General features: G+C 39.4%; 1 protein-coding gene and 1 long non-coding RNA gene across 2 annotated transcripts in view; one reads left to right on the top strand and one right to left on the bottom strand.

Moving 5' to 3' along the window:
• LOC141501836 (uncharacterized) overlaps positions 1 to 7,340 on the top strand; it is a 22,965-nt gene extending 15,625 nt beyond the window's left edge. Inside the window, exons 2-3 of the long non-coding RNA XR_012472316.1 lie at positions 3,987 to 4,083; positions 7,137 to 7,340. This is a non-coding gene — a long non-coding RNA (uncharacterized LOC141501836). The remainder of the gene's footprint in view (positions 1 to 3,986; positions 4,084 to 7,136) is intronic.
• Positions 7,341 to 24,083: 16,743 nt separating this feature from the next.
• Positions 24,084 to 291,926, bottom strand: SEZ6L (seizure related 6 homolog like). Its single transcript, XM_074202257.1, has 22 exons — positions 291,851 to 291,926; positions 261,706 to 262,060; positions 260,898 to 261,589; positions 260,372 to 260,595; positions 260,103 to 260,277; positions 178,176 to 178,418; positions 134,936 to 135,673; positions 125,969 to 126,102; positions 117,771 to 117,963; positions 114,555 to 114,740; positions 109,888 to 110,053; positions 103,426 to 103,592; positions 101,382 to 101,576; positions 96,410 to 96,548; positions 63,535 to 63,731; positions 55,046 to 55,240; positions 52,371 to 52,562; positions 39,745 to 39,939; positions 32,998 to 33,030; positions 28,840 to 28,954; positions 27,596 to 27,698; positions 24,084 to 25,246 (listed from the first exon to the last, which is right to left on the bottom strand). Exons 1-22 carry the CDS (start codon positions 291,924 to 291,926, stop codon positions 25,217 to 25,219), a joined length of 4,743 nt encoding a protein of 1,580 aa, XP_074058358.1. The 3' UTR covers positions 24,084 to 25,216.
• Between the last annotated feature and the right edge of the window lie 193,829 nt (positions 291,927 to 485,755).

Genomic DNA, 485,755 nt, shown 5'->3' with positions numbered 1-485,755 from the left:
TATAAAAATAATTCAAGTCTCTTTTCCTTCAGAGTCTTCCATCTCACCTTCTGCCATATGAATCTGACAGCTGTTAGCTAAAGCTGTTATCTTTCATTTCACATTCCTGCCTTGGAAAGTATTCTCACCCTCCCCTTCTCCCCCATGAAATGCATGTCTTACAAGTTGAACATATCTTTTTTAGAACTGTGTGTAGGAGGTAAATTGGTATGCAAGAGGATTTGGGTTCATTTAGAAAGTTTATTAACAATCATATTGCTGTTGTTATGTCATGATTTAAAATCTTTGAGGCCCCAACCCAGTTTTGCTATCTGGAAAATGACCTCCCTGAAACCAAGGGCCCAGCAATCTGTGAATTTAACCTGCTCAGTGTTCCCTTCTCTACCCTTCCCTTTCCCTTCCCTCCTTCCCTTCCCTTCTCTTCCCTCCCTTTCTTCCTTCCTTCTTTCCTTTTTCCTTTTCCTTCTCCTTCTTCTCCTTCTCCTCCTCCTCCTCCTCTTTCTCCTCCTTCCCCTCTGTCCTCCCTCCCCTCCCTTCCCTCTTTCTTTCCCCCTTCCCCTTCCCTTCCCTTTCCCCTTCCCCTTCCCCTTCCCCTTCCCTTTCCTTCAAGAGCAAAGGTACTAAGTCATTAGCCTCGAGGGCAGGACTTTCTAAATTATTATTTTTTAAATCTCCAACAATGACTCATGTTTACATTCATGAAAATATACTGAAAGAAGGGGCAAATAGACCCTTTTCAATTTCTTTGCATCCCCCAAATCACAGTATTTCACTCCCAACAGTACATTATACATTATATTCCTTATTATCTGGAGATCATTACTATAACCTGACCATGTTGTAAAATATTTCACAGGTAGTTTTGGACATCTTGACTTGAATCTTTAAGCAGCTCTTTCAGGAAATGAAAAAGGGATCTCTACTTTGCATTGCCATAGAAACCCAAAGTGCTCTGAAAAGCCAGTGACAGGTACAATGCAAAGCAGCCACTGTTGGCAGTTGATGCAAGCATCTCTTTGAAAACCAATGTCAAGGACACTCACACTTCAGAGACCCTTCTAGCCAAGGATGACTTCTTGCTCTGGGAGGCAGAAGTCAGAGCAAAACAGATGAATGACATCCTGCTTTAGGACCAAGCTACAAAATGGTGTCACCTTCATGCCAAGACCTCACCAATTCCATTGTTTCAACTGGAGCAGAGCAAACATCATGGTGGTCCCCTACATTCTACACAGTCACAGTTTAGTTTGCCCACCTCCTTGTGCAAGGAAAGCTCTGGTGTGGTGAGATTGGCTCTTGATAAGTGATCTATCCTTGACTGGACTGCTTCTTGCAGAACTTCCTTACAGTCCTGCCTACTCTTATCATTGGACTTTCTCCTGGCTTTCTTCAAGATCCAACTCAAGGGCCACCTTCTGCAATAAAACCTTGCCAGTCCTCCTTTATTTTTTTTTTGCTTTCCTTCTGAGAATACTCTTAATTTATCCCATCTATCTCTTCTTTGTACAAAGTTTTCGTCTCCCTTAGATTGTAAGCTTCTACAAAGCAGGGCCTGTTTTTGCCTTTCTTTGAATCCGTAATACTTCTTATGGTGTCTGACACATAGTAAAAGCCTATGCTAATTAACTGGTTGAGTAAATTCAGGGACAATGAAAACAGTGATGATTCTGAAGCCAGGGGACCATTGTTCCCACAGCAAAAAAAAATTCCATATTTATATGATATTTTATTATTTTTCTGATCATTTATAGAAAACTTAGAAACATTACAGAGAAATTATAGAAATATTATAGAAAATATTTTATTGTTTTCTATTTATAGAAAATATTATGAAACACTAGAAAAATTATAGAAGTCATAGAAAAAATGGTATTTTATTATTTTCTGAGTATTTATAGAAAACATTATAGAAACACTATAGTAAAGTTATAGAAATATTATAGAAAACCCCCTATATTTATTAGAGGCAGAGTCCCCTAATAGAAAGACAAATTAGCCTTGGAGTCAGGAAGCTGGGATTCAAATCCTGCTTCTGATTACTGACTGTATGGAACTGGACAATTAACTTCTTGATGTCTGAGAAACTCTCCAAGACAATGTGAGTTATTGAGTAGCTAATTGTACAAATGGATGACATTTCTTTCCAGGGAAATACCTATTCGCATGAAATCCGAAATCAGAATCAACCCTTCACCCTACTCCCAAATTGTCTGACATTTGTTTATTACTTTGAAGTTAGTAAAAATTTTTCTTTATTGGATTTTTTTCAACAGCTGTGGGAGATGCGCTCTAGGTATAATGAATTCTTTTTACAGATGAGTAAAATGAGTAAATGCCAATCATACATTGAATCAAGGCTCTTTCTACTGCACTCTGCAGTTCTCCAGGCAAAAAAGAAAATGTAATAGCAGATAGCATTTGAAGAACCTGAACAGGAAGTAATGTAATTATGCCCATTTTGTGGATTAGGAAACTGAGACTTAGAGAATTAAATGTTGTAGTCAAACAGGCATACAACTCATCAATAGAGGAGCCAAGTCTTCCAGGTCTGCCACATAATTCCAAATTGTTTTTTCTTTTACAGAATTTGGTGTTGATTGGCTGTCCCCTTCTCCATGAGTCCTGTTTCAGCCCCCTCAACCTTTACCCAACCTTTTTTATCTTATGAGCATTTTGTATATTGCATAGTGCTTTCACCAATAGAATGTGAGACCCTTGGGTGTAGGGACTATTTATTTTTGGTTTTATCTGTGTCCTAGGGTCTGACATATAGATATTTAATAAATTTTTGTCATCTCCTTACTTCCTTGATTTATACATTTATGGTTCATATGGTATGTTGTTTGTTTGTAGGTAAAATAGAAAGAGATAGAGATTTATAGAGATACAGCAATGGAGAGGGAGAGGAGAGAGAAAGAAAGAAGAGAGAGATATCAACAGAAAGCAAGAGAAGGAGTAAAAGGAGAAAGAGAAACACAGAGAGAGACAGATAAAGAGACAGAGAGTTAGAGATAGGGAGAGAGACAGGGGGAAAGAGACAGAGAGAGGTGAGAGAAGGAGACAGAATGAGGAGATAGAAAGACAGAAAGACAGAGAAGACAGTAGCAAAGAGAGAGAAACGAGAGAGACACAGAGAGAGAGATAGACAGAGAGAGAGAGACAGAGAGAGACAGAGACAGAGAGAGAGACAGACAGACAGACAGAGACAGACAGACAGAGAGAGAGAGAGACAGACAGAGAGAGACAGAGACAGAGAGAGAGACAGACAGACAGACAGAGACAGAGACAGACAGAGAGAGAGAGAGAGAGAGAGAGAGAGAGAGAGAGAGAGAGAGAGAGAGAGAAAGGGGGTGGGGAGGGAGAGAGACTCTAGTGAACACCTGCTGGCATTTAGGAAACATCCATGATTGGCTCCTCCACTCCCTGCCATCTGTAAGCCTTTTATTCTCATGATTCACAAAAGATGAGTCACTGTCGGTGGGAGACCATTAGTGACCTTCTTCTTCTCTGGTACCCTGATGAAGTGTGTGACATGTAAAAAAAAGGCAATCCCCCATGAACATGCAACAAAGTGTTGTGTAATTCTCAAGGATACAAGAGGGAGGAAGTGTTGATTTTATCCTGATTGTGGTTTGATGGTTTGGAGAAATAAGACCACTTGGCCTCGTTCCCTCATATAATTTCAGCCCAGAATTATACAGGCTGATGTCTTGTTTGTTTGTTTATTTTGACTTGCGATCCCAGTTTCCTCATTTGATCAGAGAGGGGGCTGGATGACGATGAGAGAAGACCTTTAATTTAGAGCTCAAAGGGACCATAGACCACTGAATATTAGAACATGGAGAGCCCCTAGAAAAGGGAATGTAAGAGATGGGAGGGTCCTTAGAATATAGAATGTTTGAACTCAAAAATACCATAAAAAGAAAGCATGACTGCATGTGGGAGACAGTTAAGAGAAAAACTAATCCAATTCTCTTCTTTTATAGGTAAGGAAACTGAGGTTCAGTCAAGAGGTGTGAAAGGCAGCAATGTTCTGGAATCAGTTTGAACCACCTCCTGAAGGCAAATTGTTCAATGTTCAATGTGAGTATTTACTACATATAGGAAATGGGAAAACTCTACAAATCAGGGTTATTTTGTTGATTTCTAGACTTAATAAAGCAACAGAGAAAATGATGATAATGCAGATTGAATTTTAAAGGAGGTAGTGTCTACAGAGAGCCAGTTGTTAAACATTTATCAGCATACTCCTGATCTGAGATTACCCAAATATTTACTGGCAGAACTGAAGTCACAACACAGATCTCCTAACAATTTAGCTTGTTGTTGTGTCATTTGCAATCATGTCTGATTCTCTGGGACCCCATTTAGAGATTTCTTGGAAAAGATACCAGAGTGGTTTGCCATTTTCTTCTCCAACTCATATTATAGATGAGGTAACTGAGATAAACAGTGTGACCTCAGCGTCACACCTCCGGCAAGTATCTGTGGCTGGCTTTGAACTCAGAAAGATGAGTTTTCCTGACTCCGGGCCCTGTTCTCTTTGCACTATGGAATCCCCTAGCTGCCCTGCTTGTACCCCTTTACTATATAACATTGCTTCTGCTCTAGATGATTTCCCTAAGGTCCTTTTCATTTCTAAGATTTCATGACATTTTCATGGTTACCTGTTACCATATTGTCCATTATATGTTGAGGCCTGAAATTATTTCATAATGAAATAAAACATAGGGGTTGACAATATAGGTACTTAACAAAATTGGTTAAATTAATGAGCATTATCAAGTAACACTGTATTTAATATTATTATTTATTGGCTTTCTCCACCATCACTGAATGAACAATTAAGTCCCTTAGGCCCATTTCATGAAGCGAGGCAAAATCCAGCCTCTTCATACTCAATGATACAGTGTTAAATTGTGGAAAGAACAATGGGTTTGCAGTCTGAGTACTTGAATATAGAAACCAATTCTGGTACTTTATACCTGCATAAACTTGAACAAGTTCTACGAGTTATCAATGCCTTAGTACATCCCCTTCCACATCCACCCTTCCCTTCCATCTTGTAAAATGAGATTGGAGCCAAATATCTCTGATTGATTTTACCCTGATTTCCTATAATGCTGAAAGGAGTGTTAAGTTGCCACCATATAAAGGTTGTGTACCATGAGGTCAAAGCCTGGTTCAATTCGGTCCAATGGGTTTGCCAGTTAATATTTTGTCTTGACTCTTGACTGGAGGGTCACTTTTTGACAACTCAACAAACATTTCTTAAAAGCCTACTATATGTCAGTCAGGTTAGTGCAATGGGTAGGGCCCTGGACCTGAAGTCAGGAAGATCTGAGTTCAAATCCAGCCTCAGTCCCTGGAGAGCAACCTGGACAGACTACTACGATCATGCCAGGAGAGTTAATTGTTTCCATTTAAATTCTCTTAGGGAGATTCTAAAAATCACCTGGTGGAATAAGATACCAGACACTAAGGTCCTTTCTCAAAATAAACTGTGAAGTATTCATACTCTTTTACAGAGTGTGCAACTTCAATGAACTGGGCATATTATTTAAATACCAAACATTTATTTGCCAAAAAGACTATTAATGGAAAACTCATACAGGACAAGCCCTCACAAGGTGGGTGTCAGGAAAATCAATACAAGGACAAGAAAGACCCAAGGTCTTTCTTAAGAACTTTGGATTTGGGGCTGCTGGGTGGTGCAGCGGATAGGACACGGATCCTGGAGTCTGGAGGACCTGAGTTCAAATCCAGACTCAGACACTTAATAATTGCTTATCTGTGAGACCTTTGGCAGGTCACTTAACCCCATTGCCTTACAAAAAAAAAAAGAATTTTGGAATTGATTGTGCATCATTGGAGACACTGGCACCACCCAGCATGGCATGCCCTTATCAGAGAGGGGGTTGGACTCTATGAGGAAGGCAGAATGGAAGCACTCAAGGAAACATGAGATGTGTAAGTTTAGAGATTCTATCCCAGATGTTCATATGGACTATTTGGGCCTGACCTGTGATAAATAAAGTATTATGAGTTCATCCTGGTCTGACCACTCAGTTAGGCAGTAAAATAGTGAGGTCTGGGTCCTCCTCAAGAACAAAGGACAACAATCCACCAACCAAACAACTAACCAATGAGTCTGGGTGAGTCATTTAACCCTTATTTGTCTCAGTTTCTCATCTATGAAATGGGAACACACTGGAGAAATGACAAACCACTTCAAAATCTTTGCCAAGAAAAACCCATGAGCAAAAGTCCATGGGGTCACTTAGAGACAGATATGACTAAACAACATCAACATGTTTAGGCTCTGTGCTAAATACTGGGGATCCAAAGAAAAGCAAAAAAAATGTCCCTTCCCTCAAGGAGCTCACAATCTAATGGAGGAGCAACATGTAAATGTCTAGGCACAAATAAAATATAAACAGGATCAGCTGGAGATCATCACAAAGCAATAATGACTTCTTGCTGAGCAACATGTTTGTCCTTCATTCTGGAAAAGGACCACAATTTGAGTGAAGGGGTGCTATGGAGTAACCAGCCTCACTCTCTTCTTTGGAGGCACCTGGGTCCAGTGGCCAGATATGGATCAGGATGCCTCCACCCCCAGGTGGAGTTTTAACTGAAACTATCCGGAAGCCAGGATGTGTGACCAATAACTATGTAGGAGGTAATTATTTGAGATAATTTCTGCCTTTCGACTCTTAGATCAGTTTTTACCTATGTAGACATTTTGTGGATCAGTCATTTTTTCAGTCTTTCAGCCTCTGTGATTATTTGTTTGTTTGGTTTTTTCTTGGCAAAGACACTGGTGTGGTTTGCCATTTCCCTCTCCAACTCCTTTTGTAGATGAGGAAACTGAGGCAAACAGGGTGAAGTGACTTGCCCAGAGCCACCCAAGTCCTAAATGTCTGAGACTGAATTTGAACTCATGAAGATGAGTCTATCTGATTCTAGATGGAGCATTCTATACACTATGGATGCCACTTCGCTGACCCAAGATATAGAAGAAATAAGAAATTAGAACAGCTTGCTGGGTTACAAACTGCTATATCATTATAGTTAATGGTATATCCATTTAATAGCCAAACTTCTCTAATGTGGGAATCTCATTGCTCCTGAAGACTCAACCTGTGACTGTCATGGATACTGGTGTGGAACGGATTGGTGGAGAAATGAAAGCAATGAAGGTCCAATGATCACACTCCCCATCTGAAAGCATCTGACAAAGAGGGCTTTGGTAGTAGTATTCATGCTCCCTATACTCAACTTTCTTCTGAAATACAGACATCTGTAATTCATCTCTTGTAATATTTGATAACTTTCAATAAACCAGGTCAGAATATTCATGATATTGTTGGATCTTGCCTTACAAGACATAGGGATGAATTTACCACAAAACTATTCATTTAGAAAGCATTTGCTGCTAAATATAGGGTTAACCTCTAACTCTACCTCTCTACTCTCAGATTTTTTCCAGCTTTGAGATTCTCTGATTTTCCAATTTGTGGTCAACTCTGGCTCTCTTGACCAGTGGTTTCAAACTCAAGCAGAAACAAGGGTAGGATGGAGCACTGATCTGTACAAAATGATTCCTCCAGGTGGAATATTGACCTAGTTTTAAGATGTAGAGCTATCCATGTTATATCACATTATTTTTTATTTTGTTCACTACTTTCCAATTACATTTTAATCTGATTCAGGTGCACTCTGGGGAGTGTTGCATGAGTAGCCCAGGCCCCGTTGGCCACCTCTGTTCTGGGTTTTCTTTTAAACTTGTGCTCAACAAGTTTTGTTGAAAAATATTTGCTCATCTATAGTTATCATTGCTGCATTGTTTCACATTCTAAAATGTCCTCGTCATCTCTCTCAATTCAGGCAAAGGCATTTAAACATGATTGCAGCTGTGGGTGGAATATTCCTGAGCGATTTATTCTGGTGTGAGCTATCATCCCAGATGTTTTTCTAACACTTCAACAAGGTTTCTCTCCAGTGGCTGGAAGTCAGATTGTGGAAAAATAAGAAAAAAATTGTTGCAACCACTTCCAATAATAATATCACATAGTCATATGATGATTTAAGACTCACCAAGTGATTTTTTCACAACAATCCTCTGAAGGAGATCATACTGCACAATATTGTTTCTCCCATTTTACAGATAAGGAAAATGAGCTTTCCTGAACCAAAAGTGACTCATTTATGGTTCCAAAATGAATGTCAGAGATGGAATTTGAAGCCAGGGCATAGCATCATAGTCAGAAGGATTTAAAGAAATGTCTAGTCCAATCTCCTTCTTTTATAGATGAGGGAGTTCAGAGACAAGTGGTGAAATGACCTTCCCAATGTCACATAGGTAAGAATGCCAAGAGGTAATATGTGAATGTCAGTCCTGGTTAGCATTTTGACCATTACCCATGCTGCCCCTCAGAGGTCTGTGAAAGCCGCATCAGAGCATTCTAGTTACATGGCTACAAGAGTCCTTTTTGGAAAGTTGAAGAAAGTAAACATGGAAGTATTGACTTGTTAGAGTATATTGTGAAAATTTCCATGTGAGCAATTATACCTCATAAATCAGACACAAATGAGGGCTTGATATTATTTTGTCAATTGTCACTCTAGAATTAAGAGATTGATGTCACAGATTAAACTTAAAATGTGATATATATGTATATATACATATATATATATATTTATATATACTATTTTTGGAGAACCTGTTGTTAAAAATTTACAAGTCCACCATTGAATATTATGGAGAAATGTCTCAAACATTTCTCTCCATACATCTTCATAATGACTCTGCTGCAGTCTAGAAAGAAGATGAGAACATGGTGGGTTTTAGGATGTGGCCCACCTTCTGTGAGTGACCCTGGTGACTGGAGGATTGCATCCCACCTGCCTTATAGCGAGCACTCTTGACTTTTCAATTTCAGATCACTCATTGCCAGACAAAGAATTGATGTCAAACCATCTGGCAGGATAAAGACAAGAATTCCGTCCAGGCTTTCTGGCCCTGTACATCTGTAGCCTGTATTGAGTGGCTCTCAGAGCACAAACAAACTGTAAATAAACATACCACTTCTTGGGTGCTTGCCTCTGGGGAGAGTAGACAGTTAGAAAAACAGAGCCTGGCAGCTTTCCACATTCAGAGTAGGTCTGTGCCATTTGGGTACTTCTTACAAAAGGTAAAGTTGAGAATTAAATGGGTCAATCCTTTTGCTTCACTTAGACCTCTACAAAGAAAGAACAATAGCACCTCTGCCAATATAACCTCTCTGATTATTAGAGTCTGAATCCATCTCAACAGAGTTCAGAGTGAGGAGGTTTAATGAGTCAACCAGCAATGTAAGGGGCATGAAAGTTTGATCATTTAGAGAGGTTTTGGGTGGGGAGAGGGTATGTGGGGAGAATGGGGAGAAGAGGTATGCTATGCGGAAGGGAAAGCCACAGGGTTGTGAGAGGGGAAGAGAAGGGGGTTCTGAAGGAGAGAGGGAAGACATACAGGAAGAGGGCTCTCTCCCTTCTCTGGGGAGCAGAGAAAGCAAAACAGAAAGAGGAGAAGGGGGATCCTAGGAAGAGAGGGGACAGATTCAAAAAGGAGTCCAAGAGAGAAAGAGACAGAGAAACTTTGGGGGTGTGTGTGCATGTGATGTATGTTGTATGTATGTGGTATGTTTGTGCCTATGTGCCTGTGATGTGTGTATATTGTGTGCGCACGCGTCTAGTGTGTTGTATGAATAGACATGTGGCATGTGGCACATCTACATGTATGTGTGTATGTGATTGTGATATGTGTGTATTGTATGCATGTATGTCTGGTTGTGTGAATATGTGTGTGGTGTGTATTGTGGCAATCTATATGTATGTATGTATGTGCTAGGTTGTTTGATCGTGATGTGTATATTGTGTGCATGCATGTCTGGTGTGTGGCTATATGAGTATGTATGTGGTGTGTGTGTGGCACATCTACATGCATGTGTGTATGTGTGTTTGTGTCTATGTGATTGTGATGTGTGTATATTGTGTGTATGTGTGTCTGCTGTGTGGCTGTATGAGTATGTGTGTGTGGTGTGTATGTGTAGCACATCTATATGTATGTGTGTATGTACAAGAATGGGAAGAGAAACAGAGATAGAGGAAGAGAGAGAGAGACAGAGACAGAGACAGAGACAGAGACAGAGACAGAGACAGAGACAGAGAATGCAGAATGAGTTGGAGATGGTTGAGGAGAAATCTGAGTTTGCCTGCAGTGCAGCGCATCTTTGCTGCGGTGGGCTGACACAACTTCCCTTTCTACCAAGACTCTCACTCCTCCTACAGGCTCAACTTTTAGCAGCAGCCCTGTGAATTGGGGAGAACTTACACTGTGCCTTAATGCCAGCCCATACTGCAGGATTACCTCCAAAGAAATGATCCTGTCCCACAAACTGAGTCCTTGGTTATGAGATGAAATTTTCATTTCATGTCTCATTAAGACAGAATATTCTGGATCTAGACTTCCCAGTCCCTCCAAAATAGGGCCCGAATAACTAGGAAATTCCACCTTCTCCTTCATTAGAAAGAAATAAGAAAATGAAGACCTTTCAAAATAGAAATGGGTTTTTTGGGAATGGGGGGGGGAAGGAATAAGGAAGAACTTGGAAACAGTGCTTAATAGATGTGCTATTTATTTTGGGAAAAGGACCTCAAAAATTGCAAGAGGTGGTTTCAAAACCTACTTTGGCAGCACATATACTAAAATTGGAACAACCCCTACTTCCATTGGAAGATTCCTGTATATTCTCTTCTTCATAATTTTTTTTAGGTTTTTGCAAGGCAATGGGGTTAAGTGGCTTGCCCAAGGCTAGGTAATTATTAAGTATCTGAGGCCAGATTTGAACTCAGGTACTCCTGACTCCAGGGCCGGTGTGCTATCCACTATGCCACCTAGCCACCCCTTCTTCATAATTTCTAAAGATGACAGAGAAGATGGGGATAATTGAAAGACTCAATAAGTTATAACCTCTGATCTCATGGAACCTCTAGAGGGTAGATAACTAGTGGTGGGAGTGGGGTGGGAATTGAAAGTCGTTCATTAATATGAACTAGAGTCTTAAGATTTTAGTTGATCAAAACATCTGGGACACTCAAAATTGAGCAGAAAAGTTACCCTAGGTTCAAGATAATTTATTCATTCATATCTATTTCAAACCATAGTTTATAACGGGCCTTACACCAACATTTTGTTAGTTAGAGGATTGTGTTAGGTCAAAATGAAAACATTGAATGAAACAGAATGAAACAAATATTAAAAAGTAGCAATTGAAACAACTTCCTCCCCCATAAATCTGGGGAACACTCTCCCACAAATATTCATCGTCAGTGAGCAGAGTAAGCATTGAGATTGATCAATCATGAAAGGCATAGACATCAGGAAAACATGTGGCTGGAAGGGACACACTTCACAGTTATTTCTTTGAGGAACTTCCATCATGATGTAGTTTCCATCAAGACTCAGCTCAATTATCTTTTTTTTCAGGTTTTTGCAAGGCAATGGGGTTAAGTGGCTTGCCCAAGGCCACACAGCTAGGTCATCATTAAGTGTCTGAGACTGGATTTGAACCCAGGCACTGCTGACTCCAAGGCCGGTGCTTTATCCACTATATCACCTAGCCGCCCCTCAATTATCATTTTTATGTGAAGCTTTTCCTGTTTGTACTGTCTGCTTCCTCAAAATTTACAAGTTTATTTATCAACCTAAATGTTGTATCTACTCCCTCCCCCTCGCCAAGAGAATGTAATCTCCTTGGAGGCAAGGATTTATTTTTTTCCCTTTTCATTTGGTCTTTGTATGATCCAAGTCCTAGTCCAGTGCTTTCTACACAGTGTATATACTTAGAAAGAACTGTTGAATTGAATGAAATTTAGTAGATAATATTCTTAGTAGATTGTCAGCTGGCACAGTATTGGGAGGATCAATAACAAGAGTCAAGATAAAATATTGGCTGGCAAACCCATTGGACTGAATTGAACCAGATCAAATTTAATAGGAATAAATGTAAAGTTTGACATTTGGCTTCAAAAAGTCAATTATTAGATGGTAGAGATTTGACTAGAAAACAGTTCCTTTATGAAAGATCATGGAGTTTTGGTGAACTATTCTACTGAATTTAATTTGAATCTGGAGTATGTGATACAGCATCCAAAATATTAATAGGATTTTAGGCTCCATCAACAAGAAACATAATGTACAGAGAGGGGTGCTGATCTCATCCACTTAATTAGGCCATGCTTGGAGTTTTGTGTCCAATGCTGGCTGCCACATTTTATTGCTCATTATCTAGAGACAATTCAGGGGATAGAAAGAAACTTGAAGCCAAGCCGTAGACTGATGAGAGGAGGAACTAGGCATGTTTAGCTTGGAGGTGACTTTGATCAGTGGTGTGGAAGTGTGGGCGGATGATTGCTTCAAGTATCTGAAGAAATGTCATGAAAAAAGATTTGTGGTTGGTCCGATAGGAAAGATCTTACAAAGTTACAAAGAGGTAGATGTAGATCTAAAGTCATGAGAAATTTCTGAGTAATCAGTCATCCAGAAATATGAAGGATTGCTTTGGGGGAGTGGGTGGGGGATTAGATCATCCTCATTGAAAGTTTCCAGCTAGGTGGTGCAGTGGATAAGAGCATCAGCCCTGGAGTCAGGAGAACCTGAATTCAAAACAGACCTCAGACACTTAATAATTACCCAGCTGTGTGACCTTGGACAAGTCACTTAACCCCATAGCCCTGTAGAAAAATAACAACCCCCCCCCAAAAGAACATTTCTAGTAGAGATGAGATGACTACTTGGGGGGGATGTTTTGAAGGGAGTCTTGTTTAGGTCTGGGTTGAACCCAAGGTTCCTTCCCATCTTTGAGATTCTGTAATTTCATGTTATATCCAATAATCCTAAGCCATGGCATGCTGTTGTCTATTGTTCAATCATTCAATCATGTCCGACTCTGTGACCCTGTGACTATCACATGCCAAGCCCTTCTATCCTTCACTATCTCTCAAAATCTGTCCAAGTTGAAGTTCATTGCTTCCATGACATTATCTGTCCATCTCATCCTCTGCTGACCCCTTCTCTTTTTACCTTCAATGTTTTCCAATCAAGGTTTTTTGGTTATGTGACTAAAGTAGTTAAACTTCAGCTTTAGTATTTGATCTTGCAGAATATTAATATTCTGACAACTTCAGAATAGTCTAGGTAAGTAAATCATTTGGTCCTTTTAGAGTTTAAAAGGTATGGAAAGAGGCTGAACTGTCACTGTCTGACATCTGGTGGTTGGCAGGGACACAGCACCCACTTGACTTTAATTGCCATTTAAGTATTAAAGGAATTTTTGGTGTGTTTATGTTCTTCAGCCAGCAACATAAATCACAACTGATCCTTGTTGAATATAGCTCCTTTCTTTACCTAAGGCAAGTGAGAATTTAATACTGATGAGGGAAAGGGAAATTAAATAGCTTATTTTCTTTGCCTGAGGAGTGCAGCTTCTTAAAAAGTTGTTGAACTCGTAAATGATAGCATTATACATTTAAAGCTGGAAGGGACCTTAGAAGTGACCCAACTAAACCTTTCAATTTGTGATTTGCTCAAAGTTATATAGACAGCAAGTAGCAAGATTTAAAAATAAATACTCTTACTCACAATTCAGTGATTTTTCCACTGAATCAAACTATCTTGTTTAGAAGATTTTCTTGGCCACAGCAACTCAGGAAGACTATCTCCTAAGGTGTGAAAAGTTTGTGAAGTGTGGGGAAGGAAAAAGCAAGGCATTGCCCCTATAGATGGAATTCTAGCAAAATGCACCATTCATGGTGTGGACAATTCCACCAGCTGAATTGTTTACAAAAGTACAGTCCAACAGAGGGTTATTGGACACAATGGAAGGCTATGTTCAGTGAATTAGCATCACACCTAAAACAAACTTTTTTTTTTAGTTTTTTGCAAGGCAAATAGGGTTAAGTGGCTTGCCCAAGGCCACACAGCTACGTAATTATTAAGTGTCTGAGGCTGGATTTGAACTCGGGTACTCCTGACTTCAGGGCCAGTGCTCTATCCACTGTGCCACCTAGCCGCCCCTAGAACAAACTCTTAACCTCAGATTTAAAGACTTCCATATTCTGGCTTTCACCTACCACTTCTGCCTTAGTTTATAGATCTTATTAGATTTTTTTTTAGTTTTTGCAAGGCAATGGGGTTAAGTGGCTTGTCCAAGGCCACACAGCTGGGCAATTATTAAGTGTCTGAGGTCGGATTTGAACTCAGGTACTCCTGACTCCAGGGCTGGTGCTCTATTCACTGCGCCACCTAGCCGCCCCTAGATCTTATTAGATTTTGAATTGTTCTCTCATCTCCATACTCCTTCCCAAGGTATCCTCTCCTATTTCCATGCATCTTCACAATCCTCTCCCCATGCCTGGAATGCTCTCTCCTCATCTCTGCCTCTGAGAATTCTGATTTTCATTCGAGACTCAGCTAGGGTGCTACTTCCTTTGTGAACTCTGCCCTGATCATTCTCATCTATGGTAATGTTCTCTCCATTCTTCGGTTGTCTTATGCCACACTTGGTTATCTTCATATTATTCTCCCCAGGTCAGGTTCAAGTTCCTTGAAAGCAACATGATTAACGGGCTTGATGTTAGATTTGATGTCAGAAGCATTGGATTTCAGTCTCAGTTCTTATATTTACTTTGCAACTGTAAATACGAGTTGTCTTATTCTTTCCATCTTATTCAATGGAATGCAGATAGTAATAGTGTTGAGACAAGTCAGTCCACTGGTATCATTCTTTTATAATTAATGTTTAGATCTGGAAGGAACCTTAGAGGCCACCAGTTCCAGTCACCTCATTTTTATAGATGAGACCCCTATAGTCACATAGCTAGTAGTAGCAGAGCTAGAATTTGGAAGGGGGTGCTTCGATTCCACATCCAGAACTCTTTCCACTTCTCCTTGCTCTGTGAAGTAATCACTGTTGGTTTCTAAAATATTTCTATAGGCTTTTAACCATTATCATTGTTTAGTTGTTTTAGTTGTGTCTGACTCTGGAATGTACCTTCACTTGGAGTTTTGGCAGAAATACTGGAGAGATTCATCATTTCATTCTCTAGCTCATTTGACAGATGAGGAGACTAAGGTAAATAGGGTTAAGTGACTTTCCCAGAGGCATTTAGTTAAGTGAATGTCAGGCAGAATTTGAACTCAGATCTTACTGTCTACAGGTCCATCACTCCATCAATGGTACTCCATAGTTATAACTATTGTTATGATCAGTGCTATCACCATCACTATGGTCTAGGTGGGTACAGAGAGTATTTGGGTCATTGCCCTCCTTGGTTCCTCTGTAAGATCTGAGATATTTCACATGCAAGTCATCTTCAGTGAGGAGAAAAACTTTATTGTGAGGCAGCCAAGAGCATGTGCTGAGTGTTTCTCTTGGTCCCTCTCCTTGGAGAATCAGGAAGAAGGGTGAAGGGAGGCATTCTCTCTGTTTCCATCTCAGGGTATCATAAAGGAAGCTTTGAGTTTGTGGGCACTTTTGTGCATTAATCTTAAGAATACAGAGGAGGCTGTCACAGGAGTGAGAGGAACATAACTATAACATAACTTAAATTTGGAGGGATTTAAAAAGTCATCTTATTATTACTATAATTAAATATGTATAATTATAAAATCAACTTAATTAGCAATCTTCATTGTTGATGATAATAATACAATAGTGACAATTGTTAGCACTTACATAGAATTTTCAGATATGAAAAGCACGTTAAAAATGTCATCTCATTTTATCCTTACAACAATCCTGGGAGGTAAGAATATTCCATTTTACAGATGAGGAATAAAGCAAACACTCTGTGACTTTCTCAGGGTACCATAGTTAAGAAGTGCTTGAGACTGAATTTTAACTCAGGACTTCCTCCTGTCACCTTGTTCTGCCCACTGGAGGGCTCCCAGATAAAGCATTTAATTTTTTTTTAGCCAATCCTTCACAATTCAGCATCTGCCCTAGAAAGAGCTCTTAATTCAATGGATGCAGACACTCCTTTCAATGACTCAGATGGTATTTGAAAGTTGCTGTGCCCCAAGAAACCCATTTCTCCTGTGGCCAATTTTGTGATCTGCTTAACTAATCAAATCTCAGGCAGTAGGCACAGAAAGAAATGGGGATGTTTATCCTGACAAAATATAGGTTGGGGGGAAGGGTGGCACTTGGTTGCCAATCTGAAAGATTGTTGTATAGAAAGAGATAAATTATGTTTGTCTCTAGAGGACAGAACCCAGAATGGTGGGTTGGTCAATTTAAGTTTGGTATCAGGGAAGACCTTCTTCCAAGGAGGCTGACCAAAAGTAGAACTGGCAACTAGGAGAAATAATGGTTTTCTCCTCCCTGGAAGTCCTCAATCTCAGACTAGACATCTACTTGTCAAGAATGTTATAGTGGGGGGACTCCTTAGAGGGATATGACTTATTCTAAATGGCTGCTAAGGGTCATCAAGGCTTGACATTTCTGGGATTCTGTTTATTGCCAGCCCATTTTTGAACCCTGACAGAGTTCATCCTTTGCTATCATTATCTTTGAGAACTTAAAATCATTTCCACAATATGACACCTAGAATAAGGATTCAATTGGAAACCCAATAATAGATTTTTTTTAGTTTTTTTTTTTGCAAGGGAAATAGGGTTAAGTGGCTTGCCCAAGGCCACACAGCTAGGTAATTATTAAGTATCTGAGACCAGATTTGAACCCAGGTACTACTGACTCCAGGGCTGGTGCTTTACCCACTGCATCACCTAGCTGCCCCCCAATAATAGATTTAGTGATAAAAGATATTCTAGATAATTCTCACCAATTGGCCTTTAGATATATTGTAGTGTTCCTGGTTCATTAAAAGGATTGTTTTACTTTAAATGGCCTTTGGTGCAACCCCTGTTGTTATGCCCATTATACCACAACATTCTATACTTGAATATTCAATTATAGCAAGATTAGAGCAGCAATTTTATTTAGTGCATATAATTTTTGTCCTTTTTTTTCTCATTATGGACTGTGAGAGCTGAAAGAACCTTAGCAAAATTAGTCTAACCCCCCTCTCATTTTAGAGGTGAGGAGATGGGGAAAGGAAAGTGATCCAACTAAGGTAACACAAAGAGTTAATGTAGATCTGGGCTTCATACTCAAGTTTTTCCACTGTTACTTTAAACCTCTTTCCATTGCCCCATGCTATTCTTCCACTGGTCTTTGGGAGCCATCGGGGATGATTATTTCATTCATCAAATAGCCACAGAAATGCAAACAAATGACAGAGAAGGGTATGTGATTATTTTGCACCAAATCTCCTGGGAATCTCACAATTGGATGGGGAAGATAAATGACCACACATCAGATGTGATGAAAAATGAAAGATTTATTGCACTCTGGGGGTTCAGTACCATGGAGAGCGCCAGGGAATGAGCTCTACTCTAATTTTCAGGGATGGGAACCAAGGTTGGAAAAGCTTTGCTGCAGACAGTCAGTTCAACTGGATTGAGATTAAAGATTCAAGTTGTATGACAATTTAAAAAACAAATAGGAAACTGTAATTTACATTCAGGAAAAAAAAGCTGCATGAAAATAGACATTTCTGTTACTCTACAAATCGGTTCTAGTTCATGTGAAGGAGAAAACTCCTAACTTCAGGAACAAAATAGGAAGCAGTTTATTTAGTCAGGCTGCTGTGAAACCCCTATACTACATACAAACCACTTATAAAAAGTCACAAACTGAGTCATAAGAAAAATGGTGGCACAGGACACATTCTCCCTTTCCATATGGAGAGATTTTGAGCCATGAGAATTGACATTGGCTAAGATTTCTTCATTATCATTCCACAGGTCCTTTTTTATGACCCTCCTATCACCCCCACCCCCACCCCAGGCAAGAGATGTGACTTACAGATAATGGTGAATTCATTCTTTAGCAGGTTATTTTCTGAAACTTGGAATGGGATGGAATCCATAAAATTGCCAATTTTTTTCAGGACATTCACATCCTTCATCTAAGATGAGGGGAATACTTAAGGGTCTAAGTTCAGTTCTTCATGCCTATTTCTATTGGCTTCATTTTGCATCCTGAATATTTCTTCTCCAGATGATCTTACTGGGTGGATGTTGCAAAGAGGCACATTTAGGCTCAATAGAAGGAAAAATTCATGTTGTCAAGAGAGAGGGAGGTAGGTTTCCTGGAATGTTGGGGGAGCCCCTGTGGAAAAACCCATGGGAGGACACGGACAAGAGTCACCTAGGATGAGAAGGCATGGATGGTTGTGATCTGTATCACTGCAGGGAATATCCACATTCATAAAATTGCAGATTCCTTGGATCATCTGACTAAGGAAACACTTCCCATTAAGCACAGCTCTCCAAAAGTGGAATGAACTGCCTTACGAGGTAGTAGGTCCCCCCTCATTGGAGGTCTTCAAGCAGAGGTTGGATAACTGTCAGGTATGTCGTGTACATTTTGGCGGGATATTTTGAAGGTATGGGTTGAACTAGTTTTTTTTCTGAGGTTGATTCCAACTTTGATGTTCTGTGATTCCGTGTCCTCTTCTTCAATCGACATCTGGTGTTAAGTTGTGACAATGTGACCATGCAGAATTCAGTCAATCAACAAGTTCAGAAATCAGGTCTTCATTGTCTCAGAGTGAGTAGCTTTCTCTAAAAGATAATGGTGATTGTTGTTTGGCATAGGGAAATTATCAACTACAGCCTAAACATTGCTCAAACAATATGTATTGGAACTAGACTAATGAAGTTAAAAGCTCTTTTACTATTAGTATCATCTAAGAGAGCTCTAGAATCAATGAGATCATAGTACCATTTGAGTACTGTTGTTGCGATTTACCTTTGAAACTGCTCTGTTGATCTTGGTGGTGGTTGCATAATCACCCAAATTAGTTATGTTACTCATCTCATGGAGTAGGGAAGTTCTGGTTCAAGATGTCTCATTTTTTTTACCATAATTCAGACCAGAAGATAGAGATTTCTCTTTAAAATTCTTCAAAGAGTGGTTGGGGGCTTCTGGTTTAATAGACTGATATTTTTGTGATGAAAGATTCAACTGTGTTTTGTCTCAGTTCTTATCTAACTAATAGTCATTGAATGGACATTACCTCAGACAAACTGAGGCCCAAGAAAGACCTTAACTTAGAAAGGCCAAGGTCATCCACTACACTCAAGACCTTCACCACTCATCTTGACTTTAATTTTGCCACTGACTTTGATGACTCTGGAGGAAAGAGTGAAGCACATCTCTGTCTCTCTTAAATCCAATTCACTGGCACGTTAAGACATCACCCTCATAATGTCCTCTTTTTGGAATGAAGGATCAACAACAACATTGTAGAAGAGACTTATTCTGGTAGATATTAGATGAGATAGCCTCTGAAGTCCCTGCCAACACTGACATTCTGTGATTCCATGATCTTTATTATGGATTGTGTCATCTTAAGGTGTGGTTGAAGTGATAAAATTTCATGTTGACGGCATAGTGCTGAGCACATGGTAGATAAATAAGAATATTTGATTGATTGACATCTGGAAATAACTCGGCCTGTCTAAAAAGTGCAAACGCTCAGTGTGGTATTTCAAGGGGACAGGAAATCTGTCCCCTGCCCCACTTGACAAACCTGGGCCTCAGAACAAAGTTGCCTATTCAGCTGCTCCTTTGTATTTTCTGGGGTATGATGAGGAGGTTGTTCTGGATTATAGCAGTTCTCCCAGATCCATATTGTCCAAATCTGCACTCTCAGATAGCCCTAGAATTACTTTGAGTCTTGTAGCCCAGTCATGGTACACCATGATATACCAAAGACCAATTTACATCAACATCAGATCCTTTGAATCACAAACCAGAGCGCCCTGGGATATTCCAGAAGACCATGTTCCACCTTGTCATATGACAAAAGTTACCCATACAATTCATTTATATTACTGGAATTGACATTTACAAGTAGGAAAAATGGCAGCAGTTTGGAGATCACAGGCTAGCTAGGAAAGGACCCCAGTAATCAGCCAATCTAACATCCTCATTTTATGGATGGGGTTATGATACTTAGAGATGTTAAATGACTTGCCCAAGGTCCCATAGATAGTAAATAGCATAGCTATAACCTCTGACTCTAAATTCATTGTTTTTTCACCACTGCCTCAAAAGAAAAATAAAGGAAGATAGAATATTGTCATTTTATTCAGGACTTTTCTGAAAAGATTGTGTGGGAAATGACTGATGGAGAGCTGATACTCGAAGGATCTTGGTCCTGCACCCTCACTTAACAGAAGTGGAAACAATGGCCCAGTCTCTTCATTTTAAAGTTCTAAGGTACCAATTCTAGAGGCCCAAATCTGGATTTAAAAATCTAGAGCATATTCATTTGGAGAAGAAAAGGATGATGAAAATCCATGGGGCAAAACCTGGCTCAGTCATTCCTGAGAAGATTTGTCCACCATGAGATACTGGGAGCCACTCATCTCCAACTAATCTGTACTTTGTGAAAAAGAGACACTGTCCTATGGAGTGGTCTCCAGAAAGAACCGAGACAGGTCTCTGCAAGCTTCAGTCATAACATTCCACAGGACATCCTGATTAATCAGCAATGTGGATCTTACAGGTTGTTAGAAGGTGTCCAAAGCTATTGTTTCAACACTACAAGGGACCATCTGTGCTTTGTCTTCAGGTTGATAGAAAAGGACTAATATTTGGAACAAGTGTAGACATACACATATTTACATGATTTCATCAATATAGGGTCTTCTCAGTGAGGAACATCTACTCTGCAACTTATAACATTAAAGAACTGTCCATCCAGGAAAAAGGTAGATACATATGTAAACAAATGTCATGGGATCATAGATTTAGAAATGCAATGGACCTTAGAGATCACTAAGTCCAACTTGTCACCATTTCACAGATGAGGAAACTGAGATCCAGAGATAGGAAATGACTTGTTTTGTGTTATTCAGACTTAAGTCATCAGATACAGGGCTTTTTCTGAAGCATAATACTATCAGTCTCTAGCTTCTACCAGAATACTTATGTCGTATGGTAATGCAGCACAGTTGATGGAGAGATTACTTCAGAGTTGAGAAGATGATGGTTCAGGTTCTGCTGATTATCCCTATGACTGTGTGATCCTGGGCAAGTCTTTTAACATTACTCTGTCCCAAGCAATACTCTAAGGCATAAGATACAAAAGTGGTAGGTGATCCATAATGGGAGAGGGGATTTCCTTTGGAAGCTCCTAAAGCCAGTGAAATCATAGGTTTCATTGGGTGGGGGAGGGGGAGACATGCTAATTTATTGATTCAACATTACCACGAATTCAAAATGGGGAATGCCCAATATGAGAGTTTCTAAGCAATGGAGATCTGGTGATAGATAAACTTGAACCAAAGCTTATCTCTGAAGCTGTAACCTTTGTTTCAACTGTTTAAACACACGGTATAGTTGGTGGAAATGTCCACTCAGCCTCAAATCCCTCCAAGGAAGTATCACATCCCCAAATATTTTATCCCAATGATTTAGTATCACTGTTATAAAAACAGACTTATATGAAATGGAATGGTATGCCTGGTGCATTTTTGGCACTGGTTTTTTGTTTTGTCTCCACAAATATACAATCAGGTATGTGAAAGAGAAGAAAGAAACTTAACTTCTTCCAAGTATTTTACATTGCAGGGATCCACACTACTTTCTCTAAATTAGAACAGATTTTATAAACATCATCATGGTTACAGATACTGTTCTAGGAAGACAGGGAAAAAAGAAATTGGCAACTGAACAAATCTACCACTAGCTTTCCCATCCAACATTGTTAGGAACACCTAGGTCCACTCCAATTTGGATCCCTTTAGGAGAGAGGGTTAGATTGAAGACTTTATAGGAGGAAACTGTTTAGTTTTTCCACATAAATAAATACACTGTCCAGAATCATGGAATATGAATAGTGTGCCATCATTTCAGTTGACACAGGGTTAGATGGAGAATCAAAATAAATGACAGATTGAGTTTTGCCTTTAAAAAATACATTGAATTTCCTTTACAGGTCTTTGCTTCCCAAAACATCCCACCAGCTATTCATATCCAGGAAACATTTTGATGTTTAAGGGGAGGGGGAACACCATAAAAAAACCATGAATATCATATCTGACCTTGGTTGTAAATCATGGGGTTTTTTTTCTGATAGTTAAAGGGGAGATTGAACTTTATCAAGATGGGTATGGAATGGAGGGGCAATCCTGAGCCTGGGATCATTCAGAAATAAGCCTAGATTTCCAGAGAGAGAGTGACACACCTGCTTTCCCATTCATCCTATGATATTTTAATCTGTCAACTGAGATTCCCAAAGAGCACTACATATGAAAAGAGGTACTCTTTTAAATACTTCAAGTCAGCTCATAATAAGTAATTCTGATGCAGGAGAGAATTGTTTCTGCTTAGCCCCAGAGGGCAGAACCAGGAATGATGATAGGGAAAATTGAAAAGAGGTAAATTTAAGTTGGAGACAAGAAAATATTTCCTAATAATGAGTTATCCAAAATGGAAACTAGATACTCTGAGAGGCAATGGGGTCCTTCTCATTGGGAATTTTCAAGGAATGACTGGAGATATTATAGAGGGTGTTCTTGGAGAAGTATAGATTGTACTAAATGATCACTTTTTGCTCTTGTTGGATTCTAAAGTAGGGGACAACAAAATCTCTCAGGTCCACTCAAATCCTATACCCTGAACTTGGACAATATGCCAGTGGTTATCATATGGGAGTTGTAAACACAGGTCTCACTACTCTGGCTATGCACTAGATTGGGGATGGAAAGAAAACAATACATTTAGCATAAGGCTTCTCCAGCCTTCCATCCTACCCCCAGGCTCCACTGTATCTCCAAGGATTTTTGAATGATAGCCATAAAGGGGAAGAAGTCCCACATTGGCCTGTGATTGGATTGTGACTGGGTTGGGGAAACAATGAAAAGGCTCTGGTACTATGTAGGCCAAAAGGGTTTTGTGGCTATCCTGATCGCCAGAAGATGACTACCTAATTTTGTGTCCTGAAGTTTCTTCACTTTTCTCAACTGTTCAGAGCAGTGGTTACTACCAACTGGATTGAAATCCTAGAGAGATGCCTTTTCCCTCTTTCACACCAGTTCCCCCTCCCCATACTCTAAGTCATGATTCTTTCTGCATTCTTCCCAATATCCTGAGATACAAGAGGGGAGAGGAGGACAATGCAGATAGATGGCAAGGGCCTCTTCTATGACAATAATCAACACAAGAAGCATTAAGAAGGAAAAAGGAGAAAATGCAGAAAGACGGTATTTAGATTCATTGCCACCTTGACTGTTGGGGTCCCCAAACTATAGTAGCTCAGTATCTACCAGGAGATTTTTGTGTCTTATCTGGGGGACACTTAGCAGGTTGCTTATACCACATTTCATTCTCAGTCTTACCTGAGTCTTTGGTGGTTGATCAAATTTTCACCCCCTGCTTCATGCTCATAAGGGAAAGAACAAAAGCTGGCTTCAATTCTGCCCTTTACTATCATCTTTTTGTAATTCTGTGCCCTACCCTATCTTAGGTCTTCAGAGAAATGAGGAATGCAGCTTTAGACCTCTGAATAGGTTTTTCAAAAAATCACCTGGGGGAGCTTCTTCTGACTAGTGTCTTCCCACTCATGCTACTTCCTGTCTACCCTGGATGTATCTTGCACCCACTTCTATTTCTATATTTTGTCTCCTCTGAAAGACTATAAGTTTCTTGAGGGCAGGGACTGTTATATATTCATCTCTGTATCTCTGGCATTTCTCACAGTATTTGGCGGAGTAACTCCTTTATTAAATGTTTGTTAATGAATTGATCCATTCTATCTTCCCTCAGTGGAATGCAAATTCTCGAGGACAGGGATTGTTTCATTCTTTGTAGCTATTTTTTTTTTTTATCTCTTAGGTGTCTGGCACAGAAATCTTTATAAAAATGTTTATTGGTTGATTGAATTCTCTATTAGGGAATCAAAGTGGCAACTATATGATGGGGTAGGAGTGGGGAGGGGTCAGCTACAATTCAAATAATCTTTCAGCTTAAGACACTTCCTCTTTACTGAAATCCATAGATTGACACTGTCTTTAAAATATGAGACATTGAAAGCTAAGCATCCCCAAAGCTCCTGGGCAAGTAGGGTTGGAAAGATCCTGCTGCTTAAATGCATGCTATTTTCTGGCAGCTACAACAAATATCACACTTCTTTTTGTCATTACTAAGCAGGCATTAGGGAAAGAAGCCACTTGGGCAGCTTGGGAATCTGGGGTCAGGTTTCCCTCCATCCCCCTTCCTGCTGAGATCTAGAGAAGTCACTGACCCTCTCGTGCCAATTTCCTGAGTCAAGGATGAAGCTGGAGAGAGAAGATATCTCTGGCTTCAGAGACCTTGAAAACAAGCATCACAAATAGCCAGTGGCATGAGGAGATAAAGCAGAAAAGGCTGGACAGTGAGGACAATAACTTTTGCTGCTTCAATATTTTTTAAGGGAATGAAGGAAATAGTAAGAAATGAGTAGGAACTGGAAGATTCGGTAGCCTGCTACAAAGTGTCATTAAAACCTAAAGTATGAGCATGAGAGCACAGCATCACATTTGAGATCAAACTGGCCAAAGTCCCTGGGTTATATCCAAGGGCCAAACCTTGTGGTCCTGCGGAGCCTGAGCCATCTGGCTGCCTAGAGACACCTCCCTTCCCCCCAAACCTGTACAGTCTCACTCCTAATGGCCTTAAGTCTGGACATTGCAGAAACCTTGCACATGCACCATTTTTCTATGTGCCATCATCCAGAGAGACTTCACCAGCAGATCATGGCCCATCTTCCTCCCTTTAACTTGAATGACCCAACACACATCCACACCTGCCCTTGGGACTGAAACTGTGCCAAGTAACTGGCCTGGACAGCCACCCCAAACAGCCGCACACACCTATTTCCATTTAAATATAATAAATACAGTGAAGAAAACAGGAAATCTTCAATAAGGAGTCTAAAGGAAAGACAATGGAAGAGCCAGGGTTTCAATCGAATGCCACGTGGTCTCTGGATGAGTTACTGAGGAAGTCCTATTGTCATTCACATCTTGAAGGTCACATCTCAAGCAGAACTGTCTTTATATTGAAACTTCATATTCTCTTGTTTCCTATGAGAGAGAGAAGAAAATATAGGTACATAATTTAAAGAATGCCTTGGTGCTTTGGGAAATGAATACTGGATTGGGGGCCCAAGTTTAAGAAGTGGCTTGGCTATATCCTGGCTTCATGCCTTGGAACAAATTCCTTTATTTCCTTGACCTAGTTTCTTCAGTGGTAACGTGGACATCAGTGTGGGCCTACTATTTGTTTTAGAGTTAGATGAAAGGAGGAATGAAAACTTTATATAATTTGCAAAGTATTAAATAAAGGTAACCTGAGAGTGATATCACAGTCACAGAATTTGACTTGGAAGGGAGTTCAGAGGTCATCCACGGCAACCCACACTTGAATGAGAATCTTTTCTTCAGGGTCCCACTGGATTGTTGTTATTTGTGTTGATGCTTGCTTTCAATCATGTCTGATTCTTCATGACCTCATTTTGTTGTTTGTTTGTTTGCTTTTTTTGGTGAAGACACTGGAGTGTTTTTTTTTCCTTTTACAACTCATTTTGCAGATAAAGAAACTGAGGCAGACAGGGTTAAGTGATTTGTCCAAGGTCACACAGCTAGGATGTGTCTGAGGCCAGATTTGAACACAGGAAGATGAGTCTTCCTGATTCTGGATCCAACACTCTATGGCACTACCTAACTTGCTGCTCTCAGTGTAACCATGGACAAATCACTCGATTTCAGATTTAATCTCAGTGGACCTCAGCTCCCTCCGAGTTTCTTTCTAGTTCTTAGTTCCTGACCCTAGAATTTTGGTTCCTATCCTACCTCTGAAACTGCTTTTTACTTTTAGGCAAATCATTTAACTATACTGGATCTCGGTTTCCTCATCTGTAACCTCCCTAGGCAGCTAGATGGCACTGCAATGGATAGAGTGCCAGGCCCAGAGTCAGGAAGACTCATCTTTATTAGCTGTATGATCTTGGGCAATCCATTTGACCCTCTTGGCCTCACCTTCCTCCTCTGTAAGATGAGCTGGAGTAAGAAATGACAAACCGCTCCACTATCTCTATCATGAGACCCCAAATGGGGTCATGGAGAGACACATTTCTGAAGAATTCTTGAAAAACAACAGCAGCAACAGTAGTTTCCCCTTGAGTTCTCTTCCAGCTTTGAATCTATGGTCTTGGGGCCTAGGTTCAATTTCTGCTTCCCTTACTATCTGTGTGTCCCTGGGTAACTCATGACCTCAATGGGTGCTTCCATCTCTGGATTTCTAAGACTCTTATGTTCCCTACAAATAGATCCATTCAGAATTCTTCCTCTAAAGGGTGAGTCACAACCGCATCCAGAGGCAGGCCATTACCCTTCACAATAGCTCTCATTGGTAGGAAGCTTTTCTTGATAACAAACCTCCATTTTCTTCTTGGCGACTTCCCCTCTGATCCCAGGCTGATTTGGTTGTATACATCTTCCATATATCAGCCCTTGAAATCATTTTTTTAGGTTTTTGCAAGGCAATGGGGTTAAGTGGCTTGTCCAAGGCCACACAGCTAGGTCATTATTAAGTGTCTGAGGTCGGATTTGAACTCAGGTCCTCCTGACTCCAGGGCCGGTGCTCTATCCACTGCGCCACTTAGCTGCCCCTGCCCTTGAAATTATTAAACCACAATTTCTAGCTTCCTTCCCCCTTGCAGTTTTTTCCCCTCACAGTAAATATGCCTGTTTTACAAAACCCGTACAAAATGGGTTCAAAATACTTCACTGTATCTATTGATGTTTTTGGGAATGCTCTAGAATATTTTCTTAGTTCTTGAAATAGAACATCCTAGGATTTAGAACTGGGGGAATCTTAGTGATCACCTCATTTGCCATCATCAAGATATGGATAATGGCTTTGATCCTGCCAATCATTTCCCCTCTTGGGACCCCAAGATTAGCTCTCTACTCACTATTCCTTACAGCCCAATGGAGATAAAGCTTTATGTAACTATACATAGAATATAGTAGAAATATCATTGGGACCATTCCTATTTTTTTAGTCTAGTACCAAGAGACTTCTATCCCCACTCACTTTCTAGACTTGGGCCTTAATAAAAAAAAAAGTTGACCACTCTCACAGTTCTGGCCAATTTTAATCTCCTCTCCTGGGAAGCCTGCAGGGTCAGCCTTCCCTACCAAGTAGTTACTCTCTATTGATGAAAAGGGACCAAGAGTTTATCTTCTCCTAACATCTTTTTTGATGGAGATTCAAAAGAACAAAATGGCTATCTCATTACCTGCCCTTGATAGGGGGATGCAGAGCATCCTGTGGCTGCTTCCCTTTGATGAAGAGTTAAGCTTTCACTATCCCATCATTGTAGCACCAAGAAAATGAAGGCACCAGAATGAGAACACAGATCAACTCACCCCTGTTTCATAAATTGGGTTGTCAAACTCAGTTTCCACTGTGATCTGGCTGTATGGATGAGAGTACATTAGAGGCAGGCGCAGGTTGGAGTAGTATCGACACCTGGGGGAGAAGATGAAGGAGAAAAAGAGTTACTTTCCCAAGGAAATATGTTACAGGGCTGAAGGAATGCAAGCTTGCTGCCTTGATCTCAGAATCTCTCATGTCCTTCAAGGCATAGCTTAAGCATCATCTTCTACCCATGCCTTTCTTGATCTTCACTGCCCTGAGTTTCTTATCCCCAAATTATCCTTTATCTATCTTGTGTGAATTTTTTTTGTACTTATCTCTGTGCACATTGTCCCCCCCCCCCAAGTTAGAATGTGAACCAATCCTTTCAGAACAAGGATTATTTTGCTTTTGTTTTTTAATTATGAGAACTGAGTGGTTGGCACAAAGTAGGAGCTTAATAAAACTCCTGTAGATGATACTAAAACCTGCAGATGATTGAATTAAGGCAAGATTATTGGCAAACAGATCATCACTCGTCCTTACAATTGGCTTGTGCCTCATCTATCTTCCAGTTCCACCCTGAGATTCTCCTCTTGTCTTAGTGTTAAAGAGACAGCAAGATCACTTAGTGAATAGAGCACTGAACCTGGAGTCAGAAAAATCTGAGTTCAAATCCAGCCCCAGATACTTATGAATTTTATGATTCTGGTCAAGCTACATAAGTTGTGGTGGTCTCAGTTTCCTCATTTATTAAAAGGGAATAATGCTACACTTACCTCTAATGTTGATGATATAATATTTATAATTATTATAATATTCATTATTCATATAATTATTATCATATTTATTGATGATATATTTATAAAGCATTTTGCACATTCTATTATTACTATTATAATTAAGTTATAAAATATATCAATGCTTGTTGTCTGATTGGTATTGTTATCTCTAATAGAATGTAAAGGCAAGGGCTGTGTATCTCACTGCTGCATTTTCATCTGCAGCACTTAGCATTGTACCTAACTCATAGAAAGAGTTTAATAAATGCTTGGTGATTGATTGTATGATTCACAAACTTGACAAACACCCATAGACACCTCCATATCTCTTCTAGTGTCTCTTGCCTTAGCTAATCATCATCATTTCACTGGCCAACAGTAGTAACAAGAATCAGAAACCAGAGACAATAGGATACCCACCCCTGCCTCATTCTCCCCATTCTGTGTGGCTCTCTTGGCTGCCTGGCTCTTACCTGGTGATGTAGATGTAGGCCCCACCCAACAGTAGGGAAATGATGAGTACTGGAATGAAGATGGCCAAAGCCATGTTTCCCCCTTCCAGGGAGGTCTCTGCTGCCGCTTCTGCTACTAAAAAGGCAACATTTGTTAGGAGCTCATTTCTTAGAGGTTTCATAGGGAGACACTGTGGAGTTGTGATAAGTCTGATCATGTCACTCTTCTGCTCAATATATTTCAATGACTCCCTATTAACCTCTCAGGTAAAATAAAATCTCTTCTATTTGGCATTTCAAGCTTTTCATAATTCACTCTAACCTACTCATCTAAGTTAATTTATGTTATGTCCCTTCATGAACTATTTGAGCCAGGAAAATTGCCCTTCTGCATACTCTGTTTTCCATCTCTGTATCTTTTCTGAGACTGTTCCTAATGTCTGGAATGTACCTCCTCCTCGTTTTTGTTTCCTAGAATCTCTAGATTCCTTCAAAGCCCTGCTCAACTACCATGTGCTATAAGGGGTTTTGTTTTCCCTTTTCCCCTTTCCCTTTTCTTGCCTCACTTTGCCTTCTCTTCCCTTCCCTTGCCTTGTCTTTCCTTCCATTCACTTGCCTTTCCTTCCCTTCCCTTGCCTTGTCTTCCTTTTCTCTCATTTCTTTCCCATGCCTTGCCTTCTCTTCCCTTTCCTTCCTTTCCCTTCCTTTGTCTTCCCTTCTCTTCCCTTGTCTTGCCTTCCCTTTTCTTTTCATTTCCCTTCTCTTTGCTTTCCTTTCTGCTCCCTAATGGGTTATTTGCCTCTTACTTTGTGAGGTCAATTATTATTTTCTTTTTTGGCCTCAGCACTTCGAGCAGTGCTTTCTAGAAGGCATTTCAAATGATCCAATTGATTCAAAGTCAGAAGATCTGGATTTGAATTCTGACTTAGTCACTTATTCCTAACGGGATCCTCAGAAAATCATTTGATCTCTATGGGCCTCAGTTCTTCTTGTATAAAATAAAGGAATTCACAGAATAAGAGGTCACTGGGGGGAGAGCCCAGTGGCCATCTAGTCCAACATACACGTGAAAGGAAAAGGCTATTTTTTTCTCTATCATGACTGACAAATGACAATTGAAGACTTACACGGAGAGGAACACATTGCCCTTGAGGTGAACCATCCTACTTTTGGAGAGTGCCAAGGTTTTTAAAACATTGACAGTGCCAATTATTAAGAAGATTTTCCTGATTTTATGCCTAATTCGCCTCTTAGCAACTTCCACAAGCTTCCAGTCACTCCTGGATCTGCCTTCTGGGACCAAATGGAGCAAATACAGAACTTCTACATGAGATCTATTCATGCTCCTCACCTTCCCCACTCTGAGTCTCCTTGTCCTCTGGACAAATACATGTAATTCCTTCCATTGATCCTACTATGACATGTCCTCAGTACATTTTATCAGCCTGATTACCTTCCTCTGAATAGCCTCTCTATAGGTGCCCTTCTCACACTGTGGCTTTCACAGCTATGAAAGTCCTTTCCAATGGTAATTCTATGCTCCTATGACATGCATAAAAGCATTTTCCATCCTTAAGGGATCTCACATTTGGCTTCCTGACATTCCTGCCCTGCAAACATGACAAAAACAAGGGACTGGGAAGAGTTAACTTGAAGAAAAGAAGACTCAATTAGATCATGGTAGCTGTTGGAAGAGAGGAAAGGAGACTCGACCCCAGAAAGTTATATCAGGAATAGTAACTGTATTCTTAAAGAGGCAAAACGGATCGTCTCAAGTCATATTATATGCCTTGAACAAACACCTTCCTGGAGAAGTTGATCCAAAGGCTTGGGGGTGATTTCTTGTTTAGAGGGAGGTTTCATTCTGGTAAAGTTGGCTGCTGAGATCCCTTCCAACTCTAAAACTTAGTTAATGATTCTTCTCCCCATCCTAGGGCCTCTAAAAAACTAAGGCAATCAATACTGCCCCTGAAGCAGAAAGACCTAGATATTTTAAAGCAACATGAAAGTGTGAAGGAGGAAGATGAGACATTCCAGAGGAGTAATGTGGGTTAAAATAATCATAAGCATATATAGAATGAATCTGACAGCAGAAAAGCACAGGCCTTGAGAAGGTCAGGTTCTACCCTTAGTTTTGCCACAGACATTCAGGGTATCCTTGGGCAAATCATGTTTCATCAAGTGACCTCTGTTTCCAATCATTTTTAAAGTGTCATAGACCTCTAAGATTATGAAATCAGAAAGAAGTCATAGGCAAATAAATCAAGAGCTAGGAGGAATGGTGGAGGTCGTCTAGCCCAGCCTTCTCATTTTACAGGAAGTTGAAGCTCAGAAAGATGGAATGATTTATCCAAGGTCACAGAGTTAGTTAGCGAGTTGTCAGGATGATGTTTGGGGGAAGCTAGGCGGTTCGGTGGATTGAGCACTGGACCAAGAGCCAGGAAGATCTGAGTTCAAATTCAGATTCAGAAACTTACTAGTTGGGTGAACCTGGCAAATCACATACCTCTTATTTGCCTCAGTTCCTCATATGTAAAATGGGAATGCACTAGAGAAGGAAATGGCAAGCCACTCCAGCATTCTTGCCTAGAAAATCCTATGGACAAGTTCATGGGATCATGCAGAGTTGGACATCACTGAATGATTCAAAATCAAAAATAAGGGATAGTATTTAGATATTTGAACTATAGTTCTCTGACTCAAAATAAAACATCTTTTGTACTGTACAGCGATGCCTCTTTAAGGTGAGTGTAAGGAAAGGGATTTTGTCTTAGTGAAGGGGGAAGAGACTGCTAGATGGGGGTCAGTGTCATAACTGAGAGTTTGGGGTTCAAAATCAGTTCAGATAGCTTCACCTCAATGGAGGAGAGAATGCTATTCCATGGTAGGGAGAGAGAGAAAGAGAGAGAGAGAGAGAGAGAGAGAGAGAGAGAGACATACTAGGACTCTAGCACAAAGATATTACACTGTGTTGGAGTGGGATGAAGAGTGAAGAGATGGCAAAAGATCTCACTCCAGCCACCTTGTTTAAATTCTTGCTTTCTGGGTACTAACTTTGCCTGTTTTATGCTATGAAAGGCTAGTAAATATATTTTTATGTGCTTGGTTTTTTGCCTTGGGACAAAGCTCTGACTGTTTCATCTTAGTTATGGCTTCAGGCAGGGAGATTTATGGGCTGAATGGGTTCATTTTTCATCTTTTGTATTTCCAGGTATTGGAGACACTGAAGGTCACCTTTGTGATCCACTTCCTACGACTGACAAAACCAGAATTTGGCCCTTGCATGGCTTCAAGGACCCCATTGTGGTATTATTTCTGTGTAATAAGAGCAGAAACAGGATAGAGAGATGGCTTGAAAAGAATCATTTAGAAAGAAACTTTCTATCAAGTATTCATGATAAATGTCCCAAATGCCTTTGTGACTTCCAAGTAGATAAATGTTACCAAGCAGCTAAGGTATGTCAGAAATTCCCATAGTTCATTGCTTGCTCCCCCCCCCCCCAAGGTACAGAAAAGGAGAATTGTAATTCAATCCCTTACAGACTAAGAAAGTGAGGCTTTTGTGACCAAGAGCATATAGCAAGAACATGGATTGGACAAAGGTTCTGTCACTCTAGATTCAATCTATCCAATTTATTAGCCTTTCAACTTCATGATATGGCTTTCCCATAAGAGCAACTACTTTCAATTCCTCAAATGTAGTAAGGCACTGTGCTCTTGCTACTGTCTTCCCTCCCTCCTTTATGACTGCCCTGTCCCTGAGCCCATATAAAAATACCAGCAATTATATCAGATGGAATTGGCTTAACCCAGTCCCCACTTCCAGGTGTGTTCCTTATCATCAAAAAGCTTAATGCAGTCTCTGAAGAGATGAGGCAAACTGCTTAATTGGTTGAAAAATCTAACAACTGGATTATTTGAATAAACTGCTTCTCTGCCATGAAATGTCAGCTTCTTTTATATCTTTCTGTCCAGGGAATTGGTGCCAACCACTATCCTGGTGTATTTAGGCATTTGAAATGAATATCTAATTATTTTTCACAATGGAGCTTCCCATGCAGCCGTTGGCAAGAGATGAAAATGGGCTTTGCTGATAAGTTTGATAAAGATTGGCAATGACCTGCCCCATCTCTCCCATTGTTCTGTTGTGTTGGTGGAATTTGTCATTGTGCAACTCACCTTCTAAAGCATGTTCGAAGCTGTCTTGATTAACTGAAAGAGAAAGTGGAAAATATTGGGACCTGGAAAATGCATTCATCCTAGACCCATGAAACATGAAAAGAAAATGGCAGTCAAAACCCTTCCTATTGGGCACCTGCAGAGAGCCAGGCATTTTGCTGTTGGATTTGTGTGGGTATTTGATCCAAATACAATGTGCCCCATGGTAGCAAAGACTCGAAATCTTTCTATCAAAGGAAATCATTTTCCTCCTCCATTTTTCAATAAAAGGAAATTTCCCCAAATCACCAAAACAATCTTCCTAAGATGCAAGCCTGACCAGGTCGCTCTCCTATTCAATAATCCTCAGGGGCTCCCTATTACCTCTAGGATGAAATACAAATTCCTCAACCTGGGGCTTAAGGCTTTTTATGGTTTGTCTCTGATTTTCCATCCCAACTTTATTTCAATTCTTTTTACAGCCAAATTTTCTTACTGGATATTCTTTTGTCTTATTTGTTTTTCATTTTTTTTACAAGGCATTGGAGTTAAGTTACTTGCTCAAGATTACACAGGTAGGTAATTATTAAGTGTCTGAGTTCAGATTTGAACTCAGGTCCTCCTGGCTCCAGGGCCGGTGCTCTATAGCTCCCGTCATGATGCATTCATCCAAGTAATAATCCTTCCTTCTCATCTCCATTAGTATCACCTCCCTCAAAATTACCTTGCATCATCTCTGCATGGATTTTATACAGACTTAGCTATGTATAAGTTATTACTCTCAATAGAAGGTAAGCTTTTTGAGGGGAGGGAATTGCATTTTTTCTTTTTGTCTTTTTTATTCCCAGCACTATTTTCTTTGTTTAATAAGTGCTCAACAATTGATTTTCTTTCTTTAACACTTATCAAGGTGCCACTTCCTCCAGGAAATGTTTTGATTTCCCTTAATTATCAGTGTTCTTTGCCTCCTCAAATTATTTGTATTTATCGATCAGCTTCTATGATATATGTCCTACTTCCTCCCTCCCCAAATAGACACATGCTCCTTGACGGAAGGTACTGATTCTTATTTTTGTGTTCCGTTCAGGGTAGGAAGCATCACTGAAAGACCAAGTGCAAATTGGTAATTTTGCCAGCAGAGGGAATGTCACCAAATCATCTAGGACAAGGTCTAGGAAGTTGCTTGAGACTGAGGGAGGGGACAGTCATGTAGTTTCAAAGAGTTCAAGGTAAGTTTGAAAGGGAAAGGAGAAAAGAGGAGAGGAAGGGAAGGGAAGGGGAGGAGAAGAGAAGAGAGAAAAAGGAAGAGGAGAAGAGGAAGGGAGGAGAGGAGAGGAGGGGAAAGGAGGGAAGATGAGCAGGAGAGGAGGAAAAATGAGGGGGAGAGGAGAAGGGGGGGAGAGGAGAAAAGGAGAAAAGAGAAGAAATGAGGAGGGTAGGGGAACATGGGAGAAGAGGGAAGAGAGATGAAGGGAAGGGAAGAGAGAAGAGGAAGAGGAGAAGAGGGAAACAGAGAAAACGAGGGCGGAGGAGAGGAGATGTGAAAGGGAGGGGAGGAAGGGAAAGAGCAGAAAAAGGAGGAGATGAGGAGGGGAGGGGAGGGAAGTAGAGAAGAGGGAAGAGGAGAGAAGATGAGTAGGGGAGAGACGAGAAGTGGGAAAAGAAGAGGGAAGGGGAGCAGAGGAGAGAAGAGGAGAAGAGGAGGGAAGGGGGAAGAAGAGGAGAGAGAAGATGAGGAGAGGTGAGGAGAAGAAGGGAGAAGAAAGGAGGGGAAACTAGCACTCTGAACAAGAAGACAAGCTTCCTGGGCACTCTGCCTGTTAGTCTCTTTTGGAGCTAGAAATCTAAGGACAATGAGGGTTTAAATGATTTGCCTCATGTCCTATAACAGTAATGTGTCAGAGGGGCAGATCTAAATTCAAGTTTTCATGATTTAAGCCTCTCTCTCTCTCTCTCTCTCTCTCTCTCTCTCTCTCTCTCTCTCTCTCTCTCTCTCTCTCTCTCTCTCTCCCCCTCCCTCCCTCTCCCCCTTATCTCTTCTTCCCCTCCTCCCCTTTATACAATAATGTCTCTGCTATGGACCTTAAGCTACCTTCATGTTCTCTTAAGGATTCAGTGACTTTAGACTCTCAGAATTTGAACTGGAAAGGACCCAAAAGTCTTCTGGGCTAACCAAAAGCAAATCCTCAGTCCAACACACCCTATAAGGGGCTAAACAATTAGAGACTACATTGTATTTTAGCCTGATAGATAGATGGTAGTAGAGGTTCCTTCTTAGTAGTTCCTTCTATCAATGAAATAAAAGGTTCAGTCCTTAATTAATGCATGTCTATGTATGTGTATGTATTACACACATACAGATACATATATAAACACACATACAACATATACACAGTAGCATCTTACAGCAGTAGTTCTATCCTTAATAGCATGCTAAACATTCTATCAACATGTACATAGATACACATACATAAATACATACATAATTACACTTACATACATTCACACATAGTAGAGTATAAAATCACCTTCAAACCCTGCCCTTGGGCAAATACTAGTTATGTGAAATTGGAAAATAGTGAACACTGTAAGTGTCTGAGAACTCTAAGACTAAATGGCTGAACATGTGTAGGTTTACAAATGGGAACCTTGGATGCAAACTCTCTTTCCCCACATACAGACATATGTATACATATATATATATATACATATATGTATATATATATATATCTATATCATACACATTATATACAGGCATGTTATGAGTATGGACACATTTGAAAATTCTATCTACATAGGCTTAAATGATCAGGTAAGGAGGTGCTTAAGCATAGTTCTTTTCTAAAAAAAATATTTATTTATTTTTTGTTTTTTTGCAAGGCAATGGGGTTAAGTGGCTTGCCCGAGGCCACACAGCCAGGTCATTATTAAGTGTCTGAGGTCGGATCTGAACTCAGGTACTCCTGGCTCCAGGGCTGGTGCTCTATCCACTGCGCCACCTAGCTGCCCTTAAGCATAGTTCTTACAAGCATATATATATAAATATATACTCAAATAGATTGGTGATTTCACAGAATGGGCTTTATTTTTCTTTTATTCATCTTCTTTCCTTTCTTCCTCTTCTCTCCCCTCCTCTTATTGCCTCTCCTTACAGCCCACCACCTTCCTTTCCACCCCATGCTTCTCCTTTCCTTTTCTTCTTTCATCTCCTTTCCTTCTCTCCTCTCATCTCTCTTCTCCTCTTCCCTTTTTTCTTCTCTTCCCCTTTCCTCCTCTTTTCTCTTCTACCTTCCCTCTTTTCTCCTCTCCTGTCTTTTCCTCCTTTCCCTTCTTCTTGCTGCTCTTTTCCTCTTTCCTTTTTTCCTGTTCCCTCATCTCCACTTCTGTCTTCTCTTTTCTCCTCTTATCTCTTCCCTCCTTTTTTTCTTTCCTTCTTCAAAAGAAAATTGACTTTGAAGGGTGGCTTATATTCAGGTAAGTAGAAATCATCTCAAGTTTCAGGCTCAGGACCTATTCATCTTTTCATCTTCTCCCTGTCCCCCAGAACTAAGCAAAGAGCCCTACACCTAGAATATTGTTAAATATCTTATTTACTTAAGGCAATGGGGTTAAGTGACTTGCACAAGATCACACAACTAAGCAATTATTAAATGTCTGAGGCCAGTTTTTTTTAAGTTTCTGCAAGGCAATGGGGTTAAGTGACTTGCCCAAGGCCACACAGATAGGTCATTATTAAGTGTCTGAGGCCAGATTTGAACTCAGGTACTCCTGATTCTAGGGCCGGTGCTCTATCCACTGTGCCACCTAGCTGCCCTATATGCAGAAGATTTTTAATGTATGTTCTCTAAATAGAATTGAAGCTGAGTGTGACTGGCTTGCACTAGGGAGATGAGCTATTTATGAGAGGAATTCGAATCACTTATTGTCCACTGTCTTATGTAATAAGAAGCCAATATTATGTAGCGATATGCAAAACCTTTGAATCTTGGCAAGTGCTTCTCTGCTGCAGAAGCATGTAGACTGGTCTTTTCTTATTATACCTTCTTGCCTAATTTTTTTTAATTTTTAGTGCATTTATTGGAAAACTATTTTTATTCACCCATTTTCAGAGAACAGAGAGACAAAGTGAGGGCACCAATTTTCTTGTGAATCTTTAATTCTGTCACCAATCCCCCTCCTCAGTTCACAGTAATTGCCAAGAAGTGGACAGAGACTTAATCAGTCTATTTCCAAAATCACTATGATGGAAATAAATATTTGTCAGGATGCAAAAATCACAGGAAAAGTTACCTAGGAGATCAGATGCCATCCTATGGAGACCTATGGATTAGTGGTCAGAGACCAAAGAAAGTTCATTGTATTACATGATTCTAAAGCAGACTCTGACTCATTTTGAAGTTTGATGGAGTGGAGAGATTTTGGGATATGAATTTGAGATTGTGTCAGTTTGGCTGTTTAAGTGACCTTGGAAGGGTCAATTCTTTTCATTGTACTGGATGATTCAAAAATCCCTTTTAGCTCTAACAGTTCAAGACCCATGAATCAATGAAAAGGTCAGATCCAATAGTCTCTTTTGTAGTGTCCATGTATCCAGAAAATATCTATTTTTTCTTCTAATATTAAAATCTATTTACCCTCTAAGTAGAGGAGTTATAGGATTCATCCTAAGATTCTAGCATACATGTAACCCTATGTGAATGATAGAACATTTTCTAAGAAGACTGGGTTCTAGGGTTTTTTTTGCAAGGCAAATGGAATTAAGTAGCTTGCCCAAGGCCACACAGCTAGATAATTATTAAGTGTCTGAGTCTGGATTTGAACTCAGGTCCTCCTGACTCCAGGGCTGGTGCTGTATCCACTGCACCACGTAACCACCCCCTGGGCTCTAAATAAGGTTCTGATAGGGTTGCGAAGCTCAGTAATCATTGAGTAATTTTAGAAGATCTTGTAACAAAAGATTTGTGTTAGAACTAGTTTTGTAATGATACAGGAGAATAATTTGTATTAATAAATCACTACATATCTTAGGAACACCATGGGAGCTAATAGATACTTTAGAATAGCAAAGATTAGAGATGGTGCTTCTTATAAAAGTCCTCATACGACACATCATAATAGTGTAGGAATGACAGACTTTGCTACAGTGTGATGCTTTTTCTATAAAATTATATATGAACACATAAGAAGAATCATATTTTATATTCATTAAAAAACAAAGGTTCTTTTAGGATAATTTGTAATAGTATAGAGGATATGAGTTACTTTTGTTTTTGAAACTCAACTCTTTTTACCCAGAATCAAATAATTAAGAAGAAACACATACATTATGGCTAGGTCTTCTTCAACAAAGTCTGCCAGGTTCCTCAGTCTACTATTTATGAATTTTTCTACCACCACTTGCTTTTATGAAAGACAGATAAGATTAAAAAATCAACAATCATAGATGACTGGATAAGTATGCCTTTGTTATCTTTCCTGGGGATGCTTGCTTTTTACGGTCACTTGAATGAGTTTTAATCGTGTAATTCCAAGAATCAATAGGTAAAATGAGTAAATGAGTAAATATTTTCTTTCAAGTATGGAGATTGGAGGGGACTTGTCCAACACCTCTTCAGCTGCATCACACCTGTAGCTGACTACTACATCTGTACAAACTGTTTCATATTTGTGTATGTTTTACACAAGGAGCTATTATGTGGTAAACCAGAAACATTCTTCCAGCTCTGGAGTCAGGAGGACCCAATTTTAAATCCTGCTTCTTAAATGACCTTGGGCATATTACTTAATCTCCATGGGCCTCAGTTTTTTCATCTGTAAAATGAGGGGGTTGGATTAGAGGGCCTCTGGGATTCCTTCCTGCTCTAAATTGAAGACATTATGAATTACACCAAAGGATGTCCTGCCTTTTTAGAATCAATTCAGAGTTCTATCATGAAGAAGTGGCATTGGGTGGGGAGTGTCTTGGGTACAGAATCCAAGAAAATCTGAATTTAAGCCTCTAATTCTGCCACTGATTCACCATGCAATTCCAGGGAAATAATTTTCTGTTTCTTGGCTTTAGTTTCCTCCTCTGTAAAATCAGGAGTTTAGAGTAGATGGTTTCGAAAATCACTTGATGACATTCTAAGTTCCAAGCCTCAATTGACTTTAAAAATTTTGTGTTCTCTGTTCTAAGGTATCAATCTGCTGGCCTACTATGTGTTCTGTGTTCTATTGCTCACCTCTGAACTAGCTGGGACTGCCCTGATTGTGCACGTTATCCTTGCCCATCCTCAACACTCTCATCTCTGCTCTTAAAATTGTAATTAAATTAATTACCATTAAATCAGCTATCATGGTATCTGGAAAAGGGTGTGGTAACATACCACTTTATTTTAATAGCCACCAGTTTTTAGACTCCCCAAACCAAAGTTCTTCTCTGGCCACCCTCGCTCATATGTGTTCTCTTCTCCTAACACAGACCTTTGAAGTTCAAATAGTCCCACTTTTGTATTTATAGCTCAATAATTAGTTCATTAGTCTATTAAAAAGCATTTATTAAGCTATTACTGTGTATGATTGGCAGGTTAATACTGTGCTTGGTATATGCCAAGCATTAATTAATGTTTTTTTTATTTTATTCATTCATTCAAGATTACTTTCCAGCTTTGACATTTAGAGATAAAAATCATAACTTTAATTGTCTGAGGAAGCTGAAAAGTACATGTCTTTTTTCATGTGTGAGTGTCCTTTCAATGTGGCCGTGATGAATGAAGGATGGTGTTTTACCTTTACAGACAGGTAGCGGTCCACTCCAGTGGGAAGGCTGACCCAAGATGCATTTGATAGTCACTTCTCCCATCAGTTCGAAACCTTCGTAGCACATGAATGTGAGGGATTCACCTGGCAGGTAGAGCCGCTTGTATAATATCTGGTACCCATTTTCAGGTAACCCCGGATTATCACATGCAAGTGTCTCTTCAGCTGTAATGAAAGCAAATGCAATAGTTTATTAGGTAATGTTGTAGAAACAGGCTTCGGGGACTCAGGGGTGTGTCATTCTGAGGTATGCCCAACTTTTGGTAATTAGTCAAGAGTGGCTAGTGGCCATTAGTCCTGATAGAAGACCCAAGGTTAGAGGAAGAAGCTTTCAGGGGTGGTAACACCATAGTTCCCATTTCTACATAATTTATGAAATACTTTCTTTAAACTATGTCTGCATGACTTCACATACATAATGAGTAACACTGCTTGTCTTCTAAATGGGATGGGGAGGAGTTGGAGGGAAGGAAAAATTAATGACATACTTTCTTTGGAGTAGCCTTGTGAAGAAGCAAGTATAAATGGTTGTTATTGATTGCTTTTTATCCATGTTTTCCAGATGAGAAAAAGAGACTCAGAAAGAGGAAGTGACTTACCCAAGGTCACATAGCTGTTAAAGGTTAGATCAGAAACTCATATATAGGGGAGCCTCACTTCAAATGTTTCATGTTAATGCTAATTTGAAAATAGTAACAAAATCTAATAGCTAATAAAAACCCCTTTGCACAAAGAGTGATTGAGCTTTTATTAAAGGCCAGAGTTGGCACACATATATAGGGAAGTCTCATTCCAAATGTTTCATGTTAATAATAGATAAAAACAAAACTTGATAGCTAACAAAGACCCCTCTGCACAAGGATGATTGAGTTTCAAACCAGTACATGATCTCTGTTAGTCCAAACTTTAGATATTAAATCTCAGTATTAACCCAACCATTCAGTTACTCAAAAAGCTTTTATGAAGTATCTACTGTATGCCAAGAACTCCTGTAGGCATGGGGGATACAGAGGGAAAAATGGAATAGCTCCTGTCTTCAAGGAACTTACATTCTAACAAATTTCCATTTTGTGGTTTGTTTCAAGTTTTCTTTTTTAGGTTTTTGCAAGGCAAATGGGGTTAAGTGGCTTGCCCAAGGCCACACAGCTAGGTCATTATTAAGTGTCTGAAGCCGCATTTGAACCCAGGTCCTCCTGACTCCAGGGCTGGTGCTCTATCCACTGCACCACCTAGCCGCCCCCAATTGTTTCAAGTTTTAATCCGGTTCTATAAGGGAGTCAGAAGAAGTGATAATGGAACACCTTGAAGGTCTTTCTCAAGAACTGTGTAATTGATTGTACAGCATGGGAATCACTGGTCCAAGGTCATTTAGCATGGTCACATAGCCCTCATCAAAGAGGGTGTTGTACTCTATGAGGAAGGAAGAACTGAAGTAGCTCAAAGAAAACATGACATACAAAAGTTTAGAAAATCCACCTCAGATTTTCCCATGGACTATTTGTGCCCAACCTGTGGTAGAACATCCAAACTCATATTAGATGATCAACCACAGTTGTTCACACTGTGATTTGTCTCAAACGTGGTAATGTCATTTTGGTCTTTTTTGATAATAAAGAAACAACTGATTTTTTATGACTCCATTTGGGATTTCCTTGAAAAAGACACTGTAGTGGTTTGCCATTTTCTTCTCCAGATCATTTTTCTTTTATAGATAAGGAACTGAGGCAAACAGGGTTAAGTGACTTGCCTAGGGTCACATAACAAATTCTATAGTATGGGAATAAATTCACCTTAAAATAATCAAAACCCTAGGTAGAAATACAGACATGTAACAGGTAATGCTGATCTCTCCCAGCTACTGAAGGTCTCTGAAGAGAGGAACAATTTAGTTTCCCATCTCCCCCCTCCATGCCTTTGTACAGTTCATTCTCTGCCTGGAATGTACTATCTTTCTTCAAAGCAAGGCTAATATGCCATTTCCTAGTCGAGGCCTTTCTTGAGACTCACAGACAGTAACTACTCTTTCCACATCTTGATTAGTTTGTGTTATTTTGGATATACCTAGTATTTATTCACTTGGGTACATATTGTATCCCTCTAGTAAAATGCCAAAGCAACTAACACTTATTAAGCACCCAATGTTTACCAAATGTTGTGCTAAGTGCTGGTGAATACTAAGAAAGACAAACACCAGTTCCTGAATTCAAGGAGCTCATAGTGGAATGGAGGAGACAATATATAAGCAAATAGCTATACATACAGAATCAAGGTCAGTGCTCTATCCACTGTACCATCTAGTTGCCCAAGGTTTGGATAGCACTGTTCAGTAGAGATTACAAAAGAGATGGGAAAAACCCCACCCCATTCTCTGGAACTTCCTAGTCTACCTGGAAAATTACAGAATTGCAGAGTTGGAAGGGATGTCAAAGACCATTGACATCAATTCAAAAATGAGAAAAACAATCCTTTCATCCCTCCAACACATTCAAATAGTCACTACAACATTGTTTAATGACTTCTAGTGAAAGACCAAAGAGATTTGCCCAGCTAAAGTGGTTTTTGCCTCAAATATAGTGATGCCATTTTGGTCTTCTTTAATAAGAAAAAAGCCAATAGTATTACCTTTTTTTTTAGATTTTCTTTTGCAAGGCAAATGGGGTTGTGGCTTGCCCAAGGCCACACAGCTAGGTAATTATTAAGTGTCTGAGACAGGATTCGAACCCTGGTTCTCCTGACTCCAAGGCTGATGCTTTATCCACTGAGCCACCTAGCTGCCCCCTAGTGTTACCTTCTTGCAGAAGGTAGGATTTGAATTAAAGGTTAGAGGAAAGTTGGAAAGCAAGGAGATGGAGGTGAGAGGAGAAAACAAGAGTGGAGGAGAGACAGAGACAGAGAGAGAGAGAGAGAGACAGAGAGACAGAGAGAGATAGAGACTGAGACAGAGAGACAGAGGGACAGAGAGGGAGGGAGAAGGAGAAAGAGGAGAGATAGAGACAGGGACAGAGATAGAGAGACAGAGAGAGATGAATGGAGAACAGAAATAGACACAGAGAGATGATGATGATGATGATGATGATGATGATGATGTTTGTTCTTTCTTGAGGAAGACCATGACATCAGGAAGGTGATGCCTTGACAAGCACCTGAATTAGATTTGAGTATGGGGGGGGGGTGGGGAGAGCTGTGCTAAGACACCAACCATGCATGCTCCTCCAGAGTCATCTGGGTCTAGTGGTTAAATATGAATCAGGAGGACTAGAGATGATCCTGGACGTGAGGCAATCAGGGTTAAATGACTTGCTCAAGATCACACAGTTAGTAAATGTCAAGTGTGAGTCTGGATTCAAATTTCCATCCTCCCAATTCCAAGACCTGTGTTTTGTCCATAGAGACAGAGACACAGAGAGACAAAGAGGAGATCCAGATATATGGTGGACAGAGTGAAAACATCTGTTGTTGGGAGATGGGTTGCATTGGGAGAGAGGATCTTCTTGATAGAGGAACTGCCAGGAGGTCAGGGAAGGTTTATTTCATTTCCTCCCTTTGCTTCCTCTATATTTAGAAAGGATATTGGTATTTAGTAAATCCTTAATAGCTTATTGAATTGAACTGAACTGTGGCAGACAGAGCATGAGGTTTGTTAATAGGAAATTTGAGTTTCTGTCCTGGTTCCAATATATTCAGACTGTATGACTTTGGACCAAGTATTTCATGTCTGTGGACCACAAAGAAAATATTATTTTTCTTTCCTTTCCAACAGTGGGGTTATGTAGAATGAATGAAATGATGTATTTGGTAGGTGGAAGAGAAAGAAATAAGCATCTATGTACCAGTCACTGTCTTATGTGCCTTAAAAATATTGCTTCTTTTGATCCTCACAACTACTCTGGGAGGTAGGTGCTATTGGTGTCTTCATCTCACAGTTGAGGAAACTGAGGCAAAAAGAGATTAAGTGACCTGTGTGGGGTCATGTGACTAGCATTTGAGGCCATATTTGTTCTTATGTCTTCCTGAATCCAATCGTAGTCCTCTATCCTCTGAACCACCAGCTGCCTCTATTAGAAAAATTTCTTATTCAGATGAATGTTGGGCTAGATGACCTCTGAAATTCCTTTTAATTTGAAATTCTATGAGTGTTGTGAAAATGATTTGAAAACTGTAAATTCTTTCATATTTTTTCCTATTTAAAATACCCTCTCCCCACTCCAAAAACCACTGTAGCTGGGCAAGTCTCTTTGGTCTTTCACTAGAAGTCTTTAACAATGTTTTAGTGACTATTTGAATATGCTGGAGGCTGGGGGGAAGGATTGTCTTCTCATTTATGAATTGGTGTCAATGGCCTTTGACATCCCTTCCAACTCTGCAATTCTGTAATTTTCCAATTAGACTAGGAAGTTCCAGAGAATGGGGTAGGGTTTTTCATCTCTTGTAATCTCTACTGAACAGTGCTATCCAAACCTTGGGCAGCTAGATGGTACAGTGGATAGAGCACTGACCCTGAAGTCAATAGGATGGCAGTTCAAATCCAGCCTTAGATATTTTCTAGCTGTGTGATCTTGGATAAGTCACTTAATTAACCCTGATTGCCTCTCATCCAGAGTCATCTCCAGTCATTCTGATTCCTATCTGGCCACTGGACCCAGATGGCTTTGGAGGAAAGTGAGGCTGGTAACTTTGCAGAGCACCCCCTCACTCAAATGCAATTCATGTGCTTGTCACGGTATCACCTCCTGGCGTCATGGTCTTCTTCAAGAATGAAGGACAACCATTACATACCAATAACATACATGCATATATATCCATACACATATACATATACACATTTATATAAATATTTATCTCTCTACACACACATATATGAGTGTATATTTGAATTACACTAACTCAGGTCTAAAGACTTTGGGGTTCAAATTCTGTGGCAACCAATTCATTAGTTGTGTGACCTGGGGAAAGGGACTTCCTTTCTCTGATCTCAAATTTGCTCCTTGATAAAATAATGGACTTGAATTCTATAATTTCTATTGTCCCTTCTGGCTCTAACATTGTGTATGTGTATGTTTGTGGTCAGATAAATGAGAATACATCATGTCAAAATTCAAAATGAAAATGCTACTAAATTATATAGATGTTAATATGAATTTTTATGGATGTTAATATTCAAGCATGCATAATTGATGGGATGCTTCCATTTCCTGCCAGTGTTTGTTGATGGGATGTCTCTAGTTTTCTGCCAGCATTACAGAAGACATACATTTATCTGTGGCAGATTTCCTTAGATTTCTCTATGGGTACAAACCCCTTAGGCAAGCAAGGAAAGAGTGGGAAGAGAACACAGGGTGGAATAAGAAGCATCACTTCTTATTCCTCTCACTTGCTCTGTGATTGCCATCAGGATAATAATATTATTATCTGTCTTGCTGTTCTCCTCTGGGGACAATTCAGCCTTTCCATCTGTCCTTCAGTCAAAGTCTCCTGTATATGTTGTCTCCTCCATTAGAACATGAGTTCTTTGGGGGCAACAATTGTCTGTCTTTTCAGATTGTATGTACAGCATTTATTACAAAGATTTGTGCATTGTTATTACTTTCTTTCATTCATTCTTGTGATCACTTTACTTCACTTTATGACTGATGTATATAGCGTTTCCTGGAATCAAGAATATTCCATAAATAGTCCCTGGAGGGTTCTACCATGCCCTCTTGCTGTTGGGAAAGGGAAAATTGCAGAGATGAGTCAATTAAACAGGGACTGAATGGTTGGGATGCTCCTTGTATTTTATAAGCCTCAGTGAGTAGGTAAGTGACCTGGGAAATGTCCTCAACCAGGTAGGATTTATTTCAGGGTCCCTCTCACCCCTCCCAAGACAAACTATGGAATTTATTAGGCTCTTTGGTGATATGGTCATTTAAACAGAAAATCACTGGGCTTGACACTTTGTCAAAAACTTTGAGATCTAGGTGAAGGCAATCTTGGACCACATTCAGAAAGGTAAAGTTTCTAAGAACAGTGTGCCAATCATCCTATTGTTTTTTGCCTTCATCAGATCTCATCAAGTGTCTTATCTGGGTGCCATTTTTAAGAAAGATATGGCTGAGTTAGTGAATACTCAGAGAGGACAGCCAGGATAGGGAAGGGTCTACATCATATGAGGATCAAAGAAGAGATCTGGGCTTGAAGAAGGGAAGGTGAGGGAGGAGATAGCATAACACTCTTTGAGGATGTGAGTTAGGATAGATTAGATTTGCTATGATTGTCTCTGAAGGAAAAACCCAGGAGCGATGGGAATCCCAAAGAAGCTAGTTGAGTCTTAATTTCAGGAAAGACTCCCTAAGAATGAAAGCTGATCGAAAGTAGAAAAATCTCTCTTGAGAGGCAGTGGACAACCCCCCACCTTGGAGATATTCAGGAAGAAGCTGGATGATCACTGTTCAATTGTGTCCAATTCTTTCTGGGATTTTGGGGATTTTGTTGGCAGAAATACTGGAGTGGTTTGCTATTTCCTTCTTCAACTCATTTAACAGATGAGAAAAAAGACAAACAATATTAAGTGACTTACCCAGGGTCCCATGGCTAGTGAGCATCTGAGACCAGATTTGAACTCAGGAATATGAGTCTTCCTGACTCGAGACCTGATGCTGTCCCAGAATGACAATATGCTGAACATGGGAATGGATTGGACTAGATGATCACCGGAGTCCCTCCCAACTCTCAAGTTCTGTAATTCTGTGATTCCTTTCTTGGACCAGACAATTGGCCCTAGAAGAGGCCTTCTCTGGCCATTGAGTCCACTTACAGTCTTTTAGGGTTAAAAGGCATCTTGGGTATAAATCACATCCAATCTTCCACTTCACAAAGAAATCCCTTTGGGATCCCATCTGTCCTTTGGGGTCTGATAGACCCTCCAAGTCCTTGATAAGAGGAGATTTGGGTTGAGAATCAGAGGGAATCCTCTAGGCTAGCATGCTATGATGTTCTTCCTCAGGCAGCAGAACCGTAAGAATCAGCCAAGGGGCATTGATGAGATGAGGGAAGCAGGCTTTGCTCACATTAGAATTATTATCATGTTAGTCACAAACTCTAGAATACATTTAGAATTTCAATAAACTATGCAGTGCTGTTAAGATGCCAGCAGATGGCATGGAACCTTTGAAATTCAGAATCCTAAAGTCTCCCAACAGAATATGGCAACCCTAGAGTTTTAGGTTCATGTGGAAGCACCTCTAAGATATCTGGTCTAACACTCTCCTCTTTAGTATTTTGGGAAATTCAGTCATTGTTAGAAGATGTGCAATGATGGACAGCTCTCAAGGTATATTCTTCCATTTCAGGAAAGCACTAATTTGTCAGAACACTTTTCTTTATAACTGAGGAAAATTAATCCCTCACTGGACCAAGAAGAACAACTCTAATCCCAACTAGCCCTTGGAAATTGTTCTCTAAATGACATCTCTCTAAATATTCGGGGGTCTGTTTGATGGGTTGGATAGTCCAGTATTTGAAATTCTACCTCTGATATGTGTGCTACCTGAGTGATTTTTGATAAACTATTTGACCTGGCTGTCCCCCAGTGGTTCAACTATAAGATGAAGGGCTGGATGGCTTCTTAGGTCTCTTCTGGTTCTGGCTGTATGATTTTATGGTTCTAAGATTCAGTGATGCTAAAACCCAAGTTCAAATCCCAGCTTTGCCTCTTAGTCCTTGTGAGACTGTGGCAAATCACTTAATCTCTCTGGGACCAGTTTTCTACAACTGAGAAGGAAGCAGACTGAACTAGATGGATTCCATGGTCCTTTGAAGCTCTAAATTTATGATCTCATTTCTCCCTCCTACACTATTCCTCAAAAAACATGACCCAAGTCTTCCACTTTTTAAACTTAACATTCTAATGTCCTTTAACCAATTCCTATTTTTTATAGGTTCAAATACATTTTGTCATCCTGATGACCATCCTTGGGTTATGCCCTGGTTTTTCAATTTCCTCTCAAATATACATCACCCAGAGCTGAACAGAGGACTCCAGATGATGGGAAACTTTTGTTCACTAAGGAAATACAAGTGTCTCAATATTGAGAAATCTAATGAAGTTTTCTTGATGATGCTGTGGACCAATCTGAAGATTTGTGGATTCTACATTCTGAATATAGCTGTTTGATTGCTTAGAACTCTGGACTTCCATAGAGCTTTTGGAAATCATACTTTCTGACACATGCCATTGTGCCATGAATTCATTTGAAGTTATTCATTAATAGGAGACTAGGTGGTGCCATAGTACATATAGAGTGGAAGACCTGGAGTCAGGCTCATCTTCCTGAGTTCAAATCTGGTCTCAGACATTTCCTAGCTATGTGACCTTGGCCAAGTCACTTAACCTCAGTTTCCTCATCTGTGAAATGAGGTGGAAAAAGAAATGGCAAACCACTCTAATATATTTGATAAGAAAACCCCCTAACAGAGTCATAAAGAGTTGAATGTAGCTAAAATGATTAAACATGAATAGATTCACTGATATTTCCTTGGTAAACAGATGGAAGGAGTCTTAAAATGCAAAATGTCAGTGTTGGAAGGGACCTTAAAACACAGAATGTCAGGACCAGGAGGGATCTTAGATCAGAGACTATCCTGACTGAGAGCAGCCTTAGAAAAGAAAGAATGTCAAATCTAGGAGGGCGCTCACACAAAAAGGAGAGCAGAGAAGGAATGGACTTGAAAATATAAAATGTCAGAGCTGAAAAGGACCCGTAGAACACTCAATGTCACATAGGTTCAAATGATGTGTCCATTACCACAAAGGTCTCAAGATCCAAGAGTAAGAATTGACTCAGATATTCCTGATTCCAAGGCTAGCTCTCTATCCCTGTTCTCTCCCTAGCTCCAGATGACTAAAGATGCTGCCTCCTTGGCAGTACTTCCACTCTCCAATTATATTCATGTGTGTACATTCAGCTGATCTTATTATCTGTGATGTATTTTCAAACAACAAAAGTCTTTAAAGAATTGTAGGCTACTTTGCTGATATATGTAATAAGACAAATCAGAAATTAAAATTAATTTTCAAATTGAGGACCCCCAATTTCCACTCTGAAATCCAAACTTCTGTGTGGTGGCTAGAAAGCTGCATTCTGTCAGAAGACCTGAATTCAAATCCTACTTCTGGTTCTTATTAACTTAATATCTCTGAGTCTCAAGAATAAAATGGGGATTATATGGTTTCTATTGGGTTGCTGCAAGACTCAAAAAAGGTAATATTTATAAAGTGTTTTGCAAACAGTCTGGATGTGACTCCTCCAAGTTCCAGCTTGATGATTTACTCATACAATTAGGTGCCCCAGGGTCAGGAAGTTACACATGGTCTGCATCATCTGTGGGAGTATGATTTCTATAGCCACGCAAAATAGTTTTCTGGAGATTTACACCAAAAATTCTCATTTCAAATTGTCCGATCATCCTTACCACTATCATTTTGTGAGGACAGTGTGTGTGTGTGTGTGTGTGTGTGTGTGTGTGTGTGTGTGTGTGTTCATTTGGAAAACTTAGTGAACTTTTTCAAATCCAGAGAGCTAATAACTAACGAGGAGGATTTTTATGATTTCTCAATAATAAAAGTATTTTAAAATAACCCTCTATTTACTTCAAAAAGTGCCCTCAGAACAAGAATCCCCAAATCTAGGTAGTTATAGTGGGCAGCTGGCAACACCAGCCCTTGTCCATGGTCCTAACCATGACTTTGACCAGGTCTTAACTTTCATAATTCACTGTTGAAAGCCCTTAGTCCTGAGTGTTATCGCACATCCTCAAGTTTTGTGAACCTATTAGTATTCAGTGTTAGGGAATTCCCCACAACTCTATGTGTCAGAGATAATGCCTATAGGGAGGCAGATTTGTGAAGGAGAGAAGGTAGATGTAGAAATGTGATGTAGAAACTACAAGTCTTTTGGGTCCTGGAGGGTCAACTACCTCATTATAAAATCCCCAACCTCCATTCCTTTAGCAACACTTTACTCTTTAGCATTTTATTTTATTTTACTTTTGCAAGGGGATGGGGTTAAGTGACTTGCCCAAGGCCACACAGCTAGGTAATCATTAAGAGTCTGAGATCGGATTTGAACTCAGGTCCTCCTGACTCCAGGGCCAAGGATCTATCCACTTCACCACTTAACTGTCTCTGTTTAGCATTACAAAACAAGTTTTTGTTTATAATTTCTTAACTGAATCAACTCTTGATGGTTCCCACCATATGGAACAGGTTGGTGGGAACTTCTGAAGTCAACAGGATTAAATGCTCGATCTACATGTTCAATGATCACTGGTTAGAGCTTTTCTAAAGAAGATGAAAGTGAAGCCAAAGAAAAGGGAAATGGAGAAGAGGAAATTCCTTTTATGAGTTTCTATTTTTCTCTTTAAAAAAAGAGTTTAGAAATTTTTTTTTTTAAAAAGGAGTTTTAGTTTGGATATTATATAAGTGAATGATTCTAAAGTCCTTTCCAGCTCTTGACATTCTCTGTTCTAAAGCCTGACATTTCCAGTTCTAAGACCCCTTATAGCTCTGACATTCTCCAGTCTCCCCAAACCTTTATGTCCTCTGTTCTAAGGTCCCCTCTCATTCTTGATATTCTGTTCTTAAGTCCCTTCCAACTCTGACAGTCTCTTTTCTAAGGCCGCTCCCAACTCTAAATCCCATGATTCTCTGCTTCATGATTCTGAGACACAGAATTCCCTATAGGAATGTCAGGAAGGGCTTTGCTCTATGACATTTACCAAGGCCATTTTTCCTTGCCACAAGAAATCTTGTGTCCCTAGAGAATCTCAGCACTTTAACATCAGAAGGACTTCTAAGGTGACCTCTACCTAAACAAAAATCTTCTCTACACCCTGCTCCAGAAGTAGTCATCACCTGGCTTCCATTTTAAGCTCTCCAGTGAAAAAGAAAGAGGTTGCATCAATCCCCAAGGCAACCCATTTGGCATTGCTGGAAGCTGCAACTTTACAAGATTGCTCCAAGTTCTACCCTTTTGAGGCTGAATGCATCTCCTGAACCTGACAGCCCACCTGAAGCTTTCTCCCCTTCAGGCTACTAATCCCTAGTTCCTTTAATTGATTCTGATGTGGCCAGACAGTAGGCCCTCCACCACTCTCCCATAAAATATAGTTCTCAGAATAGTACACAATACACCATATTTGCTCTGCCTCAGGGCTCAGGACAGCAGGACTATTCTCTCCTGAGGGGTATAAACACTAAGGTTCTCTTGATGGATCTTAATGGATCATAAGATTTCATTTTCTCCTCTGACTTTCACATTCAGCAATAAACATTTCCAAGTCCTCACCCCCACCCCCACTCTGGCTTTCCATCTGAGACAACTTTTGCATTTACCCATATGTATCTTGTGTATGGTACATAGTTGTTTGCCTATTTCCATTAGAATGTGAGCTCCTCAAGGCCACATTATTGCCTTTCTTTGTATCCTAAGCACTTAGCCTAGTGTCTCACCCTGTGAATGTTTAATAGTTGTTGGTTGATTGACTGATTGCCATCTCCCTACTGACTCAGACTGAGCCTGCTGTCCACTGAAATTCCCAGGTCTTTTACAGGCAAGTGATTTTTTGGCTCTGTCTCACCCATAATTGACTTCAAAAGATGTGGAAGTGGGAAAAAAGGTGGCATCAGCAATTTTGTCATCCATTAGATGAACTCCATGTTGACCAAATTTCTGGGAAGTTATTATTAGGCTCTGGAAAGAGTCTGAACCTGTTTTGAGTAATTTTTCTTCCCTCTCTTTTCTAGACTTATGTGTCTCCTGCCTGACTGGTTGAACCTCAGCTATTCTTCTTCCTTTGTAATATTTTGACTAGATATTCGGAAGGGGAATACATATTATATTACTTTTACTAAGCTTGCAAATCTTTAGTTTCAGCATCTTCAGGATATTTTCCAGGACTGTAGAATAACCTTGTATCCAAAAAGGTAGCAGGAATGAATCAATTATTTTTTCATTTCTCTCTGAAAGTGGCTCCTTGGCCCCTAAATACTTTAATCAATACTTTTGATTTAGAGTCATGTTATGATTAGAGGACAGGACTTGGAGGCAGAAGATCTGGTTCTTATTTAATACCTTTGTGACTATGTAAGCTAGTTATTTGTGATTATGAACAAGTTATTTTACCTTTCTGTGCCTCAATTTCCTCATCTGCAAAATGAAAGATTTGGACTACATGGCTTCTAAGGTCATTTCTGGCTGTAAATTTAAGAATGTGGAGCTTGTAGGCAGAGGACCTCAGTTTGAAATTTGACTCTTCAACCACTAGGGAAGTCCCTTGTGTCTGTGTGACTCATTTTTCTTCTAGAAAATGATGGGATTAGAGAAGATGACTTTCAGGTTTCTTTCTAACTCTAGGATTATAGGTTTGTGATTTGGTGGCTCTGGGAAACAAGGTTGAAAGCAGGTATGGATACTCCTCTTAGTGGGCTCATTAATTTTTCCGAGAAAATTGCCCAAGATGTAGGATTGGTTCTTTCCAAATATCCCACCCAACATTAGACCAAGAGACTGTAAAGTTTCCCAGAGCCTGTGTGGATTCGGTTGATAAACATGACTCACAGACACAGTGTGGGAGTCGAGAAGTCCAGATAGGTGTTCCTGTCTCTCGGCTGTAGCAGGTCAGAAGAGAACTGCCCTCAAGAACAAAACCGGCATTGCAGGTGTATTGGATGGTGGTTCCGACGAGGAGCACAGGATCCGAAATCAAACGAGTAGAATGGTCCACTTCCCCAGGATCGGTGCAGTACATAACTGATGAGAAAAACCACAGACATATTGGCTCCCCAGCATCTTATCACCCAATTCAATTGGATTCGATTTGTTTCCAGACACAATTAGGAAACATTTATTATACACCAGCAACTGCCCAACATATTACAGAGACAATGAAATGCTTCTTGCCCTGAGGAGATTACATTTCACAGAATGTATTGTATAGGGTCTTTTAAGAGGAAATAAAAACAACTGAACTTTTAAAGGAGAGGAGGAATTTTTGCCATTTAGCGCTCTTTGGGATATTTTAATCAGTCTTTGAATGATTTTTTAAATTCCTGTGTAAAATCTCAATAGACCTTTCTTTTTCTCACCTCACTTCCTCTTCTTCTCTCTGTCTCTTTCTCTCTTTCATCACCGCCTCTTCCCAGAGGCCCAGATGCTGAGACAGAATGCAAAGATGTGTATCGGTGGGTCATTGGAAGGGAGAGGGAGGGGATTATCTAGCACATAGACACACAATTGAATACATATTTGCTTCTTGGTGGTCTAAATTGTAAGAAGAAAATCAGACACTTCCATTTTCTCAGAAGCTTCTGGATTTCTAAACAGAATGCATTTGACATCCTCTACCAGAGATATAATAGGCCCAATCTACTTAAAATTGAGGAAACTAAAAAGTTTATAAAATATTTTTTATTTTAATTAATATGATAAAAACTGCAACAAGATCTCTTCTTAAATATGAATACATATTTTGGACTATAGCTTGATTATATAGTAAATATGTATATATATTTATATATATATACATATATATATAATATGTAACTATAGCTATATGTGTGTATGTATGTAAATGTTCATTTATGAATATAATTAAATATATGTAAATCTGTGTGTGAGTAGGTATATATATATATGTATATACATATATTATATATATGTAAAATCCAGTTCTGTGTTCCTCATCACCAGCCTATCCTATGATTAGCAAGGAAGAGAAAGAATATAATATCCTTCATGGTCCTTTATTTGATCATTAGTGACAGACACATAAATGTGTGTGCAAGTATATCTGTTTTTTTATCTAGATATGTGATTTCATTACTATGGGAATCCCATGGACTATAAATTTTCTCTATTTTTCAAGATCAACCAGTTATCTGGAACATTTCATCTTAGTGAGAGACAGAAGACATAGAAATACCAAATGATTTTCCCAGGGTTACCTAACAAATATGGGTCAGAGGCCAGATGACAACTCAGGTCTTTTCTGACCCCAAACCTGGCTATTCTAGTCACTCTACAACTCATATGTGAACATGAATAGCATATGCTGCTAATCTAATTTTTGAAATATGTGTTTGTCAAAATAGGCAATTTTGAGGGTTTTGGGGGGCAAATTAGATAAACTAGAAGTATAACTAAGAACTTTCATGCTTGCAGTAAGAGTAGGATGGAACAGTAGGTAAGGGTGGAGAAGGGGAGTTTATCTGGGGTGGAGTCTCCATGGCGGGGGGAACATCAAGAGGTTTGGACATTGTTGAAGACTGGCTGTTCCTGGGGAGGAGAGGGAAGGCAGGGACCCAGGGAAGATGAATTCCCTAGGATAATATTTTCATCATTATCCAAATTTCAACATTGTGGACCAAGGCCCCAATTCACTTTCCTCAATTATAGCTCAGAGATCTACTTATAAAAATACTTTGATGAAAAGCCTAAGAAACAAATGTTTGGAGACTCCAAGGACCCACAGGCCATCCCTTTCTTCCAATGCTGTTCTACATTTAACTGGGAGGAGAGACAGACAGAGATGGAGAGACAGAAACAGAAGCTGAGACAGAAAGATATAGAAAAGAAGAGGAGAAGGAAGGAAAGAAGAAGAAAGGAAGAAGAAGAGGGAGAGAGAGAGAGGAAAAAGAACCAAAGAGAAGAGGAGAGGAGAGAAGGAAAAGGGAGAGAGACAGATAGATAACTACACAGAGAGACAGAGACACACACACACACACAGAAAGTGAGACATTGAAAGAGATACAGAGGGAAAGAGAAAAGAGGAGAGGAGAGGAGAAGGAGAGAAGGAAAAGAGAAAAGTGAGAGTATGAGAGAAAAAGAGAGAGAAAGAGATACGCATACAGTATGACAGATGACAGTCCTAACAATGAGAGCTATCTGAAAGCAGAATGGGCTTCCTTGAATTCCCTCTAATTAAAGATTTTCAAGCATTAAGTTGAATGACCATTTGTGGGATTATCTTGTAGTAGAAAGGATCCCTGTTCAGCCACAGGTTAGAAATGATGACCTCTGTGGTCCCTTCTAATTTGAATTCCCTGAGAAAATGTGGTATTCTACACAGGAAGCTTAAAATATGTCCTTTCTATTTTGTCTGTCTAAGGCAAGCAAGTTTGAATGCCCCATTTCTAAACTGATTTTAATATATTTAGACTCTCAAACTCTAAGAGAGGGTCTACCTACAATCAGGCCCATTATAGACCCAGGGGAAAATCTGAAATTTGTCTTACTTTTCTCACAAAATGGTGGATCGCTGCTCCATGTCAGGTCCCACTGGCAAGTGAGGGTGTCACTGCCCACAATATCATAGCCAGGGTCACATTGATAGGTGATCTTTGCCCCTCTCACCAGCTCTGTGTGAGATGTGGTTTTCCAGCCATTCTGAATTTCAGGCAAATCTGAGCAGGAGTCATTCCTTGAGACCTCTTCAAAAGAAAGATACAAGTAATTGATTTCAATCAAATAAATATATGCCTCAATTATAGCTAATGGTAATAAGAATGGACGTTTATATAGCCCTTTAAGGGATGTTAAAGGTTTTAAAGTGCCATCTCTTTGAAACTTCATCAAAATCCTCATGAAAGAAGAACTACTGGAATCATTACCCTCATTTTCTTATGCAATGTTGCCTTGAATTTGCTTTGTATGAGTATTGGCAAAACCTATGCAAGCACACTGTAATCTTCCTTAATAGAATGCAAGCCCTTTGAGGGGAGAGACTTTCACTTTTGTCATTACATCTTCAATGCCTAGTATAATACCCAGAACATTGTGGTACCTTAATAAATGCTTGTTTATTGACAAAGTTGATTAGGGCAATTGGCAGAGGGGTTAAAGTGACTTGCTCATGGATCACACAATTAGTGAAAATTTGAGGTAAGATTCCTCCCTGCTCCCCCCCCACACACACACACATTGAGAAATTCAGAGAAATAAGAGGATGGAGGTTGAATCACCTAATGGAGATTGAAGAGACTTTAGAGACTAATCTTCATATTTTACAGAAGAAGAAATAAAGGCTTATGATTTACCCAAAAATCTCATAGTGAGTAAAAGGCAGAGGTGGAATTTAAACCTTTCTTCTACTTCTCAGAAATAGCTACCCATTTCTCTCTTAAATTCTCTCTAAATTTCAACAGTGTGATTTCAGGCATTTTATTATACTCTCTTCCAATGACCTCATTCTATGCCATGTGCCTTTGTTTGTTTAACAAGCAATTATTAAACCAGTGTGGCATCATTAAAAATACTAAATAGCATTTATATGGTTCCTAAAGGTTTGTAAATCATTTTACAGACACCTCATTTTATCCTCCCAATAACCCTGGAAGGTAGGTGTTATTTTTTCCCACTTTACAGAAGAGGAAACTGAGGCAGACAGTCAAGTGACTTGGCCAGGGTCATATAAATATCTGCTATCAGATTTTACCTCAGGTCTTCTTGACTCCAGCCACAGGTTAGATCACCTCTGTGGTCCCTCCTAATTTGGATTCCCTGAGAATATGTGATGTTCTACACAGGAAGCCTAAAATATATCCTTTGTAGTTTGTCTGACTCAGGCACCCATTTCTTTTCTTTCTATCTATCTATCTATCTATCTATCTATCTATCTATCTATCTATCATCTATTAGGTTTTTGCAAGGCAAATGGGGTTAAGTGTCTTGCCCAAGGCCACACAGCTAGGTAATTATTAAGTGTCTGAGGTCAGATTTGAACTCAGGTCCTCCTGACTCCAGGGCTGGTGCTCTATCCACCGCACCACCCAGCCACCCCACTGGCACTCATTTCTAAACTAACTTTACTATATTTAGACTCTTATATTCTAAAAGTGGGTCTGCCTACAACTGAGCCATTATAGACCTGGGGAAAATCTGAAATTTGTATTCTTTGCACCACTTAGTTCCTCTCTTCAAATATTTTAGTTGTACCTACTTCTAATGTATTGCTTCATCCTCTGGAGTATAAGCTCATTGAAAGTCTGGACCATTTTTACTTTTTTCTTTGTATCTGAATTGCTTAAATTAATGTCTGATGCAAAGTTGGAGCTTAATAAATTCTTGCTGGTTAATAATCAATTGAATGAATTGAAATAAGATTTCAGTACTCTAATGGATCTATAATCTCATTAATTTAGAAATTTCCTTCAAGTACAACCACCAAGTTGCAAGTCACCTAGGTCTGCCCACACTATAGAAATCTCATTCATATCTTCCTATTATTTCTTAGGGGTTGTGGGTATGTGGGGGGGGGGGGTCCTCAGGTCCTCAGATTTTTCTTGACAAAACATGGATTCAATAGAACAAGAAGGATATCCAACAGTCATCTTTCACTCTAGTTATAGGATTGGTTTCTCTTTTTTCTGGTCATATGTTTTTTTAGGTTTTTGCAAGCCAATGGGGTTCAGTGGCTTGCCCAAGACCACACAGCTAGGTCATGATGAAGTGTCTGAGGCCAGACTGGAACTCAGGTCCTCCTGACTCCAGGGCCGGTGCTCTATCTGCTTTGCCACCCAGCTGCCCCTCCGCTCATATTTTTTAACATCAACTTTCACAACAATTTTCCTGGGTGATTTCTTATCTATAATACATTGCAGCCTTCTCAGCTGCAAACTTCATATCGCTGTATAAGTGTGAGTTGTGATTATCAGTGTTATTATTTCCAAACATGCTCCCTGGAAAGAACTCCGTCTTCCTCGTGTGGTGGTCTGAGGTTCCGAGGAAAGGAACTGAGAGCTTCTTATAACTGGATGCTCCTCTTACTCCATTAGCAGCAAAGACACAACTAGGTGGGACAGTGGCTAGGAAACTAAATCTGGAATCACACAGTCTGTTGTTATTGCTGTTCAGTTTTTTTCAGTCATGTCCAACCGTGACCCCATTTGGGGTTTTCTTGGCAAAGGTACAGGAATGGTTAACCATTTCCTTCTCCAGGTCATTCTATAGATGAAAAACCTGAGACAAAGAGGGTTAAATGTCTTGCCCAGAGTCACACAGCTATCTAAGGCTAGATTTGAACTCAGGTTTTCTTGACTCCAGACTGGACACTTTATCTGCTGACCTAACTGCCCTGGCCCGAGTTCAAGTTTCACCTGAGACGTTTATTAGCTGTGTGACATTAGGGAAATCACTTAGTCTCTGTACCACATTTTTCTCATCTACAAAGTGTGGATAATAATTATACCTTACTTCTAGAGTGGTTGTGAGGATCAAATCCTAATAATTGTTATTATTACTGTTATTATTAGTAGTAGATATTGCGTTTTGCTTCAAATCAGGAAGATGTGGCTTTGAAATCCATTTCAGAATCGTATTAATTTTGTGATCCTAGGCAAATTACCTAACCACACTATGCCTCAGTTTCCTTCTCTATAAAATGGGGAGGTTGGTTTTAGAGATGACCTCTGAAGTCTCTTCCACTTCTATGATCTTATCCTCTAGGCTACTATAAATTCTATTAGGTTCCATGTGAAACATTTTCTTGATTCATAATAAAGTCCCTCCAGTTGAAATTCTTATATTCCTATTGATTTCTCCCCTCCCAGTACCCATCTACCCCCCCATTCTGTTATATAAGTAACAATCCTATGTGCCAGCATGGCTATCCCTGCTCAGAAATGCCCACCATGCAGATTCAGGAAGGAGAGCTAATTATGTCACGTAATTAATTTGCCATCCTTATGTGCTTCTGGGGAGTCAGGAAGAGCAAAATGGCCTGGCTTATTTGCTGGAAGGTAATTCTAAGCAAAAAAATACACAATGGCTTTTCCTGGGATTTCATCACTGTTTTAACTGGGAAAAAGCAATCTCTTGGGTGTCTGTGAAAAGAAGGGCCAGGAAAAGGAACTCTAAAATGACTTGATGGGGAATGGGAAAACCTATTTGTATTCCACTTAAAAACTTCAAGAGAGACCTGGATTGCAGCTTACGAAGTGCTCACTGTCTGGGTGGAAAGTGTAGGAAAATTCATTTAGTTGTCCTAGGATGGCTTGGATACTGGATCTGGTTTGGTCACTAATAAGCTACATGACCATGGATGAAGCAGTTCCATTCTCTGGGTCATAGTTTCTCCATCTGGGATAAAGGATGGGCATCAAGGTAGAGTGAATCTGGGGTCCAGAGAGCTAAGTTTTAATCCTAGCTCCAGTTCTCATTACTTATATGACCTCAGGCATAGAGTTGAAACTAGGGTACTGTGGCTTGGCCCCAGAGAGTTAAATCTAGTGGTACTGAGGTGCCTTTGGTGTCCTTCAACAGGGAAGAAATTGTAATAGAATTAGTAAGACTAGTTCAAATGAATCTTTAGGCATAGACCAAGGGTTGGCTCACTCTGCTTCCTAGTAGCACCTCTGCTTGATCGATCAGTCTCTCTAAAATGAGTGGGCACCTAGGTGGCACTGCAGTAGAGAGACCATAAGACCTGATGCCAGTAAGATCTGAGATCAAATCTGAGCCCAGACACTTACTAGCTGTATGAACCTGGGCAAATCACTTAACTTCATTTGACTCAGTTTTCTAATCTGTAAAATGTTATGGAAAAGGAATGGCAACATGCTCCACCATCTCTGCTAAAAAAATTCCAAATGGGATTGTGAAGTATTGGGCCTGACTCAATAACAATAACAACAGTATAGTGAACTTGGTGCTAGGAAGGCTCGGGTTTGAATTTTATCTTGGATATTTATCAGTTGTGTGTCTCTGGACAAGTCATTGAACGTCTCGGGGACTCATTTATAAAATTGATCTGGGTAGTTCTAAATTGGTGATCCTGAATCTCTGACCTCCAAAGTTTAAACCTGGGATCTCTGAAAAGTCTCTCACTTGCCTTTCAGGGGTATATTTCAAGTGTTTGAAAAAGGCATGGGTTTCAAACAAGCACATCCTCTCCAAAACCCAACGAGTCTCAGGAAATCTACTGGATGGTTGACCTTGAGAGTTGACATGTGGCCCCATCCTGTTATATAGCTTTTCCAAGACTATCACAAACCTCACTGGTGGTTTACTTTGGAATCTCAGAGAGATCTCAAGTGGTATCAGACTAGAGAGTGTTGTTGCATCAGGGTTCTCCAGGTGAAGAAGAGTACTTGCCCTTCTGGGTCTTTCTTCTTTCTGTGTTTTTTTTCATTGTCAGAACATATGTCTCCACTCACTGAAACCCTTTCTTAAAATGCTGATGTGGCCAAACAATTTCTCCCTGCAGATTCTGGTTTGCCAATGGCTAAGAATTTACAAAGTCTCAGAAAACTGACTTTTGCTTAAAGGATAATTTTTAATTTTTTAGGTTTTTTTTTTGCAAGGCAAATGGGGTTAAGTGGCTTGCCCAAGGCCACACAGCTAGGTAATTATTAAGTGTCTGAGACCAGATTTGAACCCAGGTACTTCTGACTCCAGGGCCGGTGCTTTATCCACTACGCCACCTAGCTGCCCCATTAAAGGATATTTTGAATAGCCTCTCCCTCCAAATATTAGCCCATCAAATAATTGCAATAGTTTGCTATTTTGCCTTTCTCTTTATTCTCAGTGCTTAGTATGGTGACTTTTATATAGTAGGATTGTATATACCCAGTTATTTAAATAGTCTCCCCCAGTAGTGGTCTCCAAGGGTAGGGAGTGGTTTTATCTTATGGTATCCTCTGTTCTTAACTGTATCTGGCACATAGTAGGTACTTAATAAATGTGTGTTGAATGGATGACCACCACTGAGCTATTATTTTTAAGACTTTAAAATATTTTTCTCATAGTCTGCCATCATGTGAAGTTGGTAGAGTAAATACTTTCTCCTTGATCCCACTTTTCAGATGAGAATGTTGAGGCTCAAAAATCACACCATTAGATGTACCCAACAAGTTTCAGAACTGAGACTTGAACCCAGGTCTGCTGACTCCAAGTCCAACACTCTGTCCTCTAGGGCAGACTGCCTGCCCTTGGAAAATGTTGCATGACTTGCTTCACCCCTTTCCTTCTTTCCTACTCTTCCTTCCCATGGTGATGCATGATAGATGGAAAGCAAGAAAAAAGTAAGGGACGCCCAGCATTAATGGAATCCCAAGAGTATAGGAACATGTTGGTATAGGAGGAGACAATCCCAGGATAATCCACTCTGATTAGCAGCTTTTAGAGGAGTGTGGGGAAACTATACATGTCCTCTCTTGGAGTTAAATTCAAGAGTTCATTTCAGTCCATGAGCGTCAAGGCTATCCTGGTTTGCCATAGAGAAATGAGGTCTCTTTCCACTGGAGGAAAAGGAGACGAAAATATGTCTTGGAATTATCCTGGTCATGCTTAAGTCTACGTTGGCTAATGTTCGCAAAAACAAGAATAAACAGAAAATGGAAAATAATGGTTAAAGGGTTTGGCTTGATGCTTACTAGTTGTGTGACCCTTGGTCTGTTTCACATTTCTCAACTGTAAAATGGGAATGAATTGAAATTACCTCTCAGGGTTGTTGTGGGGATTTAATGAGGTAATAATGACATAGCCCTTGGAGCATAGAAGGTGCTATATAATTATTCATTGTTATCTACTTTTTAAAATATCAGCTATTTTTATTAGTAGCAGCACGAAGTAATGAATAGAGTGCTGACCTTGGAGTTATGAAGTCCTGGATTTTGATCCTGTCTCAAACACTTGTATAATTAAGGGTAAGCAACTTGGCCCCTCATAACCTCAATTTCCACATTTATAAAAGGCAATCATATTTTAGAAAGTAAATTTTCAAATCTTAAAACACTATCAAAGCATCAAGCAACATAAAAGTTGCATGATTTTTCCACAATACTGAACATTAACGGGGAATTTCTGGTGGATTTTAACATTAGTCAACTAATGTTGATATTAGACCTAGCAGGACTAATGATAATGATGTTTGTCCTTCATTTGCAAAGAAGATCATGATATCAGAGAAGTGATGCCATGACTTGGATGCCATGAATTGGATCTGGATGAGGGGATACTGTACAAAGTCTCCAGCCTCTCTTTTTCCTGTAGAACCATTTGGGTTCAATGATATGAATCAGGATGACTAGAGATGGCCCTGGAAGCTGGGCAATCAAGGTTGGGTGACTTGACCAAGGTTATATAGCAGTAAGTGTCTGAGACCAGATTTGAACTCCAGCCCTCCTGACTTCAGGGCTGATGCTCACCCCACTGTGCCATCTAGCTGCCCCTATTCAAATAATTATCCAAATAATACTTTCCTCATACAAACCCTGAGAGGTTGCACTAATTACGCCAATTTTGTGATGCTTGCATTAATTATACTCATTTTGCAAAAGAGGAATATGAAACCTAGGAAGATAAAATAATTAGTCCAATGTCCCACCAATAGTGAACAGTGGAATCAGGAATGATTCCAAGTCCAGTATTCTTTCCACTATGCTGCCTCTGACTACTTTAGAATATGAAATCATGTTTTTCAATGACAATCATCCCAGAAAGAAAATTCTCTTGATTCAAGTAAATCAATGGCCTCTTAAAAGAACTATTTCTTGAGTCTGGGGACTGTCATGAGGGATGGCCTGCTCATATATGAACATATATAAAAAAGATAATTGGATTAGGAATCAATATTTGAGATCATAGATCAGGATTTATACCTTTCTAGCTGGGTGACTTTGAGCAGGTCATTTGCTTCTATTAAAAAAAACAAACAAGGGAGGCTATATTTTTTTAATTTCTAAGGTCTCTTCCAACTCTAAAACAAATTGAATCAGGCTGTGGTCATTTCAACCAAACTACCAAGAGTGGTTGACCTTCACAAGATTTACTGTCACTCACTCTGGGTAGCCCTGATGGAGAACTTGTGGGGAAACCCTACATAGAAAAGCAGAAAACAAGAGCCAGGAGGAGAAAATTACAGATCAGCATAATCAGGAAGTAAAGAGGCCCCAGAGAAACATAAACAAGGACTTCTGAAGCAATCCATCGCCATGTTCTACTCTCCGAGGGGAAAGCAGACCACTGAGGAGAATGAATCATGATCATTGACCTGGAAAAAAAGCTAGCTGGGTGTGGAAACTTCTTAGTGTGCTGAGATTTTGATAGAGAAACCTTTGCTCAGACAACCTGGAATAATGCACCCTAAGCAGTTTTATTTAGAGGTGATCCATCTTCCTTCATTCCAAGGAGATTCCCCAGAAAGACAGGGGATCTGAAGAAGGAATGGATTTCCCATCTCAACAACTTATTCAGACAAAACAAGTATTTATTAAAAATTTGCTATATGGTAGGTACTAAAGATATAAAAAAGGCAATACCAATTTCTTCCTGGGATCACACAGCCAATAAGTGGCTAAGGTGGGATTTCAACACATTTTCTGACTCAAGGCTCAGTTCCCAATCCACTATGTCACATTGCCCCTTAAAAAATAATAAAATCTTACCTAGCAATAGCTCTTGAATTTTTCTCCCTTCCTTTATTTTTTTTATTAAAAAACTCCTCCTTTTTACCAAAGAAATGCAGTCAAGAAAAATCAACCCACTGGCCCTGTCTGAATATTTATGCCTCATTTCCCCCATGAAGCGCACCACCTTCCTGGGAGCAGCATGTTTTCCTGGTGGTTCTTCTAGCATTCTCTTTGCTATTCAACTGCTACCTCTCATAATTTACCTGTGCACACTCCAATGTGAAAATTAGCAAACCTAAGAATAAATGTGCCCAGCAGAAATGAGCCCTGGCCCCAGTCCACAGGGCCCAGCGAGACTGACTTTAAAACATACTCACCTATGTAGCTCATGACAAACCCTTGGCCCTTTCCAAAGATGAGGCCCGCCGGATCTGAGTGGAATTGGATGGTGAGGTCCGGGCTAGAAGAGTAGAGCTTCTGAGGTCCACTGTTGCCCAGATACTGCCCAAGGATGTGGGACATGACCTCATCTCCATCATAGATGGTCAGGATATCACTGTTACTCAGGTTTAAGCTGGGAAGGCAAAGGTAGATGGGACAAGTGTGTGTGTAGATGGAAAGAAGTCTCACTTTCGAAACCATTTATTGAACACCTGCTTTGTGCAAGGCTAAGCATCATGTTGCACCTTGTGGGACTTGTAGGTTAGCAAGGGAATTAAGAGGAACATATTAACTATATGACAGCAACAAGAATAATAATCATAATAATAATGGAACAACTAACATTTCTATGATACTTTAAGGTCTGCAAAGAGCTTAATATAGATTATCTCATTGGGTCTTCACAACAACCTTGGGAATTAGGTGTTATACTTATTCCTATTTTGTGGATGAGGAAACTGAGGTCGACAGAAGTGATGTGTCCAGGGTCACACAGCTAGTAAGTGTCTAAGAGAGGATATGAGTCTACTGTAAAAACTTGAGGCTAGTTTTAACCCATCAATCAATAAAATAATTTTTTTAGGTTTTTTTGTGCAAGGCAATGAGGTTAAGTGGCTTGCCCAAGGCCACACAGCTAGGTAATTATCAAATGTCTGAGGTCATATTTGAACTCAGGTCCTCCTGACTCCAGGGCCGGTGCTCTATCCACCGCGCCGCCTAGCTGCCCCTAATAAAGTAATTTTTAAAAAGACTATTAGGTGTCAGACTCTGTCCCAGATTCTGGGAGTAAAATTTGAGTTTTTGTTCAAAGGGTTAACTGAGAAGACACTAATTTGATTGGGAGCTGGGTAACCAACCAGTTCATTGGACTTGCCTCAGACAAGTCCCTTAATTGTAATATTGTGGGAGAATGCTGGAGGGAATCCACATCACTTGAGGGTCATTGATATCACTGAATCTAGCCTCCAGATTTGGCAGAAACCAAGATCTAAAGAAAGGAGGAGACTTGACCAAAACCACCCCATGAGTTATTGGCACCATCAAGACTTAAATGTAGGCCTCTCTTAATTTGAAGTTCAAGTCTCTTCCATTATATCATCATCACCACCACTACTGCCACCATTGCCAATACTATGATAACATTTCTGTAGTGAAAAGTGCTTTATATATTTCATTTTGATCTCCAAAGCAATTTTGTAAGATGGAGTTTTTAATAAAAATAATATTTATAAAATAATATTTTACAGATCACTAAACTAAGGGACAGGTAAGAGGTTTGCCCTTGGCCATACAACCAATATTTTCTTGAGTTACATTTCAAATTCTCATCTTTCTGATTCGAAGACCAATCTTCTGTCTATAGGGTTATTAATATTGTTGACTGAAGAAGACAAATTCATGATGACCCTGGGCAACTGGAAATTTGGAAGGAATGGAAAGTATGAAATATAAGATTTATATTAAATATGGAATTTGATGTGGATAACTGGGTAGTTTATTCAAGGATTTAAAGGAAGCTCCACAAATGTAAAATAAAGAGGGGCATTAATTGTGCCAAGAATCCCACTGTGGGTCAGCCTCTGTCCCAGGTTCTGGATTACAATTGGATTTTATATTCAACAATATCTATATCTGGGGTGGCTGGCTAGGCGGCACGGTGGATAGAGCACCGGCCCTGGAGTCAGGAGGACCTGAGTTCAAATCTGGATTCAGACATTTGATAATTACCTAGCTGTGTGGCCTTGGGCAAGCCACGTAATCCCATTTGCCTTGCAAAAACCTAAAAAAAAGACTATCTATATCTATGTTATTCCAAGAACATCTTAAAAACCTGGAGGTCACAGTGGACCACAGAGCTAGAATTGGAAAGTGCAGTGATTTTTAGCTCCTTCCTAATACCTGATTTGGTCAAGTCACTTTCTCTTTTTGGGACTCAGTTTCCTCATGTGTAAAAGAAACTGTAAGGTTCCTTACAGCTCTAAATCTCTGATTCAATGTCTATACAAGGAGTAACAAGAACATCAATTTGGCTAAAACAGATTGTTCGAGGTGGAGAAAAGGAAAGTAAACCTGGAATGGAAATTGGAGCCACATCGTGAATGGCTTCAGATGACAAACGGAGGAATTCATATTTTATCCTGGAGGTAAAAGGGAGCCATTGAAACTTTTTGAACTAGGGAGTAACATGGTTGTGTGTGCTAATTTTGGAAGTGTACTTTGGTGACTATTGCTTTGTCTCAATGAATTACCACTTCTGGCAGCTACCATAAGTGAGGAGGAATAGCAAGGAGCTATTAAAAGGTTTTTGCCAAGATCTCTGGAACCCAACTCCTTTTCAAATAATAGAAACAGTTTTTGTAGTTAGTAACACTTGCTCTGTCACTGGGTATGAAATCAGCAATCCTGAATTTGAACTCAGGCTCAATCACTGACCAGTTGTGTAACCCTGGGCAAGTCACTTAACTGCTATCTGCCTCAGTTTCCTAAACTGTAAAATGAGATAATTATAATAATAGTACCTATCTCCCAGGGCTGTTGTGAGGAACAAGTGAGATAAATTTGTGCATTTCCTATCACAAAATGTTTATTTCTTCCTTCCTGATATGACTTTTCCATCCAGTCCTAATCAAATCTGCCCTCAGCATCTTTCCCTTTCTCATTCATTTTAACAAATCAAATCCACCTGCGTTTCCATTTTCTGAAACATTCTCTGGAAATTATACTGCTGACATTTCATACCAGCTATCAGCAGAAAATAAACCTTTTTTTGCCTGGCCAATCCCTTCTGCTGTTCCTTCTCCCAGAGAGCACACAGGTTAGCTCTAGCTCAGCATCGGAGTTGCAATCTGGACACACACTGCACCAAATGAATTTAAGTGAGGGGAAAGATAAGTGATTTGTGGAGATCTCTGAGGTTCTTGTGGTAATTCTGCCATCCACCTGCTATTGGATCCTGAGAAAATCATTTCCTTGTTCTGAGACTCAGTTTCCTCACCTTGAAAATGAAGGAATTGGAGGAGATGGTCATTGAGATTCATTCCAGTTCTGACATTTTCTTTTCTAGGAATACCCGCTCTAGCATCCCACATTCTTACTTTCCCCTTCCAATGTACCTTCTGATTCTGCCATTTTATGTTCTGTGTGGTGATACCGCCCTTCCACTTCTAGCCGCAACATGCCACATTTGATGCTCTCCCAAGTTCTGACAGTCTCTGTCTTAAGACTCCTTCCCCATGCAATAGACTCTAATTTTACGACCTAACAACTTAATATTATTGACAAACATACCTATATAGAGATACTTTCAATTAGATTATGCGATTCACGGTCCACTGAATAAAATATAGCAATTATTATCATACTCTCGATTTTCCACATTTGTATAATCTGTGACAAAATTTTCCTCCTCTATTATCTTAAACATTATACCTCAGGGGATCTATTTATTGCCCATCTTCACAAATTTGAGTTGCAAATTGCTCCAGGAAGAGCAGCATAAAACAAAGAAGGACTCCTAAGCCCAATTGCTCATTTAGCTATTTCCCTAGCTATAGATTTCCTCTCCCTTTTCCCCCCTTTCTGGTTTTTTCCTCCCACTGTCTAAGGCTAGTTTGTTTAATACCTTTACTCAGCTGATAATTAGACTGCTTGTCAGGTTTTCTTTTCACTTTTTTGGTTATATACTCCATATAAAAGTCTTAATCAATCCATCAACCAGTCCATCATTTAAGTGCCTACTATTGCCAAGCATTGGAAATATAAAAAGAGACAAAAAAACCAGTTCCTGCTGTCAAGGGACTTTTTTGTTCAGTCGTTTTCAGTCATATCCAACTCTTTTGGACCCCATTTGAGGTTTTCTTGTCAAAGATACTGGAATGATTTGCCATTTCCTTCTCTGGCTTAGTTTGCAAACTGAGGCAAGCAGGGTCAAGTGACTTACCTGGGTCACCCAGATAGTAAGTGTCTAGAATACATTTAAACCTATGCAGATGAGTCCTCCTGACTCCAGCTCCAAGCTTCTATCTGCTACCCCACTTATCAGTCTTATTTTCACTTTATGCCTGAGGACATTGGGGCACACATTTGGCTCAGTGACCTGCCCAAGGTAACAAAGCTAGCGAGTCTTGAACTTACTAGCACATGATTTTGAGTCTGCAAGTTCAGTGCTCTTTGTGTCACTTTGAACTATTTCTATTATCAAGAGGGGTCAAAGACCAAATCTCGGGGTTGACTGAACTTTGAACTCAATAAGGATTTGATCTTTGAGATCTTTGAGTAAATAAACTCATTTTTTGTTGTTGGTTTTAGCCAGACCTCTTTCCTTGGCTTAGGGACTTCACTCAACTAATTCACACCCATCTATAATTGCCTATAGTCTTCTACAATGACTTACCTAAGATCATCTCAGGAGTATATAATTCTATGACACAGTGGATGTGTAATAACTGGGATTTGAACCCAGTCCTGATTCCTAATCCAAAGTTCTTTCTACTGTATTCTGTAACCTGAGAGGGTTGGGGATCAATGATGAGGTTGCAGCATGGTGCAGTGAAAAACATCAGAGGAACAGTTCTAGTGTTGCCATCTATGTCCTATGTAACCTGGGGCAGCTAGGTCATTCGGTGGATAGAGTATCAGCCCCGGAGTCAGTTCAAATCTGGCCTCAGACGCTTGATACTTCCTAGCTATATGGCCTTGGGCAAGTCATTTAACCTTGACTACCTCTCATCTAGGGTTATCTCCAGTCATCCTGATCCAAATCTGGCCACTGGGCCCAGATAACTCTGGAGGAGAAACTGAGGCTGGTGACTTAGCATAGCCCCCCCTCACTCAAATCCAATTCATTTGCATGTCATGACATAACCTACCTTCCGTCATAGTCTTCTTTTTTTTTTTAGTTTTTTTTTTTTTTTTGCTAGGCAAATGGGGTTAAGTGGCTTGCCCAGGGCCACACAGCTAGGTCATTATGAAGTGTCTGAGGCTGGATTTGAGCTCAGGTCCTCCTGACTCCAGGGCCAGTGCTCTATCCACTGGGCCACCTAGCCACCCCCTGCCATGGTCTTCAAGAACAGTTGACAATCATCATCTTCCGATGACTTTGATCAGGCCACATCACATCTCTTGGCTTCAACTTTCTTTCCTTAAAAATGAGAGTTGGATTAGCTGCCCTTGCAGCTTTATATCTATGATCCCAAGTTAGAAGCTCAGCAGGAAAAACTGAGCCCTCAAGAACCAACAGACTTTCTATTACCCTAGAGCGCCCCCCAATAATTCTAATGGGGGCGGGGTAGAACCAAGCAGCACATTTGAGTAAGACTCCACCAGAAAGTTCAATGAAAATGTCCTTCCATTTCTCCCTTGGTTTTTAAATAGCTTTTAAAAAATAGGACAAAACGTGGGAACTGAGTTGGGTGAAATAAAGTTATGGAAATTAAAAATCAGATTCTACATGGACAGCCTTTACTCCTCCTTAGCCCTCCATCTGCTCTCCCTACCATGCCTGCCAGCTTCTGGAAGCTCATTTCTCTTGCCTGGGCCAAACCAGTCAACAATCATTTATTAAGCCCTTGCTTCGTGATTGGAGTTGTGCTAAGCTCGAACCCAAACTAACCGCATGCTCAGGACAGTATTTCTTTCTTTTGTCAGCAGAGGGCACAATTCTCCAAGTTTAGATTTGGCTTCTGTATTAGCTTCCCTTCTCCCCTCTCAACCGCACACACACTTCCTTGATTCCAAAAGAGAAAAAGCCAGTATTATTTCCCTTCACCCTGTTCCCCCCCCCATGAAAGTTTAATATTTTTAGGAGACTCAGAAGAAAATTAGGTTCAGAGATGTGGAACCAGAAGCTCAGAGGGCATCTTGTCTAACTCCCTACTTTTACAAATGAGGACACTGAGGCCTGAAATGAAATACCTTGTTGAAGGCAGCAAGGATTTGAATCCAGGTCTTTTGATTCCCAAAGCAGAGCTTTTCCGAGCTTCCACAAGCCTGTCTAATAATCCCTTCAATGAGACAAATTTAGCCTCAGAGATGAATCTGGACTTCAGAGATTCCTGCTGTACCTTTGGTGCATTTATCAGTTTGATGAAGACAGGGAACATGGATAGATTTCAGTGGATCTGAAATTTCATGGGGGGGGGTGGAATTGCAACTTAATTTCAACATAAACTTCTATTTTTTATTTGATGCACTTAAAAACATTGTTCTGAGGAGTCCCCAGTCTCCACGCTCCCACAGGCCTCTGCTGGCTTTTTTTTCTTGTTTGGTTTTCAATGTGGAATTGGGTTTCTAGCCTTTCTGCTTCTTTCTCTTGCACAGATTTTTCCACTGATCACCAAGGAGAAACTTGAATCTGAAATCATCATCAGACCTCAAAATTCCTTTTCTTTGGATCTATTTGACCCTGACTAGGAATGTTCTGATGTGCTGTGCTGCAGGAGGGCCTGGCATGAATTGTATCACCCAGCATGCAGTGGGTACAGCTTAGAGAGCGTGCAAAGCTGGGTACAGTGAAGACTCTTGTCAGCCTCATCTTCCTCCTGGCTACTAAGGATGACTGAGCTTCACCAGGAGCTTATCAGCCCTAGTTACTAGAGGGGGGCACCTGGTGCCTGGTGGCAAGAACCTGGCTCAGGAATTGGTAATGGTGCTTCCAGTTGTAATGCACTTTGCATGAATTTGTATCAATTGAAAAAAAACCTGTTGTGATTCAAAGTCACTGTTATTCTGAAAGAAGCATAGATTATGAGAGCTGGGAGGGACCTTAGAACAGGGAATGTCAGTTGGGAGAGACCTTAGAGCAGAGAATGTCAAAACTGGGAGGAGTCTTAAAACAGGGAAATATCAGATATGAGGAAGGCCTTACAACAGGGGATGTCAGAGTAGGGAGAGATTTTAGGACAGGGAATGTAAGTTGGGGGGGACTTAGAAAAGGGGATGCCAGAGCTCGGAGGGAGTTATCAGTGATATAATCTAGTCTCCCCATGTTCTCTCCATTTTCCAGATGGATAAACTTGAAGTACAAACCACAGCTAGAACCCCAACCCAGTCCTCTTCCTAGATCACCAAGCTGCAATACCTCACTGAATCCCTCTTCAGATCTGCCCTCCTTCTGACCATGCTTCTTTTTTTTTTCAAGGCAAACGGGGTTAAGTGGCTTGCCCAAGGCCACACAGCTAGGGAATTTTTAAGTGTCTGAGACCAGATTTAAACCCAGGCACTCCTGACTCCAGGGCTGGTGCTTTATCCACTATGCCACCTAGCCGCCCCCTGACTATGCTTCTTTAAGGTGCTAGAGTAGACTGATAAATCATGGTTCACATTTACAAGGAGCTTTAAGATGAAAGTTTACATTCACTAACTCATTTAACCTTTATGACAATCTTTTTGGATAGGTAGTAGTATTATCCCCATTCTTCCAAGGAGAACATTGGGATTCCTGATGATGGATTTGTTTTGGATGGATTGGTTTGCTCAGGGTCAACTCTCTTGAACTAGCAAGTGTCAGAGGTGTGATCCATTCTCAAAAATAGATAGAAGAGGTGAGATGAGACTCAAACCCAGATCATTTGCTTCTAATTAGACTATTTTCCAGTATAAACCAGTGTTGTAAAAGGGCACAACTATTTATTTTTTGGAAGTGGCTGGAGGGTAGAGCTTTATTTGTTGAAGACTCTCCCTCTCGCTTCCTTCTTGGCTCAATCCAATAACCATAGGAACAACTTGTTTCCATCACTCTGCATCCCCATCAATTAATAGCTGTGTGACCCTAAGCACGTCACTTATCCCTGATTGCCTCTCATCCAGGGACATTTCCAGTCATCTTGATCCGTATTTGGTCACTGATCCCAGATAGTTCAGGAGTAGAAAGTGAAGCTGATGACTTCTCACTCAAATCCAAATTCACATTCATATCATGGCATCACTTTCCTGATGTCATTGTCTTCTTAGAGAACAAAATGCAAACAACACCAATCCCCAGCATGACATCTAGAATCCTGATGATTTCCCATTTTTTGTAGCTTCCAGTTTTGTTCTTCATATATCCAAGAAAAACTCCCCACAAACAACTCAATATATTCTCCCCTATTTTATCTCCCCCATTCTTCTTATCCGTGCTAATCTGTGGAAGGAATAATGTTCCCAATATAATATGAGTGACACACACACACACACACACACACGAATGGTACACTTGAAAAAACCGATGGCTCTCAACAAAGGTTGATAGTCTGCCATTCTCCTGAGAAAGGCCAAATTGCATTAAAAGGCACTTCCTGACTAATACCAGGGGCTGTTTAATGGAGTTGTAACTTTCTAATACATCTCATCCGACTGCAGAGGTGTCTGAACACCCTGTGCCTGGAACTGGGGCTGCTTATGAACACAATGTCCCAGCTTCAGGCTGGATTTCCACACCCTCCCACAGCTACTCTCGTAGACAACCAGCTTCAGGATGTGCACTGTGTTTCTGAGGGACAAAGGATGAGTAAAGGTTGGGGGTGGTGGTGGTGGCAGTAAAGCTATAGAAAGTAGAAACAGGATTCTCACCTAAAACTGAGGTCATATATGGAAGGAGGATTTTTAGATTAAATCTTTAGAATACCCAAGCGACACATTGAAAACTTAAAAAAAATTGATTAGTTTTTTGGTAGTATTAAAGTGAAGTAAGCAGACTCACAGAAGAGCAGAGCTAGAAGTGACCTTATAACAGAGAATGTCAGAGTTGGAAGTGACCTTCTGATATAAAATGTCAGAACTTGGAGGGAGTGTCGGAACTGGAAGAGGCCTTGTAACAAAGATTAACAGAGAGAGAAGAGACCTCAGAATATAGAATTGAAGACCTAGGAGGAGCCTTTGATGATGAAATGTTAGAAATGAAAGAGATTCTGTAGGCTATTTATTCCAGCTCCCTTCCATTACGGAGGAGACTGAACCTCAGAAAAGAATTGGACTAGTCCAATGTAGCACAATAAATCAGTGTCAAATATTGTATTTGATCAGATCATTAAAAAACACCTTTTTCTCTACTTAAGACAAGTGGTTTTCTGTAATTCAAACTCTGTGTCCTTGCCTTGGTTTCTCCCTTTGTTTTGAGTGTTTTCTGCTCTCACTCCTTTCCCCATTTCCTTCAAGACTTGGGGGTCAAGCACCACCTTCTGTAGGAGGCTATTTGTTGGTCCATCCAGTTGCTAATGTTTCCCTTCCATCTGACCTCCCATCCACTGGATTTATATCTTGCACATCCCTCATTATGTACATCTTCTTTCTCCAATTAGAGTGTTATTTTCTATGAGGACAGGCCTAGTTTTGCCTTTCTATACTGAGATGAGTTTTTAAAACAGAGGTTTTAAAACAGACCCCCTTAAAACCTGTAGACCTCTCAAAATTATGATTTTTTAAAAAAAATTATTGGAGGAAATCCTAAATTTCAGTTTGAGGATAGTGAAAATAATCATTTTTTTCTCCTCTAACTTTATGCACCCCCTTCATATCTCCCCATGTATTCCAAGTTAAGAACCCCCTCTTTTAACAGAGTTCCTGCCAGGTGGTAGGTAAGTAATAGCCAGAACCACGGACAGCTCCTGACTCAAACCAAGGGGTCTTGTCTCTCTGCCTACCTTTTATGTCTGCATACCTGGCAGCTGTCTGCCCTTTATGGACCTGAGCTCAGCTCTCTACCAGGGTAATAAAACCATTTTAATAACAAACAACAGGACTAGTGTAATTGCTATCTGTGGAAGCTCTTTCTCTAGTGGCTGTTATTTCTGATCTACGCTGAGTTAACTCCAGGCTCTAAAAATTAAGTGCCTTGTCCAAAGACACTTTGGGTCTTTATGCACTTATATGGCAACTATCATGGCAGCTCAGAGGCCTTCCTCTGGAGCACTGCAATAGTTGGGGCCAAACAGAAGGGAGGCAGGAGCTGTTGCCTGAGTTTTCCAGATCTTAAGAGAAGCCAGAGGGCTCCTAGACTGCCAAAGTTGGGAGGGCCCTTACAATTGAGAATGTGAGAATATGGAATGTCAAAACTAGGAGGGGCCTTAGAACTAGGGATCTGGGAGCTGGGAGGATCCTTGGAATATACTCTTAAATCTGGAAGGAACCTCAGGATAGAGGGCATTCCCATCAGAAGGACTCTTGGAAGTCTTCTAGTCCCATCTCTCATTTTCCTACCTTCAGCTATTTAGGGTTGGAAGGGACCTGAGGGGTTGGAGTCCAAGTCCTTATTTTATAGATGAGAAAACATATAGAGGTTATATGACTTGACCAAGGTCACATAACTACTAAGTGTTTGAGGCAGGATTTGCACTCCAGTCTTCCTGACTTCAAGTCTACCACACTGTATTCATTATATCACACTACTTCTTTAGTTTTAAGAGAAAGAAAGTGACTTATCTACAGGCATACATCTATTACATGGAAGATATTATTAGGGATAAAATGGTTTTGAGCTAAAAATGGAACTTAAATGCCTTCTAGTATACTTCCCTTGACCTCTTACTGATAAAGAAGTCAAGGCTGGAGAAGAAAAGTGATTGATCCAAGGTCATTTGTCCCCAGGTATTAAGCAGCTGATCTGGGATTTGAACATGGGTCTTTTGATTCTAAAACCATTATAATTCAAGGAGTTAGCAGAACCTTATTAATATGCCTAACACAATTCCAGAAAGAGGTAAATTCCAGGAAAGTAACAGCTCCTTAAGGCCTGGAGGGGTGAAATTGTTTTTCCCCTTGTAGCTCTTTTGGGAAACACTTAGTGGAGACTCCCAAAAAGTCCTTGAGGAAGGGAAAAGGTCTCTTTGCCTTAGGCAGAGTGATGCAAGTATTTGCTTTATGAATAGCTAATGAGTCATCTTTTTGCCCATTGCTCCATGATTTTTTGCCACCAGGAAAGAAAAAAAAATCCTATAGGACTGAAAAAGGTTAGTATTTATCTGGATTTCTAGGCCACAAAGCACATGATACAGCAGCTATGTAACTAGGGCAGGGCAGTCAGGCCTTTGCCCCAGGGCACTGGAATTTAGAACAAATATTTAAAACTCATTCCTCTTTTGAAGCAACTGAGCACAGCATCTACTTAGTGAGAATAATTAGTTAAAACCAGAAAGCCAGCAGATCAGTACATTGTTAATAGCATCCATCTGTGAGGCACTATAGCAACTAATTCACCCTTCTGCTCAACTGCATTTGTCTTAATTACCTCTTGTATTATTAAGTATCAAATTACAAAGTTGCTTTGAGGACTTCTAGCTGTTTGCCCCTGGCACCAAAATTGCTAGTTAGGACTCTGTAAGAGAGACACACAGCTGTTTTTCCCGGTGAGAGGGAAGGCTTCATGGACTTCATCTTTTTGTTTTGACCCTTCCCAATATACTTGTGAATTTGGGGGTTTTGTTTTTACCTGTGTTACTGTATTCCCAATCTTCTAGAATATTAGTTCTATGAAGGCAGGGATTGTGCTTTTTCTAACCTGTACTGTCAGTGGGAGCAGTGCTCCCTAACCAGTAATTATAATAATAGCTGATATTTAGGCACATATAGGGCTTTAAAACATGGTGAGGGATAGCCCGTGGAGTGTGCCTGAGAAAACTTCAGTCCCTCCCACTGGACAACACGTGTTCCCGGTTCTCACTAAAGGAAATACACTGTAGTCTCTCTCTTGCTTGGTCCCAGTTCAGAATATCTTTTTGACCGAACCTTTATAGCAGTCTTGAGAAGTTTGTACAGTGATTCTTATTTTACAGATGAGTAAATCAAGGCTTAGGGAGGGCTAGTAAATGACAAAACTGGGCCTGAAGTCTAGGTCACCCAACCACTATGTAACAATGAAGATTCAAACCCAGATCTCTCCTGACTCCAAGGAAAAAATCCATTTAAGACTGGAAGGGATTTGGGAGGTAATCTAGTCCAACCCAATCATTTTGCAGTTAAAGAAACAGAGGCAAAGGGAGGTTGAATAACCCACCTCTGAATACACAGAGAGCAGGCAGTAGAGGCAGGATTCAAATCCAGATCCTCTGACAACTGACTGTCAGCTCTTTCCCCTACGTGCCAGAATGCTTCTTCTGGAACCAGAAAAATTGAAATCTGGAACCCTCAAAATGCTCTTTCCCTATCTACCACAGACCTTATTTAGTAAGCATTTGTGGTTTTGTGTGGTGTTGAAGATAAGTAGATGTTTATCTTCCAGAAATCCCCAGCAAGCGGTTTTCCCTGAAAGTGAAGTAGAAATCTTTCATGTGCATGTTACACGTGACCTGATCCACAGAGAAAGCCTCTTTGCTGGTCTGGTGGCAAAGGCAGTTAGTTCTGCTGCTGATATGGTGCTAGTGGTGGCAATGGCAATGGAGGTGGCAGTGGTAATGGTGGAATGACAAGTGGTGGTTTCAGTGGCAGTGATGATGCTGGAAGTGGCAGTGGCCATGGTGGTGGTAGTAGTGGAGAACATGATAGTTTCAGTGGCAATGATGATGATGGTGGTGGTATTGGTGATGGTAGAAGTGACAGGGGTGATGGTAGTGGTGGCAGTGATGGTAGTGCTGATGATAGGGAGCACATGATGTTGGCAGTGGCAATAGTGAAGGTAGCGGTGGTGGCAGTGATAGCGGTAGTGATGGCAATGGTGATGGTGGAAGTGGCAGTGGTAATGGTGGTGGTGGTGGTGGCAGCAGTGGCAGTGGTGGGATTCCCTTAGCTTCCTTTCCCTGCTAAGGTATACCAGGCCAACTATAAAGTGACTCCAGAATCCTTTTCCTATCATTGATGTGAATAACTAACAATAGAAAACACTTAGGCGGTGCTGAGGGACCTGGAGGATAGAATTATTTTTTACTATCAAGCCAGAATTGGTTTACTAAATCTGTCAGTGAAGGCCAAGAAAAATAAATTAAATGCAGCCAGGCTCATGGCTCCCAGAACCTCAAAGTGAGTCTTTTTTCATGAAGATTAGAGGAAAGAGGGTCTTGGCTTGGCTGCTGCACTAGCTAGCAGAGAACAGTGAGGTCCTGGGTTGGCAATCTCCTCTTCCTACCTAACCCAGGGACCTAGCTCAATGGTCTACATTGTCTGAACAGAAAATTCTTGGCTCTGAGCCCTCTCCTGAGCAGTGCTGTGGGCTATGAATGCTTCTCCCCACCCCCACCCCCAACTCCCCTAGCTCACTTCCTTTCTGCTGTTTCAGCAGTTTTGAAGCTCCACCTTTTCCCTGGCCAACTCTCTAGCCTGGCTTTAGACTGCCTAGGTATTAGAGGACCAGGAGTAGGAGAAAGAGCATCTAACCTGGGAGCAAAAGAGCTGGGTCTAAAGCCAGCCCTGCTGCGTATCATGTCTCCCACGCTAGACAAGTCATTTGCTCCTTCTCTGACTCAATTTCTTCTTGTGTAAAATGGAAACATTTGACAAGATGTTTGCTAAGGTCTTCTTGGGAAGAGACCTTGAACCTTAGGATCCATGGATCCATGATGGGCTTGGAGTAGAAGTCCCGGGGACCGTGCACTATGGGGAGAAGAAGGACACTTGAAGCCTTTGTTGAAAATCGGGAACAGGGAGCAGAGGAAGGCAGAGTGTAGCTGGTGTACCACCCCCAGAAGGAAGGGACCTTTCCAGATCCTTATTTGAACTCCTTATTCTGGCTGATCTGCCTTCCTCCTGAAGGCATCAAAGAACTATTAGCACCCTTTACATTTTGGATCCCTGGGGCAAAGACCTAGGAACCCACCCATCTTATGACTCTGGCAGCAGAGAGACACCTGGGTTTTTGAATGAAGAAGTCTCCGTAGAATTGCTGGCTCTGACTCTGATTAGTTTTGTGATCTTTGGTAAAGCTCCTACCCATTCTGAGCCTCAGTTTGCCCATCTGCCAAGTGAGAGAATGGGCTTTTACACAAATCAATCACTCAACAATATTGGACAAAGTGCTACTTTAGTCATCAATCAATCAACCAGAATTTGTTAAACATTTATTATATGCTGGACACTAGGGACAGGAACCTATAATATTTGTAAATTGCTAGAATCCATATGGTACTTTACAAATATTATAGGCAGCTACGTTGCACAGTGGATAGAATGCTAGGGCTGGAATCAGAAAGATTCATCTTCCTGAGTTCAAATCTATCCTCAGACACTTACTGTGTGATGCTGGACAAGTCACAATGAGTTGCAGAAGAAAATGGCAAACCACTCCAGTATCCTTGCCAAGAAAACCCCAAATGGATTTAAACAGCTAAACAACAGAAACAAATATTAACTCATTTGATCTTCCCAACAATTTTGTGAAGCTCCACATCTTCCCTAGTAAACTTTCTAGCCTGATCAAGGTGGGGGGTGTTAGAAGACCAGGAGTAGGAGAAAGAGCTTCTAACCTGGAAGCAAAGGATCTGGGTCTAAAGCCAGCCATAACCATTTTACAGATAGGGAAATTGAGACTGAGAAGGATGATGTGATGTGCTAGTAAATGACTGAAGCAGGATTTGAATTGTCTTCCTGAATCCAACGTGCACGCGCGCGCACACACACACACACACACACACACACACACAGACACACTAAGTCCTTAAGAAATGTTTGTTGATTGATTTCTCAGATGATCACCCAGGTTCCTTTCCATCTCTGATGACCATAGATGGTTTCAGCAGCCCCTGCTGCAGCTCAGTGAGGACCCCACAGATGTGCTAGTCCTTCTCTTATCTAAAAAAAGAAATGAATTTCTGTTCTAATAATCCTTTAAGAGAACAAAACTCTTTTCTTAAAATAATTTTGTGCGTCTATCAGTGCAATTGCTATTATGCCACATTTGGAGTCACAGAAAACTGAAATTACTTATCCAATGTCCTATAACTAAGGAGAGCCTGAGCCAAGATTTTGACCCCCTATCTCCTGACTCTATATCCAGGGTCCTCACTGCCTAGGTGCCATCTTGTCTCTTCCATTTTTATACTGATGATCAGGCATGATTTGGCATGCCTCCTTCATGTTCCTCTTTACATCCATTAGGCTATTTTAGAGTGAAGAGTCTCACAGGATACCTTACATAAATGTGCATCAGTAACACAGACGACCTGGAATTTTGCCAGTATGGGAACACCCTACACCATGGTAGTGTACATTTGGATTAGAGTTCAACAACATTGCCTAACTCCAAGGATTGTTTAAGATCCTTAAAGAATCATTGAGAAATCCTTTTCCTTTTTAGATAATTCATAACAAATTCATATTTGGGTTCATCATTGAGCAGGCAGAAGGGCTGCTAAAACCATTGATGGTCATTAAAGTTGAATGGAACCCGAGGGATTATCTGGGCATTAATCAATGAATGTCTATTAAGCACTTCACATATAGATCATAGTTCTAGAGTTAGAAGGAACAGATGTTAGTGCCCATCTTGTCTACCCTCCCAATTTATTCCCTGAGGTCAAGGATTAAAGTGATGTGCCTTAGGACATAAAGGGAGTGAAATTCACAGTTAGGATTTGAACCCAAGTCTTCTGATTCTAATGTCAGAGTTCTTTTCACTGTAGTATGCCTGCTGCTCCTTGAAGTCTACCACTCAGAAAGGTTAAATAACTTGTAAATGTAACTATCAGAGGTTAGATTTGAACCCATGCTTTCCTATTGCCAACTCCAGAAGTCTATCCACTATACGATGCTGCCTTTCTCTTACTTGTGTCTACTTAGGGTCACAAAAAATTGAAAGCTAGCCTTCAAATCAGGAAGACTTTCCTTCAAGCTTGTCTCTGATACTACTGATGTATAACCCAAGGGAGGGAGTTTAATCTTCTTCCTTCCAAGACTAAATTGCAGGGCAGGTACATACCTGCATTGTCAGAGTGTCTTCTTACTCTGAAGTTCCCTAGATCAATAAAATCATGATCAAGCCCCTTTTCCTATTGTATACCTATATCTATAGAGATCTATAGAGATCTAGCTAGCTATCTTTGTCTTTCTCTTTCTAAAGAAACATACATTTATCTCATCTATCTATCTATCTATCTATCTATCTATCTATCTATCTATCTATCATCTACCTATCATCTATCTACTATCTACCTATCTATTATCTATCTATCATCCAGAGACTTATCTATCCAACCTTCTATCTATCTATTCATCTATCTAATCTATCTATCTATCTATCTATCTATCTATCTATCTATCTCTATCTCTCTATATATTTAGCTAGCTATAGGTTTCTCTCTTTCTAAATACATATATAATAGATTAAATGTACATATACACAAATAGACACGCCCCCACACACATATATCCTTTTTCACTCCAAGCCAGTAGGTATGCATATATAAATACCCAAATTCTCTGTGTCTCTGCTGGTTCTTTATACCTATATATAGGGGCTGAGAAAGTTGCTACACACACACATATACACACATACACACACATACACACACTGACTCTATTTCTTTCTCTCTGTAAAAAATATCTCAATATATAATCAGAATATGTATATATCAACCTACACAGCCTCTCTCTATTTAGATCTTACTTATATATGTGTGTGTGTATAAATATGAAGAAATATATTCTACATCGAGACAGAGAAGGAAGAAGAGAGTCTATGTATGTATATATGAATACTATATTCTCATCATCTTATCATTATTATACAAGAATATAATATCATACCAATAGAATAAAAAACTTTTGTTTATATTAGTTCCTTATTAATTCTGGTTATAAATAATCTTCAGATAAAGTATATTTGTTATCCTTACAGAATGTGAGCTTCTTCAGGGTAGGAATTGTTCTATTTTGTCTCTGCATCTCTAGCGCTGCTGAGGACAGTGTATGGCACATGATAGGTTCCTAAGAAATGTTTGTTGATTGAAGCATTCACCTGATTACTGGTGACAATGAAACCCACCCACTTGGATTTTAGTCCCGATTTTGTAATTATTATCTCCCTGTGTGATCCTGGGTATGATCTCTGGGCCTCATAATCTATGAGATGAGAGAGACTGCCTCTCTGTCACAGGAGTATTTTAGGAACCAATAAGATAAAAGATGGAAAAGTGGTTAAACATGAAAGCATGAAGGGTGAAGAAGAAAAATGGTTTTATATTATTTGTAATCTTAAATAATAATAATAATGATAATAATGATAGGATGATGATGATGATGATGATGATGATGATGATAAAGTCCTTTTCTCCCCAAGATCCTGGGTGGGTTATTGCTTCTCTAAATGACCCAGGGAAGGGAAACACTAACCCTGACACAAAAATGCCAGCTCTTCTGTTGGCATTCAATCTCCTTCACAGTCTGGCTCCAGCTTATCTTTTCATGCTTATTATACTCCAGGACATGTATTCTATATTCCTGTCAAACCTGACTCTTAGTGGTTTCCAACATTTCATATGCCATCTCTAGCCTTCCTACATCTACTTTGGCTGTGTCTCTTCATCTGAATCTTTTGTGCCTTTCTGAATCCTTACCTTTCTTTAATGTCCACTTTCCCATGGACACATTCCTTGACTTCTCCCTTCCCTTCTGTTTTATCCTTCTATTCTAGATTATAGTATTTTTTCCTTTGTTTGGGGGAGGGTAGAACTCCAGAACTCAGGGTGTGAGAGGTCTGTCTCACTATATCCATTACAGAAGCCCCTTTGGTATAGTGAGACAGACCTCTCACACCCTGAGTTCTGGAGTTCTACTCAAGTGCACTTGAGTTGGGAAAGAAGACCTGGGTCTGATCTTCATCCTTCCCTGTTAACAATTTATATAACCCTGGGAGAGCCACTTCAATTCTTGGTTTCATAGCCAGTTTTCTTTCTTTCTTTTTTTTTTTTGCAAGGCAAACAGGGTTAAGTGGCTTGCCCAAGGCCACATAGCTAGGTAGTTATTAAGTGTCTGAGACCGGATTTGAACCCAGGTCCTCCTGACTCCAGAGCCGGTGCTTTACCCACTCCGCCACCTTGCTGCCCCCATAGCCAGTTTTCTAAACGTACATCTTGTGAATCAGAATCAGTGGTCAACATTTCCTCACTGGGAATTCCCTACAGGGATGAAGTCACAGTTGCAGACAATAAAAGAAAAAAATTAAAGTGAAAAGTAATAAAACGTATGATTGCCATTGTCATGGTGGAAGTATAGCACAGAACTCAAATCAAAGAGGGTTTTTCTAAGGATGGTAAAGTGGGCCAACTGCTCCTTATTGTGAATGACATGGTGAAAGATGATCTCGAGCCCTGAAACCCTGCAGAAACTCCCAAATAAGACCCATAGACATTCGAAAGAATGTGACTATCCATACAGGATAAACACAATGGATGAAGAATGCTTATTGTTGATGCTACAATGGATGTATAGCAGATATAGAATGAGTTTATCTATAATATACTTTGAAGAGACACTGTGGTGAATGGACAATTGCCTGAGTCCAGAATTGAGTAGGAGGAGGATTATGGGTTGCCTGACCCTAGGAAAATTGTCCAATGAGTCGAATGACTTCAAGATTTTCTCTTAAACAAAGGTCCAACTTTTAAACAATAGTTTTCTTTGGGTGAAATTCTATGGCTTTGAGATTCATAAAATGCTCCAGTCTTTGAAAGACTGGGGATCACTGGGCAGTTAAAAGAGATAATGTTTTATTTTCTTTTTTGGTCCTTCATTTTCAAAGAAGATCTCAATATCAGGGAGGTGATACCATGACAAGCACATGAATTGGATTTGATTAAGGGGGTGCAGGGCGAAGTCATCAGCCTCACTTTATCCTCCAGAACCATCTGGGTCCAGTGGCCAGATATGAATCAGGATGACTGGAGAGGGCCCTGGATATGAAGCAATCAGGGTTAAGGGACTTGTCCAAGGTCACACAGCTAGTAAGTGGCAAGTGTCTAAAGCTGGATTTGAACTTCCATCCTCCTGACTCCAAGGCCAGTGCTCTATCCATTGAGCCAGCTAGCTCCCTAGTGAAGAGAGATGTATGGTTGGAAGTTGTACAAACTAGGAAATATACAGAAGACATAGGATAAAGAACATAGTAAGAGAAATGTAAAACCGAGAACAAAAAAAAGATGGTTCCATCAGGTAATAAGAGTTGGGGATGGAGACCTAGCCTTGCCATGCCAAGAGGAAACTAATCAATGCACAGACCTATGAGGAGGAGTTTACAACAAGTCATGGCACTTGCATGGGCAGTCATATTCTACACCATTGAGCTGAATACCACTGGACTAAACTTCCATACACATTGAAGGATTTACAAATTTATTAGTGTTGAAATAAGCATCTCCCTCATTAAGGGTATAGGAAGGAAAACATTTTGCCAATCTTTAAAAGATGCATGAGTCTGACTGGTTCCTTATGATTCTTAGCCTCTGGGTACTGCCCAAAGTGAGCAGGTTTGGGGCTTGGTTCTTGCTTGTTTTGTCAGCTCTGTGTGTGTTTGTGTGTGTGTGTGTGTGTGTGTGTGTGCGTGTGTGTGTGTGTGTGTGTGTGTGTGTGTGTGTGTGTGAAAAAGAACTCAGTCCTCTCTGCACCTAGTAGGGAATTTCATCTGAATCCAAGAACTTTGAAAGGATGTATGTAAAGTTTTATGTGCCATTATGACTAGGTCCTTCCATCTCCTGGTGGCAAATTAGGAGTGAATGGAGAAATGCTACTGCAGAAGGAAGTGGATTTCTAATCATTTGGATATAAACCTACCAGAACTATGAATATTTATGGGAAATGGAAAATTGTAAAATGTCAGGGACAGGAGGGTCCTTATTACATGGAATGTCAGAACATGGTGGGGCTTTAGAACACAGTACATAGAATGTTAATGCTGTAAAGTAGTGAAGTCAAATTAAAATAGAAATGAATCTCTGCCGACAGCATATTGACAGAGAAAATCACAAATTAACATTTTATATGCTGCAATGTATTTTCATTTATTCTGCTAAACATTTCTCAATTATAGTTTAACTTGGTTCCTACAATAATTAGATTTTTATGGTTTGCACTTCTGTTAAAATATGGTTGAATCATAGAATGCCAGAACCAGAAAGATTCTTAGAAAATGAAACATAGTCATTTTAATAGGCTTTAGAATGTAGAATATCAGAACTGAAAGGTCGCTTAGAACCAAGAATATGGACTGCTAAAGCTCCAAGCAATTGAAAGCATAAAGTACAGGCTATTAGATCAGGAAGTTTACTGTAGAATCATTATGTCAGCAATGGCAGAGCTCTAAGACTATGTAATCCTCCATCTTCCTTCCTCAACTTTGACTTGTAGAGGAGAAAAATAAAGCCCAGAGAAATACATGGATTCAACCAATGTCATCACACAGCAAGTTAAGGGGTTAAATCAGGATTAAAGCCCAGGGCTCCTTCTCCCTAGCCAAGGCATTTTTTAATAAATGGCACTTTCCAAAGAAAGTGAACACAAGCTAGATTTTCCTGAAGCCAGACTCAGGGAAGGAGTTGGACTTGGAACATTAGACATGACCACACTGGTGATTCTAGTATATTCTCAACTCTTCGAGGAAAATTAGGTAAAGCCAGTCATACTGAAGGTTAATTGGATCTTTGACACTCAGAGGGAGAGAGAATTCTGTTTTAGCATTTCCTTATAGAACCTGGTCTCTATGCCAGAGACACATCTTGTTTCGAAACTTTTACTGAAGCCCCATCCCCTTTCTTTGTACTGGAAGTTGTACCAGGTTCTTCTAGATGGGAAAGACCAAGAAACAGAAAGGGATGGGCGGGGGGAGGTGGAGTGTGCTACATATTGTCAATGTGCTGAACAAGAATTCCACTGCTGGGATTTTGATATCATGGAAAGGAGGTGGGATTTATTGTCAGAAGATTGGGTTCCAATCATGATTCTGCTATTTCCAACCCAAGTGACCTTGAGAAAATGATTCTTCATCTCTGGGATTCAAATTTCTTTTCTGAATAACAAAGAGATTCAACTAGCATATTACAGTGAAAGAGCAAGGCATTTGAAGTTGGAAATCTGGGGTTTAAAACCTCGCTTTTCTTTCTAGTTCTGATCTGACCATCTCACTACCTTTCTCGAAGATTTTATTTCTTCTATAAAATGATGGGGGCAAGTCTACAATAATTCAATAAAAATTGTTCTGGTGTTGGACTTAGAGGAATCGGGTTCAAATCCCAATTCTGCCACTTACTACCTGAGTGATCATGGAAAAAAGTGATTTCTTCAAGGCTCAGTTACCTCAACTCTAAATGAGGGGCTCAGTCTAGATGACCTCTGCCCTTTTAGTTTTAAATCGATGATTCCAATATGTCACAAAGATGATACATTGTGAACAAGTGGGATTGTACTAGGAAAGCAGGGGTAGTTTAAAATCAGCTATTAACATGATTCTGTTACTGAAAAATAACAAAAACCACATGATTATATCAATAGATGTGGGAAAAGCTTACAATACTCATTCCTAGTAATAACACTTGAAAGCAGAGGCATAAATGGATTTTTTCCTTAATATGTTAAGAAGCAAAACCATCAGCAAGCATTATTTGTAATAGGAATAAGCTAGAAGTCTTTCCAATAAGATCAGGAGTGAAACAAGAATGCCCATTATCATCAATATTATTCAATATAATATTAGAAATGCTAACATTATCAATAAAAGAAGAAAAAGAAATAGGGAAATTAGGATAAAAAATGAGCAAACCAAACTATCTTTTTGTAGATGTCATTATGATAGATTTGGAAAACCCTAGAGAGTAAACTCCAAAGTTAGTAGAAACAATTAATAATTTTAGCAAAGTAGTAAAACAGAAAATAAACTCACACAAATCATCAGCATTTTTATATTACCAAAAAAACTCTGCAAGAAGAGATAGTAAATGGTACCCCATTTATCTATAGGTGGCATAAATAACTGGGATTCTACCTACTAAGACAAACCTAGGAGCTGGCAGGAACTACATGAATATAACTATAAGATACTTTATAGAAATAAAGTTAGATTTAAATGATTGGAACAATAATAGGATGGTAAGAACCGATATAATAAAAATGACAATTCTGTTCAAACCAATATACTTTTTCAATGTTCTACCAATCAAATTACCAAAAATATTTTTGAGCTAGGAAAAATAATAAGAGACAGCTAGGTAGCACAGTGGATAGAGCACCGGCCCTGGAGTCAGGAGGACCTGAGTTCAGATTCGACCTCACTCACTTAATAATGACCTAGCTGTGTGGCCTTGGGTAAATCACTTAACTCCATTGCCTTGCAAAAAAACAAAACAAAAACAAAACAAAACAAAACAAAAAATGATAAAAAATCATTTGGTAGAATGAAAGTTCAAGAATATCAAAAAAATTAATGAAAAAATATGAAGGAAGGGAGTTTAGCAACTCCAGATCTTTTTTTATTAGATTTTTTTTTGCAAGGCAAATGGGGTTATGTGGCTTGCCCAAGGTCACACAGCTGGGTCATTATTAAATGTCTGAGGCTGAATTTGAACTCATGTACCCCTGACTCCAGGGCCAGTGCTCTATCCACCGGGCCACCTAGCTGCCCCTACAATTCCAGATCTTAATCTATATTAAATGGCAGCAATTATCAAAATTATCTAATAACTGACAAAGAAATAAAAAGGTCAATCAGTCAAACAGAAAAGACATACAATGTACAGTAGTAAGTGATTAGGTTAACTTTGTGTTTGAAAAGTGTAGCCTTAAATTTCACTATTTGGTAAAAACTGTTGGAAAAGCTAGAAAATAGCTTGGAAGAAATGAGGTACTGACCGATATCTTACACCATTTACCAAGATAAGGTCAAAACAGATGTATGACCTAGATATCAAAGAAGATATTGTAAGCAAAGTAGAAGAACAGGACATAAATTGCCTATCAAACTTATGGATAGGAGAGCAATTTATGAGCAAGCCAGAGATGGGGATTATTTTGGATGTAAAATAAAGAATTTTGGTTACATTAAATTTAAAAAGTTCTGTGCAAAATATAAGCAATGAAACCAAGATTAGAAGGAAAACAGAAAGCTAGGAAACAATTTTCATAGCTAATGTTTCTGGGGTTTTTTTGGTTTGCTTGTTTTTATTTTTTGCAAGGCGATGGAGTTAAGTGACTTGTTCAAGGTCACACAGCTAAGTAAGTATTAAGTATCTGAGGTCAAATTAGAACTCAGGTCCTTCTGACTCCAGCATTGGTGCTCTCTTCACTGCATCACTTGGCTACCCCTAATGTTGCTGATAAAGGATACATTTCCAAAATATATAGAGAGAACTGAGTCAAATTTCTTCTTGAGTCAAATTTCTAAGAATACAGGTCATTCCTCAATTTCAGATTAAGAAATTAAAGCTGTCTAATCCTATAAAAATACTCTAAATGCATTGGAAAAACACAGATTAAAACAACTCTGAGGTACTACTTCAGATTGGCTAAACTGAAAAAAAAGAAAATGATCAATGTGGAGGGGATGTGGGAAAACGGGACCACTGATTCATTGCTGTTGGAATTGTGAATGGATCCAACCTTTCTGGAGAGCAATTTGGAGCTATGTTCAAAGGACAATAAGACTGTACAGATCCTTTGATTCAGCAGAACCATGGCTAGGTCTGTATCCCAGAGAGATCATAAAAAAAGAGAAAAAGATCCAAATGAACAAAAATATTTATGGTAACTCTTTTTGTAGTGGCTAAGAACTGGAAATTGTAGGGAGGCCCACCAATTGGGGAATGGTTTAATAAATTATGGTATGTGGATGGGATGGAACATTATTGTTCTATAAAAAAATCACAAGACTTCATAAATATCCTATAAAGACTTATATTAACTGATGCTGAATGAAATAAGCAGAACCAGAGGAACATAGTACACATTAGCAGCAACATTGTGAGAGGATCAACTATGATGGACTTAATTTTGCCTCAGCAGTTTAGTGATCAAAGATGATTCTAAAAAATTTGGGATGAAAAAATGCTTTTCATACTCAGAAGGAACAAAATATGGAGTCTGAATACAAACCAAAGCATACTAATTTCACTTTTAAAAATTGTTTATATTTTATCTTTCTTTCTCATGATTTTTTCCCTTTAGTTCTGATCCTTCTTTCCCACCTTGACTAATATGGAAACATGCTAAGCATGATTGCGCATGTATCTCAGTTTACTCATTGTTATGGGGAGGGAGAGGAAAGGGAGGGTGGGAGAAAAATGTGGAACTCAAAAGTTTACAAAAAGATGAATAGTTTTGAAAATTATCTTTGCATGTAATTGGAAAAAATAAAAATGAAATAACAATAAAAATGGTTTTGTACCAATACAACCAATAAGGTCAAGATTAGAAGAAAAACAGAAAATTGGGAAAATATTTTTATAGTTTCGCAGATAAAGGTCTCATGTCAAATATATAGAGTACTGTCAAATTTTTAACAATACGAGTCATTCCCCATTGATAAATGATCAAAAGCTATGAATAACAATTTCTGGATGAAGAAATCAAAGCTATATATAATCACATAAAATGCTTTAAATCATTATTGATTAAAGAACTGCACATTCAATAACTTTGAGACATCGTCTCACACATTATGTGATTGGCTAAAATGTTAGAAAGGGAAAATGTGGGAGGGGACACTGCTGAATTGTGAACTGATCCAACCATTTTGGAGAGCAATTTGGGATGATACCCAAAGAATTATAAAACTATATCCTTTAGCCTAACAATAATATCACTATTAGGTCTGTTTTTTCCAAAGTGATCAGGGAACGAGAAAAAGAACCTATATATTTTAAAATATTTATAGCAGTTCTTTTTTGTAGTGATAAAAACAAGAAACTGAGGGGATGGTCATCAACTGGGGAATGGATAGTCGATTGTGGTATATGATTATGATGGAATACTATTGTGCCATAAGAATGATGAGAAGGGGCAGCAACTAGGTGGTGTAATGGATAAAGCAACAGCCCTAGAGTCAGGAGAAATGATGAGGTTGATTTTAGAAAAACATGGACAGACTTGCATGAAAAAAATGAAGAGTAAAACAGAAGAGAACCTTGTATGAGAACTTGAGAACATATGTAAGAGAATATTGTTTGAAGAATAACTGTGAATGACTAAGCCATTCTGAGTGCTGTAAATATTTAAATTGATTACATAGGACTGATCAAGAAAGATACTATCTGCCCCCAGAGAAAGAACTGATAAATCAAAGTATGCAGAGTATATTTTATGTACATTCATATGTAATACATATATGCATGTGTGTCTATGTATTTATTGATGATGTTTATCTTTCATTCTCAAAGAAGACACAGCGTCAGGCAGGTAATGTCACAAGCACATGAATTGGATTGGAGTGAGGGGGGCTGTACTAAGTCACCAGCCTCCTTTCTCCTCCAGAGCCACCTGGGTCCAGTGTCCAGATACGAATCAGGATGACTGGAGATGGTCCAGTATAGGAGACAATCAGGTTTAGGTGACTTGCCCAAGGTCACACAGCTTAGTGAGTGTCAAGTGTCTGAGGCTAGATTTAAACTCTCATCCTCCTGACTCCAAGGTCAATGTTCTATCTGCTGTACCGTATAGTGGCCCAATCTGCTCCAGCTGAGTAGAGTTAACCACTGAAGGAATCCTCCAGATCTACTTAAGTATTTGTGCCAAATGGTGGCTTTCCCTAATGTGAGGTGTAGAGGGAAGGAGGGGCCAATCTGGAATTTAAAATGCAACAAATAAAAAAAGAGATGATTTTGATCCCATTATCTCTCAGGTTCCTACCAGTTCTACATTTGGGATGCTTGATCCCAGTGGAATGAGCCAAGCTCTGGACTCAGTTTCTCAGTTTAGTCTGAGATCTGGTCTGCAGCCTTCGTGCTTGTGAACTTGGCAGGATATGACCCGCACCTCCATCCCACCTCTTTCCTATAGTTTTGAAAGAGGAGGATAGATAAAGGTTCACCTCGAGGATGCCTCGGCACCACCTCGTTGCTGCCCCTTCTCATCATTTCTTACGGCACAATAGTATTCCATCATAATCATATACCACAATTTACTATCCATTCCCCAGTTGATGGCTATACCGCTGCACTCAACTGCAGCAAAAATCTCAATTTTATGAGCTTCCGTTATCTTAATTTATGGTAAATAGTCAATAAACCTTTATTAAAAGCCTATATATTCTTGCACTGTATTATGTAAGAACTAGAGATACAAAAGGAAACCTCATTTCCCAGCATAAACTGGGAAGTATTTGGGGGGAAATTAAACTGCTATATAGAATAATAATAGTAATAATAATAAAAATGAGAAGAAGAAATAAACAACCCCATTCATAAAGTGAGTAGTCTACAAATATTTTTATTAAAAATGTGTTGCAATCTCATATATTATTAGATCATACATTCAGATCAGGAAAGGATTTAAGGGTCACAGTGTCCAACAACTTTCTTTTATAGAGGAAGGAATGGAGACATAGAGAGGTCTGGTCCAGGGACCCATAGTCAGTAAGTGACTGAGGTGTGATTTCTGACATCTTGGGACCCCGAGTCCCAGACTTCTCAACTCCAAACTCTACGAGGCTACTGACAATAGGTATTATCACCCCCATTTCACACAGGTAAATTTAGTGGCAATGCTAGGTAGCATTCGAGGCTTGGTTTCCTGGCTCCTGAGTTGTGGCTACTCAGGAGGATATCAGCACCTAGCCTCTACCCCCTGAGCTATCACAGTAGACATTTGATAAATTGTTTGTTGAGTAAGTATCAATTGTTAAGCCAAGTCAACTCCAATTTCTTTTAATTTTATGACACAAGAAACCAAGTTCGAAGCTAATCTTCCCCAGTAAGTTGTCCAATTCAAATCAATTCAACAGAACAAGTCTTTTAGTAATTGCTGCCATTTATCTAGGGCAGCTAGGTGATACAATGGATAGGGTCAGTTTGGGAGTCAAGAAGAATCATCTTTCTGAGTTCAAATTTAGCCTCAGACACTTACTAGTTGTGTGACCCTGGATAAGTCACTTCACCCCATTTGCCTCAGTTCCTCATCTGTCAAATAAACTGAAGGAAATGTCAAGCCGTTACACTGTCTTTGTCAAGAAAGCCCCAAATGGGATCCTGAAGGGTCAGACACAACTAAAAACGAGTGACTCAAAACAAGACAGTTGGATCACTGCAATGATTCACTTAGAGTACAAACGTACATGCAGTCTCTAAGTCTTTCAGAACTCTCCTTGTGGAATGGCTATCTCTCCTACCTTCAGCACGTGTATACAGATCGAAGTTGGGGAGGGGTGACCTATGACTTCTCATAGGTCTGACCGAGGAGGCAGAATATATCCCGTTTTTCATCTCATGCAGCTGACTTTCTGTTTTAGCCTGTTTTGCCTCCTGGGTCTTGTATGATCTGAATTTCCCTCTGAGCTACTTGGCCACTGGCCATGGAGTCTGATCTTCTCAGAATTAACCTGATCAACCTCTGCATGAGGTCTTTTAGTGAAGGGGCATTTTGCCCACTCTGCTTTCGGACAACTCCATTTGTGGGGCAGTTTCAAGGCCATAGAGCCCAAATTTACCGTTTTGCAATTTCACTCATTCCTAGTTTTGCTCCCTGGGGCCGCCCTGAGTGAATCTATTATCCATATCCCACAAGATAACCATTCAAATAGCTGATCATAGCTCCCAGGTGCCCCCTGGAGACTGCTCTTCTCCAGTAAACATGCCCATCTCCTTTAGCTGATCCTCCCATGGAATAATCTTTTCACCATTTTGGTTACCCTCCTCTGGAGGTTCTCCAGTTTTTCAATGACATAGACTGTGAGAGCAGAGCACCATGTCTCTGCCTTAGTCTTGGACACTGAATCTCTCTCAGTCTCCCTAAGATACCATTGACTTTTTTTGGGGGGAGGGGGAGGTTGCTGGTCTATCAAACAAGCTGAAGTCACATAGCACAAATCTTGAAATTGTTTTATATAATCTGTTGTATCCTCCCTCTATCCCCCCATTGATAGGGAAAAATCAATTTTTTCCAATTGCATGCAAAGATCCTTCTCAATATTCCTTTTTGTAAGATTTTGAGTTCCACATTTTCTCCCTCCCATCTTTCCCTTCCTCCTCCCCCTAATAGCAAGTAATCTGATATAGGTTATACATTTATAACTAAGTTAAGCATATTTCCATATTAGTCATGCTGTGAAAGAAGACTGAAAAGAAAACCATGAGAAGAAAAAAATACCAAACAACTTTTTAAAAAATGAAAATAGTATGATTTGCCTGTATCAAGACTAGTTTTTTTCTCTAGATGTAGATGATATTTCCATTGCAAGTCTTTTAGAATTGTCTTTGCTCATGGTACTGCTGAGAAGAATTCAGTCTATCACAGTTAATCATCCCAACTTGCTGCTAACATGTACAATGTTCTCATGGTTCTGCTCACCTCACGCCACTCAAGATCCGTTTAAGGAAACTTTCCGGGTTTTTCTGAAATCCATTTGCTCATACAGAAAACTAACATTTCATCACATACATATACCACAGTTCATTCAACCATTCCAAAATGATGAATATGTCCTCGGGACGTTCAATTTTTAATCCAAATGTGAGGCTTTACATTTATTTCGATTAGATTTTCCCCAATATTTTAAACCATTTTTGTCCAACATATTTCTTCTTTGGTCTGATGGACGTTTCCAATTCAAACACTCTATGTTCTAAAATTTCTACTAGTTCTGTCATTCCTTGTGATAAGGCCCCTTCTAATTCTGACATTTCTTGTTCTTGAGTCATTTTCAGTGCTGATATTCTCTAAGAGTCCTCCTGGTTTGGAAATATTATCTTCTATTATCCCTGTTCCAATTCCCTGTTCTCAACTTTGATAATGTATGCTCTATACTTCCATGATCTCTATGAAAGAGGGCAGTTAGGGTTATCTCAAATATTCCAGAAAATACACAGAACTGGTCTTAAGTGGATATCCCTTTTTCCTTAGATGAGCAAGTTAAGACTGGGGAGTTGACAGTGAGCAGGCATCCAGAGGAAGGCAGCTAGATGAATCCAGCTCCAGGAAGAGCCCAGAAAATTGGGACTCCCTCTAGCTAACTGGTTCTAAGGGGCCACCCCAGTGTGTAGTGTATCTCTTCTTCTGCCAACATGAAGAAGAGCCAAGCATTTTGCAGGGCTGGCTTCTCCAGGGAGCCAAGTTGGATGGCCAAGTTCTTTGACGTAGAACTGAATGGGCTCATTGGTTCTGTTGTTGCTGCCTCAGAAACTAGCCAGAGCTTATTCAAGGCTGCCATGTCTCCGCTCTCTGAGGCTTCGAGGGGCTTTTTGGAAGGGTTGTGGGAAAGCTTTTCAGGAGTTGCTCCCTCCTTTTCAGCTATAGCTCCCAACAAAACAAAGGCCAATTCAAAGGTTCTGAAAAGCTGACCTCTCTCAGTTTCCAGGTGCCCTCTGTCTGTTGGAGCTGTCACTCAGTTACTGAGAACTCTGTGTGTATGTGTGTGTGTGTGTGTGTGTGTGTGTGTGTGTGTGTGTGTGTGTGTGTGTGAGAGAGAGAGAGAGAGAGAGAGAGAGAGAGAAAGGTCTTATCTGCTGCAGGACTTTTCTAGTAAGAAAATCAATACATCAAAACAGAAAACAGGGTAGATTTAAGAGACACTAGTCTCTTACTTATGTAACAGAAAAGGATAAAAAAAAGTCTGACCATGTTATTATTCCCTGCTCAATAAACTTTAGTGTCTCCCTATTGACTCCAGGGTCAAATAAAGACTCCTCATTCGGTCTTCAAAGCCCTTCTCACACTAGTCCTTGCCTACATTTTCTAAGTTTATCTTACAAGTGTCTCTCCCTATATCTTTCTGTCTCTGTCTTTGTCTTTGTCTTTCTCTTCTCTATGGCCCAACTAATTGGCCCATCTGTTCCTCATATTTAACATAATAAATTTAGGACTGGAAAAGCCCTAGATTAGAGGGTCCAAGGAAGAGGTTACAGATGATACATGAACTGATACTAGTGTGCATAAACAATACTTTGTAGTTTCCAAAGGACTATACATCATTTATATCATTTGATTCATACAACAAACTCTAAGTAGATGCTATAGTTATCTCCATTGTATTGATGAATTAACTGAGGCTAAGAGGTCAAGTGACTTGTCTCAGGATCATATACCTAACTGATATCTCTGTCAGAATTTGAGTTCACTTCCTGACTTCAAATCTTGCACTCTTTCTGCACTGTACCACCTACCTACCTTTCAATTACTCCTACCATCAGTCATCTTTATTTTCACTCACTTCTAACTAAAATGTTCAATCCAATAAATATTTGTTAAGTTCCTACTATTTTCTAAGTACTGTGTCAAATGTTAGGGACACAATGAATAAAAAGAAAGACAAGTGCCTACCCTCAAGGAGTTAACAGTGGAATGGGGGAAGCATCATATGAAAGGAAGAGAAACACTGAACTTCAGGACTTCATTTATTCCAAAACATTATTCTGAGAAGAATGTCATTAATGTCATCAGACTGCTTGTGCGACCCATTATAGAAAAAGTTTAAGGTCCCTTATCTTGGAGGACATGATCATTTTAATATTATCATGCTATATGTGAAGAAAGAGAGATGCAAATGACTTGGATAAGGTCTCATAGGGAACAAGTCAAATTTATTATTAGACTGCCTATAAGGACCCATTATACAAAAAGTTTAGGGACCCCTACCTTGGAGATTATGACAGTTTTAGTAATGCTGTGTTATATTAGAGGAAAGAAAGATGAAGGTGACTTAGACAAGGTCACAGTGGGAACTCGTTGGGGTTATCATCAGACTTCCCATAGGACCCATTATATGAAAAGTTTATGGACCCCTCCCTTGAAAGCCATGACAATTTTAATAATGGAATGCTATACTTGAGGAAAGAGAGATGGAGGAGACTTGGGTGAGATCACAGAGGAAACAAGTTGGTTTTAGGTCTTCTGACTCAAAATCTAGCCCTTTTTTTTTCACTGTACCATGTTCCTTCCCATAGAAGGAGGCCACCTACTGTGTCCCTTCCCCCATCACTTTGCACAAATTTGAAAGGCTCTTCCTCCTCACAGCTACTTCTTGGAGAACCAAACTCTTTAAATCTAAGCCTTTTCCTATTCCTCCCTAGGTGTAAGGGCTCTCCTTTCCTGAAATAATTTTATATACACCTCATTTATATTATTTTTTTCTTCTCTGAGTATATTTTCTATCAATTTTTAATCATAAGGAGATTCAGTATGCACTAGAAAAGTGAAATTGGAAACTCCTGAAATTCCTTTCTAAGTAATACCATTAGTGGACAGAAGGGAAAGAACCTAAGTGTAGACCAGCAAATTTTCAACCAGATGCTTTGCCCATGCCCATTGGACTATGAACTTCAGTTGTGGCATCTATGCCCTCTCAGTTTGATCACTGCCACCAGAGTGGGTTATGGACTCTAGGATACATGAACACCCCAAATGCAAGATGTGGTCTCCATCCCAGAATTGGGCCTGGGAACTTCATCATCTGGACGGTAGATTTTGAGATCAAACATTCTTTTTCCTTGAAAAGGTTTGGGATCAAATTTTCTTTTTACTTGAAAAGGATTCATCTCTAATATAGGACACCGTCTGGTTGAGCATTGTATAATCTTTTGGGAGTGACTTTGACTATGTCTATATGAAGCCAAACTACAGTAGGCAAAATGTAGAATTGCAGTTAACTATCAAAACCAAAGATCTCTTCTAGAAAATGATCTCAGAATTCATCTAATCCAATCTCTTCGTTTTATAGTTGGAGAGAGGAGAAATAATTTGCCCAAGATCACATGGATAGGCAGTGAGTAGTAGGAAGAATTTAAACTCAAGCACCCTGACTCTAAATCCAATGTTCTTTCCAAGGGACATGCTGCCTCTTAAAATTAAAATAGATCAAATGTCTAGATATTTATCCTCACAATGTTAAATGTTAGAATATGGTGATGTTTTCAGCTATTGAAATCATAGAATGAAAATTGGAAGGGATTTTAAAGGAAATCTAGTGTTCTGAGTGTTCTCGTTTTCTTTTTGTTATTGATCTTAGTCATGCCTGACTGTCCATGACTCTCTTTGAGGCTTTCTGATGTGGTTCGCTATTTACTTCTCCAGCTCATTTTACAGATAAGAAACCTGAAGCAAACAGCGACAACTAGTAAGTGTCTGAGGCTAGACTTGAACTCATGAAGATAGCTCTTCCTGATTCTAAGCTTGGTGCTCTTTCTATTGTACCACCTACCCACCCCCAATGTTCACAATTTTAATTGGGGAAACAGGTACATGGCAGTTAAACATCTTGCCTGGGCAATACACAGGTAGCAAATAACAGAGGAAGGTTTTGAACACAAGTCCACTAACTCCAAATCCAATTCTTTTTCTCATGTGCCAAGTTGTCTATCAAACACTTGGGCCTTCTGTGTCCCTTACCTCCCATCCTTGGCCATTGATATTTCTTTCTTTCTTTCTTTCTTTCTTTCTTTCTTTCTTTCTTTCTTTCTTTCTTTCTTTCTTTCTTTCTTTCTTTCTTTTGCAAGGCAATGGGGTTAAGTGACTTGCCCAAGGCCACACAGCTAGGTAATTATTAAGTGTCTGAGGTCGGATTTGAGCTCAGGTACTCATGACTGCAGGGCTGGTGCTCTATCCACTGTAGCACCTAGCCACCTTCACTGATATTTATTTCTGCTAGAAGCAGAACAGTTTTCAATCTAAGGAGACCGGCAACTGTGCTGCTATTCTGAGAAGGTTCCTTCAGGTCTGAGAGGAGATCTACTCAATGGCTTGAAAATATTGTCATCCAAGAAGTTTCCCAACTAGCAGGAAAACACTTACAATTGAATATCCAGGAAAATCCTCTTGTCCTCTCCCACATGAATCTTCCAGATGCAGTCCTCTCCCTCTGCGTATGGCTCAGGCCAGTTTGGGGACAGAACAACTCCAGTTACCGTGGATAGCTCCCCACCACACATGGCTGAAAGAGAAGGAGATGGCTAGATGGACCCAGGCTGATGCATTGGATTGGGCAGCTTCTTATCTCAAGGTATAACAGGAATTTCAGAGAATTTGCCATTCACCCTTGGCGAAACTTGAGAGGTTTCCCATTCCAGACTTTAATTGAGCAGGAGACCCTATCTAAAAATAGCCTCCTGGGCAAGTGGGTACCCAGCTTCTGTTTGAATATTATCAGACAAGGATTTCATCCTCCTCCCCATCAGATCATTTTAAATTGAGGATGATCTAATTGCCACTAAATTGTTTCTTATATTCAGTTCAATTGTGTCAAATTTCTGCCTATTGATTCTTTTTTGGCTTGTGGGGCCAAGCAGAATACGACTCAGCTCTTTTCTACAGCACATCCTTTCATAAGGGAGAGTGTCTTTGGAAGGGACTTTTGAGGTCTAAACCAGTCTATTCTTCCTTTTTTGGATGAGGAAATTGAGGTCCAGGAAGTTAAGGCTTTCGGGTCTTTTATCTTTCTACTTTTCTATCTTTTCTTCTGTTCCTCTGTGTGACCTCGGGAAAATCACTAAGCCAGCCTCTGTTCTTCAGTTTCCTCATCTGTCAAAGGAAGGAATTCAATAAGATGACCTTTCCTATCTCTTTCCATCCCACATCTATGATGCTGCAATTTCCATTTCTGCCAACAGAGGCTAGCCTGGTGACATGCTGTCACTTTCTCCGGACCAAGCCCTTCCTTTCTCCCACTCCTCTACACAATTTGGTTTCAGAACTGAATACAGTGCTTATTCCTAGTGGGGGCTTTCCAGATTAGGGCTAACTTTGTGTTTACTTATTGAATGTTCTGACTGAGGTCCAGGCCAGAGCACCCATAAATTCCACTTTGTTAAACTCATCCATTTAATAAGGGGATCAATCTTTCACGGATAGTGGTGGCTGTGATTTCATGCCAAACTGAATCGGGTGAGGATGGCTGCCAAGAGGAGAAACTATTTCATTATTCCGTGTTTGAGTTATCCCAGCACGGGGGCCGACATGCCAACTTTCAACATGCCCTACAGATGTATGCTCTGTAAACTCAGCCTTTGGTATTAATAGGCTGTTCAGGATCTCTCAGACTCACAGGGAGTCTGCGAAAGTTTGGAAAGTATTGAAGGGGATATGAAAACTGGAAGGGGTAGATGTTATTATTATTATTACTATAAGTAGTTATATTATTTTATGGCACAGATTCCATGTCCTTGGGTGAAAAGAGCAAAACGATCATAAATTCTGATCCCAGTTCCGATACTGATTGGCTGTTTGACTGTGACTTTTCTGAGACTCAGTTTCTCCAGTTATAATATGGTGATCGCGGGTGAAGTTGAAGAAGGGCAGGGAAGGGAAAGGTAGGGAAAAAAGAGAAGAGAAGGGAAGAAGAAAAAACTCTTTTAAACCAAGGGCTTGTTAGATCACATCATTTTGCTAATGGGGAAAGACAATCCCTTTTAATTTAAACTTTTAAAGATAGTTGAACACAAACTTAGATTTCTGATCTCCTTCACCTCTACAGAGGGTAGTAGCAAGATGAACGAGAAGAAGCTAAATGAGGTTAGGGATTAGCTCCATAGAAAAACTTGATCTGTTGTACATAGACACCAGGACTGGGAACAGTGAGACTTGTTTCCCAAGGCTTTGTCCTGGGTCCTTCTTTCTTCCTTCAAAGTCTCAGAATCTGAGGGAAAAACCATCTAGTCTAACCTATATGCAAAGGAAATCTCCTCTGTAACATACCAGACAAGTGTCTATTCAGCCTTTCTATGTTAATCTTCTAAGGAAGGGGAGCCTGCCATTTATTTTCTTTCTTTTTTTTTTTTTGGTTTTATTTTTTTGCAAGGCAATGGGGTTAAATGACTTGCCCAAGGTCACTCAGCTAGGTCATTATTAAGTGTCTGAAGCCCAATTTATTTTCAGGTCTTCCTGACTCCAGGACCAGTGCTCTATCCATTGTGCCACCTAGCTGCCCCCTGAGCCTGCCTTTTTTTGAGGCAGCCTTTTTCACTCTGGGTCAGCTCTGACTGATATCCTGATTGATATCAGGAAGATTTTCCTGATATCAAATCTAAATTTTCCTCCTTTTAACTTTGACCTATAGCCCCTGGTTCTGCCATCTGTCCTGATTGTCCTCCCATGAATACTCTTCAGTTTACGAATTCCATTCGAAAACTTAGGCACCTAGAACTGAACACTGTATTACAGGTCTGGTTTGGGTGGAGTGTAGTGGGATTGCCACCTTCTTATTCCCGGAAATTATGCCCCTCTTAATATAGCCTAAGATCATAGTCTTTTTTGATGGTGACCTCACATTTCTGACTGAACTTGTGCTCAATAAGATCCTTAGACTTTTCTCAAAACAGCTGCTGTCTACCCTTACTCCCCCCTCCAAATTGCATTGAAATATTTTTTTTACCCCAGTGCAAAATTTTACATTTATCCTTATTCATGCCCATTTTATTAGAATAAACACAATGCTCTGTCCTCTTGAGATGGTTATATATCCTGGCTGGGTTGTTCAGTGTGTCAGGTATGTGTATGTAGTTTGTCAGCTTTGTGATATCTGCGAATTGGTTGAGCATGCATGTCTGATACTTTTATCCAAGTCAGAGATTAAAAATATAAATCAATACATTCATCCCCCCTCCTCTTCCTCATTCTATTTTCTTTTATTCTTTTTTCTCTTCCTCTTTTGTGTTTCTTCTCCATTTCCTCTTTCTCTTTCTCTTCCTTCTTCTTCCCCTTCCCTTACCTCTCTATGGCTCTGTGTCTAGTTCTCTTTCTGTGGACTCATCCATCATCATCTCTTTGTTAATGATTTCCAGATCTATGTATTCAACTTAGATCCTGCATCACCAAAATCTTTTGGCCATTTCCATGTTGCAAGTCTTACCTTATTGCCCTTTGCTCCAATGGCTCCTCTAGAATCAAATGCAAAATCCTCTGCTTGTTATTCAAAGCGCTTCATAAGGTAGGTCTAGCCCCCACCCCAATTCCCACTTTTTTTCAGTTTTCTTAAACCTTAATCCTTGATTTAGTGCTATTAGTCTCCTGGCTGTTCCATGTACAAGATACTTCTCTCAGCTCTGGGTATTTTCTCTGACTGTACCCCATTCCTGGAGGTTCTCCCTCCTCTCCTCTGCTTTTGGGTTTTTCTGGCTTCCTTCAAGTCCCAACTAAAATCTTATCTTCTACAGGAGGACTCCTCCAACCCCTCTTAATTCTAGTCTTCCCTATTTATCCTCTAAATTGTCTGCTTGTGTGTGTACATTTTATTTCCTCGTTTTCTCCCCTATTAGACTATAAGCTTACTGAGGGTAGTGACTGTATTTTTTCTTTTCTTTTTTTTGGTATCTTTAGCGCTTATAGAACCTGGTACCTAACAGAGCCTTAATAACTATTTATTGAATGAAAGAATGATCATCTGAATTTTTTAATAGTGTCTCAGGTTATCATCTTCAAAATAGAGTTCTTCCTTCTAAATCTGCCCATCTTACAAAATTCCTTCTTTCTTTGGAGGGCAACACCATTCTCTCATTCACTCAACTCCCCAGTCTTATATTTATTCTTGATTTGTCCTGCTCCTTTCCTTCCTTCCTTATTTCATTTATTTGACTAGGTAAAGGACGCCATTCTTTGTCCCATTTCTTATTTCCTACATCACTGAATGGGTGTTGCCTCAGTCAAACTGAGACCTGGAAAGATATTAGCTGAAAAAGACCAAGGTCTTCTTCTGCATCCAAGGTCATCTCCAGTCTTCCTGACTCACATCTGGTCATTGGATCCAGATGCCTCCAGAGGAGAAAGTGAGGCTGGTGACTTTGTCCAGTCCTTTCTCACTTAAATCCATTTCTCTTGCCAGTCATTGCATCATAGGATGACCACAACCACATTCATTTGATAACTAAAATATTCAATTCTTCCTCCACCACAGCTTTTGCAATTGACCTCTTTTCTCTATTTATATGGTCATTACTTTAGTTTTAGTTCCCATCTCCTCTGGTTGAGATTATTGCAATAGCTTCCTGATTATTCTCCCTGATTCCAGTTCTTTTCCTGTTCAATCCATCTTCCACCCAATTGACAAATTAATTTTTCTTCTTTTTTTCAGGGGGTCCTACAGACCACAGCTCAAAAACCTCCAAGGGTTCCCTATGAGCTATGAAATAAAAAAGTTCCAATTCCTTAATTTGTAATTTAAAGTCTTTACAAGGTTAACTCCAACCTTCCTTTCTAGTCTTAATTCACACCACTCCCTCTCACAGACCTGTCCCAGTAAACTGAAATACTTCCTAGAGTTTAATATCCTATCTCCCTCTTCTGAGAAATTGCACAGATCATCCTCCAAGTCTAAAATGCATTATTTCCTCATTTTTACCTTTTAGAATTCTAAACTTTTTAAGTCTCAACTCAGATGCCATCTCTTCTAGGAAGCCCTCTGTGATACATCTAATTATTAGTGATTTCTCTTTCCCCAAATTATATGGAATTTATGTATCTATGTATATGTTGTATGCATCTCACTCCTAAAACATATGCCAGCTCCTTGAAAACAGAGACTATTTTGGTTTTGTATTCATAATTCTAGTATCAGGATCTGGCACTCAGAAGGACCTTAATTGCTCATTAACTTGAACTCAAGTAAATTCTAGAATCTTTTAATTTGTTGAAGTTGGTCTCCTTTCCTCTTTGATCCTCACCTTCATTGGCTTTCTGTCCCAGGGACTAAGGGAAGTTTTGGGCTGGTTGGGTCTTGGGGGTACCACTAGAAGAAGGAGGTTGTATAGCTTGAGAGCTGGGAGGGTCACCTTACCTCTGCACAAGGGCTCTGTATCATTCCAGTAAGGGTCCCTGACATTGATGCACTCAATGATGGCAGGTCCCTGCTCCAGAGAGTGACCAGGGTCACAGGTGAACTCCACTGTAGTTCCAATGTTGTATGTTGGATCTGAGGTTGTGAAGTTGCCATTTTGGATGTAGGGCTCATAGCAGTGGCCTTTCTCAAAAGCTGAAAGGAAAGAAGGAGGCATAAGATCAGATCCCATCGGGGAAATAATCCTTCCTGATCCTAGTTTCTAAGATTTCCTAAAATCATAGTCGATTTCAGATTTGAAGACAACTTAGAGGCCATTGTATTTAAATTCTGGAAAATAAGGGAGACAACGGTTAAGAGAATAGCCCAGGGTCACAGAACTAAGAAGTGTCTTAGGCAGGATTTGAACCCAAGTCTTTTTACCTCCAGGTCTAGCATACTATCCATGACATTGCCTCAGACTTTCCCTAAAATTTCTGCATAAGGAATAGACCATGACACTATACTTCTCCACGGAAAGAGCCCTGGACATGGTGTCAACAAGACTTGGGCCTGAATCCCACTTCTGACACTTAACCATGTGACCCTATGCCAATCATTTCCCAATTCTAAGTCTTAGTTTCCCCATTTATAACATGAGTATTAGAGCTCTGGAACTGGAGTCAGGAAGACCAGGGTTCTTGTCTATGGGCAAAGTTGGAAGATCTAGAAGGGACCCCATTGGCCATCTGGTCCAATCTCTTTCTATATAAGAGAAAACTCAGGCCCTGGGAAGATAGGTGACTGGCTTCAGAGTACCAGATAGCAACCATTAGAGGCTAGATTCAAACATGAGTTATCTGACTCCAATCTCTTCCTTTCCTCACTGGACTATTATATATATATATATATATATATATATATATATATATATATATATATATATATAATATATATATATATAATATATTATATAATATATGTGTATATATGTATATGTATATATATATATATATATATATATACTAAATTTCATTTGTAAACTGGACTGTTATATCTCACAAGGACTAGATTTCCCTAGGGCTGAATTCTCTGCTGTCTGTCCATGAGAAAATGTTCCTCTAAGCAAAGAGATCAAGGTGGCGTAATAAAATGTGCATTGGTGGCGGAGTCAGAGACCTGAGTGCAATTATTGGGTTTCCCCAGTTACAAAATGAAGAATCGGGTCTAGATAATCATCTTTCAGATTTCTTCCACCTCTAAATCTGATTGTGTAACTCTTAGTTTTGTTGACGGTTCTAGAATTCTCTTTTTGCTTGATCCTACCTCAAATAGGCTTCCCTTCAGGAGAATGTAAACTCTTTGAATAAAAGGGGTAGTTTTGTTTTTCTCTTTGACGCAGTTTCAGGTATATCTTATTGCTTAGCTACGTGATGCAGTGGATAACCATTCAATTCCTAGCAACAAGAAGGTCTGGATTCAAATCCCGACTCCGCCCTTTATTAGCTCTGCAACCCTGAGTAAGTCATTCTCACTCTCTATTTGTACAAAGGGGATTATTAGCACACCCCTTTCAGGATCACGGTGCAATGAGTTAACGTATATTAAGGGTTTTGCCCGCCTTAAAACGCTACATCAACGCTAGCTACAATTATTGTTATTGTAGTTGTTTCTACTGAATTGAATTCGGTTAAATTGAATTGAATCCCAGAGAAGAGTGGAGCATTTTTCTTTTTCTGACTTGAAGGCCTAGGCTAGAAATTATGAGCAGTGACAGCATCGCCTAGAAAGTGAGATAGACCTATTTGGAGAAGGTTAATGAGCTCTGACCAATGATTCATTTTACAGATTTGCTCCTCATTTGAAAGAGGACATTCCGGCTTAGCTCCTGGTTTCACCATGTGCCAAAATCTCAGGGATAAATTCCTCCTGAGAATGGCCTCCCTCCACTCTATACCCCTCCTGTTGTTTCTTCCCCAGATGTCCCATTCTGAAACCTAGTGGACAGTCTTGTGGACAGACACCCTTTACCCCTGGCCCCCTCCCCTGGGAAAAGGGAGGTCACCTTCAAATCGAATGTTGAAGATGGTGGTGGCCCTGGCCTCTTCAGCCAAGAAGTAGATCCGAATAGCAGAACCTTCGCTCAGCAGACCCTCGAAAGGAACATTCTCCGTTTGGAAGGAATCATAGAGGACAGTTGACTTGTTGGTCCGGCCACTGTAGACAATCATCCTAGTGGCCCAGGGAGAGAAAATAAGGGTAAAGGGGAAGAGAGACAGAATTCTTCGTTCATTTTGCTCATGGTCCAGTGAGTGGAACTCAATGTCTTTCCTCAGAGAATACTAAAGCATGCATAGGATCGTAATATCACACCTTGAGAACTAGAAAGGATCTCATTTACTCAACTGCTTCATGTTATACAGAAGGAAACTGAGGCTTAGAGAGAGAGACAGAGAGAGAGAAACAGAGAGAGACAGACAGACAGACAGAGAGACAGACAGACAGAGAGAGAGAGAGAGAGAGAGAGAGAGAGAGAGAGAGAGAGCCTCATGTGAAGTCACAGAGCAGATAAATATACAACAGATCCAGAATTTGAATCCAGTTCTCTGGTACCAAACCTAGAGCATTGTGGTTTGTGTCACACCAACTGCTATTTAAATTTTTGAAACTGAATCATTAAAAATAATCTGATGTCCTTCCAAATTATAATATCCCATCATGTGAGAGGTAGATGTCAGAGGACTTGGATTAAATGAAACCTTTAATAATTGCTACTTCTCTGGGCAAGTCACTTATCCCATCTTGTACCTCAGTTTCCTTATTTATAAAAGGAAGGAGGTTGGATTAGATGGCCTCTGAGTTTCCTTGCAGCCCTAGATCTAGGAACTATCAGCCCACTCCTGATGCTTAATGCTCATATGTCCTTCTCCCTAGACCCCAGTGCCTCATCTGATCAGCACCAACTCTAGGTGCTTTGATTTTTCTAGTTGATATGGACATTAATTCTTTCCTCACTGTCTCTTGCTTTCCCTTTCCTTCCTGTAAAACCATATTTTTCTTCCGGATGACATCTCCCCGACTCACTGAGGAAGACTATTTCCCTTTCTGCTTTCCCTTTGCCTCTCTTGGGCACAGGGACTGATCTGAGTGCCCAGTCCTTTAGGTTAATGATCTGGGCAGGGCTCCTAAGAAAGAACACATGCTTTTCTGCCCATAACTAGTTTATACTTCAACATTTAGTGTCCCTTTTTACAGGATGCATTAAAGTCACTGAGGCTCCAGGAGTCTCTCAATTTTATAGCAAGTGCCCAGAAGTCTGGCAGGGATTCCCAAAACCCCTAAAATGTCAAGACTCTGGGGATAGTTTTCAAACCATGAAGTGAAATGCAGCAAGCGTGTGAGAAATACTAAAAGCAGAGGACTGATTAAAAAAAAGAGTCCTGGGATGAATGGTAAGAGTTATGGCCTGGGATAGAGAGAAAGCTTTAGAAGCCATTTAGTTTAAAGACCCTGGGGGGAATGAAAAGGATAAATTCAATACAGTTTGGAATAATCAACAGTAAAAGGACTCAAGAGGAGAGGAGACAAGGAACTGAGGATGAAACCAAAATATGGGGACCAAGAAATTCTGTGACATGAACATAATTCCATTGGTCATGGTATCAGCTACTGGCATAACATCAGCTTGGAAACTCTTCTGGGAGGGGCAGCTAGGTGGCCCAGCAGACAGAGCACAGGCCCTGGAGTCAGGAGTACCCGAGTTCAAATCCGGCCTCAGATACTTAATAATTACCTAGGTGTGTGGCAAGCCACTTAACCCCATTGCCTTGCAAAAAAAAAAAACAAACCAAAAAAAACTAGAAATGGAAAGTTTTCTGCACAAAAAGGGAAATAGTTAAATGGTGTATATGGGGGGGGGGGGGATCTTTGCATCTGAGTGTCCAGTCCTTTAGGTCAATGATCTGGGCAGGGCTCCTGAGAAAGAACACATGCTTTTCTGTCTATAACTAGTTTATACTTCAACATTTAGTGTCTCTTTTTACAGGATGCATTAAAGTCACTGAGGCTCCAGGAGTCCCTCAATTTTATAGTAAGTGCCCAGAAGTCTGGCAGGGATTCCAAAAACAAAGAATTGGTATCTAAGAATTAGTACCAAAGAATTAGTATCTAAGATAGATAGATAACTGTATATATGTGTATTTATCTAAAATGGGCATATATGTGTGTGTATAGTCCATTGTCTATAGGCATTGTATATACACATGCACACACATTCTTAATGGTATGCTTGGCCTTCATTCTAGAAGAAAACCATGACTTCAGGGAGGTTAAGCCATGACAAGCACATGAATCAAATTTGAGTGAGGGGGGATGGGCTAAGACAGCAGCCTCACTTTCTTCTCTGGAATCATCTAGATCCAGTGTCCAGATATGAATAAGAATGATTAGAGATGTTCCTGGGTGTGAGGTTATCAGGGTTAAATGACTTGCCCTGGGTCACAGTAATTATCAAGTGTCTGAAGTTGGATTTAAACTCAGATCCTCCTGGTGCTCTATCCATTGTGCTACTTTAGCCATCTTATGCTTTATATATACATATATGCACAAATCTCTCTCTCTCTCTCTCTCTCTCTCTCTCTCTCTCTCTCTCTCTCTCTCTCTCTCTCTCTCTCTTCCCCTCTCCCTCCCCAATCATCCTTCTATCTCTGTCTCTGTTTACCTAATCATCCATCCATCCATCCATCCTCCCACCCACTTCACCCACCTACCTACCCCATCTACCTACCCATGCATCCACCTATCTATCTATCTATCAATCTATCATCTATCTATCTATCTATCTATCTATCTATCTATCTATCTATCATCTACCTATCTTTTTAAGCAAAAGTCATTCCCTAAGTGGTCAAAAGATAAAAAAATTTTCAAAAGAAAGAATGAAAACCTAATAACTACATGAAAGAAAGTTCCAAATCACCAAATAATAAGAAAAATGAAAGTGTTTTCCATCATATTCAACAAATTGACAAATGTGACCAAAGATGACATAGTTACTGTTGGAGGGGTTGTGGGAAGATAGATATGTTAGTGAGTTGCTGAGGGAATGATGAATTAGTAGAATCATTTTGGAAAACAATTTGAAATTATGTAAATAAAGTGACTAAAATGATTATACTCTTTGAACCAAGGATTCCATTACTAGGTTTATGCCCAAGGAAGTCATCAATATCAACAAAGCTTCCATCTTCACCAAAATATTTATAGTAATCTGTTTTTTTGTGATAGAGAAGAACCGGAAACAATGTAGACCCCCCATCAACTGGGAAATGAGTAAACAATTTATGGCACATGCATGCAATGAAGTATAAATGAGAAATGTGATGAATGTAGAAAAGCATGGGAAAATTTGTTACCTGATGCAAAATGAGGTAGAGTGAAGAAAATAATGGAGACAAGAACATACTGATTCAAATGGAAAGAAAAATCATTCTTAAACAAGTAAAAATGAATGTTACAGAACTATAAAGAATATGATCTCAAAGAAGGGCCTTGGGAAGATTCTTTCCCTCACTCAATTGTAAAGATGGGAAGGATGGTGATGAACTTTGCATATGGTTTTATTTTTTGTCATCGTATTTATCAATTTTGTGGGATTTTTCTTCTCATTTCTCTTTTTCTTTTGAAAAACAATTCTTTGTTGTAAGGGTAAGTCTTTGGGAGGCCAAAGTGGGAAGATCACAGGGGAAAACTGAGGAGATGTAAAAAAATCCCAGAAACTCTTAGTGTTTCAGTGACTTGTTTCATGACTACACAAATAGTGTCATGTGTGGAATCGGAGCCGAGCTCTTTCTTGGACTCCAAACTCAACATTTCCTTCCTTCTTTACTTTTAAAAAATGTTTTAAAAATGGAACTGGAAGAGACCTTAGAAATCATTGAGTCCAATCCCTTCATTTTATGGATGAGGAAACTGAAGCTGAGGGAGGGTATGTGATTTGCTGAACTTCACACAGTGTTTTGGACAAGGCTTGAAATTTGGTCTTTCTGAGTCCAGTTGTTCAAGGTTAACCTTTCTTTCCCAAACTTATATGTGTTGCTCCTCTTCCTTTGGCCTCTAGTGGCATGAAGTTTGATTTTAAGGGTTTTTTTTAGGTTTTTTTTTTTAGTGTTTTTTTTTTGTAAGGCAAATGGGATTAAGTGGTTTACCTAAGGCCACACAGTTAGGTAATTATTAAGTGTCTGAGACTGGATTTGAACCCAGGTACTCTTGACTCCAGGGCCGGTGCTTTATCCACTGCGCCACCTAGCCGCCCCTGAAGTTTGATTTTATAAACTCTGCTGATATATGAAGAGAATCCCTCTAAGTTTCCTTAATTTGGGTACAATGATAGGAAGAATTAAGGGATCAGTCTCAGAGAATGGAGGATGAAAAGGCAGTGTGGTGTAATAGAGTTGGGACTTGTAGTCAGGGAGAGCTGGGTTCAAATTCTGCTTCAGATACTAACTGATAGACCCTGGGCAAATAAACTAATCTTCTTGAGCTTCAGTTTCCTCACCTGTGAAATGAAGAAATTTGATTTGATGACTTCTAAGAGTACTTTCAGATCTAAATCTATGATTTAATGGAGTAGAAGAAATGCAGAGAAGATTCGCCCGCATATTAGCGCTGCCAATTCTTTCCCTTTTAGGCTTACAAGTGACTCTCATTTCTTGATGGCTGAATACTGACCAATGCAGGGTGACTTGCCTACCCTCTCTCTCCACATTTTTCTCTGATAACTAAGGATCTTTGGAGACTTGATGTATCAAGAAATTCAGACATGCCACAAGACCAACAGGGTCTGTGATTATAGCCTTACAAGACAATAAGATCATTGAAGGCAGAGACTTTTTTTTTTGATCTTGCCTCCATGGTGCTAGCACAGTGCCTGAAAAATAATTGACTCTTGGTAAATGCTTGTTAAATTGAACTAAATTGAATCTTGTATTGTTGGAAACAGATCTACTGCTGCTTCTTGTGTTGAAAAGGCACTAGACGGGGAGGCAGAGAACCTATACCCAGTTTTGTTACCGCCACACAAAGTACATAGCCTTTCTTGGCCTCTCTCACTCTGAAAAACTGGCAAAAATGCTACTCTAGGGCTATGACCAGGAAAAATCATTTAAAGATTTGTCCCAGAGAAGATTTGAGAAAACATATTTCTCTTGTTTCTTTGTAGTGGAGGAACAGATATAGAATATTTTACATATATAGTCAGGCATAGTTAATATCTTGTTTGGTTTTACTAAATCCCTCCTTTTATTTTCATATTTTCATCTTTTTTTACAACACAGGATGGCTCTCTGGGGAAGAGAGAGACATATACTAAAATGAAGGGAATATATAACCAAAGTTATCAATAAAAATAAAAAATGTGCTATAGAGAATGGGCCACCTCTCTCCATTCCTTGGAGAGGTATATGAATACATTATGTTACATATACTGCTAACTGTGGTCTCTGTTAATGATTTTTAATAACTTCTTTGCTACAAGGGGAAGAATTATTGTTGAATGGGTGAACAGTGTGACATATCCAGAAATGAGTGATATATAAAAACAAAAGGTATCAATAAAATGTTAATTTAAAATGAAAAGAAAAGTGCTCATCAAATTTGAGATATTTTTACTATTGTTTGAAGGCTGGTTCTTGGCCAGGCTTTGTATTTTTAAGACATTATGCAAAAGGAGAAAAAAAAACAATCCACCAACTAGGTAAGTCTCTTTTATGAAGTCATAAACAGGCATTTTATCCTTTGATTTTTACTATGTCTCATAAATGAGGTTTATTATCTGTTGCCAGACTGAATTTCTAATGTTACTGAAACACAAACATTGGTAACTACACTGTAAAGTTTTGTTGTATTTTTAGGTATTTTTTTGGATGCTGTGTGGGGCAGTGTAGGGAACACTAAATGATGAGTCAGGAAATCTGCCTGGGCCTTCCTTCAATGCACTCTCTGGCATGTTTAAGTCATTTGGGAAATGTGGGCTTCAGTTTCCCCACCTGAAAAAGAGGAGGTAGGACTAGATCGGGGGTCTTGGCCTGAGATCCACAGATAAATTTAAAGGGGTTTATGAACTTGTTGAGAAATATTATACCTTTATTTTAATTAGCAATTGGTTTCCTTTGACACCTTATGTATTTTGTTTTATGTGTTTTAAAACATGATTCTGAGGATGGGTACAAAGACCAACAAAAGAGTTCATAATACAATAAATGATAAGAAAGCAACATTTAGATGATGTTCAAGGTGTGCTCTAGCTTGGAAATTCTGCATTCTGTGCTAAAGCCCCTCCCAGCTCTGACATCCTCTGTTCTCAGACCTCTCTCAGCTGACATCCCCATTCTAGACCCCTCTCAGCTCTGATATCTCAGCTCTAAGATCACTTCTAGCTCTGACATCCCAGATTTTCAGAATACTGACTAAATCTCTGAGTCTAACAAGGTCTAGTAAAGGAATTGGTTAGTTTTCCTTGGGGTCTTACCTGTCCTTCTCACTCAGGGAAAGTCTCTCAAAGTGTAGGTGTAGTTTCTGGCCTTCTGGTGCCTCAATGGTCCACACACAGACTTGACTCCCATTGGTGTTGCCAGGGTAGCTTGGTGAGAGAACTCTGCCAATGGTGGCATTGTAGACAAGACCTCCACAGGGAGCTGGGATCAAAGAATATGGAACAGATAATGAAGAGAAACAGAGAAAGTAAGGGATGCTTCTCCTTGCCTAATAATGTTCTCACTTTGGGTAAGGACTTGGGGACCTGAAACATCTGTATTCTTTATGCTTTTTTGAGGGGCAAAGGGAGAAAAGGTCAGAAAGGATACAAGGGATCTGTATGGATTGCCTTTGCTGAGCCAGGAGCATCAACAAGACCATCCCTTGGGGATGGGAAAACAGATGGAAAGAGTCTGGTTGGACATCAGAAGATGTCCGTTGGATGGCGGAATCTGAGAATTATCAGTGAACTCACCTGCATCTAATCCAACCTATTAGCCAAAGGAATCTTCACTTAACATAACTGACATGTGGTTATCCAGATTCTGCTCTTTTGAAGACAACACCTCCCACCCAAGGACGGAGAGCTCATTAACCTCTCAAATCAGTCTATTCTACTTTGGTCCAGCTTGAATTTTCTAAATGTGTCTATTTGTAACTTCCAAAGCCTAGAATGGAGGGAACAATGCTTCTTTGTTTCTGCAGTCTATTTCCCTCTAGGTAGTTTAATATATGTCTTAGCTTTGGCATTTCAACTCTGGCTCTGCCACTTGCTAGTTGTGTAACTTTGGACCTGTCATTTCTCTTCTCTGGGTCTCAGTTTCTTTCTCTGTAAAATGAGAGGGATTAGCTACCAGCCCCCCCCCATTTTATAATCGTGATGGTTATTTATAATTCTCTTCCAGAAGAAGAAAATTCCTAGAGAGTCTTCTGAAGAGTCAAAAGACTGGGGGATGGGTATCTTTTTCCCAACAAGACCCTGGCAAGATCAGGATCAAGTCATTTTATGCTAAAAGACTGACCCCCCCCAGTTCCCCTTTTGTGCCTGGACTTCATTGCTCGCCTTATTAAATCAACTGATGATTTTGTTCAACTTTGATTTACTGGTCATGGCTCTTCATCAGGCTTCCTTAGCAACAATTTGGATTTAATTCCTTTCTGATTTAGCATGGATATACAAATGAGTCTGGGAGGTTTAACCAGGACTTTATAATATTTTCTAAAGAAGAAAGAGGAAAAGGAAAAAAAGAGAAAGTGAAAGGAGAAAGCAAAGGAGAAAGAGGGAAGTGACAAATGACAATGAAAGAGGAAAAGAGAAAAAGGAGAAGAAGAGAGGGAAGAGGGAGAAAGAATAAGAAAAAGGAAATAAGAATAAGGAAAAGAGAGGAGGAGAAAAGGAAGGATAAGGGGGAAAAGATAGAGAGGTAAAAGGAAAGAATAAGAAGGAAAATAAAATCAGATGTTTTTAAAGTGTTTTGCAAATTGAAGTACAATATAAATGCTAACTATTATTATTATTATAAGGAAAAAAGGGGAAGATGAAGGAGAATAAGAACTATAATAAGATGGGGGGCAGAGAGATGAAGAATAAGAAAAGCCAACAAATTAAAACTCTATAAAAACTTGAGGTGTGTGAAGCTCTTACTTCTACCTTGCTCATACCAAAGGAGGATCATTGGAAAGGATTAAGGATGGTTAACATATAGGAGAGAAGACTTGGGGATGGAGGGGGATATGATATGTCTCTTCAGGTATGTGGAGAGGGCAGACGCTAGGACACATGGGGAGCAGTTGTGGAATGGCACATTTAGGATTTATGGAAATATAAGGAGGATGACCCCAGGCAGTTTACTTGTCTGGGTTATAAATGTGTCTAAGAGTTCTGAAGAAATTAGTTGCTGAATGTTCAGGGACAGCAGTTCCTGATTTGCATACGATAGGCTGGAAAGGATATACTTTGATCTCTCAACTGCCAACTTGCAGCTAAGGGGAAGAAATAGTTGGGAAGATATCTTTTGCTTTCTTATGCTATTTGTAGCTGACAAAAAGAGCGACGGATGGCAGAAGAGAAAAATGGAAATAGGAGTGGGGGGAGCATGCTTTTCTTTTTTCTTATTTGTTGGTAAGAAGGAGAAAAGATGAAAGAGAAGAAGGAGGAAGGAAGGGTAAGGAGGAAGAAAAGAAAGAGAAGTGAAGAAAATAGAATATAATTCTCGGCATTGCATCTGTGTCAGTTGAGTAGTGGAGAATAATCAGGCCAAATTAAAAAAAACTTTATTTTATTTGTAATTATTTTTATATTAAATTATATTATTATTATAATTTATTTATTATATTAAAAATCTTTATTGAAAGGTTGCTGTATTTTTCCTAAAAGGGAATAACACCACCTTTTTCAGCAGTATCAGTGAATCCCAATCTGGAAGTGACAGATACTATAGATGCTGTCAAGGGGTAAGTCCTGCTGAGTAGGGCAGCTTAAAAGTAGAACAGAGAAACAAACCAGAAGATGGACTTGTCCGATTTAGTTGCTATGTCTAATGAAGTATTAATTTGGCCCAGCATAGGTCAGTCCAGTTTAGAAATGGAAGCATTTGTTCTGCACAAAGGCCATGCTCATGAAAGAATTTTTAAGGATAGTTCCAGAGAAATCAAGAGGATATGGAAGCTTGTAGTTATTAGGTGTCCTGTTCACATATATTCCCCAATGAATGTCCCTCATTTATCTTGTGATCTGAAGTGTGTTTTCATTCTCTTAAAACACTATGTACATTGGTGGGAAGGTTTGATTCAGGTTTATAGGTAAAGTGTTGTGTAAACATATAATTTGATAGCGTTGATTATTTTAAATTGAACATCAGTGTTGATTTCCTTTGGGCAATTCCAAAATTTGTCAGCTTGGAGGTCATGTGAAAGGAACTGAGCCATAGAAACAAAGATTGAGTTCCTATGATTAAATAAGGAAAAGAGCCATCAGCCACTACATTGTCAGTTGGCTCATATCAGATAAGGAGGAGCTATTTAAGATGAACATTCCTACTAATTGAAGCCTTCCAAAAATGGAATTAGTTGCCTCTGAAAATAGTGGGCTATCCCTCACTAGACACCTTAATAAATAGGCTGAATGACCTCTATGTCAGGGTTGTTGGGGAAATAATTATTGCTTAGGTAGGAGTTGGATTCCATGTGGTCCCTTCCAGTTCCGAGATTCTGGAATTCTGTCCCTCTTCCCCCTTAAATTGCTACCCTCTCAATTTTCCCAGGCTCAATTTATTTTTGATGTCTGAGGACAATTGCATCCTCCACATCTAGAAAGCGACAATTAGATGAACAATCACATTGCGTGTCATTCTTGGAAAACCCATCAGTTTTCTAAGATGTTTAAAGAGTCATTATTTTAACTAATTCTCTTTCCAGCTATGTGAGGTTGGTAGGGAAATGAGAAACCTGTGGAATATACTTGAACCAGCATGGCATAGCTAGGAAATGACATAGATGTAATTGTGACTGGTTCTATGTTTGGATGAGAAAGAGATGGGATAAGAATATGACATTTAGATCTGCCTCGGCCTCAACTGACTGGGAAATCTTTCACAAATTATTCCTCCTCCCTGTGTCTCAGTTTCATTATCTGTCAAAATACAAAAAAATACTTTCTTGCCTACTTCTTATCGGTGGTTATGAAAAATACATTGGATAATGATTATGAAAGGGTTTTGGAAAGTGCCCAGTGCTCTAGGGACCCAAGGAGCTATTATTTTTATTTTCCTGCTTTCTCCTGTTGTGATTAAAGACCTAGGAACACATAGACTATAGGATCGTAGACTTCCTGCTAGAGGACCTCAGAAGCTATCTAGCCCCATATGACAGGTGACTGAACTGAGACCCAGAGATGTTAATTAAGTTGTCAAAGGTCATGAGACAGAGTTGGGATTTGAATCTAGGCTCCCTTACTCCAGAACCAGTCATCTCTCCATTGTACTGTACTATACTGACTTCTAAGACAGAAGGTCAGAAGCTGCTGAAATATTAATCTTTATTCTCCATTGACTCCTGGGAGATTAATAGTCAATAATTAGCATTGACTAAGACCAGCCTCTGGAGGAAGTGAGTTCCCCTCATTGGAAACATTAAAGGAGAAAAAATATGACCACTTGTTCAGTATGTTAAATGCTGAAGACTTTTCCAGGTCCCCTCCAGTTACTGATGCTTTCTGGTTTCACCTTCCATATAACCTGTCTATATATTGCAAGCATCTAGGCATTTACATGCTCTCTTTCTCATTCTATATGACCCCCCTTTATGGAAGGGGCTATTTTTGTCTTTGTTTAAGTGTACATCAGCTCTAACTTCCACCTTGAGCATGCCACATTGCCTGGCACATGATAATCCTTTATAAATGTTTATTTATTTGACTTGGCTATGCATTAAACTATATGACTGTTGAGTTCCCTTTTGGCTCTGAAACCTTGTGGTTCTGTTGCTGCTCTATGAAGGATTCTCCCCTTCCCTCTTCCTTCCCTAGGAAACAGATTCCATGCTACCATCTTCCCTGCAGTTCTGAGATCCAAGCTGGGAGAGGTAAGGATGAGGCACTGAATTGGTTACCCCCATCCATTTGCATCCATTGCTTCCCTTGGCTTGCCTTTGTGTAGACTGTACCTGAGCAGATGGGCTCCTGGCTGCTCCAGTGAGGTTTGGAGGCATTGATGCAAGTCAGGGTCTTGGAGCCTTGCAGTTCATATCCCAGATAGCAGTGGAAATGAGCAACCCCACCTGAATGCAGGTCCATCACTGTGACATCTCCAAAAGCAGGCCTCCGGGGGAAGCTACAACTCAGCATGAAGGCTATAAATAAACACAGTGAACACTTCCCTTTGCAAGATGAAAAAAAAATTAAACAACAAAGAACTCATCTCAGATCCCTAAATCAAATTTGTGCTAATGAAGGATTATTTCTTATTTGGGGGGGGGGTCACAGAATGTGGAATTCCATCATATTCCTTAACTTGAAATTTTTGTAGGAAGTCACTGTATGGGGGTTTCTTTGACCAATGGAGATTGCAATTAGCCTATAACTAATAACCATAGGTAGGAGTTCTTAATCTGGTGTTCAGGCTTTAAATTTATTTGCTATATGAATATGATATATATATCTGAGTTTAAATACAATTGTTTAACTATGTCATTCAATGTATTTTATTTTATGTATTTAAAGGAATTAATTTGAGACTAGAACTATTGGCTTCATCACCTTGCTAAGAAGTTTAAAGATACCAAATAGGTTAAGAATGCCTGCCTAGGTGTGGTTAGGTGGTGCACCGGCCCAGGAGTCAAGAAAACCTGGGTTCAAATCCGACCTCAGACACTTAATAACGACTTAGCTGTGTGGCCTTGGACAAGCCACTTAACCCCATTGCCTTGCAAAAACCTAAAAAAAATGCTTACCTAGAGTTACTTCAGATTCAGTGATTAAGTGAATGACATACCAAATCAGAGAAGGCGCTGTGGTCTATGAGCAAAGTAGAATTAATGTAGTTCAAAAAAAAGTGAGTTGCCCAAATTTAGAGACATCTCCACTCCAAATATTCATAAGGATTATTTGAACTTTCTGGGTTCCTATTGGACTGATCAGTCACAGCCAGATATACTGTACCTTACTCTAATATAGTGCTGATATTTTGGTCTTTTTTTTTTGTAAGGCAATAGGGTTAAGTGACTTGCCCAAGGCCACACAGCTAGGTCATTATTAAGTGTCTGAGACCGGATTTGAACTCAGGTACTCCTGACTCCAGGGCCGGTGCTCTATCCACTGTGCCGCCTAGCCATCCCTTGGTCTTTTTTGAAGGAAGAACAACTGGAGTCAAATACCTAGTAAGGGTTAGGGGTGGACTTTGAAGCCAATCCCAAGTTTAATTCTATCTACTATGCTGCACTATCTTTCAGCATTTTTCTAACACTAAAAATTCCTTAGGACTATATTAGTGGAAGAAATATGTCTTTCTGAATTGACTTCTTAACTCTGAGAAAAGAAAAAGCCATGTATCACAGAGGAGTGAGATAGATTGTTTAACAAGATCAAGACATATGCCTCAAAGTTAGTTCTTACCACTTCAAAGTGGTCACCTTGGAAGGTCAAATTCCTATTCCTGGCTGGGCTAAAAAAATGGTGATTTTATATATTTAATGTTCTGTTAGCAGGAGTAGTTGCAAACACACTTCCCTTTGTTATGGAGGCCCAGTAAACCACAGAATAATATTTCCAGGAGAAAGCCTGGGTAGACACATGGATCAATTAATATAATTGTGTGATGTCCCAAGAAATTAAACTCGATTACAATAAACCAGGTTTATAAGTTCTGGGCTGCAAATTATGTATTAAATAAGTGAGTTGGTCCAGATGTTCTTTTTGGGTCCTTCTAGTTCTACTGTGCTATCTAGGAACAGCAAAATGTCATTCCTGGGGTATAAGATTAAGGACCTAAGTATCTCTCTGTTCTTTCCTTCATCAGGAGAATTTTATCTCTTTCCAAGTGCCTTGTTTTAGGAAGGTTGTTGATCAGTTGAAGAGTCTCTTATAAAAAGAGAAACTGATGATATTCCCTGTACAGGAGAATGGGATGTGACAGGAAGATGGAGATCTTGGGATGGGACTTTATGCCTATTGTCACCTGTTTGAAGGGTTATTATGTGAAGAAGTGATTAGACATGTTCTGTTTTTTAGTAATAATAATGATGCTGTTATTCCTTACATTTTTATAGTTTTCTTGGGGAAGGTCACATGGTGAAAAAATGTGTTCTTTATGGAATAGCAATGATAATAATAGCAAAGATAATGATGATACTTTACATTCACTTCAAGGTGTGCAAAGCACCAGACATGCATCATTTTCTTCAGTCTGGGATAAGCAGCCTGAGCTATGGTATAGATTTTGATAGAGTGAAAATTTGCTCAGGCGTACATTTGGGGGAGGAAAGACAGAAACCTTAATAAGACAAGTGAGAGTAATAGATAGCAGTCTTTGTCCTAATCAGACCTACCTCACGTCCACCGTACAGTACTGTTTGCAAAAAACCAAAAAATCAAACGAGGCGACTAGGCGGCACAGTGGATAGAGCACCGGCCCTGGAGTCAGGAGTACCTGAGTTCAAATGTGACCTCAGACACTTAATAATGACCTAGCTGTGTGACCTTGGGCAAGTCACAACCCCATTGCCTTGCAAAATAAACCTTAAAAAAATGAAAGGAACCCTCACCACACAAACAACAACAAAACCAAGACAATGTCTCTTGTCTATATGAGATTGAAATATGTATGAAACAATCAGCCATTTATTTTTTGGCATTCATGCTTTTAAACTAGATGATTCTAGATATTCAGATGTTGGGGACATCTTTTACATATTTATCCAGATGTTTTACTCTCAGATAAAGCTAGACAATATGAAGAGCATAGAATGTCTACTTCCCAGAGATGTGTGCGGCTGGATGAAGGTCAAGGAAGGATGAGATAAAACAAAGAAAAAAGAAAAACAAGAAAAATGAATGAGCAAAAAATGAAAGGAAAAAAGAAAAACAAAAGGAAATGAGAAAATGAAAAGAGAAGACAGGAAAAATAAGATAGAAAGAGGAAGACAAGAATGAAGAAAAATGAAAAGATGTCAAAATAAGGGAGGAGTATAAGAAAAGCAGAAAAACTATGAGGAGGAAAGAAAAGAGAATGAGGAAGAGAAGTTAAAGGGAATAAAAGGAAAAAAGATGAAAGAGAGAAAAGAAAAACAAAAAAAGACGATAATAAAGGAGACTTTCGAGGAATCCTCATCTGAGACAAAACCCAAAATAACACAAGACACTGTCGGCCTTTTTCTACCCCCTACCCTGGTAGTGAAGTTGGAAGGTTCCAATCCCATCATCTTGGAATGTTCGGAAGTAGACAGAAATGGTATTTGTTGGACTTCGGATCACCTGTCCCTCGACCAAGAGAGTCTGGTTGGCTAAGACGATCAGGTTGGGGCCATCTACTCCTCGGATGGAGAGCAGCTCTCCTTCAGACAGATTCACACTCTTCACCTGGGGAAGAAAGGAAGAAGGACAGGAAAGACAGGAAGGGGTAAGGTTTGGATGAGCAAAACACGGATCAGTCTTGCTTTTATTAGTCCTCTTTCTGTAGAAACATGGTGGGGTGGCTGCCTCATAGAAATTAGTAGGCAGTCAACTCATTCCAACCTGTCTAGGAGCCTAGTCCAGATTAATTGATATTAATTAATCAAAGAAAAGACATTTATTGTCTATTATGTATCAGAACTCACAAGTGGTATAGTGCGGCAATCATAAGGTCAAAGAGCTGGAGGAACATTGGGGTCAGTGTTTAATCTGTCAGTTTTAGAAATGAGAAAATTAAGGCACAGAGAAGTCAAGCCAATTGCCCAAGGATCTAAAGATAATGAAGATAATAGTTCAAGCATAGGTCCTCTGAGACTGGAACCAACACCCTTCAACTATACAAACCATCAAGTTAAAAATCTCTTATAGGTTACTCCATAAGAACATAAGATTTAGAATCAAAAGAGATATCATAAGCTTTTCAGTCCAAATTTGTGTTTTACTGAGGAGGAATTATAAACCTGAAATGGTGAATTAGAAGCCTGAGATGGTGAGGAACTTTCCTGAAGTCCCACAGAGAGTAGCAGTATCAAGATTTGAACCCACATGCTTTAATTCTCAATCTAATGCCCCTTTGTACTGTTGCCTCTTTTGTTGTTGTTAAATTTCATTTCTTTCTGACTCTTTCTGACTCCATTTGGGGTTTTCTTGGCAAAGATACCAGAATGGTTTGCCATTTGATTCTCCAGCTCATTTTACAGATGAGGAAACTGAAGCAAACAGGTTAAGTGATTTGCCCAGAGTCACAAAGCTATTAAGTGTTTGAGGTCAGATTTAAACTCAGGAAGAGAAGTCTTCCTGACTCCAGATCTGATATTCAATGTGCCACCTGGTTATTTTACTCCTTATTTTTTGACAAACAGGATCATTACATCTATTATGCCTGTGTAAATCTCTCTGGATCTCAGTTTTCTCATCTATAAAAAAAAAAAGGAGAAATCATAATCCTGGATTATCTTTTAGGTCTCTTCCATCTCCAAATCTATGTTCTCATGATTCTGAGGCTTGTGTCTGTCCTTTGATTTTATTCTCTTCCCACACTCACAGCTCTTCCTTTCTATTTCCCTACCTTTCTATTTCCCATATAGACAGAGATTTTTATCTTTCTCTGTTTCTCTTACTCTCTTCTCTTCACTTTTCCCTTCTGCCTCTCTTCACCCCTCTCTGTCTCTTTAATATATTTTTGTTTTTCTTTTCTATTATTTGTTTCTCTTTTGGTCTTTTAAATAATCTCTCTATCTTTATGTCTATCTTTGTCTCCTTTCCCCTTTCTCTCTTATCTCTCTATTTTGATACAGAGGTCAAACAAAGACACAAAGCCTGAAGAATTTTTCTCCTTAAAGTCACAACTCAGAGTCACCCTCGGATGATGGGGCTTCTGAATGGAATACATGTCCCTATCCCCCTAGGTGTATGCCATCTACATTGGAAACAGAAGTCTAATGACATTTGGACTTCTACAATCTGCAGGCTGATTAGCCATGACGGAGGTGAGATGTAAAGACTGAATCTAGATGACTCTTTCCTCAGTCTGAGCCTTCTTGGCTGAAATCTGTGGATAAATCATGTTTCACGGTTCCCAAATGTTTCAGGAGGCACTAATTCAAAGTATACAAAAATTAGAAATAGATCAAAAATGGCAGAAAAGGTTTATTCAGAGTGCAGAAGATTTATATTAAGAAAAGGCATCTTCCTTTTAAAAAAAAGAGTCATCCTATGGTTTCATTAAATAACAAACTCCTCTAAATCTAATTTAAAATAGAACTTAGTTTGTGAATTTTCATTTTCCTCATCTGTAAAATGAGAGGCTTGGACTTGACAGCTTGTAATATTCCTTCTTCTCTAGCTACAGGATTCTATGGAGTCCCATTAAGTTATGTCTCCTCCATGGTGGAATAGAAGTCAACCTAAAGCTATGGCAGTGAAGAAAAATCTGTGATAGGGCCTGAGGACAGGCCAGAGGAATCATAGGTCTGGCATGCAAAACCCATCCTAACTAGAAGAAGGCTTGTCACCAAGCAAGGTATTTTTTCTTGGAGGGGTGATTTTATGAAGAGAGAGAGAGAGAGAGAGAGAGAGAGAGAGAGAGAGAGAGAGAGAGAGAGAGAGAGAGAGAAAACAGAGTGACAGGCACAGAGAAAAGAGGGACAGAGAGATGAGAGAGACAGAGACAGGCAGAGAGACAGAGACATAAGAGAGAGAGAAAAAGAGAAGAAGAGACACAGAGAGAGAGACACACACATAGAGATAGAGAAACAGAAAGACAAAGACAGAAGACAGATAGAGGGAAAGAGATAGCGAGCCAGACAGAAAAAGACAGAGATACAGAGAGGAGAGAGACAGAGAGAAAGGAGAGAGTCACAGAGAGAGGCAGAGCCAAATAGAAAGAGTGATAGACAAAGACATAGGAAAAGAGCCAGACAGCCAGATTGAGACCGAAAGAGAGAGAAACAGAGGTAGGGAGACAGGAGAAAGACAGAGAGATAGTCAGATAGGAAGAGAAGTGAGAAAGAGATAGAGACAGAGAGATACAGAGGCGGAGATACAGAGAAAGACAGAGAGACAGAGGAGAGAATTAGAGACAGCAAGAAAAAGAGAGAGAACACAATAATTCATAAAGTTATTTATAGAACAGAGGAATTTCATCAAGTCACAGTGACTAAATTTATAGCTTTGGAATACTGGTGTATTTTAAGGAATAAAGTCAAGAGAAATGTAAAGTTTCAGAGCTGCAAAGGGATTATAGATGTCATAGTCCATAGAAAATAGAGCATTACATGGATCCTATCTAAACAATTCTTGTAAGTAAAGTCATTTAGCTTTAATGGAAGTCCTTAAATACTGGGGCACTCACTATCTCAAGGCAAGTTTTTTCATCTTTGCCAGGATCTAATTGTTAAGGTCCTCTCTGTATGAATGTGATCACTCCTGTCACCCATTGTCCCTAGTAAGTCCTTTTGGCGTTGAGTAGAATAAGTGAAAAGAACGCAGATCTTATCTAGTGACTTAATTCTAATCCAATATTCTCATTTTATGAGTAAGGCATATGCCTTTTTTCTAATTATTATATCTCACCTAAGGAGACCTAAGTCTCTGATCAAAAGTCTCTAGTTCCATGAATAATCCTTATGTAACATCATAGAATAAAATAGATTAGAATCGAATCGAATCACTAGGCTAGAAGGGATCTGAGATAAGTACTCCTATTCCTTAATTTTAGAAATGAGGTGCCTCCTGTTGATCTGATCTATCCTCCTTAGTCTCCTTCAGTGTATGACATCAGTCATGTTCTCTAACAAAAGTCATCTTCCAAGGCTCCATCCTGGAACCCTTCCTCTTTTCTCCTGCTTAGTGATCTCATTGGTGGACTCAAGCATCATCTCTGGGCAGATGAGTTTCCAATCTATATGGTCAGTTCAGATCTAGTCCTGTATTAATAACTTCCTGGGGACAGTTTCCCCTTGAAATTTTATACACTTCTTAAATTCAGTTTGTCCAAAATGATACCCTTTGTCTTCTTTCTCTTCATGGATCCCTAATCCTATTTCGGTGAAGATCATCCTTCCATTCACCCAGACTCATGACTTCCTCGTCTTCTCATATCCAAGTTTGTTGCAAACTCTTGTCAGTTTTGCCTTTTTAACGAGTCTTGAATCTGTTCCCCCTTCTGCTACTCAAACACCCTTAATTCAGATCTGAGGCATCTCTGACTTGGAGATCTCCTAATTGGAGATTACCTGCTTCTAGTATTCTTTTTCTCCAATCCATCTCCCAAATAGCTGCCAAACTAAAACTGTAGATCTAACTTCTCCATCTAAGAATCCTCAGTAGCTCCCTGGTGCATCTAGGAGAATATATAAACCCTTCCATATGACATATAGAGATTTCATCTTCTAATTATATCTTGGTTTCCTTTTCTTATCTGTCTGTCTTTCTATCCATCTATGTTTAACATTATTTTCTTTCTTAAAATTTTGAATACCAAATTCTCATTGTCCCTCTCATGACTCTCTCACATACTGAGAAGGTAAACAATATGTTACCAATTATCCATGTGAGATCATGCAGAGCATATTTCCATATAAGCCATATTGCAAAAAAACAAAAAAAATAAGTGAGAAAATTATGTTTTCATTTTTACTGAGTTTACCATTTCTCTCTCTGGAGGAGTATAGCATTTTTTTTTCATCATGAGTCCTTTGGAATTGTCTTAGTATCTTAGATCATTTTAATGATAATGGTAGCCAGGTCTTCCATAGTTGATCATCATTACAACATTGCTGTTGTTATGCACAATGATCAAACCCTCCTTTGACAATCTGCCACCACAAAAGGAGAGGCTATAACTATTTTTGTATTTATACGTCCTTTTCTTTTTCTTTGATTCAGCAATATCATACTAGTTTTGTAAGCTAAAAAGTTCAGAGGAAAAGGAAAATGGCCTATATATACCAAAATATTTGAGTATAGGTCCAGATTGTTCTCCAGAAAGGCTCATTAATTCAACTGTTTTCCCACACCCTCTCTATCATTTGTTATTTCTGATATGTGTGAGGTGGTACCTCAGAGTTGTTTAATTTACCTGTCACTAATCAATAGTGATTTAGATCATTTTTTTCTTATGACTTTGAATAGTTTTGATTTTCCCTTCTGAAATCTGTTTGGTCCTGGACCATTTATCAATTAGGAAATGTCTCTTATTTTTTTCTAAATTTGACTCAGTTCCATAAATATTTGAGAAATGAAGACTTTGTCAGAGCAATGTGCTTTACAATTTTTTTGTTTCTTCATTGTCTATGATATCTTTTAGCAAAATGTAGTTTCCCTAATTATCTCTTTTAATTAGGTTTTTTTAAGGCTGATACAATATGATTTGGTTGATTCAAAGCTGCCTCTTGCCATTTCTTAAAGACTGGATTTCAGTGAATGGAACTGCTTAGTAGGGTCTTTGGTTGACTAAGATTCTTGGGAAGACAGATCTTTGACAGTGGAAACCAAGCCTTTGCTAAGGCTTTCTAAAGAGATGTGACATGCCATTTTCTATACTTTTTGAGTATTTCTTGTTTGTAATATTTCTTGTTTCTAATAAAGAACAGAAGAATCAACCTGGATTTTTGGGAGATGGTAGCAAAGCCAACACAAGTACAAGGTCCTTCCCCAGAATGGTTCATGAATGCCTTGGGATGGAAACATGATAGTTGCCTAAGTTAGCTCTTGGATATCTGAGTGATGGTCATATCTGAAAATAGATTTTCCCAGCCCAATAGATGATGGCATCTGAAGTAGTGGAGGAATAGCAAGTGTTCCTGCAGAAGCCTATAGAAGTCACACACATGCTTATCAGTGTTTCCTGGGCTAAGGATAGTGGTGGATCTTGATTTTTCTAGACAGTATGATTCGGGAATCTAAGCTTTAAGTCAAAAGGAGAAATGTCAGTTTTGAAAGTTGACTTATGACAACTTATGACAACACTGAGATTGAGAATTTGGATATCTGGCCCTAGAGAGAGAGAAAAGGGGAGTTCCTAGAAAATTCTCAAAGAGAGTTGATGAGAATCACTCAAATGGGCAAAGTGGATTAAAGTCTCATCCTGGAGTGATAGAAGACCAAGATATTGAATTTTCGACTCTGAGAATTTTCACTGATGACTTCCCCTATGCTTAGAACACTTTCCTTCTTCATCTGGATCCTCTGATAAATCTCAGTCAAAATCCCGTGTTTTCCACAAAAATTTTTCTGAACCCCTTAATGCTAGCAACTTCCTTTTGTTGATTATATTTAATTTATTGTGTCTATAGCTTGTTTGGACATAGTTGTTTGCCTGTTGTCTCCCCCAGAGATTGGAAACTCCTTGAGAACAGGATCTAATTTTTGAATTCCCAGTGTTTATTAGCATAGTGTCTGGCATATTAATACTAGGCATTTAATAAATACTTCCTTACCACCTGATGCTATGATTTTAATGTGAATGATTTTGAAAGTGTAGGTATGGGGAGAAAAAGTTTGTTTGTAGGGAAGTGCCAAATGCATGTCTTCCAATGGAAAGATAAGACATATGGTCACATATTAATATTGGTGGGGTCCTGTAAGTTAGACCCTGTAAGACAGGCTTTCACCATAATGTACAGGTGCCTCATTGGGAACCTCAACTCCTTTCTTAAGAATGGATTGGATGCTACTGGAAATGCTTTATTTGTTTTCTGCATCTTCTTATGGGATTTCTGCCTAATGGATTGCAATAAAGAAGGTCATCCATCTAATAGACATTTATCACCTGGAATGCTTGCAATCCCTGGATTCTGTTATCCAGACTTGTGAAACCGAGACAAGAAATATATTTAGAAGTTTTGCCTCTGGTTGAAGATGACAACCTGAAAGAGGTATCACTATTCTGAATCAATGCCTAAGGATGGATTATATCCACACAAGTCCAGGGTTTGTGGCCCTAGCTTACATATTGAAATGCATGTACCCTAATAGATTATAAGCTCTTTGAGGAGGAATACTTTTATTTTTTCTTTTAATACATGGTGTTTAACCTACTGTATTGAACATGGTCAATGCTTAATTAATGTTTATCAAGAGGACGAATGAACCTCATCCTGAGAAAAGGGAAGTGATTTGTCTTAGATTACCCAGCAAGTTAGGGCCAAGATATGAACAAAGACATGGTATATTTGAATATTCTTAAATGTGCACATGACATTTGGACAATCATTTGGACAGTAGAAGCTGCCTAGTATTTCTACTCCAAATATGAAATGATGTGGTAACTGGAATGCCCTTCCAAGTTTACCCTAATAAGTTTAGATTTGGTGATTTTTATATAAGCATTTACACATATATGTATGGGATATATAGGCAGTTGGATGGTCTAGTGGGTAGAGGACCAGGTCTGGAGTCAGGTTAATTCATCTTCCTTAGTTTACATCTAACCTCAAAAGCCAATGAACTGTTTGACCCTGAGCAAGTCACTTCATCTTATTTGCCTCAGTTTCTCATTTGTAAAATGAGGTGGAGAAGGAAATGACAAACCATTCCAGTATTGTTGCCAAGAAAACCTCAAATGGAGTTGTGCAGAGTCCAACGTGACAACTGAACAATAACACATTCACATACATGTGTGTTCTTACATATGTATAGACATCCATCTATAAATTCCTGTAGCTCTCTCATAAGTCGACTTCCAAAACTAGCATTTCCCAAGAAATGTTTCTTTTTGACTTGAAACCTAGATTCCAGAATCCCCACACCTAGAAAATCAAGAATCACTAACACCCCTTCTCCAACCCAGGCAACAGCGATAAGCATATGTGTGGGTCTTCTGTGGGCTTCTACAGGGACTCTTGCTACTTTTTGAGGGCAAGGACTCTATTATCTTTGAATGCCTAAAGTCGCTAAATTCGATAATGGGCTCTTAAATGCTTATTCATTGACTGAGGTATTTACAAATCCTTCCCAAAAGAAAAACATATCTTGCTTGGGTGCTTTCCTCATTGTCAAATTCCCAGTGGTGCTGAGATTTATTTCTTTTCATTGGATGCTTGTGAAATAATGCTGACTCTGACCTTAGAGGAATTGGGTCTGAGTCCTTTCTCTGCCACAATCAATGGCATCCTGGTCAAGTCACTAAATATCCTTGGACCTCAGTTTTCCCATCTGTCATATTAAGGGGCTGGGCTAGATGGTTTCTGAGGTCTCTTCTTGGTCAAATCACTTGACTTACTTGGGCTTTGGTTTCCTTCTTTATAATGGGGGGGTATAATCCAACTCTCCAATTCCCCTATGATTTGATGAAAAGATGCTAATCCAAGTTCTGATTAGAGAATAAATACATCCACACATTATTGCAACACTCAGACTTGCCCACATGGCCACAGCATTCTTGATCCAGTGAAATGTGTTTTGTTACCTGGAGCTCCACCCCATAGCCGGTGTAGACAGTCACATTGTAGGTGCACTCCAGGAAGCTATGCAGGGGCAGCGGGGCATAGTCGTTGGAATCTATGTAGCCCTCGGGATCAGAGAAGGTGACGCTGCAGAGAGCTGAAGGCAGATATTGTGGTTAGAACCATGTTCCCCAAGCCTAACAGGCCCGTGGGCCAGCAAAACCCATTCTAAAGATGGGAATGATCCACCATGACCACTCTACCCTCTCTGACTTAAGCCTTAGGGACTATGGTGGCTAGGGTGTCAGAGGCTAGGAGGCAGAGACTAAAAAAGGAGCTGGAAATGAGATTAGGAGGAAAAATAAAAGAACTCAGACTGTTTTAGGTCTTTTTTTTTTAAGAATACAGGCTCAGGGCAGCTAGGTGGTGCAGTGGAGCCTGCCCTGGAGTCAGGAGGACCTGAGTTCAAATCCGACCTCAGACACTTAATGATTACCTAGCTGTGTGGCCTTGGGCAAGTCACTTAACACCATGGCCTTGCAAAAACCTAAAAAAAAAAAGGATACGGGCTTTAATAGGCATTCAGGTTTTGAGAAGCAGCAACATGGTGGGGGGGAAACAGGTTTGTAAGGCAATGGGGTTAAGTGACTTGTCCAAGGTCACACAGCTAGGTAATTATTAAGTGTCTGAGGTCGGATTTGAACTCAGGTCCTCCTGACTCCAGGCTATGTCACCTAGCTGCCCCCTTTAGTATCTGTTCTTTGAAGAAAACTCCAAAAGGGGTCATAAGTAGTAGCGATAAAAAACATTTGCAAAATACTCAAATGGAGAGAACATCAGAGCTGTAACTATTCTCCTAGGATGAAGTTGGGTGAGAGGAAAATGAACAGGTTATTTTCCTGCTGGGTTAAGTCCTTTTAGAAGCAGGGATCCCCTATCCCCAAAAATGTCCTCTCACCAGCCAGCTAAGCAGCATGTTGGGGGTGTGCAGAGGTATGGTGAGCCTAGGTGAGGTTCACCCTAGTGATAGGACCCTGAGGGCAGGGCTTGGGTGCCAGTGTTGCTTGATAAAACCAAAGGTCACTGGAGGCCCAGGAGGTGAGGACCCACAATGGTGACTGTGGTGAAGAGGAAGGTTACTTTTCTGGATACCTACACCCTGAGGCAAAGCCTCTGTTGTCCCAAGTTATGTGAAAGATGACAAGTGAAATTTCAGTTTTAGACCTAGAAATAATGAAGAATGGAGTAAGAGCAAAAACACAATTTTGGAAGCCCCTAGTCTCCAGCAGAATCAAAATATAATATAAATGCATATTTGTAAAGGGCTTCCATCGCCAATCACTGAACTGCGGCCACTTCTCTGCCCCTACCGTCCCCTTCTCTTTTGGCTCCTGAGCAAAGCATGCTGGGAAAGGTAATTAAGTGGTCTCCAAATTGGCTCATTTACTGAAGTCATATGGGTATTTCTGAGGGTCATTTTTCAGGAAGGATGCATAGAACACCAATAAACTACAGAAAAAAATGGTAAAGAAAGTACCCGGGAGGACTACCTCTACCCTCTAAAACTGTCATGATCTGAAGCTATTTGATGAGCAATTTCTTCTTGGTTGTTAGACCCTGTGGAGTAGATAGAGCCTCTAGGAAGGTGACTATTAGTGCAGCAGCAAGATGAGTTAGAATAATCATGGTAGGGAAGAAGGTACTTGGGATTTGAAGTCAGAACTGGATTCCAAATCTATCCAAGCCAGTCCATCCTCGCATTAATCTAGGTCTGGGTACCAGAAAGAAAGGAATTCATTTTAAGGAATAAAACTATAGGCATCCCTACTTCTACAGACTTACTTTAGGTTTTATTCAGGATATTTTTACTACTCATTTACCAAAAAGTGAACTAGGATTTTGCTGCAGTGCCTCCGGCTTCTGACTGGACCTCAACCACGATCTCCATCTCTAGACTCCAAGGTTTTTTCTCTTACTATTTGCCAAGACTAGAATGCCCTTCCTCCTCTTCTCCATCTTGTTTCCCTTCAGGACCTAGTCAAAATCATACCTTCTTCACGAAATCATTTCTAGTCCTTTCTTCTTTTGATCATGTCTGTGAATCTACATAGTTGCTTGCATGCCATCTCCCCTGTTAAATTATAAACTCCTTGGGGTGGCTAGGTGGTGCAGTGGATAAAGCACCGGCCCTGGAGTCAGGAGTACCTGGGTTAAATCTGGCCTCAGACACTTAATAATTACCTAGCCGTGTGGCCTTGGGCAAGCCACTTAACTCCATTGCCTTGCAAAAAAAAATTAAACTAAAAAAAAATTATAAACTCCCTGAGGGCAAGAATTGTCTCTTGTCTTTCTTATGTTTCTTCAGAATTTAGTTCATTATATAGTATTATATATTTATATAATTATATAATAAATAATAAATATTCATATATAATATGCAATTGTATAATGATTTTTTGTTTTGTCCTTTCTTTTCTTTTTTCTTTTTTTATTTTTATTAAAGATATTATTTGAGTTTTACAATTTTCCCCCAATCTTGCTTCCCTCCCCCCATCCCCACCCCATAGATAGCACTTGTATAATGATTAATAAATATTCATTGACCAACTGAGAATTATGATTCTGACTCATTGCCACTTTGGGGTCCCAATCTTGTTCTGAGAGAGGAAGCTACCTATGTAACCATGACCCAGGAAATAGCATGGAAATAGCACTCTTATGAGTGATCTGAGGGTTTTAGGGTCTTTGCAATTTTATATTGAGGTGGAAAACAGAGATGAAACCTTTTATAAACATAACAGTCTTAGCTACCTATGAACATGCCAATAATAAGAAAAAGGAAGCGTTACCTCAAGTGTTGGTAGAATTAATTATTATTTATATGAATTTAACAGTCAGGGGATGTCTTTATGAAGTCATCAATTATTCATAGAATCTCAGAGACAAAAGGGTCATCAGTGGTGTCAAACTGAAATAGAATTGGATCACCAAAACCACATATTTATTGACTTAGAAAACCACAAATTTGAATTGACTATGCTATGTTGTATTTTTATTTATTTTGTTACATATTTCTTAACTCTATTTGAACTGGTTCAGGCTGCACTGGGGGATTCCTACCTTGAATTTGATGCATCTGATTCAGACCAACTTGTACTGCAACACAAAGTGTCTCTACAATATATGAAAATCTTTTAATAACTGGATGTATTACATTCTCTCCCTGACTCTTCTCTTCACTGGGATAAATACTCCAATTTTCTTCAAAGCATTCTCAAATGGCATGATTTTGAGACCTTTGCAAACCTACTGGTTTTCCTCTGGATACTGTCCACCTCATCAGTATCTTTCCTAAGAAATCTGTGACTTTTTAATCAGTTTTCCTGCCTACATAATTCTACTTCTCTCTCTCTGAGGAATGGGTCTTGATCAAACTCCACTACATGGTGATCTTGAGCAAGTCATTTTTCTCTGAGTCTCATTCTCCTCATTTGTAAATTAAGCATTCTTAAAGTTCCTTCCTAAATGTATTCCCATAGCAGGTTTCGTTGAAAGAGCCATTGATGTTTATCTATCCCATGCTATACATCCATGAATCAATCCCTAAGTATTTATAAAGTGCCCAAAGAGATGACAACTAAAAGGGGACCAGATTTGTTCCGTTTGAGATCCCTAGCAGGACAAACTAGAAGGCAGGCGTCTTCCAATCCTCATCAGATCTTTGTGTCACCTCCACCCCCAAATCTCTAATGTCATTTTGTATTTTATTTGCGTATTTTTTGCACCTAATCACAAATGTCCGTGTTGTTTTCTAAAGGGAAGACAGCCCCTTGAGAGCAGAGACTAGTAGCTAGCAATGTGCCTGGCTTAGAAGAGGTTCTCAATAAGTCATTGATCCAAGTTATAAAGACAAAATAACTTTTCAAAAGACTTAAGAGCCATCTCCATTCACCAGTGACAACTCAAGAATCCAGACACCTGAAGATGACCACTTCATTTAGAGGTGGACCGAAAATAAGGATGAGGCGTACATTTTTGGATGTGACTAATATGAGGATCTGTCAGAAAGTCAGAGCTGGGAAGGGCTTCAAATTCAAATTTGCATTTCTGAACTCAAAGAGACTCTAAAGAACCTGGAATATTAATTAGAGAGATCTTAGAACCCAAAATATCAGTTAGAAGGGGTATCCAAAGAGGGCATGTAAGAACTGGAAATGACTTTAGAACAGGGCGACAGAGTTGGGCCTCAGAACAGGGAATGTCAGAGTTGAGAGGGACCTTAAAATATAGAATATCAGAGAAGAAAGGGGGCCTTAAAGTCTATAGCATAGAGTGTCAAAGCTGCCCATTAGAACTTTTAACATCAAATATTAGAATGAGATCATTGAGTTTTGGAGCTGGGAAAAACCTTAGAGACCCTATAATCCAATCCCATTTAACAGAAGGGGAAACTGAGGCCCAGCAACTTTATAAAATAATAGCTATCATTTCCATAGCACTCGAAGATCTGCAAAATACCCTATAGCATATCTCGACGGATCTTCACAGCAAGCCTTGGAATAGATATTATTATTTTGCCTACTTCACAGATGAAGAAAATATGGATGAGAAAAATTTAGTGTTTTGTTCAGGGATACACAGGTAGAGACTACCTGGGGCAGGATTTCAACTCAAGACTTCCTGATTCTAAATTGGGTGCCCAGGACATTTCTCCAAGCTATCTCTTGCCAGTGGTAGAGATTAAACTCAGCTCTCCTAACTCTTGGTCCCATAGGCTCATCATTGAGCGAAGCTGTATTGAGCTGAGAAGGATTTTCTGTAACTTAGGGGTATCTGCTTCTGCCACCTGACTCACTATTCCTTATATACCTATCACCCTAATATGAATGGGGCAGTACAGACACCCACAGTCAGTGTTCTGTAATAGCCACGGCCCTGTATTAGAAGGCTAGAATCTCAATTCTGTTTATGTTAACATACTAGATGCTCTTGTATAAATAATTCCCTTGGCCTCAGTTTCCTCATCTGCAAAATGGGAATCATTATCTTCATCCTATCTGCCACCAAAAGACAATGAAATAAGTGATGAGTGAATGGCATTCTGAATGCTCTGAGAACCCATGGGCCAAGGTAATTTCCAAAACTCCAAGAGATCTGTGATTTCATTAATGTGGGACTTTCTTCTAAAGATGAACATTCCTTTCCCTTCTCTGCCCTCCCCCCATTCAAAAAGTCATAATTTTATCTATCCATAATGTCTAGAGAACATTACACATCAAAAATAGTAGCAGGAGAGTGCCTTTTCCCAGAGCCATTTTAACCAAAAGTCTACAGGAAAAATAGAATGAGATGATGATGGTAGTGATAATATAAGATGAGAAGGCTGAAAACCATAATAGCAATGATTCCAACAGCTTCCATTCCCATATTCTTTCTTTCTGTAGGACTTAAGAGTAACAAAGCCCCTTCCATTAGTTTTCTCATTTGAACTTCACAATAACCTTAAGAGAGAGATGTCATAGTTATCTTTGACAGAGAGGGAAACTGAGTCTCTGAGATGTGCGCTGTCTAACCCATCATCCCATAGAAATAATTCGTAAAGCTGGGATTTGAACTCAGGTCCAGCTTCAAATTGGATATCTCCTAGGCATCTCAAAGTCAATGTGCAAAATAGAACTCATTACCTCTCTCCCCTATGCCTTTTTTTTGTTTTTGGTTTTTTTGCAAGGCAAATGGGGTTAAATGGCTTGCCCAAGGCCACACAGCTAGGTCATTATTAAGTGTCTGAGACCGGATTTGAACCCAGGTACTCCTGACTCCAGGGCCGTTGCTTTATCCACTGCGCCACCTAGCCGCCCCCATGTTATTTTCAATATCAAATATAAACCCCTCTAGTGATTAAAACTTCATTTTCTGGCCTCCTCTTACCTTTCTAATCTTCTTACCCTTGACTTCCCATTATATTATCTCCCAATACTGACCTCCTGGTTGTTCCTCTAAGACAGTGTTCTATGTCTCATAGAAAACCTTTTTCCTTGACTGTCCTCTGAACCTGGAAGGCTCTTTCTCCTCATCTCTACCTTCTGGTTTTCTTCAAGACTTGGCTCAAATTTTTCTTTATGCCGGAGACTTTTCTGGTCCCCCCAGCCTTCCACACCTTCATGATTCCATTAAACTGAGTAACTCTTTGTCTCTTGCACATTCCCTGGGTTTTCCCTCTTCTGTCTAATCTATAGACTTAGACTTGTCTCCATCCCTCTTGTTTCATCTATTCTGTATTTACATTATTTGTCCACACCTTGCATGTTTCATGTCTGCATATTGTCTTCCATAGTAGATTGACCTTCTTCAAAGAAGGAATCCTGTTTTTTTCCCTTCTCTGGATCCTTGATACTTACAACAGTATCCACCACATAGCAATTATTTTATAAATATGTGATGGCCCAAGTCTTGTAGATACAAGCATAGTAATATCTCTATTATACCTAGGTTGGTCTGGGAAAAAAAATGGACAAGCCCTAACAACAAAGCTGTAGAGTCTTGTTTGAAAAAAGGTGGCCCAGTGGATAAAGCACCGGCCCTGGAGTCAGGAGTACCTGGGTTCAAATCCGGTCTCAGACACTTAATAATTACCTAGCCGTGTGGCCTTGGGCAAGCCACTTAACCCCGTTTGCCTTGCAAAATCCTTAAAAAAAGGAAGAGAGGGAGGATGAAGAATTGTGACCTTGAGTATAAAGCTTGGAATAGCAAAGATTTGGGTAGAAGATGGAGAAGAGGAAGGAAAGGAGGCCCAGTTCAGGAAAGAGGGGAGGAAAACAAAAGCAGGTTGCCATGAAGACTGGAGCTTTGTACACTGATAAGAAGTAGCTTGGAATTAATTTCAGTCTTCTGGAAATTATGTTTCTTTGGTGAGGGGAAAGGAATGGTAAATTTGTGAGGCATATAAATGTCTTTTGAGAGAGAATCCTTTTGAGGAACAAATGAGATAATGTGTGTGAAGGTCCTTTGAAAAGCAAAAAGCTCTCTGAACATAAGGGATCCTCAAGGCAGCTGTGCCTCAGTGTGAAGGGCAGTGGATTGGAAGCCATTCGATTTGCAGCATAGCCTTTCCTCCCATCTCACAAGGAAGATTGCACTCATCTGATGCTAGCTACCTACTGCCAATCCTCCATTCTGTAATGCCTTCCAGGTATCATTATGCCCACTCTGCTTCCCTTTGGGCAGAAGTCTCACGGAGGCTAATGAATGCCTTCACTTCTATCAGTACTGGTCTCTTCTTTCTGTGTGTCTCCTACCTCTCCTTCACCACTGGTTCTCTTAGCCCTAATAGAAACCCTCTATTGACTCTTCCCTTCCATTCAGCCATTCCCAACCCCCAAACTCTTATATTTTTCATCTCGAAATTTATTAACAAAGTTTATAATTGATACCTGTATTTGTTCATTACTTATTTCTTCACTAATTTTTTTTAGGTTTTTGCAAGGCAAACGGGGTTAAGTGGCTTGCCCAAGGCCACACGGCTAGGTCATTATTAAGTGTCTGAGACCGGATTTGAACCCAGGTACTCCTGACTCCAGGGCCGGTGCTTTATCCACTACACCACCTAGCCACCCCTTCCTCACTAATTTCTTTCAATAAGAGCATTAATTCTATCATTCTATTGGAAGTACTCTCTTGAAAATCAATAGAGATTTCCCAATTGCCCAATCCATTGACTTTTCCACTTTACCTCCCCTTCCCTTCAGCTTCTCTCAACCTTGACCTTCCCACAGCTTTTCACACTGCCCATCACCCTAACCTATTTATGCTCCCCTCCCCTTTGGCCTAAAAGTTACTTCTCTGGATGGCTATGTGGCACAGTGGATAGAGCACCAGCCTTGGATTCAGGAGGACCTGAGTTCAAATTTGGCCTCAGACACTTAATGCTTACCTAGCCATGTGGCCTTGGGCAAGCCACTTAACCCCATTGCCTTGTCAAAAAAAAAACAATAAAAAAATACTTCTCATTCTCATTTCTTCCATATATTTGCCACATGTCCCTAGAAATGACCATTCTATTAAATTCTTCATAATATTGTAGGGCAGTGGAGATAATAATATTTATTCCACATACCTATTGCAAAGTTTAGAGGAGAGAAAGGTGTAATTAAAAAATTACTGGTGTTAGAGAAAGTGATCTGTGGTTGAATCCTGGACCTGTTATTTGTGTAGTCTTGGGTAAGTCACCTAATTTCTCTGAACTGCAAAGAAGTTTCTAAGATTTGAGAAGCACAAATTTCTGTCTTACATTTATTACCTGGATGACCCTGGACACATCACTTAAGCTCTGGGGTTCTGTTTCTTCATCTGTAAAATGAGAGGCAGACTCAATAGCCTCTGAGGTCCTTTACAGATTGAGAACTATATTCCTATAGTCCCAAATTACCTAACCTTTTTGAGTCTCATTTTCCTCATCTGAAAAATGAGGTCTTTGAGGTACCTCCTCTCTCTCTATCTTTTCTTCTTTAAGTTTTCTAATCATCTGGGTTTATAAGTCTTTCTTCTCACTATGATAGTGGAAAGAACATCTCCGTCAGAGGATCTGGATTCAAATGTCACCTTTACCTCAAAGGTGCATGTGACATAGGAAAATCTCTGGGCCTCAGTTTTCTCATCTGTAAAATGAGAACATTGGACCATACAGCCTCTGAAGTCCCTATCAGGCTTGAAACCTATGATTAGTTTGTAAGGCACAAAAATCCTATTAAATGACCCTCATTTAAGGGGCGGCTAGGTGGTGCAGTAGATAGAGCACCGGCCCTGGAATCAGGAGGACCTGGGTTCAAATCTGGCCTCAGATACTTAATAATGACCTAGCTGTGTGGCCTTGGGCAAGTCACTTAACCCCATTGCCTTGCAAAAAAAAAATCTAAAAAAAATCACCATCATTTATCATTACAAGGTTCAAAGGTTTCCCACTCCATAGCATAAAAGAATGAAGACCTCCTGACCTGGAGCCTGCTCCGTGGTGATTACTGTGGTCGTAATGATGGTAGAAGTGGTTGTCTCTTGGCTCTCCTCAGAGGCTGAGCTGGTCAGATCACTCTCCACCATCTTTTCCTTCAGAGGAATGGGACTGGTCCCATCCTCTAATGGAGCATCTTGAGCTGTGGGAATGGATGCTTCAGGCTCATCTGGACTTTGAAGCAAGGTGTGCTCTAGGAGTGGGAGGGACGTATAGGGGGAGATCTCCAGGGGAGCTGGGGTAGTGGAACCACCACCTCCTTTCCGGCCCAACCAAGAGGGCTGCTCGGCTATCCCACGTTTGCTCTCTACAGTGCCAGATACCAGATCCCCTGGTGCATGGGGTTTTTCTGTAAAGAGGAAGAAACCTGGACTGGAGGGAGCGGGCTGGGACACCATTCTCTGAAGCATGGAAGGAGTAGTCTTTGGCCTCAAATGCTTCCTTGCTGTGTTCACTTGCTTGAGAGAGGGGGGTTTCTTCCTTGCTGGGAAGACATGCTTCCCGCTGGCCTCTGTGAGGGCTGTTGACACAGGCAGATTTTCTAGACGAGCTGGGGCTGTTCCCTCAAGCCCCAGCTCTGCAGCTTCTTCCCCAGGTTGGGCTACACTTGGAGTGGTGCTTACTTTGCCTTCAGCATTCTCCTTACTGATTTTGTTGTTTGCCAGTTCTTCAGAGTGCAGGTGGTATAAACCAGAGGGCACAACTCGTCCTTCTGGAGAAACATCTAGGAAAGAAAGGAAAAGATGCAAATAAATTCTGGGTTATGTTTTTAGGACGATGAGCTGTTACAGCTGGAAAAGAGCTTGGAGGAACTAAGTCCAGTGTTCTCATTTTATACATGAGGAAACCGAGGCCCAAAGAGAAATGATTTCCCAAAGATCATATGGAGCATTGGGTTATTGAATGTCAGAGCATGAGGGGGTCATAAAATGTCAAGACTGGAAATGACTTGAGAAGATCAGCGCTAAAAGGGTCTTTAGGACAGAGAACGTCAGAACTAGGGAAAGTTCTTGGAACAGAGATTATCAGAAGTGGGAGTAGCTGGAGGGGACCTTAGATATAAGATGCCAAAACTGGAAGAGACCAAAGAGAAACAAGTTCATTCTGTGTTATAGGTCCTTCCCAGCTTTGACATTTAATGTCCTCCCTCCCTTCCTCCCTTCCTTCCTTCCTAACACAAAATGCTAGATCTAGCCGGAACCTAACTGTTCACTTATCTTCTCTGTTCCTCTTATGGGCTACCAAATACTGCTGGAAGAATACCATTCCAAATTAATGTTAGGCAACCTAAACTAGGGCCTCATTGTTGTCTTGTCATCCTTTTATTCTGATTTGATTGACTCTGCATCACCTTTTCCCAAGTGGCTGTTTCAGTCCTTCTCCTCTCCTCTAGCTCAGAAGTTTATCTAATCCATCTTTATCTACAAATATCTTTGCCTCACACTTGGATCATCTATCGTGAGATTCCTCATCTTCCTTCCATCCTCCATAGCTTAAAATGCCCCTTCCATATCCACCAGTCTCTTGTCCTTTGTTCTAGTCTCAGAGGATAAGACGATCATTGGCTATGCCCAGGCTAAGCTTTCCATTTGTGTTTTTGATTCTATCTCTTCCTCTCGTTTCCTCTAGTCTCTTCCCATCAATCACCCCCAACTTCATAGCCTTATCTTCAATCTCTCTCCATTTCCAGTTTCCTTTCCTGTAGCTTCCACAAATAGACAGATTTTCTTTATCCTGGAAACAACTGATAACCTTCTTGTGACCCTGTCATCCTCTCAAGCTACCCTCCCCCTCTAGCTCACTTCTCCTTGAATGCCAAACTTCTAGAAAATAATGACTATACTCATTGCCTTTAACTACCCTCTCACTTCTCAACTCTGAAATTTAGTTTTTAACCTCAATGATTAGATGAAGTGTTTTTTTTCCCAGGATAATCAGTTATTTTTAAATAGCTAAATCTTATGATCTCTTCTCAGTTCTTATCTTCATTGACTTTTCTACAATATTTGACCTTGTTCCTATCCTCTCTTTAGCCTCCTTCCCTGACTCCAATACACTTTTTTCTCCCTGAGTTCTTTTGCCTCTCAACTCAGTCTCTTTTTCTGGATTTTCTTCCATCTTCTGCCCCCCAAATATATGATTTCCTCAAATCTCTCTCCTGGGTCCTATTGTTTTGCGCATTGACATCTTTCTTGGTGGAACCATCTTCTTCCAGGGAATCACTATTTTGCCATTTCTATGCGGATAACCTCAAAGTCACATCTTCTTCCCACATCAAAAGCTGCTTGCTGGAAAGCTAGCTCTACCTGGATCGCCTTCTGCCAACTTCTGGGCAACATGTACAAAATGAAATTCACTGTTCCTCAACTTCCGTTCCTAAATTCCCTCCCAGTGATTTGTCCCTTGACTTTTGATTTTCTATCGACAGTAACCAGAAAGAATGCTAGACTTTAGTCAAGGAAGAATTTGGGCTGAAAATTCAACCTTTCAACATCCTATATGTAGGACTTTGGATAAGTCATCTAACCACTCAGGAATTCAGTTTATTCCTCTCTGAAATTGAAATAAAGATGCTTACTTCACCTGATTGCTATAGAAAAAGTTCTCTGTTAAACTCAAGGGACTACAGAAACTAGAGATTTTATTACTTTTACTATTAGCACAATGGTACTCCCGTGACTTGTGTTTGAAAACTCTGTCATCCCGCCTCACCTCCTACATTTAACCAGTTGCCGGTTGGATATCTTGTTCTATTATCACAACTCTATAGCTTTCTCTTTCATTCCATGGTCAATATTAATCCATGCCCTCACATCTCTTCCATGAACTACTATATTCATCAACTAATTCATTATAGGATTATGGGATCCCTGAACTAGGGCAGAAAACAATTTAAAGGTCCCTCAATCCAACCCACACCTTTCAGAATGGGGGAACTGCAGTCAAGAAAAATCCGTCTCCTAGATTTAGTCCTCAAAGGTCTTTTTGCTCAACTCTATCCTTTGCACAGAGGGGCAAACAGAGGTTCAGTCATCTTGCCTCCAGCCTCACCTTCAAATAGTACACCAAAATGATTTTTCTTAAAGAGCAAATCACATTGTGGCTAGTCCCTTCATATCACCTTCCCTTACTCAGTAAGCTGTGATGGCTCCCTATTACCCACATATTTGGTATTCAGAGTCCTTCATAATCTTGCCCCCTCCTACCTTTCTAGTCTTCCTATCCAGTCTTATACATGTCTCTGACATGTATGTTTTGATCCAGTGACACTTGCCTTCTTTATTTTCCCCATATAAGACACTGTCTCTTGACCGAGAATATTCTCTGGCAGTGTCTCATACTTTCCCTTTTTGAACTGCTTTCCCTTTTGACTTCTCTGACTTCTTTCATATTCCAGCTAAAATTCCACTTTTTACAAGAAGGCTTTTCCATTCCTTCTTAATTCTAGTACTTTCACTTTCTAATCAAATCCTTTTTATCCTGTATGTAGCTTGTTTAGGGTAGCCAGTAGATAGAGCACCAGACTTGGAGTTATGAGGACTTGAATTCAAATTCTGCCACAGACACCAGGGCAAGAAACTCAAAGGACCTGGAGAGCAAAATGGCAAATCATTCCAGTATCTTTAGCAAGATAACACCAAATGGAGTCACAAAGAGTTGGATATGACAGAACAATACCAACAAAATAGCAGGTCTGTGCATGTTTGTTCCATTAGACTACAAGCTTCTTGAGGGCAAGACTGTCTTTCACCTCTTTTTGTATCCCCAGCATTGAGCCTAGGGTCTGGCACCTAGTAGGTAATTTGTAAACGCTTAGTAATTGATGACCTCCACACAGTAGACAAATTCTTCTTTTTTATAGTGATCGATCTGTGCATGTCATTTCCCTGCTCAAAAGCATTCAATGGCTCCATATTATCTCAAGGATGAAGTTCAAATTTCCTAATTATATATCTATAATCCTTCAAAATCTGGTGCTGACCTACCTTTCAAGCTTTTCTCACACATCCCTTCTGTTCGTTTACCCTTCAGTAAAGCCCAAATGGTTTCCTACTTGTTCTCACCTTGTCCTTCCTCATCCTGCTTCCATGCAGTGGGGCAAAGTACTCCTCCTCATCTCTACCTTTCCCTTCCATGATGTCTCACCTCAGACACCTCCTTCTCTGCCTTTCTCTTCCACGATGTCTCACCTCAGATACCTCCTTCTCTGCCTTTCTCTTCCACAATGTCTCACTTCAGATAGCTCCTTCTCGATGAAACCTTCCCTGATCACTGTCAGCTGGCAGCGATCTCTCAAAATTCAAATATTCCTACAACATCTTCTATGAATCATTTCTCATCCATCCCAACCAGATATGAGGTTAATCTGTATATATGTTATATGCTCTCAGGAGAATGTAACTAAGTCAAAACAACAGATGTATTATACATTAAATGAATATTACATGGAGGATTATATGGAGAATACAAATACAAGCCAAAAGAAAGACAGGTCTTGCCCTCAAGTAGCTTACATTCCAATGGGAATGGTGATGGAGAGATATATAAAAGCAAGCTGAAAAAGTGGGGGTGGGAAGAGGGGAAGGATGGACAATCTGGATACTCCTTCAAAATTAAAGTTGCAGAAGGAAGTCATTACCGGTTAGAGTAGGTTGTAGGAGTGGAAGGATCTAGGGTAGAAAGGCAGTTGAAGTGGTGAAGTTCAGAGAAACTAGAGTAAGATTTGAGAGAGGAGAAAAGGATGCCATATAAATGCAGTTTCCAGGAAGAACTCACCAATGGGGCAGACCAGAGGGCACAATTGTCTTTTTCTAAAAATGTATGCAGCCCCAGTGTTGAGTACAGGCCTTTGTCCATTTTAGACAATTAATAGGCAATGATTGATTGATTCAGTTTCTTGACCTGATACTTCTCATTCAAATCAATTCAACATATACTCATTATGCTCCTATGCCAGACACGGTCCTACATTTTACAAAGCCAGAGAACCAAAGAGAGAACCAGACATGTTGTAGACCACAAAGACAGTGAATTTGTCACAGAAGGGAATCTCGCCCTTCTGCTTCCCAGGTTAAGGCTCTTCGTCTTACTTGGCCTGGCTCTCAGTAGGACTAAGATTGCAGTAATGATCACCAAGTTCGTTCAGGGAGCAGTAGTGACCATACTATCACATCTAGACCTGGAATGACCTTAGTGGTCATCCAGCACAGTGTGGAATGAGAAATAAATACAAAGGCATGAATTGATTAAGCAAGTGTCTAAGATTTTAAGTTTCAGGGAAGATGCTGACCTCCATTGGTAAGGTAAGAAATTTCTGAACCTACAGATCTGTTCCTTATTGCCTGTTAATCTTTATAGTCCAATATCCTGAAAGAAACAGAGTAGATAAAAATTCATTTCAAGAGGGAAGAAGTGATAATAAATAAAGGGGGATCAGGAAAGGCTTCCTATTTATTAGAATTATAATCTTTTGAGCACTACCATAAACCCTATAGAGAAGGAAACTGAGATAGATGTGACCTTTCAGAGTATATACAGGGAGGCAGGACGAGATATAGCCCAGGTCTTCAACCTGGTCCTGTTCTGGAACTCAGAACCATGGAACTAAGAAGGGTCTTAGAACAGATATCTGTCAATGATGAGGTCCCATCCCTGCATGCTTTGGGCCATTGCTACCAGCATCAACACACAAACAGTGTAAATCTTCATGAATGGAGAAGTTCTGGATGAAGAGGGAAGCCTGGAGCTTGTGATTCAGACTTTTTCATGAGCACAAGTTCTGACTGCTGGGCGCTGGAGCATCCCTCTGCTAGGAGTGTGTCTGGGGAGGCTGCTTTGCTTTCATGAAGTGAGTCTCTCCAGCTCATTCTATATGGACCACAGTACTTTGCTTCTAAAATCAACAGATGCTCCTGTTGTATAATACTGATTAGAATACAGTCATCATTCCAAGAGAGCAAAGGCTCTGCCTGCATCCCAGATGGGCTTGCAAATCTGTGAGTCATTCCAGGAAGGGGAGAAAGGAGGCGGTCAGTTGGCCAATTTTGTGGGACCTTTGTCAAGAGTTTTAGCTGGACAATCAAAGGACCCAGATTCAAATCCACTTCTGTCATTTACTATATAAAGCATAGGTATAGGGTAGTGAAGGCAGAAGATCTGGGTTTCAATTTAGGCTCTATCCGTGATTTATTCCCTTGGGAGCAACTACAGTGCTTAGAATCCTGAGCTTGGGGCCAGGAAGACCTGAGCTCAAGCCAAACCTTAGATGCTTAATAGCTGTGTGAACCTGGGAAAAACACCTAAGCTCTGGTTTGCCTTAATTTTCTCATCTGTAAAATGGGAATAATAATAGTTCCTCCCCCCCCCCCAAGAGCTGTGAGGATGAGCTGAGATAATAGTAAAGCACTCAGCAGAGGGTCTGGTACATAATAAATGTGTTATCTTATTATTAGTCTCTGTAGGATCCTAAGTAGCTCACTTCATTTTTATGGACCTTTGTTTTCTCTTCCAACAAATAAAGGGTTTGAATGCATTATCCTCTGAGGTCTCTTCTTATCTCTTTGAAGCTTGGGTCCTATTTTGGAATCTGGTCATTTAGCCACCTCTCCTAGTGGATTCTTAGCCCAAATGAATAGAATTGATCATTACTGCAATCTAAGTCCTACTGAGAGCCTGGCCAAGTAAGATGAAGAGCCTTAACCTGGGAAGCCCAAGGGCGAGATTCCATTCTGTGACAAATTCACTGTCTTTGTGGTTCCCTCTTTGGTTCTCTGGCTTTAGTCACACAGGTGGGGGAACGGTATGACCCCTGAATCCTCCCAGCTCTGACATTCTCTGTTCTAACTCATTCTAAAACCCCTCTCAGCTTTGAAATTCCCTGTGCTAAGGACCCTCCCAACTCTCAAGTTCTGTTTTAAGGCCCCTCCCAATTCTGATAGTCCCTGTTCTAAATTCTCCCAAATCTCATGGTCTAAGGACCCTCCCAACTCTGACATCTTTTGTTCTACTGCTTCTCCTATGTCTGACATTTCCTGTTCTAAGACCCTTACCAACTCTGATCTAAGGCTCCTTTCAGGCCTTGATCTAAGACCACTTTCAGCTCTCATGTTCTATGACCCTTCTCAGCTATAACATTCCTTGTCCTCAGGTCCCTCCCAATTCTTGGCAGTTTGGTGAAACCTCTGGATCCTTTCTTAAATAATGATTTTCAATGCATCAAAAATGCATAAAATAAATAAAAACAAACAAAATATAAAGGAAACCAATTGAGATAGTTGCACACACACAAATACACCCACACCCCAAACCCTGGATTAAGGGCTACTTAACCTTTTGCAGTTAACAAAACTGCTTGCTCACTATGGAAAGGATAGTTTGAGCTAAGTTGTGAATGGCCTTCAAAGCCAAATGGAGGACTTTGTGTTTGATCCTCTCGCAAGAGGATTGTTCTTTTTTTTTAACCAGAGGAGTGCCAAAGTCAGATCTATGCTTTAGGAATATCAATTTGACAGTTGAGTGAGGATAGACAGAAGGAAGAGATTAGAGATGGGGAGATCACTGAGGAGACTCTTGTCATGATCTGGGTAAGAAATAATGGCCTAGGTCATGGATATTCGAGTGGAAAGAGAGGATGTTTTCAATTTTTCTTAATTATCAGTGATTTCGGTCATTTTTCATATGGCTAATGATAACTTGGATTTCTACCTCTGACGAGTGCCTTTTCATTGTTATCGTTCAGTTGTGTCTGAATCTCTAAGACCTCATTTGGTGTTTTCCTGGCAAAGGTACTAGAGTAGTTTTCCATTTCCTTCTTCAACTCATTTTAAAGATGAGGAAACAGATAAACAGAGTAAAGTGACTAGTTCAAGGTCACATAACTAGTAAATGTCTGAGGACAGATTTGGAGAACTTAGAACAGGAAGACAAATGTTCTTGATCCTAGGAGAAACACTATCCACTGAAACTCCTAGCTGCCCAAGGGGGAAAAGATTATAAATATTATTTTCAGAATCATCTCACCATGGCTTCCTGAAGTCATTGCTTATCAATCCCCCTCCCCCTTTGGAGTCCCAAACTGTATCTTATACTATTGATGTGCTCACTCTAATTCTGGACACTGGGACCTCTCTGATTTCTGCCATTTAGTATTCTTGGCTGCTGTGTCTCCCTGTTACTCTGAAGAGATTTCCCCTAACGTCAATGACTTTGTCTCCACTATGGTCCCCTGGGCAAATGGAGGAGAAATGATAGTAGCTATAGAAAGGGCTTCATGAAGTGAGATCCAGCTGAGCCAGAGAGAGAGTCAGCCCTTTCCATGGAAACCAGGGTTGCTAAGGAATATACTTAGTATGCTCTGCAGGAGACTCTCCTCCTGTCCCCCACTCCCCCTCAACACACCCGACTCCTCAGAGATCTCAAATGAGCTTAGATGCTGCAGGCTTCAAAGCTGAAGGTTAAATTCACTGCAATTATTTTGTTACCTTTTGCTACCAATTTATGAAGGAAAAATGAGAGATGAGAGAAGGATAGGGGAAATGATGATGGTGGTGCTAGTGATGGGGGAAGTCTAGAGGGGTTGGGCTCTCATGTGGCAAAAATGGCAAATGAGAATTATCTTTTCTGATGGTCTATGGTGAATGATGAATTCTGTTTCCAGAGTTTTTTTTTTTTTTAATTGCCCCAGTAATCCTAAGATTTAGATTCAGAAGGGTGCTTAGAGCATAGAATGTCAGAGCCAGGAGGACCTTTAGAACTCAGAACCATGGAACTAAGAAGGGTCTTGGAACAGAATGCAGGTTTCTGGAAAGCAAGACTATCTTTTTGCTATTCACTCATTTTTGCTGAGTTCACTAGCTCTTAATGTATCCACTTGGAGGTTTCTTGGCAAAGATTTTAGAGTAGTTTTTGTGATTTCCTTCTCATTGTACAGCTGAATAAACTGAGGCAAACAGAGTAAAGGGGTGTGTCCTGGGTTACACAGTAAGTATCTGATGCCAGATTTGAACTCAGGAAGATGAGTCTTTGTGACTCCAGCCCCGAAGCTCTGAGCTATCCAATCTCCCTAGCTCCCTAGCATCCGTTTCCACAAGTATTTGATTTGAGGCATCCTTTGACTTCTTTATTTATGATGATTTTTTTTTTAGGTTTTTGCAAGGCAAATGGGGTTAAGTGGCTTGCCCAAGGCCACACAGCTAGGTCATTATTGAGTGTCTGAGTTCAGATTTGAACTCAGGTCCTCCTGACTCCAGGGCCGGTGCTCTATCCACTGCGCCACCTAGTTGCCTCTATTTATGATGATGTTTTGTTACTCATCCTGGTGATATTTGTTTCAGGAGATAAAAGTAGGCTAACCAAGGTAGTGAGGAGGTTACTAATACTAGAGCCCAAGAGTCCTTATCTAGTCCAGGTCAATGCTGTCTTTGACGAATGAGTCACAAGTCAATGAAGATTGCACAGAATAACATATTAGACTGTGAGCTCCTTGAAGGCAGGCCTTTTTGCCCTTTTTTATCTCTAGTACTTTGAACCCTTATTGGTATTCAGAAGTTTGCTGATTAACTGACTCATAACGAAAACAAGGAGAAAAGAAAAGATAATTCATACACACACACACACACACACATTTCTAAGACATTTCAAACCACAGTTAAGGGAAAAGACTTCTAGAGAGGCCCCAAGATGATGAAATGGTGGCTGTCATGATCTATTGGGCATCATTTCCCAGCTGGTCTCAGGAGAGCAGAGTCATCATCTGCACCATTCTTTGGTGATAGTGAATTAAATTTAGTGTCCCTAGAAAAGGACAAGTTACTCAGATGAGGAGCCTCAACCTTTAAATGTCCAATTCAGGAAGCCTGGAGCCCTCATTCTTCAAAATCACAAGTCATGGCTTCACATCTCAGTCACAAATTTTATTGTTTCATTAGTTTTTGAGATATAAAAGACTTTAGAGGTCACCTAAACCAAGACCCTCATTTTCCAGATGAGGAAATTGATGTCTGGAGATGTCCTGGATCATAAATTGATAGATTTAGGGTAGGATTAGACCTTATATTTCACCTAGTAGAACTTCCTCATTTAACAGAGAGATACACTGAGACCCAAAAAGACCCAAAAAGACCCAAAAAAGTGATTTTTCTCAAGGTCACATAGGAAGTGTCAGAGCCCAGACTCAAATCTAGGTTTTCTGACTCCACATTATTTCTCTCTAGCCTCATTTCCTTTCCTCACTAAGTTCCATATTTCTTTTCCTACTGAGTCAACCAAAATTTAGTTGAAATGACCTGCCATGCTTGCTCCCAGAGCATCCGGAAGAAAGCCAAAAATGACATCCAGTAAGGAACATCCAGATGTTCCAGGGATATGGTAGTGAGGTTCAGGCATCACAGGGTTATATCTACTTTGGCATTTTCTCCTTTCATCCAGATGTCCTGGCTTTAGGCAGAACTATGGGAGTTCATCTATCTGGCCAAGTCTGCCTAGGAATTAACTAGTTTTTTTTAGGGAATAAATATGGTCACTCGTGCAATGACTCCATGTAATGTAGGGTGCTGAGGAATTTTTGTATCCATTTAAATGGCAAATAAAGGAATCTCCTTTCGATGCCAGATGTAATAGGGGCTTCGAGAATAGGTGAGTGACATGGTCAGACTTGTGAGCAGCTCTGTGGAGAATGAACTGGCAAAGAGGGAGCTTCGAGGTAGGAAGTCCATTGGAGAGGATATTGCAATTGGGATATAATTGTCATTAAACCTAAATTTTCCCTCTTCAAAGAGTTCAGGAATGGTCATTTACAAAGTTCCTTCTCATTAGAGGAGATCATCTTTTATAACCAATGAAATTTTTCTATTCTTATTCATATGTTCGTCACTGTGTAGTCACAGATCTAATGCTCTTTGTCCTTCTATAATAGCCTCACCATACCAGAAGGGACTCAGCATTGTCATAAGTGCAATATTGCTATCCAGAGAATCCAAAGACTGGGGTTCAAATCATCATGCTGCTTCATGAGCTTGGGTAAATTAACACCTCCCTGGGTTTCTGTTTCATCATCTGCAAAATGAGGGGATTGGATTATGTTAACCTCGAAGGTTCCTTTCCACTCTCAATCTGGAGTATGAGATGTAGACCAAAGATAATCTATCCACACATATACAGGTTAACCCAAAAGGCTTAGCATCAATAGTTTCAAACTGAGCCAAGTTTTGGGATAGGCATTGTGGATTCTTTGGTGAAGTATTCCATATTCCCCATCTTCCTCATGTTGTCTCATACAATTTGAACTATGAATGTGATTTGGGAAACACTTTAATCCAATCCTCCTAGTTTACAGCTGAGGAAATTGAGGTCTGGAGAGGGGAAGTGACTTGCTAACAAAGTGATACAGTGAGATTCCTGTGTTTGGGAGAATTTGGGGAAGGAATATATATATGTATATATAGTCTTAGGGCAATGAATTGCCCCACTAGCCACAGTGACTGTTCCCCACAAGTCTAGACAATGTTCCATTTCCAGAGCTCTGTGTGTGTGAACTTCTACAGAAAAAGAATACCCTTTCCATGTTTCTGACACCAGAGTAATTATCCCATAATTGCCCTCTCTGTATTAGATTCACCTCTATGAATGGGCTTGCCTTGTAATTCATGTTGAGTTCAGAAAAGAATGAACATTCTTTTATGTCCGGTTAAATCTCATCAAAGCTCTGGCTGGGCCCTCCATCCATCTTCCCCATGAATGAGCCCAGATAGCTTTTGGCAGCAGAATTTGATCTCTCCCTTGTATCTTTAACAATCTGATTAACTGAGGGTGACATCAGCTCCAGCTTATTAGCATTGGAACCCTGTGCTTCCTTTCTTCCATTACCCTTCCTCCATCCATTCACTTTGGTTGTGCTGGGAGATAAGTTGATGTGGATTGGACCCTGATTTATTTGTGTACATGGAGATCAGCCTTGCATGCCATTGAGCCTCTTGCAAAGAGAGGGTGAGAAGATGAAGAGAGACTCTAGGCAGCTAATGAAAAGAAGCCTAAAGTCTCAGAATGATCTAGATTCAATAATGCATCTATACTCCCCCCCCTCTCTTTCTCTGTCCCCCTCTCTCTGTCTCTCCATCTCTCTCCATCTCTCTGTGTCTGTCTGTCTCTCTCCCTCTCTCAATGGATCCAGTCAGCTCAAGACTGATTTGAAAAGGAATCAAGAACAAAACCATAGATTATGTCAACCTTGTGGCCAAGAAAACAAAACATCTGCCTGTTCCTACCCCCATGTGTTTCAATTAGACCATGTCTTCTCTTAAAATAACACAATAGGAAATAGTGGGTAGAGTCTGTTGTGACTGGGAGTCAGGAGACCTGGATTCTAGCTAAATAGTTATTAAATTGTAATATAAATTGCCTTGCATTTGGAATCAGGAATTCTGAGTTTGAACCCTAGGCCTGAGTCATCTTAGGATAGTTATTTAAGTTCTCTTATTTTCTTTAGATCATCCATACAGGGAGAAGGTTAAAACACAGTCTCAGGGTGGCTAGGTGGTGCAGTGGATAGAGCACTGGCCTTGGAGTCAGGAGTACCTGAGTTCAAATCCAGCCTCAGACATTTAATAATTACCTAACTGTGTGGCCTTGGGCAAGCCACTTAACCCCATTGCCTTGCAAAAACCTAAAAAAAACATCCAAGTCAAGCTTGGATGATGAATCTTTTCATAGTTTCATAGATTAAGAGTCTGTAGAGCTATCCAAGATCATCTGATCCAGCTCCTTCACTTCACATGGGAGGAAATGGAGGCATGAAGAAGAGAATTACTATAAGAACATAGATTTAGAGCTGGGTCTAACCCTTCTTTTTACTGTTGAGGAAACTGAAGTCCAGAGAAGGTAAGTGACTTGCCCAAAGTCACAAATGGCAGTAAGTGGTGGAGAAAGGATTTGAAACCAGGTCCTTGGATTCCCAATGCATCATTGTTCACTGAACCAAGCTGTATTCTTTGAACTTAATGTAGCTGGTCCTTAGATAAAAAGCACACCAGTCTTCACTTGGGCCTGATGCAGCATCAGAAGGATTGCATTGGAAAATCAATTAGTTGACAAACATTTATTAAGCCCATCCTACATATCAGGCATTGTTCAAAGTGAGGAAATGAATAGCATCAACTCTTTTTTTGCCAGGTTTCCAGGGATTCAATTCAACATTAAGTTTAGGCTCCTGTCCTTGGGGCTGATGACACCAGAAGAAAAACAGCACACGCCTTGTCTTCAAGGAGATTATAAACTACTACCAAGAATTCTTATTGACTGTGGCTAAGCATATTAGTGGTGACCTAAACAATGACCAGTTTGGTGCATTGTCTCTAATAAAAGCAATAATTTTCCTGTTTCCCATAGGGCAGACAGAGTTAGGTACTAGGAAGTGATGGAAAATCTCATATTTCCTCATGAAGAAAGGAGATGGGCATGCATGAAAGACATAGCTTTATGAATTAATGAATTTATGTTTAATGACAAGTACAAAAGGGCATGACACAGTTCAATTATTGAGTACTTACTGTATACAAAGTATTATATGTAGTCCATAGCACAGTTCTATCCTTGAAGAGATTAGAATGTATTGGGCAGGGAGGAGAATGAGAGTTCTTTGAAGATGAGGGACTATTTATCTCTTTATCTTTGCTTTCTTAGTGTCTCACTTAAGGCCTGGCACTCTACAAATGCTAGTGGATTGACTGTTTGAATGACTTGGGAGAGAGTAGATATTCATTCTGATGAGTACAATAAAAGGAACTTGGAAGAAGGAAAGGATGTTAACAACTGAAGTGGGGGAGAAAAACCAAGTCAGTGAGCATTTATTAAGTATTATCATGTCCCTGGAACTGTGCTAAGCATTAGGGAGATAAAGTGCTCAAGCATGATTTCTGATTCATATGAGTTACATGAAACAAGTCAACTAACTTCTAAGTACCCTAAGTAACTCTTTGAAAGTAGGGACAAGTGTCTGAGCTACAGTAATGAAGCTATATCACATGCTGGGAGGTACAAACCATCCTTCTTCATATATTCAAGGAGTGGATATTGCATTGGGCAGAGGAGATAGAAAAAGCAATATAAATAGTCTTTGCCACTAAGAAATTTATATTCAACCATTTTAAAGACTCTCCATAGTACAATGGAAAAATGCATTAACTTTGGGGTCTGTGGACTTGGTTTCATATTCCACTCCTAATGTTGTGACTCTGGGCAAGTCATTAAATCTACTGGGCTTCAGTTTCCTGACCTGTAAAATTATGGGTTGGATTAGATGCTTTGAGGTCTTTTCCAGTAGAATCTGTCATCCCATTTCCACCTCTCATACTTTAGGCCAGAATTGTTTAAACACACAGCTCCACAACACTCCTAAGTGTAGCCTGAGCCATATTTAAATGAAATTGGAAAATAGTTAACAAAATAAAGATGCAACGAAACATTGCATTATAAAATTGATGCCCACAGGAGTCTTTATATTAAGATGAGTAGCCCCCATTTCTGTTTGATCTTGACATCACTGGTATAGGGGACCCAGCTTGAGGCAGAGTTTACACTTGCCACTTTGACTCCCTCTGCCAATTTTAGCTGGCTCGGAATCCCCGGAAGTGAAGTTGAGTGTTGTAAGGCTCCAGTCTTTTACATTAGTCTCCAAACTGGCTGGATAGTAGCATTAACCGAGCACTACATCAATGGCTCCATAATTGCTGAGTCTCACTGTCCATTTCTTAAAATCAAGGCAATACTTTGCCTCTGAGGGTTAACCACCCTTCCTGACCAATGGGATCACTGTCTTGAATAGGCAGGAGTCCTGGAAAATGTGCCAAGGAGGGGGTTTCAAACAGAGGCTGTCTTCAAGTGGGTTGTATCAATGCCATGACAGGTGGTGGGTGCCAAGCTGGGCTAGAGAAGGGGGAGTAGCAAGGGTAAAAGGAGTGGGAAAGAACTGGAAAGTACTCAAAGGTCTTTTGTTTTGGCCCCTCATGGCAGAGAGCATAGAGACAGCCTCAGTCTACTGAGCTGTCCACCTGGCTTCTTTCACAGACGCCGCACCCACACGTGGTAGCATTATGCAATTGCTCAGGAAGTTAGAGAAAGACTTCTTCGTATATTCCTCACTTCCCCTCACCCCCCCCCCAACCAAGACTCCCACGATTGGCCCACACAGTGCGAGATGGATGGCCAAGAGAGTGGCAGCTTTTTTATCTTCTGTGGAACAGTTCCAGGGGGAAGGCTCTGAGAGTCTGGCCCTCTGTATTCTCTACAGGAACTGGGAACTGGAAATGTTTTCATGCTCTGAGAGGCTATACCAATTATATGCAGAACCAGAGGAGGCTGGGAAAAGTCTTTCCTGAAAAGTTTTGAAAATTGAAGAGGCCTTCAGTTATATGGGCAAATCAGTTTGGAGGTAGACAGAAGGATGGACTAGAAGTCCCTATCAACTACAAAATTCTAAGGAAATGAACTACTCAAAAAATTGTGATCTCAGGCTGGAAAGGATGACCAACACACTGTATGATAGAGTCAGGATCTGAGAAGATGATGTCAAACCAGAACTTTGGGTCAAAATATAATAATAACAATGATAATAACAAACATTAAGATGGTACTTTAATATTTTTAAGGTGAGGGTAAGTAATTTGACTAGGGTAATACAGCTAGTAAGTGAATTACTGAAGAATTTGAACTCTACTATACCTGAACTCCGTTCCTAATTGAATCAAATAATACTTGATGATGATGATGATGATGATGGTGGTGGTGGTGGTGGTGGTAGTAGTGATGAAGCAAATGGTGGTGATGTTGATATAAATGAATGAAAGCAAATGTAAAATCTTACATTGGTTTTAAAAAAAAATGATCAAGATGAGGCAAAATATCACTAATGAGCCATTCCTCTGAGAAAGATGTAAGGCATTTATGAGGTTACAAACTTAATAAGTTAGGATCATATAGACACCTAAAGAAGTTATTTGGTCTCAGTCTGTATTGAGAATGGCATAGTGTTCAGGAATTAGAAGATGCAAGCTCTATCATCTTGATTCAGACTTATTTGAATTACTGTGCTCAGTTTTGGGTTGCAGGTCCTTCACCTTTTAGGAAGGACATTGATGAGCTGAAAAATGTCCAGAGAAAGACTATTAGGATGGAGGAAGAGTCTTGAGTGTATGCCCTGGGGGATCAATTGGCAGAACTAGGGGTATTGAGTCTGTCTGGAGAAGTCTTGGTGAAACGAGGGGGAAAAATGATAATTATTTTGAAATATTCAAAGAGAGATTAGAAGGGATAGTACTAGACATGGGGTGGGGCTAGAAGTATTAAAAAGACAATTTCAGGCTTGAGATTTTAAGCATTAGAGCCATATCCAAGGGGAATCAGATTCCTGTAGGAAGCAGGAAAGGCTTTCAGTAGAGCTTAGACATGATCACTTGCTGGGTATGCAGAAGACTTTTTTTCCCCCAAGTTCAGTTCCATTGACTCCTGATGTCCCTACCAGGTTTGAATTCCAAAAAGGTGCAATTCTAATAATAAAAAACCATTATAGGTTATATTAAATGAGGCAGGGTGTCCATGAACCAGGAAGCAATCCTCCTTCTGGCCTCTGATATGATCAGGTCACATTAGACATCTAAACAGAAGGAACTTGGAATCTCAGAGAACATGTTACAGGTGAGGAAATTGAGTTCTAGAGAGGAAAAAACTTAATTAAGATCTAATAGCATGTTAGTGACAGTGCTAGGGATACTTTCGTATTTCCTAGGATCGTGGTCATTTTACTTTTCTAAAATCTCACCAAAGTTTAAAATCTTTATGTCCTTTTTGAAGGGGGCATATGAGTCTTCCTGAACTTCCCATCTCCATTGATTCCAGCTTTCCTATCCCTTCGTAGTCATCATTGCTTAAACTTCTTTGTGCTTTCTCTTTTCATTACCTTTTTAGTTTAGAGTAATTAAAAGAGGACAAAAGCTCCAAGATGGTTTGGATTGTTTGCCCTTTATGTCTGTTCAACAGTCCTCAGAATGCTTTCATGAAATATCAAACATCCAAGGACTGGACTGGGGTAAGTCATGACTGGGTTTTAGAGCTAACCATTGACTTGTTTTGTGCTATTGAGCTAGTTCTTTCCCTTTCCAATATCTTAGTTTATTCTACTATACAATTGAACATTTTTGGAATAGATGTCTAAAGGTCCTCACTGTTCTGACATTCAATGTTCCAGAGTTTCTCACTGGGCATTCCCCATTCCTAGGTTCCTTCTAGTTATATCATCCTATGCTCCAAAGTCTCTCCCTATCTCTCAATACCCACCCTCTTCCTGTTCTCCTCACTCTGACATCTTCTGTTCTAAGAGTCACTGTGTTCTAAGTTCTCTCCCAGTTCTGACATTCCATGTTTTAGAATATCTCCCAGATTGAATTTTCTCTGTTCCAAAATCCTTTCCAGCTCTGACATTCTTTGTTTTCACATTCCTCATGCTCTGATTTTTTTTTTTATTCTAAAGGTTTTCATAGCTCTCAGATTCTGTGAGTGCATGATAGTGTGATTTTCACATTGTTACAAGCACTAGGGACAAAATGATGGGTAAACCCTACTTCCTAGCCACAAGGTACCTAACAACCTAATTGGGGTTTGGATATAGGAAAAAAAGATAACATTATGACACAAGCTTCACTATGTCCAGGGAGGAATACAGACAAAAACCTGAGCTAAGGAATGGCATCCAACTGGGGTTCCAGATTCTCTCTATTTTCATGTGGATTCCATCTTAAAGGGCACACCTGTCACTCTTAATCCTGATTTTCCACTCCCCAGATATTAACAGACTCCTCATTACTCTCTTGAATGCAAGAATTTCTTCCGTCTTTGCTTTAACAAAGCATGAAATGAATCATGAGATGGGGCAATTCCATAATGAGGTGTTAGAAAGATATCCCAATTACGAAAAGGTTGAATACTGACCTTAGGCGAGCCAATGGGGCATGGAGCCAAGGCTCAGCTATAAACCAACAGAGCGAAGGTTCTATTAACTGGGATCCCTGAGGCGAGAAATAGGGAGTCTTGCCAAGGAACACCTCACCGGTAGGATTAAGCACCTTTAAGTACAGTAGAAAGCCTAACAGGTTGGAAGGCAGATACATCAGTGTGGACTCTGCCACTCATTTCCTGTGAGACCTTAGGCAAATCCTTTTCCCTTCTTAGGCTTCAGTTTCTCCATCTACAAATCGAGGGAATTGGAGTAGATAACCATTAAGTTCCTTTTCAACTATAATATTGTATTTTTGTTCAGTTGTTTCAGTCATGTCTGACTCTATGATCCCTTTGGATACTTTTTTGCAAAAACAGAACAAATATAAAAAATTAGAATGGTTTACCAGTTCCTTCTCCAGCTCCTTTTACAGATGAGAAAACTGAGGCAAACAGGATTAAGCGACTTGTCCAGGATCATAAAGCTAGTAAGAATCTGTGGTAAAATTTGAACTCAGGCCCTCATAACTCCACTGCACTACCTAATTGGCAGAGTGGTGGAGATGGATCATTGTCACTCCTGTGCAGGCAGAGGGAGACCTGATTCATTTTCCTCTGGATCCCTTCGTCATTCTTAGATGGGATGCTCCCAAATTTATTGCCTAGTCTGGAAAAAACTTTGGTCATTTTTTGGGGTCTGAATATTTCTTTGTACAAATGACTGCCTAGGCCCCTGATATTTCCCCTCCTCCAGCCTGGGACCTGTTCTCCTCAGCTCTCTTCCCAGAAACCATCTGTATTTCAGTCTTCTATACCTGGAACCAACTTGGTCATTGTATTCTACCCATGCCATCATCACTTTAAGTTAGTAGGTAGGTGATGTTATGATCACCATTTTACAGATGAGGAAAATGAGGCAGACAAAGGGAAGGTGCTTGCCCAGGGCCTGTCACTTAGTTAATAAGTGTCTGTTTTGAATGTAGGTCTTCCCAACTCAACTGACTTTCACCTCTTATAATCAATCAATCAATAAAATACTTACTATATGTCGGTGCTAAACAGTAGGGATAAAACAGAGACAAAAGACAGTCCTTGCCTTCAAGGAGCTTACAGTCTAGTGGAGAAAGCAACATGCAAAGAAATATATACAAAGCAAGATATCTGTAGGTTCAATTAACAGAGAGAATAAAGAGGTTAAGGAAGGCTTCTCATAGAAGATAGGATTTTAGTTGGGACTTAAAGGAACCCAGGGAGGTCAGCAGTCAGCCTGGAAGAGGAAGAGCCAGTATAGGAGACAGTCAGAGGAAATGTCTGGAGCTGAGAGATGGAGGATATCGTTTGTGGAACAGTCAAAAGGTCAGAGGAGTAGGCTGTAAGAGAAATGGAAAGAGGGGAAGGAGATAGATCGAGAAGAGCTTTGGATGCTAAACAGAGTATTTTGTATTTCATTGGGGGAGATAGAGAGCCAGTGAAGTTTACTGATTAGATAGAGGGCACAGGGATGAGATGAGTAAACCTGTGCTTTAGGAAAATCACTTTATTGGTTGACTAGAGAATTGTTTGGAGTAAAAGGAAACCTGAGGCAGGTGGCCCCACCAGTAGCTATGGCAGGAATTGCGATGATAGGAGTCTTCGCTGGGGGCGGCAGTGTCAAAGGAGGAAAGGGACATTTTCAAGTAAATGGGAGAGAGAAGATACTGACAGGGCTTAGCCATAGCTTGGATCAGAGACAGGGAGGAGTTCAGGCTGGGAACCTGAGGTATGGGAAGATGGACTGCTCTCCATGGGCATATGAAAGGTAGGAGGGGTAGGGGTTCAGGGGGAAGATAATGAGGTCTGTTTTGGACTTGTTGAGTTTATAATGTGTACTAGACATGCAGTTCAAGCTGCCTGAAGGGCAGCTGGAGATGCGAGGTTGGAGGTCAGCAAAGAGACTGGGGCAGAATGAGTTCCTTTGAGAATCATCAGCATAGAGGTGATCATTAAATCCATGGGAAATGAGGAGATGATCAAATTAGAGGGAGAAGAGAAGTGGTATCAGGACAGAACTCTGAAGGACATCTATGGTTAGAAGGCATGACCTTTAGGAAAATCCATCCAAGAAGACCTTGGATATTCAAGAATGGTAAGAGGAGAAGGGGGGTAGGGGAGGAGGGTGTCCTGAAAGCACAGAGGCAAAAAGAGTATCTATAAGGATAGAGAGATGAACAGAGCTCAACAATCCATCTCTCATCAAGACTTTCCTACCATTATCTGGTAGAAATCCTTCGCTAAAGGAGTAGTGTGACTTCTACCCTACCCTGCTTCCCACTGGCACCTGAGTCACTGCAGAGAGGTCAAGGAAAATGAGAATTGTTAGCATTGAAATAGTTCTTGGAGGTTTACAAAATCTTTTACAGATATTATCTCATTTGACCTTACAACAATTCTGGAAGGCAGGTACTATTATTATTCATATTTCACAGATGAGGAAACTAAGGTAGGTAGAAGTGAAATGACTTGCTCAGGATCACACAGTTTTCAGTAGATAGTTCTAGAAGTAGAATCCAAGTCATCAGGGTTCAGAACCCTTTCTAGGCTCAACACGTGGTAGAAGAGGGCACTCTGGACAAAGGCACAGCGTGAGCAAAGGTGTGGAGGCAGAACAACTGAAAGCACTCCTCTGCCCCATAAATCTTACAGCCTCCTCTTTATTAGAGCAGTCTTTCTCTCCAGCTTTGCCCTCCACCCATGCTTTTTACACAGTGACCAGAATACATTGGCGACAGCTGCAAGGCTATTAGTGGGGTAAGTGATACAATATTGATCTACCCCAGCAAACTCTATTCCTTGCAACCAAGTGGAGAGAATATTAATAGAGGGCTTTGAAGAACAGGCCAACAGTCTCTGCTTTTCAGGGTCTAAGACATGATGGCATGTCCTACTTTATTAGTTTGATGATGAGACCATGTTTCATCATTTTTTTTGGCCGGAGGCTGGGCAGCTTTGATATCAGAATATGATTGAGAGGAAGCCCGGGTACATAAGGAGGAAATGAAAAATAAGGCTGAATTAGGGAACTGGCAGTTTGGAGACTGAAGTGATCTTTAATTTTCCTAAGTCACAAAGGAAAGTTGATAATCAAAGACATACCCATACACACACTCACCCACCCACACCCACACCCACACACACACAAACTGTTTGAATGCTGACTCCCTAAAAGTCTCCTTGTGAAACTTAGGGGGTAGCAGGAAGAGACCCTTGGACTGCACTTTCACCCCCTCTCTGCTGTTTCTCTGTCCTAGCTCATTCTCCTACAGTGATTAGTGAACACAGGGCTTCTTCTAAGGGGTACAGGACAGGAGACTAGTTCTATTGTAGCAAGGGGGTACAATGGAACCAGCAATGACCAAATGCCTACAATGTGCTAGGTAACTGGATAAATGTGTTACAAATTTGATCTCACGATAGCCCTGGGAGTTAGGTATTATTATAAGCCCCAATTTACAGTTGAGAAAACTGAGACAGACAGAAGTGACTTGCTCAGGGACACATAGGTGGGCATTGTCTGAGACCAGATTCAAGCTCACATCTTCTGATTCCAGTCTGGCTCAGAACCTTGGGTACTGCATCCATGGTGCCCTTCCATTGACCTCAAATTGTTTCTCTAGGGGATGAATCCAAATAACATAAAATCTTGACTTTTATATGGAAGCAAGTCCAAGGCCCAAAGGACAAGCTGAGGTGGTAGGCGGAATGTTGAGAGAGAGGATGCAGCAGTCTTTTCCTAGCCATGGGCTTATATGTGTATGAATATATGTATATAAAATATATATGTATATTATATATCTAGCTTTCTCTCTATCCCTTTTCTATCTTTCCATTTATCTATTATCTATCTGTCTTTCTTTCTTTTATCTATCTATCCACCTATCCATCTCTCTCTCTCCCTCTCTCTCTATCTCTCTCTCTATCTCTCTATCTCTCTATCTATCTATCTATCTATCTACCTCTCTATCTATCATTATCTGGTAGAGATCCTTCACTGAAGGAGGAGTGTGGCCCCTACCCTACCCCGCTTTCCACTGGCACCTGAATTACTGCACATTCACCAGTGGTACCCAAATCTCTGAACCTTATCCCAAAGTGCAAAGATCAAGTAAGAAACATGCCTCGGTTTTCTTGTCTCCTTCTCACTTCTTGGGGAAACTTTGGTGGGAGACAACATATAAAAACATCCAATAAAAATCATTTTCAGAACTTGTTAGTCCTTCCTAAAGGAAAGTGGGATGCAGAATCTGGAAGTTGCAAAAAGGAGGTTTGGTTTGGATTTCAAGGAAAACTTTCTAATGAAGGGGAGCTGTCCAACAACCTGGGAAGGCAGTAAGCTCCTCTACTCTGAAGGGCTTCGAGCAGAGACTAGATGACCACTTCTTGGAATCAAAGTGGAAAGGATTCCTGCTTAGGTTCAGTTTATGACTAGCTGACCCCTGACATCCTTTCCATCTATGAGATACAGAGGGGGCTACACATGATACAACACAGAAATGAATCATGGCCTCATTTGGGGGAAAGGGAGATTGCAGAAATAGAAGGGAATCTATAGAGACTTTCTAAAAACAGAAGGGTTTTGATCCTCAAAGAAAGTCAAAGTTCTTTGGAGGGAGAGTAAGCCAGATTCTGGGAAAATGATGAGGTAGAGGAATAGAAACATATTGCCTCTTTCAGTCCTTTACTATATCTAATGACTTTTTTAATTCAATGTCTCTGTGCCTCAGTTTTTCCATCTGTAAAATGAGGGGGTTGGGGTAGATCACCTCTAAGGTCCTTATCTCTTCTGAATTTCTGATCCTGAATTCTAATCTACTCTAATGTCAATGTTTTCTCTGGGCTGATTATCTCAAAATTCATATTTGATTCATAACTGTCCACTGGACCCACTTGACTCCAAAGGAGAAAGGGAAGCTGGTGACTTAGCACATCCCCTCCCCCACCCCCAATTCAAATCCAGTTCACTTACTTGTCATGGCATCACCTCCCTGATGCCATGATCTTATTTGAGAATGATAGACAAACATCATCTCCAATTTATCTTGTCTATATCTTGTTGGCTTACATGTGATTGTTTAGATGTCATTTCCCCCATTATATCAAGAACTCCTTTGGAGCAGGGACAGTCTCTTTCCTTTTTTTTCGTACCTCCCAGCATTAAACACAGTGCCTGAACATAATAGGTGCTTAATAATTGCTTGCTGAATTGATTTGACCCTAAGAGAAGGAGGCGGGTATCCAGAGAAGGCTAGCCAGAAGAGATTCCAAACTAAGCTAACCATTGATCGCTTGAAAGATTTATACTGGATTGGAAGGCACAGTCTATGAGATTCAATGGAAGCACTCTTCCTGCCAATGGAAAAAAATCTGAAGGGCAGATGCGCAAGACAAATTATTATTATTATTATTATTATTATTAGCACTAATAGAGATGGTAGCATTAATTAAGTATCCACGATATATACTGGGCATTGTGTTCTATATTCAATCATTTCAACTGGGTCTGACATGTTGTGACCCTATCTTGGGGTTTTCTTGGCAAAGATACTAGAGTGGTTTGCCATTTTCTCCTCCAGATCATTTTATAGCTGGAGGAACTGAGGTAAACAGGGATAAATGACTTTCCCAGGGTCTCATAGCTATGAAATGTCTGAGGCCAAATTTGAATTCAGGAAGAAAAGTCTTCTTGATTACAGATCTGGTGCTCTACCATCTACATCATTTCATTTGATTCTCACAACATCTTGAGAAGTCGGTACTATTATTATCTCTGTTTTAGAGATAAGGAAATTGAGGCAGACTGAGGTTAAGTGATTTGCTCAGGATGACCTAGCTGGTAATCCAGATTTAACTTCATATCTTCCTGATTCCTGACCCACTGTTCTAAGCAACAAGCAACCTGTCTTCCTTTAGACTTTGTCTGGATTTGGAATAATAAAGCATTTGATGGAGAGGGAGAGGATGCCTACATTAAAGAACATTAGAATTCAAGGAATTTGTGAAAGGGAGTAGAACAGTATACAGGAGTCCATTATTGAATCAGAGGGTCTGGGTTCACATCCTTACTCTCCTGTTTAGTATCTTATGTGATCTCTCTTCTTTCTGGGGAGAGTTTTCATTTGAAACATGAGGTGGCTGGACCTGATGGATGCCCAGCTCTGGTCCCATTCTCTTCCATCCAACTTTCTACTGAGGCTTTTTCCAAATCTAATTAAAATCTCAACTCAAAAATATTCTTTAACTTTTAAAGGACCAGGGTGGTTGGGGAGAGGCCAGTGAACAGGGGCTGTCATCTTCTCTAGGATACTAGTTGCTCCTAAAGGAAACCTCACAGGTTACTTTAGAATCACCTTCTTTATGTTTCTTAAGGCATAATGGTATTCAATTTTAGTCAAATCTTATAGTTGTCCATCCAGATTATACATGTTGGTTCCAAGGGGGTTTTTTTCTTGTGATGGTAGTGGGAGGAGGGAGACAATGTGAGCAAAAGAAAAAGGTTAATTGGAAAAATTAATTAAAAACTCAAACAAACAAAAATAAATGTCACTGCACATCACGGCCCATTCTTCTCCTAACCTTACCTTATCTACAAGCTTTGCTGGGACTAAAGGACATGCCAAAAAGCAAGAAGAGGTCCCCCCCCCCCCACCAGGAAATTGTTTTGGAATTAAATCAATAGCTTGAGGAAAGTACCAGAGTCACTGGATCTGGCTTGAAATCACAGATCTTTGTTCTGTATAGAATAGGCTTCCTAAGGCCTTCGCCGATGTCATCTGTGTGCTTCTCTTGTGTATTGTCAAATTGGTCAAGGGACCTGGGACAGAATGGATCTATTTGCTGGGGACTCCAGTTGTAAAGTGTCTCGCAGGGGCTGGCTAGGCGAGGAGACTTCACCGCTCAGATCAGACTCCATCTGACCAATCTTGGAATTGAGGGGCAATAAGTCATTAGTATTAATATATTTATTAAGTGTTTACTGTGTATCAACATTTTAATGAGTGCTGGCGATACAAATAAAGACAAAAATATTCCCTGATTATATACAAATATGTAAATATACTTATAAATATACATTCATATAAATGAATATATAATATATATATATTATATATGGAGAGAGACAGAGAAACACACAGAGAGAAATAGAAAGAGAACAAAGAGAAATAGAGAGAGAACAGAGAGAGAAAGAGATAGAGAGGGAGAGAGAGAGAATGTATATATATATATATACACACACACATATAAATACACAGAGAGAAACAGAAACACACAAAAGGAGAGACAGAGGCAGAGAAAGAGATAGAGACAGAGAGAGGAGAGAGGCAAAGATATATACAGAGACAGACAGATAGATACAGAGAGAGACAGAGACAGGGGCGGGGGAGAGATGGGAGTTCTTTCTATTCTATCACAATGATTATTTCAGAATTGCTACTGAACTAGTATTAATGCATCGGGGGAACTGCAGACCACCTCACAACCTACTGATGCATGTCCTTCCTCTCATACTGAATTCTTCTTCACCTACTGTGGTTGTCATTGCCAGCCTCCAGACATCGGAGAATCCGTCAGTCTCCACACACATTTATTCCCATCATCCACTGTGTTTTGGGCCATGCTCTGGCCCTCACACCTTTTCCAGGGCTCCAAAGCCCTAGAGGTTCTTCATTCTCTGTCCTCGGTGCAGTCTTCTTACACCATTCTGGAATCTAACCAGCTCCCCCTGAGGAACTGTCTTCTAGCACCCACTTCAGTGCATTGTCAATTAAACCAGGGATGGGTCTGTCGTTTTGGGTAGTCATGGAGCTGACTCTTTAACCACAGGAGCACGGCTCTCTCTCCCATGTGGTGTTCTAAGCCTCAGATGTGATGCTACAAGCTTTCTCTAGCTGAACTTGATCCATTACTGTAAAAATGATGAAACCAACCCAGGACTTGGAGTCAAGGGGAATTGCTACAAAATCCCCATCCACAGACCTTCTTTCTCTAGATGGCCCTGCTCCATCACTGCTCTAAGCCCTGCGGGGACATTCCACATATCAAATATAAAGGAAGAAGTAACCCTTCACTCTCTTCTTATCCAGGGATGTTACTGTTATTCGGTTAGGTTTAATTCTTTGTGACTCCATTTGGAGTTTTCTTGGCAAAGAAAGCGGACTGATGTGCTATTTCCTTCTCCAGTTCATTTTATAGATGGAGAAACTGCAGTTAACAGGGTACAGTGACTTGCCCAGGGTCACACACTAGTAAGTGCCTGAGATCATAATTTGATCTCAGGTCTTTCTGATTCCAGGTCTGGTTCTCTTTCCACTGGGTCACTTAGTTACTATTATCCAGGGTACAACAACCTCCCACCCCGAGCACCAAAACCAAAATAGCTAAGGTTTAACCCTCAATGAATTTGGCATCGGAGAACATGAGTTCAGATCCTACCTATCAGTTAGTGTCTGTTTGGTCTTATTCATATTTGCTTGCTTGTTGTCCATCCCGTTGGATTGTGAACTCCTTGAGGGCATGCAGTGTGTTTGCCTTTCTTTGTATCCCCAGAGTTTGGCAAAGCACAGTAGGTATTGAAAAAATACTTATCTACTGACCAATCTTACCCAAACTATATTAGCTCCATGGACCTCAGTTCCCCCTCTTTATAAAAAAAAAGGAACCTTCTAACTCTAAATCTATGATCCTGTCTTCTTAGGGAGCTTGTCTCATAGGCTACATTTTCTTGAGATCACCACCAGGCCAACCCACCCCTAAAATCTTGCCCCACAGATCTCATGCGACTCCAAAAGGGCTGATCTATTTTGTCTTAGTTGGTGTCCAATAGTTACTGGAAATCGACTGGTTAATGCACAGACATTTGTTAAATGTCCAGGCTATACCAGGGAGATAGGAAGATAAACCTGAAATGATGCCTGGGATCTCAAGGAAACCACAATTCCATCCTGGGAGGCCTGGTAAAAATAGACCTGAAGCAGGAGCTTCAGTTGGCTCTCTCTTTCCCTCTTCCTATAGCCAGAGATCTGGAGGAAGGCCCTGCGAAGTTGGCTTCCCTGCATTTCCCTAACCCCCAGAAGACTGATGGGAGTATAGGCAAAAAGGAAGTCGCATACTATGTGGAGATGGAGACTTATTGGGGTACCTTGTGTACCTCCTTGTGACCTATATGGCAAAAGGGAGCAGTCTTCTCTCCAGTGAGTTTTCAGACCTGTGGGCAGGCAGAAAGAAGCTTTCACACTGGGGGAATTCAAAGATGAGTTTCATGATGACAAACCCCCACTACTGCCCTACTCCTTAAGGAAAATGGGACATGGATGGTTCTGGTTCAGAGTTGGAATTAGAGGAAATGTCAGAGCGGGGAGCGGCCTTAGAGCAGGGGATGGGAAAAGGCTGGAGGGGCCTGAGAAGGAGGACTGTCATCTGGAGGGGAGCTTTAGACTAAAATAGTATAACTTAAAGATCATTGAATCCTTTCTCTTCAGGACTGGGACTAAACAATGGAAGTCTGTTCCTTGTTGTTTTTACTGCACATGCTATGGCCAAGTTAGGGTTAAAGCTGAGGAATCACATCTGAGGCAGGCTAACTGGGGACAGGCAATCGAAAGGCCTCAGATAGCCTTCTTCAGCATCAGCTTCTGAGGGGCAGCATGGGGAAGAAGCAGGGGAGGAAGGGAGAGGCAGACAGAGAGAGAGAGAGAGAGACAGAGAGACAGAGAGACAGAGAGACAGAGACAGAGACAGAGACACAGAGAGACACAGAGAGAGACAGGGAGAGAGAGGGAGGGAGAGAGAGAGAGGAAGAGAGAGAGGAAGAGAGAGAGAGAGAGAGAGAGAGAGAGGAGAGAGGAAGAGAGAGAGGAGGAGGAGAGAGAGAGAAGACACACACACACACACACACAGAGAGAGAGAGAGAGAGAGAGAGAGAGAGAGAGAGAGAGAGAGAGAACACTCCCCAAATAGCATTTCTGCATTTCTCTTTTGGGGGAATACGTAATCGTCTCAATTAAAACACAGACCAGAATATTTAATGCCATGGAAATTGATTTCGTTGCTATTTAAATAATTTCCCCTCCGAGAGAGATCAGGTTTTGCTTGGCCTAATTTGGCTGAGGAGTCATTTCCTTCCCCTCTCAGAATTCACGTCTGCCCCCCCCCCCCCAAGTCCTGGCTTACAGAAGGCAGTTTCACATCCCCAGCAGTTTTGAAATCCTTCCAGGGAAGAAAGAAAGGAAGAAACCTGAAACAGGAGCACCCTAGCTAGGAGGCAGTATGTGGGTATAGGGAGAAGGAAGCTCCACCAGGTTGTCCTTCCTGCATCCCCTCTTTTCCAGGGTCATATTATTTTTTTCCAGAGTCAGTCATAGGCACAGTGCCTGTGCACACAGTAGGCACTAAATATACATTTGCTGACTTGATTTCCATTCAGCAGATTCAGTAAAAGCCCAGCCAAGCCATTGCATGGCATTACCAGAAGTGTCTTCTGGGGATTAGCATGTTCTTCTCAGAGGGGGACCTTGTCTTATGCTGGGACCATTCCTTAGTTCTCTTAGAAATTGCCTAGGTACCAATGGATCAGAGTGGGCATCCACTGGTTATCTCTTCTATAGAATAACATCACCAATGGAAAATAATTTCATCAAGGGTAGGGACTGTTTCATTTTTGTATTAAATCTCCAGAGCCCAGCAGAATTCCTGACATATGGTAGGTGCTTAATAAATGCCCTTGAATTGATTATTCCCTTGTGTCCAGGCACAGCTACATCCATTTCTAGTTGCAGACTTCTATGGTGAAAGAATTCTTTGATGGAAATTCACTTTTACCATGTACCTGCCCATTGCCTTGAGTGACCCACAAATTCTTAAGAGACTGGAACATTCTATGACCTCATACACAATATCACTGGAGAAACAGCAAGGTTATCCTGATGGGTCTTCTCTTCAACAAGAAGTTATGTAGTGAACTAAGCTGGGTTCAAATACTGCCTCAGGCAGTTATCAGTTGTGTGATCCTGGGCAATTCCGTAGCTATTCTTGTGATTCGGTTTGTTTTTCTTATAAAATCTAACAGTTGGACTTGTACACTACCACTCCTTTCAGTTCTACATGTAATGGTTACACAGTGTGATTTGCTATAGGATACACGCTGCCCCCTAGGAAGAGCTTATCAAACCAGGGGCTCATAGATTTAGAAAGGGACAGGGTTTTAGCTTACTCAACCTCCATCTTTTACTGGTAGTCTAACTTTTCCTCCCTTTCCCAACAAAACATTTCTGGCAATGTGTATCCTAAGAAAAACATTCTCATTGTCTTCTTCAGTTATTTCTCTTCTGGGGGGATCTCTTTGTTTGAAACGCAAACAACCCCACCCCACCTCCATTCCCCAGCTTGGATTGTTTCCTCTGACTTGGATTTTCATAACATGGAGTTATGATGGTACATGCTCTCTGTTATTACTACCTGGTGACCTTCTGGGTCCTCTGTTCTCTCTTTCTGGATATCCCAGCTACAGCCTGGAATTCTGCCAAGTATCTGGAACGCAAAATAACTCTACTCTAGCATCTTTACCAAGAAAACCCCAAATTGGTTCTCTGAAAAAAGACTGAAAAGCACCACAACTTCCTGACGTTAATTTAAGGATTTTTTTTCTGCTTTACTATTCCATTTGGCAAAGAAGAGGCATGCCAATACAGGAAAAATCTCCTAATTTTTACAGATCTATAGAACTGAAATCAATATTTACAGATTCATATTTTTACAGATACATATATATATATATATATGTATACAGGATTTTGTGTATAAATATCAATATCAATCCAAATAAATATACCCCAACAGACATGCCCAATAGGTCATCCATTCCATTGCTTGTGATAATCTGGAAAATGAGTATTTTTTTAGGATCAATATTCTCTTCATGATATTGTTAAAGCTATGAGCCACAGCACCTTTTAGTCTCTGAGAAATCAAAAATGAATATCACTAAAGGGTAGTACAGAAGTATATGGTGGGTCTGTGCTACAAAGCAAATAAGGGACCAAGAAGGGTCAGTCCAATAAAAGATTTTGTCAAAGAAATGCAAAATCAGAATTATAAGATGGCCTAAGTAAGGGATTACTATGGAAAACCCTCTATCTTCTTCTACACTCTCTATAAAATGACATGTTTCCTTAACCTAGATCACAGAATGGGTGTTGCCTTGGTCACACTGAGACCTTTTAGCTGAAAAATGTCAAGATTTTCCAGTGCATCCAGGACCATCTCTAGTCCTGATGAAGTTCTAAATCCTGATGCATTTCTGGTCACTTGACTCAGATAACTCTGGAGGAAAAAGGGAGTTTGGTGACTTGGTGCCGTCCACCCACCCACTTAAATCCAATTCAGTTGCTTGTCATGGCAACCACCTCCCTGATGTCATGGTCCTTTTTGAGAATGAGGGGTAAATAAACACCAATGACAGGTTGACTTCTGAAAGTCCAGAAAAGCTTCTGGCACATTGAGTAGCTCCCTAGTAGTGAAATTATATAGACATGGATTAGAGTAAAATAAAGTGAATGGATGGGGATGTATTGCACTCTGCATCTTAAAGGGATTATGGGATCAGTTTTCAATTGAGCATTTAAGAATATGTGCAAGTCACTGTTTGGGGAGAAAACCCTCCCCATCAGACTGATGACTTCCTACTGTAAGATTGGAAAGGTTCATAAATAATCAGTCATCTCAGTCATCCCCCTCTCTGAGTAGTAACTCCATCTTAATCAATTCAGAAAAGAGTATTTTCCAATAATAGCAGCAGCAACAATGACATCACTTCCCCTTAGTTATCAATTCTTAGAAGTGGGATGGTAGGAACCATCCTAAGCATCATTTGAGAAGTGCATGAGGGAGCCAAAAACCTGGATTCAAATTACCCCTCTGCAATAAACTCTGTGACCATTGGCATTTTAATTTTAGTTATCCATACTTAGAAGTGGGATGGTAGGAACCATCCTAAGGCTCATTTGAGAAGTACATGATGGAGTCAAAGATCTGGATTCAAATTACCCCTCTGCAATAAACTATATGACCATTGGTATACTAATTTTAGTTATCAATTCTTAGAAGTGGGATGGTAGGAACCATCCTAAGGATCATTTGAGAAGTGCATGAGGGAGTCAAAAACCTGAATTCAAATTACCCCTCTGCAATAAACCATGTGACCATTGGCATATGAATTCCTCTCTTTCTGCCTCAGTTTCCTCTTCTGTAAAATGGAGATGATACCTTGATGTAAGCCACCAAATAGGTTTGATATTTGTGCCAAATGAGATAACAAATGTAAGAAACAACCACCACAAAGCTCCATTTTGCTGTGTTCCACAAAACACCATCTCAGGGACTAATCAAGGCAGTCTGCATCAGTTAAATGTGAAAAGCAATCCCATTAGGCAAAGAAGAGGAATGTCAATACAGGCACAATCTCCTAATTTGCAGATGATGATGGATTAGTCGGTTGAAGGATTTTAGGAGTCATGGGAATATTTAATGCAGTCTTTTCTCTCCAGTATTTTAACTAATTAATGCTGAGGTTGTTTTGGGAGTCTGCTAGGAGCCCAGTTCCCACAGTAGGCAGTTTGGGGGTTACCAGGACTTCTTAGATGAAGAAATAATCCTTGGGTGTGTTGGAATGAGAGCTAACTGATGAACAACTTCAGTCTTCTGTAATTTTTTTGTACATTTAAAAAAATTATTTATTTAAGGCAGTGGAGTTAAGTGACTTGCCCAAGTTCACACATCTAAGCAATTATTAAGTGTCTGAGGCCACATTTGAACTTGAGGCCTCCTGACTCCAGGGCTAGTGCTCTATCCACTGTGCCACCTGGCTGCCCCTACTCTTTTGTATTCTTGCCATGTCAGCTAAAATATAGGAAGGCTTCCTGTTTATTAGGTGGCTTCCCAGTACAGAAATTATGCAGGGTCATAAGAATTATCCAAGATTGGCAGATGGAGATGGATTGCAATCTGTAATTGGTAAGGACCATGGGCATTGATGGAGTTACAAGTTCATGTGAGTACTGGAGATCACGAACAAGTCAAAATATCCAGGTAGTAGTCCTTTCTCATTTTATATATTCAGGTAAGGCTGAGATAATCATCTGTTGGGATATATTAGGGAGGAATCCCTGCATCAGAATACAGCTTGGGTGATATGATGTCTGAGGCTATATGATTTCTGAAACCATAGGAAAGAGATCAAGCTCTTTGATATAATAGGACTAATTCAGTTAAATTCAACTCAGCAAGCATTTATTAAGCCAGGGACTTGCTAGATGCCATAGATATAAGACAAAACTGAAGACAATCCCTGCCCTCAAGAAACTTCCATTCTATTGGATTCAATTTGACCCAATCAAAATCAAGAAAACATTTCTTATGTATGGCCATCAAGATGCAGGACCCTAAGACCCAACACATGCACAGCATTGCAGTTTGCTATTACCTTTCTCCAGCTCATTTTACAGATGAGGAAACAGAGGCAAAAAGGGTACAGTGACTTGCCCACATAGCTGAGAAATACCTGAGGCCAGATTTGAACTGAAATCTTCCCGACTCCAGGCCATTCATTGTAGTTGAATTCATATAAAGAGTACAAAAAACGAACTAGCTGCTACCCTCCAGGGGAAGCTACGTGATGCAGGATAGAGCATTATCCCTGGAGTCAGGAGGACCTGAGTTCTAAGCTGTCTCAGATGGTTGACACTTACTATCTGTGTGACCTTGGGTAAGTCACTTCACCCTGATTGCCTCACATCCAGGGCCATCTTCAGTTGTCCTGATCCATGTCTGACCACTGGACCCAGATGACTCCAGAGGAGAAAGTGAGGCTGGTGACTTTGCATAGTCCCCCCTCACTCAAATCCAATTCATGTGCTTGTCATGGCATCACCTCCCTGATGCCATGGTCTTTGAGAAAAAAAAGATAAGCAATAACAAGCAATAGGGAAGATAGAAGTGAGTATGGTTCAGAGGAAAGATAATGAGGTTGTTCTTCACACTAATAAGGAAGGTGAGGGAAGGAGAGAGTAGGGTTTGGGGAAAAGACAGTGATTTTTGTTTGGAAGCAATAGGGTCCTGACCTGAATTCAAAGTTGGCCTCAGTTGGCACTTATTAGCTGTGTGACCTTGGGCTTAACCCTGTCCAGATTTATATCTGGCCACCAGACTCATATGGTTTTAGAGGAGAAAGTGGAGCTGGTGACTTAGCACAGTCCCCTCACTCAAATTCAATTCATATGCTTGTCATGACAGAGATGGACATCCATGATGTCATGGTCCTCTTTGAAAATGAAGGACAAACATCATCATCATCATCTTCCATTTGACTAAATTCAGTTCAATGAGGGTTTAGGTTTTTTTACAAGATTGACCTTGGAATTCCATCAGAAAGTGAGCAGATCGTGGGTGTGGGATGGAGCAGATCACTTAACATCTTAGGACCTCAGAAACCATGTGATCAGACACATTTTTGTTGCTGCTTAGCCATTTTCCTCTTTCCAACTCTTCATGACCCCATTTGGAGTTCTCTTGGCAAAAGATACTGGAGTGGTTTTCTATTACCTTCTCCAAATCATTTTACAGATGTGGAAACTGAGGCAAATAGGGTAAAGTGACTTGCTGAGGGTCACACAGCTACTAAGTATCTGAGGTCCGATTTGAACTCAGATCTTACTGACTCCAGGTCATTCACTGTAGTTAGATTCATATAAACCCCCAAACCAAAATCATTCCTCAGAGTTTAAATTCTGGAGTGTGTGGTGTTTTGGCTCCAATCTGAACTGGTTATTTGACTCTGGGAAAGTTGCTTAACATTTGACTACTTACAGAACATATTGATAAGGGGTACAGATGATGTTGGATTGGGTGCCCTTTTATTGGGGGCAGGAAGAGTCTCCTTCCATCTCTGAGATTCTGTGAGCAGAAGGAAAAGTAAAAACACCAGACTGTGGGTGAAGCAGCAGAATACAGTGGGTGGGATATTTGATTCAATCTCTCACCCCCTCAATCAACAACATTATTAAGTTCCTACTATAATTTTTGCTGGGTCCTGTGCTAAGATACCAGTGATAAAAAAGAAAGATTTGGAGTCTCTGCCTTCAAGGAGCTTGTATTCTAATAGGAAAGATAGTATATGCACATTAATAAATACAGTGGTCACATATACTATTTATATATGGGGAGAGAGAGAAAGAGAGAGAGAGAGAGAGAGAGAGAGACAGAGAGACAGAGAGAGACAGAGACAGAGAGAGAGACAGAGAGGATGGAAATGGGAAATAGTGACTGGTGTTTTGGAGAAGAACGAAAGAGGTGAGTCTGCAGAGGATAATAGAGCAAAGATCAAAGGTAAACTGACACTTAATTTCAACTAGGGTGCTGACAGCTAAGTGATGCCAAGGTTCAAGTACTGGACCTGGATAGGTAGATCTGAGTTCAAATCTGGCCCCTGACATTTACTAGTCATATAAACTTCACCCCATTGGCCTCAGTTTCCTCATTGAAAAAAAGGAGCTGGAGAGGGAAATGACAAATGACTCCAGTTTTTTTGCCAAGAAAACCCAAATGGGATCATGGAGTCAGAGAATGACTGAAAAGTAACAGAATAACAACTGCCAAAGACAGCTGAATAGACAGCTTCAAAAAAAAGTTATTTTTAATCTGTGGTTCTTGCATAGATTTCAGGGGGCCCATGAATTTGGATGGAAAAAAATGACATCTTTATTTTCACTGACTTCTAAATGAAATTTAGCATTGCTTTCAGTTATTTACAAACATCATTCTGAGAAAAGGTCTAGTTCATCAGCCTGTCAAAAGGGTCCGTGAGGAAGGGAACAATCATTTATTAAGAGCCACACTCTGTGATAAATACTTTTATTTCATTTGATCTTTACAACAACACTGGGAGGAAGATACTATTATGGCTCCTATTTTTGTAGTTGAGAAAACTGAGGCAGATAGACAGAGGTGAATGATTTAATGAGTAAACGAGTGAAAACAGAACACATTAAATGCTCACTATGGGCCAAGAATACTGTTAACTTCTGGAGAGGCAAACAGACAAAATGTGACAATCCTTGCTCTCTAGGGCTCATTCTTGAAATGGGGGATTTAGCACAGAAAAGAAAGCTAGAGGGTGGGTTAGACAGGAAATTCCTCCTGTCCTAAGATTCAGCAATGGAGTCATTGGCAAGGTCAAGGATGGTAAAGTGGATGGCATCTGAGTGTGGAGTAAGGAAGACTTGAACCCCATATCCAGTCTTTCACATTACTATGTGACCCTGGGCAAGCCACTCAACCTCTTTCTGCCTCAATGATGAGTTTTATTTGTTTTGGTTTCCTCAACAATAAAGTGAGAATTATATATCCTTTATCTCTTAGGGTGTTGGAGGATCAGAGGAGATGATATTTGTAGTGTTGAGACACTCAGTTCGTGTTTAACAAAGGTTTATTCCCTTTCCCCTTAGGTTATACATAACAAATCCTTAAGTATTGGTTGACTAAATGACTCTCATTCCATTTAATATTTGTCATTCATTTTCAAAGAAGACCACATCAGAAAGATGATGCCCTGACAAGCTTTGTGAATTGGATTTGGAGTGAAGGGGTTCTGTACTAAGTCACCGGCCTCACTTTCTCCTCCAGAGTCATTTGGGTCCAGCGACCAGATAGGAATCAGAATGACCGGAGATGGCCCTGGATGTCAGGCAGAGTTAAGTGACTTACGCAAGGTTACTCAGCTTGTACGAGTCAAGTGTCCTGACAGTATAGTCTAGTTTAGTTAACACTAATCTAATGGTCCGACTTTCCCTATTTTTAGCTGCTATTTTAGGTAGCTTCAGAGTAAGACACAGAGGTAGGTGTCCTCCTTAGAATTATTGGCAATAGGTACCATCTTGTAACTTTCTGCCCTACTTTCCTGATAGCGCTAACCCTTGCTAATGCTGACTCAATTCTTTATTATCTTACACTCCATTATCTAACTCTTCCATGTGTCTTTACTTCCCAGCTATACTGTATTGTACACTCCTGGACATCTGGGATAGTATCTTATTCTTATAGTACCGCCCCCCACGACATCTTAGCGTGTAATAGGTGTTCCAAAAAGGCTTGTGGGATGGTCTGAAATGGACTTGTTGGTGCCATTGTTCATCCAAGGGGTCTTCACTGAGGTGGCCACGTGGCCATCCTGATGGATGGGAAAGGAGCCCAAGGCCAGCTGGAGACATCAGATAAAGCCAGCCAAAGTCATCATAAGCCATTTATTTCTTCAGCGGTTCCTTGGAAGGACCTAAATTTAATCTTAAGTAGTTGTACGGCTGGATTTTCATTTCTAATACAGATGCTATCAACATTCAGAGGTACTGATAAACCTTTCCTCAGCTCTCTGAGGCTCTGAACGTGGGCTTAAGTTAAATGACTGCAGTTCCTCATGCTGAGGCAGCATCCTCTAAGTCAGGGAACTGGAGATAACCCGAGCCCAGGTTAGGGTGAGATTCTGTTCAACCACTGGAAGTAATCCAGATGTGGTTCACAATGGCCCATTTCATCCCTATCGATGGAAGCTGTAGATAAGATATCAAGCAAGATATAGGACCCAAGTTTGCTGAGACTTGTGGGAAATACCTTTATTTATCCAGGCTTAGAAAAGGGACCATCATGGAAACAGGAAAATCTCAGAGCTGGTTGGGATCTTTGATGTCTTCTTGACCAATCTGCATGTGAAGCCAGACTAAATCCTGAGGGACATCCCACAGGAGGCGTTATCTGGCTTCCATTGGAACAGCTTCCTCCACTGACCAAAAGGCAGACTATTTCATAATGAGAATGATCTTGACTGCCAGGATGTTCTGCAATTAGTGTTTTCTGACTAGAAACTCTGAGTCCTCCTCTCTCAGTCTGATTCTTTCATGAAGGCAAACTGGGTCATCTTTCACCTCTCTTCTTACTTAGTCTTGAATTAATGAATGGGTGTTGCCTCAGATGACAGAAAGATCTTAGCTTCAAAAGACCAAGGTCTTCCACTACATCTGGGGCCATCACCAGTCATTCTGATCTATGTCTTGCTGCTGGATTCCAATAGCAACCGATGACAAGAATCTATTAAATGCCTTCTATAAATAAGCCAGGCTATAAGACAAATTCTGAGGCTACAGGTATAGATGGGAGACTTTCCTGCCTTCAAAGAGTTTACATTCTGAAGGAAAGACACAGCATTTATCTGACATAGATGGATAGAAAACTAGGTTTGGAGTCAGGAGATTGAAATTCTGCCTCTGGCACTTACTAGCTGTCTGATCCTGGGCAAGTCAATTCAGCTCTGCCTGCCTCAGTTTCCTCAACTGTAAAATGGGAAAATTGGACTTAATGGCCTCTAAGGTCTCTTCTAAGTCTACATCAACACTTTTACTTTTATGAATAAAATACAAATATTTACAAAGTGGTTGGAAGGAGAGGGGAATCATACTAATAAATTCTAAAAAATCAGAAAATAGTCTACTTGATAAGCATCTTCCCCATACATACATTCTTAGTCTTTGAATTTCCCTTTCCCCTTAAGCCTCTTTTCAGCTCTCTATTATATTTTTCCTTTACTGAATTGAATGCAAGCTTCGTGAGGGCAGGGTCTCTTTCTCTTTGTCTGCATTTGTACCTGGCACATAGGAAAAATGCTCCATCTACTTCTCTAGGAAGATCTCATTCTCCTCTTCCTCTTCTCCTTTTTTTCTTCTTTTCTCCCTCCTACTACCTCTTCCTTCTTCTCCTCCATTTCCTTACTCCCCTTTGCTCTTCCTTCTTTTCCTCTATCTCCTCTGACTCCTATTTCTGCTCCTCCTTTACCTATTTTTCCTTCTCCTTTTCCTCCTCCTGTTTTTCTCTTCTCTTCCTATCCACTATAACAGGGGAAATGGCCCTTAGGCTGGAAATCATAAGAGGGATGAATTGAAATTCAAGTGAGGTCAGAAAAATGAGATTGCTGGGGTAAATAATATCTATGGTCCCTTCAGTATTCTTTGTTCTTTTCAGTTTTTCACATTTTTAACACTCTTCCCAATCCTGATATCCCCTGTTTTGAGACCTCTCCAAGTTCTGACATTCCCTATTCTGAGACCCTTCCTAGCCTTGTTCTAAGGTTCCTTCCAGCATTGATATTTCTTGTTCTAAGGCCTCTCCCAGTTCTGATATCTCCTGGTCCCTCCCAACTCTGGAATCCCCTGTTCTCAGGCCCTTAGCAGCTCTGTCATCTCCTGTTCTAGGGCCCCTTCCAATCCTGCCATCTCCTGTTCTGAGGCCTCCCAGCTCTGACGTTCCCTGTTCTAGGACCCCTCTTAGCTCTGCTGGTCTTGGTTCTAAGGCTTCTCCCAATTCTACTGTCCTATGATTTCATAAGAATAGAGCACCAGGGACATTCAGTGAGTTTAAGACTTTAGTCTCACACAAATTCTAGCCAAAGCAGTGAACAAATTTTTAGACCTGTTATTATAGTGGGTGCCATTTTGAGATTCCTTGAAAAATAACAGGAGTCAAGAGACTGGAATTGGGCAAATAGCCAGGCCTCCCTCTGCCACCTGGTTTTTCCACATGCTTCCATTTGTAGTCCAAGCTCTTTCCATAGCCCTCAGAAACTGGAAGCTTGTTGCCAGCTTCTTTGTTACAGGAAGGTAATAGAGCAAGAATGGAAAACCTTAGCTTCCCGAGCCGATATCTGATTGGGTAGCATGTTGTCAGGACCCTCACTGAAGTAGCATCCACCCCACTACCTTATGTAAGAGGGTACCACTGTCCCTGTGGTACATCTGAGTTGACTCTCCCCCCCTTCCAAATAGATGGTGAATGATCTCTTGCCAGATATATTCCAGTGGGGATCCCTTTCTTGCATGGGTTAGATTAAAAGACCAATAAGTCCCTTATATCCATCAAAATCTTTGACTCCTCCTGGCCTGGTCTGAAAGGCAGAATGGGGAGGAAATCCATATTCTGTGGTGCTCCATCTTTAATGCTGGCTGCCTCATTCCTCATTCTTTAGAATTTTATTACCTAGCCGGATTCACTTATATGGGCATTACTTCAGTTCCAGTTCACTGTGGCCAAGGTTTCCCATGGTATTCAAGGCCATCTATCTCCAGTCATCCTGATCCATATCTGGCCACTGAACCTAGATGGTTCCAGAAGAAAAAAAGTAAGACTAGTGACTTTGCACGGCCCTCCTTCCCTTATGGCTATTGGTAACTTGGATTTATTACTTTGAAAACTACCTGCCCCTATCTTTTGCGCAAGTGACTTGACTTAATGCTAGACTTGGATCAGTGCATCTGGATTCATATCCTGGCTCTCCAACTTAATACCTATGTACTAATCTTGGGAACATCCCTTAGACCTCTCAGAGCCTCAGTTTCCTTATCTGTAAAATGAAGAGGTTGATCTAGATTACTTCTAATGTCCTTAAATCTACAATCTCTTAGTTTTATGACCTCACAACAGGACTGAGAGAGAAACTGTATAACTCATCATCATACTGCTTAGGTTCACTCCTTAGCCCATGGACCACCTTCTAAAGATTAGGAGAAACTCCATGGGAATGTATTGATCCTCTTACTGCCTAGTCCTCAGCCCTTTAAAAGACCATTTCAAACTTGCTTTGTGTTGATATATTTGAATATACACATCTTCTCCCCCCTCCCCCCACCTTGTATTCAACTGTGAAACCCATAAGGGCTGGACTCTGGAGCAATTCATCTCTGTTCCCCCTACCACAAGCACCATATTAAGTAAGAGATAAACATAGGACAACATGTTTTGTAAGCTCAGAGTAAATGTAAATAACAATTGTTTCTGTTTTGGCCCCAAATCCTGAGTGTCTTCCTCTCCCAGATTGCCTCATTTCTTATCTAGCTTTATTCACTGTATGGGCATTGCCTTAGACCCAGGTCACTGTGGCCAAGGTTTTTCACTATATTCATATCTGGCCAATGAACCCAGATGGCTCCAGAAGAAACAGTAAGACTAGTGACTTTGCATAGCCCACCTTCACTTAAACCTAAGTCACTTGCATGCCACTGCATCACTTCCCTGAGGTCATTATCCACTTCAAGAATGAGGGACTGGGGGCAGCTAGGTGGCACTGTAGTTAGGAGGACCTGAGTCAAATCTGGCCTCAGACACTTAATAGTTCCCTAGCTGTGTGGGCTTAGGCAAATCACTTAACCCCATTGCCTTGCAAAAATCCTAAAAAAAAATGAAGGACAAGCAACAATAATTCCAACTCTCTTAGTTTACTGATGAGCAATTGGAGACCAGAGATTAAGGGAACTGCTCAGAATCACATAGGAAGTAAAGAGCCAATCTGGGGTCCACCCCATATCTTCTCTTCCAAATATGCTATTCCTTCCCAAGGGTAAAGAAATGCCTGAACTGGATAATGTCTGAGATAATGTCTTTGAAAATTGGCTCCTGAGAGCAGGGATTGTTTCATGTTTTTGCTTTTCTGTCCCTAGCACTTGTAACTACATAAGAAATTCTTGTTGATTGATTGACTAATGGATTGATGTTAATTTATTTGGGGACCATTAGACAAGGGACATACCTTATTGGACCTGAGGTAAACTTGGGTATGGTTCACCCAAGAAATTTGTTTTTTTAAAGACTGAATTCCTCTCTCCACTGGTACCATTATCAACCCCTCCTCTCCCCAGTCCTTTGCTTTTCTGAGTCTCTGGCTCTCTGATGGAGAGGTGATCTCAAGTCTGAAATAGCATAGGGACAGATGAATGAATGGGAGCCAAGTGAAGTGGCAGAATTACCAATTACTGGCAGCAGGATGAATGGGCCGCCACAGACACTTTCCTTTGTGGTAATGCAAGGGAAGGAAAGAGATCTTACAATATGGGAATATGAAGAGAAGGTTGATTCTTGCTGAGAAGACAGCTGCAGATTCTTCAGGGGCAGCGCAAAGGCACCAGGAGCTAGGCCTTTCATTGGGGGTGTGGTGAAAGAGTGAAAGGAAGGAGAGGGCATGGAGGTCCCTGAAGATCAATTTTCCCACTCAAAATTTGAATACCAGTTAATCCTGAGGTGGCCCTTTTTCATGAAGGACTTGCATGGCATGGTGGGCCTCTAGAGAGCAGAATGTGAGACAGAGGTCAATTTGTTCTAATCTTGATTAATGAAGGCTGTCAGGACACAGGATCTTGGGGCCATCAATTTGGGTTGGGAGGAGGATTTTAGAGATCATCTTGTCTGACCTTCCCATTTTATAGGTGGAGAAACTGAGACTCAGAAAGGGGAAGGGACACAGATTTTTAAGATCATGGATATACAGCTGGATAGAACTTTGGCAACCATATAGTCCATCTCACTAACTTTAAAGATGAGGAAACTGAGTCCCAGAGTTAAATGCCCCCCCCAAAATTACACACTAGCCAGCAGAATTAGAATAGAGTTTTTCCAACTTGTGCCTTCAGTGCTGCAAGAAGCTCCCCTTTGTTGTAAAGGTGAGGAAGTAAGACTGAGATGGGGCAAGTCATTTTCCAAAGGTCATACTAGTTGTAATGGGCAGAGCTGAGACTTCAACTTGAACTTTGACTCCAAATCTCTTCCTGTTTGAACATACCCCAACATGTCCATTTTTTTCCATTTGGAAAAAAAGATCAAAACAACTGTCTTTTCCCTAGCTATTTCAGCCACTATCTAGGTGTATTTGGGCTGATGCAGTGAGTAGAGTACCAGCTCTGGAGTCAGGAGGACCTGAGTTCAAATTTGACTTGACACTGACTAGCTATGTGACCTTGGGTTAATCACTTAATCCTGACTGTCTCTCATCCAGGGTCATCCCCAGTCATCCTGATTCATATTTGGCCACTGAACCCAGATGACTCCAGAGGAGAAAGTGAGACCGGTGTCCTGGCAGAGCAGCCCCTCACTCCAATTCAGCTCATGTGCATGTCATGGAATCACCTCCCTGATGTCATGGCCTTCTTGAGGATGCAGGACAAACAACACTGAGACTCAGTGTTTCTATTCTGTAAAATGGGCACAGTAAGACTTCCTTTACTTAATTTACTAAGTCATTGAAGGGGGGGATAAAAGGAGATAATAAACGGAAAAGAACTTTACAAATTATAAATTAGTGATTGTAAGAATAGCAGACTATAAGTGAACATGAAAAGAGGACTGATTCTTGGGTGGGAGGTTTTATCATAATCAGGAGATCAGGGCTCCAGTTCCATGATTCCCTTTTCCTTGCTAGGTGACCTTAGGCCAATTGCTCTCTGAGCCTGTTTCTACTGTCTATAAAATGAGGTTAGATTAGCTGATCTGGTTATCTGCAACCCCTTGTTTCCCTTGGGCCCTGAGTGGGTGGGATCATAAGCTCCTAAACCACAAAGAATTCTAAAGGTCATCTAGTTCAAGTACCTGCTATTATTAGAGGATAAGAAACTGAGGCCCTGAGGGAGGCAATGACTTGCCCCAAACAACAGAAGCAGGAAGTGACTGGCAAAACTGGAATTTGAATTCATCTTCCCTCTTCTTTGTGTTATATCAGTAATAAAGGTTCTCTGACATTATAGCATCACAGAGATTTATAGTCCAACCCATGTCTGAACAAGAACCCTGCATATCCGAAAAATAGTCATTTGACTTCTGCTTGGAGACCTAAAGACTTGGGAGATCTCACTGTCTCCTGAGGTGGTTCCTTTCACTTTATTTTATTTTATTTTTAATTTATTTTAGGCAATAGGGTTAAAGTGACTTGCCCAAGGTCACACAGTGAGGCAATTATTAAGTGTCTGAGGTCATATTTGAACTCAGGTCCTCCTGACTCCAGGACTTGTGTTCTATCCACAGCACTACTTAGCTGCCCCACCCTTTCACTTTTTTTTTTAGGTTTTTGCAAGGCAATGGGGTTTAAGTGACTTGCCCAAGGCCACACAGCTAGGTAATGATTAAGTGTCTGAGGCTGCATTTGAACTCAGGTCCTGACTGCAGGGCCAGTGCTCTATCTACTGTGCCACCTAGCTGTCCCAACAATCAATCCTGAGAAGGTACATGGAACAAGGGAAAGACAGTTTCCAGATTCAAATCCTACTTCTGATGTTCAATAACCAGTCTTGGGCAAATCACTTCACCTCCTTATTTCTTTCTCCACTGTCAGATAACAGGGTTGGACTAGATAACCATGGACATACCTCTGAGCCCACATCCTCTATTAGCCTTCACTAGTTCCCAGGTGATTCTCAGATGTCTGCCACGGAGGCTCTTGTCTGTGGAGGGCACTCGCTTCAAGGTCAAAATCACACCTGGTTCCGACGTTTTTATTGGAGAATTTATATAGGGATCTCTGCCTGGCTCTGAGCCAAGGAGGGTTACCATGGAAACCCAACAGTCCTCCACAGACCTGCTGCCAGCTCTCCCCTTAGCCTCCACCTGCACTGGAAGGAGAAGCATGAGGCTCCATTCCCCACTGGGCAGGATTCATTGGGAATATGGATACCAAATAAAAACAGTTCATCTTTGGAGGGAGCTCTATAGTTTAATATAATAGACAGTTAGAGACTGTCTTAAAGTTTATATCTCACGTGGTGTGAACCTCATAAATGCCCACTCTATTGTGAATAGGGTATCGCCATCGCTTTATGACAGTTCAAGAGATCACAGCTCAGGGACGGCTTGTGATTCAGTCTTATTCATACAACTAATAAGCCCCAGAGGTAGATTTGGAAGCCAAGGAGCTCACAACAGGTCGCTCTCTAACTCCATGAACTATTCTAGAAAAACGAGAATTCTTTTTTTGGGGTCAAGTATGCCTGGCCCTAGCTTATTTTCCAGACTTATTTCATATTATTCCCATTCCGCCATCCAGCTGTTCAGTCTTATTGAGTTTCCATCTCTCTTCTCGGCGTCTCCCACTATCTGGTTCCCAAACCTTGAGGACACTTCTTTCTTATCTCTACTTGGTAGAATCTCTGTTTTCCTTTAAAAATCTCAAATGTTACATTCTACCTGAAGCCTCTTCATCAAAACCCCTGGCTGCCAGCAGAACATCACCCTCCAAGTTTGCTTTGTTTATATTTTCTAGGCGGCATAGTGGGTGTCCTGATGTCAGGAAGGCTCATCTATCTCAGTTCAAATCTAGTCTCAGACACTTCCTGGCTGCATGACCTTGGCCAAGTCACTTAACTTTGTTTCCTCAGTTTCCTCATCTGAAAAATGAGCTGGAGAAAGACATGGCAAAAAACTTTGGTATCTCTGTCAAGAAAACCCCATTTGCCCCAGGCAAAGTTATAGCTCTCTACTTCACACAGAGTTGGACATAACTGAAAAATGACTGAACAATAAATATATAAAATACATGCAAGTGCACACATACATGCATGTAGACAGATTTTCTCTGCTCTTAGAATGTAAACTCCTTGAAATGAGAACTGGTTTCATCCTTTATATTTGTATTCCCAGTACTTAGCACATAGTAGCACATAATTAATGATATGTATAATATAGTGATATTGGAAGTATATCCCTATTTTCCAAATGAGGACACTGAGGGAAAATGATATTTGTCCTTCATTATTGAAGAAAACCATGACATCAGAGAGATGATGACAGGACAAGCATGTGGATTGGATTTGACTGAGGGGATACTGTACAAAGTCACCAGCCTCACTTTCTCCTCCAGAGCCATCCAGGTCTAGAGGCCAGAGATGAATCAAGGCAACTGGAGATAACTCTCAATGTGAGGCAATCAGGGTTAAGTGACTTGCCCAAGGTCACACAGCTAGTAAGTGTCTGAGGTCAGATTTGAACTCAGGTCCTCCTGACTTCAGGGCCAGTGCTCTACCCACTGTGCCATCTCACTGCCCTGAGAGAAAAGAGAGAGAGAATGGTTTGATTAATGTCATATAGGAATTAAGGATCAGAGTCTGGACTCCAACTCCAGTCTGCTCATTCTAAGCTCAGTGTTTTCTTACTGTGTACCTCTGTATCTTCAGGTCTCCTTTGGAGAACTGGGAGACATTAAATTTTTCCTGAGACCACTCTTCTTAGCTTGAGATACCCCATTTCTTCAGAGGAGATGGGACTAGTTGGTTGCTGCAATGAATTTGGAGTCATGGATTCTGAGTTCAAATGCCAACTCTTGTCTGTATGATGGTAGGTAAGTCAAGGAGAGATCACATGACTTAGCCAAGGACACACAAATATTTCCTTATCTATCAAAAATGATGGAAAAGTATAAGACTTCTGAGATCCCTTTTGGTTCTATATCATTGATCCTAAAGTTCTAATCATAATTCATATCTCAGGGACCTTTATATCTTTTGTTGTTGGATTTTTTTGTTTTTGCAAGGCAGTGGGGTTAAGTGACTTGCCCAAGGTTACACAGCTAAGTAAATATTAAGTGTCCGAGGCCAGATTGATTCCAGGGCCGTTGTTCTATCTACTGCACCACCTAACTGCCCTCAATTTGAATATCTTTTGGTAAATACATTAATCAGAACTCTAACTATGCCCAAGGAAAATTCATTTTGAGTTGGAAAGGGGATGGTGGCACAGTCTGACCATGGATGAATTTGTTCCAAGACAGGGGATAGCTCATTTCATGGTGATTGTGGCACTTACTTCATAAGAAAATCAGAAAATGCTATCAGGACTGTGATGGTGGCATCCCTAGGATGGGTGGCTGTCTCACATATCATCGGAAGACCTTAAATTAGATTAGAGGCACAGTAGTTGCCATGGGAAAGGAGCATCACCCCAAATACCTCAGGACAAAGCTCTAATTGCCCTAGGCCAGTTAAAATTATGAATGTCCTCTCAACTTCAGTACCCATGATGCTTAGACCCGAGTCACTCCACAAGCGAACTTTCAAGAGACTGGTTCGGCTTGTTGGCCTCTCCTCTACTTCACCATATAGAAGACATGGCCTTTCCTCAGCCTCTCTCTCCCAGCCACATGACTTGACCCGGTGTTTGAAGATATCTTTTTTTAGGACTCCAGTCCAAGCCTTCATCATTCATCAGTGGTAATGAGGCTGCTCTTAGATGATGGGTCATGTCCATTTCCAGCAAACTTCTTAAAATAAAACATGGATCTATTGGAGGGTCACTAGGACTGTTTGTTTCTAAATATCATGAAATAGTTATTACCCAGACCCCCCCCCCCCCATTATTCCCTCCCTTCTAAACAGGTGCAGCAAGATTAGTGGTAATTTAAAAAGTAGGATTGCCTCTGTGTCAATTTCTAGCTAATGAGGAAAGCACACTGCGTAATTGCTGTGTATTAACAGGCGCCAACAATGAATCTTCTCGAGCTGTTTATCATGCTGGGGCTTGGCTTCGCAGATGTGCCTTCTGGGAGCCAGGAGCTAAACTGGGGATGAGATGGCTCCATTCTCCCTCCTTCTCTTTAGCCAAAACTCCAGGTCCCCTTGGCTGACTTGTCAAGGGGGGAAATAAATGAGAAGACAGATGGCCCCATTTCCTCTCCTTGGACAGTTCCTATTCATAGACTGTTTGAGGAGGGAAGGCACTGGAGATCGTCCAGTCTCATCCTGTCATTGGACAGAGACTAGAGTGGAGGTATAGAAAAGTGAGTCCTGAGTTACACAGACAACAAGTGAAATATCCCAGACTGAGACTTGAAAGGGAACTTAGAGGTCATTTAATCCAACCTTACTCAATTTACAGATGAAAAAACTGAGTCAAACAGGTTGAAGTGACTTGCCCAGGGTCAGTAAGGGTAGATCAGTTCCCCATTTCCCTCCTAACCTCTAGAACTGTCAAGCTCCCCTTTTTGTACTATTTTCTACTATGAGGAGATAATGATTTAAGGTTTGTGAAAACTTTAAAAAACATGATAGTTATGGCAACCCTGGAATGCTATTATTATCCTCAATTCAAAGATGAGAAAAATGAAGCAGTCAGATTGACTTTCCTAGCATCACACATCTAATGAGGATCTGAGATAGAATTTAAACTCATCTTTTTGCAATCCATAGTCATATGAAAAATTGCTCTAAATCACTAGTCATTAGAGAAATGCAAAGCAAAGCATCTTTGAGAAACCACCTCACATCTCTCAGACTGGTCAATATGACCAGAAAGGACAATGATCAATGTTGGAAGGGATGTGGGAAATCTGGGACACTTATACATTGTTGGTGGAGCTGTGAACTCATCCAACATATCTGGAGAGCAATTTGGAATTACACCCAAAGGGTAACAAAAATGTGCATACTGGGGTGGCTAGGTGGCACAATGAATAGAGCACTGGCCCTGGAGTCAGGAGTACTTGAGTTCTGACCTTAGACACTTTACCTAGCTGTGTGGCCTTGGGCAAGTCACTTAACCCCATTTGCCTTGCAAAAAAAATGTGCATACCCTTTGATCCAGCCATACCACTACTGGGACTATACCCTGAAGAGATGATGAAAAAGGGTAAAAAACATCACTTGTACAAAAATATTCATAGCAGCCCTGTTTGTGGTGGCAAAGAATTGGAAATTAAGTGAATGTCCTTCAATTAGGGAATGGCTTAATAAATTGTGGTATATGTATGTCACGGAACATTATTGTTCTGTTAGAAACCAGGAGGAATGGGAATTCAGGGAAGTCTGGAGGGATTTGCATGAAATGATGCTGAGTGATATGAGCAGAACCAGAAAAACACTGTCCACCCTAAAAGCTACATGGGGGCAATGATCAACCTTGATGGACTTGCTCACTCCATCAGTGCAACAATCAGGCACAATTTTGGGATATCTGTGATGGAGAATACCATCTGTATCAAGAGAAAGAACTGTGGGATTTGCACAAAGACCAAAGACTATTACCTTTAATTTAAAAAATCCATTATCTTATTATGTAATTTTGCTATCTCTTATATTTTATTTTTTTCCTCAAGAATATGATTTCTCTCTCATCACATTCAACTTATATCAATGTATAACATGGGACCAATGTAAAACAGACTAATGATTGCCTTCTGCAGGGGGTGGGGGGAGGGAAGTGAGATTAGGGGAAAAATTGTAAAAATTCAAAATAAATAAATAAATTAAACTGGTCTTTTTTACTCCAAGTCTATCCACTGAGTCTTCTAATAGACCTGAGGGCAGGAACTTTCTATCTTTTTGTTTGCATTTGTATTCTAAATACTTAGCATGATGCTTAACAGTATGCTTAATACATACTCTATTTGTCTGTCTGTTAATTTGTCTGTCTGTCTCTATCAACTATTTATCTCCCCTTTCTATCCTTCCATCTGTCTAGCCATCCATCCATCATCCATCCACCAGCCATCCATCCATCCATCCATCCATCCATTCAACCATCCATCCATCCATCCATCCATCCATCCATCCATCTATCCAACCAACCATCCATCCATCCATCCATCCATCCATCCATTCAACCATCCATCCATCCATCCATCCAACCATCCATCCATCCATCCATCCATCCATCCAACCATCCATCCATCCATCCATCCATCCATCCATCCATCCATCCATCCATCCATCCATCCAACCATTCAACCATCCATCCATCCATTCGACCATCCATCCATCCATCCATCCATTCATCCATCCATCCATTCAACCATCCATCCATCCATCCATCCATCCATCCATCCATCCATCCATCCATCCATCCATCCATCCATCCATCCATCCAACCATCCATCCATCCATCCATCCATCCATCCATCCATCCATCCATCCATCCATCCATCCATCCATCCATCCATCCATCCATCCATCCATTCAACCATTCATCCATCCATCCATCCATTCAACTATTCATCCATCCATCCATCTATCTATCTATCTATCTATCTATCTATCTATCATGACAACCCACATTTCTATAGTACTGTGAGATAAGCAATTTACATGAAGTGCAGAGTAAAAGGGTTAATAGTTTCATTTTGAAGATGAAGAAACTTATGCTCAGAGATCGTGACTGTTTTATTAGTTCTGTGACCTCATGTATCTGTGACTTCCCTCCAATGACAGATGACTTCTCTCTTTTCATCTATCTCAGACTTTTGTTGTCCATATTCTTTCCCACACACCTCCTCTAAGAAACTGGGCAAACTCAGGGGACCTTCTTCTAAAAAATGGGGACTAACTTGATTTCATTGGCATGGCACACTCTAAGAGAAGGAACCTCCCACCCCATTTCCATTAAGATGAACACCTCCTCTTCAGCTCAGTTTTGGGAGAACTGGAGTCATTCTGATTCTGAGGCCATCTGCCATCCTTATTCACTTTACCATGTTGCTTCTCTCCCCAAATATTGGTCCATAATAATGGTTTAAATATATGCAGCTTTTATGAACATTATTTCATTTGCTCCTTTGCAACAATCCTTCAAGCCAGGCACTGTAAAGAGCCTCACTTTACAGATGAGGAAATAGACTCTCAAAGAGGTGAATGGATGTGTTCAGGGTCACATATTCAATCAGTGACTGAGGGGGAATACAAATTTGTGGTTATCTGACTATAGTTGAGAACCTTAACCACTACTTCACAACACTGCCTCTATATCTTTTAACCTTGCATAAAGACTAACTGCTCACATCAGCTAACCATCCCTTGTCCTCACTGTTTGGGTTACTCATCTTTAAAAATCCAGACTAATTTGTCTCTGACACACCTGGAATACTAGATGTATAATCCTGAGAAAGTCCCTTAACCTCTATTTGCCTCAACTTCTCCATCTATAAAATGGGGCTAATAATAGAACCTATCTCACAGAGTTCTTGCGAGAACTTGCACAATGTTTTGTAAATATTAAAATGCTGCATCTATGCTATTATTGTGATTATTGCCTGTTCAACCTATCACGCTCCTTTCCTTTGTCCTTTCGGAGACCTTGAACTTCAATTCTTTGGAAACTGTACTGTCCCATGATTTGCAGCAGTGGCCATTAGTAGGACATTGGTGTTAAGAGGATGGCTCTTTATTTCAGAGAGAAGCTTGTTACCTATTAAATGAACTGCATAATGTCCCAAAGGTATTTCAGTGAGTTCTTCTCCAGCCTGACTCATTATCCATTTATGGGCTATGTCCAAGATATATTTACTGATGAACCAACTCTGTGGGTTGTCCATTCAGTTGCATATCATAGTCTAATATTCACTCAGCTTTTCATCTGAATTCAGTTAAATAAAATTTCATATAGTTTTTGTCAATGTAAATGATGCTAGAGAAGATGTACTACCATCTGTTTGCCCGCCGTTCCCTATGGATCACTGGGCTTTTCCATCTGGCCTGAAGTGGAGTCCTCCTATCATTGTCTCCATTTCATGGAACATGAGCTCCTTGACAATAGGAATTGTCTTCCTTTTCTATTTCTATCCCCAGAACTTATTTTGTACACAGTAAAAGTTTAATAAATGCTTCAAATCCACCATTAAATAACCATTTGTTAAGTGCTTGCCATGTACTGGATATTGTGCTAGGTCTTGGAGATAAAGTGACGACAATCTCAGCCTCCTGAAAGTTCAAATTTTACTAAGGGGAGACTTCTGACTTCTAGTTTAATGTTCTTTGCCCTAACCCAGAGAATAATAGATATGAGAAGATACTTGTCTTAACAAATTCCTTCCATTCCCTTCTGAGAAATAAACTCCCAAATAATAGCAATATCTCACACAAATCTAACAGTTTAAAAGTGGCAAAGTATTTTCACATCATAGTCAAGACAAGAAATATCATACCCATTTTACAGATGAGGAGACTGAGGTCCAGAAAGGACCAATAATTTAAACAAGATCACACAGGAAATAAGTGATGAAGTTAGGAACAAAACTCAGATCTCTTTCTACCCAGGTCCTGGATCTTTATACCACATCTCATTAGCACTTTAACTCTGATATTTAAATTATCCCTAATCCTATACCCAAGTGCTGAGAATAATAAGCTATTGTTTGATACATACACATATAAAAATGTGTGTGTGTGTGTGTGTGTGTGTGTGTGTGTGTGATGAAGTAGGGTTTTTGTCTGTGAATGGCAGAGGTGTGGGGGGAAAGTGTCTCACTTCCTGGCAATCTTAAAAAAATAGAAAGACAATTCTCCATTTTGAGTAGTTTAGTTAAGGGCTTAATGCTTGGCTCTATATTTTATAAATGTTTTGGTAAGAGTGTAGATCCATTTATCAAATTTGTCCCTGACACAAATCGAGGAGGCCTAGCTAATTCAATGACTGAGTCAGGATCCCTTACCCTGCCCCCAAAATGATCTTCACAGGCTTAGAAACACAAGGTTGAAATGAATTCATATGAAGCATAGATAAATGTACATAAATGTACATACAATGAGATCCAAGACATTCCTTTCACAAATACAAGATTGGAATAAGGTGGGTTCCACATCCATTTGTCTGAAAAAGATCTGGAGATTAAATATTGGATTGCAAACTAGAAACAAATCAAGGTGATGCAACAGTCAGCCGAGCAGATTCATGGAAAATTAAGCTGCATTAAGAGAGAGATAGTGTCCAGACCTGAGATGGTGATAATCCTTTGAGATTTATTCTGGTCAAACCCCATTTACAGGATTCTATGTATTTTGGATTCATATTTTGGGAATAATATTAATGAATTGGTGAGCATCTAGAGAGGGGAGCCTAGATTGATGGAGATGGAGTAAATTTAGAGCCAAAAGGATCTTAGAGATTAATTGGTCCAGGATTCTTAGATTTCTGGTGATATTTACTATCATTTACCAGTTTTACTCATTTACCTTTATTTACTCTGATTTGCTTTACCCAGAGCAAAGTAACTTGATCAAAATCCGATGTAAGGAGTAAATGGTGGAACTAGACTTTAAATTAAAGGCCCTTGACCCCTGATCCTGTATTATTATTTCCACTCTTCCTGACTCCAAGTCTGAAACTCACTAGATTGCTTAGCAAGTATACTAACTGGGAAGTAATTCAATTTAATTGAATTCAACTCAATTCAATTAAGAAATATTTTATATGGGGTGGCTAGGTGGTGCAGTGGATATAGCACCGCCCCTGGAGTCAGGAGGACCTGAGTTCAAATCTGATCTCAGACATTCAATAATTACCTAGCTGTGTGGCCTTGGGCAAGTCACTTAACCCCATTGCCTTGCAAAAAAATAAAAGAACTATTTTATAACCTCCCAGGTGGTGGTGCCTTCTGTCCAAAGCATCTTATATCTTTTTTTTTGTTTATGTTTTTGCCTCCCCTGGCATCTAGGAGGCATATATCTTCACAGGCCTCCCCATCCCTAAGGACAGAGACTGTTTCATTTATTGTCTTAATATGCCTGGCAACTGGCAACAGTTAACTTTGAAAAATGTTTGATCACTGATTGATTGATAGAATGCCGTTAAGTTAATAAATGTTCAAAGGTTCCAGAAACAAAACTAGCTGAAGCCCTGGCTCATGAGGCCAAATTAAAGCTGGGGAGGAGCCAGCAGTGTCAGGCAGAATGAGCAGAGAGGAGGGGATGTGCCATGGGAGATAAATGGCTACTTGGCTCCCATCTGTGCTGAGCAGGCCAAGGTCATCTCCCAAAGTCACAGACACCATTGTCTAGAGAGGGAGAGAGAGAATGGAAGGGGGCTTTGCAATCCCCAAAGCTCTGGGAGTTGGGAAGGCAAAACTACTAGAAACCTCTCTGGTCTCATTTAGAGAGAAATCATCTAGGGAATGTTTAAAGGAATTGTGGGGAACCATTGGGTGAACTCCCTATAGCACCCACTTAGAATATCCAAGGAATGAAACAATGGAGAAGTTCTGACAGATACTAACTTGGGATCATTTTCATTGATTTAGAGGCACTTTATTGCAATGCTTCATCTTGCAGATGGTGAAACTGAGCCCCACAGAAGAGAACAAACTTGGTCATGTTAAGTATCATCGATGAGAGAGAAACACAGGTACCTTCACTTCCCAAACAGCATTTTTTTCTATTGGGCCACACTTTCTTCCCACCCAAATCATAGAGTCGTTGGATAGTTGTTAAATCCCTGTTTGTTTATCGAAAAGGTATTGTTAGTATCTATCATGTAAATAGGATGTAGGGGGTTCTAGATTCAGATCTGGAAGGGGATTCAGGAACCTTCGAGTTCAATCCCCTTGTTTAATAGAGGAGAAAACTGACACCCAGAAAGTTTTTCTGAGTGACTTTTCTGAAGGAACATAGAGTCAATCAAATATTTTTGAAGCATCTACTATACATTGGAAAACAAAAGACAAGCTTTGTCCCTGCCCTCTACAATCTCCTGGGAGAGGTATATCATATAAACAGAAAAGAAGCGATCCTTTGACAAGAATGCTAACACCTAGGAGGTATTGGAAAAGATTCCCTGTGGGAGGGAGTAACTGAGTCTATGGGTAGTGTGTCATGGTGCACTGAGTGATGGGCTTGGAGTCCTGCTTCAGATTCTCTCTAGCTGTGAGACCCTGGGCAAGTCCCCTCTGAAAACTGGGAATGCCAGTAGTACCTACTTCAGGGAATTGTTGCAAGTTTCAAAAGAATTAATGGGAGCTCCCTGGCGTGGCCCGCTATTATGGCTATTGAAGGAGACTGAGGATTTTAATGGATGGCTAAGCAGTATGTTCAAAGCATGGAGGACAAACAATTGAGGATGGCAACACCATGTTGAGCAATTACTATGTGCCAGGCACCAAGTGTGGCACAAAAGAACTGACGGAGGTGACACAGAAGATAGGCTGGCAGTGCCAGGAAATGGAGAGCAAACCAACTTTGAAATTCAGAGATTTAAGTTGTCTCAGTTCTATCGTTAAGGCCAATGGTAGATGATTTCCTCCCCCGCTCCTCTTGGGTTTCAGTTTCCAGCTTTGAAATAGCATATCTCTAAATGCCCTGGTTATATAAGGCCAGTGAAAGTTATGACAAAGGCACATGGTTTTAAGCTTAGAGTGTTGGACTTGGAGTCAGGAAATCCTGAGTTCAAATATAATCTAGGACACTTGGAAACTCGTGACCCTGGGCAAATCATTTTACACTGTCTGCCTCAGTTTCCTCATCTACAAAATGAACATAATAATGGCACCAACCTGCTATGGTTGTTGTGAGAATAAAACCAAATCATATTTTTAAAATACTTTGCAAACCTTCAAGTTTTATGTAATGTCAGCCGTATTCATTACCTAGTTTCCCCAGCACACCTGCTGGGAGAGGTGTATAGTAGTTAGAATGTTGGATTCAGACTCAGGAACATGGAGGTTCAGATCCTGCCTCTGACATGATTAGTTGTGTGACCTGGGGCAAATCACTTAACTTTCCATGCCTCAACTTCCCCATCTGTAAAACAGAGATAATAATAGTGTCTCCACTCGAGAGGCATATGATACTGATGCCAATTATTGCGAACAAACCATGCCACCAGTTTTAGCCCTATTCTAGCCCAAGAACTCCTAAACTCAAGGGATCCTCCAGCCTCAGTATTCCTCATAGTTGGGATTATACCATGCCTTAGACAGGTACAAATTTCAATGACTTGAACAAGAAGTAACAGATTTGCAGTATTTACATTTTTAAGAAAAATCTGGGCAGCTTTCAGCACCCAAGATAATTATCTACCCATCCCTTTATTTTGCTGGTTATTTTTAAAGCATTGTCACAGGTCTGTGGAGATGGGTTGTCTTACCCTTATTTTATAAGCAAGATTGGATCCTTATGGAACTGATGTCAGATCCTGAATTAATTCCCAGCTGTCTGAAGTGCCTCAAGTCTGAGTGCCTCAAGACTTGACCTCAGTTCCTATCTCTAACATTTAAAAGGCTCCCTTTACTCAGGTAAGTCAAAGAGTGAAACCATAGCTAATTGTTGCTTCAATTTCTAAAAGAGATCTGAAATGAGAGAGTTGTATAAACATCAGGAAGGTTAGAGGAAGGTTTAGCAATAGCCAAATTCTGAGGGGGCTTGGAATTTCCACCACTAGAAATTCATTTCCTTCAGAGTATAATCTGAGAAGGCTACTAGGTGAATTGGACAATGTGATCAGAGGTTCCCTGAAGTGTTTAATGTGATGGGCAGAGAGAGCACACGTATCCCTCCATGTGAAGAAGGATGGAACATCAGCACTGAGAACAAGGGAAAGCTTGGCCATGGAAGGTTGGAGTCAAGTCATGAAGAGTGCCTCAGCTTCCCAGAGAAGATGTATGCATGTATGTGAGTGTGTGTGTGTGTGTGTGTGTGTGTGTGTGTGTCGGACTAGGGAATTTAACAGATAGAGTAGAGATACAAAGGACTGGTCCATGGGTAAAATGGACTGGTCCAAGAATATGTACAATGGAGGAGACAATGAGGGATCTTAGGCAAAACTCTTAACTCTTAAGCCTCAGTTTCCTCATACTTAACATGAAGGAGATTGGACTCAATGATTTCTGAGGTCTCTTTCAGCTCTATGTCCATGACCAGTTATGATTTGTATGTGTGTGCGATGCAATGACAGATTTTGGAATGGGGCATGTGTATAATAGAATCATAGGATCTTAGATATAGAGGGAGTCAGGCAACAAACATCTATTCAGCTCTTTTAATATCCCAAGCCCTAGGCTAATGGGGGAATTCCTATACAAATAAAAAGAAAGCTAATTCCCACCCTGTAAGGGTTGGGGAGAAGATTCATAGGAGGCAAAGTCTGAGTGGTCAGAAAGACAGTCCAGGGGAGAATAAAGGGAGTCCAGCCTGGGTCATGTCACAAAATGTAATTTACCAATGGGAAAAAGGGGTCAGGATGGATAGAGGGATACTCCAGGGTGAGAAGTTTCCAGGTGCTGAAAGATCTCAGTGTGAGAAGTCAGGAGCATGACCCTTGGAGACCCTTATTTCAAACCTTGTGGCTGAAAGTGCCTGTGAATTAGAGGTTGATGAATTAATCACTTTAGAACTCAATGTTCTCATCTCTCAAATGATGGGTTTGTACCAAAGAACCTCAAGATCCCTTCCAATTAGAGATAACTAATCCTATCAATCCTTAGTTTCCTTTTCTGGAAAATGAGCTGGAGAAGTACATGGGAAATTGCTCCAGTCTCTTTGCCAAAAACTATAAATGGGGTCATGAAGTGACTGAACAACAACTCTAAATGGAATAGGAGATCTTGAGGCTTAGGGCACTGGATGGCCACTTTTTGAGATTCTTTTCTCAAAAGGCAACATCTCTTAGACAGAATGGCAGATTTGGAGTCAGGAAGATAGGTTGAATCTCACCTCAACACTTTCTAGCTGTGATCCTGGGCAAGTCATATCCTTTCTTGGAGACTCAATTTCTTCATTTGTAAAATGGAAGATGGTACTCATTAACCTCTCAGGTCCCTTCCAGGTTTAGGGTAAGCTCTCCAGTATAGATTGTACTGTAAGACCTCTGAGGTTCTCTGGGTAACTTGGCATCCTTTCTCACCAACTCAACAAACACATATGAAGTCCTTACCATGTGCCAAACACTGTGCTGTGGCATCATAGGATGCCCATGCTTGCGGCTGTCAATGCCTTGCCAAACACATTGCTGAGAGGCCAAAGTGCACTGTTTTTCAAATTAGTGATTTGACTCAGCTGCAATCCTAGATTGGGGTGGGGTGGGGTGGGGGAGCATTAATTACGAGCCACTCGATCTTCTCCAGGAAGCTGCCAGAGAGAGAACATGCTGTGATTCAGTTCCAGACGAAAGAACAGTCTTTTGGCTCTGCTCCCCACTGTCAATCTGCAGCCTCCCCATCTTCAGGGCTGAAAACAAGCCCCATGTCCTCTGTGAAGCCTGGCCTACTCACAAACTCAGAGAAGGAAAAGACCATAGACACCAATCAGAGTGACCTCCTTCTACAGAGAAAAAAAATCTGAAATCCAGGGAAGAGGAACAAGGGACTTGGCCAAGGTCACACACATCACCCACATCAGAGGCAGGATCTGAGTCCAGGTCTTCAGATTGCAGATGCTGAGCTCTTTAAATTATACCATCTTATAATGTTAGCATTTTTACATTTTTAATGAATGCCTAAAATATTAGCATTTTAGCTTTTACATGAGCATCTTGTCTCCCCAGCTGAACTTTAAACTGCCTGGGGGCAATCTCTGTTTCTGCATCTACCCTTGGAGTCTGGCACAGAGCTTGGCAAAGAAGAGGACTCTGGGGGGAAACAAAGTTTAGACAATGGATGAGGTGATCTAGAATGATATGATTCTTTCAGGGCTAATATTCTCCCTTTTTTTTTGGTTTATTTCTTTTGCAAGGCAGTGGGGTTAAGTGACTTGCCCAAGGTCACATAGCCAGGTAACTATTAAGTGTCTGAGGCCGGATTTGAACTCAGATCCTCTTGACTCCAGGGCTGGTGCTCTATCCACTGTGCCACTGAGCTGCCCCTAATATTTTCTCTTAATAACTTCAAGGGATGAAATTCAAGACCCCCCCTTTGAGCTTTGGCATTGCTTGTTCTAAGGGCTCTTGGACAACAGTCTCCATGGAAATTAATTTTTCAAACTTTGTAGGAACCCTAATCAAGAAATTCTGGGGTGCAGCTAGATGGTGCAGTGGATAGAGCACTGGTTCTGGAGTCAGGAGGACCTGAGTTCAAATCCGGCCTCAGACACTTAATAGTTACCTGGCTATGTGACCTTGGGCAAGTCACTTGATCCCACTGCCTTAAAAATGAATAAAATAAAAAAAAGATATTTGGGGAAGCTAGGTGGCACAGTGGACAGAACACTAGCCCTGGAGTGAGGAGGGCCTGCGTTCAAATCCAGCCTCAGTCACTTAGTAATTGCCTAGCTGTATGACCTTGGGCAAGTCACTTAACCCCATTGCCTTGCAAAAAAAACAAAAACAAACAAACAAAAAAGAAAGTTCTGATCTTGTAGAAAGAACAAGAAGAACCAAGAGTTCTGAGCTTCCCATTTTCAGTGACGGAGAGACCTGTGGACCTGAGGTCCTGCTCAGGTTTTCTCTGCTACTGACTTCCTTCCTGGCCATGGACTGTTCACTTCTCTTCCTAGCCACAGTTACTCTCCTGCCAGTTTCTGTAGGTTTGCTACATGGCATCTTATACATGTAAAGGATGACTCTGACTTCCAGATTATGACTATGAGACTTGCTGGAATATAAATCTCCCTTGAGAGCCAGGAAGACCCTGTTTGAAGTCTTCATTGTGACACATTCTGATTGTTACACTCCGGGCAAATCTTTGAATATTTCTGTGCTCTGGGTAACAGTCTGAGATTATAAATGGATAGGAAAGGTTCCAATCTGTGCTGGTAAAGTGAATTTCTTCCCATGGGAGTTCCCCACACCAATCAATTCATAAATATAGTCATGAGTACCATCAGCTTTAGAAGGGTGATGGAGCTTTCTATCTGTGCATTCTAAGATATCATCAGTTCCTAGAGTCCCAGAGCTAATGGGGACCTTGAGATCATCTAATCCAATGCCCTCTTGTTCCAAAGAAACAATCTGATGCCCAGAGAGGGTAAGTGCTTGCCCTAAGTCACCCAACTGGTAATTGGCAGAATTTAAGGTCATTTGAAGTTTTAAGGAGATGACAAGCCCATACACATGACATACATCCTCTTTTCCTACAAAGACAGATGATATCTTGGCAAAATTGATTTTTTTTCCCCAAGGCAATGGAGGCAAATGACTTGCCCATGGCCACGCAGCTAGGTAATTATTAGGTGTCTGAGGTCGAATTTGAACTCAGGTTCTCCTGACTCCAGGGTCAGTGCTCTATCCACTGTGCCACTTAGTTGCCCTGCAAAACTGCTTTTCAATGGGTGGTGGGATGATGTCAGGTCAGGAAATCTGCATATTTGTCCTATTCCGTGACCTGCTCCTCATTCAGACCCTGCATGAAACATCTCTTCTCCCTCCTCAGGAGTGACTGCTTTTTGAGTTGAACAGAAAATCCATCTATTTCTAGGGAGACTGATGAGAAGACAAGCAAATCAAATTGGGTTCTGCTGGGGGGGAAGGGAATTCTGGGAGAGGAGCTAAGTGTCATCTTGACTTTGGAGGACTTTGCGCCTGGGCTATTCATTGGCAGCTGGGCTCAGGGGAAATATTACAGACCCACAATGTCTGATGTATTAAGAGCCAGGCCAAAGCTGGCAGGGGGTTTAATTTAGCAAGAGAATGCAAACCTAACTCTTTCCTGAGACATCTGCAAATGCTGATTCAGAGAGCGTCTATATTATCTCCTGTGCCAGGTGGGCAGGACAGGCCCCAATCACAACAGCACCAATGGCCTCAGAGCAGGAGAGACCTGGGGGAGGAATAATTGGTTCAGGGAAGGTGGCCTGGAGAGAGAGGAGGGAGGGCGCTGTCCAGCCCACTTCAGCACTGGAGAGCTCCAGCTGCCGGCTGCAACTGCCCTGGGCAACTCGGGGGGGTAGGGGGAGGGTGCCTACCACGTGTCAGCACTCAGCTAAGTGTTTTATAACCCAAAGGGTTATATAATGGGTTTGGGGAAGTTAAGGGTAGGGGGAGAAACAAAGAGAGCCATAGATATTGAGAGAGGTAGAGAGAGAGACAGAGACAGAGAGAGATAGAGGCAGACACAGAAGAGAGGCACAAAAAACAGAGAGATAAAGAGATGGAAAGGTGAGAGAGACAGACAGACAAAGAATCAGAGGCAGACACAGAAGACAGAGACAAAAGCAAAGAGAGAGGAGAGATAAGGGAAAATGGAAGAGAGAGAGAGAGAGAGAGAGAGAGAGAGAGAACAGTGGAACAAAGGACAGTCCAAATGGGTACAATGATGCTGAAAAGGCATTGTCTATCACATCTGTCACACCCAATAGGAGCTGAGCTGTTAAAAGCCCAATTTGGTGATGGAAATAGAAGAACAATAGTTAACATTTATATAAGCATTTTCTCTGGCCTGATGATGTTTTTCCTTTATTTTCAAAAAAGACCATGGCATCAGGGAGGTGATGCCATGGCACGCAAGAGAACTGCATTTCAGTGAGGGGGGCTGGGTGAACTCACCAGCCTCATTTTTCCTCTGGAACAATCTGGGTACAATGGTCAGATATGAGAATCAAGATGACTGAGATGATCCTGGGTGTGAGGCAATTAGGGTTAAGTGACTTACCCAAGACAACACAGCTTGTCACATTTGCTCTGTCCTAGACTCTATATTAAAACCTTTCTAGGCACCCTTGTGACCCCCTTTCTCTAATGGATCCAATCTTCCAAAAGACTCCCTTTTAAGGAAAAGGCTCTGCCCTGAGTCCCCAGGGATACCCTTGGCTCTTCTCTTTTCTCCTTCCTTTGATATGTTATCTCTTCCCCACTTCTTTGAGGTAGGGATTTTTTTTTAATTTTAGCTTGTTTTTATTTTACCCGTCACTTGCAGAGTGTCTGACACAAAGTAAATGCTTATTAAATGACTATTGATGACTTCATCTCCCTAGCTCTCAGTTTCCCTAGGTATAAAATGAAAGAGCTGGAATAGATTGCATCTAAAGATTTCTACTCCAAATGGTTCAGTAAGAATTCTACATATGTGGCTAGAAGGGACATCAGAGGTTGTCATTTTACAATGAAGAAATTGAGGATGAGGAAAAATTGAGATGAGGAAATTAAATCTCATCAAAGTCAAGTGACTTGTCATGAATCACTTGTGAAAGAAGAGTCACAAGTAGGAAGGAATCTAGATCTCCATTGCGCTATTTGACCAGTTGTAGGGCAATAACCCAGGTCTCCGATTCCAAGTTGGCTCTCACTGTCTTTGGTCTGCCAAATAATCAATTCAACTCAACCAACATACCTGCCTTAGAATCCTTCAGACCTGGGTTCAAATCCTTCCCCAGGTATTGACTAGCATCTTGACCTTGGGACAATCACTTAACTTTTCTGAGTTTTGTGCACAATGGGAGGAGGTTATATCTTGGATGTGCCCCATTATTTTCACATTATTTCATCCATTAGACTGGGAGTTTCTTGAGGACAGGTACCCCCTTTTTATCTTTGAATGTTCCACACAGAACATAGCAGATGCTTAATAAATGTTTGTTGATTGACTTCTAAAGTCTCTTCCAACTCAAAATCTATGATTTTATTATTCCTTTTTTTTAGGTTTTTGCAAGGCAAATGTGGTTAAGTGGCTTGCCCAAGGCCACACAGCTAGGTCATTATTAAGTGTCTGAGGCGGGATTTGAACTCAGGTACTCCTGACTCCAGGGCTGGTGCTCTATCCACTGTGCCACCTAGCTGCCCCGATTTTATTATTCTTAAAATACCAGCAAACTAGGGTCTAAGGGTTCCCTCAAAGTACAGAATCTTGTTTGTGGTAGGTATTTGGTAAGTGTTGACTAAGTTGAACTGAATTAAATTGCTTTGGGCTGGATTGCCTTGCAGGTGGAGTTACATTGGTCCCACTGTGGCTGGTGAGTAACTTTTGGGGAAGGCAATTTTCATCAGCTATGGAAATGATTTTCCCAACCTGGTAGGGGAATTTGCCAGCATGGGGAAAAACAACCATTTCCTTGGCTATATCTCATCCCTAATATTTAAGGTAAAACTAGGCTCAGAAGCATCCTCTTCTTCCACTTTATACTTGAAGAACCCCCCCATTGTGCTGCTCCAGAATTGGGCAGGGCCTAGAGTCTAATGGCTTCTGACAGTCTGAGCAGGCCTGCTGCTTCCAATCAGTCAGAGAGAACTTAGAGAAACCCTGAGCTTTCATGGGCACCATCAATTATCTGGAGGAAAGCCAATTCCTACTGAGGAGGCGGCAAGCCATCCCAGAGACTAGTGCATCCTGTCTCTGGGCTGATGAGATGTAGGATTGACAAGAATTGGAACCCTGAGGCTGCAAACCTGGGTTCTGATATTTTTTAATCTCCATAGCTATGAGTAAATTTCTGAGCCTCAGTTTCCTCCTTTGTAAAATGGGAATACTACACCTGGTTCACAGGGCTTGGTGGATGGGTGGGAACAGGAAATGCCTCACAAGTCTTCAAGCAAGGGATGCAAATTGATGTTATTAAAATTGTGTGTGGTTGGAAGAAGAGGAGGAGTATATCTGATTATCTCACTACTCAGCAATTTTGGGCTACAAGATAATTGACTCAGAGGTTTTATTGCTACTTTAGAATCCTCAAAACAGACTTTTTTACTTCATGGTCTTAAGATTTTATATTTTTAGAATCATAAAATCTTAGGATCAAGTCCAATCTCTCAATAGTCTGTATAGGAATCTGCTTTTTACTGCTTCTTATGGATGTTCATTGGGTCTTTTCTTGAATACTTGTGCTGATGGGGATCTCACTACCTCATACTACCTTGTAGGCAAGGAGTAATCTTTAGAAAATTGATATTCACCTGAGCCAAGGACCTCCCTGGGATTTTTTGACTCCATGAGTCTTAGATCTCCCCTTTGTAGCTCCATAGCCCAAATCTACTAATTCAAGTCAATTTAGCATTCTTTTCTTAGAGTGACTACTAGGTTCCAGACAATGAAGACCTCCTTGCCCTCAAAGGGTCTTATGTTCTATTCTAGACTTTAGGCACTTAGTCCGTGAGGCATTCAACTCTTCATCACCAGCTCCACCCTGGGATCCTTCCTTCAGATCATGAGATCACAGACTGAGAGCAAGAAGAGGCCTCAGCAGTCACAGGTGGCACTGTGGTGGCTAGAGAACTAGCCTGAAGTCAGAAGGGCCTGAGTTCAAAACCAGCCTCAGATACTTTTCAGCTCTTTTACCTTGGGTAAGTCATTTTACCTCTGTCTGTCTCAGTTTCCTCTTCTGTGAAATGGGAATAATATTAGCATTTACTTTCCAGAATTGTTGTAGGGATCAAGTGAGATATTTGTAAGTGCTCTGCAAATCCTAAAACAGTATTAAAATGGGAGCTGTCATTACATGTTATATCTTTCCCTGTTAAATTAGAGTGTAATCGGGGCAGCTAGGTGACATAGTAGATAAAGCACCGGCCCTGGAGTCAGGAGTACCTGGGTTCAAATCTGGCCTCAGACACTTAATAATTTCCTAGCTGTGTGGCCTTGGGCAAGCCACTTAACCCCGTTTGCCTTGCAAAAACCAAAAAAGAAAAAAAAATTACAGTGTAATCCTAGGGGGTGTGGTACTTAGAATACCAGACCTGACTCCACCTCTGGCTTCAGACTCTTGCTACCTGTGAAATCCTGGGCGAGTCACTTCACCCTATTTGCCTCAGTTTCCTCATCTGAAAAATGAACTGGAGAAGGAAATATCTCTGCCAAGAAAACCACAAATGGGGTCAAGGAGAGTCAGACATGACTTTAATGACTGAACAGCAACAATTTATATGTGGATAGATGGATATGTATAGACCTAAATCTAATTCTTTATCTTCTTTGCACCTGGTTCTCTGCATGTTGTCCCCTCCAATTAAGTTCAGGAGCTGGATTTTGAATCACAGGACCTGAGTTCTAATCCAGGTTCTTCTGAGTCACTTGTAGAGTCACTGAACCACTTCTGATTCCTCCCCTAGAAAAGGAGGCTAGATGGACTAGATGGCCTCCAAGGTCCCTTTGAGCTCTTCATCTATGATCTTAGACTCTCATCTGATACAACAAATATACGAATGAGGTAACCTTTCTTTGTTATTTCCAGCACATAGCCCAATGTCTGACAGAAAGTAGGTGCTTCATACATGCTTATGAATGGCCCACTTTTCCACTCCTCACTTCCAAAAATGCAGAGTAAGAAATGTCCTCTTATATTTCTTCTTTAGGGTCAGGCTTATTATTTGTAATGTGCAGAAGTTTCAGTAGCATTATGGTAGTAGTTCTTACCATTTACATTGATGTGATCATTGTGTCTGTTGTTTTCTTGGCTCTGCTTCCTTCACTTCACTTCAGGTCATGTATATCTTCCCATGCTTCTCTAGGATCATCAAATACACTGCTTCTTACAGCACAGAATTATTCCATAATATTCTTGCACAATTTCAATCAGTGGACATATATTTTTTTGCCATTCTTTTCTATCACAAAATTGTACTTCTATGTATTGTGATGAGTATGACTTTGGGCCAACTTCTCTCTTTCTTAATAATAATAACAGCTGGGGCAGCTTGGTGGCACAGTGGATAAAGAACCAGCTCTGGAGTCAAGAGGACCTGGGTTCAAATCTGATCTCAGACACTTAAGAATTATTTAGTGTATGACCTAGGGCAAGTCACTGAACCCCCTTGCCTTGCAAAATCCAATAATAATAATAATAATAATAATTTATACAACATTTTAAGGTTTGTAAAGTGCTTTGCAAATATTATTTTATTTGATCCTCCCAGCATTCTTGGGAGGTAGGTGTTATTATCATCCCCATTTTACAGATGAAGAAACTGAAGTAAATAGATGTTAAGTGACTTGCCCAGGATCACACATCTAATACACATCTGAGGCTGGATTTGAACACCATGCTCTGTGAAATTTGGCGTCACCTAGCTGCTAAATGAGACAGTCCTTGTTAAGGATTTGTTATTCTATTCTAATAGAATCACAGGAATTAGAGCATGAAAAACCTTAGCTATCTAGGCCAAATTTCTCTTTATTTCTTTTCTTCTGAAGAAACTGAGTTCCAGATGTTTTTATTAGGGATTTTCTGCTATTTCCATATTCTCCATGGTTTTCATATCTATTGTGTATGTATTTTGTATATGTCTGTAAGGGTGTATATTGTCTTCCCCTTCAGAATATAAGTAAGCTGAGGACAAGGACTCTTTGGGTCCCAAGTTCCTGGTAAACTTAATAAATGTTTGTGAATTAATTGCTCGGCAAAGGCCACACAGAATGACTGCTAGTGGTAGAGTTATGTGGTATTTGAACTTAAATGCGTTTTTTAACATAAATATATTGTATTTATTTTATTAAATATTACCTAATTACATTAAATTTTTAATGTTTGTTTAAAATATATTTCTAAGTTCTCCCTCCAATCCCTTCCCCATCCCTTGAGAAAGTAAGCAATTACTTTTCGCGTGATTACTCATGAGAAGTCTTGCAAAACATATTTCTCTATTAGCATAGTGCAAAAGAAAAGAAACCAAAAAGGCAAGAAAAATAAAGTGCAAAAGTCACTGCATTCAGGAGATCATCAGATCTCTCTTTAGAGGTAGTTAGTATTTCTTATCACAAGTCTTTCAGAACTGTCTTGGATCATTATCTCGATCGGAATAGCTAAGTCTATCATCACACAGTTGATCATCATCCCATGTTGCTGTTATTGCATACAATGTTCTCCTGGTTCTGCTCATTTCACTTTGCATCAGGAAGTCTTCCCTATACCTAAATATTCTGACTTCAAACCCAGTGCTCTTTGCATTTCTCCATTTTGGCTTTTGCTTTTATATTTTGCTACAATTGTACATAATTTCTAAAATCTGTCCACATCTTTTGTGTACAGGAAACTCCTGGATTTGGAATCACAGAACCTGAGTTCTAATCCAGATTCTTCCACTTCCTACCTGAGTCACTTGTAGAGTTACTGAACCACTTCTGATTCCTCCCCTAGAAAATGAGGCTAGATGGACTAGATGGCCTCCAAGGTCCCTTTGAGCTCTTCATCCATGATCTTAGACTCTCATCTGATACAACAAATATGGGAATGAGGTAATCAGAGCCATAATGAGGATGCAGTGCTAGGTACTCTGCCCCAGGATGCTGAGTTTAAAATTGCCATATTTGGATAAGCTGAGGTGAGGTCTCTCCCTACCTCATTCTGCTCCCCATACCCTGACCTCCTTAACTGCCATCTATCCTTCTCTAACTGACATCCTGAGATTTCCGCTTCTGCTACCTCACTCCTAAGGCAATGTATTCTATTCCTTCTCAAGTGAGAGTTCAAAACTGTCTAATTACAGCTCTGGAGGTCAAAAATGGATACTGATCCCATCTGACCATGAGAGAAAGGGTGACCCAGGGAAGGGAAGCAACTTGACTTGTAGTCATATAGTTAATAAATAGCAAAGGGGAAGAACAGGGGGAAAGGTAGAGATCAAGGTCAAGTTTCATATCAAGGGGCTTCCTTTCTGCTCCTCTTTCTATCACACCTCATCGACCCCCTCCCTTCCCCCATCTCTCCTAATCACCGGCTGTAAGACTTCTTCCTATAATAACTAAAAATTGAGAGCCACTCTTAGGAGGGGGTTTTCTAGGGAATGTAGACTGGCTGTGTTAATTTGCTTCTCTTGTCATGAGACATCTTTTTAGATGATGAGAACAGTGCCGTTGATCCCTCAGTGCTTAATAACCAGGGCTCTTTATGTTAATTAATTTAGATATTGAGAATATTCTCATTAAGCTCTGAGATGTCAGGTCAGATAGAGTGAGCTCTGAATTCCCAAGCCAGGCTCAAGCCATGCTGACTGCCTTCCCTTGTGTCAAATGTTCCCTAAATCCTCAGTCTCATAACCCTGCTTCTGGCTCTGCTACTGGCCATTGATCCAGGTCACTTGGCTTCTTAGTTCTACGTAATTTTGAAAAAATACACATCTGGCCTTGGAATCAGAGTAGGGAGTGATACATGGATATGTGTGTTAGGTGGGAAGCCTAGCTCCTTACTAACTTGATTCCTTAGCCAAGTCATTGCCTTCTTTGAACCTCAGCCTTCCTATCTATTGAATGATGGCAATAATACTTAATACTGCCTTCTGGGTTGATCCTGCATAATGATATGAAATGAAATAATAGATGTGAGCAGTTTATAACCACATCTTATAACTCATTGCAAGTCATTCATAAATCCATTCATTCAGGTCTCCCCTTGTCTCAGTTTCTCCACCTATAAAATGGGGATCACAATACCTGGTGACCCTAAATTACAGGGTTGTTATATGCCTTTGAAGAAAATAAAGCCCAAGAGGCTTTGTAAACCTTAATGGATTCTCTGAAGGCCAGCAGTTACTATTATGAATCAGAAGGGATGACCATCTTAAGATATACCCATCACAGATGGAAGTGGCAGCTACTCCCCTGAGTCCATTTAAACATTTTTTTATAAATCATTTACCACTTGACAGGAAGGGGAAGGGGCAGAAAAACTCCACCACTGAGTTATGAGGTCCCCACAATAGGAGATCAATGAGGGAAGGAGAGAAGTGGTTTCGAAATGAGACACTAGAAGACTGTTCATCACAGAAAGTAATTCCATACACCCTGGGTCTCATACAAGGGGGGTCTTCAGAGTCTGAAAAATGGCAAGGAAGGATCTCATTAGGAGCTCCCACAGTATGGACTCTTGAAGGCATTGTTTGACAGTTGTGTGCCAGGAAAACAGGATCCATTTCTTTATGGAAGATGACACATTAACTAGTCCAATGAATCAAAAACAAATACTCAGAGGCTCATTTTTGAGACTGAAGGATCTGGAGAATTAGAGAGGGAAACTGAGACCTAGAGAAGAGGGATGACTTTATAGGATTATAGATTTAGATCTGGAAGGAACTTTAAGGAACACTTAGTCCAGGGCAGCCTGATGTACCCCTGCTTCTCTTCTAGAGGAAGGCACCATTTATACTCAGGCAGTAATGAGTTTCATCAGTGTGATTCTTTTCATGTTGACCTCTATTGGTTTTCTGATAGCTTTCTATTGATGAAGTAAAAATGTCTTTAGAAGGCAGTAAATTGACAGGCTCAAATAAGCTCATTGGGGCCAGATGATAGCTATGGGTATTCTCCCAGGGTAAGGAAATAAGTTCATCCAGAAAAGAAATGCTTGAATAATGTATTCAGTTATAGAATGCAATTTGTTCACTGTAACAAATAATCCATGCATAAAATAGATCTCGCAAAATATGCTTGCTGACTCTCCTATGCATATATCAGTCTTGGCTCTGGCACTAATTCACTGGACAAATGAGTAATTTTCCACTTTCTGTTGTGACTCAGTTTCCCTAGCTGATATTGGAGAAAGATGTCCTGGATGTCAATCAAGGACCTATCCAGTCCTGCTGGATTGTGTTCTATGTTTTCTATATTCTACCTAATCCTACAAGCTCTGACATTGTCTGATCCTTCTCAGTTCTCACATTGTGTGTTCTAAGAGTCTTCTCATCCCTAAAATTCTGTTCACTAAGGTTCTCTCATTCAGTGTTCCATGCTTTGAAGATTTTTCCTGTTGGAAAGAGGACTGGATTTGGTCCTTAACTCAAATACTGGCTCTGCTGCTTAGTGTATGACCTTGGATGAGTCACTTAATCTCTTTAGGGTTTGGTTTCCTATTCACAAAATCATGGTTTGGACTAGATAACATTTAAGGTCCTTCTTTATATATAAAACTATGAACCCCTTGCCTGAAATTATATTATTTTATGTTCTATTTTCCCTTTGAACATGTTCTGTGGTCTAAGGTCTCTTCTCATCACCAGGAGGTTTCTCCATCCTCCCCACCAGGAAAAGGGGAAGGGTTCCCTGAGTCCTTCACACTGTTCCTGTCCTAACCAAATCCATGTCATGTCGCCAGGTTTGCAGGAATGAGCAATCCAGGCTCAGTGATCAGGTAAATTGGCACCCTGGAGGACTGAACTAGTGACCTGAGTCTTATTAGTATTTTGCACCAACCCTCACCAGCTACATTCACACTTAGCATCATTACACTATTAACAAAGGCTCAACTGATTCTGCCAGTGACCTTGGAGAACTGTGGTCATTGCATTTGGGATGCGATATACTTACTCTAAGAAAGGGAAAATATGTTACCTGTTCTCTTCAGAGCTGGGAGGCATCTTAGAACAGGGAATAATCAAAACTGGGAGGGGCCTTGGAACAGGGATTATCCTTAGAACAAGGGATGTCAGAGCTTCGAGGGGTCTTAGAAGAAGGAATGAATGTAAGAGCTGGGAGGGATCTTAGAACAAGGGATGTCAGAAGGAGGAGGCACTTTAGAACAGGGGATGTTAGAGCTGGGAGGGGCCTTGGAACAGGAAATATTAGGGCTGGAAGGGGCCATAGAGCAGGGAATGTCGAGCTGAGAGGGATCTTCAGACTGGGGATGCTGGAGCTGGAGAATATCAGAGAACATAGAATGGAGAACATCAGAGCTGGAAATGACTAGAAAAGCCATCTCTTTCAACTCTCCTCCTTTTCTAGAGCAGGAAACAAAAACTGTAAGATTTCAAGTCATTTGGCCAAGTTCACAGAGCCAGGGCTAGGCCCCAGGATTTCTCAACTTCCAGGACAATGTTTTTCTCCTACCTCAAAGCCTCAATGATTCCAGGCTGTCAGAACTGATGCTCCATGCTGAGCTTACAAACAAATGCTTTGTTTTATTTTGTTTTTTATACCACCAGTAAAACCTGGGAAATAGCAGTCACTTGTGTTTGAGCTATAGATTTTTGGTTCTTGTAACACGGAATTATCAGCAATGACAAGCACTGCATCCACCATGGAGGGGGATGGTGGGCCAGAGTGACCTAAGCAGAGCCTATCCCTTCTGCCATTTCTGAATGTTTTTAAACAAAAACAGTTTCCAACAGATTATGTATTCTTGGCGTATCTGAGAATTTCAGGATCGGAAGAGACCTTGATAGCTTAAAAAATGTCAACCCAGGGCTCTCCTGCCCTATCTCTATGTTGCCATTTATGGCATCTGTTTCTCATATTCCCATAGACACACAGACCTCAGAAACCATCCACTCTAGTCAATGCCCAAAAATTCATTTCTGTAATAAACTGGCCATTGGTCATCCAGCTTTTACTTGGAGATCTCCAAGGAGAGGGGACCCATTATAATCAAAGCTGCCCATTCCTCTTTGAGGCAGTGCTAGATATTAATAACTAGCACTTATTAATAAGAATATTAATAGTCTTATTCCCACTTTATAGATGAGGAAGTTGAGGCAGGTGGAGTATAAAGGATTTGCCCAAGGTCATGCAACTCATAAGTGCTTGAGGGAGGATTCAAACCTGTGTCTTTTTGACTGCCAAACCAACCAGAAGCTAGCACCTAGTGTTAGGAAGTTTTCCTTTGAATCAAACTGAAACCTGTTTCTCTGCCATTTTGATCTGTTCATGGATCCTAGCTCTTCCCTGTGGACCTAATAGAAACAATACTTGACACTTAAAATACTCGATGGCAATTACTAGTAGAATCTCATATCTAGACAGAATGTCTAAGACTCCTTGGAGATATCTGAACAGCATTCCGCTGGGGTGCAATTCCAATAAGTGTGGCTCCTACTTCTGCCTCTGGACAATTCACTGTATTTCACACATTCTCAAGTTCTGGAACTTTCTGTCGCACCTGCCCTGATTCTTCTTTTCTTTCTGCCCTGATTCTTCACCCTCTTTTGGAACCTCATAATCTTATGCATATACTTTCTTGAATATGATGCCTAAAAGTGGATATAATAATCCATATGGGGTCTACCTGGCTCTGTCTACCAGCTCAGAGTTCCAGACTTAATATGCCCATTTCTCTGATTACATGTGCTCTTTGATCCAGTGACACCAGCCTCCTGGCTGTTCCTTTATTTCTCAGCACCAAACATTTTCTGTGACTAATTTTGTGCCTGGAATGATCCCTGCCAAATAGCTTCTTTGGCTTGTTTTAAGGTCCAACCAAAATTCCATCTTTTATTGGAAGCCTTTCCCAAGTGAAACATCCTTTTCAAGGCTTGCTTTGTATGTCAGTTTGCCTGTTGTCTTCCCTATTAGATTGCAAACCCCATGAGGGCAGGGATTGTCTTTTGCCTCTTTTTATAACCCAAGTTCTAAATTCACTGACCGATACATGTTAGGATTTTTTTTTAGGTTTTTGCAAGGCAAATGGGGTTAAGTGGCTTGCCCAAAGCCACACAGCTAGGTAATTTATTAAGTGACTGAGACCGGATTTGAACCCAGGTACTCCTGACAACAGGGCCGGGGCTTTATCCACTACGCCAGGATCTTAATAAATGTTTATTGAATGTTGGGTTCTATCAGATTGTCTTCAAATAGCATAGACTCAAAGTCCTTCTCCATTGTGGTTGCTCTCATTTGGACATTTTCTATTTCTTCTATGTGCTTCCTAAAATGTCATAGCTGAACCAAGAAGCCAGACATGATATCTCAGGGCAGATGACAGTAAGAATTCCCCCCTTCTAATTCCTGAGGTCCAGTACTTTGGTGCCTTTGTATGGCTGTGACTAAAATGAATTTCTGTTCTGGTTATCTCTAAGACTTTCAGTAGCATCGCTATTCTAGTGGGTTTATTGGATCCTTTCTTTAATCTGATTGGTCATTCCTTCTGCTGCCTACAGCTTCCCTCTCTCCTCTTCTCCACTTGTAAACTTGGGAAACTGATGTTTTTTTCCCTTGCTCAAAAAGATTGCCTTGCCAATGTTCACTAAGAGAGAGATCAAAGAAGGAATGGTTTAGATTAGAGCCACAAGAAAGATGGGAATTGGGCAGTGCCAGTGAATGGAAACATAGACAAAGAGGTGACTGCCATGCTTGGACAGGTGGTCAATAGCACTAATAACTCACATTTGTATGGTGTTTTAGGGCACAGTCCCAGGTCTACTCTCAGAGTTTTTCCAATGGAGAAAGACCTTATAGAACTTATACCATCCCCCAGAGGCTTCACGAACACACACTGGCCTCCACACTCTGATAAAATATCATCTTTTGTCATCTGAGGATCAGCCTGGCTAAATTTGGGAGAGTTTTATCAGCAGATCAAAGACAGGGGATAGAATATTTGGTCAGGCAGCTGTCAAAGACCAGGGTCAGACAATTCCAGAAGGTAAGAAGACTTGGGTAGGAGATGAACCTCTGACACTGTCCAACTTAAGTAAAAGAATGCATACAAACTATTCAATCTCTTTAGCTTCAATTTCCTCATCTATAAAATGTGCATTATAAAAACAGCAACTACCTCGTAGGGTAGCTGTGAAGACTAAATAGTGTAGACAAAACAGTTTAGGATCTCAGAATCTAACTTATTGAACCTCACCATCCTATATGAAATCCTTGTTCCAAGGTACATTGGCATGGGACTCTTTCCTTATTGGTGAAAACAAATGTCCCACTCTATTTCTTATAAGGACACTGAGACCCAGAGAGATCATAGATATAAAACTTGTAGTCAATAAACATTTATTATCATCATTAGTATTAAAAATAATGATCATAGTTTCTTTCACAATATGACACATATCTGTTTAACATGCTTGTACTTGTATAACCAGAAAGTGGAGTGCAGAGGGAAGGGAGGAAGGGAGAAAAACATGAAACTCAAAATCTTATAATGAGTATCGAAAACCATCTTTACAAGCAATTGGGAAAAGAATGAAAGAGAAAAATCATATGAAATACTAATCATAAAATACTATTTTATAATAGCTCCTAGTGCATTTTCTGACCCAGAGTAGGCATTTAATATGTTTATTGGTTAACTGATTGATTAATAATAATAATAACAAAAGGAACTTTCAAGGTCATCTAGTTCAACCTTCCCATTTTATAGAGGGGTAAACTGAGACTCAGGAAATTTAACTTCTTTGCCCAAATTCCCAAACATAAGAAGTATCAGGGGCATTATTTGAATTCAGGTCCTTTCATTTCTGAGCCAGTGTCCTTTCTACAAGGCCAAGATTACAATTTGGTTGTGATCAGACTCACTGAAGGGAATGCACACACTGGCAAAACCAAAGATCTTTGTGTAACAAGATTCTACATATATAATCTATATCAGGGTGGGAGGAAGGAAGAACAGGAGGGAGAAAAGTTTGCAAAAATGGATGTTGGAATATAATTGGACAAATTAATAAATGAGTAATTTTTTTAAAAATCAAAGATCATTGAGAGAAGCATTAGTATCCGTGGGGTAGGAGCACAGGTTTAGATCTAGAGATGATTTAGTTTACCCTTTACTGTGTAGATGAGGACCAGAAAGGGGAAAGGTTTCAGCAGAATATCAATTCCTAGAGGAGAGAGATGAATTCAGGTTGATCCCTGTGTTCCTTGCACTATCCCCGTGTTTGCTGCCTCACAGAAGGCCCCTATACATGTTTACTGACCTGAATTGCAAACTACCATAACTTTGTCAGAGGAGGGGCTCATGACCAGGTTCCCTGGTCCCAAACCCAGTAGTCACTCTACCACTTCTCTCTACCCAATAAAAGAGCCAGACCCTTGGATCTTAGAGCCAGGAGGGGCCTTACAGGCTTCTAGTTCCATCGCATTCTTAGATGAGGAAGCAGATGATCAGAGATGTGAAGAGACCTCACCCATGTCACACAGAATATAAATAGTAAAGAAGGGTTTTGGCCTCCTCTAAAGAAGGTCCTCCTACTCCAAAGTGGGCCTATTCTTATTTTTCCAATTGGTCTGCCAACCCTTTCCCTCTGTTATACATAGGAGGAAACCAAGACTTAAGGAAATCAGATAGTTTTGACCAATGTCACACTGATAGTAAATGACTGAGTCAGAATTTGAATCCAGATCCCATTGCACTAACTCCAGCATTCTTTGCTCCTGCACACTGCTCTCCAATCTTGGCGCAGTGGATAGAGAATTGACCTTGGAGTCAGGATGATGGAAGTGCCAATACAGCCTCATACACTTGATACCTACTAGCTGTGTGACCTAGGGCAAGTCACTTAATCCTGACTGTCTCTTATTCAGGATCATCTCCAGTTCTCTTGATTCATATCCAGCCACTGGACCCAGATGGCCCTGGAGGTGAAAGTGAGACTGGCGACAGCCCAGTACTCCCTTTCTCAAATTCAATTCATGTGCTTTGTATAGCATCACCTTAATCTCATGGTCTTCATCAAGATCACCACCTCTCCATTAGTGAATCCTGACTCTCTCCAGATTGCACAAGGGATTAAGGGCAGAATTAGGGTTTATATTTAGGTTTGCCAACTCCTCCTTCATTACTGGTTCTGTTTTTCTCTTTGGTCATGGGTCTCTTTCAACAGCAGTCCCTTCCTTTAATCTATGGGAGAAAGGGACTAGAATTGTGATTTTACTAGTAACTTTTCCTCCCCTATAATGAATACTTCTAGTGAGTTACCTGGAGAAGTGAGAAAGTAAGTGACTTGCCCAGGGTCACACAACCAGGCTTCTACATTAGCTCTCTATCTACTGTGCCATGCCATCTATATTTTGACTTTCTTTTGGATTTAGGTTGCTTGCTGGGACCATGGGGGACATCAGAATTCAGCTGTTGTTTCTGGAGGCATCTTTGAAAAAATCTATATATCATTCCCCAGGGGTTTGGGTATACATTTTCCTCATTTCATTATGTTCTACAGACTCCTGCTGGTCTTGAATGTAAAGGCAAAAATACCTGACTCTCCTGCCCAGTGGGTTATGATCAGCAAATTATAAAGAGCCATGGGGGATGCTGGCTGATTGCCCCAGTGCTTTCTAAATTTTGAACTGCCTAAGGTCTTTTGGCAGATTCTGTAGGGTGGAAGTAGTCAGATACTACTAGGACTGGCATCCTGGACAAGGAATCAGGAAACAAGGCTCTGCTCCTGACTTCCTGTGTGACCTTGTTTGAGTCACTTAACTCCCATGGGTCTCAGTTTCCTTCCCTATAAAAATGAGAGGGCAGGGTTGGATAACCAATAACACCCCTTGTAGTACTAAATTGAGATTGCTCAATTATATTGGTCAATTGTATTGATAGTGGCCTTTGCAAGTTACAGTATAAGGAAAACCACTGACTTCTCAGACTTAGGTTCTCTTGCATTATTTAGTAGTCTACAATCAATGTGATATGGCAGCCAAAAACACTAATGATATTTTGAGCTGAATTAGCAACGATCAGGCTTTAAATGGTGCTTCTAGGTTTACAGAGCACGCTGCGAATGTTATTTAAATTGAGCCTCACATTTTGGGGCAGTAGATGCTATTTTTAACCCTCATTTCACTGAAGAAGACTTTGAGACACACAGAGGTTAAGTAATTTTTCAGAGTTACACAACTAGTGAATGTCTGATTTGATTTCAAGTCTCCCTGATGGGGCAGCTAGGTGGCACAGTGGATAGAGAGCTGGGCCTGGAATCTAAATGACTCATCTTCCTGAGTTCAAATCTAAACTCAGTCACTTACTAGCTTTGTGATCCTAGGGAAATCACTTAACTCTATTTGCCTCAGTTTTTTCATCTGTAAATTGAACTGGAAAAGGATAGGACAAATCATGTGACAAATGATCAATCCTCAAATGGAGTCACAAAGAGTCAGACACGACTGACATGACTGAACAACAACCACAAATAACAGGCACTATGTAAAGTACTCAGGATAGAATGGTGATGATGATGATGTTTGTCTTTCATTCTTGAAGGAGATCATGACATCAGGGAAGTGCCATGACAAGCACATGAATTGGATATGAGTGTGTGTGGGGGTGCTGTGCTAAGTCCCCAGCCTCACTTTCTCCTCTGGAGTCATCTAGGTTCAGTGGCCAGGTATGGATCAGGATGACTTGAAATGACCCTGGATGCAAATTAATCAAGTTTAAGTGTCTTGCCCAAGATCACACAGCTAGTGTCAAATGTCTGAGGTCAGATTTTCACTCAGGTCCTCCTGACTCCAGGACTGGGACTCTATCCACTGCACCACCTAGATTTTCTATTGGGGATATATAAAGAAAGGTAGAAACAGTCCTTACCCTTGAAGATCTTACATTCTAGAAAGGGAAATCTATAAATAAATAGATGCATACAAGACACATAAAGAGTAGTTGGAAGGTAAACTTAGAGGAAGGTAGCCACTAATGATAGAGGAAAGGTTTGTTGGGTGACATAATGGGATTTCCTTTTATGTATGGCTAGAATGAGATGGCAGTCCCTCCCTCTCAAATTCTATGATTCTGTTGCAACCCAGCAGATGGAAGCAGAGAGCAGCAGATAGCTCAAGATGCTTGATAGCTAAAGCTCAACTGAGGCTAGCCTAGCAAAAGTAAGTCCTTGAGTTGGGGGAGGAGAGGTTGGTGACCCATGAGTCATGGCTTTGATTGAATAATGTTCAACCATACCCACAAAAGATCTTGAGCCCAAGTAGATTTCTGGAGGGCCAGAGGTTGAGTGGCCTCCTTGGGGCTATATTATCATCCTATATTATCATCACATTAGATCATGACAATTTTATGAAGTAAGGAGAGTCATACTAACTTCTCCGGAGGCTGAGACCATGACTTAGATGAATTTTGAATCTCTTCTTATAGCTTTCTGACTTCCAACATTACCATCAGTTATTTCAATTAAGACATTTATCAAGAATCATTTCTTTATCATACTGCTCCTTCTTTTGGACATCGTCATCAATCTCCTCTTACCAAAGACTCAAACTCTGTCCTCAGCCAGGTTAGGTTGGAATTTATCTGATTTTGCCAAAAACCTCCCTTTCTAGCTTTCCCTCGCTATGTTGCTTTAGGCATTCTCTAGAACTTTATATGCTATCTTGAAGTTCCTGAACTACTTCCTACTTATGTTTATATTTAGCATGGAGCCTGGTATATTGTGAGCACTTAACATATCTCTCTATCTAACCAACTATCATCTACTTACCTATCTAGTCATCCAACTAACCATCTATTCATCCATCCATCCATGTATCCATCTCTCTATGTATCTCTAACTCTATCCATTCTTAGTACACCTATCTAGCCATCTTTCCAATGATCATTTATTTAACTATTAATTCAACTATTTCTCTGTTCATTCACTATTTTTTCTGTCTATCTAGCTATCCATCTATACAACTATCATCTACTTACCTATTCATTCTGTCTTTCCATATATATATATATATATATATATATATATATATATATACATTCTGTCTTTTCATCTATCCATCCATTCTGTCCATTCTCTTTTCTACTTACTAGTAGTCATCTGTCTATCATCTACTTATCTAACTATTCATCCAACAATCTATTTATTATCCACCTATCTCTCTGTCTATCCCACCTATTTCTGTCTATCCACAAATTTACCTATTTATCTACCCATTCATCTATCATCTGTTTACCTGTCTGTGATCTATTAATCCATCCATTCAATTCTCTATCCATTCATACATCCATTCATCCATTCATCCATCTATCTTTATTCACTCACTCACCCACCTTACCTACTTACATATCTATCTGTCAGTCTACTTATCATCTATTAAGCTACCCATTCAACTATCTACCTATTCATTCATCCACCTATCTCTGTCTATCCACCTACCCATTCAACTATCATCTATCTCCCTATCATTTATAAATCCACTCATCTAACTATCTATCATCTATTTATTCATCTATCTATCTATCTATCCATCCATCCATCCATCTCTCAGTATCACTCAGTATCTCTAATACATGTGATTTGATTCATAGAATTTCCTTGCATTAAAATGCTTATTAAAATATTTCTCAGCATATAATAAATCAGTGTATTTTTAGTTAACAAGCTTTTGTGAAAGTATTACTATTACTATATTTCATGGCTCTATGCTACATTGGAGAGATTAGAGCATAGGATTTAGAAGCAAAAGGTTTGAGTATGAAGCTACACTCTGCTAGGAGCTAAGAAATCTAGACAAATGATTCTCTTTCTCTGGACCTTGCTTTCTACATGGATAAAATCAGGTGGTTCAGCTAGATTCCCTTATCAACCCCTCTACTTAGACCTTTATAATTTGACAAAAAACTGAAAAAGTAGCCCTCTAGCTATAAACAGATATGCACTATAAGTCAATCAATTAAGAATCATTGAGCAGTTACTTTGTGCAGAAGCTATGCAAAGTACTGGTGATACTAAATAAAGCAAGACAGTCCCTACCCTCAATGAGTTTACAATCTGATAGGGAAAACAATATGAAGACAGAGAGAGAGAGAGAGAGAGAGAGAGAGAGAGAGAGAGAGAGAGAGAGAGAGAGAGAGAGAGAGAGAGAGAGAGAAAATATATAGGGTAAGCAATAGTGATGGTTTCAGTGTTGGTGAAAAGAACCAGGAATTGGTTAGACCATGCAAGAAAGCAACTTGGGTGCAGAGAAGTAAGTAAAATGTTTATATCATTTGATCCAGAAATCCAGTTGCTAGGCATAAATCCCATAGATCCTGAAGACAATTTTTTTATGGTTGCCAGGAACCAGAAACAAATTATATGCTCATTGATTAGAAAATGATTTAACAAGTTACAGTATTTGAAAGGTTAGAATATGATTATTTCATGGGAGAGGATGAAGGTGATAATTGCAAAGAAGGATGAGAAGACATATGAACTGATGCAAAATGAAGTGAACAGAACCAGGAAAACAATATAGATAATGACCACAACACTGTGAATCAAAGTGAAAAATAAACAAACCTGAAACTCAGTTCTTTCAATTATGGTGCTCAAACTTGTCTTTAAAGAAAAGATAAAATGTTCCTCTCTTCTTTTCAGAGGTAGAGAATTATGGATGTGGATATTGAAGATAGTCAGATTTGTTTGATTTATTGGTTGGGTTTTGCTGAACTGATTTTTTTCTTTTCTTCTTTTTCCTCTTTCAATCTTTTTTTTTTCAATTGCAATGGAGAAGAAAAGAAAGAGGTCCCTAGGTGCCTGCCTACCCTGAATTTCAGCTCTGTATAAGTCTTCTTATAACTATCCAGGCTGAAAGGCATTATCAGTATGTCTTTTGGTGGTGGTTGAAGGACAGGAAGCAATCTCTGGCTCTCCCAGATCCATACTCTGTGGCTTCCAGTTGATTCCCCTGCCTGAAAAGACCCTGGCAAAGCTAACATCTGTTATTTGCATCTGTCAGCAAGAAGTTGGAGTCCTGCTAGTAGAGGTTTAATTGTGCCTTTCAGAGAGTCTCTGGTTAATCAGACACAAAATTCTCCACCTTTCCCCCAGAGTCCAGCTCATCACTGTTAAGTGTCCATTCTCTGCAGAGGCACCCAGAATCAAAATAGTCATCGTTAGCTAATTGGAACCTAAACCTGGATCCAAAAGCCCATTGCAGGTTGACAGGAAGGCCCCTCCAGGCAATGAAACGTATATTTCGACCTGTCTTCTTCTCTCTGTCTCTATCTCCTGATATTTCTATTAACTTCTCCATCTAATTTTTTCCCATTAGAAAATACATTCCTTGGGGTGGCTAGGTGGTGCAGTGAATAGAGCACCGGCCTTGGAGTCAGGAGTACCTGGGTTCAAATCCGACCTCAGACACTTAATAATTACCTAGTCGTGTGGCCTTGGGCAAGCCACTTAACCCCATTGCCTTGAAAAATCTAAAAAAAAAAAAATACATTCTTCCCCTTCCTTTTTCATGGAAACATAATAGTCAAAAAGCCAGCCAATTGTCATTCAGTTGTTTCAATCATATCTATTTGTGACCCTGGCCCTTTTGGGGAGTAGTTTGCCATTTCCTTTTCCAGCTCCATTTACAGATGAAAAAAAATGAGGCAAATAAGGTTAAAGGACTTCTTCGGGGGCACAGAGCTAGTGTCTGAGGCAAAGTTCAAACTCAGGAATATGAGTCTTCCTGACTTTAGGCCTGGCACTCTATTATGGCATCACTTAGCTGGGCAAAGTCAGTCAGAAGTGCCATTATTTACTAAGGGCCATTTAACGCTAAGCACTAGGAAGACAAAGAAAGGAAGCATTCCAAAGGACCTTGGAGAAGGTAGTATGGTACAGTGGTGTGACCATTAGATACATAATCAGATTGCCTGGATTCAAAACCTACTTCTTTTACCTTCTCTCTATTACTAGATTTTTGAATTTTGTATTTGCATAGATCTAACACAGATTTTGGTGCATAGTAGGCATTATAGAAATGTTTGTTGAATTGATTGGTTTATAACTCTGTAACTCTGGTCAAGTCACTTTTGTCTGGCCTTAAGGATTCTTATCTACAAAATGAGGGATGTGAGATGATGGAATGGATGCTGGACTTGGCGTCAGAGGACCTTGATGCAAAAACCTATTCCTGCTACTTGCTGTGTGTTTGATTTTGGTTTACCTGAGTCTCAGTTTCCCCATTTGTAAAATGAGGAGATTGGTCCAGATAGTCTCTGAAGTCTATTTCTAAATCTTTGAATTTATAATCTCAGGCAAGTCACTTAATTTCCGGTTCTTCAATTTCTACATCTGTAAAATGCAGGGGAAGGGTTTATTTCTAAATTTATGATTCTTTAATCCTGTGACTCAGTGGATTTCAAAGTCCCTTCTCTCTCTAGATCTGTAGTCAACTATCAGAATATAGAGTCCAAAGGTTCCATTGTTGACTTTGTCCTGGAATGACTGCATACACTTGAGTCAGTCACTTCTTATGCTTGAGGCTCGATCTCATTAAAATTTAGGCTCTTTCTCTCTTGCCACTTCCATGTTCTGACATCCACTGAGACGTGGCTTCCCGCCTGGGTTACCCTTTCAGTTATCATCCTATAGCTACTCTTTGCTCAAACAAACTCCTTGAAAAAACTGTCTACAACCAATATCTTTATTGTTTTCCTCTAGCTCTTTTTTTCATTAAATCTTGCAGTCTAGCTTCTGATCTCATTATTTAAATAAAACCATTGTAATTCAAACCTATCAATGTTTCCTTACTTGCCAAATGTAAAGACCTTTGCTCTGACTTCCTTCTTAACCTCTTTGCAGCCTTTGATGTGGTGGATCACCCTCTCTTCCTGCATATTCCTTCTTCTCTAAGGATCTTCATGACATTGTTTTCTGTTGGTTCCCCTTCTGGTCAGACTGCTCCACCTTCATCTGCATTGCTGAATCATTATTCATATCCCATCTGAAACTGCCAGTATCTCCCAAGGTTCTGGGTCATCTATTTTTTTTTTCTCTTTAGCCTTTCCCTTGATGATCTCATGGGTTCAATTATAATCTCCAAGTAATTGATTTCCAGATCTGTTTATCCAGCTTAGTCTTCTTCCTAAGCTCCATTCCCATATCACAGACTGCTTAGACATTTCCACCTGGATGACCTGTAGGCGTCTCAAACACATCACATCTAAAACATACCTCAATAGCTTTTCCTCTAAAACTAGCTCTCTCTCTCTCACATGTGATTCTTCTGATCACTAAGTTTCCAGTCTTGGTGTCAGCCTTGGCCCCTCCACATATACTGGTCATTTTGTTTCCACACCATCACTCATCTATGCCCTCTTCTCTCCACTTATTCAGCTGCCGCCTTCGAATAGGCCATCATCAACTCTTGTCTGGAAACCCACAAAAGCCTAATCAGTGGTCTCCTAGCCTCAAATCTTTCTCTACTTTAATTCAATCTCCACTCCTTTGCCAAAGTGATTTCCTAATTCCTGACCAATGTTCTGGTCAACAAAGTCCTATGCCTCCCCATTGACTCCCCTCCATCATGCTAACTTCCTTGTCCCATTGAAGAATTTCTTGTGGGGTCCTCCATTCAGGGAATGTGCTTAAGTGGACAATGCTTTGTCCTCCTTTTGTCTAGGCTTCTGAGTCTCTAGATTTTACCCTTGTAGTCTAATAATGGTTCTTACCTTCCTACTCCACTCAATCCCTTCAACTCCCTTTAATACATTCCCTTCCCTTATTAGAATATACAATTCCCTTGAAGAAAGGGGAACACTTCTATTTTGGCTTCTATTTTATCCATTCTTTGTCATACAAAACCTTTTACAGGGGTGACTAGGTGGCGTAGTGGATAAAGCACTGACCCTGGAGTCAGGAGTACCTGGGTTCAAATCCAGTCTCAGACACTTAATAATTACCTAGCTGTGTGGCCTTAGGCAAGCCACTTAACCCCATTTGCCTTACAAAAACGTAAAAAAAAAAAAACTTTTACAACTTGTCTCTCTCCTACTTTCCCTGTCATATTACCCTCTACCTCAATCCATGCTCTATGTAATTCAATTTTATTGATCTATTCTCTGTTACACACACACACACACATACACACACATTCACACACAGTCATTCATTCACTCACACATACACATGCTCCTATACACACACAGATTCACACAGGCTCAAACACTCACACTCTCACATAGTCCAACTTCTTCATATTATTTAAATAGGAAGAAGCTGAGACCCAGGGATAGACAATGACTTACCCAATATTACATAGTTAAGAAGATGCAGAATTGAGATCTGACTCCAAACTCAGTTCTCATTCATTTTTATTGTTAAGTAGTTTTCAGTTATATCCAACTCTTCATGACCCTATTTAGGGTTTTCTTACAAAATATCCTGGAGTGGTTTGCCATTTCCTTTACCAGATTATTTTAAATGAAGAAACTGAGGGAAGGCAGGGAATTGGACCCAAGGACCCAAAAGGCACTCTAGCACTGTGCTATGGAGGGTATCAGCACACCAAAAAATTGTTATGTGCATCTTTTCAAATCTGCTCCCTCTTCCCTGTTTCCATCCCTCCAGGCAGTGGGCTAGACAGCAAAGAAAACTGAAGTCTGCAGAAGGAAGGAGACTGGTGTCAGACATTTTCAACACCTTGGAAAGCCAGGGCCTCCAAAAGTTTTTCATACATATGACCTCATTTATTTTCACAGATTTTTTCAATTACGAAAGGTATTAAAATATTGAACATATAGTTCTTGTCCAAAGAAGCTTATGCCATTTCCATAAACTTTAAACAAGCAAGTCTCTTACAAACACACCATAGAGGCATAACTGGAGTGACTGAGGCATGGCCCTCAGATTGGTTAGGTATCTCCAATTTACCCTGTACATGTGTACAGTCATCTGCATTTTGTCTCCTCCATTGGGCAGGTAAGTGACAAAAGGAATGAGTGGAATTTTAATCTTCCTGAGTTCAAATCTGGCCTCAGACACATACTAGCTGAGTGATCCTGGACAAGTCACTTAATCCTGTTTCCCTGGGTTTCCTTATTCATGAAATGAGGTAGAGTAAGAAATGGCAAACTACCCAGTATCTTTGCCAAGAAAACCACAAATGTCATGAAGAGTCAGACATACTGAAATGACTGAACAACAGTATCCTCCATTTGACAGTGAATCCCTGATCCAGCCCCATTTCAAAGGTGAGAAAACTACCTTCTAGAGAGGGGAACCTCTCTAACCAGAAGGAAGAGTCAAAGTCAGGGTGTGAACATAATCCTCTAACTTTAACTAAGCCAAGTACTCTTTTCAATGATGACAGTGATAGATTGAATTTATGGAGGCTTTAAGATTTGCAACTTGTCTGATTACAATAATAATTCTCCTACCTTAACCTGGTCTCTTGAACTCTATCTATCTCTACCAGAAAAGAGGATTTCAATGCTTTCGGGAAGTTTTCCTTACCAATGCAGGTTGGTACCTTTTCTGTACTGTCTGGTCTTAGTGTTGATTAAAGCATAGAGAGGGTGAGGGGTTTGTCTAGAGTCCCACAGACAATATAAGCAAGGGAAGGATTTGAACTTAGGGCTTCCTGACTTCAGGATCAATTCTCAAAGAACCAGACCAGACGTCTTCTCTATATGCTCTATGTTAATCTTACTTAATTAAAAAAAAGTTTCAAAGGTTTCAGGAGTTCTTGGACCCCAAGATGATCTTTAATTCTATAGAAAAGAAGTATTTTTACAAAAGGAAACTGAGACCCAGAGAGAGAAAGTAAATTATCTTTTTTTTTTAGATTTTTTGCAAGGCAATGGGGTTAAGTGGTGTACCCAAGGCCACACAGCTAGGTAATTCTTAAGTGTCTGAGGTCTCATTTGAACTTAGAGCTGGTGCTCTATCTACTGTGCCATCTAGCTGCCCCGAAAGTCAATTATCTAAAGACACTCTTGATATAAATAGAAGAGCTAAAATATGAATTCAGGACTGGGGACTCCAAACTAAATAGCAAACTTCAAACTTCTATTCTTCCTGAATCCTCCTTGCATTTAACAAGAACTTATTAAATCATTGTCAATAATTTGATTACTCTCCTCTTCCCCATGGCATAGCAGTGTTTGTGTGTGTTTGTTGTGTGTGTGTGTGTGTGTGTGTGTGTGTGTGTGTATGAGAGAGAGAGAGAGAGAGAGAGAGAGAGAGAGAGAGAGAGAGAGAGAGAGAGAGAGAGAGAGAGAGAGAGAGAGATCCTCATCCTTGTAGGGAGGAGACTTCTCTTTTGGTCTCACTTAAAGGCACTTATGTAGTGGGTTGAACACAAGGGTGGTGCTTGGGGAGTGGTTTAGTGCCTGGCTCCCTGTATTCTCCAAATAGGCAAACTTCCTGTTGGCCTTTCCTATTCCAAGATGCATGATCCCTAAGTCCAACACATCATTTCCTGTGAAAGATGATTGTCAGTGTAAGTTTGACTCATCAATGGCCAAGTTCAGGTAAACTGGAAACTGGAAGCTAGAGGAAGGGAAAAATTCACATTAAACAACGGAGTCACTTTGAACAGCAGGGAGCCCCCCCAGACAGACACAGACAATATTTGTCCTTCTACAGATTTTTTTCTGATCATAACATCTCCTATGTCTTTAACTCCCTGCATCAACACCACCACCCCATTTTGTGTGTTATCTCCCTCCATTAGATTGTAAGCTCCTTAAGGGTTTTTATTTTATTAATTTTCTCTCCAGGATTTAGGACTATGCTTGATGAATGTCATTCCATTGTAGAGAAAGTGAGGTCAGGTATCTAGTAAATGACAGAAAAGATCCTTTAGACTTGAGAGACAGCACCTTTTCAACTTTCATTGTTATTGAAACAAAAATAAAGTACTCTATGGGGGAGGGGGAATAGTGGAAAGTGGGGGGGGTTAGTCAAAGAAGAAAATTCTCTTGAGTTCAAAAGTCACAGAATATTTTGAGCCTGTTGTTAGGAACCAATTACTCCTGAGCTTCCAAATAAATTACAGAGAATCCATCAAGCATGGGAGATTACCTTTAAGGCCAATGCTTCAATGCCATTTTCAATTTTCTGTCTGGAAAGAGCTGGTACAATTTCTCAAGTTCCCCCTTCTCTCTCTGATCGAACAGGACACAGGGAATCGGGTGTTCAAATCAGCTGGTTTGGGTTCAAACGCACACCCCTACACACACGTACACACTCACACACAGGCACATAGGCACTCACACACACATGTACACATATACCACACATACACACACCTGCACACATACACACACACCTCAAACACACCCCTACACACACTCGCAGAAGACACATATGCACTCACACACACCTGCACACATAACCCCCCAACACACACCTACACACACACACACAGACATACCCTTACTTGGTTCAAGTCAATTCAATGGTAAGTGCCTACATATCAGGAATTATCCTGGATAATAGACATACAAAGACAAAAATTAAACAGCCCTTCTAGAAGCTTCTACTTTACTACAGGGAGGCAGTACCTACACAGACAAGAAAAAAATATTTCCAAGGTATTCTAAATAAATCCAACAGGAAAGAATTGGGGGTCAGAAAAGAATTCTTGTGTGAGGAAGCAAGCACCTGAACTGGACCCCAAGGCAGCTAGGGATGCTAAGGGGAGAGAGACAGAAGTGCAGGCCATGACTAGACCATCTGTCTGGGCAAAGGCTCAAATGCGCCCCCCCCACCATTTCCCAAAAAAGATAGCATATCAATTTGCCTGGATTGTGATTTCATCAAAGGAACAAATATGAAATGAAGAACCTGTCCTGACCTCCCCACACCACCTCCTCCCCTTTCTGTCTGGCCATTACTTTGTGCCTCATATCCATTTACTTATCTGGATTCATGGTTTCCTTTCAATAGAATGTATATTCCCTGAGAGCAGGGAGTGTTTGACTTTTGTCTTTGTGTCTCCATTGCCTGGCACAGTGCTTGGTACTTTATAGGTCCTTAAATACTAATTGGAAAGAAAGAGAAAGATAGAAAAGGGGGGAAGAAAGGAAGGAAGGATGGAAAGAAGGAAGGTGGGAAGGAAAGAAGGAAGAAAAGAAAGAAAAAGAAAGAAAGGAAAGAGACAGGGGGAGAGAGAGAAAGAAAGAAAAAAGGAAGGAAGGAAAGAAGGAAGGAAGGAAGGAAGGAAGGAAGGAAGGAAGGAAGGAAGGAAGGAAGGAAGGAAGGAAGGAAGATAGAATGGAGGACTTTAAATGTTAGCCTGAGGATTTTGTACCTTGTTTTTGAGACAGTAAGAGATTTCACAATTCTGATTAGAGCTCTAGGACTGATTTGTTTTGTAGTCTAAAACCAGTAAAGTGTTCAAGACAGGTGACCAGATCTTTTTTTTTCTGCTTCATCCATGGGCTTACTTCAGCAGCTTGGTCACCCTTTCCTTCTTCCCAGCAACCTTCAGTATCTAGTCCTACTCCCTGGACAAGAAACTGAGGCTACATTATCATTCCCTGTAAAACTTTAAGACTAGTTTTTTCTACCAGCTCTCCCAATATGATGCCTCTGCATCCTGGGCTCTCTCCTTTCCAATCTCCCTTGCCCATATCCATCTCCCAATGCCCTGCATCCTTCATCTCTATTTTCCACATTCTCAGAGATGAGTTACAAAGTTGGGTTCACACACACACCATTGAAACATTCCCTAAGTTCAGTCTTTTCTACATTCACATTATCCTTCACATCCATTGCCCTCCTCTCCACTACCAAGATTTTTAGGCCTTGTTGCCTTTCACTTGCCTGGACTATTACAACAACCTCCCAGTCGATTCCAGTTTTTCCTTCAATCAACCCATCTTGTTATTGAGTTGTTTTACAGTTGTGTCTGACTCTTTGTGATCTAATTTGGAATTTTTAGGCAGAGATATGAGAGTAGTTTTTCACTTCCTTTTCCAGCTCATTTTACAGATGACAAAACTGAGGCAAACTGGATGAATTTTCTTGTTCAGGATCACATGGCCAGGAAATGATTGAGGCCCAACTTGGACTAATGAAGAGGAGTCTTCTAGATTCCAGTCCCAGTGCTCTATACATTGTGCCACCTAGCTGCTTCTATTTTATATTTTTAGTGTCAAATTAATCTCTATCAATTCTTATTGAGAGAAATCTCTTAACAGTCCTTCAAAATTGGGGCATAAGATTGATGCAGAGAAGTAAGAATGAAGCTTTAATGCTGTTAAAATCTTGTTAATTGTGGAAGGCTGTTTGCTCCTGTGGTATAAACTGACCCTGTTGATTATATCCCATCTCCCCTTGACCCTGTTGATTGTATCTCATCCCCCATTTTCCCCTGCACTTAACCTTGGGACAGGAAGGACCTGTATGACCTGGCATGACTGGAAATGACTTGTTGAACTTAAAGGCAGAACACCTTGGAACAGGAAGAGTTCCTGTATGTAGCCTGCCATTGGAAGATACCTGGCCCAAAGTATCCCAAGGATCACTCCCCAAGTGCCACCCCTTGCCCAACCTACCACAGAAGGGTATTTGACAGGAAGCACCAACACTTCTTCCTTCCTTCTTCTTCTTTGACTCTAGCAGGATGGATTTTTCTCATGCTCTTTCTTAGGCCATGTGGAGCACCTTGGGCCTCCTGCATGCCATGTGGCCTGTTTAAGCCAAGCCTCATCCTTATGGCTGCCTCTCTCTCTCTCTCTCTCTCTCTCTCTCTCTCTCTCTCTCTCTCTCCTAGTCAGCTTTCTGTCTTTATTCCTACTTCTCTTTATCTTCTCTGTCTCGGCCTCTGTCTACCAAGCAACTACACCTAGCCTTTTGTTATTCACTCTCTATCCTGAAGTGACAGTTGCTTCTCCAGAAAGGAAAGGAAACCAGTTCACTTTTCTATATTTCATAATAAAATCCTGAGAAGTTTCAACATCTCAGAGAGCTTGAATTCTTTTGTCTTTCTGTGGCCCCCAAATTCCTATGCTTATCTGGTTACCCCAGATCCCATCAACAAGATCAAGAGGGACACACTCTGATAGGCCAAACACAATTATAGAAAGGAGACAGGGTGTAAAGAACTTTAGGTGCCAAAAAAGGGATTTGTATCTATTCTGGAGGTCATAGGAAACCTATGAAGTTTAATTACTGGATGGAAAATCACTGACAACTCTGTAGTAGTGGAAAGAGTCTTGAGTCCAGGAGACCATTTGGGAGGCTAATTCAAAGACTAGTCAAAATTAACCTCAACTAATTTCAAGCCATTAACAAAGTACTATCGTCCAGGAGAGTGAAGTGTCAAGAGACTCTCTGAGTAGGAAACAATGCATGATTGGGGCCTTTAAATAACCCAGGATTCTGGGAATGCAGAGGAAATGTGTTCCAGATTTTTTTTTGGGGGGGGGAGCTAGAATGAGATGTATGCGGGGAAAAGGAAACAGGCCAGATAGTTAACAAACAATGTATTTATACAAACATTTCAGCCAGTGAGATCCAAAGTCCAATGATTTCCTAGTACTCCAAGTGATGTTTCTTTCAATTTGCTGAGAGCACAGAATCAGCAGAACTAAACTCACCAAACTGTTACAAAGCCCTAGGGACAGCATAGAATTAATCCCAAGCCTGGGGCACTGAATGTACCTTAGCTTAAGTTCTGGAACAAAAATATGTTTTGCCAACACTGGAGGAAATGTTTCTTCTTATAATAGAAAATCAATTAAATTAACCTCCCTCCATAAGCATCAGGTAGATGAATCAAGCCAACATAATTAAAGAAATTTCTTTGGCCCTCCGCTTAAGTTTTAATTTGAGAGGGAAGGATGTTTGGCACTGCTCTGACAAGGGTTTTGACTCAGATGAATGATCATGAAACTTAATCAATCCTGAGACTCTACTGGGTTACAAATAGGCCATACACTTTCTTCTGGACTCCATGGATTCTAGATGGTTCAGGGATAGAAGTTGTGGTTGGTTGGTTGGAAGCAAATACTTATGCTGTCCGGACAAAAGGAAGGAGATAGCATAACATCATGAAGACAGTAGTGAAGACAGAGAAACTGGGTTCAAATATTGTAGCTCAGGAATGCTGTATGAGTCCCTGACTTTCAGTAAAATCAAGGTGAAAACATATATATATAAAATATCACAGGAACTTTGACTTTTGGTGTTCATGTATGACTGACCCACAACAACCTGAATTGTAAACCCAATACTCTTTGCAAGACATTATGATAATGCTAGGAACACAAAGTGTGCCACATCCCCTGTCTGGCCTTTGGTTTTCTCATCTGTAAAATGAAGTTAATCATTTCTGTCTGGCAGATGGAATAACAAGATGATGAACCTGAAAGAACTTTATAAGCTCCAGAGCATGCCATCAATGGAAGACATGCTAACTTTCTCTTCCATTTGGAGGATGACCTCTGTGAGGACTTGTCTTCTGATTCATTCATGTGGTCCTCATGGGTGGTTCATTAAAAATATCTTTGTGATCTCTCCTTTCAAATTTGAACTTTTTTGTGATGCTGTAACATTGGGTGGGTGGTCAATTTTTTTTAAATATATGACTTCTTAGATGAGAAAATTTGGAATGTAAAATTTGATAAAAACAAATTGGCTTCACCAAATGGATTAGTTGATTCTTAAGGTCCTTTTCACTCTCTTATTCTTTGTTTTAAGGCTCCTCTAGAAGGAAATAGTGACTTAGCAGATAGAGCACAGGGTCTGGAGTCAGAAAGATCTGAGTTCAAGTTAAGCCTTAGACACTTCTTAGTTGTGCTACCCCAAGCTAGCCAATTAACCTCTGATTCTCTGACAAAATGAATCTGGTTGGGGGGCGGGGGAGGAAATGGCAAACTGATCTTTGCCAAGAAAACTCCAAATGAGGTAACAAAAGATCAGTCGAAACTGAACAATGACAAAGTCCCTTTGATATTATATGATATAAATTTACATGCAATCTTAACAGTTTTTGTTCAAAGAGCCTTTCCACCTCTGACATTCTCTGTTCTAAAGTTTTTCCAGCTCTGACTTTCTATATTCAGATGGTCCTTCCATTACTAACATTCTACTTTCTTTTTAAAAAAATTATTTATTTTAGGCAATGGAGTTCTATATTCTAAGGTCATTTAAGACCCCAAAATTCAAATTTTCATTCTAATTCAAACTTAATATGTCCCATCATACTCCAACATTCTACGTCCTAAGTGCATTTTCTACTGTGATAGTCTATACATTAAAGTCCTTTTGGGGCCTAATATTTAATATTCTGTGTTCTAATGTTCCTCTAACCCAAACATTAGATTAAATCTCATTCTGCACCAATATTATTTTTCCAAGAAAGTTTTTTGCTCTATGATTCTAATATTATTTCCTAAATTTTTTTCTTAAAATTTTACTGAGACCTTTTATGTTTGAGCTACCTATGTTTCCAAATATCCTTTTCTCAGAAAACTATCTGTGGTTATAAAGAATAAAAAAAGAAAGAAAAGAAATTCAGCAAAATGAATACATCCACAATTCAAAGAGAATGTAGAAATTCTAGACCCATAGCCCACCACCTCAAAAAAAGAAGGAAGATGCATCTTTATTTTTTCATCTCTACTTTGGAGTCAAGCTTGGGTGTTAAATTAATTGTTCTTTTTAAAAATTCTTTCATTTATAATCTTATAAATTACATGTATTACATGTGTACACATATTCCATGTTTTTCCCTGGTCTGTCTATTCCATACTATGTATCATTTTATGTAAACCTTTTTATGCATTTTTATGTATTCTTTATTTAGCAAGGGTTAAATTGGAGCACCTTATGGAGTGCTAAGTCTGCACCCTGGACATGTATCTATGTTTATCATTACTCATGACACAGTAATATTCCATGACTTGCATTTTCTGCAATTTATTCATCCATTCCCACCAATTTTTATTTTGTTTCTTCATAATCAAAAAAGTGTTACTGTGAATGATTTGGTATATTTAGATATCTTTCTGTCTGTATCTTTGGGTGTGTGTATATATGTTCAAGATTTAGATCTCTGATCAAAGATCATCAGCATATTAACAACTTTCTTTTTTAAAAAATTTTACTTATTTAAGGCAATGGGATTAAGTGACTTGCCCATGATTACACAGCTAGGCAATTATTAAGTGTCTGAGGCCAGAGTTGAACTCAGGTCCTCCTGATTCCAGGGTCAGTGCTCTATCTGCTTCACCACCTATGTATGCTTTTTCCATCTTGTGTCCATCCCTTCTCTCTAAAGGATGGTAACACCTCTAGAATATTTCCAGATCTTTTTTTTTGTTTTTGCAAGGCAAAGGCATTCAGTTAATATCTTTCTAAGAATAATTCCATTTTGGTTGGAAGAATGGTTGGACCAATTCACAGCTCCATCAATGACTGGTATTAGTATTCCAGGGCTGTCAGTATTGACTTTTCCCATCTTTTATTATCTATCCCAATTAGGTGAGTGTGAGTGAAACTTCAAGATTGTTTTGATCTGCATTTCACTTATTATTAATGTCAGAGGCAACTTTAATATGGTTGTAATAATTTGCAATTCATTTGGAGGAATTCTTTGTCCAGCTAATTACTGAGTGAGGTTGCATGCTATTTCTAAGCCCTTCAAAGCTTCATTGAAGAATGAGAGAGGAAGAGTTTCAGTACCATGACAGAGCCTTGAGGTTCTCAAACTTAATCTTTGAGCAAAGGCAAAGATGAATTAGAGTTGGAAGAGAAAGGGCAAGAAGGCTTTTGAATTTCTTCAGATTTCTCTCCTCACCCCCTTCTTCTATGTACTAAATACTTTCCAATGATGGGGAATGGACAGATGATTTCCTAAGATAGGAAGTTATACTCAACTCTCATTCCTATCTCGCTCAAGTCAACTAAGGATCAGAAATATTAAGAAGTAACATCCCAGTCACAGAGGAGGCTCCATTAAAAAAAAGTCTTTATCTTACAAGATATAAAATCCAAGGGAGGCAGTTGCTTAGCAACAGAGCCCAGTTTAGCCTCCATCAGTGTATTTATTAACTCTTTATTCAGCCAATCAGTATTGTCCAATTTTCCTGGAATAGTATCAAGGATTTCATTTCTGTAGTACAAAACCAAGTGTTTTCTTATCTTCTCCTATCTCTTCCCTTTTCTTCTTTCTGTTCTCTTTTCCTTTAATCTCTTTTCTTTTCTCCTGTTCCCTTTTCTTCTTGTCTTCTATCCTCTGCTCTCCCCTCTTTTTTCTCCTCTCCTCTGTTCTCTTTTCCTTTCCTTTCTTCTCCTTCTCTTTTCCTTTTTTCCTTTCCTCATCTGTCTTTTCTTCTCTCGCCTTTTACAACCAGAGATAACTCCAGGACAAGTCAAAAAGGTGTCCAGGCATATCCTGACTTACCTAGGAGGACTTTAATCTTACTTGGAATTTAGCCACCCCAGGTAGAGTACTCCAGGTAGACACAGATTCTCAAGAATAGAGTTCCTTAGAGATTTATAAACAATTCAGTAAATATTTATTAAACAATTCTATGATTCTATGTTCTAGACACATTTCTGGGCACTGGAGTTTTTTTTAGGTATTTTTTTTTTGCAAGGCAAATGGGGTTAAGTGGCTTGCCCAATGCTACACACTATTAAGTGTCTGAGGCTGGATTTGAACTCAGGTACTCCTGACTCCAGGGTCAGCGCTCTATCCACTGTTCCACCTAGCTGCCCCGATAATTATATCTTTAATTGAATTATAATAACAATAGAAGGAAAAGTCAAGTTTCAGTCAGTAGTTAGTGGCAAAAACCATTTTTTTATGCAAGGTAATAGATAATTTGAAATCTATCCAAGGATCCCAGATTAAAACTCTAATACTTGATTTTACACATAAAGAACTGGAGGCCTGGAAAAGCTGACTTTGTTAAGCTCATACATCTCTTAAATAGAAAAAGCCAAGATTTGAATCCCTTGACTCCAAATCCTGCTATTTCTTTCAGTTACCTCTTGCTTTTGTCTTTTGTGATTGATATTATTATTAGCAGTAGTATTCCCTTCTTTTTTGCATCTGGTTTGGGCTATTTTAAAACTTGTTTGAACTCCTGGAAGATCCGTTATACTGATGAGAAGGAAAGATGTTAGAGGAAGGTTAGAAATTTTTCAAGGCTAAGAACATGAGATCAAGTAGAAATAAGGTAAACACATAGAACCTTTACTACCCCTTTAAGAGACATTTATTAAGGATCGTTCACAGAGCAACTGTAAGAAACTGTGTGAGATCTGAAGGTTAATAAGCCACAGCTCTAGAGGGCTTCACAAATAGTGGAGCATAATAAATGGTTGATATGAGTTGATCTGGAAAAAGAAAGGTCCTATGGAATTTATGGGGTTTGTTATGGTTATTATTTAATGGTTATTATTCATAATAATACATCAAATAAAAAAATCAATATTATAATATAGGGTAATCACATACAAATTGAATAAACTAATATGGTTTTCAGGACTTTTGTGCTCCAGGTTCAACATTAGCTGTTCCTTCCTCCATTTCAGAGAGTTCAGAGATCATGTTTGTACTTCCCAGAAAAAGATGAAGCTATGACATCATCTCCAGTGGAGTGTTTGCCTGATAGTGGGGATGGATTGATTCTCTAGCACAGATAACCTTAGATGGGAGACTCTATATCTCCACTGATGGCAGGCTGAAAGGATTTCTCCTCTTAGACTCAAGGCACTTTATCAATATTTCAGATTTCGTCATTCCTGAGGTTGCTTTTCAAAAGAAATAGGCACCAACCACTTACTCCAACCTATCTTGTTATCCCAACAGACCTCAGGCAATAGGTTTATAGTGATTCACCCTCTTGAGACCTGAAGAGCTTTCATGAACAAGAAACATAACATTTACTCTGCTTGGCCCTAGAGCACAGAACAAAAATCAGCACCTAGAACATGTGGGAAGATAGATTTTGCTCAATATAAGAAAGAACTTCCTAAATGACCTGCCTAAAACAGTTATGAACTCCTATTCCTGGACAAATACCATGAGGGACTGGATGATCACCTGCCAGGAAAGCCACAAAACACATTTCTGAGAGGTTTAAAATGTATGAGAGTTCTTCTAATGTTAATGACCTATGAATGTCAAAATGAAGGGACTGAATGAAACAAAAATTTAATATCTGTCATTTCTGGAATTCTCTGTTTAAAACTTTTCCCATCAAATTGGAAGTTAGTATGGAAGAAACTTAGCCTAGACCAACACCTCACACCAAAATAAGATCCAAATGGATGCAGGATTTAGATATAAAAAACAATACTAAAAGCAAATTAGAAGATCAAGGACTAGTTTACCTGTCAGATCTATGGAAATGGGAGCAGTTTATGACCAAGGAAGAGATGGAGAACCTCACTAAAACACACTAGATGATTTCAATTACATTACATTAAAAAGCTTTTGCACAGATAAAACCACTGTAATCAAAATCAAAAGAAATGTAGTAAACTGGGAAACGATCTTTACAACTAATGATTCTGACAAAGGACTCATTTCTAAAATATACAGAGAACTGAGTCAAATTTTTTTTTAAAAAAGCTATTCCCTCATTGACAAATGGCCAAAGGATATGCAAAGGCAATTTACAGATGAGGAGATCAAAGCAATCCATAGTCATATGAAAAATTGCTCTAAATCATTACTGATTGGAGAAATGCAAATTAAAGCATCTCTGAGGCACCACCTTACACCTCTCAGACTGGCCAATATGACCAGAAAGGACAATGACCATTGTTGGAAGGGTTGTGGGAAATTTGGAACACTACTACACTGTTGGTGGAGCTGTGAACTCATCCAACTTTTCTGCACAAAAATGTGCATCCCCTTTGATCCAGCAACACCACTACTGGGTCTATACCCTGAAGAGATGATGGAAAAGGGTAAAAACATCACTTGTACAAAAATATTCATAGAATCCCTGTTTGTGGTGGCAAAGAATTGGAAATCAAGTAGATTTCCTTCAGTTGGGGAATGACTTAGCAAACTGTGGCCATAGAACACTATTGTTCTATTAGAAACCAGGAGGGATGGGAATTCAGGGAAGCCTGGAGGGATTTGCATGAACTGATGCTGAGTGAGATGAGCAGAAGCAGAAAAACACTGTACACCCTAACAGCAACATGGGGGTGATGATCAACCTTGATGGACTTGCTCATTCCATCAGTGCAACAAGCAGGGACAATTTGGGGCTGTCTGCAATGGAGAACACCATCTGTATCCAGAAAAAGAATTGTGGAGTTTGAACAAAGACCAAGGACTATTACCTGTAATTTAGAAAAAAAAATCTGCTATCTTATTGTCTGATCTTGCGATTATCTCTTCTACTTTATGTTTCTTCCTTAAGGATATGATTTCTCTCTCATTACATTCAGTTTGGATCATACCATGGAGACAATGTAAAGACTGGCAAATTGCCTTCGGGGGGGGGGGGAAGTAAGACTAAGGGAAAAATTGTAAAACTCAAAATAAATAAAATCATTGAAACTTTTCCCAACCCTAACATTCCCATTCTAAGACCCTTTCAAGTCCTAATATGAACTGCTTTAGGACCTCTCCCAGCTCCAAAATTCCCTATTCTAAAGCCCTTTGTATCTCAGATTTTTTTAGGTCCTTCCAACTTTGGCATTTTCTAGGGGGTCCTTTCCCACTCTGATGTCTAATGACCTAAAGGTCTCTCCCACTTTGACAATGTGGCATTCATATTTATTCCACAAGCATCTAAATAATGTTGCTCTCTCATAGATTCTCTGGTGACAAACTCTGAGTTGTTCTCTATAGGGAATAGTCTCATTTTTCCATGTTAAAAGAGACACAAATTGTTCACAATTTCCCACTGTTGTAAGAGCAATTTACCTTCATTATCCTAAATCTTTCAGCATTTCTTGAACCTCTTTTTTATATGGAAAAAACAGTTCTGATTTGATCACAGGAGATAAATCTGCTATTTCACATTTCAGAAGGTAATCAAAATGCTTCCTGCCAGACTAGGTACTCATTACAATTTATAGTGAGAACTTGAGGAAGCCTTTATCATTCTTTTTCATCTGTCCAGGGTTATTGTTTCCATTAAGGATAGGAATACCTAAAGGCAGAACAAAGGAACATGGAGAAGTCTTGTCAGGGGAATGTTTACAATTCTCATTAAGGTGCTTTCCACTGTAGCACTATCTAGAGCTGGACAGCTCCTTTTCATTACCTTTCTGTTTGAATGGTGATTAGCAGGAGACAGCACATAACCTGAGTGGGATGTGAGGATGAAGAAGTGCACTGAATGCCCTGGCACAGGAAGGATACAAAGAGCCTGGGGACATTTAGCCTGGAGAAGAGAAGGCTTAAGTGTGTGGGAATTACATTTGTATTTACTTGGATCATGTTTTGCATTTGAAATGAGGCAAGGTCTTTGAGAACAGAGAGCTGGACCTAGAGTCCTGAAGACTTGGACTCAAGTCTTGCCCCTGGTGATTTTTAACTGTATGACCTTGGCAAGAATGTAAATTTATTGAAGTAAAGCCAGTTTCGTTTTTTTTTTTTTTTTTGCTTTTGTATACCAAATAACACTTAATAAATGTTTTTTGGTGGACTGATGAATTAACTTTTTGGTGCCCCGAGATAATTCTCTAAAATGGTAAACTGCAGGGAGTTGCCAGTCTGTGTCAATGAAGGGAGCTTCCACACTGGGAATTCACTTCAATTCTCTGAACCTTATTTCTTTTGTCTGTTCAATGGAAATAAGAATCAAAGAATTCAGAGCTGGAAGAAGTCATCTAGCTGAACTAAACTAAGACCCAGGCAAGAAAAAAGACTTGACGAGAGTCACACAGGTGAGGCCCAGCAAAGCTGGAACTGTAACACAGCTGTTCTGGGGAAGCTCTTTCTACTAGATTATATTTGTATACCTTCCCTCACAAAGCTAAGCTGAAAGTAAGTGAGACACATAACTCTAGCAGTCCTTAAATCATTGAACATGCTTTGAGTATTGAACTGGAAATTAGAAGGATGTCTGCCATTGGAGGACCAGAAGAGGGTAATCACTACTGGGTCAGACACCAGGTGATGAATTTTTTGGCTCTCTGACTCATGAAGACAGCACATTAGCTAGGAACATATGAGATATGTACAGAGTAGTAATTTCAGAGAGGGGGCACTACCAATTGGAAGACTGGGCAAAATCTGCAGAAAGCTGGATATGAACATAGATTGAATTCTTTCAAATGTCAACCAAATCTGGTCTGCTAAAGGAGGCCTTTCCCAGCACAATCTCTCTCTCACCTTCGTGCCTTCTCCTCTGATATTTATTCTGCCTATTTACACTTGTCTACCTCATTAAAACTGCCATCTTCTTGAGGTCAGGGCTTGGGTATCCCTGACACTTTGCTTAGCACATGATACAGAGTGAAGCATTAAAATTGACTGCCTTTTTTCATTTTTTAAATTTGCTTTTTGTTTTCCTTTCTGGTAGTTTTTTCCCCTTTTTGTTTTGATTCTTCTTTCATAGTGTGACCAAGATGGAAATATGTGTGACATGAATGCACTTGAATAAACCATATCAGATTACTTGCTTTCCTAGGGTAGGGGGAAGAAACAGTGGGTAGGAGAAAACTTTACAAAGATGAATATTGGAAATTATCTCTACATATAATTGGAAAGTAAATAATTAGATGAATGAACGAATGAATGAATGACTGCTTTTGTTATTCTTTGTGTCTCCAGAACTTAACACAGGGTCTGGTGCACAGTAAGTTCTTTTTTTTTTAGGTTTTTGCAAGGCAATGGGGTTAAGTGGCTTGCCCAAGGCCACACAGCCAGGTCATTGTAAGTGTCTGTGGCTATATTTGAACTCAGGCACTCTATCCACTGCTCCACCTAGCCGCCCTGTACAGTAAATTCTTAATAGTGATTTGATTGATACCAAGTCATAGGAAAGTTGGTACCAGTATCAGTAAAAGAAGTCCTGAAAGGCTCACCCCGACAAGATCACCAGCCCATGTAACTTCATACCGTGCCTGAATCTAAGAAGGTCTTTCCAACATCTGTTTTGGTTCTGGTTACTAAAGCTTAGAGTCCTCTGTAAATATTTGGACAGATGGACAATTAACTCTTGTTTATCTTGGAAACTCTACCCATTTGCTGTCCTATGTGGGACTGAGACTTCTGAATCGAGAGTGGAAGCCAGAAGGACAGAAGGGCAGGGACCAGAGGAAGCAAGGCTGTGAACATTTCACATATATCTGATTCAGTTGGCTACATGGCAAAGTCCAATATTTCTGCCCCCTGGAATAATTATTTTTGAAAATATTGACTATCCATGTCTCTGCCTCCTTCCATAACCATGGATTTAGACCTCATTTGATCCAAGCTGTTCACTTTCCAAAGGAAGACATTGAGTCCCAGAGAAGAGGGAGGAGCCCAAGTGGTCAGGCATCTTCTTTTCTCTTGTTAAATGGGCTGGCATTGCTCAGATGTTTGTGTGTCTGAAAAGCCTGTCACATGCCAATTTTGTGTACAGTGTACATATTTATAGAGTGGAATTTCACAGCCCAGACACTTAAGGCAACTTGTTGCTAAATTGGCGAGCTGCCTGTCTTTTCAATCTCAGAGAGCTGCCTATCATCATCTCTGTAGTGCTTTTCAGGTAACAGGAGGTGGAGAGGGGTTATACTTCTTCCACATCTGAGCCACATAAATACAGGTCAGGAAAAACTCAGAGTTCTTCCTGAAGATTGCCTTCAAGGAAATAAAATTAAAGTCAGGTCCATTTCAGTCAAGCTAGTAGCCATATGTTCTAAGCAGTGTGATAGATTTTAAGAATATCAAGGCAAAACTCAATCTCTACCCTCAAAGAACTTACACTCTGCTGCAACATGCTGGCAGAGAAATAAATGAATACAAAAAAATAAATGAGAGACAGAATGAAGACAACATTGACTCTGATGTCAGAGGACCTGGCTCCAAATCTTGTTTCTGATTATTATTCCCTATGTAATCATTGATCTCTCTGAACCTCAGTTTCCTTAAATATAAAAGAAGGGAGGTAAACTCCTAGATGGCCTCTGGAGTCCCTTCCAGATCTATGAACTTACAATAAATACAAAATAATTTGCAGGAGTAATGATGGTCTGAAAGAACTAAAATCTAAGGAGATCAGAAAAAAAAACCTTTTATGGGAAGTAACCTTGAAGGAAGCTAGAGACTGAAAGAAATAGAGACAGGAAGGGAGTTCACTCTGGGTATGGAGAATAGTGAATTCAATAGTATGGAGATGAGAGATGAATTTCATGTGCAGGGACCAACAAGTCTGACTGAATGCAGAGGATAATTAAATTGTGGGATGGTAGGAGATGGAGCTAGTTTCTATTTACAATCATGGCTCTGGAGAGTTTGAGGTAAATATTATGTTGGAAACATTTCTTTCTCTTCTATGCCTTTAATATCCTGAATGTAGTGACTATGTCCAGATTTATTTCCCCAAGACACAGTTGCTCTAAAGTGGAAATTAATGAATTGGGATAAAGTACAGCTGTGGGTTATTTTTCATAACAAGATGCTGATTAAAAGTGATATGAAATAGTCTGACATCTTTCAGGCTCTTTTTGTGGAAAAAATATAGTGAGAGGTGAACTAGATTAAATAGTATATTAGATAGATTTGGATGTGGTTGAATGACTAGGCCCAAAGAGCCATCATTAATAGTTCAATGGTATCTTAGAAGCTCATATATAGTGAAATGTTCCAGTGATGTCTGCTTGGACCCTTGCTGCTTAATATTTTTATTAATGATGAGTAAAATGTCAAAGAAGGCATGGTTCATACAATAAATGACAGTGATGGACTCAACAAAAACTCTTCACAGCCTAATACCTTGGGCCAAATTGAGTAAGATGGAGCTTAAGATGGCTAGATTTAAAGATATATGCTTTTGCATAATGTGGGAAGTTAGACAACAGATCATCTAGAGAAGATACCAGGGTCTTAAGAATTCAAATCTCAACATGGATCAATGGTACAATATGGAAGCCAAAAAAAAATGTGGTTTTGGGCTATCATAAGACAGAATTTTTAAGTAGGAAATCATTCTGCTGTACCTTGTCCTGGCCAGATTACATCTAAAGCGCTAATATATCTAACACTAATACTAATCTCAATGAAAATCACATTAGTGTTAGTGTTCGATATATTAGAGTTTTAGATGTCATCTGGACAGGCCAATGAATTAAAATTGTGGGAGCATGAAGAGCAACAGAGAATCTTTGGATTCTGTGAACAAGTCTGAGAATATCATGAATGATTACTTGTGTCTGAGAAATAGCGTAAAAGAGACCAGTCAAAAATCATCTAATTGGAAGAGTAATTTGTGTGATATGTGGAAAAATTATTGGTTCATGAATTAGAGAACCTGGGTTCAGATTCTACCTCTTATAAGTAGTTCCTCTGTGACCTTGGGTAACAATTTCAACTCACTGGACCTCACTGATATGATATGGGTGGATGAGATAACCTTTAAGGTCCTTCAACTGTCCAGACAGCACAAGGACAAAGAACTACAGTTTCATGGCTTGAAACTTGCATTGCTATCTAGGGAATGGAAAGAGGAGGACTCCAGCACTTTAGATAGATGCTCTCTGAGAAAACATGGATAATCATATAAAACAAGGGGGGAAATGATGTAGCTAGTCAGCAGTATGGATAAAATTCTGGGACTGAAGTCAGGAGATTCATCTTTATGAGTTCAAATTTGCTTCAGAACTTACTAGCTATGTGACTCTGGGTAAGTCACAATCCCATCTGCCTTGAAAAAATAAACTGGAACATGGGGTTGATGATCAACCTTGATGGACTTGCTCATTCCATCAATGCAACAATCAGGGATGATTTGGGGCTCTCTGCAATGGAGAATACCATGTGTATCCAGACAAAGAATTGTGGAGTTTGAACAAAGACCAAAGACTATTACCTTTAATTTACCAAAATGTAATCTTATTATGTAATTTTGCTATCTCTTATATTTTTAGTTTTTTTCCCCTTAAGGAGATGATTTTTCTCTCAACACTTTCAACTTAGGTCACTGTATAGCATGGAAACAATGTAAAGACTAACAGACTGCTTTGTGTGTGGGGGGCTGGGGAGGGAAGTGAGATTAGGGGGAAAATTGTAAAATTCAAAAATAAATCAATAAATTTTTTTAAAACATAAGCTGGGAAGAAAAATGGAAAATTACTCCAATCCCTTTGCTAAGAAAATCCCAAATGGGGTCATGAAGAATTGGACATGATTGAAATGATTGAGAAATAACAATGCTGGGTTGTAATTTGCAACCCTGGTGAGAGTACCTACACTAGTGATCATGGAGCCGTGTAGTGTTGAAGTACAATCATTTTTTTTTTCATTTATCTTAGGGTCACTTAAACTGGCAACCCACACTCCACAAGGCAGAGCTAAGGATTTAGAAGGTAGCAATGAAAAAGGTCCATGAGCTATCAAAGGAGATGTTTTCAAGTCCATGCACTAACTCTTATAGGAAAATACCCTAAGATCCCAATACATTTACTCTGATCTTAGGGAAGCAATGGAAGAGAGTTGGATCTGGAGACAGGAGGTTGAAATACTGACTTTGCCAAACACTGCTTTTGTGATCTTGGGCAAGTTGTCTAATTCCTCTTGAATTCAGCTTCCTTCTCTACAAAATGATGGGTTGGATTCGAGGATCCCCAAGATCCCTTCCACCCTACCTCTATACTTTTATTCTGTCTGCCGGTGTGGATCACTACCCATCTGTGCCTGCCCATCCTGAAAGACTTTGGTTCATGTCAACATGGAGATCCTCCAAAGCAAATAACCCAGAATGCCTCCTTCCAGTCTTGATGTTGAATAGAGTACAAATCTTCCCACTGTATCACACAAATTTCCTTGTGTGCACAATCCTTTCATTATCCTGCCATCCAACCAACTGACCGATTCATTTTCTCCTGCTGATATATTTGTCTGATCTTTATATTTTATATTACTCGTAGTTCAACCAAACTAAGTTCTCTGGTTGAAAGAGTTGGCACACCATCAACAAAAGAACATTTTGTATCAGTGTGAGAAATAGGAGGAGAAAACTAAGAATGCTGACCCCGTGACTCCCATGCTAAACTGCCAATGAAATCTCTCTTTTTGCGCTGAACCATCTCAGAGTGCTAGGAAGAATGGAATGAGAAAATTAAAATCCTTTTTCTCTCAGCTAATCATTGTTTTTCTTCAGGGCCCAGCCACACTCACGTTCTTTTTAATCAAAATTATGAGGACTTTGAAATTGATTCAGGTAACTTTACATTTATAAAAATGTCTTTTTCAGAGTAAGGCTTGGGGTGTCTAATTTTTGCCAGAAGCAAATTTTGCAGTCAGTCTCTGTTATAAATGCCTTTTAATTTACACAGCAACATTAAACATATGCTTGCAATAATATATAGGTTTTTTAAAAAAAATATGCAGGCAGGTTGGGGCTGTGGGGAAAGCAGATTTAATCATCATTTACTGATTTCCATTCTCATCTTTTCTACCAGCCTCCCTTGTCTATGGGAATATAAAAACAACCCTTTTCTATACCAGAGCAAGTGTGAGGCTTGAAATCATTGATCCCTCACCCCACTTGCTCTTTGATGTTCTTGTGCCATGCTGGCCTACAAGAGGCACTAAAACATTGGTTTCTAATATATTCTTAGCACATATAACCATTGTCTCTCCTGCAGAGTTTTTTGAGAGTGGTAGCTCAACCACAGGTGGACAAGCCAAAGACTTTAAATGAATCATGGGCTAAAATGCTTCGGCCAGTCAGAAGGGAGGAAAGGCATTCACTGCTTTATGCTCTGGTCCCATTTGAGTTCCATCTTTTCATTGCACAAGATTTCTCCCTTTTAACCTCCTAAAAGAATGGATACTACTAAGGATAACCAGTTTCCCTTTCTATGTGTTCAGGGAGCCAGGTTAAGAATTCTGTCAATCCAGCTAGGTGGCACAGTGGATAGAGCACTGGCCCTTGAGTCAGGAGAACCTGAGTTCAAATCCTGCCTCAGATACTTCATAATTATCTAGCTGGGTGACCTTGGGCAAGTCACTTAACCCCATTGCCTTGCAAAAACCAAAAAAAAAAAAGAATTCTGTCAATGACTTCATTATTGTTAATCAAAAATAATATCATGAGACATTGCTTTGTGATTAGATTTATTACAAGAGGAATGAACATATATGTGGAACCTAAGAGTTCTTAATCCATATGGAAGTTCAAATATTTATAAGAGAACAACAAAGGGAGTAGGAGATACTAGAAATGTGTTAAAAGGGTGAGGCAGGGAAGGATCGTCCCATATGGTGAGAGCAAAGTGATCGCAAAAGCCATGTTTCTCTCTTGGAAACTGATAGACTATGAAAATAGGACCATCTACTTATCTACAAGGGTCCCACCTGCACAAGTACGCTCCAAGTCTGGTCAGCCAGACTGACAGCTGTCTTGACTCCCAAAGGCACACAGGGATTCCAGTTTGGGATGCAAAGAACTTTGCAGTGAGGGGAATAGCATCCATCCTTGATATATTCAGGGTCTTTTGCATACTCTGAGTGAAGTGTTTTTAGACAATAGGAGAACTCTAAAAGCCAAGTTCAGAGGACCCTTTACCATTCTTTAAGACTAGAATTACTTGTCATAGTAGCCCAGAATCTCACAGGTTGTGGGCACCTTAGAGACTCTCTTGCTTAACCCACACAAACAAGAAACTCCCTTGCAAGCGTGCTTAACAAGTGGTCATCTAGCCTTTTCTTAGAGACTTCTAGCAAGGGGAAAACATTTAATCAGCTTCCTTCTTTGAGGTGCACATCTCTGCTATCTTTGCGAGGCTGCTAGGTAGTACAATGGTTAGAGCACTTGACGAAGATTTGAGACCAAATCTGGCTCCTGACATTTTCAAACTGTGTGACCTTGAGCTATCCATTTAACCTCAATATGTCTCCATTTCTTCAACTGTAAAATAGGGATAAAAAAAGCCCTTACCTTCATGATTGTGAGAATCAAATGAGATATTTTTAAAGTGCTGGCACATAATAGGTGCTATGTAAATAATAGCTATTATTATCATCATTCTAAAAGATGTTGTGAGAGGATTTCCCTGTTTTTTCTTTGGGATTAAGATATTTACATTGTTTTTCTCATTCTGAGATATAAAAAACACAAACTGTGCATATGTATGTTTGAGTATACAAGTTTATACTCAGTCTAAACTTGTGTTACACAAAGAAATATTAAGAATTCATTAGTAAACATAGACATAACATTCTCCATTTGTCTTTTTTTAAATTTCATTTGATAAAACGTGGATTATTGTTATAGCCTGTCCAGAGTTTTTGCATCTAGACTTTGTCATCTTAGGTGTTGGCTGCTCCTCCTTGGCTCTTGTCATCTGAAAATCTGAAAAGCATGTCATTTCTGCCCTCCTTCAAGCCATCGGTGAAAATGTCCAATGGTTCAGGATTTGGAAGTCTCCATCAGAGACTTCGTTCCATTCCCTTTCCTCTTTGTCCAGTCATTCAGTCAGTTCTAACTCCATTTAACTATTTATATAACTCCTATCACACTGTCTTTTCCTAGAGGACAAGGTGAGAAACTTTGTCATTTTATGAAAGTGTGGGAAGACACTGGACCATGCTCAGACCTCAGTCAGAGGAAAATCTGCCTACTTATTGAGGTGTTCATCTCTAGAAATGTAGCTTTTAGATAATAGTTTTTAGATTTCTGTTTTTTTGAGTCATGGAATCTCATGAAGACTAACTATAATCATGAAGTCATGACCTGAGGTCATGCAAGGAGCAGATATATCAGTGAAATCATGTTCCTCCATCTTAGGATCACAGATCATAGATCTACACCTGGAAAGGACTTTAAAAGGTACTAAGTCCATTCAAATATGAGGCAAATGGGGCCTACAGACATGAAATGATTTGCTCCATTAATAAGCTGAGACAAGATTCAATTTCAAGTCTACTTGATTCCAAATTCGTCATTCATTATGGCAACTAGCATCCTTGGATCCAGTACTGATGGGGAACTTAGTGGTCCTGTAGCCTAATCCCTTCATTTTACAGAGGAGGAAACTGAGAACCAAAGAAGGATCACAGGAAACAATAAATCTTGAGTTTGAATAATGCATCTTAGAGATCACCTTCACTTTACAAGAGAGGAATCTGAGGTTTGGGAAGGTTACATGAGTCACCCAGAGAGTGAGCATGAGTGAAATAATAATAAGAAAAGAATAGCAAAGCTGAAATTTACATATATTACTTTATCCTATTTCATTTGAATCTCACAACCAACCTGTCTGAAAGGTCCTACTGGCATTATAATCTTCATTTTACTGACAAAGGTAAGAAACATGGGGGAGTTCACTCACATTTCCGAAGTCAGAGTGTCAGGGGTAAAATTCGAACCCACACCAATTTGTTTCTAACTTGGGTTCAAGTTCAGATCTCTGGTGATATTGTCACAGTCTGTCACTGTCCTGTCATCTGAGACTCAATCATTAGCTCACCCTAATAACAGTTAACCAGAAGGTATGGCATCTCAACCAAAAAAAATGATGACCCTTAAAAAGAGACTAGTACCCAATCTCTTAATCAGGAAGGGCCTTCTAGCTGTTCCCATTTGTCCAAAGCTCTAGCTTAAAGTAGATTCTTAAGCAGAAATATAAATATTTTTCAACAGTTCTGTTCAGTGTGCAAGAGAGTGAGACAAAAACATCTTGTTGCAGTAATTAAAGGCAGGCAAGTTGTTCTCAGCAGGCCTGGTTGGCCTGGTGTTCTGCTCATGCAAAGTTTGGGGGAGGGGGTTATTGATTACCCACTTAACAGGATCCATTTTGGTTGTTCATTCAAAAAAGAATTAACCGAATTTTCCTTGGAGAGGAAAGGGAGGAAACCAAACCAATACCCCAAGAGAAAACAGCTAGTAGAGAGCCAAGCATCTCCATGAACTGATTTTGCTACAGCCTCAAGGGAGCTCCCAATGACTTTAGAAGGAGTCTCTGCCTTGATGGATAGTGGAATCTTCCCCAGGAAACAAGTACATTAGATGATCCAGATGAGAGCTGGGCTATTGAATGTTAGAATGGCGGGTGATTATTGCTATGGTTATTACTGTTATCATTGATACTGCTAAGGTTACCGCCTCTCCTAATGCTATTATCCAATGTCTCAATGTGGTATGACGTTCACTTAGAAAAATAACAGAATCTCAAAGTTGGAAGAGATTTCAGAGGTCACATATCTCAACCTGTAAGCAAAAAAGCACATTAAATACATTTCACCCAGCAAGAGATACACCAAAACTTCAATTTGTCCTCATCACCTCCCAAGGCAGACCATGCCACTTTTGGACCATTTCATTTGCTATGAAATATCAAATGTCAGATTTTTTTCTCTGAACATTCTAACCATTGCTCATGGTTTTGTTCTTTGAAGCTGAGCAGAAAAAAAGGATAACATTCTTCTGTATAGCAACCTTTCACAGACAGGTGCTTGAAGTCTTAACTTCTCCAAATTAGCCATCAATTGGTCATCACGTTGCGTGATATTGAGTCCATTTATTATCCTAATTGCCCTCTTAAGGACATTCTCTAGTTCATCAATATCCTCCTTAAAGCAGGAGGCCCAGAATTAAACACAGATCTAGATATGGTGGTGACTAAGAAGCACTTCTCACCTTTCTTGACAAACTAAAAATTCTTGCTGCTGGATTCTCTTTCTAACCTGTGAAATCTTGGAGAGACTCCTTGTCAAGCTGGCCTAGGCAAGATGAAGTGTTTGGTCATGGTGACACTCCAAGATCATTTCCTGTTATGTAGAATATCTACCATTAGCATGGAAAGATGTAATAGCCATACTGAATATCATCATCATCATCATCATCACCATCATCATCATTTTACATTTCCATAGTACTTCATATTTTACAAAGTATTTTCATATGTATCACTTCAATTGAAAAGTTCATATTTTTACAGAGAGAGATAAATCATAGACACACACATGCATAAGCTCTACCCTTCCAACTCTAATGTACTCTATTTTTTAGAAAGAGTTTATTTATTTTGAGTTTTACAATTTTCCCCCATTCTTGCTTCCCTACCCCACCCCCCACAGAAGACTCCATGTTATACATTGATCTCAGTTGAATGTGATGACAGAGAAATCATATCCTTAAGGAAGAAAACTAAAATATGAGATAGTAAAATTTCTAATGTACTCTATTATCAAGTCCCATTAGGACTGACATTGTATATTCTAAGACCTCTCATTTCTCTTGCCCCCAACTTTTATATTCTTTGTCCTAAGGTACCTTCCAACTCTAACAACTCTGACATTCTTTATGTAAAGTTTCTCTTTTCCATAATTCTTAATTCTAAAGTACCTTTCATTTTAATATTTTCTATCCTAAGAGTCCTCATAGCTCTATCATTTCTTATACTTCCTAGTTTTGATGTTTTACATTCTAAAGTCATTCCCATCTCTGAACTAGGGTTCCTCCTGACTCTGATATTCTGTTCTAAGGACCCTCCCAACTCTGACATTCCATGCTTTATGGGCCTTTCCAACTCTGACTCCATAACCCAACCTTATCTCTGTCATTCTCTGTTCTAAGGCTTTTCTCAGCTATGGAAGGCATGGCCAAAGGAGATGGTGTAAGACAAGACAGTCTAAATAATCTGCCTATGCTGATAAATTAGCTGGTCTCTTCCCTTCTTATTCCAAGGAAGATCTAATTAACTCTTTTAAAAAGATAAATATAAATGTATCATGTTAAGTGAATAATCAATAACCCTCAAAATTTCATGGTAAGAGAACAGAAGCCTACCCAGGCATACTGTGAGCAACATTCCCAATTTAATTATGGTAACAAGATGCTGCAGTTTCATGCTCTTGTATACACTGGGAAATTTACTTAAAACACAGTTACAATCACTGAACAATACATATGTCACTGCTAGAGCTATGGGATGAAAGACTAGACAAGAGAGGCAAGTTGGTGTCGTGGAAAAAGTACTGGACTACATGGTCTTTGACAAATTAAAACTCTGACTTGGGCTCGGTTTCCTTATCTGTAAATTGGGGAGATAATAGCCGTTAAGGAATACACAAACCAATTGTGATCTGTGAATAAAATAGAATATTAGGACACCATAAGAAACAGTGACAATGAAGAATTCAGAAAAACCTGGGAGGACTACTGTGAACAGATGTAGAATAAAGCAAATCGAATCAAGAAGCAAAATATGCACAAAAATGATCACATAGCATAAACGAAAGGAACCATAACAATAAATCCCCAAATTGTTCCCTGCTTGCATTTACTCATCAGTTTTGCTTTAGAGAAAGACACTTATTTCTTTTGCAGAGATGGGATTCTTTAGCCATGAATTTTTAGACTCAGATGAGTTAACAATTTTGATGAACTGACCAATTTTCTTTATTCTTACAAGGGAAAATTTAATGGGTAGGAGGATAGGGAAGGCTACATTTGCAAATTATGGTGACAAAGAAACAGAATATAATTATAAATTTAAAGCAAAAAAAATAATTCATGAGATGAGGAATAATATTTGAACTACCTCCCTCAGAGGTTTGTTAAAAGGATCAAATTAGATAATGAGTGCAAAGACCTCTTTTCAAAGAAGCTGGAGAAAACTTAGCAAATTACATGAATCTTCTCTTAAGGTCAGCTATGCATATGGCAATGATTTTTTTTCTTTTTTCATTTTGTAGTTGCTTACATTTTAAAATTATAAAAATACCCAAATATTATTAGTAAAATATACTGTAAAAGTAAAAAATTCTTCATAAATGTGAATCATTGTTTTAGAGGGGGTTCAGGGACCTGGTGCTATTCTAAAGTGATGGTAAACACTAGTTTGAAAAAGATCTTGGACCTTGATTGTAATGGTTTGTCCAATAGTTGGGTGATTTGCAATTTCCAAATTCCTCATCTTCTACCTGTTCAGAAAACAATCCTTTTATGATCAATGATTCCATCACCTCTAGACTTAGAAATAATCTGACTTTATTTTAATCAGCCCCCCAGGTTAAGTGAGTCATTATTCTTCACTGTGATAGTTTTCAAAACCTTTCTAGCTTGGTAGGACTTCTTTGGTAGCTTGGTAGGGCTTCTTTGGCATAGGTTTTTGGAATGAAGGGGAACCTTGTGTGAGGAATGTAGGGTGTTTGACTTCCACAGAATGTAAGAGGAGATTCTTAGTTTAAATCTATCTCTATCTCTATCTCTATCTCTATCTCTATCTCTATCTCTATCTCTATCTCTATCTCTATCTCTATCTCTATCTCTACCTCTACCTCTACCTCTATCTCTATCTCTATCTCTATCTCTATCTCTATCTCTATCTATAGATATATTTACACACACACACACACACCACACAAACACATACACACACACACACATTATAAAGACTGGAGTCTTCCTTCTTCCTGTGGCTGTTGACAAAAGAATTGACCCCACTCTGATCAGACCTGAGATCAGATCATATCTAATCCATTTGATACCAAATAGACCTAGGGTCCTTGTCATTCATAAATGACATATTATGGGGCAGCTAGGTAGCACAATAGATACAGTATGGGCCCAGGTGTCAGGAGTACCTGGGTTCAAATCTGGCCTCAAACACTAATAATTACCTAGTTGTGTGGCCTTGGGCAAGCCACTTAACCCCATTGTCTTGCAAAACTCCCCTGTGCTCATGAGTATAATGACCAGGGTGGGGAAAACGTTATTAAAGAATGTTATGGGCTGAGTGTATTGATTTGATTGTAACCCTAACCAATGAATGGCATGAAGGGGAAGAACAAACCTTTCAAACTGCATGTTAAGATTGGATGTTGTCGTAATTTGCTCCTTTTCTCTCTCAGAAAAATAGCCCTTTTCTGTAGAAAAGTTTATTAATAAATGATACTTTAATCACTCTGGTCTAAGTATTTATAATTATAAATGATTTATCATACTTGCCATCACAAAGAAGCATCAAAGGAGACTTTTGATTGTAATTGTTACATTAAAATACTGGGCTCCTCTTGCTAGATTCAAATCTAGCAAGCTATAGCTATAGCATGTCAAATATAAGATTTTGCAATTTATTTGTACAAAATTATTGATGCTAGCAAGTTAACAGGCATGTATTAAGTACTCACTGTATACAAGCGAAGTGCAAATTGCTGGGTATACAATGAAAGGCAAAAACAAGGTAGCTGACCTCAAGGAGCTCATAGTCTAATAAGGGAGCCAACAGGCAACCATTTATACCCAAACAACAAATATATTGGATAACCTGGATGTAATTGCATGAACAAGGGATGAGTACTCTCATCTCTTTACCAAGAAGACTATGGTATAGTCCATCAATCTCCCACTATTGTTGCCTGCTCTCTTCCTTCCCTACCCCACATCTCATAAAAGATCATGAATTAATATTCTTTATATGTGCCACACACACACACACACACACACACACACACACACACACACACAGACACACACATATACACTGGCTTATAGGTGACTGAAACAATAGACATTTTCTGAGGATCGAATGGAAACAGAAACCAAGATTCTGGCTCCCAATTCCTGATCATGATTTCCATTCTCTACCCTGTTTAGGGAAAATTAATCAAATTTGTGCAGTTAATTCAGGGCCAACCATTCTGGAAAGGACACTATAGAAACAGTTCTGATTTACAAGAACAGGGTGAATAGTAATTTATGACTAATTTATGGAATAAATAAAAATGATGTGATAAGATTAATTAGCGCAGTTTCCATTTATTTCAATTGGGGATAATGATAAGGTATAAAGGAGAGTAAGCCTTCTCAGACTCATCTAGACTTTTGTAGCAAAAAACTCAATTCATTGCAGAGAGGGGGCAAGTGTGCCTTACTCTTCAAAGTGACTGAGGTCCCAAGATGTGGGTGCAGATCACCTTTTTGTAGTCAAAGCTTAATTTCCCCATGGCTTTCCCTAGTTATTTCCAAGTTACTCTCGAATTAGTTCCAACTAACCTTTTGTTGGCCGAGGCTTTAACTTGTTGCTATGGTACCTTGTTCTCTTAGCTGATTCTTTACTCCTAGATTAAACAATGAGGCTGACTCTTTTGTGAAATGAAGAATCTTTTTAGCAAAAATACCTATTTCCTCCACAAGTCAGACAGACTCAAAGTACCAATACTTGCTGGAAATCATTTATTTTTCACTTGCCAAGATTCTACCTCTTGGCTATATGCTGAAACCTGAATGATGTTGATGATATAAAAATGGAAGGCAGCAGAACATAGGACAAAGAACACTGAATTGAAACCTTGAGAAAGTTGAATTCTAAATTGGTTCTGCCAATTCTGGGGGATTCCGTGAAAGCTCCTTTCTTTTTCACTGGATATCATCATGTCACTGAAGACAAATTCCAGTGCTGGTACTTACTATTACTCCATCTGTATGTGTTTGGGCAAGTCCCTTTTCATTTCTAGATCCCAATTTCACTTTCTACCTAATGAGGAAGGTTGGGGTTAGATTAGGTGATCTTGGTGATCAGGCAGAAGCCCAGCCTGAGATTTTATGATATTCTCTCCAATCAGCAACAGATCTCAAGATCTGTCCCTTGTTTCTTGGTTCCCTGTTCCAGGCAGGTTAATCCATATTTAATACTTCCTTGCAGTAGCTTAGCTATCAGATTTTGAATCTTTGGGACTGGCTCCTGACCCCAAAGAGAAGTATTTGGATTCGACTAGAATCCAACTAGAATGAGGCAGTAGCTATTTAATTTTCAAAGTCTCCTTGATGTTCTTGCTTTTATGTGTTATGTGTTGGTCATGTATCTTTTCCTCCCCAGTTTTGTCATGTGTTCTCTCCCCTTTTTTCTCTCCTCTTCTTTCTTTTTACTTTTCTACTCCTCCCATTTCTTCTTCCCTCCTTCTCTTTCCTTCTCTCTTGTTTTAAACTTGAGCTTCATAGGCACTAACTCCTACCTATTTGCTTCAACCTCTGATCTTGAGGTGTTCTATTGACTCTTATCACTTGCACATAGTAGCTGATTAATAGTTTTCTCTAACCCTTCTCCATGTGCTTATCACACACTCTTTTCCTTGTCCTGGCCTCCTTCCCTATTTCTTAGATCTGATACCAGCCGGACCCCAGCAGGACATCCAAAAAGCTCAGGAAGGGCACCTGGCTTATCATTCCTGGCTTGGCACTCAGCCTATCCAGATCCTCCTTGGGTCTATCTTGCCTGTTTTGACTTGGGCCATCTGGAAAGATGGCATCATTCCCACTTGCAAGATGGCCTGTGGAAGTCTCCAAGTGACAAGTTAGCAGGGGAAAATACAGAGATGGCTTAGTTTTACCTTTCTGCAGTAAGCCATGCCCTGTGGTGATAGATTTCATTTATTTGTGTAGTCTAAATACCCTTATTTAATGAATAGCATTAGTTAAAGAGTATTACATGAAAACAGGGGCTAGAGGCAGGCAGATGGTGAAGGAGATAGGAAGTGGGGTTGGTGTAGCTGGAATAAATAAGACTTGAATTCAAATCTGGTCTTAGATATTTACCATCTTTCTGACTATGGGCAAGTTACATAACCTTTGAGGGTCTCAACTTATTCATCTATAAAATGGGGATAAGTATAAAATGAATTAATATTTATAATGTGCTATATAAATGCTGACTAGTATGACTAACAATGCTTCTACCTGTCCATTCCTTGGCGGGGGGAATCACTTAATATTTGAAGTAGAAGGCATCTTTTTATATCCTGTGAGTGAATTCTACTTAGCACTATGCAGTACTGAAAGTTCATAACTAAAAGAGCCCTGGAGATTTTTTTGGTCCAAACCAGACCTGAATGAGAATACTTTCTATGACATAAACATTAAAAATAACTGACATTCATCTAGTGCTTTTCAGTCATTTTCAAAGTGATCCAAAGTGATTTACATGTGCTAACTCAAGTGACCTTCATGGTAACACTGTGAGATTAGTCTGAGAGAGACCAAGAATGGTCCCATTTCAAAGATGAAAAACATTGAGTCTCAGAGGGTTAGCAGTTGGTTACTGGCCACAATGATATTAGGAGATACTGGTAAAATTTGTTTTCCTTTCCCAAATTCCATAAGAGAAACCAACAAGAGAAGGAGAAGGAACAGAGTAAAGAACCCACATCTTTAAGACCTTGTTTCATGTAGAAGGATCATTGGATTTGGATTCCTAATAAGTGAAGAATACTTCAGTTTGCCAAATGATTTTAACATATTATCTCATCTGAACTCCACAACAATTCAGAGAAGTAGATGTTCATACTATCCCCATTGTACAGATGAAGAAACTGAGCAAACAGAAGTTAAGTGACTTGCCTAGGCTCACAAAGTTAGGAAGATTCTAAAGCAATATTTGAACTCAGGGTTTTCTAATGCTAAGCACCACCAACTGCTTCTAACTTACTACATGTGTGACCTTTGCAAGTCCCTGAATGCAGGGATAAGCTTGTGAGTATTTAATAATTAGCAATCTGAGAGGAAAAATGTCATTGTGAAACACTTTAAAGTTTGATCCGTCTTTCCTCCATCACTTTCTAAAGTTTAGACCATCAATTAAAAAATAAATCAAACCCTGATTTCTAACATTTGCCAATTTCCAAGGTAGAAATGATCAGACTGAAAATTGACTCTTGCTTCTGGGACTCAGTTTCCATATTTGTGAAAATGAGGATTGGAACTGTTGATCAGTCAATTCTAATCAAATATGATCCATCAATAAACTCTCCTATTCAGTGATAAAGCTTCAATAAACAAGTATTTATTAAATGCAGCCTTTATTCTAGGGAGCAAATGACAGAGAATTGAACAGTCACATTCTGTGATGCATCCATTAAGCTAGCTGACAAGCATTCAACCAGATTTTGCTTACAAACTCCTAGCAAAGAAAAGCTTTACTATTTCCTCAGGCAACCCATTCCATTTCCCACTGGTGTAGATATAAATCATAGATATCAACTCCTCCAAGGTTTCTTCACCTTGTCTGTGTCATAGATGGACTCCTTCGGCAATCTGGCAAAGTTGATGGATTCCTTCTTAGAGCCATGTTTTCAAATGCATAGAACAAAATACTAGTATTACAAAAGAAACTAACCTCATTAAAATGTAGTTATCTATCTTATGTTATCTTATCTATTCATCTATCTATCTGTCTATCTCTCTATAAATATATATCTATAAATCTGTCTCTATCCCTCTATCTCTATTCTGTCTTTCTATCTGTTTATCTGTCTATCTACTGGCCCTGGAGTCAGGCAGACTGACCTCAGACACATAAAAGCTGAGTGAGCCTGGGCAAGTCACTTCACCCTGTCTGCCTCAGTTTCCTCATCTGTAAAATGAGTTGGAGAAGGACATGGCAAATAATTTCAGTATCTTTGCTGAGAAAACCCCCAAAATGGGGTTACAAAGAGTCAGACACAAAGGATATGACTCAACAACAATGATAAAGGCCAAAGTTAAGGACTACTCAGAGATCAGAAAAGGGTAAAAAAGAAGCTGTTTGGGTGGGAATGGTGGGCAAAGGTTTAGATGGATCTTTTCTCCATCATCAAAATTGACTGGAGATCTACTAAAACATGGCAGTTGAGGAGGAAGACAAATTACAAGTTCCTGATACTTCTTACTTACCAGTGACCCGTCAGTATTGTTTCTTAAAGGCTATGTGCCACCTGGGAAAACCAGACTCAGTTTCCTTTGCAGGTTTGGTTTCAGCTACACCAGGTGCTCGGTTCTACATGGCAGACTCTCCCATAGCAGTTCTCTGGTGCTTACCTTTCCCATGGGCGAGCTCAGCCAGTCTGAGATAAGTAGAGTATAATTGATTCCAATTAAGAGGGTTAAATATCACTTTTACTCAGCTCCAAACTTCCCATGGGGTCAACCTTATACTTTATACCTTAAGGTAAGTGGCCATCAATGGGATGATATTTGGTGCCCAGGATTTAGCAATGATAATCATAATGGTTAGACCTTTAAGGTTTACAGAGCATTATACCCATTATCTCATTTAATCCTCATAATAATCCTGTGAGAATGGTCCTATTATTAACCCCATTTTATACTGAGGAAACTCAAGTTGAGAGAGGCTGACTTGCCCAGGGTCACGCAGCTCAGTAAGTGTCTGAGTATGTGGCTGGGGTGGAATTTCAGCTCTTCCTGATTCCAAGCCCAACAGTCTAGACCACGGGGGATTTTAGAGATCACCCAAGTCAGTTCCCAGATTTTATAGACAGGTAAACTGAGCAATTGAAGGGACAAATGACTTACTCAAGCTTGTAGGATTGATAATAATAATAATAATAATAATGATGATGATGATGATGATGATGATGATGATGATAAACACTAAGATTACATGTCACCCATTATATTTCAAAATAACCCACAGAGGCAGATGCTATTATTGTGGCCATTTTACAGTTGTGGAACCTGAGGCAAATAGCAATCAAATGGATGAAATATATATTAGTATCTGTAAGATATTTGATTTTAAAAAGCTATACCACCTCCTTCTTCCTCTTACTCTAATCCCTTCATTCTATTTTGTGGGGATTACTGGGTTCCTGTCAAATGATACTGATATCTGTGCTACCCCTATTAGGCTGGTGTCTGAAATGTCACCATTCCTAGTTGCTTCCTTTGGGCTAAACCTTGTCCTTTCCTTATGGATATCATAAAATACAAGATTCCCAAAGGTAGGTAGCTACTTAAGGGACTAACAGCTCTGGAGTAGAGTCATGCAAATGAGAAAATTGGAAGAGAATTTCGAATCAGAAACAGAATGTTTAGAGTTGGCACAAACTTCTTTGAATTTGGAACTCAGAACACAGAATGTACTCCAAGATCTCGAAATCTAGTCCCACTCTGTCCCCTGAGGGTAGCTAGGTGATAGAGTGGATAAAGCAACAGCCTTAGAGATAGGAGGACTTGACTTTGAATCTGGCCTGAGACATTTGACATTTACTGTGTGACCTTGGGCAAGCCACTTCATCCTAATTATCTCACATCCAGGGTCATCTCCAGACATCCCAGATGGTTCCAGAGGAGAAAGGGAGACTGGTGACTTAATATGATCCCCTCCACTCAAATCCAATTCACTTGTTTGTTATGGCAACACTGCTCTGATGTCATGATCTCCTTTAAGATTAAAGGGCAAACATCATTGCCTGAGCTTTAGTCTAGCATCACCAGTTGCCTATTGGTTGTAGGAGCAGCGTGGTTGACCCTTCTCTCCTACAGGGCTGCCCAAATACAGATTTATCTCTCCAGGGATCAAATTCACTTTTTCTGTTTTACTTTCAAAGCCTTTAATAACCTGACCCCAACCTAGCTTTAAAGCATCACTCTTCCTCCTTCACTCTGTAATCCCTCACTTATACTATCCTACCTCCCATCTCCATGATGTCGCACTGACTATTCTCTTTGCATCTGAAATGTACTGCTCACTTCTCCTTCACAGAATTCCTCTCTTCCTTTAAAGAAGTATCACCTCCATGGAGTCTTTTCTCATCTTTCAACTGCTAGTGATATTTGTTGTTGTTAAGTCATTTCAGCCCTTTCCTGACTTCATTTGAGATTCAACGGCCCTTCCCATCTCTTATATTTCCTGTTTTAAGACTCTCCCAAATTTGGCCAACAAGACCACCCACCCCCCTGCCTAGCTCTGACATTTTTTGTCATATGATCCCCGCCCCCATTTCTCTGTTCGAAGGTCATCCCAGCCTTGACATTCCTTGTTCTAGCATTCTTCGTTCCTAAGGCCTTCTCAACTCTGATGTTCTATGTTTTAATGTGCATTTCTGACATTTTAAGGTTTGGGCATTCTAATACCATTGTTCATTGCCCTCTGTTGGAGGACAACTTCTCTTTCTTCAAAAAAGAAAGACCAGTTGATAATAGCTGATCTTTGTCCTTCCTTTTGAAAGAAGACCATGACAACAGAGAAGTGATGCCATGGCAAGCACATGAGTTGGATTTGAGTGAGGGATACTGTGCTAAGTCATCAGTCACTTTCTCTTCCAGAACCATATATGAATCAGGACAGATGAGAGAGACTTCAAAACAGAATGTCAGAACTGAGAAAGGTCTTGGAAATCATTCCAGTTCAGCCCTATGTCTTTGTAGATGAAGGGACAAAGGTCCAGGAAATGGAAATATCTTGTTCCAAATAATGCAGTACATTGCTAAACTCCAGAGTCTGAGCTGGGGATCTCTTCATGATAATATTAATTTTCTGAGAAAATCAGAATATTGGTAGGTGGTTGGGAAGGGGACTCACCAAAAGGTCAAATTGTAATTATTTCAAAATATTTTCCCACCAGGGGCAACAAGGTGACACAGTGGATAGAGCACCAACCTTGGAATCAGGAGAATCTGATTTTTTTTCAGAAATTTAGCAATTATTGTGTGATCTTGGGTAAGTCACTTAACCTTAATTGCCTCACCAAAAAAAAAAAATAAGAAAGAAAAATATTTTCCCACCCTTATGGAGAAAGTAAAGTCAACAGTAATCTAGTTGTGAAATCATTTGATGAAACCAGCCTGTGTACTCATGAAGCTATACAAATAACCATAGGTTCAGCTAAAAGAAAAACTCAAAGGACACTTAGTCTAGTCATTCTTCAACTTAGAAATGTAAGGTACAACCAGTACAATCCCTCTCCATACACCCAGGGACAAAGAGCCCACCTAATCAAGGCTTCTACCCATTCCATCTTCACACTGTTTATCATCAGTCACCAGGCTATTTGCTGGGGTAAAATCAACATCCCTGTAAACGTTCTTCCATTGACCCTAATTTTGTCTTCAAAGTTTAAAAAAATCAATGGAATTGAGAATGTGTGAGTGGGAGAAGACTAATGACTAATGTAATTAGTCATTATTAAGGTTTCTAGCCAGGCATTTGAGAGAGGAGATATTACTTCACTTTGGAATATGCAAACTCCCATTATTAAGCCTGTATTCCTTGTCCAATTCACCCCCAATAATTTGGGAAGGAATAGAGAATAGAGCTAGGATGTTCACTCTTGACCTGGAAAGGGTCATTAAGGTCATCTAATCTAATCTCCTTTATTTTACATGTGAAGAAGCTGAGACCCAAAGAGGGGAAGTGGATTGGCCAAGGTCCCCCAGGGAATATGTGGCAAAGTTAAGATTTGAACCCAAGTCCTTTGACTCCAATCCCTCATGCTTTCTGCTATATCCACTAAGCAACCATCTCAGGATTTAGGAATAATCACATCTCAGGAACAAGACCAAATGATGCATCCTCTTCTTGCCTTGAATCAATGGAGGGGAAAGGAGAGAATGATGTGTTTAATGTCTCGCATCTTCTGTGACTGACTGGCTGATCTGCCAATCAACATTTGACCCACCAATGCCCCTATGTCTGTCATGTAACCAATAGGAAATGCCATGCAAATCATCAGCCGTCTCAGACTGCTGTATATTTTGCGTATCTCTGTTTTCACATGTTCTACCTGTGCTGCCGGGGACTCTGGCAGCACAATTCCTTTACCTGAGTGCCTCTGCTCTCTATAATCTGAGCTAGATGGATAGAGGTATGAAAAACTCAAACAAAGGACTAGGGTTAGCCACTTTTTTTTCAAAGAGAGCTTCTTCCTTTTCCTGGCCACCAAGAAAAATTCAGCAACTTAGCTATAGTGAAAGACTGTGACACACCAGGAAAGTCCCAACTTGCTTTAGCCCTGATTTCAGAAGACTCAAGAGTCCCTTGACTGTTTCCTAAGACTGCAGAATGCCTATGGCCAGGGTACATGGGCAACTAGGTGGTGCAGTGGATAGAGCACTGGTCATGGAGTCAGGAGGATAGGAGTTCGAATCCAACCTTAGATACTTGTCATTTACTTGACATATGACCTTGGGCATGTCACTTAGCCCTGATTGCTTCACAACCAGGGCTATCTCTAAGTTGTCCTGATTCATATCTGACAATGAGGAAGGACTGATGACTTAACTGGTGGCTTAGCACTGCCCCTCTAACTCAAATCCAATTCATGTGCTTGTCATGGCATCACCTTTCTGATGTGATGGTCTTTGAGAACAAAGAACAAACATCACCTGTTATCAGCTAGTCTTTATATATGAAACAAGAGGAGTTGTCTCCTCCAACAGAGGGCAATGAATAAGGGTATTAGACTCCTAGAACCTTAAAATATTAGCATTTGAATGGCCATTAAAACATAGAATGTCAGAGCTGAGAAGACTTTAGGAATGAAGAATGATGGAACAAGGAATGTTAAAGCTGGGATGACCTTAGAACAGAGAAGGACAGAAATGTGGGGTTCTTGGTGCAGGAAATGTCAGTGATGGGAGGGTCTTAAAACAGGAAATGTTAGAGCTGGGAAGAGTCTGAACATGTTCTGTTAGAGTTGGAAGGGGTCTTAGAAGAGAAAATATCAGAACCAAGGGAGGGCTTAATATATAAGAATATAGGAAAAAGAAGGAACCATAGAACAAAGAATATCAGAACACCTTGGAACATAGAGTTTGGGGGGCTCATAGAAACCTTGAAGAATGTCACCAAGCCTAGCCCGTTCATTTTTCATAATGGGCTTGAGGGTCTCATCCCAGCGAGTAGTAAAGCCAGGCCTCTCGGCTCCTAGGCCCTTGCTTCTCAATCACATGGACTTTTTTTTCACACCAGTACAGCCTCAGGAGCATCATGAGACATAAAATACAAAACCTGTATTGAAAGGGACCTTGGAATTCATCTAGTCCAACCACCTTATTTTCCAAATAAGGAAACTGAGGAATGGAAGGGTGAAGTAATTTGTTTAGGGTCACAAAGCGATTAAGCATCCAAAGTGAGTCTTCTTGACTCCAAGTCTAATGTTTTGTTCCACATACCCACATTCTGGTTTTAGGATTCACAAAAATTGTCCCAGTAGATTTTGGTTTCAGGACAAAGGAAAGAAACGTGGAATTTTCATAAGGAAATTAGACATGGATTTTGGTTTTGACATTTACTTTCTGACTGATCTGAAATAAACCACTCTGCCTTTTCTTGAACCTCGGTTTACTAACTATAAAGTAGAGGTCATGATTTATAGTTGGAAGGAATCTTGGAATCTTGCCCAAATCTTTCATTTTATAGGTAAGGAAATTGAGGTTACCAGAGATTTGAATGACTTGCCCAAGGTCAACACAGGTTTTTGATGCTTAAACATTTTTCAATCATGTCTTCATGACCCCATCTGGGATTTTCTTGGCAGAAATACTGGAGTGATTTGCCATTTTCTTCTCCTGCTCATTTTACAGAGGATATAATGAGGTAACTGGGTTAAGTGACTTGCCCAAGGCTACACTGCTAGTTAATGTCTGAAGCCAGATTTGAGTCTTCCTGACTGCAGACCTAATGGTGTATGCACTATGGTGCTGCTCTGCTTCTTAAAACAATAGTGAGCAATAAAGTCAGAACTGAATCTGAATTTGAATCTGAATAACATGGCAGATAATATGCCTATGCTTCTACTTTGAAGGATTGGTGTGGGTTGGCAGTAGTGGTGAAAAGGGTGGGTGATGCCTTTTAAACCTTAGTGTAAGTCGTTCTTTCTCACCAAGACGTTTTGGCAGACTGCCCTGGATTTTCTTCCTCTTTCCCCCTCCATCCCTTTAACCAATATTCAGCATACATTAAAGCCCCCACTGTTTACTGGAGTTTAGTAATCAAGGGTCAGGTGTCCACTGCAGACAAACAAAATGATATTTATTCAAAATCATGGACAGTCTGGGGCTCAGGAGCTCAGCTATGTAGTTCCCTCAATTCTCATTCCCAGGATTCAGGAGGCTTTCTGTGGTCTCATCACAACCTCTAGTGGACAGTGGTCCACATCACCCTCTGTGACAGACATCCTGATAGGATCCCGGTTTTCTCATTCTCAACCCAGGTGATTCAAGGGGGGAAAATGAGGGCCCCATGCCTTTCTTTGACCAAATCAGGCAAGCTTTATAGGACCCTCCTCCTGTCAAAATTCTCCTTTATTTTTCTCTTCCTCTGGATCTGTTACTGTTGATGTATCAGGTAGGCGAATAATGCTAATTATTACAGTATCTTGCATTTGTAAAGCAGAACAAACTTTCCCTCATTATTTCTATCAAACATCTTGATTAAGTAGCTAATACCTACCAAGCAGTGGTAGGGACGGAAGTACACAAAAAAAGGCAGGATAGATATCAGAAGCTTACAATCTAACAGGGCACTATAATCTGATCTAATCATCATCATCATCATCATCATAACAATAAAATCATGACTGGAATTTATATAGTGATTTCAGGTTTTCCAAGTATTTCACATGCACACACACATACGTACACATATAAAATCACATTCATTTTTTACAGCAATCCTTTTAGATCATATTTCCACATGATGAAAGCAGAGCAGAGCTCCTCCCACTTTACAAAAGAGAAAAACTTTGAGAAGGGAAGTGAGACTGCATGGTGTAATAAGGCAGTGTGTTTCAGTGGAGGAAATGGAGACTGAGACTCAGAAATATCAGAAAATGTAAATGATTCACCCAGAATCAAACAATTAATGTGTCAAAGGTAGGATTTGAATCTGGGCTTTTGGGATTCTGTCCATCTCGCCACTACTTATAATACCAGAATCACTCACAGTTATAAGGAACTTTTGGGGTATTTTGACAATATGATTTTTGATTTTTATGAAAGTCTTCTGATATAGATTCTATTAAACTTTCCATTTTACAAATGAGAAAACTGAGACTGAGAGGTTTGATTCTAAGTCTAGTGCTTTTATTACTAGTTAGTATGCATTTGATGTCTCTCTTCTTCCTTTACATCTCACCAGACCCAGGACACAATTTATCTCACATGTCTTTCTGGATTTTCATCCCTTTCTCCCAGAAATGAATTAGAATCAAGACTATGAGGTTGATCTTTGTAATGCCTCCTTGCAGGCCAATCTGAGACAATCAGGATCTCTCAGTTTCGGAGACTAAGCAACAAGAAACTGGAAAATAGGTATCAGCTTATGCCAAACTCCCAACAGCCAAAGGCAAGCAAATCTCTCTCCTTCCCAAGCCCTGTGACTTTGGCCCAGGTCACCAAGATAATTGTCACAGCCATCTGCTTCATTTTGGCAACAGGGGTCTGAAGTCTTTGTGTCAGTTCAACTCTCATGATGAACTGTTCCCAAGAACTCACTCACCTGAGTCCCTAAGAGATAAGCCAGAGTCAACCAGGCTACCTTAAACAGCTCATTCGTGCCCTTTCACATCCAGTTCAATGCATTAAGCCATTGCGTGCTGTGAAATGGTGAAAGGACAGAAGGACCATTGTGCATTTATGATGTCCCTGCTGTTAGAAAAAATGCATTCTGGGAGAATCCTCCCTCACAGTCATGCCAATCACCATTCCATATTCCTTCTTCCTCCCTGACACCCAAGGGACCATCTCTACTCTCGCTCAACAATGTAATTCAACAAACATTTATTAAGCACCTTCAGAGTCCAGAGAACTGTGCTAAGCAATACATAACTGATCCTTATTCTTATGGAACTTAATGTCTAATAGATCATTCATATGCAAATAGCCATAATAAGAACAGTAAGTGCCTAAGAGAAATGCAAAGAAAGGACTGTGTGATCTGAGGATGGAATGATCATTTATGATAAGGGGCAGGTTGGTTAGAAGAGAAATCTTCATAGAGGGTGTGAAACCTGAGCTAAGCCTTAAAAGGTGGTGGCCATTAATATTTCTCTTATAGATGTGAACTCTGGATGGTGATGGTTATGAAATTGAAAATCATAGGAATTTAATAGACTTAAAGTTGGAAGACACCTCAGAGATATTAGTCCAACCCCTCCACTTTACAGAGAAGGAAACTGAGACCCAGAGATGTTGACACCTGCTTAAAGTCGGCCAGCTAGTCAGTGATACAATCAGGATTTGAATACTGGGCTCCCAGTTCAGCATGCTTTCCTCTGGGTCACACTGTTCCTTCAGAGGGAATAAAAAGACAACTTGAAATCAGGGCAGGGCTCTCTCTTAATGGTTCATTTATGTAGCTGAGGGTTGAGTAGGTCAAAAATCTATCCCATCCCTCTTCCTTCTGCCCCAGCTGGGTTGGGGAGAGGAAGCTGCTCCAATTTATTCTTCTTCCCCTCCCTCACGTCTTAGCTTGAGCACCCCCTAGTGGAGAACAGTGATGGGAAGCTGAAAATGAAATTGTAACTAAAATGAGTCTTCTCCCCTCCCCACCAAGCAACTTGCAGGAATATGTTTTGGAATATGATGTAGGGAACAAGGCACCCCCTCCCTGATGAGATCCATCTTTTATTCCTGGAAGGGGGGAGGGAATGAATCATTTGACTTATGTGTGCTCAACTGAATCATCTGAACACCAGTAAGATTCCATCAGCCAAGAGAGAAAGATCCTCCTGAGGAAGTAACTATAAATGGGAATCCAAGGGACTCATAAAGGAGGAACCATAGAGTAAACACAAACTTACAGTGCTTATGCTTAGCCATGTGGCTACAAAACCTCAAGTTTGGATTTTTTTTTATTCACAAAGGACTTAGAGTGGAAGGAACTTTAAGAGGACAATCCTCTCATTTTACAGAGTGGGAAGTTGAGGTCCAGAGAAGAAAAGACATTTGCCCAAGATTATACATGTAGCTGGGCTTGGCTTCAACCTTGCAACTCAGAAATAGCAAATCTCAGCCTCATGAAGCAATACTTCTTTTAAAAATTCAAAAGAATTACTGTAAACTCATCTTTACATCACTACCTTCATTTTTCTACCCTTTCCTTCTACAAGTCTCCTCATGAGATATACTATCACTGACATGATATGACACCAAGAATCAGATTTTGCTTTTTCATGTCATTGATTAAAATGGCATACAGATAAAAGCGGAGCCATATGGAAACAAGTTTGTTTCAATGAATACAAACTTTTTCCTAAAAGGGAGTTCTGGATTTAGATTTTATCCATTCGTTATTATTTCTAGATCATTTGAGATTTTTTTTATTAGAGAGATAGAGAAGCAAGAATTAGGAGGGAGCTTATAACATGAGATGTTGATGCTGGAAGAAACCTTGGGATGCAGAATATCCATTCTCAGAGCTGAATGGGACTTTAGAACATGTTGGCAGGGCCAGAACAGAAACTGTTGAAGCTCAAAAAGGAAACTAGAACATAGGAAGTCAGATCCAGGAGGAATTCTAGGCTAATCCAATCCCCTTGTTTTTAGCTGAGTAAACTTGGGGTTCAGAGAGGTCATGTTATATAATACCCAAGGTCATATAATAGCATCAAAGTCAAGGACAAGAATTATCTCTTCCCATTTTACTTCTTTGCCTCTTGATATGAAAAATAGCAATTTAATATCAAGGTCAAATGTAATGAAGGCCACCTTTGATGATACCATCTTAGCAGTAACTATCTGTTGGCTATCTTCACTCACTCTCTTATGAGTCAGTATCTTGAAGCTAGAAAACATGCTTATTAATGGGCCCTTGGTAGATGTTATATCAGTTGACTGCTGACCTAAAGTTAATTAAAAATATTTGCTGGCTTGCCATGCAGCATTGGACAGCTGGACAAAATGTGAGCAACACTGGAAAAACAGAGAATTTCTAGTGGGGGAAAAGACCATTGAACTTGGTATTAGGAGACTTGGGTTGTAGTCCCTGGTTCTGTCACCAACTTTCTATCTGGGCTAAGGTAAATCACTTTATTTTTCAGAGACTCAGTTTCCTCATCTGCAAAGGAAAAACAAAGTCTCATCCAAATGCCTGACTTAATGCAAGATGTCACCGTCCATGTCTTTAAGCCCTGCCTTTTCTGAAAGGGGCCTGTGGGAGAAGGCTTCGTGGGCAGAGATAATGATGGTTTGAGGGCAAAATCCTCTCTGGTTGGTTTCTTCTCTTCTATGATCTCGGGACTCTACAGGGTGGATTCTCTTTGTCCTGTGAGTGTCCAGTTTCAAAAGGGGGGGGGGGTCTGGTGGGGCAGAGGAAATTTCAAAGGCAGTAGTAAGCCTTTGATTTGAAAGAGGCAGCTAATTAGGATGGGGGCATGCTGTGGCAAGCGGGGACCTCTTCTTTCAATGAAACAATTGTTCTGAGTGAGACCGTCCAAGCCTGGTGTAAATTGTGAATACCACTGGCTCCTCAAGCCTGGGGGCTTTAACGATATGCTTGTTAAACAAAAGGGTCAGGCAGTGTTTTCTCTCTCTAGTCTGCACACGTACTCATAGTCAACTGGATATGAGAGTTAGATGCATTCGAAATTGGAAAAACTCGAAGGAGAGAAAAGCCAGGCGCCCCCGCGCTGGGGAGCTGTCCGCAGGATCCGGTGCTGAACACGCAGGTGTGGGAGAGCCTGGGCTCTGGCCACAGGGAAGAGCCGAGCGGCTCAGACCCGGCCTGGGGTCCGAGACAGCCCAGACTAGAGGCTGGAACTAGGCAAACGTTTGTCCCCGAAGGTTCCTGCTTAGGAGGTTCTCCCCCTCCCCGCAACCTGGGCCGTTCCAGCCCTGTTAGTTCTTTCAACATGAGGGGCGCTGTTGCCGGTACTGGGGAGTGTGTAGCTGGTGATGGTTGAAAGGGAAATCATAATGGAGACTCCTCGGAGTCTTCGAGGTCCAAATCCTGAACTCTTTGGGTCACCCTTTGCTGAGTTGGGGAAGGTCTCGCCCTTCTTCCCCCCCACCTCAAGTTTTCTGGAGAGAGCATCCAGGGGACCTGTGGGGAGGGGGCCGTGGGGAAAAGGGTGGGGTTAGGGACTGGGAGATGAGAGAGCTTTAGGGAGCCGCTCTGGCTCAAACCTTGCCATCTCCCCAAGAGATGGAAAGCAGTCTGGACTTTCTCGTCAGCCCTCTAAGCCCGAGGCGCTTGGAGATCTCAGGCTGAGAGGAGGAGAGGTGGAGTCGATCGGGGCTCCCTACTATGGGAGTTCTTTCAGGCTAGGAGCCTGCCTCCCTCTTTCATGCTCCCCCTCCCCTAAAGTTCCCAGCTGGGATCGGCCCTTCCCTTTGGGAAGCTACGCCCTAGAAGTTCCTGGCAGGCCGTAGGCTGAGGTGGCCCCCGCAGAGACCCAAGCGGGGACTCGGAGCCGAGCCTTCCCCGGCTCCCGGTCCAGGACGCCCTCGTTGGGAACGCCCGGTCGGGAAAGCCGGGGGTCCGGGGCCACACTCCTCGACCCTCTCCCGCGATCTCATCACGTCCCAATCTCCTCCACCCTTCCTTGCCTCCCCCCCCCCCCCCGGGACGCCCCGGAGTCTCCTTTGCGCTTTCGTATTCTGGGGGGCCCCGGGATTGTGCTGGCCTGGAGCGTGTGGATGGGTGTGCGTTGGCAGGGCGGGGGGGGGCATCACCGGAGCCTGGGACAACCTCCGCCTGGCAAGAGAAGGGACCACCGCGTGCAGGTGTGAGTGCCGGGAAAGAGGGAGCTCCCGGGTGACTCCGAAGCGCACCCCACCCGCCACACTCAACTTTGCCCACCGCGCCCCCTCCACGGCCCCCAGCTTCGGCACGGATTGGGTGTTGGGGGCAGAGGTCCTTTCCTACCTCCCGGCTGAGTCGCCCGGCTCCCCAGCAGAAGGACGAGCAGCAGCGAGAGCGCCAGGAGCCCCGCGGCCGGCGGCCCGGACCCCGGCATCCTGGAGGAGACCGCGGCGGAGGTGGCGGCTGCGGCGGGGACCCAGCAGCCAAGCCAGGGGGAGCCCCAAGGACTGGGCTGGCCAGGAGCGAGGAGGAGAGATGGGGGAGGGAGGAGGAGGAGGAAGAGGAGGACGAGGAAGGAGAGGAGGAGGAGGGACGGAGGGCGGGCTGGGGTTCGGCCGCTTCTCTTGCCCGTGGGCTAGGGCTTTCCGGGGCTCCGGGTCGGTCCCGCCGCGCGCGTGGGGAGAGAGGGAGGGGAGCGAGGGGGAGGGGACGCCCGAGTGGGGGAGGGGGCCCAGGCCAGGGGAGCCCCGGCAGGCGTGCGGGAGGCGACCGGAGGCGCTCTCAGTCCTGCAATCCCGGCGGCTGGTGTGGAGCGCCCAGCCAGCCTGCCAGCCTGCGAGAGAGCGAGGGAGCCAGCGCGGGCGGCGGGCGGTAGAGTGAGGGGGGGGAGAGGAGAGGGAGGAGGGGAGGGAGACGGGCTGGGGCTGAGGCTGTGCCAAGCGGTGAGCAGGCAGGGAGGGAAGCGAAGAGGAGGGAGGGGAGACTAGGGGGAGAGGGGAGCCAGAGAAAGAGACTCCGCGTGGCCGCCGGAGTGCGCCCTCCCCCAGCCTGCCTGGCCTCCCCCAGCCTTCCTCCTCTCCCCCAGGCTCCCTCCTCGCCCTCAGCCTCCCCGTAGGGAGTGCAGGTTGGTATCTCTCTCTCTTTCTCTCCTCTGATTTACACCTTCAGCGTTCCCCTCGCTTCAAAGTTCACCCCAGTCTCCCCCTCTTCATCCTCCTTCCCTTCAGCCTCCTCTCGCCCTCCCCCATAGAATCAGGGGTTCCGAACCTGAAGTTTCACCTCCTCTTTTTACAAAGGAGGGAACTGGGTCTAGAGAGTGGCAAATGACTTATACAAGGTCATACACCTCGGTCTTCCAGTCAAAGACTTTTGTCTTCAAAAACAGTGCTTCTGATGACTGATCTCAGAGGTCTTTCTCTCCCTAACCTTTACAGACAGGTAGCCTGGCCCAAGCAGGTTCAAACAATTAATTCCCTGAGGTGGGATCCTCCCTGCCTTCCTTTCTCCTCAGCTCCCCTGCCTACAGAGCCCGTTGCACCAAAAGACCTCCAGCCCCCATCCATAAAAGGGAGCAAGATTAATTTCTTTGAGTTTTTCCCGACTGGAAAAGGGCCCTGTTTTGAGCCACTAACAACTCACCCCCTGTCTCTAAGGAATGGAAAGGAATTGGGTAGGGAGACTCTGGATATAGAACCCATCGGCCATTGGCTGATGGTTCTCTCCTAATGCCTGGGCAGTCTCACCTGGCGCACCCCAATTTAGAAGATTCCTCATTTGTTTGAATGTATATATACAGGCCCCTTTAGCAGGCAGCATGAGCAGATGGAGAGCATCCTCACAGGCAACAACGGGAGCAAATGGAACTTTAGAAGGAGCAGTGAAGCTGGAAATCCTTATTAAAGACTCTGTGTGTGTTTGTGTGTGTGTGTGTGTGTGTGTGTGTGTGTGTGTGTGTCTGTGTGTCTGTGTGTGCGTGAGAGAGAGAGAGAGAGAACAGAAAGAAAGAATAGAATAGACAGATGAGAGAATAGGAGAAAGAAATAAGAGGGAGAGACAGAAAGATAAATAGGAGGGAGGAGAGAGAAAGAACAGGAGAGAATAGGAGAAAGAGAGAGATACAGAGAGGAAAGGAGGAGGAAGGGGAAAAAGGAGGAAGAATGGAGGAGGAGAAGGAAGGAGAGAGAGAGAGAGAGAGAGAGAGAGAGAGAGAGAGAGAGAGAGAGAGAGAGAGGAGAGAGAGAGAGAGAGAATGAGAGAGCTTCCTATGTCATCATGAAGAACCTGCACTGAAGAATTATCTCTATTAGCTCCTAGTTCATTACCTATCTGACAGGATAAAGAAACTAAGGTCCATAGCCATATCACAGGATGTGAGAAGTGGAAGGAATCTCAGAGATCATCTAATCAACACATTTTATAGAACACAAAATTGAGCTCCATAGTGGAGAAGAAACTTGCTCGAGGTCATATAGCTATGCAGTGTAAGAGAATCCTTGAACTCAGGACTCTAGATTTCAATTTTTTTTTTTTTTTTTTGCTATGGGGAGGCAGCTTGGTGGTGCAATGGATAGAGCACTGACCTTGGGGTCAGAAGGATGGGAGTCTGAATTTAATCTCAGACACTGGACACTTACTAGATATGTGACCTTGGGCAAGTCACTTAACCCTGATTGCCTCATATTCAGGGCCATCTCCAGTTGTTGTGGTTCTTATCTGGCCACTGTATCCAGATGACTCAGGAGGAGAAAATGAGGATAGCATCTCCTCACTCAAATTCAATTCATGTGCTTGTCATGGCATCATCTTTCCTGATGTCATGGTCTTCTTTAATAACAAAGGACAAATATCATCATCATCATTATCATCATCATCATCATCATCATTCTACAATGATAGATACATTGTCAGAAACATCAGGTGTCATTGAATTTCATATTTTTTGCTTATTTTCTCTCTCTTTATTTTGGAGGAAATTGGGTTAAGTGACTTGGCCAGTGTCACACAGGCCCATTCTCAATATGTACTGTTGGCACCATCAGGGGGATTCTGAATTTCATCTCTTTTTTACAATTCAATTCACCAGGATTTGATTAAGTGGATACTTTGACCCAGTTGCTGTGCAATGTCCTGGGAGAACAGAACCAACTCAAAAAGAGACAGCTCTCAAGCCTTCCCCCAGAAGCTTCCATTCTTTTTCTACTCCTTAGGGCTGAGATTGATGTTTGTTTGGAATCTTTGAAGTTCTCCCTACTGATCTCACCTCCAACCAAAGGACTCTGGAGAGTTCCTGGACATGATTACCAAATCTCTTATGAAGCCTTCTATTGCTTGGAGACCCAACTGATAGAACCAAGACATGTACTCCTAACATATAGTCAGTCCTTGTTGGAGGTTTGTTGATTTGATCATTGATCAAATTGATTGATCATTTGATCATCATCAACAGGTGAAAAAGGGGAAAGGGTACAGAGTAAAGGCAGAGGAGACCCAGAGACAGACAGAGAAAAGAGAAAATCAAAGGTACACACACAGACTGGGAAAGCACCTGGTGCTGAGAGGGAGAATCTGAGTAAATCTGTACTAGCATCATCAGATCTCAGATTAGGAAAATACAGTAGAGACAATGCTGTGCAATGGTTTGGTGCTATAATTGGAGTCAGAAGACAGCTCTAATTCTGGCTCTGCTGCTTACCAATTTTTGACGTTGGGAAAAATTCCTTTTAAAGTCCCTGTACCCCAGTTTCCTTCTCAATAAAATGGAAAAGTTAGGTTAGATGATTTTTCAGGTCTCTGTCTATAATTCTAAATTACCTGATTCAGTTCTCTCCCTAGAAATATCTCTATTCCTTCTTTTATTTCTCAGTTTCTGAAATGCTGAAATTCACTCTTTCTGGGATAGGGGGCAGGGCAATGTAATGTAATAAATCCTTGCCTGGAAGTCAGCAAACCTGAATTCTAGTCCTGGCTCTGATGCTAATTCAGTCTATGACCTTGTTCAATAGTGCATCTTTATTTTCATCATCACCAACACAATAATAATGAGCATTTTACATAACATCGAATTAATATCATCTCATCCGATCCCAGGAAAATCTCCATTTTATAGAAGGAAATTGAGGCTTATGTAAGTTAAAATACTTCATACAAAGTAAATGTCTACGCCAGGAGTCAAACTCAGGTGTTCTAGACACCAGGTCCAACAAGTCTAGCCACTGCATCACTGACCTGGTACACAACAGAAAAGGACCTTTGGATCATCTAAATCCAATTCAAACTCATCATGCTTAAGATGAGGAAATGGAGGGAGGCACAATTAGCCATCTTTGCTTGGTCACAAAGACCTCTCAAGAGGACCCTGGGAGCTAGTAAAAGCCACACTGCTGGGTAACATGACACATTGGGCATATTAAAGTCTTTCTTATTCCTTATTCATTTAACCAACTGATTATCTTTTACCAGACCTTTGACTTAGCAGAGAGAAAGACCATGAAGGAAGGGGCTACAGAGTAGATAATCTTGAATTATTTTTAATACAGGGGATATAAAAGGTCAGATTATAGGGTTCTGGGTATAAAGACATTAGGATTACAGAAGAAAAAGTTTCAAAAGAGATTAAATGTATTTTAAAGGGAGAAGCTGGAGGAAGTTGAAGACAAGACTTGTCCAGTTTTTCCAAGGGACTGAATATCAATAATTCAGCACCTGGGAAGACTAGCTCCAGATGTCTGTCTCCTCCTCCAGAATTAAGGTCCAGGCTGCTAACAGATTGTGTATGAGACATTCTACACACAGAACAAAGCAAAAAGAGGATTTCTTCATGAGCTGCTAGTTATAGTGGGTTAAGCATAGATGGTCAAATAAACTAAGCCAAGATGAAAAAGAAAAAAAAAACACCCTGGAATTCTAAATAAACATAACCACTGATCTAGTCTGATCCTAAGTAACTCTTATCAAAACTCAATTTGCTTTTGTTCATTGGACAACAATCTTTTAAACAGCAATATTTTTTGTGAAATAATTTAATTTTAATTATGATCTTAAAAAAATCACTGTCACTTTCCGATGACTATTCCTTCCCCTAAAAAAAGCTCTTCGTTGTTCAAAAGAAGGATTGACAAGCAAGACAATTCAGTGTGTTGACCTGGTCTGACAATTTATTTCCTCTTTCACAGACAGTTCTGTTCCATTAACCCACTATAGAGAGTGATGAGGTATTCCTCTAAATCATTAAAGTTTTGATGTCTTTTAGAGACCTTTCAAATTATTCATGTAAACTGTTTTCCTCTTTGGTTTTCTTCTTTCTTCAGCACTTCAAACCAATTGTCCTAAATTTCTCTGAATTTTTCATGTTTTTTAACTATTATAATTCTATTATATCAATATACTAAAATTTGTTCTTGGTTGATGGCCACTTATTTTGCTCTGAATTCTTGAGTACTATAAAAAGTATTGCTATGAATATATGTATATTTTATGTATTTATATGCATATATAGTATATATATATATGAAAATCTATGAGAGACAGAGGAAATAAGAGGAAAGAGAGTGAGAGAGAAAGGAAATAGAATGAGAAGAGAGAGAGAGAGAGAGAGATCCTTACCCTTTGACTTTGATCTACTTGGTATATATAATTTTTAGTGTTACGAGCAGGTAAAAGAATATACAAAGTCTAGTGAGTTCTCTAGTATAATTTGAAATTGTTTTCCAGAATAGTTGTACCAATTCACATCTCTACTAAAAGTGCCTTAGTGCCTGTCTTTCCTTACTTTCTACAGTCCCTCTTGTCTTCCACCATTTTTGACAAAGTCATGAAAATTGTCACCCCCTCTAAGATGAGTTCCTTGAGGGACTGCTTTATTTCTTTTTCTTTCTTTTTTTTTTTTTTTGATCTTTGCAACTGCAGTGTCAAGTGGCCGGCACAGAGTAGATGTTTGGTAAATGCTTGCTATTTGATTGGAGGTGAAACTTCACAATTTAATAACAATAGACTCCTGGCAATAACAAATTCTTAAATTCATAGCTAGAAGACAACACTGATGTCATCTAGTCCAAAGATCTCATTTTATAAGAGAGTAAATAGAGGCCAGAGGGTCTAGTAATTTGCCAGTGATCACATCATCACCATTACCACCACCATCATCACCACCACTACCACCACCATTATCACTGCTACTACACCATAATCATGATAATTATTAATCATAGGCAGTATTTATATTTAAGGTTTAAAAGTTATCTCAATTTGTGCTTATAACAAACTGAGGCAAATATAAGTTAGGGATTTGCTAGGAAAATAGGAGGTCATATTTAAATTCAGGTCTTTCTGACTCCTGAACCAGTCTTCTATTCACTTACATGATCAGTCAGTAGTATTTGACTCATGCTTTTCTAATTCCAAGAGGTCAGCTAGATGGCCCAATGAACAAAGTGCCAGGCCTAGATTCAGGAAGACTAGGTGAAGCAGTGGTGAGATCACTGGCCTTAGAATCAGGAGACTGGGAGTTCAAATCCAGTCTCAGACACTTGACATTTACTAGCTGTGTGACCTTGGGCAAGTCACTGAACCCTAATTGCCTTGCATCCAGGGTCATCTTCAGTCATCCTGATTCATATCTGGCCACCAGATCCATTTGTCTCTGGAGGATAAAGTAAGACTGGTGTCTAAGCACAGAAACCCCTCAGTCAAATCCAATTCATGTTCTTGTTATGGCATCACCTTCCGGATGTCAAGGTCTTCTTTGAGAACAAAGGACAAACATCAGATCAAATCTTTGTGAGTTCAAAGTCAGCCTCAAACACTTACTGGTAAGTCACTTAACCCTGTTTTCCTCAGTTTCTTCTAAAATGAATCGGAGAAAGAAATGGCAACCCATTCCACTATCTTTGTCAAGAAAACCTCAAATGGGGTCATGAAGAGTTAGACGTGACACCATAATATGAGAAGGTGCTAGACTGTTGAGGACCTAAAGGACATTGGAGAGTTGTTGTTTGGTGGGTATTAGTGGTACCTAAATTAGAAAGGACAAAACGCTATCCACCTTGGCTTCCATTAAAGATGAGATCACTTCTCCCAATGGCAGTACATTCCATTTTGGAGAGCTTTCATTGTAAGGAAATTGTTCCTGACATAAAATCTAAATCTGTTTTCACATAAGCATCCACCTAGGCTCCTGGTTCTGCCTTCTGGAGCAGAGGGTACTGCATCTGATCACCTCAGCAAGTCAAACATTTGTAGTCAGCTGTCCTGCCACTCCTGTGTTTTGTCTTTTCCCAGGTAAATGTCCCTGGATCTTTGGACTAATCCTTGTAGAATATTTTCTCCCAACTCTAACCAGCTTTATTATACCTACCTGAGCAATCTCCAGGTTACAATAAGCTCCCTCCTAATATTTAGAGTTGGAAGAGACTTTAGGGATCAACGCTCTCATTTTACAAGTGAGGAAACAATGACTTACCTAAATACAATCTCCAGAACAGAATGTGGCATCCCAGATGGATCTAACCAGGGCAGGGGAAAGAAATTGGGAGTATTGCAGGACTATCCGATGATGTTTGTCTTCACTCTTGAAGAAGACCATGATATCAGGGAGGCGATGCCAAGATAAGCACATGAATTCGATTTGAGTGAGGGGATACTGTGCTAAGATACCAAACTCATTTTCTTCTCTAGAGCCTTCTGGATCCAGTGGACAGATAATGAATCAGGGTGACTCAAGATGACTCTGGATGCAAGACAAGCAGGGTTAAGTGACTTTCCCAAGGTCACACAATTAGTGTCAAATGTCTGTGACTGCATTTAAATTCCTGTCCTCCAAGGCCAGTGCTCTAACCCACCTAGGTTCCTTGCAAGACTTTCTACATTTCAAAGACTCATAAATAAAAAAATAACAAATTTTTGAATTTTTATAGGATCCTATGGCTGATAGAATGCTATCACATTCATGATATGGTTGAAATCATTTGATCTTCTCATGGTCCTGTGAATAAGCAGAGTATGGATGAGCTGCCATCAGTGGACATAGGATAGCCTCTCATTGAAGGCATTCAGCCAAAGAGTAGATGACTATTCCTGGGGAATGTCATGGAGGGAGACTGCTAGGAACACCCCCTCAAAACTACCTTGCATTTGTTTTGATATATGTATATAATATCTTCTCCAACAGACTATTTTTGTCCTTGAGAGAAGAGATTTTTTTCATTTTATTTTTGTATTCTCCAGAATCTAGTTCAATATTTGGGATTCAGTTGGTGCTTAATGAATGCTTAGGGGCAGCTAGGTGGTGCAGTGGCTAGAGCACTGGCCTTGGAGTCAGGAGGACAGAAGTTCAAATCCAGCCTCAAACACTGGACACTTATTAGCTGGGTGACCTTGGGCAAGTCACTTAACTCTGATGGCCTCAAATACAGGACCCTCTTCAGTTGTCCTGATTCATATCTGGCCACTGGACCCAGATGACTCTGGAAGAGAAAGTAAGGCTGATGACTTAGCCTCAAATCCAATTCATGGCATCACCTCCCTTATATTGTGGTCTTCTTCAAGAAAAAAGGATGAAAAAACAAAAATAAAAACAAATCATCAGAGCTTATTGATGAATTGATTGATTGATTGATTGAAATATAGTCTTTCATGCTTGAGAGCCTGTGCTTCTGTGCTTCTTATTTTACTGATGAGGGAAACTGAGACTCAGATTAAATGATTTGTTTAAAGATACACAATGGAGCTGGGAATTGCAGATCTGATATTAAATCCATATGTTTTTTCCATTACAATGCATTGGGGCATAAGGGTGCCCTATGAGTGAAAGTCACCCCTCCCCCCCAAAACTATCCATTTCTGCATCCTGCATCAGAACCTCTAGTATCTGATGGACCTTAGGTACAAAAAAGAAAAAAGAGAGAAAAAAAGGAAAACTTTTGTCTTCAAGTCACAAAGGAGCCTTGGAAGAGATTTTAAAAAACAGTAGAAGAATGCAACAATATTAATACTGTAGAGGAAAACCCACTCTGGGTCCTTTGATGTGAATGAAATAGACATTTGACTGTAAAAGTCTCTTGAGGAAGGTCTGATCAAAGTTCTTTATCATCCCTTTTTCTCTCTGGCCTTAAAAACTGGCAGATATTCTCAGCACCACTGGGAACAGTAGCCCAAATTTATCTCTCTAGGACAGGATCAGCTCTGCAAGCCCATGACCTGGCTAAGTGCACCTGTCCACATTCTGTGTTTGGAGGCCTTTGTGCTACCCTCATTGACATGCAGAGTGGGTCTTTGTTCTTTCTAGACCATGGGAGATGTTACTGCCCAGGGAAGATTCTACCAGAAGCCAGTTCCCTGATTTCCAAAATAAAGTTTACAGAATGCAAACTAATCCAGGAGCCCTGTTGTGGTGGGTTGATTTGCATTCCCAAAGGCATGCCTACTGAGGTTGGAATAGAATGTGAGGCACCACCAGGAGCTCAGGGAGAATTAGTGAAGGAAGGACAAAGATAGGGCTCCTGTTCTAACACTTTTACCCCAGTCATATTCCCATCCACTGTCAAGGGGAGTTTGTCCTGTCTAAGGATTAAGATCTTGGGTATTTTCAGAAGGGTGAAAGAAATCAATACCAAGGTAGAGTAGTGTATATTTATGGAGACTTCTCTCATTATAAAATGTGACGCACACATTTTTCAGAACACAAATAAAAACCTCTAGCCTAATAAAACATAATTCTGGGTTGCTTTACTGTTTTTTCACTTGATGATACCTTCAGATATTCACCCTCTTCTAAGTTAATCACAGAAACACACACTCTCAGAGCAGGGAGGATGGCTCAGGAGGCATCTAAGGTCACTTAGATGAAAGCTTTGAAAATAGTAGGCATTTAAAAAGATTGAATTGACTAGAATCATGGAAGCATCAAAACCACAGGATTGAAATCCTCATAGATCATGTGGTCCAATTCTTTTATTCAAGAGATGGGTAAACTGAGGCTAAGAATGCGCTCCTTGGGTCTGGAATGTCTGCCTTCATTCTCACCTCTTCTTCCTGGAACCCCCCCCCCCACCAACTCTCTTTGAAGCTCAACTTTCATGATACTTTTCCTGATTCTTTTTTTGCAAGGCAATGGGGTTAAGTGGCTTGCCCAAGGCTACACAGCTAGGTAATTATTAAGTGTCTGAGGCTGGATTTGAACCCAGGTACTCCTGACTCCAGGGCCGGTGCCCTATCCATTATGCCACCTAGCTGCCCCCTACTTTTCATTGATTCTTTTTTTTTAGGTATTTTTGCAAGGCAAACGGGGCTAAGTGGCTTGCCCAAGGCCACACAGCGAGGTAATTATTAAGTGTCTGAGACTGGATTTGAACCCAGGTACTCCTGACTCCAAGGCCGGTGCTTTATCCACTACGCCACCTAGCCGCCCCTCATTGATTCTTAAAATTGATTTGTGCCCCCATCACAATCATTGTGTATTTATTTTGTATATAAATTATATTCCTTGTTCTGTGAACATATTATTCCCAATATAAGGTCTTTGAGAGCAAGGAATATATTACCTCGGTAATTGTATTCTCAGTACCTACCAAGGTTCTTGACTCATTTTTGGTACATCATAAATCTGTACCTACTGACTTCATAAGTTTCTTGACTTTTCTGGGTCTCAGTAATTTCATTTGTTTTAAGGCCCCTCCCTTAAATTCTAGCCTCTATTCTCATGAAAATTATACTTTACTATTCTATACTAATTCATTTATCTATGGCTCTTCTCAACTCTGATGTATTTGAAGATTGTTTCCAGTTCTAAATTTCAGTTTCTCCCAAGTTCTGGTGATCTCTGTTCTAAGGACCCTCTTAGTCTTGGTTCTAAACTCTTCTGATTTTGTGATTCTCTCTTCTAAATTCTCTTGCAGTTGTAATATTCTTGTGTCAGGGGTTCTCCCAAGCTCTGACATTCTCTGTACTAAGGACCCCTTCATTTCTAGCATTCTAGATTCTAGGATCTCTCTCAACACTGACAGTCTGTGTTCTAATATTTCTTCCAGTTTTGACATTCTCTGAACTAACATTCCTCCCAGTTATCATTGTTGGATCTAAGGTTCTCCTATGCTCTGACATTCTCTGTTCGATTTCTAACATTTTAAGTTCTGAGGTTCTTTCCAACTCTGAAAGTCTGTGTTCTAATCTCTCTTCCAGCTTTGGGATTAACTAATAGCATTCTAGGTTCCAAGGTCTCTTCCAATTCTGACAGTCTATGTTCTAAGTTCTAAGTTTCTCCTAAACTCAGACATTCTTTGGGCTAAAGGCCCTTCCATTTTGAACATTTTGTATGCCACGGGACCTCCCAACTCTGATGATCTGTTTTAAGGTCCTTCCATTTCTAATATTCCAACATCCTTTTCTAGTTTTCTAAATCATTATATGGCCTGAAAGATCCATTCCTGTGTATGCTGAACACATTTATAGTCTGTGTTCTAAAATATCTTCCAATTCTAATGTTCTAGGGTCTTAGGTCTCTTCCAGTTCTAACAATCTATGAGCCTATAGCTTTAAGGCCCAACTCAATATTTGGTATCTGTGATTCCTCAGAGCTACAGCTTGCAGAAAGAAATCTTTTCCTGCCCCAAAGATACACATGTGTTCATGGGTAGTGGAGGGGAAGTGAAAGTAAAGGAAATGTCTTTGTTTAGTAATTTTCCTTGAGCAATTTTATTCTGTTGGCTTCTATCATGTTAGAAAGCTAAAGTTATCAGAAAGACATCACTGCCATGGTAACTGTAAGAGAAACAAACAATGCATTTGTTGTGGAGAAATGTACAGAATGGAGATTTATTTATTTTTATTACTCTGACTTAGGCCAGAAATGACAGACTAGAAGGAACATGTCTAAATGACTCCACTAACGGGATTCTTCTACTGCAATGACTGTTGTTCAGTTAGTAACTCATTGATCTTCTTCTTTCTTGGAGACACCCATTTTGGAAATTTGGTCTTTGAACTGGGAAACCTGCTCTTGACTCCTGGCCTTGAAACATAAATACCAAAGCCCAGAGAGGGCTCTGAGGGACTTTGGTACTAGATGTCAGAAGTGGGAGGGACTGGAGAACAGGGAACAGCAGAACTGGAAGAGACCTTAGAATAGGGAATGTCAGAGCTGAGGGGGGTCTTAGAACAGAGAATGTCAGGACTGGGAGGGGCCTCAGAACTGGGAATATAAAGACTGGGTTGTTCCTTGGAACAGAGAATGTTAGAGCTGGGAAGGGAGTAAGAACTATTATAAGGTAGCCATTAACATTGATGATATATATATTACTTCTCAAAAGGAACCTGTTTCTATCAATATTAAATGTTTTTGTATGCATTTTTTATCATATGCATACACATATGTATATATATATATATATATAATATTATTAGTTGAGAGATAGCATGACATAATGGAGAGAGAGCAAGGTTGAGAAAGATGCAACTTCACCTCCTTCCTCATGCTCACCCTGGTTATATGACCCTGGGCAAGTCATTCATCTTTTCAATCTCTTAAGCCTGTGGTGTTCAGCATATACAGGAATGGATCTTTCAGGCCATATAATGATTTGGAAAACTAGAAACTAACATCATCTATGTATTATAACATTTTCATTTATTTTGTTAAAAATTTCTCAGTTTCATGAAATTTAAGTCAGAGTCTCAGACCCTAACAGCATCGCTCCAGGTAACTCTCTAAAATTTGATAGAAGCTCCAGGCAGTTTGCCTATCTGTACTGATGAAGAGACTTCGCACTGGGATGACTTTGCACAACATGGATGAAATTAATAAATAGAGGAAATGATTTTTTATTTCATTTTAATTTATTTTTCAAACTACATATAACAGTAGTTTTTAACAATCATCTTTTTATATTTCTCTCTCTCCCTCTCCCTTCCCTCCCCCCTTCTCTTACGGAAAGCAATGTAATATAGTCTCCACATCTATAGCCATGCTAAATATAGATCCCATATTAGGCATGATGTGAAAGAAGAATCACATCCAAATGGAAGAGAAAAAATTAGAGAGAAAAAAATGTCATAATTCATAAGACAACTTTTTAAAAAGATTGAAGGTAGTCATTCAAATCCCACAGTTCCTTCTCTGAATATGGATGGTATTCTCTACCATGTCTTTGAGTATTGTCTTTGATTATCTTCCTGCTAAAATGAACAAGTCCATCATGGTTGATCATCTCCCCATGCCGCTGTTGGTGTGTACAGCGTTCTGGTTCTGTTCACCTCTTTCGGCATCAGTTTGTACAAGTCTTTCTGTGCTATTTTGAAGTCTCATCCTTCATGATTTCTTATAGAAAAATAATGTTCCATCTCATGCATATAGCACAATTTGTTCAGCCATTTCCAAATTGAGGGACATCTCCTCAATTTCCAATTCTTTACCACTACAAAAAGAGCTGCTATGGATATTTTTGTACATGTGGGATTTTTACCATTTTTGTGATCTCCTTAGGAAATAGACATCAAAGGATATGCACAGGCTTATTGCCCTTTGGCCATAATTCCAAATTGCTCTCCAGAAAGATTGAATTAAGTTCCCAACTCTGATAACAATGCATTAGGGTCTCAGTTTTCCCACATCCCCTCCAACATGGGTCATTTTCTTTTTTAGTCATATTGGCCAGTCTGATAGGTGTGGGCGGTACCTCAGTGTTGTTTTAATTTGCATTTTTAATTTTTTCATATAACTATAGATAGCTTTAATTTCTTCATCTGAGAATTGTTATTTCATATCCTTTGACCATTTATCAATTGGGGAATGACTAATATTCTTATAAAGAGAAAATTATTTTAAGTGTATTAACTGTTCTACAAATTAACAGATTTATTTATGTGCATATTAAAGCACTGAAATAGCTAGGCAGTCAACAAATATTTTTTGTGCCAGACTCTGATTTATTCATTAGAAATAGAAAGAAAGGCAAAGATACTCTCCCTGATTTCAAGGACTTCTCCCTCCAATGGGGGAGACAAGGTTCAAACAGCTATATAAATACCAGACATATACAGGGTAAACTGAACATTATCAATGCATTTCTGTGGGGAGCAGCTAGATGGCACAGCAGATAAAATGCTGGATCTGGAGTCAGAAAGACTTGAATTCAAACCTACCTTAAACACATATGTGCTATGTGACCCTGGACATGTCATTTATCCATTGATTGCATCAGTTTTCTCAACTGTAAAATAGAGTTTATAATAATTATAATAATTATAATACTCTCCCCGCCAGGATTGTTGTAGGGAATCAAATGAAATACCATCAGTATCATTTAATAAATGTAGGTTCCCCTTCTTTCTTTTCCCTTCCCTTGCTTGATATATGTCCAGGAATCTGACCTGGAAGTCAGGAGAACTGGGTTTATTCCCTTTGTCTGCCACTAAATTATTGTCTGACCTTCAACAATGTCGTTTCTTCTCTCCAGCCCTGAATTTAGTCACTCAAAAATGATGGGTTTGTACTATGTGAATTCTACAGTCCTCACTGGGCTTGAAATTCTATGCTATGTGGTCTAAGCTCCCTCACAGCCCTGGAATTCCCTGTTCTAAGCCTCCCCTCTAGTTCTGTCCTACCATGTTCTAAGACCTCTCCCAGCTCTGACATTTCATCTTCTAAGGTTCCTCTCATTTCTTACATTTCATGTCCTCCCAACTCTGACATTCCCTATTCTAAGACCCCTCCCATCTCTGACTTTTTCTGTTCTAAAGCTTCTCCCTGCTCTGATATTCCATCTTCTAAGGTTCCCCCTAACTCTGACATTCCCTGTTCTAAGCCTCCCCTCCAGTTCTGTCCTACCATATTCTAAGGTCTCTCCAGCTCTCACATTCCACCTTCTAAGGTTCCTCCCATCTCTGACATTTCATGTCCTCCCAACTCTGATATTTCCTGTTCTAAGACCCCTCCCAATTGGACATTCTTTGTTGGAAGGTTTCTATCAGCTCCTCCATTCTATGTTCTATGTTCTCTGTACTCTTTCATATTGGAGATTCTTGGAAATCTCAACTGTTCCATATGGTTGGAAGACACAGTTCAATGGGAAAAAGGACAGAGAAGAGGTCACCATTCCAGAATCAGAATTCTGAGAAAAGTCTATTGCTCAACATCTTCATTCCCTTTTTCTGATCATGCAGCATACTCCAAAGTCAAATAAACATTTTTCATCATTCCCCTTTCTCTTCTCCTCCCACACGCACACTCACTCACTCTCTGGTGCATTGTTTTTTATTTTCAGTGGGCAACATGGCAAGCATTTCATTTCCATCCAGGAGTCAGAAATTGAGCCTCTCCTCTCCCCCCGCCACACCCTGTACTCTGTGGGACAAAGAAACTAAGATTCCATCCCTCTGATACTGGCCACCAACCAGCATCCCACTCCGTGGTCTGAACTGATTATTAATAGTTCACCAGACAGCCTACGTCAAAGGGACCAATTACACCCACTGAAGCACATTTGGTCAATTAAGGCCAGCACAGTAGGCCATAGGAGATTGAAATGAATCTCTGCTGCAAGGTAGAAGAAGCCTATGGAGAAAATGACAAGTGGATTCTTTGAGAAATGACCCATGAAAAGGAGCCTGGGAATTCCTGAATTGGAAAATCTGCTTTTGTTTTCTAGAGATTTTGCAGAATTTCATAAGTCAAAGGGCTCTTGCAGACAGCACCATGGATTATACCCAAGAACTATATTCCAGAATCCTGCCCTTTACTTGTTTTATGACCTTGGACATATCACGTCTCTCTGAGCCTCAGTTTCCCCTCCTGTAAAAGAATGGGAGTAGGATATGAGTACCATCCTTCCAGTTGAAAACTGTGTACTTGTGGATAGTCCACTGAACTGGGAGTTAAGATCTGGGTCCAAATCTTATCTCTAAAACTCATTATTTGGGTGAGCCTGGCGAAGGCATGCTAGCTCCTCTCTGCCTTTTTCTCCTTTCAAATATATACACTGACTTTTTAGTGCTATCAGGAGCATCTGAGATCATATTTGCAAATCACTCCACACATCTTGGACTTCTATAAGAACAAGAGCTGCAATACATCGTTCCTAAGGCTCTGACATTCACTGTTCTAAGGCCCCCTCACCCAGTTCTGACATCTCCTGTTCTAAAGGCCCTCCCAGATCTGAATTTCCCTGCTCTAAAGTCATTTGCAAAACTAATATTCTGTTTTCTATTCTAAGGACAATTCTGGTTCTAATATTCTACTTATTCAAAGTGGAATAAGCATTTATAAGGAACCTGTTGTGGACCATGTACTCTGATAGACTCTAGAATCACAGCAGAAAAAACATCTCTCTTCAAGCAGCCTACTTCTATGTTCTAAAACTCATGTAGAGGTGAAGTGACTTATCTTTATCACACAGATTGTAAATGGAAGGGCTGCTATTCAAACACACACACACAGAGTCAGAGACAGACAGAGAGACAGAGAGACAGAGAGACAGAGAGACAGAGAGACAGAGACAGAGACATAGACAGAGTCAGAAAGGCAGAGAGACAGAGAGAGATAGAAAGATGGAGACAGAGAGAAACAGACTGACTGACACAGACCCAGAGAGACAGAGACAGAGGAAGAAAAGAAAGAATGAAACAAAAAAGAAAGGTGAAAGAAGGAAAGAAAGAAAGGAGGAAGGAAGGGTGGAAGAAGGAAGGAAAGAAGGAGGGCAAGGTGGGAGGAAGGATGAAGGAAAGAAAGAAACAAACAAAAGAAGAGAAAGGACAAAAGGGAGGAAGGAAGGAAAGAAAGCAGAATAGAAGGGGCAAAGAAAAACAGAGTGTAGTTCTGAAATCAGAGCTTGCTACAATTCAAAGGCTCTGTAAAGGATGGGTAAATACCTGCATGATCTTGGATTTTCTTAGTGTGGGAGTTTCTTCTCTCAATACAGATCCATAGATAAATTTTAGGGAATTGCCTAAACCTCAGTCAGTTTAAGAGATTTTTCATCACATCATAGATTTATACTGGGAAGGATTCTCAAAGATTGCAAGAGTTCAGTCCTTCATTTTGTAAAAGACAACTGAGACTCATAAAGGGGAAGCTGCAAGTTCAAGGTCATCTAGATAAAGTCAGGTCCAGGGTCCCCTCTCTACATCCAGAACTCTTTTCAATGCATTGTGTTTCCCAGGCTCAGACACAGAAAAATGAATATCAGAGGGCAAATCTGAAATAAAGATTTCCTCATTTTCAACCTTGTACTCTATCCTTTACATAATGGTCCCTCTGCCTCCCTCTTTTCTTCCCTCCTTTCTCCCTTTCCTCTTTTTTCTCTTTTCCTCTATCCCTTATTTTTTCCTTCCCTTCCTTTCTTTCCTTCTTACTTTCCCCTTCCTCCTTCCTTCACCTATTCTTTTCTTCCTTCCCTCTTTCCTTCCTTTTCTTCCTCTTTCCCTTCTTTTCTTAGAACTGTGACTATTGGTTGAGTGAAATTCCACTGACAAATTCCTTCTTCTAATGAAGATTAATGACTACTCTGTACATGATGCGGATGGACAGTGATAGTGAAATGACTTACCTAGGATCACTCCACCATTCTGTGTCAGAAGTGGATGTTGAGTCCAGGTTTTCCTGTCTCTCAGGTTGGTTCCCTGCTGCTTTTATAGCTGGGCTCTATTCCCTCTCAAAATTTTCATCAAGACCATTCTCTCTATTACTGAAGCTAGATCTTAATAGACTTTCCTCTGGATCTTTGGTCCCAGTCTCTTTTGTAAATACCACAAGATCCATTGGAATTTACTGTATCCCTCAGATTAACATGGAAAAATCAATAAGCCTCCAAAAAAAACTTGGATGTGTTCTATGGCTAATTCGGATTTTATGTTATAATCATGTTTTAATGCTGATCCTAATTACCATAATTAAGCTGCATGTGACAGGGCTGGCTGGGAGAGAGACGCTGTTATTATTCTAAGGCGACTTTGTAGCTGGTATTTCCAGATTTTGGGTACACCCTACAATTTGGCAGGGAAGAAATGCTGTGGAGATTAGAGTGAGGAAAGGGAGGGCATGGGCCTTGGCCCTAGTCTAGGAGGGGCTTTAGGAAAGACTTGGTTCTCGAATGTATCACGCTGGGGGTGAACAAGTTCCTCAGTCCTGGTGATCATTAGAGTTTTGGACAGATGATGAATATGGTGATAGGTGATGGTGGCAGTGGTGATAGTGGTGGTGATGGTAGTGATGGTAGTGGTGATGGTGGTGATGGTGGTGGTGGTGATGGTGATTTTAGTGGCAGTGGTGGTAGTGGTGGTGGTGGTGGTGGTGATGGTGATAGTGGTGATAGTAGTGATGGTAGTGGTAGTGGCATTGGTGGTGGTGGTGGCAGTAGTGGTGATGGTGGTGGTGGTAGAGGTAGTGGTGATGTGATGGTGGTATTGATGGTGATGGTGATGGTGATGGTGATGGAGACCATGGTGGTGGTGATAATGAAGGTGATGGTGGTAGTGGTTGATAGATGCTAATGTAGTTCATGAAAATAAGTGGTCATTTAGCCTATATTTGGAAACTTCCCCTGAGGAAGAGACAGCTACCTCATGAAACAGTCTACTTGTGGATAGCTATCAACATATTTCACCAGTGATGCTCATTTTTTAACCATCTAGGAAAGGATCATCATAGATTTACAGCTAAAAGGGATGTTCAATGTAATTCATATCTGAAAGGAATTCCCATATCACAAACTGGATTTTGCAACTTTGTTTGAAGACCTCCAAGGAAATAGAATACACTTGTCAAAGCACATCATTCTCTTGTGGGTTAGTTCTTCTAAAAAAGTTCCCCGTCTTATATTAGGACTGTATTTTTTTAGTACTCAAGGGATTTCATTTAAATCAAATCCAATATAAGATATAGAAATGGTTACATTCTTAATCAAATTGTACAAATACAAGAATATTTTCAATATGATTTTAGCCCCAAAGTATGTTTTAATATATTATACTAACATTATAATAATTTGTTAAAGATAAATTCACCTTCTTTGCAACATGAGAGGTCATATCTTGAGTTTTGCAAGGCTAAGGATTCTAGGTCTCTAGCTGAAAGGGACCTTGGAAGTCGTCTAGTCTGATCTCATCATTTTGTAGAATCCAAAGAAAGGAAATGACTTCTATAAGGTCACACAATGAGAAATCATTAGTGATAGAATTCAGACTGACATCATGAATGATAGACCTTTGGCTAAAGGGATTTCAGTGGTCATCTAGTAGAACTCCTCCAATTTACAGATGGGCAAACTGAGGCCCAATAAAGGAAAATTAGACAAATTCTTGTCATTTTTTTATTAAATTGCACAGCCTACTCATGAGCATTTAATATTTCTCTATTTATACCTGCTTTTATTTTTATAAAGTTTTTGTAGTTGCATTCACAGAGTTCCTTTTTTTGCTTGGTAGATAGATTTCTAACATCTGTAGGTATTTTGAATACATCTTCTCTTTCTATTATTATTTGTTGAAAATTTACCTTAGGTCAGAGATCGGGGAAGCAAAAGATCAGGATTTGAACCCAGGTTCTCTTACTTTCCAGTCAGCGCTTTTTTTTTCCCAGTCAAAAACTGAGCTTCATAGAATCCTAAACTTCAGAGGCCAGTTAGCCTAATCCATTAATTTTACAGATAAGGCAAGTGAGGTGTAAGAGAGGAAGTGACATATCCAAAGTCACTTAAGCAGGAATCATTAGAGGTAGGATTCAAACCCAGACTTTGAACTCTAGATCCAACATTCTTTGGGTTGTATTATGCTGCTTCCCTAGGAGGGCATACCTTTAGTCTTGTAGGAGACCTCAGATGGATGGCTCTGAGTGGTTGACTGATGAGTCAAATCTAGTGGGAGGATTCTTTGTACTGAAGTTTTCCACCAGCCACTGCAGAAGAGTCTCGGTAGCCCCTGCTCAGGGAGAGCTAACTGGCCTTCAGCAAAGCTGGGGCTGGAGCCAACTCAGTCTCAGGCAAGCTCCCCAGGCCGCCTGCGCCTTTGTTGGCTTTCCAGGCCTGAGCTATTCTTGGATGTGCCAACGATTTTCTTTTTGGCTTTTGTTTGTGGCCAATGGGAGGCCATGTGGCCCCAGCTCCCGCTTGAGGCTGGGCAGGAGTCCAGGCTGCAGAGTCACCTCTCAGAGAGGACCAGGGGCAGCTGCCCTCCATGGGAGCCAATGGGAGCTGCATATGTAATTTTTCACTCTTTCTTTCCTGAATGCAGAGGAAGGGCAACTTTAAATCCTAAGTCTTTCCCCATCCCACTTTCTCTACACCCCAGTGAGACAAGTACCTTCTCTTCTATGAAAGGGAGAAAGAAGGAAGGGAGGGCAAGAAACATTGTCCTCCCCCTGGGTCTGAGGAAGGCAAAGTCCCTTCAATGAACTGGAAAATTCACCAAACTTTAGGCCTATGAGTGCTTTATGCTGTCAGGTCTGAGTTATTCACATTAATAATTCACATGGGGGGCGGCTAGGTGGCGCAGTGGATAAAGCAAAGGCCCTGGATTCAGGAGTACCTGAGTTCAAATCCGGTCTCAGACACTTAATAATGACCTAGCTGTGTGGCCTTGGGCAAGCCACTTAACCCCATTTGCCTTTCAAAAAAAAAAAAACCTAAAAAAAAAAATCTTAATAATTCACATGGGAAATTTTTTCTGCTTGGTCCTGTAGAGCAGAACTGGGAAAGTGGATGAAAGTAGGAGAAAGGGAGATTGTGTAGGGTGTGTGTGTGTGTGTGTGTGTGTGTGTGTGTGTGTGTGTGTGTGTTGGAAGCGGGAGGAGAATCATATTATCTTTATTGTTATTATTATTATTGGTGTGCTGGGTCCAGACTTGTTACTTCTCCAAGGTGGGGAAGTCCTTGTAAGGAATTAACTTGTTTCACCAAGGCAGGTCTGTAGATTATAATTTTATAGATTTGCTTGAGAAATTGAGACACATTCAGGCTGTGTGTTAGAGACAGTATTTAAGCTCCCAACCACCTGACACAAAGGCCAACTCACTATTTCACTATTTACTACTCCACACTGCCTCTTAGCATGTGAATGCAGAATCCAATAGGAAGGGAGTAGAAAGGAGGTTGGACTTCAGAATCAGGAGTGACTGCTCTTCGATGGCATCCCATGAGAATGGGGACATTAGTTTTAGTCTGTTTTCTCTCTTATAAAATGGCAGTTGTTAACATCTCTACTATCATCCATCTCATGGGGTTTGCAGTATTAAGGATCTAATGCTGAGCGGGATCTTAAAATTTTCTCCTACCCATTTGGAGAAGGGAACTGAGATCCAGAAAACTAATTTGACTTCCCTAAGGTCATAATGACCATAAGGTCATTAGATTGTGTACTTCTGAAGAGAAGGGATCCTCTTTACCATTATCTGTACCCTCACCACTTAGCATAGCACCTGACCCATAGTAACTAATTACTGTTTTATTCACTCATTCATTCCTCTATCCATCCACCCATACATCATCTATCCATCCATCCATCCATCCATCCATCCATCCATCCATCCATCCATCCATCCATCTACCCATACATCCCTTCATTCATCATCTATTCAGGAATCATCCATCCATTCAACCATCCAACCAATCAGACATCCATCATCCATCCATCCATCCATCCATCCATCCAGCCAGCCAGCCAGCCATCCATCCATCCATCCATCCTAAGCCTTCCTGTCATTTATTGTTCATGCCTGGACTGTAATACCTCCTCATCTTTCATTTAGATAGAAATTTCCTCATTTTTAAAAGAGCTATGTCCAATTCAAATGTTCATACAGACTTTTTGTGTGCAACCTATAGTGGAGTATCCTGAGTTCATGTTGGACTGATCAGTCATGGCTGAGCACTCCAACACTATGATATCATTTTGGTCCTCTTTGAGAAAGAATGACAACGACCAACCAGTTCCTTATAATATGATTTAAAGTCTGATACTACTGATTATGTCTCCTTTATATCTTTCTTCCCTTTATCTCTCGAAAGTTTCTGACCCTTTCTTCTTCCAAATGAACTTTATTATTATTACTAAATTTTAACTCAGTAAGATAATTGTTAGTAATTTAGTTGGGATTGCATTACACAATAAATTGAATAAAATGGTCATTTAAAAATTATAGTAGTTTTACCTACACATGAATACTATTTCAAATATTTAGGTCTTAAATTATTTGCATAAAATGTTTTATATTTATGTTTGCATATTTCCTGTGTCTGTTTTGGTAGGTGTTCCAACTTCCTATTTGATCTCTCTGCTTCCAGATTCTCAGACCTTTTCCAATACAATGTCCTCACAATTGCCTAAATAATCCTCCCCAGTCACTGGACTGACCTTACTGGAAAGTCTCCAGTGGTTCGTTTTGCATAGCAGCTCCTCTGCTTGGCATTTAAAGTCCTCTGCAGTCTGGTTCCAACCTACCAATCTGGATTCAATCTATGAAGCCATGTGGTATCGGCAATACAAATCTCACCACTGACTGCGTGGATAATCTTGGGTAAATCATTGAAATTCTGGGCCTCAGTTTCTTATTTCTACAAAATGAAGGAACTGAATTGACTGGCCTCGGACCTCCCTTTTCATTTTGGTTCTATGATCTTCTTACCTTCCCACCTTCCTTTTTTATTTTCCACTCTTATGTACTCACAGCCAAAGTATCCTTCTAGCGCAGCCTCCATTGGCATTGGCATTGGCATTCTGTCTTCTGAGTGCTTGTGCCTTTTTATTTTCTGCTTGAATCCTTTGCTGATCCCCTTCCATTGCCCTTTCTCTCAAACTGCCTTGTATTTAATGGCTTTACATATATTTGTATTTATTCACTTTATATTTATGGCATGAATTTTCATAAGTACATCTCACTCCCTTTAAGCTGTAAGTTTATTGGAAGGATGGAGGTTTCCTTCTTTGTTCTTACCTCTATACAACCCAGAATTTGGCTTTTGGTGTATGGTTAGTTGATTGATTGAATGTGTTCCCTCTTGGCCACCACCTCTTAGAAATTTTAATTTTGAGACTCAAGGAAGCACAGCCTTCTGCAGGAGACTTCTCCTGATCCTGCCATTTGCTAGTACACTCTCTATCAAAATTAAATTGCATTTATTTGGTATATATTTTATATTTACCTACCTATTTGTTTTATCCCCCCACCCCTGCTATCACTCACCTATTCCAGTAGAATAATGTAATTCTTTAAAGGGCAGGGATAATTTTATTTTGCATCTGTCTCTTCAGCACCCAGCACAATGTCAGATATACAGTAGTTGCTTAATAAATATTTTTTGAGTTGAATGCCCAACTCTCATTCTCTGATTTCATGTCAAGAATTAGAGAAGGAAAATAAGGAAATTAATCCATTAAGATTTATTTATGAAGGAATTTTTTTTGGCAGGGATGGGGAAGGCTTAAAAAATTCTTTACCTTGATTACAACTAAGACTGTTGAGTGAGGTTGAAATTAGAATTATTCAAAGACCAGTGATTTTCTGAGTCTCTCCTTAGAGCCAGTTACTAACTACTTCTGAAGTTCAGACACATTATCTGTGACTGACAGCCTGAATACCTAATGAATTAAAAAGACCTTAGTTCACCAAATATTTACAATGGGGAGACAAACACGTATCAGCTACTCTGTTATCTGTCAGTAGCATTCCAATTTAATTCAACAATCATTCATTAAGCGGCTACTGCATGCTGACCTGGGCTAGACACTGGGGATTCAAAGAATAAAAATGGAGCAATGCCTGCCATCAAGAAGCTTGCATTTGCCCAAGATCATTCCATACTAGGCATGTTCAAGGAATCCAGAAATGCATGAAAGAATTATAGTTCTAGAGTCAGGAATCTTGGTTCCAATCCCAGTTCTGCTATTTGCTACCTCTGTGTTTACTGTCAGGTGACTTGATTTCTTCATTCTTTGGAAAAGGAAGGAGTTAAATAAGGAATCAGCTGAGAAAATATTAGACACTTATTCATGGCTACAAGGACTGTCCCTACCTTTATGAAGCTCACATGTTATTGAAAAAAACCCAATAACAATATCAAATATTAGTTATATGGTCAGATTATGTATTAGAAAATCATTTGGCAGCTGACTAAAAGATAGATTGGGTTAGAGGGGAAGGAGGATATTTCAGACATGGAGATATAAGTGTCTTGCTATTGTTGAGGCAAGAGAAATGAAGACCTCCACCAAGGTGGTGGCATGATCAGAAGAAATATGGGGCATATACTAGAAATGTTGTGAAGGTAAACATTCATTCAATTAGCATTTAATAAAATATAAATAAAAAGAAAGCTCTTAAGGAATTTGAAGACAAAAGAGCTGAAAAACCAGCGGAGGTGATGGGGTGGGGAAGACCAGAACCCAAGCGGAGCAGCTGATGGCCAATTGAGTTTCTGGTCAAGATCTGAGCCCTTTATAATGAAAGACTTTGGGAGGAGGCTATTCCATTCTCCAGCTGTCCTATCAGAGGGGAAAGTTGACTGAAGGGATTCAGAATGTGTTGAGTGACAAACATTGAGTCAATTTGCATGGTGCTGAGATTTCAGGTGATTAGTTTATCCTGGGGATGAAATGGCAAGAAATGGCAATGGAATGGATACTCAGAGAAATTGCAAATGAAAATATCAGGATGTTTAATCCTGATTTGATCAAGAATTCCCTTGAAACAGGTCATTTCTGTACCATTCCAATTTTTGAGTTGCACGCCCAACTCTCATTCTCTGATTTCATATCAAGAATTAGAGAAGGCAAATAAGGAAATTAATCCATTAAGATTTATTTATGAAGGATTTTTTTGGAAGGGATGGAGAAGGCTTTTTAAAAAATCCTTTACCTTGATTACAACTAAGACTGTTGAGTGAGGTTGAAATTAGAATTATTCAAAGACCAATGATTTTCTGAGTCTCTCCTTAGAGCCAATAAATGGTCATTCTACTTGTGCCTCAAAATTTCCAGTGATAGGTTACTCACTCATTTCTGATGCATAACATCCCACTTAGGGAAAACTTTTATTTTTAGGGAGTTTCTCCTTACTTTAAGCTTAAATCTGCCTCCTTTTAAGCTCAACCTGTCTACTGATTGTTTCCCTATTGCCTGAAAACAAACACGAGTCTCCTACATCCTTTCTGTATGTGTGTGTGTGTGTGTGTGTGTGTGTGTGTGTGTGTTTTGTTTCTGCAAGGCAATGGGGTTAGGTGACTTGTTCAAAGTTACACAACTAAATAAATATTAAGTGTCTGAGGTCGCATTTGAACTCGGGTCCTCCTGACTCCAGGATTGGTGCTCTATCCACTGTGCCACCTAACTGCCCCTCCTACATCCTTTAAAAACAAACAAATACTTGATCCAGCAATATCACTACTAAGTCTATATCCCAAAAAGATTAAGGAAAATGGGAGATGGACTATATGTACAAAAATATTCATAGAAGTTCTTTTAGTAATAGCTAAGAATTGGAAATAGCAGGGATGCCCATTAATTAAAGACTGGTTGAATGAGCTGTGGTCTATGATAGTGATGGAATAATATTGTGTTATAATAGATGATGAGGGAGGGGCAACTACAGAAAACTCTGAAAAGACTTACATGAAATGATGCAAAGTGAATGAACAGGACCAGAACATTGCACACAGTAACAGCAATATTGCATGATGATCAACTATGAATGACATAGCTATTCTGAGCTATACAGTGATCTAAGACAATTTCAAAAGACTTATGAATAAAAATTCTACCCACATCCTCACAAATAATTGGAGTCTGAATGCAGATCAAAGCAGACCTTTTAAATCTTTCTTTTTCATTTTTTTGTTGGGGGGGCTGTGTGTCCTTTTGCAATATGGCTAATATTAAATATCTTGAATTAGATGTGTAATAGACATCTTAAACTCAAAATGCTTAAAACTCATTATCTTTCCCTACCAAAAAGCCCTTCTCTCTTCCTAATTTCCATGTTATTATTGAAGGCTAGCATCTTCATATATGAAACCAAAACCACACATTTAGATCATTGCCACTGCCTTCTACTTGGTCTCCTTGCATCTCTCCTTCCTACAGTCCATCCTGCACTCAGCTGTTAAAGTAATTTTCCTAAAATACAGGTCAGACCTTGTCACTCCCCCACTCAAGAAATTTCAGTGATTCCCATCACTCTGAGCATCTAATATAAGACCCTGTGTTTGGCTTTTAAAACCTTTGATAACTTGTATCCTTCTTATGTTTTCAGTCTTCTTTTACTTGATCCCCCCTCCCCAATGATACTATGTGATATAATGACCCTAACATTTTTGCTATTCCTCTCACATGAAAATTCCTACTCTTGGGCAGCTAGGTGGCACAGCAGATAGAGCACTGGCCCTGGAGTCAGGAGGACCTGCATTCAAATCCAGTCTCAGACACTTAATAATTACCTAGCTGTGTGGCCTTGGGCAAGCCACGTTTTAACCCCGGTTGCCTTGCAAAAGACTTAAAAAAATCCTACTCTGTACCTTTTCACTGGCTGTCCCCCTGCTTGGGAAGATTTTCCTGTTCATCTCTCCTTTTTGACTTCTCTAACTTTTTACAAGTTACAAATAAAATCCCACCTTAGACAAGAAGTTGTTCCCACATCTTAATGCCAATACCTTTCCTCCAAGCTTGCTTCCAATTTACCCTGCATAAATCTTCTATGTCCATGGCTGTTTGTATTTTATTTCTCCTTTTTAAGATATGAGATCCTTAAGAAAAGGTAATGTTTTTCTTTTTTTCTCTATCCTTAGATTTTAGCAGAAAGACCAAAAACAATAAGTTTTTTACAATGCCTGTTGATTGACTGACTAGAATACCATAGATTTTTCAAAGAAAGCTAGGGCTTCTGTCCTTACTTATTTCTACAATGCTCCATAGCACATAACACATTTCCCATAAAAGTTTAGTACCAAACAACACTGGAAAAATGGATGAATGGATAAATGGATTTTAAAAGCATAGAGGAACGGTTGAAAGTGGGATAATTTAGATGAAAGAATGCTGGAATGGGCATCAGAGGATCTGGGTTCAAATCCTACCACTTACTACCTATGAGACCTTGGGCAATTCATTCTCCTCTCACCATATCAGTTTCTCATCTAAAGAATGATGCAGTTGAATGAGATTCCCTTCAAGGTCCCTTCCCAGTTCTAGATTCATGATTTTAGAACTACAGCAGATGATGCCTGACATAATACTGCAGTATATTATCATGCCCACTAGGGGGAAGTAATGTCTTCTTTTGGGCAACTGGATGAGGCGGTTGAAATGGATGACTTGGGGAGAAGAGAGAGTGACCTCAGAACTATCTCTTGCTTCCTACTAGAAGATGGGAATGGAGATACTCCAGAAAGAACTGGTAATTTCTAACTCTGTGATGGGCAGAGCATTCAAAGTGATAAGACTATCCAGGCCTTCTGACTAGTGCATTTCCTGCAGAAGTTTTTCATCTCTGGTATCTCACTGAATCCTTAAAACCCCTCTAAGTGTTTAGCACAACAATGACCATTTCTGTGGGATAGATGAGTAAACTGAGTCCCAGAGATGGGAAGTATCTTAGCTAAAGTCAAACCATCACTTATTGAAAGGGCTAGGACAAGAACCCCATCTCTTGGCTTAGAGATCCAGGCTTCTTTCCACTATAAGAACCTTGGAGAGCTCAGCTTCTGCTAAGCCATTTGAGACACATTCAGTTGACAACCAAGTCAAAGTTTAGGCCTGGATCTGAAAGGAATCTCAAAGACCATTTAGGCCATACTCCTCATTTTGTAGATGAAAAATTTACAGCCCAGAGAGGCTAAGTGTCTTATTCAAAGTCATATAAGTAGTATCAGAAGCATGATTTGAACATAGATTCCATGTCTCAAAAAACAAAAACTAGTCCTTTTGTTTCAACAAAAAAGAAAGCTTTAAAGGGCACAAAACTCATTTAGAAGAAACCAAAAGGTTAAAAGTCAACAAAGTGGAATAGAAACATTGCATCATATTTTTCATAGAGAGCCTTAGAGACTATCTAGTTCAACTCCCTAATTTTTTTTCCTGAGTTCCAGAAGAGAATTAACTTTCTCAGAGTATCACAGGAACTGAGTGAGAGAGCTGGGATTTCACCCCAGACCCTTGGATTTCAAAGGCAGGGCTCTTTCCACTGCTCATGAATGAATAGATACTATAGTAAAAGGCTTTTAAACATTTTTCTCCTTCCTTCCTAACATAAACCCACTGTTCCAGTCAGACTCATGTTCCCACTGGTGCCTAGTACCTGCATTTCCCCACCTCAGTGATTTTGCTTTCACGGGTTTCTCCATTTGGAAAGGCATCTCCTCTTTTCTAATTACCCAGTTTTTTCCATTCTTTAAGATTTACCCCATCTCCTCCTGGAAGTCTTCCCTGGAGGATGAAGATGCAGGGAAAAGAGTAGGCTGGTCAATTCCTCAACAAACATTTATTAAGAACTTATTCTGCCTCAGCCATTGGATTCAGAGGATCCAAACTAAAATTCCATTACTTTCATTTACTCTGTTTAACTTTAGGTCAAGTTACTTGGTCTTCCTGTCCTCATTTTCCCTACCTATAAAATAAGAGAGTCTAATTAGATGACCTCTTAGTTCTAATGATCTTGTAGTTCTAAATGATCTTTCTTATTTTCTTCATTTTCCCTCCTTTGTCCTCAGTTTACCTATCTCTAACAGAAAGAGGTAGAACTAGATGACTCCTAATGTCCCTTCCGACTCTATTCTAAAGTGCCTACAACTCTAAGTATATTGCTATAGGGGGTGGGGTAGGGAGGGAAGACATGTAGAGTCAGATGTAGGTGTGTATTCTCAGACGCTCATTGCTGTATGTCCTTGTATATGTCTTGAAATCTTTGAATCTCGATTCCTTTATCCAACAAATCAGAATACTAAGAGCTGTACCACTGTCTCCAGGATTGTTGTGTAGGAGAAATATCCTCTGGTGGGAAAGGAAACAGTTGGATTGTGAGGAACTGGAGTTGAGTCCTGCCTCTGCCATTTAATCCTTATGTGACCTTGGGAAAGTCACTTAGCCTCATTAGACTTCAGTTTCCACATCTGCAAAATGAAGGGGCTCAAGACCTCTGAGGTTTCTTCTAACTCTTAATTTATACTCCTAAAACTTGTCAATATAGAGATAGTTGTTGCCATTAATAACACTAATTTCCCCTAATCTGCCTTTTATTTTTGGTTATCTTTCCCCTTCTATATTCCAATTATTTCTTTGAATATACCTAAAATGTCCATGTTTTCTCTCCCATTAGAATGTATGCTCTTTGAAGGCAAATTTGTTTCACTTTTGTCTTTGTATCCCTAGTGATTAAAGTAGAGATGAGAAACAAAGACAAGAATACTAGAGTTGATTTCTTATATAAGTGCATACAAAGTCACAAGGGAAGTCATACAGAATACTGAAGGTCTTTGGAACACAACTAAATGAACAACTAAATGAATTTTAGGCAGGTTCACCTAGGAATGCCTCTTGCCAGGGAATAGTCAATGGTAATAAAGGTCCTATAAAAGATAGAAGAGTCTGGATGAGATGGTGGAATTGGAACAGTTCTCCTTGGGTGAAGTCTCCTGAAGATTTCAGATATATGGGACAGGGGTCTGGCATTCCATCTCTGCCTCTGGGGCCTCTAGATTTAGTAAAGTCAGACTTTCTTACAGATATATATATATATATATATATATACATATATATGTATATATCTACATATATATGTCTATATCATCTTTCTATTGCATTTATCCCTGAGAAGTTGCTTCTTGATCCATTTGGTTCTCATGGCAGAGAAGAAACAAAGAAGCTATCACAATAGTGTTAAGACCCAAATCCCTATCTCTATCTCTTTTCCTGCAACCACCGTTATATCATCTATATCTATTTGTAGATATAGAGATATATCTTCCAAGAGATCGATGGATTTATTAAACTCTTAGTGTATGCCAGACACTGATCTAAACAACAAGAATAAAAATGAAAGAAAAAGAAAAAAAGACAACGCTGGTTCTAAAAGGGGCATATATTCTAATATAGGGAAGACAATGCATATAGGGAATCAATAATTTAAAATGTGGAAACAGTGGATAGAAACTCCAGAGAGAAGAGAACAGAACTAAGACAGAAGTGAACATGGCTTTCCTGAGCACTTTCTAAAATATAGGTCATTGACAGAGTCTCATGAATCTGAGGAGGGAGATGTAAAGGTAGAGATGTAAAAGTAAAAAGAGCTGGGAGAGAAGAAAAACAGACTGCTAGTCTTGGTCTCACTATCACTTAGCACATAGTAGGTGCTTAATAAATGCTTATTAATTGGTTGATAGCTAACTTGTGAACCTTTGTAAAACTCATGAGGATGTCTGCTTAATGTTTCCTATAAAATTTAAGTTGGGACTTTGCCTATGGCAAAGTTATCAAACAACGATGGATGGATTGAATGGGGAAAAAAAGCCACGCCTAGGGGAAAACAGTGACCTGGACTGGTTGAAATAGGTATGAAGACCCAGTGTGTTTCTTAAGGGAAGTCTCACCCTGATCAAAGGACCAGACATGATAAGAATAAGGAAGTGTTGCCTTGTCCTTCATTTTCAAAGAGGATCATGTCTATGGGTTTGGACATGGACATGAACTATATCTAAGTGAGGTAGAGCTGTGCAATGTCATCAGCCTCACCAGTGGGAGGACAAAAATCAGAATGCAGTGGATGATCTTGGAGTCTTCAATGTCTAACCAAGCTCTAAGTGATCCACAGCACCTGTTTTAGCCACCTTCATAGCCTTTGGGATAGAGTTATCATCACCCATTCCACTGGGGGACATCTTCACATGCATGAGGTCGACATCCCTATAACTTACTGAGGGGTTTGAGGTCTTTCAGTTACCCTTCACCTGATTTACCAAAATGGTTTTATTGAGATTTGAATGCTGCACATGCTACAGCTTCTTGGAGCCTCAGGTGAGAGTTGGGTGACAGATGGACACCAAAGATGAATGAGCAGTGCTCACAGAGGCACCAGTCTTCCTTGGACACTCCAGTGTGCATGAGGGTAGAATGATGTCCTTATTTTTACCTTAATGGATGAATTACTAATCCTGTCCTTGATTCAGAGGAAGATACTAAGCCTAGTTGCCATAGTTACTCTGTCTGGTCCTTTACAATCTGGTCTGTCTGTGATGTGTAACATGCATCCTGTGATCCATTCAGACTCGTCCAATGCCCATCCCCTAAGCATCCCCTGCCTTGGACTTTAGACTATATCCAGAGATAGACGAGACCTTGGCATACAGATCTGAATGGGAGAGTTGGGAGAGACCCAAGAATGGAGAACTAACAATGCTTTTCAACCAGTGATCTCTTAATGCATGTCTCTTGGATGAATAAGTGAATAGAAAATATCACAGATAGGAGGGAACTGGGAATATAGAATTGGGGTTCTTTAGAAACATGGATAGGACAGAAGTTATGTTCATTCATTTATTTCCTTTGCAATACTATGTATTTTATTTTATATATTTAAAAGCATTACTCTGAAACGAAGTCTCTAAGCTTCATCAAGACCCAATTTTTGTGTGTCCATTCACACACACACATACACACAATGTGAAGAACCCTTTGCCTAGAATATGAATGCTGAAAGGGGTGTTGGCACAATACATAGAGGGTCTGATCTTGTAGAGATCACAGAAATCTAATACAATCAACTCTCTCTTTTTTTAAGAGGCATGCATTCTGGTAAAACATGTTAATGATCTCCCCCTCCTCCTAATCCTCTCAACTGTAGCTCTCAGGTCCTTGCCAAATTCTGCCACCATCACCTCCCTGGCTTCCCCTCCCCACTTTCTTCATGAGGTGGTCTCTGTCTCCAGTTGACATTTCCTGTTCACCAACAAGGGTCTCATCTCTTAAACAATTTCATTGCTCCCTGAGAGCAGTGTCTCCTTGGAGTTAACTCAACCTTTGTCTAGCCTTGGCTCTGTGGATAAAGAATTCTGCTCCTGGGCCCTCTCTGTGCTGATGCAGAAGGAATATTGTTCTTGGCTAGGTTGCATCTGAGAGCCAAGTGTGTTTATTCTGGGATTGGTATTCATACAAAGAGGCTGCAGGCTTTTGCTCATTGTAGTTCCTATAAATTGCAAGATAAGCCAGGCTGTGTTAGATACTAGGTGGTGCTTATAAGAATTTCTGTCTGCAAGATGGAGATGGGGAGCTTGGGCTACAACTGAGGGTGGAAGAGATATGCAGACATATATGCACAATATGCACACAATAAAAATGCACATGTATAACACACAGAGATGTAGATATAGAGAGGGACATATATATAATCTATATAGGTAGTGCATGCATTATATACATATAGAGGTGACATTTAGACATACCACATATACATAATGGTATGTTATATGTATAGAAATAATTGTGTAACATGCATTATCATACACATACATGTTACATGTGTGCACATATATAGTATCATCAAAGTATATGTATAGTATATACATTTTGTGCATGTGTGTATGTGTTGTTGTGTGTGTGTGTGCACTGTTTTGAAAGGAAGATAGAGTTGGAGGAGCACTGCTTAGGGAATTAGATTTGGATTTTGATCCCAATGTTGGTGCTACCAAACTGTGAGACCTTGGCCAGGCTATTTCCTTTCTCTGGACCTCTGTTTCCTTGACTGTAAAATAAAGGAGTAGATGGGATAGTCTAGATAGGATAGTCTTAGGTCCTTTCTAAGATTCCAGGAAGTAGTCTGTGTGTGTGTGTGTGTGTGTGTGTGTGTGTGTGTGTGTGTGTGTGTGTGTGTGTAGTATTTCTAAAACCTTCCAGTGAATTCTACTTCCTTTTCCTACCTGGCCTCTCTGTAATATGTCATGAGAATGTCACTGCTCTGGTTGTTTGCAAGAAGTTGAAAAGATTTTGTATACAGACTCAATGACAAGTTCTTTGCCATCAAAGAGCAGACTAAGTCTGTATGAGGAGCCACGGTAAGGGCCTGATGTTCATTTGATGAGAGGATCTCTACAATACTATCCTACCACTGACATAAGGAACTGGGATAGGGCTCTGTGGAGACCACTAACTAAATCTTGCCTCTTTAAAACATTGATTAGAGAGTTCTAGATGCCTCAGAGGTCATCTAGTCCAAACCTCTCTTCTGAAAGAGGAGGAACCTGAAACCTAGGGAAATCAGCAGATTGACTCAGGGTCTCATGGGCAGATGTTACACTAGCACCAGTGGGAGACTTGACTCTTGATCCTTTGGGGTTTTTTTTGGCTACACAATGGGGTTAAGTGGCTTGCCCAAGGCCACACAGCTAGGTAATTATTAAGTGTCTAAGACTGGATTTGAACCCAGGTACTCCTGACTCCAGGGCTGGTGCTTTATCTACTGCGCCACCTAGCCACCCCTCTTGATCCTTTGAATCAGTATTTTCTTCATTATCTTATGCTACCTCTTTCATGGTACAACAGAATGTACAGTGTCTTTGGAGTTAGGACTCGAGTTCAAATCCTTCTGATGGTGCTTAGTGCCCATGTGATCTAGCACTAATCACTGCATCCCTCTTGGTCTTAGAGTTTTCATTTTTAAAATGGGAGCAGAGATTACATTAAATGGATTCTGAGATTTCCTCTGGCTCTAAAGCTTTGATTTCATATTTAAATATTTTGAAATCCTACAAAAAATAGAAAGTTCACCACATGACCTTATCTTTCCCTTACACATCATCATTATAGTCATCATCGTCATCATCATCATCATCATCACGAGTCTAGAGAACAAGTCCTTTGGGCATAGCATGGGTTTGGACATGGACATGAACTATATCTAAGTCAGGTAGAGCTGTGTAATGTCATCAGCCTCACCAGCGGGAGGGGTCAGTCATTGTACTAAATATTGGAAATACAAATATAAATACAAAGGAAGATAACCTTATCCTCAGGGAGCTTGCATTCTAATAGGGGAGGACAATAAATCAAAATAAACTGAAAAGGATAGTGGAATGGGGAAGAGATGAAGGTATCCAACTCTCATCCACTGGGAGTATTGGAGAGAAAGTCCAGAAAAGTCAATAATGAGGCATGTTCATCTAGGAAGTTCTGGAGAGGAATTACACAATCTGAGTGAGAGACTTCAGAGACAAAAGGCACTTCCAATGTAAGCAGTCCAACTGTAGAATGAGCTTCTGGTAAAGATATCTGTGGCATGGTAGAGAAAGTCCCACACCAATGAGTCAAGAATGCCACCTGAAGAGGAATGAATAACCCCAAGAGTACTAATTAGAATTTTTGTTTTTTGGGGTAGTGACCTATGATTTCATTAGTTTAGTGAACTTCCAATGGGGATACTCACTTTATCAATGCAGATATATAACTGCAGGTTAGAATTTTAAGGGATTTCCTGGGGCATTGAAAACATATGACTTGGGGCTGCTAGATGGCCCAGTGGATAAAGCACTGGTCCTGGAGTCAGGAGGACCTGAGTTCAAATCCAGCCTCAGACACTTAATAATGACCTAGCTGTGTGGCCTTGGACAAGTCACTTAACCACATTGCCTTGCAAAACTATAAACAAACAAACAAGCAAACAAATAAATAAATAAATAGAAAACATATAGCTAAGATCAGTATACGTCAACTAGAGTATGTGAACCCACACCTTCCTGGTTCTAAGGCCAATTTCTTTTATCATTATTATTATTATTATTATTATTATTATTATTATTATTATTATTATTCCATGCTGCCTCATGATGATAAAAAAGATACTGATATCAGTAGTAACAAAACCTGAATTGTTGGTACTTTCATTTGTTGATTTCAACAAGCATAGTGTTAATGAAGTATTTCAGATATTATTTTGTCCATTTAACAGATGAAGAAACTGAGGTCCAGAGGGGTTAAGTGGTTAGTGGGTTATAAACCTCTTCAATTTTCAGGAAAGTTCTTTGCCCCCCCCCTTCACCTTGATATTGTTTGGATTAGTCTAACATCAGGTCTGGGTTCTCTCAACATTTAAGAAGATTGAAAATATTTCCCTGAATTCTGTCTTTATATTTTTTCCCCTTTTCTCTCAGCTGGAAGCCCTGTGGAACTTGACAAAGCGGTACTAGTGATCTCTTGCCCTCTGCCTTCTTTGGAAGGTCTGCTTCAATGAAAGAGTTTCCAAAGGGGTAGATGGGGAGGGGTAGTCTGGCAGCTGCTGCAGACAAGACTGCTGAATATACTGGTAACAGGGTGAGTAGGGGTGACCCTACAGAAGGGCTTTGGTGGAAGCCAAACTGGCTGCATCAGAAAAGAAAAAATTACCAACAAAAGCTGCAAGCAGGACTTCATTTTCTTAGCATGGAAGTCAACCTCATCACAGAGTCTGAGACAGGGCCAGACAGCCCATCCGTCCCCTCTGGCAAAAGCCATTGTGTCTGTCACTCTTGCAGGGCAGATTGCCCAGTAAATATTTGTAATTGCTTCCATTTCTCTAACCCTTTAAGGTTTAGAAATCATTGCTCTCCCAAGTATCCTCAAAGGAAGGTGGAAAGCATCATCAAAAGGAAGACCTGGGCATCATCTTTCAAGAAATTATCTAGGAAAGCTGTCCTGAAATCCTGAAACCAGAGGGGAAATTAAGCATTGACAGAATTCACTGATCACCCCAAGGAAAGAGCTCCCAAAATAGGAACTTCTAGGAGCATTGTCATTCTGAATTTTCAGAATTATCAGGCCAAAGAAAAATTACTGCAAGTGGCCTAAAAGAAGCAGTTTAAATATGGGGAAGCCACAATCAGGATTACACAGGCCTTAGCAGCAGCAACATTAAAGGATTGGAAATCATGGAAGATGACATTTTGGAAGGCAAAGGACCTACCCAGTGAAGTTAAGCTTTGTATTTCAAGATAAAAATGTCCATTCAGTGACAGAGAAGAATTTCAACCTTTCATAAGGGGACCAGAATTGAACAAAAAATGAATCTCCAATGTAAAGACTCATGAGAAGGTTAAAAGAGAAAAGGGAAAAGAAAACAAGGAATTCAATGAAGTTAAACTGTTTACATCTTTACATGGGATGATGATACTTGTAATTCTTTTTCTCTTGTCTTTTTAGTTTTTTAGTTTTTTTTTCAAGGCAATGGAGTTGAAGTGATTTACCCAGGTTCACACAGTTCAGTAATTATTAAATGTTTGATGCCAGATTCCAGAGCTGTTGCTGTATTTACTGTACCACTTAGCTGCCCCATTACTTGTAATTCTTAAAACATATATCACTAATAGTACAGCTAGGGGGGAATATACATAGAGAGTACAGGTATCAGGTGAATTTGAAGGAGCAGTACACTGGGTGTAGAAAGAAGGGAGAGGTAAAATGGAGCATATTATTTCACATGAAGAGGTGCAAAAAACCTATTGTTTGAACCTTATTCAGCAACCTGAGGGAGTAATATACACAACTAATTCAATACAGATATCTATCTTACCTGACAGGAAAGCAGGAGGAGAGGAGTTTAAGTAAAGGGTGGGGAGACAGACAGAAGAGAGGGCAGATTGAGGACAGAGGAAGCAGAAGCAAACATCAAGCCAGATGGGTTCCTATGTTGAGGAGGTAAAAGGGAAAAAGAGAGGGGACAAAAACAGGAAGAAAAAGGAGGGACATACATAGTTTTTCCTTCCTCATCTCTTTCAGTTAGGTCTATTTTTGCTTTTGCTTTGTCTGAAATCAGGATTACTGTTCCTAGCTTTTTATTTTTTTTTATTTCAGCTGAGTTGTGTGTCTCTCTGCTTCAATTATGTTTCTTGTAAGTAACATATTATAGGATTCTGTTTTTTGCTCCCCTCTGTTATCCCTTACATTTGGGGGGGAGAGTTCATTTGAGACACATTCACAATTATGCACAAACAAAGCCAATGCAGCCAAAAATGAGGAGGAAAGCAAACAGCTAGGAAACAATTGAGGTACCACCTCCCACCTATCAAATGAAAAAGAAAAATGATAAATGTTGGCAAGGATGTGGGAAAATTGGAACACTAATGTTCTAATGAACACGTGGAGCTGTGAATACATCCAACCATTCTGGAGAGCAATTTAGAACTATGCCCAAAGGACTATAAAACTGTGCAGACCCTTTGATCCTTCAATACCACTACTAGATCTGTATCCAAAAGAAATCTAAAAAAAGAAAAAGGACATATATGTGAAAAAATACTTGTAGCAGCATTTTTCATGATGGTAGAATATTGGAAATTGAAAGAATACCTGTCATTTAAGGAATGTTTGAACAAGCTAGGGTATATGAGTGTAATGGAATACTACTGTGCAATAGAAAATGACAGTGACTCAGCTCTTCTCAGTAGTATAATGATACAAGAGAAATACAAAGGATTCAGAAAGGAACATACTAACTATATTCAGATAAAGAAGCGATGGGGTCTGAGTGAAGATTAAAACATATTTTTTCACTTTATTCTCTTTTTCCCTTTTGAACGGTTTATTCTTTTGTAACTGTGATTAATATGGAAATATTTAAGATGTTTACACATGTATAACATATATTAAATTGCCTGCCAGTTTAAGAAAAGGTAGGGGATGGAGGGAGGGAGAAAAAATTGGAATTCAAAATCTTGTAAAAGTGAATGTTAAAAAATTGTCTTGAGGGGCGGTTAGGTGGCATAGTGGATAAAGCACCGGCCCTGGAGTCAGGAGTACCTGGGTTCAAATCCAGTCTCAGACACTTAATAATTACCTAGCTGTGTGGCCTTGAGCAAGCCACTTAACCCCGTTTGCCTTGCAAAAAAACCCCTAAAAAAACCAAAAAATTATCTTGATAGATAATGTGGGGGAATACTATTAAAATGTTCTGAAGGTCTACTCTCCATCCTGGAGAATGACTTCACTCTTCTCAATGAAGGGACAATGTGGGTCTAGTGGGAATCAGTTTGCTAGAAAGCTCATCTATAAAATAAGGGTAAGGAACTGGACAAGAGAGGTCTCTTCCAACTTGAAATTTATAATTAACTATTTATTAAGCACCTATTATATACCAGATACTGTCTTTAAAAAGGGATAAAAATACTAAAGGAAAACAGTTTGTACTCTCAGAAAACAAAATCTTTCTAGGGGAGAAAACATGTAACATATAAGAAATAACAACATTTATTAAGCACCTACTGTGTGCCCAGCAAGATCAAACCAAACAAAGATCAAAAGATCAAAGTCTCTACCTTCATGAAACTTATAATCTAATCAGGTAAGACAAAGAGGTAGAAATAAATCAATGAGCATTTTTAAACCACTTCTCAATAATTTTGATTAAGAAGCTAAGAAAAGGAATAACATTGGCAGCAGCTGTTTAAGGCTGTGCTGAACCCTGAAGAGATGCTCAAGGGGAACAAATTATTTGTCCAAGGACACACACACACACACACACACACACACACACACACACATAATATATATATATATGTATATATAATTTATATTGATAACTCTGGGATAAGAATCAAATTTTTGACTATACTGTACCCACTGTATCATGGCACCTCCTAATGACCAGATAGCAGTGAAATTAACCAAAGAAGATTTCCTGGAGAAAATATTGTGGTGCTGTGGAAAGAATCATGAATTTAGAGTCAGAACAATAACAAAACCTCACATTTGTCTATCAGTTTTAATGACATATATCATCTCATTTCATTATCATCAGAACCCTGGAATGTCCACGCTATTATTTCTTATCTTAATTTTAGAGCAAAGGAAATAGAGACTAAGCAAGGTTAGGTGGTTGCCCCTAGAATAGTGCAGTCACTTGTCCCCAAATTCAATTATTTTCTAGGATATGCTGTCTGGAAGAGTACTTTAGTTTGTATCTTGACTCTGTCATTCACTATGTGTGTGACATGACTTTTGGACAAGTCTCTTCCCTTCTGTTTCTTTTCCTAAAATGGGTTGAATGTGATCTCAAAGGTCACTCAAAGTTTTTAAGTTCTATGATTTTAATGTGAGTTTTGAGCTGAGTCTGAAGGATGCAAAAACAACTGAGGACAGGGTGGTATGGGAGAGGAGGTTCTTCTAGGATGACTCTGGATTGTTCTCTCTGGTTAAGCACTCCACACTTTTCATAGACTCCTGAGTTAGTCAACTTCCATTAAAGAAATGTGGTCCAGGGACAAGGTTAATACCTACTTTATTGGTTTTTTTCTATCTAGGAGTGAAAGAGGCATTTTAGGACATTGTGACTCAGGGGAACATGATTTGATCTGCATTGTAAATGGAGTAGTGGTAGAGCCTAGCAAAATCTTTCAGAAAAGAGATCCTCAGCTTATAAAATTCAACTCCACTATAAGAAGGTGCACATGCCCTGGAGAAGTTAAAGTCCCACTGAGAGATAGTGGGCAGGATGAAAGGTATTACCATTCATGAACCCATCAATAATACTTTTTGAGTATCTACCATGTACTAGGAATTTTAAGAGATATAAAAGTCCCTGACCTCAAGGGACTCACTGTAAGATGAAGGGAAATGGATTATAAATAGAAACACTGATGATAATATCAGGCAATCGAGAGAGGAGAGGCAATAAGGCAGAAGAAATGAGAGGAGGCAGATATAGTGAGAGGCTAAAAGTCTTCATGGAGGAAACGTGATTTGGGATGGTTTTTAAAGAATGAAGAGGGATTAGGGAGAATAAGTGAGAGCATGAGAGGTGAGAGAAGTCTTGTGAGCAGTCATGGAGATAGGTAAGGAACATTCTGAAGGTACTGTTCAGTTGGTGGGGAGGGTGCAGTGTTGGGCAAGAAAGGGAAGCTAGGGGCAATAACAACTGTTGGTATTACTTTTCTTTTTTTAATTTTTAAAAAGATTTTATTTATATTGAATTTTATAATTTTTCCTCTAATCTCACTTCTCTCTGCCCACCCCTCCCACAGAAGGCAGTCTGTTAGTCTTTACATTGTTTCCATGGTATACATTGATCTAAATTGAATGTGTTGAGAGAGAAATCATACTCTTAAGAAAAAAATATATAAATATAATAGATAGCAAGATTATATAATAAGATAATGGATTTTTAAATTAAAGTTAATAGCCTTTTGTCTTTCTTTTGAACTTCGCAATTCTTACCCTGGACACAGATGATATTCTCCATTGCAGATACCCCAAAATTGTGCCTGATTGTTCATCACTCCCATCACCCTTTTAGGGTGTACATTGTTCTTCTGGTTCTACTCATCTTGCTTAGCATCAGTTCATGCAAATCCCTACAGTCTTCCCTGAACTCCCATCCTTCCTGGTTTCTAATAGCACAATGGTGTTCCATCGCATACATATACCACAGTTTGTTAAGCCATTCCCCAATTGATGGACATTCACTTAATTTCTAATTCTTTGCCACAACAAACAGGGCTGCTATGAATATTTTTGTACCAGTGATGTTTTTACCCTTTTTCATCATCTCTTCAGGGTGTTGACATTTCTGTTAAAGACTCCAAATCACTTTACACAGATGATATCATTTAAGCTTTACAAGAAAGAAAGAAAACAAATCTTTTTTTTAAATTCTTACTATATGTTAGACACTGTTTCTAAATGATGGAAAGACAAAAGCAAAAAAAAAGATCCTTCCTACTTTCAAGAAGCTTATATTCTCAAGGGAAATCAACATTCAAAGCTAGCTGAAAAGTTTGGGGCCAAGATGGGTGGCTACCTGATGGGTTGGGGAGGGAACAGTTTTAAAGTCCAAAAAGTCAGGGCCATGATTGAAAAGAGAATGGAATCAGGCTGTCCCTGTTCCTTTCATAATAGGGAAGTTCTAAGAGGGACAACAAATTTGAGAAATAAATATTCCATGTATTTTACCTTCCATTTTTCTTATTATTGGGTCCCAGGTTAAGAGCTAGAAGGGCTTTTAGATACCAGAGTCCAACCTGTCCATTTTGCGTATCATGAGATCAAGGGTCAGAGAGGGTAGGGGACTTATCATCGGTCATATAGCTAAAGTATCAGAGGCAGGATTAAAACCCAGACCCCCTCCCTCTCTGTCTCTGTCTCTCTCTCTGTCTCTCTCTGGGTTTTTGTATTTCTTTATTTAATTTCCCTATAAACATTAAAGTTTCATTAATATTGGGAAATAGGATGGGATAGTAGAATGAGGATTGAACTTGGAACCTGAGATACCCAGGTTTAAAGTCCCTCCAGTGATAGCTAGTAACTTTGTAACCATAGATAAAGGTAAATCACTCAGACCATCTCTGAGTCTCAGTTTCCTCAACTGAAAAATAAAATTAATAATACCTAATAGGGTTGTTCTAAGTCTCCTATTTAGGCAAAATGCTTTGAATATTTTGAAGTCAACTGTTAGTAGACATTTGAAAGTCTCCAGTTGGCATTGAAGTTATACCAAGAAAGTCATTTAAGATGTCTCTTAACAAATCCAGGGTTACTGTGTTACACTTCAAATACAGTTCACATATGAATTTCTTTTATCTAAGAATTCTAAGATTTAACTGAATTATTTCTTGGAATTTTTATCCTGAGATCTTTTCCTTGAGGTGATCAATGGATGTTCAAGGACTATTTGGTTTTCCTGTTCTAGGATATTTGGACAGTTTTCTATGATAATTTCCTGAAAGATATTTTCTAAGCTTTTTTTTCTTTTTGATTGAGGCTTTCAGGTAGAACAATAATTCATAAATTAACTTCCCTGGATCTATTTTCCAGGTTATTTGGTTTTCCTAAGAAGTACTTTACAATTTCTTCTACTAATTTTAACCTTTTGGCTTTGTTTGATGAATTCTTATAGAGTCATTAGTTTCATTTGTTCAATTCTAATTTTTAGGGTTTTATTTTCTTCAGTAGGTTTTTTGTGTTTCCTTTTCCAGTTGGTTAATTTTACTTTTTGATGAGTTGTATTCCTTTTCCAGTTGTTTGATTTTATTTTTTGATGTTACTTTCTTTCTCAAGTTGGACCTTGTTACTTTTTAAAAGAGTTGATTTCTTCAGTCAATTTTTCATAATTCTCCTGCATGGCTCTTATTTCTTTTTTTCATTTTTCTTCTTCCTCTCTTCTTTAGTTTCTAAAATCCTTTTTGAGTTCTTAATTTGGGACCAATTTATAACCTCCTTTGAGGCTTCACAAGAAGGCAATTTGTCACTGCTTTCTTTTGAGATGACGTTTTTATTGTCCTTATCAGAACAGTAGTCTTTTAGGACTAGCTCTCTCTCTCTCTCTCTCTCTCTCTCTCTCTCTCTCTCTCTTTCTCTCTCTCTCTCTCTCTGCCCATTTTGATATGCTCCTCGGCTAAAGTATAGTCCCAAGATTTTTGTGCTGGGACTGGGATTCAGTCCCTGGCTTATCACTTGCCAAGGTATTGCCTATGTAGCCCAGGCATTGCCTATGTAGAGGTTTGTTTTCTTCTCTATATCAAGGCTTTCCCTATGCAGTGATTTATTTCCAACCCAATACTGTCTGTTGCCCCAGTATTCCCAGGACTTGGACTTTGTCTGGGGTTGGGTCACTCCCTGCTGGCCTGTTATCAAACTGGCTTACTGAGCCAGGACCTGGGCTGTGCTGTGGCTAAGAGCTTCCTGGGGGCATTCCCACTCTTCCATCTAAGCTGGGCTATACTTCCCCTTTACCCCAGAATTGACAGATCTTTACCAAAGATCATCCACAATATCTTGAGTTAAGAACTTGTTTCACTATATTTTGGAGTGGGATCTGTAGCTTTAAGGTCTGTGTAGACGCTTCATTTAAAGTTGTGTTGGGAAAAGCTCCAAGAGCTTCCTAGTTTGGCATTGCCATCATGTTTCTGCCCTAGAAAATTAAGTAAATTCCTTAATAACAGTTTTTCTTTGCATATCTTGTTAGAATTTTATAGCAGTTGTCTAATGTAGGGTACCAAGATTGTTAACCTTATTTTTCAAATTAGGAAACAGCCTCAGATTCATTAAATGACTCATTCATGTTCTTGCCAATATAAAGTCAGGATTCGAACCTATGTCTTTCTGGTTTCAAGTCCTATTGTCTTTCTTCCTTCAACTGATACTCTGGATCCAAACAGAAAGTCTGAATTTTGAAGTCCACTCTCAGAGAGTGGAATAGCCTAACCTTCCTGCTCCTAGAGCCAGCCTCTAGGTGCCATTCCCCCTTTCAAAGTATCTCAGGTCTTCTCCACTAATGTGTTGTCACAATGCATCGACAACTCATCGCTCTCCCTTTCCTGTGTGGGCAGATGAGGTTCCTCAGAGTCTGGGCAGAGGAGCCTGAAGAATCTAATAATGCCATTCATCAGTCCAGGCCAAATGAAAGCCCTCACCCAGAATTCCAAGGAGCAGATGAATTAGATGCATCCTTTGCTTTCCCCACAGGCAGGACTTCTGTCTTCCTTCCTTCTGAAAAGACTGGCTCAGGGAAACTTATCAGACATCTCAGTTCTCATCTTGCCCTGACAATGCTTTATTTTTTTCCTCTGTCTCTCCAAGTTTTGTCTTGTCACAGTGTTGGAGACATTATTGCTTTGCTGTGAACCAAAAGGTTATTCATTCCAGTAAATACCACAAGGAAAAGACTGCTACTTCCCCTGAATTATATTTTAGTAAGAGGGGTAAGCTCTTCTGATAGACTAAAGTAATAGTTTTCATTATTAAGGAAATGAAGGTCATTGAATCCTAGGATCTTACAATCGGAAAGGGGCAGCAGAAGGAGCATCCCTCAGAGGGCATCTTGTAAAAACCAGAAGCAAGAACCCTTGCTACATATCCCTGACAACAGGTCAGTTCAAGAACTTACTATTGCCTTCCCCCTTTTCTCACCTCCTAGAAGGAAGAGTGGTTGGTATTATTTAACTGTAATGACACCAGAGTCAAACTTCATTGAGAGTGTGTATTCTACACAGATTTTGAAGTGAAATGGGTTCATTCTTCCATAATCATAATCTTTAACTGAATAAGCAAAACTAAATTAAACCACTTTTTTCCTTGGAATTACCTACTATTTAGGTTGACAACCAAATAGCTAGTGTAGGAGGTAAGAGAAGTCCATAACAGTAAAATAATGGAAAGCATACTCAATTTGTGCTTAGGTGTTTATTTTTTCACAAATAGTAATAATTCACCAAGTCATTTCATCCAGACTATTCCAGATCTCTGCTATTTTCAAGAGAAACTCAAGGCAGGAATTTCATCTTCACCAAGACTCTTGAACCTAACACTCCAATAGTCAGGAATCCTTAGAAGTTTGCCTGGTACTTGCATCTAATTTACTATAATCCAAAAAAAATTCTAATACTGGAATGCTATATATTAGTGATAAATTAATGGGGATTAGGAGAGAGATTTTTTTAAATGGTGTGAGTACTGTGAGCCTTTCCTTGCTCCACTTATTTTGACTTTGGATTCAAACTCGTCTTTTTTGTTTGTTTGTTTTAAATTTATTTTCATCCATTTTACATGCATATTTCCAAGTTACAAAATTTCCCTCCACCCTCCCTTCCCATCCTCCTCCCAGGTACAAACTCTTCTTGATGGTACCTCTACCCTCTGATACTGAGTACCCGAGTGAAATCACTTCACTGGCTTAGGTCTAAGCTACCTATTTGAAAAATGAGGAGAGGAAAGAGTTAACTAAATTGCCTTTGCTAGTGCTATTGGTCCTGAAAAGCAATTCTGTAATCCTGCCATCATGAATGAAATCAGTGGTGGCTAGGTAGTGTAGTAGATTGAATCTGGAGTCAGAAAGATCTGAGTTCAAATCTGCCCTCTGAAACTTACTAGTTATGTATGATTCTGCATGTCATTTAATCTCTGATGGACTCCACTTTTTCAACTACTAAAATGGAGATAATAAAAACAATCTCAGGATTGTTTTTGAGAATAAAACGAGAGAAATGTTTGCAAAGCCATTTTCAAATCTTAAAGGGCTATGGAAATGCTAAAATTTCTTTTAAAAATCATAATCCACAAAGTCCATTTAGGGGGAATGAAATTTCTCATTCTCTCCTCTGTAAAAAGAAAGAATTGTAGTATGATAAAAGAGAGCTAAGATTCTTTGAAGCTCTCAATGCCTCTGATTTTATTTTCCATTTTCATGAGTTGAATGCTCCCAGCCTACAAATTCATGATTTGGAGGTCAATCAGAAAGGCTTCAGAAAGTTTTTACAGGTTGAATGTATTTTTCAACTTCTCTGCTAGGTTGCTTGCATTTCCAAAAGACAGACTATTGCTTTAGGCCCTGAACTAAGGAAATTCTGGTTTGAAAGAGTCATTGAATCTGACAAGATATATGCAATGGTGTTCTATACACAACAGGCAGGGGAAAAACCTTTGGGTGTTGAGAATCCTTCTGGTGTGGTCTATGAAGAATATTAAGTTAGATTATAATGAAGGGAACAATAAATTGAGAGGCTCCATGGAGGAGCACAGGTAGAATTAAATGTAACTTAGGAAGGTCCTGAGAATATCTCTTTCTCATAAATACCTATTCCTTTTCCTCCACCCTTCTCCTTCTCATGCTTAAACCATAAACCTAAATTCTGCCATTAGTATTAGAAGTAGAGGGATTAAAACAGAAATTTTCAGAACTGGAGGATTCTACCATTGAACCCTCTGGAGCACAGTTTTGGTAACAAACTGTACTTCATAGTAGACCTGTGACCTCCACCTTGGGAATTACTCTAGAGTCATCCATGAGGATTCAACCCAATGTTGTGCATTCATAATCGGATGCTTTCTCAACCTTCCAAGCTTCACCCAGGACCCAGGACAATTATGTATACATCAAAGATAGTGGGGAGGGGCAGCTAGGTGACCTAGTGGATAAAGCACCAACCCTGGAGTCAGGAGTACCTGAGTTCAAATCCTGCCTCAGACATTTAATAATGACCTAGCTGTGTGGCCTTGGGCAAGCCACTTAACCCCGTTTGCCTTGCAAAAAAAAAAAAAAAAACTAAAAAAGAAAAAAAGATAGTGGGGAAAGGGAGAATTAAGGCCAGTAGTCACCTTTGTATTTAACTAACATGTATTCATGGGGTGGCTGGGTTGTTCAGTGGACTAGAGTCAGGAAGACTTGAGTTCAATTCTTGCCTCAGATGCTATCTGTGTGACCCTGGGAAAGTCACTTCACCCTTGCCTCAGCTTCTTCATTTGTAAAATGAATTGGAGAAGGATCTTTGCCAAGAAAATCCTAAATGGGGTCATGAAGAGTCAAATATTTTGTTCTTCTGAGTCTGATGGCTAATTGAATTAGATTGGATTTTAATTCCAACTCTATCACTTACCAGCTGTATGAACCTGGATGAGTCACAAATTCCCTTAGGTCTAGGTTATTATTAGGGAAAATGTACATGATAATAGCACTGCTTTTTTGGATTTAATTAATTAATTTATTTTAAATTTTATAATTTTCCCACCATTCTTGCTTCCCTCCCCCACCCCTCCCTTACAAGGCATTATGTTAGTCTTTACACTGTTTCCATGGTATACATTAATCTAAATTGAATGTGATGAGAGGAAAAATCATATCCTTAAGGGAAAAAATAAAGTACAAGAGACAGTAAAATTACATAATAAGATAGCATTTATTTTAAAAAATTAAAGGTAATAATCTTTGGTCTTTGTTCAAACTCCACAATTCTTTCTCTGGATACAGATGGTAGTATTCATCATAGATACCCCCAAATTGTCCCTGATTGTTGCACTGAGGGAATGAGCAAGTCCATTAATGTTGATCATCAATGTTCTTCTTCTGGTTCTGCTCATCTCAATAGCACCTCTTTCATGGTGAAGTTCAAATGAGATCATGTATGAAATGTCATGGTGGAAGGGCCATATGCTCTGGAGTTAGAGATTAAGGATATAAATCTTACCTCTGATACTGACTACCTGGGAGACTTGGACAAATCACTTCACCTGCTTGGGTTTGAGTTAACTTTTCTGAAAAAAAAAATAGGAGGGGAGAGAGTTTACTAAATTGCTTTTGGTGTCTCTTCCAGATTTAAATCTATGCTCCTAAGATCCTATGAATGTTAAAGAATTCTTCAAGCACCAAGATTAAATAAAAAATCAAATCAATGAATTAATGAATAAAAACAGAAATAAAAATACTAACTATTCTTACATGATAACCCAGATTCACCTCTATACCTCACCTAGACTTCAATAGAAAAATGATGGGCATGACTCCTCCATAGGTCAGGCATGACTATAGATAACAACTAATGGAGAGGATTAGAGTAGGGTACTAGAGAGATATTTTTCTGGACATTACATTAGTTCTTTGTTATGAATGAGAAGTAAATACTTTCCACTGGCTTCTTCAGATTAGTTTTTTTGGAGGAATTAGTGGTTTATCTCTGAAACCCACACAAAGTTCTGGACTTCCCCCAGAAGCCACTATGGCTGAAACAATTCAGTCAGTGGTGTAGTGGTACAGTGCCAAGCCTGGTGTCAGGAAAGACTCTATTTTCAAGAGTTCAAAATCCAGCCCCAGACATTTACTAGCTATGTGACCCTGTATAAGTCACTTTACCTGCATGCCTCAGTTCCCTCATCTGTAAAATGAAATGGAGAAGGATATGACAAAGCATTCTAGTATATCTGCCAAGAAAATCCCAAATGGAGTCATGGAGAGTCAGAAATAACTGAAATGACTTAACAACAAAAGCCAGAGAGAGCATCTCTAAGCCTGAAGTCATTAGAAGCTCATTGTCTTGGACCCTTTTTCAAAATTCACATTAATCAGGGAGAAACCAAGTCTTGGAACTAATTTCTATTGAGTTAGTGACTTCAGTGCACTTTCCTCTAACAGGAGGGAGCCAAAAAGATATGAGAAATACTATACTTTTAGAGGCTAATGGGATGGTGTGGGTAGGGATGAGTACACAGCTGAGATTGGAAGTGGAGGTGGGACCCTGGGTACAATAACAGGGGAAATATGGCTCCTAGTTTTCTCAGAGTGAATTTCAGTCTTGACCACAAAAGTCATGGAAATTTAAAACTAGAATAGACCTTAATTTTACATGTTAGGTGGAGAGAAATAAACACTCCTAAAAGAGAGGATTGTGGGATGGTGAGGTAGGAAACACTCCAGGAACAAGAAAAAGAAAAAGTTACAAGATAGCTTTATATATATACATACATACATATATATATATATATATATATATATATATATATATATATATATATATATATGAATGGAATAGTCAGTTGTATATAATAGATTTGCAATTTCATGAACAATTATCTTTTTTCCCACTATTTTACTTATGTGAGGAAATGCTTATTTTAGTTCTTAAATTCATAATAAAGTAAATTTAATTTAAAAACACTCCAGATAGGGATCTAGCACCAAGTAGCTATAGTGCCCTCAGATGTCATTTCTTCTTTCTGGACTTAGGTTTCTCATCTGTAAAGAAAAAGACATGAAAACAGAGAGTCTTTGAGATACCTTCCAACTTTAAACCATCAATCTTAAAATTTCCACTAACCTTCTGTAAGCCTCAAAGTATTGCTTAAATGCTAGCTATTATAATTCCCAGTTTTAATATTTTCTCAGCTTCTTCAGCTGTGAAATGAACTGGAGAAAGAAATGAATGCAGGAATAAATACATATATAAATAAAAAATACTAGCTATTCTTATATCATAATTCAGATTTACCTCTATACTTCACCTGGAGCATATCCTCAGACCTGGGCTGCCCAGGAAGGGTGCTCCCATTAGGACACTCTGTTGGCTTAGTGCCAATACTAGGCCATAACTCATGAGCCCTAAATGATGTGTTTGCTTTCCCTAGAAAGTCAGTGGAGATGTTTATTCTGAACAATTTCAGTCCCTTAGGACATAGACCTGGGGCACAGGAACTATCCATCAGACTATAAGATGACTAAGATGACTTATTAGAGGACAGTGGCAACTCTTCAGCATTGGAAGGTCTGTGTTACCCATGCACATGTTCCTCAATCACATATGGCACTCACCCATGTAAAAACATATGTGTCCTGGTCAAAGGAATCATTGTATCCTCCCCCTCCAAAAATAATTTAATTAACCAGTAATGCAAATAAATAAATAAGATTAGATTCCCACCATGCATGTTAGAGATACAATTTTCCATAATTTGCTAAATCACCAGTTAAGGAAGATACATAAAAGATACCCACATAAACCAGGAAAGCACATGGAGGGCATAAACTGTAGTCAAGAGAAGTTTGTGGCCAGGACACACCTGTTCTTTGTCTGTGGGACCTATGGCTGGGTAACTCAAGCCTCCAAAGTCATCTGGTGATGACAAAACACTTTAGCTACTTCATTTTCTGGTGGGTGGTTCCTGAATTCCATATGTCAGCATCTATACCTCAGCTCTAAAATATCTGGGTTGGGTCTATATTTTTCTGATTGGTACATTCTTCCCATGGCCAACTGTGACTAGCTGACCCCAGTGAGATTTCACTCAACATTCCAAACATCTTCTTTCCTGATATCACATGAAGATATGAATTACTGACCACTTTTTGCTAGAAATTCCAAATCAAGAATTTTCTATTTTATTTTAGTCAACACATGGAGTCATGGAAGGTTTTAGAGCAAGGCAGTGGCATGGTGGGGTTTGTGCTTACTGGCTCCTCTTGCCACAAAACAGTCTGAATCTGTCAAAGGAGCATTGTTTCCAGATTTATAAAACAGTGGGGCAGTGGGGAAAAATGTCTGAAAAGGTAGGATAGGGTTTGGGATTCATCTTCTTCTCATAATTGCTTTCATTACTTCTGGTCCATTTAAATATCATCATTTGAGGATGGATCTCAGCAGGAGTTGGGCCAGCCTCCCAGATTTGGGGCATCTGTCGATACTTTGCTAAAATAATGAACTTTTCACTAAGTGCAGCTCTTACCTGTGGTCAATTTCAGTATCACTGGATTGACAAACGGGGCCCAGCAGGAGAGGAAGGAGGAAGAAGCATTCTGGCAAATGGATTCTAGCAATTAACCTAGCAGGGAGACTGGCCTGGAGCTGATGACCGAAGCGGTCCAAGGCCCATGTCTGAGAGGATATTACCCCTCCTGGGTTGGAACAGGATTAGGACCAACTTAAACTTGAGAAAAGAGCATGTCTCCTGTTTTATAGAATAATTTCAGGAATCCTCCATCCCTCAAATGGAGATATCAAATTGTATTATTTGAGTAAAGGCTTGTAACCAGGTGTCCTTAATTTTGCTATCTATCTATCTATCTATCTATCTATCTATCTATCTATCTATCTATCTATCTATCTATTTGTCTGTCTGTCTATCTGTCTGTCTGTCTGTCTATCTATCCATCTATCTCTATCTATCTGTCTGTCTGTCTATCAGTCTATCTCCATCTATCTCTATCTATCTGTCTGTCTGTCTATATTTATTTAGGTTTGTTTTATATATATATATATATATATATATATATATATATATATATACTAGGAATGTGACATATAGACAAATATATTTACATACATATTCACATTTATATATTCCTATATAAATATACAAAAATTTATGTAAAGGAAGAGCTCTATGTAGACAGGTATATATATATATATATATATATATATATATATATATATATATATATTTATATAGATACTGGTTTGCCAATTTTCTCCATCTTATTTTAAGATGAGGAAACTGATCAAGGTACAACACGGAAACAAAGTAAAATCAAGGTACAACATGGAAACAGTAAAGACTGACAGAGTGCTTTTCGTGGGGGGGGACGCAAGATTGGGGGGGAAATTGTAAAACTCAAATAATACCTTTAATAAAAACAAATTTAAAAAAAGATGAGAAAACTGAGGCAAACAGGGTAAAGTGTCACACAACTTCTAATTCTCTGAGGTTAGATTGAAATTCAGGAAGAGGAGAGAGTTCCTGAATCCAGGACCAGTCCTCTATTCACTTGTTATATGTATAGTTCTGTTTCAATATTGTTGGTTTCCTTTGTCATCTTCTTTATTTAATTTTTTTTACATTTTCTGAACTAGGGTTCAGAGGCCACACCAGATGACTGCTGAAGGGGTCCACAACACCACAAAGGAACTCAGAAGACCTGGATTCTAATCTCAGTTCGTCTATTTATTATCTTGGCTTATTATAAGAAAAACACTTCGGCAGACATCCAGAAATGGGATTGTCTCTCTTGGGGGGCAGTAGGTTCCTCCTATCTTGAGGTGAGGTCTCCCAGTGAAGACATAATGACACCTGTTGAAAATGTTACAGTGATGATTCTTATCCAGACATGGGACTTTGAATTCTGACAAGTCAACGTTTAATGTCTTAAGGTCCTTGCAAATTCTGACATCTGATATTCGGAGCTCCCTCCCGGCTATGACCTTCAATGATGCTTGGGTCACATTCAGTTCTAGCATTCTTTTTTTCTAAGTTCCCTCCCAACTCTAACATTTCAAGTATCTATTAGATGTGGACTAACAAATCAAATTCAACAAATCCATTGGGTATAAACATGGGGGTCATGAGACAGATAAGCCTGGGAAGGGAAGAAGCCAATTTGTAGCAAGAAAGGACTTCAGCACCAGGCTTCCAGAGACCCTCCAATGTCCAGTTATTGGCCATCAAAACCTTTTGGCTCCAGATAATTAATACAGACAGACTCACATCTTCCTTCAACTTTGGAAAAATCTAACAGCTTTTCCTTCTCTATCTGGTTGCTTACTTCCAGGCTTCTTGGATTTCTGAATTCCCAGGGAACAATTTTTCTGAGATTCTCAGTGGAATACAGTAGAATACTATTTCTCAATAAGGTCTAAAAGTCGTGGGATAAGAAGGGATGGGGTTTTCATTTATGTTGCTTTGGCTATTTAAGAGGCACCTTTTGTTTCCTTTTGACTCAGAGAAAAGCCAACTGCCTTGTTGTGTATATTTGAGGAATTTAGCTTAAATGACAATAAGATAAAAGAGAATATTTTTTCTAATAGCATGATCCAATACTCATAAATATTAATTAAGGAGTTGGGTAGATCATTTGAATGAAAAGGGAAATGTCAAATGGATTTTTCTTTAGAATAATTTCAATAACTCATATTTACACAGCACTTCAAAGTTCGCAAAGTGCTCGATTCAAATTATCGCATATGATCTTTACAATAACTCTATTAGGTAGATGGAAATCTTGTTATTTTTCCCATTTTACAGGTGAAGAAAATGAAGCTTAGAGAGGTTAAGTGATTTTCCCAGGATCATAAATTGCTTCAAGAGAGATTTGAACTCAGGTCTTCCCGATCCCAAGTCTAACACTCTATCTGATACCTTAGAAATGTTAAAGATGCACCTTGACCAACACTGCCCAGGCTAAGCCCTAACTCTATTAAGATGCAATAAGGAAATATTTAGCAAAATAAAAAAACAATGCAACAAAATATAGATAATATTACATTTTAAGACTGTCAGTATATGCATTTCTATTCAAGTTTGACACCATGCCTAGGATCACGTAGCAAGCTTATTTAATCATTCCCATGTCAATTGGTATCAGTTTTATTTCCAAGTCATTTAAAGAATGTTGCTATGGATACGGTATATCATTTTCTTTATATTTGGTCCTCGTGAAGTTTAGGCCTAGGAATGAGATTTCTGGGTCAAAGGATACAGACATGTGAATCACTCCTTCCCTCCCTAATACTGAATTTCTTTCCAAAATGGTTAGATTAATTCATATATCCACCAAGGGTGGAGGAGTATGCCTGTTTTCTTAAGACTTCTCTTTTATATGCACATTGGAATTTTACCACATAAAGGGAATCTTCTTGTAATTTTTGAAAAAAAATGAAAGTAAATAATCATCTATTCATTTATCTAGTCTTTAAATCTGAGTTTTCATCTAATAATGGAAGCCAGATTCCAGGTAGAAACAGTCATAAAATAATAACATTTGGGAAATTCTTCTCTCAACCCCAGGACTTGCCTTGGCAAGATCCAGAAACACTTAATTAAAATTAATGGAGAACAGAGTGGAAGATTAAAAGGGATGACAGGGAGGAAAATAATAAATAATAATTCCCCTGTTCAGAAAAGACTAGAACAGGAGTCAAAAAAGCTTCTTCTAAGAAGATTCCACACACCATCAGGGCATGGAATGTGCACATACTCATAGACAACACAAGGTAGACTGGCCACATCTTTGCCAACTGTACACTTGCCAAAAAGACTGTTTTATGGAGAACTCCCACAGGGCAAGAGCTCTTAGAGGGGGTCAGAAGAACCCATACCAGGACTCCCTGAAGGTCTCTCTTAAGAACTTTAGATTTGATTGTGCAGCATGGGAGACCCTGGCACAGGACCACCCAGCAGGGTGTGCCCTCAATCAGAGAGGATGTTGTGCTCCATGAGCAATGCAGAATGGGAATTGTTCTGAGGAAACAAGAGATGTGTAAGTTTGGAGTTATCACCCAAGGGTTCCCATGGATTATTTGTGCCCAGTTTGTGGCAGATCATTCTGAGCTCATGTTGTTCTGATCAGCCACAGTTGGACATGCTGTAGCTGCCAGTTTGGTCTTCTTCAATAATGAAGGACAAGAACCAACCAATCAATCAAGAACAGGAGTCAGTAACTTATGGCATGAGAACTCCAAAGAAACCCTTTAAGCAACTGATGACCCTCTGTCTTCCCTTCAATTCTTTCTTTTATAGAATCAGAGAAGATACTTTGGGGCATGGGGATCCAACGTTTTAGCTCTTCTGGGTCACATCATCCAACAAATAGGGCCACATATAGAATTTAACATTTATTTAGCTCCATAATATAATTCCTATTACCAATGAGTATAATAATAAAATATAATAATGCTGTATGAATGCTTTGAGGGTTGCATGATTGCTTTAGAGACAGTTTAAACCTCATATTTTGTTTTAAAAATGAGGGAATTGAGGCACTAGAATTGGATGGTTTTAGGACCATACAGTTTAACTCCTTTTTTTTCTAGTTTAACTCCTTTTTACAGATGAGGAACCTTAGAACCAGAGAGTGATTTAATCCATCTCCCAACGATAGGGAGAGTCCATACTTGGGATCCAAGTCTCTCAACCTAGTCTGCTTTTCTCTGGACCAGAATGACTTCTAAGGGGCGGAATTAAGTGATCAATGATTCCTTGCAGGATTATTGGATCACAGATTGCAGCTGGGATTATCTTTGTGGTCATCTAGTCCAACCATTAGTAGGCAGAAAATGAAAATTTGTATCAAATTGAAGCTGGTGGAAAACATGATTCAAATCCAGGATTTTGGAGTTCCAATTTAATGTACTTTCTTTTGTTTTTGCAAGACAATGGGGTTAAATGACTTACCCAAGGTCACACAGCTAAGTAAATATTAAGTGTCTGAGGCTGGACTGCAGGGCTGGTGCTCTACCAACTGCGCCAGCTAGATGACCCCAATGTTCTTTCTATAGTATAGGGTGAGGTAGATCGTTCCAAAGAACCTTTCAGTTGATGCTGAATATATCAATCAATTTATGTAGTTTCTACTGTGTGTCAGTCACAATGTTAAGCACTGCACAATTATCTGATTTGTTCCTCATAGTCATCCTGGAAGGCTGCTATTACTGCTCTCATTTTACAGTTGAGGAAACTGAGGCAAACAGATTAAGTGACTTGCCTAGGGTCACATAGCTAGCAAAATATACTGTGACTTGGGTCCTTCAAAAAAACTCCTGATGAAATCAGAGACTGGATCTAAGAAAGATGAGGAAAACTGGGTATTTCTTTTTTTAAAAAAAAAAAACAACAGTATTTTATTCTATTTTATTTTTTAGAAAGATTTTATTTATTTTGAATTTTGCAATTTTCCCCCATTCTTGCTTCCCTCCCCCCATTCCCCACAGAAGGCATTTTATTAGTCTTTACATTAAAACTGGGTATTTCTTAAAATCCTGTTGTTATTCCTTGTGGCAACATTAAGTAATTGAGGTCAGATCTGAACTCATGTCTTCCTGACTTAAACCTGCACCCTGTCCATGACGCCACCAGCTGCCTCTAAATGAATTATAAATATGTATTAAATGTCTGCTGTCTGCCAGGGACTCTACAAAAGACCATGGATAAGGACAAAGTGCAAGCTGCATTACAAGGAGATGCCTCTGAATGGGGATGAAGACAATTTACATGCGAAAATATATACGATCTAAGCACAAATATATGTGTACCTATATACATACACAGATGTGTATGGATATATGTATCTATATGTCATATGTATATGCCCTACATAGAAATTACAGATGTGTATATATACAGGCATCCATGTATCCACACACATACAATCTATATGTATATGCACACCTTTATATATACTTAGATGTATGTATATAGGAATATATTTTTATCTGTATATATATATATATATATTTATCCACATATATGTATATATGTGCATATATATGTATTTTCTGCACATATCTATTCATCTGCATATTTATGCATATTCATCTGCATATATCTGCACATATATGTCTATCTGCACACATGTATTTTCTGCAAATATATTCATCTGCCTATATACCGGCATATATATGTTTGTCTACATATATGTATTTTTGCATGCATGTATTTTCTGCATAAATGTATTTTCTGCATATATAGTCATCTGTGTATATATCTGAATGTTTTCTGCATATATGTATTTTTCTGTGCATATATTTATGTCTGCTTATATATCTGCATATATTTATCTGCATATATATTTGCCTGCACATATATTTTTCTGCATATATATTCATCTACACATATATATTTTCTGCATATATATATTTTTTGCACATATATTTGCATATATTTTTCTGCATATACATGCTTATCTGCATATACACCCATCTTCATATATGTTTACCTTCATATATGTATTTTCCTGCACATATATTTATCTGCACATGTATTTTCTACATATATATTATCTGCATATATCTACATATATTTATCTTCATATACATGTTTATCTGCATATATGTTTGTCTTCATATATGTATTTTCTGCAAATATATTCATCTGCATGTATATTTATCTGCACATGTATCTGCATATATATATATATATATATATATATATGTTTATCTGCATATTTATATCCTTATACACACAAAGTAGTTAATTGCAAGGCACTTTAAGAAGGGAGAGCATTACCAGTTGAGGAGATGAGGTTAAGTTTCCTGCAGAAAGCTCGATTCTTCTTATAAAGATTTTTTTGTGATAGAGTGTAAACATATAGATAAGTGATTACTGATATTTTAATTATCTTTTTTGATGACAACAGGGCTTTGCATATTTTGCATTTAAAAATATTAAAAATCATTCAAATATACTTTGAACTGTGTCCCTTCCAGTCGAGACCTCTCCTGTTTACTTTATTTCCCTTGTAACACATCAAGAACTCTGTTAGAGTCCAGATGTGGCATTTCTATTTTCCTTGTTAGAGAAAAGAGTTTGTTATAGAAATCCCTACAGATCTTTTCCACTTTTGTCTGTTTGTTTTCCTCTTTCTAGTATTGCCCTTAATGCTCTTGGGATGCACTGGCTTAATTGGGTCTCTCACCAAGTCTTCTGAAAGCTTATTTTCCCTAAGAATGCTTCATGCTGTTTTATGAGATAATACAACTCATAATTGTCCATCATTCCCTTCTGAAAGAATATACAAATGTGTGTGTGTGTGTGTGTGTGTGTGTGTGTGTGTGTGTGTGTGTGTGTGTGTATTTATATGGCACAGTAGATAGAGCACTGGCCTTGGAATCAGGAAGATGGGATTTTGAATCCCCAGCCTCTAACACGTATTAGCTGTGTGACCTTGGCCAAGTCACTTAACCCTGACTGCCCCCATCCAGGGCCATCTCTGATTCATATCTGACCATTGGACACGCCCCCCCCCCCAATTTAATTCACGTGCTTGTCATGGCAACACTACTCAGATGTCCATGGTCTTCTTCAAAAATGAAGGAAAAACATCATTTTATAAATATATATATATATATATATATATATATATATATATATATATATATATATATATACACACACACACACATATATATATTCAAAGGGAACCAATGACTATTCTTCAACTTCTATGTAGCTTCTTTTTGCCTTCTATTATATTTATAGGGAATGTCATTATTGATACTGATAGGGAAATTGCCACCAACTGACATGGATCTGGGGTTTATCTATAATTTTTGATCCCAAAAATCTCAGTCAGAGACAGTACTAGAATTCAGGTCTTTCTCCATGACTGGCTTTCTATTCACTATGGCATCCTACCCGTCATGACGAGTATGAAATCGTGGTGCAGATTGTCCCAGAATCTACAAGTATAAGAGTTAACCACCTAGTCCATTCTATAGCTGAAAAGAATCCCTATTATGACTTCCATGAGTCTTGCTCCAAGGCTTCCAATGAGTGGAAATCACTCCTCTTGAGATAGCTGCTTCCACTTTTGGACATCTCTAATCACGAGGACGCTGTTTCTCACACCTAGTCTTTGCAACTTCTAGTTATTGCTCTTGGTTCCACCTTCTGGGGTCAAGGTTAATTCATTCCCCAAGTAGCACAAGACTGAGCACTTCCTCATATGACAACTTTTCATATATTTGAAGGAAACTTAAAGCAGCCTGAATCTTCTCTCTTTTAGAGAGAAAGGTCTGTGTCCCACGTAATCTTCTTATGGCCTAGGATTCAGACCCTTACTCGTTTGATTCCTTCCCCTGGTATCTCTCAAAATGTGGCATCCAGAGGTGAGTATTCCAGATGTGGTAGGACCAGAGCAGGATACAGCAGAATTATTTCTGGAAGCAAGTATCTTTTTTTCATCAATCTCTTTTTTTAAAAGTGTTTTTTTTCCTTGTAAGGCAGTGGGGTTAAGTGACTTCCCCAAAGTCACACAGCTAGGTCATTATTATATATCTGAGACCGAATTTGAACTCAGGTCCTCCTGACTCCAGGGCCGTTGCTCTATCTATCTAATTGCCCCAGCAAGTATCATCTTAATGAAGCCCTAGATCACATTTACATTTTCTTCATTATTAAATAATATCACTGATTCATATTGAACTAGTGGTCCACTGTAACTGCTGGGTCTGTTTTTGAATAAATTGTTATCTACTTGGCCTTCCTTTATCCTTTTCTGGTAAAGCTGATTCTTTAAGCTTAAATGTAAGATTTTAGATTTATCCCTATGATATTGCAGTTGGAAACAGCATAGTATAGAGTAGGAGTTCTCAACCTGGGGTCTATAAACATTCTTTTTTTGATGACTATATTTCAACATTATTGGTATCTTTTATAACCTTATGTATTTTATTTTCTGTATTTAAAGATTTTTCCCCAAGGGATCTATTTCAGGCACCAGACTGCGAAAGAGATCCATGACCCAGAAAAGTTAGTGTTCCTTGGCATAGTGGATAGAGAGCTTTCCTCAGAACCAAGAAAATCTGGGTTCAAATACCATGTGATTTAATATTGGCTGAACAAACCTAGGCACATCACTTAACTCTTCTGTTTCTAGGCAGTTCTCTAAGATTTTGTAACCTGCAGAAAAGTGCCAACCTGAACTGATAGGGGGATGTACCTATGCTGATGAAATCATAAGTCCAGTCTCTATCCTCCCATTTTATCAAATTTAACTCAATGATCCCACTCATTAGGATATTTTTGGACCCTAATTCTATCATGTAAAGTATCACTCCAATGGGTCTCTATGCTCTGTGTCCAGGGTAAAGATTAGTGAGAAAGCCACAGAATACTAATTTAAATTATTTATTTTATTAATGCTAATTTAAATTATTTAATTTATTATTTAAATTGATTTATTTTGTGACTGTTGATTTGCACAGCACTGATAAGTTATACATTGGAATGAGTACCTTGAGGTCAGGTTTGTTTAGTCTTTTCAATCGTGTCTTCTTGACTCCATTTGGGATTTTCTTGGCAGAGATACTCTGGGGGATTTGCTATTTCCTTCTCCAACTCATTTTATAGATGAGGAAACTGAGGCAAATATGGTAAAATGACTTGCCTAGAGTCACACAGATAGTATCTGAGGTTGATTTGAATTTAGACCTTCCTGACTTGAGTCCTTCCCCTGAGGGCAGGCCTGTTTTGCTATTTTTCCTTTGAGTCTCCAATGCCTATAACAGTGTCTGACAACTGGTAGGTGCTTAATAAATGATGGCTGAATCTCATTGAATTACATATAGAAAGATATACCCAATGGATAGCAAGCTTCTTATAATTAGGACTGGGAAAGCTTATGTATCTGGTGCCAGATTATAATCACTTTTTAATTATATTTATTTTTATCAGCATAGAGGTGAGACAGGTTATTGGCTCAGAGATACTTATGATTTGGTTATTAGGGCAACAAGGCAATGGCCCTGAGGAGACCTCACTGATTCTTAAAGGGAGGGATAAAACAAATTACACACAGAAGCCAAGGATGCCAGACTCCTGGGTAAATCTGTGATGTTCAGTTCCCATAAGCTTAGTGTTTGGGACTGTCCAGTTCCAAAGGTTCAGGAAACTGAGAAAACAAAGTTAGACTAAATGCTCTCTTAAGGTCCCTTTCAACTCCGATAAATCTCATGAACTCTATTGAATAACGATGAGCTAAAGATGGCCGAGGGCAGACCAGAACAAGTTTCCAGATGGACTGTCCCCTGTAGAATCGAAGTTTATAATCTAGGAGGAATCTTTCTTAGTGGTTGGGTTCCCTGATGGACTGGGCAATACTGACTTAATTAAGGAGAGTCTGTAGACCTCTGATATTGTTGTTTTGGAGGAACTCCCTTCACCAATGAAGACTTGCAAACTTTTTGATAATTTGACATAGAATTCTAAATCTACAGTTGGAAGAGGACTCTCAAGCCATTTTTCTTAAGTTTCTCATTTTCCAGATGAGAAAACCGATACACAGGAATGCTAAGAAATCTATTCAAAGTCACACAGGTAGTGAGCTTCAGGAGTGGGATTTGAAACTAGGGTTTCTATCTTCTGGAAAAGAATCAACCCTTTTTAGAGCAGCCCAGGTCCCAGGTTCCCCCCCTAGCATTCTGTGAGACCTTTCAGGATAGGAAACACAATTTTGAAACCCTACCAGAGCTCCTGACTCACTCAGAGCTGTCAAACCCACACCTTCCCCAGCAGTAAATTCCTGAGAATGGGGACAGGCAGGGATGTGTGTATATAATTACAGGAGCTAGATGATGATATTAAAACAAACTGTCTAGAACCCTGTCATTGCTGGTGCTTTGGAAAGAGTCAGGGAAGAGTTGACATGTCAGAAATGATTAGGAAAGGCAGATAATGGTTCACAGGGGGAGAGAGAACCCTGGAAAAATAAATGACGAATTTAACAGCACCGATTATGTTTTTAATTACTTTAGCAGTTGAACTGTTCTAACACTCCGGTAATAATCGGGGGGAGAGACCTCCCTCTGTTCCTCGAGGAGGCTCTGAGTCATCACATTACAACTGAGAGGGAAACCCTCTTCCAAGTCAGGAAGCCCCAGGCTTGGGGTTTCTTTTTCCAAGGACCAGTTCCTGGGCTCCTTCCTATTTATTGCTCAGTTGTTGATTCATTTATCTTCTCAGAGCTTAGAGAGTTTGCATTTTAGAGAGGAGAGAACAGAGATTTGAAAAAGTATTCTGGATCTAGAGTGATTGGTCTTGAGTTCAAATCCAGAATCAGCTAACTATAGGACTGTCTTTTGACTTTCTTTGGATCCTTAGTCAGAGTTCCTGATGCCTGTTGTTTACTCATTTCAGTCATGTCTCACTCTTCAGTATACCCATTTGGGGTTTCCTTGGCAAAGATTTTAGAGTTATTTATAGTGGAGGCTTAATAAATGTTTACTGACTTTCAGACTCAGCTTCTTTGGGCCTCATTTTTCCCATTTATGCAATGAGAATGTTGGACTAAATGATCTCTAAAGGTCCCTTCCAGCTCCTATAAATCTCATGAACTTTATTGCATAACTATGGGCAAAAGATGGCAGAGTACAGGCTAGGACCTAGATGAATTCTCTCAACGTTTCCCTGCAAACAACTTGAAAATAAAACCTCAAATCTAATTTTGGAGCAATATGTTTGACCTTCATTCTCAAAGAGGACCATGACATCCGGAAGGATGGTGATGCCATGATAAACACATGGATTGAATTTGAGTGTGCCCCAACCTAACTTTCTCTTCTAGAGTCATCTAGGTCCAGTGACCAGATATGAATCAGGACAACTGAAGTTGGAGTTGATGTGAGGTAATCAGGGTTAAGTGACTTGCCCAAGGTCACCCAGTTAGTATCAAGAGTCTGAGGCCAGATTCTAACTCTTGTCCTCCTAACTCCAAGGTCAGTAATCCATCCACTTCACCACCTAGTTGTCCCAATTTTGGAACACAGAACAAACAAAAGAGCAGAGGGAGTCATTTTTCTCAGTCTAAGACAAATTGGAAGGCCCATAGGAGAGGTCTGTAACACTGAGATGGACGCAGACCTGGAAGATGACCAGAACATGGTCAGTAGGCCTTAGAGGCAGCCATGGCAGCAGTACTAGAAGCAGCTTTGGGAACTTTTAGCTCAGAGGTGGTAAGGGGTGACAGAGTACTGAGACGTTAGATAATTTGACCAAGGTTACACAGCTAGTTTAGGTCAGAGTTTGACTTCAGTCTAAGTCTTCTTGGCTCCAAGGAGGCCTCTCTATCCATTATGCTTCTTTGTAAAAGAGAGTCTTGTACATAGATCTTGTTCTTTCCTCCATATTCAGCTCTTCTTCTGTCTAGGTGATTTTGAACAAGTCATTTAAACTCATGTTATTCAGAGTTTCTCTGTGGGCAGGTAAACATTCTGAAGCCTAAGAGTTTGAGGTCTGGGAATTGTAGACCTGGATAGACATCATTGTATTCTTCCAAACCTGGGAAAATGGGAATAAATTCCTTTGAGAATTTCTTAGGTCAAGGGAAAAACAAAGATGTCTGTCTAAGATCAGATTTCATGTAAGGTGAGGAGACTGGAGGCTCTCTAAGCCTCCTCCATCAACATAACTCTGAATATATATCTTGTGGTCTTCGTTAGAACAGTCTGTCAATTGAGGATAGGGTGTTAATTTTGGAGCCAGGAAGAGCTAGATTAAAGTGCTCTCTCTGATATTTAGTAGCTTTCAGATCATAGCCTAGATGGTCTGGCTCTTTGAACCTCAGTTTTCTCTTCTGCAAAAATGGAGTAGTAATTCCTTCCTATCCTGCCTCACACAGTTGGCATATTACAATAGGCCATATAAATGGCAGTTATTATCCTTAAAATACTTCCCCATCCTCCACTTGGTTATTAAAGTCTGAATTCCCTTTCTTTATAAGAAACGAATTCCTTTTCTTTGGGAACATTTCTTTTCTTCATCCACAGTGTAAATCGTTCTGGCAGAGATAATGTAAAGGACGGATATTCACTCTGAGGAACAATTCACTGATGTAGGATCCTTTCCTGAGAACATATTTTAATGGAAGAAGGAGGGTGCAATAAAAAACACTGGGTGTTAGGATGAAACCTTTGTGAAAGTAGGCATTATTTCAGTCTTTGACTTTGATTTCCTCTAGGACATCTATGTCATTGGTCCTCTTTGAAAATGAAGAACAGGGGTGGCTAGGTGGTACAGTGAATAGAGCCCTGGCCCTGGAGTCAGGAGTACCTGAGTTCAAATTTGACCTCAGACACTTAATAATGACCTAGCTGTGTGGCCTTGGGCAAGCCATTTAACCCCCACTGCCTTGCAGAAACCTAAAAATAAGGACAAATAACAGCAGCAATTGACTCTAAAATGTGATGCTCTTTCTTTCAAAGTACTTTGGACTGAGGAGATTATCTAACTGAAGAATAGGAAGTAGAAAATGACCTTGGTTCAGGCCAATGTTCTGCCTACCAATCCTCGCCAAGTTCATGTTGGTGGTTTAATCAGCTGAGGTGAGTGGATGGACCCCCAAGTTAATGAGTAAAAAAGTCATCAAATTAAGCTAGACATTAAGTAGTATTAGTGGATTCTCAGCCACATTACCTGGAAACAAGTTTAGGTTTAAATTAGGGAGGTATTAGAAGTCCATGGAAGAAAATAACACTATTGAGTAGAACCTTAGCATGGTTATGATGGAATTCTCCACCCCTGAAAAATATAGGAAAGTAAGGAGAGACCCTAGTATCATAGATTTTAATAGTAAAGAAACTTAGCAATGACTCCACCCCCACTATATAATATATGAGAAAAATCAAGTCTATAAGGGGTGGTATAATTCTCAGAATGACAGATAGTGATAGAATAGGAATTTGAACCCCCAGCCTTCATTGAGAACATTTCTATTCTCATTAAATATGCATTGATTAGAAGCAATGAGCTTTAGTAGCATTTGAATGGGAAAAGGAAGGAGGCTTTTAAAAATAGCTTTTCAATTAACAAAAAAATCTAGTTTCCTTCTCTCTCCTACCATACTCCCTTTGAGGAAAAGGAGAGGAAAATAAAATCCTTGTAACAAATTGTGATGCAAATGCATAGTTGAGCAAAATAGATTTCCTCATTGACCATATCTTCAAGTACTGAATGTTGCAATTTGAAGTCCCAGTCTATCCACTCTCTCTCTAGAATGTGGGTAGCAAAATGCCAGTATCTTCTGTCATTGACAATCTATAGTCTTTCCTCTATATATCTTAGTTGTACATGGTTGGTTTCATCTTGTGTTCCCTTTAGGCTGATTTCTTTGAAAAAAGGAATTGTTTGTTTCCTTTCCTTGTTTCCAGCACTTACCACAGCATTGGGTATGGGCCTAATAAATATTTGTGGTCTCTTTCTGACTAAGCACTTCATCATGGGTCCTCTGGAATCATGGTTTTTCATTGTATCCATAAGAATTTTTAAGTCTTTCAAAATCATTTGTCTTTATAATGTTGTTGTGTATTGTTTCATTTGCATATAAAATATACTAATATATATTTAGCATTTTTTGCCTCTGCTTACCACATTCTGCATCAGTTCATATCACTCTTCTCGGGTTTCTTTTAAACCTATTCCCTTCTTTATTTCTTATAGCCCAATAGTATTCCAGTATAAATCCATATATATTGTGATTTGTTTAACTATTTTCCAATTAGTGGATGTCCTCTCAATTTATAGTTATTTCTTGCAACCCCCAAATCAACTACTATGAACATTTTGGTTCATATGGGTCCTTTTTTCTTTGATGCCCTTGCATGTTTAAAGCCATTAGTAGAAAACGGGGTCTAAAGGTGATTACAGTTTAGTAATTATTTATGAATAGCTTCAAATTCCTTCCTGAAATGGTTATACCAATTGACAGTTTCAGCAATAGGGAATTGGGCAGCTAAAAGGCAAGGTCAATAGAATTCCAGGCTTGGAGTCAGGAAGACTCATCTCCCTGAGTTCAAATCTATCCTCAGACAGTTATTAGCTGGGTGATCCTGGGTAAGTCTCTTTATTCAGTTTTCCACATTTGTAAAAATGAGCTGGAGAAGGAAATGCTAAACTATTTCAGTATTGTTTCCAAGAAAACCAAAAATGGTATCACATGGAAATGACAAGACTCTACAACATTTGTCATTTTTCTTTTTTGATCAATCTGACGATGATTGTGGGATGAAAACTCAAGACTTGCTTTACTTTGTCTTTATTTTTCAGTGATTTGAAACATTTTTCTTATGGCTATTGAGAGTTTGGATTTATTCCCTTATGATTTGACCATTCATAACCACCAACTATTTATCAATTGAAGAAAAAGTTCTTAATCTTAGAAATTTGAAACAATTTCTTATATATCTTATAAATGGAACTTATCAGAGAAGCTGATTTTTTCCCCCAGCTAATTATTTCCCTTCTAATTTTAGATCAAACCAATATACTAAAAATTACAATGCAACTTAAATTAATTCATGTATTCAGTGTCATGCAAATAAAGCTATTAAATGATTACACACAGAGCAAGAAAAAAACCAAAACCAAAATTGATTTTGAGGAACAAAAGAACCAGAATTTCGGGAGAAATAATTAAAGGAAAGGATGACTGCCAAATAGATCAGATCTCCAACTATCCTACACAACAGGAGTCATTAAAATGATTTGGGAATGGTTAAAAGCAAAGTTATCTATCTTTAGATAGATTCGATAAACAACATATGGATGAACCCAATAACCTACTATTTAATAAACACCAAGGAACCTCCATTTTGGGGTAATGATTCACTATTTGTCAAAAACTACTAAGCAAAACTAGAAAGTAGTTTGGCAGAAATTATGTAGACCAACATCTCACGCTACAAACCAAGATACAATCATGACTTAGATGTAAAGAGTCACATCATAAACAAATTAGAGAAACAAGGAAAACTATAAATTTATTGAGGGCAGGCAATGTTTTGTTTATGTCTTTGTGCCCCTTAACCTCAAGCAACACCTGCCATATAGTAGATGATCACATAAATTCTTGGTGATTAATTGATTAAAATGGTCCTTTAAATTTTTTAATGAGAAATAAAGGTATACAAATAGAGATTTGTAGGTGAAAATAATACTACTGATTTTACCTCAGAGGGAAGCTATTTTGTGTTTACTTTTAAGTACTAGAGAATGAATCAAACTGCCAAGATTTTTTTTCCCCTAGGTAGCTATTTATGAATCATCCATAGTTCTTTGTTTGGGCTCATCAAGGTCAATGGTCTACCCTCTGAGACAGCTGATCACAGTTGGGGATTTGATCTGTTTTTATTAGTAAAACAGGGATAGAACAGAATTAGTTTTCATCAACCATCAGGGCTATCCTCACATCAACCATTCTTTGTGTCTCATTCTACCACTCTGACTCATCTTCTCAATTCTTTAGATGAGTTTTGTCATAGGCCCTCATCGTATCCTCCAAAGCTATTATCTCTTTTTTTCCTCATGTTTTCATCTTTCACCTTTCCCTAGAGGTCATCCTCATATTTCTGCAGCTTTTACTTCTTTTTGAATTCTAGTCCAGTATTGCCTTATTGAATAGAATGGTGGACTTCGAATCAGAAGAGAGAGGTAAAATATCTATGGAACAGTACTCTGGTCCAGTAACTGTGCTGAACATTGTGAATACCAATGCAAGCAAAGAGAGATCCTCTTCCCTCAAGGAGTTTAAGGTCTAATGGGGAAAACAGTACCTAAAAGGGGACTGAAAAGAGGAGAGTATGGAGAGAAAGTATGCTAACAGGGACATGGAGAAGTCAGGATAATCATGGGTGGAACTTGAGAGAGAGAGAGAGAGAGAAGTGAAGGAGTGAGCTTGCCTAGATTGAGTTCTTCAACTGGAGATTCCAGTTAGAATTTTCTAAGGAGAAAAGGGGATAGATGTATCTTCTAATTTGAGGCTATTGAGAAATGGTTGAAAAAATCAAAAGTGGAGTTGGGAGAGGAATGAAAGAATGAATTAACTGAGTTTTTCTCAACATGAACCTGGGGTCCAATCTAACCTCTGAAATTTACAATGTGATCTTGGATAAATTCCCTCTAAGTTACAATAAAATTGAACTTGATGATCTCCATGATTACTTCTAGATTCATGAACATTTTATTCTTTATTTCCCAACTGCACATTGGTCTGTTCCACTTGGGTTCAACACCATCAGATCCAAGATCAACATATACAAAACCATACTCATTATTTCATCCTTTGGTCTATAATCCTCCCATTTCTCTAGACTTTATAACTCAGAGATATCATCTCTAGGGTTTATAGGGTAAATTTCATATTTCCTATGGTGCTATAAAATCTGACTCCATTCACTCTAGCCTGTATTATTTTCTTCCTTCACAGATTTTCTTTCTTTCTGTCCTATCCCTCATTTATAAAATCCTCAGAAAATGCCCTTCTTACATGTACAGTGACCAGAACTAATATTCCTTGACGTTACAGTAGTCAGATCTCAGCATGAAAAGCACGCTATATTCTCACCCACAAATCACAGGACAAATTTTAGGAAACCATGATTATCAGGAACTGAGAATTCTCTATCAATGTAAGAGCTACAGAAACTAAATAAGCTCTGGAGTCATTGTTTCACAGGAAAAACTTAGAATTGGCAATGAGATTAGAATTGTACCATGGAAACATGCTCAACTTGGAGTCATAAAATCTGACTCTTCCACTCTTCCTTCTCTCTGTCTGAGCCAATTATCTCCTCACCCTGAAGATGCCTCTGTCCTTCTGGGCTCCTCCTCTGATTGGTGAAGCCCTAGTCAGAGCCCTGTTTCACGCAGAATCCAGGACATCCTTGTTCTACTCCTGATTCTCTGGAATTTCCATCTCATAAAAGTCCACACCTCTCCACTCCCAAATCTCCTAGTTCTCCAGCCTCCCTATTTCATATGTCACCTTACCCCCAGTAGGTTGTAAATTCCTTGAAATTTTTTTTTTGTTTTCTTTCTGCTTGTTTCTTCAGGACTTAAAATAGTCCCTGGCATATAGTAGGTGGTTAGTAAATGGTCTATCTGTCTGACTGTCTAACTATTCCTCTATCTATTCATCCATATATATATATATATATATATATATATATATATATATATATATATATGTGTGTGTGTGTGTGTGTGTGTGTGTATGTACACACACAGTGTGTGTGTGTATACATACACACACACACATATATATATATTATATATATCCATTCATCTATCTAGCTATCCAACCATCCTTCCTCTCCTTACCCCCCCATCTTTATAGCTACCTTGCTTATATATTTATCTCTACATTTTTATGTACCTACCTACCTGTTTATATGAATGACCTTGGGCAAGTTACTTAACATCTTTGGACCCTATATTTTGAACTGTCAGGGCATTAATGTAAATGACCTCATGTATGATTATTATGTATGGGGAAAAGCACTGGATTGGAGTAGAGGACCTGAATTCAAATCCTACCTCTGCCATTTACTACCTTTGAGTTGTTGGGCAAGTTGCTTAATTTCTTTAGTTCTAAATTTCAACTATTCAACAATGAAAGGATTGGCATCAAATATTCTTACCTCTCTAAATCCATGTTCCTGTGTCCTTTGAGGTTCTTTTCAGGTCTAGATCTGTGATCCAATGGAGTACTATGACTCCATATGACCTGTGTGATTTCAGCTACATTGATTTCCTTCTCTGGGCCTTATATTTTTACCATTGAGTTCAATCCAATAAACAAATCTTAGAAACCTATATCCTGAACCCAGGTATAGGAATATCAAGGCAAAAAATAAAATGATCCTTGTCTTTAAGGAGAGCACACTGTAGTAGGAAGATCCAACACATTTATAGATCAATAAATACAAGATGGGGCGGCTAGGTGGCATAGTGGATAAAGCACCGGCCCTGGAGTCAGGAGTACCTGGGTTCAAATCCGGTCTCAGACACTTAATAATTACCTAGCTGTGTGGCCTTGGGCAAGCCACTTAACCCCATTTGCCTTGCAAAAACCTAAAATAAATAAATTAATTAATACAAGATTATTTCAGAAGTGGGAGAATATACTTGGGGTCATCAGATAAGAAGTGGCATTGTGCATGAAATAGCCCTGAAAAAGGTTGTACACAGTCTTGATATGGACCAGGTCCACTACTGATTGTTGTCTAGTCTACTGGAACCCAACAAGGCTATCCTTTTTTCTCCTCCTTAATTCACTCTTCATCATACACATGACGAAGTGGCTATTCCAAAACTTCTTTCTTCTCTTTAAGCCTTCTCCAAACCCTCTTTCCCACACTATCAACCCAGAACATCATGACTTCAAAGTCAGATTTCATTCACTTGTCTAAAGGGTACTTTGTGAGAAAATTTAGCAAGAACAATTGGTACAAACATTCCCAAGATGGGGGCACATTCTCTCACAAATGTATTAAATATCCCCAGTCTAAAGGAGTGACGCATATGTGTATCTCAGAGGTCCTGATGATTGGGACTCTTCCTCAATTGATGGACTCCTCATGGAATTCCTCTTGGGAGTATTTTGCTTTCTGAAGGGTGAGCTGCTCAGTCAGGATCCCAGGTGGCATACCTGCCTTGATTCCATAGTTGTTCTCTCCACTGGGAGGCATCACGCTCCCATGTTTCTAGCCACCATTGACTGGTCTGAAGTAGTATTGCCTCTCTTGAAGCCACAAAGGAAAGAAGGATGGAAGGAGATTACTTCTCATGACACCCACAGTTCTGACTTAGCAACCTCTGGGTCATCAATTCTTCCAGCTCAGCAGCCAATTAAAAGACTTTTCATCATCACACAACTTCAGTCCAAAAATAGCATGTGGTCAAAAAGCAATCCCCACCCCCATTTCCCATGGGCTTGTTTGAGCTGCAGCTAGACAAAGAATTTCTCTGCATATACCATGGACTAAAGTCCTCCCTTATGCATGGGCTTGTCCATAAATAAATGTATACATTCATAGGAGACTTCTTTGTTTTCTTGAGGAATTGTGTTTAAAAAAATCTTAGGAAGGGGAAAATATCAATAAATGGGGGGAATTAGACTTCATATTAACATTCCCCAAGCTGAATAGCAGAATGTCTATAATGACAATCATGCATACTTATTTTCTTGGTTTTATAAAAAAAGTTTCTTATGAGAATGGTCTACATTCCCATTGAGGGTTTCCTTGACATATATATGCATATAATGTATATATATATATATTTATTTATCATATATTTGGAGAGAGAGAGAGAGAGAGAGAGTAGACCACATATTTAACTTATCCATTTCAGTGAAAGACTCAGAGTAGATTATTTTTTAAAATTGATTATTTTTAAAATGTTGATTATTTTTAAAAAATTGACTCCATAGATTAGTGCACAAATTTGAAATTTCTCCCCCAAGATAGAGTCTTTCATGAACATATTAAGATCATTGATTAATAAAGGTGACCACAGAGCTAACACTGTTCAATGGCCTTCTGTTTATTAACATAAAACAGGGTACAAAAAGGAAGCTATATGATTGCCAAAGGTTTTTCCCATTTTCAGAAAGGATGCTTTCCAAAGATTCAAATGGAATTATAGTGGCTATCTATCTAAAGTTTAGATAGTGAGGCCATATGTATCTATGTATGTGTGTATATATGTTTGGAATAACTACAAAAGATGGACAATAATTTGTGTCTCAAGTTGAACAGGAGAAAGAGAGTGAGTTGAAATTAGATAAGAAAATTATACAGCATTATAGAAAACCAAAAGGTGATCCCCAGGGTCCATCTATTTAACAGGAATAATCTTCCAAATGATATATGTTCATGAATCTTTGAACAGCACAATCTCCAATTAGTCTAATTTGCAGATCACCCAAAGGACCATGGAGAGACCCATGATGAATTCAAAAGAGCTCTAACATATATTCAAAAAATTTGAGTGCAGCTAGAAGATGAATGTCTGATGAGAGAATCTGGTGTGTCTATTTTGTGGCAAGAATAAGGGATGGCAATTGGACAGCCAGCAAATGATATTAGTAGTCACAAAATTAAAAAAATAAACAAGAAAAGACATAGCAGATGGTACTAGCACATTGAGAGGATCTGACATGTAGGATTTATGGAAGCATTAATATAAAAATTGGCATGGATGAATAGTATCTTCATTAGTGGAGGGTGTATTCATATTGATTAGACAATAGTCATGAAGCATGTAGCATAGATGGAAGCAAGAACAATTGACAATGACTATAAAAACAGAATATGTTCCTTTTCAAAGACCAAAAGGAATCCTAAATTTCATAATGAACTGAGATTAGAATTGAACTTTAGAGACAACAGAAGAGATTTTTAAAAGTTATGTGAGAAAAATTAGAGAATCGAGGTGAGGCAAAGCAACACAATAAGCAATTATTAAGCACATTCTATGCACCAATACTAGGGACCAGATACTGGAAGGTACTAGGAAAGGTTTCCTAGAGATGATGAGACTTGAAGGAAGAGAGGGAAGACAAAGGATAAAGAGGAAGATAGAAACGTTCTGGACATGGAAGAGAAAGAAAATGTTCAGAGTCAAGAGATTGGGGGTCTTTTTGTGTTACAGGATGGAAGAAAATATGTTGGGAAATGGGATGAAGGAAGGCTGGAAGTATAGGAGAAGGCTGGCTACTACTACTCCTAAGAGCTTTAAATCCCACAAAAGAGGGATTTTACATTTGTTCCTGGAGGTGATAAGAAACCAGGGGAGTTGACATGATTAGACTTGCACTATAGGAAAACTTTGGTGATCAAATGGAGGGTGGACTGGCATGGGTAGGGATGAAACAAACAGATGAACCTAAAGGCTATGGCAGTAGTTCAGGCATGAGGTGATAAGGTCCTGCACCAAGATAGTGACAGTGGCAGAGAAGAGAAGGGGGGAAACTTGAGAGATCTTGCCAAAGAGAAATCAACAGGTCTTTGAGAATTAGTGAGGAGTTGAAGATGACATCTTGGTGATGAGCCTGAGGGGCTGAAAGGATGTAGTTCTTTCCAATAATAGGGAATGTAAGAGAAGGGTGGTGCTGATGTTTGTCCTTTGTTCCTGAAGATCATAGCATCAATTAGGTGATACCTTAACATGAATGTAAATTGGATTTCAGTGAGGGGGCTGCTGTGCTAAGTCACATTTTTCTCCAAAAAGTCATCTAGATTCTGTGCCCAGACGTGATTCAGGAAGTCTGGAGATAGCCCTAGATGCAAGGTAATAATGGTTAAATGACTTGCCTAAGGTCACATAGATAGGTTATATCTGGATATGACCTCATGTCCTCTTGACTTCAAGGTTGGCACTCTACTGAATGCACCATTTAGCTACCCAGTTAGAGAGGGGTAAGTTTGGGAAGAAAGATAATAAGATGAGTTTAAGACATAATGTGTTCAAGATGACTACTGGACATCTATTTAGAGATGTCTGAGAGTCATCAAAAAGACTGGGGCAGGACAAGGGGATTTAGAAATCATCAGCATAAATCTAGGGGACCTGATGAGATCAGCAAGTGAAGTAGGATAGAGGAAAAAGGAGGTGCAGAATAGAATCCAGAGAGATATCTACCGTTAAAAGATGTGCTCCAGGGGAGGCTAGGTGGTGTAGTGGATAAAGCACTGGCCCTGGAGTCAGGAGGACCTGAGTTCAAATCCGGCCTCAGACATGCAATAATGACCTAGCTGTGTGGCCTTGGGCAAGCTACTTAACCCCATTGCCTTGCAAAAACCTAAAAAAAAGATGTGCTCTGGATGAGAATCCAACAAATGATTCTAAGAAGGAATGGAGGTAGGAGGAGAAAGAATAATGACCTAAAAAAGCAACAAACTAGAAAGAAGAGATTATTAAGGAGAAGAGGGTGATCAACAGTGTCAAAGTTTGAAGAAAGGTCAAGGAGAATGACTTTTACTTCTCTTCCTGCTCCTTCTGCTCTTCTTCCTCCTCCTCTTCTTCCACCTTTATCTTTTCCTTTCTCCTATTTTTCTTACTCTTCCTCTCCATCCTCTGCCTCTCGCACTTTCTCCTCCTAACTTTCCTCCTCATCTCCCTTTTCTTCTCCAGCACTGCCATAATAATAATAATTGTTGTTATTATCATTCATTCTTTTGGAGCATAATGGGGCTTGACGAAGAATTCTATTTTTTTTCATGTGTGATTAACTCTCTAACTTCTCTCCTGGCAATCATATTTCTGACTTTCTGCTTCTTTGTGTTGGATTGTTGCCTCTATATGACTATAGGAATACTTGACTGTGGTATTGATTGGACAGACACCTAACCCAGATCTGACCTTTTTCTCACATCAGGCTGAGTTGGCAGAGTTCCCTGCTCTATAGCCATCGCCCTGGGGAAGAAAGTTCTCTTATTGATTCTCTTATTATCATCACTGCTAAGATTAATGGCCTTGAAAGGAAAGGAAAAGGATTTAGGAAATTTCCCTGTAGGTCTACCAGTAGGCAAGAGGGCCATCTCCCAGTCACCCAGTATTCTGGAGGGTTTAAAGAGACAGTGTTACTTTCTTAGTGGCAGGTAGTAATACAGACAACTTGGTTGGTTGGTTGGTTCTTTGTCCTTCATTATTGAAGAAGGCCAAAATGACAACACTATGTTTGAGACAAATTACAGTGAGTCTGACTGTGGCTAATCAGACCAGTATGAGCTTGGAATACTCTACCACAGGTTGGGCATAAATAGTCCATGTGAACACCTGGGGTGGGTACTCTAAATTATGTATGTTGTGTTTCCTTTGAGCTGCTTCAATTCTGCCTTCTTCATAGAGTGTAGCCACCTCACTGATGAGGGCATGCCATGCTGGATGGCCCTGTGCCAGTGTCTTCCAAGCTGTACAGTCAATTCTAAAGTTTTTCAATGAAATCTTCAGGGTGTTTCGGTACTGCTTCTTCTGACCCCCCTTGTGAGCACTTGCCCTGTGTTCTCCATAAATTAGCTTTTTTGGAAAATGTATGCCTGGCATTCTAACAATGTGTTCAGCCCATCATAGTTTCACTCTCTGTAATAATGCTGGAATGCTAGTCAGTTTAGCTCAAAAAAAAAGACCTCAGGGTCTAGCATCTTCTCCTACCAGGTGATCTTCAGAATCTTCCTAAGGCAATTTAAACGGAGATGATTGAATTTACTGACATGGCACTGGTAGACTGTCCAGGTTTCACAATAATATAGCAATGAGATCAGCACAACAGCTCTGTAGACCTTCAGTTTGGTGTCAGTCTAATACCTCTTCTCTCCTACCTTTTCTTTCAAAGCCTCCCAAATACTGAGCCAGCTCTGGCAATGCAAGTGTCAACCTCATTGTCAATGTGAACCTCTTTAGAAAGGACACTGCCAAGGAAAGTGAAGTTGTCCACAGTACTCAAAATTTCTCCATTTGCCAAAATCGATGGTGCACACATGGACGGTGTGGTACAGGCTGATGGAACTCCCGGGTTTTCTTGGTATTCATTGTTAGACCAAAATTAACACAAGTAGCAGAGAATCAATCCATACTTTGCTGCATCTCAGCTTCAGAGGCTGCACTGAAGCCACAATCATCTGCAAACAGAAGATCATGCACCAACCCTCCCTCCACTTTGGTCTTGGCTTGTAGCCTTTTCAAGTTAAAGAATTTGCCATCAGTATGGTAGCTGACCTTGAGGCTATGTTCATCCTCATTGAAGGAGTGTGATAACATGGCTGAAAACATCATGCTAAAAAGTATGGGAGCAAAGACACATCCTTGTTTTACTCCACTGGTGACTGGGAAATCTCCTGAGCATTGTCCACTCTCCAGAACCCGGGCAAGCATGTTGTCATGAAATTGACATACAATCCTGATGAATTTCTTTGGGCAACCAAATTTTGACAAAATTTTCCATAAACCCTTGCAACTAAGGTATCAAAGGCCTTGGTCACATCTACAAATGTTGAATACAGACCTCTGTTCTGTTCCTGGCAGATTTCCTGGAGTTGTTGGGCAGTAAACACCATATTGACTATTCCTCAACCCTTTCTGAAGTCACACTGGCTCTTAGGGAGGTGACCAAATTCCAGATGAAGGATCAGACTATTGAGGACTCTTGCAAGAATGTTACCAGAAATGACTAAAAGAGAAATATCCCTGTAATTAGAGATGGGCAATGGAGATATCCTTGAATTCTTGGGAGAATAACCCCTTCATACCATATTATCTGGAAATTTTAAGTTAGTTTTTGGATGAACAATAAACTCCCCACCTTGTATATCTCAGCTGGAATAGAATCAGTACCAGGGGCTTTGACAGTTTGCCACAGACATCTTGGGACAGGGGTGTATTATGAAAGGGTATGAATCATGACCTTATTTGATTTGGTATTTTAAATATTTGCATTTTAATTTATGGCATTATATATTAGACATTCTGCAGGGTGAAATAGTCTTTATTTCCATGAAGAAACATAAATATTTGAAGTTCATGAGATGAAGATGCTGAACTAGACAATAGCCCTACAATTACTCTTGCAGACCAGGGAAATGTTCTGTTAATTCTTTTCTAATTACAAAGAAGTCATACTAATTCATTCAGAATTTTGAATATGGCATTCATATGGATGGCTACGAGAGCTCTTCATTGTGGATCCTCTCTTCATGGGTTCAGAGCTCCAACCAATTTCCTGGCTTTTCTGTCTCTCTATGTCTTCTTCTACCCCAAAGCATTCATGCCATGGGCTAGAAGTTGCCTTCTGAACCTTTCAACTTTCTGTGAGTAATGAAACTCTCTTCAGAGTTTTCTGATTCTTATAGGGGGTCATTTCTCTCCAATAATGTCTGTCACAACCACCTATAACTGACTAGGTAAGTCTTTGAGAATGAAGGTAGGCTGAGGAAGGAGGTTGTTTATGACCTAGGCCCCAGTATGGGCAAAGGTTTGTAGGTGGGAGTCATCTATGTGGGGACAGAGAGGACATTATCCTTTCTGTAGAGGAGGATACAGGCTGTCAAATAGTACGTGAGTAGGCAAGAACAAAAGGAAAGGATTCATTGGTGGAAGACTTTGAATTGGTCAAGAGATGGAGTTTGGGTATATTCCCATAAATGATCAGAAGCCAGAGAAGGGAATATAATAGCTGTTCATTTGTCCTTCATTTAGAAGGTAGTCAATGACATCATAAGTGAAGCAGAGTTGCACAAAGTTGTCAGCCTCACACTCTCTTCCTGAGGCATCATGTCTGGTGGCAGGACAAAAGTCAATTAGGTACTGACCTTGGTGTCTTCACATCTGACCACAGTGCTTCACAGTTCCTGTTTTCACTGCCTTCATGGCAGTGAACAAAATGTTCTCATCCATTCCTTGCTCTGGAGGATGTCTTCACATGCTTTGGTAGACACCCCCCAACTCACTGGTGGATTTGAGAATGCTCGTTACTCTCAATGCAGTTTGGCCTGGTGTTTTACTGGGATACGTGTAGTTGCACTGCGTGCTCCAACTTCTTGTTGTCACAGGTGAGAGTTGGGAGATTTGGGTGAAAAACCAAAGGTGAATGAATGAACAACCCTGAAAAGGGCCTGGCAAGCCCTCACACCAGAAAAGCTAGTATTCTTGAATACCCCCCTGTGCCCAATGGGATCAGAGAAGAGGGTGAGGTAAAAAGTGGCATTTAGGGATTTTATTTTTTTTTCTTGGTAAGTCAAAGGACAGAGAGGTCAGGGTGTTTGAGGGAGTATCAATATATATTCCATATTGAAGCCCCTTGATTTGAAGGCTGAATGTGAGGAAGAGAGAAATACTGTGAGCCAAACCTTGAATTAATGGAAGATAGAAGAGTGTCCTGGGGATCAGTAAACTATAGCATCCAGGGTCTTGATTGGGTGATAAATATGGATGAAACGAATCTCAAAAGATGAATTGTTACTTATTGCAGAGCAAAAACCTGGAAGTGACAATGGTAGCAAGAAATATTCCAACGCCTCCATCATGACTTCATGAGTAAAAATGAAACCAATGATGGGAAAAGGAGACCAGAGACACATGAAATAATATAGAAACTAAAATAAATGAAATGAATTCACAAAATGAAAACAAGTTTGTGACATTCCAAGGATCATGGAAGAAGGACTGAGTAATTTTAGAGTGGATCTCTGAGGGTGGGGTGGGTTTATGGACATGTGAATGGGGGAATACCTCATGGGGGAGGGAGGATGGGTTTTGAACAATAGCAACTACAATTTCAGAATCTTCTAAGTTTCCATTGTACTTCCTCCAAGTCATGCCCACTAATGGTATATGTCTCCCACAGTGAGGTTTTGAGCCCCCTTCTATTCTTCATCTAAACTGTTTCACTTGGTGATCTTTCTGTTACCATGGATTTAATGATCATTTCTATACATTCTGTGATTCTCAGATCTATTTATCCAACCCTAATCTCTTTTAAAACCTCTAGACTTTTATTCCCAATTGAATGTCTTGAATACATTTTAAAAACCACATATCCAAAATGGAACTCATCTTTTCCCAAAGCCTTTCCTTCTAATTGCTGTCAAGGGCATCCCAATTCTCCTGGTCACCTAGGCCCTCAACCTGGATTGTCATCTTCTCTCACCCTACTGTCTCTCCCCCCTCCAATCCAATCTATTGCCAAGTCCTATTGATTTCACTTTTGCATTATCCCTTATCTATGCCCTACTCTCCTCTGACACTGACATCATCTGGGTGCAGACCCTCATCACTTCATGGCTGGACTATTTCAGAGACCTGCTGGTGGTTCTCTGCCTCAAATCTCTCCCTAGTCATCCTATCCTTCCCTCAGCTCACACAGAGATTCAAAATTATGCTGCTAATCATATCATTCTCCTACTCAATAAATTCCTATGGTTCCCTATTACTTCCAGGTTTAAATATAAAATTCTCTGGCTTCTTCAGTCCTTTATATATTGACCTCTGCCTATTTTTGCTGTCTTCTTATATTATAGTCTGTCTTTCTCACACAAGACACTACATCTTCCATCTCGGATTACTTTCTTTGCTTTTTTTTTCTTTTTTGACTTTTGCAAGGCAGTAAGGTTAAGTGACTTGTCTAAGGTTACCCAGCTAGGTAATTATTAAGTGTCTTAGGTCGGACTTGAACTCAGTCCTCCTGACTCTATCCACTGTGCCACCTAGCTGCCTTTTATTCTGAATATTTTCATGAAATCTCTCCCCATAATTCCCACCATCTGCCTTCCCTGACTTTCCCCAAGTTCTCGACAAAATCCCACTTTGTACAAGAATAATTATCTAACAATGCCTTCTCTCTGTTAGCCATCTCCAAGTTATCCTGTTCATATTTTGTTTGTACGTGGAAATTTCCTCTGTTAGACTATAAACATCTTGAGAGAAAGGCAGGTTTTTTTCTTTTGTCTTTGTTTTTTTCCTGGAACATAGTAGATACTTGGAAAAAAGCCTGTTGATTTGACTTGACTCTACATTAATGGTATCAAATATTAGAATCTGGGGAGTGAGTCAAGAGACAGTTACAGTTGTGGCTAAGAGGGTTCACAACTGCCCATAGCAGTGACACAATCTGTCTCCTCTATCATAGCTGGAACCTGGTTCATCTCCAGTCATGTGGGATGGAGTATATTGTGAATTGTGTTTGAGGGTGAATTAGGTAGAAAGTGTTGGAAGGCAAAGGGAGTGATTTGCTCATATGAGTGTGAGAAAGCCAGTGTATGTGTCTGTTGAGGTATGATCCAATGAAACTGGGAGTTCCAATATTGTTCAGTCATAGATCTCTGGACAACTTACAATGTTTCAGGACGTTGATGTGATCTCTAGTATCCATGGAGAGGGTAGTGGTCATCTCTTTAAACAAAAATCTATTTGGGGAGTTTGGGGGCAATTAAGGAACAAACAAATGAATGAAGATAAGCATCCTCTAACTGTTAAATTTTTGAGCCTTAATATCAGACTCCATGGAGTGAATTAAGATTTTGGAGACTGTGATGATAAAACTGTGACAGATGTGAAATCTGATTAGCATAGTTCAGAGTCCCTGCTCATTGCTAGTCTGGAAAAAAGAGTACTCTGAGCAATGAGAGCAAACTCAGAGTCAGAATTTGAAGAGGGAAATAATGTGAAATATGCTAAAGGAAATATGTTTATATATCCATAAATATATATATGAATTATTTGTAATTATCATATTAAATCATCATTGGGAAATGTATCTAGAATTTTTGAGTACCTAAAAACAAATCATTCTTGACCTTTAAAGCAAATCTCCTAAGGTCTTAAATCACAGGAACTTCAAGTTGGGGCTAAGCAATTCCATACCCTCTTATACTGAGCTACATTTTTATTAGGAAATACCCAAACTACTTTTCTTTTTAAAAAACATTCTAGAGTTCAGGTATTTCATTAATTCAGCCTGGGCATCACTCTACTTAGCCTAACTTACTGAAGTTTTTCAGTGTTTATTTCCACACTTCAATGACATTCATTGATCCATGAACAACTTCCTGGGACAATGAGAGTTTCGATGTATATACATACTGAGGCAAACAGAGTTAAATGACTTGTCCAGGTATCAAGCTAGGTGGTGTAGTGGATAGGACGCCAACCCTGGAATTAGGAGGATCTGAGTTCAAATTCAGACTCAGACACTTACTAACTATGGACAAGTCACTTCACCCTGATTGCTTCACATCCAGAGCTATCTCCAGTTACACTGATTCATATCTCGTCACTGAACCCAGATGGAGGAGAAAGTGAGACTGTTGACTTAGTACAGCCCCCCCTCACTCCAATTTATGTACATGTCATGGCATCACCTCCCTGATGCCATGGTCTTCTTAGAGAACAAAGAACAAACATCATTATTCTATTGACTATTCTTCTCATCCTTCTGTGATACTTCATCAAGGAAGAATAGCAGCCCTGTGTTCTCAAAGGCTATGACAATGGCATACCAACCTTGGCGTATGGGTTTCCTTTTTTGTCTTCTACATGGCTAGACAGAACTCACTATGACACTCTCCTGTTTAGGAAGCTCTGAATGTTCCCTCTGGCTTTTAGATAAACTTGAAACAATTTCCTCTGGTTTTTGAATTTCTTCACTCTGTCTTTAGCCTGGCTTTCCAGAGTTATTGTACATTACAATACTTCATGTACTCGAGGACACTCACAAACTGTACAATTTCTTGTTCCCTGGACTCTATTCCATTCTCTCAACTCTGAACTTTTGACCAAGCCTACCTTGTGCCTAGGATGCCCTCTTCATCTATGTCTCAGAGAGCCTACAACTTCTTTCAGAACTTAGCACAAACACCATTTTCTGATCTCCTTTGTAGCTCTATTGCAAATATTTTGTATTTGTTTTTCTGTGTATGTGTTGTTTCCCTTAACTAGACTATAACCTCAGTAAGGACAGGGACTTCTGTGTTTTGTTTTTGATAAACAATTGGTAAATAGATGTAAACATAAATGAATAAAACATAACAGAAGAAATGGTTGTTTTTACTTCTGTGATATGTGGGAAATAGCTTTCCTGGGAGAGCATTTTCTTCTTTTAAAATTCTCCCCTTCTTCTACTCACTGAAAAGGCAAGAAAAACAACACTTATTAAAATATGGGCAGTCAAGCAAAATAAATTCCTGCACACTAAAACTTGTTCATTCATTTTCCGATTGATGGGCATCTCTTCAGTTTCTAATTCTTTGTCAAAATAAAAATATTTTTATACAGATTTTTTTCTTTTCTTTGATCTTGTTGGATTATAGGCTTAGTATTAGTCTTATTGGGTTAAATAGTATTTATAGTTTGCTAGATTTTGAAGCATAGGTCCATATTGCATTTCAAAATAGCTAGACTAGTTCACAGATCCACTATCAACCTGTTTTTCCACTCCAACATTTGTTATTTCCTTCTTTTGCTCATCATGCTAATGTGATAGGTAGGAGATGGCACCTGTGAGTTGTTTTAATTTTTGATTCTCTTATTATTAGTTATTTAAAACATTTTCCATATGACCATTCATAGCTGCAATTTCATTCTAATAAAAACTGCTTACTAATAGACTTGGTCAGTTATCAATTGGGGCATGTCTTTTATAATTATAACTCTGTCTCAGTTCTATGTTGCTTAGAAATGAGAGTTTTGGGGCAGCTAGGTGGCGCAGTGGATAGACCACTGGCCCTGGAGTCAGGGGCACCTCAGACACTTAATAATTACCTAGCTGTGGGACCTTGAGCAAACCACTTGACCCCGTTTCCCTTGCAAAAATCTAAAAAAAAAAGAAATGATAGTTTTATTGGACATTTGCTGTAAAATTATCTCCCTAACTTTTTGATTCTCACATAATTTTGGTTGCATTAATTTTGTGTACTCAAGTCTTAAATTTTAGGTAATCAACAATGCCCATTTAACAGTTTATCTGTCAAATTTATGTATAAGGAAGAATTTTGGACCAAAAAAGATATAGAGAGCAATGAAAAATATAAAACAGATCATTTTGATTATATAAAATTAAAAAGTTTAGACATAAACAAAACCAATGCAACCAAAATTATCAGGAAAGCAGAAAACTGAGGGAATTTTTTTTTTGCAAAAATAATCTCTGAAAAAATCCTCATTTCTCAACTATATAGAGAACTGAGTAAAATTTATAAAAGTACAAGTCATTCCTCAACTGATAAATGGCCAAAGGCTATGAATAGGCAGTTTTCAAATAAAGAAGTCAAAGCTATAGTCATGTGAAAAATGCTGTAATTCACTAATGATCAGAGACATGCACATTAATACAGTGCTGAAGTTCCATCTCAGATCTATCAGTTTGGAAAATATGACAAAAAGAAAAATGTTGGATGTTGGATGGAATGTGGGAAAACTGGGACACTAATGCACTGTGGGTAGAGTTGTGAAGTGATCCATCCAGTGTGGAGAGCAATGTGGAACTGAGTTTAAAATACTACAACACTTCCCACTCTTTGATCCTGCAATACCACAGTTAGGTTTTTATCCCGAAGGTATCCAAAAGAAAGGGAAAAAGAACTATATATAAAAATATATTTGCACTCTTTAGATGTTGGCTAAGAATCAGAAATCAATGGAATGCCAGTCAATTGGGGAATGGTTCAACAAGCTGTGGTATATGATTTTAATGGAAGATGATGGTGCTATAAGATAAGACAACCAAGATAGGTTCATAAAAAGCAGAAAATACTCACATGAACTAATGCACACTGAAGTGAACAGAACCAGGAGAACACTGTACACAGTAGTGCCAATATTGTTCAGTGAAGAACTGTGAATGATAGCTATTCTCATCAATACAATTAGCCAAGACAATTCCAAAGATCTAATGATGCATATTATTCACCACCAGAGAAAGAACTAATATTGTTCAAATATAAACCAAAGCATTCTATTTTTAACTTTCTTTATTTTTTTCCTTTTATTCTACTTTTCTTATACAAAATAACAAATATGGAAATGTTTTACATAATTGTACATATTTTAGTTATTTCTGAATGCTTACCATCTCAGGGAGGAGTGAGGGGAGAAAAGGAAGGATAGAAATTAAACTCAAAACTTTAAATAAAAATGTTAAGCTGGGGCGGCTAGGTGGCATAGTGGAGAAAGCACCAGCCTTGGAGTCAGGAGTACCTGGGTTCAAATCTGGTCTCAGACACTTAATAATTACTTAGCTGTGTGGCCTTGGGCAAGCCACTTAACCCCATTTGCCTTGAAAAAAAAAACCTAAAAAAATGTTAAGCTTTTTAAGTGACCATTTTACCTTCTATGAACTACTCTATCTTTTATTTAGTCATGACCCCTTTCCTATCCATACATCTGATAGATAATTTTTCCATATTTCTATAATTTGTTTATGATGTCCCCTTTTATGTCTAAATTAAATATACATTTAGAACTGACCTTGATGTCCAGTGTGAGATAATGGTTTGTGCCTAATTTCCTGTCGTACTCCTTAGTTCTCTGCCCAAATCTTTGAGTTTATTAACTACTGGGCTACTGTGCTCAATTGCTTCTGTACATTTATGTGACTGATTTCTTTTCCTAATCAATCTCTATGTTTCTTACTGAATACCAAAATTTTTGATGATTATAGCATGAGATTGGATAGTAATAGAACATACTTCTTCCCACTTAAAAAATATTTTTGAACATTTTCTAGCCCTATACAATAATCCTTTGTTTGGCTGGATAGATATGGCACTGAATTAATTTAGGTAGCATTATCATTTTATTACATTGTCTCATAAACAATATCTAATTATTTGGATCTCAATTTGTGTAAACTGTTTTGTCACTGTGTTCATGTAATTCTTTTTTTAAAAAAATTTTATTTATTTAAGGCAATGGAGTTAAGTGACTTGCCCAGTGTCACCACAGCTAGGCAATTATTAAGTGTCTGAGGACAGATTTGAGCTCAGGTCCTCTTGACTCCAGGGCCGGTGCTCTATCCACTTCACCACCCAGCTGCCTCCTATTAATGTAATTCTAATGTATCTCTTAGCAGGTAGATTCCCCATTATTTTATAGTGTCTGAAGTTATTTTATGTGGTGGTTTTCTTTCTATTTCCTAGTGGATTTTGTTGACAACATACAGAAATACCAGTGATTTTTAAGAGTTTATTTTATAGCCTGTACCATTGCTGTAGTTCATTGCTTCAACTACTTTTTAATTGTCTCTCTAGGTTCTCTAAACCATAATATTGCCTGTAAAAAGTGTTAATTTTGTTTCCTTGTCATCTTATGCTTATTCCTTTAATGATTTTTTTCTTGTCTTATTGTTACAACTAGCATTTCTAATGCAATATTGAATAGTAATGATGATAATGGACATCCTCGATTCATCCCTGTTCTTACTGGAAAGGTTTCTACCTTTTTCCCATTACAAATAATGCTGGCTCGGGCTTAGATAAATAATATTTCCAAGTTTTTTTTGAAGTTCCATTTATTCCTATGCTTCTGGAATTTTTTTCAACATGAATGGGTATTACAGTTTTTCTCCATCAACTGAACTAAGAACATGATTTTTGATGTTTTTGTTATTAATAAAATCAATTACATTTAAACTTTTCCTAAATTGAACCAGCCGTCTATCTGGTCATAGTGTATGATCTTTGTGATAGATTGCTGTAATCTCCATACTAATATTCTATTTAAATATTTTATGTATAAACATTTTTAGGGAAATTGATCTATAGTTTTCTCCTTATATTTTGGCTCTCCATGATCATATCTCTGTTTGGTAAGAATCCTTCATCTATTTTTAAAAACTCTGCAAAATTGAAATTAATTGTTCTTTAAATGTTTAATATAATTCATTTGTAAACCCATCTGGTTACAATTTTGCTTTTTCTTTTAGGAGTTAGTTTACAGTTTAGTTTCTTTTTCTAAGTTAAGGCTATTTTAAGTATACTATTTCCTATTTTATTAATCATTAAGAAAAGATTATGCTTTTATAAATGTTCACACATTTCATTTAGACTGTCAGTTTTATTAACATAAAACTGGGCAAAATAGTTGCTTATATTTCTTTTTCATTGATAGTGAACTGATTTTTGTATTTTTAATAATAATAATTTAATTTCTTCCTTCTTTCGTTTTAAAACATAACTAATGGGGGGAGCTAGGTGGTATAGTAGATAGAGCATTGGTCTTGGAGTTAGGAAAACTTGAGCTCAAATCCAGCCTCAGACACTTAATAATTACCTGACTGTGTGACCTTGGGCAAATCACTTACCCCCATTGCCTCAAATAAATAAAAGAAAAAAAGAAAATTATAAAAAACCCAATGACTTATCTATTTTGCATCCCCCGCCCCAAAACACCAAAATGGTGAAAGCCTTGTAGTTTTATTTATTCATTCAAATTTTTTTTCTTTCAATTTTGTTAATGCCTACTTTGACTTTCTAAGTTTCTATTTTGGTATTTAGTAGCAAGGAGATTTAATTGTTTTATAGCTCTTTTTAAGTTGCATTCCCAGTTTATTGACCTACTTTTTCTCTTTTATAGATGAAAGCATTTAGAAACATAAAATTTCCTCTAAGTAATGACATAGAATTTTCCTCTAAGTTGAACTCCACAAATTTTAGTATATTGTCTCATTGTTGTCTTCTTTAATGAAATTATTGATTGTTTCTATGATTTATTCCTTGTCTCACTCATTTTTGGGGATTAAGTTATTTAGTTTCCAATTAATTTTTTATCTTTTCTTCTAAGACTTTTTTCCTACAATGCAATTTTATTACATTATGGTTTTTAAAAGATGTATTTAATCACTTTTCTTTTCTTTATTGGTCTGTGAGGTTTTTATGTGAGGGAATTTTCTTGAGCCTGAAATCATATTTCATACTCTGTTACTTGGAGGAATGACTTACATATGGTAGTTATCTCCATGACAATTCTTAAAAATTGAATATCAAATTTCATTCCATTAAGAAACACTGTCATAGAACTCTCTGGTGGAAATCAAATCCATACAATTATCCTTGTCCTAAAATCCATGAACTTTAAAAAAATTATAACTATATTTCAACATATTTCCTTTATAATCTCAAATATATTGCATTATGAATTGAAAATTGTTGCTCTACGATGGGGCTCCTATAATTCACTAGAACCCAGAGGAGTCCATAACAAAGAAAGATAAAGAATTCTTGCATTAGTATGCTAGCTCCTTATTGACAGGGTTCTGCATTTTTGTCTTTCTTCATATCCTCTGCCCTTAACAAAGAGTCTGGTCTATGTAAGCATCTAATAACTTGTAGACTAACTTAAGAGTGGGAATTGCACCATTTATTTTAGCTATTGCATCTACAATGCCTAAAAGAGTGCTTGGTACAAAGTTAGTACTTCATAAAATATTTGTTGATTGACTGACTGATCCAAGGAAATCCTAGAATCATCTGCAAAATCCTGTGAAATGCAATACTGATGGCTCAGGGCTTGAAATACACCTCAAAAATCCTAATAAGGCCAAATTCTAGATTCATAGAATATGTAAACTGGAAGAAGCTTGAGAGGGCCACCTAAAATGACTCATAACTAAAAGATACTCTCTCAATACCACCTGTAGGTAGTTATCCAGGTGGAATACATCAGATATGTATACTTTGTAATGTGCAAATTTGCACTTATAGATGTAAGTTTGTAGACTGGATGCTTGGAAGGATAGCAAACTTTGAAGAATCAGGATTCTAAAAGATCTCAAGAGGCTAGAACTTTGATCTGATATAAGTCCTAAATGTAAAGTCTTTTCCCTAGGATCAAAAACTCAAGTTCCTAGGATAAGATAAGGAAGGCATGACTAACCAGTAGTTCATCTGAAAAAGATCTATGGGTTTTAATGGACTACAAGCTCAATAGGAGTCTCTCATTTCTGGGGGCAGCCAAAAAAAGTTAAAACTATCTGGGGTTGCATTAGGGAGAGAAACATGAAGTCCAAGAACAAAAAGATGATCATTTACTTATTTTACCCTGGTCAGAACATATCTGGACTACTGTGGTAAGATTCTGAGTACTCTAGGGTAATCATCTTAGTTGGAGCTACAGACTACCTTGAAGAAGAAAATATGGGCCAGGAAAATCCAACCAACACCTTGGCCATCCCTTCCCCTTAGATTAAGATGGAGATATCCTAGTATCCTCAACTCAAGAATTTTTAAAATAGCACTGAGCCCAGTTCAGCATCCTTGTTCAGCAAGCAGCCCCAGTGGACACATAGCTTGGCAACCACTCCTGCAGGAGTTACATAGTCACCAAAGTCCTTGATAGTATCAGAGGATTTAGCAACAGAAATGAAAACTTATTTAATCAGTAAAAATGGCATTAAAGAAAAGGTATCACAATCTCTTTGGCCTTTCCACCTAAGGATCATGGGGACCTTTGGATCTGACTTTCTGGATCTGAATTTGGGACTTTGGATCTGAAACCCTCCATATATGTTATCTCCCCCATTTGCATTGAGCTCTTTGAAAGCTCTTTGTTTTATTATTTTCTATTTGTAATCTTATTATTTAGCAGGGCAGAGCACGGTAAATACTTCATTCATTCATTCATTCATTTTGTGAAGAATTTTGATTAACCTAAATGAGGTTCAGAGGACAGTAACCAAGATGACTAAAGCCTTCAAATTCAGGCCACATGAGGATATTTTGAAGGAATTGGGCATGTTTAGCCTGGAGATTACTATTGGGGGATAAGGGCTGTTTTCAAATATTTAAAGAATATCCTCTAGCGAAAAGAGATTAGATTTATTTTGCTTGACCCGAGAAAACAATAGAAGCTGCCAAGGGGGCAGATTTAGGTTGAATTCAAGAACACTTTGCTTCCACCAAGATCAGTCTGGCAGTGGAATGGATTATGTCAGAATTTGGTCATTTACCTTTCTTGGTGGTCTTCAAGCTTGGGCTAGAAGATGCTTTGTGAGGGTATTGTAGAGAAGCTGCTTGCTAAGGCCTTGTTTGGACCAGATTCCACTGAGGTGCTATCTAGCCATGACATTCTGTGACTTGGACTCAGTTTGCATGTTGGGGCCAAGGAGGGTCAATGGGATGGGACATTTGTTGAGTTTCGATTTCTCTACTGCATAACTAGTGATGTTACTCAAAGCACCTCTCCCCAATCCCTAGGAGGTTGGAATCCTTGGCATGTGCTCAGCCTGCTGGGAGGAAGCCATCTGACCCTGCTGCAGTGGTAGGTACTGGCAGCTGCTCATCTGACAGAATGACTCAGAACTGCGGAGGACTTTGCAAAAACAACTCCAGCCATGGAGAGATTCCAGGTGGGTTGTCCAAAGCCACAGCCTGCCTTTGTCTCCAGGATAGATCTCACAGAGCAGGGCAGATATCACAGAGGATCTAGACACAGCAGACACTCACTGAAAGTAAACAATTTTATAATCTGAGCGCCAGAAGGGACCTTGGAAGCCATCAAGCCGAACTTCATTTTACTGATAAGGAAACCAAGGCACAAACATTTTTAAATATTTTTCTGAGAATATTTATTTCTAAAATTCCAAAAAAACATAAAGAAGGGAATCTCATGTAGAGAGGAATGGAAGAAACTGGGTTCATATATTTTTATAACCTGGCAACTTAAAAATATGTTTTAATGAATTTATTTATTCTCCTTCCCATTGGACTCCCCACAATGAAATTAAACAATAATAGTTTTTTTTAAAGCAAAAAAAAGGCATTTATAATAAATATGAATGGTCCAGCAAAACAAACTCTAATGTTGGTCATTTTCAAAACTGTGTCCCATTGTTCATTTTCAGCCTCTCACATCTCTGGTGGTACAGTGATTACAGAACCAGTTTGGAAGTCAGGAAAATCTGAGTTCAAATGTGATCTCAGATTCTTAGCAGTAGTTTGACCTTGGACAAGTTTTTTGCCTCAATAGCACCTACCTCATAGGATTGTTTTGGAGATCAAATAAGATATTTTCAAAGTGTTTTGAACCATGACCCCATGGAAAGAATTATATAAATACTTATTTCTTTTCATTCTCCTCAGGAAGGTGATCAGAAACATGAGACATGAATAAGTGAATTGCTTAAAGAGTCTTACCATTATCAGGATTTGAACTCATGTTCCTTGGTTCCCAAATTAATGCTTTTTCCATTGACTGGGCAGCCACAAGCTCTTCTCCCTCAGTTTTTTTTTTCTCCTTCCCTAGTGTTGGTTCACTGCTGATCTCAGATCTGGAGTATTTGCTTAATCTTCTTGGCAGCTTCTTGTTCTCAGGGAAGGATCTGATATAAATCATATCTCCATGTAAATCTAAATCTTCAGATCATAGGATTTTGTAATGTAATTGAATAAATCATTTCACAGATAAGAAAACTGAAGTCCAGAAAGGTTCAGTGATCTCTCTTTTCTTTCTTTATTCTCTCTAAGCAGTAAGTGCTTTTACTTAGCAAGTTTAAAGGAAAGGCATATAGCTTGTTTGAAGATAAGCCAAAGGAGAACAGGAAGCAAGGCGTGACCCTCAGGGACTAATAATAATGATAATGATAATAATAATAATAATAATGATAACTAGTATTTTTATACATATAGGTATTTTGCCCTTTTTAATGATCTCTTTAGGACACAGACAAGTTATTTGAAAATACTTTTCTATTTTAAGAAGTGGGTTCAGGGAAGTCATCTCATTTCTTACCTGGATGTAGGACCTTATTAGAACCCTCTCCCCCCTTTTCAGCTTCTTTTTATGTTTGTCTTTCTCCATCCACCTTGAGGGCAAAGAATGTCTTTTGACTTTTATTGTATCCCAGAACTTAGTACAGTGACTGATACGTAGTAGGTGCTTTTATTGACTACTCTCACAGCAATCTTGAAAGGTAGATGTCATTATTATCTCTTATTTTAAAGACGAGGCAACTCTAAACACTGAACCACCTCTAAAACTAGAGAAACTAACTGCTCTCCCACACACCCACACATTAGCGCTGTTGTAACTCTTCAAATGCCCCAGTGTTCCACTGAAACAAAGACAAACATGTCCAAAGGGAGACAGGGAAAGGATATCAGAAATGTCTCTAGGGACCACACACAACTTACTTTTTCAGATCTTGGCATGAGTAGAGAATACCAGGTGGGTACCAGGGACCAGGTGGTCTCTTGAAGGGCTATTGCCAGGATTTGGTGGGTGGGGATATGATAGTCTCACTGGAATTCTTGGTCCATGCATCAAGACAGCTTGGACAGCCTTCATCACTTCTAACATCACAGAGGAAGCAATAAGAAAGATCAGAGTTTGAAGCCAAGTTTTCTGTCTCTAGAGCTAGTGGTCTTTTAACTTACTATGACAGAGAATTAATAAAAAAAGGATTTGGAAAAGGCTTTAGAATAGAAGGTAGAAGATCCGAGCTGGGGGTTCTTAGAACAGGGAATGTTAAGGTTTAAAGGGTCATTAGAACATGGAATATTACAATGGTAAGAAATCATAGGTTATAGATTAGAATTATAATCATAGATTATTAGAGTTGAAAGATTTTAGAATAAAAACATAGAATACTAAGTCTAGAAGGGACTTTAGAGCATGAGAAATAAGATCATAAAGAGGCCTAAAAGAAAAAATCCATAATATTTAGAGGTGGGAAGGAGTCTTACCTTTTTAGCATCAGGGAAACTGAGGACCTGACTTAGCCACAGTCTCCCAGAAAGTATCTTTAATTCTGGTGGATGCTTCATAGTAGACCTGGGGTCCAGGTATGAGTAGTCATAGGGTCTTTGACTCTTGGGGCACTCTCTTAAATAGATTCTTTACCACAGGAGTAGGTGGGAAAACTGATGAGACCTCAGAAAACTCTGTGGCTTTCTAATCCACTCAGAAAGCCAAGTAGCCTAATACTAATAGTTCAGCCCCATTGTTTTATGGAGCATTAATCTTGCTTCCATGTCAAAATGAAGTGCCTGGCTTAAATCCATATGGTTTATCTACTCTGAGAGTAGCTTTATTGTCTCTTTACTTTGGCCTGAACAGCACCATCCTGCTAATTAAAGTGTCCTCTCCACTAGAGCCCTCTGGGAAAGGAGACACAGATATTGCTCTGGTGGATGTGTCTTTTCTGGAAATGATCATCATTTCCAGAGGCGATGACCTCAGTCTCTCCTTCCCATTGCTATTGCCTTCTTGGTCTCTAGTTTCCCTTTATTTGGTCTTGAGTGATTACTTGCTCAAATCTCTTCCCATTTATAATGAGGAAACTGAGGAAATTTTCATCTTAACCTAGAGGAAAGGTCACCATATTAGGAATTATTAAATCCTAGACTTTGAGTGCAAAGGGATCTCAGAGGCAAGCTAACCTGACCCAAACCTGAACTGAAATCCCTTCTAGGACAACTCCAAATGGCTATCTCTACCTCCAATGGCTTCAATACTTTCAATGACAAGGAACTCATCACCTCTCTATTATCATTTTGGGATAACTTATTGTTAAGCCTTTTTTTCCGCTCTTAGATGAATCCTAAATATGTTTCTACAATTATCCCTTTTTTAAAGAAAAGGAAACTCTAGCCACTGAACCACCTCTAAAACTAGAGAAACTAACTGCTCTCCCACACATCCACACATTGGGGCTGTTGTAGCTCTTCAAATCCCACCCCCGCTTCAGTGCTCCACTGAAGCAATGACAAACATATCCAGAGGGAGACAGGAAAGGGATACCAGAATGATCTCTAGGGACCACAGACAACTTACTTTTCAGGTCTTGGCATGAGAAGAGAGCACCAGGTGGTCTCATGAAAGGCTATTGCCAGCATCTGGCAAATAGGAATATGATACTCTCACTGGGGACAAACAATAGTTCAACCCCCCCCCCCCCATCCAAACTATAGCTCTTAAAAATGGTTTGGGCTCTATGGAAAAAATAAAGTATCTTGTTATCAGAGCTCTAAGTTGGAATTTGTAGAGGTTAAGTGGTTTGAAATATATCTTTAGTGGAATAGGGTACCTGACAGCAGTGCAAACCTGTTTGCTGAATGGGGGCAGGGGGAGAGGGGAGAGCAGCTTCAGGAATCTAGACTGTGTAAATTCAGGGAAGAGTTCCCAAAATTATCCCAGAATACAAATCCTAAATATGATACCCTTTAAATTTAACGTCTTGGAACAGCACCCCATTCGCACTACCTTAGGTAAAATTTTGATGAAATGTTGTGATTTAATCAAAGCTGTACAAGACTGGGAGACTTTCTAAACTCCTACATCTTTTTATACTTACTCTCTGCCACATGCACATTGATCTAGTGACAATGGCCTCCTATAGCTGTTCCATGAACAATACACTCCATTTCTCATCTCTGTTATTCTCTCTGGCTGTTCCCCCATACTTGGAATGCCCTCCCTCCTCATCTCTGTGCACTGACTGACCTAAGCTTCCTTAAATCTCAACTAAAATTCCCCCCATTCTATAGGAAACCTTTCTCAGCCTCTATTAATTCTAGTTCTCTCCCTCTCTTATTCACTTCCTATTTATTCTGTACATAGCTTGTCTATACAAATGTGTTAGCATGTTGTCTCCTCCATTCTATTGGGAGCTCCCTGAGGGACTATCCTTTGCTATGTTTTCTTTCTCCAGATAGTGTCTAGCAATGTTTACTGACTGACTCAAGAGAACTGGGTTCTAGCATGGGTGTGACTGTAACAAGCTCAATAACTCTGGGAATGTCATTTCATCTAGCTGTACCTCTCATCAATAAATTGGGAAGAGTATACTTGCTTCTATACAGGTATGGGGTCATGTGTCTTTAAAGTGATCATGTGAACTCTTTCAAAAGTCATCCCTACCATATAGATTGCCCAACTCACTTCAAAATGCCCTCAAGCACCACCATCTATTAGTAGCTACTGTTGCTCTCCCTCTCCCCTTTCTAAACAGCCTGAGACTTAATCATCTTTTATTTATTCTTTTTATATTTTTATAATAATTTCTAATAATATAAATATATTCATTTTTACATTTATTCCACATAAACTCCAATATGCATTGTAAACTCTTTGGGAATAGGGATTGTTTCACACTTTGCCTTTGTTTCTCCAGGACTTAAGCACCCAGCAGAAGCCCAAAAAGTTTTGATTGATTGGCTGACTAGCCACTACCATATGAAGTTGGAATCATGCAATTGGGCTGCCAACCTTGATCTCCATTTTGTATTGTATAGACACCTATGAAGAAGAACAGAAGTTCAGTGAATGATGGGGAAGGTTATTTGGATATTTGGAGAAATAGAAATCACTAGAATAGTTATTCTGAAACTTGGTAATAAGAGTGAGAATAAGCAGAATTTATATATTTCTGATATTTTTACTTATTCAGAGCTAATAGTCCATTTGATCCTCGCATGCCTGATGATTAAAAGTAAAGAAGATAGGTTATGTAGATCTTACGTCCTCCAACTCCTATTGTACATATGGGTAAACTAAGATTCAGAGAAGGAACATGTTTCAGTTCAAAGGTGGCAGAGCCCCAGGTGGGCACATTGCCAGTCTTCTATGCTTCTCTTCCATTTCTTCCACTTATTTGTCCCAGAATCAGAGTTTTGCCACTTTAAGGGACTTGTAGGTTCAACTTACAGTTAAAAGCAATTCTCTACCACATTACAGAGAAATGGTCCTTCATCCTCTGCTCGAAGACCCTGAATGAGGGAGAACCTCTTGCCTCCTCAGCAGTCTGTCCCACTTAGGAACCCTCTCTCATTAGAAAGGGTCTTATTTTTTATTTCAAGCCAAAATTGGTTGTTCTTTAATTTTACTTTTTTAGTTTTTACAAGGCAATGGGGTTAAGTGACTTGCCCAAGGCCACACAGCTAGGTAATTATTAAGTGTCTGAGGCTGGATTTGAACTCAGGTACTCCTGGCTCCATGGCTGGGTGCTCTATCCACTGTGCCACCCAGCTGCTCCCTGTTCTTTAATTCTTGTTCCCCATCTACGTACCCTTTTCTCCTGGTTCTGCTCTTTGGAACCAAGTAGTAAAAGTCTTATGTTCTTCCTTCAAAGACTTGGAGAAAACTGTCATGTCTACCTTGAACCTTCTCCTCTCCAGGCTAAATCCACAGATCCTTCATAGACACACACACACACACACACACACACACACACACACACACACACCACACAAATATATGTATTTTTGCTCTTATTGTTCAATCACTTTCAGTCATGTCTGACTCTTTTTTTAGGTTTTTTTTTTTTGGAAAGACAATGGGGTTAAGTGACTTGCCCAAGGCCACAGCTAGGTAATTATTAAGTGTCTGAGGCTGGATTTGAACTCAGGTCCTCCTGACTCCAGGGCTGGTGCTCTATCCACTGAGTCACCTAACCACTCCTTGTCTGATTCTTCATAATCCCATTTGAGGTTTTCTTGACAAAGATATTGGAACAATTTGCTTCTTCTTTCTCTAGCTCATTTTACCAATGAGGAAACTAAGGCAAACAGAGTTCAATGATTTGCTCAGGATCATATTACTAGTAAGTTTCTGAGACTAGATTTGAACTCAGGTATTCTTGACTCCAGGCTCAAAACTCTACACATTGAGCTCCCTGACTACCTTGGAAATATAAACACATATAAACATATATACATGCATGCCTTTATATGTTTATATATTTACATACATGAGTACATGTAGAAATATATATAAATGCATGAATATACATACACTGATAATTTCTTAAGATTTTAAGTAGGGCTAGGTAACTGGGATTTTGCCTCAAGGTACAGAGCAGCTGGCATATTGGGGACATGTTCCACATAGAGCTTTCCGATCCTCATCATGGAGCTTAGGGGCCTAGTGCCCACATGATCTGGGAAATCCAAATAAAATTTTTTGACTTTCCCCTTGTTCCAGATGAGAAGAAATTGTGTATATTTATGGTATTAAAAGATGAAATATACTAATATTATACAATATAAAATATAATTATACAATAAATATATTTTATGCATTTCTGAGTTTTCTAAAATTTTTCTCTGTTGTGTTAATTTCATTTATCATCTGTGGCTTCCACCCCCCCCCCAAATTCCGATTTAATGTCACACCAATCTCTGATATATCAAAACCATGATTAAAAAAGTTGAGATATACAATGTACAGCATGGAAACAATGTAAAGACTAACAGATGCCTTCTGTGGGGGGGTGGAGGGAGGGAAGCAAGATTAGGGGGGAAATTGTAAAATTCAAAATAAATAAATTTTAAAAAATAAAAAAGTTGAGATATAAAAGGACTATGCATTTCTATACCTCACTAGTGACATAGTGACTAGATCCCTGGGGCCTGAAGTCTCAGGAAGACCTGAGTTCAAAGTTGACCTCAGATACTAATGTAAGATCCTGGTCAAGTCTCCTAACCTCTATCTGCCTGAATTTCTTTATCTGTAAAATGGGGGTATTAATAAGACCTTCTGCCCACAGTTGATCAAATAAAGTCGTATTGTAATAGTGCTTAACCCAGAGTCTGGTACACAAATACATGCTTAGTTCCTTCCTCTTTTCTGCTGCCATACTCAACTCTTTGTGAATTGTGCTCTCATTCATGGCTAAGCCTTATTCTATGCTAGGACAAGTTAGATGGTGCAGTTGGTAGAGTGCTCTAAAGTCAGCAGGACCTAAGTTCAAATGTGACCTCAGACACTTACTAGTTCTGTGATTCTGGGCAAGCCACTTAACCCGGATTGCTTCATATCCAGGGTCATCTCTAGCCATCCTGACCTCTCTCTCTGGCCCCTGGACCTAGATTATTCTGGAAGAGAAAGTGAGTCTTTTGACTTAGCACAACATCCCCTCACTCAAATCCAATTCACATGCATGTCATCATATCACCACCCTGATCACATGATTGTCTTTGAGAATGAAGAACAAATATCATCATTTATAATTATTTGTTATAATTTCTATATTTATATAATTATATTATGTATATTATATATATATAATTTATATATTTATATATTATAATCATCATTTATAATAATTATTTCAATAATTATTTCTTCCTGTTAGGCCAGACCCCAAGGTCGGGAGCTAAGCAACTTCACTCTTGGTATAGCTGCATCTGAGTAGGGCAATCCATTCTCCTCTCTCCTCACCATCAACTGGATTGATCCCAGGAACTGCATTCCTTTGCTATCACACTATAATGTATGGATAAGGGTACAGGAGTTCCAATTTTCTTTCCTTTTAATCTTAAGCCTGTTTTGTTTGGCAAAGAAGGGTGACTTTGGGCTGAAGAATTTTCTTTTATTTCTCTTGGAAGCGGTTTGCCATCCTGCCCATTCATCTCTCTGCTGCTGACTTCCATCACAGCCCAGAGCTTCCCTTCCCTGAGAGCACATCTTTGCTATCTGCCTGACGGATAATGAAAGTGAGCCATCCCTCCTCTTCATTTCAGTGTGTTGTGCCCCATTCACGGGGCACCTTCAGAAACAAAACCTGGAGATTTTCAAAGGTTCTCAGCTCCAACCAGTCTAGTCTGTGTGGGCCAAGAAGGGAGACAATTGGTCAATGAGGGAGAGATGATAATTACCAGATCAATCAATGGGGCTGGCAGCAGGTCTATTTTCCCAGTGGACCTTGCCAACCATTTCCACTGGTAGTTGTCTGAATTTCCTTGGCAGTAACTCTTCAGGAACACTGATACCAGTTTGGGGGAGATCAATGAATCCTGAACTGCCTATTAAGTAAAGAGAGAAGGGGGTGGCTAGGTGGCGCAGTGTATAGAACACCAGCCCTGGAGTCAGGAGTACCTGGATTCAAATCCGGTCTCAGACACTTAATAATGACCCAGCTGTGTGGCCTTGGGCAAGCCACTTAACCCCGTTTGCCTTGCAAAAAAAACATAAAAAAAGAGACCCTAGTGCAAGCTCTGCTATAAGCTAACTTAGTAACCTTGGGGAAAAAATCACTTCCCCTCTCCTGATGGGCTCTTCTATACATTGGAATTGTGAACTGGGTGAGCAGGGTTGTATACTATAAAGGACACTGGATTTGTCTGTCTGCTGGTTGTGTGACCTGGGTTAAGTCATGTCTCCTACCTAGATCTCAGATTGTTTTTCTGTAATTCAATCCAACAATCACATTCAAGTAATGTCTAATGGTTGTCTAATGCATTCGACTATAAGGACAGGAAATATCTTTTGCCTTTTTTGCATATCTAATACTTAGAGCAGTGCCTAGACAATTTTAAGTGCATAATAAATCTATGTTAATTGTTGTTCACTGGGAATTACCTAGGTGTTTAGAAAACCATTTCTATTGAAGCAAAGGGACTGCAAGATGATGTCAGAGATCCCTTTCATATCTGAATGATTCTTTCTTTTTTTAGGTTTTTTTTGGCAAGGCAATGGGATTAAATGACTTGCCCAAGGTCACACAGCTAGATCATTATTAAGTATCTGAGTCTGAATTTGAACTCAGGTCCTCCTGACTCCAGGGTTGGTGCTCTATTCACTGCGCCACCTAGCTGCCCTGAATGATTGTGTCTTAAGGATAAATTTGATTGAGTCCCCCAATTTTCTACAATGTCCCCAACTCAGTGTGAAGAAATAATAACTATGGACAAAATTTCTACAGGAATTTAAAGTTTATGAAGTACCTTTTTCTTGCCATAGTTCTGTAATGTAGAAGCAATTAGAAGGTGAAATTGGGGAGCAGGGAGCTGAGTGATTTGTCCCTTGTCACACAGCAAATGATTGTCAGAGCTTGGATGTGAATGCAGATCTTCATAATGTAGCCCACCAGTATGTTCACTAACCCCTGAATCCATTATTTGACCAGAGAAGGGAGTCAGAATATGGCTTCAATGTGCAAACAGATTATGGGCCATTTCGTCTAACCCTTTCATTGTACAGATGAGGAACCCTAGGAGAGAAAGTACCTCACCTAAAGTGAGAAAGGCATTAACTGGCAGATGGAAAATTCAGTCAGATCCTCTGATTTCCTAGACTACTTTAGCTAGGGGTGCAAGAGAATCTAATTATTTTTTGTTCATTTATTTATTTTTAATTTATTGGATTTCAGTTCAGGGACCAAAACAAACAATACCCTAACACAGTACAATAAAAAAGCAGATTGCACATTAAACTGTAAATCTACCATATCCAACTTGCTATTCCATCAAAATAGTTTTTAATGAAAGAGCTGGCTAAAAGAGGCCTAGTTAGGGCATGGCAGGTGCCAGGCTCATGAGCCTGCCTCCATGTGTAATAAGGGACCTTTCTCCTACTTCAGAGAATGTCCAGGTAGCCCCTTACTGTTTTCTATCAACTTACTCTGGGATGATGAAAAGCCTTTGACTTGACTGCTAAGCCAGAATTGTGCATGCAAGAAAATATTCAAGTGAATCATTTCTCTCTGTCTCTGAGTCTCCCCCCTCCTTTTTTCCTCTGTCTCACTATCTGTCTCTCAGTCTTTTTATCTTTCCGTTTGTCTGTCTATGTCTCTGCCTGTCTGTCTCTCTCTATGTCACTATGTCACACTTTCTTTTTGTCTCTGTGTCTATCTCTTTCCCTGGAAGCTTTATTCCCTGGAAGAAATATTGTAAGTCTCCAGATGGAAAGAGAGGTAATGGATGTGATCCATGATAGTGATAATAACAGTGGCCTCTTATGGCTGCCATATCTCCTTATTCAGCCACCTTGTGGCCATGAATTCATAATGCTTTGTTTCTTTGGTTTCTTTAAAGTTTCTTTTATCCCCTAAGCTGAGACGAATGGACCAGATTATGATCCAATGAGATTTAAAAGGCTAAAAGAGACATCAAGGGTTCCCTTAGAACAATGTATGATAAGACTACCTATAATGTTAAAGAGAAGAATTGGAGGAAGTTTGGAGGGAGATGGGGAGGAATATTAAAACAGAGAATATTAAAGTTGGGAGGAGTCTTAGAACAGAGAAAGTCAGAACTGGGAGAGACCTTAGAAAAGAGGATGTCAGGGTTGGGGGGGGGGGGGTCTTAGAACAGGGATGTCAGAGCTGGGAAAGGTCTTAGAAAACTATCTAGCCCAATCCCTTCATTTTACACAAGAGAGCACAAGTTGGGAGAAGGGAATTTCTCAAGCTTACAGGGAGTTAGAGAAATAAATTAATGGGAAATAAAAGACCAAAACTCCACTCCTCATATTTCTTCCTATTTCTGTCTTTCCAATAAAACATGTCTGTCTGGCTCTGATTCTATATGAGCCTTTCATAGGCTCAATTTCTTAGTTGAACCATTAGCCCATCCCTGCTAAACCGCTCTGCTTTCTCCAACCCCATTTTTAGGAGCCAGACTGCACAGGAATTCAAAAGTATTCAAGTTCCATAGCTAACTTTGTAATGAATGCAAAGTCTATGCTATTCTATGATATTTTCCTGGTCTTATTGCAAGGAAATGGGAAGCACCGTGTACTTTATTTGAATTCTGTGACCTTTCCAAACACATGCTAGCTTCTTGTTTTTTTTCTCTCACAGTAAAACTTCCAAAAGCCCATGTGACTTTCCAGGAGGGGAGATGAGCTTTAGAAAGAAAAGGTTGGATTGGGTTTTGTAAATCTGGTAGTTTGAGAGAAAAGCATTTCCTCATTATTTGCCATTGTCACACATCAGTGATTGGATGCAAGTCTGGAAGGGATCTTATATACTATTTAGAGTAGGAAACTAAGACTAATAGATAATTTACCTTGCTCAAGGTTACATGCAAATAAATTTAATAATCAGTTATCTTTTTGTTACTGAGTTAGTTTAGTTAAGTCTGGCTCTCCATGAACCTATTTGAGGTTTTCTTCACAAAGATAACGGAGTGCTTTGGCATTTCCTTCTCCAGTTTATTTTTACAAATGAGGAAACTGAGGCAAACAGGATGAAGTGATTTGCCAGTGTCACATAGCTAATAAGTGTCTTAGGTCAGATTTGAATTCAGGTTCTCCTAAATCCACTACCTGGCTGCCAAAAACATTTATTAACTGTCCATTATTTGAAAAACCCTAAGTTGTTAGTTGGGAATACAGAGGGAACACTGAAATTGATACTGCATTTGAGAGGTTCCCATTCTATTGCGGGAAGAAGCCTTTGCATCGTTTCATAAATTCTAATTATGCACAAAGTTATCAGTCAATCAACAAATTTAAAAAATATTTCCTATATATCACATACTCTGTCAAAATTTGCAAATACAAATAAAAATTAAATAACCCCTAATATCAATGTAGGCGATAATATTTATTTATTATAAGGCACATCCATACAAATTATGAGCCTAGAGAAGATATATACAAAGTAAATACAAAAACATCCTGTATGAAAAGGTCCTAGTAGCTGGGGGTGGGGTGGGGCCTTCTAAAGAAGGTGGTGCTTGAACTGGTTCTTGAAGTTCTACAGATTAGAAGAGGAAAAGAGAATGAATTTCTGGGTTAGGGAAGAGGTGGTTCTGGGAAAAAAAATCATATAGGAGTTACACCTGAGCTATGATTTGGAGATACAGAGATTTTTAGAGATGGAGGTGGTGAAGAGGGTGACTATTTCAAAAGAAACCAAGGACTGGTCACTGAAAGCCCAGTCCTTAGAGGCTGTATCCAGTGGTTTGGATAATTTAATCTTCAAAATGGATGATTTATGAGGCTGCTTCTTGGAAGTATGCCTGATGAGGGATGGGGGAGGACTTTACTCTCCACTTCAGACCATGTGAAAATACATGTTGATTATTTTTTTATCTGCTTGCTATGTGATGTATCTGACTTCTGAGCCAAGACTGAGTGGATATTTGAAAGAATCTATCATCTCAGACTTCTATTCCTCTCTGGCATCCCTTTCCAGATACTTTTTTTTGGTTTTTGTCTTTAATTATTTCTTGTTTATTTTTCCGATTATATGTAAAGATAGTTTTCAACATTCACTTTTTTATTTTTATTTTTTTTACTTTTGGTTTTTTCGAGGCAATGGGGTTAAGTGACTTGCCCAAGGTCACACAGTTAAGTAATTATTAAGTATCTGAGATCAGATTTGAACATAGTTTCCCCTGACTCCAGGGTCAGTGCTCTATTCACTGCACCATCTAACTACCCCTTCAACATACCCTTTTGTAAAGTTTTCTTCCTGCCATCCTTCCCTTTGCTTGCCCTAAAAGAGCAAATAATTTGATATGGGCTATTCATGCAAAATGTTTCCATGTTAGTCATGCAGTGAGAGAAAAATCAGAACAAAAGGGGGAAACCTTGAGAAAGATAAAAGCAAAAAACCACAACTTTTAAAAAGTGAATAATAGTATGCTTTGAACTGCATTCAGATTCCATTATTCTTTCTCTGAGTGAGGATGAGATTTTCCATCATAAGTCTTTTAGAACTGTCTTTGTTCACCATATTGCTGAGAAGAACCAAGTCTATCATAGTTGCTCATCACCCAGTGGTGCTGTTACTATGTCCAAATTTCTCCTGCTTTTGATCACTGCACTTTAGACTCAGTTCATGTAAGTCTTTACAGGACTTTTCCTGGAATCTTCCTGTTCAACAATTCTTATAGGCCAATAATATTTCATTACATTCATGTTCAGCCATTCTCCAATTGATGGACATTACTTCAATTTCCAATTCTTTGCCACCACAAAAAGAGTTGCTACAAATATTGTTTTCTCCATGTGGTTCTTTCCCTCTTTTCATGATCTCTTTGGAATAAAGATCTAGGAGTGTTATTGCTGAATCCCTCCCTTCTCTCACCCCTTCCCCTCCCCATGACAGCAAGTAATCTGATATAGGTTCTACATGTAGAGTCATGTCTGAAATATTTCCATATTCATCATGTTGTGAAAGAAGAATCAGAACTAAAGGTAAAAAACAATGAGAAAGAGAAAAAAATATAAAACAAGTTTTAAAAAGTGAAAATAGTATGCTTTGGTTTACATTCAGAATACATAGTTTTTCCCCAGGTTGTGAATGGCATTTTCCATCACAAAATTGTTTGGAATTGTCCTTGATCACAGAATTGCTGAGAGGAGTTAAGTATATTAGAGTTGAACATCACACAACATTATTGTTTTTTTAAGTTAAAAAATATGCTTCAATCTGTAATCAGATACCATTAGCTCTTTTTCTGGGGATGGAGAACATTCTTTACAAGTCCTTCAGAGTTGAATTGGGTCAAACTGCTAAGAAAAGTCATGTGATTCACAGCTGATCATCCCACAATTTTTCTGTTACTTTGTATACTGTATATTTCCCATAGCATCTGCTCATGCAAGTTTTTCCCAGGTTTTACTGAGAGCATCCTGCTCATTATTTTTTTTACATCTGAATAGCATTCCATCATAGTCACATACATAATCATATCACAATTTGTTTAACCATTCACAACTGATGGGCATTACCTCAGTTTCCAATTCATATATATATATATGTGTGTGTGCGTGTGTGTGTGTGTGTGTGTGTGTGTGTACACACACACACACATATATCCCTTTCCTTCCCACTTTCATCTCTTCTGGAATACAAACCTAGTAGTGGCACTTCTATGTCAAAGGATAAAAGGATATGCATAGTTTTATAGCCCTTTGAGAATAGTTCCAAATTGCTCTATAGAATGGTTGAATCATTTCACAACTCATCCAACAGTGCATTAATGTCATTTTCCTATATCCCCTTCAACATTTGTTATTTTCCTTTTCTTTCCTATTAGTCAATCCAATAGGTATAAGATAGTAGCTCAGAATTGTTCTAATTTACATTTCTACAATCAATGGTGAGTTAGAACATTTCTTATTAAGACCATAGATAGTATTGATAACCTCATCTGAAGACTATTCATTCCTTTTTATCATTTACAAATTGGAGAATGTCAATTTTTTTTATAAATTTGATTCCGTTCTTTATGTTTGATTAATTAGGCCTTTAACAAAGAAACTTATTTAAATATTCTACCCCCATAGTTACTATTGCTGACTGTATTTCCCTCAATTCTATTTTCTCCATCTCCATTTATTCTATTCTCTCTTCTTCTACCCTGTCCCTCATCAAAAGTGTTTTGCTTCTGACTACCCCCTCCCACAATCTTCCCTTCCTTCTAACATCTCTTCCCTGTCTTCCATTGCCCTCCCCTACTATTATCCTGTAGCATAAGATAGATTTATATACCCAATTAAGTTTGCATGTTATTCCATATATGAGCCAATTCTGGTGAGAATGAGGTTCACTCACACCCTTTCACCTCACTCCTCTTCCACTTCACTGCAAAAGTTTTTTCTTGCCTTTTTTATGTGAAATAACTTCATTCCACTTTTCCCCAGAATGCTCCTAATCCTTAACTTCATCTTTTTAAATATATTATCTCTTCATATTATGTTCCACTCCTACCTGTGCTCTGTCCATATATACTCCTAATCTGCCCTAATAAATGAAAAAGTTTATATGAGTTACCAGTATTGCCTTCTCGTGCAGGAATATAACTAAATTCACCATCATTAAGTCTCTTATGATTTCCTTTTCCTGATTACCTTTTTATATTACATTTGAGTCTCATATTTGAAGAGCAAATTTTCTGTTTAGCTCTGGTCTTTTCATCAGCAAAGTTTGAAAGTCCCCAGTTTCATTGAATGTTAATCTTTTTCCCTGAAAGAGTGGGCTCACTTTTGTTGGGGAGTTGATTCTTGTCTGTAATTCAAGCTCTTTTGCCTTCCAGAAAATCATATTACAAGCCTTATGATCCTTTAATGGAGAAGTTGCTAGATCTTTTGTTATCCTGACTGTGAATCCATTGTAATTCAATTGTTTCTTTCTGGATGCTTGCATTATTGTCTCCTTGACTTGGGAGCTCTGAAATTTGATTATTTTTTCTTGAAAAATTTTAATGTAGTTTTCATTTGGGGGTCTCTTTCAGGAGATTGTTAGTAGATTCTTTCAATTTCTATTTTATATTTTGATTCTAGGGTATTAGGGATGCTTTCCTTTATAACTTCTTGAAAGACATTTCTAGGCTCTTTTCTGGTATTGGCTTTCAGGTAGTCAATTAATTTTTAAATTATCCCCTTCAGATCTATTTTCAAGGTTTATTGTTTTTCCAATAAGATATTTCACATTTTTCTTCTAGTTTTTCATTCTTTTGATTTGTTTTATCATTTCTTAACTTCTCATAAAGTCACCAGCTTCCCTTCACCGAATTATAAATTTTAAGAAATTACTTTCTTCACTGAGCTTGTGTACCTCCTTTTGCACATAAGCACAGTTTTATAGCCCTTTGAACATAGTTACAAATTGTTTTCCAGAATGGTTGAATCAGTTCACATCTCCATTCCACCAACAATGTATCAGTGTACCAGATTTCTCACACCCTCCAACATTTAACATTTCCATTTTCCAGGAAAAAAATTTTTAAACTGCTACTGGACAGAAAAGTTTAAACTCTAGTACAAATCCGACAATAGAGTCCTCTATTCCTTCCCACATTGGGAAGAAATGCAACTTTTAATATCTTCAGAGATTTAAGATACTTCTCTGGGCAGTTAGTCCAGGCCTGGCCAGAAGTTCATAAAGGGATCATCTAGACAAAGGAAGTAAATAGTGGAATCAACTTTTAGCTGAGGATCTCCTTATTCCAAACCCTGAGTTCTTCCCATTTTACCACAATGTATTATATTCTATTATATTCCATTAGTTATTTCATTTCCACACATTATAATTTATTCAACTATTTTCCATTGCTAAACATTTCCATTTTCCTATCTTTTTCGTGTAACAAATGATTAAAAAATAATGGTGGGGTTTTTACATCCGATGATACAACATATGACGATCACTTGAAAACCAGCATAACTAATTTTTTTCTGTTTTTGTTGTTGTTCTGTTATATCCAACTCTTTGGGACCCCATTTGATATTATCTTGGCAAGGATACTGGAGTGGTTTGTCGTTTCCTTTTCTGGATCATTTTACAAATGAGGAAACTGAGAAAACAGGGTTAAGTGACTTGCCCAGGTTCACATAGTTAGTAAATATCCAAGGCCAGATTTGAAGTTTTCCTGATTCTTGACTTCCTGACTCCAGTGTTTTTATGCACTATGCATCACCCAGTTGCCTTATAGCTAAATTTGGTGTCTTACTGCATGTATTGTAGGTGCATGTGTGAATAATGGATCACATTCATTCTCTAAGACAACCTTGAAAATCATTAGAATGTGACCTCTTTGAGAGTAGGAATTGATTCAGTTCTGAATTGTTGTAATTTCCAGTGCCTGACAGAATGCCTGGCACATGGTAGATGCTTAATAAATATAGAAAGGTTACACTCTGCAATGAAATTACAGATTCTTGAAGTATTAAAGCATATTGAAGAATTGATAAAATAGGAAATAATCCTTGAATATGTAGCTAAAGTTCCTTCTCTAGCATATTTGTGATGAAATTAATGTTTTGAAACATATGTGTGGTTTTATCAGTGTATTGCCATATAACTGCCTCAAAACAATCCTACCTTTTTGCAATTCTATCAGCAATGTATAAGTTTACCTGTTTAGTCACAGCCCTGTTATATGCCAAGTATGTTCTAAATAGACACCAATGGACAAAGTTCATTAATATCAGGAAAATGAATCCATTCAAGTTGGTTAATACCCATCCTGCATGATCCCATGATCATTGAATTGTTGTATGTCCTTCATTTTTGTTTTTTAGGTTTTTGCAAGGCAAGCGGGGTTAAGTGGCTTGCCCAAGGCCACACAGCTAGGTCATTATTAAGCGTGTGAGACCGGATTTAAACCCAGGAACTCCTGACTCCAGGGCTGGTGCTTTATCCACTACGCCACCTAGCTGCCCCAATGTCCTTCATTTTCAAAGAGTCACAGTGACTTACAGTGATGTTTTGAGTCGTGCATAAATTGGATTTAAGTGAGGTAGAGTTGCACAACATCATCAGTTTCACTCTTTAAAGTCTACTGGCAAGAGAAAATCAAGATGACTGGTCTAGGATGCAGTGAATGACCTTAGTGTCTTCTATGTTTGACCAAGCTCTGAGCACTCCATAGCACTGGCTTCAGTAACCTTAATGGCCATTGGAACAAATTGTTCTTATCTGCCCATTTCATAGAGAAAGTCTTCATAATCTTGGGAGGAGACAAACCCCCATCTTGCCAACAGGTTTGAGGCCCTTGAGTTAATCTCAACTTGTTTTAGCCTTTTAAATGAGATAACATACCAGGACATACTACAGTTTCTTGGAGCCATAGGAAAGAGCTGGAAAGCAGATGGACAGAAAAGGTGGATGAGTAGCCCTGAAAAAGGCTCAGCAAAGTGTCACAACAGGGGTGCTGGTCCTCCCTGAATACTCAATATATCCCAATCAGTGAGTATACTATTGTGGAGCTTAGATACCCCAAATTGCATAAAGCAATCATTTGAGAGCCACAGAGGATATTTCTACTGTGCCTAGTACACCCAATTCAACATTTACTCTTTAAATACATCTTCATGTTCTATTTGAAACTTGCTTATGGCTATGGTTAGCTTAAAGGGATTTGATTTGCATGTAGACCCTAGAGCTGGGATTCAAGAGGAAAGACAAATTTCTTGACTCACTGGAATAAAAGGCTGCTTTGAAAGACATCAGGTTGATAAACTTGATTCATTATTCAGACTTCAATGATTGGAGCAGAGTTAGTCAGAATCATCTGACCCCTCCACGGAGGTAGGTTCATTGGTGAAGTGCCCCAATTTGCTTCTAGTTCCTCCCCTTCCAGAGAGAGAAGCAAGTTGACTTTTATCCCAACAATTTCACTAAAACTGCTCTCTCCAGATGACCAATGATTTGCTGTGACTTCATCCAATGATCTTGAATTATGGATAAAACCAACTGCAGAGTTCAAATGCTTGGATGCAAATCCTCTTTCAGACACTTACTGCATATGGGACACTGAGGAAGTTCCCAAATAATACAGTGACTGGCACATAGCAAATGCTTAAAAAAGTTTTTATCTAACTATAAAATATCCATCAAGTACCTTCCTTTTTTACTTTTCCTTCCTTCCTTCCTTCCTTCCTTCCTTCCTTCCTTCCTTCCTTCCTTCCTTCCTTCCTTCCTTCCTTCCTTCCTTCCTTTTTCTTTCTTCTATCAGCACCTTCTCTATAACTTGCAGTCTTAGAGAGTTTAACTGAGGATATTGTGAAGAAAAATGAATTCAGCAGAGTCACACAGTATTTTTCTAAGGGGAAATTTGAACCCAGGTCTTTCTAATTCCAAGAACAGATTTCTTTCCAATATAGCATATTCCAAGGGATTGGGTATCTAACTACTGAAGAGAGAAGAGAGTCTCTTGTCCCAAGGAGTTTATAATCTGCTAAAACAGTCTCATAGGATAAGGAAGAGCTGGCTAGATTATCACTTGAAGCAATGGCAGGTGGACCCACATTCATAAGAGCATGAACCCATTGGAGTATTATTATATACTAAGTGAGAAATACTTTTTGTTCTGGTAAGAATCTGAATAACTGTTTTTGCCTTTGTTCTGGTTTCTTCCTAGAGATGCAATCTGCTCACTTGCTCCTTAGCTTACTTAGATGGCCCAGGAGGCTTGGAGCTTCCCAAAAAAATTCAGGTCAGGTTTGCTGAAATTTGTTGTTGTATTTCCAGTAGAATCTACTTCCCCATGGATTTTTAAAGTGCTGAACAAAACGGAAACCAGAAAGAGGGAATGTTGCTATCAAAGGAGCCAAAGGTGGAGGCTGGATGGGCCTTGCTGATAGAGCCACATCAAAGATGGAGATGGGGAGAAGAATTTTGTAAAGCCCAAACCAATGGCCTTCCAATGCCTGAGCAAAGGGTGGTTCACTTACCCAAGTTGGAAACCCTAGAAAAAGAGTTGTTGCTTCTGTTGGCATCCACACATGGCACAGGAAAGCAGGGGAGGCAGCTGTCTTCCAGGGAGTAGTGAGATAGCTTTGACTTGACTTGATAAGAGGGGGTCATGATATTGGATCTTTTGGTTTTGAATTTTCCAGACAATCTTGTATATAAATACAATCAGAGTCAGCTGTGGGCCAAGTCTGTACTTTGTAACTGCAGAATCAACCTTTCTTTGCAGAGATTTACAAATATGATCATAATAATTTTTAATAAGATCCCTTGCATAGTTATTTAAAGGTCACAAATAATTTATTCCTATTAGTCATTATTCAGTCATGTCCATGGGGTCTTGGTGATCTCATTTGAAGTTTTATTGCAAAGATACTGGAGCAGTTTCCCATATCTTTTTTTCTAACTCATTTTGCAAAGGAGGAAACTGAGGCAAACCAAATAAAGTGATTTTATCCAGAGTCACAAAATTGTCAAGTGTGCCACTTTTTTATTTTAGGTTTTTGCAAGGCAAATGGGGCTAAGTCGTTTGCCCAAGGCCACACAACTAGATAATTTTTAAGTGTCTGAGGCCGGATTTGAACTTAGGTACTCCTGACTCCAAGGCTGGTGCTCTATCCACTGTGCCACCTAGCGGCCCCAGCAAGTCACTTTACAGACATTGTTTTTCCTTTGATCCTCATGACACCACGAGGTAGGAGTTATAAGGGTTAATGACAACAACAATGACAGGCAAATTGAGGCTAAGAGGGGAAGTGATTTTTCTCAGAATCACTCAACAAGTGTTTCTAAGGAGATTTTAGGCCCGAACTTTCTGACTCCTGGCTCAGAAAAATATGCTGCCTCTCTACTCACCTATTCTGTGAACCTTACATCCTGAAAACCTTCTCTTTGTAGAGTAGCGCACTAAACCAAGAGTCAATAAGACTTATAAATCCTGTGTCAGTCATTTTGCTAGCTATGTGACTCTAGGTAAGTCACTTCACCACTGTCTGCCTCAGTTTCCTCAGAAATAAAATGTGGAGAATAACAGCTACCTCCCAGGTTGCTTACAAAGATCAAATGATATAGTAATTATAAAGTCCTTAGTAGAATTTCTGATACATGGTAAGTAACATATACATTTTAACTAAATAATTATTGTTATGATTTTTAATTATTAATTTTCACATAAGGTCTGTGCCCTCGGGGCCAATCCTATTTGATGAGACAGTTAAATACTTCAAATATTCCATAAGTCATACTTTTTCCCTCTAAGAAGAGCTGCATTGGCCTCAATGGTAGAGCTTATATTCAATTTTCATGTGAATATTTACCCATTTGCATCAGCAAATGCTATTTGTTGCTTTCCCAATTTTCAAGACATAAAAAAGGAATTGAAAAAATGACAATAATGATGATGAGATTTGTTTTTGTTATAAATACATATTTTGAGAGCTGTTTGTTAAAAATTTACCAGCATACCAGCTCTAAATTTTCTTGTTTGTAGTAATAATATTTGTCCTTCAATTTTGAAGAGGACCACAACATGAGGGAGGTGATGCCATGACAAGCACATGAATTGGTTTTGAGTGAGGGGGCTATGCTAAGTCACTAGTCTCAGTTTCTCCTCCAGAGCATCTGAATCCAGTGGCCAGATAGGAATTAGGATGACAGGAGATTTCCCTGAATTTGAGGCAATCAGGGTTAAATGACTTGACCAAGGTCACATAGTAAGTCAAGTGTCTGAGGTTGAATTCAAATTCCTGTCCTAATTCCAAGGCCAATGTAGCATGTGAAATATAGAGATCAAAGAATTCAGATTTGTAATTATCCTTAATATTCATACAGTCAACCACCTCTTTTAGAAGGTCAATGAACCTTCCTAAATCTTTGCCCTGAGTTCCCTTACTTTTGTTTCCTATTCTTTGCTCCTTCATGTTCATGCCATAACCAGATCTGATCCCTCCAGTTGTGCCTCTGAACAGTGAAGAGGATAGCAACCCAATGTCCTCCTTTGCATCTGTTTATATAGTGTAAGAATTCATGGGATTCCATTATGAGGTGGGAAAATTCTTCTGATTTTATTTCCTCTTTGACTTAGGACATTTTTGGTCCCTCTTAAAATGCAAATGCTACCTGTGAACCAGAATCTATTAATATAATAACTCAAATTAATCAGATTATCTAGCAGAGAGGAGGACACTAAGAAAATAGGAACCTGGGGCTGGCAAGTTTTGATGGAACAGAGGAAGCAAGGAGAACTCTAAGTGGAAAGAAAGTAGGTTTATCACAATGGTGGTCTCAAAAAATGTCAAGATCTTGGATCTCAAATCCAAAAGAAAAGCTAAGAAGAAGTTTTGCTTGCTGCCATCTGTTTGCTATATGACTTTGTATAAGTCACCATACTTTTCTGAGCAGTAAAGAGCTTTTTAGATCAGGAGTTTTTAACCTAGGATCCATGAACAAAAACAAAAACCAACTCCATTATGTCCCTTCCAGACACCATTTTTTCCATTAATAGACTTATGCAAGTCAGGGAAGATAGACCTTTAAAATGAATATTCCTGCTTTACTAAAACATCCACCTAGAGTATATATCTATCCTAAAGAAAAGGAGTACAAATAGGTTTAGACAGCTGATACAGAATGCCCTGAAAAGAAAATGTTTTTCTTTTTGTAAAAATCTCTAGCAAGTGCAAAATGAAAATCTTCCTCTCCTACACTCTGCCTTCTGTCAAGGAATAATACCCTCATCCATATTTCATCTTTTTTAATTAAAAAACTCTCACATATTATTTTTTGGATTACAGTTCAGTGACTGAACAGAACCTTCAAGCATGCTGTAGCCTCCGGTTCTGCCCTGTGTTTATCTCCATTCTATGAGTCAAGTCAATACAGAGGATACCACTGACAAACTGACTTATTCAAAGGATTTGTGAGGTCTAAACTGTTGGACAGGAAGACCTGTGAGATCATTTAGTAGGAAAAATGATTTTCATAGATGTGCAGTTCAAAAAAATATGAGTGATTATGAGTATTCACCTATTAGGCCTAGAAATCAAATGGACATAGGTTATAGGTTTGGCAAATGAGTAAGTTGATTCAACTTGGAATCAGATGGCCTAGACTAGGGTTTTGTCTCTGACTTCATTACTTATTACTGGAAATACATAACAAAAGAAGAGAATCTGCTAAATAATGAGGGTCAGTAATATCACTATAGATTTATTTAATTTAGAGATACAGAGTGTTATAGTAGTATTTATTGTACAAAGACAAAGAATATAAATTTCCTGAAGGTAGGGTTGGTCTGTTTTTATTAACTTTTTGTTTCCAGGACCTTGGTCAGTGCCAGATTCAGAAGCTGTCTCATTTTTTTTTAGGTTTTTTGCAAGGCAATGGGGTTAAAGTGACTTGCCCAAGACCACTCAGACAGGTAATTATTAAGTGTCTGAGGCCAGGTTTGAACTCAGGTACTCCTGACTCCAGGGCCAGTGCTCTATCCACTGTGACATCTAGCCACCCTGCATCATCTTTATAAACACCATTGTCTTCATTATCTTCATCTTCATCTTCAAACTAAGGGTCAAGTAGCACTTTTGGTCTGCAAATCACTTTCCCAATATTCTCTCATTTGGTTCTCACAACAACCTTGGAAGGTGGGTACTATCGTTACTCTGATTTTGCAGAAAAAGAAACTGAGTCTGAAAGAGGTTAAGAGACTTTCCCTGGATCACATCACTGGTAAGTATGTAAAGCAAGAATTGAACCCATGTCTTCCTGGCCCCAGACCCAGGGAAAGAGTGTCCAGAATCTTTATGGAGAATATATGAGAAGACATGAACAAGAGTCAAATTAGTGGAGGAAATTACTACATGAATAAGATCCGTTGGTCTTGACCTGTATGCCAAAGATAATATCAGATACTCAAAACATATCTATTTATAGAAATTAGCTTTGAATATAGCTACAAATTTTTTCTCTTCAAACATAATCATAAAATATCATATAATGTTTACATACAATAGAATCACAAAATTAGAACTTGAAAGAAGCTAGAACCTGAAAAAAACTTAAATTTATAGAACCCAGAACAGCAAGCTTGGATGAGATTTACAAACGTAGAACAAAGAACATCAGATATGGAATGCACCTCGGAACCCACAATGTCATAGTGGGGAGGAATCTTAAAATGTCAACATTGGAAGGACATTAGAACATACAATCTTTCCTTTTAGGAAAGGGAGGAATCTTAGAAAAGAAGATACAAGAGAAGGAAGGGAACCCAAAATATACATTGCCAGAGCTATTATAACAGAGAATGTCAGAAATGGGAAAAATATTAATCATTACACATAAAATCTTAAAACCACAGAACATAGAAAATTAGAATTAGTAATTTAGCTTAACATTCTTAAAAAGAACCTAAAAATAATATGAAACGAGTGACCCAGAGTCTCCAACCCTACCCACGACTCTACTTTCTTTTGGACCATGTCTGATCTTGGCAGCAATGAATAGTGTTCTGGCTCCCATATCAGCAAGGTGTCAATTCAAATCTTGCCTCAAGTTTAAATTCAAATCTTCTTAAATGACCCTGGACAAGTCACTTCACCTCAGTTCATCTCATTTGTCTCATCTGCAAAATGGGTATAATAATAGCCCCACTTCCCAGGTTTGTTGTGAGGATTGAATAAGATAATATTTATGAAGCATTCAGTAAATTGTGAGGTACAGAGAGATCCATTTCTTACTTTGGTTTCTTGCCCCTTCCTACCTTGAGGTAACAAAGGAAAATATCCAAACTTAAAATTTAGGTACTGTGGTCTATATTCCCCAAATGTGGGTGAAAGGATCTCTAAATTTTATTACATGTACTCAAGACACAGTCTGATCACTGAGCATTTGAAGGCAGCCTTCATTTTGCCCTAGATAAAACATATATATGTTGAGGGCTCACAGGAATCCATGAACAATTATAGAAATGAAAAGGTACTCAAATAGCCCATCGGATCCCCCTGGGAGAAAACTATGTTTGAAATTGCTGTCAAGGCAACCTCTATCAACTTTCATAGTGCCTGTTTGCAACAGAGATCGCCTCCCTGAGATTTGAAATCCAGTCTTAAATACCCTCCTAGCTGTGTGACCCTCTCAGGCAAGTTATTTAACCCCTGCCTGTCTCCATTTCTTTATCTGTAAAATGGGAATAATAAGACAATCTACCTCTTAGGGTTCTTATGAAGTAAAAAAATGAGAATATTTCTAAGGCACTTTGCAAAATTTAAAATGCTATAGAAATGTTAACTATGACCAATCTCATTCTATGGATTGGAATCCCCTTGAAAAGTAAGCATCCTTTTCCGACTGCTGAAAAAACCCATTCTGTTCCATCAAAACTACACAATCCAAATAATTGACTGTCTTTGTTCTATCAGTAGGACCCTGTGAAGGAATTATGGGTACCGTCCCCTGGCTTTTCTTAGGAGCATCCTGCATAAAGAGATCTTTCTCTCTCTAGAACAGGTTTAGGGAACCTTTTTTTCTGCCAAGGGCCATTTGGCTATTTATAAAATCTTTCATGGGCCATGCACAATTTTCAACAAAAATTAACCAGCTATATTTGGCCAAACATATCATTAATTCACCCCTAAAATGTCTCCAAATGTAATGAATTTAGAGTTCATTCTGCAGTTGCCTTGGCAGCACCAACACAAATGATTCCTCAGGCCTCATAAAGCCTGTGGGCTGAATATTCCCTGCCCCTGCACTAAAAGATCTAATCATCGAGTTCTTCAACTCCAGAAATCTCAAACTTGGGAGCAGCGAGTTGGCATGCTGGAGAGAGCACTGGGTTTGGAATAAGAAAGACAGTTTCATGAGTTCAAATCCAGTCACAGATACTTAACAACTATGTGATCCTGGACAAGTCACTTTACCCTCTTTGCCTCAGTTTCCTTTTCTATCAAATGAGCTGGAAAAGGCAAGCCTGCCAAGAAACCCAAAATGGAGTCAAGATGAGTTAGATATGACTGAACAAACTCAAAGTTGAGGGTACTGATGAGGCAATTCCCTATGATGGGAAAGCTAGGTTCTAGAATCACTTTGCCTAACAGAGTTTAAAATAGAAACCTTTCTTTTGCACAGGAAGCTGTAGTTCAGGAATATCTTCTCTCAGCCTCCATATTTGTGCATTAATAATGGAGTAATGGAAAGGTGTGTGTGTGTGTGTGTGTGTGTGTGTGTGTGTGTGTGTGTGTGTGTGTGTGTTTAAGGTAGTATGAGGGACTTGGAGCAATCCTCATCCACATCTCTTAGTATACAGAGAAAAATGAAGAGCTAAGCATGAGAACCCCAGAGACTAAAACTTTAATTGAGGGTAAATGATTTAACTAACCAGTCTAGAGGACTTCCATGTCTTCTTTTATTGAGTTTCCAGAGGGCATCCCACATTTGTATTAGAGATGTTTTCAGTTGCCTCCAAACAATGACTGGAATCTTTTAATTTCATCAATTTGATTTAGAAACTCCTCAGTTTGATGAGGAAACTCCTAAGCCATCCCACCTCCCCCCAATACATAGATTATACAACACCTTTTCTGGCAAGTAACTTAGACAATCTAGGCTAACCTTATAATTTTGTTGGTCTCTGGTACATCTTCCATGACCCTCTGGGAGTGTGCCCTGTCCAGAAAACAAAATATTCATTCCTTTTCTTTACTAATTACCATAGAAATTTTTATTTGCAAAGATCATGAGAATGTAATTTTAGAGCTGGAAAAGATCTTATCAAATCCTTTTGCAGAAAAGAGAGAAACAAAAATTTCCCTTACAATCAGAGGCACACAGAATTTGAATGGGGTATTCTAATACTAATTCACTAAGTAGGAAGGCAGATGAGAATGAGTAGAAGGCATCCCAAACAAGTAAAATGAATTTTGAAACTAAAAATTAGCTAGGGGTCAGGAGTTAAGAGATCTGTCAAAGCTGAAAAGGCAAAAATAAATGGACCTAGTAATCAGGAAAACTGGATTGTGGGTCCTGTCCTGCCCAGTGAGTTCCAACATTATTCTTTGCATACAAACCCTCTGATTTTTTCCACTCCTTTCCAATCCTAGAACCATTATCAAAACAGCATTATACATCAATCACTCAATCATACTATGGTTCCACTTACTATTTCTCTTGCTTTCCAAACTAAAATATCCTTTCTTGGCCAATGTTCCCCTATATGTGTTGATGGCAAGATTTATCTTTGCTTTCGTATTTATATCTTGAATGCTTAAGCATAACACTTGATACATGTTCTGTCATTTTTCAGTCATGTCCAACTCTTCATGTCCCCATATATGGTTTTCTTGGCAAAGATCCTAGAGTTGTATGCTATTTTTTTTCTCTAGCTCATTTTATAGATGAGCTGAGGCAAACAGGGTCATGTGACCTACTCATCTAATTAGTGCCTAAGACCAGATTTGAACTTGGTTCCTCCTGACTCTAGGGTCATAACTCTATCCACTGTGCCACCTAACTTCCCCTGTTTGACACATCACAACCATTTAATAATTCATTTTCAATCAATCAAGAATTCCTTATTGATTCCTGCTGGGAGTGGGACCAAGTTCAGCTTGTAGATGTAAAGAGGAAAAATGGTTTTGTGTATCCAGAGGGAATGTAAGGGAACATTCCAATAGTTTCCCCCAATGAAGGGATGCTCCCTAAGGAATTCTCCATCATGTCAGGGTCAAAGAGACCTTAAAAGATCTTCCAGTATACTCTTCTCCACCTCACTTTAGAAAACAAGCAGCTAACTGATCTTTTCAACTTACAGAGGTCCCCAAGATAACAGGTAGCCATCAGAATTTGAACCCAGGTCTCCTCTTTCCAAAGCCAGAGTTCTTTCCCCTACAGTGTGTGACAAAATTCTGCTTTTTGGTAAACTGCAGTGTGTTATTTTTCAGATACAGGGTGACTAATGAGATCTTTTCCATTCTAAGTTTCTGTGTTTTATATGTGTGAGTGAACAGGACAGTTAGGTGGTATAGTGGATAGAGCACTTGCCCTGGAGTCAGGGGGACCTGAATTCAAATCCTCCTCAGACCCTCGATGCTTATTAATTGTGTGACCTTGGGTGAGTCACTTAACCCTGATTTTCTCATATCCAGGGTCATCTCCATTCATCCTATTTCATATCTGGCCACCCAGATGGCTCAGGAAGAGTAATGTACCTCATTACGACATCTACCCATTGCTGCGGGAAGTTCTGCCTCCAAAAAATAGAAAATATAACATTTCCGTGTGAAAACCTTTCATGTATTTGAAGAACAATGTCATGTCATTTTAAATCATGGCACCCAGAAATGAAAAATATTCTAGACAAATTCTGATTAGAGTAAGTACATGAAAATTGCCATTCCTTACTCCCAGCAGCCATGCCTATTCCTAACATAGCTTAAAACTGTGCTAGCTTTGTTGGCCATCTAAAATTGTTGTTTCTTATGGAGCTTGTAGTCCACTAAGACCTCCAAATCTTTTTTTAAAAATAAACTTATGCCTAGTCATGCATCTACCATCAACTACTTGTGAAATTGATTATTTCAACCCAAGTGAGAGACTGTATTTATTAGCATTCAATTTATCTTACATATAGTCAGTCATTCAAACATGTCAAGATCTCTTTAGATTCTGACTCTGCCATTCAATACATTTATTGTCTTTTTCAGCTTAGAATCATCTTCAGATATGGTAACAAGACATTAGTCATCTTCAACTGGCTACCATAGGCTGTCTGGGCTAATTGAGAGTTAGTGAAAGTTCAAAACTATTATACTATAGATCCCAAATTAATAGGTTTTGAGTGTGAAGGTCCCCCCCCCCCCACCCAGTAGTTCAAGCAGGACTTCCTGAATTATTCAACTGTCTTAATCTGAGCTTTCTTGCTGTTATCTCCTTCTACTCTCCTTTGCTGGTTCATCAGTCATTTTGCTCCTCTTTCTCTAATCATATATAGACTTCAAGATTCTCTTCTTTCTCTCTGTGACTTAACAGTTCCCATAGGTTAATTATTTATCAATGTAGATGACTCTAGGATCCATATACCCAGCTCTGATGTATCCCTGAGCTCCAACATGGACCAAACAGATCTTATTGTTCCTTCAAAACCTTCCCCTCTTTCAAAGGTCCCTATTTCTATCAAAGGCATAATTACCCTTCTAGATTCCTAGGTTTGCCACTTTGGAGTCAATTTTGACTCTTCACTCTACCTTATTCAGGTGGCACTATTTTTAGAGTTAGGACCTGGAATAAGGAAGACCTGAGCTCAAATATGGCTCCAGTAATTGTGTGACTCCGGGCAAATCACTCAGTCTCAATGTCCATTTACCTCAGCTTCCTTAACTGTAAAATAGGGATAGTAGTAACATCTGCCCACCAGGTTGTTGTGAAGATCAAATGAGGTGAATATTTATAAAGTATATAGCATATAATAACCGCTTTATTAATGTTAGTTAATACTTTTGAAACAGAAACTAGGTTTTTTGCATTCCAACTCTGTATTTTCCAATCTGTCCCTTTCTCCTTAGTAATAACCCTACTTCAGGTCCTCAGTACTTCTTCCCTGGATCATGATTCTTCCTGCCACCGATCATTCTTTCCCTCTCTAATGCATCTTTCATATAGATACCAATGTAATTTTTTTTCTAAACACAGAGCTAACTATATCACTTTCCGATCCAACAAATGCCAGGACATCTAGAATCAAATACAAACTCTTCTATTTGGCAGTTAAAGTCCTCTACACTCTACCTTTTCAGATATATTACTATGTATTACTCCCCTTAGCACACCCTACATTTTTGCTATACATGAAGACATGTGGGCTTTTTGGTGCCCTTTACATGAGACACTCCATCATACATGGGTCATGTGCCACAATGGAATCTGATATATGCCACACATGACTTCTGAACCACGTATCACACATGAAATCTCCATGTCTTGTATTGGCTGTCCCCATGTCTATAATGTACTCCATCCTCTCCTTTTCCTTTTAGAAACTAGTTTGTTTTTTTTAACTTCAGCTCAAGTACTAATTCCTATATCCAGATGCCCTTGTGGGCCACACCCCTATCAAACTTGCTTGCTTCATTCACTTAAATATATATGCATGCATTGTCTCTTCCAATAGAGTGTAAGCTCATTAAGGGGAAGAATTGATGGTGCTTGTCCTTTGTTCATGAAGAACAATGATGACATCAGGGAGGTGATGCCATGACAAGCAAGGGAACTGGATTTGAATGAGGAGAGGCTGTGCTAAGCCACCAGCTTCACTTTCTCCTCCAGTGACCAGACATGAATGAAGATGGATAGAGACGGCCCAGGATGTGAGACAATCAGGGCTAAGTGACTTGCTCAAGGTTACCCAATTAGTTGTTCCTGAGGCTAAATTTGAACTCAGGTCCTCCTCCTGACTACTGTCCTGAGATATTAAACTCATTTGGTGAGTAATTAAAATTTTTCCACCTGGAATCATACAACTTAAAATTTGAAAGGAATTTCTAAGGCCATCTAGTCCATTTTCTCTCTGATTCTTTAGACTTTACTTACTCAAACACCTAAGGAGAGGGAAGACTCCCATATTCCTGAAAGCTTCTACTTCTTCCATTTTTGGATAGCTCTAATTCAGTAAGATTTTACATACATACATATACCCATCTACCCAGCCAGCCAGCCATCTAACCATCATCACAGGGCAAAAATTATTTCATTTCTATCTTTGTATCTCCAGTGCAGAAGACCTTTTTTAATAAAATGTTTTTTGATGCATTGTTGTAAGAAAATGCTCTGTGAATTTTTTAATACTGAAGAAATATGAGTTCTTAAGCATAATTCCACAAGAAAATATCAGATCCAATTAATTTCTGAGACCCAAGGATCACTTACTTTGTCATCCAAATCTTTCTGCTACATTTTCTGTCAGCATATGTGCCAATACCTATAGTTCCAGAAATATTCCAGGACCCGCAAAAGACGGCAACTATTTTGTGATCTGGGGTTCATCATCACTTAGGAGGTGAGTCAGCTCTGGCTTTTCTGCTCTGAGTCATGCCTTGGCTCGGGGACTTGACCAATAGAATAAAGAACTTTGGAAAGGAAGTTTTCTCTTTGGGGAGGTTACCCTCCACCTTGACACTAGGACACTTCAGGATTAATCAACTCTTGCAGATGCCAGGAACCCGAGGCTTGGGGAAAGCATTGGCCCAAGGACAAATGAGGGAGCCTACAATGTTTGTATGACTGTGGTCTCTAGTCTTCCAGTTCTGCTGCAATTTCTCCCTTCAATGGTATTTATTCAAATTTTATCCTCCCCCCCATACACAACATGATTTCCCCCTTTATCTAAATTAATCCACTTTGAAGAAAGCTTGAGAAACTCCTGGTCTGAGTCCTGGCTTAGGATTTGAGTTTAAGAACTGGGCAGGATTCTAGGGACATTTATTCAAAGTCTTTATTTTACAGAAGACAACTTGAGGTTCAGGGAAGAGATGCACCTTACTCAAAATCATACAAAAGATAAATGTTAGAAATGGATGGACCAAATTCCTTTGGTTCAGAGATGGAGTTTCCTACATTTTGTCACACTGCCTTCAATGGCACACTGTGTGACACTGGGAAAGACACTTAACATTTCCTCCTTAACATTTTCCTCATACTGGGAGAGAAATTAGACTAGTCAATAAAATCCAAACCAACTTAATTTATTAAATACCTACTATGTTTGTATTACTTTCCTAGGTGCAGGAGATAGAAAAATATAAGCTACAATTGATACTTGTCTTCCATGAGCTTACCATCTCCTAGGGAGATAAGACATGGAAATTGGTGAGTATTTTGATCCCGAGGCTGTGATCACTTCCTTGTGGGGACTGTTGATTTGGACACTTAACCCATAGTAACATAGAAGCATAGAAATTTAAAGCTGAAATTCAATGATCTCAGAGGTCATCAGACCTAGTCCGCTCACATTGGAGAAGCTGAGGCTCAGAGAAGAGCAGAGATACAGAGGTCCCTCTTCACTAGGGAATTTCAAACAAAGTCTAAAGACCCCTTTGCCAAAGATATTTTAGAAGGAATTCTCTATTACACACAAGCTGGACTAGGTGACCTGTCCAGATCTGATACTCGGTGAGATGAAATGTTGTGTAGGGAAGTGGTAAAATAGAAAATGCTCTGACCTTGGTTTTAGAAGACCTTGTTCTAATGGTATTAGTTGTTTGCTTTTAAGTACATTTTGTCTGTCAGCCTCAGTTTTCTTATCTGTCAAATAGGGTTGATACAACTTGTCTTAGTGTTATTATGAGGAAAGAACTTTGTAGACCATAAAACAACGGGTAAGGTGAGCCCTAGAGACAGTTAGACCTCAGTGTGAATGACTTTGTCAGAGCAGGTGCTAATATGGAAGAGAGTTGATTCGCTGGAAAGAAGGGAGGCCTTTAAGTGGGAGTAAGGAAGCCTGAAAAGGCATCTTGACAACTGATGGACTTTGTCATTTTACCCTGGCCTTACTCAACCTTTCATTCTACCTCCTGTAAAACAGTCATCTGTATCCTGTATTTTAATCAGCCAAAATTTCTTTCTTGTGGGAGTCCATGGCTCAGAATTCTCTCTAAACCATATCTCATGAGCCCCTACTGATGTATTTTAATTTCTCACCAGTTATGAAATCAAAGGCATTTTAATAGAAAATGTAAATAATACATTAGTATGCAATAATACAATACAATAAATCTTGAGCTCAGTCTACCACAACTGCATATATCATATAGGAAAGAGTGAACCTTCATAGGAACTATCTGTGTTTTCTCACTTGCCCTAGAAATGTCATCTAATCTGCTCTCCTCCTCTGACCTTTTTACACAATGATGTGAGGAGCTCCTCGACAGGTCCCAATTTACTACTAGAATTTCTCCATAGGCATTTATTAAGCATCTACTCTGTGGCAGGCACTGTGTCACATGCTGTGGTTGTTGTCCTTCCTTTTCAAAGAAGACCAATGGCATCACGGGGTCATGTCTTGGCACTTGAATAAATTGGATTGAAGTAAAGCAGTTGCACATCATCAGCCTTATTCTTTATTCCAGAGTCATCCAAATTCAGTGGCCAGCCAAGTAGTCAGAATAACTGGTGAAAACCCAGTATGCAATGGATGACCTTGGCATCTTCCATTTTGTCTAAACCTTCCCCATTGTTTGCTTCAGCCAATATTCTCATCCACTGTAATAAGTTATTCTCCTCTACCCATTCCACCAGGGGAAGATTCACATGCTTAGGGTAGATACCCCAAACTCAATGTTTGGGGTTTAGGCCTGGTTTAGGCCACCTGTTAAGATGACTTAACAATATGGTTTACAGCTTCTTGGAGCCTCAGGTGAGAATTGGGTAAATCAGGTGGACATCAAAAATGGAGTAACAATCCTTAAAAGGGTTCAACATAGCAGAGGTTCTAGTCTTCCCTGACTAAGTAGAATGAAGATATATTCAGGAGCTGTTCCTAGGTCTCTTTATCAAGATAAGGAGTTGGGAGAAAGAGATAAAAATACATTTTAAAATGTTTGATTTCAGAAATTCACATATTCATAGTATGGCTTCTACTTACATATCTGCATAGGCTTGAGGCTAATACTTCTACAAAATAAATTATATCCATTACTGAATTAGACATGTGGAGCAAGAAAGTCCTGATGAAATCTATTCATATATTGATATCACCCACATAGTGTGTGGTGGCAGAAAAATAGGAGTAGGTAAAGAGATATCTCTTTGCATGTGCATTTATATATGTCCATATATGCCTTCAGAATGATATATTTTTATTTATATTATTTTTGTTTTTATTTATATTTATATAGGCTTACTGTTATATAGTATGTATATATTTATAATTATATATGTTTACTATTATGTATTGTATATACAGACTTGATAAGAGATCCTAGGTTTGAAGCCCTCATTGACACCCATTAACAGGGGAACCTTGGAGAGTGGCTTCCTCTCAGCTGGTCTCAGTTTTCTCTTCTATAAAATGGGAGCATGAGACCAAAAGAACATTCACATATCTCATCAACTTCTAGGGATATAAGGAAGGACAAAAACAATCCTTTCAAGGAACTCATAGTCGAATGGGAAAGAAGAGTATGAGCAACTAGTCCAAACCAGGATAGATTGGAGATAATGGCCAGGGGTGGGAAGAGAAGGAACAAATATTTATTAAGGATCTATGCTTCAGGGGCTTTACAATAGTATTTGATTCTCACAGCAACCTTTCGAGGTAGGTACTGTCATTGACCCTATTTTCCAGCTAAGGAAACTGAGACAGATAGAGGTTAAGTATCATGTCACACAGCTTTAAAGCAGATTTAAATGCAGGTCTTGATGACTCTTGGCCCAGTTCTTTGAGCAGTGTACTCCTAGCACCCTCTAGGAAAGGCACTGGCATCTTGGAGAAAGTGGGTTATTGCTTGGATCCCATTCTCTTACCCTCTTGGGTAGTGCCCTAGGCTAGCAATCACTGCTCCTGGCCAGAAGTTGGTGGTCTCGCCTTGTCTGAATTCCATTTACTACCTTGTAATGAGCTTCTGATCCCAGTCTTCTCTCAGCAAGTGAGAGGATTGGAGGAGATTACACTAAGACACAGATGTCTCCTTAACCTCCACCTCAGGGTAATTATTTCTCCCTCGCTCCTTTAGTCATCATCCAGATTATAGGGAGTTTTGTTGATCCCGGAAATTGGACTTTGTTATTATTAGAACAACTACAGAAACCCGGGCAAGGAGCTAATACAATATGATAAGATTTGTTCTGATTTAGGTCATTCAATATCAGGTTCCCCACAGTTGTGCTTGGACCTATGATAGCTCAGGGGCCCTAAATATTTCACTCTCTCTATTACTCCAGAGAGAAATTGATAGTGATGACTATAGTATTCTGGATTTGAAGGTAGAGACCCTATGTTTGAAGCCTGTCCCTGACACTCATTAACTGTGTGACCTTTGGGGAGTTGCTTCTTTTCAGATGACCTCGGTTTTCTCTTCTATAAAATGGGGCATGGGACCAATTGAACTCTAAGACTTCCTCCCAGACTGGATTCTATTATTGATTATGCAGATTTACAGATATAAGATTTTCTAAGAACTTTGAATACCTGAAAAATACTTAACTAGTTCTCTGATTCCACTATTTCCCTTTAATTATATACATGAGATAAAGCTAGCATTTTTATAGTGTTTTAAGTGTTGCAAGAAATTTTATATATGTTATTTCCTTTGTCCTCACGATAACCCTTGGAGGTAGGGGATATTATTTTTCACGTTTTACAGATTTAAAAAAAAACCTTGAGATAGAAGTTAAGTGACCTAGCTGTTTCCTAAGATAAGTAAAGTGTTTTACAAATCTTAAAGCCCTAGAACCAAGGTCATAACCTGCATCCCGCTTTGACTTTTTTTCTTGCCACTGTATTTCAATGACTAAAAGAAAGGGTGAGATTGATGACTTTGAGCAGCTTTGTTTCATGGAGATCCATTTCAGAAGAAAATCAAGACATCATCCCTGATGCCACTGATTCTCTCCAAAAATGAAAAATGAGGGACAGTTAGTGGTGCGATAGAGCAGCAATCCTGGAATCAGGAGGACTTGAGTTCAAATGTAATGTCAGATATTTTCTGGCTATGTGACCCTGGGCAAGTCACTTAATTCCAATTCTCTCTCCAAAAAAGAAAGGAAAAAAGACACGAAGTATGAAGAACAACAATATAAGGAAGCAAGGTGGCACAATGGATAGAATGCTGATCTTGGAATCAGGAAGACCTGAATTTACATCCAGACATTTACTACCTGTATCATCTGTATCATCTGGGGCAAGTCATTTTTTCCCTTACTTCCAATATTTGTAAATGGGGAGCAATGATACTGCCTACCTCTTAAAGTTGATGCATCATATAAAGTGGCTGCAGAATGCTTTGTAGTATTAAAATACTATATAAATGCAACCTATATAAATTATAAGGTGGATGATGAAGATGATTATCACAAACCACAAGGACTTGCCTTATTTTTGAAGGCTTTCTGCCAGGGCCTCTGATAAATTCACCTCAGTCTACCCCAATGTGCTGTAGATCTTCCTCATTTCTTCCCAGCATTTCAAAAGTGATCTCTGACTCTCCATTGATCATCTCTCTTTCCATGGGAATATACCTTTTTCTCTTCTTATCCCAGAACTCTTTTTTGGTCTCTTTTATGTTTGTTGTTCTTTGCAATTTCTCATAGGTTTGATAGTGCAGCTGCTCAAGCCTCTATATGGTTTACCATTGTCCTCTGTAGGATGCTCATTTTTGGTTTTTTGATGTCTTTTGTTACTATGTTTTAGCATCATATAATAACACTGATAAATTAAATGTATTAAAAAGATCAAATGAGATAACATGTAGAGTGTTTTGCAAATATTATAGTACTATGGAAATGCGACCTGTTGCTGTTGTTGTTCAGAAATATGTCTTTCTGTTTTTATGGAGACCTTGAGGTCAGTAAGGAATCTTTGCAACACCCCAAAGACACCCCCAAAGAAAAACCCCCTTCAACTCCAAACCAAGTTCATTGTCCATCTGATGATCTTTGTATCTAGACATGTATACTACTAGACAGGCTTCCATCCCAATTCAAGCTGAAATCTGGGTAAAAAAAAACATTCTTTATCCTCTTGGTCTTTTCAGGGTAGATGGATCAGTCTTTAACAGAGTCATCAAATACTAATCAGAAGCCTCCTCAATGGAGGTATTACTGGGTAAAAAGTAAACTTTTGGAGACCATAATTAATATTGGGCCATATATTTATCATCTCACAAGATAGAGAATAGGAGATGATAATGGGAAGGACTTTTGTTGATTGGGAGAGAATATTTGTTATAATAAAATGCAAAGCTGCCCTACAGGCTCTTTTTTAGCCAAGTGTCTCCCCTCCATACATCAAAATACTTCAAGATTTTTTGGAAGCTTTAATAGCAGAAATAAACCTGTTCAATGAACCTCTGATCATAAACATCAGGTGAAGCATTAGACAAGGAGATGAATACATGCTCTCCAAAGAAATATGCTATTATGTTGGAAGAGAACTAGCCTAGAGTCCAGATCAAAGAGGGGTTCCGTGTCATGGGGGGCCTTCAAATGTTTATGGGGGGGGGTGGAGCCAAGAGGGTGACAAGAAGGGATCCAGTCTTAGGAGCTCTCTGATAAAAACTCATAAACTAAGGACTCTAACTAAACTTTCGAGAGACAGAACCCACAAAGGGACCCAGTGAGGCAGTTCTCCTACTTAAGGTAACCTGGAAAAGAGCAGAAAGGCTCTGTTCCCCCGGGTTGGAGGGGTGGCCCACCAGAGGGGTGGCCTGCCAGAGCGAAAGAACTTCAGCCTCCCGGAGGCAGCCCCAGGGCGCTGGGAGCCGCAGCTCACAGCAGCGGGGGAGTCTCCTGAGCCGCATCCCGAGGAGCACTGGACACAAAATGGGGGAACAGCAGGGGACCTCTGCCAGAGCGAGCATGTGGAGCCTAGCCCTCAGGGCACACAGGGAGCAGTTTGGTCTTTCAGCAGCCTAGACCAGGAAACAGAAGCAGGCGGAGCTTGTAAGCAGGAGCCCCCAGGGCATGAGCCCACTGAGCTGAGGGAGGGGAGTGAAGAGAGAGACTGCAGAGCTCTGTCCTCGGCCTCTGAAACAGGACTCTGGGGCTCTGACCACATTCAGATCTTGATCGCAGTCTAGGCCTCAACATAGAACAGCAGCCCCCCCCCCCCAACCTGAGCCTTGTGGCAGAGGGGGGTGCTTATGGTCATTCACAGACCAGGAGGGAGGACAGAGCCTCACACACTGAGACCCTTGTGGGAGTGTCCCAAAAGCTCAGGAAATACCCCAAACCAGGTGCAGGCTGGGAAAATGAGCAAGCAAAGAAACAAAAGGAAGACTATTGAGAATTATTTTGCACATGAGCCCAAGAAGGATCAAAATACTCAGTCTGAAGATGAGGAAGCACAAGCTCCTGCATCTAAAGACTCCAAGAAAAACAGAACTTGGGCTCAGGCTATGACAGAGCTCAAAAAAGACTTTGAAAATAAAATGAGGGAGTTGGAAGAAAAACTGGGAAAAGAAAGGAGAGAGATGCAGGAAAAACATGAAAATGAAGTCAGCAGCTTAGTCAAGAAAATCCAAAAAAATGCTGAAGAAAATAGCATGCTAAAAAACAGCTTAGGTCAAACGGATAAAACAGTTCAAAAAGTTATTGAGGAGAAGAATGCTTTAAAAAGCAAAATTGGCCAGATGGAAAAAGAGATAAGAAAACTCTCTGAGGAGAACAAATCCTTCAGACAAAGAATAGAATTCAGGGAGATTGATGAATTTAACAGAAATCAGGAATCAATACTTCAAAACAAAAAAATGAAAAATTAGAAGAAAATATGAAATATCTCATTGAAAAAAACAACTGATATGGAAAATAGACTTTGGAAAGATAATTTTAAAATTATTGGAATACCTGAAAGTCATGATCAGGAAAAGAGCCTTGATATCATTTTCAAAGAATTACTACAGGAAAATTGCCCTGATATTCTAGAAGCAGAGGGCAAAATAGAAATGGAGAGAATCCACTGATCCCCCAGAGAAAGAGATCCCCAAAAACCAATCCCTAGGAATATTATAGCCAAGTTCCAGAGCTCCCAAGTCAAAGAGAAAATATTACAAGCAGCCAGAAGGACACAGTTCAAATACCGTGGAGCTGCAGTCAGGATCACACAGAACTTAGCAGCAACTACATTGGAAGCTCGTAGGGCTTGGAATACAATATACCAGAAGGCAAGAGAGCTTAGAATGCAGCCAAGAATGAACTACCCAGCAAGGCTGAATGTCCTCTTCCAGGGAAAAAAGATGGACTTTCAATGAACCAGGGGAATTTCAAAGGTTCCTTTTGGAATGGCCAGAACTGAACAGAAGGTTTGATCTTCAGATACAGGACTCAGGTGAAGCATGGAGATTGGAGGAGAGGGGGGAAATATGAGGGACTTAATGAGGATGAACTGCATGTATTTCTGTATAGAAAAATGACATTGATAATACTCATATGAACCTTCTCAGTTAATAGAGCAGGTAGAGAGAGCTTTTATAGTTGAAGCACAGGAGAAAGCTGAATTCGAAGATAAAATATGGTGTAAAAATGGAGTCAATAGAAAAAAGGGAAATGGAAAGGGAGAAAGAAAAAGGAGAGGGGGAATAGTCTAAGATATTTCACATAATAAGATTTTTTTATTACAATGAGCTATTGAAATGATATGGAAGGGGGGAGGCAAGGGGGAATGAGGGAACCTTTGCTCTCATCAGAGATGGCTAGGAGAGGAAATAGCAAATATACTCAATGGGCTATAGACATCTGGAGAAAGAAGGAGGGGGGAACAGGGGGAAGGGGTGGGGATGTGAATAAAGGAGGAGAGGATGGACCATGGGGGGAGAATGGTCACATATAACACATTTTTTTCTTACTTCTTGCAAGGGGCAGGGATTGGATGGCCTGTCCAGGACCATAGGGCCAGGTGGATGCTGGGCCTAAGGGGTGGTATGGGGGCTCAGGGCTTCTTGGCCCCAGGACCAGGGATCTGACTGCTGAGTCAGTCAACAACCCTACAGCAGAGTCAGAGTGAAAGGAGAGAGAAAATATAGTACATGGTAGTGGAGAAATAAGAAAGGATGGAGTTGCGATCAGCAATGGCAATGGTGGAAAAATATGGAAGTAACTTTTGTGATGGACTTATCATAAAGAATGAGATCCACCCATGACAGAGTTTCTGGTGTTGGAACAAAGACTCAAGCACATCTTTTGTTATTATTATTTGGGGGAGGGTACAGGGCAAGTGGGGCTGGATGGCCTGCCTGGGGCCACATAGTAGGGTGATCTTTGGGTGTCTGGGGCTGGATTTGGACCCAGGTGCTCCTGGCTCAAGGGCCAATGCTCTGTCTGACACCCAGCCACCCCTACTATTATTACTATTTTATTTTATTTTGGGTCTTTTTTTTTCTTTTTTTTCTTTTGGTTTTTGCAGGGCAGTGGGGATTGGGTGGCTTGCATGTCACACGGCTGGGTGATTGTTGGGTTAAGAGGCTGGATATGGGTTCGGGTGCTTGTGGCTCCAGGGCTGGTGCTTCGTCCACTGTGCCACCTGGCCATACCTACAATTATTACTATTATTTTTTTAATTTTAATTTTTTTCTCTCCCCTTTACTTTTTTTGCCCAAGCAAGTCTATCTATATTCATGGGGGGAGGAGGGGTATTTTGTTTATTTGTAAACAAGAATATTTTATTAATGTAAAAAAAAAACATTTGTACAAAATGAAAATAAAAAAGAAATTAAAAAAAGAAATAAAAAAAGTTTATGATGATTGCATAGAACTAAATATGCATACATACAGATCTCTCTCTCTCTCAGAGGTGTCTTACTTTAAATCCTTCATTTCAAATGATGAGAAATAAAGAAACTGAGGTTCAAAGAAGTTAGATAATTTCCCTGTGATTATAAACAACTTCCTCATTTCACTGTATTATAAAGTTGTGGGATCATTTATCACAAATGAGCCTTATATATCTATACATGCCATAGGGTTGGTTGGTTCTTGTCTTTTGTTATCAAAGAAGACCTAAATGACATCCCTATGTTTGTGACAAATGACAGTGTGTCCTACTGTGGCTGGTCAGACCAATATGAGCCTGGAATGTTCCACCACAGTTCAGGCACAAAGAGGCCATATGGACACCTGGGGTGGGTCCTCTAAACTTACAGATGTCATATTTCCTTTGAGCTGCTTCCATTCTGCCCTCCTCATAGAGTGCATCACCCTCTCTGATGAGTGCATGCCATGCTGGGAAGTCCTGTGCCAGGGTCTCCCATGCTGTACAGTCAATAGTAAAGTTCTTCAGTGGCATCGTTTTATATACTTTAAAGAAAGATTTTATTTATTTTGAGTTTTACAATTTTTTCCCTATTCTTGCTTCCCTCCCCCTACAGAAGGCACTTTGTTAGCCTTTACATTCAGTGAGACCTTCAGGGTATCTCTGTATCATTTCTTCTGACCCCCTTGTGAGCACTTGCCCTATGTGAGTTCTCCATAAAATAGCTATTTTGGCAAGTGTATGTCTGGCATTCTAATATTGTGTCCAGTCCATCCTAATTACACTCTGTGCAGTAATGTTAGCATGGTAGGTAGTCAGTTTAGCTTGAGAAAGGACCATGGGGTAGGTACCTTCACATCCTTTTTACAATCATTTTTCAATCAGGTCCAACTCTTCATGACCCCATTTGAGGTTTTTTTATTTTTAATCAAAGATATCAGACTGGTTTGCTATTTCCTTCTCCAGTTCATTTTCAAATGAGGAAACTCAGGCCAACAGGGTAAAGTGATTTGTTCAGAGTCACATAGTTAAGTATCTGAGGATTTGAAATCATCATGAGGACTCTTTCTGATTTCAAATATATCTACTGTCCTACCTAGCAGCCCCTTTCTAGAAATGAGAAAATGAATGCTCCAATCTCTTATGTCACTTGCCCACATTCACACAGCTAGTAAGCACCAAAAGCAGCTTTTGAACCCAGGTTTTCCTGACTCCAAGTCTCAACACCATTACCTGTGACTATAACTGCAATGAGTAGAGTGGGATAGCCCAGTAACTGTGCTCTTGTACACCCCAGTGTGGCTACACTCTATGCTTGCAACAGTTCCAGTAATTACGTCTCTTTTATTCCTCTTTACCCAGGATTCTATTTTCTCTGTGCATGAGATCTTATGGTCATAGCTATAGAGTTGTAAGGGACCTCGATCTTCATTTTAGATATGAGGAAATAGACCCAGATAGAAGAAGCCTTCTAGGATCGCAGATGTAAAGGTAGAAAGCATTTCAGAGGCTATTGAGTCCAGTACTTCCATTTTTACAACTGTAGAAACTGAGGGCATGTTTATTGATACCCAGTGTCATACCAGTAGTAAATGACACAGGCAAGAATTAGATGGACCAGGTTCTCCGATTCCCATTCCCATCCTGATGTCCACTGTCTAACATTCTGCTTTCTTCTCAACACTCCTATTAAGGATGAAAGGCCAAGTTTATAATATTAATCATCTCTACTTGACAGCACAGCTTCCTTAAGCTCTTCCCTTCCTCATTTGGGTCTCTGATGGCCATAACTTGCCCCTCTTCTCACCATGTTCTATTTATCATCTTGAACAGAACCATGGCATTGTGCCCCTTTTCCCTTACATTGCCAGCCTGTCTGGGGGTCTACCTATCTCTTGATAACAAGTGGTAGGAAGAAGAAGGAGGAAAGTTTTATCCCCAGTCTGCCACAGAATACTAATTCTGTGACCTTTGATTACTTTGGAACAAAGGGGGAATTCTCTCTTTAATGTCAATCTTCATCATAAGGTCTTATTTGTAACTTTAATGTTCCTCTACATATTCCATTTCAGAAATAAATGTGTTTTACTAATATAGATTACAAATTCTTTTTTAATTGAAATTTTATTTTTCCAATTAAATGCAATGTTAGTTTTTCAGCATTTATTCATTTGTAAATTTATGAGCACCACGTTTTCCCCACCATGCTCCTGTCCTCCCTCCCCATGGCGGCAAACAGTCTTCTAAAAGCTGTACATATACATTTGTGTTTAACATATTTACTCTTTAGTCAACTTCTGAAAAAAGAATTAGAACTAAGGAGGAAAGCTATGAGAAAAGAAGGATAAATATAAAAGAAGTCTTTAAAAAGTGAACATAGGGGCAGCTAGGTGGCACAGTGGATAGAGCAGCGGCCCCAGAGTCAGGAGTCCCTGAGTTCAAATTTGATGTCAGACACTTCATAATGACCTAGCTGTGTGGCCTTGGGCAAGTCACTTAACCCAATTGCTTTGCAAAAACCTTTAAAAAAAGTGAACATAGATAGGATACATTCAGATGACATAGTTTTTTCCCTATGGATGTGGATGCCATTATCCATAGTAGGTCTCTCAAGGTTGTCCTTGATCTCTGAACTGCTGAGAGGAGCTGCATCCATCATAGCTGATCATCCCACAATATTGTTGTTAGCGGGTATACTGTTCTCTTGGATCTGTTCAGCATATAATCTTAAAGAGTTGTCTAGTACATCTAGAAGTTAAGTGACTTGTCCAAGGCTACTTAACCAATGAGAGCAGAATGACTCCAGGTCTTCCTAGGTTCTAGATTCTGTAACCCTCCCTCCATCCACTACACAAAACTGCAACCTATGCCTTGAAGATGGTAGGCAGCTCATAAACCTTGGTTGAGCTTCTTAACTATCACCTCTGACTGAGCTCAGCAGATGACCTTGCCTATGGCCTGCTGAGAAAATTAAAATGACATGACAAACTCCCCAAGTTTCTGCCATCTCTTTGCTAGGTGGTATGGTGGTTAGAGCACTAGCCTTGGAGTCAGGAGGATGAGAGTTAGAATCCAGCCCCTACACTTGATACTTACTAGCTGTATGATCTTGGGCAAGTCACTTAACCCTGATTGCCTCATATTAGGGCCATCTCCAGTCATCCTGATCCATATCTGGTCACCCAGATGTCTGTGGAGGAGAAAATGAGGTTGGTGATATAGCACAGCACCGCCTCATTCAAATTCAATTCATGAGCTTGTCATGGCATCACCTTGCTAAGATCATGATCTTAGAGAAATGAAAGACAAATATCTCCACTTCCTGTCTTCTAGTTTCCCCTCCTTATCTCCGTCTCTGATGACGTGCTAGCCCTGTGATGGTCCTGGCTAACTCTCCACCAACACTTCATCAGACCCCTTCCCAGATGCCTCGGCTACCTCATCTCACCCATTCTGTGTCTATCTATTCCATTCAGGAAGATTTTCACATATTCTCTAAACCAAAGGAAGAAGTTAGGTGGCAGAGTGGACAGAGCACTGGGTCAGATGCCAAAAAGACCTGATTTCAAGTGTTGCATCAGGTACTTCTTAGAAGTGTGACCCTAGGCAAGTCATTTAACATCCCTGTTCTAGTTTCCTCTTAAGTGATGTCTCAGGTCTTTTCCAGTTCCAGACTCGTGATCCTATCATCTCTATTCTTTCATTGAGCAAGTTCCCAAGAATGCTTGCTCTAGATATCAAGGCCAAAGTAAGCTTCTTTCTGCAGGTTCTTTCCCATCTCTCTTTCATTCTTTGAGATGAAATGTCAACTATAAAGGCATGACCTTTCTTTCTATTCCACTTGTGAGAAATTTATATCATAAAGCATATGACAGATTGGCACTCCTCTCTGCCTTTATTGAATTGGGGTCTCAGTGCCAGCTTTAATGGATAGAAAGTTTTAAAATTAGCATAGCATGGTAGAAAGAGCCCTAAGGGATAGTCAGGAGACCTAGGATTTAGTTCAATTCTGCCTCTAATTATCTACATGACCTGGACTAAGTTTCTTCTCCTCTGTATTTGACAGTTTCTTCACCTGTATATTAAGTTAGAATACATTATCTATAAGCCCCTCAAAAGATAATGACATTCTATACACCAGTGTGCCTTCCAGCTCTGACATACTCTGTTCTAAGACCCCTCCCAACTCTGATATCTCCTGTTCTGAGAACCCTCCCAGCTCTGACATCCCTTGTTCTAAGGTCCCTTTCAACTCCAACAGTGTGTTATATTCTCTTTTTTTAGGAATATGGTTCTTTCCAATTTGACTATTCCAAGGTCCCTTCATTGTTGCCAAATTCTGAGTCTCCATTTTTTTTGTTTAACTATCCTCCTTCAGTTTTTGTTTAACTATCCTTCATGACTTACAGTTGAGGAGAGAAAATCCCTGGCTGTTCATTCACCCAGAGGAAGCTTTTCATTTTTGTCTGAGCCAACGCATTCCATGTTCTCTACTTGGGTGCTATAATGCCTCCATTGTGGAATCACATTTGCTTCTGACATTTTCTTTTCAAAAGACCAAGATCAGTCTTGTAAATGTAGAGAACATGTAAAATGATTCCAGTGGGAAATGGTCCTTGTTAGGAGACAAGAAGCTCCTATGCCTGAGGTCCCCTTGTTCTCTCTCCTCCCCACTCCCCCACCCGTCAACAATAGTGATTTTGTTTCCACTATGAATTGTGATTCCTTGGCAGTGAGGCTTTGGGCTGGTTCATTACATTGAGAACTCCTGGGAGGTCCTGAATTTCAATCAAAGCAATCTCACATCTGCTCCATTTGGTGCCAAATTCTTACTTAGAGGATGGGGGTACTTTCCTTGAAAACACAGTTCCTCTCTGATACAAAGAATATTCATGCCAAATTGCCTATTCAAGCTGGACGGTTCCTTTGATCTCATCTTGTCCAGTATCTTCATTTTATTTAATTTTTTTCATCTTTTGTCTTTATATCACAGTCACGTCCCAACTTCCAGATTCAGCACTCCTTATGACTTGGAAAGTAACCAGTCCCAAATATCTAATAAAGAAAACTTGCCTGTCAATGAATTCAATATTCTATCCTGGTAGTCCCCCTCTGGCTCACTCTGAGGGAGATATGTTTCATTATAAATACTGAAAAAATCCTTCATTGCTTTTTACATTACCCAGAGTTCCTCCTTTTAATGGTCTGTTCGTTAGCTTGCTGTAGTCATCCAATAGGTTGTTCTCAGGTTTCCTCTTATTTCACTCTATACTGGTTCATATGAATCTTCCCATGCTTCTCTTAATCTCTTATATTTGTCATATCCATGTATTTTACAGTTAAGGAAACTTAAACTCAGAGAGGGCACAATTCCAGTCAAGTTCACAAAGAGAGTTAACTGCAGAACTGGGTCTTGTAGAACCAAGGTCTCTTGTCTCTGAGCCCAGTGTGCTTTCCTCTACATAACTTTGACTATTTCTGACTGGCCATCACTTCAATCAGTACACCCAGAGCAGAAAAGCATTAAGGAATTAGTCTTGGAATGGCCTCAAAGTCCTGTCAACATAGATTCTGTGAAAACACTGCAATATGCATCCGGTTAGAATTTAAAGATGGAAGATATTTCTTTAGAATTATAAACAAAATTCTTTCATTTTTAAATGACTCTTTTAGGGGTATAGGGTGTGCTCAGAGAGGACTCACCCCTCTGGTATTAGGGTTCTCAATTCCTTTTCATGGCTATTTATCTACCTTTGGTACTCACCAGATTCACCCAATCTCACCTGTGGCTCTCAGAAGCTATAGAATGTACAGTAGCCTCACCCAGGCAAACCATGTTGGCAGATAGGCTAAACCAGCTTGAAGGCTATCTAATCCATTGTTGAATTATAAGGATGTCTATCTCCCTAAGACTTCCTTCACACCAGTGGAACTGGCAGATGAGACAAACAGCCATGAAGATGTCTGAAGTGATTCTGTGAAAAACTTAGGATTTGATTAGACATCAGGACACCAAACTCATTCACTGCATCCTGAGTCATTATCACTCATTTTGACTTTGACTTTGGATGATTATGGAAGAGAGAATGAGGCCAATGATTTTTTGCAACTCTGCCTCACTTAAATTCACTTTATCCTTGAATCAAAATACATCACTCATGCCATTTTACCATTTTTATTAATCTCAAAGTCCTTTGGTGATAGGTAACGATGAAGCAGCAGGTGTGGATAAACTGGGAGCCATGGTTATAACCCTGCACCCAAGTGGATCTGGTCATAGGGTCATTTTCTCATTGGAAACAGCAATGGGATTCAACAGCCTGCTGGGTATCTGAGCAGTCTTTTAAGTAGCATGTTACATATTGGCATGAGGAAGAGGCTAGAAAAGGTGTCCTAAGAAGTGTATGTTTTACATAGCCATGATGTATTTATCATGGAATATAGGGATCCCATTCTATGGTAAAAATACAACAAAAAATATTCTGCAAAGATGATTCCATTTACCATCAGTAGATGGAATGTGCACACATGAAATCCAATGGACCTGAATGACAAACAGTTCCTGTTTTGAGTGAACTCAGTAGGTATTACCTTGAAATAACAGCCCTAATATAGGATTGGCCAATGAAGACCAGCTTCCCAAAGCAGGAGCTGAATATATGCTTTTCTAAAGTGATTGCCATGAAGGGGAGCACTATGAATTAGACTGTAGGTTTTGTAATAAAAAATAATCTACTCAGAGAGCTCGTCTGTCTTGCACAAGCAATGAACAACAGGCTCATGACAATGCAATTACCACTTTCAGGATGATGGACATCATTGGTATGCATGCTCTCACCATGATGAATCCTGATGATATCAAAGAAAAATTGCATGAAAATCTGGAGACTCTCATTATCAATGTACCAAAGCTTATAATTCTGAATGACTCTAATGCTAGAGTAGACTTAGATTACCAAACATGGCAGGGAATCTTTAGGAGAAATGGAGTCAGAAACAGCAAACAGCAATAGTCACCTACTCCTAAAGACTTGTATATCTCACGGCTTTCTCATAACCTAGACTGTCTTCCATGCATTGTTCTGGGAAACAATCCTGGTGTTTGACCATCAGTTCTCTAGCAAGATGGGGGAAGGGGAACATATGCAAGATACATTTTTAAGTTGAATCTCCTTATTAACATGTTATCCATCATTTTCTCAGGTTTCGAAATCAACAAAACAAGTCCTGATTTGTAGCATTTGTTGACTTTTGGGGGTGTAATGTTTGGGGAATTGAGGTCCTTTCTTGAGTGAATATTTAACAATTGGTTCTCCTTAGCTTTATGAACTAGTTTCAGCACCCCCCAAATGTATCTTTGATTTTATCCAATTAATTCTTAATCAATTTACTAAATGTCTACTATATACCAAGCAATGTACTAGGCACAGACTATCAGACGTGGCAGGGAGTCTTTGGAAAGGATGGGATCCAGAAAGTGCAGTTGCAACAATCACTTACTACTGAAGACTTGCTCATCTCATGACCTTCTTATCACCAGCACTGTCTTCTGTTTACCTAAATGTGACAAAATTTCATGGATGTTCTCTCACAGCAAACAATGCCATTGAATAGACTGTGTCATTTTAGTAGAAGAGACAGATAAGATCTGAGAGTGGTGAAGGCGATATGTAGTACAGGGTGCTAGAGCAATCTCCAAGCTAAATATTTGCATTCAACAAAAGCAGGGGTCCCAAGGCATGATGACTATCTGAAGACTTAGCATCAATAGATTAGAGTATTTCTCTGTGTGAGTTAGGCACTATGCATACAGAAGTAAATAATGAAATAATCTCTTCCTGTTGGGAAGCTAACATTAGATTAACAGGAAGACAAGTGCATATATAAATATATATACAAAACAAATGTTAAGTAAAAACAAATATATACAAAGTAGTAAAATGCAAGGTGGTTTGGGACTGAGGAAAGCACTAAGCAGTTGGAGGGATAAAGAAAGGTTTCACAGAAGAAGATTCCTGATATATATCTTGATGGAAGAAAGGAATTCAGTGAGATATTAATGAGACACATATAATAAATCAGATTCTAGGTATGAAAAACAAAGAGAAGGTCAATTTGACTTGAACATAGAGTGAAAGAAATAGACTATTATATAATGAACCTGGAAAGATAGGGTAAGGTGAATTTGTTTTAACAGCTAAAGGGTTTTAACAGCTACACTGAACACTTTATCATTTTACCAGAGGCAATGTAGGCACTAATGACATTGCCTACATAGGGGAATGACACAGTCAGATCTGAAGTTTAGGAAAATCCTTATGGAAAATAGAGTAGGAAGGGATTTGTGGCAATGTTGAGAAGACTGTTATAACAATCTAGATGAAAGGTGAGGAAGACCTGAACTCAAGTGGTCACTATGTAAATAAAGAGAAATGGTCAGATTGACAGAGGTTGTGAAGGTAGGAATATCATGATCTGGCAAAAAAAATGAACAATGTAGAGTGAGGAAGTCAGGAGACTAGTTATAGTCAGGAGACTAGAACAATGATGGTATAATCCAGAATATATGAGATTTGAAAATTTAGAAGGACTTTTTTTGGGGGGGAGATAAAGGTTTCTCTGTTAGGTATGTTTAACCTGACCTATTCCAGGAAAATCCAGAATGACAGGTACATTAGGCAGTGGGGTTATGTGGCACTGTAGTTTAAATGAGAGCACTCTTATGAAAACTCTCAGTTTCTTCAGAGTATTGGGAAGTTGCGTGACTTGCCTAGGTCACACAGCTAACATGACTTGAAACAAGAATTTGAATCAAGTTCTTCTGACTTCCATGGGAATCTCAGATTGAATCCATAATAGATGATGGGAGGCAGAGTGGGGCAGTAGAAGGAGCCCTTTCCATGGAATCAGAGGACCTAACCAATTCTATCTCTGTTTCTATTCTACCAGACATGGGAGGAATGAAATGGAAACAGTAATAGAAATAGCCATCTACTTTTGAAAACTTGTGCATCTCCTGACCTCATCACAAACACTATTTTCAGTTTACCTAAGTGTAATAACCTTATGCATTCTCACAGTAAATATTGGTATTGAATAGGCTATATGATTATCTAATAGACAGGATGAGAGTGATAAAGGCATTGTGTGGGACAGAGTGCTTGACTGATCATAGACTCATCCTTTCTAAGCCAAATATGCACATTCAACTGAAGCAGCTACCCCAAGGCAAAATGACTACCAGAAGAATTGATGTCAGGAGATTATAGTGCTTCTCTGAGTAGGAGCAGTTTGTTGCTAACTTGGAGGAAAGTTGAGCCAACATACAAGTGGCAAGAATAGAGCATGAAAGGAATGGGCAACTTTCAGAGATTTAGTATATAGCTCTGCATTTGCTAATCAGGATCAGAACACTCACTAACATCACGACTGGCTTGATGAAAATAATGGGGAATACAGAAGCTACTACATGAAAAATGAGAACTTCACAGGGTTTACCAGCAGGATAGTTCAGCCATTTCTAAAAAGACAGCATTTAATTCCATCAAAAATAAAATACAAGACTTCCAGACAAGATGGCAGAGAGAAGTCAGGCACTGTGCTAAGGTCTCCTGGCTTTCCCTCAGAACTAATATGAAATGATCCTCTTAGTAGAATACAAATCCATAAAATCCAGAGAAGAACAAAGGAGAAGAACATCTACCAACAAGGTCTGTCTCAGGGGAACCTGGGTGAGCCAGGGACAGAGAGCAGAGAGTACAGGGGTGGTGGGGTGAGATCCAGACTAACCTCAGAACAGCCATGGAAGATTGTGTAATCACACAGGAGAGCTCTAGTGAGGATGGAGGGAGAGTTCCAGTGTGGAGAGCTCCAGCACAGCTAGACATCAATCCAGTCAACTTCACTGGCATTTTAAGCAGAGTCTGCTTGTTTCCATTTGAACCCTTCCTCATCCCTGTAAGAGAGGACTCTTCCCAGAACAAACACAGCAACAGCCTCCCCCCAACACACACACACACACACACACACACACACACACAAGGCTCAAGTATGGACAACAGATCTCTCTCAGTGCTGAATGAATGATAAGATTAAGTACATAGACTGAGGACCCAGCCCACATTTTCAAGGATAATTCAGACCTGCTGCACCACCCCCCCAAGGCCTAGGGAGTGGGCAACAAATCAAAGTTACAGACACTCCAGAGAAAGCCTCTAGTACCCCCTAATGACTGACCCACTTGGACTTACTAAACCCAGTCAGCAAAGCCTCTAGGGTTTCCAAACCAAAGGTCTGTGAACCAGACCCCCCCCAATACAAGATCCTAGGAAAATGAAGAAAGGCCACCGAAAAGGGAGATCCATTGAAAACTACCCCAAAGACAAAGACCCTAACTCAGAGAGGGCCAGTACTTCTAAAGAGAATAGGAATTAGTCTCCAGTCCAGAAATACTTCTGAGAAGAGATCAGTAAGGAGTTTAAAAACCAAAGGGAAAAATAAGCCCAGGAGAAAATTAACACCATACAAGAGAAAATTAACATCTCACAAGAAAATAATTCTCTCAAAACCACAACTGGGCAAATAGTAAACTCCTTCAAAACTAGAATTGAACATTTGGAAAAGGATTTTCAAAAGGTAAATGAAGAAAATTCTTCTCTAAAAAAAGGATTGCAATCTGTGGAAACTAATGACTTCATGAGACAACAAGAATCTGTTAAACAAAACCATAAAATAAAAAAGTAGAAGAAAACACCTCATCAGCAAAAACTACTGACCTAGAAAGAGTAGATCCAGTAGAGACAACTTAAGAATCACTGGGCTTCCTGAACATATTGAGGATAAAAAAAGCCTGGATCAATATTTCAAGATCTTTTGAAGGAAAATTGCCCTAACATCCTGGAACCAGAAGGCAAAATAGTTATTGAAAGAATACATCAATCCCCTTCTGAAAGAGATCCCAAAATGAGAAGAGCAAGGAATGTCATGACCAAATTTCAGAATTATGAAATAAAAGAGAAAATCCTGCAAGCAGCCAGAAAGAAACAATTTAGATACCAAGGAACCACAGTATGGATTACACAGGATTTGACTGCATCATCATTAAGGGATCAAAGGGTCTGGGATACAATATTCTGAAGAGTAAGGGAACTTAGAAAGCAGCCAAAAATTCACTATCCTGTAAAACTGAGTCTTCTCTTCCAGGGGGAAAAATGGACATTTAATGAAAGAGGCAACTTCCAACTTTTCCTGATGAAAAGACCAGAGCTAAATAGAAAATTTGGACTTCAAACAGGAGACTCAAGAGACACATGAAAAGTTTAAAAAAAAAAAGGAAAAAAAGGAAAAGAAAAGGAAAAAAAGGAAAAAGAAAAGAAAAAAAAAACAATTGCTATCCAATAAGATGAAACTGGATATGTCCCCACCTGGGAGATTCTCATAACTCTTGAGAATTGTAACTTTATTAGAGAGAATATACTTAACCAGAAGTAATGGGTACTCAGACTTGTCTGTGACTCAGAAAGATTTAAAAACAATATCTCCTTAAAAAAGGGGGGACAGTAAAGAAATGGGAGTTTGGAGGAGACTGAATGGTAAATCACATTACATGAAGAGCTACAAAGGACCCTATTGCAATAGAGGGAAAGAAGGGAGGAGATGAGAACCACCTGAATCTTACTCTTATCAGATTTGGTTCAAAAATACACATATTCAGTTGAGTTTAGAAACTTATCTTACCTTTCAAGTATTAAAAGGGGGAGGGGGAGGGGAAGGAAAAGAGGAAACAGAAAGAAATGGAGGAAGAAGGAGAAAAGGAAAGGGAAAAGAAATGGGAGGGGGACTGGATGCAAGGGGGAAAGCACACTGAAAGAAGTGGTATTCAAAAGTAAAATATAATGAAATAAGGATAAAGTGAAAATGGGGAAAATACAAACCAAGGAAAGATAGCATGGAGAGCAATAAGGAGTTAGTAATTATAACACTGAATTTGAATGGGATGAACTCTTGATAAAATGTAAGTGAATAGCAGAGTGGATTAAAAAAGAGAATCCTACAATATGCTGCTTACAAGAAACTCATTTGAAGCAGAGAGATACATATAGAGTGAAGGTAAAAGGTAGGAACAGAATATATTTCGCTTCAGCTGAAGTGAAAAAGGCAGAGGTAGCAATCTTTATTTCAGACAAAGCAGATGCTAAAATAGATTTCATTAAAAGAAATAAGGAAGGAAACTATATCCTCTTAAAAGGCACCATAGACAATGAAGCAATTTCAATACTAAATATGTATGCACCAAGTGGTATAGTATCCAAAAACCTTAGAGGAGAAGCTGAATGAGCTAAAGGAAGACATGGACAGCAAAACTGTACTTGTCGGAGATCTCAACCTCTGTCTCTCATATTTAGATAAATCAAACCATAAAGTAAAGAAGAAGGAAATTAAGGAGGTAAATAGAATTTTAGAAAACCTAGTCATGATAGACCTTTGGAATAAATTGAATTGGGATAGAAGGGAATATACTTTTTTCTGCAGTACATAGCACTTACACAAAAATTGACAATATACTAGGGCATAAAAACGTTCAAATCAAATGTAGAAAGGCAGAAATAGTGAAGACTTCCTTCTCAGATCCTAATGCAATAAAAAATTACATGCAATAAAGGACCATGGAATGACAGACCTAAAACTAATTGGAAACAAAATAACCTCATTTTAAAGAATGAATGGATCAAACAACAAATTATAGAGAGAATTAATGATTTCATCCTTGATAATAACAATAATGAGAAAACATACCAAAACTTATGGGATACAGCCAAGGCAGCTATTAGAGGATATATCTTTAACTGTTTACATGAATAAAAATAAAGAGGAAATCAATTAATTAAGCATGCAACTAAAAAATTAGAGAAAGAACAAATAAAACCCCCAATTAAATACCAAATTAGAAATTCTAAAAATTAAAGGAGAAAATAAAATTCAAAGCAAGAAAATTATTGAACTAATTAATAAAACCAAAAATTGGTTCTGTGAAAAAAAATAAAATTGATAGACCTTTGGTTAATTTGATTAAAAAAAAGAAAGAATGCAGATGACATAATGATATACCTAGAGAATCCCAAGAAATCATCCAAAAAATTACTGGAAACAATTAGCAATTTTAGCAAAGTTTCAGGATATAAAATAAACCCTCATAAATCCTCAACTTTTCTATATATGACTAGCAAGATACAGCATGAAGAGCTAGAAGGAGAAATCCCATTCAAAGTAACCTTAGACAGTATAAAATACCTGGGAGTCTATTTGCCAAGGTAGACTCAGAAACTTTGTGAAAACAATTATAAAACACTTCTCACACAAATTAAATCAGATTTAAATAACTGGACAAATGTCAACTGCTCATGGATAGGTCAAGCTAATATAATAAAAATGACAATTCTACCAAAACCAAACAACCTATTTAGTGCCCTACCCATCAAAATTCCAAAAAAATTACTTTAATGAGTTAGAAAAAGTTGTAAGTAAATTCATATGGAGAAATAAAAAGTCAAGGATTTCCAGGGATTTAATGAAAAGAAGTGCAAAAGAAGGGGACTTAGCCCTATCTGATCTAAAATTATAAAGCATCAGTCATCAAAACTATGTGGTATTGGCTAAGAAATTGGTGGATCAGTGGAACAGACTAGGTGCAATAGCAGGAAACGATTATAGTAATCTGCTGTTTGAAAAACCCAAAGAGTCCAGCTCTTGGGATAAAAACTCTCTCTTTGATAGAAACTGCTGGGAAAATTGGAAGTTAGTATGGAAGAAACTTAAATTATACCAATACCTCACACCCTTTACCAAGATAAGATCCAAATGGATACAGGATTTTGACATAACAAACAATACTATAAGCAAATTAGAAGATCAAGGAGTAGTTTTCCTGTCAGATCTATGGAAAGGGAAGCAGTTTATGACTAAGGAAGAGTTGGAGAACATCACCAAAAACCAACTAGATGATTTCGATTACATTAAATTAAAAAGCTTTTGCACAGATAAAACTACTGTAACCAAGATCAAAAGAAATGTAGTAAATTGGGAAATAATCTTTACAACTATTATTTCTGACAAAGGATTCATTTCTAAAATATACAGAGAACTGAGACATATTTTTTTAAAAAAAAGCCATTCCCCAATTGACAAAAGGTCAAAGGATGTACAAAGGCAATTTACAAATGAGGAGATCAAAGTAATCCATAGTCATATGAAAAATTGCTCTAAATCATTACTTATTAGAGAAATGTAAATTAAAGCTTCTCTGAGGTACCACCTCACATCTCTCAGACTGACCAATATGACCAGAAAGGATAATGATCATTGTTGTAAGGGTTGTGGGAAATCTGGGACACTATTACACTCTTGGTGGAGCTGTGAACTCATCCAATCTTTCTGGAGAGAAATTTGGAACTATGCCCAAAGGCCAACAGAAATGTGCATACCCTTTGATCCAGCAATACCACTACTGGGTTTATACCCTGAAGACATGATGAAAAGGGTAAAAACATCACTTGTACAAAAATATTTATAGCAGCCCTATTTGTGGTGGCAAAAAAAAATGGAAATTAAGTGAATGTCATTCAATTGGGGAATGACTTAACACACTGTGGTATATGTATGTCATGGAACACTATTTTTCTATTAGAAACCAGGAGGGATGGGAATTCAGGGAAGCCTGGAGGGATTTGCATGAACTGATGCTGAGCCAGATGAGCAATACCAGAAAAACACTGTACACCCGTAACAGCAATATGGGGGTGATGATCAACCTTGATAGACTTGCTCATTCCATCAGTGTGACAAACAGTGACAATTTGGGGCTGTCTGTGATCGAGAATACCATCTATATTCAGATGAAGAACCATGGAGTCTAAACAAAATTCAAGGACTATTCCCTTTAATTTAGAAAAAAACTGATATCTTATTGTCTGATCTTGTTATCTCTTATACTTTATGTCTCTTCCTTAAGGATATGATTTCTCTCTCATCACATTCAATTTGGATCAATGTACAACATGGAAACAATGTAAAGACTGACAATTGCTTCCTGTGGGGGGATAAGGGGAGGGAAGTAAGATTGGGGGGAAAATTGTAAAACTCAAAATAAATAAAATCTTTAACCAAAAAAAAGAAAGGGGGCAGAGTCAAGATGGCAACAAGAGAGGATCCTCTCTCAGGCACTCTCTCATAAAACTTATAAACTAAGGGCTCTAACTAAATTTTCCAGAGACAGAACCCACAGAGGGACCCAGTGAAGCAATTCGCCTACTTAAGGTAACCTGGAAAAGAGCAGAAAGTCTCTGCTCCCCGGGGTCAGTGGGGCAGCCTGTCAGAGAGGTGGCCCTCCAGAACGAAAGAACTTCAGCCTCCCAGAGGCAGCCCCAGGGTGCTGGGAGCTGAGGCTCACAGCAGCGGGGGAGTTTCCTGACCTCTGGGGAACACTGGGCACAACTTGGGGGAACAGAGGGGGACCTCTGCCAGAGCGAGCACGTGAGGCCCAGCCCCCACAGCACACATCAAAGCAGCTTGGCCAAGACAGTCCAGATCCAGGAAACAGAAGCAGGCAGAGCTGGTAAGCAGGAGCCCCCAGGGCATGAACCCATTGAACCTAGGGAGGGGAGTGAAGAGAGAGAGACTGCCAAGCTCTGCCCCTGGAACAGGACTCTGGGGTTCTGACCACATTCAGATTCTGATCACAATCTAGGTCCCCCAATAGAACAGCAGCCCCCCACCTTAGCCCTATGGCAGAGGGGGGTCCTTATAGTCATTCACAGACCAGAAGGAAAGACAGAGCCTCACACACTGAGATCCTTGTGGGAGTGTCCTAAAAGCTCAGGAAGCACCCCCAAAACAGGCTTAGGCTGGGAAAATGAGCAAGCAGAGAAAAAAAGAGGAACACCATTGAAAAATATTTTGCCTGTGAGCCCAAGAAGGATCAAAACACTCAGTCTGAAGATGAGGAAGCACAAGCTCCTGCATTTAAAGACTCTGAGAAAAACAGAAATTGGGCTCAGGCTATGACAGAGCTCAAAAAAGACTTTGAAAATCAAATGAAGGAGTTAGAAGGAAAAACTGGGAAAAGAAATGAGATGCAGGAAAGACATGAAAATGAAGTCAGCAGCTTAGTCAAGGACATCCATAAAAATGCTGAAGAAAATAGCATGCTAAAAACGAGCTTAGGTCAAATGGATAAAACAGTTCTAAAAGTTATTGAGGAGAAGAATGCTTTAAAAAGCAGAATTGGCCAGATGGAAAAAGAGATAAGAAAGCTCTCTGAGGAAAACAAATCCTTCAGACAAAGAATAGAACTCAGGGAGACAGCTGAATTTATGAGAACTCAGGACTCAATACGAAGAAAATGTGAAACATCTCATTGAAAAAATTACTGATATAGAAAACAGACTTAGAAAAGATAATTTAAAAATTATTGGAATACCTGAAAGTCATGATCAGGAAAAGTGCCTTGACATCATTTTCAAAGAATTACTACAGGAAAATTGCCCTGATATCCTAGAAGCAGAGGGCAAAATAGAAATGGAGAGAATCCACTGATCCCCCAGAGAAAGAGATCCCAAAAAACCAACCCCTAGGAATATTATAGCCAAGTTCCAGAGCTCCCAAGTCAAAGAGAAAATATTGCAAGCAGCCAGAAGGACACAATTCAAATACCATGGAGCTGCAATCAGGATCTCACAGGACTTAGCAGCAACTACATTAAAAGCTCATAGGGCTTGGCATATAATATACCAGAAGGCAAAAGAGCTTAGAATGCAACCGAGAATCAACTACCCACCAAAATGGAATGTCCTCTTCCAGGGAAAAAGATGGACTTTCAATGAACCAGGGGAATTTCAAAAGTTCCTGTTGGAATGGCCAGAGCTGAACAGAAGGTTTGATCTTCAAATACAGGACTCAGGTGAAGCATAGAGAGTGGAGAAGAAGGGGAAAATATGAAGGACTTAATGATGATGAACTGCATGTATTCCTGTATAGAAAAATGACAGTGATAACACTCATATGAACCTTTTCAATTAACAGCGTAGGTAGAAGGAGATTTTATAGATGAAGCACAGGAGAAAGCTGAATTCAAAGCTAAAATATGGTATAAAAATGGAGTCAATAGAAAAAGAGGAAATGTAATGTGTGAAGGAAAAAGGAGAGAGGAAATAGGCCAAGATATTTCATATAATAAAATTTTCCTTTATTACAATGTGCTATTGCAATGATATGGAAGGGGGGAAGGCAAGGGGGAATGTGGGAATCTTCGCTCTCAGCAGAGGTGGCTAGGAGAGGAAATAGCATATATATTCAATGGGGTATAGACATCTGGAGTAAGAAGGGGGGACAGGGGGAAGGGGTGGGGATGTAAATGAAGGAGGAGCAAATGTAACATGGTGGGAGAGTGGTCAGATATAACACATTTTCCTTTTTACTTCTAGCAAGGGGCTAGGATTGGATGGCCTGCCCAGGACCATAGGGCCAGGTGGATGCTGGGCCTCTTGGGGGGCTCGGGGCCTCTTGGCCCAGGCCAGGGATCTGTCTGCTGTGCCACTCAGCTACCCTACAGCAGAGTCAGTGAAAGGAGAGAGAAAATATAGTACATGGTAGTGGAGAAATATGGAAGGAGGGAGTTGAGATCAGCAATGGCAATGGTGGAAAAATATGGAAGTAACTTTCATGATGGACTTATCATAAAGAATGTGATCCACCTGCAACAGAGTTAGTGGTGGAACACAGACTGAAGCATTATTATTTTGGGGTGGGGTGCAGGGCAAATGGGGCTGGGTGGCCTGCCTGGGGCCACATAGCAGGGTGATTGTTGGGAGTCTGAGGCCAGATTTAGACCCAGGTGCTCCTGGCTCAAGGGCCAGTGCTCTGTCTACCACCCAGCCACCCCTACTATTATTACTATTTTATTTTATTTTATTTTGAGGCTTTTTCTTCTTTTTTTTGGTTTTTACAGGGCAGTGGGGTTGGGGTGGCTTGCATGTCACACAGCTGGGTGATTGGGCTCAGGTACTCCTGGCTCCAGGGCTGGTGCTCCATCCACTGTGCCACCTGGCCATACCTACAATTATTACTATTATGTTTTTTTAATTTTAATTTTTTTTCTCTCCCCTTTACCACTCAAGCAAGTCTGTATTTTTGGGGGGAGGGGGTATTTTGTTTACTCTTAAACAAGACTATTTTATTAATGTATAAAAATATTATTTGTATAAAATGAGATTAAATATTAAATTTAAAAAAGAGAGATTTAAAATTTTCCAAAGTTGTTTGACTTTGCTGTTATTATATATATAATGTTGTTATTGTATATATTGTTCTAGTTCTGCTCACTGCATACTATATCAGTTCATAAAGTCTTCCTTATTTCTATAGCATTATAGTATTCTCTTACATTCATGTGGCATAATTTCTTCAGCCATTCCTCAGGTTGATGGATATCCCTTAGTTTCCAGTTCTTTGTCAATACAGAAAAGATGTCAAATTTTTTAGGGCTTCTTTTCCTCTTTCTTTAGTGCTATTACTGGGTCAAGGCTATGCAAAATTTTGCTTGAAATTGCTTTCCTGAATGTCTAGACCAATTCACATCCAGTTATAGTGCATTAGATTGCCCACTTGATCATATCCCATCTAACATTTTTTTTGACATCTTTGTCAATTTGATCGATAAGAGATGAAATCTCAGGGTTGCTTTAATTTGCATTTTTAAATATTCATGACTTGAAGCATTTTTTTCATATTCATGGGTTTAGTTTGTTGAGAACTGCTTTTCTTACCCTCTGACCATTTATCAGTTGTGGAATGGCTCTTAGTCTTAGAAATTTGAATCAATTCCTCATGTAATTTGGAAAAAATACTAGCTTTCCTAGAACCCACACAATTCATAAATTCAGCCCAATTTATGAAGACAAGGGGTTTCAAATTCTTCTCTTGAGAGAATGATATCATAATCAAGCAATAATTGGTAAGGATTTTAATTCAGATCAACAAATGTTTATTATAAGTCTATTATATAAATTGCTTCTTATAGGAGCAAAAAAAATGGAAACATGTGCCTGTCAATTAGACAACTATTCTCTTATATTGTCAGATTTATTGACATACAGTTGGGCAAAAATAGCCCCAAATTATTAATTTCTTCTTCCTTTAGGGTGAATTCACCCTCTTCGTTTTGATAGTAGTAATTTGGTTTTCTTCTTTTCTGAAATCAAATTTATCAAAGATTTATCTATTTTATTGTTTTATCATAAAATCAATTCTTAGTCTTATGGTTTTCTTACTTTCAATTTCATTAATCTCTCCTTTCATTTTCAGAATTTTTAATTTGCTGTTTTCTAGGTTCATTGATCTCTTCTTTCTCTATTTTATTCATGTAAATATTTAGAGATATAAACTATCCCCTTATAACTGCTTTGGCTGCATCCCACAGGTTTTGGTATGTTGTCTCATTATTGTCATTATCTTGAATAAAATCATCAATCATTTCCATGGAAAAAATTAAAATTAAAAAAAAAGAAAGGGGGTGGCTAGGTGGTGCAGTGGATAGAGCACCTGAGTTTAAACCTGGCTTCAGACACTTAATGAGATTACCTAGCTGTGTGGCCTTGGGCAAACCACTTAGCCCCATTTGCCTTGCAAAATCCTAAAAAATAAAAAGAAGAAAACCAAATTGCTAGTATCATAAATGAAAAAGGTGAACTCACCACCAATGAGGAGGAAATTAAAGTAATAATTCAGAATTACTTTGCCTACCTCTATGTTAATAAATTTAATAATCTAAGTGAAATACATGAATATTTATGAAAATATAAGTTGCCCAGGTTAAATGAAGAAGAAATTAAATATCTAAATGAACCTATCTCAGAAAAAGAAATTCAACAAGATATCATTGAACTCCCTAAGAAAAAAATCTTCAGGGCCAGATGGATTCACAAGTGAATTCTATCAAGTATTTAAGGAAAAATTGGTTCCAATTCTATATAAATTCTTTAGAAAAATAGGTGAAGATGAAATTCTGTCTAACTCCTTCTATGACACCAATATGATGCTGATACCTAGACCAGGAAGAGTCAAAACAGAGAAAAAAAATTATAAACCAATTTCCCCAGTAAATATGGAAGCAAAAAAGCTTAAATAAAATCTTAGCAAAGCAATTACAGCAAGTTATCATTAGGATAATACACTATGACTAAATAGGATTTATCCCAGGAATGCAGGGTTGGTTCAATATTAGGAAAATTGCTAGTATAATTGACCATATAAATAACAAAATTAACAGATATCATATGATTATCTCAATAGATGCTGACAAAACTTTTGCCAAAATACAGCACCCATTCCTACTAAAAACACTAGAGAATGTAGGAATAAATGGACTGTTCCTTAGAATAATTAGCAGTATCTATCTGAAACCATCAACAAGCATTATATGCAATGGGGATAAGCCAGAGGCATTCCCAATAAGTTCAGGGGTGAAACAAGGGTGCCCATTATCACCACTACTATTCAATATTGTATTAGAAATGTTAGCTTCAGCAATTAGAGAAGAAAAAGAAATTGAAGAAATTAGAATTGGGAGGGAAGAAACAAAACTTTCACTCTTTGCAGATGACGTAATTGTATACCTAGAGAATCCTAAAAAAATCATCTAAAAACTATTAGAAACAATTAGCAACTTTAGCAAAGTCATAGATATAAAATAAACCCTCATAAATCATCAGCATTTATATATATATATATATATATATATATATATATATATATATATATATATATATATATATAAAGATACAGCAGCAAGAGCTAGAAAGAGAAATTCCATGTAAAGTAACTTCAGACAATATAACATACTTGGGAGTGTATTTGCCAAGGCAGACTCAGAAACTCTATGTAAACAACTATAAAACACGCCTCACGCAAATAATATCACAGTTAAATAACTGGGCAAATATCAACTGTTCAAGGATAGGCTGAGCTAATATGATAAAAATGACAATTCTATCTAAATTAATCTATTTATTTAGTACTCTACCAATCAAACTTCCAAAAAATTACTTTAATGAGCTAGAAGAAATTGTAACTAAATTCATATGATAAACAAAAAGTCAAGAATATCCATTTTAAAAAGTGCAGAAGAAGGTGGCTTAGCCTTAACAGATCTAAAATTATAGTATAAAGTATCAGTAATCAAATGGTAAGAAACAGAGTGGTGGATCAGTGGAATAGATGAGATGCAAAAGAGACAGCAGGAAATGATTATAGTAATCTGCTGGTTGATAAACCCAAACAATCCAGCTTTTGGGATAAAAACTCTCTCTTCAATAAAAACTGTTGGCAAAATTGGAAGTTAGTATGGCAGAAACTTGGATTAGACCAAGATCTCACACCCTATAACAAGAAAAGATCAAAAAGGGTACAGGATTTAGACATAAAAGACAATATAAGCAAATAGGAGATCAAGGAATAATTTACTTGTCAGATCTATGGAAAGGGGAAAAGTTTATGACCAAGAAAGAGATGGAGAACATCATTAAAAACAAATTGGATAATTTTGATTACATTAAATTAAAAAAGATTTTGCACAAACAAAACCATTGTAACCAAGATGAAAAGAAATTTAGTAAATTGGGAAACTATTTTACAACTAATATTTCTGACAAAGGCCTCATTTCTAAAATATATCGAGAACTGAGTCAAATTTATAAAAAATCAAGCCATTCCCCAGTTGATAAATGGTTACAAATGAAGACATCAAAATTTTCCATAGTCATATGAAAAAAAATTGCTCTAAATCTTTACTGATAATAGAAATGCAAATTAAAACAGTTCTGAGTTACAATCTCATACCTATCAGATTGGCCAATATGACCAGAAAGGATTATGTTCAATGTTGGAAGGGATGTAGGAAATCATTATTGGTGGAACTACGAACTCATCCAACCTTTCTGGAGAGCAATCTGGAATTATGCCCAAAAAGCAATAAAAATGTGCATGCCCTTTGATCCAGCAATACCACTACTGGGTCTATACCCTGAGGGGTAATGCAAAAGGGTAAAAACATCACTTGTACAAAAATATTCATAGCAGCCCTGTTTGTGGTATCAAAGAATTGGAAATTAAGTAAATTTCCTTCAATTGGAGAATGGCTTAGCAAACTGATATATATATATGTATGTATGTTATGGAACACTATTATTCTACTAGAAACCAATAGGGATGGTAATTCAGAGAAGCCTGGAAAGACTCGCATGAACTGATGCTGAGTGAGATGAGCAGAATCAGAAGAACATTGTACATGCTAATCGCAACATGGGGGTAATGATCAATCTTATTGGACTCGCTCATTCCATTAATGCAATAATCAGGGACAATTTTGGAGCACCTGTGATGGAGAATGTCATCTGTACTCAGAGAAAGAACTGTGGAGTTTAAACAAAGACCAAAGTCTATTACCTTCATTTTTTTTTTATAAAAAAAAGTGTCTTATGTATTACATAATTTTGCTATCTCTAATATTTTATTTTAACCTCAAGGATATAATTTGTCTCCCAACACATTCAATTTCGATGCATGTATAGCATGGAAACAAAGTAAAGATTACCAGACTGCCTTCTGTGGGGGGATGGGGGAGGGAAGGGAGGGTGGAGGAAAGATTATAAAATTTAAAACTTACAGAAAATGATGGGTAGAAACTACTATTGTATATAATTGGAAAACAATAAAATATTAATTAAGAAAAATATATGAAAAAGAAAATACAAATTGACATTAGAGAGATGCAGGATTCTTGGGTTAGTAAAAAGGCAGATGAAATTCAGTTTTATGCTGATTGTAACAATCCAAAATGGTTTTTATGATGCCCTGAAGGCTATTTATGGACCTAAGACATATGGTGATGGTGCATCTCATTCAGCCATGTTATCAAATGCCTTCATGGAGGATGAACATGGTTTCAAGGTCAGCTACCACACTGCCAATCAATTCTTCAACTTGAAAAGGCTATAAGCCAAGACCAAAGGGAAGGTAGTGTTGGTGCATGATTTTCTGTTGACTCAGTGCAGCCTCTGAAACTGAGATGCATCAAAGTATAGATCAGTTCTTTGATGTCATGCTCATTTTGGCCTGACAATTAATACAAGAAAATGCAGGTACTCCATCAGCCAGCACCAAACCATTCATAAGTGAAATCATTAGTCATATCAAATGGAGAAGTTTTGAATACTATGGAGAAGTTTATCTACCTTGGCAGAGTGCCTTCCAGGGAGGTACACAAGGATAATGATGTTGACATCCACATTGCCAGAGCTAGTTTAGTATTTGGGAGGCTCTGAAAGAAAGTGTGGGAGAGAAGTGGTATTTGACTTTCTACCAAACTGCCAAACTACTGAGTCATTATGTTGACATCATTATCGTATGCCTATGAAACCTGGACAGTCTACTGGTGCCATGCCAGGAAATTGAATTACTTCTGATTAAATCATTTTGAGAAGATTCTGAAGATCATCTGGCTATATTAGATCCCAGATACTGATATCCTTTCTCGAACTAAACTCTCAAGCATCCAAACATTACTACAGAGAGCTCAGCTACAAAGGATTGATCATGCTGCTTGAACGCCAAATGTATGCTTGCCAAAAGACTATTTTATGGGGAACTCACTTTATGTGAGGGCAACATTCACAAGGGGGTCTGGAGAAGCAAAACAGGGCTACCCTGAAGGTCTCTCTTAAAAACTTTGGAATTGATTGTGCAGCATGGGAGACACTGGCACAGGATCACCCAGCATGATGTGCCCTCATCAGAGAGGGCATGCTAGAGGATGCTAGAGCATGCTCTAGGAACAAAAGAGAATTGTTGCAGCTCAAAGGAAATTTGAGATATGTAAATTTAGCATGACCACCTCAAGTGGTCACGTGGCCTATTTGTGTCCAACTTGTGCTAGAGTACTCTGAGCTCATAGTGATCTGCTCACATTTGAATATACTCTAACTTGTCTCTAATATAGTGTTATCATTTTTGGTCTTCAATAATACAGGCCAAGAACCAACTAGCTGCATTATTTTAAGAAAGTCAATTCACTTCCCTAGTCCCTCATCTAAGGGACCCTCAGTGAGGGTAAAGAATAAGAGAGAATTTATGGACCTAAGACCTATGGCACATCTCATTCAGCCATGTTATCAAATGCCTTCATGCAGGATGAACATGGTTTCAAGGTCAGCTACCACACTGCCAATCAGTTCTTCAATTAAAAAGGTTTTAAGCCAAGACCAAAGGGAAGGGAGTGTTGGTACATGATTTTCTGTTTATTAATGACTGTTGACTCAATGCACCCAGTTTTTGCCTTAGGTTTCTCTAGATTGAAGTTCTTAAGTTGCTAAAATGTGATTCCAGAGAAGAAAGGGATACTTCTCTGTCCTTGTTGTCATGGGGATTTTACTCGTACAACTGGAACTAACCTTCATTCTTTTCCAGGTTGCACTAAAGACTTCTACTATGCCTGAAAATTGGGGACTCTGTATCCCCTTCCTTTTGTCTTATATTAAATTATAAGCTCTTTGAGAGCAGATACTGTCTTTCTTATTGTAGCTTTTCCTGGCAATTAGAACAATGTCTGATACGCAGCAAATGCTTAATAAATGTCTTTTTTCATTCATTGAATTAATTATTGATTCATTCACTCATACACTCATTTATTTAACCTAGATAGTGGAAAGAACACTGGTTTTGGAGTCAGGAGATAGGAGTTGGAATTCAGCCTTAGACACTTGGTACTTACTAGCTGTGTGATCTTGGGCAAATCATTTAACTCTGCATCGCATCCAGGGCCACCTCCAGTCATCTTGATTCCTATCTGGCCATTGCATCCAGTGAACTCTGGAGGAGAAAGTGAGGCTGATGACTTGGCACAGCCCCACTTCACTCAAATTCAAATCACGTGCTTGCCATGGCATCACCTCCCTGATGTCATGATCCTCTTCTAGAATGAGGACAAACATGATAGTTTTATTCATTCATTCCTCTGTCTCTCTCTGTCTCTTTCTCTTTCTGCCTTTCCCCCTTTCTCCCCCTTTACCTTTTTTATTTTAATTCTTTACCTTTCTTCATTATCTAGAGACTTTTTTGTTCTACTTGGAGGGAATTCTGGCGGGAACGTGCTGAAACTTTAAGAGATTTTTGCCATTTCAGGATTTATTCAAAAGTTGTGTTTTTATTGATATTTTGATTTGTCTAAGGGTTATATTGTCCCTCATCTTGTTTCCTGATTTACAATACAATAACTTAGATTCATTTGTCTCCCTCATCTATTCCCCATTCCAGCTACCTCACTATTGCCCAATTTAGAGATGACAGAAACTGAGCTACCAAGAAAGCAGAGAAGGGAAGTGGGAGGTGGGGGAAAGGAGGGGTTATTCCCTTAATCCATTAAGTTATATAGTCTATCATTATATTTTCTGACTAGATACCCACATCCACATTCACACACACACACGCACACACACACAGACTTTGTCTTAACTTTATAACTTCTTTATTTCTCTCACATGCATACTCTGAGTCTCTGACTCATGCTTATTTGCCTCAAACTCAAACTTCCACATTCATGCTCCTATTTTTTTTTTGGCAAGGCAATGGGGTTAAGTGATTTGCTCAAGGTCACACAACTAAGTAATTATCATGTATCTGAGACTAGATTTGAACTCAGGTCCTCCTGAGTCCAGGGATGGTGCTCTATCCACTGTGCCACCAGCTGCCCGCATGTCCTTGCTTCAATACACATTGCATATCTTTCATACACATACACACAGTGTCCACTACTTGAACAAAAATTTTCCTTGTCATTTTTTTCCTTTCTTTTTTCTTCCCTTCCTCTCTTTTCTTCTATCATTCTTCCTTCCTCTGTTTTTTTCCTCTTCATTTCTCTTTCTTTTCTTTCCTTCCTTTCTTCCTCCCCCACCCCCACATTCACACATATACACATTGTCATTCTGTATCTGTGTCACATGCATATATGGTATCCCCCATCTTTTTGACACACTTTAAAATCCATTTTATTGATATATTTTGTTACTTGACTTTAATTTACGCTCATTTACTGATATGGTCCTGTTCTCCAACTTAGAGAATCAATCTTTTTAACAAAGAAAGAAAAAGGAAAAAAAGTCTACTCGGCAAAACAAACCAAAACATCAATCAAGTGGGGCAGTATACGTAATGTTTTACATTCATGGCACTGCCCTCTATAGACATAGACACACATATCTTTTCCCTGAAACTAATTTTGAATGCAGAATTCAACTTCATCTTTTTTCTATTTGCATTGCTGTGGTCTGCATGTGTGTGTGTGTGTGTGTGTATGTGTTTACACAATTGTATATCCACACACATGTGTATAATATATATTTTTCCCTAGCTCTTCTGATTTCACTAGGCATCCTATCTTCCCACATATCTCTAAAATCTTTGTAGCAATCATTCTTATGCCATTTCATGACATTCACGAGCCATATTTGTTTAAAGTCTTCCTGCAATTAATGGAAATCTGCTCTCCTTTCAGTTCTTTGCTTCCACAGGCATCTTCTGTGTAGGTCTCTCTCACAGACATGACTTGAGAAGATCCACAGTTTCCCCATGTGCCTCACTTTCTCTCTGTCTCTTTTTTCATACACATTCATTTTATCTCACTTTTTATCTCACATCCATGTACCTTCTCTGATAGTGTACCTCTATTCAATACTCACTCTCCACATCCCTGTCTCACACAAAAACTTCATCTCTCTCCCTCCATCCCTTCCTTTCTCCCTCTCTTCTTCTTTCCCCTTTTCTCCCTCATTTCTTCCTTTCCTCCTCCCTCTCCCACCTCTAGACACACACACACACGCACAAACACACATATACAAATGCATCCATATACTATCACTGTGTAGTAGACACACCTATATACAAAGTGCACATTTTATTTCCCAATCATAAGTCTTTTCTGAATGAAGATAAAAGTTTGTTTGGATGTCAATAATCTACCTGTCAGGAAACCTTTTGGAAGGCCAAGAACTGAGGCATATGTACTCATAAACTTTCAATAATTAAACTTGCCAGTCACCCTATGAAGACTTACAACATGAGAGAAAAGGAGGTTCCAGTCCCATGGAAATATGTGTTTCACTAGAATATGTTCATAATCTTGGCTCTCACTGGAGTCAGAGCAAAGCATTGTGACTCAGTTGCAAATGGGACTAACACTCAAAATCCTCAAAGAATGAAAACATGATGGACTTTCATCAGCTATTCTTCCAAATGATGGTGACTCACTGAAACAACAGAGGTTTAGGAGCTGGATAAGATAGGAGACTGAATGTCATGAGGGTTTGTTTACAAGAGTGAAGCACAATCCTTGTATTGTCTGAAAACAAAAAAATTTTGATCACTGTCCAAGGTATTTGTGAGCTCTAATTATGAACAGCCAAAAAGAGTTGCACAAAATAATCCACTGGGCTGCTTAATGGCTGAGGAGCTCTAGAGTCAGAAGTGATCTGAGAGAACATCTATTCAATATACTCATTTTATAGTTGAGGAAAATGAGGCTAAAAGAAGATTCAAGGATTTTCCTAAGATCACATAGGAAATGAATGTTGAAATGGAAGGGCATCATAGTTTTTCATCATGCAACCAAACAGCATTGTGCTCTTCATCTCCCCTTCTGCCATATTTGTCCAGTAGGGACTGCCCTGGACAGTCGGTTCAACATATCCCCCTAAGCAGGCAGATTGATAGGTATCTCCATTTTGAGGAATGTTGGGCAAGTGTATAAATATTGCCATTTCCCACTTATGGGAAGGGGGGCAAGGGAATGGAAACTATTTGCCTAATATAACCAAAGATTGGGATTGTCATTGGAATCTCAGTTCTTAAGAACATGCTTGGCCTTTTCTGTGTAACACTATACCCCCTCTTTCTAAAGCCATGCACAAGCATTGGTTTCAGTTTTCTTGTCACATGAAGAAGAGTTGTTCAATTGGGTTGCAAATCCAGAACCAAGAGTACTTTCAAAAGTCACCAATTGGATGGTAAGGCTCTTTTCTCCCTGGTTGTGATTGAGAGATTTGTGCAGTAAGGGAGACCTCAAGCAGGTTTTCATATCCCCTCCTGGACTTGCATGCATTCTGTGACAATGAATCTCTATTCACTGCCTCTTTGCATTTGTTTTTTCCAAGTCAAATTGTATAATAGCAGGCTAGGTTGTGACCTTGTGAATCTGAAAGATTGGGAGATAGAATCACCAGAGTTCTAGGAACTATAACACATGCTTAATTTTATGAACAGCTAGTCCAACATAGAAGTTTATTGAAGACAGCCAAGGAGGAACTGCATCTCCTCATCTATCATATGCCTCAGTCGGAAGTAAATGTGATAGAGTAAATGCTTTGAAACCATTGCTTTAATCCTACTCTTCCCAGGGACTGAGGTCATACAGGAGAAAGTATGTACTATTTCAAGACTTCTGTTCTTACTATATCTTCTAAAGAAATGTCACTTTGTAAGAATGAATTGATGTTAATTGGTTAGATGAAACTAGACACTAATCACTAGCAATTGAAATTGGGGAATACATATCACAATAAAGCTTGAGTTCATAGTATAATAGAAAGATATCACCACTGCCCCTCAGGAATACCCCCCTTGAACCCTGAGGAGTCTTGCAAGAGAACCCAACTTAACAAAGTTGGGATAAGGATTCCTGGAGATCATAAAGGGGATATTAGGGCCACACAACTATCAGGCAAAAGCAATAGGAATCAAACTCAGATCTACCCATATCCAAGAACAGTAAGCAAATCCAAGAAAGAATATTTGTTCTGCTGTGTCACAATGCCAAACACTAGTTATTTTCATCCCTACCTTACTTATCTCTCTGTGCTATTGGAGAGATCAAAAAAGACCATCAATATGGAATTACTCTGAAAAGTTTAAGAAACTTTTTAGGGGAGAGTCATTCTTATGCTTCAGGATATTTTTCTGGAGAGAAGAGGGGATAGCAGGGACCCCATCTTTCAGAAATCTACCTAGTGACTGATCTGAAAATGAAAAAAATTCTCATGCATTAGGAATACCCTCTGACAGTTTACCAAGGCTAGAAAGTTTACCAAAGTAAGATTTTAATTACAGATTCTTCTTGTGCTACTAGCTAAGGCCTTGAATATTGACTAGTATGGGTCTCACCTGATAAGGTTCATCACTTGCAAAGGCCATTGTCTGTCTGTCTATCTCTCTCTCTCAATGTGCCTGCAATGACACCTCACAATGTGTAACTCTTAGGAGGAGCTAGGATTGCAGCAGGATATAGGAGGGCAGAGAAGTAAAGTCATCCACATGACCTTTTCTGTGGCACTCTGAATAGAAATGACACTGTAGGTTAGAATTAGAAGGGACATGATGGGCAGGTTGACTCCTGCTCCTTCATGCATGGCAGGGGCAATAAAAATTGGGCTTCCTGAGAAGAATCTATCTTTGATATATCTGCCATCCTAGAAGAGGCCCCAACCTATGGGGGAATAATTGGGCTGTTAAAAAAGTGGTCCTCATCCATCACTGCTCTAAGAGGCATGTTTTATATTCATCTGAAGATGAAGATAAAAATGTGGTAGGCTGCCCTCCTCAAGCCCAGAGGAGGGGTGATCACAAAAAATGAAAAACTTCATTTTTCATTCTGTGCAGTCCTCTTGGACTCTCTCAGACTCAAAAGCTTGGCATATTCTAGCTGCTGAAGATAACATGAGATAAGATCTCAGACAGAAACAGGCTCCGGCTAAAGGAAATTTTTGGTATAAATGTCCTCTATGAGATAGGGTCATTGCAGCTTTGAGCTCCTGTCCCACCCCCCTCCCCCCATGGAAGAGGATGGAATCAGAGGATCATAGCTTTATAGCTAGAAATGACTTTTGAAATCATCTAGTCCATCACTCTCTTTTTACAGAAGAGTAAAGTGAGGCATAGAGAAGAGAGGAAATGATTTATACAAAGTCTTACAGGTAGTAAATAGAAGAACAAGAAATTGTGACCCAAAGTCCCTATATCTTTTTTTCCTCCCTACTCTCCTCTAGTTCTTGGAGGCAAAATGTGTCATTGTAAACACTGGAAAAAGCCTTGTTTGGAATTGGGAATATAATTAGATGACTTTAGGCAAATCAATTAACATTCTGGACCCCAATTTCTTCATGTATCAAGCAAGAGTGTTGGATAGATATCTTTTAAGGTCTTTGTGGAATCTATAGCTATGATCTTAGATCATCTAACCTCCCTTCAATTTCATCATTTCAAATATGAGTAGTTGGACTAGCTGCCCTCCAATGTTTAACATTCATTGGGTGGAATTAGCAATGGGTGGAATTAGAAATTAGAATTAGAAAAGATTTACAGTGAATAGGGAATTAACTTCCTTAAAATAAAATGGGTCCACCCTCCCTTAAAGTCTTCAGGCAGAGTTAGGAACACTAGTTTAGGTATGAATTGGATTAGATGGCCTCTGAGGTTTTATCCAATTCTAAGATGTGACTCAAAAAGTAACTGTGATCCAGCTATCTTGAACTTCATTGAAAGGGTTGAATTCAAATTCTAGACATCCTCTAAGATCAAACTCAAATCCCAGGCTTTCCAGTAATCCTTAGTGGCATCTTCCTCTTGTGAAATTCTCTATTCATTAGTGTCTACTTCCTTTCTTATGAAAATTATTCACTGTCAGGAATAGTCATGTCTTTTGTTCCTTATCTCATCCTTCATATTAGATTATAATCTACATGAGGGCAGACACTAGGTCTTATTCTTCTTTGTGACCCCCACAGTGATTCTACACAGAACAAGTGACCAATGGAGAGAGAGAAAGAAAGTAGGTAGGAAGGAAGAAAAGAAGAAAAAAGGAAAGAAATAGGGAGGAAGGGAGAGAAGAAAAAAAAAAGGAGGGAAAGAAAGAGGGAAGGAAGGAGTTAAGGAACAAAGGAAAGGAGAGGAAAAAATGAAAAAATAAAGAAGGAAGGAAGAAAAGATGGAAGAAAGGGGAAAAGGAAAGAAGTGAAAAAGGAAAAAAGAATGAAGGAAAGAAGAAAGAAGAAAAGGAAGGAGAGAGGGAGGGAGAAATGAGAAGAAAAACAAGAGACAGACAACAAAGAGGAGCAAGTAGGGAAGGGAGAGGAGAGGATGGATGGAAGGAAGAAGAGGGGAGCTGTAAAGCATTGTTGCATTGAAAAGAGGAAGGACTCTATAATCAAATGACTGATTCCAACTTCATGTCTACTGCTTACTACCCATGTGACCTTAGGCAATTTCCTCAAGGGTAAAATAAGGAAGTTGATGTAGATAGCCTCTAAGATTTACCCTTCCAGATCTATCTATATCTGTTTCCTAAGTGAGAAGGGAAAGAGGAAAAGGGTGAAAGGAAAGAAGGGGAAGGAAAGTAGAAAAAAAGGAGAGCTTAGACTGGAAGTAGGAGAAGGAAAGAGCTGGACTAGGATAGTGGTTCATTTTAGCCTCTCTACTTGGTAGGCATCAGAGATATTAGGTCAGTGTTACAAGAAGGTTTCTTTAGCAGCATTTCCTTCTATTACTTTCTTTGTCCTTTGAAACCCTCTCCCAAGTTTCTGCCCATGCACTTTCCTGCCATTGCAGGTCACCAGGGCAGAGTAAATGTAAATACTCAGCAATTAAATAACAGAGCAGCTTGCAGACCAGGCCATGCAACATGTGGAATCCACTTCCCTACATCTCTTTTACTACTGCCACCCATTTTAAGCACATACATTTTAAAATAAACTCCTCTTTCCTTAGGAACATCATCTGGAAGAGAAAAACACATTAAGATGGAGAACAGCTTTTCATCTCATTATCTTGCCACAAGACTGCAGATTGTATTGTTTTTAAATGGGGAGAAGATGGGCATGCATTGGGTCTCACTTTTTTTCCCTCTATCAGAGTTGATGAGATTTTCAAAGACTATATGGGGAATGAGTTATCATAGCCAATTCTTTAATTTCATTGAATTATAGTATGTCAGAAGTAGAAGGACCCTTCAGGACAGAATTGAAGACACAGAAAGGACCTATCAGCGTTGGAAATGTGACTATCAGAGTGGAAGGGTCCTTAGAATAAAATGTAAGAGTTTAGAGGAATCTTGGAACAGTTATTTTCAGAACTGCCAGGGACCTAAGAATAGAAAATATTAGACCTTGGAGGGACCTTGGAACAGGGAATATTAGAGCTGGAAGGAAGCTTAGACATCATAGTTTAATCTCCTTGTTTTATAGATGAAACAGATTTAAAATGAGAAATCAACTTTTTTGATGGTCAGAGAAAGTTAAGTTCAAATTTATTTCAAATCTTTTGGCTCAATCACATCCACTTTCTATTACATCTGACTGATTTCACATTGGAGTGGGTCCAGTTGTACTTGGTTTAAGAAGGGCAACCCCAAACCAACTTTGGAGCTTTTCTTGAGCTTTTATCATATAAGGTTTGACCAAAAATTGCTCTTAGAGATATAAAAACTGGAAGATGTGCTGCTGGCAATATAATTATCATCCAGGCAGGGATTTGGAACAAAATATTGATACCCCACAGCACCTTGACCTAGATTTTTATCAATTATTGCCTTCTCCTCTCATTCATTGTTCAATAAAGATTCAGAAAGTCTCTGGACTATAGGAAATTTCTGGATCTGTTACATAGACCATATCAGGTTTCTCAGACAGATCCCTGATCTTCAAGACTTGAAAGGATTTTATATGCACAAGATCTTCCTAAGGGGTTAATAAGAGATACAAGGAATTTCTAACCTGAAATCAAATGGTTGTCTGGGTCCATAGACCACAAATCAGCCTCAAAAATGTATTATTTGCTTTTCTGGATGGATGACTTTGTATTTCAAAAACAGGTTAGTTCCTAGAGGCAAAATTGAAAATATAAACTTCACACAGAAAAGACCCTGGAAACTGACATAGACTGTTTATAGGGGGAAAAAGAAGCTAAGTGCTTTTCTCTAGTCTAATACTATCTACATTAATATGCATCCAATTCTCCCTAAAAGAGTTGAGCCTCTAGAATCTAATGAGAGACAGACAGCCAAAGATAAACAGAGAGATCGAGAATCCCATATAGAGAAGAAATGGCATGTTTATTTGAGGATCCCAAATGAAACAAGGTGTTGGTAGCAGAGAGATATTCCATCACTATGTGTCCTCCAACTTTGTCCTTTGAAACCCTCTCTCAGATTTCTGCCCATGAACTTTCCTGCCATTGCACGTTATCTAGGGACAACAAAGAGCATAGCAGTGGTGACCAGGAATTCCACAGAATAAGATCCTATGATGACCATGAGAATAGAAAGTATAGTGTGACAGATACTATCTGCCAGTCTAGCAAGAGCAGCACTATGGTATGACCAAAAATACACTGTAGATGACACACGAATTGCTCCTCTGTATGTAATTCCTGGACACATTCATTCCCTTCACTTGTTTCTGCACAGTATCTATTCTTCCTACTGATAGTCAGCATATTTGTAGGATGTTATACTACAGGCTTATGGGGGTGGGGGTAAATAGTTTATCACTACTTTTCTCACCATGCTATTTCATGAAACACCTTTTATTTGAACTGATTATATTCTCTGACTGACTAGTACAAATAAACATATTGGTAGGGGGTTGTGGGCTGGATATATGCCCAAAGAATACCTTGAGGTAACTTTTTTTTTGGATGCCTCAGCTATGAAAGGGGAGGATACTATTTAAGAAAATGACACTGACAAATTGGAACATATATAGAGAAGAGTGACTATTTTGGTTGGGAAGTTTTATCACACAATGAGTAGTGGAAGGAATTGAGAAAGTTTGGTCTTCAAAGGAGAATACTTAAGGAGGATATGATTGCTGTCTTCAAGTATCTGAAGTGTTGACATGTGACAAAAGGATTGGTCTTATTCACTTGACCCAAAAATAAAGAATTAAAGGGAAAGGGTGGAAGTTATAAAAAGGCACATTAAGGCTAATGTTGGAGAATATTTCTTAATATTTAAAGATGGCCCAAAAGTAGAATGAACTGCTTTGGGGAGCTGTGGAATTCCCCTCACTAAAGGTCTTCCAGAAGAATCTGTTTGATCTCTTATAAGGGATGTTGTTCAGGTTAAAAACTAGGCTAGATGGCACCAGAGTGATTTTCTAAATTCATATCTAAATTTCTCGAATTCCCTGATTCTGAAGATAAGACTGATAATCAGAAATTCACAGCTATCAATCACAGCAGTTGTTATTTGTCCTTCATTGACAAAAAAAAGTTGATAACATTGAAAAAGTGATGTCATGATTTGCAAGTGAATTGAATTTAAGTAAGGAGTGGCTGTGCTCCTCTTTCCTCTGGAGACATCTGCTCCAGTAGCAAAATAGAGATCAGTTTGACTGGAGACAGAATTATATGTAGCTGGAGACCTTGACTTTTTAAACTAAGGCCTCAGTTTGTCTGAGGCAATGTACATTCAGTGAAATAAGGCAAAGAATGACCTCTTTAGTCGAAAAAAAAAAAGAAAGAAAAAGGGGAAAAATCAATCTGAATGGAGAAGAAACTCAGGTTTTCTGGTCAAAGTAGAAACAATTGCTATTTTCATTTACTCTGAGACAATAAAGTCCAAGGATCAAATGAAGTTTAGACTGGTACCTATTGCTGAACAATCAATGAAAGCCAGAGTTATTTGGATTTAAGGCAGATCTCCTAAAAAAAATATCTAACTCATTAATCCCAAAGTTTCTTATGAGGGTTTCATTGATCAAACTTTATATTCTTCTGAGCAGAGCACAAGTGAGGGTATGTATACCTGTATGAACAGAGGGAGAGGGAATAGGGAGAGAAAGAGGAAAGGAAGGAAGAAGGGAGGGAGGAAAGGAAGCAATCAAATATCAGTAACAAAAAAGTGAAAGACTGAAATTCAGGTAAATGGGCAAGTAGTTGACGGGATCAGACAGCCTTTCTAAAGAAACCAGGACTCTCCAAACTTACTTGGATCAGAGCCACTGTCCTACCCTCTCTTAAACATATTGTTGGCTTTATTGAATTAAGAGGATAATTATATAGGCTGTTCAAATAGCAGTACATTATTCCAAGATAAAATGACCAGAAAACTTATATGGATTGGCATTCCATGGGTATTTCAGACTAAGAGAGTTTTTGTATTGAATTGTCTAAGCATCTTAAGGCTGAGAAAATTCTGTTTCTCAGAGCTTTCATTCCCTTAGTCACCATGGTGACCAGTTGTTCTCGCCTCTAAGTGCCCCAGTTGCAGCCCAGTTTACCTTCTGGCCAGTGCTGACAGGTGGAAACATTGCCAACGGGAGCTTTTTCAATAGATTTAAGTGGCTTCTTGGAGAAGGCATAAAGGGCTTGAGAGGGTGGGAAAGAAATTGACACTTATAGCCAGCATGGAAAGAGTTCTAAAACAAAATTCAAGAAAGCACGAGAAATGACTTATACAACCATCTCATTGGGTGACCTTGGGCAAGTCATGTAGCCCCTCTGGGTCTCAGTTTCTTCATTTTTTCTATGAAAGCTGGATTAGACAAGCTTTGTTCTAAATATCTCATTTCTCTCAGCTCTGACATTCTCTGTTCTATGATTTTCCTCAACTTTGGCACTCTCTGAGCTAAGTTCCTTTCTAGTGCTGACATCCTTTTCCAGCTCTGACATTCCATGTTCTATGGTCTCTCCAGCCCTGACATTGTTCTTAGCACTAAGATGCTTACTTTATGACTCTAAGGCTACCTCTTTTTTCTTAAATCACCCCAGCATCAGATGGCTTTTCCCTTTTGATTTGTCAGTCCCTGTAATTGTGACATTCAGCCTTAGTTCCCACTAGTGAACAATTTAGAACCATGCCCAAGGAGGTGATTTTTTGCTAGCAAAGCTTTGAGAAGTCTGGGGTTAGACACAGAGAAAATGATACATCTTGGGACTCCATAGGAAATTCAAAGCAGCATCACTACATACCCCTAGGGCTTACTCCTGAGGAATGACTGAGAATCTTTCAGTCTTTCTGGGGCCCTGCGATCCATCAGCAAAGCAGGATAGTTAATTAGTTCAATCATGTGATTATTCCAAGGCAGACATGCCAGAAAAGAGCCTTGGATTGGGAGTCAGAATATCAGATGTCTAGTTCTGTTTCTGCCACTAACTTCCTATATCATGCCAGAAAAGAGCCTTGGATTGCGAGTCAGAATATCAGATGTCTAGTTCTGTTTCTGCCACTAACTTCCTATATGACCTTATCTCAATTCCTCTGCCTCTCTAGTCCTGTTTCTTCATCTATAAGATGAGAAGAACTGTCTTTGCCATTTTACCTTGCGAGTATGATTTCCCCCCCCAACAGGTCTAAGACCTCTGTCCATTTCTCAGAATCACAGTCTCCTTAGAAGGGACCTAGTTGCTTTTGAATTGTTTCAGTTGTATCTGACTTTTCATGATCCCATTTGTAATTTTTTTGGCAGTGACAGAACCTAAGAAACTATCTATTTCTACCCATATTAGAATGAGAATCTATCATAATGAATGACAGTCCTTGAATAGAGTTTGGAATCTATAAAATTTGTCCTGCAAGTGAGATTCAACAGTATCTCATGTTTGAGGACTGGTTATGAGGAGAAAATTAACTACCTTCCATTATACTTTTTGATAGTTTGAATTATTAAGTAGCTCATCTTCCTTTCTTCAGGAGTGTAAAGTCTACCTTTTCCAACTTCTATCTCTCCAATGATCCTTTCTAGAATATTCCCAAGAATAAAAGTCAAACCTACTGGCTCTTTATTCACTCACACTTGGATTCACTGTCTTCAACAACTATTACATTGCCTTCATGAAAGTAGCATGTCCATCTTCTTAAATTTAACTTAATTTTATAGCCTATCAATAGCAAAGGAAATGGAAATTGTGTCCTTAGAATAAAATAAGACAAATACCATATATCTGGTCTATCTTCTTCTGGTAGGTGAGAAAGTTACATGCTCTAAGGACAAAGGAGCATGCTTGCCCTCCAAGGATGAGTAGAGACACAAAATGTATCATGTGACAGATTGTCTAGCAAGAGCCAAAGAAATAAGGAAAAAGGAGGAAGAATATATGGTAACCCTGAGTCCCCCACTCTTGGTTAATGACTCCCTCACTAGGACAATTATTTCAACAAAGGCCTCACATGGATGTCCCTCATCTCTCACATACTTCCATGATTACTTCCTCCCACTAGCTATATGTTGTCTTACTTCTTAGAATGTAAACGCTTACATTTTAGTTTAGAAAGCATAATGTCATTCTTTTTGCTTATATTTATAGTACCAGCTCTTAGTATAGTGACTGGTATATATTTTCTATTTCTATTCATCTATCCGTCTATCCAGATTGAAGACTCGATCCACTTTGCTTTTTGAACATAAGAACATTTATCTTTCTCCAGTCTTGTGGGGCCATTTCCCATGATCTTTAAGTAACAGTGGTTCATCAACACATCTTTCAGTATCTGTTGTCTCGTCCAGGGAGCTTGAATTCATCGAAACAACTAGATATTCTCTTCCAATCTCTTTACTTGACTATCAGTTTCATGTCAACCATTTTAATTCTGCCATTTCCAGTGAAAGAGACATTATCCTTGGCTAGGAAAGCAAAACCAAAATAGGAACTGATCAGATTTCTTCTCTCTGTGATCAATTATCATCATCCTATCCATTTCCCATGAGGCTGTCTGATTCTCCTTTGACCTTCCTCTTTCATTTAATACAACTTTACAAAAAACCTGTTGACTTTCAATTTCTTCATAAGATTCAACTCATTCTGGTCATTTGCATTTTTACAGGGCTGAATCATACTCTTGTTATCCTGCTATCTGTCTATGTTTTCATTTTCCACTTGTATTTTTTTAAAAAATCTTAGTTACTGAGTTACTAGCAACCTCTCTGGTTAACTCAACATATATACTTGATACCTCTGAGAAAAGAATCACTATCTACTCCTACATTTCCCTTCTTCCTTTGGACCTTGCTAGACAATCTGTCACATGATACATTTTGTGTCTCCAGTCATCCTAGGAGGACAAGCAATCTACTTTGTCCTTAGAACATCTAACTTTCTCATCTTCCAGAGGAAAAGATAGACATGATATTTGTCTGACTTTACTCTAAGGACACAATATCCATTTCCCTTGTTTCCCTACTTTGCTGTTGATAGGCCATAGGATTAAGCTGAATTTAAGAAGATGGACATTCTTCCATTTTCCGATGTGCTAACAAGAATCGATTCTCTTTTGTTACATCTCAAATCCTGTTTTTTTCCCTGATGAAGGCTTGCTTCTTCTTGCTTCAGTAACACTTAATTGTCCTTAATAGCATGGAGTGTGGAGAGATATTCCTTCAGTTCCTTCATCTTATCTTTCAGGAGATAGAGCAATCTGCACTTACAGCTCAAATTGTAGCCACTTGGTTGTGGTAGAAATACAACCATCTTACACTAAATGTCAACGGATGCAAAATCCACCCTCCTTTCACACAGATTGAGAGATTTAGCCATGTTGTTATTTTAAACTATTTGTGATTAGGCTAAACAGAGGGACAACTTTTTTCAAAGAGTGGGATGTCAGATTCAAAGCTGGGAAAAACTGGGTTCAAGTGCTAATTATTACACATACATGCTATGTGACCCTAGATAAGCTAATTAGCCTTTCATTGATTTAGACAATTCTCTAAAATTATGCTTTATAGAGAATGGTTTGGTTTATATTGATAAAGGTCTTAATTTAGGGTCTGTGGTTTAACAAAATTTATTTTCTCTATGATTGTATGGATTTTACATTGCATACTTAAAATTACTCTTATGATTCTGGGCAAATCTGAGACTTTCTGCCTCAGTTTCTTCATCTGTAAAATAGGGATAATAATATCATTTACCTCCATTACAGGTTTGTTGGAGAATTAAAAAAAATATATTGTAAAAATGCCCTGCAAACCTTAAAATGGTATAAATAGTCAAAATAATGTTTTTTTTTAATTCGGAGAAAGAGTTCATATAGTTTGTCCATGACTTAGACCAAAAGGCATAAAAAGTTTAAGAAACTCTTCCCAATAAAAACAAAGGTCAAGTCACTATTATTCCTAGCTGTTTAAACCTTACCCCTAAGTATAGGTTATACAATCAATTATCACCTCTTAATAGTTTGAGGGCCTGTCTGATTTTGGCTCCTTGACTTTAGTTTATTATTGAATTCCTCCAAAGGTGGGGGAACCAACAAGGACAAATTAACCTAGGGATCTTGTTATTACCAAGGAATATTTGGATGCTTGGAAGGAAAATATGACTGCCGTTTGGTTAGAAGCAGCTACTTTATCTGGAATATGTTATAGTTTGGAAGAAAAATATTGGAGATGGTCTGACATTAAACCTTGGTTTTGATAGAGTAAATTTTAATGAGTTTGAGAAACTTTCAGGTTTTAGGTAGGATCCTTCACGGAAAATCCTATAGGAGTAATCAGTCTAGAATGAATGGGAAGTTCTCAGGAATGACATTCATGTGACAGTGGGAAAAAGAATTTCAGTAATGAGGAAGAGGTAGCTTGCCAATGAATTCAGAGTTTTGTAAAAGGCAGGGAAGATAAGAAAGTAGGGATATAAAAATGTGAAAGAGTTCTGTGCTGAAACTCCAAATAAGCAGAGCCTATGAGGGAAATCTGAAGACAAGCAAAAGGAGTTTTCTGATTATTTGTTATTTTTAGATCCATAAGGAGAAAAGAGGAAAATCAAAGAAGGGAGAGCATCTCTGTTAAGAGAGAGCAGCACTTAGGGGCAGCTAGGTGGCATAGTGGATAGAGCACCGGCCCTGGAGTCAGGAGTATCTGAATACAAATCCAGCCTCAGACACTTAATAATACTTAGCTGTGTGGCCTTGGGCAAGCCACTTAACCCCACTGCCCTGCAAAAAAAAACAAACCTAAAGAGAGATCAGCATTTGATAGAAGGTGAAGAGCAGAAAACAGGATCATTCAATACATTGAAATTCTGTTTGTTTGTTTGTATTTTGCTAAGAACAATAGTCTATGGACTGGGGGAAAATAGAAAGAAAAATAGCTAAGAAAGAACTGATGATAATCCAGTAAGGTCCAGTCAAAGAGAGCACAGTGATTTCCTTGGTGAGTGAGTATTCCCTAGCCCACCTGGACTACATTTTTCACTACTGAAAAAAGCTATCAGGTATATGTTAAAGTAAATAGCTAAATGGTTTGGACTCTGGATCTGGAGTCAGAAAGACCTGAGTTTGAATCTTGCCTCTGATAGTAATTAGCTACAAGAGTCAGAATCAGTGAACATTTTTTAAACAAATAATGTGCTGAGCTCTGGGGATAAAATGACAAACGAAAGATAGCTCCTGCCTTCAAGGAACTCGGAATCTAATGTGGGAATAGGGAAACATAAAAAGAAGCTGAGAAGGGATGGGATGGGGGAAAGTTCTATAGTCAGGGAGGGAAATGATCTAAAGAAGTATGATGACAAAGTTGAAATCATCTTGCAGAATGATGGATTTCTGGAGATCAAGAAGTTCAAGAAGTGAGCCTGGTGGGAAAGGACCCTACTGAATGTGCTGAACTTGTCTCAGTTTCCTCATCTTTAAGCTGGGGATAAGAATCATGCCTACCTCATAGGGGGATTAGAAGAAATAAGTGAGATAATATATGTATCATATTCTACAAGCTTTAAAATGCTTTGTCATTGGTGTTATCACTGGTAGCAGTGGGATCCACTTCCACCTCTGAGTTCTGTGATTCCATAAAAATGCCTTCTTCATAGTGAGGCTGTATCATTCTTCTACTTCCAGGTAAGGAAAGGGAGGTCCAGAGGGATTAAATAATTTGTAATTAAATGATAAAATGAATTAAATGTCTGATCTAGAGTTAGGGAAACCTGAGTTCAAATCCTGCCTCAGACACTTACTACTTTTGTGAACCTAGGCGAGTCACTCAGTTTCCCTATGACTCAATTTCATCATGTGAAAAATGAATAGAAGTAAATCAGCTACATTCTCCAGAAAGGCAGGTCCTAAATCACCTCAGGACTTTCTTTTACTCTATGTAGAAGATATAGAGAAAGGAAAACTTTGGTCCCTGTCCTCAAGGAGTTTCCATTCTAATGGAAAAGGTTGACCTAAATGACTTCTGAGCTACCTCTCCATTTTGAATCTAGGACGAAATGAAAAGAAAAAAAATCCCATCTGGCAAAAAAGGAAAGGTGGTATTATTCTGTTTTACAGAAGAAGAAATGGAGACCCTGAAGTCATTTGTTCAAGGACACACATTGATGTAAGTGGGACACAAACCCAGGACTCCTGCCTTCAAGTCTCAAGTCATATTTCCTACACCCCCAGATCTCCTTCTTTCACCTGAAGGTCATTTGTCTCTCTCCTCTTTCTTGAGAGTTCACTGGACAGTGACTTGGACACATCTCTAGGCTGACCCGATCCTCCAGAAGGGATGCTGCCTCAACACCCCTCTGCCACAAGCCAAGTATAAGAGTTTCATCCTCGCCCCCCACCTTTTCTCTTTCTTTGGCATCTCTGCTAATTCCCCTCCACTGTCTTCAGCAATAACTCTGTCCAAACAGGCCCACTAATGTTTTCAGAAGGCATGTCTTGTCATTTCCCACTTACTTTAGTTGATGGATAGTGACCACCTTATCCACCAGAGGCCTAGCCAACCGGCATGACATGTAAATGTGTTCACAGCTCCCTCCGTGCGCTCTACAGACATTGCAGAAAATTGGCTGAAATGTAAGCCCGGTCTGAACGTCAAAGAGCATCTGTCTTCCTATCTGAACGAGGTGGGGGGAGGAACGTCTCCCTCCCAACACACAAAGCCAGGGGCTCTAATTATCTGGCACCGATTAAGAGACTCCGGAAAAAGGCCATTCAGATGCTGCCCTCCTCCAATAGCTCACAGATAGGCTGTTTGGAAGTACCCCTCACTTGGACAGCTCCCTCCAAACCTTCAGAAGAGTATAATACAAAGTCTCAGAGGTCTCTTCCTGTGGGCTTTTGTGGGTTGGTTTTAGTTCTAGCATCTGATTTCTCCTTTGCATTGCCATTTTTCATCAGCCACAATAAAATGCTTGTTGAATTGAATTGAATTGAATTGAATTTCCCTTCCATTCTGGTTGCTGAAAGGCTCTACTGTGATTTTGAGATGAGAAGATAGCAGACAGAATGGTCCCTCTTGCTCAGTCCCCCCTGGATTTGGCCAGGGATGGGAGAACTCCCCCAGCCCAGCCTCCATCTTCCCTTAGTGAGAGACCCAGACTTCCCCTTTATCACATTTCCTGGATGGAAGACCAGAACCCTGCCAAGTCTGACAGGACAGTGAGCCTCTATTTCCTAGTGGATCCTTAACACTTTCAGAACTGTGTTTGTGGAGGGCAAATTAGAGAGAAGGAAGGCAAAATGTGTGAATGGGAGCCCATGTATGTGAGAGAAATCAGAGGCTGCCCTATGGACACCAGGGCAGCAGGAAATAGAGAATATTATAATAAAGCATTCCATACACTCATCAATTTGCAATGAGGTGGCAATGGCCTTGGAGTCAGGAAGACCTAAGTTCAAATCCAATTTCAAACATTTGCTGGCTGTTTGACTTTGGATTCAATGTCTTCTTAGTTTCCATGTAATCCTGCACCTAGGCAGCTAGATAGCACCATGGTTAGAACACTGGGCTTGGAATTAAGAAGACTCACCTTCCTGAGTTCCAATCCAGCCTCAGATACTTACTGGTGGTATGAGCCCAGGTAAATCCCTTCACCCTTTTTTGTCTCAGTTTCCTCATCTATAAAATGAACTGGAGAAGGAAATGAAAAATCACTCCAGAATCCTTGCTAAAGCATAAACAATCACAGAGAGTCATATATGAGTAAAAATGATGGAGCCATAAAATACTCTATATTCATGATGTTTTAACTAAAGGATTGGACTTGGAATCAGGAAGACCTGGGATCAGATATAACTTGGGACATTTAATAGCTGTGTATTCTTGGACAATGGTGGTAATAATAATAATGATGATGATTAGTAATAGTAATAATGAATTTATATACCATGTTAAGGTTTCAAAGCACTTTGGACATGCTTTGAAGTTGAGAAAGGTTCAATGACATTCCCACAGTCCCATGGTAAGTATCAGAAGCTATATTTGAACTGATGTCTTCCTGACTCTGAGTTACATGTTCTAATCTCTCTGAGCCACAGTTTCTTTCTCTGTAGGATGGGGATAATAATGACATCCACATCACAGGCTTGTTAAGAGGATTAGATGAAATATAATAGATTAAATTAGGAACAGAACTTTGAAAACATCCAGTCTAATCTTATCATTTTTCATATGAAGAAACTGAGACTTGGAAAGATGAAAGGGTTTCCACAAAGGCCCAGGATCCTAGCTCTTGAGACAGAAGGGATCTCAGGAGCTGCTTTGTCTAAGTTCCTTGGTTTACAGATAAGGACACCGAGGCCCAGGGAGCTTAACCTTGTCCGAGGCTAAACATTCAAGAAACATCAGAGGTAGGTTTACAATTTCCTCTGACTCAAATCAGTTCCATTTCATCCTCCAGTTTCTTAAATATGTAAAACACTGCCAGTCTTAAAACTCTATATGAACATCTGGTATTACCAGTCTCACGGAATAAAAGAATTCTTGTCTAGACAAGGGACCTTGGGGATAATCTAGCCCATTTTAAAGAAGAGAAAACTAAAACCCAAATTGGGACTTGAAATTTGATCACTATCAACTAACCAACTAGATGTTGAAGATTAACATGGTAAATTCATGATCGAATTTCTTTTGCCAGGGTACCTGGCCCTCGGATAGGGAAGAAACCTTCCATTTTAATGTAGTCCAGTCTAGCTTCAATTGTTAGCCAGATTGTGCCTTACAGTCAGTAGGAATTGTGGGGTGAGTAGGGTGGAGTAGGGAGGGAAGGGCCCATTGAAATCTGTGGGACTAGGCTATAGGGACTGGACAGTTAGGATCCAGGGTGGGGACACAGCTGGATCATAAATACCGGGGCTCCCAGTAAAATGATTTAATTACACCATCAAGGCAAACAACTTCAAAAAGCCAAGACTAGGTGTTTAAAATAGAAGGAATCAAAAGGGCCGGTGCTAAGCCTGGCTCCCCTTTAAGAAATGTTCCCTGGGACACATCAAACCACTCACTGCTTTTTCATCTTCTCTCTTTCTGCTTGCCAATTCTTTAACCAGGGACTTCTAGTTGGTTTTTTTTTCCACTTGCACATAATTATTTACTCAGAAGCAGAATAATTAGCAGCCTTGGAAATGTTCCTTTGTTAGCAGCTTCCTGGACCTGCCTGGTTTTTTTAGTCTGGATAGCTGGCATTCAGAACAAAAATCAAAGCTTGTCCATGTTTTTATGCAGGCATGGAGGGGTTGGTTCCTCCAAAAGAAAAGGGCAGACAGAAAAATTAGCTTTTTCTTATTTTCTATCACCATTCCCCCCCCTTCTTGCTGGTACAAATTTGTGCTGAGAAAAAGCTTCTGTATCTAGAGATGTTTGATGATGATGATGATGATGATGATGGAGGGAGATAGAAACTGGATCTACCATTTGAGAAAACCAGCTAAAAATGCAACTTAGCACCTTCTCTGTATCTTATAATCATAAAGAGTTTCTTGGAACACTTTTAAGGTATTGATTGCTCAATATTATAAAAATGGCCTATGTTAGAGAAAGAACTTAAACCCCAGGTTTCTTAATTTTTTTTAAGGTTTTTTTTGCAAGGCAATGGGGAAGTGGCTTGCCCAAGACCACACAGCTAGGTAATTGTTAAGTGTCTGAGGCCGGATTTGAATGATTTCTTAGTTCTAATCAAAGTTCTCTATACACCATTGCATACTCTCAATATTATTAATGTGACATGGATTTACTCAGGGAACCCTTTTTGAGTCTTTGTGAGCATACACAGAATTGTTGACTGATTCTGGGACCAATGCTATGTAGAAATTATATTAAGTCTGAGTCCCCTTTCTGCAGGGGGAATAACACTAAAAGTGTTCTAAGGACACTAAGACACTAAGAAAGTGTTTTCTTTTGATATTATGGATAAGGAGGAATATTGATGCTCCTGTCCTGGCTATTTCTTCTAAGTAAATATTGCATTGTAAAAACTAACTGGTTTTAATTCGTTAAATGAAACTGGAATGCTAGTCTACCCATGATGCCTAACAATGGAAGGGAAGATATTGAGTCAATTGTATTAGAAAAAAGAGTCACTCCAATTCCCCAATGCTCTGGGCTACTATTCTGAGGGAAGGAAACAGCCAACTTTACTCTGGAACACATTAATGTAACAAGTGACAGGCCAAAAGAGGTCCATACCTTCAAGAATACTCTATCTGCTCTGCTTGATGTCAAGTCATTTGGATGTCAGAGAGCCAACTTCTAATCCAATCCTATAAAAATACATTACATGTCTACTAGTTTCCAGACACTGTGTCAAGTGCTGAGGAAAAAATAATAAAATGAAAGACAGTCTTTGTTCTCAAGGAGCTTTCAATCTAATGGGGGGGGCATACAAAAAGGCAGGAAAGTGGGGTGTGGGGGATGGGGGACCTAACATGGGGGAGTTTAGCTCCATGAAATTGAAACAAGGAAGAATAGCAGATACAAAATGTATTAAATGATACTGTAGTGAATATACCAGATTGGGGGTTTTAGTCAACAGCATTAAAAGGAAGATATAGTCAGCCATATTTGGGGAATCCCTGGTATGGTATGGTTGGGAGAGTAAGTCCAGAGATGACATGAGATACATTATTGTCAATAGGTGATTTGCCCTTCATTCTCAAAGAAGACCATGACACCAGGGAGGTAATATCATGACATGCAAATAAATTGGATTTAAGTGAGGGAGGGCTGTGCGAAATCACCAGTCTCACTTTCTCTTCCAGAGACATCTGGGTCCAGTGGCAAGATACAGATCAGGATGATTGGAGATGACCCAGTTTGCAGTACAACAATAAAAATTATATGGAAAATTGTGATGCATAATTTTGACCTACAAAAGGTGAATTTGACTTTCTAATTAAACAGTCAAAGAAGTCCTTTATCTTTAAAAAACAGTCAGTGAACAAATCCCTCTACCAGAACACTGGAGAACTCAATTGTATCTAGAACATCATCACAGACCAAACTGCTGCCCACAGTCAGACACTTATTCACGAAATTTGAGAACATGGAAATTTGATGTTGTAATCCCAAATGTGCATAATCTACAAGCTTCAAGGAAAGAAAAACTTTTCAAATATCCAAGACCTAATAGATACCAGCTCTGTATGGGAACAGGATCAGTAGAACAGGGAGTGTGATCCTTCTCCTTGCTGCTATTGGAGATGTACTAAGGACGCTTTTAGTGAATCTAGAAAGGATGCACTGACATCTTAATAATCTGATTCATTTGTACAAAGAGCAATTATTTTACCCACCTGTGAAATAATTGTCTTTAGAGCATTGAATATAAAAGAATAATAAATGACTTGTCTCAAGGCCTCTTCTATCTGAATCCCATCAAAAGATAAGAACAGGATAATAGCATTAATTATAATTATAACAAGAACAATTATAAATCAGATTGTTCAATTGTTTCTGAATTTTTTGGGACCCCATGGTGTTTTGGGTTTTTTTCCCAAGACACTCAAGTGGTTTGTCATTCCCTTGTCCAGCTCATTTTACAGAAGAGGAAACTGAGGTAACTAAGGTTAATTGACTTGTTCCAAGGTCACAATGCTAGAGTTTATCAGAAGTTAGATTTGTATTCAGGAAGATGAACTTTTCTTCTTTCAGACCTCACATGGTATCCATTGCACCATCTACATGCTTATAAATAATGTTGTTGAATCCTAAACATGATAGGCTAATAAAAGGCTAGTGACTTATTCTATTTGTAGTAGAGCTCCATCAAACATGGAGAAGAAAAGAATTAATAACAATGTTCATTTCTATGTGATTTAAAGATTGTAAAGCCCTTTAAAAATCTAATCATTTCATTCTTACAATTCATTTCAGTAGTAAAAGTAACAGGTATTATTGTACCCATTCTCCAAATGAGGAAACTAGGGTTCATATAAATTAAGTGCCTTGCCTGGAATCATACAGATAAGTGTCTGAGATGTTATTGGCAGCTAACTTAAAAGAAATAGAATCTCTCCTATGCTCCAAGCTGGTGGATCAAAGGATTATAGACTAAATTTGAAGGCAAACTGGAAGTCAGCTATCATATCTTTCTCAATGTACAGATGTAAACACTGAGATTCAAAGTAAGGGATTGAACTCCCCAATATCACACAAGTAGCAATTCCCATCTCTGTCACCTAGCACCTGTGTTTCTTTGAGGTCCTTTGACCTTAGGGTGCCTTCAAACTTCTAATCTATGATTTTCTGATTCTACAAGCTTTAAAATCTATGGCTTTGTGATCCTACAAAACTCAAAATCCTGGATGTTTTGTTCCTTTCTTATGAATGGAGTTCGCTCCCAAACCAATTCAATCTCGTCCAAGATTTTATTAAGCATCTATTAAGTGCACAGTGCTGTCCAAGGTTCTGAAGCAAGAATTTAAAAAAAATTTAAAGACCCTATTCCCAAGAAACTTGCATTCTACTTAGCTGGATCAGCACCTAAAAAGATAGTCATAAACAGTATTGTTCTGGGCTGCCACCACACCTGAAATATTCTCTCTCCTCATCTTAAAAAATCACATAGAACCTGACTTCCTTCAAAGCACAGTACAGTGCTCTCTTGTTCCCCTTAGTAGTTTGTGATCTCTCCTCCCCCTTTGTATTTACTCTGTGTGTATATACAAACATACACACTCATACATGTATGTGTGTGCAAACATGAGCAAACATGTACACATGTGTTTATGTATATACACTTATCTGTACGTATATTGCCATTTAAAGAGAATTTAAGGTCCCTAAAGTCAGACTCTGGTTCATAAATACCTCATGTATGGTGATGAGAAAAGAGCCATACTTTTATTTATTTACACAGAATCATATAAAATCACCTCCTTTTATCCATAAGTAAAGTGAGGCTGAAAGAAGTTGAGACTGGCCTAATTATCCAAAGAAAGTAATTTCTAAGTCCAGGATTCAAACTCAGGATTTTGTAACTCTCAAGTCCAGTAGTCTATCCACTATGTCACATGTTTTTAGTATACTGTCTCCCCTTCCATATCATCCCAAATAAAAATGAAAATCCTTTATGATCCAGTTTCAATGCTTTACTTTTGTCATTGTATGCCCAGAAAACAATGATCCCTGGCATAAAACAAGTGTTTAATGAATGTTTGTTGATTGACTGATAATCTCTGTATCCCAAGAACCTATCAACTAGTGTCTTAACACTTAGGAAGTCATCAGAAATTGACTGTTGATGTCAACTGAATTCATAATTATTTTAGGAGAAGGGAGAAAGCACTGACAACTAGGGAGATCAAGAACAGTTTCTGGGAGAAGATGGCACATGGGCTGCCTGATGGATATTCTTTGTCTGCTCAGTGTGGGTATCTTTGTAGAGCTAGACAATAGCTAAATCAAAAAATCCCATGGACGTTTCCCTCTGGATTAATTTAAAACACTCAATACAATTCATTCCAATGAGAATGTATTAAGTGCCAACTATGGCTCAGTGTTTCTTTTGTCCTTTCACATGACTTACTTTTGAACCAAAATAGCCTCTCAGTTGGCATATTTTAGATTTTTCCATTTATTATTCTGATTCTCACACAGGTCAACCCATGTTGATTTCTGATTTGCTAAGGACAGAGCTTTGGTTAATGAGAGTCACAGGAGAACTTGGCTGACCAACCTTGTGGGTTAATGTTGAAATGAGAAATGTTCCAAGAGTGAAGAATATCAGGAGAAAAAGACATATCCTGGTTCTACTTACTGTAGGGAGGGAGAATACTTTCAAGAAACATCAAACATTCTCAAAATAGCTGCCCTTGTACCAAATCATGGTGTGTCTATCCCTGGCACATCCTAGACATCTCTGCTTGAAGCATGTCAGATATAGTGGAGAGAATGAATCATTCCCTCTAAACTTGGAATTATGGGATTGGAGTTCAAGTTTTGGCTTTTCTACTTACTACCTCTTTGAAATTGGGCAGACAACTCAACCTTTTCTGGGATGCATTTTTATCATCTATATATTGAAGGAGTTTAGTCAGATGATCAATGAGATCCCTTCAAACTCTCATTCTATGATCTTATAAAAAATTTACAGAGTTGGAGAAGGTCCCAGAGGAGACATTTCACAGGCTTATGGATATAGGAGCTGGAAAGGATGAACATGTGGGGATATTTTCTTGAAGCAGTGAGTTCCTGATCATAGATGAATCACTTAATCTCCCAGAGTCCCCATGCAATTCTATTAGATTCTATTTATCTCTACTTCTATAGACATATATATATATATGTATGTATATATATAAATACATATAGATATATAGATTTATATCATTCTATAGTTATATTTTATGGCTAGAGAGATAGATTGATATAGATCTATATCTATATTTTATAGCTATAGAGATAGATCAATATAGATGCATATCTACATCAGTCCATGTATATTTGTGTCTGTCTCTCTATCTATCTATCTGACTATTTATTTACCTATAGCATAGAAAGCCTGTGGATGTTTGTTGAGTAAACTCCTCACTGAGTGCTCCCATGATTGATGAGATTAGGTATAGATAAATAAAATAAAACATGCACGACCAGATCACTTTGACAACGAATGACAAACAACAACATATTGTATTCAACCTTCCAAAACCAATGAAAGGACAAGATACTTGAGAGTTGGGATGCTTTTAATTTTGAAGGGCCTAGCAAAGTGCCTTGAACATGGTAGACATTTAATAACTATTGGATTAGATTGAATTGAACTAATTTGAACTGAATTTAATTGAATTGAATGGTGAAATGAAAGTGCTTAGACTTGTAGTCAGAGGACCAATATTAATATTCTACTTCTGTTTGTAAGGTTAGATCAGTCTCTTCCATCTCCCTGGGATTCAGTTTCCTCATCTATAAAATGAAGGGGTTGGGCTAGACAACCTTTGAGATCCCTTATAGGTCTAGGTCTATAACCCTATGAATCTCTCTGGACCTCAGTTTCTTCATCTGTAGAATGAGGAGATTGGCATAAAAGATTATCCATATTTGGGACATCATGAATGCTTGGATATTGAAATAAAAGCCTGCTTTGTTGACATTTTAATTCATGGTCATTCGACAGAACTTCACACACACACACACACACACACACACACACATATATACACGCAAAGAAGATTTTCCCATCATGCTATAGTACATCCCCCATAAGCCACATATTTTCATAGTGCACTCATGCAATGGGAGTAGCTGTGTTACCTAACATGACTCAGGAGCACATGCACTGGAGATACCCCAAAAATGGGTTAAAATTATACCTAACAAAATATCCATCAAAAGTTGTCTCTGATTTGATGGAAATTTTTAATGATTCATGTGGAATTTTCAGAGTAATTTCCCAAGAGCCATTTTCAGAACTGACCAGGGGATTGACTTAATCAAGAAATGATTCAAAATGGTACCAATTGTAGGGAAGCCTATTGGACCATTCATATGCAGGGAAAATGCTCCAGGCTAAACCATCGGTCTATGTTGCCCTCCCCTGAGGAAAATATTTTAGGATTTCTATTGCACATTCGGATCTATGTCTGTATATCCCATCCTTCAAGACTTGAGTGAAGTCCTACTTTCTCCAGAAAGCCCTCTTTACCTACTTTCATTTGAAATGGTTTCTTTCCTGCATGATTTCTCATGGGACTTAGGACCAGCCTCACTTATCTAGGGTATTAGAAGAGTTCAAATCTTGTCTCATTTATTCACTATTTATGTGACCCTAGCTAGTCACATAACAGAAGCTATTCCTCTCTCATCCATAAAGGAGAGGGTTAAAACAGATAGCTTTTAAGGGCTAACAATAAAACAAGAGCTAACATTTAGAGAGTATTTCAAGACTTTCAAAATTCTTCACAAAAATCTGATTTGATCCTCATAATAAACATGTGAAATAGTTGCTATCATTACCCTCATTTTATAGATGAGGCAAATAAAAAAAAGTATTGTTGTGTGGTTTTCCCAAGGTTGGCATTAGTACGAATTTGAGAATAGATTGGAACCCAGGACTTCCTTACTCCAGGTCCAGCACTCTTATCTACTACCCTACGCAGCTGTCCCTGTTTTAGCTTTCCAACTATGATTGAATGACTATGATCTTTGAACCTTACCCTTGGATTTAGGGTATCACTTAACCTAATAGCACAAGAAGTGTTGTTTTCAATGGGTCTGTGAATTTGGATATAGGAGAAAAAAAAATCTTTATTTCAATAAAATTGATTTCCTTTGTAATCTTATTTACTGCACTTAAAAGCATCACACTGAGAAGAGTCTATAGGCTTCACCAGACTGCCAAAGGGGTCTGTAACAAAAAAGATCAAGAACTCTGATTTAAAACCATAAGGGAACTTAGAGGTAATTTGTCTTTTGTTGAGTTTTTTCAGTAGCATCAGCCTCTTTGTGACCCCATTATGGGTCTCTGTGGCAAAGATATTGGAGTGGTTTTACCATCTCCTTCTCTATCACATTTACAAATAGTAATGTGACTTGTCCAGTGTCATATAGTCGGTAACTGTTTGAGTTCAGATTTGAACTCAGGAAAATGAGTCTTCCTGGTGCTCACCCAACAGGGTGGTCCCCTGAAAGAAAGTGACTTACCATTTCCTTCTCTAGTGGTTTAAGGCAAACAGAGGTTAAATGACTTGCCAGATCACATCTCGACTGGGGTCAGTTTTGAACTCAGGTGGATGAGTCTTCCTGATTTCAAGCCATTGCCCCACCTGGTTGCAGTAAATTACTGAGGTAATCTAAGACAATCCCTTTTTTTATAGAAGAGGAAACTGAGCCTGAGATATTAAGTGACTTGCCAAGGTTCACACAGATAGTAAGTAGAAGGGCTAGGATTTGAGCCCCACTTTTCTGCCCCATATTTTCATCATGCTTTGGAGTTAACAAAATAATTTCCCCACAACTACCCCTGGTATTACTTACACCATTTTACAGAAAAAAGGGCAGAGTCCTTGGGAAGGGAAATGACTCACTCAGAGTCACAAAGCAACAAAAGGGCTAAGGTAAAATTTGAATCCAGACTTTGACTCAGCTCATTACTAAAGAAGTATTCATTGGAGATTCTGGTAAAGGGGCAGGATGCTGAGTTATGTGTTAAGAAATTTAGATTCTGTTCTTGCCTCTAACATTGGCCTGATGTGGGTTCTTAGGCAAACAGGTCCCCTCTCTGCCCTTCGCATTTTCCTTATCTGTCAAATGAGGGATTTAGGATAAATTATCACAAAGCTTCTTCTCACTATGAAAACTAATTTTCTCTCATGACTCGGGCCTTCTGACCTGTGATTTCACAGTCCTCCTCACTATAAACACTGAGGTTCTAAGTTTCAAGACCCCTCCCAACTCTGACATCCCCAGTTCTAAGATCCCTCCTAGTTCTGCCATTGCCTCTTCCAAAAGCCTCCCAGCTTTCACTTTCTCTGTTCTCTATCCTAGATCCCTACCATCTCTGAGATGCCACTGTTATGGAATCACAGATTTATAAGGTTTACAGAGTTCTCCAGGGTGATCTTGTCCAGTCCTTATCTAAGAAAGAATCCCTTCTCCTACTTGCCAGACTCCTCAATTACTCCTCCAGCCTCAGACTGAAGACTCTCAGGAAGAGGGAGCCCAGCACTTTGTCTTCTTCCTCCCACTAGCCTGCCCCCCAGGCCTCAGGAGGTCCAATTCACTAACACACATTTCTCATTGTTAGGTAGTTGTTTGCATTTCTTTTCAAGACATTCAGCTTCAGCACCCCCGCCCCCCCAATGAATCTGTGAATAACAGAACATACCTTTGAACACGTTGGGAACATAGGCTCCCCCATTGAGGAGATAGAGTCACATGGGAAGGCTATGTCCCACGCAATCCAAGCCTCAGTGAGTGTACACTTTGTACTCTGAAGGGGCAATTACAGGCTTTAAGCATTTGAGGGAAAGGAAAGAATATTCATTAGGTCACCAAGAACACAGGCCTCTCTTGGCTTGTCTCAATGTTATTTTAAAAAATCATTCTTAATCCTTTCCTTGAAAAAGCCTCTAAATCATGCATTACTTACTTCTGCCCCCCCTCCCACATTTCACCAGCCCCCAGGGCCAACATTGTGGCAGTACAATAGCCAACAAGGGCCTCAAAAAAAGATGGAGTGCCTAGATTCCGAAAAAGATTATGTCTGCCATCTTCCAGGTCAGGAGCCCCAGGGCAAGGGCTAGGGGGAATATGAGATGAGACTGGGCATAGACACAGCAGGACTCAAAAGAAGCTGCTCGTGTTGCCAATATTAATATAAATTTAATGGAAATATAGGCATATGTGCGTACATTACAAATGCATGCATACACACATGTCCATCCATGCATATATGTAAAATGCATGTGTCTTTATTACGCTTATGTGTATTTCACATATTTCATAGAGGTTTCTGACACCATGTACTCAAAAGGAATGCACCATTAACTAGGAAAAAGAAAAGCATATTTTGTTCTCCCACTGATTTGTTTTCTTGCCTTGAGCAAATCATTGGTCCTCTCTGGGCTTCTATCTTCTCTTTTATAAAATGGGGGATGAGGACTGGATTGTCTCTGGAGGATCTTTCTAATTTTCAGCATTCAATGTTGTTGCTCTGCTGGCATTATTTTTCTAAAAACTACAATTTCCTTGGGTTCTAGGGAACTCCAGGTGAGAAAAACCTGTTTATCAACTTACAGAATTGCCTGGGGGTATTGAGGGAGAAAAATATTTACAGGAGTTTGTATAGCCAGGAAGTGTCAGAGAAAGGCTTGGAAAAGTTGTTCTATTCCCCATCTTTGTGACATGGCAGAACGAACTTCCTTCTCTGGGCCCTCTTGTCCTATATGTGGTATTTCTCTCTCCAGTCCCTGAAGACAGGGACTGGAGCACTTTCTGTATTTGTACTCCCAGCATTCAGCTTAGGATCTGGCACTTAGTAAATGGTTGACAAATGTTCATTCGTTCTCTCTCTTTCCTCTTTCTTTCTTTCTTGACTCTAAGGTTGGCTCTCTATTCATCATACCACACTGCCTCATTATCCTCTGGAATTGTATTCAACATTATTAGTGATGCTAATAGCAATGACAATATTAATTCACAATAACTCAAAATAAGCCTCTCTGGGCTTCTATCTTCTCTTTGTAAAGTGGGGGGTGAAGACTAGATTGTCTCTGTAGAATCTTTCTAGTTCTAAATATTCAATGCTGTGGCTCTGCTGGCATTATTTTTTTTTTGTAAAACTCTTCTCAAAAGCTCTGTGAAGTTGGCAGTTAAGGGAATGATAATTCCCATGTTTTTGGATGAGAAATCTGAAGCACGGGGATATTATACATTGCCCATAGTAAATAATATTGAGAATGACAAAAAAACAAACCAAAACAAAGAACCACACATGTACACATACACATATTTCCAAGTTTTACAAACTGACTTCTTTTCTCTTAATAACCCTGTGTGATCAATCTGGATAAAGACAGGACTGGACTTGTGATTTCATTGGACTAGAGAACTCCCAAATTAGGAAAGTTCCTCTGTCCTGGAAGACAAATAGACAGATGGGAGGGAGGGAGGGAGAGGGAGAGGGAGAGGGAGAGGGAGAGGGAGAGGGAGAGGGAGAGGGAGAGGGAGAGGGAGGGAGGGAGGGAGAGAGAGAGAGAGAGAGAGAGAGAGAGAGAGAGAGAGAGAGAGAGATGATAGAGAGGTAGAGAGATAGATAGGTAGATAGAAAAATAGATAAAGTCAGAAAGACAGAGATAAATAGATGATATATATATATATATATATATATATATATATATATATATATATATATATATATATATATAGTTGGTTAGACAAAGAGAGATAGCCAGATGCAGATAGACAAAGGGATAGATAGACAGACAAATAGATACAAGAGAGAAAGACAGATAGACATACAGATAATAAAACAGAAAAAGAGAAAGATAGATAAATAAATATTGACAGATTCAAAGAGCAAGATAGAAAGATAGATGATAGATGGATGATAGATAGATAGATGAATGGAGAGATGGAGAGATGGTAGACTAAGGGCTAGGAAGACAAGTTGAAGTCAACAAGACAATTCTTGTCCTCAAGGCACTTACATTCTACTGGCAGAAGGCTGCACAAAGGAATGTTGGAAGAGGAGGCTATTTCTGACATGATAAGGCAAAATTCTCTAGATGAGAATTGGAGGAATAGGGATGGAGTTCAAGTTTAAAAGGGGGGGCATAGTTGGAGAATGTAACCCTGGAACAGAGATAAAAGGAATTAGTGTCTTGGTTCCTGACAAGATAAGGCACATAACTCTTAATTAACATCAGAGTTTGAGAAGACATGCTTTCAAGTTGGAAGGGAATTTAGAGGCCATCTAATCCAAATCCTTCATTTTACAAATGGGAAACTGTGACCTAGGGTTGTTAAGTTTTTTACTTAAGGTCACACAATAGCAAATATCAAAGGCAGAATTTGAATCCAAGTTCCCTAACTCCAGAGTCAAAGTTCTTTCTAGCATGCAATTTTATAGCCTTTATGTGGCTCCATTTGCTCCTTTCTTAGGTAGTAATTGCTGTACAGCCTAAGGATATTGAATATTGTACATTTAAGCCCAACATAATGAATGAAGGTAGGAAAGAAAATACTTTTCTCCCTCCCCTTTAAATTCTCTTTCTAAAAATCCATTTCTTTTGGTTTGATTTTCCTTGTTTATGCTTTTCTGGTTATTTCATTTGGCATTATGGTCAGAAGATTTGGGGTCTTAAGCCTACTAGTCCAACCCCCTCCTTGTGGAGAAGAGGAACTCGAGGCCAGTTGGAGGGAAATAACTTTCCTGGCTCATATTTGCAATAAGGAGCAGGACCAGGATGAGAAATGGGCCATCAAGGTTCAGAAACTCTTCCCAAGTACCACATTATCTCCTACTATACTTCACACCCACCCACGCCCACCCCACCACCCACAGGTATCATTTAAGTAATTTATTTGACTTGTCTTATTTAAGAGATAGCATAATCAGTAAGAATCGAACCCTGATTCCTTCCCTTTATAAAAACAGTAAATTTATTTCAAATCATATCCTGGCTGATCTAATGTAGGACTTGAAATCCACCCAGGACTTCAAGGGATTCTGAAAATTAAATCCTCCCTCACCTGTTCTCAATTGCCAGTGACTTTTCCATCACTGCCACCTCTTAGCATGAAGTATCATAACTAATTAGTCAAAAATACTTAACAATAGCAACGTGTATATGGCACTTTAAGGCTTATAAACTGCTTTCCAAAAATTATCTTGATTTTATCCTCACAACAATTCTGAAAGATAGGTTCTATTATTTATCTCCATTTTACAGATGAAGAAATTGTGACTCAGGAAAGACTTGCCTAGAATTACACAGCTTGTGAGTGTATTAAGAAGGATTTGAACTCTGCTCTTCCTGATTCCAATGCTCTGTCCACCATGAAGCCAAACTGTTTTATACATAACTGACATTTGCATAGAATAATAAGGGTTTTTTTAAAATTCCAATTACAAAGGGAGTTTTCAACATTCAATCATTTTCAAGTTTCTGAGATACACATTTTTCTGTCTCTCTCCTTTCCATCTCTTCTTTCCCTCCCCCCTTCCCATGGCAGCAAAAATATCTGGTAAAAGTTATACATATAAAGTCATTTAACATATTTCCTTATAAGACTTACAAAATGCTTTTTATATATGCTCTCATTTTATCCTAACACCTTTGTGAAATAGATATTATTAATTTCCTTGTCATGAAATAGGAATAATAACAGAGATCCTAAGTGACTTGACCAGCTAGAACATCTGGAAGGCAGAATTTGAATTCAGGTCTTTCTTGACTTCAAGGATCTTCCTAACTTTCTGGACTGGCTTGAAGGTCACTGCTGGGTTTTCTCTAGCTTCCTTCTCTCCTGTTATGTAATAGTTCAATCAACAGCAAGAATTCTTACTCTGCCCTTTCTAATCAGAATTGAGTCCTTTTCCCTCCCTCTCATATGAGGTAGTATTTCCCTTCAGCTGGCCTTACCAGCTGGTAGGTGTTTACTGATGAATAAAACAATGCTTTCCTTAGCAACCATCTGACAGTTTTATAGACAAAGGCTTTCTCTGTTCAAGGGTTCTGGGTTGAAAAATTCTCATCCAGTACTGGAACACAACTTTTACACAGTTAAGTAGAGTGTGACAAGATTCTTGGAATACACATAGACAGTAGTTTCTTCACAGTAACGAAGGAATGGGGATTTTGATGGAAAGCAATATTCACAAGTTACCCGAACTCTGTAAAGTGAGAGAGACGTGTCGATCTCTGACATCTCTTTCTGCTTTACATTTTGGATGCTAAGATCCTTTCATCTGGTCTCTTATGTCTACTACCTGTGTGACCTTAGGTAAGCCTTTTAATCTCTTGGAGCCTTAGTTTTCTCATTTGCAAAATGAGGATAGACTAGATATGTAATTCTTTCAACTCTAGGCCTTCCAGTCCAAGCAATGACTGACCAAATTCTCCTTTTTTGAAGTTTCCCAGTCAGGAAGAACCCATTATTTTCTAAGGCAGTTTACATGACCTAGAGGCACCTCAAACTCAATTTATCCAAAATAGAACTCATTATACTTGTCCTAAAGACATCCTTCCTCTAAAATTCAAAATTGAAGTCATTATACTTGTCCTAAAAACATCCTTCCTCTAAACTTCCTTAATTCTGTTGAGGTCATCACTGCTTTCTTGATGTCCCAGGTTTGAGTCATCCTTCTCACTTACTCATTGTCATTATCATGATGATCACAATAATAATGAAGTAATCATCTTGTCAATTCTATTTCCACATTGTCTCTCATGGCTAGTCATTTCCTTTTCTCTACTCTCACAGCCTCTCTCTAGTCTTGTCTGCACCATCATCATCTCTTGCAATTGTTAGTAACTGCTCCATTAATTCCCTGCTTCCTTTCTCCAATCCATCCTATAATCAACAAATGGATTCCTTTAAAGCAACCCTAACCATGCTGCTCCCCTTCTGAAGAAGCTCCCATGCTTCCCTCTTGGATTCTAGGCTGAAATGAAGTATTCCTTTTAACATTCAAAGTCCTGCTTAATCTAACTCTTGTCTAATTTTCCCAGAGGGCAGCTGGGAGTGCTGACCCTAGAGTCAAAAGGACCTGAATTCAAATTTGACCTCAGATACCTAATCGGATTGAGCCTGGGCAAGTCACTTCACCCTATTGATCTCAATTTCCTCATCTGCAAACTAAGCTGGAGAAAGAAATGTATCTTTGTCAAGAAAAACTCAAATGGGGTCAAGAATGAACAGGACTGGAAAAATGACTAAATAATAATAAATCTTTTCCCAGAAACAAAATTCCTTTGCACAGATTATGCCCTAAGTCTGAAATGGTCCTTTAACCTCCTACTCAGAGTCAAGTCAACAAACATTTATTCATCATCTGCTATGCTGCAGGCTCTGTTTGAAGTCCAGTAAACACAAAGAAAGGCAAAACCAAACAAAAACCAAACAAAAAACCAATCTCTGCTCTCCAGGAATTTACTGTTTAATCTTTATCTTCCCTGAAAGCACAATTCAGGTGAAATCACCTGCCAAAATGAGACCTTTGTTGATCCCCTAGCTGTTAATGTTTCTCCTTCTAGACATTATTCTGTATTTGGAAAAAAAAAATTATGGAGTCTAAATGCAGAGCAAAGCATACTATGTTCCCTTTTTTTTTAAAAAAAATTCTTTTATGTTTTTCCTTTCTTTCTCAGTTTTTTTTTCTTTTCCCTTAGTTCTAATTCCTCTTTTACAATATGACTAATATGGAAATATGTTAAAAACAATTTATATGTGCAACTTTTTCCATACTGTTTGATGGCATGGGAAGGGGGGAGGGAAGGTGGGAAGGCCAGCAGAAAAATGTGGAACTCCTATTTGCAAATTGATGCATGTTGAAAACCACCTATGCACGTAGTTGGAAAAGCAAAATAAAATTTCAATAAAAAAAGAAATATTGTTTTACTTGGTCTTTATTTGTCTGTACACATGTACCTCCCTCCTCCAGTACAATAGAAGATCCTTAAGAGCAGGGACTGTTGTGATTTTTTGTATATGTGTTCCTGGCACCTAGGATAGTGTTTTGTATTTGCTAAATGAATTTAATGTATAGGGTTGAAATATTTGAAAGGTTTCCCTGATCTTGAGGCAAAATGCCTTTTGATAACTTGGAGGCTTTGTTCCTGGGTCTATCTCTTGGGTCCAAAGAAAAAAAAATTAGAATCCTTCCATCTCAAATTACTGTTGAGTTGTTTCAGTCTTGTTTGACTATTCAAGACACCATTTTGGAGTTTTCTTGGTAAATAATGGAGTGATTTGCCATCCCCTCCAATTCATTCCATGTATAAGACACTGAGGCAAATAGAGTTAAGTGACTTGCCCAGAGTCACACAGCTAGTGTCTGAGGCTGGATTTGAACTCATAAAGATATGTCTTCCTTATTCCAAACCCAGTGCTCTATCCTCTGCCCCCTCTATTCCAGGACAATCCTTCAAATAAATTGAAGAGGGTAATTATGAGCCTCTTAGGTCTTCTTTGGGCTAAATATACTTAACTACCCCAGGAGAGAGTTCACTAATAGCATTAGTGCAAAACTCATAGATGCTTCATAAACCACCAGTCTCATTTCACAGTTTGGGTTGAGGTAAGATAGGGGAAGAAGATCAATAATTTTAGAGTTTGGAAAATTGTCTGAGAATGTTGAACCAACATGAGTTTGAGGAGATAGAATGAAGGCATTAGGGAGTAGAAGAAAGGGAAGGAAAGTGAGCAGGATGGGATCAGGTTAACACAAACCATGTTTTCTTCATGGTTTATTAGAGTTGACAATGTTTAACTCTACTTGGAATCATGTCTATGGTTGGAAGTAGAAAAAATAGAATATTTGGATTAAGGAAAAATGGGTTAGGATTCAGATTCTGATCTGTTTCTTAGTAACTGTAGGGGAAGGTCTTTGATCTTTTCTGAGTTTCAGTGATGTCATCTCTAGATTGAGGATAATAGGAAAGAACATTGACTCTAGAGATAAGGGATGGAGGTTCTAATTCTATCTCTGATGTTCATTGTCAGTGTGACCTTGTGCTAGTCACTCACCCTCTTAGCCCCTCAGTGTTCTCAATTGTTAGTGAGGAAGTTGGACTAAATTATTCCAGAAGTTCTTTTCAGAACTAAAGTTATGATCTCTTAGCAGTTCTTTAGGTGATTTTAAGGCAGGACTTTTGATTTTAATTTTTGCAAGGCAGTGGGGTTAAGTGTTTTGCCAAAGGCCACACAGCTAGGTCATTATTAAGTGTCTGAGGTCACATTTGAACTCAGGTCCTCCTGACTCCAGGGCTGGTGCTCCATCCACTGTGCCACTGAGGTGCCCCAAAGATAGGACTTCTTAACTTTTTTTGAGTTTTAGATCCCTTTAGGAGTCTGGTACCCCTTCTCAGAATTGTGTCTTTATTTGCATAAATGAAAACACATAAGATTACAAAAGTAACAAATGGTGTTGAAACACAACACAGTTGTGAAACACAACTGAAACACAGTTACCAAAATATTGATGAAAACAACGGTCCCATTCATGTACACATTCATGGACACATTGAAATCTATTCACAGATGCCTTCTGCTTTAAGGTTTGCAAAGAACTCATCATACAGCAACACTTTTGATCCTCATAATAACCCTGCTAGGTAATTAATTGTTATGATGATAATTATGCTCCATCACCTTCCTTCTTTCCTTCTTCCTTCCTTTCTTTCTCTCATCTCATATGTGTCCTGTGCCATAGCCATCACATCACACAGCCTAGTCAGGGTGGGTACCTGTAGCAGATACCGCTAACAACACATTTCACTCCCCTGGGGTCTATTTAACTGTAACCTTGAAGAGCTACAGAAAGGCATTGTTGTTACCAATTCAATGAACACTCAATTCTAATTTTTCTATTTTCTAATGCTCAGTGTATATGAAAATATCCAGACTTAAAGGGTCAGCACAAAATTCCTCTCTCTCTCTCGCTCTCTCCCCTCTTTATCTGCTTCTCTTTCTCTTCCCTACCTCTCTTCCTTTCCCCCATCTTTCTGTTTTTCCTCTGATACTGTCTTTCTGCCTCTGACTCTCTCTGTCTTTCTGTCCCTTTCCCCATCCCCTTTCCCTTCTCCTCCCATCTTTCTTTCCACTTTTACAAAATGATATTTAAAGAGAAAATATAGTAAGAGTAGAATTAAGAACATTTCCCACCAACATGAGGCACAATTCTTCCTCCTCAACCCCCCTCTCTGACTTTCCATCTCTGTCTTTGTGGATAGTGAATTCAACCTTAAAGTAGCTGCTCCAAACATTCATCTCACCAATTTCACTTCAAAATGTGGCTTCATTGATGGAGGTAGGGAAGGGGCAGAAGTAAGCTAACTATGTGCCAATTTCTATATGAAGCTCCTTATAAATATTATCTCATCTGATTCTCACAACAATTCTGGGAAGTAGATGTCATTATTATCCTCATTTTCAGTTGAGGAAACTGAGGCAGATGGAGGTTAAAGGACTTAATGGATGAAGCTGGACTCTCTGGGTCCTTATGAGCCATCGAGAACCATCTTAAACTCTCTGCCACAGGGCAGTCCTTCATCTATGACTGAGCCTCTCGTCTGCTAGCCTTGTCTGCTATCCTTTCCATTTGCACAAGGTCACAGTCTAGTCCATTCTGTGTCCAATACTCTATCACCTAAGAGCTGCAGAGAATAGACAGTAACAGCAAAGCTATATGCTCCTCTATGTGGTACTGACCTGGTTGAGAAGACAAAGGTCCATATCTTCTTTTCGCAACTTTGAAGATTATGCTATTCCTTGTCTCTACATTCAAATATATCCAAGAATGGTGGAAGTTGGAGCCTCTTAAGCACTTTGCAAACTAAACAGAAGGGTTTAGAGTTAGAGAATTCCTCTGATAGATGTCCATCTATGTCTGGTTTTAGCTATACATAAATACTCTTGTCAACATGAGTCAACAGGGAGATAGGGAGGTCAAGAAAGTCAATGAGATCTGAGACTAAAAGAAAGACAAAGCTTCTGGAACTATAGAATTGGTGCATTGTTTTCATCCCTCTCCAGGCTGCACTGATGTGTCAAACTTCCAGTAGTTTCTGCATTTCTATAGAAACCTCTTCTCCCTGGAAGTTCACAAGCAAGACCTTCTCCATGAAGTCATCAGGGTCATCTTCAAAAGCTAAAAGGATGAATAGCAATAACTTCTCTTGCATCTCATTTATTAAAAACACTCTTTCCCCCGGAGGACTCAGCTCCTAATTGGCTGGTTCCTCCTAGAATCTCCAATTAAGGAAGAGGCAAAAGCAAAAGATGTTTTCATCCTCTCCAGATAGCACTGCTGACTCATCTCCACCCAATTTTCTCTTCCATGCCCATGAGCACTTTCTACACCATCACCTTTTTTTAGCTTGCTTTTATACGTCATCTCTCCTTTTTAAAATGTAAGCATTCTGAGGTCAGGGACCTTTCTTTCTGCTTCTATTTCTATTCCAGCTTTTTGTACACTGTCTGATACATGAGCACTCTTGTGTTTAGCCCTAGTCGTTCTCCATTTGGAGTGCCATATCTTAGGCTGAAGGACTGGAAAGGGTCCAGGGTTCATTGCAATAATGGCAAAGGGCCATGATTTCATCCTCCCTTAGGACAAACTGAAGGAACTGGAATAATTTAACCTGGAGAATAGAAAGTTCTGAGGAAAACATAGGGACAGTCCTAGATGAAGGACTGCCCTGTGGCAGAGAGTTTAAGAGGGTTCTCTCTGGCTCATAAGGACCTAGAGAGAGGGTTCAATGAAACATCTACAATTTAGTATCAGGGCCCCATGTTCCTCCCCCAATTTGAGTCTCAGTCTCCTTACCTAACAAAATGAGGGGCTTAGGCTAGATGACCTCATAAAGTTATGCAGCTCTAGACTTATCCCCATTTGGGAAGAAGCTTACTTTGCTTCAATGGAAGGAGAAACTCACTAATAATCAGAGATGTCCTGATGTAGAATGAGTTGCCTCAGAAGGTAATGGGGGTGCCATTACTAGGGTTCTTTCAACAGAGGTGAGCTGCCCATGTAGGAGATAAGTTGTGGAGGGGATTTCTGGCCAAGTTACATCTGGGGTTCTTTCCTGCTCTTTGATTCTGTGAGTATCCACCATAATGGCAGATACTTAGATGGTACAATAAAGAAGCAAAAATGCTTTTGTAGATGTCTTCTCTACCCTACCCCTCCACAGCAGCACCATGAAGGTGGAATGAATAGAGGAAAGAGTCCATAACTGGTATTGACTTTGATGGTATCCGCTCGCTGCTCAAGGAAACTGAGACCCAGAGAAAAGTGAACTGCTACAGCACATGACTCCTCAAATTGCATCTTACTCTTCATTCACAGAGAATTCACAGAGAGAATTTAAAAACAATGACAATGCTTCTTAATTCTGGCCTCATTTCTCCTTGTTTCCCACATCTGCCAGGCCATGGGGTATCTTTAAAGTTGCTTTGAACCTTGGCCTTCAGTCCTTAAGTTTCCATAATGGGTCATGTTACTTCTTTTCATCAAACATCAAACATAAATAAAAACAAAAAACTTCTGCCAAAACTTCAATGGTCCCTTTTCATCCAAGAGTAAAGTTGACTGTTATTACTTGCCTCCACATTTGCTATGCTTTGATTAACCTGGGCAGTTCTTGGCCTATACGCATACTCATCTTCCTGTTGCTTCTTCACCTCTGCTAGGCTCTGTCCTAATCCTGGAAAGTCTTCTCCCCTTCAGTATCCTTTCCTGTTGAATTTCCTCTGTTTGCTTTAGAGGTAACATAAAATATCATTTCCTAGATGGATATTCTGATCTCCATTGGCTTTCATATTACTGAGTCCTATATCTCTCTGAAGTGATACACTATGTGATTGAATATTATGGATAAATGACCAAATGAAAGAATAGAAAAGCATTGAGCTCTTACTAGACTTGACTTTGGATCCCCCAAACACATAGTAGGGGATTAATGAACTCTGGTTAGTGACTCAATCTCAGAAGAATCAAGAAAATGAATCTTCCTTCCCTCTGCAGGGGTGGAGGACTGTGAGCATGTAATTTCCTATATGCTGGTATCACACTCAACTGGTATGATGGTGGATTTGCTGAAATCCTTTTTTGCTATCTTTAGTAATCTTTCTCGCAAAGGATAATTCATTCTGTGGGAGAGTGGGGAAGGGCACTTTGGGAATGGAGATTATTGAAATATAGCATGTAACTTCATTGGTACAAGGAGCTCTCTACCAAAGGAGGGTGCCATCTTCTCTACAACTCTTCAATCCTAAGAGCTGCCTTTTCAACAGTTCCACTGGGCATTCAGAGCCAGTATGTATGGTTAGTCTGGAATTCAGACTTGGCTTCAAGGCTAACTCTTCATCCATTATGCTTTTATCCATACAAATAAGATTTTAAAGCCATTTGCTTAGAGTGGATTGGACTGAACTAGGTGGCAGTGGATTTTCCCAAGGTCACCAAGCTAAAATATTTGTTGAATTTAATTGAATTCTATGCAGAGGAGGTAACATAATAAAATGGAAATAAAATTGGACCTGTAATTGGGAGAAAACAGATATGGAATTTCCTCTTGACCCTTACTAGCTGTGTAACCATGGAGAAATCATTGCCCTTTTCTGAGATCATTTCTACATCTAGAAAATGGGGACAATAATGCCTTTCAGTTCATGTTTTGTAAGGTTGTTATAAGAATCCAATAAGACTATGGATGCCAAAGCCCTTTGTAGAGATCCAAAAGATATAGAAATGTCAGCTCGTATAACTACAGTACATGCCAGAGGGTGTTTGTTAGAAGGGTTGAATATGTCTGTCATGAATGGAGTCCTGGGATTCAGACTCTGGCAGAGGAATGCCGCTGGATAGGATCCATAGAATGATCTTGGAATGGATGGTTGGACTTCCTTGAGTTCGGTGTATACCAGAATGAAACTGACAACCCATCCAATCAACCAAAGCCCTCTTTCCAGGTCATTCCATCACTCTCCTCCCACTACCTAGAACTCCCACTGAGTGAAAGCAATTCAAGGAAAACTCATTTTAATTCAAGAAGGAGGAGAACTCTCTCTCTGTGTTGCTTCCCTGACATATGTTTATCTAAATTAATCGTATCTATAGGGGGTCTGGTTGGGATGGGGGGTGGGGGAGTGTTGATACAGCTGCCTGGCAGTTTTGTTTTCCTCCAGATTGGAGGGACTGGGTTTGGCAGGAAGGATAGAAGCACAGGTTTCGAGGCTTCAGAAATGGGCTTACCACAAGGGAAGCTGGCCAAACCAGTGGAACTAATTATCAGCACATAATAAAGTGCTAAATTAGAGGATATGGGCAATTACAGGAATTGGGAGGGACTTCAATTACTCTTGTGGCAGAGGGGTTGGTGCCATGAGGGCTTGAGGGGGTGCAGAGACAACCTATAATAACCCTCGGTATAGTTTTCCTGGAAGTTGAGATTGAAAGCATGGAGCACTTACTGAAACTGTTGAATAGCTTTTTCACCTTTACTTTGGCCCTGAATTGTCTGAACCGTCAACATAATGTCCAAGACTGGTGAATGTGGTAATCCAGATTTGGGATTGAGTTTATCCTTTTCTCATAGCCATTTCCACCAAGAAAAATTACCAAAGTTACAGGAAGCAATTCCCCCAGAGAAGCCAATAGCAACTGAGGCATCCATGCAGCCCTGATCTATGAGACTGATAAAGATATTTTTTAGTCTGTAAACATCCATATTAGAAATGCTGCTTGGTCACATAAAGAAAGAAAACCAAGAGGCAAGGGAAGAGAATAAGCATTCATTATCTCATTTGATCTTGACATTAACCCTATTGGATAGGAAAGAAATCCAAGGCTTAAGAGAAAGGTAGAATCTTGAGATCCCGGTTCATTTAAACTCACCTAGATGAATGTGTGCTCCAGCTGTCATTGGAGAGAAACTGCCAAAGGGAGAGACAAGTAACAAAGAGAGAATGCCACTTGCCAAACTGTACAGAGAGAGAAAAAGAAAGGGATAACAGATGCTGTTTCTCTCTTTAAATACAGCTGTGAGGAGGGAGTTCTTGATTTAGTGACCAGTTCTCTTTGGATAGAGGCAGATGGGGATCAAAGGAAATGGTCAATATCTTTTTCCTTGACCAAGAAACTCTGAATTTTGATTAAACTTTTTCTAAGATATTTCATTTTGAGGTTTGTTTTGGGAAGCAACAGGGAGAGTCTTTCCATTTTTACAATGCCTTCTGGTTCTAAGGTCTCTGGACAGTTTCCTTTAATTATTTCTTGAGATATGATATCTAGTCTCTTTTTGGGGTGACAGTAATAAGAGACAACATTTATACAACATTATTTGTCAGGAACCATTCTAAGTATAATTCCCATCTCTTTAATACTTACAATAACTTTGAGAGATAAGTACTATCATGATCCTCATTTCACAGATAAGGAAACTGAGGCAAACAGAAGTTAAATGACTTACTGAGAGTCACACAAATAGTAAATATCAAAGTTCAGATTTGAACTCAGCTCTTCCTGACTCCAGGTCTAGTTAGGAGCAATACTGAGATTTTTCTATTTTTTTTAAATCTTTTGACTTCTAAAAACAATTTTTTTGCTTCCTCTGGAGTCCTTCCCTTCTATCAGGTCAATTCTAATTGTCAAGACATTATTTTCTTAGTAAAGTTTTAGATCTCTTTTTCCAAAATATTAATTTTCTTTTCATGTATTTCTTCCCTAATTCTCTTTTCATTTCTCATTTTCCCCCTTCTATTTTTCTTAATTTTTAGGGATAAAAAGGTTTATTTAAGGATTGCTGTGGTTAGCAGAAGCTATGGGAGAGAAAGAATAAAAGTAGTTGGAAGCCACTGATCCCCTAAGGGGACTAGCAGCAGTAGCAACATCAACAACATCAGCATCCATATCATTTGTTTTTTAAAATTGTCTTATTAGCTCTTTTTTAAACTCTTCTTTTGCAGTTTCTAGGAATTCTTGTTGGATTAGCATCTAAGCTATAGTGGTTCTTTGCTGGTAGTTTTTATATTTTCTTTTTTTTTTTGTGATTGTGTCTTGAATTTTCTTGTACCAGAGTGGCTCTTTGTGGTAGGGGTTCTTCTAAAGGGAATGTTGGACCGGAGCTTCTATTACTTTACTTTCTACTGTTTTCATAAACTTAATCTAGGGATTTACAACTTTTTAGGTCCCACAGAGTAGTGTAAATCAAAGCAAATTCTGTTCATTGCCCTCCTGTTCTGAGCTCTGCAAGCTGCTAATGTAAGTTTGGATCCATGAGTTTTAGTAATACTGGGCTCAGTTAAGTTACTATCAACCCCCTGGGAGGCTCTGTACTTTAAGAACAACTAATGTATTACCTCCCCTTTGGTTTGGGACTCTGGCCCTGGTTATTCCACTACAGCCTTCAAGCTATGTTTCTAAAGCTATAATGTTCCATGCTCCATATACAACTATAGCCAATGCCACTGACTATCACTTTTAGCCTATATCAATGACCTAGAACTGGATAATTGGTGACAGAGCTTCTGTTGGCATACATTCCTGTACCCAGGACTAGTTTAAAGATTTCCTGAGATTTCTTTTGCCCTTATGCCTCCTGCCCTGGAGCCCTGTTTTTAAGTCCATGGACATTGAAATACTCCATGTTCCATTTATCAGACCCCATCCCCATGTCCACAGATTTCCTTCCCTTTTCCATAAGCCCAGAAAAATTGCTGTGACACATTTCTTTATTTTGCTAATGAGAATCCATTTTGGGGTTGTTGTGGAGAAAAGGGTAAAGTGGAGTTAGGTTCAACAGATTCCTTTACCTGCTCCTTTATTTTTTTTTTATTTATTATTTTATTTTTCTGCTTCTTTCAAGAACTTCTGTACTTATATGACTTAATAAATCCTGGGAGGTTAAACTTAGCTGCATACATGATTCATAGGGTCTCATGTGATATATCTTCTTCCCAGTGGAATATTTACAGTTCCTCACAAATTCACTGGGATAAATTTGACGCATTTGTCTATAACCCTAGTTCTGGAAAATTCTCTGTGGAAGGTTCAGATTTTGTCATTTGGAGTGCATCTTCTAGTTCTTTACTCACGAATTCCTACTGATTCTTAATGGCCTACTAAATAATATATGAAGAGTTTTAGTAATAATCCATTCAAAGTAATCCCTTTATGATCCCACAATTAGCAATCTTTCATGAGGATCCAGGCTTACCATAGGTGACAGACCTGGAGAGTTTCATCATTCCCACATACAAAGTTATGCAAATTCAACAAAAGACATTTTACAAAATGTAATCACAGCTTGTCGTTTACCCAGTTCTTTAAAGAGTCTGTCCCAGCCCAACTCAATGAGAAAAGAAATTCTAAAATAAAAATTGAAATAAGACAGCTTAAAACTAAGTTAAAATAGAGAAAAGAGGACAAAATTACCTTTGCTTTTCCAAAGTTAATAGCACCAAATGAAATCTTATGAGTGTGTGGATCTCTCCAAGCATGGATGAGAGACCCAGAGTTAATTGAAACTTATACCCAGAGCCTCAGGTGAGAAATCAAACTAGCTTGAGTTAAAAATCTTTCCTGGGTCCCTGTAGTACATATGGAAATTCATACATTCCCCAATTGAATGCCTCACCATTGCATCAGGTAATCTTTCTGTAGGTCTGGGAACACCAAACTAAAGCCCAGCTCACTCAACAGTAAAATAAGTAGGCTTAATTAAAAAGGAAAGAAAAAGAAATTTCAATGAGGCAGAACATATGTGAAATCCTCCAAAAGAGATTAAGTGCTTAGGGTTGATTGGAATCAGCTTCTTATATCTCAAATGAGGTCGTTGAGGGTAAATCAAGAATGTAGTTTGCTGGCCCAGGTGAGTTGCTAACACCTCCCATTATTGAGCCTAAATTCTGAGGTCAAGTCAACAGTCAATATATAAACATTTATTAAGCACTTAGTATATGGCAGACTTTGTGTGGAGAACTGGGGATACAACATAGGCAAAAAATTGTCCCTGGTGTCAAGGAGTTTATGATCTAATCAATAGACAACATGCGAAATATAGAACACTGGAGTTAAGAAGGATTGATGTAGAAGGGGGAATTTTAGTTGAGATTTAAAGGAAACCAGCAGTAGGGGAAGAAGAAGGGAATGTCTCAAGGATGGAGGTTATGCAGAGATGTCCAGAGAGGAGAGATAGAGTTTCTTGTTCATGGAATAATTAAGAGGCTAGAGGCACTGGATCAAATAGTAGGAGTAAGATGTAAGGTGCAAAAAGACTAGAAAATAGGTACATGTGGGGGGATAGGATATGAAGGGCTTTGAATACCAAATAGAGTCCTTTGTATTTGCTGCTGGAGGCAAAAAGAGGGTCTTTGGGGTTTATTGAATGGAGAGCTAACATGATTTGGACCTATGCTTTAGGAAAACTACTTTGATGATGATATTTGTCCTTAGTTCTCCAAGAAGACCATGACATCATGAAGGTGATGCCATGACAAGCACATGAAGTTAATTTAGGTGAAGGGGTCTGTGCTAAGTCACCAGCCTCACTTTCTCCTCCAGAACCATCTGGGACCAGTGGTCAGATAAGAATCAGGACAACTTCTGAGGGCCCTGGATGTGAGGCAATCAGGATTAAGTGATTTGTCCAAGGTCATGCAGCTAGTAAGTATCAAGTACTTGAGACCACATTTGAACTCAGGTCTTCCAGAAATCTAGGTTAAAAAGTTTGAAAGGTGGTTGGAGATATGAGATTAAAGGTCAACAGAGAGTTTGAGGTAAGAAAGATATATATCTAAGACTCAATAACTGAAGTCTGAGTTTAAGTACTTGGGGAAGCTGCCCTCTAAATATAGAGATCAAATTTTGTAGAAGGATTAAGGAAGCTTTTTTCCTTACTTCCTTCCTTTCTCCCATCTTCCTTCCTACCTTCCTTCTTTGCTTCCTTCCTTCCTCTATTTTCCCTGAATCTCTCTCATGACCTCCTGTTCTAAGTACAATGCTGGGGCCTGGAGATACAGACAAAAGAAAAAAAAATATTCTCTGCCCTTCAGGATCCAATATTCTATTGAGGCAAGAAACAACCAGTACAGGGTAAATCAAATACAACATGTATCTTCCATACATACAAATCAATAAAAAGTTATCTCAGTTGAGGGAGAGAGTTTCAGGTACATGGAATAAGAAAGATTTCCATTAGGAAATGGAACCTGAGCTGAGCCTTAAGTATGTAGCCTTGGCTTGCTGCCTTCCATGAACACTTTGAGGATCAAATAAGACAATATATACAAAGAATTTTGTAAATCCTGTATAGCTGCTATACTTTCTAAGGCTTCTAATTCTAACCCCTACTGGCACCCATAAGGGGGATTAGCTCTATGGTTCTTGGTATAAGGACATCTTTCTATTGCTTTCAGTTCAAGTCCCCTCTCCAATGTATTTTCCTATATCAATCTCCTAGGGATTAGTACTCATGCATCACTTAACCAGTTAATACCAGTTAGTTTCCACAAAGGGCTATTTGCTGATATGACAGCAAGAATCAAAATACAAAATCATATTCTATACTCCCACCAACTCCTCTACTATGTCAATGTCTGAGTCTATCCAAACTTAAAGTTGCTAGAAAGTACCAACCCTATCATGTTTATACCAAAACCACATACCAATGGGATGGTCCAGTGGGGAAGTGCACCAATTCCCCAGCCCTCCAAAATTAAAAGAATCATCCTTATACTTCACGACCAAAATAATGAAAGAGAACTAGGTACCCCACCAGTGGCTTTCACTTCCCTGACATTATGGTCTTCTTCTAGAATGAAGGACAAACATCATCAACAACTTTTTTGTGTACTCTCTATTTCTTCTTAGCCACTGACCAAATCTATTCTTCATCATCCAGTAATCAGATGGAAAGAGTCAAGTGCAATCCTATGTGTGCATGCTTTGATGGAGAGTGGGACCCTTTCATTGTATATCATCCTCAACTTCCTAAAACAGGCTCACCAAAAATCCACCTCAGTTCCATATGCATGCTCCCAGGCCCCTCATTGGCAAATTCTTCATCTGTGATTAATAGGGGTTCTGTTACTTATTACTTGTGTTAGTTGGTAAAGTGTTTCCATTCTATGAGTTTCAGCTGCCTTCTCTGATAAGTGAGGGATTAGATTAAATAGGCAAAGAAGTCCTGTTCAGCTCTAATTCTATGATACTATCATCTTCAGTCATTTAACATCTGATTTAGTTTCCTAATCTTTAAAATTAGGGGTTGACCTAAATGACCACAGAAGTTCCTTCTACTACTACCATTCTATGATTATCTCCATATATGGCTAATAGAAAACTGACTTAAAAGACAAAAAATTTCTACTTGTGTCCTGGAAATTCAGAAGTGTTTTTTTCTGGAAACACCAAGTTGATAGTGATGAGTCAGCCTGCTTCGCCAAGAAATCTCATTTGTCTAATGAGATTCTTTTTCCTTCTTCCCTTAAATGACCATAATCACATGTGCAGATTAAGTGTCTGGGGATGGAGATGACAGTACCTTTACCAGACCTGGCCCAGTATGTTCTCAGTCTATTAGCACTGCTGTAATCACCCACCCACAGATAAGGTATGTATGTAGCCCATTTCCGAGCTGTTATTGTGAAATCATTATCAGATTTTTTATATCAATCGTGTTCATCAAATTGTTGGCAATTTTCATATCCAATGAACATCTGTGAGCCCATTATAGGCCACAAATAGCCCAGTTCCCAAGTTCTGCAAACTCATCTCTGGATTTGCTCAAGGTGTCCTTGCTCTGTCTGTTTCATGGAGATGGCAAAGGATGCCTTTAGCATAGTGGAGGGATTCTTTGGAAGATGTAGACAAGAGTCTACAAGAAATGGGCTGCAATCTCATTGTAGTAGGGCAATATCCTCAATCAATCAATCAATTGATAAGCATTTAAAAAGCACTTAGCAGTAGAAAGGAGGAAGTAAAATTATTTATTTTAGTTTTTTTAGTGTTTTTTTTTTCCCAAGGCAATGGGGGTTAAGCAACTTGCCCGAGGTCACACAGCTAGGTAATTATTAAGTGTCTGGGACCGGATTAGAACTCAGGTACTCCTGACTCCAGAGCCGGTGCTCTATCCACTGCACCACCTAGCTGCCCCTATTTATTTTATTTTTTAAAAAATCTTTGACTTCAATAAGATTTCATTGAAGTGGGAGGATGAGACCTGTAAGCATATAAGTAAGCATATATGTAAGAAATAGCCAAATAGATAGATAACTGAATGAATAGATGGTTGGTTGGATGGATGGATGCTTGGATGGATGGATGGTTAGATAGAAAGCTAGAGAGATGATAGATAGATAAATGGATGGATGGAGAGAAAGATTCAAGGTATTTATTGTTTATTCTTTGTTGTTAGGAATTACACTAACTGCTAGGATTATGAATACCAGAAAAAACCCAAACCACAAAACCATTCCCTACCTTTAACGAGCATATATTATAATGAGAGAATTCAGTACATAAAGAGGAATAAGGAAGAAGGAATCCCTGGACTGAGGCAAGGTCACTGCCAAGGAGGTAGAGAAGTTCAAAGTGAAAAATGGAGCTGGAAGTTAGAGAGCATGACCTCAACATTGGAAAAAGAAGGAAGAGAGAATAGAGATATCACCAGAGTATAAAGGCAACCGATGGGGAGGCTTAAAAAAATGTAAAGTAGAATGAAATGAATAATAAATGGAACAAAGGAAAGGATGAGGCCTAACAATTGGGTCTGAAACCCCACAGATCAGAAGTGGGATTTGAATCAAGATCATCTATGTCCCTACAATTTCTTTTTCCTCTACATCATGCTGCCTCTCAGATCCCTAAAGAATTGACATGCTATTATTAGCTAGACTCCAGATTGTATTAGATGGTTCAAATATTTTTTTCTTTCAACAATCAAAATATTAAATTCTATTCCACTATGGTAGAAATGAGAAATATTTCTTCCCTAATGTTTTTTATTTTTATATTTAACTTCAGCATAAAGATCTCAATTCAAGAAAGAATCAAATAATGAATATTTACTTAGAACCTACCCGCTATAAAATGAGGATGCTGGACTTGGAGTCAGTTGAGACCAAGCTTCCAATCCCACCTTTGACATTCCTATTCACTTAGATTCAAGGGACATTTATTAGCACCCATTATATTCAAGCATTGTGATGATATTTGTCCTTTCTTCTTGAAGACCAGGACATCTAGGAGATGATAGCATGAAAAGCAAGTGAATTGAATTTGAGTGAGGGGATGCTGTGCTGTCACCAGCTTCAATTTTTCCTCCTCAGCCATCTGAGTTCAGTGGCTAGATATGAATCAGGATGACTGAAGATGACCCTGAATGAGTCAATCAGGGTTAAGTGACTTGCCCAAGGTCACACAGCTAACAAATTTCAAGTGTCTGAGGTCATATTTGAATTCAGGTCCTCCGGATTCCAGGACTGTCCACTAGGTGACACCTAGCATTGTGTTAGGATAGAAAAACTACTGTAGGGTCACCACATTTGCATAGTAATGACAAGAATTTGGAATAAATTATTAAGATGGAGGAGAACCCAGGTTTTCACTTTGTTTCCTTGCCTCTTGCTACCTGTTCAACTAATGGATTAGGATGAGTAGAAAATAAAAGTTTGGGGGATGGTTGAAAGCAAAGCCCCTAAAATTATTCTGAAGAAAGTACCAAATAATAAATAGGACTATATATATATATATATGTGTGTGTGTGTGTGTGTGTGTGTGTGTATGTGTATGTATTATATATATTATACATATATATATATAAATCATTAAAAAACATTTTAACAATAAATTATATAGTGGCTTGGGACAAGGATGTGGATTCTCTTAGCAAGTCATAAAAATTAAAAAAAAATTTTGACTCAGCCAATGTATACTCTCCAGCTTTTGATCCTCAGGTAAATTGAGGACTTATCACCATTAGTATGATCAAATAGTATGGCTATGACTTCTTTACAAGGAGAGGCTTTCTGATTACTTCACTCTATTATACAGGCACTGAAAGGATCATTAGGTGTAAGTTAAGTCCAGAAGTTAGGAAGAAAGAGGAGGTTGGTAGTTATGAGGATAGAAGAGTATCATGTAGTATCAACCTTTCTAGACCAATAGGGACCTGTTCCTGGCAGAAACCACATAAACATCATTATTATATGCAGGGGTTTGCTGGTAAATAGTTAACAATGGCTATCCAGGATAAAGACATGTTGGCAGATATGCTTTTAAGTTTGATCTGCAGAGTTTACATTTTCTCCATTATTTTCTTAAGCTTAGACCATCAACCAAAGAATAAATCAAGCCTTGATTTGTAACATTTCCCAGTTTCCAAGGTATAAATTATCACACTGAAAATTTAATGATCAGTTCTTGAGCTAGCTCCAACATAGCATACCCATTTGTCTGGAGGAGCCACCATGAGTGGTAGGAACTGTACGGCTCATGAGATGGGGGAGGGGGGAGAATGCTTCTCTGGCATCATCAGGACATTGGCTGTCAGGAAACATAAAATATGAGTTGTCCTTCTAGGGATATGATATAAATATGCATGTTCCCTACTTTTTTACACTCCAGTGTTTGTAATCCTAGTCACACTTCCTCCCTTAAATATGTGCCCCTCCACAAGTGTGTCCTACTCAAACGTATTCCTCATCAGTTTCCCTCATATTTATTTCTTAGGTTTGCTCACTCTTCCAACTGATGGCATCCATATTTGTGGGAAAGCGTATCTGAAAATTCAGAGGGATAGTTTATTGCTTTGTTCCCTCCTATTCCATTTCATTAAATGACTTTAAATGAATAGTTCTGGTTGACAGAAATAAACACATTGATGGAGGCTTTTAGTGCATGTGGCCCCAAAGAATATCTTGAAACTGGCCAAGCTTTTCTAAAAAAATCTCTTGTGAGAAAAGGAAGGGATGACATAGATGCTGCAAAGCAAATGGAAATATGAGACATTTCCATTTTATTAGGGAGATGCAACATATCTACTGATAAGTAAATATGTGGCAGTTTTAATTGGGGGAGACCATGAAGCACTAGGGGAAAATAGAAAAGATCTCATATAGAGAGATGCTGCCTGAGCTATATACGTTGAAGGAAATAGATTCTAAATTATGGAGGCAAAGAGGGAGAGCATTCCAGGCATGGGGAAACCCTAGATGTCTTTCTTTAGAAGCTCTCCCAAATCTAATTTGGGAAATACACATCTCTGATTCGAAGTGACCCATATTTGAACCAGCAGGCTCTCCTCTACACAGGAACCAACTCCTATTGAATAATGAATGTGCTTATGATTTCATTATGTATTAATTTATTATTATTAGCCTATTTATGGAGATGCAACAGCTGTTTTGATTGGGAATATTTATGCAGCTGATAAATTGCAACCTACATTAAGGAGCATCTTGGCTACAGTCTCATTATTTATGTGAATCTATTTGTGGCTCTGCTAAGTGTAGTGTAGTAGAAACAGCCTTGGGCTGAAAGCCAGGACTGGGTTCTAGTTCATACTCTCCTAGGAACTTTATTGTGTGATTGAAGGAAAGTCACCTGTCTGTCTGTCCACTGAGGAGGCTAAGGGGCACAAGGATAGAAGGATGGACCTTCTATAGGAGTCAGACTTGATTGCCAATCCTGCCTAAATTACTTACTAGTTTTGTGACTCTGGACAAGACAATCCCTATTTGCTTTAGTTTCCTCCATTTTGAAATCAGAATAATAAGATGACCTGCTTCCCAGGAATTGTGAAAATTATAATGATAAGGAGGTTCATCCTTCATAATCGAAGACGACTTTGTCTTCATATACATGATGATACGGCATGAGCAATTGTGTTTATTATGGTGAAGTGAGTGTTATGAAATGAGTAAAGTACAATGCAAGGACTCTCTTAAGAACTGTGGCATTTATTTGGCAGCATAGGGGACCCTGACCTAGGGTGCCTAGTTTAGTTTAGTTTAGTGTAGCGTACCCACCCCAGGTGTTCACATGATAATTTGTGCCCAGCCTGTGGTAGAGCATTCCAAGTTCATATTTGTCTGATCAGCTATAGTCAGATACACTGCAACTTGCCTCTATCATAATGATGTCTTTACTCTCCTATATCAATGCCTATTCTGTTCCTACTCTGTGGCTGCTCTGTCCATTGACTGAAAAGAAAAGTTGATCTTGATGTGCCTGCACAGGCCATCTAAATACTTAAAAGGGGAGCGGGAGGAATAAGAGAGGTTTTCTGCATTGGATAGACGCAAAATATAGCATGAAGCCCACTTGGATGACTGCATGGAGAAAGAACACTTTGCAGTCTTTGAGTCTTGTATTCAATTCATCAATCTTTTATTGAATGAATACCTGTTAGGTGTCAGAGAATCAGCCTCTGATAGTGGATAGAGAACTGATTTTGAATCTCAAAAGACAGGGTTGATGCACTCCTTCTGACCCATGCTGACTATGTGATTCTAGGCAGATCATTTAACATCTTGATGCTTCAGTCAACTCTAAAACATGATGGGTATTGTACATGATTGATAGAGGCAGTTGCAGTGGTTGGAATGCTGACCCTGAAGTCAGGTAGATCTGAGTTCAAATCCAGCCTCACTAGTTGTGGGACCCTGGGCAAGTCACTTCACCTCTGTCTGCCTCAGTTCCTTCATCTGTAAAATAGAGATAATAATAGCCTTCGACTCCCAGAATCATTGGGAGGGTCAAATGCGATAATATGCATTAAGCACCATACCATGTTAATGAAGTGTGACACTATCTCTATAGTTAGTTATCATTGTGCATATAAAATGGGTAATATTATTATTATGGTTATAGAATATTGTCCACATAGGGGAATTCCTTTGAACAATAAAATATTGTCTCTATTCTTACTATTTTTGAGAAACTATCTTGGTTACTAGAAATAGAAAAGCTGTCATCTCTCCAGGAGCAGGCACTGTTATTTTTTGTGGTGGGGGGAGGTGTCTATACAAAGTGTAATTAAGACATGTATAAATAAATACATATTCCTTTTGGAGAAGGAAGGGTCTCTAAAACCTGGGGGCATTGGGAAAGGCTTCCTCTAGGTTCTCTCCTTGCTTCGATTTTTCAGGTCCCTGTTTTCTGCCAGAGGGCATTTGTTCCAACATAACTTCCCTTTCCTCCCCGAGTCAGTTCTTTCTCACTTTTCTATTTCCAGTAATGTAAATTTAAGTTGTTATTATGATTATGATTAATTTTCATTTTGACAGGCCATGTGATTTCATTGGTTCAGGAAATTCCTCATGGGGAGTGCCCTCTCCCAGTGTAGGATCTTTATAATCTAAAAGGTTTCCTGAGGCAAAACAAGTTAGTGTTAGATTTGCCCAAGGTCACATGGAGGGGGGGTGAGTAGAAATGATGTTTGACCCTCAAGGATAAGGGAATTCAGGCACCATGATAGGTGCAGTGGAACCTCTGAATCTGAATATGTTCAGCCTTGGGTCATAGACACCAAGATAGCTGAAAAAATGATGGAGGAGAAACAGTAATAAAATATTTCCTGAGGATTGTCAAGGCCTTCCTCTAATGACATCATTGGAAAGAGCATGACATTAGAGTTTCAGAATTAGAAACCCTCTCAATTTCCAGATAAACCTGAGGCCCAGAGAACCATAAGGTCTTAGAACCAGATCTGAAAGGTGACTTAGATGATCTGATTTATTCCCTTTCACTTTTACAGAGAAGGAAACTGAAGTCCAGTGAGGCAGGCCCATAAGGATCACAGAATTCGAGAATTAGAAAGGACCTCAGTTGCCATTTTGTTCAACCTAAACACAAAATGAATCCCTACTGTAACGTAACCCATTAATGAACACCCAGACCCTGCTTGAAGACATCCAAGAAGGGTTAGTTTATAACATTTCCCAATGTTAGACAAAGTTAGACAAGTGTGAGACAACTCTATTAAATGAGATCTTTTCTTTTATCTTGTTTTGTTTCTTATTCTTTATTCTAGGGGAGGATCATGACATCAAGAAGGTGATGCCATAACCTGTTAGTGAATTAGATTTAAGTAAGGGAAGGTTGTAAAATACCTGGTGACAAATACCAGAAAGATTTCTAGATATCCTGACTCTAAATTCTGCTAATTTATCACCAATAAACATTTATTAACTATTTATTTTATTCAGAGATTGTGCTAAGTTCCAGGAGAGATGCAAAATTGTGATTAGAAACTTGTCCATTCGTTTACTGGTCCCATGCATTCTGGAACTCAATCTTATAAGGAAGTAAACTCCATAGAGACTTCAATTCAGTAAACTTATTAAATACCTAACATGTGCTAAGCCCTGGGGGATGCAAAAAGAAACAAAAGACAGTTCCTGCCCTCAAAGAACTTACAATCTAATGGGCAAAACAATATGCAAGCAAATTTATACAAAGCAAGCTCCATACAGAATGGTTACATGTATAGGAGATCCACAAACTGCAGTGTTATTAAGGGTCCTAAAGGACAGGAAAGGTCAATCAGAACATGAGGAGTAGCTTATTAGAGTAAATGATATTTGAAGTGGGAAAATTCAATAGAAGATAAGGAGGTAGCCCTCACTTCCCACAAAACAGTATGGGCAAAAGTAGGGGAAAGAAGATTCATGATATTGATTTGGGAGGAATGAATGTAATCTAGTCTAACTGGGACATGGAGTGGGTGGAAGGAAGAAAATATAATGATGCCCAGACAAAAACCATGAACCTTAGTCTATTGATTCCTGATAAGTTTGACCTATGATTTAGACAAGATTGGCCCCAGTGTTTGAGTTGACCTGCACTCTATGAGACAGTGAGCTCCTTGAGATCAGGGTATGTTTTTAACCTTTCTTTGTATCCTTGGCCCTTAGCAGAGTGGGCAGATATTAAACAGGTACTTCATATTTGTTGACTGATTGCCTACCTACCCCACTTAAAAAGAAAAACTAAAAAACTAAGAAATCTACTCTAGCTGTAGATAGAGGGTCAGAGTTAAAGTTCACACCCAGATTTGTGCTCAAATGATCTCCCTCATTGTATGATCTTGGGCAAGTCCATTGAACTCTCTGGGCACTGACTGCCAATAGAATCAACAGGCAGAAAACAGAATTGGAAGATGATCATGAATGAATGAATGAATGAATGAATGTAAATACAGTTATTAATCACTGAGAATACAAATGAAAAGGCAAGAAAGCCATTGCCTCATAGAGCTTATATTCTAAAAGGGACAGAGACAATATGATTAGGCATGGAAAGAAATTTTGACCTGGGAATCACAGGGGTGATAAATTGATTCATACCCTTTCCAGAAGCAATGGTCCTATTTATTTACTTTCTAAGCTCAATGTAAGGGATGGAAATAAGGGAAAAAAGAGGAAAATGCAGGGACAAGATGACTGGGACCAACAGTGAATTGGAGCATTCTGGACCTCAGGTGTGTTTACATTCATTTTCCAATCAAAACAAAAACATTTCAGGGAGCAAGGATCATAAGCCTGGTACTGACAGTCATCTCAGGGACCAAATCTGACTCCATCATTTTACAGATTAAGAAACTGAGGCACATAGAATAGAAGTTGATAGGTAATGAGATTGACATAATATTTCCAATTTTGAACAGGAAAAGATTTCAGAGACCATCTAGACCACTCATCCATTTTACAAAAAGGAAGCAACCTTCCCAAGGTCACCTAGATAATAAATGACAAATTTAGGAATTGAAACAAGGTCCTTAATCAATGGGTCTATTCCTCTGTCCATCGAGTTTCAGTGTCTCTTTAACTGAGGCCAGGGGGTCTGGACAGTACCTCAAGAACTCTGCCAGCTCCTAGTCTTCTGATGCCAGGATTTAATATGTGGAAGTCCTGAAGCTCAGGGCCCTGAATGGCTGAGAGACTGGGTGGGAACTCAGTCATAAAGATGGGCTGGATGCCAAGAAACAAAGCCTAGTACTGAATATTTATATTCGACAAGTCCCTGGGTTCTGGTCTGTTGGGTAAATAGGGTGTCCTCAAATACTCAATTCATGTATTTACACGACAGGCTGGAGAGGCTCCTTTGAAAGTAATTCAGCATCTCCAGGAAATCATTTGCTTTTAGAAAAAAAATATATAAATATTTATTATCTGGCTGTTCAGAATGGTTCCATTGGGCTCCTGGAGACACAAGCTTTAAGAACACACTCATTAGTTGTTTGGGGAAGCAGCTCGTAGGGGTGGGGGCAATCTGGTGGAAAGGCCTTATGGTCGAAAGTCAGGGGAGCGAGGTTCAAATCTCAACTTGGGAATTGTGAGTAATGGTAGGAACCCATTTGGGATTTCCTTGGCAAAGATACCCAGTGTCACAGGGCCTCAGCCTTCCCATCCTGGTAGCATGGTGGTATGGCCGTGGTAGCCAGCTCAAATAGAAATTACCCACTCAATTGTTCAAAATAAATTCCCATAATCTGCTTGTTGACTTAGAAACCATATTAACACAATTTATGTTTTATTGCATTTTTACTTAGTTTATTAATATCACACAATTATATTTGAATCTGAATTTGTCAGTTCTCCTGTTTGTCACCTCTGGAATAGCAGATCAAATCAGGGACCACAAGTTAGTTAGGACCATAACTCTCCACTCTCCAGTGACTATGCTTGGTCCATGAAATGCTATACCCAGCCAAGAGAAGCTGATCACCTGAAATCTCATCATCATGCCAACTGACTCCATTTTGGACACTGGATCCCTTCTCAATTCCCTCTAATTGGAGGGGTGAAAGGTGGAGCACTACTCTTCCCAAATCTTTCTTTATAGATTTGGATATGAGCTTTCCAGGTAAGTCTTACTGTCAATTAGCAATTCTTCTTGGTTTGGACTCCACCCAGTATTTGGTTGCCTCAGATGGCAAATTTGCAAATTGCCTTCCCCTATTAGAATATAAGTTCCATATTGATATAGCACCATGATAGCTAAGTGGATAGAGCATTCCTGGAGTCAAGACCTGACTCAGACACTTATTAATTGTGTGACCCCTTGGCAAGTCACTTAATGCTGTTTGCCTCAGTTTCTTCAAATGTATAATGAGCTGGAGGGAGAAATGGCAAACTACTCCATCATTTTGTGAAAGGAAACTCAAAATGGGTTCATTCAGAGTTATACGTGATTGAAAATATTCAACAATAACAGTAGATGAATTGAGTTATACATTCAAATCTTGTATTCATTTCTTATGATCAGTGTGACGATTAACAAGTCCTTTTGATTCCCTGCTTCTTAGCCCTTTTATCTATAAAATGAGCTTCATAATCTCTATGCTTCCTAGTTTATGGAATTGGGGACAGGAGTCAGCTTTATAAACAAAGCAATGAAGGTAATTATTAAAACTTCCAAAGCATTGCTTTTTAAAGAAATTAGTTATTTTTTTATGTCTTTCTCATCTTTTTCAATTAAGTTCAGATGGAAAAGGGGTAAGGATAAATTGCCATTCTATTTTTCTTTTACCTTTAATGTTCCATGCATTATGGCGCAGTTAGACAAAATAATTGGGTTTTTGCTTTTTGTATTTGCTTTGTTTTTTGCTTTTTTTGTTTTGTAATCAAAGGCAAGCGTTAGATATAAGCTCATCAAGTTTGTGAATCTGAATAATTGGGAAGATGGTGGTGCTTTTATATGGTAGTTGCCTATTGGCTGCATTGTTACATTATGAGTGTGACCATTACCCAGATTAAAATGTAATTAGGAGGGGTGGCTAGGTGGCACAGTGGATAGACTGGCCTTGGAGTCTGGAGTACCTGGGTTCAAATCTGGCCTCAGACACTTAATAATAATTACCTACCTGTGTGGCCTTGGGCAAGCCACTTAATCCCATTTGCCGCACAAAAACCTAAAAAAAATGTAATTAGGAAACACTTAACAAAAGGAATAAAAATAAAATGTAACTTAGGTAATATTAATGTGTGGTTTACTAAGTTAATATAAGTCTACAAGGATCCTTACTAATGGTTTAGTGGACCTCTGTCTCTAATTGAGTTTGATGCACTGCCTTAGATGGTATTAGGAAAATTGGAAGTGATGTAGGGTTTGGGCAGAAAAAAAACTCATGAATTAGAGAAAAATTATAGATCTATTCCCTATTGGGAGCAAAAAAGGAATTAGGATTATTGCCTGGGAATAGATGAATTAATGATGGCTGGTTTTTAGCTATTGTCCTTTGCTCTCAAATAGGATGAAAACAACTGTAAGAGCTGTTACAGTGTGTTCACTGGAGACTGATCATGATCAGACCAATATGAGTTTGTAATGTTCCACCACTGGTCAAGCATAAATAAGTCATGTGAATATTTGGAGTGGATTCTCTAAATTTGCACATCACATTTGAGCTATTGCAATTCTGCTTATGGTCATATATGACAACACCTTCGCTGATGAGGGCACTCCATGCTGGGTGTCCTGTGCCACTGTCGCCATGTATCACAATCATTTCCAAGGTTCTTAAGGTGGCACAGTGGGTAGAACACTGGCCCTGGAGTCAGGAGTACCTGAGTTCAAATCCGGCCTCAGACATTTAATAATTACCTAGCTGTATAGCCTCGGGCAAGGCACTTAACCCCATTGCCTTGCAAAAACTTTTAAAAAAGTGTCTTTGTAACTATTACCTGTAATTAAATAAAATTATCTTATTATGTAATTTTGCTCTCTTCTACTTTATTTTTCTTCCTTAAGGATATGATTTCTCTCTCAACATATTCACCTGAGATCAATAACATGAAACCAATGTAAACACTAACAGAATGCCTTCTGTGGGAGATGGGGAGGGAAGCAAGATTAGGGGAAAAATTGTAAAATTCAAAATAAAGAATTAAATGAATAAAATCTTTTAAAAAGTGTCTTTGTATCACTTTTTTATCGTTATGTGAGCTTTTCGCCTATATGAGTGCTCTATAAAATAGTCTTTTTGGCAAGCATACATTTGACATTCAACCATCATGGACAGCCTATCAGAGTTGCACTTTGTTGTAGAGTTTGAATGTTTGACACTTTAATTCAAGAAAGGATCTCAGTGTCAAATGACTTCTCCTGCCTGATAATCTTCAGAATCTTGCTAAGACAGTTTAAATGTCCAGGTTTCCCTGGGAAACAGCAATGAAGTCAGCACAATGGCTCATAGAGCTTCAGGTTGGTGGTCATTCTAAGACCTCGTCTTTCCCACACTTTACTTTGGAACATTCCAAACACTGAGTTCACTCTGGCAATGCATGTGTCAACTTCATTATAAATGTGTACATCCCTAGTAAACAAACTGCCAAGGTAATTGAACTTATCTACAGGATTCAAAGCTTCTTCATTTGCTCTGATGGTTCCACATATGGATAATATGTAATGACAGAAGAAGCATTTGTGTTTTCTTTGTGTTCTTTGTTGGGGCAAAATTTTCAGAAACGACAGAATCCACCCTTTGTTACATCTCAGTTCCAGAGACTGCATTGAGGACACAATCATCTACAAAGCAAAAAATCATGTACCAACACTCCCTCCACTTTAGTCTTGGCTTATAGCCTTTTCAGGCTGAAGATATCTGTTGTCCTTTAGTCTTGAAAAAGACCAAAGCTATCAGTGTGATAGTTGACCTTGATGCTGTGTTCATCTTCATTGAAGGCATTTGACTACATGGCTAAAAGCATCATGTTAAAAAGCATGGAAGCAAAGACACACTCTTGTTTCACTCCATTGGTAACTAGGAAAGTGTGAAAATATCATATCTTATCCAGAACCCTGACAAGCACGCTGTCATGAAATTGGTGGACAATACTGAAGAATTTCTCTGGGCCACCAGATTTTGGCATAACTTCCATCAAACTATTGATCTCCAAGGCCTTGGTCTACAAGCATGTCTACAAGTATTGTGGAATGACCTCTGTTCTGCTCTTGGCATTTCTCCTGGAGTTATCAAGGACCACCTAATTGTTTCTCGGCCTTTCTGAAGCCTAAGCTGGAAGATGATTAATTAATTAGTGATTAATGATAACTGACAGCTGAAAGAAGACAACTTTTTCGACTCTTCTTTTCCTCATGTTTTATGCTAAAGAGAATGATTCTTTTTTTTCTGAATTTGGCAAGAAAAAATATCTAACAGGAAATTATTATTAACTAAAATAAGGACACCAGGGACACTCAACTTTGGCTTGTTTAGTTTTAAATAATACTTTCTTTTTCTCCTCAATTATGTTTTAAAACTATATTTTAGGGGCAGCTAGGTGGTATAGTAGATAGAGCATTAGGCCCTGGAGTCAGGAGTACCTGAGTTCAAATCCGGCCTCAGACACTTAATAATTACCTAGCTGTGTGGCCTTGGGCAAGTCACTTAACTCCATTTGCCTTACAAAAACCTAAAAAAATCCCTATATTTTACCATTTGCTAAGGTTTTGAGTTCCAAATTCCATTCCTTCTTCCATTTCTTCCTGAGATGGTAAGCAATCTTTTATAGATTATGCATGTGCTATCATGGAAAACATTTCTATATTAGTCATTTTGTACAAGAAGACTCCAACAACAAAAAAATAAAGTGAAAAATAGTATTTGTCAGTCTGTATTCTGATAACATCAGTTCATTCTCTGGAGGCGGATAGCATGTTTCATCATTAGTCTGTTGGGATTGTCTTGGATCGTTGCATTGTTGAGAATAGCTGAGCCATTCACAATTCTTCATCACATAATATTGCTGCTACTGTGTATGAGGTTCTCCTGGTTCTGCTCAATTCATAAACAGTTCATGTAATTCTTTCCAGGTTTTTTTTTAAGCCATCCTGCTTGTCATTTCTTTTTTTTTTTTAGGGTTTGTTTTTTTTTTGGCAAGGCAAACAGGGTTAAGTGGCTTCCTCAAGGCCACACAGCTAGGCAATTATTAAGTGTCTGAGGCCGGATTTGAACCCAGGTACTCCTGACTCCAGGGCCAGTGCTCTATCCACTACGCCACCTAGCCGCCCCTACTTGTCATTTCTTAAGTACAATAATATTCCATTACACTCAACCACAACTTGTTCAGCCATTTCCCAATTAATGGGCATCCCCTCAACTTCCAATTCTTAGCCGCTACAAAAAGAGCTGCTACAAATATTTTTTATGCAAATTGATTATTTTCTCCCTATTGTTCTCTCTTTGGGATATAGATTTAGTAGTGTTATTGCTAGATCAAAGGTTATGCATCCTTTCATAATCTTTTGGGCATAGACAATAGACTTTGAATCAGCACCAGTCATAGGCAGCCAAAAGAATGGACTTAATCTTAACCTAGGGACACAGTGTCTACTTTTGTTCAGACTGCCCTTAGCCGAATTTCTTGAATTGTGGCATCATCAATTTTTAAAGAAATTTCATACTGCCCTTATCAGAAAGAGGCTTCTTAGTCACTATATGTGCTCTAGAAATTAGAAGCCAAGATGGCCAGAAGGTAACCCTAAAGATATGAAGCTCAGAAACTTCCAGGGAGATGGTAGTTGAGCATCCATCCCTCCCAGAAATCAGGTGCCCAGGATTTCTATCATTTATCAGAAAAATAAATAAAATATATCAGAAGTCCCATAGTGTTGGGGATGTGAGTTATGCTGGCCAAATATATGTTCACATATGTTCACTACTTATGTGTCCTCTATGTGTGATCCCTCCCAGTGTTTCCCCTGATTATATGTGTTCTTTGTTTTCTCCCATTGAGAGTGTGGTAATCTGTGGGAGAGTGCACCCCATATTCTCATGATAGGAATTTTCTCTTGTTATATTATCAGCTATTCTGTTTAATGAAATGTTTTGTTGTTAATTATTTCCTCCCAATCTGGTCTGTAAAAGTAAATACACTGATGGGGTCTCTTGAGATGTGATTTTGAGAGCATGCTAACCAAGGAGGTACCTCAAGCCTGGAACAAATTTTTCTGGGACCCATGTGTGAGGGGAGGTATCTCAGCTGCTTCAACTAAAGTCTATTTTTGAGCTACAAAACTTAGATTTTCTATGTTCTACTAAAGGGACTGTATAATTTATTAATCAGTAAGAAAAAGATCAAGAACAAAATCTGCCATGTATATATCTTCTTCTGCCAAACTGACAAACACCGCCAAGCTAAGCAGGGCTTAGTGGAGCCCTTGTCCAGGATGCTACAGGATCAGTGAGACACTGCATCCTGGAGGATCCACCATGATTTACAGGACCTCTGCCAAAGGTGAGTTTTAATTGGCTAGAGGAAGGAGTCCTGAACCCAGGTGTCTGAAGTTGCTTGGGATTGATAGATGTGGCAGTGTTTATGAATGGCCTGTGATTTCAGAAGTTCTAAGAGAGAGCATTTCCCTGACCTCTACTTCCCTGAGGGAGCATAAGCTTAAAGATAGGAGCACATTTCTAATTATTCTGATGACCAAATTGGAAAACTGTAACCTTATCTGTGTTTGGACCTGAGCCAGCCTGCATGAGGCCTTCTCCGATTATAGAATCTGAAGTCAGAGAACTTAGGTCTCCATCTTGACTCTGTGTGCTCTTAGGGAAATAAATTCCCCTTTTTGGTCTCCAATTTTTCTTTTCTTTCCTTTCCTTTTTCCTTTCCTTTCCTTTTTCCTTTCCTTTCCTTTCCTTTCCTTTCCTTTCCTTTCCTTTCCTTTCCTTTCCTTTCCTTTCCTTTCCTTTCCTTTCCTTTCCTTTCCTTCTTTCCTTTCCTTTCCTTTCCTTTCCTTTCCTTTCCTTTCCTTTCCTTTCCTTTCCTTTCCTTTCCTTTCCTTTCCTTTCCTTTCCTTTCCTTTCCTTTCCTTTCCTTTCCTTTCCTTTCCTTCTTTCCTTTTCCTTTCCTTTCCTTTCCTTTCCTTTCCTTTCCTTTCCTTCTTTCCTTTTCCTTTCCTTTCCTTTCCTTTCCTTTCCTTTCCTTTCCTTTCCTTTCCTTTCCTTTCCTTTCCTTTCCTTTCCTTTTCTTTTCTTTTCTTTTCTTTTCTTTTCTTTTCTTTTCTTTTTCTTTTCTTTTCTTTTCTTTTCTTTTCTTTTCTTTCTTTCTTTCTTTCTTTCTTTCTTTCTTTCTCTTTTGGATTTTTGCAAGGCAATGGGATTAAGTGACTTGCCCAATGTCACACAGCAAGTACGTATTAAGTGTCTGAGGTCAAATTTGAACTCAGGTCTTCCTGACTCCAGGACCAGTGCTCTATTCATTGGACCCACCTAGCTGCCCCCTCCAATTTCTTTATCTAGGCAAATTGGCCTCTGTTCTATTTAGGTTGCAGTTCTATTTAAATTTTCTTTTTAGATTTATTTAATATAAAGGCCTTCCAAACCCTGACATTCTGTTCTAAGACCCCTCCCAGTTCTGACTTACCCTATTCTAAAATCCCTTTCAGTTCTGACATTCAATGTTCTAAGATTTTTCCATCTTTGGCATTCCCTTTTCTAAGGTTCTTCCTAGCTCTAACATTCTAAGATTCCCTCCCAGCTCTGACTTTGTGCTCTAGAGTCCTTCCCACTCTCACATTCTGTTGTAGGACCCCTTTCATCTTGATATTCAATGTTCTAAGAGTCTTCCCACCTCTGACATTCTCGTTCTAATGCCCTCCCAATTCTGACATCTAATTTATGGGTCTTTTCAGATATGAGGATTCTAAAAAAAATGTCTCTGCCCTAGGGGAACTTGCCATCCAATTGAGAACATGAAAGCAACCTCCTTGAAACAATCAGAAAATGACTACATATGAGCATAGCAGCAGTTCAAGAATTTAATATGAAGTAGGAGAACACCCCTGTGTTACTTGGCTCAGGGATGCCTTGGGGGAAAAAAGAGGATCCCAAGGCCCAGAAAGGCCTTTAAGAGTCTCTTACCCCATCCTCACCTTCCTATTTTGAAGAAGACCCAAAGGAAACCCAGAGAAGGGCGACTTGGTTCTGATCCCTCGGATAGTAAAGGACCAAGCTCATTCCAGGTCTCTTGCTCCAATAGATAGCAGGAGATGATTTGGTTCCAGTGCAAAAGTAAAGCAGGTCAGGTCTTGCCAGATTGATCATTAAGCTAATTAATGCTTCTCCTGTCCCTCTGGACATCACAAGTCAAGGAAATGATCTCTTTAAAAGCTCTCTTTGCTAGTCATTCATAAATCCTAATGAAAATTGGTAGTGATCAATAGATGCATCACCTGCAAATCTCTTCACTTTTTCATCTGACCAAATAAAGTTTATTTTTGGCAGAAATCCCATAAGTCTAACATGTGGGTCAGTGAGTGAAAAAACATGGAGTTGGGCCACATGGTATAGTATCTGAGAACAGCAAGAAGACCTATATCTCTGGGAAAGAGAGCATATGAGGAATGGGGGACAGCCAGCCCAAAGGCACTGAAATGTGGAAAGGAAAATCATATAAGAAGAATGGTAATTAGCTATATAAATATATATATATATATAATATAAATGATATAAATCATAATATAATATATATATATATGTATAAATAGCTATCATCTGAATAGCACTTTATAAAGGGAAGCTCGGGGCACAACATAGTCAGGAGGATCTGAGTTCAAATGTGACCTCAGATATTTACTAGCTGTGTAGTATTTAGCAAGTCATTCAACCCTGATTGTCTTGAATCTCCAGTTGTCCCAATTCATGTCTGATCATTAGACTTTTTTAGACTTTAAAGGAGAAAGTGACACTGGTCACTTAGTGCAATCCTCCCCCTCAAGAAAATCTGAATCACTTATAAGAAACGATTTCCCCTGTCTTCCTTAATCCAAACTTCCATTGTCTGAATAAGTGTTCAATAAATGTTTTTTGATTGATTGATTCTCGATGTCTTTGAAGTCTTTTATGTATGGTTCTTTGGGGTCATTATACAGTCAGCATCTGTTTGACTATGACATCTTTTTAGAAATTACCTGGGTTGCTTAGGGCTCCTTCTGTCCCTAAGAGGCTCAGGATCTGCCTTGACCTAATTCAATGAGTTATAGCACGGTTCTGATGATCTTGGGATCATGCGTTCAATCCTGGGGAAGTTCACATTTCTCTTACCTGAACATAATCATGGGATCACTTCCCACTTGCTTGCTTGGTGTATAGTTTCCATGTGTAATTCGTTACCTGTTGCCTTCCCTAATTAGGTGGCATGCTGGGTAGTTCTGAAACTAGAGATTGGAAAATCTATATTTAAATCTGGCTTCTGACACTTAATAACTGTGTGACCTGGGAAAGTCACTTAATCTCTCTGTGATTCAGTTTTTGTGTTTTAATAGTGGTGAGTGGATAGAGCTCTGACCTTGGAGTCAGGAGGACAGAACTGTGAATCTGACTTCAGACACTTGACTCTTACTAGCTGTGTGACCTTGGGCAAGTCACTTAAACTTTATTGCCTCACATCTAGGACCAAATCCAGTTTTCCTGATTCTTATCTGGTCTCTGATGGCTGATGGCTCAGGAGGAGAAAGTGAGGTGGTGACTTCTCCCAGCACCCCATCACTCAAATCCAATTCACGTGCTTGTCAGGGCATCACTTCCCTGATTTTGTGGTCTTCTTCAAAAATGAAGAACAAATATTACCTGTTCTAAGACCCCCTCCCAACTCTGATATTCACTATTCTAAGGCTCCTTCCAGATATGATATCTCTTCTTCTAAGGTCCCTCCTGCTCTGACATTCCATGTTCTAAGGTCCTTCCCAGATTTGCCATTCCCTGTGCTAAAGGCCCTCACTGCTCTGATATTCTGTCTTCTAAGATCTCTCCCTGCTCTGACAGCCAAAGTACTTTTCCACTTAAATGCATTTATTGTATCCTTTATTATTTTTCTTTATGTACATATTCTATTATCTATAAGACCTCCGAGGGAAAGAACCATGGAATTCTCATGTTTGTATCTTCTCCAGTATAGGCTGGAGATAACACCAATAGCAACCACCAACATAAACTTAAGGCCTGCTTATGTCAACAGTCTGTGCTAAACACTTTACAATTATTGGCTCATTTGAGCATCTCTGGCAGCAGCTATTAACATCTCCATTTTACAATTGAGGAAACTGAGGCAGGTAGAGGTTAAATTCCTTGCCCTGAGTCACACAGCTAAGAAGTTTCTGAGACTGGGCTTGACCTCCTATGCCCTGGTCTAGCCCCCTGTACTTTGGGTGCTTCCCTCTTTCTCATTTTGCCTCCTAATACTTAAGTACCTTGTCTGGAATATGGTAATTTCTTATAAATGCTTGTCAATTGATTGATAGATCACCGACTATGCAGCAGAGATATAGAGGTGGGGGAAACTGAGGTCCAGAGTGCTTCATCTGCCTCAGGACATCCAAGTCATAAATAGTAAAGTGAAGTTGTTGCTGTAGGTTAAAAGAAAGAATTCAAATGGATTTGTTATGATAGACCCCAAGATTCCTTTTCCCACCATTACATTTTAGGGACCTCATGGCCTCATCAAATAGTTTCTTCTGATGCTGTATTTATTTTGTGTAGTATTCTTTAGCTTTCTTCTCTGGCCTTTTGATCTGTCCTCCAGTAGGTATTCACAATACCAAATGAATGAGTAATTAGGTTTGATTGTTGGGTTCTGGAACTGGGAACTGTCCACCATCTCACAAAGGCTGTGTGAGAGTGGGGACAAAATTGAATCTCCTATGCTCGATATCTGATATCCATTTAATAGGTATATCTCCTGACTCTCGTAACAAATTCTTCCTAGAGAATAATCTTCTCTCTTATTGTCCTTCTCTCCCCCCAAATTGGGGAAAGAAGAAAAAGAGTTACTGTCTCTAAAAGAACAAAGAGGAAAACAGTACTGTTGGGGGTTGCATCAATAACACTACTTATGTATGTGTTGTCTAGAACAAAGATGAGACTGAACATGAAGGCTGGGCAACTTTGAAAGAGCACTAGACTGTTAGGAGTCCGGTCTTGTCTCTAACACTCCTTTACTTCAGGAAGCACATACTTATTATCTGTTGTGTTTCAGACACTGTGCTAGATGCTAGAGATACAAGGACAAAAGTGGTAAAGAATTATTACTCTCAAAGAGCTTCAAGAATCATAGATGTAGGGACTTCGATATCAGTTAAACACAACCCCTTCATTTTACATGTAATAGCTCCCTGGTTATCCACTTTTTGAGAACCAGGTGGGTTATGTTTCACCCCTTGTCCAAGGTTCTCTGGTAGCATTAAGGGTATTCAAAGGTTTCTGGTGTCTGATTGTGACCTCCTAAAATTGGGGGGGGGGGGCGTCTCTATCATCTCCATTCTATTTAACCACTTAATAATTAGATTAACTTTTACAAAAGAATATTTCCTTCAAAATATAGCAAATGAACATGCTCCTAACATCTGGGGGGGACATAATGCTTCATAAATCACTTTAATAGCTGAGATTAGGTTCATAATTCAGCTTGCTTCCTATATAGCTACAGAGTTCCATTTCTAAATAAATACTTTCTTTTGTCTCTTCCACAGCCTATGTCCTGCATCCTGATTTTTCAGAGGCTTCCCTGTTGGGTTGACAGCAACAACTGACCCAGAATCCTAGTTTTGAATTCACCATGACTTAGCTCTGAGTCAGGATTCCACTGATTGCATCTAGTAGTAAAAAAACAAAAACAAAAAAAAAGACCAATCCCCAGGCCCGATTCTTGAGATCTCAGGACCCATGCCCAGTTTAATGCCTACTGTTCCATGCTATGGGAATTCTAAGGAATAACTCCACTCTAATGAAATAGAATATTCAGTCCTGGACACACCTGGGATGAGAGAGTGATTTTACCTCAAGTAGTCATTGGAAAATCAGTGGAAAGAAGATGATCTCACCCACATGTTGAGAAAACACAGTATGTCTTCTAGAAGCAAGTCTCTGTTGTCTCCTCTAGGGTTCCTCTGTTTTAGATGATATGGCCAAGTCCCATTACAGATAAATGAGGAAATTTAGGCATAGAGGTTAAGGGACTTGCCCAAGGTCATAATCTGATAAGTGTCTAAAGTTGGATTTGAACACAAGAATTTGTACTAGGCTTGGAATCAGGAAAATTCATCTTCTTGAGTTCAAATCCTCAGACACCAGCTGTGCCCCTGGGCGAGTCACATCTTTCTGTTTGTTTCAGTTTCCTCAGAAGGAAATGGAAAACCACTCTAGTATTTTTGCTGAGACAACCCCAGAGAGGTCATGAAGAGTTGGACATGGCTGAAATGACTGAACAACAACTTTGAGTTCAAACTTATTACTCTAGCCATTGAACCGATAACAGGTCATAATATAGACAAGTAAATCGTTTAGGAAAAGCAGAGACCAAAACCTAACTGGGGGAGTAGGGAAAATCTCCTGGAAATCCTGTGATGAAGAGGAAGGTAAGGGGCACAGCCTCGGCAGAGAACAAAGGGGCATCAAAGGAGAGCTTGACTGAATTGTAAAATGAATGTATGAAAAAGAATAATATAAAATCTTTAGAAAGATAAATCAGAACCACATCTTGAGGGAGTTTAAGTGTCCAACAGAGGAATGTAGTTTTCTTTTTAAATAGTTGAAAGAGGAAGCCATTGTTTTTAGTGGGGTAAGGATATAGTCAAACTTGCTCTTTTGGGAATATCAAATTGGCAGAAAGATGGACTGGAGAACTAGAAGCAGTCGAGGCTTAGGGGTTAATCCAGTGATATATCAGATCCTGGACCAGGGTAGTCTCTATGTGAGGGGGAATATAGTCAAATATGTTGAATTGCTTTCTTTCTCAAGGGAGGAGGGGTGATAAGGAGGGAAGGAGGGAGAGAATTTGGAACTCAAAGTTTTAAAAATGAAGGTTAAAACTATTTTATATGTAACTGGTGAAAAATAAAATGCTGAATAAATTCGAAATGGAAGAAAACTACCAAAAAAAGAAGAAAAAAAAGACAAAAGATGTGAGAGATGTTATGGGAGCAAAAATCAACAAGCCTTGGTAACTGGTGGGATGTGGGGAGTGGTAGCACTAAACGTATCAAGGGTGACATGAAAGTTGCAAATCTGACTGAATTGGAAGGATGATGTCACTCTGGAATGAAAAGGAGAAGGAATGATGGGAAAGTTTCGAGAAAAAGATAAGGAATTCTACTTAGGATGTGTTGAGTATGAAATGCCTAAGGCATCTAAGTAAGGGTGTGGTTTAGATGATTGTAGAGAGAATAGGACTGAATCCATAGATTTAGGACTTACGGGCATCACATCACATGCTTACCTATATCTATTACCATTTGTAGCATATACTAGAGGAAAGAAGACTTGAATTGGACTCTCAACTCTTCTGTTTACAGGTTGGACAATCTTGGATGGTGACCACAACATTACAGGCACCTCCCATCTCCATGAGCACAAGCCTGGTAACATATTTGATCCATCTTCCCTTCTCATCTTATCCCTACTTCCCATCAAGACTCAGATGAGGCAATCCATCCTCCACATAATTATTCATGACAGAGATAGGCCTATAGTCCAGCTATCCTGACTCCTAGTCCAAGAGTCCTACAATTCAACTCAACAAGCAAATATTCAACTCCTACTATGTACAAAGTCTTATCCTAGGCATTGGGGATATATAAAAGGAAGGAAAGAAAGAAGAAAGAAACAAAGAAACAATGAAGGAAGGAAAGAAGGAAAGAGAAAGAAAGAGAGAAGGAAGGATGGAAGGAGAAAATAAGGAAAGGAGAGGGGGTGAGGAGAGGAGAGGAAAGGAAAGGAAAGGAAAGGAAAAAACAGGTAAAGAAAGGAGAGGAGATGAAAAGGGAGAAGAGAAGGAAGAAGGAGAAGATTGAGAAGAGGAGAGAAGAGGAAAGGATACAGGAAAGTTTCCTTATTTTCTTAAATTGTATGTGGAATATTAGGATTTGCATTAGGGGAGGTGAGGAGGAAGAACTTTCCAGTTGTGGGGGAAAACCTGGACAAAAGGCAGAGGGAGATGAAGATAAATGTGGGGAAACCCCACAAGTGGGTCTGGAGACCCTTCTAGTACCCCTTTCTCCGCCTTCTGCCAAAAGTTCCCCTGCTTTCCTGTGGTGGGTGGTTGCCCACTCCATTCACAGCCTGTCTGCTTCCCTCCCTCCCAGTCCATCTGGACACCATTCTTCCAAGGGTTGAATCAGTGATCTTGTTCCAGCTTTTACCTGGGCATGGGTCCTTGGCTTTTCCTCTTTCACAGCTGGCATATTATCAGGGCCAGGCTCTCTTGCATTCTCTCATTCACAGAGCCAGGAAGAAAGACAGACAGATGGCAGTGACAGCAGTGGCAGTGGTGGTGGTGGTGGTGGTGGGTCCTGTTCCTCCTCAGAACTCCCTCACCAAGTGAATTAGGAGGGGAATTGTGATTTTGCTGAGGTCTTTGTGTGCATTCTGAATGCAGTTATTCTCCCAGGTTTTCTTCAAGTATTCTCTATTTAGACTGTGTGCTCAGGATCTGGGGGCCTCTGAGGGTTGGGGAGAGGGACAGGTGGGCAAATGTGTGCTCTTTATGACATGGAGATATGTAGACACTCATATGACAAACCCAGATGAAAGGTGGCAATATCACAAGGTCCACCTTTCTTTGTATCATCTTCATTTAGCATACAGTAAATACATAATAAATGCTATGAGTTAAATTACATGGTGTATACATGTTCTATGCATATGTTTTTACTTGTACATAGTGAGAGCAGAGGTGGAAGTGTGGAACTTTCCATCCACATGCCAAGGAATGTAATCACTGAAGGCACAGGCACTTTAATTGAATCAATCCATCAATCAGCAGAGCAAATTAGGTATTAAAGCATTTTCCTAAAACCTCATCACAATGTATGGAAAGTGCTTAATGAATATGAAAGTGTCATAAGACTTTTACATTAATCACCATTGTGATGAAAGCTAGCATTTATACAGCACTTTAAGATTGTGTAAATCATTGGATCTTTACAACCACACTATGAAGTTTTTCTTATCTTTATTTTACAGATGAGGAAACTGAGGCAATCAGGGCTAAATGACTTGTCCAGGATCATGCAGAAATTATAGTCTGAGGCAGGATCTACATTCAGATCTTCCTAATTACAAATCCTATGCACTATCCAGTGGCACAGTAGACAAAGTACTGACCCCAGAATCCGGAGAATCCAAGTTCAAATCCAGCCTCAGACATTTGACACTTACTAGCTGTGTGACCTTGGGCAAGTCACTTAACCCTCATTATCTCACATCAACTCCAACTCCAGTTGTCCTGATTCATATCTGGTCATCTGGTGCCATGATCTATTTTTGAAAATGAAGAACAAGCATCATCATCATCAATCTGAGTTTTGGTTGTTGGATGAAAGACAGATGTCACATGGGAAAAACTGTATGATTGGCTGAAAGGCTAAAAGTCTACCTCTTGGGTTGCAGATGAAATAACTGTTATGGTGCCTCAGAAAACTAGTGAAATCTGGTTGTAAAAGAGCTTAATGTTGGTGGTAGTGGTGGCCCTTCATTTTTGAAGAGGAACAAAGATGTCTTGATTTGGATTTAAGTGAGACTGAGTTGTACTCATTGACCTCAATCTCTCTTGCAGATTTATCAAAGTCCAGTGGCCAGGCAAAGGTCATGGTGGTGGAAGAGCTTTTCTCAGAGTTAAGGACTCTGAGAAGGAATTACTCTTTGTAGTAAAGAGTTCTCTTTACCCTTCTCTCTTCTCTCTTTCCATTCCCTCTATTGTTACCTCTCCTCTCTCCTTGAATTCTTTCCTGTCTCCTCTGCTCTTATCCCCTTCTCTCATTTCCCATCCTGTAAAACCCCATGTGTTCTTTGCACCTGGCCCTCATCACCTTAATAAATTTGTATCCTTTCCCCATGGATCTTAGGTATATTTGTGAGAATCCACCCCAAATTTATGAGGAAAGTGGTTTTATACCAACAATTTTACCTCAGTATCTTGTACAAAAGCCAATTAACTGATCGGCTAATTTCTAACAGGATGCACATCATGGTAGCCTATGAGCAATAGTACCAAAAATGTTACCCTTAGGATTACTCCTAGAACTCTGTAAATAGCTGCTCTTTGGAGATGATAACCTAAAATGTATGGCACAATGCTGACATATAGTGGTTGCTGTATAAATGTTAGCTGTAAGGAACCAGACTTGACACCAGGAAGATCTGAGTTCGAGTCCCACACTTGCTAGTTGTGCAACTTCTCAGTAGACTTAAATCCAATTCATGAGGAAATCAAGACATGACCCTCGTGATGTCATTTGTCCTCTTCAAGAATGAAGAACAAAAACAAATTGCAGATAATGTGATGGCCTTCATTAGTAGAAGGAGTTTTCTTGCCCTGCAATGAAAATCATAGTATTTCTTTCTATGTCCTGTGTTATCTTATTACTGTGACATTCTCTGAAGAATGGAAAATGAATATCATGCATGTCCAGGGCAATGGGATCTGCCCTTTGATCGTACAATGGATATCGTGTTGAAGTTGCCATTTGGGAGACCACCAACTTATAGTATATTTACAGGATAAGACTAACCACTTATCTCCTATGTTTATTGTGAAGGAAAAATGAAAGGTTTATATGTATATATGTAAATATGCATGCAAACATACATGTGCATATATGTATCTCTGTAAATATGTTTATATATACATGAAGTTATGCCTATCTTGTAATAAAATGCCTACATTTTATGTGTGCAAAGATTATATGTACACAATTTATATAGTTCATGTAAATTATATAATTACATACTATGCATATGTTAAAGAATGGTATAAATGGTAATGGTACTACTTATTACATACTAGTATTTCAATTTCCTTGTCTGTAAATTGGGGAAAGTGCCATTTATTGTATCAGTCTCTCATGGTTATTGTGAGGAAAATACTTTATAAACCTTTAAGTCATGTAGAAAAGGGAAAGGACATCATCATCATCAATATGTCTTGAGAATTATGTTTTGTCCTTTATGAAGACCACCGCAACATCTGGGAGGTGTTGCCATGACA

This window comes from Macrotis lagotis, chromosome X (assembly GCF_037893015.1).
Source record: "Macrotis lagotis isolate mMagLag1 chromosome X, bilby.v1.9.chrom.fasta, whole genome shotgun sequence".
Classification (NCBI taxonomy): Eukaryota; Metazoa; Chordata; class Mammalia; order Peramelemorphia; family Peramelidae; genus Macrotis; species Macrotis lagotis.
Note: the sequence above shows the minus strand (reverse complement) of the source record. Positions and strands in the feature narration are given on the sequence as shown.

Bases quoted from the DNA above. Each gene is read 5' to 3' on its own strand.
- SEZ6L (XM_074202257.1), bottom strand. From the start codon at position 291,926: ATGCATGTGAAGATGTCCCCCAGTGGAATGGGTGATGATAACTCTATC. The intron at 178,419-260,102 runs GTACGTGTGCAG...TTCTCCTTCCAG, and splicing joins TCATATCCAGTTGACTATGA to TGCAGGTGGAGGCTAAGGGG. The intron at 101,577-103,425 runs GTGACCTCCCTT...CTTTCCTTTCAG, and splicing joins CTTCAACATTCGATTTGAAG to CTTTTGAGAAAGGCCACTGC.